Source organism: Zalophus californianus, chromosome 11 (assembly GCF_009762305.2).
Source record: "Zalophus californianus isolate mZalCal1 chromosome 11, mZalCal1.pri.v2, whole genome shotgun sequence".
In the NCBI taxonomy this organism is placed as follows: Eukaryota; Metazoa; Chordata; class Mammalia; order Carnivora; family Otariidae; genus Zalophus; species Zalophus californianus.
The window spans coordinates 106,888,584-107,396,378 of NC_045605.1; the positions used below are offsets into that span (position 1 = coordinate 106,888,584).

General features: G+C 49.9%; 31 protein-coding genes, 1 long non-coding RNA gene, 3 other non-coding genes and 1 pseudogene across 81 annotated transcripts; 22 read left to right on the top strand and 14 right to left on the bottom strand.

Annotated features, from left to right (window-relative positions):
- The first annotated feature begins 252 nt into the window (after window positions 1–252).
- On the top strand, window positions 253–4,440 carry SNX32 (sorting nexin 32). The gene is given in 13 exon segments (XM_027578015.1): window positions 253–300; window positions 302–457; window positions 840–950; window positions 1,096–1,217; window positions 1,400–1,523; window positions 1,685–1,789; window positions 1,983–2,088; window positions 2,275–2,350; window positions 2,620–2,659; window positions 3,434–3,520; window positions 3,640–3,799; window positions 3,880–3,965; window positions 4,301–4,440. Coding segments are annotated over 13 exon segments (1,275 nt in total). The 3' UTR covers window positions 4,355–4,440.
- Window positions 4,441–5,671: 1,231 nt separating this feature from the next.
- CFL1 (cofilin 1) lies at window positions 5,672–9,645 on the bottom strand. Of its 2 annotated transcripts, none has more exons than XM_027578043.2 (4): window positions 9,325–9,645; window positions 6,886–7,193; window positions 6,557–6,633; window positions 5,672–6,340 (listed from the first exon to the last, which is right to left on the bottom strand). In XM_027578043.2, exons 1-4 carry the CDS (start codon window positions 9,628–9,630, stop codon window positions 6,228–6,230), a joined length of 804 nt encoding a protein of 267 aa, XP_027433844.1. In that variant the 5' UTR covers window positions 9,631–9,645; the 3' UTR covers window positions 5,672–6,227. The 2 variants fall into 2 exon arrangements, with proteins under 2 accessions (XP_027433844.1, XP_027433845.1); XM_027578044.2 differs by lacking the exon at window positions 9,325–9,645 and adding an exon at window positions 8,362–8,444.
- Window positions 9,646–9,672: 27 nt separating this feature from the next.
- MUS81 (MUS81 structure-specific endonuclease subunit) lies at window positions 9,673–17,748 on the top strand. 8 transcript variants are annotated; one of them, XM_027578008.2, is made up of 16 exons: window positions 9,673–10,565; window positions 11,855–12,068; window positions 12,157–12,286; window positions 12,522–12,607; window positions 13,141–13,257; window positions 13,375–13,443; window positions 13,611–13,696; window positions 14,222–14,362; window positions 14,543–14,638; window positions 14,731–14,852; window positions 14,947–15,044; window positions 15,601–15,717; window positions 15,816–16,202; window positions 16,278–16,381; window positions 16,892–16,975; window positions 17,068–17,233. In XM_027578008.2, the coding sequence occupies exons 2-16, from the start codon at window positions 11,934–11,936 to the stop codon at window positions 17,132–17,134; spliced, it is 1,839 nt and encodes a 612-aa protein (XP_027433809.1). In that variant the 5' UTR covers window positions 9,673–10,565; window positions 11,855–11,933; the 3' UTR covers window positions 17,135–17,233. The 8 variants fall into 8 exon arrangements, 6 of the variants coding, with proteins under 6 accessions (XP_027433809.1, XP_027433810.1, XP_027433815.2 ...); XM_027578009.2 differs by lacking the exon at window positions 9,673–10,565 and adding an exon at window positions 10,901–11,002; XR_003517265.2 differs by lacking the exon at window positions 9,673–10,565 and having other exon boundaries at window positions 11,618–12,068; window positions 14,947–15,219; window positions 15,816–15,911; window positions 16,074–16,202; window positions 17,068–17,748.
- Window positions 17,749–17,902: 154 nt separating this feature from the next.
- On the bottom strand, window positions 17,903–25,164 carry EFEMP2 (EGF containing fibulin extracellular matrix protein 2). Of its 6 annotated transcripts, none has more exons than XM_035723095.1 (12): window positions 24,905–25,163; window positions 24,293–24,352; window positions 23,849–23,966; window positions 23,586–23,634; window positions 22,734–22,940; window positions 21,820–21,942; window positions 21,422–21,538; window positions 21,150–21,269; window positions 19,765–19,884; window positions 19,551–19,677; window positions 19,090–19,285; window positions 17,903–18,205 (listed from the first exon to the last, which is right to left on the bottom strand). In XM_035723095.1, the coding sequence occupies exons 1-12, from the start codon at window positions 24,913–24,915 to the stop codon at window positions 18,044–18,046; spliced, it is 1,410 nt and encodes a 469-aa protein (XP_035578988.1). In that variant the 5' UTR covers window positions 24,916–25,163; the 3' UTR covers window positions 17,903–18,043. The 6 variants fall into 6 exon arrangements, with proteins under 6 accessions (XP_035578988.1, XP_035578990.1, XP_035578989.1 ...); XM_035723097.1 differs by lacking the exon at window positions 24,905–25,163 and adding an exon at window positions 24,723–24,737; XM_035723096.1 differs by lacking the exon at window positions 23,849–23,966 and having other exon boundaries at window positions 24,905–25,164.
- Window positions 25,165–26,524: 1,360 nt separating this feature from the next.
- On the top strand, window positions 26,525–31,609 carry CTSW (cathepsin W). Of its 4 annotated transcripts, XM_027580621.2 has the most exons (10): window positions 26,525–28,302; window positions 28,602–28,686; window positions 29,531–29,644; window positions 30,037–30,191; window positions 30,291–30,387; window positions 30,466–30,546; window positions 30,649–30,774; window positions 30,975–31,039; window positions 31,115–31,318; window positions 31,400–31,609. In XM_027580621.2, exons 1-10 carry the CDS (start codon window positions 28,216–28,218, stop codon window positions 31,508–31,510), a joined length of 1,125 nt encoding a protein of 374 aa, XP_027436422.1. In that variant the 5' UTR covers window positions 26,525–28,215; the 3' UTR covers window positions 31,511–31,609. The 4 variants fall into 4 exon arrangements, with proteins under 4 accessions (XP_027436422.1, XP_027436419.1, XP_027436421.1 ...); XM_027580618.2 differs by having other exon boundaries at window positions 30,037–30,387; XM_027580620.2 differs by having other exon boundaries at window positions 30,037–30,387; window positions 31,166–31,318.
- A 134-nt stretch (window positions 31,610–31,743) lies between these two features.
- LOC113914980 (FGF1 intracellular binding protein) lies at window positions 31,744–35,857 on the bottom strand. Its single transcript, XM_027580623.1, has 10 exons — window positions 35,652–35,857; window positions 35,260–35,458; window positions 34,952–35,078; window positions 33,993–34,093; window positions 33,371–33,504; window positions 32,923–33,031; window positions 32,783–32,846; window positions 32,422–32,508; window positions 32,237–32,334; window positions 31,744–31,905 (listed from the first exon to the last, which is right to left on the bottom strand). The coding sequence occupies exons 1-10, from the start codon at window positions 35,734–35,736 to the stop codon at window positions 31,836–31,838; spliced, it is 1,074 nt and encodes a 357-aa protein (XP_027436424.1). The 5' UTR covers window positions 35,737–35,857; the 3' UTR covers window positions 31,744–31,835.
- Window positions 35,858–37,610: 1,753 nt separating this feature from the next.
- Window positions 37,611–39,118, top strand: CCDC85B (coiled-coil domain containing 85B). Its single transcript, XM_027580991.2, has one exon. The coding sequence runs from the start codon at window positions 38,261–38,263 to the stop codon at window positions 38,867–38,869; it is 609 nt and encodes a 202-aa protein (XP_027436792.1). The 5' UTR covers window positions 37,611–38,260; the 3' UTR covers window positions 38,870–39,118.
- A 197-nt stretch (window positions 39,119–39,315) lies between these two features.
- FOSL1 (FOS like 1, AP-1 transcription factor subunit) lies at window positions 39,316–46,291 on the bottom strand. Of its 2 annotated transcripts, XM_027580989.2 has the most exons (4): window positions 45,754–46,290; window positions 43,305–43,502; window positions 41,212–41,319; window positions 39,316–40,796 (listed from the first exon to the last, which is right to left on the bottom strand). In XM_027580989.2, the coding sequence occupies exons 1-4, from the start codon at window positions 45,841–45,843 to the stop codon at window positions 40,377–40,379; spliced, it is 816 nt and encodes a 271-aa protein (XP_027436790.1). In that variant the 5' UTR covers window positions 45,844–46,290; the 3' UTR covers window positions 39,316–40,376. The 2 variants fall into 2 exon arrangements, with proteins under 2 accessions (XP_027436790.1, XP_027436791.1); XM_027580990.2 differs by lacking the exon at window positions 43,305–43,502 and having other exon boundaries at window positions 45,754–46,291.
- An 11,917-nt stretch (window positions 46,292–58,208) lies between these two features.
- Window positions 58,209–60,456, bottom strand: C11H11orf68 (chromosome 11 C11orf68 homolog). Of its 4 annotated transcripts, none has more exons than XM_027580171.2 (2): window positions 60,330–60,456; window positions 58,209–59,623 (listed from the first exon to the last, which is right to left on the bottom strand). In XM_027580171.2, the coding sequence occupies exon 2, from the start codon at window positions 59,620–59,622 to the stop codon at window positions 58,867–58,869; it is 756 nt and encodes a 251-aa protein (XP_027435972.2). In that variant the 5' UTR covers window position 59,623; window positions 60,330–60,456; the 3' UTR covers window positions 58,209–58,866. The 4 variants fall into 4 exon arrangements, with proteins under 4 accessions (XP_027435972.2, XP_027435971.2, XP_027435974.1 ...); XM_027580170.2 differs by having other exon boundaries at window positions 58,209–59,626; XM_027580173.2 differs by lacking the exon at window positions 60,330–60,456 and adding an exon at window positions 59,909–60,280.
- Window positions 60,101–63,279, top strand: DRAP1 (DR1 associated protein 1). Its single transcript, XM_035723147.1, is given in 15 exon segments — window positions 60,101–60,108; window positions 60,318–60,535; window positions 60,768–60,949; window positions 61,203–61,275; window positions 61,390–61,445; window positions 61,448–61,485; window positions 61,780–61,807; window positions 61,809–61,841; window positions 61,843–61,881; window positions 61,883–61,902; window positions 62,003–62,024; window positions 62,026–62,118; window positions 62,357–62,384; window positions 62,387–62,450; window positions 62,800–63,279. Coding segments are annotated over 15 exon segments (1,008 nt in total). The 3' UTR covers window positions 62,906–63,279.
- Window positions 63,280–64,674: 1,395 nt separating this feature from the next.
- Window positions 64,675–69,990, top strand: LOC118356117 (annotated as a pseudogene).
- A 17,809-nt stretch (window positions 69,991–87,799) lies between these two features.
- Window positions 87,800–96,387, top strand: LOC113914768 (testis specific 10 interacting protein). The gene is made up of 8 exons (XM_027580281.1): window positions 87,800–87,969; window positions 88,751–88,884; window positions 88,988–89,709; window positions 89,870–90,017; window positions 92,034–92,204; window positions 94,780–94,879; window positions 95,090–95,214; window positions 95,924–96,387. The coding sequence occupies exons 1-8, from the start codon at window positions 87,841–87,843 to the stop codon at window positions 96,045–96,047; spliced, it is 1,653 nt and encodes a 550-aa protein (XP_027436082.1). The 5' UTR covers window positions 87,800–87,840; the 3' UTR covers window positions 96,048–96,387.
- An 871-nt stretch (window positions 96,388–97,258) lies between these two features.
- SART1 (spliceosome associated factor 1, recruiter of U4/U6.U5 tri-snRNP) lies at window positions 97,259–112,167 on the top strand. The gene is made up of 20 exons (XM_027580279.2): window positions 97,259–97,687; window positions 99,511–99,568; window positions 99,944–99,999; window positions 100,568–100,694; window positions 100,817–100,922; window positions 101,197–101,274; window positions 101,391–101,490; window positions 101,583–101,725; window positions 101,807–102,013; window positions 102,967–103,091; window positions 103,175–103,308; window positions 103,408–103,550; window positions 109,488–109,661; window positions 109,868–109,978; window positions 110,320–110,407; window positions 110,770–110,860; window positions 110,977–111,112; window positions 111,654–111,743; window positions 111,852–111,973; window positions 112,085–112,167. The coding sequence occupies exons 1-20, from the start codon at window positions 97,375–97,377 to the stop codon at window positions 112,101–112,103; spliced, it is 2,421 nt and encodes an 806-aa protein (XP_027436080.1). The 5' UTR covers window positions 97,259–97,374; the 3' UTR covers window positions 112,104–112,167.
- An 8,468-nt stretch (window positions 112,168–120,635) lies between these two features.
- LOC113915546 lies at window positions 120,636–120,743 on the top strand. The gene has a single exon (XR_003517700.1). It is a non-coding gene; the product is annotated as a U6 spliceosomal RNA (small nuclear RNA).
- A 15,345-nt stretch (window positions 120,744–136,088) lies between these two features.
- On the bottom strand, window positions 136,089–138,878 carry EIF1AD (eukaryotic translation initiation factor 1A domain containing). Of its 2 annotated transcripts, none has more exons than XM_027580104.2 (6): window positions 138,591–138,878; window positions 137,586–137,764; window positions 137,335–137,443; window positions 137,126–137,234; window positions 136,907–136,954; window positions 136,089–136,401 (listed from the first exon to the last, which is right to left on the bottom strand). In XM_027580104.2, the coding sequence occupies exons 2-6, from the start codon at window positions 137,670–137,672 to the stop codon at window positions 136,257–136,259; spliced, it is 498 nt and encodes a 165-aa protein (XP_027435905.1). In that variant the 5' UTR covers window positions 137,673–137,764; window positions 138,591–138,878; the 3' UTR covers window positions 136,089–136,256. The 2 variants fall into 2 exon arrangements, with proteins under 2 accessions (XP_027435905.1, XP_027435906.1); XM_027580105.1 differs by lacking the exon at window positions 138,591–138,878 and adding an exon at window positions 138,031–138,092.
- Window positions 138,879–139,131: 253 nt separating this feature from the next.
- Window positions 139,132–140,894, top strand: BANF1 (BAF nuclear assembly factor 1). Its single transcript, XM_027580107.1, has 3 exons — window positions 139,132–139,275; window positions 139,982–140,119; window positions 140,370–140,894. Exons 2-3 carry the CDS (start codon window positions 139,997–139,999, stop codon window positions 140,514–140,516), a joined length of 270 nt encoding a protein of 89 aa, XP_027435908.1. The 5' UTR covers window positions 139,132–139,275; window positions 139,982–139,996; the 3' UTR covers window positions 140,517–140,894.
- Window positions 140,895–146,933: 6,039 nt separating this feature from the next.
- Window positions 146,934–148,453, top strand: CST6 (cystatin E/M). The gene is made up of 3 exons (XM_027580379.2): window positions 146,934–147,274; window positions 147,789–147,914; window positions 148,263–148,453. The coding sequence occupies exons 1-3, from the start codon at window positions 147,035–147,037 to the stop codon at window positions 148,347–148,349; spliced, it is 453 nt and encodes a 150-aa protein (XP_027436180.1). The 5' UTR covers window positions 146,934–147,034; the 3' UTR covers window positions 148,350–148,453.
- A 2,433-nt stretch (window positions 148,454–150,886) lies between these two features.
- Window positions 150,887–159,679, bottom strand: CATSPER1 (cation channel sperm associated 1). Its single transcript, XM_035723148.1, has 13 exons — window positions 159,618–159,679; window positions 158,978–159,510; window positions 157,734–157,946; window positions 156,374–156,487; window positions 156,050–156,200; window positions 155,669–155,760; window positions 155,392–155,535; window positions 155,163–155,226; window positions 154,911–154,983; window positions 154,708–154,768; window positions 153,429–153,504; window positions 151,210–151,324; window positions 150,887–151,049 (listed from the first exon to the last, which is right to left on the bottom strand). Exons 1-13 carry the CDS (start codon window positions 159,677–159,679, stop codon window positions 151,023–151,025), a joined length of 1,725 nt encoding a protein of 574 aa, XP_035579041.1. The 3' UTR covers window positions 150,887–151,022.
- An 893-nt stretch (window positions 159,680–160,572) lies between these two features.
- On the top strand, window positions 160,573–180,923 carry LOC113915384. Of its 2 annotated transcripts, XR_003517639.1 has the most exons (4): window positions 160,573–160,828; window positions 170,753–170,870; window positions 175,769–175,836; window positions 180,788–180,923. It is a non-coding gene; the product is annotated as an uncharacterized LOC113915384 (long non-coding RNA). The 2 variants fall into 2 exon arrangements; XR_003517638.1 differs by lacking the exon at window positions 170,753–170,870.
- A 992-nt stretch (window positions 180,924–181,915) lies between these two features.
- GAL3ST3 (galactose-3-O-sulfotransferase 3) lies at window positions 181,916–189,500 on the bottom strand. The gene is made up of 3 exons (XM_027580166.2): window positions 189,348–189,500; window positions 185,528–185,764; window positions 181,916–183,647 (listed from the first exon to the last, which is right to left on the bottom strand). Exons 2-3 carry the CDS (start codon window positions 185,650–185,652, stop codon window positions 182,477–182,479), a joined length of 1,296 nt encoding a protein of 431 aa, XP_027435967.1. The 5' UTR covers window positions 185,653–185,764; window positions 189,348–189,500; the 3' UTR covers window positions 181,916–182,476.
- Window positions 189,501–192,384: 2,884 nt separating this feature from the next.
- On the top strand, window positions 192,385–206,351 carry SF3B2 (splicing factor 3b subunit 2). 4 transcript variants are annotated; one of them, XM_027580273.2, is made up of 22 exons: window positions 192,385–192,546; window positions 192,723–192,772; window positions 193,061–193,138; window positions 193,878–194,126; window positions 194,344–194,394; window positions 195,560–195,677; window positions 195,976–196,076; window positions 196,420–196,516; window positions 196,706–196,797; window positions 197,181–197,396; window positions 197,529–197,666; window positions 197,839–197,919; window positions 198,131–198,358; window positions 199,407–199,556; window positions 200,203–200,292; window positions 200,402–200,509; window positions 201,263–201,370; window positions 201,645–201,787; window positions 201,871–201,972; window positions 205,393–205,492; window positions 205,583–205,768; window positions 206,113–206,351. In XM_027580273.2, exons 1-22 carry the CDS (start codon window positions 192,414–192,416, stop codon window positions 206,182–206,184), a joined length of 2,691 nt encoding a protein of 896 aa, XP_027436074.1. In that variant the 5' UTR covers window positions 192,385–192,413; the 3' UTR covers window positions 206,185–206,351. The 4 variants fall into 4 exon arrangements, with proteins under 4 accessions (XP_027436074.1, XP_027436076.1, XP_027436075.1 ...); XM_027580275.2 differs by having other exon boundaries at window positions 194,347–194,394; XM_027580274.2 differs by having other exon boundaries at window positions 192,726–192,772.
- Window positions 206,352–207,863: 1,512 nt separating this feature from the next.
- Window positions 207,864–351,348, top strand: PACS1 (phosphofurin acidic cluster sorting protein 1). The gene is made up of 24 exons (XM_027579406.2): window positions 207,864–208,455; window positions 308,978–309,065; window positions 321,030–321,119; window positions 322,406–322,531; window positions 325,573–325,717; window positions 325,996–326,087; window positions 326,183–326,263; window positions 329,303–329,362; window positions 330,227–330,387; window positions 330,752–330,845; window positions 335,967–336,047; window positions 337,621–337,736; window positions 337,918–338,053; window positions 339,257–339,361; window positions 340,075–340,181; window positions 340,908–341,062; window positions 341,199–341,309; window positions 342,094–342,196; window positions 342,647–342,689; window positions 344,896–344,938; window positions 345,212–345,347; window positions 347,907–348,133; window positions 349,620–349,739; window positions 349,893–351,348. The coding sequence occupies exons 1-24, from the start codon at window positions 208,106–208,108 to the stop codon at window positions 350,006–350,008; spliced, it is 2,886 nt and encodes a 961-aa protein (XP_027435207.1). The 5' UTR covers window positions 207,864–208,105; the 3' UTR covers window positions 350,009–351,348.
- A 10,911-nt stretch (window positions 351,349–362,259) lies between these two features.
- KLC2 (kinesin light chain 2) lies at window positions 362,260–372,421 on the top strand. 9 transcript variants are annotated; one of them, XM_027580653.1, is made up of 17 exons: window positions 362,373–362,507; window positions 362,891–363,081; window positions 363,188–363,462; window positions 366,157–366,387; window positions 366,536–366,605; window positions 367,244–367,466; window positions 368,122–368,209; window positions 368,301–368,402; window positions 368,499–368,672; window positions 368,757–368,856; window positions 369,528–369,577; window positions 369,684–369,751; window positions 370,206–370,314; window positions 370,416–370,574; window positions 370,648–370,772; window positions 371,012–371,069; window positions 372,032–372,421. In XM_027580653.1, the coding sequence occupies exons 3-17, from the start codon at window positions 363,235–363,237 to the stop codon at window positions 372,242–372,244; spliced, it is 1,998 nt and encodes a 665-aa protein (XP_027436454.1). In that variant the 5' UTR covers window positions 362,373–362,507; window positions 362,891–363,081; window positions 363,188–363,234; the 3' UTR covers window positions 372,245–372,421. The 9 variants fall into 9 exon arrangements, with proteins under 9 accessions (XP_027436456.1, XP_027436454.1, XP_027436457.1 ...); XM_027580656.1 differs by having other exon boundaries at window positions 363,225–363,462; XM_027580654.1 differs by having other exon boundaries at window positions 362,393–362,511.
- A 693-nt stretch (window positions 372,422–373,114) lies between these two features.
- RAB1B (RAB1B, member RAS oncogene family) lies at window positions 373,115–380,745 on the top strand. The gene is made up of 6 exons (XM_027581008.2): window positions 373,115–373,303; window positions 374,973–375,045; window positions 375,329–375,424; window positions 375,537–375,632; window positions 379,066–379,197; window positions 379,293–380,745. The coding sequence occupies exons 1-6, from the start codon at window positions 373,290–373,292 to the stop codon at window positions 379,485–379,487; spliced, it is 606 nt and encodes a 201-aa protein (XP_027436809.1). The 5' UTR covers window positions 373,115–373,289; the 3' UTR covers window positions 379,488–380,745.
- Window positions 380,746–381,345: 600 nt separating this feature from the next.
- Window positions 381,346–393,771, top strand: CNIH2 (cornichon family AMPA receptor auxiliary protein 2). Of its 2 annotated transcripts, none has more exons than XM_027580929.1 (6): window positions 381,346–381,781; window positions 385,526–385,594; window positions 386,010–386,057; window positions 386,315–386,427; window positions 386,557–386,700; window positions 392,972–393,771. In XM_027580929.1, exons 1-6 carry the CDS (start codon window positions 381,701–381,703, stop codon window positions 393,192–393,194), a joined length of 678 nt encoding a protein of 225 aa, XP_027436730.1. In that variant the 5' UTR covers window positions 381,346–381,700; the 3' UTR covers window positions 393,195–393,771. The 2 variants fall into 2 exon arrangements, with proteins under 2 accessions (XP_027436730.1, XP_027436731.1); XM_027580930.2 differs by lacking the exon at window positions 392,972–393,771 and adding an exon at window positions 386,896–387,541 and having other exon boundaries at window positions 381,368–381,781.
- Window positions 387,914–392,305, bottom strand: YIF1A (Yip1 interacting factor homolog A, membrane trafficking protein). 2 transcript variants are annotated; one of them, XM_027580928.2, is made up of 8 exons: window positions 392,034–392,305; window positions 391,132–391,343; window positions 390,863–390,967; window positions 390,661–390,739; window positions 389,120–389,177; window positions 388,796–388,951; window positions 388,218–388,311; window positions 387,914–388,118 (listed from the first exon to the last, which is right to left on the bottom strand). In XM_027580928.2, exons 1-8 carry the CDS (start codon window positions 392,062–392,064, stop codon window positions 387,972–387,974), a joined length of 882 nt encoding a protein of 293 aa, XP_027436729.1. In that variant the 5' UTR covers window positions 392,065–392,305; the 3' UTR covers window positions 387,914–387,971. The 2 variants fall into 2 exon arrangements, with proteins under 2 accessions (XP_027436729.1, XP_027436728.1); XM_027580927.2 differs by lacking the exon at window positions 392,034–392,305 and having other exon boundaries at window positions 391,132–391,404.
- Window positions 393,772–394,638: 867 nt separating the features above from the next.
- On the top strand, window positions 394,639–399,567 carry TMEM151A (transmembrane protein 151A). Its single transcript, XM_027577729.2, has 2 exons — window positions 394,639–394,842; window positions 397,100–399,567. The coding sequence occupies exons 1-2, from the start codon at window positions 394,768–394,770 to the stop codon at window positions 398,429–398,431; spliced, it is 1,407 nt and encodes a 468-aa protein (XP_027433530.1). The 5' UTR covers window positions 394,639–394,767; the 3' UTR covers window positions 398,432–399,567.
- Window positions 399,568–409,093: 9,526 nt separating this feature from the next.
- LOC113915620 lies at window positions 409,094–409,223 on the top strand. Its single transcript, XR_003517765.1, has one exon. It is a non-coding gene; the product is annotated as a small nucleolar RNA SNORA18 (small nucleolar RNA).
- Window positions 409,224–414,252: 5,029 nt separating this feature from the next.
- Window positions 414,253–416,877, bottom strand: CD248 (CD248 molecule). Its single transcript, XM_027579747.2, has one exon. The coding sequence runs from the start codon at window positions 416,872–416,874 to the stop codon at window positions 414,547–414,549; it is 2,328 nt and encodes a 775-aa protein (XP_027435548.2). The 5' UTR covers window positions 416,875–416,877; the 3' UTR covers window positions 414,253–414,546.
- Window positions 416,878–426,025: 9,148 nt separating this feature from the next.
- On the bottom strand, window positions 426,026–432,319 carry RIN1 (Ras and Rab interactor 1). Of its 2 annotated transcripts, XM_027579519.1 has the most exons (10): window positions 431,895–432,319; window positions 431,575–431,755; window positions 431,352–431,466; window positions 431,180–431,252; window positions 430,942–431,033; window positions 430,082–430,819; window positions 429,560–429,865; window positions 429,142–429,273; window positions 428,846–428,997; window positions 426,026–427,916 (listed from the first exon to the last, which is right to left on the bottom strand). In XM_027579519.1, exons 1-10 carry the CDS (start codon window positions 431,978–431,980, stop codon window positions 427,443–427,445), a joined length of 2,349 nt encoding a protein of 782 aa, XP_027435320.1. In that variant the 5' UTR covers window positions 431,981–432,319; the 3' UTR covers window positions 426,026–427,442. The 2 variants fall into 2 exon arrangements, with proteins under 2 accessions (XP_027435320.1, XP_027435321.1); XM_027579520.2 differs by lacking the exon at window positions 429,142–429,273 and having other exon boundaries at window positions 426,029–427,916.
- A 695-nt stretch (window positions 432,320–433,014) lies between these two features.
- On the bottom strand, window positions 433,015–440,404 carry BRMS1 (BRMS1 transcriptional repressor and anoikis regulator). 5 transcript variants are annotated; one of them, XM_027580399.1, is made up of 9 exons: window positions 440,130–440,404; window positions 437,417–437,562; window positions 437,253–437,343; window positions 436,687–437,089; window positions 436,499–436,595; window positions 435,833–435,925; window positions 434,631–434,695; window positions 433,923–433,962; window positions 433,015–433,559 (listed from the first exon to the last, which is right to left on the bottom strand). In XM_027580399.1, exons 2-9 carry the CDS (start codon window positions 437,553–437,555, stop codon window positions 433,552–433,554), a joined length of 936 nt encoding a protein of 311 aa, XP_027436200.1. In that variant the 5' UTR covers window positions 437,556–437,562; window positions 440,130–440,404; the 3' UTR covers window positions 433,015–433,551. The 5 variants fall into 5 exon arrangements, with proteins under 5 accessions (XP_027436200.1, XP_027436201.1, XP_027436199.1 ...); XM_027580400.1 differs by having other exon boundaries at window positions 439,991–440,404; XM_027580398.1 differs by having other exon boundaries at window positions 439,864–440,404.
- Window positions 440,405–440,529: 125 nt separating this feature from the next.
- On the bottom strand, window positions 440,530–442,813 carry B4GAT1 (beta-1,4-glucuronyltransferase 1). Its single transcript, XM_027580397.2, has 2 exons — window positions 441,634–442,813; window positions 440,530–441,391 (listed from the first exon to the last, which is right to left on the bottom strand). The coding sequence occupies exons 1-2, from the start codon at window positions 442,687–442,689 to the stop codon at window positions 441,200–441,202; spliced, it is 1,248 nt and encodes a 415-aa protein (XP_027436198.1). The 5' UTR covers window positions 442,690–442,813; the 3' UTR covers window positions 440,530–441,199.
- A 445-nt stretch (window positions 442,814–443,258) lies between these two features.
- TRNAS-GCU lies at window positions 443,259–443,340 on the top strand. The gene has a single exon. It is a non-coding gene; the product is annotated as a tRNA-Ser (tRNA).
- Window positions 443,341–452,135: 8,795 nt separating this feature from the next.
- Window positions 452,136–460,673, bottom strand: SLC29A2 (solute carrier family 29 member 2). Of its 6 annotated transcripts, none has more exons than XM_027579707.1 (12): window positions 460,098–460,673; window positions 459,762–459,843; window positions 458,124–458,284; window positions 457,747–457,886; window positions 457,206–457,340; window positions 456,447–456,544; window positions 456,149–456,233; window positions 455,438–455,574; window positions 455,091–455,196; window positions 454,878–454,963; window positions 453,894–453,976; window positions 452,136–453,197 (listed from the first exon to the last, which is right to left on the bottom strand). In XM_027579707.1, the coding sequence occupies exons 1-12, from the start codon at window positions 460,124–460,126 to the stop codon at window positions 453,086–453,088; spliced, it is 1,254 nt and encodes a 417-aa protein (XP_027435508.1). In that variant the 5' UTR covers window positions 460,127–460,673; the 3' UTR covers window positions 452,136–453,085. The 6 variants fall into 6 exon arrangements, with proteins under 6 accessions (XP_027435508.1, XP_027435504.1, XP_027435510.1 ...); XM_027579703.1 differs by having other exon boundaries at window positions 453,894–454,093; XM_027579709.1 differs by having other exon boundaries at window positions 453,894–454,093; window positions 457,747–457,918.
- Window positions 460,674–472,040: 11,367 nt separating this feature from the next.
- On the top strand, window positions 472,041–472,550 carry LOC118356111 (developmental pluripotency-associated 5 protein-like). The gene has a single exon (XM_035723109.1). It carries the CDS (start codon window positions 472,041–472,043, stop codon window positions 472,389–472,391), a length of 351 nt encoding a protein of 116 aa, XP_035579002.1. The 3' UTR covers window positions 472,392–472,550.
- A 20,604-nt stretch (window positions 472,551–493,154) lies between these two features.
- Window positions 493,155–498,606, top strand: NPAS4 (neuronal PAS domain protein 4). 2 transcript variants are annotated; one of them, XM_027580847.2, is made up of 8 exons: window positions 493,155–493,446; window positions 494,162–494,313; window positions 494,498–494,600; window positions 494,719–494,980; window positions 495,162–495,271; window positions 495,619–495,754; window positions 495,876–497,311; window positions 498,010–498,606. In XM_027580847.2, the coding sequence occupies exons 1-8, from the start codon at window positions 493,272–493,274 to the stop codon at window positions 498,036–498,038; spliced, it is 2,403 nt and encodes an 800-aa protein (XP_027436648.1). In that variant the 5' UTR covers window positions 493,155–493,271; the 3' UTR covers window positions 498,039–498,606. The 2 variants fall into 2 exon arrangements, with proteins under 2 accessions (XP_027436648.1, XP_027436649.1); XM_027580848.1 differs by lacking the exons at window positions 493,155–493,446; window positions 494,162–494,313; window positions 494,498–494,600; window positions 495,162–495,271 and having other exon boundaries at window positions 494,809–494,980; window positions 498,010–498,038.
- Window positions 498,607–507,795: the final 9,189 nt, after the last annotated feature.

A 507,795-nucleotide genomic window follows, 5' to 3' on the forward strand; every position in this document is an offset into this window, starting at 1 on the left:
GAGAAAGTACTTGGGGTTTGGAATTTGAGAAACTGGGTTCAAATCTGGCCCCGCCACTTTGCAGCTGTGGGATTTTGGACAACTTATCTCACCTCTCTGGTGGTCTCAGTTTCCATATCTATAAAGCGGGAAGTCGGCCTGCTTCTGAGGATGGAAATGTGGGAAAGTGTTGTAGTAATTGTAAAGCCCTGAGCAGTGACTTATCAGGATCCCTCTAGGGGTAGCTGGTGACCCCAGGGCATTGAAGAAGCAATGCTGCTGAGGTGGGCTTTGCAGGAGGACCTGAAGTCTGCGGTGAGGATGCGGTCAGGGGCTGTGGTCAGTCATGTCAGAGACCTCCCCTCCTTGACAGCCCTCCTCCGTATCAGCGGACCTGCAGGGAGACAGCTCCTTACAGGTGGAGATCTCTGATGCAGTGAGCGAGCGGGACAAGGTGAAATTCACCGTTCAAACCAAGGTGAGGCTGCCAGGGGAACGAGAGGGCAGTTCAGGAGACTGCCTTGGGAGGCTTCAGGAGCTTGAGGAGCCTGCTTCCCCCAGCCTTGCTTGCCTGGGGGGTGGGGGGCAGAAGCCAACGTCAACTTTGAGCCCTGTTCCTCAACCTGACTCCTGCCCCCTGCCTCTCCGAGAAAGCAAGCATCGATTGTTTGCTGAGTCCTAGCCATGCCCTGTCCATCATCCTTACAGAAATCATGGACACCTGAGTCACCAAGGCCCACCTTGGGCCTCACCTGGGATGTGGGACTGGGGAAGCCCCAAAGTGGGTGCCCAGGATGCTTGGCGGGTGCAGGGTTTGGGAGGGGAGGAGAGATACCTCAGACAGGCTTCCCGGCTTCCAGAGCTGCCTCCCTCACTTCGCCCAGACGGAGTTCTCAGTCGTGCGACAGCATGAGGAGTTCATCTGGCTCCATGACGCCTACGTGGAAAATGAGGAGTACGCCGGCCTCATCGTGAGGAAGGGCTGGATGGGCTGGGGCTGTGAGGGGCAGGCCAGGGTGCTTGGGTGGGGATGGAAGGCTGGGCGACACTTCTGGGTGTGGGTGATGGCCTTCTCAGCAACAAGAGGCCTGCCAGCTCTGTCCCTCCTTTGAGCAGATCCCCCCAGCCCCTCCAAGGCCAGACTTTGAGGCTTCAAGGGAAAAGCTGCAGAAGTTGGGTGAGGGGGACAGCTCCATCACGCGGGAAGAGTTTGCCAAAATGAAGCAGGAGCTGGAAGCGTGAGTGCTACTTCCTTTCCTTGTCTATGATGAAGCTCCAAGCCCACCCCCCGCCTGCGAGTCCCAGGATTTCATCACCTATGGTTAGAGACCCTGACCTCTGACCTCAGGGCTTCTGAGGGGAAGGGGGCAGGATAATCAGAGCCAAGGAGGGCCCATGAGCTGCCTGCCATTTCCTGCAGGGAGTACCTGGCTATCTTTAAGAAGACAGTTGCAATGCATGAGGTCTTTCTGCAGCGCCTGGCAGCCCACCCTACCCTGCGTCGAGACCACAACTTCTTTGTCTTTTTGGAATATGGCCAGGATGTGAGCTGGGCCAGAGTACACCCTTGGGTCACCCTTGGGGGTAGGGGGCAGGGCACTAGGTGGGCTCAAGCCTCTGTCTCATCAGCTCCATGAGTGACATGAGCCTGGGGTGGGAGGTGCGAATGCCCACCCCAACACCATACTCTCTCCGTGTGCTTCAGCTGAGTGTCCGAGGAAAGAACAGGAAGGAGCTTCTTGGGGGTTTTCTGAGGAATATTGTGAAGTCTGCAGATGAAGCCCTTATCACCAGCATGTCAGGGCTAAAGGTGACCCTTGGGACCCCTCTGTGGATTCAACCCAGGGCCTCAAGTCCACAGCAAACATTGAGGCCCAGGGTGGCCGTGGGAGGGAAACCACTGGTGGGGCATGGCCTAGAGGGAAATTGTGCCATTCCTGCGTGTCCATGGCCACCATGTCCCTGCTGACTCAGTGTAAGTGGCTCCTGTCTGGCTCCCTTAGGAGGTGGATGACTTCTTTGAGCATGAGAGGACCTTCCTGCTGGAGTACCACACCCGCATCCGGGACGCCTGCCTGCGGGCAGACCGTGTCATGCACTCCCACAAGTGTACGCAGGGCCCAAGGGGCCCTGGGTTCCCTGCCCCTTCTCCCTGGCATTCCTACTCAGCATTCCTACTCCCTGTGGGGAGGGAAAAGAGCAAGAAATGCCCTGTGTCTCTCCATGACACAAACACCGGGGGTGGGGCTTGATGTGCAGACCAAGGGGTTCTGATGGAGGGCTGTTCCCCAGCAGGCCTGGCAGATGATTATATCCCTATCTCTGCTGCACTGAATAGTCTGGGAACACAAGAAGTCAACCAGCTAAAGATGTGAGGACTCCCTCTCACCCCTCCTGCCCTTCCGCCCCCCCCCCCCCGCCTCTCTCTATGCCTGTAATACTGTGTCTGCCCATGAGGAGTCACTATGGAAATGTACCATCAGCTGTAGGTGGGAGGTGAAGTTCCTGCTGGGATTTGGTAAAGAGCAGAGGGAGATTTCCCCACTACAGGGCATTAGGGACAGCAGCGCTAAGGGCAGGGAGGCTTTAAGCAACACCCTCTCAAGACCCCTGCCCTAACTCTCCCCCACTGCCTCCTAGGAGTTTCCTCAAATTGGCAGAACTCTTTGAACGACTAAGGGTGAGTCCTGCCTTCTGTACTGGAAGGGCACCCAATCAATGATCCTTTGCAGGGACGAAATATCTCCTCCTGAAAGAGGGGAAAGTTCCAGGATCATTTTGGAACGTTTGGTGATAACTTGGGCCCAGTTGATACCCTGGACTCACCTTCAGTTAAGCCGTAGTTAAATGAAATGGAGGGTGGACAGGGATCCAGCCTCAAGTGTGTGTGTGCAGTGATGGGGGCAGGGGTGGGAACCAGGCCTGGCAAGCCATTTACAAGGATGTGCCACGTGCCTCTGGCAGGCTGCACACACTGCCAACACCCTGCCCCAGACACATACTTCCTGAACTCTTCTCCGAGAGTCACTGCAGTGCCAATCTTTCTAAAATGTCTGCTGGACCACCTCTCTTCTCAAGGGCCTTCAGTGACCCTGCCCCTCCCAGAACTACCCAAAACACAAAGCCCGAAGTCCTTAGCTTACATTTTAGGTCTTTTGGAATCCAGCCACTGCCATCCAAACGCTCCCACTGACCTCACGGCTCCCTGAACACATACGAGGCTTGCACACCTGCAGAGCCTTTGGCTGTTGTCAGATTCCTAGTCAACCCCCAAGATCCAGGTCAGATGCCACTCTTCTGTCAAGTTTTCCTTGGCCTGCTCCCCTGAACATCAGGGTTTGACCTAGAGTGTTTATCAAGTGACTCTGTTGGATATTGAGATGAGCAGCAGCACACCAGCCCTTGGCAGCTCCTCTCCAAGTTCCCTCCCCAGCCTCCAAATTTCCTGATTCAGAAGCTGGAGGGCCGAGTGGCATCTGATGAGGACCTCAAGCTGTCAGACATGCTGAGATACTACATGCGAGACTCACAGGCAGCCAAGGTGAGCTATGGCCCCCAGAACAAACTTCAGGGCTGGAGGACAGCAGGACTGGAGCAACAGGGAAGGGCAGGCAGATGAGGCAATGGGCAACAGTGATCCCGTGCCCCTGCTGGCCCCAGGACCTGCTGTACCGGCGGCTTCGAGCACTGGCTGACTATGAGAACGCCAACAAAGCACTGGACAAGGCACGCACTAGGAACCGGGAGGTGCGGACTGCTGAGAGCCACCAACAACAGTGCTGCCAACGCTTTGAGCGCCTCTCGGACTCAGCCAAGCAGGGTAAGCCCCATGGCCCCAGAGCCCCTGCCGCTGGGCTGCCTACCCTGCCAGGGTCCCCATTTCTCCTCCCTCCCCACCAGAGCTCATGGATTTCAAGTCCCGCCGTGTCTCCTCCTTCCGCAAGAACCTCATAGAGTTGGCAGAGCTGGAGCTCAAACATGCCAAGGTGAGCCCTCCACCCTCACTGTGCACTCTTGCTGCCTCCCTGCCATCCACTCCCAGACCTCTAGGTTCTTACCAAGTACTGGCAAACGTGTGTTGGGGGAAGGTGGTCTGGCATCCCTGAGCAGTCCCCATTGACTTTCAGGGTCATGTCCAATCTTGGACCAGGACTCTTCCCTTCTCATCATTAAGCCCTCAATAAATGGCAGCTACTATTGCTAAGGACAGGGATGCAAGAGGGAGGAGGGCAGGAGTTAATAGGTGTGGAAAGAACAGCACATTTTATCAGGCAGCAGGCTGGCAGTGGGCCAGGGACATCAAGACCTCTCTCCTCTGCAGGCCAGCACCCTGCTTCTCCGGAACACCCTTGTCGCCCTCAAGGGGGAGCCTTAGTGCAGCCAGAGCCTACTTCAGAGCCTTTACTGGCAAAAGTCCCCCAGATTCCCTACCCCAAGATACCACCTCCCCAACCACAGCAGCTATTAGCCATGCCCCATGATCTCCCAGGGCAAGCCCAAGCCCCACTCCCACCCAAAAGTGCCAGGTCCTGCAAGAGGAAGCTAGGGCAACATGGGTACCATACTTGGGCCACAGGTAAGAACCCCAACCTAGGGGAGGCCAGGAGCCTGGACCTCCCACCTCTCCTGGAACCTGAGAGGCTGCCCCCAGCAACCCTCTGCGCCTCCCCACCCCCCCAAAGTTCGTTTGTCCCCAGCCTGTTCACAAATAAAAAGCCTGCGCAAGGAGGCCTGCTTGTCCTTACTTCCCACAGCTCCAGGACCCACCAGGTACACCTTTACCCAGGGCATTATGGACACCGGACCCTTGTGCACCACCCGCCGCAGTGTCAAAAATAACTACTCTTCCTGCTTTCCACTTAAGAGATACTGGCAAGCTCCAAAGAACTAAGGAACCAAGTTTAACAGGCTTCCCCCCCCCCCGCCAACAGTTCAGGTTGGGGTGTGTATGTGATAAACCCTGCATTCACACCCTTAGGGTGAGATTTCTAGGATACCTTTACCTCCCAGGCAGGCAAAAACCCAATGTAGATTGGAGAGAGCCTGCAGCAATACTGACAAAAGGCTTGGGGCTCTAGCCAACACCCTCTTGGTTAAACACAGGGAGGTGGGACCCAAGACACTCCGGTCTGAAGTCCTGGGCTCCAGCTGGCTTGGCCCCACCCTGGACTCCAGTCACATCTGCAGAAGGCCAAAGGCTCATTGGCTTCTGACTCACAGCAGCCACTGGACCCGGCCCTCATAGATGAGTCAGACATCCATGAAAGAAGGCAGAGAAAAACCAGAAAGAACCTTGAAGACAGAACAGCTCAAGAAGCGCTTTGTAACTTGCAATCTCACAGCCCACACTAGGCAGGTCTGAGCATAGGGTTGGAGAATAGGCCTCACTGCCCAGCTGCCCACCTGGGTAAGAGGCTACAGGAGAAAAGAGTTCAGGCACAAAGCCCCTTTTGCCCAAAGGGCTCTTGCAGCTGGCAGGACACACACCCCAGTTCACCTAACTCCCCAGCGGTCAGTTTGGGCCCAACTGTGGTACCACTTATGAGTGACAGCTGTCAGAAAGAGGCTCAGCCAGTCGCTAGGGCCAAATTAAGGGGGTGGATGGAAGCTGGGTATAGAGAAAAGATGCTGTTCATTATCTCAGCATACCTTCCCCTGCAAGGTCCCTTGGGCCCCAACCCTGAAACAAACATCCCATTAGTGAGCCTTTTTATTGTTGTGTGTGTGGTTTTTTTTCTTTTCTTTTTTAATTGAAGGTCCCTTATTGGTCCTGCTTCCATGGGTGGCCAAGACCAGGGGAAAAGGGGAGGGGAACCAGGCGGCGCAAGGAGGGATCATCTCCACAACATTCCATTTATACACAGAACTAAACAGACAAGCACAGAGTCACTATTGCGGTTAGAAGTTGGCAGCATGGGAAAAGGGAGGAACAGGTGGGGAATTGGGGTGTCGTTAAAAAAAATACAGGCCCCCCCAAACTGGGGTGCCTGGGGGGAACTTGGTCTGCTTCAACCCAAGAGAAATCAGAAGATCAAAAGCAGTTTGGGAAGGCCAGAACCGTCAGGGGTGGAGGGAGGAGGAAGGTCCAGGGGGTGAGGGGGGGCTGTTTGGCAACTGGGGTGAAGGGATTGCCCTCCCCCTGCTGGGATCCCCCCAGCCCCTCCGGTCTGGCAGGAAGGGGGCAGCCTGCAACCCCCATGGGCAGGTCTGGGGCTGCCAGATGCTCCAGGCAGGGGGCTGGAGGGGGCTCACAAAGGCTTGCCCTCCAGGGAGATGACAGCACTGCCCCCCAGTTTCTCTGCCAGGGTGCAGCGGTCCTTGACCTCCTCGTAGCAGTTTGCTTGTAATTCATGCTTGATCCCTGTGAGGAAGAAGGGGAGCATCTGTGAGCAGGATGCACTGGGGGAGGGGAAGTTGGGGCTGGGAAGGAGCCAATCAGAACAGATGGAAAGGACAAGGTTACCTTCCACCAGGCAGGGAAGAGGAGGGAGGAGGTATCTCATATACCAAGCCTTTCACCCCACCCTACAGCCAAAGCCTGAGCGAAGAAGTGCGTGGCACCAATGCTGGCCCTTACCCGTCAGCTTTTTCTTGATGGCATCCTTGGAGCTGGCATAAATCATTTTGCTCTTAAGAGGTGCAGACTCAGGTGCCCTGGAGGGAAGACAATCAGAGAATATGCAACAAAGTTCCCTCTCCGAGTCTGCAAGTGCCCTCAAGTGAGAGAACACTTCGAGAAATCCCTGAGCTGGTCCCCGCACTCAAGCTTTGACCAAGTTCCCCACTGACAAGTGTTTTGTTACAACACCCTCCCCCCCAAAACTCACAGAGGTTCCCATGCTGAGAAAGGAGGGAGAGGCAGAGCTAGGGCAAGTGGTAGGAAGAAGCGCCCGCGGGGGAGCTCACCAGAAGATAAACACCAGATCCTCCTTCTTGCTCTCCTTGGTCTCATAGGTTGCATCATAGAGGGCATAGCGGCAGTCCTTGTCTGGCAGCATCTTGACAAAGGTGGCGTAGGGGTCGTCTACAGTCTGGCCCACATCACCTACCAGGATCTCCTTGCCCTCCTCCAGGATGATGTTCTTCTTGTCCTCGCTCAGGCAGAAGAGTACCGCCTTCTTGCGCTTCTTCACCTCCTCTGGTGTCGAGGACTTGCGCACCTTCATGTCATTGAACACTTTGATGACACCGTCAGAGACCGCCACGCCGGAGGCCTAGGGACGAGCCACATATACTTCATAAAAGAAGACTTTGGGACTCCCCCTGAAGTCCCTCCTTTGTAATCTTAAGAGATCCATCTTGGATGCCAACAAGTCCTCAACCAAGAGATCATCACTTCCCCTTCCCAAGCCAAGTGTCACTATTTTCCCACCCAAGCCACTGTCCAAGGACCAAATGAGAAAACCCCAGAAGGGCAGCCTTAGAAGAACCTCTAATCATCTAATTCAACATCATTCTTCCTCACCCAACATCTTACAGCCTAGAAACTGAGGACCTGTAAGAAGCAGAACCTTGGCTTTGGTGTGAGCCCAGAATTAAAAGAATCCACAGGCTACTGACTCGTTTCTTTTCTTTTCTTTTTTTTAAGATTTTATTTATTGAGAGAGAGAGAAAATGAGAGAGAGCACATGACAAGGATTAGGGTCAGAGGGAGAAGCAGACTCCCTGCCGAGTAGGGAGCCCGATGCAGGATTCGATCCAGGGACTCCAGGATCACGACCTGAGCTGAAAGCAGTTGCTTAACCAACTGAGCCACCCAGGCACCCTACTGACTCGTTTCTTACTCACAGTACTGCATCTCAGCTTTTGGATAATAGTGCTGACTCAAAACTTCACAAGAAAGAGAGACTCAAAGCACCCAGGTTATAACCACCTCTTCTGGAAGGAGAACAGGACCCCACAATGGTAGACGAGACACCAACGAGTTTAACAGTTCTCGTTAAGTCCATCAGAACTACTCAGTGCAGTTGTTCACAAACCGCCCTCTTCTTTGCTGGGGTCTTCTTCAAGGCAAGAATCACGATCCCTAATTAAAGCCCTAACCCATTAACTCCCCGTCCTCCGCAGAAAATGTAGGACTCAAAGATCGCTGACATAAGTTAGCAGGTCAGAACCAAATACCCACGGTCCTCGAGAGCTCTTTAAACGTCTGTTTTGGGTCGAGTTGGGGGGACACCCTAGCCAGGAGGGGGGCTACAGACCACAGTGAAATCTGCCGCGCCCCCCGCTCCCGGAACTGCAGAGGAAGCCGGCCACGTGACTCAGCCGCTTCCGGAGTAGGCGGGGGGAAAAGCGCTCGCCCGGGCCCTGCCCCTGCCCGGTCCGGGAAAAAGCAGTACCCGGAGGCAGTAGCACCCCAGAGCCTCAACCCCGAGGAATCACCTTTACCGACAGGCGCATCAGCCCCCTCCGCTGCCGGCCGGAGCCTGGACGATTTACACAACCTTCAGTTCTCGTAGCCCTGGGGCCGAACACAGGGGGCGGGGTGGTTTCCGGGCGATGCCTGCCTGGGTCACTTCCCTAAACTCGGCTCCACCCTCAGGCCCCATCCGGGAAAGCCGAAGGCCCCGCTTGTCCAGGGCTTCGGCCCAGCGGCGGGGGCCTGAGCGTGTGCGCACGCGCCGGCCGACTGTGCCGTTCCAGCCTTTGCCGGATGCACACAGCAGAGAACCCAGATCGCTTTGTGGGTTCCCTCGCAGGGCCGTAACCTCCGCGGTGCAAACCCGCAGTTCCGGGTGGCGCGGTGCAAGCCCTTAATCCCCAGCGCTAGCACTCGGACCCCTCCGCCCCCGCATCTCCGTTGGCCCTCCGCCCCCGCCCCTCCTGGGCGCAGACATCCCTGCCACCTGCTCTCTACAGACCCGCCAGCCGAGGGAGGGTGACGCGGAGACAGGAACAGCCCTTGGGTGGGGCGCGCGCGCCGAGACCGCTCGCGCGCTTTTCCCTCGCCGCCCTCGGGCCGTGTTCGGATGCCGCGTGCTCCCGTAAAACGCGCGCCCCCGTGAACCGACTTGCCTCAGCGCGCGCCACCGGCTGCTCCGCGAGGGGCGGGCGCGCGCGCGCCAAGGACCCCTCCCCCATAGCCGGTGTCCGCGCGGGCGCAGCAGCGCAGTGGGGGAGGGGAAGGGAGCCCAGGGGGCGCGCGAGCTACGGCCGAGCCAGCCCTCTCCAGCGCCCGCGGGCGCGCACGCGCGTCCCAACGCCGCCCGCCCCTCAGCCCGAGACCCTCATCCCGCCCGGGGCGCTGGGGGAGGGGGTGCCGACGTCGCTCCACCGTTCCCTCCCCGGCGCTCAGACGACCGACTCGCAGCCCCCTCCCGTCAGTCGCCAAGGCCTGCTGCTCACCATGTTTCCGGAAGCGAAAGAGAGATAGCAAGGAGAGTCAGAAGAGATGAGAGCCGCTGCAGCTGCTGCCGGGATCCGACTGAACGCGGCCTCTCCCGGCCCCTTCCGTTTAGTATGAGCCGCACAATGAGGGGCGGGGCGGGCTTCCGGCGCTCCCCCCATGGGCCGACGGGAAATGAAGTCCAGGGGTCCTGCGCCGTCCTCGTGCTCACTGGGTAACGGAGTCTTTTTCGCCAGCCGGCCTCCCAGCGCCACGTTACATGCTGGGAAATGTAGTCCGAGACAGCCAAGAGGGACTAGGGCCATGGCACGGAGAGCGCGCCCATTGGTCGAATTTTCCAGGAAACGCTCAGCTGAGCAAAGGCCCCCCCCCCCCCCCGCGCTAGGTAATGTGACCCAAAAATGAGCCCTCGACCTCGCCGTTCTTCAGCCGCGGCGAAACTGTTTCCTAAGATCTATTTTGGCAGGTTCTGGTCTGAAAATTCCGAGTTTAGTGTTTTGCTTTTCTGAATTGAAGCAACTATTTATTGGCCTGGAATCTAGTCCTAGATAGAGCAAGGAGAATCACAAGTGTAAAGTGTCTTCAACCCGATAAACAATTCATTGAGTACCCTTCATGTGCAAAGCCACTCGTCTCCTGAGAAAAGGCCATATGCAACTTCAGTAAAATTAGAGTAAGAAGAAAAAACACAAGAGAAAGGCTACAAGGAAGTCTTTAAAAGACAGAGCTTTGTCCTTGTTTTAAAGATGTCTGGCAAATTCACGAAAAATGGAGAAGGGTAGGGGGTTGTGCGATCAATTCAAAGATTGTGTGCCTTTTACTAAACACACTGAAAAGAAGAAATAGATATTAAACCAGACTTGAATCATGTTCTCGAGTGGATAGCCAGGCATACAGTTAACTTAAAACACGGAAAAATTAAGACACAGCTCTGTGTTAGCCTAAGTTTCAAAAAAAGAAACGGGTGGGGACTACGAGAAGTTTTCGTTGGCCTCGCAGTACGACCAAGGCCTTCGGCTCTGCCGAAAGACACTACAGAATCGCCAACAAGGGAACTGGGAGTACTGGTCCCATCAGCTGAATAGCGTAAATGAAGAGCTGGAAGCCTGGTCTTCAAGACTGGTAGTGGGGCACATCGCAGGGCATGCCGGGGATTGTAGTCAGGGACATCCCGCTGCACCGCCCACCAACCGAGTTCCCGGGAGCCCCAGGTGGAGGCCGCCGCTCGACCCACAGCCGGGTAAGCGACCCTGCCAGAAAAGGAGACTGGCTCCCCTTTTTTCAAGCCTCGGAGTTTCCAAGAGTAACGAGGAGGGGGAGAGAGACTTCGAAGTTACCCTGGAGACACGCTCCCGCCCGCCCCTAGCCACGGGATGCCCTAGATGTCCTTATTAGGACAAGAGACTGGAGGGGGTGGGGCCAACCCGAACGCCCGCTCCAGGCTCCTTATAAGGCAGCCTCGGGAGGGAGGCGGGAGTTCGAAGCTGGCTCGGTGGGGGGTGGGGGTGGGGGGGCGGGGACGGGTTCGCTGTTGGGCGGAGTCTGGAGGGGCGGGCCTGGAGCTGCAGTTCCCGCCTCTCCGCTCCTCGAAGGCCCCAGACTAGCTCCTCGCGACTTCGGTAAAACAGCTGGGGGAGAATGTAACTCCCTGGCGAGATCCTGGAGCCGAACTCGGCTGTACGTGTCCCTCAACCTGGGACCCTTCTGCATAATCCTAAACCTAAACCTCCTTGAGGGTCTCCCACCTCCAAATGACTATGTGTTCTCCCTTTCCACCTTCGTCCGGGCTCTTAACGCCCCTGAATCTAACCAGGTGCCCATCTTAGACCCCCCCCTACCCGCCCTCTGGCCCAGCACCTCCCATTTGTCCCCCTTCTACTTGTCCTCTGTTCCCTCCGTCCTCTTAGCTTTGGCCTTCCCTGAATGTCCCCGACTTCGCGCCCCTCCTCCACTGCTGGATCTCCACGCCCCGCTCCCACCACCCCAGCTCGGGATCACCTTTTCTTCGGAGAGTCCTTTAGGTCCTCCTACATTACCTTTGTACCTTCATCCCCAGTACCCCTTTCTAGATGTCCCTCCTACAAATATACCTGCACTCATTCCCCCCCCCCCCCCCCCACCTCTTGGGCTTTTCAGAAGCCCAGTCGCTCTCCAGCATCCTCAGCAAAGGTGAGACTGAAACTGACAGCCTCCGGTTCCTGGATATTAAGCACCACCCCCAGCCAGCCCTCCCAGCCACACGGGGGCGCTGTCGGCTTTCTGTCCCGCACAAAGAGGACCCCGCACTCGAATCTGGGATGGGAGGAAGGGGCGGATCAAGGCTGGGGTGTGGGGGTGTGGGTGGGGCCAGTCCAAAAGACTGGTTTGGGCCGGGAGGGGCGAGAGGGTGAAGGCCGGAGAAAAAGTGCTCGGCACCGACCACTTAGAGTAGTGCAGGGGCGGGGAGGGCAGCAGGAGGCTGTTCTCTAGTTAGTCCCCCGCGTGGGGCCACGTGATTGGAGAGGTCCCGCCCTCACCCTCCCGAGCCAGGTGTTCGAATCCCGTCTCCAGAACTGGCGGCGTCCCAGTCGGGTCGGCGTGAGGCGCCAGAGGACCCGCCCTGAGGCTAATGGCAGCGCCGGTCCGCCTGGGCCGGAAACGCCCGCTGCCCGTTTGCCCCAACCCGCTCTTCGTACGCTGGCTAACCGAATGGCGGGACGAGGCAGCCAGTAGGGGGCGCCGCACGCAATTCGTGTTTCAGAAGGTGGGTCCCGGCTCGACGCGGACAGGTGCGGGCGGAGCCAGACAACCAGGCCCACCCTGACCCAGTACGGTACCCCTGCCCCCACCAGGCCCTGCGCTCCCTCCGGCGGTACCCACTGCCTCTGCGCAGCGGCAAGGAAGCTAAGATCCTACAGCACTTCGGAGACAGGCTCTGCCGTATGCTGGACCAGCGGCTGCAGCAGCACAAAGCATCAGGCGGTGAGCGCCAGAGTCAGGGTCGGTGGTCCCCTGAGCCTCCCCCAGGCGCAGCCTCCATAACCACCTGGGATACCTTAGCTTCAGGCTCCCCACTCACGTCCAAGTTGCTGTTTGACCTCAGGCTAGTGGCTGGCTTGCCGAATCTCACCCCTCTCACCTACCACGGGAGCTGGCAGCGTTCCAGACCTTCCCGCCTGCTGGATTCCGTGGCATTGACTCTCTTCTGCTCCCGCAGGTGACCATGCCCCGAGTTCACCATCTGGAGAGAAGAGTCCAGCCCGGGAAGGGCCCCTTGCCAGAGTCCAGGACTCTTCCAAGCCAGTGAGAAGTGGGCGAGGGCAGTGAAAAGGAAAGTGGGAGCACCGGGAGTAAGATTTTGTGGCTTGGGGGACTTGGCAGGCCTGCGTCCAGATCTGCCACCAGGAGGCCTGGCTTTGGGCAAATGACTTACTCTGGTACTCAGTTTTCTTCTCTGTAGATGGAGATCCTGAATGATAGTAGAGTCAGGTGAGAGTTCCATGACCAGGCTATTTAAGGGGCCAAGCCCAGTAAGTCGTGAGGTTTGCTATTATTGGCTTTTCTTGCCTTACCACCTCTGTTCTGCAGCCAATGGTAGAACTGAGGCTGGGTCAGGCAGACTACACCCCTCGCCCCACTCCCACCCCTGCAACCCTCTCGCCATCTCAGCCCAGGTTTACAGGTCATCTCATCATCTGACCCATTTTCCAGGTAGGGAAACCGAGAGGCGGCTGGGGGGACTTGTTCAGGGCCACGTAGCCTGCCGAGACAGAACCCGACCCTCAGCCCTGCCAGGGATTCAGTCCACGATAGCTGATTGGTTTCTGTGTCCAAAGCCTCGGTGTATCTTTCAGATTCCAGCCCAGCCCAAAGCAGGGGGCTCGGGCAGCTACTGGCCGGCTCGGCACTCGGGCGCACGCGGGGTACTGCTGCTGCTCTACAGGGAGCACCTGGTGAGCACGTGGCCAACCCAGGAGTCAGGAGCACCCAGGCAGTGGGGCCTGAGGCTCCTGGAAGAGGTCGGCCCCAGCACTGACACTCCCTTGGTTACATTTCTGCCTTGGTTACAGAATTCTAGTGGCCACGGCTTCCTAACCAAGGAAGAGCTGCTGCAGAGGTGTGCCCAGAAAGCTCCCACGGTGAGCCCTGAGGTGGGAGAGGATGGAGCCGAGTGAAAGAATGGAGCTGTGGATCAGACCCTAAGCCCACCAGACACTTCTTGGAAGCAAGCAGTGGTTTGGGGCCCAGGGAGTTGGACTTATGGTAGCACCAGGAGCTTTCTAAGGATCTCCTCCCCTATGGACAGGTGGCCCCTGGGAGTACTCGACCCTGGCCAGCCCTCCGCTCCCTCCTCCACAGGAACCTGGTTCTCAGGACACACCGGCCAGCCAGGTGGGGTCAACTACAGGGGCAGGCAGTGTGTGGGGGGGGGAGAGAACGTGCATGACGTTCTGAGTGGGGCCCTACAGTCACCCAGCAAATTGCAGGCCTCGTGCTGTTGAGATGGGTGTGGGAAGGGAGGCCTTACTCCCAGGAGCCCATACTGGGGGAGTACCAAGAGGATCTGAGAGACCAAGCAGTAGGTAGGGTGCAGGAGAGGGTGCCACAGGTTATTGGAAGAGTAGAACGGCTTTGCTGAGGACACGGCGTTTGGACACGTCTTAGAATTTAGGAGGGAGAGATGTAGGAGGAGCACTCCAGAGAGGAGGGAAAGATGATCTGAGATGTGCTTGTTGCAGACTGAGAAATGTCCCTGGGCAGGTCCAAAGGAGGCTGATCTGAGGAGCGAGAACACAGCCTGGGGGGTGACTTGTTTGTGCAAGGGTCGCCAAGGCTGGTGAGACCAGCCGAGCTGGGGGCAGGCAGGAGAGCCTGCCAGGTGCGAGTGAAAGAGGGAGATCTGTGTTCATCTACCAGGTACTCACTGACTCCGGAGGGTCTGGAGCTGGCCCAGAAGCTGGCTGAGTCAGAGGGCCTGAGCTCACTGAATGTGGACATCGGGCCAGAGCAGCCCCCTGGGGAGGAGCCAGAAGTGCCAGGAGCAGCCTCTGCTGAGCTGTGAGGAGGAGGGGGAGGGGCATGACGGGAGCAAAAGGGGTCCCAGAAATGAGGCCAGCCCTGTCTCCATCATCTACAGATGAGCTGCCCCACCCACTGTGGGTTGCGGGGGAGGGGGGGTAACTGCCTGACACTGATGTTCTGGCCTCAGACACACCAACACCCCTCTCCCCCTTGTAGTGGCGCCAGCGAAGGGAGTGTCCAGCAGCCGCCACTGGTGCTTGGGCCTGGAGAGTACAGGGTGCTCTTGTGTGTGGACGTTGGCGAAGCCAAGGGGTGAGTGGGGGTGAAGAGCAAAGGAGAGGATGCTGGGGTGGGGGGGTGACAGGGGCCTGCCCTGATCTGGGTCTCCTGTCTCACTACTGCAGGGCGGGGCACAGGCCAGAGCTGCTCCTTGAGCTACAGCGGCTGCGTGTGACCCACACAGTGCGCAGGCTACACGTCGGGGACTTTGTGTGGGTGGCTCAAGAGACCAGGCCCAGAGACCCAGGTAAGGGGTGTGGACAGAGGGCGGGTATCAGAGGCAGGGCCTGGTGGGTCGGGGAGGACTCGAGCCAGCAGAACCTTTCTTGGCCTCCCGGCAGCAAGACCTGGGGAGCTCGTCCTGGACCACATTGTGGAGCGCAAGCGGCTGGACGACCTGTGTAGCAGCATCATAGATGGCCGCTTCCACGAGCAGAAGGTTCCTAGACTGGCCTTGCCGTGCTCCCCGTTCCCTGTCTGCCCTAGGGCTCCTCCGCGGCCCAGAGGTGTCCACGGCACTTCGGGCTGGCCTCAAGGCAGAGCTCCCATGGCCACACCCCCGTCAGAGCTGCACCCAGGCAGCCCCAAGATCAGATCCCTCAGGGCCCCTGCAGGTGCGCAGTAGGTGCGCAGGGTGACGGGGCTGGACTGAGCAGCACAGTCGAGACCCCTTGGGTGGCCAGGCCCTCCAGTCTGGGATAAGCAAGACGCAGACCTCAGTGTAGGTACTGGGTGCTGGGCTGACCATAGAGTCATGCCATGTGTAGGCCGAGAGGTTTGGAGAACGGACATCATTCAGAGATGGTGTAAGGCTTTTCCGCGCAATGGTAATAACGGTGTGAGCAAGGGTGAAGGCCCTCTGAGACAGGCAGAGAAGCTAGGGAGGATGAGGAGGTGGCTTGGGAGGGCCAGGGTCCCGTGATGATTTTGAATGTGACATAATGGACCGCTGGCCCATGGGCCTCCAGGCCTGACCCCCCTGCCTGCCACCCCAGTTCCGGCTGAAGCGTTGCGGCCTGGGCCACCGCGTGTACCTGGTGGAGGAGCATGGCTCAGCGGACCACCTCAGCCTTCCTGAGAGCACGCTGCTGCAGGCTGTCACCAACACTCAGGTGAGGCAAGAGGGCCAGGCCAGGCTGATAGGGACCCCACGGTCCGTGGCTCCAGCCAGGAGTCCCCTTCCTCTCTTGGGTGGGTTCCTCTTCCCCAGGTCATCGATGGCTTCTTTGTGAAGCGCACGGCGGACATTAAGGAGTCAGCTGCTTATCTGGCCCTCTTGACTCGGGGCTTGCAGAGACTCTACCAGGTGAGCAGGCGCTCGTGTCCCTGGGCCCTATGCTCCCGAGGAAGTGAAGTGAGCAAGAGCCCTGTTTTTCAGGCTGGCCCACAGAGGCCTAGGATTGGGCAAGGACTTGCTGGGGCTGGTCCCCGAGAGCTCTGTCCTGGCCTCAGTTCCCTCTTCCCTCAGGGCCATACCCTCCGCAGTCGCCCCTGGGGACCCTCAGGGGACCCTGAATCAAGGCCTGGGTCCTCCCCAAATCCTCTCTGCTCACTCCTCACCTTCAGTGACTTCAACACAGGAGCCGTCAAGAACAAGGTACTGCCTCCACCCAGGGCCTCCTCATGCGGCCCCGCCCCGGCCCACTGCTGATACAGTCCTCCCCCATCCCAGGCCCAGTCTGTGCGGGAGGTGTTCGCCCGGCAGCTGATGCAGGTGCGCGGGGTGAGTGGGGAGAAGGCAGCAGCCATAGTGGACCAGTACGGCACCCCTGCCAGGTAGGCCCCCCCAGAGCTCCTCAGGGGCCCTCTGCCCTTGCCTTGCCTGCGTGGAATTCAGCTATACCTATGCTTTGTGGAGGGGTCTGGCCCTGCCAGGGCTGGACAGACCCGACTGAGGTCACAGAGGTCAGGTGGTAGGGCAGACAGAGCCAGCTCAGACCAGACGGACCAGACAGGATCTCAGCCACTAGGGGAGGCTACAGGAGGGAGGGGGACCTGCCGCCTGGTGCAGCAGAGAAGGCTTCTGGAGGAGGGGGTTGGGCCATGAAGATGGGGCCAAGAATAGCCATACCTGGAGAACACTTGCCGCTGCATGAAGGGATGGTGAGCTGGATGGAATAGGGCCTTGAATGCCAGGCTCAGGAAGTGCAGCAGCGGTCCCGACTCCCCTACCCCATGCTGACCCCTTCTGCCTGTCTCCCCTGATGGTGGCCCAGCCACCCAGAGTGGGCCAGCTGTGTGCTATTGTCAAGCTTTAGAAACTCAAACACCCCACCCCACCCCCAGCCTACTGGCCGCCTATGATGCCTGTGCCACCCCCAAGGAACAGGACATGCTGCTGAGCACCATCAAGTGTGGCCAACTGCAGAGGTGACGGCAAGGAAAAGAGCCCAGAGGGAGTGGCTGAGGCTGGGGTGCTCTGGCCCACGGCCTGGCCCTCACCTGCCTCTCTCTTTGTGCAGGAATCTGGGGCCCGCTCTGAGCAGGACCTTCTCCCAACTCTACTGCTGCTATGGCCCCCTGACCTGAGCTGTGCCACGAGGCTGACTCCACCTCCCCCCCCTTCACAGGCTAGCCAGCCTTTTAATCAGAATTTGTTGGGCTACAATAAAAATATAAGTATTTGCAGCTTTATGTATTATGGAGGTGATGCCACGCCCCAGCGGCCTAGTGAAGTATCCAGGCAGGAACTGGGGAGACCAGCAGGTCCAGTGGTTTTTAAACTGAGCTCCTCAGGACTCGGGTTCCCTGGGGGAGCATTGATACCATCCCGGGAGATGGGAGTCAGTGAGGCATTGCAACTTTGAATCTAGTTTATGTCATCAGAGTTCCTGATCAAATAACATTTCCTTTGATAACAGGTTCTGTATTTTGGAAAAGAAATGTTTGGAAAGCGCTCCTAGTCTAATTGCCTCGTTTTATGAATTAGAAAACTGAGGCCCAGGAAGCTACTAGGGTTTAGCCAAATTGAGGACAAGCTGGAATTGAAACCCAAGGCCTCCACTGTCTACCATGGGGTTTCCTAGGTCCCCCACAAACCAGTCAAACCCCAATTCCTGGGCTGGGTCCTGGAGTCTGCAGCCTTCTTACGTCCCTTCTCAAAGTGATTCCGACGTGCATGGTATGTGGATCAATCCCAGCCTTGGGGATGCAGTTCCCAGCTCCTACTATGGCGCCCCCTGAGCCTGGACAGAGACATCTCCGCCTTTAGGTGATTGGCCCGCCTCCCACAGCCTGGCCCCTTCCCCCCGTCCGGGGTTCACTACAGCGTTACCCACCCACCTCAGCCACCAGGACTCCTTCTTTCTCCCTTTATTGCCTTTCTCTTTCTACTCTTCACAACAGCATCTGCCCTTGCAGCGAGCACAGTCATCCCTGAGCCCCAAGCTCTTCGGCTGCAGGAAGCCTCTCCCTCCCTGAGGGCTCCCCACCCACTCCTCAGAAAGTGTAGGCCCCCACGAAGACGGTGAGTCTCAGTACAGAACTGGCCCGGTAGCTCATGAGGGAGTTCATGGTGACCATCTCGAGGTCCAGCACGTACTCCCGGGGGCCCGTCACAGGCCGGGCGAGGACCAGCATGGCGCTGACATTGTTGATTTGCTGCAGGGTACAGTGGGTGGGGGGACACGTAGATTGCATCAACCTACATGCCAAGACCCTGCCCCAGCATCACCTCCCTGTCCCGTATCTTGAACCCACAAGCAGTTGGCTGTGAAGTAGAGAGCCCAGCAGGCTGCGGCCTCAGGCTCTCATCGGCTCTGTGATACCCTTGACATGTCGGCTCTGGTGCACCCAGGCTCCCGCCCTCGGAAATGTCCCGCTGGTGCTCTTCCCACCCTTTCCACCTAGTTCTTTTGTCTAACCAGGGTCAACTGATGATTCAAGGCCAGGTGGGAGACTCTTGGGAGTGGTGGGGCCTTTGGTGACCTGGAGCAGGCAGACTTCCCTTCAGAGCATCCAATTTCAGAAAGAGAAAACAAGGACTGATATCAGATAAACCCCTTGGATCCCTCTCATTGTGAATCATGCCTGGATCCCTCCTTCCTAATAGCTCCACCAGCAGAGAGCTGGATTCTTGGACCCCGGGCCCCCCACACCAACCCCTGCTGCCTCTCTCTCCAAGGCCCAGCTCCATCTGCTTGCCTTCCCCAGATTCTGCTGTGTCTGTTACCTGGGCGGGCCTCTCATGCCAGTGCCTTGTTCTAAGGGTGAAGAAATTGAGGCCACATACGGAAACCAGTGCAGGGACTCAAACCCCAGTGTCCAAGTGCCTGGTTAGAATTGCATTTAACAACCTGTAGTTTGTACCGAGGGAATTTAGAATACCCCTACCTTTCTACAGAAATTCCACCTCCCGGGGGGCGGGGCTTTGAGAGAAGAGGCGGGACATGGTGGTAGAGCCGAGTCTCCCACTTAAGGTTTCCTGGAATTCAATTTTGGATTACGCATGTCAGTTGAGGGGTGCAGTTAGGGGAAAGCCTTACCCTAATGTAGAAGTCCCCCTGCGAGTTTCCCGCACGGATCTGAAAGGCATTGTAGGCGCCAGGGTAGACAGAGGTCGCTTGGATCTGGAACACATCCGCGGGCACACTCCTCTCCGAGGTGATGCTCATGTAGCGGTGCACGATGGACGAGGGCTGCTCCCGGCACAGGGGGTTGGAGGCCGGGCAGAGGCAGCGACTAGAGACCCCGAAATGGGGACATGAATGAGGTCCTGGCCCACACCCCAAATTTGGTCCCACCCCTAAAAATAGGGATCCCCCAAAGATCCTCCCACTCCTGCTAGAACAGTTCGCGTGGTTGTCATGAAGGACTACAATTCCCATAGGCCCTCGAGGCACTAGCCTGCCCGAATGGCAGCCCGTCAGCCGCGGAGCCCTCTGGGAGTCGCAGGTTCTGCTGGCGGGGGGGGGGGGGGGGGGGGTCTGGCGTCGCGACGACTCACTTGTCAGACACCTGGATGTAGGGCTCCACGCAGCGGTTGGTGTCCACGCAGCGGTAGCCCCCGTGGAAGTTGACACAGGTTTGGGCCTCAGAGCACTGGTGCGCGCCCGACTCACACTCATCAATGTCTGTGTCAGGGGAAAGGGGCTGGAACCCAGACATCAGGCCACCAGCCCCTGATACCACCCTACGCGCCCCACTGGGGCCCCCTGTACCTTGGCAGAGGCGCGTGGCCAGCAGCTGGTAGCCCTGCGGGCAGTGGCAGGAGAAGCGGCCAGGCTCGTTGACACAGCGGTACTGGCAGAGATAACTGGAGTAGCTGCACTCGTCGATATCTGAGGGAGAGTGTGGATGAGGGCTCTGGACCGAAGGCGATCCTCTCAATTCAGTCCCATAAAGGTTTACAGAGAGAGCCCGGCCCTATGTTAGGCTCAGTATGGAAAGACAGAGCAAGGTGAGACAAACCATGCAAAGCTCAGCGAGGGATCAGAGGACTCAAAGAAAGGTCTGCCCAGACCGCCCAGCTCCCAGATCTCTCTGCCCCAGCACAGCAAGACAATACTGAATGCAAGCACTATGAATCTAGAGGCTTGGCTTTAAGACCTGACTGAGTTTGGGGAACCTCAATGTCCCTGTCAATAAAATGAGTGGGTTAGACTAGATGAGCCTTGAGGACCCAGCCTGTTACGGTTTCCAGTAACTTGCCCAATTCCTGCAACCCACAACCAGCCTAAGCATACAGCCCCCTCCTGCCAACTGCGTGCTCACAGGCAGGAGCCACGGTTTCTGCTCTGGATCCCTTCATGCTGCCTAGCACCGAGCCGGGTACCAGTGGGGCTGTAGAGCAGCAAAGCCTAACATAGACAGGGTACCTGCCCAGCTGACAAGGAGTGAGAAGTGCAGAGTGGAACCCTGGTGCCACCTCACCCTAGCTGTATGACCTTGGGCAAGTCACTTAACCTCTCCTCGTTGAAGGACTTTATGCTTACTATTTCTTTTAACAATCCTCCCCCCAAAACCTCGAGGGAGACATTACCATCCTCATTTTGCAGAGGAAGGAAAAATTCATACTTTCATCATAGGATTGCTGGCAGGATTAAACGAGGCCAAGTATGTAAGGGAAATGTGCTGCACAGAGAAGGTTTTCAACAAATGGTAGTTCACTTTAAAACGTTGTGGCTTGGGACTTGATGAAGCTTGTCTTGTTCTGTCCCACTCCATCCTCAAGACAACCCATCTTACAGAAGTAGAAATGGGCTCAAAAGAGTGGCGGGCCCTAGTCTAGGATTTGAATGCAGGTCCACCTGACTCCCAAAGAGGGGAGCACCCACATCCTTTGCCAGTCTCCCCTCTGAGCTTCAGTGCTCCCTCCTGCTTCCCTCCGTGCCTTCCTCCCAACCCCACCCCAGGCTGGGAGTTCTGGTGGGCAGGTGTGCAGGTGCCCTGCAATCAGCCAGGGGTGGAACACAGAGGAGGTAGGTGGGTGCAGAATGGATGGGACACGGAGGCATCAAATGGAGGACTGTGTGGCAGGAAACACAGCATGACACAGGGCCTTGGAGGCCCGTGGAGGAGCCCAGGGGAGTGGGGGGGCTCTCACCATTGCAGGAGAAGCCATCTCGATGCAGCTCATAGCCCTGGTGGCAGCGACACAGGAAGGTCCCGTAGGAATTGAAGCAGCGCTGCTCACATGGAGCCCCCATGTCACATTCGTTCACATCTGGGGATTCAGGGAAGAAAAAAACCCAGACGGGGTGGAAAGCCAAGGAGCCGCCCAGAGGGCCCACTTTCCCTAGGCTGGTCAGAAAGCGAGCTCCGGCGCCCCGCCCCGCCCTGCCCGGGGCCCAGGAGCCTGGCCTGGCCCAGCCTCACCTACGCAGGAGCGGTTGTTGGGCCCCAGCTGGAAGCCTGGCTCGCACTGGCAGCGAAAGGAGCCGGGCAGGTTGACACAGCGGTGCTGGCAGTAACGGTAACGGCACTCATCTATATCTGGGAGGGAGGCCGGGGGAAGGGGGCAGAGCGCACAGGTCAGCAGGCACGCAAGGCCTCACCGCCCACAGTCTCGCCTGGGTCTGGAGGGCTGAGTTGGGCCAGGTCAGCTAGGACGCACACACAGACCCTCACAGTCCTGTGACCGGTGACAGGAAGGCAGAGGTGGCAGGGAACGAGGGTCGAGCCTGGCGGTGAGCTGGCATGGGGGGTCAGGTGCTAGGGTGAGAGCCAGGCCAAGGGCACGGAGCAGGGACAGAGAGGCTCTTCCCCAGACTCACCCACACATTCAGGCCCAATCTTGCGGTAGCCGTCGGGGCAGGTGCACTGGTAGGAGCCGGGCAGGTTATGACACTCCTGGCTGGGGCGGCAGTCGTGCAAGGCCTGGGCACACTCGTCCACGTCTGCAGGAGACACCACTGAGCCCCGGCCTGGGAGCCCATGCACCACCCAACGTGACAGACACCTCCACACGGAAGGACACAGGTCAGGTACCGCTCACGTGGGTGTGTGGATAATTGGCACCCCCGAGAAAGAAGCACATGAATTAGACCCTCCCGACAGCACAAATAACAGTCCATCAGCCAGGGAGCCAACAGGAGAGGCACCCCTAAGCGCACAGGAAATAAGGCCCTGCCCAGACTCCCAGGAATGCTGATTCCAGGGCCTTCCTCCTCCAAGGCCCATGGCAGCCAGGGGTGGGGTCCAGATCAGGAAGAGGGTAGGGAGCAGAGCTCTGGCAGTGGGTCTCCAGCAGTTGAGAAGGGGGTACCAGGTGCTGGCTGCAGCAGTAGGACAGGAGCTGGGACCAGCTGTGGCAGGCCCCGCACAAAGTGAGGATCTGGATGGCAATCCTAGTAACCCTTGCTTTTGAGCAAGGGAGCAACTGAGGTCTGATTTTGTTTTTTTTTTTTTTTTTTTAAGGATTTTATTTATTTATTCGACAGATAGATAAGAGAGAGAGCACAAGTAGGCAGACTGGCAGGCAGAAGGAGAGGGAGAAGCAGGCTTTCTGCCGAGCAGGGAGCCGGACGTGGGGCTCGATCCTAGGACCCCAGCATCATGACCTGAGCCGAAGGCAGCCGCTTAACAGACTGAGCCACCCAGGCACCCCGAGGTCTGAGTTTTTAAGATGCAGTGATAGATGCTTAGCAGGAGGACCGAAAGCCCTGGTGCCAAGGTGACCCTCACTCACCCACACAGCGCTCTTGCTCGTCAGGTTCGTAGCCTGGTAGGCAGGGGTTGGGGTGTTCAGCGGGGGGCACTGGTGGTGGCGGTCCCTCGCCATGCAGGTCATTTATGACGGCAGCTGAGCGGGGCAGGCACAGGTAGCCCCCATAGTGGTTGATGCATTTCATCTCCCCCTTGCAGGCCTCAGGGATGGTCAGGCACTCGTTGACATCTGCAGAGAGGGGCCTGCTGGGCACAGCCAGTCTCCTGGGCTGGCTGTGAAGTGGACGGCAGGCAGGAGCCCAGCTCGGCCTTCTATAAGCTGTGTGACCCAGGCAAGGCCTTCTCTTTCTACTCACCGAGCTAAGGTTGCTTGCCCAGGACCCCTCCCCAAGGCCTGCCAGGGCTGATGGTGGCGGTGGGGGTTGGTGACTGTTCCCAGAGTCACCCCCATACTCTTGTCCCCAAGAGGGTCTCTACCCCTCCCCAAAGCCCTGGCCCTGGCTCAGCCCAAGAGTGACATGCAGGCCTCCTTACCCCCACCCCATAGACACTGCCCTCCCAGGCCCTGATGGGACAGAGCTTGATAGAAGACTGGTTAGAGGTATCCAAGACCCAGCTCCTCTGGGCAGTGCCCTGTTGCTCTCCTGCCTACTGAGGGGTGGGGGCAGGGTGTCCTGGGTTTCTCTGAGAGGGAGGGGCCTGCATGGCTTCTCCACCCCTAGCTGAGCTGGCCCCTAGAGAATCAGAGCTGGCCTCTGCCAAGCCAGGCTGGGCAGACGACAGGTCATCGGGCTCCCCGATGCTGCTCTTGGAGCTAAGGTGCCAATCCGTTTCCCAGTTCCTGGGGGTGGCTCAGTCCCCCAGGCACACTCACCCCGGCAGTGCTGGCTGTCGGGGTCCCACTCATAGCCATCTGTGCATTCCTACAAAGGGACCAGAGATGACCAGTAGTCATCCCCAGTCCCCTTCAGATGACCAGGCCAAGATCAGGGCCTGAGCCTGGCCACCCTCCCAGCCTGCTCCAAACAATGGCCCCCCAGATGCTTCACCAACCAGGGGAGGGAGAATCTTCCCCCAGGATCCTGGTCTCTGCGCCCTACCCAGCCCATCCCAGGCCCGTGGCCCCGCTGTCCCCACCGTGTAGCTGTCGGGCTCCTCGGAATCCTGGGGAGACGCTGCCCCCAAAAGCAGCAGCAACAGCGCCCAGAGCAGTAGAGACCCGGGGAGGCAGGAGGCGAAGGGGAGCATCCTGGGGCTGGGAGGTGGTGGTGGTGCAGGGGTAGTGGGGGAAGGGGGGTCAGGACGCTTCTGCCACGCACCCCCCATGCCCCGTTCGAGGACTCAGACCCCTGGCCCCGGCCGCCTCCCGCTCGGGGCCGGGCTTGGGGCCCCGGAGCTTCCCAGGGCCGAGGGCCCACTCCTCCCGCGGCCGGGGTTCGGGGCCCACCCGTCCGCGGCCGCCCCGCCTCCGCCCGGTCCCCTAGTGGCGCGGGCTCAGGAGCGCGGGCCTCTCGGCTCTGCGCTGACGCCGACTCGGCCGAGACTCCGGCTCGCGCCCTCCCCCCACGGACCGCCACTCACTTGAGCCCGCGACGCCCCCGGGGCCCGCGTCTCCGGCCGCTCGGCTGGTTCGGGCAGTGCCTGCGGGCAGACGGACGGGTGGACGGCGCAGCTCCCTGGACGCGCGGCCCCAGGAAGCGCCCCCCGCCCGCCCGCCCGCCCGCCGCGGCGCGGCCCACCCCGGCGCCTCCGCCCGCCCCTCGGCGGATTCCTGAGCCCGCGCCAGGGGGAGGGACCCCGACCCCCCGCTTCTCCGCCCCCGGCCAGCCGCAGGCCCCCACCCGGTCCCCCGCGGCGCTGCGCGGAGCCGCCTCCCGGCGCAGGGCCAGGGTACCCCTAGATCCCCACCCTGGGGGCATGGCCTTGATGCCAGGCCCCCAGACTCACCCGGGAGCCCCTAAGCCCTCACTTTACGCAACCCAGAATGTCATCCTGCCCACCTGGACCCTACCTAATCCGGGCTCCTAGAATTCCACCCTGTGCACCCACCTAATGCCAGGGCCTCCACACTCTGCCCCTCCCAGAATGTCATCCCGGGCACCTGGACCCCACCCAATCCTGGAGCTTCCAGACCCTCGCTCTACCCCCTCCAGAATCTTATTCTGTGCACCCGGAGAGTCCCTCTGGGAATACCAAAATTTCATTCAGGGTCCCCAGACCCTCGCCCGAGGACAAGACGCTCCCAGGCCCAGAACTGTTCATCTCTGTCCCTTCTCTCCTCCATCCCTAGGTCTGTCAGCCAGGTGGTCCCTTCACTCGAGGACAGCCTCCTCCCAACAATCGGTCCGCGAAACTACAACAGTTTGGGAGCGGGGTCCGCAGTTGCCTTTTGGCCCAGAATGAATGGAAGCCCCTGAGAAGGCACGCAGGGCTGAACTTTCGCGTCCAGGACGCCCGAGTCCGGTGCCAGTGCCTTACCGGCCCTCCTCCCAAATGGGTCCCCACCCCCACCCCCAACCCCGGGATTTCTGCCTTCTCTTTCAAGCAGAGGGAGCGCCTTTTGGGGAGGAGTTTGGGCGGAGTTGGCTCCCAGGAAGGGGCGGAGCCTCCTCCTGCCCACGTCTCAGGGCGGGGCCGGACGGGAAAGGGACGCGTGTCCAGGGATCTCCGGCCGGGGGGCAGACGAAGTGCGGGAACTGCTGAGCCCAACCTTCCCTTTCCCACCCTTGTTTATCCTCACGATCGCCCCCAGTGCAGCCCTGCCCAGGAAGAGGGTGTGCTGATGGGGGCACGTGGATCCCGAGGTCAGCCCTGGGGTTCAAGGTGAATTGGAGAGTGCACCCCCCCACCCCCCAGATCCTTCCCAGCCACTGGGGCGAGGATGCTAAAAATAATAGCTCTTTAAAACCAAAAGATAGGCAATAACAAGTGTTGGCGAGGATATGGAGAAATTGGAACCCTCATACACTATGGGTGGGAATGTAGGATGGTCCTCTTTGGAAAACAGTTTGGCAGGACCTCAAAATGTTACCACATGACCCAGAAATTTCACTCCCCTGTATATACCCAAGGGAATTGAAAACATATGTCCACCCAGAAAGATCTATACACAACATTCATAGCAACACTATTCATAAGAACCAAAACGTAGAAACAATCTAACGTCCATTAATTGATGAATGGATAAACAAAATGTGGTAATATGCTGGAATGTTATTCAGTCATAAAAAGGAATGAAGTACTGATGTGTGCTAAAACAAGGATGAATCTTGAAAATATTTCCCTAGGTGGAAGAAGCCAGACACAAACATCCTCATATTCCACTTATAGGACACATCAGAATAGAGAAATCTAGGAGACAAATTAGTATTTGCCAGGGGAAGGGGGAACTAGGGGGTGACGGCTAATGGACATGGGGTTTCTTTTGGGGTGATGAAAATACTCTGAAATCAGATGGTGGTGATTGTCCAGTTATGCAAATACACTAAAACCACTGAATTGTGTAAAGTTTTTTTAAAAAATTTTTTATTTAAGTAATCTCTACACTCCACATGGGGCTCAAACTCACAACCTCGAGATCATGAGTCTTGTGCTCTTCTGACTGAGCCAGCCAGGTGCTCCAGTGAATTGTATACTTTAAAAAGGCTGAATCTTGGGATGCCTGGGTGGCTCAGTTGGTTAAGTGTCTGCCTTCAGCTCAGGTCATGATCCCAGGGTCCTGGGATCAAGTCCCGCATGGGGCTCCTTGCTCAGCAAGAAGCCTGCTTCTCCCCTGCCTGCTGTTCCCCCTGCTTGTGCGTGCTCTCTCTGTCAAATAAATAAATAAAATCTTTTTTTAAAAAAAAGGCTGAATTTTATGTCTTGTAAATTATGTCTCAATAAAGCTATTTAAAAAAATAATAAAAATAATAGCTCTCGATTATCAAGGCATAACCTTTCCAGGCACCTGCATGCACCTCATGCAATCCTGCCAAGCCAGGGAAGGGGCGCTGTTACCACCCTATTTCATAGATGAGAGAGGCTGAGATTTGTCCAGGAAAAGCTAGAGTGGTAAGGACAGGATTCGAACTCGAGTCACTCTGATTCCAAGACTCTGGGCTCCCTGCCTCTGAGTATTAAGGACCCACCATTTGAACACCAGGGTCATAGGTGCCCACAGTCATTCCACTCAAAGGCATTGTTGCCACTTAGAGATGAGGATCTGAGGCCCAGAGGGGAATGACTGGGTACACAGTTGTTGACTCAACTTTTGAGTCCTTGCAGTGTTAGGCGTTGAGTACGCCCGCCACTCAGGGTTGCCTCCTCGCAATGCTTCTCCTGACCTCCAGGACCCTGACTTTCCCTGCCTTCATCCCTTCTGCACTCAACGTGGCCCCTCATCCCCATCCCCAGACTGTGCTAAGAATCTGGGTGGCTCAGTCGTTAAGCATCTGCCTTCAGCTCGGGTCATGATCCCAGGCTCCTGGGATCGAGCCCCGCATCGGGCTCCCTGCTCTGCGGGAAGCCTGCTTCTCCCTCTCCCACTCCCCCTGCTTGTGTTCCCTCTCTCACTGTGTCTCTCTGTCAAATAAATAAAATCTTAAAAAAGAATGAGGAACAGAACAAGGCAGTAGCCGCCACTTACTGTACCCTAGACCCTGAACTTTCCTATTTAAAACCCATGACAGCCGGAGCGCCTGGGTGGCTCAGTCAGTTAAGTGCCCGCCTTCGGCTCAGGTCATGATCCCAGAATCGAGCCCCACGTCCAGCTCCCTGCTCAGTGGAGAGCCTGCTTCTCCCTCTCCCTCCTGCTCCCCCCGCCTTGTGCTGTCAAATAAATAAATAAATAAAATCTTTAAAAAAATTAAAAAAAAAAAACCCAAATGACAACCACTTGTTAGGTCTACAAACACCCAAGCCTGCTCAGGGCTGGACCCTGGCTTGGGTGCGGAGGACATAAGTGCATCAGATGCTTCTGGTGTGGCTGGGAGGCAGGCACAGCAGGGGCTCAAGGGGCTGCAGGTTACACCAGAGGATGGGGAGCAGCAAAGGCTTCTTGGAGGATGACCCTTGAGCTGACTCAGTTTCCCAGGATGAGCAAGAGTGCTCCCCAGGGGTCAATGACCACCCTCCATCCCCACCCAGGGCTTCAAAACCTGTGGCACCCATAGCCCCCTGGACTTCCCTGTCACAACACTGATGTCCATATATGGCAACTGCTCACTTGGGATCTGTCTATTCCTGTTTCCTTAAGGACAGATCCTTCTCTGTACCCCTAGAATTGCCCAGAACAGGGTGGGCAGCGGGTCTCTGCTGAATGAAGAAAAAGGGTGGAGTGGGAAACAGGCAGGCTGAGGGCTGTAGGGGACAAAGGCCTAAAGGCCGGAGGCAGCTCTTGTTATCAAGGGGTCCACCTCCCCCTCTCAAACTGGTTTCTCCTTTGCGGTTTCTCCAGCTCCGCCCTCTCAGCCCCTCCAGCTTGGTTTGCACAGCTTCCTGCTCCCAGCACTCTCGCCTGCAGCACCATGGCAGTAATTGTCTACCTTTCCTGCCTCCTGGCCCTGTTGGTGGCAGGCCTGCCCCAAGGCATCAAGGGCTCCCTCAGGAACAAGGTAAGTGCTCCCCCCGCCCCCCCCCCCCCCCCGCCGCTTCCCAACCTCTTCCCTCTGTGAGACTCCTGCCTAGGGCTCACCCTTTCAGAAACAACTGCCTTATTCCCATTTCTCAGAGAAAGCAACTGAGGCTGGAGAGGTGATTGACATGATGCCATGAGGCCCAAGCTAACGCAGGGAGACAGTGCAGGTTAAGCAGCTGATCCCCTAGCCCCATCCCTGCATGGCTAGAAGGCGAGGTGTGGTCCCAGCAATGACTCCTCACCTGCTCTCCCCCCACCCCCTTGGTTCCTTGCCAGGACCCAGGTCCCCAGCCACTGGAGCTGAAACAGGTCTTCATGTTGTTCCAGATCCAGTACAACCGGAGTTACTCAAACCCAGAAGGTATCATGGGGCATGTACATCTCCAGTCCCATCCCCGTCTCTCACTTTAATAGATAAGGAAATCAAGATTCCGGGTGGGGAATGGGCTGGGCCAAAGCCCCTCAGCAGGAAAGTTGGCAGGGCTGGGGGTGTACTCCCTGGTTTCCTAAATGCACAAGGGGCAACAGGATCACTCCTTGCTATGAATTTGGAGGGCAGGCAGCAGCTGTTGGGGGTCTACCCGTCCCAGAGGACCCCTTGCCTCCACAGCCACTTTCTTGTCACTCCGCGCAGCAGGCCGACTACCATCTAGTCATGAGTTCCTTCAGAAACACCAAGGATATTCATCTTGTCCTCAAGCTGGGGACTCACTCTCCACGCCCAGGTCCCAGCCCTGCTCCTGCTGTCTCTCTGGGTCTCGTCTTCCATAGGGGGATGGTCTGTGGGCATCTTTCAGCCCAGGCTGCCCATGCCATGGACCCATACCCCACCCCTTCCCCACCTTCACCACGTTCCAGCTCGGAACATGCAGTCAGAGGTGTGAAGGGAGAATATGACCTGGCAGGAAGCCAGTCTCTGACCACCCACCTTTAACTTCTGAGTCACTCTGCCTTCAGACCCTTTACGTGTCTTCCCTGTGGGTGGGCAGAGATGTCCCCCTTACTGCCTCTGAGGAAAATCCAACCCTAGAGGGGCTGGGGAGCCACTTCCTTGGCCCAGATGTCTGTGGTGGGGCCTGCAGTGGCCACAAGAAAGGAGCTGTGCTCACCTGGCTGGGTGTGAGTGGGAGGATGCCCAGCCAGCGGCCACTTCCTGCCTCTGGGGGCTTGGGAGGCCGCCTAGAACCACCCCCTATTTGTTCCAGAGTATGCTCGTCGCCTGGACATCTTTGCGCGCAACTTGGCCCACGCTCAGCAGCTGGAGGCGGAAGACTTGGGCACAGCCGAGTTTGGGGTGACTCCATTCAGTGACCTCACAGGTACTGGACGCTTCCTGGACCCTAGGTGATAGGTGGGGAGGCAGAGACTTCTGCAGGGATACTGGCGGATGGGCAGGGCAGACCTTCAGCTTTTATTTCCCAGAGAGAGGGAGCCCGAGGACCAGAGGCCTGTTTGCTTGCCCCAAATCACAAAAAACAGGGGCGGGTCCGGGTCCTAGTCCAGCTTAGGGGATGAGGCAGCAAGTGCAGGTGAATGCATCCCAGGAAGAAACCTGGCTTCTCTCTGGGCCTCCATACCCTTATGCTTATCTCCCAGGGTATCACGGGGACTCAGATAACCCAGTGTGTGGATGGCTCGAGTGGGAGAGGCAGAGTATGGGGGAGAAGGGGTCAAAGCTGTGACCCTGGCGGCCCTGTCCACCCACCCCCAGAGGAGGAGTTCGGCCAGCTCTATGGGCACCAGAGGATGGCTGGAGAGGCACCCAGCATGGGCAGAAAGGTGGGGTCTGAAGAGTCGGGGGAGTCACTGCCCTCCAGCTGTGACTGGCGGAGATTGAAGGGCATCATCTCACCCATCAGGCAGCAGGTACCTGCCCCCATCTGGCCCAGTCCAGCCTCGGTGGCATGGCGGGGGGCGGGGCGGGAGAGGCCCGGACACCTTCCCACCGCCCCCCTTCCCGGCCAGGAAAACTGCAACTGCTGCTGGGCCATGGCCACAGCGGGCAACATCGAGGCCCTGTGGGGCATCAAGTACAACCAGGTGGTGCAAGTCTCCGTGCAGGGTATGGCTGAAGGAGAGGGCATGTGAGGGGGGGCGGCACCAGGGCACGGTCAGCCCACACTGTCCCTTCTTGTGCCAGAGCTGCTTGACTGTGGCCGCTGTGGGGACGGCTGCAGGGGTGGCTTCGTCTGGGACGCCTTCATAACTGTCCTCAACAACAGTGAGTGCCCTGCCTCTCTGGGCAGCTTTTTGGGGGCAGGGGTGGGGGAGGGGGGGTGATGTTCGGGCGCTGAGCCTCAGCCCTGGCCTTGCTTATCTGCAGGTGGGTTGGCCAGTGAAAGGGACTACCCATTCCAGGGGGACGTCAAACCCCACAAGTGCCTGGCCAAGAAGTACAAGACGGTGGCCTGGATCCAGGACTTCATCATGCTGCAGGACAACGAGAAGAGTGCGGGCAGAGCGGGGATGCGGGCAGAGCGGGGCAGGAGCAGGCCTGGGGGCAGGATGACAGACCAGGACAGAGGCAAAAGACTGGGCTAGAGACAGAGACGTAGGCACAGAGAGGTGGGGGGTGGGGTGGGGGTAGAACTATGAGGCAAGAGCAGGCGCAGAGAGGAAGCAGGGCCTAATAGTACCTTCTACCCCCAGCAATTGCCCGGTACCTGGCCACCGAAGGCCCCATCACCGTTACCATCAACATGAAGCTACTGCAGGTGGGAAAGGGTTGGGAATGGGGGGAGGGACATCTAGGGTAGGTGGCCTCACACTCAGCCCCTCTGCCCTTGCAGCAATACCAGAAGGGTGTGATCAAGGCCACACCCGCCACCTGTGACCCCCAGGTTGTGGACCATTCTGTCCTGCTGGTGGGTTTTGGGAAGAGCAAGTCGGTGGCGGGGAGGCGGGCAGAGGGAGGTGCATCCCAGCCTCATCCCCGCCGCTCAATCCCGTACTGGATCCTGAAGAACTCCTGGGGTGCTGAATGGGGTGAGGAGGTGAGTGTGATCTACCCGAGGGGACAGGGCAGGGCAGGCCTTGCCCCACCTTCTGGCTCTGACGTCCCCTGGACTTCCTAGGGCTATTTCCGGCTGCACCGTGGGAGTAATGCATGCGGCATCACCAAGTACCCGCTCACGGCCCGCGTGGACCTACCGGTGAAGAAGCGCCCAGTGTCCTGCCCTCCCTGAGCCTGCGCCGCCAAGCCTCAGCCCTCTCCCGCTATGCCTGCTGTCTCCTCGCCCCCACCCAAGCCTTTTGCCTGTCCTCCTAATCCTGCTATGGCTTGAATAAACCAAGATGAGCTCCCTGTCTTGCACGTGAACTCAGCTGGGGCACCCCACGCTCTGACACATCCTAGGCTCTGTGGGGCCCCCATACACATACATCCCTATGCACGGTCACCGTGACACTCAGAGACAGATGTGTGCACGCCCGCGCACACTCCCGCGCACGGGCTCCTCCAAAGTCATGGCAGCTTTATTGTCCGTGTGGGCAGGGCGGTGGGAGGGGACCTCAGTCATGATAGAGGCGCAGGAGGCAGCCACGGAGGGTGCCCATGTAGCGGTCCCAGAGGGCCTGGTGCCTGCAATGGAAACAGTGACAGGGGCCATTGCCTGAATCCCCATCATGTGTGAGATGCTGCTCCAAGAGCTTCATACACCTAAGTGCTTCCTCACTTCTCACACCGCTCTTACAGTTATTATCATCATGATCCTCCCGTTCTACAGGGGAAACTGAGGCGTGGAGAGGTTCAGGAGCCTACCTAAGACCAGGTCACAGCCTCTAAGAGGGGGGCCCACAGACTTCCACCCCTAGGGCAGAAGAGAGAACCCCGCATCTGCAGGAGGGCTACGCCCTGGCAGGAGGCTGGCTACAGCAAGGCCAAGCTGGAAAGGAAGCCCGGGGTCTCTCACCGGAAGCCATCCAGGGAGTGGACGGATGCCGAATACTGATTCAAGAAGAGCCGCACATCACTCAGTGGCCAGTGGTCAGAACGGCAGGGTTCCACGAACTGTGGGTCCAAGGAAACATCTAGCGCCGGTACAGCCCAGGGATAGGCCAGGCAGGGGATCAGAGGGCAGCAGGCAGGACGGCTCACCTTCTCCACGAGGTCCACAAACAGGTCTCTGACATCCTTATTGTGGGTCAGCTTGGCAGCCACGTTCACCAGCCCCCGGGACAGGTTCTGTGGGGCAGAGAGCCTGGGAGTTCTGCCTTCTGTCCCTGAGGCTGGAGGCTGAGCCCAGCGGCTGGAGGAGGGGCATGTCCCTCCCTGAAATCTAGCCCCCTCCCTCAATCAAATAACTCCCCGATGTGCCCCCCCCGGCCCCGCCCACCTGACGTGGGTAGAAGGAGCAGCAGCAGGGCTACCCGCTCCAGCATGAGCAGAGTTGCCCCGTGGGGACAGTGCAGTGAGGCTGGAGATGCCCAAGGGACAGAGGCTGGATTAGGCCACAGACCTTGAAGTTGGCTTCCATCTCAGAGAAGACACCAAGCTTTCCCCGAAGGGCAGTACACACCAGGCTGCAGGGAGACAGGGTAAGCCCAAAGGTGCTGGGGCCCCTACTCATGCCCCGGCCCGAGGACTCCCCACGGTCACCTCTTGTGCAGGTCCAGAAGGTCCTTGTCAGCCACAAGCATTTTGAGCTCCTTCAAGTCCTGGAGAAACTCCTTGTCTAGATCCACATCCATGTCATCCACTTGGGAGTCTGGGGGAGGCCCAGCAAGGAATGGGGGTGGGGGGTAAAAACCCCTCTGGTGATATCCGGAGCCTTCCACACCCATCATCTCAGCGCACCCCGTGACACAGAGAAGGGAGTGGCGGAAAGGCGGAGTGATTTGTCCCGGGCCACAGACAAGTGGCGGGCCCTTTGTCTGCAGATGAGCTGTGCGTGGGGACACGGCTATGAGCAGTGGTGGCTGCTGCGGGGGGCACTGAAGAAGAAAGGATGCTGGAAACTGGGGCCTGCAGGAGAAACTGTTGGTGGGGAACCAGGTCCTGAGAGGGTGGGGAGGTATCTGGGCACCTGGGTGAGTAGGGGCCTCACCGACAGCTCCGAGGGTCCAGTTCTGGATCATCAGCTCAGCACAGTAGGCAAAGTCACCAAAGCTCAGATACTGCAGTTTTTTCTTCCCTGTCTCGAAGCGGTTGTTGGCAAAGAAGACGATGGCCGCATAGTCCCTGCAAGGAGAGGAGAGACTGTCAGGGTTTCAAATTCCTCTTTAGCGAGCAGCTCGAACCTGTGATGTTGGCAGGGCATCTGACTTCTGGCCTGTCTCTGCCCCAGCTCACTACGTGACGTGCTTCAAGCCACTTCTCTCTGGGCCTCCCCATCCACGTACAGAGGTTTCAGCCCAGGTCTCCGAAGGGGAACAGAGGGAGACCGGAGGATAACAGTTATCATTTACTGAGCACTTCCTAAGCCCCAGGGGCTGCAACACAGGCTTTACATGTGTGGTATCTCACAACAGCCCCACTGGTAAATGGCCAGGCTGGGATCTGAAGCCAGGCCAGTCTGATCCAAAGCGCAGACCAGGAGGAGGAGAGCCATCCCGCAATACAACCAGGAGGTCAATTGGGTTGGGGTGGAGAAGGTGGACCTGCCTTATGGCCCAAGGAAGAAGCGTGCAGGGAAAGGGAGATGGCTGGCTCTTTGCCCAGCCCCTCACCTGGCCAACCGGTCAGACAGGAGGAAGTGTTGCTGAATGTTATCCACCAGGGAGCCCCGCATTTCCTCCACCACCTTGAAGACTCGCTTAAAGTTGTCAAACTGTAGGGCAGTTAGGGGAGGAGGGAGGACTGGTCAGAGGCCGGTCATCCAATAAACTGATTACTGAACATCCTTCCCTCACCTATCGATCTATCCAGTCAACAGATGCTGACTTAGCATGTGGTATTCTTCAATAAACTATTAACTCTTAATACCTGTTATCAATTCAAGTATCTTGCCCTGTATAAACGTCTACTCACTCCTACCTCTGAATTCCCCCTACTTTAGCATCATGCTCTCCAGTTCTTCATGAGCTCGTGCTGGAACTGACTCTCCTGGCTAAGGTCCAGGAAGTAAAAAAAAACAAGCAAATGCTAAGCGGTTCAGAAGGAGTGCACAAAAGACAGAGAAAAAATACTAAAGGCCCAGAAGGGCTACTTCTCCTTTCTGGGCCACCAAAAAGCCTTGTGGAGAAGGTGGCATCTGACCCCCTGTATTTCAAGGAGTAGGTAAGGCCAAGAATAGTACCCTCCAGGGAGGAGTAGCAGGAGCAAAAAGAAAGCCAGGGGCTGGAGAAATATGAGCTGAGAAAGGCTGGCAGAGACCAGATCACAGAAGAGTATGACGGTCAAGGCCAAGGAGTGTGGCTACTATCCAGGATGGAGTGGGAGAGTCAATTCAAGTTTACCAGGAGGGTAAAGCTATGGTCAGATCTGAGCTTCTGAAAGAGTAGCTCCCGCAGGGGAGTAGGAGATGCTTTGGAAGAACAAAAAAAGGGGCAAGAGACTGGGTATGAAGCCCCTGCCACAATCAGAGGTGGGGGAGGAGAACGGAGCTGGGGCAGTGACCAAAGGGATGGAGTGAAGGGACAGACTGGACATGGGATGTTGTGTTGAGGAGCAGGGATGCAGTGCCCACTTGTCTCCGGCAGCTCTTGAGGGTGATGCCTGTTTTGGTGCTGATGTCATCCAGGTCTTTCTTGGTGCCCTTGGACAGCTTCTTGCCCAGGACCTCCCGCACAAAGGCCTCGTCAAAGGCATAGTACCTGCGTGGAGGCAGAGGACACCACTGACTTTCCACATAGGAGGGAAACGGGGGTCCGACAGGGCCTAGGTTTGGCCCCTCCTGCTCTCAACTTTCTCAGACCTTGTGTAAGTCCCACCCCAACCCAGGCCTCAGTTTCGCCCTGCAAAATGGGTATGTGGTCACACCGATTGGTGTCCCACCTCTCGATGAGCAGCGCCTGTCGGGAGGGCGGGATCTGGAAGATGAGCTGGTGCAACAGCTTGGGCGGTGCGTGCAGCAGGCGCTCGAGCATGTGGAAAGTACGGTAGTGGTCCATGGTGTCGCTCTGCAGCACCGCCGCCGTGGCGCCTGTCTGCTCCAGGATTCCCGAGCGCACCCTCAGGGCCACCGCGTCGCTCACTGGGGAGTGGGCGCTAGCATTAAGCCCCGCTCCGCGAACCCACAGGCCCTCGGGGGATCCCAAGTCCGACTTCTAAACACCCCTTCCACCCTCTGCCCACTTCCCCAAAGGACCGGAGTCCTGGCCCCGCCCCCTCTCCCATCCCAAACAACCGCCCTTCCTGACCCGCTCGGCAGACGGCCCCCCACACACCCGAGTAACCATCCAGCCAGAGGCGATACACGTCCTCGTCGATGAGGGTCGTGTTCCCCACGAAGATGTCCAGCTCGCTGGTCATGGCGACGCCCGGACCCGGGCGCAGCTGCAGAGCCCCGGTTGGAGCGAGCACTGCCCGGGCCGGGCGCGCCGCCTGAAGGCTACTTCCGGGAGCGCCGAGATTCGGCTCCCGGCACCCGGAGCCAGAGAAGGACCACTTCCGGGACAGAGAGGGTGGGGGCAGAAGCGGCGAAGGAAGAGGAGTAGCCCCTCCTCCCGGCGGGAGGGGCAATCCCAGGCTCCTCGTCCTCGCCCGCCGCCCCCTTCCTGGCCCTGTTTGCCGGAAGACTTCGGGAGTCGAGGCGAACAGCCAGTCTCCCCTGCGCTGGCAGCCTTCCCCCACTCTTCCTTCTGGCTTTTCTCCCACTTTCTCTGCCCTTTTCTGGGCCTCCCTACTTTGACGTGTATCTTAAATGTAGGGGTTTCACAGGTCTCTGTCCTAAATCTTTTCTCTGCAAAAAATATGTCTAACCTAACTTCCAAAGGCCCTTGTTGGGAGCGCCTCAGTCCATCCTGCAGCTGAGCAACACTTCTGGGCATGGGGCACCTGCTCCCATGGTTTTAACCCCCCACCTTACCACCGCCGTGCATTAATGACTTCTCTTACTCTAGCTCAGGGCTCTGGCTTGGAAGTCCACATCAGAGGGCTGCCTATCTGCCCGTCTTTCTACGCTGTCTACCCTACAGGTCCCTCAAAAGCTAGACAGGTCTCTTTCCGATCTGTTTCTTTCCTGCGCTCCTATCTCAGTGACAGTCCCAACGTTCACCCAGTTCTCATGCCAGAACCCTGTGCTTTCTCCCAGAGTCCTCACTCCTCACATTCAGTTCTGCTGATTTGCCTCCTGAATTTTTCTAGGATGTTTTGTCCTCTCCACCCCTACAGGCACTGTCCCAGCCCAGTCCTTCTGCATAGCTCTACCTTGCCCATAGACACAGTGTTCTTACTAATCTCCCTGCCTACATCTCTTCCCCATGGTTCATCCCACACAGAGCAGCCGGAATAATTTTTTTTTTAAGATTTTATTTATTTATTTGACAGAGAGAGAGACAGCGAGAGAGGGAACACAAGCAGGGGGAGAGGGAGAAGGAGAAGCAGGCCTCCCATCGAGCAGGGAGCTCGATGCGGGGCTCGATCCCAGGAATCTGGGATCATGACCTAAGCCAAAGGCAGACGCTTAAGGACTGAGCCATCCAGGCACACCCGGAATAATTTTTTTAATGCATATTTTAAAATGTTACTCCCCTGCTTAAAATCCTACTGGCTGGCCTGTGGCAATGCTCCAGCCAACTACATTTGTTGCTTCTCTCCCTCACTTTACCATTTTCTCCACACAACTACCCTTTGGAAACATTGAGCTACTCTCACGGTTCCTAAAGCAGCTAGGCCCCCAGCGTCTTTCACCATGCTATTCCCGCTCCCTGAAATAGCTTTCTCTTTACTTGGCAAACTGCTATACATCTTTCGGGGCCCCTCAGATTACCACCTCTTTGGGGAAACCTTTTTTTGGGGGGTGGAGATCCCTCAGACCATGCCCCTCCCCCGTTTACTTCTGATTTTACACAGCCTGTCTCCCCCACTAAATTACGACCCCTTTGGGCGCCTGAGTGGCTCAGTCGGTTAAGCCTTTGCCTTCGGCTCAGGTCATGATCCCAGGGTCCTGGGATTGAGTCCACGGTCAGGCTCCCTGCTCAGCGGGGAGTCGTCTTCTCCCTCTCCTTCTGCCCCTCCCCCCGCTCGTGCTCTCTTTCTCTCTCTCAAGTAAATAAATAAATAACATCTTTTAAAAAAATAAATTACCACCCCTTTGAGGACAGGATCAGAATCTTAGTCAAGTTTATTTCTGCCTGAGCTTTGCATACAATAAAAGTTTATTGAACAAATGAATCCCTGTATGCGCCTCCGCCCCCCCCCCCCGCCCCGGGCAGGAAAATTTCCATGAAAGGGCAGGCTGATGCTGAGTCACGCACGTCTGGACTCAGGGTTCCAAAGAGCTGGGAGCGATGTTCAGTGAGCCGAGACTCTCGAGTACGAACTAAGCTAGGAAAGTTGGTAACGAGATCCGTCTGGGTGCCGTCGAGGGGTGGGCAGGAGAGTCAGTGGCCGAGCCGGAGTCTTGGTCCTCAGAAGGAGTTGAGAGGCCTAGGCGAGAGCTTGAGGAAGTCTGGAACTGGGAAGAACGAAGCGCCTAGTTTGGGGTCACCTGTCGGAGGGTGGTGGCGCTGGGACACAGCGTCCGAGACAGTCCGTAACTCCGCGGTCCGGAGTGGGCGGGGAAGCGGCGCTCTCTTTCTCTGTAGTCTGCGCTCAAGTCCCGCCCCTTTCCGGGGAGCCTTCCCTGGATTGGCTGTCCTTCCTTAGCGTCATACGGCCCCGCCCCGGCGCGCGTCCCGCCGCGTGCCCACCCCCGGGCGGCTGCTGCAACCTACGCTCTACTGCCACAGCCTGCCGCCCGCGGAGCCGGAGCCCGACCCGGAGCGCGCAGAGCTCGACTTGGGCTCCTGGGCCGCGGCGGCGGGCAGGCGATGCTCCAGAGGCCTGAGCAGCCATGGAGGCCGAGGCGGGCGGCCTGGAGGAGCTGACGGACGAGGAGATGGCGGCACTGGGCAAGGAAGAGCTGGTGCGGCGCCTGCGGCGGGAGGAGGCGGCGCGCCTGGCGGCTCTGGTGCAGCGCGGCCGCCTCATGCAGGAGGTGAATCGGCAGCTGCAGGGTCACCTGGGCGAGATCCGCGAGCTCAAGCAGCTCAACCGGCGCTTACAGGCCGAGAACCGTGAGCTGCGCGACCTCTGCTGCTTCCTGGACTCGGAGCGCCAGCGCGGCCGGCGAGCCGCGCGCCAGTGGCAGCTCTTCGGGACCCAAGCATCCCGAGCTGTGCGTGAGGACTTGGGCGGTTGTTGGCAGAAGCTGGCCGAGCTGGAGGGCCGCCAGGAGGAGCTGCTGCGGGAGAACCTGGCGCTTAAGGAGCTCTGCCTGGCTCTGGGCGAGGAGTGGGGCCCCCGGGGCGGCCCTAGCGGCTCTGGGGGCTCAAGCGCCGGGCCGACACCCGAGCTCGCCTTGCCCCCCTGCGGGCCCCGCGACCTGGGCGATGGAAGCTCCAGCACCGGCAGCGTGGGCAGTCCCGATCAATTGCCCCTGGCCTGCTCCCCAGATGACTGAGAGCTCAGCTTCCTTCACGTCGACGCCCGACCAGACTGCTTCCCAAGCGCCGGGACTGCGGTGGACCTCGGGACCTGGACGCCGTCCCGCCTGCGCACGAGGGGCCACTGGCATGGATTTGGAAACTCTGGCACCAAGGAGGGCCCCTCTCTCTCGCTGGTGGGGCAGCAGGGGGACTGGAGGCTGGAAAGAAGGGACTTGCTGGGGGCGGGGTGGGGGCTAATAAACTGGAACGGAAGCAGAGCCCGTGGCCTGGGCAGCGTCTGTTTGGGACTCGCCGGGGTGGGGACGAGGGTGGGGACGTTGAGACAGGGTACCATTCCCATCCTGAGGGGCTGCAGACCTAAGGTGGCTGACTCCCCCACTACCTCAAGCCTGGGGCGGGATGTGCGACCGTGGTAAGCCCCTGGCTCCCCCCATTAGGCTCGGGACAGGCCGTGATCCGGCCCCTGAAGTGGCTCCAGCTCCCTTCCCGGCTCCTTCCTGTCCAAGACAATGGGGCAGGAAGCAGGTGTTGGGGGCCTAGAACCCACTCAGCGGCCTCCCCCGAGGCTGAACTGGGCATAACAGCGCCCTCCTGTGGCCCACGCAGGAGCGCTGTGGGCCCCCATCAGGAGGAAGATAATAATTCTTTTGGCTTGCACCCAACATCACTCTAGTCCTCCTCTCAGTCCTAGAGACGAGGCAGAGCAGATGTAACTTCATTCGTCAGATAAGACAACCGATGTCCAGAAATATCAAATAATTTGTCCAAACTCATGCAGTAAGTCCATAGAGCTGAGACCGGAGCCTCGGGCTTCTGGTTCCAAATGTTCTCCCTTTCGCCTCTGGGTTCAATGAGACCAGGCCAGAACTTCGAGCCTTTTATTCCATTTTGGCAGGTTTGTATAAAAATACTCTCTGTAGGAAAATAAATAGCAGCTGCCTTCGTTGTGGAGGCTTGGATTCCCTGGAGCTAAAGTCTTCTCAGAGCTGGGGGGGGTGCTGCAGGTCAGCTCATCACAGAAGCCTCTGGCACTCTCCTGCCATTCAGGAGGGGCCAGCAGAATGCCCTGGTTCAATCACTTGGTGCTGCTGGCAGTGTGGGGCTGGGTGAATTAGTGTTCTAGGCTGGTAGAGTATCATCTTCTGTCCGACTGGGTTGGGTGGATCACAGGAAGAGTGTGATGAAGACTAGGTGTGGTCTGGAGGGGCTTAGGGCTCTAGAGGACCTCTAGGGATCTACGAAGTCCTTTTTGGTTGCCAGGAGTTCCCTCGCACAAATGGGAAATATTTTGTCTCTGATTTAGTGCAAATTATGCTAGAGAAGCCAGCTCTGGAAAAACAGTGGGCAGTTTTGGTGGCCCCAAGCTGGCTCTACTGGGAAGCGAAATATGCTCTGTCTCATCTGGAGGGATGGAGAAGAGCCTGCTGAGGATGGGCATGGGATATGGTCCAGACCAGCTGGACCAATGGGTGGGGAGACATTGGCTAGAGTGGGACCCGCTGGTAGGGGGGCTGGGGTGCCTCATAAGGCAAGGAGGGTGGGGGAGCCGAGAGGGTCAGAGGATGGGTCCCCGCTGCTGCTGCTACTCCTGCGATGGGCTGAGGCGCAGGGCTCAGGGGTGCTGGGGTAGGTGAAGACTGGACTAGGGGTGAAAGGAGTCAGGGAGGGTGTGGTCATGAGTGTGGGGGTGTGCAATGCTTCGGGTTCAAGCACAGGCCCCGAGGAAAGAGAGATACAAGGTACAGGGCAGGAGGGGGCTGGTGGGCTGCTGGTGCCGCTGGTACCGCCCGGGCCGCCCGAGTCGCTCTCCGTGGCCCCTTCCGGGATTTTGCAGATGGGGCGGTGGGCTTCAAGCACCAGCTCCAGGCGCTCCTTCTGCTTCTGCAGCTCCTCAATCTCCCGCTGCAGACCGGATTTCTCGTCCTCCAGTTTGTCAGTCTCCTGTGGAGGGTTAGGAGAGGAGTTAGAAGATGAGGGCTGAATACCGCGTAGTCTCGGGAGGTGGTGGTAATTGGGTGGTGGGGGTGGGTCTCCAGCGAGTCTGGACTACAACTCCCATGAGCCCTTGGGAGATATGGGCTCGCCTCCCATCAAGCCCCGGAGCATCTTAGAAGGAGGTTGTCCGCCGAAGCTTCAACGCTCCTTCGCTTTGCTGGGAGTGAGACGCGCTATAACTAATTTTTCGTCGCTTTTTTCTCGTCGTTTTCTCCGAAGGAATGCTCCTCCGACGGGAGCCTGGGGGAAGGGGATTTAATATACGGGCGCCCCCTGGAGCCCCGCAGGCTCAGGGGAGTGACGGCCCTCTGAGGTTTGGTGGGCCGGGGCCTGGACACCCTCCGCACCGGCCGATGCTCACCGCCTGCAGGAAGTCGGTCAGTTCCTTCCTCCGGTTCCTGCACTTGGCCGCGGCCAGCTTATTCCTCTCACGCCTCACTCGACGGCGCTCCTCCTCCTCCGGGCTGATCTGGACGGGTGGAGGGAGTAGTGAGGTAGACCCAGGGCCACTGGTTGCCCGGCACTCGCCTTGTGCGGTGGCCCAGTGCTAGGATCCTGGCGGAGGACACGGCGGTGCAGCCCCTCCCCCCCCCCCCCCGCCCCGGCCCTGCGCTTCAGGGACCACACTGTACCGCGAGCAGTTCCCCTCATTCACGCTTTAGTAAGATGGAATTAATCAGATTCCCTCCTCGCACCCCGCTTTTGCCTCCTCTGCTTCCTCTCTCAGAATGCCCCCCCCCACACTCACACACACACTCCACAAACCTTTACACACACACACACACCCCTCTCTCAGGACTCAATTGAGATACCCCCACTCTTCCAGGAAGCTTTCTCATTGTCCAGCCAGAAGTGGCCTTTCTTATTCAGCCCCTGGGAACCAATCGCTCTTTCTCGAAGGACCCTCATTCTTTTCAATCTCTTGACAACCGAGTGTCCTTTCCCCCAGAGGTTGTGAGCACTAGGAGGGATTCATGAGTGTTGCGGCTGAGCAAGTTGTTTTTTTTATTAGGAACCTATTACATGCCCACGGAAGAGCTTTACACAGATTCTTAACCCAACTTTCCGTGTAAGGAACTGAAGCCTGAAGAATAACGCATTTATGGTCCCAGGGCAGAAATTAAAATCCACTCACTCTATTCAACACTAAGAGGCCTGCTAATGGAGACCACCTCCCGCAAAAGAACCCCACTTAGAGCTCACAGCCCCAGTCTAGGAGTCCCAGAAACAAAGAGCCCCCCTGAGGACAGGGCTGAAGAAGTCCTGAAGAAGGAGCCTGCTTCTGGGGCTCACAGCATGGTTTTCTTCTCCAGTTTGTCATAAAGTCTTGTTTAACTGCACATCTTTCCAAGATCCTAACCTCTCTTCTCTTCTATCCTGCTGTCAGGGTAAGCTCCCTAATGCACAAGCCTCACTCCACTACAGTCTCATATACCAAAATGAAGGAGGAGCCACTCCCTTAAAGACCCTCTATCTCTTAATTATTTTGGTAAAGACTTTTTTTTAGCACCGTGAAAGCTGGAGCCCTGGTTGGGGAACCAAGAGTTCCCAGCTCACTCTGCTTCGAGCCTCTGTTAGCTCTGGATGAGATAGTGTGGCTTGATGGTTAGGATCTCACTTTAGAATTAAAAAGACCTGGGGCGCCTGGGTGGCTCAGTCGTTAAGCGGCTGTCTTAGGCTCAGGTCATGATCCCAGCGTCCTGGGATCAAGCCTCACGTTGGGCTCCCTGCTCCGCGGGAAGCCTGCTTCTCCCACTCCCCCTGCTTGTGTTCCCTCTCTTGCTGTGTCTCTCTGTCAAATAAAAAAAAAAAAAATCTTAAAAAAAATAGAATTAAAAAGACCTGTCTCATTGCTCACTACTTGTGTGATCTGGGCAAGTGACTACCTCTCTGTGCCTTCACTTCCCAGCTGTAAAATGGAGAAAACCAGAGTGCCTTCCTCAGAAGTATTTTGTAAAGATTAAATGAGATAGGGAAACTTAGACCCAGAGAGTAGCTGCAGGGAACCCGCCCCTTTCTGTTCTCTCCCCAGCTCCATAGACAGCATATGTTCACCATCACCATACATGTCAGCAGGTGGAGACCTTCTACCATCCACCCACCTTTCCACATGTACACCTTACATGTTTTCACCTCCACCTCCATTCTTGCTCCTGCCATCCTCCCTACCTAGAATGTCTTTTCCTTCATCTCAACCTATGCAAATCCTACCCATCCTTCCAGGCGAATATACCTCCAGCTCCAGAAAGCTTTCCCTGATCTAGAAGTGACCTCTTTGCCCTCTGGATCACCCCAGGGGCTCCTATTACTTTCTCCCTTGGCCAGGAGTCACCAGTGGCCCCACCTCCCCATCTCCCCCCTTTCTAAGCCTGTGTTCTTTTGGCCAAGAACTTGTCCTCTGCACCTCAGCACCCTTGTGGCCATCAGAACCAGTACAATGCCTCTGCTCCTTACATGTTCACTGGGCCGTCGACGAACCCCTGGAGGTGGCCCAAGGGCCCGGATGACTCCTGGCCGGGGCTGCGGGGGACTGTACTGGGGGTAGGCCAGAGGCCTGGGGTAGCTGCCGGGTCCCAGGAAGTGAGGCTGCACCATCCACTGCAGCTCCTGGCTGCCACTCACAGCATTGATGTTTGGCACGAGGTGGAACTTCTGAGGGATGAGAAATGGAAAGCCAAGGATGAGATCTGTGTAGCCTGAGGGTTTTCACTGGACAGAAGCCACCCCACCATCCACCCTTAATGCAGCTGCTGCTTCCGAGAGACCTGAAAGAGCACAACTTGACAGAGAGACTGACTTGGTGACAAATCCCTGCTTAAGAGCTATGCAACTTTGGGCAACTCTCATAACCTTGCTGTGCCTTCATTTTCCTAGCGGAACATACTATAAAGTATGAATTCCAGGCACTGTCCCAACCACTTTACAAATACTGACTCATCTAATTTGCACAACAGTGTCTTCATTTTCAGTCGGGAAAACAGTTGTCCACAGACACATAGTCAGTAAGTGGGAAGTGGAGTTTGGGCCCAGGCATACTCCTGTACTCTGCCTGAGTCCCATCTGCACAAAGAGGAGAATTCCAGCTCCTGTCTCCAAGGCTGGCTGAGAGAACCTGGTGAGAGAATGTGTGTGACAGGGCCTGGTAAGTGGCAGGTGTCCAGTGCCCAGGGGCTGTGGTGGGCAAGAACCACTGCCTTGGGTTTAGGCTGTCCCAGTGAGCTCTCAGCTCAGCCACTTACTGGCTATGACTCTGGGCAAGTTATTTAATCTCAATGTGCCTCTGTTGCCTTGCTCTTAATATTGTCATAGGTGAGGATTATAGCATTTCATTGATGCTAAGAGATGCCCTTTAGTAGCTCTGAAATCACAGTTCACTTGGCAGCTTTAGAAAAATTTAGCAGCATTGGGGCGCCTGGGTGGCTCAGTCGTTAAGCATCTGCCTTCGGCTCAGGTCATGATCCCAGGGTCCTGAGATCAAGTCCTGCATCCGGCTCCCTGCTCGGCGGGAAGCCTGCTTCTCCCTCTCCCACTCCCCCCTGCTTGTGTTCCCTCTCTCGATATCTCTTTCTGTCAGATAAATACATAAAATCTTGAAAAGAAAAGAAAAATTTAGCGGCACAATATAATGGTGGGTTTTCAAATCAATGAATTCTTAGATTCTGTGAAATACGGTTAATGAGGTAGAAACCTCAGGGACCATGCAGGCGGCACTCTATGCGCTCTATGTATTACCTGCCAAGATTTTCTTTCAGCCAGAAATCTGAGGAAGGGATTGAGATGGGGATTCAGTATTGGGGAGGAGACCTGGGTTCAAGCCTTGGGGCTGGGCTCTGGCGCCCAGGCCTCCGGGAAGCGCGCCACAAGTCCAGGCAAGTCCAGACAGCGGTGTCCCCGGCCCAGCGCTGCGGGCCCAGTGGCCCAGTGACCCCAGTTCCGGGACCGAGGCACCGCCGGCGGCATCTCCCGCTCCCGAAGTAGTCCGGGCCGGGCCGCTCCGGGCCAGGAAGGGAGGGGCGCCCCGGGTGAGTCAGCCACCGTGACTCGGCCGCTGTGACTCGGCGGAACGGACGCCGCTCCTTCCCTCCCCTAGCGACACGTGCGCGCTGCCCCTCGACAGGAAATGGGCACCTGCAGCCACCCAAGTCCCCCCAGCCTGCAGCGGGGCGCCCTTCGGTGACGAGAGTCGGGGGCGCGGGAGCTGCCCGCTGCAAGACCCTGCGCATGTCCCGGCATCTCTCAGTCTCCACTGGCCCCAGCCTGTAAATTAGGGGTCGAGAACCAGTCTCCGGGATCCCACCAGGTTCCACTGCGCCAAGAAGGGGACAGGGACTTGGCGACAGGAGAGAGAGGGACAGACAAACGGACACACAGATGGTCACAGACTGTGCTGAGGATTCCCAGTCTGTCGGGGCTAGCCTGCCGCTGGATCCCGCCTCCCTCCTGTGTGGGGACTTCTCGGCCTCAGCCCAGACTCCGGATCCCGGTAATTTAGTCTGCGATGGATCAAACCCTCTGCTCCTGTCCGAGCTGGGACTAATCCCGGACTAAGGGGCGTCCTCCTGACGCAGACAGGACAAAAAAATTAGTTGTGGACGGGAAGAAAGAAAGAAGGTAACAGAGACGGTGGGACAGATGGACAGCAGACAGCGAAGGAAAAAGGGGCGAGCGAGAGGGGACGTTCGCAGATCCTTGCGGTGCCCGCCGCGCGCATTCCCCTGGGCTGCTGGCGAAATGTGCCTCTAGACGGTGGAGAACGGGCAAGCATCCGCGGCCACGGCCACGGCCACGGCCCCAGACCCAGTCCCTACTCCTGTTCCCGGCCCCGATCCCAAAGTGTGCGGAGCCGACCGCAGCGTCCCAGGCGCTGTCCACCCGGGAACCCCAGGCGTCGGGTCCCTCTCACCTGCTGGCCTGAAGAGGGGGGCTGCGCCGGGCCGCCGTACGCACCGCCGGCCCCGGAGCTCGGTCCGGGTTCCCCAAAGTCTCGGAACATGCCCTGGCTGGCTGCTCTGTGGGGTCCGCCTCGCCGGCTTCGGTTCTGACTCACTGGCTCCTCGCGGAGTCTTTTCTTTTAATGAATGAAAAGTTCTCGGGCTGAACCACTTCGATTGCGGGGCGGGGGGGGCGGAGCGGGCGGGTTTTCAACGGGCACTGGACACCTCAGGGCTCCACCTCCCCAGAAGCGCCGCCTTTTGCCAGTCCGCACGGAACTTGTCTACGCCTCCTACAGTCCGGTAGCCACCTTTTCGTGGGGGAAAGGGACGGACCTGGCGTCCCCCACGATAGCGGCGGTCTGCCTCCTCTGACGTAGTTGCCCATACATGGTGCAATTTCCTCGCCGCGGCCAGGTGGAACCGAGGATTCCCCCGAGGATTTACGCACCTGTAAACGGCTGGGCGCCGGGCCCCACCCCGTCGGCGAGCCCAGGCTTTGGGCCCGCCTTCCCAATTCGGGGCGCGTGGCCCACTCACCGCCTGTCTGGCCTTAGTTTTGACATCCGTCAGATGGGACGAGAGAATCACGCCTTGCAGCGCGTTGGGGGGGTTGAAATGAAGAATGAGAAAGGGGTCTGGAAACAGTAAAGTGGTTTATAAATGTGATTGTGGTGGTTATTATTTTATTTGCTGGGTGCTTACTTCATGCCAGGAACCGTGCTACTGCCATCCAAGGCATTGTTCTAAGGTTCAGGTATACTAAAAAGTGGGTAAGTGATAAACCAGGCTTACCGAAAGGGAAATGTTTACAGTGAACAAGTTAATGGTTTGAACTACCCACAAATACAAGGCAACATGATTGTGCTACTCATAGGATAATTTCAGAAGTTATAACAAGTTTTAATTCAGAGCCTCCATAAGCGGTTAAGAGCCTGCAGAGCCTGCAGCGAGACACAGTTGTCCTGTGGTCTGATAAAGGTCATCTTCTTTAAATATCGTCACCGTTCTCTGGGCGCTGTGTGGTCACCAGCCTTATTTGGAGATTATGTCAAAGGTCTGTATGAATGTGAGGCCGAGGCCAAATTTCAACAACCAAGGCCAACAACCCTGGGGAGTAGGTACCATCAATCATCCCCATTTTACAGATGGGGAAACTAAGGCTGAGGGATGTTGAAAGGAAGTGCCTAATGTCCCTAAGCAAGTGGCTGAAGCAGTTTGCCAAATCAGGGCTGTGGGAGCCCCAAGCCCACGCTCCGTCAAGATTTCTCAAAGCCCTCCCAGACACTTTTTCACCGGTGCAGAATGTCAGCGCTGAGAGGACCACCCCAAAGCTTCTCTGCTTCCTGCCGCGGCCAGGGTCACACAACTACAGAAAGAGACCTGGGCTCTCCTGCTTCCCACTGCTACCTCCATTTGATCAGCTCCAGTTTTGTCCTCAGGGAAGGAAGAGTTTTGGGGAAGCAGGGTCCTGGGCTGCCCTCCTTGGGACTGAGCCAGGGTCTGTGGGTGCACTCAGGACTCAGACACAGAAGGCCAGGTTGGCCTAGGGCTTCCAGTCTCTGAGCTACTATTTTCTGTCTCTATGACCCTGGTGGGTCACCTGCCCTTTGAGTCCCAGTCCCAATGGGAGTGATTGAGCCTCCTGCTGACCTCATGGGGTTGCTGTAGGATCAAATGAGATCATAAATGTGAAAGAGCTTTGTAAGCTCTAAAGTGCTGTTCGCTCAGAAGGTGGTTGCCAGCTTGGTGCCTCTCCTTGCCCTTATTCTACTCATGCTTGTCTTTCTCTAAAAAGAAACCAACAGCAGTTTACCAGAATGAGAAATAGAGAGGTGAGAGAGACAGAGGGAGAGAAAGAGAGTGATTTGAGGCAGTGTGATCTATGGAAAAGAACATGCATGCTGAAATCAGACAACTCTGGGTTCTGGAGTTTGAATTCTGGTTAGGCTGCTCACCAGCTATATGATCTAGATGAGACACACAATCTACATGTCAGGGTTGTTACGGAATAGAAATAAAATAATATCACATGTTTAGCCCGGCATATAGTAAGAACTTGACAAATAGCAAAAACAGGGACACCTGGGTGACTCAGTCATTGAGCATCTGCCTTTGGCTTGGGTCATGGTCCCGGGGTCCTGGGATCGAGTCCCACATCGGGCTCCCTGCTCGGCGGGAAGCCTGCTTCTCCCTCTCCGACTCTTCCTGCTTGTGTTCCTGCTCTCGCTATCTCTCTCTGTCAAATAAATATATAAAATCTTTTTTTAAAAATAGCAAAAACATCCCTCTCGTGCTCTCTATCTCTCATTCTCTCTCTCTCAAATAAATAAATAAAATCTTTAAAAAAAAAAAAAAAAAAAAAAAAAAGGGCGCCTGGGTGGCTCAGTTGGTTAAGCGACTGCCTTCGGCTCAGGTCATGATCCTGGAGTCCCGGGATCGAGTCCCGCATCGGGCTCCCTGCTCGGCAGGGAGTCTGCTTCTCCCTCTGATCCTCTTCCCTCTCGTGCTCTCTATCTCTCATTCTCTCTCTCTCAAATAAATAAATAAAATCTTTAAAAAAAAAATAGCAAAAACAAATACACATGTTAATAAAAAGCTCCAGAAGCGGGAGCCCTTGGGGTTCTAATCAAATACTAAGGCAATCATGCAGCACACACACTAACTGATGTTTGAACTCTTTGGCTGAGCCCAGGTTGGATGGGTCAAGGTGACAAAGGCGGCCAGGTGGTGGCACATGTGAGGACTGACACAGGTCAGCCTCGACTGCATACATCTGCCTGATCCAGAAACACGAACCTGTCCCACTCCCCCCAGCATCCTGGGGCAGTGACTGAGCTCAGGGGCTCAGGTCTCAAATCTGTGTGTGTGTGTGTGTGTGTGTGTGTGTGTGTGTGTATGTGATTGCGTGGTTCTGAAAGTCCCTTCCTGCCCTAACCGTTGGTGGAGCCACAAGGAGGACCTTTCAGAGGCAGCACATTCCAAGCTCCTCAGTCACTAACTTCTGCTTCGCGGCTGCAGAAACGTTCCGGGCCCCTGACCTCACCAGCTCCCACCCAGGGAGGCGAGGCGAGATTCCCAAGTGGCCACTGTGATTGCAGGAGTCCGGGGGCCCAGAGGTCTGAGAAACCAGGGCACTGTCCCTTGGCACCTTGTGTGAGCCTGGTTCAGTCACTTCCCTCCCTGAGCCCCAGAGAATGCCCACCTCTTGGGGCTGCAGTGAGGCAAATGGAGGCGATGGATGAGTGTGCTTGGCACACAGCAAGTTCTGTCAGTGCCCCTAGGATGTGAGGCGATGTTTATGTTTATGTGTTTCATTTTCCATTCACTTTTTATTTTTTTAAAGATGTATTTATTTATTTGAGAGAGAGAGATTGGGGGGATGGTGCAGAAGGAGAGGGAGAGAAATCCTCAAGCTGACTTCCCACTGAGCATGGAGCTCTACTCGGGCTCGATCCCAGGACCCTGTGATCATGACCTGAACTGAAATCAAGAGTCAGACACTTAACCCACTGAGCCACCCAGGCACCCCTCCATTCACTTTTTAAAAAAGATTTTATTTATTTATTTGAAAGAGAGAGGGAGAGAACAAGGGAGAGGGAGAAGCTGACTTCCCACTGAGCAGGGAGCCCGATGCAGGGCTCGATCCCAGGACCCTGGGACCATGACCGGAGCTGAAGGCAGCCGCTTAACCGACTGAGCCACCCAGCTGCCCCTCCATTCACCTTTTAAGTTGAAGTTTATTTATTTTATAAATGAGGTTGAAATTTACATAACATACAATCAACCATTTTAAAGCATAGACTTCAATAGAATTTTGTGCATTCACAATGTTGTGCAACCACCACTTCTCTCTCGTTTTCTAAACTTTTTTATTATACCAGAAAATCATCCCCTTCCCATGAAGAAATCACTCCCAATCGCATTTCCTGGGAACCACAAATCCTCTTTCTGTCTCTATGGATTTACCTATTTTGTACATTTCATATAAATGGAATCATACAATATGTGACCTTCTACATCTGGTTTCTTTCCCTTAGCATGTTTTCCAGGCTCATTTATGTTGTCTTATGTATAAATACTCTGTTCTTTTTTATTGCTGAATAATATTCTATTGTATGGATATACCACTATTTATTTATTCATAAGCTGATGGATATTTGAATGTTTCTCCTTTTGGGGTATTATGACTAATGCTGCTGTAGACATTTGTGTACAAGTTTTTGTGTGGACATATGTTTCATTTATTTTGGATATGTACCTAAGAGTAGAATTGCTGGCTCATATAGTTAATTCTCTGTTTCACCTTGTGAAAAACTGCCAGACTGTTTTACAAAGCGGTTGCACCATTTTACATTCCTACTGGCAGTGTTTGAGTGTTCTAATTTGCCCACATCCTTGCCAACATTTATTATTTCCGTTTTTGAAATGAAAGACATCCTCGAGGGTGTGATGTGGTATCTCATTGTGTTTTAATTTGCATTTCCTTAATAACAGATCATGGTCCTTAATGATGAATATATTTTCATGTGCTTTTTTGCTATTTATATATACTTTAGGGGCAAATGTTTATTCAAGTCCTCTGCCCATTTCTAATTTTTTTTAAGTTGGCTCCATGCCTAATGTGGGGCTTGGACTCACAACCTGAGATCAAGAGTCCCATGTTATACGAACTGAGCCAGCCAGGCACCCCTAATTGTTTGTTTTTTTGTGTGTGTGTGGTTGTTGAATTATAAGAGTTCTTCAGGGCACCTGGGTGGCTCAGTTGGTTGAGCGACTGCCTTCGGCTCAGGTCATGATCCTGGAGTCCCTGGATCGAGTCCCGCATCGGGCTCCCTGCTTGGTGGGGAGTCTGCTTCTCCCTCTGACCCTCTTCCCTCTCGTGCTCTCTCTCTCTCTTCTTTCCCTCAAATAAATAAATAAAATCTTTAAAAAAAAAAAAAAGAACAAACCATTTAAAAAAAAAAGAGTTCTTCATATATTCTGGCTAGCAAACCCTTATTTAAAATATGATCTGCAGATATTTTTGCCCATTCTGTAGGTTGTCTTTTCACATTTTTTTCAGAACACCCTTTGATGCACAAAAGTTTTTAAAATTTTTATGAAGTCTAATTTCTGTTTTTTCTTTTTTTGCTCATTCTTCCAGTGTCAGAGCTATGAATCTACTGCCAAATTTGAACATTTACCCCTATGTTTTCTTCTAATTGTTTTATAATTTTGGTTCTTATATTTAGGTTCCTGCCTAAATTGAAGTTTAATATACATCTAGTGAAGTGCGCTCATCCAACATGTTCAGCTCGATGACTTGTTACGTGTATGTAAACCCGTGTAGCTACTGCCCTCATCATGATAGAGGACATTTCTAGCAGCTCCCAAGCTCCTTGTGGCCCCCCTCAATCACCACTCCCCACCCATGGGTACCACTATTCTGACTTCTAGCATCATTGATGACTTTTGCCTGTTCTTGAACTTCGTATAAACGGATGCGTCCTTCGGTGGCTGATCGCACTCATTTCTCCAGGATAAGTACCCAGGGGTGGAATTATTAGGTCACAGGGTACATGGGCCTGAGCTGAAGGCAGAAGCTCAACCGACTAAGCCACCCAGGTGACCCTTAAGTCATTTTAAAACATGATCTTTTTTACTTTGCCTTCTATTTTTAAATTTTTCATTGCATTTCTCTTTTACTAGGTAATACTTTTACATGCTTCAAGATCCAGAAGCTACACCAGGGTACACGGTGGAAACTACACTTCTTGTGTATCTTTTTTACCCAGAAGGTCGCCTGCTCTGCATCCTGTTTTCTCCTTGCTTTTTTGTTTTCTTGTATCTTGGAAATCCTTCCACGAAGTATATGTAGATCTGCCCCATTAAAAAAAAGGTCTACTTCGTTGGACTATATTTTACATTCAGTACCATGTATTGGTCGGTTGTGTGATCATTTTAGACACCTGTGAGCATGTTCAAATCAAGATATAGAACATTTCCACCCTCCCCCACCCCCGAAAGTTCTCTCCTGCCTCTCTGTAGTCATTCTCTCCCCCATCCCCCAGGAAGTCACTTATCTCAGTTCTATTGCCACAGGTCAGTTCGGTCTCTTTGGACTTTCACATCAGTGGAAGCCCATAGTTCAAGCTCTTTTGTGTCTGCCTTCTGTCTCACACCATTAGGTCTGAGACTCACCTGGATGTGCGGAGCAACAGCTCGCTCCTTTTGATTGCTGAGTCCGACCCCATTGCATGATGGACCAGTTTCTATATCCATTGTCCTGAATGAACTGAATATAAAGTTGAATGGAGCCAGCTGTGGGGGAGGTAGGGATGATTAAAGACTTGGTCTTGGCCCCAGGACACTTACAGCGCCGAGAGGTGATCAGACACTGAGGAAAACAGCCCTGGCAGTAGGTTGGCAATGCTGGGGGCCAGAGCTGGAGAGCTGGAGAGCACCAGGGGGCACTACAGGAAGCCCCAGGAAGGAAGGATTCCTTCCCACCAGGGGGAGGGCAGGCTTCCTGGCAGGGGAGTAGTTGAGGTTGGGGGAGCTGTTCTTGGGGTTGAAGTGGTTGGGCACAAAGGCCCGGGGACGCTGAGGTCCAGAGCATGTGGTGGAATGTGTGTTGGGCTGTGAGCTGGAAGGGTGGGCAGAGTGAGGCCTAAGCCAGGGTCCTTGAATGCCCCGCCAAGGAACTTGACTTGGGCTGGGAGACAAGGGGACTCCTGAGTGGTGTTTGAACAGGGAAGTGACCTGTGCCCAGTTCGCTGAGGCTGGAATCTAGGGAAGAGGGGGCTGGAGTCCCTTGTGGGAAGGTCTCCTGGGCCTGGCCCTCCAGGCTCTCAAGGTCAGAGGGAGTCATGTGGTGGGGCCCGAGCAAGGAAGAGGTTGAGGTACAAGTGGGGAGTGGGCTGCTGTTTCCAGGGCCTACTGTTTGAGCATGCACAGGGACCTGTCCCTCTGCTGTCCTTTGAGGCTCATGCCACCCTGTTGCGATGGCAGGCCTGTCCCCATGAGGCAGATGAGGACCCTGAGGCTCCAGAGGAGAAAGGGGCTGGATTAAGCAGGAGTCAGGGACAGGGCTGCCGTGTCCCCACTCTTGTCCTGGGTTTCTCTCCCCGACCAGCCCCCTCTCCAGCCCAGGGCATCCTAGAGAGCATCAAAGACATGGTCCCAGCCACCTGCATCTCTGATCTGTTCTGCAGCCTCAGAACAGGCCAGCCCCTTTTCCTCTGGGAGCCTCAGTTTTCTCTTCTTGCAGGTGAGTAATTTACACACCGTAAGCCCTAAAACCAGAAGTTTCAGTGGAGATCCACCTGGGGGAGGGGCAGGGCAGAACCCAGGTCCCTCACCCCTGCTGCAACCAGCACAGCTTGGGGAAGCAGCAGAGGATAACCATAAGAGTTCTGGAGTCAGGTGGCCTGGGTTCGAGCCCCAGCTCAGCCGCTTTCTGGCTGTGTGACCTGGGCCATTCTCTTAACTTCTCTATGCCTCAGTCTCCTCATTGTGAAAATAATATAATGTCTGTACCTGCTTTTCAGGGTTGTTGGGGGAGTAAATGAGATTAGGTGGGGATAGCACAGGACTGGTTTCCTGTAGAAGGGCTCAGTAAGCATTAGCATTTTCGTGCCGTCGAGTTTTGTGCCTTGTGGACCGTTCCCTCTGCATGGAGGGCCTCGGGGTCCTGCTGTCAGTGCTCAGGACAGCTCTGCCCGCTCAGCCTCACCCCTTAGGTTTCTTGGAGCAGTTCCTGCTCCCTGCAGACCGAAGCCCAGGGCAGTTAGGGCCTGTCACCCAGTTCTTGGGCTCTCCTCATCGTCCTGGACCTGAGGCCTACCCCCACCCCTGGGCTCCAGGGTGCCAGATCCTCCTCCGGGCCAGGAGGGGGATGAAACGCTCATCCTGGGATAAAAGGCTGGCAGGCCGAGGCTGGGCCAGTAAACCACCCCACCCTTGCTGGGAGGACCTCTGGGCACCCATGTAAACTGAGTCATGGGGGGCGAGGGGGTGAGTCATGCGGCCTGTGAGTGGGAGCCAGATGGGGCAGAACTTGCCTGTGGAGGGCCTTTGGCCATGCCTCAAAAAGCCCCAATTCTCAGGGCCCCTCCAACACCCGGCAGGACCCCAGCCTGCCCGCCGAGGGGCAGGGATCTGGAGGCTGGACTCAGAGGGCACACCCGTGCCCGTGTGTTCCTGCATGAGTGTGTATGTGTGGCTCGGGGAGGGGAGCCGGGCTGGCAGACCGGAAAGGGAGGCTCTGGCTCTGGAGGAAAGGATGGGGGTTTGGAAAGGAGTCAAAGCCTTAAGAGAGGAGATTTTGGCGGGAATGCTTCTCTGCCCTCTCCTGGCCTCTGGGGGTTTGACTGATTTTTTCTCCCCCCTGCAGGACAAGCTTTCTCTTTCTAAGCCTGGGAGGAACCAGGGCCCAGTGGGTGACATGTCTGTCCTGTAGAGTTCCCAGGAGCCAGAGCTGCTCATTGACGGGGGACACAGCTCCCTGCCACAGGGGTGTGTACAAGCATTTTGGGGGAGTTGTGGGGGCTGCCAGAGTGTTTTTAGCCTTGACCATGGCCAAGTTACTTTACCTCTTCTGTCTGCAATTCCTTCCTCAGTAAAATGAGGGCTGTGAGGACCAAAATGCATTAATGCATGCAAACTGCTTGGAGGAGTGCCAGGTGCCGACTAGGTCATGCGCCCGTTCGCTCTTACTATCTGACCCCCAGCATCCACAACTAAACAAATGGGTGAGGGGAGGGGGCCAGGGCGCCCCTTGTGTGGCCATTGCTTTGGATCCAGTCTCTGAGGTCATTCCCTGGGAAGCTGCCCCATACCCTGCCCCACTGCCTGACTCTGTCCCTCCGTCCAGCCGGCGGGGTGCAGCCTGATGTGTCCATCAGGCACACCAAATGGAGGGGGGGGGCTTTCATGCCCTGGTGCGAAGCCAATAATCAAGGGAAAATGGGTTCAGTGGGTCTCTGGGCTGTGTGCCCTCAGGTTACCCCCTCAGTGTCTGCGGGATGCACGTCAGAGAAGTGGGGAGTTTCCCTCCCTGGATGAATCAGCTATGTGACCCAAGCCTCGTCCCTGCCAGGGCCCCTCCCAGTGGGCGGGAGTGGGGTGCAGTTGCCCTGCTGGGAAAATCCCCAGAACCTCACCAAAGCCCTGGCTAAAACTTTCTCCCAACTCAGCTGTTTCCTGTCTTCTCTGGCTCAGCCCCCTAGCCCCAGCTGAAATCAGGGGTCAGGTAGCTATTCTCCCCATTCCCCAGCCAGCCCCTCTAGAGCCTCCTCCCTGGGGTTTGGGGTACACAGGACATGTGAGTGGGAGGAGGTAGATTGTGTGTGGGGGGGGTCTCCTTTCCCTGGTCTCAGTCATCCTTTATGTGGTTTTATAAAAGAGGGCTGAGCATAGGGGCTTCTCCAAGTTTACTCAGCCTAGCCCACCCTGGGCCTGGGCTGTTTCCTTACTCCAAAACAGGGCAGAATCCCCTGCCAGCCTGAGGGGGTGGATCCTGGGGAGTTCCTGGCCTGGGAGGGAAGCAGTCTTTACCATAGGCCTGGGAGATCCTTCCTGCCCAGGCAGGTTCAGTCACTGTACTCTCTGGGTCTCAGTCTCTCCATCAGTAAAATGGAAATCTTGGTCTTGGCCCAGTCTGTTCTCTCCAGCGGTTCTGAGGACCTAACTTGTGTGGTTTACAAGTCAGGTCCTAAGTCCTTGCCGGGGCTTATTTATCGTTGCATCTCCTCACTCTAACAGCACTTTCCTATAGTGGGGGGCTCAACAATGCCGTCAGGCACTCTGGTGTTGGAGGACCTGGATTCAAATCTTGGCTCTGCTACTTATGGCTTTGTAACCTGGAACCAATTACTGAACCTCTTTGGGCCTCCGTTTCCTTTTCTGCAAAACAGCAATAATAAGAGCCAGGTGAGACTTCGATGAGATGATGGAGGGAAACACTCAGCACAGTGCCTCGCTCTTGTTATGAACGGAATGAGGAGACAGGCCCGGAGAGAGAGTGACTTTCATTCAATCACTCCTTTATTCAATAATGTTTATTTGGCACTTGTGCTAGGTCAGGTCCTATGCTGGACCCTGAAGACACCCTGCAGGATAAAGTGGAGCCACTGTCCTTGCGTCAGGGGGGGCCCCAGACACACAGATGAGAGCCACAGCGGGGTGGGTGTTATGGGAGCTTGGGGTGTGGGCGAATGGGAAAGGACAAATCTCTGGGAGGATGGGCTGGTAGGTGTGACTTGTGTTCAGCCAGGAAAGCACATGAGGGTCAGGCACACCAAATGGGAGGCGACAGCATGAGCAAGACACAAAAGTGAGAAAGGCCAGCATGCCTGCAAGAAAACAACAGGCAGCTCATGCTTCTGGAACAAGAAGGGTGAAGCAGAGAATGAAGGAGAGGAGTCCAGAGGAACAGGTAGGGACTGGATTCGGATTGAAATTTGGATTCGGATTTTGGTTAAATTTATGGAGAGGTTGCTCTGGCCAAGCACTGTGCGAGGCTCTGGGGACAGGGCTGAGATTTAGATGTTGTTCTTGCTTTCACTAAGCCCCACAGTCTGGGCATATGGCTTAGGAACCAGCGAGAGATAGGCATCAATCAAGTGATTACATAAGTAACCTCCCGATCCTTGCTGAATGACAGGTGTTCAAGCAGAAGGAACATCCTGAGGCCCAGGGCTGCATGCCAAGGGGTGAAGGAAGTGCCATTTGGTTCCAGTGGGGTGAGCACAGGCAGGAAGGGGCACCTGAGGGAAGCTGGGGCTTGGCAGGGGTCTAGGGTCATGGCTGCCTCAGGAGAGTGGACTCTATATTGCAGGCTACAGGGAACCACGGAAGGGTTTTTTTTTTTTTTTTTTTTTTTTTTTTAAGATTTATTTGACAGAGAGAGAAAGAGCACAAGCAGGGGAAGCAGCAGACAGAGGGAGAGGGAGAAGCAGGCTCCCCACTGAAGAGAGAGCCTGATGCAGGGCTCTATCCCAGGACCCTGGGATCATGACCTGAGCCAAAGGCAGCCGCTTCAACAACTGAGCCACCCAGGCGCCCCAACAGAAGGGTTTTGAGGAGGAGAGCTGGCTGTAGGGGGAGAGATGGGGTCGGTGGGAGGGAATGGGGCAGAGGAGGCAAGCTGCAGTGGTGTGAGAGAGTGAGGAGTGGGCTAAGGCAGGGCCATGAGGATGGAAGAGAGAGGAAAGTGTGTGAAATGCTTTGTTAGGAAAGGAGAATCAGGGTGCTGTTGATACCACCTGGGCTGCTTTGCGGGACCCATCGGGGCCTGGCAGGATCCCCCCAAGCCTTGACCCAATTTGGTCAAGTGCAAAGCATTGCTTGTCCGAGGGAGGCAGGGCAATGGGCTCCAAGTCCGAGACCACCTAGCTCTGGGACTTCCCAGGGCTGGGCTGAGGGAACTCAGCCCTGGGGAAACTTGGGGTGAGGAGGAAGCTGGGGAGGGGGCTGAGCCAGCATCTCATGACTCACCCACTTCCACCCAGTCAACCCAGTGGCATCTCCGCTCCCCTGCTCCAAATTCCAATTTGGTGAGGCTGCTGGAGGCTGAGTCAGCTCCGGCACGGCACGAGAGCAGCGTCCCAAGGGGCTCCTTGCCAGAAACCCTGGCCTCCAATCAAGGCCAGGGCCAGGCACAGGGTTGGGGGATGTCGGAGCCAGACTCCCAGATTACAGTAGCCTAGTTGAGTGGTGCTGCCCACGATCATGTGAGTGAATGTGCCTTGTGGGTTGTGAAGAACTCATGGTGGGTGAGGCCCTGGATAACAGTCTGAGGAGGAGGCAAGGGCCAGGGTGTTAAGTCCTACTCTGCCCAACTCACTGCATGACCCTGAGAGAACTTTTCCCTCTTGGCTTCTATTTCCTTGACCACACAATGGGACCAACATCTCCAAAGCAGGTTGTTGAGACTTATAAATGAGACGTATTGAAGTGCTATGCCAACTGTCCAGTGGCCCAGGACAGTCAGGGTGGGAGAAGCGAGTCCAAACGCGAGAGCTTCCAGAGCTCCTTATGGTTGTGCAGGTTGTTTACTGCGCAAGGATGTCCAACCCAGGCTGCCGAAGTCTAGCCCATCCTCTGCTCACCAGACCCTATTCCCTAACCTAGAAATGCCAGGACCAAGAGGGTACCTTTCTCTAACGGACACAGATACACCCTGTGCTCAGACTTTGCTGGGTCAAGCCCCTGGATTTACGGGAAACCGCTGAGAAACTGACTCTGAGTCTTGGGCTGGAGGAGAAGCAGGACTGGCTTTGCAGAGGCTCTCAGCGAGGTTCCCAGCCTTGGCAATGAGGTGAATCTTATTACTGGGGGCAGTTAGGGGTGCCCACTTAGGGCAGAGAAGCAATCTCTCCTGGTCCTGCCTCTCCCCAGCAACCAAAGCAGGTAACCAGTATTTTAAAAAACACTCAAGACACAGACCCAAACTGGGTTTTATTGAAATGCCAGGAGCAGGCACATGTCAAAATAGTAAAAGGAAGGAAGGAAGGTGGTGCAGGCAGTATGAGGTGGCAGGGAGGGGCAGGCCCCATGTCCATGGCCCTGGCATCCCTTCTCTCTGCCAAGGGCTGAGCGGGTACAATCACCCCCTCCCCCCCAACAAAACAGCATGCTTAGGCCTTGCAGGGCCTTTGCCCCTTGGACTGTGAAGGCTCCAAGAAGGACTGGAAGCACTAATTTTTCTCTCTTGTGAGGGAGGAGAAGGAAAAGATTCAGGAGGAGAGGGAGGTACAGCTGGGGGTGAGGGTGGCCAAGGAAGGCTCTCCTCCTGGGAATCTGTACCCAGCCTGTGGTCCTGGATGACAGAGGGGAGCAGCAGTGAAAAGAGAGGCTGAGGGTCCGGCCCTCAGGGAGCCAGAGCCTCCAGCTGGTGGGGACTCGAGAGTCAGCCCTGAACAGAGGGCAAGAGTTCAAAGGGATCGAAGATGCAGGCAGTTCCCAATTGGCGTAGTCCTCAGAGCTAGAGGGCTCAAACTCCTTGGGACAAAGAAGAGGAAGCTCGGAGGATCCATCCCTAGCAGGGAGCCGGGGGGGGGGGGGAAGGGGCAGAAGGTGGTGTCCCCCAGTTGGCCACACTAGGTTAGTTCCACATTGTTGGCGCGGTCCAGCACACGGGAGCCGCGGGTACTGCCCCCCAGCTGAAAGCGGCTCTCATAAAGCGTGGGGCAGAGGTGCCACCGGTTGGCCCGGTAGATGCCCAGGTAGGTGTAGACGTCAGGCTTGTAGGTGAGCAGGCACTTAATGCCTGCCGCACGGATGGCAGCATCTGCCTCCAGTACACCCAAGCGGTCCGTAAAGTCATCCGTGTAAACACAGATGACTTGGCGCCCACCCTCCCTGGCCCGTGGGCTCACCTTGGCCACCTGAAGCCGGCCCTCGACCACAGCCCGCGCAATGCCAGCCCAGGCATGGTCCAGCTTGAAGCCAGGTGCCAGGTGTATCAGCCACTTGCCAGAGAGCACATGATGGGTGATGGCCAGCTGGCGCAGGGTACTCGGTGTGATGGGCCGCCCGCTGGTCTGCAGAGCTTCCCAGGCTGCCTGCAGGCCCTGCACATCACCCGAGTTGGGGACATAGCCCTGCCCATATGCTGCAATCCAGCCCACAGGCTCAGAGTTGGGCGAGCCAGGGTCCCCATAGCGAGTAACCTGGGATGGTGGGTACTTGGCCAACCAGGCATCCAGCTCTGCAGCAGGTGTGGTTCGGGCATCAAACACCAGCCAGGGGTCCATGTCAGCTGCCATGGCCTCTGCGGCCAGGTGCTCAGCAGTGAAGCCATCCTCACGGCCGCCTGGAGAGTCCTCCTCCTCCATCTCTTCACCTGGCTCCATCCTGCTGTGAAGGAACGGAGTTAGGGCAGGCCCAGGACACATCTACAGTTTGCTGGGCCGTACCAGGTGCAGCCAATGGGCTAAACTCGGTGGCCTTGGGCAAGACTTAACGTCCCTGCCTCAGTTGCCTCACCTTTACAGCGGACAACTGTTCCTGTCCCCTAGAGCTGTTGAGCATTAAACGCCTAAGGTGGAATAAGCGCTGCATAAAGGTTGTTGCTGATCTTATTACCACTCTCCCCGATTTACAGACCAGAAAACTGAAGCTCGGAGAGAAGTGACTTACCCAAGGTCACACCTGCAACGAGTGACAAGGCCGAAATGTGAATTCAGGTGTGGGAGCAACCAGCCCCGCTACACCTCCTGGCCCTGCCAATAACTGGCAAGAACCCCGAGCGCTGGGATTTAACGGAGGGAGGCAAAGAAGCGCACGTTCGCGCAGCATCGAGGCAGGCCCAATAGGGCCAGACCTTCGAGGATGGCGCTGTCGGGCCCCACTTGAAGACGAGCACACTGATGCCCACAAAGGGCAGTGACCAGTCCAAGGCCAATGGGGCGGGTGGCCGGCCTGGAACCCAGGCTTGTTAGAGCCTACGAAAGCGCCAGCTTCGGGCCAGTCGCGCCCGCCGCCATTAGCGCCCACAGCCCGGGCCGCGCCCCCGCCCAGCCCTGCCCTGCCCTGCCCCCTCCCGCAGCCCCGCCGTCACCTCCGGCCTTCGCCGCGCTCGGCGCCGGCCCAGCCCCGCGCCCGGCTCCGCTCCTGCCGGGGCTCTGCGCCGCCTGCGCCCGCCGTCGCCTCCGCCGCGCCCCGCCCCCGCCACGGCTTGCCGCCGCCGCCATCTTAGCGCCCGCCGTCTCAACAACAACTTTATAGACAAGCGCCAGCACGGGGGCGGGGCCACCGGGCCGGGCGGCCCGCGCCGCGGGGCGGGACCTGCGAGGGGAGGGGCTGACCTCGGGGGGCGGGGCCGTCGGGGAACCCAGGGGCGGGGCGGGGCTTCGGGGGCGGGGCTAACGTTCGCTCTCCTAAGCTTGGGGGCCGGCGGGAGTGGCGGTCCGGTCCCGGAGCGACGCTCACACCGCAGGGAGGCTCCAAGGGGAGGGGACTCCGGCCCTGCGAGCGACGTCCTGACCGGCGGCGCTAGGACCCGTGGGGAGCGGCGGGGGCGGAGCAGGCGGCACCAGGACCCGGGGGAACCGCGGCAGGCGGGTGGCGAGCAGGCCCGGGGGCCGGGAAGCTGCGGGCGGCGGCGCTGGGCCCGGCGCGGCAAGAGAGGCCCTGAGATGCCGAGCAAGAAGAAAAAGTATAACGCGCGGTTTCCCGCCGGTGAGCACGTGGCGGGTCCGGGAGGAGCGGGCCGGGCTCTCGGGAGGCCCGGGCCCAAGCCGGGCTGGGGGGTGGGGGACGTTGGGCGCATCGCGGTGTTCGGGGGCAACGGGCGCCCCGCCCCCTTCCGTGCTCCCCGCGTCCGTGCCCCCCGCCCCCTTTCTCCCGGGATTACCCTCTCTCGGTCCGCCCTCCCCCAGCACCCCTTTCTGGACGGAGGTGACAGGGTCCGAGTTTTCTGCCCCCTCCCCAGGCGCGGATCAAGAAGATCATGCAAACTGACGAAGAAATTGGGAAGGTGGCGGCGGCAGTGCCTGTCATCATCTGTATCCTGTCGGGGCCTGGCCAGGTTGAGGGACGTGGGGTAGGGAGGGAGGCCCGGGGTCGCCCTTGTTTAGGGCTGGGGATCCCCCACCCGTGTTCTCCGTGACGCTCCTCAGCCCGGGCGCTTGAGCTGTTTCCTGGAGTCGCTGTTGAAGAGGCTTGGCAGGTGAACCCAGTCCCCGAAATGCCAAGACCATGACCACATCCCACCTGTGAGTGCCTGGAGCTGGTTGGGCCCAGTGGGACCCCTGCCCCAGGAGTTCACACACTTAGGGGAGGTGGGGAGGCTGCTGGGAGACCAGCATTGCCTCAAACTCTGGTTGGTTTGAAGTGGGGGAGGAGGGGTTGGGTGGTCTAGCCAGGCGGAAAGGTCCGGTAGTGGAGATGGGGTGGAGGTTTTCCAGCTCTATTCTGACATCCAGAGACCCTTGCTGTCCCTTGCTGAGGGCCCAGACATCTGGCCCCCGCCTGAATGCTGTCTTCTCCCCTCCCCGCCCCCCTTCCAGGAAGCAGTGCATTGAGCTGGAGCAGCAGTTTTGACTTCTTGAAGGACCTGGTGGCCTCTGTGGCCTGACATGCAGGGAGACGGGGAAGACAACCACATGGACGGGGGACAAGGGTACCCGCAGGTGTGGAGCCAGGGCCAGGTGTCCAGGCAAGGAAGGCCAAGGCCCACTGGGGCTGGGGGTGGTTGGGGGGTGGTCAGGGAGTGGTGAGATCTCTGGGCAGATGGACTGTACCTTCCCGAAGGGGGCCGGAAGCCAGGAAGCAGTGGACGGAAGAATGGTGGGATGGGAAGCAAAAGCAAGGACAAGAAGCTGTCAGGGACGGACTCGGAACAGGAGGTGAGTGAGGCCCCAGCCTGCTGCCCTACCCCATGGTGTGGAGCAGGCAGTCTTGCATCAGGCCTTGCTGGCTGGACACCTGGTCCCATCCTCACCTATGGTTTTTTTGTAAATTGGGGCTATAAAGATCAGGGCTATAGAGATCAGTCATCTTGTCCCTGCCACTCCCAGGGGTCTAGGTTCTATAGTCATGGGCTCATGCTTTTCTTGTACTCTCTGACCCCTGCCTTGCTCCCAGGATGAGTCTGACGACACAGACACTGATGGGAAGAGGAGACATCACAAGCCCCACCCCAGCCAGTCTTCCCCCCTGCCCCACTTTCAGCTGGTAAGTCATTCATTGGTACCAGAGGGGGCTAGCAGACTCCGAAAGGCTGACTTGTCTTTCTTGTCCTTCTGGCCGATTTGGGGGACGAGGGGGCGGGTGGGAACTGAGCATGGCCTGAATGGCTGGAGATTGTTCTCATAAGGTCTCCACCTCCACCTGCACACAGCCCCATTGGATGGGGGCCTGGGCAGGAGCTGTGTGACCTGCTCTGGGTCCTTCCCTTCTCTGAGCTTGGCTGCCCCTTGGTACAGAGGGCCATGGGCTCCATGCTCATGGGGGTGGGTAGGGCTCAGTGGGCACAAATGGGCACCGAGAGAGGGGCCTGATCTTTCTCTCCTGTTTCTGCCCTGCAGCCCCCCGACACCCTTCATGCCCTTCACCTCGACTCTGCCTCTGCCCCCAGCACCCCCGGGCCCCTCAGCTCCTGATGCAGAGGATGAAGAAGACTATGACTCCTAGCGCCCTCTGCCCCCCAGGCCACGCCCCCTTTTAGTTGGTTTTAGTTGCTCTGGGGGGAGGAGAGAAGATAGAGCTGTTCTTAAATTTATTAAAAAATTAATAATAAAAGGGAACACCAGTGTCTGTCCCAGCCTATGTCCAGGGCTCCGTGGCCACCTTCCCATCCGTCCACCTGCTTTCCCCATGCTGAGCTGAGGCCAGGAGCGGTGGCAGGCAGGGCAGCACCTGAGTGAAGGGAGGACCCAGAGGCCACGGTTCTGCCCGGGTAGGAGCAGGGGTGCTGACAGAATGAAGGTAGGCAGAGCGGTGGTGTAGGGCCGGAGCCAGGGGTGCTGGTTATGCTGGGGGACAACCTGTTCCGTTGTGCCGTGTGACCCCGGAGAGGTTCCTGTTTTTCTTCGAGTGGCCGCTTACCTCTCCGGTGGAGACTCTTCTGCCCACTCTGGCCTGCTGCAAAGGGACAGATGGGACAAATAATGGGAAGAGGCCTTGAAAACTGCAGAGCTCGGTGCCTGGTGCCATGAAGGGCATGCGGAAAGGGGCAGTGGGAGCAGAGGTAGGTGGGACTATCGAGGGCTTCAAAGATGGGTTTTCAAGTAGGATAGTGGCCCTGGTGATAGGTCCGCCCCCATTTCTAAGCAGACCCTCGAACCGTGGGGCCCACAAGGCAGATGTGTGCCTTCAGGGAGCCGGGGCTCGGTGAGGCTGGGCAGGAGACATGGCGGCTGTGGGCAGACTTGAGGTGCGAGTTACCAGTAGACTCAAGGGTGCCGTGAACTGATTGGCTGTGGGCTGAAAGGGAGGGAAGCCTTCGGCACTGCCAGCTTTTTTTTCTGCAGCGACTTGGGCAGGGGCCGTTTTCCAGCTGGAGGACACAGAGAAAGAGCAAGATTAGGTGTCAGGGTCGCAGCTTGGGCTGTGGCGAGTTTTGGGTGCCCGAGAAGCTGCCGAGGGGAGGCGTAGAACGGGCTTTGGAATATTAGGGGCCTGGAGACTTGTATGAGCCTTGAGAGTAGGTGACCTCGCCCCAGGGAGAGAGGGTAGGGCCTGGCAGGCCACCAAAGGAGACTGAAGAGCAGCCACACCCAGCCCCCCCCCCCCCCCCCCCCCCCCGGAGGGAGAGGTCAGCTGTCAGAACAGCTCGCAAGCTTTAGGGAAGGCTTGGCAGGTGTTGACAGCGGGGAGCTGGAGGTGAGAAACGGAGGGGAGTGGGAGGCAGCGCTCAGGGCTGAGAAGCAGAGACAAGAGCTGTGGCTCAGAGCGAGGACAGAGGGACAGTTTTGGGTTTTGATTTTGAAGATAGCAGAAAGGCGAAGGAGGAGACTGAAGGACGGGAGGGAGATGGATGCAGTGAGGTGAGCTTGCCTGAGGCTGACCCCAGCCGGACCAGGGCGAGGCGGGGACGATGAGAGGGTTTGGCAGGGGCACTGAGGTATTCAGTTTTGATGCCACAGTGTCTTTGGGGGCATAGGAGGCCAGGCGGCAGGTGTGGATGGGCCCGGGCATCTGGAGCCGAGGGGCACCTGAGTCCTGTCTGCCTCTGCCGTGGTTATAGAGCCCCTTGCTGTCTTTTGGGGACCATCTCTCTTCTACTCAACCTGTAGTATGTGCAGCTGAGCCACTCCCTGGGGTTTAGGGGTGGGGACATCGCACCACGTACTCTGGCCACAGTGAGCGATGGAGGCCCGGGTTATGACCCTAAGGGGCCAGCCAACACGCCTGAGCCCTTGGGACTTTAGGGGGGACCGTTGGGGACAGGTCTTGACAAGATGGCTAGCTTTGCCATGGCCCTGGAGGCAGCAGAGAGCCCTGGTGAGGGTGACGGTGGCCACCCTGGGGTAGCAAAGCTGACAGAGTGTAGGCTGGGTGCTGCTGGCAGCCGTTCCCACCCCGACGGGTGAGCCTGACTGAGAATGGAGTCGGTGCAGGATGAGCCAGGGGCCTCAGAGGTACCCGTTTCTGATGACCCCGGACCCAGGCTTTCCTGAACCCTGTATGCCTTGGACTTCTTAGTCACATGAGCCAATAAACATTTCTCCCCCCTCGAAGGCAGTTGGCCTTTTGGTCACCTCGTAACTGAGAGAGCGCTGGCTGACGGGGACCACGAGGCAGGAGGTGGTCCCAGCGGCCCAGGAGCAGGACGGGCAGTCTTCTCCGCCCAGTCTGGGGAAGGTGGGTGCCGGGCCCGCGAGCCGAGGGCCTGCCACGCAGGTGTGATGGGTGGGTGGGCGTGGGAGCGGAAGAGACCCTTGGAGCCGGGGGCTGGGCTGTGTCCAGAGGTGAGGTTCTGAACTGAGAAGGCGCAGAGTGACAAGGCTGGGATGACTGGGGAAGGCAAGGAGGCCGGGAGCAGGCCTCCAGGCAAAAGACTTGAGGAGGCACAGGTGAGGCGGGAGACCACCCAGGAGCCGCTGGCCTGCGTCTCTGTTTTCTAGGCCCGCTTCTTCGGCCTGGGCGGTGGGCTGATGAGCGTGACCTGGGTGCATGAACCAGGCCCTGGGTTTAAATCCTGACTTTTCCATTTGCTGGCCTGGAGCAAGTTCTATAGCTTCTCTGTGTCTCAGTTTTCTCATCTGTAAAATGGGGCTAGGGATTACCTGTGTTAGTCTTATATATGCTGTATGTACTAGTTATTAGTTAGGGCAAAGGGCTGACTTAAACTCAAAATACATAGGCTCAAATGCAGTGGATGTTTCTTGCTTGCTCATGTGAGACTCATAATGGGGTTCATCTGATCAGTGACAGTGCTTCTCCAAGAGGGACTTCAGGGCCCAGGCCCCTTCCATCTTGGGGCCCCATCGTTTTCAACCCATGACTTTCAAGGCCAGTGAGGAAGGGACAAGCTTGTAGCCCACAGAGGTGTTTTGGGGCCAGGGCTGGAAGTGGCCCCATCGCCTCTTCACTTCCTACTGGACCTGTCACAAGGTCCCACCTGAGGGAGGCTAGGAAAAGTGGTCTAGCCAACCGGTGTGACCGACTGGCTGGTTCTGCCGCAGGGACCTCACAGGCCTTTGGGAAGGGCCTGACCCAGCCTTCGCCAAGTGTTAGGAGTGCAGCCTCCCGAGTGAGGGCAGGGGCCCCGGGGAGACAGTACCCCTGACTGGGCCTCTAGGTGCATCCTGGGAAGGGGAAAGATGGCTGTGCCCGGCGGGCACCCCTGGGCACCAGGAGCCGGCGGCTTGTCAGCATTCCATCTGCGGAGCTCTGTCTGGGCCCGGATGATTTTCTCCCTTCTCTATTTCCATCAGGGGGCCTCGGAGCCTTGCGCCAAGTCCTATCTGAATGCCTCAGCCCAGCCTTGGCTCCACCCCGGGGTGTAAGTGCGACCAGCGTGTGAAATGGGCCGCGGCTTCTGAGGCAGCCTGGCCACCAGGCGCTGCCCCCCTCAGTGAAAGTTACAGACCCCACCCCTCCTTGCCAAGTGCAGAGGCCCCCTCCATAGCGCACCTGAGGATTCGTTCAGCAAACGTTCCTTGAGCACCCAACATCCTCACTCAGCAGGGAGAGGAGAGGCCACCATCACCCCCCGGGGAGCCGGAAACAGCGTGCAATCGTGGGGGGCTGGAGACGAGGCTAGTGGCACCAGAGCTCACACTGCTGGTGGGAATCTCAGATGCTGCGAGCACCTTAGAAAATGGTTTGGCAGCTTCTTGAGTCTGTTGACCTACGCTTCCCCTGTGCGCACGATTCCATTTCTAGGCACATGTCCCCCGACAGACGCATACAGGAATGTTCATAGCCCCCAGCCAGGGACACCCCAAGTGCCAGCAGCAAGGGCATGAATAAAGAAATGATAGAATATTGGGCAATAGCAGAGGCATAGAAAGCACTAACCACCGTTGCACACATCACGGGTGGATCTCGTAGACATTCTGTTGAGCAAAAGAAGCTGAACGCAGGACTACACGCTATGATCGAACTCATTCAAATGACGCGCAGGAGCGGGGCAGTGGAGGCAGTATGATGTTACCACAGGGGGTGGCGGGCTGGCTGGGAGGGGGGCGCAAAGGAGCCCTCTGGAAATGTTTCACCACTTGAACTGGGTGGTGATTGTATATAAAAATACATTAAGCCTCACGATTAAGATGTAACATTTTTAAGATAACCTCCTAAACAATTTTATCTATCTATTGGGAACCCAATGGCCTGCTAGGTAGTGACGATTATTGTGTGTTCTCGGAGTTTATTGCTGATGGGTGAAAGAGACAATTTAGAAGACAAATATATGTCAGATGGTGGTACATGCCCTGGGGAAATAAAGCATAATTAGGAGGAGTCGGGAGTCCTGGGGCAGGAAGGGTGCCCCAACCATCCCACACAGTGTTCAGGGGAGACTCTGCCAGGGTGAGATTGGAGGTAGAAAAGCCCATTAACTGAGGAGAGGGCTCCAGGCAGAGGGACAGCGGAGGGGCAAGTCCTGGAGGATGGCAATTTGATCCTGTCAGGTTTCCTATGGGCTCCCCTGGCTCCCATAACCTCAGCCACCACCCAGGAGCCTGATTTAGGAGCCACCAGCCCTGCACTTGGCCTGACATGGCTGGGGGGTGTTTTGTGGCAGCCCTCTCAGGGCCTCAGAAGCTTCCCGAAGGGGAAGAGGGTAGTGGTATGAGCACAGGAGGAGCTCGTATCCACACCTGCCCTGTGCGGGGAGGGGGGGGCCGGTAGGGGGGAAGGGGAAGGGAGTTAATGGTCTCCTCCTCTCACCCGAGGGGCATCCTTTCTCTCAGGTGCAAAAGTTTTGGCTCTAGGACATGGAGGGAACCACTTCCTGCTGTTCCAGGCCATGGGCACAATGCAGGGGATGACACCTGCAACCCAGATGCCCCTCTCCTTGGGCAGAGCCTTTGGGAGAGTAAAGGGGGGGGCAGTGAGTCCTTGTAGCGGAGTCCCTTGTAGCTGGGGAGTGGGCAGGAGTTGGGTGACCCTCACCTCCTTTCATCGAGTGAACTCTATTCTGAAATCATGTCCTTCCTATTTTCTGTGCATGTGTATGTTCAAATGTCATTAAAAAAAAAAAAAATGGAACGAGGACTAAGATCTCTGCACCACCCCAGTAATTGGAGAGCTGCAAAGGAAAACCCCAAGATCCCACATGGCACCTGCCAGACTGGCGAGAATAGGAAGCCACATAAACAAGGTAGCTGGTAGGGAGCTGGTAAATGGAAGTCTGATGCTTTTGGTGGGAGTCAGGAGGTTTGAAAGGCAGTTTGACACCTACGTGCCCCCCGGCAGGTCCACTCCTGGGTAAAAGCTCTCGCAAATAGATGTGTCCTTGGGATGGTTTGAGGTGCTGAAGAACCAGAGGCTAAGTGTCAGCAGTGTGGACAAGGCTTAAACACACAGTGTTGCATGAAAAACAGAAGAATACAGAACCAGATCCTCAGCAGAGCCATGTTTATGGAAACTAAAAACACAGAGGAGCAGGACAATCTTGTATATTTCTGCCAATTACTCTGTGACCTGCGGCAACTGATGGAAGGTCTCTCTGCTTCAGTTTTCTCATCTATAAAGTGGGGACAACAGTAGCAACTCCTTCAGGGACAGGTGATGACGAAGTGGGATTTGCTACATTAAGTGCTTAGCAAAGTGCCCAGCACAGAGTGTGAAGTAAATGGTGCCTCCCGTCACTGATGCATATGGGGCCTCAAAGCCTAGAAAGCAGATTGGAAGGGCATGCGTCAAACACAAGAGTGGGGAGGGGGGCTATGGGATGCTGGAAGAGGATTGGGGATGGGCCGAAGGGAAAGCTCATTTCAAAGGGAGGCTTTTTTGGGACGCGGTGATGCGCGGAGTGCCCCAAACCAAGGAGCATGGGCTGCTCCTGTCTATGCTCCCAAGTTTATTTTTTTAAAAGATTTTATTTATTATTTATTTAAGAGAGGGAGAATGAGAGAGAGAGCAGGAGAGGGGGGAAGGTCAGAGGGAGAAGCAGACTCCCCGCCGAGCAGGGAGCCCGATGCGGGACTCGATCCCGGGACCCTGGGATCATGACCCGAGCCGAAGGCAGTCGCTTAACCAACTGAGCCACCCAGGCGCCCCTGTGCTCCAAGTTTAAATAAAAACAGAAGATATTGCCAATTGTTATCTTCCCAAATGAGCTAAACCCACTTATCTTCCTAGACAGTGTCTCATAAGGACAGGAAAACGGTGGCCCTGCAGTGTTTATGGGATCATGTATGTTTCTATCATTCATTCACTCAACAAATATTTCTGAGCCCCTGTTCTGTGCCAAGCCCTGTTCTGGGCTCTGGGGAAGAACACACAAAAGATTTTTTTAAAACCATTTTATTATTTATTTATTTAGTTAGTTATTTTTAAGATTTTATTTATTTATTTGATAGAGAGAGACACAGCGAGAGAGGGAACACAAGCAGGGGGAGTGGGAGAGGGAGAAGCAGGCTTCCCGCCGAGCAGGGAGCCCGATGCGGGGCTCGATCCCAGGACCCTGGGATCATGACCTGAGCTGAAGGCAGATGATTAATGACTGAGCCACCCAGGCGCCCCTGATTTTATTTTATTTACTTCTTAGAGAGAGAGAGACAGAGCACCAGCAGGGGGGAGGGTGGAGGGAGAGGGAGAAGCAGGCTCCCCGCTGAGCAAGGAGTCAGGACCCCGGGATCAAACCTGAGCGGAAGGCAGATGCTCAACTGACTGAGCCACCAGGTGCCCCAAACACACAAAAACTTTGACAACCTGCGGCTTCTGGTCCGACTCTGGTGTCTTTGCTGAGGGTCACACTGAGCTGCGAGCTTCAGGGGTGTCTTTGGGACTCAGCATCAGAAGACATCAAGACCAAAGTCAAGAGCTACTCGTCCTCTCCCTTCGGACAGCTGCTTCCCCAACTAGGACCAGACCAGGAACTGCTGGTGGGACTGCCTGGATTTCCACTGCAGTGTAACTGTGAAAGGGGTGACGGCTCCTGGCGTGTATACAAGTCCCTCTGCCCCGAATCCTGGCTGTCAGCCTGGGACAACCGCCAGGCAGAAGACACGTGTCCTGGGAAAATCTCAAGTGGCTCCACCCACCCCTCCTCTGTCCTCCATCCTTCTCCCAGGGTGGTGATCGGGGACCTGGGTACACGGTGACCCCCACCCCAGGATCTTGAATCATGGCGTAACTAATAACACTCGTTGGAAAAGCATAAGACTGTGTCTGTGTAAAAGAGCCAGATGATGGGGCAAGAAGCTGGGGGTGGAATGAGTACCTTGACCAGTAAGTGGGGCTTCTGGGTGACTGTTTTTTTCTGTTTTGTTCTGTTTTATGTTATTAAACTGACCCCTTCTCTAGACCAAAAAAAAAAAAAAAAAAAGACAACCTGCTCTCAGGAGGGCTTCCATTCTGGTTAGGGATGGTGTAACTGGCAGACCAAAAACAAAATTGTGAGCACCTAAGGGCTCGGTGGTAGGTCCCAGGAAGGGGAAGAAAGCAGGGAGAGGGAAGGGAGACAGATAGGGCGTGTGTGGGCTCACTGTTCCAGGCGCTCAGAGGCATGGCCCTGGCCACTGAGGACCTCCCCCTTCCTTGTTCCTATGAGGGCATGCTGCGGTTTTCCAACCACAGAGTCTCTGCTGTGGGCCTATATGGCCTGGTATCTGGCAGGTTTCACTTTCCCCTTCCCCTAAGTGCTTCAAGTTCTGTTTCTGCCTCCTGGGTTCTCTGCGCCGCCTGCCCCCTCTGTCTGGAGCCACATATGACCTTGCAGGGAAGCCGGTTCAGTCTGGGGGAGAGGGGAAGCAGATGGTGGAGTTAGGGGCCTCCTCAGATGTTCTCTCGGGATCCAGGCCCCTAGGAAGTAGAGCACCTCATAAGAGTTTAGGCTCTGGGGTGATGCTGCCTGTATTTTATAGCACAAGGCTTATCAGCCTGTTAGGTCACATAACATTGTAGCCCATAACCTGACCTCTCTATGCCTCAGTTTCTTTCTTATGAAATGGGCATCATCATTTTCCCTACCTCATGGGGTTGTCGTAAGGATTAACTGACATATATAGAGGTCTGTTGACCGTTTGTTTTGTGCCAGGCTCAGTTCTAGGCACTGGCATTCGACTGTGAGCAAACCCAGTCCCTGGCCCCGTGCACTTGACCTTTGGCGAGGGTGGGGGTTTCACCCCTTATTGCACTTAGAATCACTGGGGAGCTCTGAAGGCGACTGATGACCTGGGCCCATCTATGGAGACTCTGATCTAACTGGCCGGGATGCCCCAGGCGTTGGTACATTTGATGTCTGGGTGGCTCAGTTGGTTAAGCGTCTGCCTTGGGCTCAGGTCATGATCCCAGGGTCCTGGAATCGAGTCCCATGTTGGGCTCCCTGCTCTGCGGGGAGCCTGCTTCTCCCTCTCCCTCTACCTGCTGCTCCCCCTGCTTGTGCTCTCTCTCGCTTTCTCTGACAAATAAATAAATACATAAAATCTTTCCAAAAAAAGACAAAACAAAGCTTCCCAGATGGTTCTAACGTGCAGCCAGGGTTGAGAACCACCAGTGCTGTGCCTTTCTCCATTGTGGGGCCAGATTCATCTTTGTTAGCTCAGTTTTAATCTCCCGGCTGCCCGTCTCCCTGGGTTTGAATCCTACTGCACTCATGACTGGAAAATTCTTCCTCTCCTCCCAAAGTAATTATCTAACCGCACCTAACCCAGCTCACCTCCCTCCACCAGTGTGGTAATTAACTCTTTGTATGCCACTCATCTCACACACACACATATGCACGCACTCATGCACACACACACAGGCACATATGCACATGCACACTCGTGCACACACTCATGCACACTCATGCGCACACACACGCACGTGCACACTCAATGCCTTCACCACGTGGGCTTTCTTAGCCTTCACAGTCCCTAATACTACAAAGCCTTTAAAGCTTAGCTCAAGTGTCACCTCCTCCGGGAGGCCTTCCTGGGGGCCTGGCTGAAAGTGGCCTCTCCTTCCTTTAGGTCTTGGCTTAGTGTTTGCATGATATACCTTTTCCATTTGAACTTATCTGTGTCTTTTCATTTAGAGTGGGTTTCTTGCAGGCAGAATACAGTTGAGTCTTGCAGGGACTCCTGGGTGGCTCAGTTGGTTAAACGACTGCCTTCGGCTCAGGTCGTGATCCCAGGGTCCTGGGATCAAGCCCCGCATCAGGCTCCCAACTCCGCGGGGAGCCTGCTTCTCCCTCTGACCCTCTCCCCTCTCATGCTGTTTCTCTCTCTCTCAAATAAATAAATAAAAATAAATAAATAAATTGAGTCTTGCATTTTTAATGCAATCTGACAACCTCTTCTTTTTAATTGGCATGTTTACACCATTTACATGCTTTCTTTTTTTATCGTACCAAAATACATGTACAATTTATCATTTTACCCACTTTTTTTTTAAAGATTTTACTTATTTATTTGACAGAGAGAGACACAGTGAGGGCAGGAACACAAGCAGGGGGAGTGGGAGAGGGAGAAGCAGGCCTTCCGCTGAGCAGGGAGCCCTATGCGGGGCTCGATCCCAGGACCTCGGGATCATGACCTGAGCCGAAGGCAGCTGCTTAACCGACTGAGCCACCCAGGCGCCCCTCATTTTAACGACTTTTAAGGGTACAGTTCAGTGGCATTAAGTACTTTCACGGTGTTGTGCAACCATCACCACCATCCATCTCCAGAATCACTTCTTTTTTCTTTCTTTCTCTTTCTTTCTTTCTTTCTTTCTTTCTTTCTTTCTTTCTTTCTTTCTTTCTTTCTTTCTTTCTTTCTTTCTTTCTTTCTTCTTTCTTTCTTTCTTTCTTTCTTTCTTTCTTTCTTTCTTTCTTTCTTTCTTTCTTTCTTCTTTCTTTCTTTTCTTTCTTTCTCTCTCTCTCACTCTCTCTCTTTCTTTCTTTCTTTTTTAAGATCGTATTTATTTATTTGACAGAGAGAGAGAGCACAAGCAGGGGGAGCAGCAAGCAGAGGGAGAGGGGGAGGGAGAAACAGGCTCCTTGCTGAGCAGGGAGCCTGACTCGGGACTTGATCCCAGGACCCTGGGATCATGACCTGAGCCGAAGGCAGATGCCCAACGACTGAGCCACCCAGGCGCCCCAGAATCGTTTCATATTTCCAAATTGAAACTCTGTCCCCATTAAACACCAGCTCCCCATTTCTCCCTCACCCCCAGGCCCTGGTAACCAGTGTTCTATTCGCTGTCTCTGACTTTGACTATTCTAGGTATCTTATGTAAGTGGGATCACACGATATTTATCCTTATATGTCTGGCTTCTTTCACTTAGCATAATATCTTTAAGGTTTACCCATACGGTGGCATGTGTCAGAATTTCTTTTTTTAAAGGATGAATAATATTCCATTAATGTATACACCACATTTTGTTTATCCATTCATGCATTGAGGGCCATTTGGGTTGTTTCCAGCTTGTGGTTACTGTGAACTGTGAATAATGCTGTCATGAACATGGGTGTACAAATATCTCTTCCAGTCCCTGCTTTCAATTCTTTTGGATATACGTGCAGACGGGGTATATCTGGGTCATATGGCAATTCTATGAGTTTCCGAGGAACCACCATACTGTCTCCCATGGCAGCTGCGTACTCAACCTTCCCACCAGCAAAGCACAAGATGCCAATTTCTCCAAATCCCCACTGACACCTGTTACTTTTTGCTTTTTGCTTTTGTCTTGTAGTGAATGATGCTGAGCATCTTTTCATGTGCTTATTGGCTATTTGGATATATTCTTGGAAAAATGTCAATTCAAATCCTTTTTTTTTTTTTTTACTTTTTATTGATAGAGAGACAGTGAGAGAAGGAACACAAGCAGGGGGAGTGGGAGAGGGAGAAGCAGGCTTCCCGCGGAGCAGGGAGCCCGATGTGGGGCTTGATCCCAGGACCCTGGGATCATGACCTGAGCTGAAGGCAGACGCCTAACGACTGAGCCACCCAGGCGCCCCAGTTCAAATCCTTTTTTAATGTGCTTTTTTTCTTGAAGTATAGTTGACGTACAATGTTATATTAGTTTCAGGTTTACATTAGTTTACACAGTGGTTTACACAGTGAATTGATGATTTTATATATTATGCAATGCTCACCATGATAAGTGTAGTTACCATCTGTTATCATACAACGTTATTACAGTATTATTGATGATATTCCCTGTGCTATACTTTTCATCCCTGTGACTTAATTATTTTATAACTGGAACTTTGTACCTCTTAATCCCCTTTGCCTATTTTGTTCATCCCTACCTCTCCTTCCCCTCTGGCAACCACCAGTTTGTTCTCTGTATTCATGAGTCTGTTTCTGTTTTTTCTTTCTTTGTGTGCTTGCTTTGCCCATTTTTATATTGGGTTCTTTGCCTTTTTTACTGTTGAATTTTAAGAGTTCTTTATATATTTTGGACACAGGTCCTCTATCAAATATATGATTTGCCAATATTGTCTCCCATCTTGTGGGTTGCCTTTTCACTTCCTTGATGGTGTCCTTTGAAGCACAGAAGTTTTTAATTTTGATGAAATCTATTTTTTTCTTTTCATTATTTGTGCTTTTAATTCTGTTAAGTTATAAACCTTTGCCTAATCCAAGGTCATTCCTGTGTTTTTTTTCCCCCAAGAGTTTTATAGTTTTAGCTCTTACGTTTAAGTCTATGATTAATTTTGAGTTAATTTCCATATACGGTGTAGGGTAGGGGCCCAACTTCACTCTTTCGCATGTGAAAACCTAGCAGTCCCAGTATCATCTCTTGAAAAGACTATTCTTTTCCCATTGAATGGCCCTGTCTAAAATCAACTGACCGTCAATGTAAGAGCTCTTATTTCTGAATTCTCAATTCTACTCCATTGATCTCTATGTCTGTCCTAATGCTAGTACCACGCTGTCTTGATTATAGTAGTTTTGAAATTGGAGAATGTGAGTCCTACAACTTTGTTGTTCTTTTTCAAGATTGTTTGGCTCTTCTGGGCCCCTTGACTTTCCACAAAAACTTTAGGGTCAGCTTGTCAATATCTGCAAAAGGCAGCTGAGATTTTTTTTTTTTTTAAGATTTTATTTATTTGACAGAGAGACACAGCGAGAGAGGGAACACAAGCAGGAGGAGTGAGAGAGGGAGAAGCAGGCTTCCTGCAGAGCGGGGAGCCCGATGTGGGGCTCCATCCCAGGACCCAGGGATCATGACCTGAGCCAAAGGCAGAGACCCTCAACGACTGAGCCACCCAGGCACCCGGCAGCTGAGATTTTGATAGGGACTAAGTTGAATCAATTTGGATAGTATTGCCATCTTCTGAGTTCGTTTTTGTGGGCAGATTTTCTCCTGGTTATTAATCACATTTCCCCCCTTCTTTGTATGTATATTAATTTTTTATTGGATGCCAAACATTGTGAACTTTACATTATTAATCTGGATTTTACTGAGTTATTTTAAAGAGTATTGGACTTTTCCTGGTAATTTAGTTACTTGCGGGTTAGATTTGATCATTTCAAGATTTATTTCAAGCTCTTTTATGGTGGGTCTTGAGTAGCTTTCTTTAAGGGTTGATTTAGGCCCACCTCTAAGGCGTGGCCCATCTGGTTCTCTACTGAATTTTCTGTGTATTCAGTGAGATTTCTCTACTCTGACTGGAGAGAATCTTCTTAGAAAGATTCTAGTTCTATGTGAGCTCTGGGAATTATTTGTCTTCAGCTCTGCAGTAATTGTTCTTCTCTTGAAATGTGTTCTTGTCCAGTTTTGTGGGGTTTCACCTTATGCCATGTGCAGATTAGTGTTCTTCCAAAAGCTTAAGGGGGCTCCTTCTACAGGGTTTAGGGCTCTTTTTCTACATAGGTTTTTCATCTTAAATGCTCTACCTCAGAAACCCTAGCTGCCTTTTGCCTGTCCAAACTCTGGTCTCTGACTCTTTAATCAGTGAGACTGATGGACCCTGTTTGGGTTCCTCTCCCTGCATGCAGCAGGGGATTTACCTCTCGGCAGATGGCAGATGTAGATGACCTGGGTGATGGTAGGGCTCACCTCATTTGCTTCCCTTGGCCCATGGATTACAGTCCTGTGCTACCAGTTTTCTAATATCTGAAAGTAGTTGTTTCTTATGTTTGTCCAGTTTCTTAGTTGTCTGTGGCAAAAGGATCATTTTGGTCCACAGAGGAAGTCCTCATGGCCAGAATCAGAAGTCCCTCACCCTCCTTGGAATACCCCAAGTCCTTTGCCTGTTGCTCTTCCAAGGTTCTTCCCATGTTCTGATTTTATTTTAATTGTCAGTGCGTGTTTTACCTCCCTCGTTGGACTGTGACCATCTCAAGGGCAGGGGGCTTGTTTTATTCACGTCTGCATCCCTCCTAGTTGCCTGGCACATGGTAGGCATGTGGTGGGTGTTTGGTCTGCCCTGCCCGTCTTCCTTCAGGCCACCTCAAATCACATCCCCACCTTTAGAGAACCGCTCCCCATACTCCAACCAGGTGGTAGTGCCAGAAATGCTGGTCAATGTCCCCTTCCCACTGGGTTCCTCTGATTGGTGCAAGGTTGGCCATGAGACTCAAGGCAGGACATATCAGAGCCCTTCCCTGGGATTTTTCTACCCAGGAAGAGACTTCTTTTCACACTGGTGGCAAAGGTCCAAAGATAGCAACCTGGAGCTCCCTGCAGCCTACATTCCCATCAGAGAGAATGAAGCTGACAGAGAGAGGGAAATGGAGATGAAATGAGGAGAGTAACACACACACACACACACACGGAGGCAAGGGGACCTGAGTCCTGCCACCCACACAAAATCGAGCAGCTCAGGTACACCCTTGCCCTTTTTATGAGTTAGTAAAATAAGCCAGTCATTTATTTTATCTTTCTTTGGCTTAATATAGTTCTGTCAATTGCAAATCAAAGGGACCTGACAAGTAAAAGGCATTTGCTGAATGAGCAGAATTAATTCGCATACCTGCCTCATGCTCAAGGCACATGGAGTAGTTTCCAACAAGAAGCAGGCAGATAGATAAAAGAAAAATAGAAGTGGAAAACCAAAAACGTGAAAAGAGAATTGAAAAGAGAACATGAAGATCAGGATCAAGAACATAAATAAATAAATACGAAGCCCCTATAGTGCTCTCGGCTCTATTAACTGAATATCCTGTCCATCTCTGAGCTTCCTGGCAGCCAAGTGGGAGACGTAGTAACTTAGCTCCCTCCCCAAGGAGAAGAGAGCTCCTGTAAGTTCTTCAGGGGAAAGAAACTTTGTCCTAGACTAAAGGAAAAGTTTCAGATGGGGCTCCGTGAGGAGGGACCAGGGGTACTGGGTGGTGTGGCAGAGGCCAACCCCAACCACATTCTAACAGCCAAAGTCTGCAACAAGCCTCCTGTGTCTGGTTCTTGGAGCAGGGGCCTGCGAGCAAGTAAGGTTGCCAAGTTTAGTCCTTAATTCTGTTAGCCTTGCCTTGAACTTCCAGTGGCTCTCTTCACACTTAGTCACTCCCTCTTCTTTGAAACACTTTTTTCACTTGGCTGGGAGCCCTCACTCTCTCCGCTTTCTTCCCCACTGGCTGCTCTCGTCTGAGCTCCATGGCCATGTCCTCCTGACCTCTCCTGACCTCTAAATGGCCGCAGGCCCAGGTCTCGTCTCCAGACCTCTCCTCTCCTCCCCCTGCCTCTCCCGGCCCCAGCCTTCCAGTGCCTTTCCTGGATGAGAGTCCCTCGTTCCCCCGACCCTTCTGTCTAATTTCTCCAGCAGTGAGAGGGACCTTTTAAAAACGTAAACCAGCTCACCTCACTCCCCTTCTCAAAATCCTCTACTTGATGGCTACTTTCACCAAACAAGGTTCATGGGATATCATTAAAGATTATTTTTGTCTCCCATTTTCCCTCTAAAGCTCATAAGGGAACTTCTCTCTCTGCCCACAAACTTCTCTCTCTGTCCTGACCTCCTGTACCATGTTTGCTTACAGTCCCATGATCATCTGAAGTCATTCAGTAAGTTCCGTTAGACTGCCCAGCTTTGTGGGATGGCCAAGTCTCAAACCTCGATGACATAGTTTCCTCCTCCCCAGCCATTGAGGGCCCCATCTCCCCCGCTGATGAGGATGGGGAGAAGTCAGGTTGGCTTCTCCCTTCCCTCCTGCTCCCCTGGCTTGAGAACCCTCTGCCGTTGGAGCGCGGGGAGGAAGAAGGAGGGACAAGGGTACAGAGAGTTCTTCCCTGGTTGGCTCTGGATAAGATGGCCGGTCGCTTGGGTGGCAGCTTTTGAACATGGGCTCTTACAGCTCCTCTCTGGGCCACCTCCTCGACTGTAACTCCTGGAAAGTGGGCAGGGACTCTCTTTTGGCTGGTTCCAGTTTTCTTTTGGCTGGCACACACCCACCTCCTTCGGGTGCCCCCTGCCAGATGACAGAAGTCCTCTGGACAGGACTCCTGTTACCTGGCTGCAAGCCAGTTCCCACTGTGGTTCCACAGCCTCTCCGGAAGTCTCATGTGTCCCTGACCCACTGGGCTGCCAGGCTTCAGGGAGCCCCTCCTGAGCTCTCCAGGCAGCTTCCTTAAAGCCCTTCTCCTCAGCCTCGGAGATCAGAAGGCAGTCCCTGGTCCCACTCCCTGAGGGCAGTCTTGGGGCTCCCTTTCCAAATCTATGTCCTTGCAAGGTTTCCCCTTCAGGATCCACTCCATCTCTTTATACTCTTGAGGTGGACCTGGGGTTTCAGGAGTGGCCAAATGAAGGGGTGCCTGGGTGGCTCGGTGAGTTAAATGCCCGACTCTCCATTTCGGCTCAGGTCGTGATCTCAGGATTATGAGACTGAGCCCTGTGCTGGGCTCTGTGCTGGGCGTAGAGCCTGCTTAAGATTCTTTCTCTCCTTCTCCCTCTGCCCAACCCCCCAAAAGTGGCAAAATGGGTTTTTCCAATATCCTGTCACTTTCCATCATGTTTAAGACAAATCTAGAGTCCTTACCATGGCCACCAGGCCCCATGTGATCTGACCCCTGAGCCCCACCAAAGTTTGAAATATCAAATATCAGGGGCACCTGGCTGGCTCATTTGGAAGAGCATGTGACTCTTGATCTCGGGGTTGTGGGTTTGAGCCCCACATCGGGTCTAGAGACTACTTAAATGACTAACTAAATAAAAACTTAAAAAAATCAAACAACGTTATAAATAATTGGATGTTAGTAAATATAAAGACTTAATCAAAGTGAATGCCTTTCCAGGGAAATATGAAATGTCAAAGTTGGCACCAAAATATCAAAAATTTCAATAGATCAGTAACCAGTAAAGAAAATTATCATCTAAGATGCCAACACAAAAGAGTCCTAAGATGCTTTTACAGGGACATTCTGCAAACTTTCAAGGAACAAATGGTCCTTATCAGGTATCAGTTGTTCCAAGACAAGGAATGAGAGAAGGCTGCCCAGTTCCTCATATGACTCTCAAACCAGCTAGGGACAGTATCAGAAAAGGAAAGTGTAGAGCATTTCGCTCTGAATGCAGATGTTAAACTATGATCTATGACTAAATATAGGAGAATACCCCACCGAGGGGTAGGGAAAGGACTTCTTAAGACATCCAAAACACAAGGGCGCCTGGGCGGCTCAGTTAGTTAAGCGACTGCCTTTGGCTCAGGTCGTGATCCCAGAGTCCTGGGATCGAGTCCCACGTTGGGCTCCCAGTTCAGCGGGGAGCCTGCTTCTCCCTCTGACCCTCTCCCCTCTCATGCTGTTTCTCTCTCAAATAAATAAATAAATAAATAAAATCTTTTAAAAAAAAAGACATCCAAAACACAAACCTCTATGCAGACATCTCTGGATCCAACTGCATCAGATTTAAGGATTTCTATTCCACAAAGACCCTCAGAGCTAATATTGACAGATAGATGGTTGCAATCTAGTGAATAAAGAACGCCTGCAAGCCAATAAGGAAAAGACAGGAAACACAGTAGAGAGATGGGCAATGAATATAAATAGGCAACTCACAGAAGGTTTGGCTCAATATGGCAAGAAATTGATGACGATGTGGTCAAAGAAGTAATCAGTGCGATTCGATTAAAATTACAATGAGATAGCATTTTAGAACCACCAGGTGAGTGAAAATTCATAAAACGAATCATACCAAATGTTTGGTGAGGGTATGGGGAGACAGAAATCTTTGGTCACATCTATAGGCCTATAAGCCAGTACAGGCTCTTGAGAGCAATCTGAAATGAGGTATACAGCTCTTCCAAGACTCCACACTTTCGATCCTTGTTAAATAAGCCACAGAAATTCGTGTGCAGGTGTTCAAAGAGAAATGTACAAGGGCAGTGTTCTTTGTGGAAGCAGGAGTCGGGGGCAACCTTGGCCACCATCCTCAGGAGAATGGATTAGTGATGTGGAATGGACGCAGACTATGGAACACTAGGCAATACTCAGAATCAACACACAGCTTTTAAAAACATAGTGTTCAAAGAATAAGGAACAAAAATGAGATTGATTGATAGCATAATAGCATTTATATACACTAAATCCACAAATGCATAAAAATGATATTAGATCGTTCCCAAGGATCCATTCATATTTAAGTGATATGTAAACCCTGGGGATTAAAGATAAAGGAGAACAAAAACAAAATCAAAACCATGAAGTGGCCTTGTATCCATCGATGATCCCTGGTCACTGTGAAATAAGAAAGGCCATAAACTCAGCTCCCTGCTCCCAAGGACTGGAAGAAGAGAAATGTGTGAAGGACACAAGCAGGTGGTTCACAGAGGAAGCACAAAAGTCTCATAAAGATATGAAAATGCACAAATCTCACAGACAATAAAGGGAAAGCAAGTTATAGCAACAATGAGATCACATTTTGTCATCTATCAAATTAACGATTTTTAAAAAATTATAATACACCTTTGCTGGGGGGAATGTAAACACGGCTGGTGGAAATCTACATTGATTGAACCTTTGCGGGGAGTGATTAGGCATTGTCAAAATGTAAATTGCTTAGAGCCAGCAAGTGTGCTTATAGGAACTTGTCTTGCAGAAATACCCAACGTGCAATGGTGCATTTACAAGGATGTCCCTGCTGCAATGTCTGTAGCAGGGAAGCTAGCGGGAGCCACGTGCATGTTTGACAGGAAGAGACAAGTTTAGTAAATTACGTTGGTCGTGCTGTGACCCCGCAGTGACGATGGCGAACACCAAGGTGGCTCTGCACTTACACAGAACGATGAGCATAACATACTATTAAGCAAAAAAAGTATGATCTTGGTTTTGTTGAAAAATTACACACACACACACTCAGAAGATATTAAAATGACCCACTGTCTCAGGTCTCAGTTTTTGCATTGAAAGCCAAGCATTCCTAAGCAGGCTCCAGACCCTCTTGCTGGCAGAACAGGAGGAGAACAGAGAGGGCACCACCAACCCCAGCACCCACCCCAGCCCTGTGGGTGTATAAGTGGACAGACGGGCAGGGAAGAGAAGCCCGTGGTGGTGGGCTGGGCTTCCTCCCTCCTCAGGCTTTGAGAGGGGCTCAGAAAGCTTCGTTCCCAGAAATTTGGAAAGATCCGAGGGTTGGAGTCTGACGGTGCCCAAGGAACTGGAAGTGGAAAGGTGACACACTGGGCAGCCGCTGCTGTCCTGGTGACAGAGCTGCACAGGGAGGGGGCTGCCTATGATCCAAGAGTGAAGCAAGCCCTCCAATCTCCAGGGGCAGAAGACGTGGGGGTAGGGAGCCAGGCCAGGGCCAGCTTGACAGGAGGGGGTGCCCGATGATGATGGGGTGATGGGGACTGTGCGGAGAAAGGCATCCTGGGTGCAGGGAAGCTCCCGGTGCCAGAGGTTGTGGCTGAAGTTGGCGGGGGGCAGCTCTGGTTGAAAGTTCCCAGAGGGGTCTCGGGAGCACCCATAAATTGCCCCAAAGAGAAAGCCTCAACATGGGTCCTGCCAGTCCACAGAGTGCTTTCCCCTCCTTCTGCTCTCCTTCCTTTCTGAGCTCCACCTCAGGGGAGATATATTTTATTCCCACGTATGTGTGTATATATTTAAAAAGGTGCTGGTAGGGGCGCGTGGGTGGCTCAGGCGTTAAGCATCTGCCTTCGGCTCGGGACATGATCCCAGGGTGCTGGGATCGAGCCCCGCAGCGGGGTCCCCACTCAGCAAGAAGCCTGCTTCTCCCTCTCCCGCTCCCCCTGCTTGTGTTCCCTCTCTCGCTGTGTCTCTCTCTGTCAAATAAATAAATAAAATCTTTAAAAAAAAAAAAGATGCTGGTTGTGGTGGGGGGAGGACTGTCTGGCTCAGTCAGTGGAGCATGTGACTCTTCACCTTGGGGTTGTGAGTTTGGGCTCCACCGTTGGGCATAGAGCCTACTTCAAAAAAATAAATAAATAAAATAAAATAAAGTTAAATGAAATTAAAATAAAATAAAATAAGGGAAATGTTTGGGGCTCCTGGATGGCTCAGTCACGAGTGCAGGCAACTCTTGATCTCAGGGTTGTGAGTTCGAGCCCCACACTGGGTGTAGTGATTACATAAAAATAAATACATGAGGGGGCGCCTGGGTGGCTCAGTCGGTTGGGCGTCTGCCTTTAGCTCAGGTCATGATCCCAGCGTCCTGGGATGGAGCCCCGCGTCGGGCTCTGTGCTCAGCAGGGGGCCTGCTTCTCCCTCTCCCTCTGCCTGCTTGTCTGCCTACTTGTGATCTCTCTCTCTCTCTCTGTCAAATAAATAAATAAAAAATCTTTTAAAAAATTAAAATAAATAAACGAAATTAAAACAATTTTTTAATTAAAAAAATGCTGGTGTACATGCGGTCAGTTATTGAAAGATTACGTTGCATTCACATCACCTTATTAAGCAGCTATTAGGTCCCAATCTGGAAGCCAAAGGGCGGTTCATGAGAGGCAACGACCTGAAAACATTTGTAAATTCTTCCATTGAGCTTTCTGTCTGAGATGCCAGCACACTGCAGTGTGTTTTTGTTCATCCATTCGCTCACAGACTAGTTATCAAGGGTCCCCGATGTGCAGGCTCTGTGCCAGGTGCTGAGGATACAGCTGTGAAAAAACACGAAGACCCTGCTCTTCGGGAGCCAAGAGCTGGACGATCCACGGAACAAGGAATCGGATTCAATCAAAGGTGTATTCGTTTGCTAGGCCGCCATGACAAAGCAGTACAGATGAAAGAACTTTAACCAGTAGAAATGTGTTTTCTCACTAATCTGGAGGCAAGAAGTCCAAGATCAAGATATTGGCAGGTTTGGTTTCTTCTAAGGCCTCTCTCCTTGGCTGGTAGGTGGCCACTGTCCTCTGGTGTCCTCACATGGGCTTCCCTCTGTGTGTGTCTGTGTCCTGATCTCCTCTTTTTTTTTTTTTTTAAGATTTTATTTATTTATTTGAGAGAGAGAGAGAGAGAGATTGAGAGAACGAGTAGGGGGAGGGGCAGAAGGAGAGCGGGCTCCCCACCGAGCAGGAAGCCTGATGCGGAACTCAATCCCAGGACCCTGGGTCATGACCTGAGCTGAAGGCAGTCATTTAACTGACTGAGCCACCGAGGCGCCCCTGATCGCCTCTTATAAAGACACCAGTCATGTTGATTAGGGCCACACAGATGACCTCATTTTACCTTAATCTCCTCTTTAAGAACCTTATTCCCAAACACAGTCAGATTCTGAGGTGCTGAGGGTTGGAATGTCAAGTCTGAATCTGGGGGTGGGGGATGCCAGCCCATAGCAGAAGGGAAGGTGAGAAAGTGACTAGTGCAATGGGAAAAAGCCGAGTGAGAGGGGTCGAGTGTGTATTTATGGGGCAGGTTGTGGTTCTAAGTAGGGTGGTCTGAGCGGGGTCTCTGAAAACTTGACATTTGAGCACTACCTTGGAAGAAGGTGAAGGACTGAGCCACACAGATATCTGCGGGCAGAGCATCCAGGGAGAGGGAAGGGCTGGGGCAGAGGTGAGATGTAGCTCATGTATCTGTATCCCGGAAAATAGCTAGAAACAAAGGGGGGTGGGTGGGGTGAGCAGCAGAGGATGAAGCAGGAGAAGCAGGGGAGTGGGGCCAGGCCGATAGCCCTCATAGGCCATTGCAGGACTTTGGGCTTGAGGTTTCAAGACCACCGCAGGTCATATCCACAAGGAGGCTGCTATCAACAAAAAATAAACGAACAACAAAATCTACCAAAAAAAGGAAAAAAAAAAACCACACAAAAAAACAGAACACAGCAAGTGTTGGCAAGGATACAGAAAAACTCGTACCCTTGGGCACTGCTGGTGGGAATGTGAGAAAGAGTGGGATGAACTATGGGAAAGAGTATGATGATCCTTCAAAAAAGTAAATGTAGAATTACCATTATAACCCAGCACTTGCACTTCAGAGTCCTCACCCAGGAGAACGGGAAGCCAGCACCCGGAAAGATGTCTGTACATTCACGTTCATGGCAGGACTGTTCACAGCAGCCGAAAGCTGGAAACAACCCAAATGCCCACCACCCAGATGAACGGATAAACCAAATATGGTAAATACATTCATGGAATATTATTTGGCTTCAAAAAGGGAGCTTTGACATATGCCGCAACATGGGTGAATCTTGAGGATTTTATACTAAGTGGAAGAAGACAGAAAAGGACAAATGTTATATGATTCCACTTATAGACAGAAAATAGGATGACGGCTGCCAGGGACTGGGGAGTTAGGGAGTCATTATTTAATGGGTATAGAGTGTCACTTTTTAAAAAGTGAATCTTTTTTAAAAAGATTTTATTTATTCATTTGAGAGAGAGAGAGAGAGCACAAGCAGAGGGAGAGGCAGAAAGAGAGGGAGAAGCAGACTCCCTGCTGAGCTGGGAGCCCGACTCGGGGCTTGATCCCAGGAGCTGAAGGCAGACACTTAACCATCTGAGCCACCCAGGCTTCCCCGAGTTTCATTTTTTTCATAAAAAAATGTTCCGGAGATCGATAGCGGTGAGGGTTGCACAACATTTTGTAAATATAATAATGCCACTGAATGGTACACTTAAAAATGGTTGAAATGGTAAATTTAGATAAGCGTTGAGAGTGGTGTGAGCTCAGGTGGGGGGGAAGTGTTCCGATTCTGAATACACTTTGACAGGAGGATTAACTGCCACGCAGGACAGAGAAGAGAAAGAGGAGTCCAGGGTTTGGATCGAGAAGCTGGGAGGATAGATAAGCACTTGGCTGAGATGGGGAGGGCCGTGGGAAAGACAGAGGGCTCAGTTTGGAACCTGGTACCCTTGAGATGCCTATTAGACATCCCGGCAGAGGAGTGGAGCAGAAATTTGACGTCTGGGAGAGAGGGATGGAGTTCCGAGTCTGGGAGAGAGAGACCAGGAGTACTGAGAACTTTGAGACTCATTCGCAGACAGACAGTATTTCAAAGATGAACCTGGATGAGACCTACCGGGACTGTGAATGTGGACACAGAGCCCGCAGGCTGAGCCTGCTCCTGGGAGGGGAGGGGGAGCGAGCAAAGGAGTGGGGAAGGAGCGGCCAGAACAGTAGGAGGATCCAGAGCACCGTGAGTTAGCAATGGGTGGCTGGGGAACATGCAGGAGCGGGTTCAGTGGGCAGAGGGGGTGGCAGCTTGATGGGAGCGGGTCCAAGAGAGAACAGGAAGGGGAGATTGATGTTGGCAAGTCGGGTCAACTCTGTCAGGAGGTTTTGCTGCAAAGGGCAACAAAGAAAGGGGGCAGTGCTGGGGAAGGAGAAGTGAGGTCAAGAGAGAAATGACAGCACATTTGCATTGATAGAAGTGATTCTGAAGAGAGTGGAAAGTGGCCGAGGAGAGGGCTGATTGCTGGAGCCACATCCTTGGGCGGGCAATAAGTGAATATATGTGAAGTATGGTAAGTGAAGTAGAGTAAGGGCACAGTGCCACTTAGTCCGTCTTTAGCAGGGGACATTTTAGCAGAAACCTGAAGGAAGTGGGGGAGTGAACCATAGCAATTCTGGAGAGAGAGCATTTCAGGAAGCAACAGCAGCAAGTGCAAAGGCCCTGAGGTGGGACTGACTGGTATGCTAAAGGAACAGTGTGGTTGGATCAGAGTGAGTGATGGGGGCAGGGATGGCACCTGCAGAGAGGTGGGGCAGACAGATCAAGCAGGACCTAGGAGGCCATGGGACTTTGGCTTTTACCCTATGAGAGATGGGATCCATTTGAGAGTTTTGAACAAAGGCGTGACAGACTCTGGTCTTAACCGGATCATTCCGGCTGCTGAGTACGGAATAGAATTGGGCAAGAGCAGAAGCCAAGTGAAGGGGCCATTGCAGTGACCCAGATGAGAGCCAGTGTGGGTCTGGGGGAGCACGCTCCTGGTGGAGGTGGGGAGAAGCGGCTGGATTCTGCATGAATTCTGAAGGTGGTACCAGCAGGGTTTGCTAGTGCACGGGATGTGGAGTGTGAGAGAGAGGAATCCACGATGCCGCTGGGGTTTTGGTCTGAGCGACAGGAAGGATGGATGTGACCTTGACTGAGATGGGGAGCGTCTTAATTTCCAACATGCCAGGTCAAGATGCTTACTCATCATCCAAGTGGCGTGTCGAACGTCTGGTGGATAGGAGTCTGGACTTTATGGGAGAAGTCAGGGCCGATATATATAAACTTGGGGGCGGGTGGAAGGCGAAGGACGGCTTGTGTCAGACCGTATGAGCTCCCTTGAGAAGTGAGAGTGGCTAGAGAAGAAAAGAGGCCTGCACGCACCTCATGAAAATATTAACGTGAGAGACCCAGACCTGCCCTCTGCCTAGGAAGGAAGTGGCCCAGAGTTTGTCCGGGAAACCAGCTGGGCTGGGGTCTGAGAGCAGGTGAGAGTCTACAGAAATAAAAGTCTGGGAAAAACACACCTGTAGGGCATCTGCTGGGATCTGCTTCCTCTACTGGTCTCACTGGGGCTGCACTGTTGGCTAAGGAGGAACAGCTCCTCCATAGCAGTTAGGATGAGCCGCTGGAATGTTCTATGTGGACCTGTACCTATGAACTGATTCGATCCTCACTGTGACCCCAGGAGGTAGATGCCGTTACAACCAGCCCAACGCTGCCCAAGAGGACACAGAGGAACAAGTGGAACTGGGATTTGAACCCCAGCGCCTCCTCCGTTCTCTTAACCATTACGGGTTGTGACCTCCCAGGAACAGTCCATTATGGTTATAGCAGTAATAATAACAAACATTCATCCAGTGCACTGCCTTTATGATTTCATTTAATCCTTGCAACAAACCTAGGGGATGGGCCCACGATTTCCAGTTTTGCAGAGGGGAGAGGTGACTTGCCCAAGGTCACAGAGCTGGTGAGGGGCCAAGCCAGGCCTCCAGCCCTGCCGCCCGGTCTCTAGGGCCTTGGCTTGCCCCACATCCCTATGCTGCTGGTTACACTGGTCTGCCCTGGGCGTCCCATGGGGATTTACCAAGTCAAGGCATTTTGGTGATGCTTAGAAGTTTGGGGTAAGATTCAAATGCTCTGACTCCCTCCAGAGCCTCCTCTGGGCCCTGGTTGCCTGCTGCCTCCCTCCTGGGCATGGTGGTCAACTTCCTGGCCTTTCTTCCCCTGTCAGGACCTGGGAGGCCACGAGAGAGTTCAGCTTGTCTTCTGTGAGGCCTCCACTGGGGCTGGGGGTGGGGCAGCCCAGGAGGCAGGTGGAGGGAGAGGGCCCACCTCAGGGACCACCCGGCCATCTTCCTAGGGTGTAAGGACCCTTCCAAATGGTCAAGTCTTGAGGTCCCTTGCACAGGTAGGTGGGGAAACACAGGCCAAGTGAGGACAGGGGACTTCCACCAGGTCAATGAAGAGTCCTGCAGAGGCAGGGCTTGGCCCTGGGCCTTGGGACTCCCAGCCCTGGACTATTCCTCAGCCTCCTGCTGAACTTCCCCCCCCCCCCCTCCCGGAAGGAAATAGGCCCCACATACCCTGGCTGACCCTCCCTGGCCTGCTTTTTGCCAGAGCCCTTGAGACTGGCTGAGAACTGGTTGCCATAGAGATGGCGGGGCGGGCAGTTCCAAGGCTGGCAGATGGGGGTGGGGGACGGGGCAGGACACCAATATGCGAAACACCCACCAACAGCTGAGCAGGACTACTTCGGGGAGACCAGGGCAGGACATGAGGCTCCAGGCTCCAGGGAGGACCATGGGGCTGCTCAAGTTTCTGTCAGACATCCCCCAGGCTGAGCAGGTGAGGGAGGCCCCATGGGGGCGGGGGGGGGGGTGGGTGGGGAACTTCCAACTGCCTGGAGGCAGGCAGGCTGCCTGGGGGCATGGAGGTCAGGGCTGAGGGAGGTGCTGGAGGAGCCATGAGACTGGACCTGAGGCCCAGGTGAGAGACAGGAAGGCCCAAGCCCGGCAGGGACCGACCATAGGGACGCCTCAAGGGTTCGGGGTGAAGACGAGGAATTCACCCAGGGATGGCTTCCAGGCTTCCAGTGGAGCGATGTGGGGAACACTGCAGAAGGATGAGGGTTTCGGGAAAGATAATGAGGTTCCTCCACCTTGACTTAGCAAGTCCAGGGCCCCATGGGGCATTCAGAAGAGCTGTCCGGGACTCAGAGGCAGCATTGTACAATGGTGACAAATCTAGGCTCTGGGGACAGACTCAACATGTTCAGATCCTGACTCCACTTACTGGCTGGGTGACCTTAGTCAAGTGATGTCACCTCTCTGAGCCTCATTGTTCTCCTCTGGGATGAGATGAGATCTCATAGGGATAACGGTGGAATATAGGGTCCTTGGGAAAGTTCAAATGAGTTGATGCGTGAAAATCCCAAGCACCCAGCAGGTACTCAGTAAGCAGTATCTTTGAATATTAAAAATTGAGGTAGTGATCAGTCAGTTTTAGTGGTAACAAGTTGGTTTTAGGGGGCCAGCCAGGGTGCACAGAAGAGGAGGGTCCCCTGGGGGAGGTGTGGGGTGGTCCAGGAGGCTGCTCAGAGCTGGGCCTCCTCCCTTTCTTCACCTAGGGGAGGACTGGGAGTGGCGATGGTGTGACTCCGGCCCAGCAGCCGAGGTCTCAGAGCGCAGGGCAGACGGCAAGGAAGGACCGGAGGCCCCAGGCCCGGAACAAGAAAGGGCATGGCTCTGCTGAAGCTGAAGAGTAAGCATCTGTGCGCCAGGCTGGGTGGGATGCTGGTTATCAGGCCCGACTGCGGGCCCGCACCCTGACCTTGACCCCTGCTCCCTGTCCTCTCCTTCCTCAGTCTCATCCCCTCTTCTTCTCGGAAACCCTCCTTCCCCTTCCAGTGGGCCTGGGAGAGCTTCACCACTGATGGCCGGGCTCTGCATCAGCCTAGCTCCTTCTCGGCCCCTGGCTACCAGGCCATGCCTTTGCCCCAAGCAGTCCTCAAGTACAAGGCCAGGTGCAAGTCCACAGCCACCCTCCCAGAGGCCCATGGCTTCTGCTGGAAGACAGAGGTGCCAAACCTGGAGAGGAGCCAACAACTCGGGGCCCGCGGCTTCATCCCCATCTCTCCTGGCAAAAGGGAGAGCCAAGAACCGGAGGCACTCAGTGAGTGTGACATCCAGCCACCTGGGAAGAGGTCAGGATCAGGATCCAAGTCCGAGGAAGGCACTGAGCTGGAAGCCCCGGGTGCTGAGGAGGCAGAGAGGGGTATGAGCCCTGGGGAACTGCCCCACCTCCTTGGGAGGGGGTCAATCTTAGAAGAGGAGCCATTTGCAGAGGTGACAGAGGAGCCCGAGGTGGGGGAGCACAGGGCCCCCCGTAGAAGGAGGGCTGGTTCTCAGAGAAAGGGGCAGAATTTTGGCGAAGAGGCTTCCAATGAGGGTGACCTGCAGTGCAAGGGGAACAGCTCCAGCTCCAACCTCAGAGGATCACAGAGGAGGAAGTCAAGGGCCAAGGAGCTGGAGGGGCCATGGGACCTGGAGAAGCTGCAGAGGCAGTTACAGCAAGACTTGGACTGTGGTGAGTGCGGGCTATCAATGCCTGGGTCCCCAGGAAACCACACAGTTGGGAAGAGAGGTTAAGTTGGGGAGACAGGGTTGTGCTGTGCTCCAGGTGCTGGGCAGGATTGCCCAGTGGGCTGGGAGGGAGGCTACTCTCTGACTTGTCCCACTGTGGATAGGCCCTGAAAAGCAGCCCTGGAAGGCTTTGCGGGCTGCTGTCCAGGCCTCCAATCGGAGTGGGAAGACCTGTGCCTTGCGAGATGAAGAGACTTGCCTGTTTGCCAACTTTCCTACCCGTACCTTCCACAAACGACGGGAGGCCACGAGGTAAGGTGGAAGGAGAAGGGTGGGACTAAAGGGCTGGGAGTAGAGAGGAGCCAGTTCTCCAGAGACACTGAGTCATTCAGCCTCTCACTCTTTCCTTCATTTACCCATTCTCTACTCTTCTGGGCATCCAATCTTCTGTGGATCCATCCACCCATCTACCCACTCATCCATCCACCCATCCCCACACCCTCCCACCCATTCACCCATCTATCCGCCCATTCACCCATCCATCCATCCACCTATCTGTCCATCAACCCATCTGTCCATCCACACACCCACTCATCCATCCACCCATCCATCCATCTCTGTCTGCTTGGCCAGGTGTCTATTGGCACAAGCCACTTTTCAATCATTTCCCATCTTCTGTTCATCCATTAATCTATTAACTAAATGATTAATGCAACGTATGTTGAATATCCACTCGTGGGTGCTTAGGATGTAAAGATAAAGAGACTTGAACCCAGCCCTAAGAAAGTCAAGGTCTGCTGGAAAGGGAGACAGATGGGCAAGACAGCAATTGCTATACCGCTATGTAGACAGCTGCTATACTTAGGGCTTGAACAAAAGACAATGAGAGCAGAGGGGGAAGCCTGGGAAGGGGCACTGTTGCATTGTCTAGATAAGGGCCTGAACCAGCTGGCCACGTGAATGGAGAGGGGAATCCACTTAAGAGATATTTGGGGGTTGGCTCAGCAGGTCTTGGTGACTAGTTAGGAGTGGCAGGTGAGAATCCATTTCAGCATTCTAATAGCACCCCTCAATTCTTACTCTGTCGTCCCCTGCTTGCTTCCCATGCTTCCCAGTGCACTTGGAACAAAGTCCAGATTTCTCAGTAAGGAGGTTCCTGTCTCCCACACCAGCCAGTCAGAAGGGCCAGATTGCCCCATGCTTTTCCTCTCCCAGGACTGCTCCTCTCCCTCATTCACTCAGCTAACTCAATGCATCTTCCAACTTCCAAGTCAGGCTCCCTCCAGGAAGCTCTCCCCTGGGCTTGCCTCTGCCACAGCTCTTGCCACACGGCCTTGCGTTGGGGTGCCAGGCTGCCTGTCTCTCCCTGTGTACAGGCTTAGAGCTCCCTGAGGACAGGTGCCAGATCTTATTGGACACGGCCTCCCCGGTGCCCTACAAGGGACGTGGCACCCAGCTGATGCTCAAGAAATATGTGCTGAGTGAACGAGTGCATCTACCCTTTCATTTGTCCAGCCATGATTGGATTATGCATGAATTCACCAACACTGAGTTTCTGTTTATGTGAAGCACTGTTCTAGGGGCTGGGGATACACTGGTGGTGAAGAGAGGGGTGAGGAACCCTGCTCTCATGAGGCTTACACTCTATATGGGATGAAGGATAATGAATAAAGAAATGAACAAAATGTATAGCTAGAAATGGAAAATACCTGGGAGGTAGAAAGGGGTGGTCAGGGAGTCTCTCTCTGACATCTGAGCAACGACCTCATGGACAAGGAACTGGCCATCAGAGCTAGGGGAAGAACATTCCAGGTGGAGCTAGGTGTTGTCTACTCAACCATCCACACCATTCATCCAACCATTGATTCCCTCACTATTTTGTTTCTGTTTCCCATCCATTCATCTATCTGTCCCTCAAACCAAAAGGCATGAACCTAGTTCCTACCAGAGATGGGAGGCAGAGAGAAGAACAAGATCTGGCCCTTGCCCTCAGGAGAGCTGCTTTGCCAGGGGAAGTTAGCCATACGGCTGAGGGCACAGGGGCACTATCCACAGGGCTGAGGAAGTTCAGAGTTGGGGCACACAGCTGGCTGCAGTGGGAGGACGCTTCCAGGAAGAGTAGGGAAAGGCCTTGAGGTGGGCCTGAGGGCAAGCCCCAGATGCAGCCCTCATCACCTTAGACTTCCATGCAAACCCCCTGCCCCAGGCCTGCGATCCCTCCCTCGGGCCCCCATCCTCCTCTCCCTGCTCCTGGCCTCCATGAGACTGCTGCCCCCCGCCGCAACCCTAGACTTCTCCCACCTTCTTCTTTCCCTCTCCCTACCCAAGAAGCCTATTGCAGGCCTGGGAGCGGCAGCAGCAGGAGGAGCAGCAGCAGGCTGAGCTGCGGAGGGCCCGGGAGCAGCGGGTCCAGCAGCAGGTGGCTCGCTGCCTGGCGGCCTATACACCCAGAGGGAGCCGGGGGCCGGGGGCCACCCAGCGCAAGCTGGAGGAGCTGAGGTAGGAAGCCTGGGCTGGGGAGGGCCCGGTGGGGAGAGGGCAGGGAAGGCTGTGCAAGATGTCAGATGTCAGAGGAAGGACAAAGGAGACCTGGCTCTCATCTTCCCTCAGGGCTGAGTCTCCACAGCCATCCTACAGCCGTGGCAGGTGGGCCGGGCCACTTGGCTGCACTTTACAGATGAAGACACTGAGGCACTCGAGGAGAGGGGGCTGAGCCAAGGTCACCCAGTTAAGGATAACAATCCTGCAGCTGTCAGAAGCTCACGGTTAAACTGGTCTACATGCGTTACCACACGCTCAAATCCCGTTTTTCTGATTTCAAAAGCCAGGCATGCTTATTATCAAAATGTAGATATTACTGAAATCATTCACAGAGCACAGAAACAGCACGTGTCATCTCATTCCTGGGCACAACCATTGTTTGCCATCAGGTGAAGAGTCATCTGCTTATTCTCCTCTTATATGCTGACCATTAAAAAGAAAGAGGCAAACGTGTATTTAAAAGCAAATCTTTTTTAGACTCATATAACAGGCCCACGAGGCGGGCATTATCATCAGTCCCATAATTCGACAGAGGAGGAAGCGGAGCTCAGAGAGCTCAAATAATTTGCCAAAGGTCACAAGTGAGTTACAAAACCAGGATTCCAATTTGGGCAGCCATTTAGCCACCCTGCTACCCCGTCTCCCAAGTGCTCGAATACCCAATCTGTAGATAAAGTGTGCCAGGGTCTTCCCCCAAAAGCCCCACCTAGTGAAACCGATAACACAAATAAATATGATCACCGGGGCCGTGGACATTGAGCACCTACTGGGTGCACTGGCAGCAGGGTTGCCCTTTCCACAGCTCATCTCCTTTCATCCTGGGAGAAGGGCTAGGTCAAGGTTGAGTGGAGGGCTGCGAAGAGACCAGAGACTCTGCCCCTGCAGCGGGGCCACCAAGGACTCAACAGAGTTCTGATCACCTACTCTTTGAAGTTCAGGCTTATCATCCCCAATTTTGAAGATGAGAAAACCAGGGCTCTTAAGAAGTCAAGGGTGTTTTAAAGGAATCCTTGGCCAGGGATTAGGGAGATGCCTTCTCCTTGCCAGACCTCTCAAGTTCATTGTTTGTGTGTTTATTTTTTCAATAAGGCAGGAAGCGTAAGGTTCAGGACTCCAAGTGACAGATGTCCATGAGAGGAGTCTTTCACACACACCTCTTTTATTTTCTACTTGAGAGCAGATGTTTTCCATGGGGGTCTCTCAGCCCGTACATCCTGTGACTTTTGCTCTCTCTGAGCTGCAAAGGCTCTGCCCTGCACAGGGGGGGCGGGTTCAAGAGAGGTCACCCTGTGGTAGCGAGGCTATGTGCCTTCCTTTTCCTCCCAGATGTTGGACAGGGCCGACATCCAGTCACAAGCTTCCTTTCTGCTTGGGGCTCCAAGACACGGACTTCCTCTCAATTCTAACAAACAGCATCAAGAATCAAGAAGGAAAAATATGCATGACATCATAGGCGCGACAGAGACTGAATGCCAGGCTCATTCCCCACCCCCGCCTTTTGTAACTGCTGAAATTACCTCATGAATGCTGAAGACTCCGTTTTGCAATAACTTCTGTTCCTGGCCACGGGTTTTCAAGTTCATCTCTCATTCGTGCATGGAGGAACGCTCCTTCCTGGCACATGGCCAGGAGTCCTGGCCCGACAAGGCGGTGTTTCTCTGAGGGGCCCCTGCATGTTTGCTAGAGGCCCCAACATGAGTCTTGGAGTCTTGTCTCCCCCCCCCCCCCGTTCTCTGTGTGGGTGCTGCCGACACACCCCGAGACCTCTCTTCCGTGCTTCACAGGATTCCTGGTCCCGTGTGGCCAGAGGGCCCCCCTTGCTGCCCGGATATTCGGCCTGATGAGCAGACACATTTCAGAAAAGCCCACAGACCAGGTTTTTGTAAACGGATGTGTGCTTCCCCCGTGGAACCCTGGTCTTTTCAGGAAGTGTTCTTTGATTTGCAACTTAATTCTTTTGTTCCTTCATCCCATTTTCTAAGTTGTGTGCTTATAAGAACCACAGAGAATGGTGACAAACTTGTCTAAACCCTGCCATAGTGCAGAGAAAACTGAACCCAGAGTGGGGCCTTGCCCAAAGCCATGGTCAACAGCCCCGGCTTCCCCCTCACAGGTGCAGTGTGAGAGGGCGCAGGGGTGTAAATGCAGGGAGGGGAGAGGCTGTGCAAGCAGAAACCCAGTTGCTCTGAATCCAGTGCTGGCCGCTCTCCCTTGGGGGTGGCTGGGAGGCTAGATGAGCCCTGGCTGCACGGCCTGCGGACCTGGACTCAGGGCTCAGTCTCTCACTTCCCAGCTGTGCGACCTTGGCCAAGTCCCTCAACCCTCCTGGGCCTCAGGCTCATCACGGGTAAAATGGAGCAAATAACTTCCACACCACTGACCTCAGGAGGAATACAGGGCGAGGATGGGAATGAAATGGCTTTGCAAGGTAAGGGTGGGGAGGATGTCGAGTCCTCAGTGAGGATGAGTGGACTCAAGACGTGGAGCTGGCTTGTGTTCATGGTTAGCTGCCCAGAGGCCCCTCTCCCTGCAGGCGCCAGGAGCGACAGCGCTTTGCTCAGTATCAGGCAGAGCTGCAGGGCATCCAGCTCAGGGTGCAGGCCCGGCCCTACCTGTTCCAGCAGGCCATGCAGGTGAGGGCTAGCACCTGGACAAGCATGCCCCTTCCCTGAGAACAGCACTTCTCACTGGAGGAGTGGGTAGGGATGTAAGGTGAGAGGGGCCCCTTTGGACGGGGCCCTGGGCCACTGCCCATCTGGAAGCCCTGGGACCCTCTCAGTAATCGCAGCACCATTTGTCTTCGGCAGCCTTGGTGCAGAGCAGGAACTCTTCTCTCTCCTCAGGTCAATGCCCGGCTCACGGTGACCCGGCGCTTCTCCCAGGTGCTGTCAGCACTGGGACTGGATGAGGAACAGCTACTGACTGAGGCAGGAAAGTGGGACACAAAGGGCACCTCCAGGAAACCCAGGTGAGGCCGTCTAGCCAAAGAGCTGGCTCTGCCCAGCTACAGGGAGAAGGGGTGCCATTGTCAGCACTCTGGGCCCTACCGGCTCTCCCCCAGCTGTCTCCCTGCCCACCTCCAGCCTGGACTGGACATCCAGGGAAAAGCTGAGAAAACTTGTGGGCAACCAGGCTGATCCACCCTGAATCTACGCTTCAGTCCTGGCCTGGTCCACTCCCTTGGCCTGAAGGGCTCTGCCTAGCTCTAGCGGTCAATAAGTCCTTCCCCAGGCCCTGTCCTCCATGTCACCCGAGGAAGGCAGGACCAGGGTTATGTTCTCCAGATCCCAATAAAGAAACTAAGGACCTGAGGGGCAGGCGCTTTTCCTGAAGATACACGAGCAATTAAGCCACAGAGGCAGTCTAGGAATCTGTGGCCAGCTGAATGGCCACACACCAAGCCCCTGTTATGGGGTGGTGTCACACGAATCACCCCCGGGATACTGTCCCTTATGCTTTAGAACAACCTGGCGCACAGCAGGGGTTGTGAGGCTCATTTATAAGGAAACTGAGGCTTGAGGAGGGGAAATCACTTGCTCAGAGTCCACACAGCATAGGAGCCAGATTTGAACCCACATTGTCAATCATGGCCTTTCCTCTCCTAAAGCCCAGGTCTCCTCAGGCATGGGGGTGGGGAGCTAGAGCCCATGGTCTCTATCTGTGTCTCCGTCTTTAAGGAGCCACAGGTCAATGGGGGTGAGAAAGGAGCACTCTTCTGAGAGCCCTGCAAAGACAGAATGCACTGGAAGCCAGCCTGACAGGCACTCCACTCCAAGCCCAAACCAAGAGTCCAGCCCCTAAGAAAATAATTAAACGCTTTATGGAAAATACAGTGTGTAATTTCTGGTGCTGCTAGGAAGAGGCTGCAGGCTGGGAGTAGGAGGTAAGCAGGTGGCAGCAGGCTTAGCTTGTCCCATCACCCAGGAGCGCTGGCTGTGGAGCTGCTCCTGAGTGGGTCACCTCACAGAGCAATAATGGCCTTTGAGAACTTGGTGGGCGTGGGGGGGGGAGATTTGGGTCTTTAAAGGGGTGCACACCTCACACTATAACAGGTGGGTTGCACAGGGACCACCAGACCGAGCAACTGCGGGGTAGGGGCCCGAGGAGGGATTATGTGAATTGGGATTTTAACTTTTTTTTTTTTTTAAGATTTTCTTCATTTATTTGACAGAGAGAGACACAGCGAGAGAGGGAACACAAGCAGGGGGAGTGGCAGAGAAAGAAGCAGGCCTCTGGCAGAGCAGGGAGCCCAATGCGGGGCTCGATCCTCACGACCTCAGCCCAAGGCACACGCTTAACGACTGAGCCACCCAGGAGCCGCGGGATTTTAACTTCTAAGTAACTTCAAATTGAAGCCCCTAAGGTGGGAGGGAGCTCACATACACAGATGTGCCAAATTCTGTACTGTTTCAGGAAGTTCAGAGTACAGATTAAAAAACGCAATGGGGGTGCCTGGGGGCTCAGTTAAGGCTCCCACTCCTGGTTTCCGCTCAGGTCGTAATCTCAGGGTCCAGTTCCGAGCTTCTCTCCCTCTCCCTGCGCCTCCCGCTTGTGCTCTCTCAAATAAATAGACCGTAAACAACAATCCAAGGAAAGTGGGAAGGCAGCATTTGCTGACAATACTGGTTGTAGGGGCTCGGAAGTATGGGCTGTAAAAGGGGGGGGGTCTCAGAACATAATGCGTCGTCCCACACCCGACAGAGCCACGTCCCGGGGGAGCCCACTAGGAGGAGAACGCCTACTGGAGCGGCAGGTGCCATCCACGGCAAGACCACGAGGCAGGGAGCGTCCCGTGGCCGGGGGGGTGCCTCCAGCTCCCAGGTTGCTGGCTTAAAGGGTTTATAGTTCAGGGACCTGCAACCGGGTCCACGCGCCCCCCGGAGCGCATGCGCAGTGATACCGCCAGCTTAAAAAGACCGCCACCCCACACCAAGACGGCCGCAACTGCGCAGTTGGGCTCCGATCCCGGCCTTCCCATGAACCTTTGGGGCGGGCTCTGAGGCGAACGACGGAAGCAGCCACTCTTGGTTTCCGGCAACACGACAGCTGCTGCCGGGCGACCCGGAAGTATTCCCATTTTGCGTCGTCGGGGCTCGGCGGCGGCCGGGCTCGGGGCGGACGTACCACCATGGGGTCGTCAAAGAAGCACCGCGGAGAGAAGGAGGCGGCCGGGACGACGGCGGCGGCCAGCACTGGAGGCGCCACCGAGCAGCCGCCGCGGCACCGGGAGCACAAAAAACACAAGCACCGGAGCGGCGGCGGCGGCAGCAGCGGCGGCGAACGTCGGAAGCGGAGCCGGGAGCGTGGGGGCGAACGCGGGGGCGGGCGGCGCGGGGCCGAAGCCGAGGCCCGCAGCGGCGCGCACGGGCGGGAGCGCAGCCAGGCAGAGCCCTCTGAGCGGCGCGTGAAGCGGGAGAAGCGCGATGACGGCTACGAGGCCGGTGAGGGGCGGGGCCTGTGGGGGGGCGGGGCGGGCCGGGCCGGGGGTCCGGGAGCGGGCGGGCTGGCTGGCCTGGGTGTGCAGCCCGAGCACACCGGGGCCCAGGCACCTCGAGGCTGTGTTATTAAAGAGTCTACCTACGGTCATTTAGGATTAAAGATTGCCTTCGTCTACTAAGCTCCGCGGGGGCAGAGATTTTCTGTTTTCTCAAAATTGGCACATCACAGGCCCTCAATAAATGTTGAGCGAATGAATGAAGTTGTGCTAGCGTGTGTAGAACCAAGAAGAAATCTGGTATTGGGCAAATCGTGTAGGGTTCGTAGCAGAGATATGAATCGGGTCCGAGCACAAAGGACCCTATAGAAACTTGAATTTTGTCTTGAGGGTTGTAGGGAGCCATGGATTTGAGCTGAGGAATGCATTGATTGTATTTTGCAAAAATCACTGTACTGAGAACTGGCCCAAGAGTAGTTAACACTGGAAGTCAGGTGAGGGCTGATAGGGGCCGCACTGAGGGAGTAGCAGTAGGATGGAGAGACCTGAACAAACTGAAGAACTGTTTTGAAGGAGGAATTAAGAGAGCTTAGCACTTGGATGAGGGTGGGAAGAAGGAATTGAGAATGACTCCCTGAATTGTGGTTTGAGCAACTGGATGGGTGGTTGTATTGTGTACTGAAATTGAGGACTTTGGGAGAGAAGCAGACTTTTGAGGGGAGAGAGTTCAGTTTTGGGGAGTGTTGCATTTGATGTGCAGGGTTTGGGCTGGGTAGAGCAGTTTGGAAGTCATGAGTATTTAGGTGGCAAATGAGGTCCACTGAGAGAGAGTGAGAGAGTGGACAGTAGAACCTAAGAAATGCCAACGTTTTAGTAATAGGTGGAGCAAGATGTTACAAAAATGCCTGGTGGTACAGTATCCAGAAAGGCAGGAAAACTGTCAAATCTTGTATCATGGGGTCTGTGGGAACAGAGATATAGAAGCAGTAATCAATAGTATCACACGCCATAGAAAGTGAAGGAAATTTGGGCTGAAAAGAATCCACTGGATTTAAAAATAAGGAGGCTGGTGACCTTGGAGAGAGCCTGGAGAGGTTGGGATCCAGAGTCCAGGTGAGATATAGGGGGAGGAGGTAGGTTGTGGGGTGGGGAGGCAGGAAGGATGAGCAGGGGGTGGCAGCTGGGTGGGGGGGCTCCATTTGATGGTGTCCAACTTTTGTCTGTGGGGTTCCATGAAATTATTTGCTGATTGTGAGGTGGGTAGAAGAGGTCTGAAATGCTTTATCTCAGTGTTCTTAACATCCATCACAAATCAGAGACCAATAAATACATTTCTTGACCGGATGAACTGCACAGAGGACATAATCATGCTGCTAACATGGTCCCTGACCTGTGGAGAGAAACAGACTCGGAAGTGAGTGATGGGGCTGTGGAGTTCAGGGGAGAGCAGTTCATTTGGATCAATCATTGAAAGGAGTTCAAGAAGGAGGTGGCATTTGGTCTCTGCATTTGGATAGGAGCTTGTCGATCAGAGTTAGGCCAAGGAGGGCAGTGCAGGCTGAAAACAGAGTATACAGAAGTGGAGCGGAGGCAAAGGTGAAGGATGCAGCAAGGTTGGACCTTTTGGGTCAGGAAAGGAAGGTTATATAGAGAGTCAGGGTGTCAAGAGATTAGGACTGAGGTAGAAGGAGCTACTGGGGTGAAGGAAGGCTGCTGGTTTCGGGTGTCTCAATAAGGCCCAGGTGCTGGTGAGGGGGTCCCTGCAGCTAGAGCCAGAGATGTGGCTTGTTGGCCCTTTGTTCAGCTCCTCAGCCATGCTTCTTGTTCCAGCGGCCAGCTCCAAGACTAGCTCAGGAGATGCCTCATCACTCAGCATCGAGGAGACCAAGTAAGTTCTGTCTCCCTTGTGTTTACTTTTATTTTCTGACGGGGCTTCTGGGACAGCTTCTTCGGGGGCCTTTCACCCACTAAACATTTTAACTGGAATTGGAGCATCACCATTTGAGTTATAGAAGAGGACACTAAAACCCAAGAGGAAAGATGGCCTTTTGCTGGTTAGGGGCAGGCCAGGCCTAGCGCCCACGTTCCCTGATTTGGAGGCTGGTGTCTGTCCCAGTGTCCTAGGCTGCCTGGGTCAGTCTCTGCTTTGGGAACCCTTAGGACCTCTCAGTTCCATCCTGTTTTCACCCCCTGTCTGTCCAGAAATGTTTTTGATGTTCTTATTTCGTTGACAGCTCCTAACACTTCTATTTCTTGTCCTCAGTAAACTCCGGGCAAAGTTGGGGTTGAAACCCTTGGAGGTCAATGCTGTCAAGAAGGGTGAGTGTGGGGCCGAGAATGGGGGTGAGGAACGGCATTTGGGTGGAGGCGAAAGACCATCTGAAGGGGTCTTTGAGGAGGGTTGGATTATGGCTCAGGTTCCACACCATTTAGTGGCCCTGTGTGTGTGTGTACGTACTTGTTGATAGGCACAAGGCCTTTCCTTACAGGCGTGATGGGGGGCTGGGAATAGGCTTATTCTTTAAGTTCAGATGGCTAGCAGCATGTGCTTGCTCTCGCTGTGAGGCCACAGTAGCCAGGCTGAGACACGTGCACAGGTGCCGCAGACTGATCTAGGCTATGCAGGTGTTGGATTTGTTGGTTTCTTAAAGCATGATTGGGGGCGGCGGGGGGTTGGGGGGGGTCCTTGTAAGGTGTGGAGGATCCCATCATGCTGTGGGGGGGGACGTGGAAGTGTGGGGCTGAAGTGGGAGGAGGGCAGTGAAGGATCAGCTCCCCCCCCGGCCCCTTCTGGCCCCCTGAGCTGGAAGGGGGCAGGGTGAGTGGCTCCCTCCTCTCCCCACCAGCCATGGGCAGGCATAGCCTCACGTCTGGGCCCCCCTTCCAGAGGCGGGCACCAAGGAGGAGCCCGTGGCAGCCGATGTCATCAACCCTATGGCCTTGAGACAGCGAGAGGAGCTACGGGAGAAGCTGGCAGCCGCCAAAGAAAAGCGCCTCCTGAACCAAAAGCTGGGGTGAGGGGGTCTCTGCCAGGGTGGGCAAGGGAAGGAGCTGAGGGGGCTGCCAAGGAGCTCTTGAGTCGGGTGCGGGGAGCAGGAGTGGGGCTCCCCAGAAGAGCACTTTCTTCTCTCTTCAGAAAGATAAAGACGCTGGGGGAGGATGACCCCTGGCTGGATGACACTGCAGCCTGGATTGAGAGGAGCCGGCAGCTTCAGAAGGAGAAGGACTTGGCAGAGAAGCGGGTGAGTGCCTGGGCAGCTGGGGGTGGTCGCTCAGTGCCTCTGGTAACGTGACTGGCTGGTGAGGCCAGAGACTTGTCCTTGGGAGGTCACTGGGCTCAGACAGGTCAGAGGTCCATGGTCAGTGGTGTCTGCTCTGGATCCTTAGCAGCTGCTCCATGAGGCCTGCTTTTTTTTTTTTTTTTTTTTTTTTTTGGCACTCCCACCTGGTCCCCGTGTGTCTTCCAGTGACGCTGAATGGCCTGAGGTCATAGGTCACCCCCCTCTCATCCCATAGGCCAAACTGCTGGAGGAGATGGACCAAGAGTTTGGGGTCAGCACTCTGGTGGAGGAGGAGTTTGGGCAGAGGCGGCAGGTGAGCAGCCGGGCTGGAGGCAGTGGGTGGGGAGCATTGCCGTCCTTGGTGCTGGGATCCCAGGTCTGGGTGGGTCAGGGCTCCTGACTTGGCTGGACGTTCCCCCTCCCCTCTAGGACCTGTACAGTGCCCGGGACCTACAGGGCCTCACTGTGGAACATGCTATTGATTCCTTCCGAGAAGGGGAGACCGTGATCCTCACCCTCAAGGACAAAGGTGGGTTAAGCTTCGGTGCTCGGGTAGGGGGGCAGAGGCACTGCTGTGCCGAGGTCAAGCATGATGGGCCGCCGCTCCTGCCCTATCCGCAGGTGTGCTGCAGGAGGAGGAGGATGTGCTGGTGAACGTGAACCTCGTAGATAAAGAGCGGGCAGAGAAGAACGTGGAGCTCCGGAAGAAGAAGCCTGACTACCTCCCCTACGCAGAGGATGAGAGCCTGGATGACTTGGCACAGGCAGGCTGGGCAGCGAGGATGGGGGCTCTGTGGCTTTTCAGGAGCCAGGCTGGGTCCCAACCAGTACCTCTTGTCTTGCAGCAAAAACCCCGCTCTATCCTGTCCAAGTACGATGAGGAACTCGAGGGCGAGCGGCCACACTCATTCCGCTTGGAGCAGGGTGGCACCGCTGATGGCCTGCGGGAGCGGGAGCTGGAGGAGATCCGGGCCAAGTTGCGGCTGCAGGCCCAGTCCCTGAGCACAGCAGGGCCCCGGCTTGCCTCCGAGTACCTCACGCCCGAGGAGATGGTGAGCTCCTCGCCTGCATCCGCACCTTGTAATTGGGGTGGGATTCCTCCCTCTCCTCTGGGGTCGTGTGCTGCCCGAGGCGGCTGGGGAGGAAGAGCGAGCGTGAGGGGCTTGGCCGTCGTGGTCAGCCGCGTACGGCAGCCCTGGGGCGGTGCCGCGGGAAGACGGTGAGCGTAGACCGAACAGGGACTGCCGGGACAGAAGGTTCTGAGCTCGTGTTCGAGCTCTGTGACGCAGCCGGCTTGTGCCTTGGGCGAGTCATTTAACTGTGAGCCTGAGGCACCCCGTTTGAAATGGGAATGGCAGGAGCCATCTCTTGAGGGGCGGTGCAAGGATTCTTAACAGTGTGCTTAAGTGGTAATTTAATCCACACTGTGTGTGGGTTTTGTATTTGGGATGATTGTGAACACAGAGGTAGACGTCTGGCTCAGTAGATTCTTGGCTGCGTGATTAAGAGCAGGACTCTGGAGCCTGAAGAATAAGGTTCACAATCCTGGCTCTCCCATTTAGGAGCTGGGTGACCTTAGGCAAGGAATTTAGCCTCTCTGTGCCTTGGTTTTTCTCATCTTAGAGGTGGGATGAGAGCGCACCTACCTCATACAGTGTGTGTGTGAGTGAGTGTGTAAAGTGCTTAGGCCAGTGACTGGCGTGGAGGAATGCTGAAGAAGTATTTGTTCTTGGGGCACCTGGGGCCTCAGTCAGTTAAGCGTCTGCCTCTTGATTCTGGCTCAGGTCTTGATCTCAGGGTTGTGGGATGGAGCCCTGCGTGGGGCTCCATGCTGGGTGTGGAGCCTGCTTAAGATTCTCTCTCCCTCTTCCTCTCCTCCACACCTCCGTCCCTCCCTCCTGCCCTCCCCCACCCCTAGTAAAAAAAATTTTTTTAAGTGTTCATTCTTGTGGGCTCGTGGCTGTCCACCTTCCCCATTTCATGTCTCCTCTCCTCCCTCCCTCAGGTGACCTTTAAAAAGACCAAACGGAGGGTGAAGAAGATCCGCAAGAAAGAGAAGGAGGTGGTAGTCCGGGCTGATGACTTGCTGCCTCTTGGAGACCAGACTCAAGACGGGGACTTCGGTTCCAGGTGGGCTTGGAAACAGGGTTGCGGTGTGGGGGCTGGACTGGTCTAGGGGGGCTCACGCTCACTGGAGAGGCCTCTTTCCACAGACTGCGGGGCCGGGGTCGGCGCCGAGTGCCTGAGGCAGACGAGGAGGCCCCAGAGGAGGAGGAGAAGGAGCAGGCACCTCGGCCCCCGCAGTCAGATGACACCCGCGTGGAGAACATGGACATCAGCGATGAGGGTGAGGGGCCCAGCCGGCCGAGGGTGGGCGGCAAGGGCAGGGCCAAGCGCCCTGGGGCAAGGAGATGATCCAAGCAGGGGTCTCCTGTGTTTCCTCCAGAGGAGGGTGGAGCACCACAGGCCGGGTCCCCAGAGGTGCTGGAGGAGGACGAGGCGGAGCTGGAGCTGCAGAAGCAGCTGGAAAAGGGGCGCCGCCTGCGGCAGCTCCAGCAGCTCCAGCAGCTGCGAGACAGCGGTGAGAAGGTGAGGGGGTCCCAGAGGCTGGGTGCGGGGCGGGCGCGTGCTGGCCTCCCCAGGGCCAGGGCCTTCGGGGGCAGGCGCGTCTGGGGTGACCTGTCCTCGTGACCATGGCATCTGCATTCCAGTTCGGGTCCTCTTTTTTGTTTAATGTGGTGTTGGTAGATTTCTTTAAGCTCGAGCAGTGCGTTTGCTCTAAGATATTTTAGGGTTGGAGCCTTCTCTGTCTTCTTCTCCTCTGTGGCTGGGTGTTGGGTGCCTGCTGCGAGTAAGGCGCTGTGTCACTGGGGAGCAGGACAGCAGGTGCCCCGTGCTCGCGGAGCGGGCCTCTACCGCGGCAGCCGGAGGGCGGGACGGCGGGAGGGCGGGACGGCGGGGAGCCGGCGCACATGCGCACACCGCACTTCCGGTAGCGCCCGGAGCTGGGCTACCGTCCGCTGGAGGGCAGAGCAGATGGCCGGAGGGCTGGCGTTCTGCGTCCGCTGTTCAGGGGACACCTTGCAGGGGGCGACATTTGACTGAGACTTAAATAACACCAAGGAGCCAATCTCGCCGAGATTCAGGGTGGGGTGGGCGGGCAGACCGGGCGCTGGGGCGGCGGAGACGGCAGGTGTCCTGTGTCCTGGGAGGAGTGGCCTAGAACACTTGAGGGCCTGGTGGTGTGAGCTGAGCAGAGGCCGGTGGGGCCTTGTGGCCGCGAGCATTGCTGAGTCTCAGTGGGCGCAGGCCTGGGCCGGGCCCTGCCTGCACGCTTTGTGTGTCAGCTCACTTCATGCCCGGGGCTACACCTTCTCTCCGTTTTGTAGATGAGGAAGCTGAGGCACAGAGGCCTTGGGCAAGTGGGGCCAGGGTAACGGGCTGGTAAGTGGCGGAACTGGGGTTTGAACAGCCCAACTCCGCCGTCCACACTTCTCCCCGCACCCCTGCCACCTCGGGAGACAGAGAGACAGAGGCGGGAGCAGGGAGCCCAGCGCCGCGGCCCAGTGGTTGGGGGTGCGGGGGCTCCCGCAGAGGGGCCCGAGAGGCAGCAGCCCCTGAGGCAGAGTGCGGCGGCCAGTGCGGCGTCGCAAGCCGAGAGGGGCTTTCAAGGAGCGGGGAGGGCGTCTTCGAGCTCCTGAGAGGCAGGTCAGATTTGGCACGGTGGAGTCCACGAGACTGAGGCGATGAGGAAGCCAGGGCAGCAACTTGGGACAGTCCCTGGGAGCGGGCGCCGGCCGACCGCTCGGCTGTCGGAGGCATCGGGGCCGCGGTCTCTCGGCTGCTCTGCCTTGGCAGCATCTGCGGCCTGGGATCACTGGGCGAGCGGGCGTGGTGGGGATCCAGTAAAGCTGGGCTCGCCAGAGCCGGTGCTGGGCCATCCGTGGGCCGCCGCTGCCGTAAAGAGGGTCAGAGACATGGGGCGGTAGCTGAGAGCACAGAAGTCTGGCCTCGTGGAACTTTAGTTCTACTGGGGGGATGTGAAAGACAAGCATCCTGCGGGAAAACCACTGGGAGCAGAACCAGGAAGAGGTGATGTCGTGGAGAGAGGAGGAGTGTAGGAGCCCTCCCCTTTTATGTTTGCTGGTCAGGGTGGGTCTCCCTGAGGAGGTGACATTCGAGATCCAGATGAAGAGCCTCAGCGACATCTAAGGGCACAGTTCCGAGATGAGGGTGCACCTGGCCGCCGAGGTCCTGAGGCAGGAGCCAGCTGGGCTTGTTCAGGAAGTTGGCTGAGGCCTGTGTGGCTGCAGTGGCAGGAGCGGCGGGGAGAGTGACGGGGAAGGAGATGGTCACAGGCCACGTCAGGCAGACGCTTGCTGTTGCGGTAGATTTAGCCGAGAGTTCTGTCTCTCTGAGGAAGACCAGTGGAAAGCTGTTGTAGTCGTCCAGTTGAAGTGATGCTCGACTGTGGTGAGAGCCACGGAGATGAGATGGCTATATCTGGAAGGCATTTTGAGGGTAGAATCAACAGTGTTTGTCAGTGGATTGTGTGCGAGGTTGCGAGTGGGTACGAAGAAGTTAAGGATGCGGGGCGTCTGGGTGGCTCAGTCATTAAGTGTCTGCCTTCGGCTCAGGTCATGATCCCAGGGTCCAGGGATCCAGCCCTGCTTCGGGCTCCCTGCTGCACAGGAGGTCTGTTTCTCCCTCTCCCACTGCTCTTGCTTGTGTTCCCTCTCTCTCTCTGTCCCTCTCTGTCAAATAAGTAAATAAAATCTTTTTTTTTTTTTTTAAAAAAAAGGAAGTTAAGGATGACTTCCGAGAATTCTGACTTGAACAGCTGCCCGTTTGCTGAGTTAAGGAACAGATAGGGCCATTCCTGGGATGGGAAGAGCCGGGGGAGGAACAGGTTGGGGGGAGATAACAAAGCATTCGGTTTTTGTTAAGTTTAAGGTACCCTTTTATTAGTGGTGATTCATACTGAACAGGCAGTTGGACACATGAATTTGAACTTTTCAGGGAGAGGCTGAGACTGCAGTTCTTTTTTTTAAAGATTTTATTTATTTGAGAGCACATGAGAGGGTGGAGGGTCAGAGGGCGAAGCAGACTCCCCACCGAGCAGGGAGCCTGATGCAGGACCCGATCCAGGGACTCCAGGATCATGACCTGAGCCAAAGGCAGTCGCTTAACCAACTGAGCCACCCAGGCGCCCAAGACTGCAGTTCTAAATGCGGAAGTCCGTGAGCGTGTAGACAGGAGTTAAAGCTATAGGATTGGCTGGAGTCACCAGGACAGTGAGTGTGGGTAAGAGAGAGGAGCCAGAGAAGGAGAGTGCGTGAGCATGGCAGAGAGGACAAGGTGTCGTCCTGGGAGTCCCGTGACAAGAGGCTCTTGTGAGGAAGGAAGGAAGCATCTGTGACACCGCCACAGAGAATTTGGGTCTCAGGGATGAGCATCGACCTTTGGATTGGGCAGCATGGCGGTCACTGATGCTCTGGTCTAAAGTGGCCTCTGTGGGGCGGTGGGGAATGAGGGCCAGACCACGCACGCTTTAGCAGCGTTGCCGGGTACAGGATTACCCGATGGGAGCCGGTTGTGTTTCCATACGCCAGCAAAAGATAGAAAGCATAATTTTAAAAAAATACAGTGTTTGTGAAAGCAGTATGGCTAGGGAAGTAACGTGGATAAGCGATAGAAAGCAGAGTGGACGAGAGGTAAGCTGGATTGCAACCAAATAAAAAGGAATACGTGACGTGCAAGATCGATATGGAGAAAATTGCGGTCCATCTTTGAAGACAGTAAGGAAGTCGTAGACAGACAGACACTCGTGTTAGGCGGCTCGGGCCTCCATGACAACGCCACAGCCTGGGTGGCTTAAGCAACAGAAATTTATTTCTCAATTTCTGGAGTCTGGAAGTTCAAGATCAAAGTGTTGGTAGGTTTGGTTTCTCCTGAGGCTTGTCGGTGGCCGACTTCTTGCTGTGTTCTCTCACGGCCTGGGTGCCTGCATCCTTCGAGTCCCTTTCTCGGATGAGAACACTGGATTAGGGCCCTGCCCTTATGACCTCCTTTGACCTTAATCATCTCCTTAAAGGCCCCGTCTCCAAATACAGTCACACTGGGGTCAGGGTTTCAACATACGAATTTTGGGAGGACACAGTTCAGGCCACAACAGCCGTGTTTGTGGATAGGACTCAGTAGCGTAAAGATGTTCATCTTCTCGAATTAATTTGTAGATTAAACGCAATTCCAGTAAAAATCCCAAAGGGATTTTTGTGGAACGTGGAAAGCCAATTCTTAAATTTACTTGGAAGATCAAGGGGCCAACAAAAGCCAAGATACTTTCAATAATAAAGTGGTGAGCTTTGCTCTGACAGATCTCACTTTATCCATTGTGGTAATTGAGGTGGTGAAGTAGTGGCATAAGGACGGACTGACAGGTCCGAGACCGAGTAGAAGTCCCAGGAACCAGACTCCTCAGGAGAGATGGCGGCTGTCCCAGTGGGAAAGGGTGCTCACTTCAGCAAGTGCTGTCTGGACAGTCATTTACCTATTTGGAAAAAAGTGAAATTGGGCTTGTACCTTACATAAGATTTACTTACAGATAAAGAACTTTAAAGTTAACATTCCAGAACAGGGTTAAGGAAATGATATTGTTGACTTTGTAGCAGAGAAAGATTTTTTTCCTTTCATAAGTTGCATTAAAACACACAGAACATAAAATTTACCATCTTCATCGTTTTCAAACAAATGTCCAGTTCTCCTGAACCATTAAATCCACTCAACGCTGTTGTTCAGCCTTCCCCACCAGCCACCCCCAGAGCTCTTCTCACCTCGAAAAGCTGAAACTCTGTTCCTGTTAAACACTGACTCCCCTCCCCCGGCCCCTGGCCGCCACTGTCGTACTTTCTGTCCCTATGATTTTGACTACTCTAGGGACCGTCTATAAGGGCAATCACTGAGGGGTTTTGTTTGTGACTGGATTATTTCAAGAGAAAGATTTTTTTAAGGTATAAATGTAAAGCATAAACCATGAGGAAAAAAACTAATAATTTACTTAAAAAGTAAGAACTTCGGTTTTCTTAAAAAGGCACCATAAGGAGAAGATGTTTGCCCACGTGTATATAACCATCAACGGGTTAGTGCCAAGAATATCCAAACGACAAAAATTGGCAAAACAGGAAAATAGGCAAAAGACCTCAGTGGGCAGTTCACAGAAGTGGAAGGGTAAATGGTCAATAAAATACCCGATGAGGGGGGCTCTTGGGTGGCTCAGTCGGTTGAGTGTCCGACTCTTGATTTCGGCTCAGGTCATGATTTCAGTGTCGTGAGATTGAGCCCCGTGGCAGGCTCCGAGCTGGGCGTGGAGTCGGCTTGAGATCTCTCTCCCTCTGCCCTACCTGCCCCCCCCCACCCTGTTCATGGGGCTCTCTCTCTTAAAACAAAACAAAACACCCAGGAGGCCCAACTTCATGAATGGTCAAGGAAAGACAAGCTGAAACAGTGACGGACCAGATCATACCCACATCATTTGGCAAAAATGTCAAAGCCTTAACAATATCAAGTGTCGGGATTTAGAGCAGCCAGAATTTTTACATACACTGTACAGGCACGTAGGGGACTCTGATGAGATTGGGAAGGCGTTGACTAATTCGTGTAAAGGCAAGTGTGTGTGCCCTTTGGCCCAGCATCCCCACTCCTGCATGTGTACCCCAGACACACACTTGTCCAGGTGCTCCGGGAGATGAGCGTCTCACTGCTTGTATTTGCATTATTTGTGATAACGGAGAAGGCCCATCCGTGCTGTGCAGGGGAACTAGATTAAGATACGTTCACGTGATGGTTCTGTAGTGAAAAACTAAGAAGTACAGCCACTCAGGTCAAAATGAATTTTAGTTATTTTTTATATATTTTTTAGAGATTTTACTTATTTGACGGAGGCACAGCAAGAGAGGGAACACAAGCAGGGGGAATGGGAGAGGGAGAAGCAGGCTTCCCACCGAGCAGGGAGCCCGATGCGGGGCTCGATCCCAGGACCCTGGGACCATGACCGAAGGGTGGGTGGGGGGTGAGTTCTGGAAGCATGTGGGAGTTGCACAGGGCATCTTTCTGCCCTGTGGCCTCAGGGAAGGGTTCTGGAAGAAGCGGTTTTTATGTTGAGTCTGAAACAGTTCGGGGGGTGAGGGGAGGGTGGCAGTGGAGCGGCAAGGGGCCCCAGTCGTGCCCCAGTCCCGGACGAAGACGTGAGGCGGCGGGGTGTCGGACAAGGGCCGTGTAGACTTTGGATATGAATGTAAAGGGCAGAAGGAAGCCGTTGAGGGCTTAGGAGCAGAGGAGCGCGGTGGGTGTAGGTGCGGAGTGGAGAGCGGCCTGGGAGGCAGGCAGGCGGCGGAGACCCGTCCGAGGCCTTCTGCGCACAGTCGCGGGGCTTGTCTTTCTGCCGCTGGGGAGGATTTGGGGTTTCTGGGTCTCGATGGCACCTCCCCAGAAACATCTGGGTTTGCCCACAGCTGCTCCCTCCCCCAGGTGGTGGAGATCGTGAAGAAGCTGGAGTCGCGCCCGCGCGGCTGGGAGGAGGACGAGGACCCGGAGCGGAAGGGGGCCATCGTGTTCAATGCCACGTCCGAGTTCTGCCGCACCTTGGGCGAGATCCCCACCTATGGGCTGGCCGGCAACCGGGAGGAGCAGGAGGAGCTCATGGTGGGTCCTCGGGCGGCCTACCTCCCCCTCCCCTCCCCTCCCTTCCTCTCTGCCGCTCCCCCCCCCCCCCCCCCCCCCCCCCCCCCCCCCCGCCAGTCAGGTCCTGGTCAGGTTCTTCGTAACTGGTAACAAGCCTTGGTGCTCCGGCGGGTTAGGCTGGCCGGGGGGCTGGGGCTCCCTGGGCTGATGCCAGTCTCTGACCCCAGGACTTTGAACGAGACGAGGAGCGCTCAGCCAACGGCGGCTCTGAGTCGGACGGGGAGGAGAACATCGGCTGGAGCACAGTCAACCTGGACGAGGAGAAGCAGCAGCAGGACGTGAGGGGCGCAGGAGCGAGGGGGGCGCCGGGAGGGGGGAAGAGCAGGAGAGCACGGCCGGGTCACGGCCGGGTCACGGCCGGGTCGGGGGAGGCTGCCCACCGGGCTCCCGCCCCGGCTCTGCCCCTTCCTTGCTAGGGGACCTTGAGCGAGGGGCCCGTGGTCTCAGAGCGCCCCCTGTCCCGCCGTGTGATGGGGTCGGCAGAGCTCAGTGTGGTGCGAGCAGTCTGGCCCAGCGCCCCCAGTCCTGGGAAGGACCCCAGTTGCGTGTGCTGGGGATGAGTCGGGGGGTGAGAAGTGTGGCCCACTGACCACCTTTCTCCCTGTGTGCTGCCCCCCAGTTCTCTGCCTCGTCTACCACCATCCTGGACGAGGAGCCCATCGTGAACAGAGGGCTAGCAGCCGCCCTGCTGCTGTGTCAGAACAAAGGTGAGGGGCCGTGAGCCTCGGCGGGGCGGGGAGCCGGCTCAGCTTCCTCTGCTCCCCCTGCGGCCTCCGCCGCTTGGTCCCGGGGCCGTGAGCTGCTCCCCCAGGGCCCAGGAGCTGCTCCTCTGCACCCGGTCCTGGGGCGGTCACAGCAGCCTCTGGCCTTTCTGCTCCGCGTCACCCCGTTTTTGAGGGCTTTGCCACTTCCCTCCCCAAAGCACCGCTCACCCTGCGAGTGTCGGTGTGGCTGGTGGGGGGAATCGGGCAGGTGAGGTGGTCAGGCCGTGGCGCGGAGAGAGCCTGGTGGGAGGCTCCCGCCCCGACTGAGGGCAGCCGCCCGGAGTCCGACCGCCGCCTGCCCCCAGGGCTGCTGGAGACCACCGTGCAGAAGGTGGCCCGGGTGAAGGCACCCAACAAATCCCTGCCGTCGGCCGTGTACTGCATCGAGGACAAGATGTGAGTGCCGGGGGGGGGGGGGGCAGAGGGCCTCGGGCTGGGGAGAGGGGCACTGTAGGGACCCCCAGGGGCAGCGCGGGCAGCTGCCAGCCCTGAGGGCCCCCCTTTCGGCCCAGGGCCATCGATGACAAGTACAGCCGGCGGGAGGAGTACCGCGGCTTCACCCAGGACTTCAAAGAGAAGGATGGCTACAAACCCGACGTGAAGATCGAGTACGTGGACGAGACGGGCCGGAAGCTCACACCCAAGGAGGTGAGTGGGGCTGGGGGTGCCTGAGTCACGGGCGGGGCCGCGCCGACCGCCGGCTCGGGTCGGTGAGCTGTCGGGACCTTGGGGCCCCAGTTTCCATCCCTGGTGGGCCCAGCGGGCCCCGTCACAGGCCTGGCTCCTTTGCCCGCCTGCTCCCTTGTGGCTTGGCCTCCCCCAGGGGCCACCTTTCTGTGGGTGGCATCCGGGCAGGGGGCTGACTCGCGCTCGCTGCCCGCAAGCACCAGCGTCCCCCTGGCACCATCCCCGCCTGGGTGTGCTGCCCCCGAGCCCCGGCCTTCTGGTTGCCTTAGCCTCCACGTGCCGGTGCCACTCAGGATCCCGAGTGCCCCCCACTGCAGCACGTCCAGCCCCGGAACCCGTCTCCCCAACTCTGGGGAGCCCCCAGGGGGGTGCCAGGGTTGCAGTCCTTCTCCCAGCCCCTTAGCCCAGCACAGGGTCGGGGCGGGGTGGGGGGGAGGCCTCACCCTTCCCTGCCCCCCTCCACGCGTGGGTGGCTCTAACACCGATCCCGCCCGTGCCCCAGGCTTTCCGGCAGCTGTCCCACCGCTTCCACGGGAAAGGCTCGGGCAAGATGAAGACGGAGCGGCGGATGAAGAAGCTGGATGAGGAGGCGGTGGGTGGCCCGTGGAGACGTGGGGCGGCTTCCGCACCTGCCGGTGCTGGGGTGGCTGGTGGCCTGGGGCCCGCTCCTGCCCTGTGCTGACTGGCCCTCCTCCTGCAGCTCCTGAAGAAGATGAGCTCCAGCGACACGCCCCTGGGCACGGTGGCTCTGCTCCAGGAGAAGCAGAAGGCCCAGAAGACGCCGTATATCGTGCTCAGTGGCAGCGGCAAGAGCATGAACGCGTGAGTGGGGAGGCACGGCGGGTGGGGGCAAGGGGTGAGGGCTGGCACGGTGCCCAACGGGGCGGGAAGGCCCCTGCCGGTTTCCAGCTCAGGCTCCCCTTCTCTCTGCAGGAACACCATCACCAAGTGAAGCCGATCTCCCTTCTGATCCCCTCTCCAACTTTAATATTCAATAAAATTCCCTCCTTATTTTTTCCTCCTTCGTCATGGTGCAGATTCCAGGGTTAGACCCGGGAGGAGGGGCAGGCGGTGCTGGGAGGAGCATCCACAGACTGCCCTCCGGCGGGCCCTGGTTGCTGTGTGACCTCAAGCAAGTCACTGAACCTCTCTGAGCCTTAATTCTGCCATTCGTACAGTCAAAACATGTCTGTTTCATAGAATGTCCCATGAAGATTAAATGAGTTCGTTCACTCATTCATCCACCTGGATTTTAGAGGCAAGCCACACTCCTCAGAGGTGGCTTCGAGTCTGACGTGTGCTCAGTATGACTCGGCCATCTGATGACACAGATAACTAAAAGAGATGAGGGAGAGAACCGTCCAGATCCTCTAGGACAGTCCTCCACCCCCGCCCTGGGCCCCGGGCCGGCCAAAGAAGCCAGTCGGTTTATTTTCTCAGCCCCCCACCACCACCACTCCTGGCTTCGTTGCTCGGGTCCTGGGCGGTTGTCAGAGGTCCCGCCTTGTGCTCTGCACGGCTGGCTTTCAGGTGAGAAGTGGAGGTGTTTTTAGCGCCTCGGTCACCCTGGTCTCTCCCAGCCTCCGTTGCTACACAAATCACTGCCCTGGGGCCCAGGACTACGTGGGGGTGCCACGCCACGCTCCTGTACCCTTGCTCTGCGTGGAGACTTGGCCTGCGTGCCGTTACCCAGGGAGGTGAGCTCCGGAGGACGCTGGGACGTGGCGAAGCCCCGAATCGAGGGCAGGGCGACCAGTGGCTCCCATGGGAGTCAGAGCCGATGTCCTGCCCCTGCCGAGGCCCAGGTTCATGCCAGGTTCGCAGTTTGTGTTTAACGCAAGCAAACACTAAGTAGAAGGATGGTTTAAGTCATCTTGGAAAAAACATGAGCAAGGACGACAGTTGCCTTAGCGGGTCGCTCTTCGTGATGGCTGCCTGACGAGCCAGCAAGCGGTCACATCGTGCTTGAGCTCGTCGTCTCCCTCACGTGAGGTCTCACTCCGATTTAATTTTCGCCTTGGCTGCTTCTCCGGCCCCTTGGAGGTGCCTGCAGCCTTGGAGCACCTGGGCTGGGGGCGCCATTCTCCTGGAAGCCGGCGAGGCCCATCCGGTGGGGTGCGCGGTCTGTGCCTGGTGCGGCTCCCGGCCTGGCCGGGCTGTGGCGGAGCTCTACCTCACCCTCTGCAGGCAGGCGTCCCTGGGGAGGTTGTCACCACCGTCAGAGCTGGAAACAAGGCGTCTGGAGCAGCAGTGGACCAGGGTCACACTGATTTGGTTTAGCCCAAGATGCCTCCTAACTCTGACCCCGGTAACTGAGTAGACAGTAGATGGTGAACCAGGGACTAGGAAAGGCTGCAGGTGGCACTCCGGGATGACCTCCAGGAAGCCCCCCGGTTGGTGCAGTCGGCCTGCCTTCTCTCCTCATACCGGCTGCAGGCCCCTTCCCTGCCCTGATGCTCGCTAGCCCCCTCTCAGGCTGTGTCCGCCCACCTGGCTGGGGCTGGGAGGCAGCAAGGAGTCCGATCGGCTCCCAGGAGGTAGGAGGGGCTGGGGACCACCAAATCCTTTGAGGCCTGAGCCCGGAGTGTGGGCAGAACCCGGGGAAAGGGTGCGTCCCAGCTCTGCGGCTCAGTGTGAGGCCCCACCAGCAACGCTTGCCCAGACCCTCGCCAGCTGGGGCGGCACTTCCGCTGTGGAGGCTGGGGCGAAGGTCAGTGAGCTCTTAGCTGGGGATGGTGGGGGGGCGGCAGCTGGGGCAGGAACCATCAGGGCTGCTTTTCCACTGACGAGCTGTCTGACCAGGGGCCGCCCAGGACCCCTTCTCCACTCCCTGCCCAGCTCAGCTCTTGGAGGCCCTTCTGGACATGGTGAGGAGATACCCAGCACAAAGTCCAGCTGGCTGACGCAGGCTTGAGCTGGGCACTGAGCAGGGGCGGGATGGTTCCCCTCCTTGCTCTAGCAGTCTTGCTTTGTCTGGGCTGCACCCACACCCTTCCCAGGTCCTCCTGACCCTGTCAAGTCCCAGTGGCCATAACCCAGCGTGTGCCTCCACCTGGCCGTTAATGGCCTGTTCTGTGTTTCCCCATCGTGGGGAAAGGGCTGCCAAGCCCACAGGACCAGAGCCTGCCCCCTTCCTGATCCAGTAGGATCCCTACTTTCTCTCGGCCCCCTTCTAAACGGGGCTGGCTGAACTTAGAAGCTTTCACCCCACTTTGTATCCTGGGGGCTCAGGCAGGGCCCTGCCACCCAGGTATCCCGGTGCAATGGGAGAAAGGTGCCCCTCTGGGCTGCCCTCAGAGTGCAGCCTGGCGATAGAATTCTTACCTGTCTGCCCCCGAGGTGCCATCCTTGGTGCCCCTCCGTGCCAAGCCCACGACTGCGCCCTGGAGCTAGGCTCCCTGCCCCACCTGTCCCAGCCAGCATCCTCGGGAAGGGCTCGGCTCAGGTGGCCAAAGGAGCCGGCAGCAGGGCGAGAGGCTGGTTCTTCGCTGTCCAGCCTCTGGGGTTTCAATGGCAAGGGCCCAGAAGGGACTGTTTCCCAGAAGAGGGGGGTGTGTGGCAGCAGGAGGAACATTCAAACTCCCTTTCCCTCCTGGGTCACTGGGCCAGGTCTCCCCCAGCTCATCGTCTACGCGCTCCTGGGTGTGTTCCCTAGCCCCGCCAAGCCCGCCTCCTTGGCTCCCAGATGGAGAGAAGAGCTCCCACCTCATATTTCCCAAGTTTTGCCAGCGGAAGCCCCCGGAACCTGGCCCTAGTGTCCTTTTGACGTGTCCATCCTTCCTTAAGCCTGTCCTTACTTTCGGGTAAAGCAAGTGCTCCAGGCCCCCTCCACTTGCTCTGCCCCGCTCCTGGGATCAGCCATTCCCCCAAAGCACCCGGTTCCTTTTGGCGAAGGCAGTATTGAAACCCAGGATCTGGGTGGTGGTGTGTGCTCACTGCTACGCCGGTGTCCCCGCTCTCGAGCCCCCTCAGTGACGGAGCTAGGCAACAAACAGATCACGTTTCCATCTGGATGCATTTCTCTATACCTGCGTGTTTTGAAAACGGTGACACTGGGAGCTCCAATTCCCGTCCAGCACCCCGGGGCTCGTTCTCCGTTTCTTCTTTTTCACATTTAACTCCCTTCTCTGATCGTGAGGAGCCTGCCTCCCTTTCTCCTCAAGATACTGACTTCTCGGATCAATTTCCAGGATGTATCTCGTCTCCTGTCGTTGCCGACATCCTCGTCTCTCCACTTCAAGCATTTTCCAGCGCTCCTGGCTGGGCTTGGTTGCCACCCCTGCCCCCAGCGCTGACCTCACTCCACCCCCACAATAACCCCTCGCTGTGCTCAGACTCCCCCTGCTCCCAACCGTCTACTCCCCCGCCCCGCCCCGCCCCAGCCCTCCCCGCCCCCATGATGCCGGTGCAGGCTGCTCAGGCCTCCCCGGTCCCCGACTCTGGGCGACAGGGACGCCTTCCTCGCCGACTGCAGCACCCACTGGGCCTCGGACATCCACTGCAGGCTGCCACCCCCACCGCTCCACCCAAGTGCAGACCCTGCTCTGGCTTGGCTCCACCTAAAGGCTTTCGGTCTCAGAAGACATCCTTTTAAAAGTTATTTCTAGGGGCACCTGGGTGGCTCAGTCTGTTAAGCGTCTGCCTTCGGCTCAGGTCATGATCCCAGCGTCCTGGCAGGGTCCTGAGATCCAGCCTCCAGTCGGGGCTTCCAGCCCAGCGGGGAGTCTGCTTCTCCCTTGCCCTCTGCCGCTCCGCCTCCTTGTGCTTGTGCTCGTGCAGTGTCAAAGAAAGAAAATTAAAAAAAAAAAAACTTCCTTAAAAAATAAAAAAGCTATTTTTAGAGTCCAGTTGCTTTCTGTACAAAGGAGTACATGTTCCTTGCAAAATTCTAACAGCAAAAGCTTGAAGAATCAAGATTACTAAAGCCAGACAGACCTCTGAACTTTTGAGTGAGCAAAGGGGGGGGGAGATTAAAATATACCGATAATCTTATCTCATCTAAAATAAACAATGGAAGAAGAAATTGAGTGGAGCCATGGAAGAAGTCTGGACTTCTCTGATGTGTCTTGTGTTCTAATGTTGACTTTGGAACCAGGTAAATATTTTACATTATTTTTAACATGTAAATTAATAGAAAATCCCTAAAAGTGTAAATAAACAAATGAACCCAATTTTATATCAAGGTGATCGCATAACAACACAGCATAACAAAGAATTCTTTTGAATTATTTTATTTATTTGTTTGTTTTTAAAGCAATGAGATTTTGACAGCAGCTCCTGGGGGTGAAGAAGTTTTTTTTTTAAGACTTTTTTTAAGATTTTATTTATTTATTTTTGAGAGAGTGTGTGCACACAGGAGCAGGGGGGAGGGGCAGAAGGAGAGGGAGAAGCAGGCTCCCCCCTGAGCATGGAGCCCAATGCGGGGCTCAATCCCAGGACCCCAGGATCATGACCTGAGCTGAAGGGAGACGCTTAACCAACTGAGCCACCCAGGCGCCCTTTTTTTAAAGATTTTATTCTTGGGGGGTGCCTGAGTGGCTCAGTCGGTTAAGTGGCTGGTTCTTGATTTTGGCTCAGGTCATGATCTCAGGGTCCTGGGATCGAGCCCTGAATGGGGCTCCACGTTCAGCAGGGAGTCTGTTTCAGGATTCTCTCTCTCCTTTGGCCCCTCCCCTCTCTGTCTCTCTGTCTTTCAAATAAATAAATCTAATGACCCCAAGATCAAGAGTCACATGCTCCGCAGACTGAGCCAGCCAGGCGCCCCTTGAATGATTTTCAAATACATCATTTTGACCTTGCACCCCTACTGGGGTATCTACTGAGGATAAAAAGAGCCATTAAGAAATTAATTAAATTTAAGGGGCGCCTGCGTGGCTCAGTCGTTGGGCGTCTGCCTTCGGCTCAGGTCATGATCCCAGGGTCCTGGGATCCAGCCCCGCATCGGGCTCCCTGCTCCGCGGGAAGCCTGCTTCTCCCTCTCCCACTCCCCCTGCTTGTGTTCCCTCTCTCGCTGTGTCTCTCTCTGTCAAACAAAATCTTTAAAAAAAAAAAAAAAAAGAAAATTAAATTTAAGAAAATTTAAGTGCATTCAATAGCTTTATTGTTAGTAGTGATAGCGGTGTAGCTATTTTAACATATATGTTTACGTAGCCAATATGTAATTATGTTAATGTTATTAGGAGCCAAAAATTCTTTTTTCATAACAGAGATACAGATTTTAAAATTATGTACAATCCTGTAATCTTACTTTCGAATTACAACTATCAGTATGAAATCATAATTTTTGTTGTTTGTTTAAGTAAGCTCTACGCCCAATGTGGGGCTTGAACTCATGACCCCGAGATCAAGAGTGGCACACTCTACAGGCTTGCCAGCCAGGCACCCCCGTAATTCATGTTTTATTTCAAAAGAAATACATTCTTCTTAGCTCTGTCCACCGCAAAGACTTTAAAGCAGAGACAACCCAACATTCAGATTACAGTCTTAAAATGACCCTCACCGCTACAAGGAAACAGGGCTCTTTGGAGAAAGGCTGACTCTGGGTCTGGAGCAGGAAATATGCAAAATAAGTCTGGACTGTCTTTTCATGCTAGATAGCAAGAAAGCTATGAAACACTGCTGAGGTCTTGTCAGATTGACAGCCACCTTTAAGGGACCGCCACCAGCCAGAGATAGGACAATTTAAGCATCAAAAATATCCGTGACTGTATGGGTTCAAACACACTCACATACATTAAAAGAAATCATGAGTTCATAATAATACTTTTAAAAATTGGTCACTTTTAGAGGTTGCTTGGGCACAATGCTGGTAATGAAGGTGTCAAGATCCCATCCCTCTAAGTCTCTGCTTTTAGAGGCTGCTGGTTTTCTGGCACTTGAGGCTCAGCTGAGCAGTGCTCAGTGGGGCCCCCCTACCCACTTCTGAAGTCGAATCATCCCAAATTCTTCCCTTTATTTCCTCAGGTCTAGGGTTGGTAGCCACTTCCCCCAGTTGCCCCGTGATATCTCAGTGTTCACTTTTTTGCCTTCTCAATTCTTTTTTTTTTTAATATTTTATTTATTTATTTGAGAGAGAGAATGAGAGAGAGCACATGAGAGGAGGGAGGGTCAGAGGGAGAAGCAGACTCCCTGCTGAGCAGGGAGCCCGATGTGGGACTCGATCCTGGGACTCCAGGGTCATGACCTGAGCCGAAGGCAGTCGCTTAACCAACTGAGCCACCCAGGCGCCCTTGTCTTCTCAATTCTTAAAGACCTTGTTTAACATTTCTTTAGATGATATTCTCACTGTTGAAGTAGCTGCTACGGTTTTTATCTCCTGATTGGGCTCTGGCTGGTACGGGTACCAAATATTTATGCTGAAATTGGTGTTAAAAAAAAAAAAGAAAAAGAAGAAAAGAAAATCCAGAATTTTCTTGCCTCTCCTGTACTTAATTATATTTTGGGGTAACCAAATAGCTGATAATGAAAAGCTTTTCCTTTTAGAAAACTTCCAGCTAAGAATACAGAATGAATGATCTAATTAGACAAATCACCATTCTGCAATGCCTCGTTAATGAAGGATGTAGGCGAACATGATCAACAACAGCTGCTAAAACCATCACGTGAAGGTTGGTAGGGGACCTTATCACTGATGCATCTTGCCAACAACCTCTGAACCCACGAGTCAATTTTCACATCACACCCGCCTCCTGATGTGACACAGAAGCATCACCTGTGAAGTGTTCTTTCCATAGTAATAGCTTCTAAACGTCCCTAGCGGTCTACATGAAAACTGGGCTGGAGCAGCACACATTAGACATCACTACTCGGCTGCAATCAGCCAAACCAGGCGTGGGCGGTCCGCAGGCAAGTGAACTCATTTTGCCAAAAGTAAAAGGCATGAGAAAACGTGAGAGGAGACTGTGGTGGATGAAAGAGACACAGAGACATCCACAGGAATGCACAATGTAGACCCTGCTTGGACCCTCATGCAAACAGAATTAAAGAAACATTTTTAAGATCATCAGAGCAATCTGAACACAGACTATTGGATGAGAAAATCAAAGTATGAATGTTGTTGAGTATGATACGGGCAGGATGGTTATGTTAAGAAAAAAAATTCTTATCTGCTAGAGAAACATGTAATAAACATGTACATATGTTATGCATATGATACGTGTATTACAATACGTACAACCAGGAGGATGGGATGAGATCTGGGATTTGCTTTAAGTTCCTCCGACATTGAAAAATGAAGAAAGAAAAGGGGGCTTGGGTGGTTCAGTCAGCTAAGTGCCTGCCTTCAGCTCAGGTCATGATCCCAGGGTCCTGGGATCGAGCCCCGCGTCGTGCTCCCTGCTCAGCGAGGGGTCTGCTTTTTCTTCTCCCTCTGCCTCTGCTCCCTCTCTCTCTGCGTCAAATAAATAAAATCTTAAAAAAGAAAAAGAAAAAGAAAGAAAAGAAAAAAAAATATGGGGAGTGGGTGTTTATGAGGCAGGGCTCCCAAGATGATGGTTATTGAAGCTGGGTGATGGGTTCTGGGGAGTTCCCTATTCCATTCCCTCTACTTTTGAGGATGTTTGAAAATTCCTATTATAAAACTTTGTTTAAAAAGAGAGAGCAAAAATACGTTGGCTTAGCAACAAAAAAATGTACGCATGTTCAGCCAAAACCATGAACAAGAATGTCCAGAACAGCACTATTTATAACCATCCCAAACTGGAAAAAACCAAAATGTTCATCAACAGTAGGATGGGTAAATAAATGGTGGATATTCATATAATGGAATAAAAACCATGGATGACTCTCATAGAACCAGTACAGAAGAAGCCAGATATAAAATGGTACGCATTGCTTCCATTACTACGAAAACAGGCAAAAGTAATTTATGCTATTAGAAGTCAGCATCTTGTGGGGCGCCTGGGTGGCTCAGTTGGTTGGGCGACTGCCTTCGGCTCAGGTCATGATCCTGGAGTCCCGGGATCGAGTCCCACATCGGGCTTCCTGCTCGGCGGGGAGTCTGCTTCTCCCTCTGACCCTCCCCCCTCTCATGTGCTCTCTCTCTCTCTCTCTCATTCTCGATCTCTCAAATGAATAAATAAATAAATAAAATCTTTAAAAAAAAAGAGTCAGCATATTGTGTCTGGGGGTAGAGACTGAAAAGGGGCACAGAGGGGCAACTAAGGGAGCTGGACTGGGCATGTTTTATTTCTTCATCTGGATGCTGGATACAGGAGTGTTTGCTCACTTTGTGAAAATATATTGAGCTGTATACTTATTAGTTGTGTACGTTATTGTATGAATATTCTTCAGTAAGAAACTTAAAAGTGCAGGGCCCCTGGCTGAGCGTCTGACTCTTGGTTTCAGCTCCGGCTGTGACCTCAGGGTCGTGAGATCAAACCCCACATTGCGCTCCGAGCGCCACACAGAATCTGCTTAAGATTCTCCTCCCTCTGCCCCTCCCCCCTCCAAAATAAACAAATCTATCTTAAAAAGAAAATGTAAAGTGTTCGCTTCAGTGGCACATATACTAAAACTGGAAGGATACAGAGAGGATAAGCATGGCTCCTGCGCAAGGATGACGCAGCAAATCGGTGAAGTGTTCCATATTTTTGTAAACAAAACTGATTAAAACATTCACAGTAAAAAAAAGAACCTTAAAGACACCCAGGCTTGAGAAAGAGGACGGGTATGGGTGCGTTATCACAGATCCGGAAGAAATCGAAGTACTCACTAGAGAATGTTTTGAGAAAAAGGACAACCAGCTGGAAAATTCAGGGGAAATTAATAACTTCCTAGAATAATGTAAAATACCAAGATCGACCTTGAAACAATTCGAGTTCATGAACTGATTAATTACCAAATAAGAGATTGGAAAGATGATTAAAGATGGTGAAGGCAAAAAAATTAAAGGCCCCTCACTATGAAGGAAAAACAAAAAAAAAAAAATCAAAGAAATTTTGGCTCCTTAATCTGCCTTCTGCTCTGGTCATGATCCCCAGGCTCCCTACTCAGTGGGGAATGTGCTTCTCCCTCGCTCTCTGCCCCTCCCCGCAAAACTTGTGCACGAGCTCTCTCTCTCTCACTCTCTCAAATAAGTAAATAAAATCTTTAAAAAAAAATAAACACAATGTAAATCTTTGTTGTGGTTATTCTTTATCAGAAAAAGGCACCAGACCCAGATGGTTCTATCTCACCTTTAAATAGCAGATCATTCAAACACTATTTACACTATTCCAGGTCCAAGGGAAAGATGGTAAGCACTCTAACATGTTTTATGATGTTAATAAAATGGTAATGGCCAAATCTGATAAAGATGCTGCAAAAATGAATCTTGCTTATAAATAATATAGATGCAAACCCTCTAAATAACCTACCAAATCCGGGTGCTTGGGTGGCTCAGTCAGTTAAGCGTCTGACTCTTGATCTCAGCTCAGGTCTTGATCTCATGGTTGTGAGTTCAAGCCCCACCTTGGGCTCCACGCTGGGTGTGGAGATGACTTAAAAAACAAACAAACAAATCAAATCAAATCCAGCAGCCTATCAAAAGAATACAGCATGGGGTTTATTCCAGAAGTGTAAGGGTCATGAGCCATGGAGAATCTATTGACATAATTCATCACACACACAATTAAATAAGAAAACCATGTAATGACCTCCGTTATATCTGATAAAAATACATCATCTATTTCAAATAAAAGGTCTAAGGAAACTAGAGGCGATGATGCTGAACGCAAGTGCTAACATTTACTGACCTCCCAGAGGAGAGTGAGGTGGGAGTATGGATGCTGAGGTCCTGGGCCAGCCCAGCGAGATACTCCCAGGAGCCTCGCTTCCCCAACTGAGGCCACTGGAAGCTTCAAGTTGGTGTTTCTCCTGGCTGTAGAACCTCGGAGACTGGTTCTCTGACCCTCCTGAGATTCCATGAGTGTATGAGTCAGGCTTCTTCAGAGACACAGAACCAACAGGGTATACACATAGGTATGAGGAGTTTTATTACAGGAATTGGCTCACATGATTATGGAGGCTGTAAAGTCCCCCAATCTGCCATTTGCAAGCTGGAGACCCAGGAGAGCCCGTGGTGTAATTCAGTCCAAGTCTGAAGCCCAAGAACCAGGGGAACCGACAGTGTAAGTCCCAGTCCAGGTCCGAAGGCCTGAGGAGAGCCGATGTGCAAGGCAGGAGAAGATGGATGTCCCAGCTCAGAGAACAAATTCACCCTTCCTCCACCTTCTTTTCTTTTTAGGCCCTCAAAAGATTCGATGATGCCCATCAGCACTGGGGAGGGGGACCTTCTTTTTTTTCTTTATTTAAAAAATTATTTATTTAATTATAAATTTAAAAATTTTTAAATTAATTTCTTAGGTAGAATTTAGTGATTCATCAATTGCATATAACACCCAGTTCTCATTACATCACGTGCCCTCCTTAATGCCCATCCCCCAGTTATGCCATCCCCCATCCACCTCTCCTCCCGCAACCCTCAGTTTGTTTCCTAGAGTTCAGCATCTCTTACAGTTTGCCTCCCTCTCAATTTTCATCTTAATTTTCCTTCCCTTCCCCTATGTTCATCTATTTTGTTTCTTAAATTCCACATATGAGTGAAATCATATGGTATTTGTCTTTCTCTGACTGAGTTATTTTGCTCAGCATAATATCCTCTAGTTCCATCCACGTCGTTGCAAATGGCAAGATTTCATTCTTTTTGATGGCTGCATAATATCCCATTATATCTGTATCTATATATACCATCTTTACCCATTCATCTGTTGATGGGTATCTTGGCTCTTTCCATAGTTTGGCTATTGTGGACATTGCTATTATAAACATTGGGGTGCAGGTGCCCCTTCGAACCACTATGTTTGTATCCTTTGGATAAATACCGAGTAGTACAATTGCTGGGTCGTAGGGTAGTCTGTTTTTTTTTAAAGATTTTATTTATTTATTTGAGAGAGAGAGAATGAGAGAGAGAGCACGAGAGGGAAGAGGGTCAGAGGGAGAAGCAGACTCCCTGCCGAGCAGGGAGCCCGATGTGGAACTCGATCCCGGGACTCCCGGATCATGACCTGAGCCGAAGGCAGTTGCTTAACCGACTGAGCCACCCAGGCGCCCCGGGTAGTCTATTTTTAACTTTTTTTTTTTTGAAGACTTTATTTAGTCATTTGAGACACACAGATACAGAGAGAGAGAGAGAGAGAGAGCATGAGCAGGGGGAGAGGGAGAAGCAGGCTCCCCGCCAAGCAGCAACCCTTGATGCGGGGCTCGATCCCAGGACCCTGGGATCATGACTTGAGCCGAAGGCAGACGCTCAACCATCTGAGCCACCCAGGTGACCCTATTTTTAACTTTTTGAGAAACCTCCGTACTGTTCTCCAGAGTGGCTGCACCAGTTTGCATTCCCACCAACAGTGTAAGAGGATTTCCCTTTCTCCGCATCCTCACCAACATCTGTTGTTTCCTGACTTGTTAATTTTAGCCATTCTGACTGGTGTGAGGTGGTAACTCATTGTGGTTCTGATTTGTATTTCCCTGATGCCCAGTGATGTTGAGCAGTTTTTCATGTGTCTGGTGGCTATTTGTATGTCTTCTTTGGAGAAATGTCTGTTCATGTCTTCTGCCCATTTCTTGACTGGATTTCATGTTTTTTGGATGTTGAGTTTGATAAGTTCTTTATAGATTTTGGATACTAGTCCTTTATCTGATAAGACAATTGCAAATTTCTTCAGGGAAGGGGACCTTCTTTACTCAGTCGGCTGATCTAAATGCTAATCTCTTCCAGAAACAGCCTCACAGACACTCCCAGAGATAAAACCTCTCTGCATGCCTTAGCCCAGTCAAGCTGACATGTACAATTAACATCAAAATGTGCCACCTAAAATGGTCTCCAAAACTCCTTTTCTGCTTAAAGAAAAGCAGAGCAGTTTCTATTCTCTACAACTAATACTTTCTATTTATCCTGCTTCCTTACTGTTTTTCTCCTTCCTGGCTTTCCTTTCTCATGATTGAGTTTTTAATGCCTTTTCTTTCTCCTGGCTTGGAAGTCATACACTCATTTTCTATTCTTTTGGAGATTACTCTAACACTTCAACAAGTGTATTAACAAAGTCGAAGCTTACTCGATGGATCTATCTCCCTTCAAACTATACGAAGCCTTTAGAACCTCCTATTTACTACCCCTCTCTGTTCCTAGGGGTTGTGTGCTCCAGTACCTTGACTTTTTAAGAGCCCCCTCCCTCCTCCCCACCAAATTCCACATCACCACCTTTCCTTCTTGCCCCGCAGGTCTCATCTCTGGAGTCACTTTCATTCTTTCTGAAGTTCATCTTCCGGAAATTCCTCTGTCTTTTGGTGATAAACTCCTGTATTCTTTTGGTCTGCATGTCCTCGCCTTGGCATTGGATAGGATAAGCCATCCTCGCTCACAGGGCTGGGGTGAGCCCAAGACGTTCCTCCGTGGCCATTTCTCTGAAGCCCCAACACCTTGGGAAGACAGAGTCGGCCTTGCTCAGGGCTGCACTCGGGCTAGCCTCGGTCCCAGCCCTTCCTGCAACACCCATCTCCCCTTCCCAGACCTGATGTACCACATCCTGCCATCTCAAGCGATTCCCGTCGGGGGAGCCTGGGTGGCTCTGTCAGTTAAGCGTCTGACTTTGGCTCAGCTCATGATCTCAGGGTCCTGGGATCGAGCCCTGCGTGGGGCTCCGGGTTCAGCCTGTAGTTTGTTTGAGATTCTCTCTCCCTCTCCCTCTGCCCCTCCCACTCATGCTTTCTCTCAAATAAATAAAATATATCTTAAAGAAAAAAGAGAAAGAGATTCTCATCAAAATCCCTTAGCCTGGCATTCCAAGCCCTGTACCTTCTAGACTCAACGTGCCCCTGCCCAGCATGGATGCACCACATTACCCGACCTTCCTCAGAAGGTCCTGGCCTTTCCCTCCTCTGTGCTTCTGCTCTGGGAGACACTGAGAAGAGTAAATTTGCTTCTGTGCCAATATGTGCTCTGCCTTGGGGACTGGGGGTAGGGTGGGGGGGTTCCCAAAAAGTGTCTGGTCAGAGAGAACCAAGAAAGCAGAGGACCTCCCTGCACAGGCGCCCTCTCACAAAGCTACATATGGCCACAGATGGTTTGATAAGGCAGACCTTGATCACCAAAATGCTTAATTATGGGAGAGGAAAGCACTTAGAGGCTTTGGAGACAAGCCAAGGGAGGGAAGGCAAGGGAGGTAAGAGTCTGAAAGCTCTAGCAATACCTAGAAGGGAAACACTTGAAAGAACAGGCTGAGGAGGCCTCTGGGGAGAATACCCCTTTAGAGTTCTGAGGTCTCCCCCAACTCCACCTGCTTCACAAGGTCCCATGGCCTCCTGAATCCCATGCCATTTTCTGAAACAGGGTTTCTGAGAAGGACAGATACTGCTCTAAGTCTCCCTGCACCCTGATTGGACACTTGAAAACTGAAAGATGAGGGCAGCTCCCCACCTCTCTCCAAAGCACATCCTGCATTTTGTATGTGCTGGAGGGGTGGGGACTGATAATGTGTTGGTAGGTGACTCCCCATGGGGTGTGGACTTGGACTGCTGTTGCTCTTGGCGGATCATACAGTTGGAATGAATGGTTTGGGTGCAGCCGGGTAGGTGCTGACTTGCCGGTTGGACGTGCTAATTGTGACCTCTGCTGGTAGCTTCTAGAAACGTTGATAGAATATGGAGCCAGCAACCTCCTGTGGGCCCTGGGCCCAGGTCACAGAATTGCAACCACAGCACATCCCCCCCAGGAGTTTTGAAAAGGGACTGCTGTGCTCATACAAGAATTAATGAGAACAGAGTGATGGCTGGGACTATCTCCATGTTGAACAGCCGGGACTGGTGAGGAACAAAGGCTTCTGGTACTTGGCCCCTCACTGTGAGCGAGCAAGGCATACATACCAGACACAAACTGGCAGCAGCAGACTCGATCACAGCAATAACTGAAAAAATTGCTGCCACTCCTGGCCCTCAGGGGACAGCCTGGGACATCGCTAGTGCTTTGCCCCTCTGCGGCACCTACGCCTTCCGGAGGCACGGTGGAGTCTCTTGTGGTATGTCCTCCACGCATCAAGCTGAAGCACCCTATAAGCTACGGCTGCTACCCTGACTTGCCATTATGTCGATGATATGGACCCTGGTTCCTACTGAGCAAATGTCCGCCTTGCTTTGCATGCTTCTCAGATATGGGGAAGGGGAGATGGTTGGGCTTTGAGTGAAGGCAAAATCCAGGGTCCTGCAAGCCAGGTCACTTACCTGGGGGACATCTGGGCAACTATTAAGGATAAATTGCTGGCCTGATACCTCCAACTACAAAGAAACCCTATACCAATTTAGCTACTTTGTATGTTGAAGGCAGCAGACTCGACATTTAAGAATTTTACTAAAACCTTTTAGTAAAGGGGCCGACAGACAAGAGACCACGCCTGAAGGGCCTGCGCAACAAGGAGCTTTGGAAGATCGGGAAGCTGGGAACCAAGCGCAGCCACTGAGCCCTGTCTCCTTCAGACCCCATGGAATTAGTCTCAGCTTTGGAAATTATATTCCACCAGTACTCAGGGCTTTGCATGCACAGTCTTCTTCCTGTTGCCGAGACATGTACTCTATAGAACCCCACACATATTCCCTTGGCTCATAACAGATCCGTGCATGCTGGCCAGATTTCAATGGCCACCGCCTGCAACTCTCTGCCTGAGGACTTTCCCTGGCACCGAAGCCTGGCCTACCCACACAAGGGCAGGCTGGAAGCTAACGCCCCCAGGAGCAGCTCCCTCCAGCAATGACAGGTGCGTATTGATGGGAAAATACCCTCGTTGCCTTGCCCCTCGGGGCTGTTGCTGAAGTTTTAGCCACTGGCTTCCCAGAGCCCTCTGTGAAGGAAATTTCTGGTATGATCAGCTGCACTTTCAGCCTGCTAGAGAAGTCAGCCTGAATTGAAGTAACGGACACCACAGATGGGATATCCAACAGAAGGGATATGTCTTAGGCATGAAACAGGGAAATCACTGGGTGACTGGGTGGCTCAGCCGGTTAAGCGCCTGTTTTCAGCTCAGGTTATGATCCCAGGGTCCTGGGATCGAGCCTCGCAGGAGAGTCTGCTTCTCCCTCTTCCTCACCCGGCTCATGCTCTCTCTTGCTTGCTCTCTCAAATAAATAAACAAATAAAATCTTAAAAAAAAAAAAGAAAGAAAGAAACAGGGAAATCAGAAGACTCGACTGAAAAAACCTTCTAAGAGGAAGGACTAAAGAAAACTGTACAAGAAAAGCAAAGAGATATGGAGGATAGAAGTAAAGGTGCTAAAGTCTGAATAACAGGGATTCTAGAGAGGAATATAAACATGGAGGGAGAAAATATTTGAAGAAATAATGGAGATAAATTTCCTGGAGTAATACAAAATAAAGCACCTTGGGTAAAAAAAATGCCCAAAGAATGCCAAAAGGAGAAAAAGAAGGATGTGAGGGTGATCTGGCTGCGACATCTGTCACCCCATTGATCGCCAGCGTTGAGTTGGCTGATCTGGATGGCTAGGCATGTGTCCCCTTCCTCCCTGACAGCTCCGTGTGTGTCCCTCCCGAAGCTACGTGCTTGATTGAAGAGGATGACCTTCCCTTTAGAGGAAGACCGTTCTTCAGTCAAGGTAGCTGTGCTTCCCTGCTAGAACCTCCAAACAAGCTCTCAAGGTCCGTTTGTAGAATGTAGGGTTGTCAAGCTTCTAAGACCCCAGATACATCCAAATGTATGAGGCACTGCATGTGGCAGTCTGCCTTTATTAAAAAAAAAAAAAAAGAAGAAGAAGAAAGAAGGAAAAGAAAAAGGAAAAACTCACATCTACATACACCATCTAGAACTTTAAAAATATCAGAGATAACAGAGAGAGGAAAGAGCATATGACATACAAAGCAATGAGAATCAGACCAACATCAGATTTTTCAACAGCAATATCGAAAGCAAGAAGACAATGAAATAATGTCTTCAAGGTACTGAAGGAAAAGAATTTAGAATCTAGAAATTTATATCCATCCAAACTGTCAAATATGACAGATGGGCCCCATATACCAATCATTATAATAAGTTAAATGAACTGAATATATCAATTAGAAGAAAAAGAGTGATTCAGTTTTTAAGGATCCAGATACATGTCCTAGAGACAGGTAAAGCCTGGGGCTGTGTACAGATTGAAAGTAAAAGGATAGAAGATAACTTCTCAGGCAAAAATAAAAATACTAAGCAGAAGAAATCCAGGTTTACCATCAGATAAACTAAGATAGAAAGCGTCTGTAGGGATGGAAAGTATCACTCCATAAGGAAGAGTTTGATTCACAAAAACAGCAATTTTAAACATGTTGTCCTTAATAACATAAACTCAAAATATATTAAGCAGAAACCGAGAGGCTACAAGAAGAAATCATTAAATACACCTCAGGTCCACTGCTGGTGAATGTCAACTGATGTAGCCACTTTGGAAAACATTTGGTGGCATCACCCAAAATTCTGAGAAATTCCATGCCTAAGAACTGTCCCAAGAGGAACTTTCACACCCAAACAGGCACATCCACAAGCATGTTTACAAGGGGGGGTGGGGTGGGGGAAGAACCCAAGGGCCATCAGCAGAAGAGCAAATGGATAAATTGTGATATAGTCCCCCAAGGAGATATTATTGACAGTCAAAACAAATGAACTACAGCAACGTACAGCAATTAGGAGAATCAAAGTAATGTAATATTAAATGAAATGTCAGCCCCCAAATAGGACATTCAGCATATTATCCTTTTCATGTGATTAAAAAAAAAAAACAACAACTTTTAAAAAACACATGTAGATACAAGAACACCTCATGGAAAGGAGACCAGGGCATCTGGAGTTCAAGTCGGTTGCCTTGGGTGGGTGAACGAAAGCGGGATGGGCAGCGTTTAGGATGGGAGGCTGGAGGCAAATGGTTGCTTGGGTTATTGTATAGTCCTAGCCTTTGTTTTGTAGTGGTAGGTTTGCAGGTGCTTACATTATTAAAAATAACCAACTAAATATTTAAATATAATAATTTATGGACCAAAAATGGAATCGTAATGGAAATTAGAAAACACTCAAAACTAAACTATAATTAAAACACTAGATACTTCATAACTATCAGGATAACTACTATTAAAAAAAAGAAACTAATGTGTTGGTGAAAATGTGGAGGAATTGGAACCCTTGTGTGCTGTTGGCGGGAATGTAAAATGGTGCCGACACTATAGAAAACAGTATGGCAGTGGTTCTTTAAAAAATTAAAAATAGACTTACCATACCATCCAGCAATTCTACTTTTGGATGTATCTCCAAAAGAATTGAAAGCAGGGTCTCAAAGAGATATTTATATATCCATGTTCATAGCAGCATTATTCGCAATAGCTAAAGAGTGGAAGGAATCCAACAGTCCAACGATGGATGAATGGATAAGCAACATGTTGTCTATACATAAAATGGGATATGGTTCAGCCTTAAAAAGGAAGGAAACTCTAGCGTGTGCTACAACATGGATGAACCTTAAAGACATTATGCTAAGTGAGATAAGCCAGTCACAAAAGGAGATTGTTTGCACAAAAATGTGAATGTATTCAACACTAAATATACTAAAAAATGGTTACGGTGGGAAATCTTGTTTGTTTGTTTCTTTAAAGCTTGTTTCTTTTTTTTTTTTTAAAGATTTTATTTATTTATTTGACAGAGAGAGGGAACACAAGCAGGGGGAGTGGGAGAAGGAGAAGCAGGCTTCCTGCTGAGCAGGGAGCCTGATGTGGGACTCAATAAAAAAAAAAACAAAAAAAAAAACCCCACAACTATATACAAATATATAGAGAGCTGCATCAAAGGACATTTGGCCTTAAAGGGTAAGACTGTCCCACAAAGGAAAAATAGTACCTTCATAGAAAAATGATCTAGGGGACACCTGAGTGGCTCAGTCGGTTAAGCGTCTGCCTTCAGCTCAGGTCATGATCCCAGGGTCCTGGGATTCAGTCCCGCATCGGGCTCCTTGCTCAGCAGGACGCTCCTTCTCCCTCTGCCTGCCCCTCCCCCTGCTTGTGCTTGCTCTGTCTCTCTCTCTGATTGATAAATAAATAAATAAATAAATAAATAAATAAAATCTTTAAAACAAAAGGAAAAAGAAAAGTGATCTAGAACTCTCTCTTTAACCAGGTGATCAAAATTAGCATCACCAATAACTGGACATTCTGCATCATGTGCTTTATGATATGCAAGTAAGTACACATCTGTTCTAGGGTATTTTTGCTAAAATTGTTTAACCCTAATACCCTAATCTAAGTATGCAAAAACAATCACACAACTCCAAATGGAGGACATTTTTATAAGATAACTGGCCTGAGCTTGTCAAAAAAGCCCATTTAATGGGGGGAAAAAAACACCCACAAAACCATTAAGGCTTCTGTTCTAAATTAAAAGAGATTAAAGAGACATAACTCCATGTACAAACCATGCGTGTTGTGTGTAGAGAGAAACAGAAGGTGGCAAATGTGACAAAGTGGTGGCTCCACCATAGGGCCCACACAATTCTTTCACCTTTTCTTCAGGTTGGGGTGGGCAGGAAGTAAAGCTGAAGCACCCAACCTCGAGGGTTAGAGTAAGAGCCACAGAATAAACCCAAGTGAGCGTGAGGAAAGGGGAAAGAACAGAAATCCATGACAGAGAAACAAGCTAACAGTGAGGAAGAATGACAACAAAGAGCTGGCGCTCTTAAGACTAATAAAGAAATATCTACCAAGACTAACAGGACTCAAAGAAGGAGAAAGTGTAATAATATTAGATATAAAAAGGGACATAATGGGGATAGTCAAGGTTACAAACAAGGCAATTCTGCAACTAACTCTGTGTGATAAACTTGAAACCACGGATAAAATGAGGAAATAGGAAAATACTTTTCCTTGGAAGTATCACTGACTCAAGAACAGAAACCTGAACAATCTATTATCAACAAAAATCTAGTTAAAAATCTTCCCACCTGGGATGCCTGGGTGGCTCAGTCAGTTGAGCGTCTGACTCTTGATTTCAGCTCAGGTCATGATCTCAGGGTCAGGAGATTGAGCCCCGAGTCAGCTCTGAGCTGAGTGCGGAGCCTGCTTAGGATTCTCTCTCTCCCTCTGTCCCTTCCCTGTACATGTTCTCTTGCTCTAAAAAAAGTATAAAAAATCTTCCCACCCACCCTAAAAATGCCAGGCAAGTTGGTTTTACAGCAAGTTTTACCGAAAACTTTAGAAATGCAAAATTCCAATCTGGTACAGACACTTGTAATGAAAATAGAGAACACTCTCTAACTCATTTTAAAAGGTTGGCATAACCTTGATATAAAAAGACAAGGGCAGCATGGGAAAGAAAAAACTTAAACCATCTCACTTATGAGCCTGAATGCCAAAATGCTCCCAAATATCAATCAGATCCAGCAATATGTTGAAAAATAGATCATGACTGTTTTATTCCAGGAATGTAAGGGTTTTACGGTGAGAAGCAGTCAAGGTCTCTTACCACGTTTACAGGTTCAAGGAGAAAAAACACGTGGCTAGCTCAGACTGTATGCTCCTTGGCACATGTATATGGGTGGCTGATGAGGGAGGAGGTGGGTGGGGAAGCTCGGGTGGAAACAACCTGCTGTAAGGTTGGTGCTACACATACAGAGGCCGAAGGGCCACAAGTCCAAAACCTAACTGCAGGAGGTGTCAGTACTCTTAGGTGACCAGTCATCCAGACTGGCCACGATATGGGGGAAAAGAGGCTCTGAGAACACTCAGCTCACTCAGGGAGATCTATTCACTCATGGTTGGAATCTGCCATTAAGTTGGGAGGAGAGAGGTGGAATTCAGCTTCAGAGAATGGCCAACGGGAGGACTCTGCAGAACACAAAGACTCTACTTCCACCAGGATTCTAAGCTACAACCCACAGGAGCTAAATGGCTGATAAGAGACGGAGAAGTGGAGATGAAAAGGTTTTAGGGGGGGAAATAGGGGCTATTAGGTAAATCACACACTCACTGAGGGCTAGAGAAAAAAACTAAGGCCAGGCTTACAGATATAATGCCCCCCTCCAAAAAAAAAACACACACAGATCTACATGACTAAGTGGGTAACAGTCAAAGGAGTACTTAGAGGAAAATTTGTAGCCATAAATACATTAGAAAACAAGACTGAAATGAAGCATGCAGCTCAATAAGGTAGATATGAGCAAATAAACCCAAAGAAACAGAAGGAAACGGCCAATAATGCAGGCAGACCTCTTGCAACGTTAGTCAAAGAAAATAAAATCCACAGAATACTGGACAACTGTTTTTTGGTTTTATCTGCTCGCACCCCTTGTCCACTTATTCTGGTAAAAGAACCGCTCTCTTCCCTGGGAAGCACAGGCCGTACGTACGGATCAGGCCTGGCTCATCTTGCCTCTTACCCCATCCTCCCTATTCAGCCCTGGCCAAAGCATTTGCTCAGGAGAGGGCCGGTGACCCAAGACGACCAAATGGTCTTCCGTGAAATACACAGATGCTTACGAAGGAACTCTTTGCCCACTAGGACTGAGTGTAAAGTGGAGCTTCCTGCAGAAAACGATGGTAGGGAGACAGAGATTGGTCCACCTAGCAAAGTGGAGATAATCCAAGAAACAAATGAGAGGGAGTCCTGACAAAATCATGCTGGCTCTGGATCAGCTCTGCCTAGAGGTGTTCGCTTAGATTTTGGTCAATGAGCCCTAGTTTGCTTCTGTTATTTGGGAGTTAAATTTTGACACTTACAGGTAAGAAAGTCCCAAGTAATACAAATACTATGCATTACCCTTTTGCCTGAAAAAGCTTAAACACACGTGAACTACGATTAAAAAAACATAAAGTGCCAAAATGGACTTAAGGATAGAGAACCTGAATAGACAAAAGGCCACAGAATTAAAAGGCAGGCAAATATCTACCCCTTAAAAAGGAACCAAACACAGATGTTTTTATAAATAAAGCCTACCAAACTTTGAAGCAACAAGTAACTCCTGTTCTACAAATTATTCAAGAACAAAGAAAAAGATTAAATGTCTCCAAGTCCATTCTACAAGGCTAGCATAAGGCTGTTACCAAATTGGGAAAGGGAGATCATTAAAATAAGAAGTGAAATTGTCCCAGAAGTAAATATAAAAATCCTAAAGAAATAAGCAAACTCTAAAACTAAGTGGGGCTTATATGATATTGCAAGGATGGCTCAATACAAGGAAGCCTGTCTGTGGAAAGCAGCACAATAATAAAAGGAAGTCTTTTGGTTATTTCAATAGGCAGCGAGATCCATCACTATAAATGAAGGGGAAAAGCCGTCAGTAAGCTAGGAACAGAAGGAAACATTTTTAGCCTAATGAAGGTTATCTACCAGACACCTAAAGCAAGAATTGTGTTACATGACTCATGAGAACAGTTCCCACAGGGAGAAAAATGAAGGTGCCACCCACTATACTGGAGGCCCTGGCCTCCATGACCCCTAAAAAGAAACAAGTATAAAGGACAAAGCTACCACCAGTAGGACATGATTGGACTGCCCAGAGAGCCAAGAGAATCAACTGAAAAACTACTGGCAGAAAAGAATTCCATTAGAGGGCGCCTGGGTGGCTCAGTCAGTTAAGTGTCTGCCTTTGGCTCAGATCATGATCCCAGGGTCCTGGGATGGAGCCCCACATCAGGCTCCCTGCTCAGCGGAGTCTGCTTCTCCCTTTCCCTCTGCCCCTCCTCCTGCTTGTGCTATCGAATAAATAAACAATCTTAAAAAAAATTTTGATTAGATCAACTAGGGGAACAAAGACAGCTTTCCTAAATGCCAGTTGATAGAGATGTAATTTCAAAATATCCCATTCATAACAAATAACTAAAATTCCTAGTACTAAATTGAACCAGAAATGTGAAAGACCCATATGAAGACAACCTTACAAAGGAACGTACACACTCCATTTCTGGATAGGAAAATTCAAAACTATTAAGATAGCATTTTTCTCCACATCAAGCTGAGATTGAAAACCCTGCCAATGAAAATCTCAACAAGATTTTTAAATGGAAATTGACAAGTTCCTTCTAGAGTTCTTAAGTAAGAAAAAATATGAAATTTTCAAGGAACAGTGGGGCAGGGTGAGAGAGCTATGAGATTACCAGTCATGCCATAAAATACGGTATGTGCACATACATCAACGCAACAGATGAGAAACTCCAAAAAGAGACCCATATGTATGCAGGAATTTAGTTTATTTTAAAGTTTATATCTGTAAAGAATGACCCATTCAATAGATATAGAGACAAATGACTACCCCTTTAGAAAAAAAGTTGCCTCCCATAAAAAATAAATTTCAGACAAGTTAGATATACACACACATACGTATCCTTAACTAATCTGAAGTTTATTTTTTGTATATATACACATACACACAAATATATAGACATGTATATATTTAAAGCTATACTAAGCTAATATAAAGGAAAGTGAACAACGAGGAGAAAAATGAAGTGGTAGCTGGAGAGGATGTGCGACTAACAACAGGTCTTTCAGACTGCGTTCTAGATGGGGGATTCTGATGCTAGCACCTCTGATGCTGACATACCCAGTACAGAGGACGGCAAAAAACAAAACTCGCATAAACTCCTTACGCAAGAGGACAGCCAAGCTCCAAAGCACAAGAGAAAAGGTTTAAGTCCCACTGGATTATGTGGGGAAGTTAAAGACAAGACGATCTATAAGCACATTTGTAGGGTTGGTAACGAGGAGGTGAGAATCCCCTCCAATGGCTATCATTTCTTAATGAAGTATGTGGTGAACACCTAACAGGGGAAGGGGGAAATTGGTAGACAACACACAAGTTTTTAAATACGACATCCCAGAGATCTGCTAGGCAGTGCTGAGTGTCCACCTGAGGTTTGTAAATATGAATTTACAGTGAGTTAGGCTGGCTGTTTTCTCTGGTAGTTACTTGACCACAGGCACAGAAGTGAATGGCTGCGTTGCCCAGGGTTGGGTCTTACTAGATAAATACAGGTGAGGGAAACAAGGCTGAGTGGAGGGTGTGGACGGAATCGATGTTGCACAAGGAGGGAAGTGAAGATAGGACAATAATGGGAAGAATGTGTGTGTGGGGGGGGGGACGTGGATGAAGATACAGAGGAGGTAGTTGAGCAAATAAGCAAGAAAGCCAGGAGGTGGTGACTGTACAGATATCTGAATTCAAGAGGGGCTGCAATTCCTATCCATGGCAGGCGTGCAGGGAGTGACCAACGAGGTAGGCAGCAGGCCTGGAATGGAAGACAAGGAACTAGGGGGTCACAGTGTTGAACAGAACCATCCATGGGATGGAGAAAATGGCAGCAGAAGCAGGGGTGGAAGACTCTAATCCAGGAGATAAGCTGTTCAATGTCTGAACAGTGGTTAGAAGATCAAGGCCGACAATGAAGGAGTATATAACCAGAAATAAAAGCTTCAAGGGATGACGTGGTTTGCAGGAGAGCTGAGCAGTAGCGGTCTGGTTAGCCACAAAGAGACCACCAAGCAGAGGATGTACACGGCAGTATGGAGGTGGGCGCTCCTGCAGTCACGGTGACTAGAAAGCCAGAAAAAGCAGCTTACGAGGCACGATGAAATTCATCCTGAGTGTCTCTTAGAGGCAGGGGGCACTAGGTCCTAGAGCTGTATTCCCGAATGCCCAAGTCAGTATTAACTGCAAGCTGGCAATACAGAGGGATTGCTCCCAGGTATTATTAAATACATGCAAGAAGGCACAGCACAGGGCCTGGGCTTACTGAGTGCCCAGTGAGAGAGAGAATCTAGGAAAGGTTCCAGGCATTCCCATCTCCTGCTCGTTTAGGACTTGCACCTGAGGGACCCACCAAGGAGCAGTTTTTAACTTCACCACAAGTCCCTCCTCCCTCCAGAGAGCCACTCAGACACCAGCACAAGTCATCACCCACCAGGGGTTTAATTCTCCTCGAGCAGAAGGTCAGTTCAGAGAGGGGCCCTGTCTTGTCCCCCATCCCAGGGGGGGAAGGTCTGCAGAACACCCTGAGAATGTCCAAGCTCAGAGGAGCCAAGAACTCGTCTCTGAGCAAGAGAAGTGGGTCCGGGGACTCAGGCCGCCTCCTCCTCTTCACTCTCCTCCTCGCTCTCGTGATACTGTCTGCGGTTGGTGTTAACAAAGAGGTCAGAATCGTCTTCAGAGCTGGACTCTTCTCCTGATGACTGCGGCTCCGCTGGGAGTTCTGGCTGAGTCTGTCTGCATGGGGGAAAAGGGACAGGGTTAATCCAATGCCCTCTGGGAAAACCAGATCTGCAATCAAGGAGCCCCACAAAAAGGAGGACCCCATGGCCAAGAAAAACTATCTAAAGACTACCTCACGCCCCACCTCAAAAGTGCGCTAAAACCACTGGTTTTAATAATAAGGATTCTACAACCACCAACTAACACTAAGTGGACTCACACCACATACGGAATATTGCACTAAGCAATTTCACAAGCACTAACTCCTTTAATCCTCACAAAGCTCCCACTTTATAGATGAGGAGATCCAGGCTTAAGAGATCAAGCAACCTGCTTAAAATCATTCATTTACAAGTGGTAATACCATGATCTTAACCCAGGACATCTGACCTTCAAGCCGTACTCATAGCCACATCTTTAGGAGCACCCACCAGGGACACTACATAGGAAGAACGTTTCTATTTCCCCCTTAAGGCACCAAGGCCTGAACCCGTATTTTTTTTGTCCTAAGGCTTCTCACCTATGCCTGTTGTTGTGTTTCTCGGCCACTTCTGAGAAGGCCTCAGGCCTGTGCCAAGAGAAGAGCCAGGGTCAGAAAGGACAGAAAACTCGATCAGCAAAAAAGCTCTTTTGAGCTATCCCTGCCTGGGATGCCATGATCTTCCCTCCTCCAATTTCACAGCTAGGAAGTCAGTCTCCCCAGAAATGAGGCAGCCAATGACCAAGGGGACTACCCTACCAGAGCCCTTCCTTCTGCAGAGAGCGCACATGGTCTTTGCACAGCACAAAGGAGATCTCGGCCTTCACTTTTTCTCCCTCTTCAATGGGGTCAACAATGAGAAAGTCCCCTGCAGGTAAGAGAGAACAAAAAACACAGTAGATCCTGCTTGTAACGGGGAAAGACAAGCTCACAGGAAATAGTTGTCTCCTAGAGGCTGCCTCTCTCACCTCTCTTGATCCAGATGTTCTTACGGTATTTGGAGGGCATGCTCACCAAGAAGCGCTGCCCTTGGGCTGTCTCCACTTCATGCAGATTGTTCCCTGGGGTCCTGAGTACCTGGTCCAAGAGAGACCAAGAACTAGTCAGCCTCATCAGTTAGCTCAAATATCCAGCTGTGCTGCACCCTACCCCCAACCTAGGAGCCCAAGGGGAGTAGAAGGATGGGGAGGCAGAGTAGCTTGTGCCCAATGCCACTCACCCTCACGATCTGCTGCTGGTCAGAGGGCACCATGTGCTCCCCCAGCACCTCCTTCACCACATGCTTCCTCTTGGTGGCCTGAGACATGCTGGGTCCTGTCCCAGGGGGGTGAGGGATGCAGAGACTGTCAGCTCCTCCTCCTGAGTTTCTTGGATGGCCAGTTCAGACCTGGGACTGTTCTGAAGACGGAGAGAGACCTTTTACTGAGGAGTGACTGTTTCCTGGTTAAGAATGTGAGCTCCAAAACCTAATTACTAGGATTCAAATCCTACCTTGGCTATTTCCTAGCTGTTCAACTTCCCTAGCTTCAGAGAAAAATAGTAGCTAACTCTGATCACTGTTAGTAGAATAAAATAATGCAAACTGAACATTTAGTACAGTGTATGGCACATAAAAACAACTCATGTTAGGGGCACCTGGGTGGCTCAGTCGGTTAAGCCTGTACCTTTGGCTCAGGTCATGATTCCAGGGTGCTCCCTGCTCAGTGGGGAGTCTGCTTCTCCTTCTCCCTCTGCCCCTCCACCTGCTTGTGCTCTCTCTCTAATAAATAAAATCTTAAAAAAAAAAAACCTCATGTTATATGCACTGGCATAATCACAGAAACTAAATACATGTTCTACAGAAGTCATGCTGGCAATGTCTGGGGAAGGAATGCGCGATAAACTGTATCTTCCTCAACACGTTTGTACATTCTACGTGTAGCACATTCACACTCCACAGATGCTCAGTTGTTGTTGTTGTTTAACACACTACAGTCAGAAGCCAATTAGGAGACTCAGAGCGATGGTCCAAGCCAGGAACGAGTTAATAAAACATCGGGTAGGCCGGCTTGGCCGGCTGCATCGGCTAGATTTCTGACGTGGGTACTGAGAAGACAAGGACTGGTACCATCGAGGCTGATGGTTTCCAAAAGCAAACTCCGAAGTGTCACCTCTAGCTGCCGTCCCCTGCCCTCCTACCTCCCTATGCTAGAGCAAAGAAAGACGCTCAGAGACCCACACTTACTCTCTGGCCCTCGTCTCCCACGGGCGCTGCCCGAACGACCTCGTTCTCCAGGTTGGACGCTGAGAGCGGCTCGCCCACGACTCACACCGCAACTGAGTCAACGAGGGCACAGAAAAGGGGCCTGCCGGCGGTCAGGACGCTGGCGTGACCATAAACTCAAGTCCCCTGCGCCTCCGACTCCTACCCGACTCCTCCAGGCCCGGTGACAACGAGGACGACGCGAGTCCTCCTAAGTCGGACCCTTCCGAGCACCGTACTTCCGGTGCTATCTCGGAAGCCTATCGGCCACCTTCCCCTGCCTTGTCCGTGCCTCGAACTCTTCCCCTCGCCGAGTCGGCCACGGCTAAGTTCTTGAGTTCCCGATGCCGCGTAGCGGGGAATGGAGTTTTCTCGAAGGCCTCAGCTCCCTGAGACCGGACATGCTGCCCGAGAAGCGAGACCATAGAAGGCAGCCGGGCTTCCCGCGAGGCAACCCGAAAGCGGTGCCTACTAAGGACTCTGTTGAGGTCGGGACAGCCTCATCTCTATGGCTCTATGCGGCTAGAAGTGCCCAATTCGGAATTTTTTTAAAGGCCGCTCTTGAGGCGACCCGGAAGCGGAAGTGGAAGAAAGTTCTAGTGGGTTGGCGGTATCGGTGGGAGCAGCCGGGTGGCGGGAGGAGCCGTTACAGGAGCCGGAGCTGCCGGTGAGCGCTCGCTGCGGAGCAGGGCCCGAGCTGGAGGCGGGAGGCGGTGCGGGGAGGAGGGGAGGAAAGGGGCCTTGGCGCCGTAGCGGGCCAGAGGATGCGCCCTCAGAGAGGGCCCGGGCCGCTCGCTGTGTGGGGGAGAGGGCGGAGCGCGGCGCGGCGGCGCGTGGAGGGGGCGGGGCGGTGGGCGGGGACTGTGGGCGGGGCGGGGCGGGACTCCAAGCGGGGACCCGGAGGGGCTGAGGGAGCCGGCGTGCGCGCTCCGGGCCCGCGCGCTCTCGCTCTGTGAGCGGTGCGTGCGGGCGAGCGGGGCCGAGAGACCTTTCATTTGATTTTCAGGCCGTGGAGCCGCTCCAGGCGGGTTCAGTGCCTTCTTAGTCCCCCAAGGTCACAGAGGGAGTGACAGCTTCAGGGAGGGCCCCGGCTATCGACTCTGGGAAATCTTCCCACTACCGCGCCTGCGCCACCTGTGAGGGCAGGCTGGTTTTTCCTCTGGGGCAGCACGAAAACCCAGTTCCCGCAGAGAACCATGGTTCTGCGTAGCCGGGGAAAGGCTCTTCTTGGACCTCAGTTCTCACATCCGTGAACTGAGGAGAGTTGAGTTAGCAGCCCTAATGGCTGGTTTCGCTTTCTCTTAACGACATTGCACTGGGCCCTTGGGAGTTCCCGGTTTTCAGCCCTAACTACCTTTTCTTGGGATTCCCAGATTAAACTGATCAAGATGACAACCTCCCAAAAGCACCGAGACTTCGTGGCAGAGCCCATGGGGGAAAAGCCAGTGGGGAGCCTGGCCGGGATTGGTGAAGTCTTGGGCAAGAAGCTGGAGGAAAGGGGCTTTGACAAGGTGTGGGGTGGCTGCATGCACCTGGGAAGGGCTGGGGGTGGCGGACTACCATATTGCCTGGCACTTTGGGGTTGAGGAAAGTGAGAGTAGCTCTTGGGGGTGGCCAGTGGTGTGTGATCTGAAGAGACAGCCACAGCCTGCCCTACTTCTTAGGCTCATGCGCTTTGAATGCCACAAAAGTGGCCTTCTTGTTCTTCCTTGGTCCCACAGAGCAGTTAGCAGCATGCCCTTTACTTTGCCTGTTTTGCAGGCCTATGTGGTCCTTGGCCAGTTTCTGGTGCTAAAGAAAGATGAAGATCTCTTCCGGGAATGGCTGAAGGACACATGTGGTGCCAATGCCAAGCAGTCCCGGGACTGCTTCGGGTGCCTTCGAGAGTGGTGCGACGCCTTCTTGTGAGGCTCTCTTGGGGAGCCCCCAGTCCCTAGCCCCAGCATTGAGTCTCCGGAGTTTGCAGCCGCATGGGGACTCCTCCCCTGTCCTCTACAAAGGAAGAGATTGCTGTTGTTGTACTCACTTTTGATGTACTTCAAGGTCTTCTGGGAGTTCTCTCCCCTCACCATTTCAACTTTTTTGAAATCCTCGCTCTTGCATGCATCTCCCTTGTTCCCCTGCCAGTTTCGTGTCAACAATTATCAGCTTTTCCGAGTGGATTCCTGCCCTTCTTTCACCCCCTACCCCCACTGGTCTGTTTTATGCTATTTGGCTCCTTTTTTTGGCGAATAGTCACTGTCCTTGTAAAGTTTTTTAAATCAATAAAGTCAGTGGCCTTCATGACTGGGCTTCATGTGTTGAAAAGCGGGTGGGCTGGGACTTCCCCAGGGACTGAGCAGGTCTGCCACACTCCTTATCGGTGCAGATCGAAACTGGCAGCTTCCTTTCCACTCTGGAGGGCAGCCACCCTAGCCACATGGGCCTCAGGCAGGTGCCTTGGAGTGTCCCTTAGTAATCTGGCAGAGAGTGTGGGTTGATCCCTTTCTGGGATCTGGGTGGGCTGTGATGTTCCAGATGTCAGCCGAGTCAACAGCTGGGCTAGGCAGCACCTGGTGGAAAAGTCAGTGGGAGTCGGATACCAGGAAGAGGGTGGGTCAAATGTGGGTTAGAGTTCACCTGCCAAATGTCATGTGCTCACCTGGCCTCTGGGAGGAGTGGGCAGGGCTCTGGTTGTCTGCCTGGCGCTCTCTTAGGGAGGCAGAAAGAACATGGACGTCACAGCTATGGGGGCTTGAGTGAGCTACACTTTCGTTGGGGACATTTTTGTCCTGGTACTTTGTTGAACACTCAGTATGAACCAGGCCCATGGCTAAGATCTTTGCAAACATTTTTTTTCTTCCACAGTAATGAGTAATTGTTTTCTCTTTTATAGGTGAGGAAACCAGAGGCTCAGAAAGACTGAGTAATTTGACTGGATTTACTGCTAGGAAGGAGCCAGGTTGGTTCTCAAAATGTAACTCAAAACCCATGTACCTGAGGGCCCTTTGTTCCCTGGTCATGTCACTTGGCCTCCCTGAGCCTCTGTTTCCCCACTTGGAAAATGAGGTGGTTAGACCAGAGGAAATGCTAGCTGTATGGCACCCAGTCCTGCTTGGACTTCATTCCTTCCACGGAGCATCGTTGAGGAACTACTTGCTTTCAGAATTTTCCTCAGAGGGTTTACAGTCCGGTGAGGAGAGAATGACAGATATTAAATGCAAAAATTGGGAAATCATGAGAAGTTTCTTGTGATCTCAGGGTAGGGAAAAGTTGATAAATTAAACTCCATTATAGAAATTTTGTTTGTCTAAAGAAATCACGAAACGGGTGGCAATGCTAACCCAGGGTGGGAAAGGGTATTTGCAGTACACGTAAGCAACACGGGACTGCATCCAGAGGAGGAAACTATGATGAAGACAAAGCCGACAACACAGTAGAGAAAGAGTAAAAGACCTGTAAGGCAGTCACGAGAGGAATACCCAGATGGTGAATAAGCTCTCGAAAAGGTGGTCGGTCACAGCAGTAATCAGAAACGCAAATGAGATGCCATTACACACTCCTTGGCAAAAACTCTAAAGTCAAACAATACGAAGTGCTGATAAAGGAATGGAGCAACAGTTTCTGACATCCAGCTGGTGGGAGTGTAAATTGGCCTGAACCCTTGGGAAAACAGTTGGGCGTTTTCTAGTAAAGCTGAAGATAAGACCCGTCCCATGACCCGGTGGTTCCACTCCCAGAGCTGTTTCTAAGGACACTGGTACACCTGCACCTGAATGTGTGTTCACCGCAGCTTTATTTATAACAACCCCCAAGGCTGTCCATACCAGTGAAAACGAACAAATGACAGGTGAATTTCAATGCTGAGCAAATGAAACAAAATGTCAAATAGTGTGATTCCATTCAGGTAAAGTTGACAAGTGGATTCTTGCTCAGTAATCTCTATTGGTGGTAAAACTAGAAAAAGCAAGGAAATGCTTATTGCAAAAATCAATAGTAGAAAGAAGTGTAATGACCTTTGTGGGAAGGAGGCAGGTGTGAGGAGTAGGGGGCTTGGGGGTGGGGGTGGCAGTTTCCACGTCTTGACCTGTGTGGTGGTAATACCTGTGTGGTGGTAATACGGGCATTGACTAAGTATCTGCTAACTAAACAGATAGGTTCTTTGTGCTTTTCTGAATATTAGCTACATCTCTGAACAGTAGAAGGATAAAAAGGAAACCGAAAGTAAAGCCCCAGGAATAGAGCAATTTTGTGATTAGTTGGAGATCATGACGGTTATAGTAGGAATGAGGGTTCAGTGCAGGGCTGGGTCTGGAAAGTGAGCAGCTGCCCTGGGACGGTACCAGGTGGCCAGAGCAGGGCCCAGCTTGTGTTACCACTTCCTGGGATGGCGCCCACTTCCTGGGAGGGCACCGGCCCAACTCCCAGATTGAGCTCGTAATTCAGACTGTCCCTAGAGTTTCAGTCTATGTTTCTGATGCTTTCCTGGATGGGTCCAGGGTCACCTCAGAGTCCCCTCAGCCTTGACCCTTTGTGTTGTGATGCTGTCACACGGGCCTGGGGTGCTTAGGCGGGAGCTTGGCAGGCCCTGGCCTTCCCCTACCTCAGTCCTGATACTGCCAGATTGTTGCTCATTCTCTTTAGGTAATGGAGACTCCCTCCTCCACAACACCCTTCCCGTGGCTCCTACCTGTGCTGGTTGTCAGGTTTTGCCTCTCGTGGTTCTGGCACTGGGATCCACCCAGCAGAAGGCTGTGGGATGCGCTGCCTGTTTCTTCCCCACTGTGGGCTCTTCTCTGCATCGCCCACAGGCTGAAGGGGCTGGAGTCTGCTTTCTCACCTCTTGCTTGGGGCTCAGGCAGTGTCTGTGACATGTTAGTAGGTTGAAACCCTTTATCGGGGTCCTAAATTGCATCCCACACAAGTTCCTGGTTCAGTCCTAGAGCAGCAGGAGACAAAGGGCATCTAGAATGTACCATATGACGGTGTGGCTTCAGAGATCCAGCCCCAACTTAGCCTGCAGGACAAAGGGACCAAGGCCCAGAATGTTGGAGAAAGCAGACCCAAGTGGGGATTCGTGGGAGGTTATTTAAATGTCAGCCCAGGGGGCGCCTGGGTGGCGCAGTGGGTTAAGCATCTGACTCTTGGTTTTAGCTCAGGTTGTGATCTCGGGGTCATGAGATCGAGCCCCACATCACTGCCCATGTCACACCCTGCGCTTCGTACAGAGTCTGCTTAAGTCTGTTTCTCCCTCTCTCTCTGCCTTTATCCCCCAAAATAAATAAATCTTAAAAAAAAAAAAAGTCAGCCTCCAAACTGCTCAACAGGCTGTGCCTGGCCAGGGGACATGGGAAGTCAGCAAATATTGACCAGTGTTCCTTTCCTGCTACACCCAGCCAGAACTTGACCCCCTCAGCCAGTCTAGTCATGAATGCTCAGATCTGGCCCAGAGCTTGGAGTGAACCCAACTCCCATGCTCTGGGGTCCTGAAAGGATCCCGCTGACCCTGGAAGAAAGTAAGGAGAAACTACAGGACGGACCCAAGGCCAAGACACACCTTCCCACTCTGCCTCAGTAGCAGACCAGATGGTGTGAAAGGCTGAGAGTCTGTGCTCATGACTATCAACCTCCTTCCCTGTTGCCCCCCTCCCTGCAGGAACCCAGGGCTCTTTCTGTTGTCACTTCTGGCCTTGACTGATAATAGCTTGAAGGAGCCAGCCAGACCTGGTTCTGATCTCAGTTCCTCCTTGACTTGCTGTGTGACCCGGAGCCACTTGCTCACTGTTCTGAGCCTCATCTCCTCTGCCACCTGGTGCAGGTTTGTAAAGATTCAAGCAGCTAATGAACTAAAGCCCCTGGCACTTAGGAGCGCTCCTCCACAGGTGGGATTTTTAATCACGGTTGGATCGTTGGATTGCAGCTTTCCTTGCCTTAACGTCTCCTTCCTGGGATGTGGTTAGGGAAAGGGGAGCAGAGCCCTGGGGGAGGGAATATCCGTGGCCCAGCTGAAAGTTTTGGAGAAGAGGGTTCTGTGGGCAGCACAAAAGCCCTGAGTAGCCTCATCCCAGGGTGAAGAGGATGTCGAGGGCCCACACTGGTCAGCAAGACTCTTTCGGCCAGGGGCAAGAGAGAGGTGCCACGGGCAATCTGGATTGGGATGTCCGGGCCACAGTAAAAATGGAGACTGCGCCCCATGGCCAGTAGGCGTGGCCAACCCTGAACACATACCTGGCCCAGGCCGCCTTCTGGAAGTCAGAGGGGTCCAAGCAGGATGGAGTCCCAGGCTGAGGGCTCTTCTTCAGATGAGACCCACAGCCCTGAGAACATCCTCTTGGAGCACCCCTGCCCCCAGGGAGCCTCCCCCTACACAGCCGACCTCATATCCCCATGGAGAGGTCCAGGACTCGCACAGTAGGATGCTCACACGTGGGTGCCACCAGACTCCACCACTGACACTTTTCCTTTGGCCCCCCAACCCCTTAGTAAAACAGCTTCTGCCGAGCGGTTATGAGGATGAGCAAGCGTGTGGAGGCCCGGTGCAAGGCCTGGCACGTAGAAGCCAGTAATTGTTGGTTTCCCTTCCCCATCCATCTTTGCCCACACTAGCTGTGTGACCTTAGACAAGTGACCTGACCTCTCTGATTAACTTCCTTCATCCAAAAAATGAGGTTGAGGCTTACTACCGAAGAGTGCTTATGATAGACCAGTGGGTGAAAGGTCTTTGGAGGTTGTTCATTAGGTTGTGGTACTCGTCTACACCGGTGCAAAGGAGTGATGGGTAGGGTAGGAGTGAGTGAGCTAGGGACCCATTGGCCCTTAGTAAATCAGAGACCAGGCCTTGGCTATTTTTCCAGGGAGCTATTGGCTGAGCTCCCAAGTAATGGCAAAGCAGGCCTGGGAGAGCCCCCAGGGGGGCTGCCTCTCCGTCCTCTGCCCTGCACAGCCGTCCTGAGTCTCTTTACGCCCTCCCGGGTTCCCTGAGGTTCTCTGAGGTTGGGTTTGTGCCTGGCCTTGGCCTCCTCATTAAGCCACACTTGAGCCAGCTCTCCCACAAACTGGGGTCTGTCCCTTTAAGGCAGACACCTGAGCCTGCAACTTGTGACTCTTCCTTGGAATCCCAGATTGGTTTTCACAGCTGGGCCCAGGGGGTGGGGAGCAGCTGGTCCGGGTCTCTCTGAGAGGAAATCACGGCGCTTCCTGGCCCTGGAGTTCCGAGGGGCCGGGAATTATGCCTGCTTAGAATATTCATCATCCATCATCGTAATAGCTACCAACGGTTTGTCAAGTGCTGTAAACCACTACCTCTTCCAAGCCCCAAGTGAGATCCTTGGAGGCCCTAAGCACTGACAAGACCTCAGCGTCCCAGGGCAAAAAGCCCCACCTCCCCTCTGCAATATGTGATTAAAAGTATAAGCTACACTGAACTCTAAAACATGAATAAGGAAGTCCACCAAGGTTCAGACTCTTCTTGTGGGAGCTACTTCAGTGCTGTTTATTAAACCAGATTTTTCTAAAAAAACTCAGCGAGCGCCCTATTTTGTTGCTGCCTCCAGCTTGCACTGAACACCTATGGGTGGCCCAGTCCCAGGCGTTAACGTCAGAATAACCTTAGCAGGTGAGGGTTGTCCCCTTTCCTCAGAGGATGACGGTGAGACCTTGGGAGGCCAAGGGACTTGTCCAAGTCACCAGTCAGTAAATGGCAGAGCCTCTACGACGCTCCACCCCACTTCCTGGCCATTCTTGTCCTGTGGGCTCAGTCTGGTTTGAGAGCACAGATTTGAGTCGTCTGCTTGGGCTCAAAAGCCAGTGTCATCATTTACTATGTACTACCTGGTGTCCTTGGGCAAATTCGTTCTCACCTCTGCTTTCGGTTTCTTCCTCTTCGGGAAGTGGAAGCATTACTAATTCCCATTTCTGGCTGTGAGGGTCAAACAGCGCCCCGCTCAGCGCACCAGGCTCCTTTCCTACTGTTTTCATAGGAGCAGGCCTTCTCCAAGCACTTGACCTGTTGAGTCCTCACAGCAACCCATTTTACAGAGAGGGAGACTGAGGCAGTGAGCCATAAGTCATTTCTCCCAGGTTACACAGCTAGTAAGTGGTGGCAGTAGTAACAGTTCGCTAGTAGTTGTTGGTCTTTCATACTGGTTGGGCCTTCCCTGAACTGTTTGAATGGTGGGCACTTGCTGGGGACGGTCACTGTCCTTTCCCTCACCGAACCGGGTGTGTCCCTGGGGGGCAGGGCAGCATCGCGGGACACAGGTGTGCTGGGGCTTTCCACCGCCCACTCGGGCAGAGGGGAGGCGGCCTCAGCCCTGCCAGGCTCCGCCAGCCCTCCCTGGCGACTGCCGGCCGTACCGCGGGGGCGCGGGACGGGCGGGGGCGCCGGGCGGGAGGGGCCTGGAGCCGGTAAAAGCGGAGCGCGCGCTGCGGGGCCCGGACTGACAGCCATGGCGCCTCCGAGCCTGTCGCGGGCGCTGGGCCTGGGCCTGCTCGCCCTCTGCCTCCTGGCCCTGCTCCGCGACGCCCGCGCCCGCCCCGGGGAGCGTTTAGTCGGAGGCCGCACGAACCTGTCGCCCAGTGACCCGCAGGTGCAGAAGGCCGCGCAGGCGGCCGTGGCCAGCTACAACATGGGCAGCAACAGCCTCTACTACTTCCGAGACACCAACATCCTCAAGGCGCAGAGCCAGGTGCGGCCAGGCGGGCGGGGACAGGGCCGAGGGGGCAGCTGCGGGCCAGGCTGGGGCAAGGCAGGGAGGTGTCCGGAGGGTGGCCAGGTTAAGGGGATGCCACAAGCGTGTTCAGGACATTTCGACACAATGTATTTTTTAAATTGAATTAATGCCAAAAAATGTATTAGGAACAACATATCTAGATTTCAATAGGATCTAGCCCTGACTTAACACAGGGACTCACTAGCCTCACACTAGCCCCTGCCCTGGGGGGTGGACTGGGGAGAGGGGAGGGAGGGAGATAGGGCAGTGGGCTTCAGGGCTTGTGCACACCTGGGTCTCAGCTCCCTGTGTGGCCCAGTCCTCTGCCCCACTCCCCAGGGATCCCCACCAGAACTTCCCCATCCAGGGTCTGAATCCTGAGGCGAGGCCCAGGCCCCGTGCTGAATGTCTGAATGTCGAGAGAGGTGAGAGGTCTGGGTCAAGGGTGGTCTTCCAACACTCCTGACCCGCTCCTGCCCTCCATCCCCAGCTGGTGGCCGGCATCAAGTACTACCTGACCGTTGAGATGGGGAGCACAGCCTGTCGCAAGAACGTGGCCACTGGAGACCGTGTAGATATCACTACCTGCCCCCTTGCCACAGGAGTGCAGGAGGAGGTAATGGCCTTGCACCCCACTTCCCAGCACCCAAGGCTAGGTTGTCCAGCCTGAACCAGTCTGGCTGGCCAGGCCGATGTCTGGCTGAACCTGCCCCTGTCTTCTGGATGACTCAGCCCCCAGGCCAGGGTGGGGTGCGGGGAGGAGCAGACTGGGGCTTCTCCCTCACTGGACCGGGCTAGAAAGATCTGGGATCTAGTCCTGCCCATTTGACTCATTGACCCTTTGGCCCAGCGACAGTTCCTCTCGCACCCCAGAGTGGAGTGTCGCAGGCTTAGGGTGGCAGTTGTGAGGAGTCAGGCCTGGGACCCAGCCTCACCCCCCCTTCTGCCCGCGCTCTCCCTGCAGAAGCTGCGCTGTGACTTCGAGATCCTAGTGGTTCCCTGGGAGAATTCCTCCCAGCTTCTGAAGCATGACTGCGTGACCATACCGTAGACCCCTTTGGGCATGGGAGCTGGAGGGAGCAGGTGCTTCGTGGGACGGCCCTTCAGGCCCATGGGCCTATCTGTCACAATAAATTGCTGGCACTGCTTCTCGCATTGGACTCTCCTGAGGGCTTCCCTCCTCCCCCCCCACCCCCTCCTCCATCTCCTCCCCCTCCTCCATCTCCCATGCCCAGTTGTGGCAGCACCCCTTCCCCAGGCCAAAGAGAGCCCATACCACCCCCAGTTGAGCTTCTGTTGTCTCAGCCCATACAGTGCTGAGGGTGCAAGTTTCAGTCCCCAAATGTGGAGTTCTCCAAACCCCCCAGCCTCACAGACACAGTCGATCAAACCTCCAAGGACTCTCAATATCCTCAGAGTTAAGGGGTGGGAGACAAACTCACAGGAGAGGGATGATGCCTCAAGACTGAGCAGGGGCAGGAGTCAGTGAATACTCTGAGGAGTGCCTGAGCCCTGCTCCCTCTCAGCTCCCGGGATGACCCAGGGTGGCACAGGCTGGGTCCAGCTGGCTGGGCCCCCGGATGCTGAGCTCCCAACCTGTGAGGTTCTTATACCCGCCCGCGGGCCAGCGATGGCACAGCCCCCATAGGCCATAGGGCTGGGACAGTGGCTTTCGAGTACAGGCTGTGGGCCGTAGGCCAGAGGGGGTCCCCAGTGCTTTGCCCCAGGCAAGACAGGAAGCCAAAAGGAGACCAAGGTCAAATCTGCCCACAGGAGAGATGGGAGGACAGATGTGATGTGATGTCATTTAAAGAAAACAGAACTGCAACATTTTTTGCACAACATTTTGCAAATCATACTCACTATACACATACACACACACACACACACACAGAACTCTCAACACACCACACACATACACTGAAACCACAGCACACACTTGGATGCTCCCAGACACCATATACATATCCAGAAAAATCACAGACACACACAGCCTAGCCACCCAGAAACACACACACTGAAGCAACACCCTCCACCCCAAACAACCTGGAGATGTATACAGACCTCCACACACACAACCCCAGAGACCCACATGCCGCACCCAGAGCTGGGCCTCAGATGCACCAACACACACCGACACGTGCAAGCTGGGGCCTACTGAGGAACGGCCCCCGGTCCCAGGCCCTGCCCTCTGCTCTCAGAGGCCGTACTGGGGTAGGGATGGGGGCGGGGGGGGGGACTAGAGAGGGGACTGGCGTGGGGAGGTCTGCGGAGCCAAGGGGCTGAGCTGGACAGGAGCGAGGGATGCGGGGGAAAGTTCAGCCCTGCTTCTGTCCCCGCCTGTTAGATGCGGCAGCTCAGGCAGCCCAGGGCCGCGCGGTGTGGCCCTGGCTTGGAAGGGCCCCCGCGGGCCACCCCACCCAAGCCTCCAGCCTAGAGCTGGCACAGGGAAGTGGCAGGAAATGCTTGTTGAATGAACATGGGAGGTAGTGGGTGAGGCGAGGCCCGCAGATATCTGCCAGGTGGCCTCTCCACCCCCGGAATCTGTGCCCCGATCCCAGAAGCCATTTCCTCGGCACAGTCTCTCCCCAGGTCCTGGGCCAGCCTGGAGGTAGGGGGAAGACTGGCACGGCTGTCGCCCCTCTGTCCCCACTCCGGAGTCCTGCTCCTGACCCCTCCAGCCTCTCCTGTGCCCTGGCTTCACTCGACCAGCGATGAGGTGGCTGCTGGGGACAGCACCCGACTCCGGTCCGGAAGCCCCCAGGTCTCCAGCACCCTGCCTGGGCCCAGGCACTTGGGGACCTGGGGCGGAGCCTCACCTCCACCCCCCCAGCCGTGGGCACGGGGGCTCTGGGCATTTTGCCCAGGTTCAGGCTGGAAAGTAGAGGAACTCACCTAAGCCTTAGGCCAGGTAGGATGGGGAGTGCCCACTGGGCTCCTTCCCTGCTTTCCTCTAACAGGGGCTCATCCATTTCCCCCCCAGCACACCCTCACTCCCACGCCCCCACTTATGTTCCCTGCACCCTCACCAACAGCCTGAGCCCAGGAGGACTTGAGCCGCCTCCATCCTCCTTCCCCTCACTGAGCTTCTTTAGCCTGACCCCAAGCAGGGCAGGGTAGGGCAATGACCTCTGACCTCTGGGGGCATGCTGTCCCCATCGAGTTGGCACTCTTGTGCTGGATTCCGAGGGTCTTGGTAGGCCCAAGTTCCTGGCCTGTGAGCCCCTATTTCTGGAGCCTACTGGCCCTCTAGGCCCCGACAACCAGGGGGTTCTAGTTCTAGTCAGGTCTTTTTCTCCCAACTCCTGGGCCAGATGGACCTTCCTCCTGAAAGCAAGGTGACTGTCCACTCACCCCTCCAGCACTGAGCCTGGCCCCCATTCTGAGTCACCTCTCTGGCCACTGCTAATGCACTGCTGGCCCGAGCTAGACTGCGGGCCCTGGAGAGGACCAGGAAGAGCGCCGTTCACACACAACACTCCCTCTCTCTCTCACACACACACAGCACCATTGCACACACGTGTACGTGCACAGTTCCCCTGCCCTGTGCCTTGGCTTAGCCAGGGAGGACACAGAGCCATTTGGGGTTTTAAAACTCTGTTAGGGCCCAGCCCTGCAGGCCCGATGATCATTCCAGCAGATCGGGGGACTTGTCTTGACCCACGGCAGTGGGCAGCTTGCCAGAGGCTGCAATCCGCATCCCGTGTCTCTCTGCATCCAGGGGTCACTTCCTGAAGTCCTCTTCTCCAGCCTGTGGGGGTGGGATGGGCGGGTGACCGAGCCAGTGCCGGCCTCTGCCTTCGCCCACACCCATGTGACTGTTCAGGGCCCTCTGGGCACGAGCCTCCCATGCCCGGCCCTCTGGGGTCTTCCCACGTGGCCCCTCTCTCCTCTGGTCCTGCCTGGCGCACCTCAAACGCAGTGTCCACAATCTCATCAAGAACAGACGCCTGGGAGCGGAATTTCTGTTGATGATGCTCCACACTGGCCACCAGCTGCAGGAAGTGGAAAAGGAGCTCCTGCTGTCTTGGGGGGGGGAGGGGGGAAGGGGCGAGCTTGAGGTGACCTGCCCGGCAGGGTCATCCGGGCTGCCAGAGCCCCCCCCCCACAGCTCTTCTCACCGGCCTTCCGCCAGCCCCCCATTACAGTTTTTCTGAGTGGGGCCTTTCATGACAGACATATCTCCTTTTCCACAAATAAAAAGCCCCCATTTGTGCCGGTGCCAGAGAAGTTTCTAACTGCCGTTTACCCTCCCGGTTATCCATCCCTCCCCCCTCCTGTCCACCCCTCTGGTGGCCCCTCCAACTATCCCATACCTCTCTGTGCACCCACTCACCCACTTACCCATTCATCCGCCCACCCACCTAGCCATTCACTCACTCATCTGACCACCCTTATCCCTCCATCTACCTGCTCTTCCCTGGACACCCCCCACCCACCCCTTCACCATGTTGTGCAGTCAGCCATCCACCTAACCGCCGCCCCCAACCATTCACCCAGCCCACTACCCATCTGTTAACTCCCTCATCACCTGCCCGTTTTATAAATCCATTAAGTGACACTAAAATCAATGAACACTGCCAGGCGCTCCGAGGACGCAGACGTTAACCAGAAACAGTCCTTGCCCTTAGGAAGCTCCGTCTGTGGCAGAGCCAAGAAGGCAAACCAAGAGTGTTTACGCTTGTGAGAAGAGTAAACCAGAGTGCTGAGGGTCCAGTCCTGGGGATCAGAAAAGGCTACCAGAGCAAGTGTCATTGAGCCGAGTTGGAAAGACACGAGAAGCTTTGCCAGGCCTGGGCAAGGTTCCTGGTCCGTTACTCCAGAAGAGCTGCAGTGTCCTGGGGGCCAGGGCAGGCCTCAGGGAAGGAGGCCACAGAGAGTGGGTGAATTGGAGATGTAAAGTCTGATGAGGAAGGAAAAGCCTAAGCTGCTTCTAACAAAGACCACTCTCTAAATAAATAAAAAGAATAAAAGAAAGGAAAGATTAAAATAAACAACAACAAAAACAACAACAAACAAAAACAAAGGGCACTCATAGTGGAGGTAGACCAATGGGGAAGAGTCTGGAGGCCCAGAAACCCCCGTAGAAAGTGTTACCGAGGTGCCAAGGGCCCATTAGGCCAGTGGCCGAGTTGCTGGGATTGGGGGAGGGGGGCGAGGAGGGCCAGGATGTGAAGCGAGCAGGATTGGAACTCAGCTCGCCCAAATCTTGGACACTTGAGTCTGGCATTGGCAGCCAGAGAACGTTCCAGGCAGAGAAAACAGTGTGGACAAAGGCCCAGAGGTGGAGAAGTATGTGCTATGCTTGGGAAACAGTGCGGGGACAGCAAGGAAGTAGCCAAGGAAACGAGGGAGGTTGGCAAAGGCTGGGTCACAGAGGGCCTTTGGGGCTTGAACTTGGACGGCGGGTGAGGAGGGGCTGGAGGCTGCCAGTAGTCAGACTGCCCTAGGGGTCTGCTGGTTTGGAGCCAGTCTGGATGAGGTGCAGCGGGGCCCAGCTTTCAGAGGGAAGGCTCTCTGAGGAGCCAGGCCTGAGAGCCAGGAAGCAGGAAGTCTGTGCCAAGGTCCCCCAGCCATGAGCACAGCCATAAGTCCCCAGCTGTCCTGGCCCAGCTGGCCAATCTCTTCGACGGGAATGGAATGTTGACCATCTGCCTCCCAGGCCTTTACCCAAGCTGTTCCTTGACCCTCCCTCTTCACCCCTCCACCTAGCCGAAGGCCAGCACCCTCATGGCCCAGCACAGGTCATTGGCAATAGGGCTTTCATGGGCACAGGCTAGTCTGTGTCCTGAAGAACTTGCAGGGCCTGACCCAGAGCAAGGGTCAGGGATGCTTCCTAAGGAAACAGATGAGCAGACTCCCTGCTGCCCTGCCTTGGCCCTCAGCCTCAGAGGGGCTCTCATGGCCCAGTAAGCACTGCTGGTGGGACTCTCTTGGTGGCACAAGCTAGCTCAGGGTGAGCAGAAGCCACTCATGGTCTCCACGTCCCACCCGTAGGCTCTACATGGGCCTTGGCGCCCCACCCCCTTCCAGAGAGGTGGGCAATGTCCTTTGCTCTGCCAGCCCACGGGCCAGACCCCAGATCTCTCTCCGTAGACTCGGGGCCTCCCCTCCCTTTGCATCTCCTTACTTCTCAGTCATGGTCCCAAATTTTTTCTCGATGAGCTGCTTCTGTTTGGTGTGTTCACTCACCACCTCTTCAGGGTCTGGATGTAAAAAAGGGGACAGTCAAAAAGATGCCCAGATTCAGAGGATGTAGAAGACACCCCATGTGTCATGGAGGTATGCAGATGGGGCTAAAAGAGTTTTTGCCCACAATGCCCCCAAAGAGATGGCTTCTCCGGGTGTGGTGTGTGTATCAGATTTGTTTGTTTGTCTTTCCCTCCAGTAAACCCCCCCCAGTTTTCCCAAGGAACCACTCCTAGCCCCTTTTGGGTCCACCTTGTCTACCAGGGGGCTGACCCCACCGCCCACCTCCAAAGACATGTGACTCAGGCCTGGCTAATCAGAACAGCCTATTCTTTTGGCTATTGTGATTGGTTCCAAAATAGTCAGGTGATCAAAGCAAAGCAGACACATACCCGGGACTTTGCTATAACTACAGGAAGAAGAGAAAGTCTCTGCTTGGCATGAGAGGAATGGCTAACCTGTGAGGATTTCCCACCGCAAGGGAAGAGCCACCCTAAGCACAAAACCATGCGGAGGACACAGAGCAGAGGGATGGAGAGAGACCAAATCCTGACCAGTATTCAAGTCCTGGATCTAGCCATTCCTGAAAACCCCACGCCCTCAATTTGCTAAGTAATTTCTGCCAATTGATTCCTCTTTTTGCTTCAGCTTTTTTGCACTGAGTGTCTTTCCCTGATCGAAGGGGCAGGTGAGGGACCTGGTGACCCTTTGGGACCCTTAGTCCTCTAGTGTTGAGGAGCCTAAGAGTGGGATCCTTAGAGCTCAGATTATCTAAAGTTCTGAAGATCTTTAAGCAGGAAGCAAACCAACTGCCTCAAAATCAACTCATTCAGAAAGTCAAGTTTATAAAAATGAACGTGTCCAGGAAACTTGATTTTTAATGACTCTCAATCCACTTTGAGTGACTCTGGACAAGTGTGTGCAACACCTTAATGAAACCCTCCAAGGCAGTCGAAACCATCCCATGTAAAACCAAGTGCTATAACCTTTATAAGTTATTAGAAGAAATGAGCATTTGGTGAATCATAATTTGGCTAATTAGTCATTTCACAAACGGGGCTTTCAGGAATTGATGAGCAGTTTAATTGCTTTTCAGAAGATTATCTTAGAGTTCTTTGGACCAAAGTTCTAAGCTCTGAAAGTCCTCCTGAGTCTCAGATCCTCAAACTCTGCCACTGAACCTGGAATTGTGTGTCTGACTGCGGAAGGAGGGCCAGTACCTGATTTGCTGAGTTCCGTCAGTGAGTCATCCAGTAGCTTCTCATGGATCCGGGCGGCCCTCTGGGAAGAAGCGGCTTTTGTCCTGCCCGAGCCCCCTCCCTGTCTGCCCTTTCCAGGAGCACCCTCCTCCCTTCCCCCCAGCCTCTGTGCCCACCCCTTTGTGGTTCCCTCCCAGGTCCACCTGCCCCACCCCACTCAGTACCTCCTGCTTTACTTTCTCCAGGCCCTTGAGCAGAGCCATCTGGAAGTTATCCACCAGGACGGCAATCACCAGGCTGGGGATGGTGGGGGAGGATAGTGGGGTGCCCTCCAGGAGGAGGCTGTAGGAGAGGCCCTGCACCCTCCTCTGGGTTCGTTGTGGCATGACCAAGGGGAGAGGGCTGGGGAGGGGTGCCCCAAGATTAGGTGGGGGTGGCGGTGAAGCTGGGGAGCCGAGTAGGGATGGGGTCCTCACTTGAGGAAGATGAAGTATTGGATGATGATGTAAATCATGAGAATGGGGATGATGTACCAGGCACCTAGGAGAGAGGGTGTTGTTTGAGCTGCGAGTTCCTTGCCCACCCTCACCACACCCCTGCCAGCAAGGATCAGATGCCCCACTTTGCAGATGGGGTAACTGAGCCCTCGGGGTCTGCCCACCCAGCCAAGCCCCTGCCTTCCACCCCGCCCGGGTCCTGTCCCACCCTGGGCCCGGCTGTCCAGGTAGATGAGGGACCAGTCATCCAGGGTGAGCATGGTGAAGAGGGTGAAAATGGTGGAGGGGATGCTCTGGAAGCGCTTGGGGTCAGAATGACGGAACAGAGCCCGGAGCACCACAGAGAAGAGGACTGGCTGTTCAGGGCCAAGCCAGGCTCGCAGAGTCCCATTCCCCAGCCCCGCTCCGGCCACTACAAACCCGCCCATCACAGCACCTCAGGCTCCCCCCACCCCTCCCACCCCCGCCCCCAGAGCACAGGATACAGAGGCAGGTAAACATGAGGATGAGAATGGCGGTGATGGATGGCAAGGACCGCGCCAGAGTCCCGGTCACTTCCTGGAGGCTGGTCAAGAAGCTGTGGGCAGAAGTTGAGAGGCTGAGTCAGCAGGGGTGGGGATCTGTGCCCAGCAGGCGGAACTGACACCACCGACGGGGGCACCGCTTTGCTAGAGGTCTGGGAGAGTTCAGCCCTCTCTGGAAAATGACTGATCCTAGCGGATGGCAGGGGGCTAATCAGAAGTGGGCTGGAGCCCACAGCCTCTTCGTCCCCCATCCCTTGAACAGGTCACAGCAGATGCCCTGGGAGCCCAGGCCCGTGTACCCCCTTCCCGCAGGGTGGCGTGGGCAGCCGCGGCGCCGCTGACCTGAGCCTCCGGAGGACCCGGACGGCCCTCAGGGCCCGCAAGCTCTTGAAGACCTTGAAGATCCGGAAGACGCTTTGGTGGTAGACGAAGGAGAAGGAGTTGTACTGTAAGAGCATGAAGTCCAGCATAGCCATGATCATGATAAAGAAGTCTGAGGGCACAGGGGGGCGCTGGGAGTCACAGGCTCCTGCCCAGGCGCCTCCTCGCCCAGACCTGCAGTCCCCCCAACACCAGCACTCCCTGCCAGTGCCCCTTTTTGTCCCCAGCCTCCGTTAGCAGTCCGGTGGCTCCCCCCACCACACACACACCCCCATCCCCACCCACCCAGATTGTTCCATGGGTCAGAAAAATACTCGAAGCCCAGAGCAGTGATCTTGAGCGCAGCTTCCACCACGTAGATGCAGAGGAAAATGGAGTCCAAGGCCATGAAGTACCACTCTGCAGGGACACCAGGGGCTCACTCACGGCCCTCCCCAGCAGCCCTGGCCCATCTCTCCTCCTTCCCTCTGGATCTCACGCACAGTCCCTGTTAGGGAGGACCTGGCTCTGCCCTAAGGGCTGTGTGTCTTAACTGCTCTGTGCCTCAGTTTTCTTGTCCGTAAAACAGTGATAATACTGTCACTTGGCCTGACCTCCTGACCTCAGGGAGCTCCTAGCAGCTTCTGCCTAACTGTCAATCTTACCGTTTAGAAGCTAGGGAAGGAACAGCTGGAACAGAAAAACATTTAAGGAAGACAGCCGGCACGGAATCAGACAGTGCCTCAGCCTCATTGCCATGCTAAAAACCCTCTCTGAATATTCATCCCAAGCCCTACTAGAAGGAGCCTGCTTTCCCTAGTGAGGAGGTCACAGCTTTAGAAATGGTTCCCCTGGATCTCCTTATTTCTACAAATAAAGATGACCTTGTGAGACAGCTCCGCCGGGGGTAGTCTGTATAGAACTCACCAAGCAGCAGACCCACTTTGGTCTGGGAACAGTACCAGTCGGCCTGAGAGCGTTTTCATGAACATTAGCTTCACTTAATACAGAATAAGAATGCAGCCAATCTTATTCTCTGCTTCGTTTATTTACGCGGTGGCAGGCCTTTCTCTCACTCTGCCGCCAAGGGTCTCAGGGGCCGCCTTCCGCGGCTTTCCACTCTCACCCCTCCACAGTCTCCTGGCCCTTTCTAGGCGACCAGGGTTCCCTCCCGCTGCCCCACAGAGCGGCGTGTTTAGGGTCGATGCGCCACCTGGTGGCTATATTACAAACAGCACATTCTCCAGTTTAGCAGGCTCTTGTGTCTCTGGCTGGCTCGTTGACCTCAGCAAGGTCTCTGAGCCTCATCTTAAATACTGGTCAATGTTGTCTACCTCCCAGGGGTAAGGATGAAATGAACTAAGTCACATAAGCCACCCGGCACTGGACCAGGCCCACAAGAGGCCTAGAACAAGATCTATGGCTTTCTCCATGTGAAAGTGGCTCCTCAGGGGCGCCTGGGTGGCTCAGTCAGCTTAGCGGCTGCCTTTGGCTCATGTTGTGATCCTAGGGTCTTGGGATTAAGTCCCACATCGAGGTGCCCGCTCCGCGGGGCGCCTGCTTCTCCTTCTCTCTCTGCCTCTGCCTCTCTCTCTGTTTCTCATGAATAAATAAAGAACATTTTTTTTTTTTTGAAAAGAAAAGAAAGGGCCTCCCCAGCTCTTACCACCCCGGATCTCAACTTCAGCGAAGGTCTGTGCCACAAGCATGATAGTGTTGAGGCAGACAACGAGGAAGATGAAGGCTTCAAAGGGCAGGGACTGAGTCAGGTTCCTAAGCATTCTCCGGAGGCCCTTAATGAGGTAGCTTAATTTTTCCCACAATCTATAGAAGAGGTCCACAGTGTGCAGCCTCTTGTGGGCTCGCTGAGCTCTGGCGGCTGTAAGGGGAACGGAGAATCAAGTCTGTGTGGAAGGCAGCATGGGGATCCCAGGCGTCCCTCCCAGACTAAGTTGGGGTTCATCTTCATGCCTCCTGCTTGCCTACCATCCACTCACTGAAGTGCCTCCATGCTATCTTGTGCTGATCCTGGGGCTACTCCGGATCCTGGGGCTACTGGACTCCTGCTGCCCCTTCCATGGAAGATGCCAACTTGTTTGGGATTTGTGGTCTGCTCAAGTGCCTCTTGCAGGCTCATGATTCTATACCTCCAGGCCTTTCTTTACCCACGTGGCGACTTATGCATGGAAAACCCCATTTTCCACACTACCCCATCCTCTTGGTGAACTCTCCCTCTCCCTCTGAGATTCTGCTGAAACATCACCTCCTTTTGGCTGCCTTCCCTACTCCCCTCCAGTTAGGTACCTATCCCTCTCTGCTTGTTTGTGAGACTGTTACTCTGTTTACTGAACCACTTGGGGCCAACCTTGGGGGATTGTGCTTTATAATAGCCAAGGTCCCTCCCTGCCCTTAAACAAGGCCCTCTTTCAGACACTGGATGTCTGTCAAGATGCTCACAGTTTAGTGGGGGGAAATGTGGACAAATACAATCTACAGGGGTAACTGTCCTGATATGGAGGATAGGCCACCATCACTGGGTGGTCTAGGATTGGTTGTTTAAGTGACCACCCCCCAGTCTTGGAGCCCCTCAAGGGCAGGATTTGTTTTCTCTGTGCTTCCAGGGTCCAGGCGGGCCAGGGACCCATATGAGACAAGAAGAAATGTTTGAGAAGTGAATGCATATAGGCACAGAAGTGACTAGATAAACGAACTACCAATGGACTGAAGAGGTGCATCATTTAAGGAATAGAAGATTGGATGGTGAGCAGTCAGGTGAGTGAATAGCCAATGGAATATGCATGCAGCTGAGAGTCATGCCTCATGATCTGTGGAAGGTCAGTGCAGGGCCCAAGTCAGGCCTGGAATCTGGGCCAGGCTGTGTGAGTTGGGGGTGGGGGAAGAGAGACTCACTTTTGCGCTTCTGAAATTGCTCATCTTCTTCTGCCCAGCTTTCCGAGGAAGTTTTAGAGGAGGAATCCTGAGGATGGACTTTGTTGGACCTCAGGGACACATGTGAGCGCACTGCGCTGTGGGAACGAGTCAAGCTAAAGGCTGAGTGCTGTACCCGTGCCATGCTAGGTTGGAGGGCTACTGAATGAGAAAGGGAAGAGCCAAAGGAGGCTTTGGCCACTCTGTGGGACTTGCGTGGGCCAAAGACTCGGGAGCTACCATGATGGTACTCCCTGTAGCCGTGATCACCATGGAGATAATCATAACGATGCACACTATGGTGGTGCTTGCCGTGGCGGTGCTCCCTGTGATGGCCATGGTGGTGCTCGCCGTGGTGACCATGGTGGCCATGGTGGTGTTCACTGTGGTGGCTGTAGTCATCATAGAAGTGAGGTATCGAGCGATCGTGGTAGGAGTCCACATAGGAATGGTGGGAAAAGGTCTCTCCATGATGAAGAGGCCCTCTGTGGTGGTGGGCTTCATGATGATGGTGCCTACCATGGTGATGGGTCTCACTGTGATGGTGAGGGCCACCATACGTGTAGGAATCTTTATGGTAGTAAGGCTTACCTTGGTGATGGAGCCCACTATGGTGGGAAACCTCACCATGGTGGTGAGACCCACCGTGGTGATGGGGTTCCCTATGGTGGGGAGACCCACCATGGTGGTAGGTCTCACCGTGGTGATGGGACCCCCCATGGTGGTAGGGCTTACCATGGTGATGGGACCCCCTATGGTGGTAGGGCTCACCATGGTGGTGGGACCCCTCATGGTGGTAGGGCTCACTGTGATGGTGGGACCCCTCATGGTGGTAGGGCTCACTGTGATGGTCGGGCTCACCGTGGTGGTGGGAACCCCCTTGGTGGTAGGGCTCACCGTGGTGGTGGGGCCTACCATGGTGGTACTCACCATCAAAGGGGCCCTCACCAAGGGAATGTTGGGAGAAGAGAGTGCCATGAGAAGGGGCCACGGCAAGGGATGTGAGATGGTGAGCTCTACCTTGATGGTGGGCCTCACCGTGGTGGTGGGAGTGGTGGGAGTGATGGGAGTGGGGGGAATGGTGGGAGGGGGCATTGTCATGAAAGGCTTGGAATTCATCAAGGTGGTGAGATCCACCGTGATGGTGGGATGTGCCATGATGGTGGGACCTGCCATGATGGTGGGACTCACTGTGATGGTGGGATATGTCGTGATGGTGGGACTCACCATGGTGCTGGGACTCACCGTGGTGATGGTACCCCTGATGGCGGTGGACTCTGCTATGGCCTGGCCTGTGATGTGTGGTTGGTGAGCCAAGGTGAGATAACACATCCAAATCACTGGTGTCTGCCTCATTTTGAGCTGTTTCAGCCAACGAGGGTTGATCCATGACTATGCTGGTAACACTGGAATGAGGAGATCTCAAGATGTGGGCCCAACAGTCTCCTCCCTGAATTGTCCTTCCAACCGGTGGCACTGGCGCTTCTAGGAAAGCCTGAGTCTTCTCATGGAATTCTCCCTTTATGATGTCACCAGCAGACCCCTTCTCGGGTCTAATTCCCAAATGCCTCCTTCTGGGGTGTAGTTCAGAATCAAGGATCATTGTGTCTAACCTCTTCCTTGTAAAAGGAGGAAACTGAAGTCAAGAAAAGGGAAGGGATTATTTCCCAAGGGTCAGCTGGGAAGATGGCAGAGTAGGAGGACCCTAAGCTCACTTCATCCCATGGATACAACTAGTTATTTACACATCAGTGTAAATAACCCAGAAAACCATATGAAGACTGGTAGAACAAACTCATAACTAAAGGTAGAGAAGACGCCACATCAAAGAAGGTAGGGAAGATGAAGACATGGTTTGGGAGCGGAACAGACCATAACTGTCCACAGTGGGAAGGGAGCCAGTGGTGTAGAGAAGGGTGAAAAAGAGACTCTCACATTAGGGAGCCCATGAATGGTGAGGATGAATCCCCAAGCATTTGCCTATGAAAGCAAGAGAGGCCAAATTTCCTGAGTTCTTACAACCAGCCAGACTTAGAGCCTGGAATTTTAAAAATCGGCAGTCTCTGCTCTGGGAGAGCCTGGATGGCATTAGGAAGTGGAGTCCCTGTACTTAAAGAGACAGCACAGCTCCGCAGATATAGAAGTTTGAAAAATGCCGGGGGCAGATGGGAGGAAGAGTGGTTTGCTAATCTCAGAGCATGAGCAGGAGAGACAGGAATCATGGGGAGACCCCTCCAGGAACAAAGAAACTAGCAGGTGTCATTTCCCTCTCCCCCTCCTCAGCATGAAAAACAAACCTGCAGGAACCAGTGCGGCCAACACTCACTACTTACTACTTAACTTGCTTACACCAAGCCCCACCCTTTCATGCTTTGGAAGATCTGCCCTTCCCAGCCACACTGGTCTCAATCCCACTTCTGCATGCCCCCTCCTCCAGGAGACCAGTGCAAACCCTACCAACACCTCATCTCCCTACCTGCGCATTTTGTGGGACCTCAGGTCTGGTGGCAGCAGGGACAGGTCTCATTTTGCAAGCAGACCAGGGTACACCTTGCTAAAATGTGCCCCACCCCTGCTGGGGACTAAACACTGCCCACAATAGGCAAAGAGAGCCTCTGCAGACAATGAGACTGAAGGAAAAAAGAGGCCAGGACTCAACGGCAGAGCACACACAACACACACAGGAGATACTCCCTGAATTTCCAAGCCCTGGGGACCAGGGGACACTGCACTGCAGGGCACTACAGGATGTGTTCTTCATAAGGCTCTTACTGTTAAGAGTAAGAGTAAGAGAAGTGGCTGACTTTCCTAACATACAGAAACAGACACAGAGAGCTAGACAAAATGAGGAGAGATATGTACCGAATGAAAAAGCAGGACCAAACCACAGCAAGAGACCTAAGCGAAATGGATATAAATAATATGCCTGATAGAGAATTTAAAGTAATGATCATAGGGGTGCCTGTGTGGCTCAGTCAGTTAGGTATCTGACTCTTGATCTCGGCTCAGGTTTCAATCTCAGGGTTGTGAGTTTGAGCCCCACGCTGGGCTCCACACAAAAATAAAACACACACAAAATAAGGTAATGATCATAAAGACACTGGATTTGAGAAAAGAGTGGAAAGCATCAGTGAGACCCTTAACACAAAGATTAAAAAAAAAAAAAGAACCAATAAGAGATCAAGAACATAATAAATGAAATTAAAAATACACTTGATGGAATAAATGCAGGCTAGATGAAGCAGAGGAATGAACTGATGACCTAGAAGACAGCGTAAAGGAAAGTTACCAAGCTTAGCAAAGGCAAGGAAAGAAAATTATGCAAATTGAGAATAGCCTTAGAGAATTCAGTGACTCCAGAATTTCCTTTATAGGGATCTCATAAGAAGAAGAGAGAAAAAAGGGGGTAGAAAGTTTATTTGAAGGAATAATAGCTGTCAATTTCCCTAATCTGGGGAAGGAAACAGCTATCCAGATCCAGGAGGCATCATAGAGATCCACCCCCCTCCCCGCCCAATTCAACCAAGGAGGTCCATCCCAAGGCACAAAGTAATGAAAATGGTAAAAGTAGTGATAAAGAAAAAAAATGGAAAAGACTCAAGAGAATAAGACAGTTCGTACGAGGGAAACCTCATCAGGCTATTTGGATGTTTCAACAGAAACTTTTCAGGACAGAAGAAAGTGGCATGATATCTTTAAAGTGCTGAAAGGGAAAAATCTGCAGCCAAGAATATCCAGCAAGGCTATCAATCATAATAGAAGGAGAGATAAAGAGTTTCTCAGACAAACAAAAACTAAAGGAATTCATGATCGCTAAACCAGCCCTACAAGAAATATTAAAGAGGACTTTTTGAGTGGAAAGGAAAGACCGTAAGTGAGCAAGAAAAGTAAAAACACAAACAGCAAAAATAAGTATTTCTAAAAAATTAGTCAAAGGATTCAGTAAATAAAAAGGGGGAAGGTGTAAAATATGACACCATATACCTAAAATGTGGTGGGTAGAAGAGCAAAGGATGGGTTCAAACTTAAGTGACCATCAACTTAATATGGACTGCTATATACAGAAGATGTTATATGTTGAATGATAACCACAAATCAAAACCCAGTAATAGATATGCAAAGAATACAGAGAAAGGAATCCAAGGATATCATTAAAGAAAGCCAACAAACCATGAAAGAGAGCAAGAGAAGAAAGGATCAGAGAAAATCTATAGAAACAACCATAAAACAAGTAACAAAATAGCAATAAATATGGGTCTATCAATAATTACTTTGAATATAAGTGGATTAAACACTCCAATCAAAAGACATAGGGTGACAGAGTGGATAAAAAACAAGACCCATCTATGTGCTGCCTACGAGAGACTCATTTCAGAACGAAAGACACTTGCAGATTGAAAGCAAGGGGATGGAGGAGTGCCTGGCTGGCTCAGTCAGAAGAGCATGAGACCCTTGATCTTGGAGTTGTGAGTTTGAGCCTCACTTAAAAATAAAATCTTTAGGGGTGCCTGGGTGGCTCAGTTGGTTAAACATCTGACTCTTGATCTCAGCTCAGGTCTTGAGTTCAAGCCCTGCACTGGGCCCCATGTTGGCCCTGGAACCTACTTAAAAAAAAAAAAATTAAAAAAGGCACTTGCAGGGTGCCTGGGTGGCTCAGTTGGTTAAGCGACTGCCTTCGGCTCAGGTCATGATCCTGGAGTCCCGGGATCGAGTCCTGCATCGGGCTCTCTGCTCAGCGGGGAGTCTGCTTCTCCTTCTGACCCTCCCCCCTCTGATGTGCTCTCTCTCTCTCTCAAATAAATAAATAAAATCTTTAAAAAAAAAAAAGGCACTTGCGTGGCGCAGTCAGTTAAGCATCTGACTCTTGGTTTCAGATTAGGTCCTGGTCTCCGGGTCGTGGAATCAAGCCCTGCGTCAGGCTCCATGCTCAGCCTGGTGTCTGCTTGGGATTCTCTTACTCCTCTCCTTCTGCCCCTCCACCCCTCATGTGAGCTTGCACGCGCACTCTCTCTCTCTCCAAAATAAATGAATCTTTTTTTTTTTTTAAAGAATGATGTTGGCTGTAGGACTTTTTTTTTTTAATTAAAATAAAAGAAAATCTTTAAAAAATAAAAGAACGAAAGTGAGGGGGTGGAGAAACATTTATCATGTAAATGGATATCAACAGAAAACTGGGGTAGCAATACTTATATTGGACAAAATGACTTTAAAATAAAGACTGACAAGAGACAAAGAAGGACATTATATTAAAAGGGACAATCCATGGGGCGCCTGGGTGGCTCAGTTGGTTAAGCAACTACCTTCAGCTCGGGTCATGATCCCAGGGTCCTGGGATCGAGCCCCATGTTGGGCTCCCTGCTCAGTGGAGAGCCTGCTTCTCCCTCTCCCTCTGCCTGCCTCTCTGCCTACTTGTGCTCTCTCTCTCTCTCTGTCAAATAAATAAATAAAATCTTTTGGGCGGCTGGGTGGCTCAGTGGGTTAGGTGACTGCCTTCCGCTCAGGTCATGATCCTGGAGTCCCAGGATCGAGTCCCACATGGGGCTCCCTGCTCAGCAGGGAGTCTGCTTCTCCCTCTGACCCTCTTCCCTCTCGTGCTCTCTATCTCTCATTCTCTCTCTCTCAAATAAATAAATAAATAAATCTTTAAAAAAATAAATAAATAAAATCTTTAAAAAAAAGGGACAATCCAACAAGAGGATATAACAATTGCAAATGTTTGTGCGCCCAACATGGGAGCACCTAAATACATAAAACAGTTAATAACAAACATAAAGGAAATAATAGATAGTAATACAATAATGGTAGGGGACCATAACACCACACTTATGTCGATGGGCAGATCATTCAAACAGAAAATCAACAAGGAAAGAGTGGCTTTGAATGACATGCTGGACCAGATGGACTTAATAGCCACATTCAGAACATTTCTTCCTAAAACAGCAGAATACACATTCTTTTCAAGTGCACATGGAATATTTTCCAGAATAGATCACATATTAGGCCACAAGACAAGTCTCAACAAATCCAAAAAGTTGAAGTCATATCATGCATCTTTGCTGACCACAACACTGTGAAACTAGAAATCAATGATAAGAAAAAAATCTGGAAAGATTACAAATACATGGAGGTAAAATAACATGCTACTAAACAATGAGTGTATCAACCAAGAAATCAAAAAGGAAATAAAAAATTACATGGAAGCGTGCCTGATTGGTTCAGTTGGAAGAGTATGGGACTCTTGATCTTGGAGTCATGAGTTTCAAGCCACACTTTGGGTGTAGAGATTACTAAAAAAATGAAAAAATAAAAATAAATAAATAAATAAATAAAAGAAAGAAAAAAGAAAAAAAAAGAAACTTAATAACATTACATGGAAACAAATGAAAATGAAAACACAATGGTCCAAATCTTTAGGATGTGGCAAAAGTGGCTGTAAGAGGGAAGTTTATAGCACCACAGGCCTACTTCAAGAAGCAAGAAAAATCTCAAATAAACAACCCAACCTTGTATCTAAAGGAGCTAGAAAAAGAAGAACAGACAAAACCCAAACCCAGCAAAAGGAAGGAAATAATAAATGATATTGAAACTAAGAAAACCAAAAACAATAGAACAGATCAATGAAACCAGAAACTGGTTTTTTGAAAAGATCAACAAAATTGATAAACCTCTAGCCAGACTCATCAAAGAGAGAGAGAGGACCCAAATAAACAAAATCACTAATGGAAGAGGAGAAATAGCAACCAACACTACAGAAATACAATTATAACTGAGTATTATGAAAACCTATATGCCAACAAATGGGACAACTGAGAAGAAATGGATAAACTCCTAGAAACACACAACCTCCCAAAACTGAATCAGGAAGAAATAGAAAATTGGAACAGAGCGATTACCAGCAATGAAATTGAATCAGTAATCAAATAACTCCTACCAAACAAAAGTCCAAGACCAGATGGCTTCATAGCGAATTCTACCAAACATTTAAAGAAGAGTTAATACCTATTCTTCTGAACTTATTCCAAAAAGTAAAAAAGGAAGGAAATTTTCCAAATTCACTCTATCAGGTATCACTCTGATACCAAAAGCAGATAAAGACATCACCAAAAAAAAAAAAAAAAAAAAAAACACAGGCCAATATCTCTGATGAGTACAGATGCAAATATCCTCAACACAATATTAGTGAACCAAATCCAACAATATATTTAAAAAACTATACACAACAATCAAGTGGGATTTATTCCCAGGATGCAAGGGTGATTCAATTCAATATTTGCAAAACAATCAATGTGACATGTCACATCAATAAGAGAAAGGATTAAAAACCATATGATCATTTCAGTAGATGCAGAAAAAGCATTTGACAAGCACAACGTCCACTTATGATAAGAACTTTCTGCAAAGTAGGTCTAGAGGGAACATACTTCAACATAATAAAGGCCTTATATGAAAAACCCACAGCCAACATCATACTCAATGGTGAAAAACTGAGAACTTTTCCTCTAAGGTCTGGAACAAGACAAGGATGCCCATTCTCACCATTTTTATTCAAGATAGTACTACAAGTCCTAGCCACAGCAATCAGACAACAAAAAGAAATAAAAGGTATCCAAGTTGGTAAAGGAAGAAGTAATACTCTCACTATTTGCAGATGACATGATACTACATATAGAAAACCCTAAAGACTCCACCAAAAAATTACTAGAATGGATAAATGAGTTCAGTAAAGTCACAGGTTACAAAATTAATGTACAGAAATCTGTTGCATTCCTATACACTGATAATGAAGCAGCAGAAAGTGAAATCAAGAAAACAATCCCGGGCGCCTGGGTGGCTCAGATGGTTAAGCGTCTGCCTTCGGCTCAGGTCATGATCCCAGGGTCCTGGGATCGAGTCCTGCATCGGGCTCCCTGCTCCTTGGGAGACTGCTTCTCCCTCTGCCTCTCTCTCTCTCTCTCTCTGTCTCTCATGAATAAATAAACAAAATCTTTTTTAAAAAAAGAAAACAATCCCATTTACAATTGCACTGAAAACAATAAAATATCTAGACATAAGCTTAACCAAAGAGGTGAAAGACCTGTACTCTGAAAACTATAAAATGCTGATGAAAGAAATTCAAGATGATTCAAAGAAATGGAAAGACATTCCATGCTCATGGGTTAGAAGAATACATATTGTTAAAATGTCTATACTACCCACAGCAATCTACAGATTTAATGCAATCCCTATCAAAATGTCAACAGTATTTTTCACAGAACTAGAACAAATAATCCTAAAATTTGTGTGGAACCACAAAAGACCCCAAATAGCCAAAGGAGTCTTGAGAAAGAAAAACAAAACTGAAGGTATCACACTCCACATTTCAAGTTATATTACAAAGCAGTAGTAATTAAAACTATTAAAAATATGGTACTGGCATAAAAATGGATATAGATAAATAGAATAGAATAGAAAACCCAGAAATAAACTCACAATTATATGGTCAATTAATCCTTGACCAAGGAGGAATGAGTATACAATGGGAAAAAGCCAGTCTTTTCAATGAATGGTGTTGGGAAAAGTGGACGACAACATGCAAAAGAATGAGACTGGACCACTTTCTTTCACCATACACAAAAACTAACTCAAAATGAATTAAAGATCTAAATGTGAGACCTGAAACCATAAAATCCTTGAAGAGAGCACAGTCAGTAATTTCTCTGACATCGGCCATAGCAATATTTTTCTTGATATGTCTCCTGAGGCAAGGAAAATAAATAAAAGTAAAAATAAACTATTGGGACTACATCAGAATGAAAATTTCTGCGTAGCAAAGGAAACAAACAACAAAACTAAAAAGCAACCCACTGAAGAGGAGAAGATGTTTGCAAATTACATCTGATAAAGGGTTAGTATCCATAATATATAAAGAACTGTTAAAACTCAACACCCGAAAAACAAATAATCCAATTAAAAAATGGGCAGAAGACACAAACAGACATTTCTCCAAAGAAGACATACAGATGGCCAAACAGACAGATGAAATGATGCTCAACATCACTCATCATCAGGGAAATGCAAATCAAAACCTTACACCTGTCAGAATGGCTAAAATAAAAAACATAAAAAATAACCGGTGTTGGTAAGGATGTGAAGAAAACAGAACCCTCTTGCACTGTTGGTGGGAATGCAAACTGGTGCAGCCACTGTGGAAAACAGTATGGAGGTTCCTCAAGAAATTAAAAATAGAACTAGCCTAAGACCCAGTAACCGCATGACTGGATATTTACTCACAAAATACAAAAACACTAATTCAAAGGGATATATGTCACATTGTTTATTGCACCATTATTTACAATATTTACAATAGCCAAACTGTGGAAGCAGCCCAAGTGTCCACTCATAGACGAATGGATAAAGAATATGTGGTATATATAAAATGGAATATTATATGGTATATATATATATATAATGGAATATTATATGGTATATATAATAGAATATTATTCATTCATAAAAAAGAATGAAATCTTGCCATTTGCAACAACATGGATAGAGCTAGAAAGTACAATGCCAAGTGAAATAAGTCCATCAGAGAAAGACAAATACCATACGATCTCACTCATATGTGGAATTTAAGAAAGAAAACAAAAGAGCAAAGGAAAAAAAAGAGAGAGAGAGAGAGACAAACCAAGAAACAGACTCTTTTTTTTTAAGATTTTATTTATTTATTGGAGAGAGAGAAAGCACATGAGGGGGGGAGGGTCAGAGGGAGAAGCAGACTCCCTGCTGAGCAGGGCCCCCCCCCCCAAGATGCGGGACTCAGTCCCAGGACTCCAGGATCATGACCCGCTTAACTGACTGAGCCACCCAGGCGCCCAAGAAACAGACTCTTAACTATAGAGAACAAACTGATGGTTACCGAAGGGGAGGTGGGTGGGGGATGGGTGAAATAGGTGATGGGGATTAAAGAGTACACTTAGCATGATGAAAAAAATTAAATTAAAAAAAAGTGTTGGGGGGATATGGGTTGGCCTAAGGTGACCCCGATTGGCAAAGCTGGACAAAGAAGTCCAGGGTGACATCATATGCCCCAGCAGTTGCTTTAGCCTTTTGGTGGAAAGAACTTTAAAGGGCACGTGGTCCAGTTGGAAATCCTTCCTAGATACCAGTTAGCTCTGGGTTCAAACTGCCTAGCTCAGCGTAAGTAGGTATGTGACCTTGGGCTAGTTGCTTAATATTCCTATGCCTCAGCTTCTTCTGTAAAATAGAGATAGTAACACCTATCTCATAGGATCGAAAAAGTGCAGTTACATAAGCACAGTAAGTGTTGTTATTATTACTCTCTCCATCATTAACAATGGTGGAAACCTCCCTCTTGGATTATTGTTGCAGGATTTCTCTGCCTTTGGTGCCCCGTGGTTCTTGGTCACACCGCTTTGAAGAGTGAAGAGGTAGACCAGACGAAGAGTGGTGGGCAGCAAAGCAAAGTTTATTGAGCGATAGTATAAAGCTCCTGGAGAGGGAGGGCCTGAGAAGGTTGCCCCCAGAGTTCCTAAGTTTAGGGGTTTTTATGAGCTCTTTTGCGGAACTATCTTAAGCAATCGGGGTGTGCTGAGTCGTACCAAATCAGGGCTTTGGTCATGTATCTGACTACCTATTAGGTTAATGTCTCTGTGCTGATGGTCCTTTTTTTGCTGACTCCTGGGGGCTTATGTCTTAACTGCCCCTTGCCCATGATATTGACAAATGCTTTGTGGTCAATTGTCTTATTTTAGGATATTTTGCAGAAGTCATTTCTGTAAAGGCTGCAAAGCAGAATGTTAGTGAGGTCCTGTCTAAGCTATAAATCAGGATGATAGTGCTATTTTTATTTTAGCTGACCTGACTCCATATTTTCTTGTTGGAGACCCTGGCCCTGACTACTTAACTGTCTAACTAACTCCAAACATTATTACTAGCATAAAACTAGCAGACATTATTTATTGAGGACCTACTTCATGTACTTTAAATTTAATCTTCACAATAATCCCACATGATGGATATTATTACATTTTACAGAGGAAGGTGCTATGGCTCAGAGAGTATAAGTGAGTTCCCAATGAGTAAGAACTTAAAGTCAGTACTAACTCCAAAGTCTTTCCCCTTAACCACCATGCTATCCTGTCTTTCTGCTGAAATTCACTGCAAAACTGTTCCCATGCCCCGAATTCATTCTGCCCAGTGCAGCTCTTCTGGAAGCTCAAGGTCACTCCCTTGACTACAGCTGCTTGCTGAGTGCTTGGACACAGCCAAGTGCATAGTGGCACTGGGTGCTGGGTTCCCAGTAATAAGAGACATGCCGCTGCCCTCCAGGAGCTCAGTGTCTGTTGCCAACAGCAGACAAGGAAAGAGTTTGTGGAAGGACTGCTAGTTGTACCCCAACTCCATTCTCCTCGTCTTCCTAGGTACATGGCCTCCCAATTAGATATCACATTTCCCAGTAAACTTTGCATTTAGGTGTGGCTAAAGAGGACAGAGACAATGTGAGAACCTTCCAGTCTTGGATTTAAAGTGTTGGGCATGCGAACCTCCATTTTCCCCCTTCTTATGGGCCAGAGTGTGGATATGAGAAGCAAATAGGATCAATATTCTAGGGCAGAGTTTTCAACCAGCGTTCTGCAGAACCACAGAATTGGCCTCGAGATGCTTCCAGGCCAGGGGTTCTGTATTGTGATAAAAAAGAAAAGAAAAGAAAAAGGCAGCATTATTTTTTAACTTCATGTGCCCTGTGATGCCCAGGCTTTCAGCGATGGTCAGTAACCAAGCAGCCTCAGAAACCACTAGAGGTCGTTCAGCCCCATCTGGCACTGCACAGTGGAACTGTGTTCATCCATGAGTCCTTTCCTCAGTTTTCAAGGTGAGCTCAGGAAGTCGGGTGATCATTTGTGAATACGTGTTGCCGGGACAGGAGGAGGTGAAGACTGATGACATCAGCCTGGCCCCTCTGAATGACCTTCCCCAAACTCCCCTTATGCACTGATGACTGTCTGATGGGAGCAGACAAACTTCCTGGTATGATGGAAAATCAGAGGAAATTTTCCTTCCAAGTAAATAATTTTTACATGTTGTGACTCAGCTGCTTCCCTGCTGTTTTGCTGTTGATGTAAACACTATAAAACATGAATTATGCCAGTTAGAAGTGAATGTCAGCTTGCTGTCATATTTTTGCAAGTTTCTTGTTTAGTTATTTATTATGCCCTTCTATTGTATGTCTTATTCGCATTTGTGTTTTACAAGTGTGTCTAATGGTCCAATGTGGTGATTTTTTCATTATGAGGTATGAAATGAAAGTGGGGGGGCTCAGGACCAAGGACAAATCTGGTAGGGTTAGTAGTAAAGAATTACAATTTACAAAGGCAACAATGGCTTCAGCAATATTGAAAAGAACTTAACTACAAATTACAGCCATTTGACAAGTAGATGAGCTGATTGTTATCAATTGGTATCTCAAAGCAAACCGATTAAGGCTTTTATTCTAAAGATCACATTCGGTAAAAAGGTTCAAAGAGCAAGTTATTTGGTGGCAGAACTCGCCGTCTAGACGAGAAAACCCAATAATGCTGGCAGGTGAAATTAGAGTGAGTGAAAAGGTAGCGCGTGATACCAAATGAAGAAGTAAAGAGGTTCTACTCTCAGAGCAATAAGTTGATGTATTGGTGATGTCACATGATGCTGAAAAGCTGTTTGTTTGTTAATAAACTAAAAAACAACAGATTCTTGGGGCTCCTGGGTGGCTCAGTCAGTTGAGCATCTGCCTTCGGCTCAGGTCATGATCCCAGGGTCCTGGTATGGAGCCCCAGTCAGGCTCTCTGCTCAGCAGGGAGCCTGCTTCTCCCTCTCCCTCTGCTGCTCTCCCTGCTTGCGCTCTCTCTCTGACAAATAAATAAATAAAATCTTAAAAAAAAAATAAACCAAACAGAAAACAACCAAAACCCAACAAGCAAAAACTTGATATTGTCACACACATAATACTTTCTTCACAGAGAGGTGCTAGTATCAAAAATTCTTGAAGATGAAGAAACCATGATGGGGTAAAATGGTTCACTTTATTAAACCAAGACTGGTTTACTTGAGAATGTTTTATTTTTTTTAAAGATTTTATTTATTTGAGAGAGAGAGAGACAGCGAGAGAGGGAACACAAGCAGGGGGAGTGGGAGAGGGAGAAGCAGGCTTCCCGTGGAGCAGGGAGCCCCACGCGGGGCTCGATCCCAAAACCCTGGGATCATGACCTGAGCCGAACGCAGACGCTTAACGACTGAGCCACCCAGGCGCCCCTACTTGAGAATGTTTTAAAAAACTGTGTGATAGGGCGCCTGGGTGGCTCAGTTGGTTAAGCCACCGCCTTTGGCTCAGGTCATGATCCTGGAGTCCCTGGATCGAGTCCCACGTCGGGCTCCTTGCTCAGCGGGGGGTCTTTTTCTCCCTCTGACCCTCTTCCCTCTCGTGCTCTCTCTCTCTCAAATAAATAAAATCTTTAAAAAAAAAAAAACTGTGTGATAAAATCCAGAATTCTACTTCTGTGTACGTACCAAAAGAATTGAGAGCAGGGACTTGAGCAGATACCTGTACACCCATGTCCACAGCAGCATTATTCACAACAGCCAAAGGTGGAAACAACACAAACGTGCACGGACAGCTGGGGGGATGAACAAAATGTGACATGTACATATGATGGAATGGTACTCAGCCTTAAAGAGGAAGGAACTGTGGACACCTGCTACAACGTGGATGAACCCAGGAGACGTTGAGCTAAATGAAACAAGCCAGACACAAAAGAACAGATACTGTACACTTCCACTTAAATGAGTTACCCAGAATAGGCAAATTCAGAGACAGAAGTTTGAATAGTGGTTATCAGGGGCTGTGGGGAGGGGATAATGAGGAGTTGTTGTTAAATGGGGAGAGTTTCAGTTTAGGAAGATGAAAAAGTTCCGCAGGTGAATAGTGGTGATAGTTACACAACATTGTGAGTGCGCTTGATGCCTCTAAATCATGCACTTAAAAATGGTTTAAATGGTAAATTTTGTTACGTATATTTTACCACAGTAAATTAAAAAAAAAAACCTGCAAAAACTGGGACAAAGAGCACAGAAATCTCCTGTCAAGTATAGAAATCTGGCGGCTTCACACTCTGTACAGGGTCCTTTGGGAAAGCAAGTTGGTTGGGGAAAGAGGCTGACTGAATCTACAGGACGGGTCATCTTATCTAATTTGTGAGGACTCCCCCACTGATTGCCTTCTAATAGGAATTGACATGGGACACAAATATCTTCCCATTCTGTGAGCATTTTAAGAAGCCATCCATAGACCTGTCTCTTAGACCCATCATGTGATCAAGTTCTGTGTTCTTTCTAAGTCTCTGCAAGTGGCCAGCCCATCAAATATTGCTCATGAGTTCATATACATCTGCACCTTAGTTTCTTTTTCCTTTCACGCAAAGTGGATAACATCTGCATTGCCCAACGTTCTGCCCATTGGGAGGATTTTCCTTCACCACTGCCTTTCAGGGCTACCTGTGAATGGTGGTGTCGTGCAGCAGCTGTCCACTTCTGGCTGTGGCTGGCCTACTGTGCGGAGCCTCCCGTAAAGCCGGTTTGTACTTTCTCCTCAATCTCCTTGAAGCCTTTGAGTGTAAACTGAGGGAAAGGAAGTGAAGCAGTAAGAGCAGATGGGAGTCTGAACCACTGCTCATGCGGTTTATTTGTGCCTTCTGGATCTGCCTGGGCCCAGTATCATATATACCACTTCAATTTCTTTTTTCTTTTTTAAGATTTTAAAATTATTTATTTATTTGAGAGAGAGAGAGAGAGAACACAAGCAGAGGGAGTGGCAGGCAGGAGAAGCAGACTCACTGCTGAGCCGGGAGTCCGATGCAGGGCTCGATCCCAGGATCTGGAGATCACTACCTGAGCCGAAGGTGGATGCTTAACCGACTGAGCAGACGCTTCACTGACTGAGCCACCCGGACACCTCATATACCACTTCAATTTCCAATGGGATGCAACTGTGAAGATCCAGTTTTGTGATTCTTCGGGTCAGATAACACCTGCGGAACATTTGGGTTCAATAATCACTTGGTGTTCCATAAATCAGGCATTCAATCTTTACTAAGTCCCAGTAGCAAGCCTGAGGCTGCTTTTTAGAATGTAGAATAGTCATTAGCAGAGGATAGCATGGCCCAAATTCCAAGGGTCTTAGCTGTGATGCTCCTATTGGGGCTTGCCAGAGGCTCTGCCTGGCATCTTTGGCTGACACCTAACTTGGGCACCTGGACCTACTAGGTATAATGCCCATAAAGGTAGGGTAGTTTGCCTTACAGCCTGGGCTTTTGAAGAGCCTTTTTTAGATCCAAACATAACATTGTGAGATGTACAGGTTACCTGGTAAATGAGTCAAAGCAGCTTCCCCAGATAAGATATATGTGGGCTCCAAAATCCAAAAGGCATATCAGACATTGCTCCTCTTTCTTCGTGATATATGGTGTGAGGGTCAGCAACTTGTCTCTCACTTTAGAAGAGATATCCAACATTCCCCAGATCTCTGTACCCTTACACGTTCTCCTGATGTGTCAGGTCCCTGAACTTCCACAGGGATCATCTCTGGCACACATATGTCTAAGGCACCAAGGTGTTGGCTCTTTCCTACTCACAGCACCTAGTTAGCATAATGGCATCGGTTGAGTATATCAGCATGGTGGTTCTCTGTGTTTTCAAGACTGTTAAAGTCCTTTTGGACCTCGCAGTTTGCGGGAGAATGGCATCAGCCAGGGTCAAGACAGTAAGACGCTGTTGCAACAGATACTGATACAACAAGATACTGTTATCCCTGCTATGTAAATTGAAACAGTGTAATTTCCCATACTCCTGGGAATGTAGGAAAGCATTTACTAATTCAACAGCCATAGGCCAGTTGCTGGCATTTATATTGATTTTCTGCAATCAGAATATCAAATCTAGAATTGTAGCTGTGATTGGCATTGCCACATCATTAAGTTTGCTTTTCCACTGTCAAACAGGTAAGTTGTAAGAGGATATGCCTCTCTCAAATCCCTAATGGTGGCATTAACCTCTGCACTTTCTCCAGAGTTTTGGTATTGTTTTTGGTTTATAAATTATAACTGGGAAGACAATTCCAGGGGTTTCTACTTGCTCCCCCATCTTTTTTTTTACCATAATAGCCCACAGTAGAGCAGCGGGAAACCAACGGGAGATTCTGCCAGCTACTGAGCATTAATATCACAAAAAATTCTGGAATGGGAGAAAGGACTACAGCACAAATCTGAGGGCCTTAGGAATGTGGCCTTTGATCCCTAAAGGCCTCAAGTGCTAATTGGTCTCCATGGGTAATAATCAAATTAACATCTGAAACTACAGTGAATTTTTACAGTGTCATTTTAGTGAAGCTGGAACTGTGTTTCTCAGACTTCTCTTCCCTGCATAGTCCTGACTTAGTGTGGGCCACAAGTGACATTTTGTGCAAGATTTGGAAAGTATAGAAGTGAAACAGGAGTTGTATGGAAAACATACAATCTGAGTGGAAAACCTTCCTTTTTCCACTAGGAAGGTTGGTCTGGGGGTACCAGACATAATTGTAACTCATTCACAACGACGCTTATTTGGGGACTCGCCTTGTTGGCATGGGGCAGCAGGTGGGTCTACAGCACCTCCAGCTCATGCTAGATCTTTCTTCAACTTCTGTCACTTCTGTTCTGGTGCATGTTTGGCTTCCTGACAGAGTTCCTGTTTCTCCTGTAGGTCACCTGCATCATCAAAGTTGGAGGCTTACGTGCAGAGAAGGACTGATGTGGGTTCTGGTTCATCTTGTAAGGTCTAGCTCACCCTCATAAGTGCCAGTTGGTTCTTACTTCCCCCACCTTGCAGTCATCTCAACTGCCTGCCTGCTGTCCAGCTAGGCTCCAGCACCAGATAAAAAGACAACAGTCTTCCATAATCAGCTCTTACAATTGTGTAGAGTCTTATGCCTACAACACATCTTTAGCACATATAACCACTCCTGGTAATTTTGTTTCTCTGATCAAATCCTGGCTGATACTTTAAAAGTATCACTTTTAAAAGTAACTTTTAAAGAGTAACTTCAAAAGATACACAAACTGCCATTTACTTTGTTAGAAGAAACTTAGAGTTCAGTCCATGTCTCTTGTCCCTTTGTAACCAAAGGTAAATAAATCAATGTCTCTGTAGATTCCTTATCTTCACAAAGTGCTTATGACAGGTTTTGTTTTGTTTTGCTTCTTAGCAGTACTGTGTGAACATAGAATCAAGAGCAGCTCCTCTGCTTGAGGAAAAAGGAGAAGGTAGTGTGATAGATTGAATGTAAAAATAGCCCCCTCTTATCCATAATGCCCCTTGATATTGGAACTCTGCAGCATGTATTTCCCTGCCCCTTGACTCTGGACTGGTCTTGTGACTTACTTTGGCCAATAAAACGTGGCAGAAGTGATGGAGCGTCTCTTGAAAGCCTCAAGAGAGTTTGCCTGTTTCCCCTTGCACTCCTGAACCCACACTTGGGCAATGAGAACAAGCCCAGGCTCATCTGCTAAAGATAGGAGACACCATATAGAACCCAGCTGAGTCATCTTGGGTGAGGCCATCCTGGACTAGCCGGATCCCAGCCACCATGCCAGCTGACCATGGACTGTGAGTGAACACAGTTGAGATCAAGCAAGCCCAGCCCAGATCAGCGGAACCACCCAGATGACCAATAACCTGATGAGAATAAGTCTTTTAAAGCCTTTATGTTTTGGGGTGGTTTGTTACACAGCACATTGCTAACCGATACAGGAGCATGGAAAAGGGACACATTAAAGAATGGGTAGGAACTCTCCAGGTGGATCAAAAGAGAAAAGGCGTTGTGGGTAAAGGGAAGATCATGTGCAAAGAATGGAGGTATGAATGTGCCCAGCTTTTAGGCAGCGGTGTGCTGGTAAATGTTTAATGCTATCTCTTCGTGTATCGTTCTGATGTGAATATTGTCTGTATATTTTTGTTTTTGTTAACGAGTAACAAACTGTTTCCATGAAGGACAGAGGAGTAGACATCTTAGACTTTGGGGGCCATATAGGCCGATAGGCACCACACAACTCTGCTCTTGTGCAAAAACAGCCACAGAATAATAAGTGAATGAAGGAATGTAGCTGTGTTCAATAAAACTTTGTTTACAAAATCAGGTGGTGGGCCAGATGTGGCTGGTAGTTTGTTGAATCCTGATCTAGATAATCAACAAAACAATAAATCAATTTGATTTATAGTGTTTGTTGATTTGTGGTGTAATTATTCCCACCCTGGCTGATTTCATGCTACTAATGTACCATTTGGAAAAAATGTGCAGGAAGTAGCACATCATTCTACAGGCTTTCCACCAGGCAGATAGAATAGACATAAATAACCTTAAGAGCACAGACAATAGTAAAATCTAGTAAACTAGTTGGAAAGTAACGAGTTGTCGGTATTTATTAACTTTGCTCGTAATATACGTTATTTGATGAGTCTATAGAATTTAATAATTCAATATTAATTTTTAATATAACTGTACTGTGCTCAACAACTGGCTGGCAAAATTCAGCTTTCAAGAGCCAGTAAGAGCCAGACTTGGCATACCATTGCATTCAGGGAATGGTGTGTAAAATCCAGTGTGGCTGGAACATGATGGGGGTAGAGAAGCAATGGGAGATGTAGCTGAAAAGTTGTTTTGGAGGGCGGGGATCAGACTAGGCCAGGTCTTGTGGGCTGGCAAGCGGGGGACAGTATTTCAAACAAGGGAATGATAAGATCAGGCTGCTTTAAGAAGGATCACTCTGGATACAGAGAGGAGACTGTGTTTGCCATGGGGAGTCCGAGATAAGTAGGTAAGTGAAGTATGGTCGTTGAAGTAACCATAGAGAAATTGATGGCTTGGACCAACACAGGTGTTGTAGGGAAGGAGATGTGGGTAGATGCCATCTATTCAGGAGTCAGAATCTATAGGATATGGTGACAGGTGTTGCTGGGAAAAGGGTGAGGGAGGCGTTAAGGAGACAGCAATGTTGGGCTTGAGCATCTGCTTGAATCGGTTGCCAGTCCCTGCGACTGAGTGTACTGAAGAAGCTGGTTTGAGCAAAAGGTGAGATGTCTGGTTTTGAACATAATGGGTTTGATGAGTCTGGGGATCACCCAGGAGGGGGGCTCTAGGCTGGAAACAAACTTGGGATAGAGGACCCAGGATCCTGCCTCATGTGGTTCCAGCCCATGGGAGGGCCCCCACTCCTGTCTCTGCCCTGGCTCTTGGCCACGCTGGAAGCCACATTCCCTCTGTGGGACTCAGCCTTCCCATCTGTAAGGGCGTATTAGGCTGAGTCCTGCTTCCCTGTTGCCTGAGTGTTGTGAAAATCCTATGAGATGTGCACGGGAGTGGAGAGCGGGGATGAGGAGCTGGTCCTGTTCTGTCCTCTGCCCACCAGAGGGTGCAGGGGGATCTTTTGGAGAGGAAAGGGCATGGTTAGCCGAGGCCCTCAGATTCCTGCAGCCCTTCTGGGTCAGAGGAGCTAATCTCAGGTCTCTGAGATCGAGAAAGGGGCTTCCACTCTCATCTCCCCTCATTGCCTCCCCTTCTCCCTTACTGTCCCTCAGCTGGATGCCCCCAGGGGCTGCCCCACTCCCCAGGGGCTCCTACCCTGCAGTCCCTCTTCGCTCCTCTGGCACAGCCTGAGAAGCTGCCCAATCATGTTGGCGGATCGCCAGCTTCACCTCAGGCACCCAGAGTGCGTGGGCTCCCTGCTCCTCTCTCCCACTCAAGCCTACTCTCTGGAGGCTTCCGTAAGGAGGCTCTTTAACAGAGCCTATTTGGACTCCTGAGTTTGACGGGGTGGGGCCATAGATTCCAATGACAGGGACTAGGGCTTGGGAGTCTGAGCACTCTGGGTTCTGTCCTGGCTCAGTCTCTCCCAGCCCAGTGAGCCTGGGCACCACACCTTTTTGTGCCTCAGTTTCCTCTTCTGTGAAAGGGGGATAAAGAGGAATACCTCCTTCACAGGGGTGGTGGAAGAATCAAATGAGTGAAAATACACAGGCACAGAGAAAGGCCCCCAGCCCATCATTAGTGCTCAGGAGACATCAGCTGGTGTCACTGTTCTTATCCTTGTGCCTTCACCCAGTAGCGTTTGCAACTGGAGACCCTTCCCCTGCCTGCTTCAGTGATTCCTCTTCATCTACAACAGAGGTCCCCACCTGGTGTGCTGCTGTGCCAGCCAGAAAGGGGCTGCAGATGGTGAGAGATCATGACCCCTCTGCTGTGGGGACAGCCTGGCCTCCCCTGACGGTCATCATAGCCATCCGTTCACCCCAGCGTCCCACACAGGATGATCCGAACTTCCAAGCGGGACATTCAAGGCCTTTCTTAGCTGGTGCTGATGTTTTCCCCATCTGGGTAGCCCAGCACTCCCTGGCTCCCAGAGGTCCCAGCTTTCTCACCCGCGGCGCATGCGTGGGTCTCTCTGTCTGGAGCACTCTCCTCTGTCCCAGTTCTCATCTGGGACACCCCTTCCCCAGGGAGCTTCTCCAGATGGCCCAGGAGCCACTTTGCCCATCTTTCTACAATCATAACCATCAAGGCTGCTGCTTGCCCATACAGTGCCTTTGAGCAAGGTAGAAAAAAGCACCCTTACCTCAAAATGCTTTCTTCTATCTGCTGGTAAATCCACGGAATAGATGTGCCAACCTGTAACGCCTACAACACGAAGGGTGTCTGTCCTGGAGGAGCCCTGATGAAACCACACCTGCTACTTTAGGGAACATTTCCGTGTGCCGGGCACTATGCCAAGTGCCTTATCTCAAATACTGTTCACAAAGCTCAGGACAGAAATGGTTAACTTCTGTTGTTGTTGTTGTTTTGTTTGTTTGTTTGTTTGTTTTAGGAATGGTTCATTTTCATAGGTGAGGAAAGTGAGCCTCAAAGGCTAAGACCAGGGTCATGTAACCGGTAGGTGGCAGACTCATGGTTTGAACTCCAAAGCATGGGGAGGCCAAGTAATTGCTTCCAGTAAGTCATTGTCACCCAGGTAACTGCTTCCACATCTGTCCCAGACTTTATTGTGAGCTCCTTGATGGAGCGACCGCATTCCACCCACTGCCCAGCTCTGGAAAGGAGTAGAGTGGGCACAGAGTGGACAGCACCACATGGGTGTTGGAAGAAGCCTCTTTGCAAGGCACTGGGGACCCAGAAGCTGGAACCTGTTTTCCTGTAGCTGAAGCTGCAGGTGTTTGGACCAAGGAGTCCCGGAGCCCCCCTCCCCTCCTTGCTTAGTCACTGAAGGCTAATATTTGATTTGGTGCCTACTTAGGGTCTGCCTTTGCTTCTGAAGAGAAATCCTCTCCCAGGGCCTGATGATTCCCGATGATTCCAGTTAATTCTTGAATCCAGGTTTTTCTGAGTCCAAAATTGTGCTCTCTGCTGAAGTGGGGCAAAGTTTATAAAAGAAAGCCCACCAGCTTTAGGGGCTGGGAAGGCAGGAGAGGTCTATCAAGGCAGATCTTAAAGGCAAGTCTGAGTTTTCCAGGAGAACCCAGGACAAGGCGAAGGATATTCTTGGCAAAGGTATGGGCAGAGGCTAGGGCCAGAGGAGGGCAGTGGCAGACAGACACCTGTTGGCCAGGGGGCCAGAGCATGCTTTTCTTTGGATAGATGACTTTGAGTCTAGTACAGTTCTTTACTGTGGCTTAACACCAGAAACCTAATTATGACTTTGCGCGTCTCTAATTATTGCCTTTTGCCTTTTCCAGAGCTCTACTGGTACAAAGTGGGGTGCTATAAAAATAGCCTCTTTTCAAGCCCAGAGACTGTCATCCAAACTGTCGACTAACCATTGAAATCTCAATCATCCAAACAGGTGAAGGATTGTCTCTGTGAAAAATAAAAGAGCTGATAGCAATGTCTTGGTTTCTTCACTTTACATTCTTTTGGGGGAAAGTCCCGGGAGTCTGCCTAGCCTAGGGCACGGGACCGTCTTTATTCAAATGGCAGTGGGTTGGCACTTACGGAGCACAGACTCTGAAGCTACACAGTCTGGATTCAAGTCTTAGCTGTGGGACTCCTAGTGTCACTTAATCTCTCCAAGTTTCAATTCCATCACCCCTAGATGGTGCCCATCTCGTAAAAGTGAATGTGTGTAAAGCCCTTAAACAGTGGCTGGCACACAGCAGACCATGTTAGCTATTATTTTTATTACTTGTCCAGATATGTCAACATAGCTCTGAAGAAAGTAACAGAAACAGTCCTGATTCTCTGCTGGTCTTAAGGGAGTTTCATTTGTAACTGTTGGGATGTCCTGCTGTGCTCAGGAACGCTGGGGTCAGGGAATGGTCCTCATCTGAGTCAGGATGTCTTCTCCTTGTGGGGAGGGCCGGTGGTGAAGTTGGTGACTCAGAAGGGGGAAGGGGATTTGAACACCTCCTTACCGGGTATGATCCTCCATCCAACCTCTGCTCAGCCTGAGTGGTTGTTTTCCCTCTACTCAGCTCTGGCCCTTCCTTCAATTTGTAGGTCCTGCTCCAGTTCCAATGTCTCCCCATGCTCCCGACGAGCCCCATGAGCCTTATCTGCCTTGCTCACCTATGTCCCCAAGTTAGAGATGATGCTAAGTGGGGCTGAACTGAATAAAAAGGCATGATTTAGATTTTCTCAAAGGACAATAGTGGAGCTGAGGTGGCCAGTCTGCGTCGGTGAGCCCAGTCAGTCAAGAGGGTGTTGGTGACGGTTGCAAGCCTCTGGGAAGGGTGGTGGAGGAGCTTGATCGAGCCTGGGCCCTCTTCCTCACGGTGCCAGTCACAGCTGCTATTCTTGGGCGTCCGCCTCATCCTCAAACATGGGAAATCTGGCTTTCAATGACTGAACATACAACCTGTGCCTTTTAAAGATATTTTATTAAAAAAAAAAAAAAGAAAGAAAGAAAGAAAAACCAAACAAACAAAAAGCCCAACCCAAGAACTCTCGGTTCTGGGAGTCTGGGAGCAGCTTAGGTCTGTGGGGAGGGTGGAACCTGGAAGACAGACAGTGTGGGGGTCTCTGACCCCTGGGAGGAAGAGCAAGAGCCCCGGGGAAGCTGACAGGCAAAGCAGCCTTTCCCAGGGCTCACCCCCGCTTCTGCGTGAGGCCTGGGCTCACCCACTTGGAAAAGACAGGTGAGTGGCTCAACCCACAGAAAAAGGCAGGGTGGGCAGTTCCGGACAGGCCTCAGACCTCTTGTTAAGGTCACCAACCAGTCAGGAAGGGGAAAAGGGTGGCCCAGGGCTTGATCGGGCCTACCAGCACCCTCCACGAAGGCGGGGTTCAACTCACCCTAGGGAAGCAGGCTCAGACTGGGAGATGCGGTCCCAAGTAGTGAGTAGAAGGGGCCCTGACGAGGTGGGAGCTGGGGGCAGTTCCCAGGCAGGACTCCCGGTGGGCAGGGTAGGACCCGGACACTTCAGAGCTCAGTGGCCCTGGAGTCCGCGGGGCAGCGCCCGGATGGGCCGGGGCGGAGGATTGTCCAGGACCGGTTCAGGCCGGGCCCGCACGCCGCCCCGGCGCTTTTGCTTGCGCAGCAGGTAGCTCGAGTACTGCACCTCGGGCATGGCCAGCTTGAGGCAGGCCTCGGTGGCTGGCCCGGCGCCGCCGCTGGGCAGGTCGTAGCCCATGATGTCCACCTTGCGGCTGGGCTGCCACGGCTGCAGCTGCTTGGTGCGGATCTGCGCGGCGGGCCGCAGCACGGGCTCCTCGCCGAAGCAGCGCCGCAGCAAGCGCTCCCGGGCCTCGCGCAGCTCGCGCGCCTCGCGCTCCACGCAGGCACGGCCGGCGCTCGCCACGCGGCGCCAGAACGTGGCGTTGAAGTGGTCGTAGAGGCCGGCGTCGAGCGCGTTCCAGGCGCGCGCGGCCCGCGCCAGCGCCGCGGGGATGGCGGCGAGGCGCGAGCTGGCGGCGCGCGCGTTGAGCTTGGCGTAGAGCACGTCGTCCAGGTCCCAGGCCAGCAGGCGCCGCAGCAGCACCAGCGACTCGTCGAAGTATTCGGCGATCATGACGAGCGAGAAGACCTCCTCCACCTGGCGGATGAGGCCCGCCAGGTAGGCGGCGTCGTCGCGCGGGCTGCGCTCGTTGTCGCCGCCCAGGTCGTAGGCCAGCGTGTTGTGAGCGAACATGGCGAAGTGCTCCCCAGCGCGGTAGTAGGCCTCGGGCGCGCGCAGGAAGGCCTCGAGCGACGCGTTGGGCACGCGCCGAAAGGCCGGGCAGTACTGGTTGTAGTAGCTGAAGAGCGACTCGAACATGGCGGCCGGCTCGCGCAGGATGGTGACATAGACGGTGCCGGGCGGCATGAGGCGCTCGAGCTCCGCGCGGTCGAAGCGCAGGTGGCTGGCTAGCATGTGTGGTGGCCGCGTGGCTGGGTGCACGAAGTGTGCCGAGAAGTTGCGTGGGTAGCAGAACTGGTGCTCGCAGCTCGGGTGCGGCAGGGCCACCGTCAGGTTGTGGCGCTCGGCGAAGCGGAACAGGATGTTCTGGACGGTGGTGCCTGCGGTCTTGTGCGTCTTCAGGAAGGCCACAGTCATGTGCTTGGGGCGGGGCGGTGAGTCCCGCAGAGGCGGGCAGCTCAGAGGAAACAGCTTGGGGTACCTGCCAAGTCCGGGGTGGGGGGAGTTTGCAGGGGGGAGGAAGTGTGAGAGGGGTGCGTCTCGACCCCTACCCCTCCCCAAGGACGGTGAGACGGGCACAGAACGGCCCATCCTGGGCTATATACGCATGGACCCCTAGAGGGGTATGGCAGGCAGCCTCTAAGATGACCCCCAGTGAGCCCTGCTGGCCTCTGGGGATTCACTCTCTTGTGTATTTCCCTCCCCATGAATATCAGCAGGACTTATTGATGCCGTTAGGGAATAGAATAGGGAGAAACGGGGGGATGTCACTCTTGAGATTACATTATTAAAAGACTATGGCTTCTATCTTGGTGTCTCTCTCTCTCTCTAGGATAACTCAGGCAGGGAGAAGCAAGCTGCCATACTGTGAGCAGCCCTTATGGGGAAGCACCAGGTGGCAATAGTCCACGAGGTACTGGGCCCTCAGTCTGTCAGCCCGCTTGAAGAACTGAATGCGGCCAGCAACCACATGAGAGAGCTTGGAAGGCGAGCACTTCCAGTCAGACCTTCAGATGAGACTGCATCTTCAGCAGCCAGCTTGATTGCAACTCCATGTGACCTTGAGCCAGAGGTACCCAGCTAAGCCACACATGGATGCCTGACCCACAGAAGCAAGATAATAAATGTTTGATGTGTTCAGGTGCTAAGTTTTGAGGTAATTTGGCCACACAGAAATAGATAACTATTATAAGGACAGAGGCCCTTGGAGATCCTTGAGAAAGTCTACTCTACACCTATAGAAACTGAGGACCAGAAAAAGAATCATTTACGTTTTCTGGCAACTCAGATAAAGTCACCATATTCTCTTGTTCTCTGTCTTCTTTCTCATTTTTCTCTTTCTCTGGCTCCTCATCTTGTTGATGAGTGGCATGGGCTTTGAGGCAATCTATTTGTTAACACGATTCTGTTTAGTTCCCTGGAGCTTCGTTCATTCAGTCAACAAATTTTTTTTGAGCATCTATTATGTGCCAGGCACTGTTCTAGGCTCAAGACTTTTGCTAGTATAAAAAGCAGAGAATACTCTCCTAGCTTTCATGAAGCTTTCATTTCTGTTTCCGTGTTCCTGAAACAAAGGTGCTCGCATCATTACAGATGACCTGTAAATTCCCTTCAGACTTTGAGTTACTCTCATTTCTTTTCTATCCTAAGCATCATGTAATGAGGACTATTCTAAGCACCTTTGAGAACACCACTGAGATTTCCTGCCTGTGGCTGGTTTGGGCTCAGGGTTATATCTACCCAGATGCCCCTCCTAAAGACCAGCAAATCCTCCGACAAGGAGAACTGAGCCCATTCACACCATTCTCATGGGCAGATAATGTAGGAAATGGGAAGCTGAGGTCCTGAAGGGTGCAGGGATTTGTTGGGTTCACATAGCCAGGAGTAGGGCAAGGGCTCCTATTAGTTGTCACATGGTATCCTGTATCAGGATGGCTGACTGGGTCACACATACCATCATTCCCATTCTATAGATGAGGAAACAGGCTCAGAGAAGTGAGGGCATTTGCCCAGCACAGCAGAAGCAATGAGAAGTTGTTTGCAGTCCTTTGGGGAAGGCACTCAGAATGCCGTGAGAAGGACTTGGACTGGATTAGAATCCCAGTTTAGCCACTGACTAACTCTGTGCCTTCAAGCAACCTTTCAATGAAGACCAGTCCCTGCCCAGGGAGGTTGTGTGGATCTAAAGAGAATGTATAAAAAGCACTTTTAAGAATAGGGGGAAGGAGCAAAACCCAGCAGAAGACAGACTCTCCTGGCAGATAGAAGGAATGGGAAGGAGAGCTCCCAGTTCTGTTGCCAACCCGGCAAGAATGCAACTGGCCTGGGTCCCACCCCCACACCAAGGCCCTGCCCCCTTACCAGCTGAGCTGTGCCCCCTGGTGGATGAGGAGGCTTACGGTGCTGCACCCGAGCACCAGCAGCAGGATTTTCCTTCGGCTCATCATCTTGGTGGCCTGCTGCACGTGCTGGAGGATGGGTGGCATGATGGGGTACCCACCCCTGGACCAGCTGGGGCCTCGCTATCCAGGACTCCCTTCACCGGCACTCATGGGGGCTCCTGGGGCTCTGGTAGCAGGGCCAGTATTCCTGAGAGGCCTGGCAGAAGAAGGAGGCAAACAGGTTTGCAGCAGGCAGAGGAGATGGGCTGTGGGCCCCAGCAGGACTGCTGCAAAGGAGAGCTCCAAAGGGTGGGGTGAGCAGAGAAGCCAGAGAAGATCGGATTCCTACCTCCCATTACCAAGACCCTATCTCCACACTGCTCCAGATAACTTAGTCTTGGGTGGAATTACAGGCTCTGGGGTGTGGCCAGCCCTTCAAGCTGTAGCCACTCCTCCCTTGAGCCCTGTCTTGCCTTCTCTGCCTGGCCCTAATTCGTCTTTGTGTTGTGGTCATTTGTATCTGTCTCCCCAGTAGACTTAGCTTAGCACCAGGGCTTGGCTTAAAGCACAGAAGTCTCAATTCAAGGTTTCCCTCCTCCAGGACTCCTTGCCTGACTGCTTCAGCCAAGAGTTGGTCTTGACTCCCCAGAGACTGAGCTCCTCAGAAACCACTAACCAGACCTATGGCTTTCTCGAGTCTCTTGACTTGGACAAGGGATCAGTACTGTAGGCTTACAACATGTACTATACTGTTACATACTTAATTTCATTTAATGCCCACCACACCCTAACATAGGTATTATTCCCCATTTTGCAGACAAGGAAACTGAGTAAGTGATGGTGCTACTTGTCCTGCGGTCACACGGCTGTTGGCAGAATCAGGATTCAGACCTGCTCTTTCTGGTTTCAAAGCCCATCCCCCTAAATGTTATGTGTGCTGCTTCCACAGAGAACTGATTTCCCCATCCCTGCTCTAGACTCTGGCAGTTCTGCATGCTTCTGAGCCCTGAGTCTTCCTAGCTGGGGTCCTGCCCTGAGGCCCAAGACCAATAAATCCATGAGGGAAAGAAAGGAAGGACTTGAAATCCCAGAACCCTATCTGGATTTCATCCCCAGACACCTGAAACCCTGGCCGCCCCATCAGCTGACTGTGCAGTGAGAGGTGCCTCGCCAAGGCCGTGACATGGCAGCCTGGGAGAGGGGGTGTGTGTGTGGTGAATACAGAGGTGCTTCTGCTTGTTGTCCTGCGGAGATTCTCCAGGAGAAGACCCAGGATGACCCCCACGTCATCCCTGTCTCTGAATTGCCTTCATCCTCCTCTCTCCATCACTACCGCCTCCATCCCAGGTGAGTGGCAGGAGTGAGAGGCGGAAGGGCCTGCTTTCCGGCCAGTCACCTGTCCCCATGTGAATGCCTTGGCTCAAGGGCAGCCTGGCCTTTGGCAGTGCTAGTGGAAAGTCAGTTACAGCAGCAATGCCTGTCTCCCCACTGTTGTAGGGTCTCTGTCTCAGGGGCCTCGGTCTCCAGGTCTGGGTTCAGCTTCAGCCTCACATACACATGTCTGGAAAGGGGAGAGGGAGCCTGGAACCCTGTGGGCATCTGCACATATATGTATGGAACTAGGACACCTGGGTCCCAGGAGGGATGAGGTAATGTAAAAACCTTTGACCATCATGTTCTCCTGGGGCTTGGAGCTTGGTTTCCAGTCCCTCTTCTTTACCATTACCTCCCCCGGCCCCTCATTAATCCTGGATTACATTTAAACCTGTTTGGGTAGAAAGATGTCCTGGTTATGCCTTGCCTTTCTCTCCAGGCCCCATCACCTGGTTTCCTCCACCAGCCTACAGACAGACTTAATCTGCCTGGAGCCGAGGGAGGTGAAGGGTACAGCCACAGAGGGTCAACCAAGGGCATAGCGGAGAAAGCCTAAGGCCCTGCTGTGTTTTCAAGAATTGATAGGGGCAGAGAAGGGCTGGCTTTGTCTGAGCAAGGAAGCCTACAAGAGGAAGTCAGAGCCTGTGGCCTCTGCCACTCATCCTGCCCTGAGGATTTGGTGACAAGATGGGAGTTTTCAAGGGGGCAGAGTGGAGGGGGGCAACCTATTCTCATCTGTGCTAAACTCACTAAAACTACCCTATTTTCAGTGGACTCTGGGTCACCCAAGGAGGTCAAGCCTGGAGGGAGCTACATTGGGACTTTGCTTGGGGAATGCTTCAACCAGGCCACACAGAGAAGGACGACAGAGTGCTTGGTGGTCCTTTCCATCCCACTCCCCTCCATGTCTTAGCCCTGGGGACCCAGCCAGCCAGATTCCAGTCTGAGGCCCCCCTTGGAATAGGGAATCATCAGCACAAGAACTCCCTGGACACCAGCCCTCCAAGGTGGCACCAGTTTCTGCTTGGCCACCATCAGTGATGGGATGCTCACCACCTTCAGATACAGCCTGGTCCATTTTTCTGAGCAGCATCAAGCTGTTCAAAAGTTGTGTCTGGCACAGCTGGGATCAGCCTGCCACCATTAGTGCCCTCCTCAGCTTGTCCCCTTGCACCTTCCACTCCACATGATTCCTAGTGCTGCACTCCTAGACCACACGGGTCATTTTTCTCCATGACAGACCTTCAGGTATTTGAAAACAGTAACCTTGTCTCCTCTTGGTGGGCATTCAGCCAGGCTAAACATTCCAGGTCTTGAGAGAGGGTGCTGCTTGGACACTGGAGGAGGCCTCCCTTCCCTTGGCAAGTTCTCTCCATGATGGCTCCTCTGGAGCTGGAGTCTGAGCACTGGCATCTGGGGAAAGGGGCTGGCTGGGGCTGGATTTAATCTCTGTCATCTCCAGGATGCCGTGGGGTGGGTGGTGGTCTCCTGGCCCCCCCCCCCCCCGGCTCCGGCCGATCACATGCTTCAAACTACTCCCCTGCTTCCCATGTCTCTTCTCCATGGAGAGAGTTTTCCTCAGCTGTCCCAGACAGGTCAGGATGCCCAGCCTCATCAGAATATCAGTGCTAATTTTAGTCAGAACAATTTACCTCAGGCTGCTGCCTGGTTTTGCAAATTGCTTTCCTTTCTCCAGGGAACCAAAGGAAAAAAATGGTCTAGCTAGCCAGAGCTTTGAAAACTGGCCTGGACACCCACCCACTCCCAAATGAGCCCTTTTCTCTCTCCATCACAGCCCTAGGGCCAATATAGGTGCTTTTAGAGGAGGAGAGTGTCCTGGCCTGGACCACCGGACCTGACCGTTGGATGACCTGGAGACTCCATCCTTACTTGAGGATGGCACAGCCCAATGAGTAGGGAGGGAAACTGCCCAGGGCACTAGAAAGGAAGGGGCCAAGGGCTCAGGGGTTTGCAAGTAAGTGGCCCAGGAGATCATGTATCTTTCCACCTCTCTCTTTTTCTTCCTTTTTCCTCCCAGCCTGCTGCCAGGTCCCCCCAGCCCCCTCTCCCTGCCATCCACCCCCACGTCATCCCTGTCTCTGAATTGCCTTCATCCTCCTCTCTCCATCACTACCGCCCCTCCAGCCCCCATTCTTTCAATTTCATCCCCACCTACCCTAGAGATCCCGTCACCAAGATCTGCTCACCATAGGGGATAAGCCAGATTCCCCCTCTCACCCCGGGCCTCCCTCGCTCTCCAGGGGGTAGAACGCCCCCCCCCCCCCCCCCCCCGCCCCATGCTCTTCGGGCACTAGGCCCCCACGACACTCTCTCGCCCACCCTCGATCTCCGATCTCCGATCTCAGTCCCGGTCCGGTCCACCTCCGTCCCCCAGCCCCAGGCCGGCCACTGCAGTCAGTACTCACGCCGCGGGCTCTGCCTCCGACCCGGGTGGGGGGTGGTCGCCGCTATCTCCCAACCCTTGTCCCGAAATCCAGTGCGGATCGGAGGGCGCCGGGGGCCCTGAGCGCCGAGTGCCGGTTCGCTCGCCTCTCCGCGCCTGGATGGGATCAGGTGGCGGCTCTGATCCTCTCGGCTCTGCCGGCCGCCCGCCCCCCATCGCACACCGGAGGCGGGGCGGGGGCGGGGGCCCGGCAGCCGTGCCGGGGAGGGGGAGGGGAAGGGGAGGGGGCAGCTCTGACTCTCGTGCTGCCCAGGAACAATCTCCGGGTGGCGTCTTCGGATGCGGGCATCGTCTGGCAACCTTGCAGAGACTGGACACCAATGTGGTCAGCTCCTTGCTCTCCACAGAAGGGGAAACTGAGGCCCAGAAGGTATCTGGATACTCTGGCGTTGCTGGGCATTCCGGGTTCCACAGGCCAACCTTGGGCTGGTGGGTCCTGGGGGAGTTAGAGACACAAGTACCTCTACAAGCACCCACATGCTTCCTCCCTCCTCTCCTTCTCCTCTGTCCACCTCCAGTAGAGAAGCTCCAGCCTGAAGTCTGGTCCCATCTGCCCTTGCACTCCTGGGGACCCTTTCCTTCCAGCCCTTGCTGCTGACCCACTCCTACTCTCCAGCTGGACTCCAGACCCACTCACTCCTGACCAGAGCTAAATTTAGCACTTTGTATTGGGAATCAGAGAACCCAAGTTCAACCCTTGTTGAACTTAAGACCCAGCGTCAAGAACCAAGTCCCTGGGCCTGGATACTTTCAGCTCTCCAATAGAGAGCTGTTCTTGGAGCTGCCCGAGACTGCAGAGATGATACATGTGAAGGCTCTGTGTAAACTCCCATGGAGTTGTGTGTGTGTGTGTGTGGGGGGGGGGGTGGTCCTGAATTTTCTGCCTTCTTAGGCCTTAGCTCCTACCCCCTGGGAGCTGGGTAGCAGTACCTCCCAAAATAATGCCAGACACCAACAGCCCCACATGTAGTTCATTGGTTCTCACGGACCCCTGCTTTCTCCTCCCCTTTTGGCCTAGTATGGCAAGGATCCTGGAGCTGGGACAGCTGCCCAAACCAGGACTGGAAGGGATTGGATTCCATTCTAGCCCCACACAGGTAGCTATTGTGTGAGGATCCTTGTTAAGAGGTAGAGTGGAATGGGGACTTGGAGTCAGGAGAACTGCTTGTGGTCCCAGTTTGGCCTCTTGGGAATGTCAACTTCTCTCTGCCCCTGGTTCCCCTCTGCACAATGGGAGGTCCTGCCCTGCCTGGGTCCCAGGGCTCTTATGATGAGGCCGCACTTGTCCCTTTCTGGCCCTAGCTACATTACCTCCTCACCCATCAGACTTTAGTTTATCTTGCCTCAGCGACCCCTATCACCTTCCCCAGCACATACACATGTCTAGGGCCCTGCAGCCTCAGATGCCCTGCCAGCAACTCTCCAGTTACAGGGAGCAGAAAGGTGCTTCCTTTGGGTCAGGAGTGGTTCTTCCTGTGTGTGCTGACAAGCTGGAGGGGAGAGCACCACTGTTTTTTCTTCTGTCCCTTCTGGGTTTGGCTTCTCCTTTGGGAGTATCTGGAGCCTGGGATGGTGGTGGTGATGGAAGGAGGCAGGATCCAGTCTTGGGCAGGAGGAAAGAGAATTTCCTAGCTAGGGCTACAATGTGAGCAACCTTCCTGGCGCAGTCCTTTTCTGGTTCTCCTAAACCTGGCACCCCATTGTTTTTCCCCCTGCTCTCACCTACTTCTCTTTGGGAGGCAGTCAGTGAAATGGAGCATGCTGGAAAGAAGATAGGAAGGGTGTGGGTGTGTGGGGAAAATGAGACTTTACCAGCTCTCTCACCACACACACACACACACACACACAGACACACACACACAGACACACCCGCAGTGAACCTTTCGGTGAGAGGGCAGGGCTGGAATGGGAAGGGGATCTCAGAGCTAGTGGCGGAGGTGGGGAGAGACACGGAATTGACGGGTCAGGCTAGGGAGAGGTGGAAGCTGGACAGGCAGGGGGCATCTGCTCATCCCTCCCTCAGGCGCACAGGCGGCTGCTGCTGGTGGTGGTGGGGCAAGGGAGGCAGCGTCGACTCCGCCAGTGGGCTGGTGGGAACGAGGGGAGAAAAAGCCCTGAGCTCATTTTCGGGACTAAAAAATTTGCAAATCCTGTCGCCCGCAAGACCGTTTCGTTTGTTTGTGTGTTTTTTCCCCATTAATCATTACTGAGCGCCACTTGAACACCAGGTGCTGCCAGACAAGTAAAAAGGCTCACGTTCTTGGGGAGGAGGTGAGGCAAAGGAGCAAGAAAGACTTTAAACAAATGGTAGATGTTTGTACGTGTTATGGGAGCTCCACGGAAGGAAAGGAAAGCGGGAGAAAGCCTAGTGGAGACATTTTAGCCGGCCTGATAGGTGGAAAAGGGAGCTTAAGTGTGGCCCTTCCCCCAGGTCGGCAGCTGGAGCTCAGCCCGCTCCTCTCCGGCTCCGATCCTCTTTCAGCCCATTCATCCATTCGTGGGCCGGGGGTGGGCGGGCAGACAATCAGATACTGTTTTATCACAGGCATCGGCTGCAACCTCCCGCTTGGCGCCCGCAATGCGCGGCCGCCGGCGGAATCAGTCCTTCAGGACTCCCTGAGGAACGTAAGCGCTCCGGCCTCTAAACGCCTGAGCTGGAAGTCGGGTCGGAAGGCTGGAGATCCGCGCTCCGGCAGGTCAGACGCGGAAAGCACGCCTTTCGGGCGGGACCATCTGTCCCCGCAGCCCCGCCCCCGCCTCGGCTCCCAGCGTTCCCGGTGCTTCAGCCTGGCACAGTTCTCACGGAGTCGAACCCGCTGAGAACGGGACCTGCGTACTACAACTCCCAGAAGGCCTCGCGGCCAGGCCGCTGGGGAACCCTTGGAGATCCGCAGGGGCTGGGCCTCAACGCGAACGGCCTGTCAATCGTCCCGCGGACGTGGCGTACGGCGCTGCCGGAAGTTCCGGGAAGCGGGCCCCAGATCTGGCTCGAACTTCCGGGTTGGTCGCGCGCCTTCTTGCGGCTAAAATGGCGGCCGAGCATCCCGAGCCTCCCAAAGGAGAGTTACAGCTGCCGCCGCCGCCACCTCCTGGGCACTATGGCGCTTGGGCTGCCCAGGAGCTTCAGGCCAAATTGGCAGAGATCGGAGCTCCGATCCAGGGTGAGGAACTCGGGAGGTCAAGAGATGGGGCAGCGTAGGCCTAAGGGAGAAGCGGAGCCTGGTTACCCCGGAGACCCGGGGGCGGGGGGAGGGGCGGAGGCGGACCGCTGGGGCCTGACTTGGTCCCTCTGGCCTGCTCGCCCTGACCTACCCCATTGATCCTGTGCTTTGCCCAGCAGGGAGTCGCGAGGAGCTAGTGGAGCGGCTGCAGACCTACACCCGCCAGGTGAGTGTTGGCGGGACATCAGGGGAGGCCGAGTGTCTGGAGAAGGCCTTCGTGACCCCTCACCACTCGGTCTTAGTTCTACACAGCAAGCAGGGGTTTGCTGTTTCTGCTGGTTTTTGCCATTACCTGACCAGTGGTAATCGTTTCTAAATATGTTGGTTCTCTCCAGTGCCTAGCTCAAGCTCCGGCAGACAGGCACTGGGTACATTTTGTTGAATGAATGGGAGTGAATGTCGTTTTGTGGAACAGCTCTTCTTGGACTGACCTGGAGTCCTTTCTGTTTTCCAGACGGGCATCGTGCTGAATCGGCCAGTTCTGAGAGGTGAAGATGGGGACAAAGCTGCTCCCCCTCCCATGTCGGCACAGGTAAGGGGGTTGTTCCACTTTATAAGATGACTTCTGTTCAGGGTAGCCTCTCTCAGTGTATTGGGGATGCAACTAACAGGTTGGACAGGGAGTAATGGCAGCTGTTCAGATCTCCCTTGGTCCTGATCCTTATCACCTTACCCAATGTCTGCTTCTCCAAATTCTACCTGTTGTTCAAGGTTCGGCTTAAGTGAGCTGGAAGCCTGACTTGATTCTCTTTCAGCTGGAAAGAACTCTTTTTGCCTTCCCAGGGCACAGTTTCCATTTTGTTCAGTAAGACATAAAGGCTCATTCTTTGACTTGATTTCGTAGCCTTTACATTTAGTGAGTCATTGGGACACACTAGCTCCAGTTTATTTAAGCCTTCTCAACTTTCATGTCCTTTCTGAGCCAGGATTTGAATTTTTCTCTAGAACAGTGGCTCTGACCTGGGAACTGTTGGCTTCTGTGTGTGGGATGAGGAGTTCCCAGGCGGCCTTTAGAGGTGTCCTCGAATTTCCTGAAATTGTATGCAAAACCTGCGTTCATGGTTTTCCGGGGAGAGAGTCAATAGCTTTCCTTGGTTGGTGCCCCAAAGTTAGCATCTTCTGTCAGTATTGCTACAGAGTATTCTTTTCTTGCATTCGGGAATTATTTGTCATTTGACTTTTAATTCTAGCACCTGGCTCATAGTAGATCCCCAGCAAATGTCTGCAGGAGGTAAACGTTTCCTAGTTTATGTTCACATTTTTTTCCACAGCTTTCTGGGATTCCCATGCCACCACCACCCATGGGACTCCCCCCTCTGCAGCCTCCTCCACCACCCCCACCACCTCCACCAGGCCTTGGCCTTGGCTTTCCTATGGCAGTTGGGCCCCGCCCACCAAACTTGGGGCCGCCACCTCCCCTCCGGGTGGGTGAACCTGTGGCTCTGTCAGAGGAGGAGCGGCTGAAGCTGGCGCAGCAACAGGCAGCATTGCTGATGCAGCAAGAGGAGCGTGCCAAGCAGGTAGGGCAGATGGCAGCTTCGGTGTGGGTCTCATCAGGGTCCTAAAGGGGAAGTGGAGCCTCAGAGAGAGCTAGATCCTGGGGCTGAGCCTTCTGGGAGGGTCTGAACCAAAGACTAGAACATAGGCCCTCAGCTGGAAGAGGACCCCAGGAAGCAGAGTTGTGACAGCCTGGCCGGGGGCTGGTGGTGCTGATGTGAGCTTGTTTTCTTTTTTAAGCAGGGAGATCATTCACTGAAGGAACATGAGCTCTTGGAGCAGCAGAAGCGGGTAATGTCCCCCAACCTTTGGCCTGATGGTCCAGTCCCTTGGCTGTCACGTCTAGTGCTTAGTGTCCAAAACAAGATGCACCATGCAAATTTTCTGTGGAGGTCACCTCATCCTTAAGTTCCAGTATCTTCCAAATAATCCCATCTTTTCTGGAGCCCAGGGATTGGTAAACTGCAGACTGTGACCTGATTTTGTATGGCCTGCGAGTTAAGAATGGTTTTTCTATCTTTAGAGGATTGTTAAGAAAATTAGCAAACCAAGAACATATTACAGTCCTTGCAACGGCCCATAAAGTTTAAGATACTTATTGTTTAGCCTATTACAGAAGAAGTTTGGTGATTCCTGTTAATCTCTTGTGACGTTGTTTTAGGTACCTACAAGAGTAGGTACTGGATTCATTTAGTCAATTGTGTTATATTTAGACTGAACATGGTAGATGTAGTTAGAGAATGATACAGAAGACATTCAGTCCCAGAGGGGTGTTCTATCAGTTGTTCCCTAGTGCATTACCGGGAGTATTAGAAAGTAGGCATTAACAGGAATAGATACGAAGTTATTTATGAAGTGCTATTTTTGCTTAAATTGTGCTAGATCTTTTTTTTTTTTAAAGGTTTTATTTATTTATTTGATAGAGACATAGCGAGAGAAGGAACACAAGCAGGGGGAGTGGGGGAGGGAGAAGCAGGCTTCCTGCTAAGCAGGGAGCCCAATGCAGGGCTCCATCCCAGGACGCTGGGATCATGACCTGAGCCGAAGGCAGACGCTTAACGACTGAGCCACCCAGGCGTCCCTAGATTGTGCTAGATCTTGAGGAGCAGGTGTAAGAAAAGAATTCATTGTTCCTTAGAAATAACTTAATCTCTTGGGGAAGAGAACTCTTGTTAAAAAATAGAAGGCTGTGTGTAGCTAAATGTTAAATTCTCTGGTAGAAACCAGGAGTTTCCCGGGGTTTTTTTGGTGTTATTTCCAGGGATTTTCTTTTGTGATGAGAGGCTTCCTCCATTTGGATCAGTAGCCTGGAAGGGTGGGGGTGGTGAGGATGTGTGAACTCGAGTGATACCTGATTGTTCTCTTTGGGCCTGTTGGCTAAAAGCCTGCATTTGCTAGAGGCTGCCTGCCCAATGGATTTCCAAGCTGTGTCTTCACTCTCACATCTCTCTTGTAGGCAGCTGTGCTTCTGGAGCAGGAACGGCAGCAGGAGATTGCCAAGATGGGCACCCCAGTGCCTCGGCCCCCACAAGACATGGGCCAGATTGGTGTTCGTACTCCTCTGGGTCCTCGAGGTAAGACCCTGGAAATGGAAGGGAAGGGAAGGGAAAAGAATGTGTTTGAAAAATCCTAAACGTCAGTACGTATTCTATGAAGGGCCTATAGTTCAATGAATTGTCGTAACCTGAACAACTCATAAAACCAGCACCAGGACCAAAAACCAAAATGATACTAATACCTCAAAAGCTCTCTCAGACTTCCTTCTAGCCACCCTCCTCTCCCTAAGGCCATCACACTGACCTTTAGCAAGGAAGGTAATTTTTAAAATGCCTGTTTTGTGTCTTCTGACATTGGAGTTCTTTCTTCTCACAGTTGCTGCTCCAGTGGGCCCCACTCCCACTGTTTTGCCCATGGGAGCCCCAGTTCCCCGGCCTCGTGGTCCCCCACCACCCCCTGGAGATGAGAATAGAGAGGTGAGATCGGTGATTTCTTTCTAGGCACAGGAGAATGTGGTTTAGGAGGGGACTGTTTCTGGATTTTTAGGGAAGGATTCTGAGAGGAGATAAGAGGACTTCCAGAGGTGGGGGGTGGGGGAGAGCCATATTTAGTTAAGCATATTTGGGTAGGGCAGGAAGTAGGGTTTGGGAGACATTTCTGGGGCAGTGTTCTGAGGTTTACTCTGAGGGGTACTGAGGGATGATTGGGTCCAGTTAGTACTGTTGTTAGCTGCTATTTACATCACCTGGCTGGCAGTCTTTTTAGTTTAAGAGGTAGAAACCCTGAGATCATTTCCTGTGTCTGGGTTGTTTCTGGCAGATGGATGATCCCTCTGTGGGACCCAAGATCCCCCAGGCTTTGGAAAAGATCCTGCAGCTGAAGGAGAGCCGCCAGGAAGAGATGAACTCTCAACAGGGTGAGTGTGTTGTGTCCCGAGGGCTGCAGGGCAGAATCTGGAGAGGCCAAGGCTGAGTCTGCATTCCTCCATCCTTTCCCCCTGAGGAGGCTTTGAGAGAGAAACTGGCCCTTGGTAAAGAGGAGTTACTGTGGGCGAGTGTCAGGGTACTAGGGTGAGGGGACTCATGGCCGCCTTTCTTCTTTGCAGAGGAAGAGGAAATGGAAACAGACACTCGCTCGTCCCTGGGCCAGTCAGCTTCAGAGACTGAGGAGGACACCGTGTCTGTATCCAAGAAAGAGGTATGGGATGGAGCCGAATCTGGAAGGAATGTTTGGAGATGGTATTTGGGCACTAAAGTGACACCATTTCAGGGTGTTCAATAAATAATAGCTGCTATTTCATGTCAGTTCCCGTCCTAAGCATCTTGCAAATATCTTGTGTTTAATACTCATAAATTCTTGGAGTTCAGAGTACTGTGTGTGCCTACGTTTTATAGCTGCAAACAGGTTCTAAGAGGTGCAGGAATTTACCGAGAGGCATACAGCTTGAGAGGAGCAGAACGTTAGAGTCTGACTTCAAGGTCTCTTTCCTCCGTCACTTGGGGAAATTGGATGAGGAGATTGGGGGGGGCAGGCTTGGTGCTTGGGTTCTCTGACCCGGTTGGTTTTCCTTCTTTTGCAAGAAAAACCGGAAGCGTCGGAACCGAAAGAAGAAGAAAAAGCCCCAGCGGGTTCGGGGGGCGTCATCTGAGAGTTCTGGGGACCGAGAGAAAGAGTCAACCCGGTCCCGTGGCTCTGACTCCCCAGCAGCTGACGTTGAAATTGAGTATGTGACTGAAGAACCTGAAATTTATGAACCCAACTTCATCTTCTTCAAGAGGATTTTTGAGGCTTTCAAGGTACAAGGAGCCCCGCATTGGGAAGGGGCAGGGATGAGGAAAGACAGGGTAAGGAGGGCATCTTTTCAGGGCTGGGTTCAGGAACTAAGGAGGGACACAGGGCTTGGGTTTCCACATTGTCTGCCTCCTCAGCTCACTGATGATGTGAAGAAGGAGAAGGAGAAGGAGCCAGAGAAACTTGACAAACTGGAGAACTCTGCGGCCCCCAAGAAGAAGGGCTTTGAGGAGGAGCACAAGGACAGTGATGACGATAGCAGTGATGACGAACAGGTGGGGCCCCCGTGCTGCTGGTGGGGAGGTAGGGCCTCGGGACAGATGGCTGAGATGCATCCAGTGAGGGACCATGGTGAACTCCTGCAAAGGAGAATCCCTTTGAGGTGAGCCGGGCAGTAGGATTCACACCTGATAGTCCTGCTCAAAAGAAATGATGGTTTTGCTGTAGGAAAAGAAGCCAGAAGCCCCCAAGTTGTCCAAGAAAAAGTTGCGCCGAATGAATCGCTTCACCGTGGCTGAGCTCAAGCAGGTGAGACTCCAGCTGATCTAGCAGATCTAGAGCGTGGCTGGGAGACCGCATGAGGAGCTCATAAAAATGCATAGGGGTTTTGTTTTGGGGTGGGGAGGAGGGCTTTGAAGGAGGCCTGGGTGACTTAGGCATGTGTCCTGAGGAAGAGAAAGAGAGGGTCTTAGAGCTGAGAGGTTAGGGCTTTCTAGTGGCACGTTGCTGTGTTTTCCAGCTTGTGGCTCGGCCTGACGTTGTGGAGATGCATGATGTCACCGCACAGGACCCCAAGCTCTTGGTTCACCTCAAGGCCACGCGGAATTCTGTGCCTGTACCACGCCACTGGTGTTTTAAGCGCAAGTACCTCCAGGGCAAACGAGGCATTGAGAAGCCCCCCTTTGAGCTGCCAGACTTCATCAAACGCACAGGCATCCAGGAGATGCGGGAGGCCCTGCAGGAGAAGGTAAGGGACTGGCCAGGGCTCAGATCTGCCCCGCACATCCACATCTTTAATAGCAGCCTATTTCAAAATCGTGAATGTGGTTCCCAAAGCCTACGTACTTGTTAACTGTCTAATTATCCGTTCTCCAGAAATCAGCACTGCATATGACAGAGGGCGGGAAGGGTGGGAGGAGAAGACATCAGCTTGTGAAAGGCAGACCTGGCCTCGATGTTCAGAGCTAGCTCTCCTGCCCCATGCTGAGACTTCTGATTCCACGTGGCTCCGTTTCCCCCCTTGTCTCCTCATTCCTCCTCTGCCTGCACTTAGCCAGCTCTTGGATCTGCGCATGGTGACTCCTTTTCCTGCAGGTGGCTTTTGGCTGTGTCTGCAGTTCCCTGTTCCCAATGTGAGCCTGATGCACTTTGTGGCTAGAGGTTCATGGTGGTTGTGTAACTTCTTAGATTTAAATTTTTGAGTTAAATACTTTGAATAGATAATATTTGTGTGTACTGCAAAAAATTTGGGAGGTCCAAAAGTACATGATGAAAACTGTCTTCCAGTTAGACTCCAGTCACCTAGTTCTGTCCAGAGGCAGCTAATGAGGTCAGTCTGTTGATCAGATGGCTTGAAAAAATATTTATCAATGTATATAGCTGAAGATGATTTTACATGACACATCTATTTTGTTCAACATGGATTGTGTAATTTTGAGGGGTTTGAGCAGGAATGATTTGGGTAGCTTCTGGAATGAGATACATGAGGTTTTCCTCCCCTTCCTTCCTTCCTTCCTTCCTTCTTCCTTCCGAGAAAGCAAGACACAGAGCACGGGTGGAGGGGGACGGGCAGAGGGAGAGGGAGAAGCAGACTCCCTGCTGAGCAGGGAGCCCGATGCGGGCCTCCATCCCAGGACCCGGGGATCATGACCTGAGCCGAAGGCAGGTGCTTAACTGAGTCACCTAGGCGCCTAGGCGCCTTTCCCTTTATTTCGTTTGGGAGCGGGGAGCCAGATCTATGAAGGGTCAAACTTGGTGAATACCTTTTATGACCTGTCTTCTGGAATTCCCCACAGGAAGAACAGAAGACCATGAAGTCCAAAATGCGAGAGAAGGTTCGGCCCAAGATGGGGAAGATTGACATTGACTACCAGAAACTGCACGATGCTTTCTTCAAGTGGCAGACCAAGCCAAAGCTGACCATCCACGGGGACCTGTACTATGAGGTTCGGGTGTGGGGGCTTGGGAGAGAAGACTGGGCCTTTGGTCATGGCTGTGTAACTCTTGGTTGGAAAGGCTTTCCCAGCTGGTACAGTGGCTCCTTTCCTCAGCCTTAGGATTGTTCCTTAACTCCCCTGGATGGAGTGGAATTTGAAATCTTAAAATGAGGTAGTTTTTTCTGGAGGAGAGGTTTAGTCCATGTTTTTAAAGTGACGACTGGGTAAGGGGCAGAGTCACCAAGTGGTAGATGCTTTTAGGAAAATAGTATTGTTTTTTTTTTCCTGATCCTTGAAATAGCAGTCACCACGATATTAGGGAATTTTTGAGATGGAAGGATCTTGGCGATCATCCTGTCAAGTGCCCTCATTTTACAGATGAGAAGGCACGTCCTAAATCAGGCCGTGTTCTTCTAGTGGGTTAATGTTAGCACTGTGAGTCTTGCTTTTCCCCTCCTTCCTGGCCTTTATTCCTTTTCCTACTCTAGCCAGGGAAAGGAGTGATGAGAATCAACAGGCACTAGGGCAGCTCTCAGTGGGATTTTGTATGGGGTGTGGATTGGGACTTCTCATCTTTGCTCCCCTAGTCTCTTGCCATTGAATTCCCAGTGTGTGTCTGGCATTCATAAGGCGGTGTGCTCTGCTTTTTTCTCAGGGGAAAGAGTTTGAGACACGACTGAAGGAGAAGAAGCCAGGAGATCTGTCTGATGAGCTAAGGATTTCCCTTGGGATGCCAGTAGGACCAGTGAGTGCCAGTTACCTGACTGGGGAAGCCAAGAAGAGAGTGGGAATTGGGGCAGAAGGAGACAAGGACAGGGTTGGGCAGATGGTATCTTGTTCTCTTTTTCCTGCAGAATGCTCACAAGGTCCCTCCCCCGTGGCTGATTGCCATGCAGCGATATGGACCACCCCCGTCGTACCCCAACCTGAAAATTCCGGGGCTGAACTCGCCCATCCCCGAGGTGAGCACTGGCCTTTCATTCTTAGCTGCCTCTGCTTTTTTAACTAGAGGATGGGTTTTTTTTTTTGGTTTTGTATTTTTGTTGTTGTTCTTCTCTCATCCCACCCCATGTCTTTTTTTTTTTTTAATAGTAGTATTTGTTTGCTAAAAAACCTGACATGCTCACCATAAAACAGTCAGTGAGAATTGACAGTTTCCAAAGGTGAAAAAAATCACCTATAATTTCACCACTCAGAAATAAGCAGATTTAAATTTGGTGAATGTGTTTCCAGATATCTCTCTGATACATACATGGCTGGACAGATAGAAATAATTTTATCTCAAGAATGGCCTTATGCTTTTATTTTTAAATATGGAGCATTGATTTAAAAAATTTTTAATAGCAAAGTCATTAAAGTGAAAAAGAAGTAATTGTTAAACTTCAGGTAAAAATTTTTGGCCCTTTAAAGAAATAGATCTTAAAAGCTTCCCAAAGTTAGGAAAAATCAGTAAGAAGTTAAGCATCCTGTTTTTAAAAGTGCCTGATTTATTTTCAGACATAACGGACCCTACCAAGAAGCCTGAGGTTTATTAGTCGACTCTGTGCCTCCCATCTCCCCATCCTATTGTCTCTGGATTTCTGTTGCTACCACTTTTGCCTTGTAATACATTTAATTCTTCTCTGAAATCATAATTTCCAGAGTTACCAAGCATTAATTCTGTACTTTGTAGTGTGTCTGGACCAAAAAGCTGACTTGCATTTGGTCTCTTGCAGAGCTGTTCCTTCGGGTACCATGCTGGTGGCTGGGGCAAACCCCCAGTAGATGAGACTGGGAAACCACTCTATGGGGACGTGTTTGGAACCAATGCTGCTGAATTTCAGGTATAGGGCATGGCTGTCTTACTTCAGGTCATGAAGTGTAGAGGTTGGTTTGTAGATTCATTATCAGGGAGCTGGGTGTTCGGAAGTTTCAAAGTCTGAAAAAGGGCATGCGTTTTCCTGAGATGTGACTGACGCAAGTTCCCCCCTAGAATATGAGCTCTCTGTAGGCAGAGATTATTGTCTGTTTACTTTTATATCTCTTCAGTTTGCAACAACGTGACGCGTTATAGGTATATAGTAAATGTTTGCCGAATGAATGAATGATCTCTTTCAGACCAAGACTGAGGAAGAAGAGATTGATAGGACCCCTTGGGGGGAGCTGGAGCCATCTGATGAAGAGTCTTCAGAAGAAGAGGAAGAGGAGGAAAGTGATGAGGACAAACCGGATGAGACAGGCTTTATTACCCCTGCAGACAGGTGGGGAGAGCGGAGTCTGCCTCTGAAGTGGTCTGTCACTGGGGGCCTTCTCTTTACTCCAGAGGTTGTTTCTCTCTTTGAAGTGGCCTCATCACTCCTGGAGGGTTCTCGTCAGTGCCGGCTGGAATGGAGACCCCTGAACTCATTGAGCTGAGGAAGAAGAAGATTGAGGAAGCAATGGACGGGTGAGAGAACGAGGCAGGGCTGAGAGAGAAGGTCTTGCTCTTCCCTTTGGCCTCTGGGTTGGCCAACTGACTCATTACCCCCTTCCCCCACCTTGTGAACCAGTTATGGAACACCAGCTCTGTGCCAGGCACTGCTCTAGGCAGTGAAAAACACAAGGTAAGCAGTTCATCAGAGAACAAGCTGATTTCGGATGGGGGTAGGATGGTGAAGCAGAGTCAACTAGGTAATGGGATGTGGAGGGATTTGAGTGGTGGGGAGGTCTTTGGGAAGGTCTCACTGAGGTATCTGAGCCGAGAGCTGAATGTTAGGAAAGATCTAACCATGGGGTGATCCGGGGCAGAAGGAGCTGTAAGTGCCTAAGACAGGCAGGGGTTTCTCATAGTCTTGCAATGGAAACTGTCTTATTAGGTATATAAATGTATAGTATCATTAAGTCTTCTTGATGAATTGACCCCTTTTTCCTGAGATGATCTTCTCTTTGCCCATTCTGTTCTTTGTTCCATTTTGCCATTTGCCCTCATTTTAGATTAATTGAGCATTTTTTTTATGACTCCATTTTATCTCCTTTGTTGACTTATTAACTGTAAAGCTCTGTTTTGTTATTTTTAGTGGTTGCTGTAGGGTTTATAGTATCCATCTTTATCACAATGTACCTTCAAGTGATAATGCCACTTCTGGGGAGTAGTGAGCACCTAACAGCAGTATACTTCCATTTCTCTCTTCCCAATCTTTGTACTGTTGTCATGCTTTTTACTTTGACATGTTGTAAATCCTACACTATGTGGTTATTTTTGTTTAAATGGTCAGTTGTCCTTTTTTTTTTTATCTTTTAGAGAGATTTGAATAATTAGTCCTATTTTAACTCATCTAATTACCATTCTCAGTGTTCTTTCATTTCTTTGTGTACATCCAGGTTTCCATCTGGTAGCATTTTCCTTCCACCGGAAAGACATCCTTCAGCATTTCTTGTTGTGGGTCTGGTGGTCATGAATTCTTTCAGTGTTGGCAGTCTAAAAACTACTTCATTTGTCCTTTTGAAAGATTTATTTTATTTTAATTTTTTTTGTTTTATTTAAATGTCCTTTTGAAAGATTTTTGATTTTGGTCAGGAACAGGATCCTAGGTTGACAGTAGTTTTTTACTTTTAGTACTTTATTTTGGGGTGGGGGGGTGCAGAGGAAGAGGGAGAGAGAGAGAATCCCAAGCAGGCTCCATGCCCAGCATGGAGCCCAACATGAGGCTTGATCTCACAACCCTGAGATCATGATCTGAGCCGAAATCAAGAGACAGACACTTAACCGACTGAGCCACCCAGGTGCCCCTCTCCAAATACATTTCTGTTCCCTTTGCTTTCTCTTCTCCTTTGGCAACTCCAATTATATATGTATTAGATCTCTTGAAGCTGCCCTCCTGCTCACTGATGCTCTGTTCATTTTGAAAATATCTTTTTTCTTTGTATTTCCTTTTTTTTTTTTTCCCTTTAAAGATTCATTTATTTGAGAGAGAGAGCATGAGTGGGAGGGGCAGAGGGACAGAGAGAGAGAATCCCAAGCAGACTCCATGCTGAGCACAGATCTTAATTCGGGGCTTGATCTTATAACCCTGAGGTCACGACCTGAGCCAAAACCAAGAGTTGGACACTTAACCGATGGTGCCACCCAAGCACCCCACATGCTTGTTAATTTTTGATTGAAAGCCAGACTTTGTAAAATTCACCTTGTTGGGTGCAGGGTTCTTTTGTACTTCTATAAATCTTATTCGGGTTTGTTTAGGCACACAGTGAAGGTACTTGGAAACAGTTTGATTCAGGTCTTGCTTTTCAGGTTCCTGAGGCAGGACTGAAGCGGTGTGCAGTCCTCTCTACTACTAGGCCCAGGACGTTCTGTATACTCTACCCAGTGCCCTGTTAATCAGGAGGATTTTTTTTTTTTTAAAGATTTATTTATTTTTTTGAGAGAGCGAGAAAGAGAGAGAGTACATGAGAGGGGGGCAGGTTCAGAGGGAGAAGCAGGCTCCTCGCTGAGCAGGGAGCCTGATGCGGGACTTGATCCCGGGACTCCGGGATCATGACCTGAGCCGAAGGCAGTCGCCCAACCAACTGAGCCACCCAGGTGCCCAGGAGGATTTTTTAATAAGGCTAGTGAGTTAGGCACTATTCCCAGGCCCATGTGGGCAGCAGGCATTGTTACCACTAGTCCTTTTGGGTGCTTCTTTCCCCGGCTCTGGTACTTTACTCACCTAAGTCCTGAGGAGGACCCTCTGTAGGTCTCCTGAGTTCTCAAGTCTCTGTGCTGCTGTCTCTTCTCTAGGACTCTGCCCTGTGATCTCTAGCTGCCTTGGTCTCTCTGGTCTCTCGTCTTCATCCCTTCAGCTCCGTCGACTAGAGTCCTCTGGGCTCTACGTGGGTTCCCTCTCCTTGTTCTGTGGCCTGCAGACTCTCTCAATGCAGGAGGCAGGGTAACTGAAGGACACGCCTCGTTTCCTGTCTCATGAGTTACTCTCCTTTGTTACCCCCTGTCCAGTGACTGGAAGCTCTTTGTTTCATGTGTTTTGCCCATTTTATTTTTTGGTTGTTTCAGGTAGGAGGGTAATTCTGGTCCCCGTTACTCCTTCTGCAGAAGTCTCAAGCTTTGCACGTTCAAGGAAGAAAAGGAGGAAGGGTCATATGGTTGGAGTATAGTGAACAGGGATTAAGTAAGGGACCAGATTATGAACCCTTTAGATCACGTAGGGAGGTTGGGTTTATTCAGATAATCAGAAGCCTCAGAGGATTTTGAGCAAAGGAATGACAGGATCTCAACTGTTTTAAGGTATTAACTCTGGCTGCTGTGTGAGAATAGATTGTTAACCTCTTCCAGCGGGAGAGGTGGGGAGAGGTCTGGATTGATATTGGTAGATTTGCTCTTGTGTTTTGAGTGGAATCATTGAAATTCATGGCGAGACTGGCTCAGATGGTTCTTGCACCATAGGAGGTACTGGAAGTTTGAGTTCTCTATGTTAGGACTCCAGGTACAACTTTGGGCAGGAGCTGTTGTCATCTCTTTTCTCCTGCCATCTTCTTTGTACCAGAGTTGTTTTGGAAACTTTCAGCCTGACCCTTAGACCCTCTTCACACGTGGGAATCTTAGTTTCTGATCTCCTAAACTTGGTTCAGGGGATCCTTTAACTCAGTCCCTGTATTCCTTCCAGGCTGTATTTCCTGGAGTCAGCACAGCCCCATCCCCCTCCCCAGCGACCCAGTCCTTTCCTCTCATGGGTCTCTATGACCTGCAGAGGCAGCCTAGGCATCATTTTTCCTTTGGGTGTCTTGGAATTCCTCTGGGAGCTGGGCGGAGGTGCTGCTTGTGTTCTCTTTGCTTCCCGTTCCGGAGACCCTTATGTCCCTCCCTTTTTGGGCCTGACCGCATTGTCCTTTGCAGAAGTGAGACACCTCAGCTGTTCACTGTGTTACCAGAGAAGAGAACGGCCACTGTTGGGGGAGCCATGATGGGATCAACCCACATCTATGACATGTCCACAGTGAGCACTCTTTTGGGGGCTGGGAAAGGGGGCAGAAACGAAGTCTTCTAAGCCTCTCTGTAGATGACAAGACTCTGATCCCTTTTCCAGGTGATGAGCCGGAAGGGCCCGGCTCCCGAGCTACAAGGTGTGGAAGTGGCCCTGGCACCTGAAGAGTTGGAGCTGGATCCCATGGCCATGACCCAAAAGTATGAGGAGCATGTGCGGGAGCAGCAGGCACAGGTGGAGAAGGAAGACTTTAGTGACATGGTGGCCGAGCATGCTGCCAAACAAAAGGTAGGAGGTCACAGGGGAACCCAGCTGGGTGTGAGCCAGGGACTAGGTACCAGGGACTCTGTTTTCAGTGGCGTGGTGTCCTCTGATACGAGAATGAGGGTGTACTCAGTGTCTGCTGCCCTGAGTTTCCCCGGTGCTGGAAACCTTAGAAATCCTCTGGTGGGCTGCCCTCTTTAAGGATGATGAAAACTAAGGCACAGGGAGGGGAACTGATCCAAGTCTGAGAATCCAGTTTTAGCGCTTTTTCCACAGACCCACATGGCTGAGTCGGGCTGCCCACCCTTGTCTTGGGGATCAGTGGGTTGTTTCACCTGTTGTAACCTGTTTCTCTTTCTCTCCTCTAGCAAAAGAAACGGAAAGCTCAGCCCCAGGACAGCCGTGGGGGCAGCAAGAAATACAAGGAGTTCAAATTTTAGGTCCCCCTCACACATCTGGCCCTCCTTTAGGCCCTTTGTCTGGATGCTTGGGCTTCACACATGGCCCCAAGAGCCAGCTCTCCCACAATTCCCAAGGGCTTGTCATTTCATGTTCTTATTTTAGACCTGTTTTGTAAATAAAGCTGTTTCCCAGGGAAAGAGATGCATATGTAACACTTCTGATCTTCCTTCATCTTTTAATCCCCTCGTGCAAAAAGACTAAAACAGGCTTTTTCTGCAACTTCAGGGCTCCCTCAGTGACCAGGGGCATGCGCCTGGATCAGATGTTGCAGTTGAGACTCACCAGTCCTCAAAGCCAGGCTGAAATTGTGTCTTACTACTGCCTGCTTTTGTAAGAGGGCTCTCCGGGAAGTACCTCTAGGTCTGGTTTGACCTTACTACTTTGTCCTTGGGGACTAAAAATAGCCAGCTTAGCACCCTGGCTGGGCTGAGGAAGTGCAGTGGGCTTGGGAAGTAGGCCAGGTGAGGCCTTCCTAATAGACCTGTGGCCAAAAGAGTCCCAAGTCCATACCTGGGAGAGAACACAACTCAAAATCTTGATTGTCCTGAGTCCATGTGAACTCCTGAGGGGTTTCAGTCACCCAGTCTCTAGGTGTGGGTGGGGGGCTTGCTTTCTCCAGGTTCTAGTCCTCTGGTCCCAAGAAGTCTTCCCAACAGGCTAGACAAGGTTGGACTTCAGGGGCCCAACAGGCATTTGCTGGGTGCTAAGAAATTCTGCTCTTGTACTAGTGGTATTGCTCTGCCCAAAGTGCACCAACCAAGGTGCCGGTGTCAGGAGACTTCAAGATGGTTTTTGGAGATGATGGATGACTGGGGGTGGGTGGGGGGTGGAGGGTGGGGGTGTGTGTGGTGTGGGAGATCCCATGTTGGACGTGGCAGTTGATTGAGCGAAGTCTTGGGAGGAGTAGGATGGTAGAGAGACTAAAGGGTGAAAGCAGAGAAAGACATTACAGGTGGAAGAAATTGAGGGTAGGGATGGAGGGGCTTGGAACTCTAGACTCCTTTGAGGGAGGGGAGCAGTAAGACAGAAAAGGAGGAAGGGTGGCTCCTGACGGGCCAGGGCTTAGCTTTATATTTCTTTCACCCTTGCCAGGCAGGGCCTTTTGGACTCTAGGTCTCTGAGCCCACGCGCCTATGGTGGAGAGAAGCAGGGACGGAAACTTCACGGCCCACAGGCGCGCGGGCCGACCACTGGGTCGCCACGGCTCCCTTTGTAGGTCGTGAAGAAACCCCGGGGCGCAGAGCGGGGGTGGGTGGGGGGGGCGGCTAGGTAGGCTGGCGCGACGCGGGCTCTGGGGACCCGAGGGGCCCGAAGCGCGCTCCCGCGGCAGCCTCCTCCTGGCCGGGGCCGCGCCCCGGAAAAGCGGAGTTTCCGCTGGCCTAGCTGTTGCTGCCGAGAGGACGGCGGGGGAGGGGAGGAGCGGGCCGGCTAGCTGCCGCCCGCGCCGCGGATTTAAGGGCAGTGTCCGGCCGGGTGCGGGAGCGAGGGAAGCGCGGGGAGCTGGGGAGCTGGGGAGCTGGGGAGCTGGGGAGCGAGGGGAGCGAGGGGAGCGAGGGGAGCGCGCCCACAGGCTCGCCAGGGACGCGAGCGCGAGCCCGGGCCCCGCCCCTCGGTGCTGGGTGGGGCCGGCGCCAGCCAGAGCTCCCCGCCCCCCACGGACACGCCCACCCAGTGTCTCGGCGGCGCGAGCCGCAACAGGCAGCGGCGGGCGAGCGCGAGGACCGCGCGCCGGGAGGCCCCGCGCGTGCGTGCAGCCTCTCGCTCGCTCGCTCGCGCGCTCGGGCGGGCGGGCTGAGGAGACGAGTCGATCCCTCGCCGCCGCCGTGGAAGAAGCCTGGGCGTCCTCTCGGCGTCGTCCGGATCCCCGTAACCCCCGCGCCCCCCACCCCCGGCCGGGCCATGGCTGAACGCGGAGGGGCGGGTGGTGGTCCTGGAGGCGCCGGGGGCGGCAGCGGCCAGCGGGGTTCTGGGGTCGCCCAGTCCCCGCAACAGCAGCAGCCGCCGCAGCAGCCGCCGCCTCAGCAGCCGACGCCCCCCAAGCTGGCCCAGGCCACCTCGTCGTCCTCGTCCACCTCGGCGGCGGCCGCCTCCTCTTCGTCCTCGTCCACCTCCACCTCCATGGCCGTCGCGGTGGCCTCCGGCTCCGCGCCTCCCGCCGGCCCGGGGCCAGGCCGCACCCCCGCCCCGGTGCAGATGAACCTGTACGCCACCTGGGAGGTGGACCGGAGCTCGTCCAGCTGCGTGCCCAGGTGAGCGGCGGGCGGGGGGGACCGGGCCCTCGGGGCCGCAGGGCCGGGTCTGTGACAGGCCCCCCCGCCTTCTCATTCTTCCCCGTCCCAGCGCCCAAGGGAGCGCCCCCTCCCTGGATTCCCCCTCGCTGCCCCGCCTGGCTCCTGCCGGGCTGCTGCCAGGCCTCCCAGGGCTCCTCCTGCGGGGACCCCGCCCTCTCCTGGCAGCCCCACCTTCTGCCTCGGCCCGGGACCACCCTTTTCCCCTCCCCGATTGGGGCCTTCTGGACTCTCAGCCCGGGGCCTTCTCTCGTCGATCTGACCGAGTCCGGCCTCCCTGGCGGTCAGTTTCCCTGCGAATGTCACAGACTCTTTTCCTTGCCTCGTTGGCGCCCGTGGGCTGTACATATGTTACAGAGATGTGGTATAGATGTCATTTGATAGTATTATTTCCCAATATACTCAGCGGGTGCCAAACTCCGTTGTCACCTTCTGCCAGGTAAAGCCCAGAGAGTAACCCTTGAGGCTTCCAGTCTTCAGTACGCGCACGTTCGTTTGGGCTTCAGAATACACACATTCTCTCCTGGCCTCTGTGCTCTTGTAAAAGTCCTAGTTAATGTGTCTTTAAGTGTTTTTTTCATTCCCTCCTCCCTCCCCAGTAGCTAGTCACAAATTCTCCCAGCCCTGGAGGGCTACATAAAATTACTGCCTTGTTCCTTAAATTCAGTCCATTCCTCTGTTGGAACCATCTGGGGACTTTCCTTTCATTGATTAAAATATGCCTGAGTTTGTGATGTTTTCTCTTTCTGTATCGGCAAAGCAGTGTTTCTCCAACTCTTTGGGGACAGTGTGCAGTGTCTTACAGTTTACCCGGTGAACAGACACTGGAGCTGGTTTCACCTAGTAAGCCCAGAAAAGTGCCTGGAGGTGATCTTTTTGTCACCTCTAAACTGAGCCGATTCTGTTGCCTTGGAGTTTTGGACTGGTTCCTTATTCTGTTAGCCTAGCCTGGGTAGATGGATGTGTAAGTTGGGGTTAGGAAGTATTGTCTGGTACCAGCCTCAACTCTATTTATCTCCCCCTCCCTTTATTTTGAGTCGTTCCTTGCATACAAAATTATACACATACACACACAGAGATATCTCCTAGATAGGGTATTTTACAAACTGATGAAAAGTACATTTCTATACATGACTCAGCTTAAGAAATAGAGCATTATAAATTATGTTGAAGCCCTCAGGATGCCCTTCCTGACCATATCCCCTACTTCCCCCCACAAAGGTAAACACTATCCTGAATTGTGTATTTATTATTTCCCTTGTCTTTTAAAAGTAGTTTTATTGCATGCATGCATCGCTAAACAGTATTTTTTAGTTTTGAGTGTTTTTGAAGTTTATGTAAGTGCCGTCACACTGTATGTGTTCTGTAAATTAAGTCAGTCGTTATTGTGTTTTAACTGAGCATTAAGCTTGTGAGACTCGTCAGTGGGGTACAGTGGCTCTAGTTTAAATATTTTCACTAACGGATAGAATTTCATTGTATGAATATATCATAATTCTCCTTTTGGTGAACATTTGGGTTGTTTCTTGTTTGTTAACGGGAACAGTAATGCTTTAAATATTTTTGTCCAGGACTCCTGGTGTTCCTTGCAAAAATTTCTTTTCGTTGGCTTTATATATAGGGGTGGAATTGCTGTTTGCAGAGTATACGTCTGAAACTTTTTTTAGATAATGCTAAATTGTCTTCCATTCATGCCCCCGCCCCCCCCGCCCCCCTTACTCTTCATGTCCTTTGTGTTTCAGCGTTCACTTCACTGACTTACACTTTCTTTTTTCTTTGTCTTTCCTTCAGGGTAATCAGAAGCCACATTAGTTTAGTTTGCTTTGGCCAGTGCCCTAGCACAACACCAAACTCAAGTGGGAGTTTAGTGTGTAATGGTCCTTAGCAGGCTTCTCTCTTTCTAGGTGGGTCCATCTATAGTTGAAGTATTTTAATCTACCTCTTTCAAACATAAAAGCCCTGTACCCCTTCCTACCTTGGTCCAGTGTTAGTAATACATGCTTGCCCATTCTTCCTTCACTTCTATCGCTATGTTTGTTTGACTGGTGACATTTGGACAACTGCCTTTTCTAGCTTGTTAAATCGAAAAGGCATTGAGCCAACTGTTAAGAAGCTGCTGTGCAACAGAGGGAGATAAATAAAATCACTGATTGCTGTTGATTCTTTTTTTATTTTTTTGCCTGCGCCTGTTGGTCACTGAAAAGTCCCTGTAATAAATTATTAGCCCAAGAAACAGCCTACCATCCTGAGTAAATGGGTAATTATTATGCTAACTTGGTGTGACAGACTTAGGTTGGCTTGTTGTTTTCACCTGCTGGGAGCATGCAGTTATGTCATGTCTACTAACCAGCCCTTGAGATTGTCAGCTGTCCTGCTCTGACTTTGTTTTTCAGCTATCACCCTTGTGCCTCCCAGCTCCTTGTGGAACACTTGTGCTCTTTGGAGCATGTTGTTTTATCTGCAGGATGGAAAATAACACCCTGTGGGGAGAAAATGCCCTGCTATTGGCCCTTCCAATTACTAGAGTCATCTGGTTAATTTGAGGTCTCCTTGTTTACTTGTTCATGTTGTTTAGAATGTATTGGCAATGTGCACCCTGTATGCAGCACTCTGTATATAGCCTAGGATTAACATTCTTGTCTCATGTAACTTAAATGAGACACAAGCATGTAACATATGTACACTTAAAAATGTATACATGATAGTGGATTTAAGGCTCTCTCTCTCTCTCTCTCTCTGTATATATATATATACGTAAGCTTTTTATGGTTGAAGAGAATACCTATAGTTGGCTTTAAAATAACTAAATTGTTTTATTCATTGACATTTTTACCAGCATTTTTTTTTTAAGATTTCATTTATTTATTTGACAGAGAGACACAGCGAGAGAGGGAGTATGAGCAGGGGGAGTGGGAGAGGGAGAAGCAGGCTCTCCACCAAGCAGGGAGCCCAATGTGGGGCTCTATCCCAGGACCCTGGCATCATGACCTGAGCTGAAGGCAGATGCTTAACGACTGAGCCACCCAGACGCCCGTTTAACAGCATTTTTTTAAGTTAAAAGATTAATACATGTCCATGATTAGAAATTCAAACAGTACAGAAAGATGGAAATTTAAAACGAAAAAGCCTCCAGTCTTGCCTCTGTTTTCACTCTCCCGAGGTAATCACTGGGAAATACAGTTAGCTTTTAAGATTCTGTTACAAGCAGGTAGGTCTGTTATAGTTCATGAAATTCACAGCTTTAGAAGTTGACATTGTTTTCTCTCCTTACCAAGTAGTGCTTCCTCTACTATGGCCCATGTATTGGCTAGTGGTGTGGTGATATTATAGGCAGGTGGCATGTTGCTTGATGTTAAGGGAAGAGTTTTAGAGTTTCATTGTTGATCCCTTCTCTTTGGTCCTTGTATGGTGAAGTTTTTTTCCCTGATGTTCTTTTCTCTTTTTGAGTTTCTTCAGTAGTGGAGGCAGAAAAATTATTAAATTTCACAGGTGTAGGGGCGCCTCGGTGGCTCAGTCGTTAAGCGTCTGCCATTGGCTCAGGTTGCGATCCCAGGGTCCTAGGATTGAGCCCTGCATCGGGCTCTCTGCTCAGCAGGAAGCCTGCTTCTCCCTCTCCCTCTCCCCTCCCCCTGCTTGTGTTCCCTCTCTCGCTGTCTCTCTGTCAAACAAATAAATAAAATCTTTTAAAAAAATAAATAAGGGACGCCTGCGTGGCTCAGTCGTTAAGCATCTGCCTTCGGCTCAGGTCATGATCCCAGGGTCCTGGGATCGAGTCCCACATCGGGCTCCTTCCTCAGTGAGGAGCCTGCTTCTCCCTCTCCCTCTACTTCTCCCCCTGTTTGTGCGCTCTCTCTCTCTCTCTCTCTCTGACAAATAAATAAATAAAAATCTTTAAAAAATAAAAAAATGAATTTCACGGGTGTACAAAATTTCCTCAGTGGCATAAAACCAATTATTTGGAGATAAAATGTGCTCTGTTATATCACTTACAAACTGTATCACCTTCGTCTTTTGAGTACAAACCACATTTGCATATCCTTATCTGTATGTGTACTTAGGGAAGGAGTTCAGGAGTTACCAATTGCATTTCTCCTTAGACCACATTTTTTTTTTTTTTAATTGGATACCAAAGTTAAGCCTTATTGGATAAAACTGTTAGAACCAAAGGAGATGGCCATGGCTAAGTTGACATGACTAGTCTGCAGTAGAAGTGTTACTTTCATCAAGACACTTAGGAACAGTTGCCCCTCTAACCACAAAAGCACTAGGCAAGCCAGGCTATATTATTCTTATATTCTTACTGTATGCCAAGGCAAACTCTTCCACACCTTAATTTTTTTATCCGTTCATTGGGAATACTTTTACTTGCCATTCATTCTAAAATGTGGGTGAAATAAATACAAAATAGGACCTATAGGTCTGTAAGAGAAAGTACTTCTTAAATGATAGATATGAAGTAAATGAAATTGATCAAGTAAGAGAGACACCTGGTGAAATTTTTATTATTTCCCTAGCATTAAAAGTCTTAAAAGCATATTCGTATCTTAGAAGATTTGAGTTTCACATTGTGAGTGTTGTAATAGAATATCCTCTCTATCAGGGTAATATTATCCATTGTCCCTGTGGAAGCTCAGATTCCTTAAGTCAGAAAGAGAATGACTTTCACAGAGTCCGTTTTACATGTATTGATTTACAGATCTTTTGGGCACATTAGTGGTTATGTGATTTCTTTTTAAACTAGTTTTCCAATTTCTTAGCTGAGCCAGTAAGCTGCTACTGTTACTGTGCATGTTTGCCTCAGTGTGCATGAGGGAGGTACAAGTAAGAATATGGGCTGTGTCTTTTCACTGCTTCAAGCCAGGAAGCTTGTCCTGTTTTGGCCTGGACTTGAAGGTTTAGTGCATCCTCCAAAATTTGGAGTTGGCTTGGCTTGCATCTGTGGCATCACATTCTGGGAGTACTTTAGGCATCCAAGGTAGCTGTAGGAATGCTCATAAGAGTTGGTCTTTTTCCAGTGTGGGTTCAGAGTGGTATTAGAGCTCTTGAGAAAAGAGATTTTGAAGTTGGTCTTACAATGTCTTTCAGAGGCCCCTTGGGCTGGATTGAGTGAGGTGGTTTGGTTTTAGTTTGGCAAGCATGGACAGAATCTTCCCTTCTCTAGGCCTAGTTGGAAGAATAACCAGCATAGCTTCTGATGGTTTTAGAGAATCAGGATGTTTATGCCTAGACACCAACTCTAGAGTATTTTCCTCTTCCTGCCATTCACAGGGCAGTTGTGTGGTTCGAAAGCCTGCTGGGCCTGCATTCCCTTTTACCTTATTACAGACCAGAGAAGAGCTGCAGTCACAGCTCAGGGAGCCGCTTAGGTAGACCTATATCTGGCCTCTGTGTTGGATAGAGAAGTAGAGTAGAAGAGCAGTAGAGAAGGCCAGTAAGTGATCATAAATTGTTGCTTAGCTTATATATCTTCCAGAAAACAGTTTGTGAAAGCATTCCATTTGATATCCACTTAAGTCTTAACATCATAAGCTGTCTTATCTTTAAAGCTGTGCCGTCCAATACAGTAACCACTAGTTGCACATGCTATTTAAGATTAATTAAAACTGAATAAAATTTAAAATTCTCTTTCTTAGTTGTATTAGACACATTTCGTGTCACACTAGTCTCATGTGGTTAGTGGCTTCCGTATTAGACAAGGCAGATCTAGAACATTTTCAGGACCACAGAAAGTTCTATTAGATAACACTATTTTTTTTTTTAAAGATTTTATTTATTTATTTGTCGGAGAGAGAGCACAAGCAGGGAGAGCGGCAGGCGGAGTGGCAGGCAGAGAGAGAAGCAGGCTCCCTGCTGATCAGGGAGCCCGATGCTGGACTGGGATCATGACCTGAGCCGAAGGCAGATGCTTAACCGACTGAGCCACCCAGGCATCCCTAGATAACACTATTTTAAAGAGAAAATTGCCTAACCATGGTATTTCTAGTATTAATATCTGCGGTTTCTCCTTATTTATTTAATTAAGCTGAATACTTTTGTCCTCTTCCATATTATTTTAAAATGTCCCCTTTTTTCACTATTTCAAGGACCTGTTAGTTTTCTTCTATTAGTTGTTCCCCTATAAATGTTTTTACATTTTAATATGCTCACTTCTTTTAGGGAATTTGCTCCCTGGTGCCTGCCTGCCGTTTGTTTCCCACAGTTTTAGGTCTTAGTCAATACCTATTAAGAAAACTGTCTAGAAACATTAATTCTAAAATGGCTTTTAGTGGCACCTGGGTGGCTCAGTTGGGTAAGTGTCTGCCTTCGGCTTAGGTCATGATCCTGGGGTCCTGGGACTGAGCCCCACATCGGGCTTCCTGCTCAGTGGTGAGTCTGCTTCTCCCTCTGCCTTTACCCCTCCCCCTGACTTTTTCTCACTCTCTCTCTCTCTTGCTCTCGCTTTCACTCTCAAATAAATAAATAAAAATCTTTAAAAAAAAATAAAGTGGCTTTTAGATGACTAGATTATATGTGATATTAATTTTTGTCCTTATTTTTTTGTGATGATTTCTAAACTTTATATAATAAACATGTCTTACAGAACAGACCAGTGAATGTTGTTTTAAAAATATATATTTAAAAATACATATCAACTCTACTTGATTATATACCTTAAAGGAGTGAACTTTGCAAATTCTATATTGCAGTAAGACTGTGAAAAAAAAGTACATATTGAATGGATAAAGACATGGGGTACTAAAGTTTTATTCCACTCATTACTTTCCTTTCTTGGTTCTAGAATTGCTTGTTCCTTTTTATTGATAGCAAATGTGGTGAATGGGGAATGTTCTAGATGCTGTTTCCCTTGTGGTGGGTGGTTGACAAAGTAGTACTGAAAATGGTACATTTATTTATTTAATATTTACATAGATTCTTTTAGACCGTAAAGTGTTTTAAGATACACTCAGGGTTGGGCGCCTGGGTGACTCAGTTGGTTAAGCATCTGCCTTCTGCTCAAGTCATTATCCTGGGGTCCTGGGATCGAGCCCTGCGTCGGGCTCCCTGCTTGGTGGGGAGTCTGCTTCTCCTTCTCCCTCTGCCTGCTGCTCCCCCTGTTTGTTCCCCCTCTCTCTGTCAAATAAATAAATAAAATCTTAAAAAAAAAAAAAAAAGATACACTCAAGGTGAGAATCTCTGAGTTTAGTTGTAGCCTCACACATTTTTCTGACCCTGAATACTGTCCTTTCTTTTTTCTCTTTGGGAACAGTGGTCCTTGCCAACTCCCAGATAAACCCTTTCAGCATTTACAGTACTTCTAGTTCTGTGAACGTGACACTAGGTAATATCCATAGAGTATTTTGGCAAAAAAATTTTTAGAACTGTGATGTGTATCTTAGAAATTACACTGTAATTTATGTGTGTTTTAGTGATTCAATACAGATAAAGGTAGATATGAAGGGAATGATGTTTTAAAACTTGATTCCTACTAGAGGAATACCTGTTCCTCTCTTTGTGGACTGTGAACTCTTCCAGATGACAACTTGCCTCTCAAAACCTTACTGTGAGCAGGATTTCCACCAGGTCACATTGTGGATGTAATTGGCTTATGAATTGTCCCTGAGGAAATTTAGACTGAGTATTGTGCTTAGACATAAAAAGGTGTTGTTGTTTTTTTTACAGTTGTTCTCCAAAACATCTTGTGTGTGTATGTGTGTGTCTGTCTGTATGTCTATCTTGAATTTCCTTTTGTTCCTCTTTTCATAGGTGAGATAGAGATTCTTTGTAGCAGTTTTTTTTTTTTAATAGTATAGAAAACACAAAAGGCTTAGGATATCAGTTGTCATTTATTTGTTCCCTCCTCACTGACCTTTCCCTGTCTCCTGTTTAAAAACACCAAACGGGGGCGCCTGGGTGGCTCATTTGGTTGAGCAACTGCCTTCTGCTCAGGTCATGATCCTGGAGTCCCGGGATCGAGTCCCACATCGAGTCCCGCATCGTGCTCCCTGCTTGGCGGGGAGTCTGCTTCTCCCTCTGACCCTCTTCCCTCTCGTGCTCTCTATCTCTCATTCTCTCTCTCTCAAATAAATAAATAAAATCTTTAAAAAAAAAAAAAAACACCAAACGGCTTCAGAGTTTACAGAGCAGCTTTATCCTTCCGTTTCTCTGTATTACAGTACTTCTCAAACCACATTGCATTCTACTGTTTGTAATTCTACCCATCTTTTGCCACCCTAGTTTCCTCCTGGAGTGTAACCACTAGTAGCAGTTCAGGGTGATGTTTCAAAAGAAAATCAGATTATGTCACTCCCTTCTTCATAATCTTCCCAATTCATTCATTTAACAAATGTTTATAGACCAGCTGGTCTCCTTGATCTCCTAAGTATACAGGCTAGTGGGTGAAGATAAGTGACACTATCAAATAACTTTTCATCATACTTAGAATAAAACCCCCTTTCATGCCTTAGGAAAGACCTCAAGATGTGGCCCCTTCTGTGTCTTTGACCTTATCTTCTGTCATTCTCCACCGTGCTCACTTGGCTCTGGGCAAGCTGGGCCTAGACGTGGTCACCTCTGCCTTTGGGCTTTTGCACTTGCACCTGGGATGCTTTGTCCCCACATCATCATGTGGCTGGCTTGTGAGTATCATTTAGGTCTCAGTTAATCTACCACCTTGGAAAGCTACCCTTCCCTGCCTATTCTGGGAATTTATAAATCTTCACATTTAGGTGCTATCATCTGAAATAATCTGGTTCATTTATTAGTTACCTTATAGGTGCTCAATGAATACATTTATCAGATGAAGAGTGCCTTTTTATTTATAATGTTTATTGAATGGATATTTGTTATACACAGTGCTTTATTCAGCAATTATTGAATATTTCTGTGTGCCAAGCACTGCTGTAAGTGAGTAGAGAAATTCATTCTCTCCTAGAGTATACATTCGGGTGGAGGGACAGATAATAAATAGTTATGTTTAGGTAATATAAATATAAATAAATAGGTATTTATTTTATATATTTCTAATATAAATAAATAGGTAATGAGTGAATGCCATGATGAAAAATAAAGTGCAGTGAGGGAATTGACAATGTTGGTGGAAGGGCTCTTTTGGATAGGGTGGTCAGAGAAGGTCTCTGGTGAAGTTTGAGTTGATACCCAAAAGAAGTAAACTAGACTAATGGAGCATTTACTGTGTGTCATAATAACCTTCAGAGGCAAGTACTGAGATCCTTTCCCAGAAAGGGAAATCAGGGCCCAGTGAGCTGAAGGCATTTTATAAGGCTACACAGTCTAGAGGGAGGTGGCGTTGGGATTTGTCTCATGATTCATGATTATCTGACACCAGAACGATTTCTCTCTTTAAACTTGGTGTTCCTCAAGCCCTGGCTCGTTCTCATAGTTGACAAATAATATCTAATGTTTACACTTTGTCATGTTGGAATTACAAAATGCTGCTCTATTACCAGATTATAGATAGCAAGAAACTTAACAGCAGAATGGCTATAACTGCCAGTTCTGGAGCCAGTTAGCCAGAATTTTAATCCCGATTCTTTCATTTACCATTTAGTGATTTGGGTAAATTATTTAACTTCTCTAATGCTTTAATTTTCTCATCCGCAAAATGGACCTAATAATTGTCCCTGCGCCTCATTAATTATGAGGATTAGATGAGATTAATACAAGTAAATGCTTATGTGGCACATAGAAAACACTTAAAAATAATAGCTGTTACTACTATTACTATTGCTATCTTTATTGCCAGTCCAACTTCTCTGTCTCTCCCTGATACCCGTCTAAAAACTGCTTTCTTTCTGGAGTCAGGGTTGATATTCTGATGTCCGCAGTGGGACCATCATAAGGTCTTGGGTTCACTTTAGACACAGATCCTGCCAAACCCCAAGCTTAAAGTCAAAATAAAATATTTTGGTTTTCTGAAGCAGTGGCTGGATCAGGATCCTGTTTCTACATCCTGCCAGCTTATATGAACGGAAGAGATGGTTCAGGCCCCGCCTGCAAACCACAACTTTGTTTTGAGCCAATTTGACCTGACAGCTTCCCTATTCTACCTGCTGACTTCTTTAGCTCTGGTTTGGCAGCCAGAAGAGCAACTAAACCGGTTTACAGCTAGCCATTTATTACTAATAAAAGCCAAGTGACTCCTAAGAAAACGAGGGTTTAAATGGAATTGGTATTTTTCTCTTATCTCCTTAAGCTTTACTTTTTATGTCTCAAACTATAGAAAAATTCTATTTTATTTTTATAGGAGAAACCTGATAATACATTTAAGGTTTATCATGAAACATTTGGATTTTTGTATGTATATGTTAATTTTCTCCTTTAATAAACACCAAGACTTCACTATCCCATTTTATTTTATTACTGTTATTTTTAGAGAGGGAGAGAAAGGGGGACTAGGGGCAGAGTGAGAGGAGAGAGAGAATCCTCAGCAGACTCTCAGCTGAGCACGGAGCCTGAGGTTGGGCTCAATCTCACAACCCTGAGATCATGACCTGAGCCAAAATCAAGAGTTGGACGCTTAACTGACTGAGCCACCCAGGCGCCCCTGCCCCATTTTAGTTGGAAATCTACAAATATATTTACATGTTTCTGGTTCTTCCTTAAGAATATGTAAACCACAGATTAACTTCTTCTCAAGTGTGGATTAATTATCATGATGAATGGTATCTTCATGGTGAACATCAGGGCTTGAAATGGAGTGTAGACCGGTATGTGTTACATATTTTTAAACTCATACGTTTGCTTTTTTTGTCTTCATTTTTCCTTACTGCTATCAATATGCCTTATTTCTGCTTTATTGCTTTAAATAGACCATGGGCTAAAAAAACTGGGTAATCAAATATATTAAGAATGAATGGGCTCTGGAAATGAAGGCTAAGAGTAATGGACAGTATCATCTGAATACATGAGATTCACAGCTGCGGTGTTCTGGGACAAGGAAGAAACATTTTATGTACTTCTTGGTCTGGGTTGTACTCCAAGGATGGGATTGCTGGTGAGTTTGGGTAGGGGTTTAATCTTCTAAAGTCTTAGGGAGTCAAAAACCCTATTGAAGGGCGCCTGGGTGGCTCAGTTGGTTAAGCGACTGCCTTCGGCTCAGGTCATGATCCTGGAGTCCCGGGATCGAGTACCACATCAGGCTTCCTGCTCAGCAGGGAATCTGCTTCTCCCTCTGACCCTCTTCCCTCTCGTGTTTTCTATCTCTCATTCTCTCTCTCTCTCAAATAAATAAATAAAATCTTTAAAAAAAAAAACCCTATTGAAGATGCAGTTAGAGATACAAGTCAAGTTTTGCATTTGGTTTGGAGAATTATGGGTTAGTAAATAAAGCCCTATATTTATTGTTTGGTGAAATTTGTTTGATTACCTCTAGGCAAGTCACTATTTTCCCTCTTTTTAAAAAGTGAGTACACCCTTTTTTGCCTTGCTGATTTGTTATGAAGAGAAACAAAATGTAAAATGTTTGAGCATCTGTATTCATAGAAATCATTACCATAACATTTTTGGGTAATGTCAGTGAAGCTGGAATTTGATGGTATAATATTTGTTGACCTGTGAAAGACTTGATTTACATTAGTCATCATTTACATTGTCTTCACAAGTAGGCTTTTGTTTGGCACTTTTAGCTCATATCCAATGGAATGTGGCAGTATAATCTATCTTAGTCTATTGTTTAATAAAATTGTCTCCTCAAAACTAAAATACATGGAAAGTAGTCTACAACATTTGTCATATCTGCCATGCACCATTTTTGCTGTGGATGAAAATGAATAAGCGACTCTGGAAACCAAGGTCCTCTGGGAACATAAAAACTCTTGTAGCTATTAATGGATTTAATTGTATTTCCTCTCTGCCACCAAAATGTGCAATAAATTGTTTATGCCCTTGCCTTTAATGGGGAGAATTGTTCATTAACTGTATGCAATATCATTATCGCTTTGTTTTTATTACTTGTTGATAATCCCCTCTATCCTTCCTTTAAAGAAAACATAAAAAAGGATGGCTGTAATATTATTAAATATTACTCCTTAATCTTTTCAGTCAGCTTTTCTCTCCATGGAGAAAAAGGAAAGTATCCTTTTATTGGGGAAATGAATTTGGGCTAGAAATGGGATATGGTTTCTTAAACTAAGATTTGGCATAAAATTAGTTTGGCATGCTTTGGACTTAGGCCAAGCAATAAGTTTACTTATGTTCTGGAAGGGCCTGGTTCTCAGGCAGCCTTACTGATGAATGAATGCCATGTCTCAGTTGTTGAAGCTTCATCTTGAGTCCACTTAAGAGAACATTTTTAGAAAAATGACTGTTCGGAATGATGGCTCTATTTGGGTTTTGTTTTGTTTTGCTTTGTTTTGTTTGATGCTCATTCAGGTATTTCCTCCTATTCTTATAAATATCTGCAGGAAAAAAGTCAGCAAATTGCTATAATCTCTTCAAAACCATATGCCAGAAATGTTTTGACTTTAGAATTTGGTTTCTTATTTGGCTTTACTTCATCATGTGGATTTGGATAAGTCTCTTTAACTTTTCCTCTACCTAGTAGTCATTTAGTCAGCAAGTAACTGTTGAGTATACATCATAAGCTGGTCACCACTTTAGACACCGAGGAGAGAACAGTCAGTAAAAGAGACAAAATCCCAGCTCTTGTGGAGGCTACCTTCTAAGGGCAGGTGGGCAGCAGACCATAAGCAAATGAATGAGCAAATGATAGAGTATGTCGGATGGGGAAAAAGAAAGTAGGAAGGGGGAATAAGTGGAGCCGAGAAGAATTACAGTTTTAAATAAGGTGGTCGACAAGACCTCAGAGAAGGGGGCAATCTTTGCGGAGCATACATTTAGCTAAGCCAGCAGAGGGAACAGCAAGTACTGGTAGGTTCCAGGAACATCCAGGAGGCCAGTAGGCTGGAGCCAAATGAAGGAGGAGTGAGTAATGGGAGAGAAAGTCAGAGAAGCAAAGGGGACCCAGATCTCGTACAGTGGCCTCATTGTAAGACTTAGCTTTGACATTGAGTGAGACGGGAAGCCATTGGGGGTTTTGAGCCAGAGAAGAGGCATAATAATGACTTTCATATTAAAATACCCACTGACCACTGTGTATAGAATAGCCTATAAAGAAGGGTAGGATGGAAGGAAAGAGTCCAGGTAGTGTTGTGATGATGTCATGGGAGCTAATATTGGCTTGGAACAGGGTGGTAGAGGTGGAAGAGAAGAAAATTCATCAGATTCTAGCTATATTTTCAAGCCTAAAGGATTTGCTTATGGGTTGGATTTGGGGTATGACAGAGCAAAAGAATTCAAAGAGGACTTGAAAATTTAATTTAACTTCCTTGTGTCTGTTTTCTGGTTTTTACAAAAGAATTTATTGTTATTGTTATTAAACTTTATCTTAAGTGACATTATGTAAGAATGAGATCTGTATAACAGAACTTGTCAAGGTTCTTGAGGGAGTTTGTTTCCACTTTTGCCATTTGTAATTAACTGGGAATAAATTTCCTTGGGAATTTACTGGGTGATGGAATGAATAATCTATAGGTTGGCACTGACTGTGTTAATCTAGATTAATTTCTTTTTTTGCTGTAGGCCATGATGAAGCTATTGGAGCAGCTGAGTCTCAACATCCCTGATTATTCTGCTCTTACATTTCCTTGGTCTCGTATATCCTCAGTGATCCCTATTTATTTGATGTGTTTTAATAAGGGAAATCTGTTGCAGAAGCCACTAATACCTATAGCACATATTCTTTGCCACCCAGTAAAACTGAAAAGTCAAAAACATGGTTTTTTTAAATGAATAGTTTGCTACAGCAGACAGCCTGCTTGTGCTTCCTAGGAGCTGCTCTGTAAGGAGGAATCCTGCTGCAGAATGATCTAATTTGTATAATCTTGAAGGTGGAGCTATTTTTGAAAGGGAGCAGGAAAATAATGGAGCCCTTTGCTTGTGAATGCTGAACTGGATCTTACTGATTTAAAAGGAAAAGGGCTTAGTTGGATCTTGTAGTTTGGACTCTTATTTCCCTCTTCTGTTCACCATGTCTAGATCAAGTTTATGATATATTTAGGTAATTGCTCTTGGAATGGTACCTGCGTTTTCCTTTTTCTTTTTCATTATCCTTTTACATTTTAAGTAAGTATATTACTTAACTTGTGATTTGGATAACATGAGAACAGGTATTAAATTCAGGAATTAGAATTTATGGCCCTTTTTCTATCCTGAAATGAAATTCCCAGATAATAAAACCTTACCAACATGTCTACAATATCTTAATTGCAATATGAAGGAAAAACAAAAGGAAGGCTATTTGTAATACAATATGTATTTCTTTTTTTTTTTAAGATTTTATTTATTTATTTGAGAGAGAGAGAGAACGAGAGATAGAAAGCACGAGAGGGAAGAGGGTCAGAGGGAGAAGCAGACTCCCTGCTGAGCAGGAAGCCCGATGTGGGACTCGATCCCAGGACTCCAGGATCATGACCTGAGCCGAAGGCAGTCGCCTAACCAACTGAGCCACCCAGGCGCCCTACAGTATGTATTTCTATATGTGAATTCTCAGAAGACATTTGTAAATGGCGGGGCACATCAGAAAGTATAGCTATCAGGTACTTGCAGGTAGTTTTTCCTGTGTGAATATGACAGTTATAAATAGAGACTGATACAGGTGTATTGTGTGGATAAGTCAGATTATCTGTGGCAATGCTATTGGTGATAATGATTTTCCAGAATTCTGAATAAATCTTCACGAAGTTCTGTACAAAACAAAGTACAGTCCTTCCTCTATTTACATAGTAGTTACATTCCTGGAAAATTCCATATATATTAAATGATGAAGAAAGTACTTAAATTTCTGTGTAAAATCTATTTAGGTGTAGGCTTAGATAATTATAAACTGCTTTTTATTTACTTACATGTATGTCTGGTGAGACCAAAGGCAAATTAATTATGAAGCTAATGAAACTTAAGCTTAAGGCCCTTCATGTACAGAGGTTCCCTCATGGCCCTATACCTAATTTAAAAAAACAAACAACTTTGTGTTGGAGTATAATATATACTTAGAAAAGTACACATAATAAGTACAGTTGATGAATTTTTACAAGCTGGACATACCCACATAACTAGCACAGACATCAGGATACAGAACATTACCAACAACCCAAAACATTGCCTTGCCCCTTCTAATCACTACCTCTCCCCCCACACACCAAAAATGAACATATCCTAACTTAATAGCAGTGTAAGTCAAGTTTTGCCTGCCTTTGGACTTCATATGTGCACACTCTTGTATCTGACTTTGCTCAACAGGATGTTTGTGTGATTCATCCACATTGTTACATGTAGTTGCAGTTCATATATTCTTGTTGTGTAGTGTTCCATGGGTGAATACATCACAGTTTATTTAACTATTCTGTGGTGATAGTCATGGGAGATTGCCAGTTTGGGGTGATTATGGATAGTGCTGCTATGAACATGCTTGTCCATGTCTGTTGGTGAATATAAGCACTCTGATATATTTCATTTCCTTTCTTTTGAGTATATAAGCAGGAATGGAATTGACAGATTATGGGGTATGTATATGCTCAGTTTAGCAAATATGAAGGTTCCAGTTGTACCACATCTCCACCAACAGGTGGTATTCTTTGCCTTTTTTGTTTTAGCCCTTCTGGTTGGAGGTAAGATGGTTTCTCCGTTGATTTTAATTTGCATTTCCCTCATGATGTTGAGTACCTTTTCATAAGCTTATTAGTATTGTATATTTTCTTTTATGAATTGTCTGTTCAGGTTGTTTGCCCATTTTTCTGTTGGGTTGTCTCTGTTTCTTATTGGCTTGTAGGAGTTCTTTTTCTTACAAACATATTCTTATACACCATTGGATTGCCTTTTTACTTATTTATTTATTTTACCTTTTTACTCTTTTAATGGTGTCTTTTGATGAACAGAAATTCTTTTTTAAGATTCCATTTATTTATTTGTCAGAGAGAGAGAGAGTGAGAGAGCACAAGCAGAGGGAGCAGCAGAGGGAGAGGGAGAAGCAGGCTCCTCACTGATCAGGGAGCCCAATGTGGGGCTTGATCCCAGGACCCTGGGATCGTGGCCTGAGACGAAGGCGGACGCTTAACCGACTGAGCCACCCAGGCGCCCCTAATGAACAGAAATTCTTAATCTTTTTTTTTTTTTTTAAGATTTTATTTATTTATTTGACAGAGACACACAGCGAGAGAAGGAACACAAGCAGGGGGGAGTGGGAGAGGGAGAAGCACGCTCCCCGCGGAGCAGGAAGCCCAATGCGGGGCTGGATCCCAGGACCCTGGGATCATGACCTGAGCCGAAGGCAGACGCTTAACGACGGAGCCACCCAGGCGCCCAGAAATTCTTAATCTTAATTTAGTCCAGTTTCTCAATTTTCCCCTTTATGTTTAGTGCCTTTTATGTCCTCTAAGAAATCTTAGCCTACTTCAATATCATAAAGGTGTTCACTAATATTTTCTTTTAAAATGTATTGCTTTACTTTTCACATTTAGATCTACAGTTCATCTGAAATTGATATTTGTGTGTGGTATGAGGGGTTAAGATATATTTCCCTCCATATGGATATTCAATTAACCCTGCACCATTTATTTAAAAAGATCATCTTTTTTCCATTGTTTTGCATTGTGACCTCGATCATAAATCACATGACATTTTACATGTGGGTCTGTTTTAGACTTTCTGTTTTGTACATTGGTGAATTTGTCCATGCTTGCACAAATGTCCCGTCTGTATTACTATATCTTTATTTTTTTTTAAGATTTTTTGTGTATTCATTAGAGAGAGAGTGTTCGCAATAGCAAGAGCACAAGTTGGGGGTGGGTCAGAAGGGAGAGGGAGAAGTAGACTCCCTGCTGAGCAGGGAGCCCAATCCCAGGACCCTGGGATCATGACCTGAGCTGAAGGCAGATGCTTAACTGACTGAGCCATCCAGGCGCCCCTATTATTATATCTTTATAATAGGCCTATTACCTGGTGGTATTAAGTCTTCCAGCTGTGTGTTTGTTCTTGGTCGCCTTTACTAGCCTTTGTTCTTTGCATTTCCTTAGAAATTTTAGAACCAGCTTTTCAATTTAAGTTTTTTTGAGAATTGTATTAGGATTGTATTGAATCTGTAGATTACTTTGGAGAGAATTTAAATCCTTAAAATATTGAATCTTTCTTTTTTTAAAAATATTTTATTTATTTATTTATTTGAGAGAATGAGATAGAGCATGAGGGGGGGAGGGTCAGAGGGAGAAGCAGACTCCCTGCTCAGCAGGGAGTCCGATGCGGGACTGGATCCTGGGACTCTAGGATCATGACCTGAGCTGAAGGCAGTCGCTCAACCAACTGAGCCACTCAGGCACCCAAAATATTGACTCTTTCAATTAATGAATGTGGTATGTCCCTCCATTTACTTAGATCTTCCTTTGTTGATTTTGCACTTAATAGTATAGAAATGTTGTACATCCTTCTTTAGATGTATTCCTACGTATTTGATATTTTAGGATACTAGAGCTAATTTTGTAATTGTGAATTTGTATGCTTTTTATTATACAGGACTGTCCAACTAGAATAAGCTTTAGACCCTACAAAACCTGGTTCTGCCCTTGGGTGGAATGTTTTCATTTACATGAATGTTGGAAACATGTAGGAAGCTAGTCATTTCTTAATTGTGCAGGACTCAGAGGAATTGTGGGTGGTAGGATGTCTCGAATTCTTGGTTTATCCACCACTGAATGTCAATAAAGTCCCCAATCATTGTGACAATCCAGAAAGCACCTTAGAGGCATTAGTACCATCATTACCACATTAAGACTCACTTATTAAAGACATTTTGCCTTTATTACAGTTATCATTGTCCATAAATGTAAGTGTGCTTGAATGGCCTCAAGTGTGTTTGGATTTTTGTTTGCTTTAGGAAGAAACCTAAGGTAAGCCAACAGTTTCAAATGTTGCCGTTTGTAATCTAGACTTTAAAAATTAACAAATGATTCATTTTCACAAACTTCTGTTGGCACAAATATACTGGCAGGGTGGATTGAACACTGGATTTGGAGCCAGAAGAATTAAATCTTCCTTTAATAAAAACTCTGTAATTTGGGATTAATTACCTTTTGACCTTCAGTCTTTTCATCAGAATGGAAAGAAATAAAAATAAACCTGGCTGACTCATCAAGATTGTTGGGAAGAACAGATGAAACAGTTTATAGATTCTTTATCTTAAAGTACTAACAAAATGCTGTTGATGTCAGTTTGCAAGTTTGCAGGGACAATAAGCATAGTCACAAAGATGAAGCCTCCTAAATAGTCTGGATGTGCCCCATTGGGGTTCTTCTACCACAGCCACTATAGCAATAACTTGTTGATAGAAAGTTTTTTCTAAAATAGAAAAGCTATTTTCTAAAAGCTTGTGTGTTTATAGGAAGGTAATAAGAGCACTACTCTGTAGGGATTTCTATATCTTAATTCTGGTTTTCAAAATGAAAGGCAAACCACTCACTTTCCATTTCCTTCCTTGTCTTACTGCTTGGAAATGCTTTGAAGATTATGGTAAAATCTAAGCAAGTTTTATGTTCCTCAGTGAAAGTGTCCATGTGAATATAAGTGATACATTATTATAATTAAATTCTCATTCATATTAATTCACTGTATGGCCTTTTGGCCAATGGATTAAGAAATGCCTGGCCTCCTACTGAATAAAAGGGTGACAAGACCTTGGAATGTAGTTGTGAGAGAGGAAGGATACTATCTCTCCAATTTTAATATGAAATATACTTAATAGTCAAATGATCCTGAATTTCAGTGTGATTCCCCTCTGGTTAGTATTCTGTCTAGACTGCAGCTTCTTATACAGACTGATGCTCCTTTTAGCTGCATTTTGGTTTCATTTGAGTTTGAGCACTTGATTATTTTCCTCCCCATGGTTTTATTTTTTAATAGTCCACTTCCCCCAATAGTTTTTTTCCTGTTGTTGTATTTATTTTTAATCAGTATTATGCATATATTTTGAAGAGTCAAGTAGTTCTACAAGGCTTGTTTCTGAAACAATCTTTGGACGTTATCTGGTGAATTCCATATGTGGAAGATTGGCTACCATCACCACATTCTCCCAATAAAATTGAATTTCGGTTTTTATTATTATGACCATAGAAAGGCAAGTCACTGTTCAGTCATGTAGTAAACTGTGATTTTCCTTTCCTGGCCAACTTTTAATTTTTCCTAACATTAATAATTGTCTTTTTAGTTTTGTTTAATAATAGCTAACATTAATTGAGTGCCTGATATATATTAGGTGCTGTTCTAATTGCTGTCCATGTGTTAACTCATTTAATTATCAGATAGGTAGAGAGGCTAGGTAACTTGCCCAAAAAAGTAGCATAGCCAAAGTCCAAACCCTGGCAGTGGGGCCTCAGAATCTATTCTTTTAACTACCATGCTAAACTCTCTTCGTTTTCTATTAATGTGTACTTAAATGTTTCTTTTATTGAAGTAAAATTTAAAATGCAGTGAAATGCACAGATCTTGGGTTTATAGTTTGGTGAGTTTTGATAAATATATACATTCATCTAACCAACACCTGAATTAAGATATAGAACATATTGATCACTTCCAATCAGTCCCCACCTCTCATAGGCAGTAACTGTTCTGGTTTATATCACCAGGATTAGTTTGTCTGTTCTTGAACCTCATATACATGGAATCATATACAGTAGTATGTATTCTTACGTTGGCCTTCTTTTGTAAGATTCATCCATGTTGTGTATGTTAGTAGTTCATTAGTTTTTGTTTTTAAATAGTATTTCATTGAAAAAGAGACTACAGGGGCACCTAGCTGTCTCAGTCAGTGGTCATGTGACTCTTGATTTTGGGGTTGTGAGTTTTAGCCCCATGTTGAGCATGTAGTCTACTTAAAAAAAAGAGACTACAATTTATCTGTTCTGTTGATGGACGTACAGGTTGTTTACAGTTTTTGGCTTTTATGAATAAAGCTGCTATGAACTTTCTTCTACAGGTTTTTATATGGACATTTTCATTTCTTTGGAGGTAAATATATAGAAGTAGAATGGTAGGTCTTAGAGTAGCTATATGTTTAATTTTATAAGAAACTGCCATTTGGGCGTGCCTGGTGGCTCAGTTGGTTAAGCGTCTGCCTTCAGATCAGGTCATGATCTCAGGGTCCTTGGATCAAGCCCTGCATCGGGCTCCCTGCTCAGCAGAGAGCCTGCTTCTCCCCCTTCCTCTGCCTCTCTCCCCTTACTCATGGTCTTGCTTGCTCTGCTCTCTCTCTCTCAAATAAATAATCTTAAAAAAAAAAAGAACTACTATAGTGTTAAAAAAAAAAAAGGAACTGCCATTTTACCAAAAGTGGTTGTATTGGTTTACATTCCCACTTACTATGGCAGACAGATTCTACGGTGGCCCCCATGCCCCTGTTTTCTGGTATTTATGCCCAGTGTAATTCCCTCCCCTTGAGTATGGGTGGGACTTGCTCCTTCCTAATAGACTGTGAAAACAGTGGGAGGATATACATGATTATGTGTATGTGATTATGTTACATCAGATTGTAATGCCCATCTTGTGAGGATACTCTCTCCTTGCTGGCTTTGGAGAAGCAAATTGCCATGTTGTAAGCTGCCTATGGAGAGGGCTGTGTGGCAGGGAGCTGAGGGCAGTTTCAAGTTCACAGCCAGTAAGAAACATTATCCTCAGTCCAGTAGCCTGGGAAGAACTGAATGCTGCCAATAATGATGTGAGCTTGGAAACTCAAGCCTGTCATGAGACCACAGCCCTAGCTGACACCTTGATTGAAGTCTTGTTGAGGACCCAGTTAAGCTGTGCCTAGGCTTGTAACCCACTGAAACTGTGAGATAATAAACATCTGTTGTTTTAAGCTGCTAAGTTTGTGACACTATTATTACAAAGCAGTAGATAACTAAGACTAGCAATGTCCAAGGGTTCCCATTGCTCCATCTCCACCAGCATTTAGTTTTGTTAGGTTTTTAAAAAATTTAACCCAGGTTCATGAGTGTGAAATTGTAACTTCCTCTCGTTTAATTTTGCATTTCTTTAATGACTAATGACATTGAATATCTGCTTACTGGCCATTTGGATATCTTCTTTTGTGAAGAATCTGTTTAAATCTTGCCTATTTTATGAATTGGTATGTTTGTCTTTTAATTTATTTATAGCAGTTATTTATATATTACAGATCAGGTCCTCTCAGGTACATATGTGTATGTGTGTGTGTGCATGTGTGTGTATCTGGTACATATAGGCATATCTCAGAGATAATGCGGATTTAGTTCCAGACCACCCTACTAAAACAAATACTGCAATAAAGTGAGTCAAATGAATTTTTCGGTTTCTCAGTGCATGTAAAAGTTGTGTTTATAGGCTATTAAGAGTGCAATAGCATTATGTCTAAAAAAACAACATACATACCTTAATTTAAAAATACTTTATTGCTAAAAAAAATGCTAATCATCATCTGAGCTTTTCTTTTTAAATTTTATTTATTTATTTTTGCCTGTGTGTGCACGCACACACACGAAGGGGAGAGAGAGAGAGCGTGCATGTGAGAGCGCACGAGTGTGTGAGCACAAGGTGGGGGGGGCAGAGGGAAAAGCAGACTCCCCCTGGAGCAGGGAGCCTGATGCGGGACTGAAGGCAGATGCTTAACCCACTATGCTCCATCATCTGAGCTTTTAACAAAGTCATAATCACTGATTGCAGATCACCATAACAAATATAATAATGATGAAAGAGTTTGAAACATTAAGAGAATTACCAAAATATGACACAGAGACACAGAGTGAGCAAATGCTTTTGGAAAATGGCACCAACAGACTTGTTTGATGCAGGGTTGCCACAAACCTTACATTTGTAAAAAATGTTTTATCTGTGAAGCACAGTAAAATGAGGTATACTTGTACTGTTTTCTTCCAGTCTGTGATCGGGAGGAGCTTCCACATTCCTCTCATCTCAGCCAGATTCCCAAACTGTTATCATTTTACCACATCTACTCAATTAGACTATCTTTCTCTAAACTAATTTTTCTGAGTCATTTGAGAACGAGTTTCATATGTGTTGCCCTATGACCCCATACTATTTCTGTGTGTATTTCCCCCAGTCAGGTGCACTCCTAAGTAACTACTACATGTCTTTCTAATAATTAGCACTGATGAAACCCTGCTCCCCAATCCATAGGCCCTGTTCACATTTTGCCGGCTGCCCCAACAATGTTTCCTTTTCCATTCTGGTCCAGCATCCTGGTGTGGAGCATGCAGTGGACTTCATTGTTGTGTCTTTCCATGTCCTCCAGTCTGTAGTAACCCCTTAGTCTTCTACTGTCCTTTATGTCAACAGCCCTATGTTCAGGAGGATGATCTGCAAGCTGAATCCATTATTTCCTCATGACCAGAGTGAGGTCATGATTTCTTGGCAAAAATATCACAGAAATGATGCTGTAATATTCTCAGTACTTCACATCAAGACCACATGATATTAAGCAATCCCATTAACTGTGATGTTAACCTTGATGATCCAGTCATGATGGTGGCTGCCAGGTATCTCTACTTTTCTTCACTGTAAAGTCGTTGCTTTTCGTAACTGACAAGTATTTTGTGTGGAGACAATGTGAGGTTATGCCTGTATCTCATTCCTCATCAAACTTTAAGCTACTATCATTAGTGTCCTGCCTAAATCAGTAACCACACTATGTTTGCCAAATGATGATTTTTGTTTGTTTCCATTATTCCTTCTGCATTTGTAAGTTGGCCTTCTACTGTAAGGATGAACTTTCTCATTCCCTCCCTCCCTCCCTTTTTTTCAGTATGGACTCATAGATTTGTGATTTACTCATTGGGTTGTAATTTGTTAATATTATTATTTATTTTGATGCTCAGATTACTCCAGTTGTGGTCAGTGGGAGCCCTTTCAAGCTATTTCCCTTTTATATGTCCTTATCATTCTTTGAACACTTCCCAATTTTCTAGAACAAGATGTTCCAGGATCATCTTGTATTTTCCCTGCCCTAGCCCTAGAATCAGCCATTTCTCTAAAGAGTCCTCGTTCTTTTCATGGAGGATGGTATTTAGAAATCAAGATTCGGGAATTTGTTATGCTCACTGCCTTAGGATATCATTGCTTCTAGGTGCTCTTAACAGACAGAGCCAGGAAGTATAAGTATGCATATACAGCATTCTTTTTCTCTCTCTTATTTCTTTCTATATCTGTTTCTGTGTATATCTTTAAAAAGCATGAGTTCAAACTAATATCTTTTATTCTAGTATAATACCTCGGGTTTCTCTCCAGCCTTTTTATGTTTCTAAGTACCTTTTTCAAGAATGAGAAAGCTTGCTTTCATTATTCTCAGAATACTTACTTATTTGTTTAATTAATTAAACGTATTTGCTCATTGTAACTGACTTCCCAACTGTCCAGCCTTCTCCATTTGCCGCTTGAGCACCTTGTGTCCTTGAGCACTAGCAGGTAGAAGCAGGAAAGCAGGTAGACAAGTCGTAAACTTCTCTTCACATGACTCCTAAGACAAAGAGGTGGAAAGTGAGAAGCGGCCCAGTTTACTCTGTAAAATCTTAAACAGTATTTGTTCCAGTTATCTACTGTTGTGTAAAAAAGCCACTCCAAAACTTAGTCACTTTAAATATGAACAATATTATTTTGTGCACAAATCTGCAATTTAGGCAGAGCGTGGCAAGACTTCTCGCTCCACTCAAGGAGCGGAATGGCTCAAAGTGGGGTGGCTGTAATCATATGTAGGCCCTTTCACTGCCATGTCTGGTGGCTGATGCTAGCTTGTTGGCTAGGACCTCAGCCAGGGCTGTGGCTAGAACACCTCTAGGCGGCCTTTCACGTAGCTCTTGTCTTCACATCATAGTGGCTGGGGTCCAAGGGCAAGCACCACAAGAGAGAAAGCCAAGTGGAAGCCATGTTGCCTTTTCTTACTTAGCCTATGAAGGCACATGGTATCGTTTCCAGTGCATTCTGTTCATTAGAAGTGAGTCCCTAAGCCTATCCCATATTTAAGGGGAGGGGAATTTGTTTCTACCTTTTCATGAGGGGACTGTCAAAAGAATTTGTAGACATTTTTTTAAAGAAGTTTTTTCATTTTTTTAAAAGATTTTATTTATTTACTTGATAGAGAGAAACACAGCGAGAGAGGGAACACAAGCAGGGGGAGTGGGAGAGGGAGAAGCAGGCTTCCTGCCGAGCAGGGAGCCTGATGCGGGGCTCGATCCCAGGACCCTGGGATCATGACCTGAGCCGAAGGCAGACACTTAATGACTGAGCCACCCAGGTGCCCCGAATTTTTTTTCATTTTTAAGTAATCTTTACACCTAACATAGGGCTCGAGCTCAAAACCCCAAGATCAAGAGTTACATGCTCCACTGACTGAGCCAGCCAGGTGCCCTGTAGACATGTTTTAAAACCAGCATGGTATTTAAAAATATTTTTCTGACTGAATAGGAAGTCCTTTCATGGGGGCGCCTGGGTGGCTCAGTCGTTGGGTGTCTGCCTTCGGCTCGGGTCGTGGTCCCGGGGTCCTGGGATTGAGCCCTGCGTTGGGCTCCCTGCTCGGCGGGAAGCCTGCTTCTCCCTCTCCCACTCCCCCTGCTTGTGTTCCCTCTCTCACTGTCTCTCTCTCTCTGCCAAATAAATAAATAGTAATAAAAAAAAAAGTCCTTTCATGTGTACAGTTGAATTTGTTTAGTATTTTTCATTCATTTTTTTAAAACTTGTTTTAAAAGATTTTATTTATTTATTTATTAGAGAGCGTGAGCGAGCAAGAGAGAGCAGGAGCAGGGGGTGGGGTGTTGGGGAGAGGGAGAAGCGGGCTCCCAACTGAGCAGGGAGCCTGATGCGGGGCTCGATCTCAGGACCTCTGGATCATGACCTGAGCCAAAGGCAGACACTTAACTGACTGAGCCACCCAGGCGCCCCCATTTTGTGTAAAACTTTGAAAAATATATATACTTTTGCACAGGTACATAAAAGGGATCGTATCATATATATGTATTGTTTACTGAAGTCTGTTGTTTTCTCTTTTGCTTGCCTCATTTCCCTCTTCTCTTTATTTTCTCATTTTGAATCATTCCCTGCCACGTAACATATCTTTATCCTTCTATATTTTTTCTATTCTTGTATAATTTAAAAATGTATATACACATACATATCATGGATTGGGGATATTGTTTTAAAAATAGAATCATATTAAAATTGATTTTTGCATCTTGCTTTTCTTACTAAGCACCTTGTATAAGTGCCTATAAGCCAGGAGGTTTTGTTTACTCTGTCCTTTTTAATGGCTGCACATATTCTATTTTCTGATTTGGTTATTTAATTATGAAGAGATAGAAGCCTAGACTTAGGGAATAGGAATAGAGAGGGACAAGAAAAAGTGGTCCCTGGGGCAACTGGGTGGCTCAGTCACTTGAGTGTCTGACTCCTGATTTCAGTTGGGGTCATGATCTCACGATTGTGAGATTGAGCCCTGCCTTGGGCTCTGCGCTGGGTGTGGAGCCTGCTTAAGATACTATCTCTGGGTAGCAAACTGAGGGTTACAGAAGTGGGGGGAGGGGGTAACCAGGTGATGGGCATTAGGAGGGCATGTGTTGTGATGAGCGCTGGGTGTTATACACGACTAATAAATCATTGAACACTACATCAAAAACTAATGATGTACTATATGTTGGCTAACTGAACATAATAAGAAAACTTGGAAAATAAAGAAAATAATGTAGGAAGAAGAGTAAATAAATAGATTCTCTCTCTCCCTCTGCCCCTCCCCACCCTCGCGGGCACACTCTCACTCTCTTTCTCTCTCTCAAAAAAAAAGAGGGGCGCCTGCGTGGCTCAGTCGGTTAAGCGGCTGCCTTCGGCTCAGGTCATGATCCCAGGGTCCTGGGATCCGGTCCCCCATCGGGCTCCCTGCTCATCGGGAGTCTGCTTCTCCCTCTTCCTCTACCCCTCCCCCCTGCTCAAGCGTGCTCTCTCTCTCAAATAAATAAATAAAATCTTTAAAAAGAAAAAGTGGTCAGGAATGAGGAAGAGAGAGTAGTGTTCAATATTCCTAGAGTCTTAGATCAGATGTGCCTTCAGAGGAGATAAGGAAGTTGGAAAAATGGTAATGGGGACATGCGTTGGTAGCTTTTTTCATGGAAATGAGTGTTTTTGCATTCAGTAAAATTACCTAACAGGAAATTGGAGACGCTTAGAGACACGGCAAGTGCGTGAGTCTACGGATAGGACTGGAGCTGATAGGCAGAGCTCTGAGATAAATGATTATTTGAGAGAGTGCTGGGTCTTGCTCAGTGTTTGCTGTGTGTGGTAGACCCAGAAAATGAGATTTCCTCATTCCAGGATCCTGGGTATTCTTACTTGATGCATTAAATTTAAAAGCTGGCCATTTTTCAGAAGCAGAGTTTTTATTTTCATTTTATGGAACGTGGGTTGAGAGAACCTTTATATAGGAGTGTGACTTTGCTAGTCTTTTGGAGGCACTTAAGACATTTAAAATCTGAAGCCAGAGCTACCGGATTGGAACTTCCTTAATCTCTTTCAAATCAAATCAACCTAGGTTATATGTGATAATTAGTATCATTGAATGGCTGAAGGAAGATTTTTTTTCTCTTTTATGTTAGAGAGAGGATTTGTAGCATAGCTAAGTAATGGATGCATAATGATTAGGACAGACACATGATTCTACTGAAACTCTTGAGCTGATAACCACTCTGATTCTGTTGGGACCACGATGATGATGATGATGATGATGATGAAGATTGAGAATACTGGTGGCCTTGAAGTCAGTAGTGGAGAATAATAATGCCACCTCCTTTTTTTTTTTAAGATTTTATTTATTTGACAGAGAGAGACACAGCGAGAGGGAACACAAGCAGGGGGAGTGGGAGAGGGAGAAGCAGGCTTCCCGCTGAGCAGGGAGCCCAATGTGGGCTCGATCGATCCCAAGATCCTGGGATCATGACCTGAGCCGAAGGCAGACGCTTAACGACTGAGCCACCCAGGCGCCCCAGCCATCTCCTTTTTAAGAACAAACACCTTGTCCTCCCATCCTCTCCACTGGCTCCCGGAATGTAGAAGGGAATGGTTTCTATTTTCTACTTTTAGTTTGGATTACTGAAGTTCAAAGCTAGAGCTAGCCCAAGAGCTCTATGTAAATGGTGCAGTTGATATGATAAAAGTCTTTCAGATTTAATTTTGATCAGGAGTGAAAGGTGCTCCTGTTACTGTTTTTCTTTCTAGTCTCTTTGGTTTTGGCCTTTTTTTCAGATAACTTCAGCAGACAATATCAGATGTCAATTATATGTAAAGCATGCTGGGAAAGCTACAAAGATAAATATGATATGAGCCTGTCCTCAAAGAGCTCACTCCTCACTTTCTTGGTGTAAACAGCCAATACCAGTATGTAGCAGATTGAAATAAGTAATAAATAGAGGTACATGCTGACGTAGTACGGGAGAAAAAGACATTAATTCCTCTGTAGAATCAGGCATTTGAACTGGAATTTTTTCAACTTTTTGTCATGGAAAATTTCAGAAATATATAAAAATAGAGAAAATGTATAATGAATCCCTGTGAATTCATCATTCAGCTTCATTATCAGCTCAAGGTTGTTTCACCTGTATCCCTACCCCCTTCCCCCACTTTTACTCCCAGATTATTTTGAAGCAAATCCCAGACACCACAGCATCTCTTCTACAACAATTTCAATATGTCTCTCTAAAAGATAGGAACACTTTTTAAAAATACACAGCCTCGGCGCCTGGATGGTTCAGTCGTTAAGCGTCTGCCTTCGGCTCAGGTCATGATCTCAGGGTCCTGGGATTGAGCCCCGTATCAGGCTCCCTGCTCCACAGAAAGCCTGCTTCTCCCTCTCCCACTCCCCCTGCTTATGTTTCCTCTCTTGCTGTGTCTCTCTCTGTCAAATAAATAAATAAAATCTTAAAAAAAAAAGATCTTTAGAAAAAAATACACAGCCTCAATGCTGTTACCCTTCCTAAAATAATTAAGAGTAAGTCCTTAATATTATCTAATTTACAGTCAGTTGAGCTGGACTTTACAGAGAGAAGATTATTTTTTTTTTTAAAGATTTTTGATTTATTCATTCGAGACACAGAGATAGAGAGAACCTGAGCCAGGGGGAGAAGCAGAGGGAGGGGGAGAAGCAGGCTCCCCGCTGAGCAGGGAACCCGATGCGGGGCTCGATCCCAGGACCCTGGGATCATGACCTGAGCCGAAGGCAGACACTTAACCATCTGAGCCACCCAGGCGCCCCAGAGAGAAGATTTTAATAGGTGGTGAATGGGAGGAAGGGAATGCCCATTAAAGGAACAGCATATGGAAAAGCAGGGGAATGTGAGTTAAGTGAAAGGTAATAAAAATCTGATTTGGGGATGTGGCAATGGAAGTGGAAAGGAAATGACAAAATGAGTCACTGCAGAGGAAAACTCAGTGGAATTTTCCAGCTGAGGATTGCATGTGTATCTTCCCTCTATTTCTCGTTAACAGTGTTTGAGTGGTCTTTTGAGCCAGATAGGACTTGCAGGCTAAGTCTTACTCTCAGCTAGTGTTTGTAAGTAAGTTTTATTGGCAAACAGCTACATCCGTTCGTTTCCACATTGTCTGTGGCTGCTTTCACCCTATAATGACACAATTGGGTAGTTGCAACAGAGATCCTATGGCCTTCAAAGCCCAAAAATATTTGCTGTCGGGCTTTTATAGGAAAAATTTGCTCACCCCTGATCTAGAAAAATCTGGTTTCTGGGTTTAGTACTGTCAGAAAACTGTGTTCAGTGTATTGATGAAGAACAGCCTGTGAATCACAAGCTTTGGAATTTGTTTTGCTCTGTCTTTATCATTTACTCTATAGCTTGAAAAAGTAAGTTTCTCTGAGAATTTTCTCAGAGAAAGTAAGTTTCTCTGAGAACAAAAAAATTTGATTGCTAACTTATTTATTGTCTTTCTTCCCCCAACTAGAACTTAAACTCTGTGAAGTCAGAGATATCGTATCTGTTGCTCACTACTCTATTCCCAGGGCCTGGATCAATTCTCGACACTTAGTAGATGCTCAGTAAATAATTGTTGGATAAATAATTATTGCCTTAGTCTCTTTGCTTCTCTTCTACATTCGACACATTTGGAGCCTCTTGGAATAAGAATGATTAATTGTAGATAGCAACAGCCCTCTTATGTAAATGTGTTATAATTTTTCCCCAGCAAAGTTTAGAAAATTGCTTCATTGGTGCAATGGACACTGCCTCTCTAAAATATATGTGAATATAGGAAAAGACTACAAGGTAGTGCAAACATGAAATCATTGTTTTAAGATACTGCATTTGGGGGTGTTTTTTCTCTAAAATTTTCTTTAATACTATTGTTACCTCATATTTTCAATAATGATTTTAAAATAAATAATTTTTCCATGTTTCTCTGCCTGGCCCAACCTCTGTGCCATGTCCAGATATGTAACCATTAGTGTGGATCACAAATAATGCAGTAATCAGAAATGGGAGTTTATATTGAATCTCAGCACTGGAAAGATTGATGGGCATTATGGAATTATGGATAGTGTTTCGTTTTATCCCATCATAAACTGCTACACTATTCTTCCCAGCAGGAAGTGTACCTGTAAACATCCTTAGTAAGAGCCTGATTTGGGTTGTAAGCTTACATTTAGACAAAAGCCTTTTTATTTAAAATGGTATAAGAACAGGCATGGTGGAAAGGAGTAGTCTAGGTGAGAATATCTTATATGTGTGTTTCTGAGAGCATGTCCCTTTTTTCCTTGGTCTGAGATGCATATTCTGGCTAACTTTTCCTCAGTGCCATAGAAAGGCAGTATTTTCTTGTGGCTGCAGTCATTTGGAGTTCATTTGGTTTTCTTCCCATTTCATTTTCAGGCTGCCTTTGAAAACATGGGTAAGTCTTTTCTTTGTGTATCAGTTTTTCTATGTGCAAAATTGTTGTTCTCTCTGCATTTCCCAAGAATGTGGTGCATTTGCAGTCTTTTTATTTAAATAGGTGTTTGGGTTTGTCCTACCAAACTACATTTCTTTTTTTTTTTTTTTAAGATTTTATTTATTTATTTGACAGAGAGTGAGAGCAGGAACACAAGCAGAGGGAGCGGGAGAGGGAGAAGCAGGCTTCCTGCTGAGCAGGGAGCCCGATGCCGGGCTCGATCCCAGGACCCTGGGATCATGATCTGAGCCAAAGGCAGACGCTTAACAACTGAGCCACCCAGGCGCCCCCCAAAGTACATTTCCAGGTTGTATATCACTACTGAGAATTTAGTGTTCTAGCCATTGCCTCAAGTCTTCATCTGAGTATCTTGTCAGGGGCTGGAATTCTGCAGTACAAAACAAAATGCATAAAGATTCCACAATCTTATCTCCCAAATTTCACTGATGGGAAGATGTTGAAGTACCTTTTCTCTTTTAATTCAAAGTAAAACTCAAGAGTCTTTCTAAGTGGTGTATAAGAGCCTATGTGGTAGGACTCCCTGCCCCTCTTATTAATTTGACCACCTACTGTTTCCTTGTAGGTCACTCCATTCTGTCATACAGAAATCTTGCCCTTCCTGGAGAAAGTCAGACATGACCTGCTTCTTTGTCCTGCCTCTATGGGTAGACACACAGTTCATTCTTGCTCTTCCTTTAAATATTTGCCTAAGGGTCACTTTCGCAGTGACATCTGCCCTGAGCCCCCTCCCCCCATATCATTCCTTCCTCTTATTGTCCATAACACTTGTCAACTTCTTTTTTTTTTTTAAGATTTTCTTTGTTTATTTATTTGAGAGAGAGTGAGAGTGAGAACACAGGCAGGGAGCTAGGAGCAGAGGCAGAGGGAGGAGCAGACTCCCCTCTGAGCAGGGAGCCTGATGCAGGACTTGATCCCAGGACCCTGGGATCATGACCTGAACCAAAGGCAGATGCTTAACTGACTGAGCCACCCAGACACCCCAGCACTTGTCAACTTCTAACACACTATATCATTTCCTTATATATTATGCTTATCGTTTACTATCTCCTTGCCTCCCCCAACTAGAATGGAAGCTCTTCTGTGAGGGCAAGGAGTTTTGCTGTTGCATCCCCTTGTGGTTAGACATGGGTCAGCTGTATAGTAAGTGTTTGGTAAATATTTGTTGAAAGAATGAAGTGGCTAGGACACTGCGTTTTACCTTCAACTTGGAATCTTCTTACTTACATGACTGTTACCACCATACCACCCTGACTGCAAGGATACTGTTTAATAAGCCAAAAGGAAAACATCTTCTCTTGTTTGTGCTTTGGCATAACTGAGGTCGGCTAGAGAGCTCCAGGAAATGTTTTAGTACCAAAACCAATAGGAAAATCAGTACAGAAAATGTCAGAACTACAACAATCTACCTTAGGGTGTATGGCTCTTGAATTTGCGTAACTAGCTTGCTCTTTATCTTGTGGGACCTAGCCTAGTCTACCCACTTATAAGGAATCTGATTCTGGCTTTGAAGGACAAGTATTGACCTTGCCTTAATGTCCTACATGTGACACCATCTCATAGTCTCCTCCTAAGAGATGCCTCTGTACATCTTGACAGCTGTCAGTGAGACCAAGAGAACACCCATATTCTAGTTTGAGTGTTGTATTACTCAGCCTGCGCTGCCATAACAAAACAACAGACATTTATTTTTTCATCGTTCTGGACACTGGAAGTTTAAGGTCAAGGTGCTGTCAAGGTCGGTTTCTGGTAAGACCTTTCTTCCTGACTTGCAGACAGCCACCTTCTCACTGTGTCCTCACTTGGCCTTTCCTCTGTGCACGCTCAGAGAGAAGGAGAAATGTTGATCTTATAAGGGAAATGTCTCTTCTTATAAGGACACCAATCCTTTTGGATTAGGGTCCCATTTTTATGACTTCATTTAACTTTATCTCCCTAAAGGTCCTGTCTCCAAATATAGTCACATTGGAGTTAAGACTTCAATAAATGAATTTGAGGAGGGGGATACACAACTCAGTCCATAACAAGTGTCATTTCTTTTACTAGAACAAATAACATTGTTTCAGGTGAGATACCAAGCTTCATGCTAGATTCAGGGGGTACAAGCCTGTACCTTGACCTCATGAAGCTCAGTTCAGTACAGGAGACAGTGAAGCATGATGAGTACTATAGGGGTATATATATGTATCTAGGAAAGCTTCTTTGGGATGGTCGTGTGTATTCTTGCACATCTCTCAATAAATATATCCATAGTTTATAGCACAATAACATATATATAGTAGTATGATAATCACACATATGGTAGCAAGAAGGCAGTTCTTTCAAACTCTAGGGTAAACCTGCTTTGTCCTCACTTGGCTTTAGTCCCTCAGTTGTGGTTACTCCAGCCCCTCTCCTCAACCTTTACCTTTCAAACATTCAACTGTGTTGTTTTAACAACCAATGATTTTTCTCTTCATACTCTATTGAAAGTTACTTTTTTTTTTTCCTTATTTCTTTTCTTCAAGTTGAGTTGAACCTTTGGTTCTCTCTTCTTATCTTCTGGCTTTCTCCAAAGGCAATTCCTGGTGTTAAGTGAAAACTATTCCTGTCAGAGCCTACCATTTGCCATTAATAAATGATAAAGGAGGTTGTTAGCCAGCAGTAATACTCTGTTTATGAAATTGCAATTACTGGTGCAGCATTTTGTGAAGTTCTTACTATATAAATGTCACAAGTGGTTTGATAAGTTATGACTCCAGAGAATTCCTTACATAGTCAGCCAACATTCATTTTTCCCCTCTCAGGAGGATACCTATAACATTAAATTAAGTTTGTCTTGGTTGCCATACACTTTAAACTGAACTGGTTTTCCTGTCGGTGTTCAGACACATTTATGAGAGTGTAATTGATTTCTCTAACAGCATGGAGATAGAGGGAGTAGGCTTTTCCTGTCCTGGTCTCATTGATGATTCATGGTCTTGAAATAATCAAAAAGCACTTATTGCATGCCTTATTGCTTTATGATCCTTTGATAAGCTACCAGAGCTCTTTATAAATGCCTGCTGATTTTAATGGCATGTCTTTACTTCTTAGCATACTCTACAAAATACTCAAAATCTGGTGGATACTCTCTGTGATTCTTCTGTTTTTGGTTGATTCTGTGTCCAGCTCTTTGTCTCTGATGTTTCTGGTCCGTGGATTGTAAACTTCCCCAGACAGGTGACCTGCTGACATGTAAGTTGACATGTAAGTTGAACTGATTTTCAATAGCTTCTATAATTGTGTAGTAGAGGCTTTTAAAAAATTATTAAATATCTTTTTTCTTTCCTATTATCCTTCCTTTTATCTTTCTATTCAAATTTGCTTGCTCATTCACCCATCTATTCTTTTCTGTCCTTCCATCTAATATCTATTGAACATTTACTAGGTGCTAGTTGTTGTGGAACTTTCTTGGTCTTCCTGAATGTAGTCCTGGCCTTCACATTATATTTTTTTGTTTTTTTATCCCATTTTCCTTTTCCATCCTCACATGGGATATTTTCTGATACTCTGATAACTGTCCATTATAATTATTGAAGTTAATTTCTTCAGTAGATGGTTCTCTTTTTTAGTAGCTTTGTAATTTTACCTTGTTTTGTAAATACGTCCATCACAAAGGTTATTATATAAACCAGAAATAATGTGATTTTCTCTTTTTTCTTCCTTTTTCATTATTACTGTAACTGACTCATGGTAACTTCAGAAATGGAGAAACTGTCCCTGTCAAATAGAAATACAACGCCAGCCACACATGTATTTATTTATTTTTAATCAGTTGCATATAACACCTAGTGCTCATTATATCTCGTGCCCTTCTTAATGCCTGTCACCCAGTTACCCCATCTCCCCACCCACCTCTCCTCCAGCAATCCTCAGTTTGTTTCCTAGAGTTAAGAGTCTCACACATGTACTTTTATAAAAAAAAGTTTACTGAGGTCTGATTCATATACCATGCAGTTCGCTCATTTAAAGTATACAATTCATTGGTTTTTAGTATATTCACAGATACATGTACTTTAGAATATTCTAATAGCTACACTACAAAGGGAAAAATAAATTGATGACAATGAGAGAGGACATAAAATGCAGAAGAAAGTCTTTTCCAAAATTACTCTGAGAGGATAGAAGAGTTGGCAAAACATTTCACTTGGTTGTACAGCTTTCCCACTCATACACACTCATCCTAAATACATGGGTGCACTTAATTGATATTAAGCACCTCTTTTTCTCATTTCTCATAAGTGTCCGTAATGTTGGCTTTTGTATCCAGTTTGTCCCATGAAGCTCTTTGGTTTTTTCAAGGAGCATTCTCTTTTACTGGCCTATTGATCTTCTATTTTCTGCATGCTTACCTTTTCCTACAGACTTGTTTTTTAATTTAAAATCAATTAATTAATATATGGTATATTATTAGTTTCAGAGGTAGAGTTTAGTGTTCCTACAGACTTTTTGTACAAATTTAAAAATCATATAAACAATTTGAAAGTATGGGCACTTTAGATGCCCAAAGGTGTTAGGTAGTTAGTTACTGTCATTTGAAAATTTGGAGCTGACTGTATTGCCTCTAAGAGTTTGGGCTGTTCCTCAAAAGATAGAACAAAATTTAACTGTAAGACCCAGCAGTTGTTGCACTCCTAGGTACAGCAGTGTCCCCTTATCCGTGGGGGTATTCCAGGACCCCCAGTGGATTCCTGAAACCATGGAGTGTACTGAACCTTATATACGCTGTTTTTTCCTATATATACATACCTATGATAAACTTTAATTTATAAATTAGGCACAGTAACAACCATAATAATAAGAGAACACTTATAACAATGTCCTGTAATAAAAGTTATGTGAATGTGGTTTCTCACTCCTAAAATCTTATTGTACCATACTCACCTTTCTTCTTATGATGATGTGATGATAAAATGCCTACATGATGAAATGAAGGGAGGTGAGTGACATAGTTATAGTGATGTAGTGCCAACACTTTGCTTTTGACCTTCTGACAATACACCCGAAGGAGAATCATCCACTTTTTGGACCGTGGTTGACTGCAGTTAACTGAAATCACAGAAAGCAAAACCACATGTAAGGGAGGGGACTACTTGTGTACCTAAGAGAAATGAAAACACATGTCCACACAAAACTAGTATATGAGTGTTCATCGTACCATTACTCATAATAGCTAAAAAGTAGAAGTCACGCACGTGTCCATCAACTGATGGATAGATAAACAAAATGTGGTCTATCTATACAGTAGAATTTATTTGGCAACAAAAATGAGGTAATAATTAATGTACAACATAGATGAGCTCTGGAAACATTATGCCAAGTGAAAGAAGCCAGTCACATATTATGATTCCATTTACATGAAACATCTAGAATAGGATAATCCATTGAGACAGAAAACAGATTAGTGGTTGCCAAGGACGTATGGGGTAAGAGGGGATATGGGGAGTGACTGCTGAAGGGTATAGGGTTTCTTTCTGGGATGATGAAAATGTTCTAAAACAGATTGTGGTGATGGTTCCACAACTCTGTGAATACACTAACAATTGAATTAATACACTTTAAGTGAATGAATTGTATAGCATGTGAATTATAGCTTAAGGAAGTTGTTTTAAAGAAAGGACTGATGGACACCTGGGTGGCTTGGGTCATGATCCCAGGGTCCTGGGGTTGGCCCCCGCCCTGTATGGGGCTCCTTGCTCAGCGAGGAGCCTGCTTCTCCCTCTGCCTGCTGCTCCCCCTGCTTGTGCTCGCTTGCTCTCTCTCTCTTTCTCTGACAAATAAATGAAATAAAATCTTAAAAAAAAGAAAGGACTGATGAGCAGGAATTCTCAGGAAATGGTAGTTCTCATCTTCTCGACATTGGTTTCACTCTTTCTTTTCTTTAATTATTCCCCCTCAAATAAAAATAAAAGTAAATAAAAGCTAAAAGCTTTCCTGTTTCTCTGTATTAATCTTCTTCAGCCCAAATCTCAATGCTTCCTGACCAATCCTACCAACCATATTTAGCATTTTTCATACATAGTTTATATTATTGTTATACATATTTTATATATATATATAGTTATAGAGATTTATGCTTTGTAGATTTCATTAGCCAGTGAGACCCTGGAGAGAGACAATATTGGGAGTTAATGTTTAATCAGAGGCTGTGACTAAGTGCACTGCAAGTATTCAGTCTTATCATTTAACCCTATGGTAACCCTATGAGGGTTATTGTCTCCATGGCTAATAGATAGCAGGGGTAGGTATCGAACCTAGATCTGTTTGACTCTAAAGACTGTATGCAAAGTCCATGCCCTTAACAATGGTACTACTCCGTCTTTGTAATCTCCACAGCTTTAGACACAGTGATCCAGTCTGTATGTTAAATATTTACTGACTAATTGTGTATTCTGATGCTTCTCCAACTTTTTTCCTGAAATACTCCAAGCAAAAGATGGAAATGTATCTCTAGGGGCTCCTGTAGTTCAAAGACTGTCCACTACAACTACAATTTCTTTGAAATCTTATGTCTGACCTTGAAAATTTGTGTAAATTCAGCATTTTACTATTTATGCATGTGTGTGTTCAGATATAAAATTTATCCCTCCCTACCCACCCTCACTTCTGATTCCAACTGAAATTGTACTTGGGGTCCTATTTATCTGGTGTGATCCTGGTGCACAGAGGTATATGTATACTACTTTCAGAAGCAAAATTGTATAATATAGTTCTTAGTTTCAGAGATTATTCCATATTACTCTATATCCAGCACTGACTTTTCCTCTTAACCACAAACTCACATATCCAAGTGCCTATTTGACATCTGCATTTGGATGGTCAATTGGCATCACAAATTTAGTATAACTAGCAAAGAACTCTCGATTCTCCCCACAACTCCAAACCTATTTTTCCTCCAGTTCCCCCCATTTATTTATTTATTTATTTCTCTCTCTCTCTTTCTCTCTCTCTCTCTCTCTTTCTTTTCTTTTTTTTTAAGTAGGTTGCACACCCAGCATGGAGCCCAACGTGGGGCTTGAACTCATGTGCAACCTACAACAACAGCTGCTTAACCCACTGCCCCTCCAGTTTTCCGCATTTCAGTAAATGGCACTATCATTCACCTGGCTGCCCAAACCTAACCCATAGGAATTATCCTAGATTCTTCTTTTTTATACCTACCGCATCTAATACTTTAACAAGAGCCATTGATTCTGCTTCAAGGATGTGTTGAAACCATCCCCGTCTCTCGTGTTTCTTTTGCTTTCCCTGTAGTTCAAGCCATCACCACCTGCATCGTAGCCGCCTACTTGATCTACTTCCACTCTTTCCCTTTACAATTCTCTACACAGCCAGTGTGATCTTTTTGAAATGCATATCTGATTATTTTATGCTCCTGCTTAATACCCTCCAATAAAACCCAAACTTAGTATTATGGCCTATAGGATTCTATTTGACTTGGCCTCTGCCTGCCTCTCCAGCCTCATCTCTTACCCCTTCACCTAACCTAGTTCACTGCATTTCTATCACACTGGCCTTTTCTCTGCTTTTTGAAAAGAAGTTCATTCTCTCCTTAGGGCTTTGCACTTGCAGTTCTCTTTGCCTGGAGTGCTTTGATCTCAGATAGTTACATGGCTGTCTCCTTTGTGTCATTCAGATCTCTGCTCAGATCTGCCTTCTCTGGTTGCCAAATTTGAATTAGACACACTGTTAATGTATTATTTTAACTTTTGTGTTACATTTCCTGTCCGAAATTATCTTTATTTTTGTCTCTTCTTTCCCACTCTTCCCTCCTCCCCCCCAAAAAGATTGTAAATTGTACTGAAGAGGGATTATACTGTCTTGTTTATTGCTGCAACTGTAGTGCCTGAACAGTTCCTGGCATACAGCAGGTCCTTAATATGTATTTGTTGAATGATTGATTGCTTTTTTCATGGTTATAAGGCCAGTGTGAGGGTAGGAGCTGTGATGAACTGAGAGTGTATGGACAGTGCCGAATTAGAAAATGAAAGCAATCAGAGCTGCTGGTGCCTTGCATATTCATAGCAGATTTAGTCATTATAATCCCAAACTGGAAACAACCCAAATGTCCATGAATAGATGAACAGATAAACCAAATGTGGTCCATACAATAGAATATTATTTGGCCATAAAAAGGAATGAAGTAGTGATACATGGTGTAACATGAATGAACCTTGGAAACATGCTGAGTGAAAGGAAGCCTTGCACAGAAGAGCCATTTATGTGAAATTCTAAAAAAGACAAATCTACAGTGGCAAAAATGTTTAACTGGGGCCAGGGATGGCAGTTTGATTAGGATGAGACACACAAGGAAACTTTTGGGGTTTGGGAAATGTTCTATATCTTGAATATGGTGGTGATTATACAGGTGTACAAATTTGTCAAAACTTACCAAAATATATAGTTAAAATGGGTCCACTTGATTGCATATAAACTATATCTCAGTAAAGTTAAAAAACTTCTGGTCTCTGCATTTCAGTGCATTTTGGATTTCTTTTGTCTTACTTACCTCCCTACTTTTTGGGCAGATGACTTTAAGTTTCAGGATGATCTAGTCATCTGCTGACTCATCCTAGACATGCTGGCTTTCCTGTTTCTGAATCTGTCCCAACATTCTTTGGGTCTCTTGTCCTCTTATCTCTAGTTGGTAAAGCATCTTTTTATTTTTTTTTCCAGAAATGTTCTATTTATTCACTAAAAAGGAGGGAGATTGGGTCTTCTTGATCAATTTCCTCCAATCTCCCAAAATTCCCTCCCTTCATTTTTCCACAATAACAACACACTGAGAAACACATTTGTACAAAAACCACATATTATCTTTTTAATTGCAGTGCTATTGGTTATTTTCAGATATGCTATTGGAACTTGCCTTTAAGGCTAGTTGGATTTCAGTACCAAAGGATAAGTACTTTCAGTTGAAGCATGGCTGTTTTATAATAAAACAAGAAAAGAAAATGCACTTCATTTAGCTTGATAGGAAGACATAAGCGTACATTTTTAACTCTCGGTTCTTTTATTTTTTTTTTAAGATTTTATTTATTTATTCAACAGAGAGAGAGACAGCAAGAGCAGGAACACAAGCAGGGGGAGTGGGAGAGGGAGAAGCAGGCTTCCTGCCAAGCAGGGAGCCAAATGCAGGGCTCTATCCCAGGACTCTGGGATCGTGACCTGAGCTGAAGGCAGTCGCTTAACGACTGAGCCACCCAGGCGCCCCAACTCTCAGTTCTTTTAGATCGGACTTGTATATTTTTTTAGTGAGGCGTAACTGACATACTAGTTTCACGTATACAACATAACGGTTTGATATTTGTGTATGTTGCAAAAATGGTCACCACAGTAAATCTAGTTAACATCTATCATCATGACTTGTGTATTTTGATCACTTCAGAAATCTTATTCTTTATGATTTATCTTGTTACTGTCAATATAACAGCTGAACTAACGGCTATCTACATTGAGATGTAGTGAATAGAAGACCGTCTAATCAAACTCTTGCTCTGTCATTAACATACTTTAATATCAAGCAAGTTTTCATCTTTTGTTTTAATTTTCTTTAGTTCATAGAATCATCTAGTCCTTTCTTTCTTTATTAAGACTTCTTAATACACAAGTGAGATATGAATACAGCCTTATGAAGTATTTAAGCCATACACAGAGCATAATGTGAAAATCTTGGCAAAGCTTGCTCACTTCTCCCCGCTCCCCAGACAAAATCACTATTAAGAATTTGGTGTGGGGGCACCTGGGTGGCTTAGTCATTTAAGTGTCTGACTCTTGATTTCGGCTCAGATCGTGATCTCAGTGTCCTGGGATTGGGCCCTGTGTCAGGCTCCACACTCAGCTGGGAGTCTCCTTGAGGATTCTTTCTCTCCCTCTCCCTCTGCCCTTCCCTCTGCTCTCTCTCTCAAATAAATAAATAAATCTTTTAAAAAGAAAAAAGAATTTGGCATGTGTTCTTCCAGATCTTTTCCTAAGCATTTACATACAATATATATACAGATTCACATAAGTACATAAGATGAATCAGTGTGAGTTGATCAGCTTACTCTTTTTCTGAACAGGGTATCTTGGAGATTTTTCCATTTCTGTACTTAGAAGCCTCTCTCATTCTTTTTAATGGCTGTGTAGTTTTCCATAGAATGGACCAAACACAGTTTAATTAACTAATCCCACTAAATAGGTACTTAGTTTATTTCTAATTTTCACTCTGTCAAAAAGTGGATTTAGATTAATGTAAGTAATTTGTGATTTTAGGTTTTTTTTCAATTATATAGCTGTTTAAACTATTTTTAAAATTTACTGGGGTATGGAGTACTTCAAGGATGTTTTAATATTGGAACAACACTATTTGAAACCTTTGCTTTAGAAGAAAAGGTTGGATGTAAGTTCTCTGTGAGTGTGGGTATTATTTAGTCTTATGTCTTCAGGGCTTTCTTTTTAGGTGTGATTATAAAGCAACAGCACTATAAGTAGTCACAAAATTATCTTACAGTTTTTAATTACCTAGTTAGTTTAAAAGAAGCATACATCGCTAAGGATTAGAACTAGATCACTATAAAAAATCAGCTGTTGGTTATAATGGTTGCTCTAGATTAATATTTTCCCATTGAACTGGAGTTAAGCATATGTGAGAAATGTTTTCCCTCTTCATTTATTAAAAAGATTTTATTTATTTATTTGCCAGAGAGAGAGAACAGCAGAGGGAAAGGGAGAAGCAGATTCTCCCCTAAGCAGGGAGCCCAATGTAGGACTCGATCCCAGGACCCCAGGATCATGACCTGAACCTAAGGCAGATGCTTAACTGACTGAGCCACCCAGGCACCCCATTCTCTTCATTTTTTTAAAATTTGATATCCTGTTAATGCACATCATTGCTATGGAACATTCAGTCATCCTCTGTTGATGACCAGCTGTTGCTAGTTTATTAGCAAACACACAAAAAAGCTGCTTCTTCACATTTTTCCCCTGTATCTAGGCAGATGCACAAATATGAAAAATTTTGATGTTTAAGTGGAATTAGAAAGTTACATTTTAAGCAGATGGGATTGAGTATCTCAAAATCCCTCATGATAAAAGCACGTTTTCTCAGCTCTGCTTTTGGGCAAATAGTGGGGGTGGAGAGCAGGCTGACATTTGTTTTAACTACCCAAGGAAGGCCAAAACTGCCTTCCTGTTAGGTTTTGACTGCTTTCTTAGTTATGAAACAGTCAGAGGACACTGTTTTCTTTCATATTAACTGACCTCATTGTTAACCTCATCTTCCCTCCCTCCCCCCTTTTATTTGGTTTTTGGTTTGCCTTTCCAATGTGTTATCACACTACGGAGTGAAGGCCCTGCAGTTGGTAGAAATTATTATGTTTCTCTGGTGGATTTAGTTGTCTTGGCTTTAAACTTCCTTCCTCTTAGGATTATCTGAGAAAACAGTATAGGTAGCCTATCACGTCTGAGGGTTTACATTCTTGTTAACCTTTTAATTTATTGTGATTAAGGTGAATTTTATTGATTGATTGGTTGATTATGATGAATTTTAAAGGAAAACCATTTCCTCTATTTAAGAATTGCCTTGGCAAGGGCGCCTGGGTGGCTCAGTTGGTTAAGCGACTGCCTTCGGCTCAGGTCATGATCCTGGAGTCCTGGGATTGAGTCCTGCATCGGGCTCCCTGCTCAGCAGGGAGTCTGCTTCTCCCTCTGACCCTCTTCCCTATCGTGCTCTCTCTCTATCTCATTCTCTCTCTCAAATAAATAAATAAAATCTTTAAAAAAAAAAAAAAAAGAATTGCCTTGGCAAGAAGTTGGAAATTCCAGAACTTGGTTGCACAGGAGTGTGTTGCTATTTGTTATGAATGAGTCTGCTTGGGTCCCATGGAAGTTCAGATCCCATGAAAGTGTCTCTCATTGTTAGTGTATAAGTAGATTACCTTCAGTGAGAATGATTCTGTGCTTTAAGCAGTGCAGCAAATAGCTTCAAAAGGCAATGGGTAAAGTGAAGGGGCAGAGTTAATAAGCAGACGTAGCCCATGGATTTTGTTCACTGACTAAGCTTGAGACATTTGCCTTCTCTACCTTAACGTCCTTTCTTTGCCTTTGGTCATTAGATATTAAGTTTATTGTGGATGAATGAGATTGTGCTTGTAAGAGGGTTCCAGTGTCTACCAAGAAGGCATTTGTAAATACTAAGTATTGTATATTATCTTTCTTAAGGATGATAGATTCTAGTAGAACTAGCTTTGATTTGTCTTAAGAGTATAGCTCTTAGGAGACAGGTATTTTAATAATTCAACAAATATACATTAGGTATTGCTATATGCCGGACGTTTTGTGAGTTTTGGGAATAGTGGGGTGAACAAAATAGATAAACTTCCCTGCCCTCATAAAAATTAGGTTCTATTTGTGGAGACAGCTACAAAATAAGGAAACACAAGTAAAATAGTGTATAGCGTTGTTAGTGACAAATGCTAAGCAGAAAAAATAAAGCAGGGAAAGAAGTCAGGATGTGACAGGGGAGGTAGTGTGGGTAAATTATTTTGTAACTGGTTTCTTTTTAAAAACTATGCATATTATTTTATGCATTCACAAGCATTGTTCTGAGAAGGGGTTTACTGGCTTCTCCATTCTACCAAGGGGACTCATGGCATGGAAAAGGTTAAGGACCCTGCAGTAGAGGGTCAGCCATCCAACTTTGCATGACTGAAAGATGTTTATTCCTGTGATAATGATGAGGTAGACTTTTCCGTATTTTATCTATTATATATGGTAATGTGGCTTTTCATATTTTCTTTAAATGATTTGAAACCATCATTCATTTTTGAGGCTAGTTTGTAGGACAGTAGTTTTTCTATTTGTGCTCTGCAGAACCCCATGGTACCATGAAGCCTTTCTGGAGACCCTGGGGTCATTTTATTTTTTATTTATATATATTTTTTATTTTTTTAAAAGATTTTATTTATTTGACAGAGAGAGACAGCGAGAGAGGGAACGCAAGCAGGGGGAGTGGGAGAGGGAGAGGCAGTCTTCCCCCTGAGCAGGGAGCCTGATGTGGGTCTCAATTCCAGGACCTTGGGATCGTGACCTGAGCCGAAGGCAGGCGCTTAACCGACAGAGCCACCCAGGCGCCCCTTATTTATATATTTTAAAGGTTTTATTTATTTACTTGACAGAGAGAGCACAAGCAGGGGGAATGGCAGGCAGAGGGAGAAGCAGGGTCCCCGCTGAGCAAGGATCCCCACTGGGATCATGACCTGAGCCAAAGGCAGACGCTTAACCGACTAAGCCACCCAGGCACCCCGACCCTGGGGTCATTTTAAATTTATGCCTAGATCTTTCTCATCTAGATTGGTCTAAACAAGTTAATCAGATGTCTGACGTTGAGCAGGTATAAATAAAGAGAATAGATTGAGGGGTTGGTGCATATTTATGAGACATAAACAACATATGCAAAAAGTGGGTAAACCACTGGTTTAAGTCTTAAGGTATGTGCCATTGAACCACTCTCAAGACCTTGCACTGATATCTGTTGTCTATATAAAGATATGAATTTCTGAGCTTGTTCCTCTTTTATCCCCCCCCCACTTTTTTGTGAGCCTCTATGTCAAGAATACAAATTAAGAAACAAATAAAAACATTGCTTGCCCTCATGCTTGGGGGGAAACAGATGATTGAATAATCAATCACAGTATGTTATGGTAAGTGCTAGAATAGATATAGACCCAAGTTTCAGTGAGAACACAAAAGTGGAACACCTGTCCAAGTGAGAATGGGAGATGATCCAGAAGGCCTCCAGTATCAGTGGCAAGGGTACTGAGTCAAGAAAAAGGCCATAGTCTTTCTGTGTTGCTGGCTGCTTTTCCTTTGATCTCTTCCGAGTGAAAGTGCTTTTTAGTTTAATGCAGGGTGGGGAGAGATTGCCCTCCACCCCACTACCTTTTTCTATAGCCTGCAAATCATACCTTTTTAAGTAGTTAAAAAAAAAAAAATCAAAAGAATGATAATATTTTGTGATGTGAAAATTATAGGAAATTCAAATTTATATATCCATAAATTAAACTTCATTGGAACATGACCATGCTCATCTGTGTATTATCTGTGGCTACTTTTTTTCTCCTTAAAAGTATAGAGTATTTACAACAGAGACCACATGGCCACAAGGCCTCAACTATGAAGGCCCTTTATAGAATAAGTTTTGCCAATTCCTGTTTTAATGCTTTCAATGCCCTACTTCAGCAGGAGGCTGAAAACATGATGGTAGTTTCAAGTAATGTACAGGAAATGTGTGAGACTTTTCTTTTCCTATCCCCCACTAAAACATAATGCATACACACCTCAGTGCACAGTAACAGGCATTTATATCATTCTTGTTTTGTCTATTTTGAATGTAGCTATGGGGAAATTTTTAATATTTTTTAAAAAGATTTGGTATGAGTCAAAATACAGAATGTGCTTGCCTGAAGAGTAGGAAACATGGGGTTCACTTTCACTTGTAAACTAGCCAAGGGACAAGAGGAAGGTCCTTTCACCTGCCCACAAGTCTCTAAATGATAGGGTTGACTGGTGAGTAAATTAGGCAACTGTCAGCTCATTAAAGACATTGCTGCATTGTGGAAGAAGTGTGCACTGTGGTGTCAGACAAACCTGTGTGAGTCCTGGCTCTCCCACTTCTGGCTGACATGCCCTTGAGTGCCTTCTCTAAACTCTGTGTGCCTTAGTTTGCTCATCTGAAAATGTGGTTGAGAATGACCTTGTAAGAATGAAATGAGATTGTGTTCTTAAAACTCCTGGCACTAGTAAGTGTTTAATGATTATTATCAGTCTGTGGACTCCTATTACATATTATGAAACATTTTAAAAAGCAAAGAAGATTCCCCCAGTAGTGTGTTTTAATTATTTATTAAAAGCCCATCAACTGTGGGGCGCCTGGGTGGCTCAGTTGGTTAAGCGACTGCCTTCAGCTCAGGTCATGATCCTGGAGTCTTGGGATCGAGTCCCACATCGGGCTTCCTGCTCAGCGGGGAGTCTGCTTCTCCCTCTGACCCTCTTCCCTCTCGTGCTTTCTATCTCTCATTCTCTCTCTCTCTCAAATAAATAAATAAAATCTTTAAAAAAAAATAAAAGCCCATCAACTGTGACCTAGTACATTTGCATTTTTGCTGGTAACTGGTTTCCTAAAACACTGAGTTCTTTGAACCAAGACTTTCCCTAAGTGGTACATTTTCTAGCTCTGTTTTAACTTGAATTGGCACAGAGAGTGTATATCTTGTCTTGTAAACACATCCAATCATACTGTCCTTTTACCATGCTTAAAGCACTTGCTGGTAGGGAAAAGAGATTTTGTGTGTCATACCATCTTTCCTCTGTATTAACTACATTTTCCCTTTCCACCTATTCTGAATAATTGATTGAGTTGTTTAATAAATAATTTTAATCCCCCTTAGGAAGGTTAGTTTTGATGAGGTGAGAGGAGACTTAGACTGAGAAGTTCTAATGTTTGCTTAGCATAATTTTTGATGGTGTAGAGGTATCATAGTTCTAGAGACTGTATTGGATTATCAATCAAGGGGTACCTGGCTGGCTCAGTTGGGAGAACATGTGACTCTTAATCTTGGGGTCATGAATTTGAGCCCCACATTGGGCATAGGGATTACTTAAAAACAAAAAACAAACTATATCCCTGGATTATCAATCAGGTCGCTGCATTTTGTATCTTTGAATAACTTTCTTTTGATTTTCATCTGTGGAAGTCTGTTGAATACTAATTATATACTTTAAGTAAAACCAATATGTGAAATATTTATGTTTATGATTTGTATGTGCTTAATGAAAAAGGTATGGGATTCCACTAAATAGCCAACTTTCCTAGTAGAATCAAGATAATTATTTGAACTACGTGTGATTTTGTAAGATCATATCAATATATAGTAAGCTAGACAAGTATTAGACTGTAGTTAAGAACACGGGCTTTGGAGTCCTATATTATGGCTGTGGTTCAAGGCCTATCTTTCCATTTACTTACTAGCTATGTGTGGTCTTACTTCCTCATGGGGATACTAATACTCAGGGTGGCTATGAAGATGAAATAAAATTATACATGTGACGTGCTTAGCATGGTGCCTGGCGTACAATGCGCCTCCATCACATCCATTGTTTTAGATTATCTTAGAGGTCTGTACAACATTTTGCTATCTTTAAATGTAGAACTGAATCTTCCTATCTCTCAAGTTTCATTTTTTGCTACCTGGTATAAACTGCAGCCATAGTGAGCTAGTGGTAGTTTCCCTAAAGTTTCATGGCCTCTTTCATCTCTCTACATATACTTAAACTCTGTATGCTTAGAACACCTTCCTCCTTACTGCTTTTTCTCCTTTTACTACCCTTCAGAGCTCAGTTCAAGGGACATCTTCTCCAGGAAGCCTTCCTCACCCCCAGTCTTGTGTTTCCATGGAGTCTTATGCGCGCCTTTCTGCCACCCACATTACGTCATAAGGAACTATTTACTTATCTCTCTATCAGACTGTGAGCCCCTTAAGGGCAAGGCATTCTACACAGCTTTGGAAATACCCTGTGGTGGTGGACAAGACAGAACTGTTCTCAAGGCATGTGCATCCTGGTGGGGAAGACAAATAGTTAAATGACCATGAGTGGACACAGTGCTGCAGTAGAGCACAGAATGCAGTGGAGTGTTTAACAGGGGCTTTGGACCTTGTCTGGACACATTAAAGAAGCCTTTTTCTAAGGAAGTGATGTTTATTTAAATGGAAACCTAAAAGATGACATTGTAGGAGTTAGCTAAGTGAAAAGAGGGAAGAATTCCAGGAGGACAAACTGCACAGATGAGGTGATTTTGGGCAAGTTACTTAGCTTCTCTGTGCTTCAGTTTCCTCATTTGTAAAATGAGAATAATATCTCTACCTCATAAGCTTGTTGTGAACATAAAGACTATATTTTCAGTCATTGTCTTCCAATTTGTATTCCTGAAATGAAGCACAGTCATTCATTCAGGCTCACTCCTGGGTCCAAGTTTACTTACTGAATTGCTAAATGTGTGCATCCACTTCACTGTACTTTTCCTTATAATCTGTTGTTTACCTGTTCTAAAGCCTTTCTCATGTTTTAATGACAAGAACAGGGTAATTTGTTTTGGTTTTTTGTTTGTTTTCATTTTAGAGATCAAACTGGCATTCACTGTTGTGTAAGTGTTGCGGAGTGTAAAACTTTTTTAAGTTAAATGCTATCAGTTAGAATGTTTTCACTTTCAAGAAACAGAAACACTAACTCTATGACTTGAACACACAGATGGTATTTCAGATGACAAGGAGTCTGGAGATAGGGTGACTCTAGTGCAGGTTAACTTGGCAGCTCTGCAAAGACATTGAGGACCCCAGTTCATTCCATCTTCCTGCCCTGCCATCCTCAGTGCATTCACTTGTCGTGGATGGCTCCCCATGGTCTCAGGTAGTCTGTTGTGATCTCAGGTGACTGTCACCAGAATATCCAGCTGAGAAAGAGGGACTGTTTCTTTCCATATCTCTCTCTTTCTTGATGGACATTTAGGTTGTTTCCACCTTCGGGCTATTGTGAGTACTGCTGCTATGAACTTTGGTGTATGATAAATTCTTTTTAAAATGCAGCATCATGGGGCGCCTGGGTGGCTCAGTTGGTTAAGCGACTGCCTTTGGCTCAGGTCATGATCCTGGAGTCCCGGGATCGAGTCCCACATCGGGCTCCCTGCTCAGCAGGGAGGCTGCTTCTCCCTCTGACCCTCTTCCCTCTCGTGCTCTCTATCTCTCATTCTCTCTCTCTCAAATAAATAAATAAAATCTTTAAAAAATAAAAATAAAATGCAGCATCATTTCATTAGTACACAGACCCAAATCTTGTTGCAATTAAATTTCTATTTTTGGCATCATTTGATATAATGAAATTCCAGTATTTGAAATATTTTGAGACACTAACTTGCTGTTTAATGGGATTTGATCCCATATTCAAGAAAATATGAACCAAATAACTGAAAGGGATCTTAAAAATAATTTTATTCCATCATCTATTTTGAAGGTGTTTTAGATTCAGAGTGATTTTCAGGGTCAAAGAGCTAAGTCACATTAAGTAATTCAAAGTGAATGAGAGTGTGCATTAGTCACTCATTTGAGTAGAGTTACCAGTGTATCTTTTGTCTCTGGTCTTATTCTAACTAAAATCTAAGTATGCCTATGTAAGTAAAACAAAATGGAAAACTGGGATAGTTTAGGTATCCAAGTAATTTAAGAAGAAAATGATTCACTTTTGCTTGAAATATCTTGTCAACTTTAGTACTTATTTTTCAGATATTTGCCACTCTATGTGTTAGTGTTCATACTTACCAGTGGGGTTCTGTTTTTCATGCTCTATTTTCTGATTTCTATCAATAGTGGTTTCATAGTTCGATACAGTAATCTCTGCCATAGATAATAAAGGAGAATTAATTTTCCATCTAAATAGAAGAGAGAGATGATGATATAGGATTGTTGATGTTATTGCCCTATAAATTGCCAGCTTTGAATTTCTTCTTTTGTTTTCTTTTAAATTTTTCATTTTTTTTTCTGATTGCAAAAGGAAAACAGTAGGAGAAAAGGTTAAATAAGTAGTAATTTTTAAAATAAAAATTGGAGATTTCTTGGGAGTCCTCCCCTGGGATAATGGTTGTTGATAGTTAGCTACACTAATTCCCTTCCATAGTTTATAAAGGGTACATATATACATACACATACAGAAATAATTTTGTATTGTACATTCTCTTCTGTGACTTGCTTTGTTCACTGAACTCTGTATCTTGTGTTATTTTAAACCCTTGCTATATACAACCATTCTGTCATGGACTTCCTCTTCTTTGCATGATCTTTTTTGTACATGTCTTCTGCTAGCAGCTCCTCCAAGTCTACTTCTGATTCTTTATGTGCACTACTGTGCTTAGCATGCAATTTGCACATAATATTTGTCAAAAGAATCGTGGAATCTTAGGGATAGAGATATTTCTTAAAGATCAACTGGTCTTACCTTTTGATTTTGTGGAAGAGGAAATCAGAACCTAGGTAGGTTGATTTGCAGACTTCACACAGTTGTTTTGAAACAGGGGCAGTGGCCTGCTAGGAAAAGCTCCAGACCAGGAGTGAGAGTTCCTTTTTTTGGGCTTTACTTTGCCCTTGACTCCTAGTAATCTGGGTGTTTCCTTGTTCTGAAACACATTAGTCACGACAGTTTCCAGCACAGTATTGACTGGAAACAGATTCATAACTGGCAGACAGGTAATCCCTGCATGAGTAAATCCCAGTAGAACCAGAAAACTGGGTCTTACTTTCCTTAATTAGAGCCTGACTTAGAATCAGATATTGAACTGACAAGAAAGTATTAGCCATTAGAAAAAGACTTTAAATTACTGATCTGTCCATATTTAGAATTTCTTAAAATCATTTCTACTGTATGTAACACTGAAATCCTTTGTGGTTGTCTGCTACAAAAATGAATCTTTGACCTGGCAACTTTAAATGCTTTTGACACCATTGGGAATTTTGAGAATTCTTAATTTAATCTGTGCTTGTCCAGGGGTGGGGGCAGGAATGAGGGAGAGCTCTATTCTTTTGCTGAAGGTTATGCTGTTTGTGAGCATAGGCCTGTGCCTCTGGACTTTATGTTACCAGGTAGTGGTTACTGGCATAGCAAGCAAGTATCCTGTTCTAACTTTTATTTCTGGAGGCAGTAAAGAACCAGCCAAGCACAGAGATGAGTGGGAGGTGACTGGCAAGGGAGGGCCCTGTAGCTATTAATGCAACACTTTGCTGCAGGTGGGAGAGGGTTTTATCAAAGTGGGAAGGAGAGGCCTCAGTAGTTCTGCTAATGACTCTAACTTCCTCTGCATAACTAGTAATAACATGCTTCTCCACTGGACTTTGGTGAGGTTAAAATGTAAAGTTCTCTTCTTCCCCATCCCAAATCTCATGGCTTCTCTCTCTCTCTCCCTCTTTCCCTCTCTCTGTTTTTTGTTTTTTTTTTTAAGATTTCATTTTTAAGTATTCTCTACACCCAACGTGGGGCTTGAACTCACAACTCCTGAGATCAAGTGTCTCATGCTCCATCTACTGAGCCAGCCAGGCGCCCCTCGTGGCTCATCTCTTTAATTAAGCTGATTCTTACTCTCTTTTGTGATAACCTAGTTTTTGTCAAGCAGGGACTTGTTCTGCCAAAGAGCAGGAAGGTCACATTACAGGGCCCTCTGGTTCCTTGTCTACATAATGTCCATAGCCCTTTCTCTCAAAGACTCATGTTGTTTAGACTCACATATTTCCCCAAAGGAAAGGAAGAGGCATTAAAGTGGAAACACTACTTAACTCCGCAGGTTTTTCTAAATGACCAATGATTTTTGAGTTATTGTAACCTTCCACTGATTCACTGTTCATATTTCTATGTGCCTGTTTTCTGGTTGGTAAAATGTGGAAGTTTTGGACTCTGGAGGAGAGCTGTAAAGGACTAATAAAAGAAGCTGGACTGCGTCAAGGATAGAGAAGGGCCTTTCCTCAGCAGAGAATTGCATGGTCATCATCATTCACTGAGTGCTGTCTGTGTGCAGAGCTGTCTGTGTTAGGGACTGAGTAGAGGTGTAAGACTGTATTTCTTCTCTCAGGAGCTAAAAATATAATCAAGGAGCTATGACATGCACAAAAGATGAACATGGCAGTTTATGTACACTGTGTAACTTCAAGTAAGTGATATGTGGATATAGCAGTTAGAACCATCTAAAATTTCAGACAGTGACTCAAGAAGTACTCTTCCTTTATAGCAACAACTCTAGTCCAGAAACAGTCTGTTTAATGGGGATTGATGTCCTATACTTCTCTTGATTAAATGAGTCTTATACACTATAATAATTGCTTTTATTTTCAATTAGTTGAGGAAAAGACTATGTTTTCCCAAAAGTGAGACAAAAAGAGAATATGAGACATTATATATAACTCCTGATAGTAAAGTGGCCTTGCCAACTAAAATAGGACCTGAATTTTTTAAAACCTCTAGATCTTACTACAAGGTTGTAGGGAATGCAAGGAACAGAGAAACATGGTAAATGTTTTTTAGGGATGGAGTCAGCATAGTCCAAACTGTAGGTGTTTTATAGGACAAACAAACCAGTTTCTTCAACAAATAAATTATAAGGGAGGGGAAAAAGGATGAAAGGGGTATGTATGGATAAAAAGAGATTTAAGAGATGAATGAGCCAAACACAATATATAGATCTGATTCAGACAAACAAAATGAGGGGAAAAATGTGAGGCAGTCTGGGAATTGTGAATACTGACTGGTTATTTGGTGATATTGAGAAACTGTCAGTTATTTTAAATGTGAAAATTGTATTATGGATATGTTTTAAAAGAATATCCTTTGGATATTCAGTTAAGCATCTGCCTTTGGCTGAGGTCATGGTCTTGGGGTCCTGGGATGCAGCCCCGTGTCAGACTCCCTGCTAAGCAGCTTCTCCCTCTCCCTTCTGACCCCCCTCAGGTGTGTGCATGATCTATTTTTCTCTCTCACTTTCTCAAATAAATAAATAAAATCTTTTTTTTTTTTTTAAAAAGAATATCCTTGGGCGCCTGGGTGGCTCAGATGGTTAAGCATCTGCCTTAGGCTCAGGTCATGATCCTCGGGGTCCTGGGATCGAGTCCCGCATCGGGCTCCCTGCTCCTTGGGAGCCTGCTTCTCTCTCTCTCTCTCTCTCTCCCTCTGTCTCTCATGAATAAATAAATAAAATCTTAAAAAAATGTTTTAAAAAATAAAAAAAAAGAATATCCTTTAGAGATATATATTAAAATATTTACATATGAAGAGAAGTGTTGTATAGGATTTGCTTTAAACCAATGCAGGCAGGGGTATGAGCTGGGATATGGATGAGACAGGATTGGTAATGCTTTAAAAATTGTTGAAGCTGACTGTTGGATACATAAGGTTCATTATATTGTTCTATTGTTATGTTTGAAATTTTCCAAATATAAAATTAAACCTCCTTAGGGGCGCCTGGGTGGCTCAGATGGTTAAGCGACTGCCTTCGGCTCGGGTCATGATCCCGAGTCCCACATCGGGCTCCCTGCTTAGCAGGGAGTCTGCTTCTCCCTCTAACCCTACCCCCTCTTGGGCTCTCTCTCTCACTCTTTCTCTCTGTCAAATAAATAAATAAAATCTTTAAAAATAAATAAATTAAATTAAATTAAACCTGCTTAAAAAAACACAAAGATGGGTATCTTGACAGAAGGCAGTCAATGTTTGCCTGCAACCAGGGTAGAGGAGTGGACTAACTACATGAGGGTACTTTTGGGGTGACAGAAATAGTCTGTATTTTGACCATGGTGGTGGTTACAAAGGTGCATTCATTTAAACTTGTCAAACTGTTCATTTAAAATGGGTGCATTTCATTGAATGTGAGTTATACTGTAATCAAGTTGATTTAAAAACTGATTAAAAGTTAGTAAGGAGGGTTTTCACATGTTGTACAGTGTCAAATAGTAATTTCAGAGGTTTGTTGCTACCTAGCCACTGCCAGGCAGTGGGAATTACCTGACTCATGTTACATTTCTATTTTTTTTTCCTCACTTAAAATTAGCTTTTATCACTCACACTTCTGATTTTGCTGTTGCATCTCTGATGTTCCCTTGCAGCCATAGAGTTGACTTGAATTTTGTGGTATGTTTGTTCGTGTGTCTGTCATCCAAATGGACATGCATTTTAATGCTAGAAGAAATAATGCTAGGAGGGACATCTAGCCATCTCCAGTGATAATTTATTGATCATTCATTTGGCTACCTAATAGTCAAGAATTATAATAGGTGTACTAAGTGTACACCTGAGTTGAAAATGGTTCAGTTGGGTTCTAATTTTGATTTTTCATCCATTCTACCAAGCAACAAAACCACTCCCACGGTCAGCATTTATTGAATATATTCTTTGTACCAACCACTGTGCTGAGTTCTGGGTTTATGAGGATGAAAATGATACAGTTCTACCCATGAGATCTAATTCTCAGGGTAGGAAGATAGTTGTGTAAACATATAATCTCAGCAGTCTGATAAATGCCACCGTAAAGGTGGGTACAAGTTACAGTGTGGCTACATTTACACTCTGACATGGTACCCTCCTGGCTCCCTTCCTTGCCTGATGCGTCAACTGACAGAATGACAGGCAGTCTGGGAAGGGCATTTGAAAGAGAAAGAACATTCCTTTGCCCTGTAAGTTTGTTACTTTTTCTTTTAGTTCTCAAGTGCAGAGTTTAATTTATCATATGACTCAGTTCATAGAACATTATATTGATATTATAAGACTGTTCTCGTTTTATTGTTTCTCATTAATTATTCTCATTTTCTGTCTCTACCATTCCCATCCCCATTCCCATTAGCATCTTTTCTCATGTGTTTAATATTTTTCTTTGGATACGTTTGTATCCCTGTATGGTATTTTTTATAAATTTATATAAATAGTATTATGTTGTAATTCTCATTCGGATCCTTTTTATTTGTTTAAAGATTTTATTTATTTATTTGACAGAGAGAGCACACAAGCAGGGGGAGCGGCAGGCAGAGGGAGAAGCAGGCTCCCCGCTGAACAAGGAGCCCAATGCGGGACTCAATCCCAGGACTCTGGGATCATGACCTGAGCCAAAAGCAGATACTTAACTGACTGAGCCACCCAGGCATCCCTTGATATCTTATTTAAAAGATCTTTCCCCATCTTCAGGTCACTAAGAAATTACCCTAAAGTTTCTTCTAATTAGAGAAACACATTAAGGGGCTCGTGGATGGCTTAGTCTGTTAAGCATCTGACTATTGATTTCGGCTCAGTTCATGATCTCAGGGTTGTGAGAGCAAACCCTGCATTGGGCTCCGCACTCAGCAGGGAGTCTGCTTGAGATTCTCTCTCTCCCTCTGCCCCTCCCCCTAAAATAAATAAATAAATCTTTTTTTAAAAAGAAGAAACACATTAGGTTTTTATGTGTCTCTTAAATTTATATCTCCAGTTTGATTTTTCATTGATCTCTGAATTTCTATACTCACTGACTGTCTGATAGCTCCATCTGAGTCTCTGATATCTCAAACTTAGCATTGCTAAAACAGATCTCTTTATTTTATCCTTTCCCTATTAAAAAAAAATCTCTTCCAGTCTTTATTGACCAGAGTAAAGGGGCACCACCACCCATCCTGTTGCTTAAGCCAGAACCTAAGTCATTGCTTCTTTCCTTTGCATCGTCTTCCACATCTAATCATCAGCAAGTGCTAGCCATTCTAACTCCAGAATATATATTACATCTGTCCCTGTCTGTTCAATGCCACCTGCTACTACTATAAACCAAGTCACCATCATTGGTCCAGCAATGGCCTTCCCACTGGCCTCCCTCCAATTCATTAGCAGCCAGAGTAACCTTTGACAAACACTAGTCAGAGCATGGCACCTGCTTTAAAAAAACTCTGATCATTTCCAATCACAGAATAAAATACTAACTCTTTACCTTTATTTCAAGACCAGTATGATCTGTCTCTGTGTATTTGTCTAACCTCACCTCTTGCTCTCTCCCTTATTCTACTCCAGCCAAATAGGTCTATTTTTTAAAAGATTTATTTATTTATTTATTTATTTATTTATTTATTTATTGGGGGGTGGGGCAGAGGGAGATAAAGAGGTTTTTTTTTAAGATTTTATTTATTTATTTGACAGAGAGAGACACAGCGAGAAAGGGAACATGAGCAGGGGGAGTAAGAGAGGGAGAAGCAGGCCTTGTCCGATGCGGGGCTCGATCCTCATGACTTGAGCTGAAGGCAGACGCTTAATGACTGAGCCACCCAGGTGCCCCTAAAGAGAGTCTTAAGCAGACTCCCCACTGAGCACAGAGCCCTTGAACCCAACACAGGGCTCGATCCCGCAACCCTGAGATCATGACCTGAACCAAAACCAAGTCAGACTCTTAACCAACTGTATCACCCAGGTGCTTCAGGTCGATTTTTGGTTTCACCCAAGCCTCTTTCTTCCTCAGGGCATTTGCTTGCAGTTCCCTTACCCCTAATGTTCTGCCCCTAGCTATTTGCATGGCTGGTTCTTGCCTTCCCATTCAGTTTTATGTTCCTCCCTAAGCACTCTGTCTGAATTAGGTCTCTTTCCCCTCTCTCCTGTCTATGTCTCACTCTTTGATAGTCATTATTACTCTCTGATGTTTTGCTGCTTGTTTATTACATTTATTCACTGCGTCACTCCCTCACCCCAGCTTCACAGCTAGCTTTTGAGAGTAGGGCACCAGACTCTTGTTCATTCACGGTTGTATCTGTGTTTTCAGCAGTGCTCCAGCACATGGTGGCAGTTAGTAAATATATTTTGTTTTTTTAAAGATTTTAATTATTTATGAGAGAGAGAGAACAAGCAGGGGGAGTGGCAGAAAGAGGGGGAAGGAGAAGCAGGCTCCCCACTAAGCAGAGAGCCAGATGTGGGGTCAATCCCAGGACCCCGGGATCATAACCTGAGCCGAAGACAGTCACTTAACCAACTGAGCCACCCAGGTGCCCCAGTAAATATATTTTCAATGAATGAATGAAGGCGATATCTCTCGTAGTACAGAGTGGCCCATATACTCCTGGGTAGAGGAATTGCTTTTTGTTTTTCAGTGAGAGGAAAGCAGCTGTCATTTCAGACAGGCTTCAGTTTTAATCTGGCTCTGCCACTCACTGGTTTTGAGATCTTAGGTGAGTCATTTATCTTTTCTATGTGTGTTTTGTCGTTTATAGAGTGGAGATAATGAGACATACCTTATTGATGTTTCGTGAGGAATAAATGAAATAACTTATGAAAATATCTGGCAGACACCTGGCAGTGTGTACCCCACCGTGTCTCAGAGAAAAGCTGCCCCCCACAATTCTGAAAGCTCATTACCTCCTCATCAACTGCTGTCTACCAAATGTGAACGTAAAAACCACATTTCTAACATTTTTGGTTATGTTACAGAAATTTTAAGCCAGTATTATTAAAATTGCACAGATGAATAACCATTCTTATTCCACTGCAGGGACAGATGAAAGCAGCTATGACCAGGGATCTCATTGAATGACAGTTTGAGTGGCACTCTGTGTAGAGTGAACTACTACGACACCAGTTTGTTCTCCGTTTTTGTACTTATGCTTTTCCCCTTTCTGTGCTTCCCTCAGCCATCTCTCCTCTGTTTCCTCTTTGGCTTCTCTAGTTGCTACTGGAGGCCTCACTGGAGGTCATCAGAACAGCTAGTAAGGCTCATGGTTCATAATATAGGTCAAGGGATGTCTGAAATACTGCCTGCCAGCAGGTCTGAGGTATAAGGGCTACACAAAGTAGTTTCTAAAGAAACAAATTTGCTTGTATGTATCATCCAGGCTAAGATATTTAGCAGACTTTTTTGTTAGATGTACCTTAAAACAGTGCTTTCTGCTTTTTGAAAAAATCATGAATCTATGTCTGACGGACAAAGACTAGACCAGTGAAACAGTTACACCAGTTATACTTTTCCTGGTTAAGTGTGATACTGAGCAAGACATTTGACTTCCTTCTTTTCCAGATGCCTATGACATATAATATATACCCGACATTTATTCTCACTTCTCAGAGATATGAAAAGCTAGATTTAACATATCCATAAAATATATTTATTCCTAAGGTGTATATAAATTGTCATTGCTTCAGGTCTCTTATCTCTGCCCTAGCCTGAAATCCCTATTGGCTTAATTCCCCTACACCATAGCCTGGGTCTGAGGGGTCTCAACCATACTGTGTGCTTCCTTGACCATCCTGACTCCCTGCTGAGTTCAGAGTAGTGGGAACTCCATGAAGAAATTTCTTTTTTTTTTTTTTTTAAAGATTTTGTTTATTTATTCATGAGAGACAGAGAGAGAGAGAGAGAGGCAGAGGGAGAAGCAGGCTCCCAAGGAGCAGGGAACCCGATGCGGGACTCGATCCCAGGACCCTGGGATCATGACCTGAGCCGAAGGCAGACGCTTAACCATCTGAGCCACCCAGGCGCCCCATGAAGAAATTTCTTCAGCTTTCCCTGCCCTTCCTTACTTCTGGATGCCAAATGACACTAATCATTGTCCTTTCTGATTTGGATAAGCAAATATGGGAACAAGTGGAAGATAACTAATTTTGTTTGTTTTTAATGTTTTTCCCCCCTCTGTTAACCTGTGAAAACATTTCTAATGGTTTACAGTTTAGTATAATATTCCCAATTTGGGAATAGCCTATAAATATGAAAGTCCAGTTAGATGCTCCTGCCTATACATACCTGGCAATAGCAGAGTTGTCCTGGACTCATGGTGCCCCCTGATGGCCTGTACAGAAATTCAGTCACAGTGCCATCTTCCCCTTTCCGTTTCCTGGAGAATTCCCTCCCTACCCCAGCCTTTATGTACATTTATTCTGTCATGCATTTTGGGTAATTTTACTTAAGATAATCCTTCTTATCTTCTCTTTGGGCTCTTATTTCTTATCTTCTTTGTTCTCTTACCTCAAAAGTATCTTATTTCTTCTCCCCACTCATTTTTTTCATTATACTTTTGAACTAAAAACCTTCCACAATCATGGCTAAAAAGTATTTAGCAATATGTCCTTATTAAGGCAAAAGGAAGTACTAAATTTTGAAGTGAAATTAGATACCTCAAAAAAGACTCACTGTTGCCAACTTCTAGAGCTTTGAGATACATTAAGAAGTTCTTTGCAGAATCTTTACAAATTTTTGTTAACCTTCTCAGCCTTTGTCTTAAAGATTAAAATTCCAGGTAAATAAAACAGTTCTTCAATTTTATTTCACTTTATAAACTACTAATATTCCATTGGTATTATCTACTTGGAAAAAGTGCTGAAGCTCAGTATCAGATACATTGTGGGTTGAGTGTGCACTGCTGGGCTGACTGAAGGACCCACCCTTACCTTGGCTTTCCTTCTCTCCTGCTCTCCACATTCTCTTTTTTTTTTAAAGATTTTATTTATTTATTTATTTGAGAGAGAGAGAGAGAGAGCATGAGAGGGGGGAGGGTCAGAGGGAGAAGCAGACTCCCCGCTGAGCAGGGAGCCTGATGTGGGACTCGATCCCGGGACTCCAGGATCATGACCTGAGCCGAAGGCAGTCGCTTAACCAACTGAGCCACCCAGGCGCCCCTGCTCTCCACATTCTTAGTGCTGTTTCAAATTCAATCCAACTGACTTGCGAACTAGCTTCTGGAATATAGCCCATTTGTAAGTTGAATTCTTTGTGTCATTTATTTGTGCTCTTTAGCTCATAGGACTATAGTGAAAGTGACATTGATACCTAGGTAGCTCCCATGGGTTATGGGTTATGGGTTATGGGTTTTATACAACAAAAAGCCTTACTACTGAGACTTAATACTTAACCCTTCAACACTAATTCACTCTCTTTCAAAACTCTGCTGTTTTCAATAATGGAGGAACCTAACGGAGAACAGTGAGTGCAACAGTATTGTCCAACCCCACTACCACGAAAAAACTCATAATACTCCTGAGTACAGGAATCATGATTCAACAAATCATTCATATCCTCTCACCTTCCCCCAAGAACACTGCACTTATAATAAAAAGTTATGAGTGATGAGTATCCTGGTTTCCAGTCTTTTTGGAGTTGTGAGAGCCTGTCATTATTTGATTTCATGCTCTTAACTTTTCCAGAGCCAATGTAATCTTTGGGATAGAATTGCATAATTTTAGAGTTTGACAGAACCTTAGTGATCACGTAGTTTAATTTCCCATCTAACATGGTCCCTCCTTCCAAAAACTTCCTTGAAGTTGGCTGTTTAAACCTTGGCCTGAATCCATTTATGGACTTTCTAATTCTTAGAAAGTTCTTTTGTATGTTTAGCTGACATTTAACTCCTGGGAATTTCCACCCCTGATCCTGATTCAACCATTTATGGCAACAAATGACTCAATTTTTTCACTTACAAGAATGCCCTTCAGCTATTGCAGGGTATCTCTCAGCCTCGGTCTCTCCCAGCTAAGCTTTCTCTTGACTTGTTGGTCTTTTTTCGTAATGATTTTGGGAGTTTTTTCACATTAAAATAGCTGAATGTCTTTGATATGAGTTGTCATTTTTTTCAGGCTCTGTTTACTGTGGTGTTTACCATGCAGATTTTTCTTAATGTAGTAAAATCTATCAAAAAATTTTAATGGCCTCTGGATTTTATATGCTTTTGGATTTTGTTCATGCTTAGGAAAGCTTCACTCCACTCTGAGGCTATTTCATAAATATTTTCTTCTAATATTTTAATGAATTTGTTTTTATGTTTAAATCTTTGATCCTTTCAGAATTAATTTTGATATAGGATGTAAGGTACGGGTCCAGATTTCTTTTTTTTTCCCCAGTTAGCTACCCAGTTATTCCAGTGCTATTTATTAAATTAATCATTTTCTCCTGCTGATTTGAAATCCCATTATATTAAATTCATGAAATACTTATGGGTATATTCCCAGGATTTTTCATATGTTTTGCCACCAAGCAAACCATCACACATCTTATTCATTCATTATTGAATTTTTTAGTTTAAATGTAAAACTTTTTATATACTTGTCATAATTAAATGTTCAGCCTGTCAAGATGGTTTGACTCTGTTAGTTCTTGCACTAGCAGCCTCTTGCCTTGTGCTACCTCCAAGTCAATAAGCATCTCTGTCATTTCCTTATCCAGGCCATTGATTAAAAGGGTGACAAAAATGTGGGCCAGTATCAGGCTGTCCTTTGGACGTTAGTAGAGGGCGACTACTCACTCTTTCTTATATTAGAGATGTAACATGTGTTAGAAAGAGAATAGAATTTTAGTATCAGTTGCAAGATTTATTTGGCCATCCCTTCTATTCATTGTTTCTCAAGATTTAATGTGCATAGGAGTAACCTGAGGATCTGTAAACATGCAGATTCTGATTCAGTAGGTCTGGGATTCTGCATTTTTTAACAAGTTCCTGAAGTGATACTGAAGCTTCTGATCTAGAACACAAAACAAGATTTTTTTTTTTAAAGATTTTATTTATTTATTTGAGAGAGAGAGAGAATGAGAGATAGAGAGCACGAGAGGGAAGAGGGTCAGAGGGAGAAGCAGACTCCCTGCCGAGCAGGGAGCCGGACGTGGGACTCGATCCCAGGACTCCAGGATCACGACCTGAGCCGAAGGCAGTCGCTTAACCGACTGAGCCACCCAGGCGCCCCAAAACAAGATTTTTGACTGACCTCTAGTTAAGAACTTTTTCCTCAAGTATGAGAGGAATGTTTGGAGAAGTACTTCATGGATTTTATTTAGGAAAGAAGTTTAAGTTGTTTTGACTTTCTTACTATTATAAACAATGCTGCAAAGAATAAATTCATCACGTTCATATATTTTGTGTACATTATATACTTTTTGTCTGTTATGCAGCAATATTCCATTTTATAAAGCCTTGAAATTTATTTATCTTCAACTTTTAATATATATAATGCAATATTATTTTTTTTATATCTAAGTTCTCTCTTGGTGGATTTGGAAAGTGTTTCCTCATCTCTAATATAATTAACATTGAAAAGATTTTTAAAATGCTATATATATATATATATAGAGAGAGAGACAGACAGATTCTTTTTCTTTTTTAAAAAGATTTATTTATTTATTTTTAGTGAGAGAAAGCGCCCACGGGGGTGCACAAGCAGGGGGAGGGGCAGAGGGAAAGAGAGAGACAGAATCTCAAGCAGACTCCCTGCTGAGCACAAAGCCCAGTGCTGGACTCAAGTCTCAGGACCCCGAGATCATGACCTGAGCCTAAACCAAGAGTGGGACGCTCACCCGACTGAGCCACCCAGGCACCCCAGATAGATTCTTTTTCTGTAATCCAGGTGGAATGTATTTATCTGTTATGAATCAGCATCTTATTAAAAAAAGAGGAAGCAAATAATTTCTATCAGATATAAACCCGGTGCCTTTTTTAAAAAGATATTTATTTATTTATTTATTTATTTATTTATCAGAGAGAGAGAGAGTGAGCACAAGCAGGGGAAGCGGCAGGCAGAGGGAGAAGCAGGCTCCCCTCTGAGCAGGGAGCCCGATGCAGGACTCAATTCCAGGACCCTGGATCATGACCTGAGTGGAAAGTAGACACTTAACAAACTGAGCCACCCAAGCGTCCCAACCTGATGCTTTCTATAATTCAGAGCTATTAGTTAAAGCCAAATGAAGATGGAACTCCCGAAAAGAGTGGAGGAGGGTTCGAGCAAGCTGCCATCTAAGCCCTGGACATTGCATTGTTCTGATTAATGTCCAGGGTTTTTACATAGTGTTCACTTCATGTTAGCCACCTTCACTGGAAAAACTCCAAATCCATGAATGGTATTTGTATCAGTCATGCCATCACTGAGAAAATAAAATGACTCACAAACCAAAGTTTAAGCCTACTTTGACTCCAACTGTATGGTTTGACTAGAATTGTTCTATTTATAGATAGGTTGGGTCAGTATATGGAGTAAAGACAATAAGAGGCTTTCTTTTTCCTGATGGAGTTTTTTAAAACTGCAGCCAGGTGGTTCTGTTAATGAAAATGCCAAACAAAAAGAGTGATTTCCCTCCCAAGCAGTATTAGATTATGGTGTTGTCAGGAGTCTTGCAATTGAATTACCTTCTTGTAATCAATCCTGCCTTATCAGTTAACTCTGCTTGTAATGGACTACTGGCCTCAAGAGTCTTTGTGTGGATTATTTAAAACATCTTGCTGTCTGGAAGAGACATTATCTGAGGCATTTCCACCTTCCTCATTCCTCAGGTGGCTTATTCCTTACTCCAACACATGCGAGACTAACTTGCTGGGAAAGCCTTCTGGAGCAGCCGCTGAGCATAAAGAGCAGTGGATATTTGGTCCTTGGATGTTTTACAGCTGATGCCTTCACTGTGTGTACTCAGTTACACTGGATGTGAGAGTCCTTTTTAGTAGTTACTGCTCTTTTGTGTAGGCCTATTATCTTGTACCACCAACCTAAGAGAAGAAATGAATGAGAAATTAGTTGCCATAATGTTTGCCCTGATTTAATGTGTAATACTCAGTTTGGGAAGCCATTTACTGTTGAAGATTTTTGTGAGGAAAAAGCATTTTAAGAGGTTCCAAAGCGATTTGCAATTAATTTAGGATGGGTTGTATGGAATAATTTTTTTTTCACAAACTCAGCAGTATCAACATAGCAACAATATTGAAAAATGCTTTTAATTTGGGGAGTTGCATAATCATAGAAGTGAGTTGGAAAGTCTTGAACTTTGATTCCAATTTGCCTCTTACTGATAATTGGTTATATTTAGCTCTCTCTTGAGTTGGGTTCTTATCAAAGAATGGGAAGACTAACAAAAGTAATAATAATACCTGTTTGCTAAATGACCAGAGCAAACCATGTGATATTTTACAGTTTAGTAGGGTAAGGTACAGCAATATGAGTCATTTCTATTATAAAAAGAATCCGTATCATGTTGAGGAAGAAAACAAGATTTATTAAACGAGGAAAAATAAATCCTGGGTTTGTTATTTATACAGATAAACATAGGAGGCTATCAGGGCAGTCTATCTTCACTATAGATTGGGTAACCTGCTTTCAGTAGCTTTTGGGTGACTTCAGATGCCAGCCAATAGAGAGAACACATAGCTTATAGGAAAACAAAAAATAGCCAAGCAGCTTTCTTTTGTAAAAGAGTCAAGTTGAAACCTGCTCACGATACCAAGATAGGCCTTGAAACACAGAGAGTTGGTTTACTTTTAGACCAGGTAGAGTTGTATAGCCATCTTTTAAAAAGTTGTATTTCGCTATTTCAGGACCTAGAAATACATGGTATAATAATGTAGGAAGACAACAGGACATGAAGAATGTTAGTTTTTCTTTATGATCTCATATTTGACTTATAATGTAGTTTATGTCATGAGACTGAGTGGTACACTTGAAGGTGAAAGAAGATTCAAAAGTAGCTGAGGACAGAGGCAGGACTTTGATAGAATGAGGAAGTTGGCAAATCTCTCCCCCAAAACAACAATAAACTGGACAAAGTCAAAAAACCCACTTCGGGACTCTGGAAATAGAACAAATGCAAACAACAAATTGATAATCATTCATCCATAAGAAACTGGTAAACTTTGGGTAATAACAGAGGGAGTTTTTGATGTTCTTGCCTGGGACTACCCTTCCCCCGGTGTAGTAGTTCTCTCGGGGTGGAGCAGACTGTGAAAACTAGCAACTTGGATGCCAGAGGAGGCTGACTGGGTTTGGAGCAGAAAGTGAAAAGCCCATGCCCATTGGTATTGTCAGTAAAAGTTGTGATCTCAGTGGCAAGTGAACAAGGCAGTACTGGTAGCCTAAATAGCTGTCCCAGTTGGGTCAAGCAATAGACTGGTAGACTAGCCAAAAACTTAACAGAGATTGTGGAAGTGACACAGCTACAGAAATGCTCAAAAAGCTCTCTGTGCAGTCCTGACTGACTGGAAACCTACGCACACATGTAGGTAAGACTAAAGAGGTCCCAAGCTATCTATATGTCCCTCCTTGGCTGGGAAGCTGAATGAATATACAGAGGAGATGCAAGAAGAAGTAAAAGTTGGGGTACACCTGCACTTTGTGTTCTATAATCCCTACATAGATCCTTGGATAGAGGTTGGAAGCCTGGATGGCTTAAGATGTGAGAGCACAACCTTTAGCCAATCGTTGACTGATCATTAAACTTGTGGACACAGCAGCAACCCTATAAAAACAAGTGGGGCGCCTGGGTGGCTCAGTCGGTTAAGCGCCTGCCTTCGGCTCAGGTCATGATCCCAGGGTCCTGGGATCGAGCCCTGCATCTGGCTCTCTGCTCAGCAGAGAGTCTGCTTCTCCCTCTGCCCCTCCCCTGCTCGTGCTCTCTCTGTCTCTCTCTCTCAGATAAATAAATAAAATCTTTAAAAACAATAAAATAAAAACAAGAATTAAAAAAAAAAATGGTGACTGAGTAGAGACATCCTGGATGCACACCATGGGAGAGACAGATTTTTCAGCTTTAGTCCAGGAAGATAACTAACATGGAAAGACACCCACTTAATTAATATAAGTTGGGAGATATGCATAATATCCATTTGGTTAAAAAGAGGGCGATTGAAGCACAAAAGTACATGCTGAAAGGTTAGTAGACACATTTCACATAATTTTTTCCCCTAGACTTTTAACCGTGATCCTCTTTAGGGGTTTATGGGGATGTTTCTTTCACTCTCTTATATATTTCCAAAATAAATGAGATATTTTTTTCCACAGTATACCAGGAATACTTTATAAACACACACACACAGAGACACTTTTTTATAAAAGCAGCTCACACCATAATACTAACTGTGATTTGGAATTTTGGGGGGTTCACTAAATCACGTACTCAAGTCTTATAAGCAACACTTAACTTTACCTCCATTCCACCTCTTGTCTTACTTCTCTTGTTTTCCTTTTTTAAACATGCCTATTGAATCCATTATAAAAATCTTTGCGGGGCAAACTGATTTTATTCATATTTGCTTTTCCCTCATCCCATTTTTCTGTTCCTATTATATAAAGTGCATTGCACATAGCAGATCATCTACAAGTATTTTACTTTATTAGAGATATATAGTAATTCTTCCATACAACAGTTGGAATCCAATACTGTAATCTATAGTGTAGCTATTCAGTCTATGTTCTTTCTTTATTCTCCCTGCAAAAATATCCACTGAGACTATCAGAACAAAGTAAGACAAAACTAAAACAAAGAAGATCTCTGTTTTCCCCATGTCCTCCAATTTCTAAATGTAGAACAGACTGAGTTGTCCTAGGGAGGAAGAAGACTCATTTTCTAGGTTCAGAATTCAATTTCTAGCTTCTTTAATTTGGGACCTGGCCTATTTTTCTTTCATTTTATGTTGTTTCCTTTCATTAAAATAGAAAAAACAGTCCCATGCCCTTTCTACCTTTGCCTTTATTACATGTGGCACATGAATTGTTTGACTTAATAAATTTCTAAAGACAGTCAGGACTTTACCATTGGAATGTTATTGTTCATTGTTTTAAAACTTTTATACTTATAAATCTTTTGTATATAGCACTATGCTTTTAAAGGTAGGGTGTTATGAAAAAAATATAAAAAGTATATTTAATTGTAAATTATTCTCAGTTGGATTAGGGGAAATTTCCAGTAAAGGAGGTAGAATGAAGTGGTTACTCAAACCCTCCCACAGATAACAATTAGAAAATCTGAACAAAATATAAGAAAAGTACTAAAAGAGGGGCGCCTGGGTGGCTCAGTCGTTAGGCCTCTGCCTTCCGCTCAGGTCATGATCCCAGGCTCCGCATCCGGCTCCCTGCTTAGCGGGAAGCCTGCTTCTCCCTCTCCCACTCCCCCGCTTATGTTCCCTCTCTCGCTGTCTCTCTCTTTCAAATAAATAAATAAAATCTTAAAGAAAGAAGGAAAGAAAGAAAGGCACTAAAAACATCAAAAAGTAGATGGAAACTGGAGGAGTGTTGACTCCTAAAAAATTGTAATTGCAAGGAGCAAGACTTGCAAGTTGGTGGCTTTTTTTTTTTTTTTTTTTTTTTTGCCACAAGGCATGTTCCAGTCCCCCTGGTGGCTATGGCAGAATGCAAGGACAGTGGAAAACTGCAGCCTGCAGGTGAGAGGTGACCGAGAAGAGAGGTCAGGAATGGAAGAACAGCTGGAAATTCAATGGGAAATCCTGGAAGAAAAAGAAAATTGCAGAAAGGGTGAGGTCCAACATCTGAGTAAAAATTCTGCCAAATTCCTGGTTGACTGTTGTATTAGGGTTCTCCAGAGAGACAGAATCAATAGGATATGTATGAGGAGATTTACTATAGGAATTGGCTCACATAATTATGGAGGCCAAGAAGTCACATTGTCTGCAGTCTGGAAGTTGGAGAACGAGGAAAGCTGGTGGTGTAATTCAGTTCGGGTCCAAAGGTCTGAGAATTAGAGGGCTGATGGTGTAAGTCCCCATCCAAGCTCAAGACCCCAAGAACCAGCAGTGCTGATAGCCAAGGGCAGAAGAAGATGGATGCTTCAGCTCAAGCAGAGAGGGAGCAAATTTGCCTTTCCTCCACCTTTTTTGTTCTATTTAGGCCCTCAATGGAACGGATGATACCCACCCTCACTGAGGAGGGCCATCTGCCTTACTCAGTCACCAATTTAAATGCTAGTGTCTTTTGGAAACACCCTCACAGACACACTCAGAAATAATGTTTTACCAGCTATGTGGGCATCCCCTAGCCCAGTCAGGTTGACATGTAAAATTAACCATCACAATTGTTGAACTCCAGATGTGCAGGGGAGACCCCAAGGGACCCAGCAAAACAAAACAAAAATAAAACCCAACCAAACAGGGTGCCTCGGTGGCTCAGTCAGTTAAGCATCTGCCTTCGGTTCAGGTCATGATCCCAGGGTCCTGGGATTGAGTCCTGAGGCAGGCTCCCTGCTCAGCGGGGAGTCTGCTTCTCCCTCTGCCTGCCACTGCCCCTGCTTGTGCTCTCTCTCTGACAAATAAACAAATACATTCTTTAAAAACAACAACGACCAAACCAAACAAGCAGGCAGAGGCAAGAGAGGAATAAGTCCTTGAAAGGCAGACTTATACTAGCTGAAATCTCTAAGTTTAATTTTTTTTTCTTTAAATACGTTCCTAAACTGTGCATAACTCAGGCAGTAGAAAACTGAAACCTTACTAGCTTGGGGTGTCAGAAAACAGACCCTGAGACTGGAAGAGCATTTGAAAAATTAGGGGGAAATCACAAAATCACAGGGAGCATAAGCCCTCAAATCTGCATATAAATGGCCCAAATCTTTGGCTATTTGCCAAATTACACAGATGCAGAGGAGACCCTGGGGAGCCAGGCTAAAAACACAGTAGTTTGAAGCTATAAGAACTGAGCAGATTTATCAGTTGTATACCACTGGAGAGACAAATTTGTAGTTTGAAGCTAGGCAAGTTAACTGCCTACTAGAATTAAAAAGCAACAGTCCTCAAAAGGATACAGCTGAAGCTAGAATTGCTGCAACATCTTATCTAGTTTTCAACCTACAATTACTGGACATATAAAGAAACAAGAAAGTGTAACTCCTACTCAGGAGGAAAGGCATTCAGTAGAAACTGACTCAGTATCTAAGTGGGTACAGATGTTGGATTTTGCAGGCAAAGACTTCAACTATTATAGATACAATCAAAGAAGTATAGGAGAATATGATCAGAGAATTAAAGGAAAAATAATCGAATAAAGAAATGGGAACAGAAAAAATGGAAGTTTTAGGGCTCAAATAAAACAGTAACTGAAATAAGAACTCATTAGATGTGCTCAACAGCAGTTTTGAAATAATAGACAAAGGGTGTCTGGCTGGCTCAGTCAGTAGAGCATGCAACCCTTGGTCTCAGGGTTGTGAGTTCAATCCCCATGTTGGGCATAGAGATTACATAAAAAGAAAATTAATTAACTAATTAAAAATAATAGACAAACGAATCTGCCTTTGAAAATAGAACAATAGAAATTACCCAGTTCAAAGGGCACCTGGGTGGCTCAGTCATTAAGCATCTGCTTTTGGCTCAGGTCATGATCCTGGGGTCCTGGGATCAAGACCCACATCAGGCTCTCTGCTCAGCGGGGAGTCTGCTTCTCCCTCTCTGCTCTCCCTCTCTCTCAAATAAATAAATAAAATGTAAAAGAAAAGAAAAGAAAGAAGAAAAGAAATTACCCAGTTCAAAGAAGAGAGAAAAGAAAAGATTGAAGAAAAGTGAACAGAACCTCAGAGACTTACAGGACAATATGAAGCAGTCTGATATAGCTGTAATTGAAATTCTAGAAGGAGGTGCACCTGGGTGGCTCAGTCAGTTAAGCCTCTGCCTTTGGCTCAGGTCATGATCCCAGGGTCCTGGGATCAAACCCTGCATCAGGCTCCCTGGTCAGCGGGGAGCCTGCTTCTCCCTCTCCCCCTGCCCCTCCCCCTGCTCATGCTCTCTCTCTCTCTCTTGCTCTCTCAAATAAAGAAAATCTTAAAAAAGGAAAAAAAAAAAACTCTAGAAGGAGAGGGGAAAAAATGGGCCAAAACCAATATTTAAAGAAATCAATAACCCCAAACTCCCCAAATTTGGTAGAAAATATTAATTACAGATCCAAGAAGTTCAGTGTACCCTGAGCAGAATAAACACAAAGAAAGGAGTTATAAGCACATCATAGTCCAACTGCTAAAACCAAAGGTTAAAAAAAAATCTTGAAAGCAGATAGAGAAAAATGACACATATATACAGAGCATCAGTGTTACAAATATGGCTAACTTATCAGAAATAATGGAGGCTAGATATTCAGATACTAAAAGAAAAAACCTACTAATGAGGAATTCAATATACAGAGAAACTGTCTTTCAGAAATTAAGAATAAAGACATTTCCAGATAAATAAAAACAGAAAATTTGTCACCAGCAGACTTACACTTAAGGAAGTTTTTGAAATGAAGGGAAATGACACTACATGGTAGCTCAGATCTGTGGGAAGAGATGAAGAGCACTAGAAATGGTAAATATGTGAAATGGGAAAAGTATTTTTTTCTTCTCTAATGTCTCTAAAAGATATATGACACTAAAGTAAACATAACACTGTGTTGCTGGGTTTATAATGTGTATAGAGTTATAGTACAACAACAGTAGCACTAAGATGGTTTGGGGTAAATGCAAATTTACTGTAGTAAGGTTCTTGTATTTTATCTCTTTATGGCAAGATGAATTTTAAATACAAAGACACAGGTTGAAAGTAAAAGGATGAAAAAAGATATACTATGTAAACAGTAAGCATAAGAAAGTTGAAGTGGCTATATTAACATCAAACAAAATAGACTTCAAGACAAGGAATATTACTAGAGAGAAAGAAGGACCCTGTATGATAAAAGAGTCAGTACATTAAGGAGATATAAAAAACTTTAATGTGTATGTCCATAATAGAGCTTCAAAATACTGAAGCAAAAACTGATATAATTAAAGGGAAATATAGAAATATATATTTCTATATAAAATATAGAAATCTGTAATCATTACTGGAGATTTTAACATTCTTTTCTCAGTAACTGATTAGAAAATGAAATAAAAAACAGTGGAAACATAAAAGATCTGAATGACACTATAACCAGCTTAATGTAATTGTTACTGAGCATTATACAGAGCACATTCCATTTTTACATGCATATGAAACATTAACCAAGGTTTAACCATGTGCTGGGCCATAAAACAAATCTCAGTAGAATTAAAAAGAGTGATATCTTATAGAGATATTCTCTGACTCCAAAAGAATGAAGTTAGAAATCATGAATTATAAAGACATCTAGAAAAGCTCCAAATATATGGAAATTGATTTTTTATTATGTTAATCACCATACATTACATCATTAGTTTTTGATGTTCCGTGATTCATTGTTTGCATATAACACCCAGTACTCCATGCAGAACGTGCCCTCTTTAATACCCATCACCAGGCTAACCCATCCCCCCACCCCCCTCCCCTCTAGAACCCTCAGTTTGTTTTTCAGAGTCCATAGTCTCTCATGGTTCGTCTCCCCCTCCGATTTCCCCCCCTTCATTCTTCCCCTCCTGCTATCTTCTTCTTCTTCTTCTTCTTCTTCTTCTTTTTTTAACATATAATGTATTATTTGTTTCAGAGGTACAGATCTGTGATTCAACAGTCTTGCACACTTCACATTTTAAACAACCTAGGGATCAAAGAAGAAATCACAAGGGAAGTTAGAAAATACTTAGAATTGAATAATAATGAAAATATATCAAAAGTTGTGGGATGCAGGTAAAGCACTGCTTAGGGAAATTTACAGGATTAAATACTTATATTAGAAAAGAAGAAAGATCTGGGGTGCCTGGGTGACTTAGTCGTTAAACATCTGCCTTCAGCTCAGGTCATGATCTCAGGGTCCTGGGATCAAGCCCCACATCGGGCTCCCTGCTCCGCGGGAAGCCTGCTTCTCCCTCTCCCACTCCCCCTGCTTGTGTTCCCTCTCTCGCTGTGTCTCTCTCTGTCAAATAAATAAAATCTTTAAAAAAAAAAAAGAAGAAAGATCTGAAGTTAATTATATAAGCTTTAACTTGGAAATTCTTGAAAAAGAAAATTAAACCTTAAATAAGTAGAAAAGGATTAAAAGAATCAAACAGAAATCATTGAGAGAGAGAATATAAATATAGAAGAACAATCAGTTGAACCAAAAGTTGATTATTAGAAAAGATAAATCAAAAAATCTCTATGGTGATCAAGTAAAAGGGAAGACACAGATTATAAGTATTAGGAATGAAAGCGGGGGCACCACTACAGATCTGCTAGACATTAGAAGGATAATAAGGGACTATTATGAACAATTTTATGTCAGTAAATTATCAAATAAAATGAAAGGAACAAACTTAAAAAAAAATTTTTTTAAGTAATTTCTATACCCAACATTGGGCTTGAATTTGTAACCCCAAGATCAAGAGTAGGTGCTTCACTGACTGAGCCAGCCAAGTACCCTGGAACAAATTTCTTAAAGGTCACAAATGACCAAAGCTGACACAAGAATAAATGGAAATTTGAATAGTGAATAGCCCTATATCTACCAAATAAATTGAATTTGTAATTAAAAACCATTTCATAAAGCAAACTCCAGGTCCAGATGAATTCACTGTTTTATTCTGTTGAACATAATACCAGTTGCACATACTTCACAACTAATTTTGTGAGGCTGGTGTTAACTTTGATACCAAAACAAAGCAAAGACAGTACAAAAAAAAAACAAAAAACAAAAGCCACAGACCAATATCTTTCATGAACATAGTTGCAAAATACATAACAAAATATTAGCAAATAAAATCTAAAAACATATACAGGAGTATAATACATGTGACCAAATGGGTTGATTTCATTAATGTAAGGTTGATTAACATGCAAAAATCAATCAATGTAATTTACCATATTAACAGTTAATAAAGAGAAAAAAGCCATATGATAACTTAATACTTTATTCATAGAATTGCTATCAAAGCACAAATGTCTACTTTAACTGCATCTATTCAACATTGTACTGGAAGTTGTAGTCAGTGCAATAAGGCAAGAAAAAGATGAAAAAAGCTAAGATTTGAGTTTTTACATTTATTTTTTTTAAAGATTTTATTTCTTTGAGAAAGAGAGTGAGCAAGAGAGAGAAGAAGCAGGGGGAGGGGCGGGAGCAGACTCCATGCTGAGCAGGGAGCCCAACAGGGGGCTCGATCCCAGGACTCCAGGATCATGACCTGAGCCAAAGGCAGTCGCTCAACCAACAGCCACCCAGGTGCCCCAAAAGCCAAGATTTGTAAAAAATAAATAAAATGATTGCCATTTGCAGATGAAATGATCATGTATATAGAAATTCATAAAAGAAATTACAAAAAAAGCTTCTAACTAATAAGTGAGTTTAGCAAAGTTGTAGGATACAAGGTCGGTTTACCCAAAACCAAATCATTGCTTATATACTAGCAACAAATAATTGGGGGGGGAAAGTGTAGTTCCATTTACCTTATCATCCAGATACATGAAATACTTAGGGATAAATTTAACAAATGTGTGCAGAGCTTGTATACTGAAAACTACAAAACATTTCTGAGAGAAATGAAAAAAGACTGCAGTGGGCTCATGGATTGAAAATCTCAATATCATAAAGATACTAATTTTCTATAAATTAATCTATAGGTTTCATATAATCTCAAAAAATTTTTCTTAAGATTTATTTAGTTATTTGAGAGCAAGAGAGAGGGAGAGAGAGAGCAAGAGAGAGCACGAGCAGAGGGAGGGGCAGAGGCAGAGGCAGAGGGAGAAGCAGACTCCCCACTGAGCTGGGAGCCTGACATGGGACTCAATCCCAGGACCCTGAGGTCATGACCTGAGCCAAAGGCAGACACTTAACCGACTGAGCCACCCAGGTGCCCCTCAAAATTTTGCTTTTTGTTGGAGAAACTGATACACCAACTCTAAAATGTATATAGAAATGTAAAAGACCTAGAATGGTCAAATCCAGTTTTTTTTAAAGAGCAAGGTGGGAGTGCTTACTTGTAGTACCATAAAATTATAGTTTAGCAAAAGAACAGACATGTAGATAAAATGAGACCAAATAGAGTTCAGAAACAGACATGCATACAGACAGACCTACACATATATAGACAGGCAGTTTGCCCCATCAGTGTCAAGGCAATTCAATGGGGAAAGGAAAGTCTTTTCCACAAATGGTGCAGGACCAACTGAGTTTTTATATGAAAGAAAATCAACATTAGCCCTTTATATCCCATGCAAAAAAATAACTAAAAATGGATCAGAGACCTAAAAGTAAGAGTTAAAACCATAAACCTTCTGAAAGAAAAAATAGAAAATATTTGTGACTTTTGGGTGTGAAAAAATTTCCTAAATAGGGCACAAAAAGTATAAACCATAAAATAAATGAATGCTAAATCAGACTTTATAAAAATTTAAAATGTTCTTTGAAAACACTATTAAGAAAAGGAAAAGGCACGCCACAGTGTGGGATAAAATATAGGCAATATATGTGTCTGACAAGGACTGTGAAGAAGTTGTAATCCAACAATAAGATGGTAAGCCCATTTTTCAAAATGGGCAAAAAGATGTGAATGGATACTTCACAAGATAAGCTATACTAATGGCCAAAAGTTACATGAAAAGATACTTTGATTATTAGTCATTAGGGAAAAACAGTTTAAAACCATAATAACTACCAGTGTGCATCCACTAGCATAGCTAAAATTGACAAATATGGAACAAGTTGAACTTTCTTTCATACTCTTCAATTGAGAGTGTAAAGTGGTGTGGCTACTTTGGAAACAGTTGGTAGTTTCTTTTAGTATTAAACATGTACTTACCATGGGACCTAGTAATTCCTTCTTAGATATTTACCTGAGAGGGTGCCTGGGTGGCTCATTCGGTTGAGTGTCTGCCTTAGGCTCAGGTCATGATCCCAGGGTTCTGGGATTGAGTCCCGCATTGGGCTCCCTACTCTGTGGGGAGCCTGCTTCTCCCTCTGCCTTGTCACTCCCCCCTGCTTTCTCTCTCTCTCTCTCTCTGTCAAATAAATAAAATCTTTAAAAAATAATAATAAATAAAAAGATATTTACTTGAGAGAAAGGAAAACAAAAGTCTGCACAAAGATTTCTCTATGAAAGATGGTCCCTGACTTAGAATGGTTTGACTTAGGATTTTTTTTGACCTTACAATGACTTGAAAGTGATGTGCATTCAGTATAAACCATTCTTCAAATTTTAAAGTTTGATCTTCTGGGCTAGCAGTATGCAGTATAATACTCTCTCATGATGCTGGGCACTGGCAGCAAGCAGCAGCTCCCAGTCAGCTACACAATCACAAGGATAAACAGGGATAAACAACAAATATACGTACAGTCATTCTGTACCCATACAACCATTCTGTTTCACTCTTAGTAAAGCATTTGATAAATTACATGAAATAGTCAACACTTTATTATAAAATAGGCTTTATATTAGATGATTTTGCCGAACTGTAAGCTGATGTAAGTGTTCTTTTTTTTTTTAAGATTTTACTTATTCATTTTAGAGAGAAGGCATGAACGGTGGGGGAGAGGCAGAGGGAGAGGGAAAAACAGAGTCCCTGCTGAGCAGGGAGCCCAACGCGGGGCTTGATCCCAGGATCCCGGGATCATGACCTGAGCTGAAGGCAGACGCTTAACCATCTGAGCCACCCCAGCGCCCCATAAGTGTTCTAAGGTAAGAGCACCTTAAAGGAAGGCTAGGCTAAACTATGACATTTGGTAAGTTAGGTATATTAAATACATTTTTGACTTATGGTATTTTTAACTTACAATTGAATTCAACCTATAGTGGGGCCTTATCTAGATATAACTGCATCATAAGTTGAGGAAGATCTGTATTCATATCAGCTTTATTCATCATAGCCAAAGACTGGAAACAATCCGAGTGTCCATCAGCAGGTGAATGGATAAGCAAATTGTGGGATACCAATACAATGAAATATTACTCAACAATAAAAAGGAACTGTTGATACATACCACAACATGTATCAATCTTAGAAACATTATGCTATATGAAAGAAACCAGAAACAAAGGTGTACATATTGTATGATTCTATTTATATAAAAATCTAGAAGATGCAAACCAATGTATAGTGACAAGAAGGCAGATTGTTGGTTGCCTGGTGCATGAAGTACAAAGGAAATTGATTGCAAAGAGGAACAAAGGAACTTTTAGGAGTGATGGAAATGTTCTTTATAATGGTGATGGTTACACTGGTACAATGTTTGTAAATTTTATGTTTATTATGCATAAATTACATCACCCAATAGGTTGGTAGTTTACACTGTTTAAAGAAGACTATTCCATATCCATTCACTAGATGTTTATACTTTAGATTACTTGTTCTTTTTCAGAACTTCTATTTTGTTCAGACATCAGGTTTCTCTTTGTGGTCATGTTCTTCTAAGAAGACTGGCCCTATCCCACATTCTGATGATTTTGCTTCATCTTGATAATTTTGCTTACTCCTCAACTATGTAGGATGGTACATGTTACCAGTTTTGGCCAATGACAGATGAGCATAAGTCTGCTGGGAGGGACTTTTAGAAAAGATGAAGAGATGTGATAGATAGTATTTGCTCTTTCCCTAACCCCATTAAAATTATAGTCAAGGAATTTTCTCAAAAATGAAAGGTGTAAGGGTGCCTGAGTGGCTCAGCCGGTTAAGTGTCTGCCTTCGGCTCAGGTCATGATCCTGGGGTCCTGGGATCAAGTCCCATGTCAGGCTCCCTGCACAGTGGGGAGTCTACTTCTCCCTCTCCCTCTGCCTCTCCCCTCCCGCTCATACTTGCGCGCGCGCTCTCTCTCTCTCTCAAATAAATAAATAAAATCTTAAAAAATAAAAGGCATAAACCTATGAGGATGAAGAGAAAGGGAGAAGAGATAGCAGTGGGGCCAGAATCTTACTTAAAAAATTTTGAAAGCTGAAAAGCAGGTGCATATATGATAAGTAACTTAGGTTTCAACTTTCCTTGCTCTACTAAGTATTTGCAGTGGAGGAAGTCAATGAGAAGCAAACCCATTTTCAGCCATAAGTAGGCAATGTTCTAGGAAAAGTTTTAGGTACCTCTGAATGTGGAATATACATTGGGCCTGATAATAGGAATATTAGTTGAAAGTCTGAAATGTGAAGGGGTGCCTGGGTGGCTCAGTCGGTTGGGCATCTGCCTTCAGCTCAGGTCATGATCCCGAGGTCCTGGGATTGAGCCCCACATCGGGTTCTCTGCTCGGCAGGGAACATGCTTCTCTCTCTGCCCCTCTCCTTGCTTGTGTGCTCTCTCACTGTCTCTCTCAAATAAATAGATAAAATCTTTAAAAAAAAAAAGTCAGAAATGTGGAAGAGTTAGTACCCAGTGAGCATCCCAGTCTTTCAGGTTACTACTTCTCTTCTATTCCTGACAACTGGGAAGTAAGAAGGGATAAAGAAGGAAACTGTTTTGTTGATTAAGCCTTACAGTATTTAAAATAATGTATATTATTATTTTGATACAAATAAAAATTAAATTTAAAAAACTGAGACCTGGGGCACCTGGCTGGCTCAGTTGGTAGAGCATGTGACTCTTGATCTCAGGGTTGTGAGTTTTCAAGCCCCACATTGGGTGTGGAGACTACTTTAAAAAAAGAAATTGTGATAAAATTGAGACCTAAGAAAGCAAGTCTTATTTTCTGCCTCTTGTTGGTGTGTGACAGATGTTGAGGGTATAGTGATAGGAGTTGCAGCAGTCATTGTCTAACCATGAGTAGAGTTAGCTAACATGCTATAAATGAGGGTTTGACTCTTTCTCTTTATTTCCCTGTTCTCAGAATGATGAGTTTGTTCCCTGGCTACCTTCAAAGATGATGTATTATTATGTGTGTTATAAACTCAAGGATTTTTATATATTCAGTGATTTTCAATCTGTTGCCATCATTATTTTGGATGTTCAAATAGTCTCATCTTTAGCCACTGAGATTTCTTTCAAGGTGGCTTCCATGGCATTTTGATACAATCCTAGTAGTCTTTGATACCTTCCTTGCTTTCTGGTATGAGATTTTCTAGGCTTATCTTGTACATTCCCTGCCCCAAGTTTACAATCCCTTACTTTCCTTTTAATGGGAAGTGGTATTTAGAGACCACATTTGGGGTAATAGGGATGCTTATTGCTTCTAGGCCTTTTCAGTGGTCAGTACTTAGGAATACTCTTTTTCTTTTAAAAAAGAATCTCAAGGGGCACCTGGGTGGCTCAGTCAGTTAAGGCCACACAGTGGGCTCCCTGCTCAGTGGGGAGTCTGCTTCTCCCTCTCCCTCTCCCCACCCCCTGTTTGTGCTCTATCTCACTCTCTCTCTCTCAAATAAATAAATAAAATCTTAAAAAGAAATCTTGGATTTCAGGGTTTTTAACTTCCTTGTTTTTTTATTTGCATTTCTTTATGCTAAAGACCTTAACATTAACATAATTATTTATGTCTTTTATCTGACACTATATAATAAGGTTTTTTTAAGATTTTATTTGTTTATTTATTTATTTATTTATTTAAGAGAGAGAAATAGCATGAGAGGGGAGAGAGTCAGAGGGAGAAGCAGGCTACCCGCTGAGCCGGGAGCCCAATGTGGGACTCGATCCCAGGACTCTGGGATCATGACCTGAGCCGAAGGCAGTCACTTAACCAACTGAGCCACCCAGGCGCCCTATATAATAGTCTTTACATAATACCATGTTGTTACTAGTATGATTACTTGATACAGGTTCAGATGTCTTTGTAGTTCTTTTTGTTCTTAAAGTAAGACTGGCATCTTTGGCTTAGACCAACCAAGAATCACCCCTTGAACTAGGGAGAGCCCCTCCCATGGGACATGACTACACATTTATTTTTACCTCTTTCTGTTGAATTACAAAAGATCTATTGACTTTCTAATGTGAAAGATGAGAATTTAATGTGCAGCCCTTTATTTTCTTCCTTCCTCCTCCTGCCTGTGTTTGGAAACCATTCTCAAATTTGTTGTTCTTATTAACTTTTGTGACTTAAATGTTTTAGTTATACCGCTATTTCTGGCTCCATTAATGCCATTACCTTAATTAGATTTTCTCCTCCCACCTATAAACTGAAAGACAATAAATAACATTTATTTATCACTCTATAATTATTATGACTGTAGTCCTACAAATCTAAGTATTTGTAGTACTAAGATTACATTTTCTATATTCAAAGGAGAGTCCCTGGGATAAAGATCACATGGCTTCTTTTTTCATAGATTTTACTTGAAATCATATCATGTTTTACTTTGCCTCATGTTTGGACTGTTTCTTTTATGACTTTTTGGTTTTCATCCCTAGGATTTATTATTGCTTTTCTTTTTTTCTTGTTGGCAGAATAATATGCCTTTTTGATATCCTCAAGTTTTTCTGATATCTCACTTATACTACTTATTGCCTGGAGTAGCCCTTTTTATCCAAAAATTTCTTTCTTAGAGGCCTCTTTCTCCTAATCTGGACTATTAGTGTATGAGCCTGCTAATATAGCTATCATCATGAGGTTTCTAAAATTACCACCTCAGTACATTCCCCAGTTTTCATCCTTACCCTATTCTGGTAAGCACTGTTAGTGTGTTAATTCTTCCAGAGTTACTTTATGCATATACTAGCAAACATTAAATGTATATTTTCATTTTCTTCCTGCTTTACATAAATGCCAACATGCTGTGTACTGTTCTCTACTCTTTCTCACTTAACAATTTATCTTGGAGATTTTTTCATATCAGTATCAGGAGAGCTTCTTCATTTGTTTCTATAGCTGCATAGTTGTCATCCTATGAATAAATCATAATTTGTTTAATACTCCCCTGTTGGTGGATATTTTAGGTTTTCCAATCTACTGCTATTAGAAATGATGTGTGTCTGTACAATCAATTCCTAGAGTAGAAACCCAGAGTCAAAGATTATATGCATTTGCAAGTTGGGTAGAAATTGCCTTCTGTGGAGGTATGCCAAATTAGGTTCCTACAGCAATGTATGAATGCCCATTTTCCCATAGCCTTGCACACAGTGCTACAGGGTTTTTGTTTGTCTGTTTGTTTGTTTTTAGGTGGTGTTGGTGGTATTTGCTCATCTGATAGGTAAATGATAGCAGCTATTTAATGATGAGTCTATTCCTGTAAGGCTGCCATAGAAAGATTACCTCAGTTTCACAGAAGCAATGGAAAAAGTCCAACTCTATTTACTTTTAATAAGATGGAAGGAAATGCTGACAGATTACGAAATTAACCACAGGACCTAATTAGAAAAAGATTTGGCAACATGCCCTGCTTATCCAGTAACAAAGGGGGAAAAATATTCTGCATTTGTGACGCTGTTTTTAGAAAGGGATAATTTAAATGCCCTCTAATCTGGGCTAGTATTGTCCAATTAAGGAGTCTATTAGAATGAAAACACTTGGGTTTTTTATACTTAGTGTGGTGAAGCAGAATTTGTTTTCCCTTAAAAAATCTTCCCTTTAAATGTCTTTACATTGAATGGTAAAGATTACAGTTTAACTAAACAAACTAAACATTTCCTGTTTTCTTTCAAACCACTGTGCTAGAAGTTAGGGTTCAAGTAAGAGTAAGACAGAGTCCCCGTCCTTCAGACACATTTAGTATGGGATGACTGTGATTCAAGGAAGCACAGCATGAGTACTCTTAAGAGGTGGAAGCAGTGTGGCCTCAGGGAAAGGCAGCAGTTCACTCAGTGGTGGGAAATCAGGAGAGGAGGTGGTTATTTGGGATGACCTAAACTAATGGGTAGCAATAGATACAGCAATTTAGTGGCAAAGGAGAGTTTTTAATTGTCTTTTTATCTGGTTTGAGTGACAGGATGTGCAACACCTCTTTTCTTGGCATTAGTGCACTCCAGCAGAGAGTCAGCCTGGAGCTTAGCACCACAGTTTTATACCTAATTTAGGCAGCATAACCTAGTTAAGATCACAGACTCAAGCTAGACAATCCTGGCTGCCACATGCTAGCAGTATGACCTTGGGCAGGCAGTTTAACTTCTCTGTGCCTCTATTTTCTCATCTATAAATGAAGATCATAATTGTTTTGAGGATTAAACTAATATATGTAAATCACATATTACAAGCCATGCCTGGCTCATAGTGTTCTATGCTTGCTATTATTATGTTATACCCTCACAAATTGATACTTTTTTTCTTACTACTTAAAAGAACATTTTGAGGGCGCCTGGGTGGCTCAGTCGTTAAGCGTCTGCCTTCGGCTCAGGTCATGATCCCAGGGTCCTGGGATCGAGTCCCACATCGGGCTCTCTGCTCAGTGGGAAGCCTGCTTCTCCCTCTCCCACTCCCCCTGCTTGTGTTCCTGCTCTCGCTGTGTCTCTCTGTCAAATAAATAAATACAATCTTTAAAAAAAAAAAAAAGATTTTGAGGTGACAAAATTAATCTGTGATCATTATAGCAAATGTGGGGTATATAGAAAAACAGTTTTAAAAATTGACCTGTAGGGGCGCCTGGGTGGCTCAGTCGTTAAGCGTCTGCCTTCGGCTCAGGTCATGATCCCAGGGTCCTGGGATCGAGCCCCGCCTCAGGCTCTCTACTTGGTGGGAAGCCTGCTTCTCCCTCTCCCACTCCCCCTGCTCGTGTTCCCTCTCTCGCTGCCTCTCTCTCTGTCAAATAAATAAATAAAATCTTCAAAAAAAATAAATAAAAATTCACCTGTAACCTCACCACTATAGAACATTTTGGCACATTACCTCAGAGGCAGTCTTACATAGTGGAAGAACATGGACTCTGGAGCCCACCTGCTTGGGTTCATATTCTGGTCTACCCATTTACTAATCTCTCTTAATCTCTCTCAGTTTGTTCATCTGTATAATGTAGATGATAATACTGTTCATAGAATGAGGATTAAATAAGTTAATGTACATAAAACATTTAGAATAGTGTAAGGCAGAGTAAGTGCTGCTCCTGTTACTCTTCTTTCTGTGTGTGTATGGCCAAGACTTAAAGAAATCCCGTTAGCCTCTGAAATAGAAAAAATACATAGGTATACATATATTCCACTAATGAGTGGAAAGGCACTCAAGGAGTGCTACAGAGAATGAATATGTGCATGTACACACACAAACATACACATGATTTACATGACCTAGGGTAAAGGATGGCACTGTAGGGGAGAAAGGAAAAGTAGTTACAGATTATCAAGAGGGAGGGGTGCCTGGGTGGCTCAGTCAGTTAAGCGTCTACCTTCGGCTCAGGTCATGATCCCAGGGTCCTGGGATCAAGCCCTACTTTGGGCTCCCTGCTCAGCGGGAAGCCTGCTTCTCCCTCTCCCACTCCCCCTGCTTGTGCTCTCTCTCTCACTGTGTCTCTGTCAAATAAATAAATAAAATCTTAAAAAAAAATTTTTTTTAAAAGATTATCAAGAGGGGGTTATAATTCAGTTAGATGGAATCTTAGTTCTCCCTATTAGAAAGTAATTTCTTCCTGGGCCATTGGGGAAAAAAGTGAATAAATCCATGGTTTTAAACTCAAGTAGAAAATCAGAATGTGTATATTGTGGACAATAGTAATAATAAAATTATACTATTAATCTATGACAATGACTAAATTCCCACTTGAAATCTCAGCCAGATAAGAAAATAGAGATTCAACTGGCTATGATTTCTTCCTATAGAAAAAAAATCCTTATTTGAATTTAAAATTAGCTAAATTAAGAAGTGAGCATTCCTAAGGGATTCACTTGACCTTTTTTTTAAGATTTTGTTTATTTTATTATTTGATAAAGAGACACGCGAGAGAGGGACACAAGCAGGGGGAGTGGGAGAGGGAGAAGCAGGCTCCCCGCTGAGCAGGGAGCCCTATGTGGGGCTCGATCCCAGGACCCCGGGATCATGACCTGAGCCGAAGGCAGACGCTTAACGACTGAGCCACCCAGGTGCCCCGACTTCTTCTTTTTTTTTTTTTTTAGATTTTATTTATTTATTTGAGAGAGAGGGAGGGAGAACGAGTGGGGGGAGGGAGAGAGGGAGAAGTAGGCTTCCCGCTGAGCAGGGAGCCTGACATGGGCTCAATCCCAGGACCCTGGGATCATGACCTGAGCTGAAGGCTGACGCTTAACCGACTGAGCCACCCAGGCGCCCCCACTATTGACTTCTTACAAATAATAGCTTTTCCCAAGTCAAGTTGGATTCTAGCAGCTGTTTGTTTCTGGAGCAAAATGTGGGTACTGCCTTCAGGTGGGATGGATAGGGAGATAAGAAAAAGATGGAATTATCTCTGGAAAAAAAGAAGCCAGCTGGTTATACAGTACTTAAAAATGTATCATTTAAAGGTAAAATGGCAAGCTGTTTCAGTCCCAAACATGACCTACTTTTGAAAATGTTCATTGTCTTTGTAAGAGAAAGACATCTTGGATCTGACTTACACAGTTTTCTTGTTTTGTTCATTTAAACATTGTAAGAATCTGCCAGAGGCTACATGTTGGGAGAGAGGAATAAAGGAAAGAGAAGGCAAATAAAAAAGGGAAACGAATGGAAGTAACAGTTTGGGTTCCCTTTCTGGCTCTTCAGTTTGTGTGGAGCGGTAGGGTCTGGATGGCTGAATTACTGTCATGGTTGGGAATAGAGCAGAGATCTTCATTTATAGCCTCTTGCTGTTGCTGGGCTTCTTTTGAACTTCACAGAGTTAAAAATTTCTTCCTCATGTGCTGTTCAGTTTGTCAGTCAAGTCTCATTACAGAGGAAAGAAGGATCAACTCCTCACCTTTGTGATTTTAAAAATAGTACAATGGTCCTGAGATAATGATATGGTAGCATATAATTGAAACTTTCTGGGTACTTTTATGCTATATCATTTTTCTTGTATATAATTCTAGAGTCATACCAGAGCTACTTTTTTTTTTTTTTTTAAGTAGGCTCCACACCCAGAGGGGAGCCCAACACGGGGCTTGAACTCAGGACCCTGAGATCAAGACCTGAGCTGAGATTAAGAGTCAGACGCTTAACCAGTTGAGCCACCCAGGCACCGTATAGAGCTACTTTTATTTTATTTCTTTTTAAAGATTTTTTATTTATTCATTTGAGACACAGAGATATATATAGAGAGAGAGCATGAGCAGAGGGAGAGGCAGAGAGAGGAAGAAGCAGGCTCCCTGCTGAGCCAGGAGCCCAATGTGGGGCTTGATCACAGGACCCCGGGATCATGACCTGAGCCGAAGGCAGACACTTAACCATCTGAGCCACCCAGGCGCCCCATATTTTTTTATTTTTTAAAAGATTTTATTTAGGGCGCCTGGGTGGCTCAGTTGGTTGAGCGACTGCCTTCGGCTCAGGTCATGATCCTGGAGTCCCGGGATCGAGTCCCGCATCGGGCTCCCCGCTCAGCGGGGAGTCTGCTTCTCCCTCTGACCCTCCCCCCTCTCATGTGCGCTCTCTCTCTCTCATTCTCTCTCTCAAATAAATAAAATCTTTAAAAAAAATAAAAGATTTTATTTGAGAGCGAGAGAGAGAGAGCAAGAGAGCATGCAAATATGAGCAGGGGGGAGGGGGAGAGGGAGAGGGAGAAGCAGACTCCTCCCTGATCAGGGAGCCCATTACAGGACTCAATTCCAGGAGCCTGCGATCATGACCTGAACTGAAGGCAGACGCTTAACAGACTGAGCCACGAGGTGCCCCTAGAGCTACTTTTAAAAAATCTTATATTTTGTTGACTTACTCCATTCAATTCCCCAATCTCCTCTTTTCCTTGTATTCTCAGATAAACATCTCTTTTTCCAAGGGAATACTGAGAACCACAAGGACCTTAGACAAGACCATTTGGTCCCAACATCTTAAGAAGCAGCTAAATGTTAGAAAATGAGAATTGTTAGATTCACATGCTAGTCACTATGGAGACCAAGTTCCTTCTGTACCACTTTGCTTTTTTCCAGCTTGAAATCTTGTCCCCTGTCCTCCTTTTCATCTGCAACTGCTTATATTTCTATGGAGAAAAGTCCCTCAATCAAGCTTTTGTTTTTATTACTTCTTTGAAATGCCTAATATTGTGGTCACCAGTATCCATTTTCTGTCTTCTGTTTATTCTACTTCCCAGCAGTGTTTGTTTGACACATCATCTTAAGCACTTTCTTCTCTAGGTTTCTAGGTTTGTGAGGGCACAGCCTCTTCCTACCTCACTGGAAGCTTTCTCTCTGACAGACTTGTATGCATGCGTTGGCATGCCTAGGGTTCTATCCTTGGCCTTGTCTCTCTCTTTTTTTTTTTAAGATTTTATTTATTTATTTGAGAGAGCGAGAATGAGAGAGAGAGAGAGCACATGAGAGGAGGGAGGGCCAGAGGGAGAAGCAGACTCCCCGCTGAGCAGGGAGCCCGATGCAGGACTCGATCCCGGGACTCCAGGATCATGACCTGAGCCGAAGGCAGTCACTTAACCAACTGAGCCACCCAGGCGCCCGGCCTTGTCTCTTTTATTTGAACTTTGCTCTGGAAGATCTCAACCATTCCCATTCCTCTAAATACCATCTTTATGCCATGACTCCTGAATCTCTATCTCTAGCCTCATCTTTCTCTTGAGCTCAAGACTCATATAGCTAGTTGCCTACTTTAATTTTTCCACTTGGATATTAATGAACTTAATAATCTCCTGACTTTTCTGCCTTATTCACCCCTAAACTTCCTCCTGTGTCCCTCAACTCAGTAAATAGTAATGCCATCCATACCCTCAGTTACTCAAGCCAAAAACCTATAAACATCTTTGAGCTTCCTTTGCCTCTGTAGCTTACATTCAGTCCATCAGCAAGATTTATCAGTTCTACCAGAATGTTCCTGAACTCCACCCTTCTACCCATCCCTACCACTACTACTACAGATCAAACCTTACTGTCTTACCTGGACCACTGCAACAGCCTCCTAACTGGTCTTCCTGTTTCCACCCTCCCTTTTCTCTAGGCCATTATTCACATAACAGTAGGATGATCTTGCACAAATCATTTTATATCATCCACTGGTTTATAATTCTTCATTCGCTTCCCACCATCAAATAAAGGTCTCTACCTCATAGCCCAGCCTCCATTTCTAACCTCACATCTTACCACTCCCCTCACTCATGTGGTCCAGACATACTTGCCTTCGTTTCCTTCATATATCTCAACTTCATCTTATTTTCAGCCACATGCTCTTTATAGCTTTACCTAAATGTTATGTCCCTAAATAATTAGTAGTTTATTTTTGCTTGGTTTTGGATTTGATATAGTATCATACTATATGTAGCCTTCTGCAACTTCTCACTCAGTGTTATGTTTTGAGATTAATGCATGTTGAAGTGTAAGCTCAGTTCATTCATTTTCACTGCTGGATAGCACTTGATTGTTTAAGTACACCCCAGTTTATCTACCTACTCTTTGACACAGTGTACATTTGGGTTCTGAGTAAGCATAATACAAATACTACCTAATTTATAGAGAACTTACCATGGCCAGGCACTGTTCTCAGTGCTTTTGTATATGTGAGTCTTCACAACAGTGAGGTTGGTATTACAGTCCTTGTTTTGCTGATGACAAAACAGAGGTATAGGAAGATGAAGTAGTTTACCCAAGGTTGTATAGGCCCGTGAGTGCTGTGAATGCTTTTGTATGTATCTTCTGGTACACAAGGGTAAGAGTTTCTATAGGAGTGAACGTGCTCGACCACAGATTTTACACATGTTCAACTTCATGGGACGATGCATAATAGTTTTCAAAGTGATTGTAACAGTCATACTCCCCCCAGTAGCATATGAGTTCCCAATGCACCATGTCTTCACCCACATTTAGTTTTGCCAATTTTGTGAGTGTAAATGATATTTTGATTTCAGTTTGCATTTCTCTGATTCATAATGAAGTTGAGCATATTTTTGTGTATTTATTAGCTATTAGTGTTTCCTCTTTGGAAATATAAAACATCTGTTCGTGTTTTTTGCCCACATTTCTATTTGTGAGTCTTTTTCTTATTGAATTATAATTCTTTATATTCTAGACCCTTTGTCAGTATTATGAGTTTTAAATGTCTCCTCCAAGTTCATGACTGGTGTTTTAACTCTTTATGATATCTCCTGATGAATAAGAATTCCTAATCTTAATATGGGGTTGAATTTCTCAATGTATTTGGTGTCTTGTTTAAGAAATGCATCATCGCCTCAGAGTATGAAAGATAATATCCCATATTTCTCCTATAATTTTGTGTTTCACATTTAATCCACCTAGAGATTATTTCTTAGGTATAGTGTGAAGTGTGGATTCAATTTTCCCCCATTCCATAGTTATTCTTTTCCCAATTGTTGAAATACTGCTTTTTTCTTCTTTAATACTGCTTTTTTCTTATTATAAAGTTTCTGTATAATTATAGGATTGTTTCTAGGCACTCTGGTCTGCTCCATTGATCTTTCTATTATTTCACTAATGCTTCCTCAACTAATATTGCTTAATAATAAATCTGGATATCTGATTGGCTAATTTACCCACCTGTTTTTCTTCTTCAAGAATGTCTTGGTTTGGGACACCTGGGTGGCTCAGTTGGTTAAGCGTCTGCCTTTGGCTTAGGTCAGGATCCCAGGGTCCTGGGATCGAGTTCCTCATTGAATCCTTGGGGAGCCTCCTTCTCCCTCGCTCTCTGCCACTCACCCTGCTTGTGCCCTCCCCCTCTCTCTGTGTCAAACAAATAAATAAAATCTTAAAAAAAAAAAAGAATGTCTTGGTTATTCTTGGCCTTCTTCCTTATAAATGTTAGAATTAACATCTATGGAAAATCCTGTTGGAATTTTGATCAGTCTTGTATTTTGTGTATCAGTTTGGAAGAGAATTAAGATCTTGCTAGAATTTCCCTTATGCATGAGCATGGCATTTCTTTTGTTTAATGTCTCAAAACATTTATACATGTACAGTATATCCTACAACTCCATGGAGGCCTTGCACATCTTGCAAAGGAAGGCAGTTTAGAGTAGTGGTTAAGAGCAAAGGCACTGGAACCAGACTGCTTGAGTTTAAATCCTCACTTAGCTGCTTACTAACTGTGTGGTCTTAGGTAAATCATCCTCTCTGTGGCTTCATTTCCTCGTCTGCAAAACAGAGCTAACAAGAGTTTCTGTTTCATAGAGATATGTAGTAAATGCTCAATAGTTGTTACCTCTTACTATTACTGTTTTATCCCAGGTGTTTTATTTTTTGTTACTTTGTGTATAGTATCTTTTTCAAAAAATGTTTTATTTCTTTGTTACTGGTGTTTAGAAATGCAGTTGAGCGAGAGAGGGAACACAAGCAGGAGGAGTGGGAGAGGGAGAAGCAGGCTTCCCGCCAAGCAAGGAGCCCGATGAACCCAGGTGCCCCATGGTCTATTTTTTAGAATACATTACTAGGTTTAATTTGCTAATATTTTGTTTTGAAATTTTGCATTTATGATTGTAAATTAGGTTGGCCTTTAATTTTTCTTTCTTGGGTAATAAGGATCTATGTTATTTTATGAAATGAACTGTAAAGTGTTAGCTTTTTTTGATCCTCTGGAAAATGTATATAAGGTTAAAATTATCTCTTCCTTGAACATTTGATAGAATTTGCCTCTAAAAATCATCCAGACCTGGTGTTTTCTTTCATAGAAGAGTTAAAAATTACTGTTCAGTGTCTTCAGTGGTTATAGGACCTTTCAGGTGTTGTCCAGCTTCCCTAGTCATGAATGTTATATTGTGTTTTTTTAGGAATCTGCCTTTTTCATCTAAGTTTCCAACTTTATTTGCATAAGTGGTTTGTGGAATGCTCTTGTGAATCTCTGCTTTATTTGGAGTATGTCCTTTTAAAAACAATTCCAGGTTTCTAAATTTTATTACTAAGACATATATATTTTATTTTCTTTTATAAAATGTGTTTTATCCTTACCATTTTCTTTTAGGTGTTTGGGTTTTTTTTCTTAAGATTTTATTTATTTATTTTAGAGAGAGAGCACAAGCAGGGGGAGGGGCACAGGGAGAGAGAGAGAGAGAATCTCAAGCAGACTCCCCATAGAGCAAAGACCCCCCACACAGGGCTCAACATGAGGCTTGATCTCACAGCCCTGAGATCATGACCTGAGCCGAAATCAAGTGTCCAACCCTCAACCAACTAAGCCACCCAGGTGCCCCCAGATGTTTGGGTTTATTTAACTGTTCTTTTTCTTTAAATGTCCTAATGGCTGCTTAGTTCATTAATTTCAGCACTTCTTCTTATCTAATATAACCACGTAAGACTATTGTTTCCTCCAAAAAATAATAATAAAATAAAATTCCCTCTAAGAACCTCTTTAGTTTGGATATATAATGTTTCATTAATGTTGGGTTCTGAGTATTTTCTCATTTCTTTTTCCTGTGTTTCTGGGATATTTCTAACCCTTTTTCTTTGTTTCCTTTTGAATTGGTGGAGGGTTTTTCTCACATTCCATTTAAACTACCAGTTTGAAAGGTAGGTATTCGGTTTTTACTTTCTTGGTGATTACTCTCAAACTTTGAGTGTGAAAACTTAAGAGTTTAATGTTAGGGAATGCCTGGATGGCTCAGTGGGTTAAGCATCTGCCTTCGGCTCAGGTCATAATCCCAGGGTCCTGGGATAGAGTCCCACATTGGGCTTCTTGCTCAGCAGGGAGTCTGCTTCTCCCTCTGCCTGCCACTCCCCCTGCTTGTGCTCACTCTCTGACAAATAAACAAACTCTTTTTTTAAAAAAGAGTTTGTTTTCCATTTTTTCCCTCTGAAACAATTCAGGAAGCTTTAAAAAATTCTGACTTGAGTCAGTCAGTTCCTGTCACGTGCATGCTGTAATATTTACAGTGTGTAAATCAAACATAGGCATTCTTGTTTCATATTAGCCATGTTTGTTTAAATTTACCTAAATTTTATAATTTTATTTGTCTACCATTTCTTTTCCTATCCTTAATCTTTTAGGACCATTTTCTTGTTTTTACAGTTATCCTTAAGAAGTAGCATTAATGTTCAAGCCACCTTCCAAGGCACCCACAGTGACTCCCCCTCCTGGGATTCACACTCTTAAGTGATTCCCTCCTACACTGAATAGGGCTGACCTGTGTAACCAGGAGGACATTCAGGAAATGACGGAGTGTGACTTATGAGGCTGGGTCATAAAATGCATTGCTACTTTTGCCTTGCTCTGTCTTGGAACATTCCCTCTGTGGGGCAGCCAGCTGCTATGTCATGAGATTGTGAATCAGCCCTGGGAGAGGAACTGTGGCCACCTGTCAACTGCCAATACTTGTAAGTGAGCCACCTGGGAGGAGGATGCTACAGCTGTGAGCAAGATGACTGCAGCCCTGGCCAAATCTTGCCTGCAACCTCATGAGAAACTCTGAGCCAGGACCATCCAACTCAGATGCTTCTGAATTTCTGACACACAGATTCTGTGAGATAATAAATGAATACTATTTTAAGCCATTTGTTTTGTTACATAGCAGTAGATAAATAATACACATTAATGAGAGTCTTTTGGTAGTAAACTGTCAGTTTTTGTTTTCCTGAAAATGTTTTAATTAACCCTCATTTCTAAATTATATTTTATCTGTGCATACAATTCTGTAAGGGATGAGATAGAGAGCCATCGTTGTTTTTATTCAAATAGCCAATTTTCCAGTACTATGTATTAATTGAGTAACTCATCTACTTCTTGCGTACAGTAAATTTTTTGTTTATATGTGGGTCTAATTTTGGACTCTGTTCCTTCTATTAATCTCTTTGTTTATTCTTTTCCCAATACCACGATGTTTTCATTACTTGGGCTTTAGAATACATGTTAATATCCTACTTTATCCAGTGGGATGAAGCCCTCTTCGTTTAGTCTTTTTTTTTGCCCCAGAAGTTTCTTGGTATCTGTCTTCCCTTTCTTCCCCCTTCCTTCCTCCTTCCCTTCCATCTATCCTCCCTCCCTTCCTCTCTCTTTTTCTTTTTCTTCCTTTCTTCCTTCCTTCCTTTTTCCTATGAAATTTTTTAAACCTACAGAAAAGTGGAGAGAAGGGTTTAATGAACCCCCATGTATATTCATCTCCTAGATTGAACAATCATTAAAATTCTTTCTGAAGTATTTTAAGTTAATTACAAAATCATTTCCCCCTTGAATACTGCAGTGTTCATCTCTACTTACTTTCGAATTATATTTAATTAGTATTATTATTTTTTAAAGATTTTATTTATTTGACAGAGAGAGAGACAGCAAGAGAGGGAACCAAGTAGGGGGAGTGGGAGAGGGAGAAGCAGGCTCCCTGCTGAGCAGGGAGCCCAATGCGGGGCTCGATCCCAGGACCCTGGGATCATGACCTGAGCCGAAGGCAGCTGCTTAACCGACTGAGCCACCCAGGCGCCCCTAATTATATTTAATTAGGACACTTTTTATTTTTATATATTTATTTTGATATTTTCATAATGATTCTACTAGTTTTTTGGTTGATTCTCTTGAGTTCCAGTACGCAGGCATATATCTGCAAATGGGGATTGTTTTTTGTCCTCCTTTCAGCATTGATATAATTTCTTTCTTTCTTTTTTTAAAAAAAAGATTTTATTTTATTTATTTATTTTAGATAGAGAGTGAGCACGGGGGGAAGGGCAGAGGGAGAGGATCTCAAGCACACTTTGCGTGGAACTCAGAGTCCAATGTGGGGCTCAGTCTCACGACCCGAGATCATGAACTGAGTTGAAACCAAGAGTCAGATGCTTAACTGACTAAGCCACCCAGGTGCCCCAATATCATTTATTTCTAATTACTTCAGCCAGCTTTTAAGAATAGCAGAGATAGGCCCTTATATTGCTCCTGTCTTCAGAAGTAATGCTGTGGTCTCTCATCTTTAATCCTGATGCTGACTATTTATGGAAAGTATATGTTTTTTAAGTTTATGTTAAGGAAGTATTTTTCTTTTGATGTCTAAAATTAATTTTCAATTGATGTTAAAAACTAACAAAATAAAATTTAAAAAGTAATTTTTAAATTAAAAAAATTTTTACATAATCTCTACACCCAACATGGGGCTCAAACTCACAACCCTGAGATCAAGAGTCCCATGATCTAAAGACTGAGTCAGCCAGGCCCTCCCTAAGGGTCTTTTTTAAAATTAGGAATGTAGGGGCACCCGGGTGGCTCAGTTGGTTAAAAGTACGACTCGGTTTCAGCTCAGGTCATGATCCCATGGGTTGTGAAATCAAGCCCTGCATCAGCTCCATGCTCAGTGGGGAATCTGCTTGAAGATTCTCTCCCTCTATCCCTCCCCCTGACACATGCTCTCTCACTCACACTTTCTCTAAAATAAATAAATCTTTTAAAAAAACAAATAAAATTAAGAATGTATGTTGAATTCATCAAATGCCTTTTTAGCATCTAATAAGGTAATTGCATTTTTTCTTTCAAACTTATTAATGTGGTAAGATGTATTAATAATTCCCTGTTATTCAACCGTGCTTGCCTTGGGAGTCTCCCTCAGATATACTTTTGTTTTAATGTACTTTATTGGTTCTTGCCCCTGACTCAGATCACTTATTTTTGGCTGGACCAAAATTTGGAGGGTTTTTGTTTTGTTTTTCCCGCACACCTCTTCTGCCTCTATCACTGAAACACGTGGATTAAGGGGCTGTCATATTGAAGGACTATAATTTAAGTGACTAGTACATGTCAGATGCTGATGGTATGTAGGCTTCCTTTGAGCAAAGGTTAAGGAAGGCACTTAACCTTTTTCAACACTTCTGATATGCTAGGCTTTATGCTTAGGTACTTTTCACACTTGCTAGTTCACATAGCAATTGTTTTATAGATAATAGACTTACATTTAAGTCTGTTCTAAATTACTGAAGGAGCTGCAGACATTAGAATTTTTATGTGTAGTTTTAATAGCAAGACCCCTTCCCACCTCCCCTGATATTTAAGGTCCTTTCCCCTCCAGAAGATTATCATCAAGGAGATCGTAGAAAGGGAGGAAAATGTTACAATCTCATTGATATGTGCAAGTAATTGGCATTTTTATCCCCCAAATAAACATATGCTAAGTAACTGAAAGTTAGGGGTTTACTTATAAACTTATGTACCTCTGCTTCACAGAAAGTCACATCCTATGGTTAGGGAATAAAACATGCCAAAGCCTATTCCTGGGTTATGTTTTTTGTTTGGGTCTGAATTTTTTCTCATTCTCTGGTGTTTCCCCATCTGAACAATGCCTAGTTCCATCTGATTTTTTTGTGAGACAGTTAGAGATAGGAAATCTTTTTTCCTTTTACCCAGTCATTGTAAAATCCATTCCTCTCTGCATCTCATTCAAGCCATCTCTCCCAAGTTGTGCCTTTCGAGATGATAATTGAGTTACTTTGCTTTTTAAAAATCTGCTTTAAAGTTACTAATTTTGTTTGTTTATTTGTTGTGAGAAAGGGATTTCATGCCCATGAGCAGGGGAAGGGGCAGAGGGAAAGGGAGAGAGAGAATCCCAAGCAGAATCCCAGGGCTCAATCTTACAACCCTGAGATCATGACCTAAGCCAAAATCAAGAGTCCGACAAGTCAACTGACTGAGCCACCCTGATGCCCTGAATTACTAATTTTAAAATAATATTGCCTTAGTTCATTGTTTCACAGTCTGTGCTATTTTATGTAAAACTATAACTTCAATGTCTACATATTCAGGTAACTTCTTAAGCAGTAAAATTACACTGCTCAGAAATTTACCTTTTGTGTTATTGTTATTGAAGTTCATCCAGGTATCTACAAGTGCCCTGTTAAAATTGAAGCAATTGTAAAAATGAAGATCACCCTCACAAAGGAAAAACTTTTCCATAATTTTTTTCTGTTGATTTGCTCTTTGTCCTGATACATGCTGTTGCAGAGGGAAGGTAGAGCTTCTTCCTATTTTGTGATTAAAGAAATAAAAGGGAGAAAAAATTGATTTGCTCATATAACATAGTCATGTCTTGGTAGGAGCAAAAAAAACATTCAGGTCACTTGTCTTCTGGTCCCAAAAGGACCATCAGTGTGATTCAGAGACTGACTATGCGGTGTTTTATTCCATCCAGATCTTTGTTTCTCCATTCTTCCATCTTTCCTATCCAAAATATGGCCACTTCACTCTTCACTGATACCCTAGTAGAAAGGAGATTTGGGGAGTGGGAGTGGAATATGACTATTTCTCTTTTGGTGAGTCTCTCTAATTCTGATTTGCATGGAGTAAGTTTGAAGCAGCTGTGAAATACAGGTGGGGACCGTTTGTAGATGACATTTGAGGCTGTTTCTCCTTCATCTTATGGTGAAGCACAAAATAGAATAATTTAGAAGGCTTCAAAAGATTCTTGTTATTATATTTTTATATCATTCTCTATCGACTTACCAAGTAGACAGCCTTATTCTTTCAGATTCAGTCAAGTGGGATCTAAAGAAAATTCTTGAGAGAATTTACTTGGGCTCAAATAATATGTCCTCACTGAAGCTGTGAGCTAAAGAAGAAACTCTCTTCTTTTATGTAATTTGGTATTTAATTTTGTATGCACCATTACATTTGTTAGATAATTGTTTGATACACTTAAATCCTGTCCTCTCAACTAGATTATAAACTGCTCAAAAGCAGAGATCATGCCTCATTTTTCTATGTACCTTATAGCTTCTGGCATAAAGCTAAGTACAGTGAAGATAAACACAGTAAAAGGTTGATGAAAATCTTGCTGTGCAAAAAGAAAGTCTTTAAGCCCGTTATAGACTCCATCAGTGTTACTCTGATTGTCCTTCCTGTTGATGATGGCGGTGAGGGTATTCTCCTCAAGGGCTCAAGGGCCTGCCAAGTGGAAAGGAAATGACTGGGATGCAGGGAGTGAGAGTAGAAGCCAAGAGGAGCTCCCTCCCTGTTTAGAATGGCGGTTGCATCACTACCCTTATTGGAAGGAAGTCGGTCCCCCAAAGAAGCAGGCTTAAACAGTGAACAAATAAGAATGATCACGATGGTGATGACAGTTCCAAGTGTAGCAGTTACAGCATCTTACCATATGCCAGGCCCTGTTTTGCCTTCCATTCTCTCAGTTAAACCATATCACAGTGTTATTAAGTAGGCACTGTTGTTATTTTCCTTTTATGTGAGAAAATCGAGACACAGAGGTCACCAAAGTTTACCCAACAAGGAAAGAAAAGGGTGGGATCAGGAGAAGACCAAGATGCAGAAGGAAGAAGCACTTTGATCAGGGGACCTTGATTTGATGTTTCGTTGTTTTATTAATGCTGGACTTCACTAGCATTTCCAAATGGAGTCTTTTTTTTATTATTATTATTTATTTATTTATTTGACAGAGACAGAGAGAGAGGGAACACAAGCAGGGGGAGTGGAAGAGGGAGAAGCAGGCTTCCCACCAAGTGGTGAGCCCAATGTGCGACTCCATCCCAGGACCCTGGTATCATGACCTGAGCCGAAGGCAGCCACCCAGGTGCCCCTCCAAATGCAGTCTTAAAAAATGACAATAAATGAGTCCTATTATCAGTATATTTTCAAAATGCCTTTGCAGAAGGGAAGATTATTTTTGGGCTGAATAACCTGGGATCATCCTTTATAAGTCCTTTGGATTCTAGCCATCTTTGTGATACTCTGTTTTACTTGAAAGGCAGATCATTGACTTCTTTGAGTTCTAGCACATAGAGGAGCACCTTTTCTGTCTGGCCTTTCACTGACATACCAGAGGTGGATTAGCTGGGGAACCCCAGCCATACGTTCCATTTGAAACCTCCTTTGGTTAAAGACTTTTACCTAGAACTGCCCTGTTGTCTCATCCCTAGATGAGGAGACAAGTAGGAAGGGAGATACAGAGGAGTCTTCAGCGAGCTCCCATGTTCCCAAGGTGTACCATGAAACTGCTTCCAACCCAGTGTACCACAGAGATTCCTAGTGAGCTCTCTGAAATGCAGAAGTCTAGGAATTTGGTTCTTCTAAGGATCGTGAAAAGAACCTTTTTTTCTTTCAACTTTTGAGGTATCTTCCCTTCCTTCTATAAGGATAAAAGCCAGGATTTCTTTTTTTTTAATTATTATGTTATGTTAATCACCATACGTTACATCATTAGTTTTTGATGTAGTGTTCCATGATTCATTGTTTGCGTATAACACCCAGTGCTCCATGCAGAACGTGCCCTCCTTAATACCCATCACCAGGCTAACCCATCCCCCCACCCCCCTCCCCTCTAGAGCCCTCAGTTTGTTTTTCAGAGTCCATAGTCTCTCCTGGTTTGTCTCCCCCTCCGATTTCCCCCCCTTCATTCTTCCCTTCCTGCTATCTTCTTCTTTTTTTTTTCTTAACATATAATGTATTTTGTTTCAGAGGGACAGATCTGTGATTCAACAGTCTTACACAATTCACAACACTCACCATAGCACATACCCTCCCCAGTGTCTATCTGGAAAGAGCCAAGATGTCCATCAACAGATGAATGGATAAAGAAGATGTGGTATATACATACAATGGAATATTATGCAGCCATCAAAAAGAATGAAATCTTGCCATTTGCAATGACGTGGATGGAACTGGAGGGTATTATGCTGAGCGAAATAAGTCAATCAGAGAAAGACATGTATCATATGACCTCACTGATATGAGGAATTCTTAATCTCAGGAAACAAACTGAGGGTTGCTAAAGCCAAGATTTCTTGATAGGGCCATCACCCTTTAAAATGGACTTTGTGAGGGGCACCTGGCTGACTCAGTCTGAAGAGCATGCGACTCTTTTTTTTTTTTAAGATTTTATTTGTTTGTCAGACAGAGAGAGGGAGAGCACAAGCAGGGAGAGCGGCAGGCAGAGGGAAAAGCAGGCTCCCCACTGAGCAAGGAGACCAATGCAGGACTCTGTCCCAGGACCCTGGGATCAGGACCTGAGCTGAAGGCAGACACTTAATGACTGAGCCACCCAGGTGCCCTGAGCATGTGACTCTTGATCTCTGGGTCATGAGTTCTGGACCTACGTTGGATGTAAAGATAGCTAAAAATAAATAATAAACTTAAATAAATAAAATTGGGAATAATTCAGCTGATTCTCTCAAAAGTATTTGAGAGCTGGTGACTGAACCCTACACCTTGGGAATCTGTTCCTAGTATATCACTTAAAAATAAGTTTACCTGCATATAACAACAACAACAACAAATTCAAAATAAGATATTTATGTAAGATAGCAGTTTATTTCTTTCTCACTTAAAAAAATAAAAAATCCAGAGCTAAACAGTCCACGGTTGATACAGTAGCTCCTATGGTGTCGTCAAGGATCCTGACTCCTCTCTTTCTAATTTACATTCCTGACACATGACTTGAATTATCAAGGTTTCCTCATGGTCCAAGTTAGTTGTAGAAGCTAAAGCCATCAGCCTGCATTGCAGACCAGGAGAAGGTAAAAGAATCTGTCAGGTGAGTGGACTCCCTTTAAAAAATCTTCCCACAAGTGGTACCTAGTATGTCCACTTACACATTGGCCAAATTTTAGCCATGTGTTCTCACCTAGCTACAAAAGAAGCTGGAAAGCATGGTCTTTTATTTTAAGAAGCAACATGCTCAGCTAAAAATTGGTGCTCTGTTACTAAGTAGGAAGGGGAAAATAGATGTTGGATAGGCAATTCGCAGACTCTAGGACACTGGGTAGAACCTTACTTTAAAAAGAAGAAACAGTTTAGGGGCATCTGGGTGGCTCAGTTGGTTAAATGTCTGCCTTCAGCTCAGGTCATGATCCCAAGGTCCTGGGATCAAGCCCTGTGTTAGGCTTCCTGCTCAGCAGGGAGTTTGCTTCTCCCTCTCCCTCTGCCCCTCTCCCCTGCCCGTAATGTCTCGTGCCTGTGTGCGTTCTCTCTCTCTCTCAAATAAATAAAATATTTTTGAAAACAGTTTTATTGAAGTATTGACATACAATAAGCTGCACATATTTAAAGTGTACAATTTGACAAGTTTTGACATAAATACATACTTGTGAAACCATCACCACAATTAAGATAATGAACATATCCATCACCCCAATAGTACCCTTTTGTAATTATCCCTTCCCGCCCACTCTGTGTTGGGGTTCTACAAGACCACCACTGGGTTCGATGATTCCTAAGAGGACTCACAGGATTCAGAATACACAGTCATAGTCACAGCTATGATTTATTTCAGCCAAAGGGTACAAAAGCAAAGTCAGTGAAGAGAAAAGGTACATGGGCAAAACCTGGAGGAAACCAGGTGCAAACTTTCAAGAGTCTTCTCTCTTCTCCCAGGGGAGTCACACAATATACACTGAATTGTGACAACTAGGAAATGGTTGTTACCAGGGAAGCTCATTAGAGACCTAGTGCCCAGGTTTTTACTGGGGGCTGTTGATTTGGGTACCCTCTTCCTAGCACATAGCGAAATTACAGACTACCAGATAGGAAAGTTACACCTGTGGCTTGCACTGTATTTTCTGTTGGACAAGAATTTTACTACTCAGGATATTGGGGTGGAGCTAGGACTGAAACAGATTTGTGTCTTTATATTTGCTATCTCCAGTGCCTTTCCTCCCATCCTCTCTCAAATTCATTCCAGTTAGGCCTTCATTTTCACTAGTCTGTGAAACTGCTCTTGTTAAGGTCCATGTGACTAAATTCAGTCATCTCTTTTCAGTCTTTGTCATGACCCATCAGCAGCATTTGATACAGCCAACCATTCTGTCTTGGCTTTAGAATATCACATTTATTGGGCGCCTGGGTGGCTCAGTTGGTTAAGCGACTGCCTTCGGCTCAGGTCATGATCCTGGAGTCCTGGGATCGAGTCCCATATCGGGCTCCCTGCTCAGCAGGGAGTCTGCTTCTCCCTCTGACCCTCTTCCCTCTTGTGCTCTCTGTCTCTCATTCTCTCTCTCTCAAATAAATAAAATCTCTAAAAAAAAAAAAAGAATATCACATTTATTTGGTGTTCCCCCTGCCTCCCTGGTTGATCGTTTTTGATCACCTTTGCTAGTTCATCGTCTTCACCTCTGTCTGTCTTTAATGGTGAAGTGTTCTTGGGCTTAACCCTGGTGCTCTTCTCTTTGTATGTGCCCTCATTCTATGGATCATCTCATCCAGCTTTGTGACTTTAAATTCCATTTGTATGCCACACTTGCATATTGATGTTTCCAGTCTGGAGACAAACTTATATATCTAACTCTCTACTCAACATGTCTACTTTGAAGTCAAGACATCTCAAACTTAAAGTGTCCAAAATTGAAGTCTTGACCTTAAGCTCCTCATACCTGCTTTACCCAGAGTTTTTCCCATCTCAGTTAACGACAACCCCACCTTTCCAGATGTTCAGGCCAAAAACCCAGGAGCTGACCTACATCTTCAGTAGTATATCCAGAAGTCAAACCATTTTTTACCACCTCCCCTGCTGCCGTGCTGTTACCACCCTATAAGCCATTAGTCGTCTCTTGCTTGCACTATGATAGTTGCCTTCTAACTCAACTTTTCCCTTCTCCCCTTTGCTTTCCTTCATTCTGTCCTAATAGAACAGCTAGAAGAATCCTATTAAAATGTAAAACATGCCTGGGGCGCCTGGGTGGCTCAGTCGGTTAGGCAGCTACCTTCAGCTCAGGTCATGATCTCAGACTCATTGTTCTTGGATTCTCTTGAGAGCTAGGCATAGGAATAGGAATATAATTAATGTGTACTAATAAACTACCAAACGGTTTTCTTGAATGATTGTATGACTTTGCACTCTTACCAGCCACACAGGGGACTTCTGGTTATACCACATCTTCACCAGCACTTAGAATTATTAAAACAGGAGTGATCAGGGAAGGACCCTTCTGTTTAGGCCTTGGATTCTGTATTTTAACTGCATAAGAAGTACCCAACCAATAAAACATAGGGTAACAAGAAGACCTAAGATTACAATCTACCTCAGCCTTTTATGCATTGCAACACCTCCAGTCAGAACATTTGCCAGGCTCAGTCAGGCTTAGTCATCCTTGGAACTGTCTGGGACTGTCAACTGTGTGTGAGTGTGGGTTTAAGGAGAAATGTATCTTATTTCCTTGGAGTTTTTCTGTTATTAAAATATATGTTGAAAATATTTACTTGTAATTAAAATAATTTCTTCTAACTTTCTAATAAAGTGCCTTGTAGTAACTTAAATAGGGTTCTGGGCTAAGATAGGCCTAAATTTGCATCTTGGCTCAACCACTTTTTGTGTGATCTTGGTCAAGTCTCTCAATCCTTCTGGTATCCTCATCTGTAAAATGGACATATTACTCACCTCTTAGAATTATTGTGAGACTTACATGAAATAATGCAATATATATCAAGCAACTGCTACATGGTAGATGCTTAATGAGTCATAGACATTTTTCTTATACTTTGAAGAACTAGAATGCATTTAAGTCCCCACATCCTTTGCGTCATACCATTAAAAACAAATAAAAAGATCTATTGAACTGATTGCCAATGGAATGGAAATCAGTTTGGCGTGTCTAGTTTCTAAGCAAACACTAAGCATATCCAGTCTTGCTGTTGCTTTGTTACCTAAGGTATTAAATCATTCTTGGCTTTCTTGTTTACATAAGGTGTTGTGGCATAAAGGTTTATTTATTTGTTCAATAAACATTTATTGGTCTGTGATGTGTTATTCCTTCCTGACAAAATTCTGCCATGTTATCCTACAGTTTTTACATATTATATAAGAGGAAAGATGGTCCAGAGCGTTATGGGACATAAAAGAGCTTAGGACAAGGAGTTTACGTTATAGAAGTCATTACTTTTCTTCCCCTCTGGATTGTGTCATCTCCATGAGGCTAAGGACCACATCCTCTGTGATTCTAACAACTAATCCAGTGCCCAGCACACAGGAGATGCTCACTAAATGTGTGGAATGTATAAAACAGTGAAAAAGGATCACAAGCAAAGGGGAAGAAACACATGTCCCAGATTTATTCCTGTGACTCTTTATATCTTGCAGTGGGTTTATTCAGCCCAGCAGATTAGACTGAAGGTAGAAAATGTTTGCTTTGGAAAGAAACAAAAACCTAACCCATCAAAAGCATCCATAATTAGCTGCCTTTAGTGAGGAACAAAATGTGGCATATCCAGTCTCTTCCATTTGTCTATCCAGTCATGTTCCCTTTCCTTTCCGACAAGGCTTGAAAGTCATTTGAACAATGTAGTTACATTTCTTAATAGTCAACTATGTGGAATATAATAACTCCTTTGGTGTTGGCAGAACCAGAGTTCCTTTTGGGTCAGCACATCTCTACCCTGAAGGGAAAAGAGAAACATAATGCTGAGGGTAGGCATTGAGGGAGAGATTTTGGAAGAGCATGAACCCAGGTGATTCCAGTTTAACAAATCTGAGTGTGTTTTAGGAGCACAGATGAGGGAGTCAATGGCTGAGGAGGCATTAGGGAATTATAAAATTTTATTTAACAGATATTTGCTGAGCAACTATACTGTTGTGCTCAGCCCTTTGGTAGAAGGCCCAGAGGGGTGGCACCCAAGGACCTAAAAGAAATTCAGTATGCCTGGAGCTTAGAGCATGAGGAAGGAGTGGAGAGAAGCAAGACAGGCAGAAAGCAGGGGCCAGAGAGCTACAGCACTGGAGAGACGGGATGCATAAAATGGAGTCTAATTCTGAGGACGTGTTATGACTCTGGTGAGCGGCATCCTTTGTGTGACTCCCATTCACCAGAGCCTCTCCAAGGAAGAGAATATTCTGGACTTGAACCACTCAAACCAGAAGCAGAAACGCAGTATCCAAAGTTTCCCTCCCAACTCCTACTAGAAGACCAGAGTAGCCCTGTTGTGGTAAGGCAAGGTCAGAGTACAGTTGCTGACTCCAGAGCAAGGGACAGTCCTACCTCTTTGAGGTAAGGGAACTTCCTCATTGTGGCACTGCAGATTTTCTGCATACCTGAAGCACAGTTCAGCTGAAATCCAAATTGTGGCCATTTCAGTCATTTTCTGCAAATGGTATCTATTTTGTTTGTGTGGATTATCTCCTGGTTGCTACAGATTTGCATCTGTAAATGTTTCAGGTATGATTAGACGTAAAGTGGAAGAGGGACTGGAGAAGCAAAATAAACATCTATACCTGCCCTTGGTATACTTACCCCTCTCCCTCAGAAATTGCTCCCACATATTGGAAGTAGAAAAGTGTGTCAGTTTTAGCTTGAGATCATTGGATCCACAGAGGTTCGTGGAATAATGTACCTTTTGACAATTCTCGAGTATCAGAATTAAACAGGAGGGTGCTCTTTTACTAAAGGGGGACACATTTTGGCATTCTAATGTTCTTTCTTTAGGTAAAGCAGTGTTTCCCCAACATCATCTATCACTTTTCTCATAAGTTCCTTATGTTTGACTGGTTTGTCTTTCTCAAAATTTTTCTAGGCTGTTCAGCTTGACCCTGAAGAAACTCGTCATGCTAAAAGAAATGGACAAAGATCTTAACTCAGTGGTCATTGCTGTGAAGCTACAGGTGAGTTGAGCAAGATTGTTTATTCAGGGTCCAAGGAAGCTGGATAACTTTTTGCCTGTGGTTGGGGCTCTGGAAATACTGATGGGGGCCTAACTCTTCCCTCCTTCCCTTCCTCCTCAGGCAAGCAAGAAACAATAGTGTAAGATGACTGAGTTCATGAGAACTAATGAGTCCCAGTTCTGTCTCTTAGTTAAACCACTCAGTTTCTTTAAACCTTAGTTTCTTTGTCTGAAGATTTAAAACTTGGTCCTTCCTGCCCTGCATATCTAATAGGATTAGTCTGAAGATCAGGTGATACAGATGATGCTAAAATGTTTGATAAATGATTCAGAAATTGCTGTGGTGGCCACTGCCTGTTTCAGTCTTATTCCCAGGATTTCTGGGTCCAAGCTCCAATGGGTTGGAGAAGCACTTTGGAGGTTTTCTATAAGATAGAAGAAATTTATAGATTATTGTTTCAGACTTGGCAATTAAAAATTTACTGGAATATTTTAACTTCTGGGTAATCCACACCCATTAAACTCCCTATACTTACTCAGTATCTTCAAGGGACCCAAAATATTTCACAAACATTCGTACTCTAAGCATTCCCGAAGTTTAGGAAAGAAGGGAAAACTGAACTACAGGAAGGTTAAGGAATTTACCTGTTGCCAGCTAATTACCAGGTGGCAGAAGTGGTACTAGAAACTAAAAAGGAGGTGATTTATATATATAGTCATTAAACTCCACTACTAGGCCTTCCTTCACTGTTAAGTCCTTCCTAATGATGACTCCCTAGAGCTTACTGAGATTCTGGAGTCATTAAATAATGATTGGATTCTTCAGCTTAAGAGTGGTGTATTTAGTTAGTTCTTACTCGTTGAAAAGTAGTGAACTATATGGTAACTCCCTACTAACCAGCATATTTTATTAGCTAGATCAGTTATGATGCAGCAGTTTATTGTTCTAATATTGGCTTCATTAAAATCCATGTGTGTAGGGGCGCCTGGGTGGCTCAGTCAGTTAAGTGTCTGCCTTCGGCTCAGGTCATGATCCTGGGATAGAGTCCCGCATCAGGCTCCCTGCTCAGCAAGGAGTCTGCTTGTCCCTCTCTCTCTCTGCCCCTTCCCACCTGCTTGTGTGCACTCTCCCTCTCTCTCAAATAAATAAATAAAAATAAAATAAAATCCCTGTCTGTACCTCTCACAGTATGTGTACCATACACTGAGGTCCTCAGCTTTCTTTCTGAGATAAATACATTATCTTAATTTAGTCCTCAAAACTTAAAGCTTTTGATTACTCCTTATGAATTCCTACATGTCTCACTTTATATTCTGATTCCCTGTTCATCTTTGTACATAATTCCTCCCAGTTCTGTGAAACACTCCCAGGCACCCTGATTTGAAAATGCAGGTATGGGGCAACGATGTGCAAGTGGAGACTTTCAGTGTCTTTGCTTCCTGTCCTGATTTTGCACCCATTTCTAGGTCATGGGCAGGGTTCCGGTTTTCAGGAATTGTTGCCTTTGCTAAGAGCTGTTGTTTTCCAGTGCAAACACTGTTGGTATGGTTTCAAAAGTTCCCCACTGCTTTTGCCATCCCTGCAGTCAAATGCCTTTGCCAAAAGAAATAATTTCCTTTATTTCCTGATTAAATATTTAACATTCTGTAAAATTTAAAATTATATCAAAAAACTTATAAATATCCTGAATTTTTTATTGCTTTACTTCTAAGCAGCTGGAAGTAATTACAGATGTTATCACATTCTTTTATCCATTGACTTGTCTATTCATTTATTCATTTCATAAATTTTTATTGAGCATCTATTATATGTAAAGCATTGCTCTAGGCACAGGGGATACAGCAGTGAGCAGATAAAACAGAAATGGGAAACATGCATAAAGCACTCTTTTTTTAAGATTTATTTATTTGAGAGAGTTTGTGGGGACAAGGTTGGGGGGGCAAAGGGGGAGGGAGAGAGAGAATCTTAAGCAGACTCCCCACTGAGTGTGGAGCCTGATGCAGGGCTCGATCTCATCACCCTGAGATCATGACCCAAGCTGAAATCAAGAGTTGGACACTTAACCAACGGAGCCTCCCAGGTGTCCCAAACATGCTTTAAGCACTTCTGCTTCATAGTGAAGTATGGCTATTGTCTTAAACAAATAGTTGTGCAATTCAGTTGTGAATTAAAATAGCTGCTTTTGGGGGGCACCTGGGTGGCTCAGTCATTTAATCGTCTGGCTCTTGATTTCAGCTCAGGTCATGATCTTGGGTCGTGAGATGGAACCCCATGCCAAGGTTCTGCACTGGACATGGAGCCAGCTTAAGATTCTCTCTCCCTCTCCCTCTGCCCCTCCCCCTGCTCATGTTCACATGCTCTCTCTCTCAAATAAATAAATAAATAAATAATAACTGCTTTTGTTATGGAACACCATTTTTATGTGAAAGAAGGCCTTATAGACAAACTGGTTATTCAAACGCAGCTACTTGGAAGATATTTTCTTGAAAATGAGCAAAGTGAACCTATCACTTCTAGGGAAACAACTGAGAATATTTTTGGCCAATGAAAAATAAAATTTGATCTTTCAAGTGAAAATTAGAATTTTGGAAAATGTGTCTGTCACTATAAGCTTCACAGCTTCCCAATTCTTAAGGACTTTTCTGAAAAGATCAGTGGTGATAGTAATGATAATTTTTTTTAAGATTTTATTTATTTATTCATGAGAGACAGACAGAGAGAGAGGCAGAGAGAGAGAAAGGCAGAGGGAGAAGCAGGCTCCCAAGGAGCAGGGAGCCTGATGTGGGACTCGATCCCAGCACTCCAGGATCATGACCTGAGCCGAAGGCAGACACTTAACCATCTGAGCCACCCAGGCGCCCCGATAATAATTTTTTAAATTGTATAATAAAAAATGTGTCCACCTCACACTAGTCAGAATGGCTAAAATTAACAAGTCAGGAAATGACAGATGTTGGCAAGGATGCGGAAAAAGGGGAACCCTCCTACACTGTTGGTGGGAATGCAAGCTGGTGCAGCCATTCTGGAAAACAGTATGGAGGTTCCTCAGAAAGTTGAAAATAGAGCTACCCTACGACCCAGCAATTGCACTACTGGGTATTTACCCCAAAGATACAAATGTAGTGATCCGAAGGGGCACCTGCACCCCAGTGTTTATAGCAGCAATGTCCACAATCACCAAACTATGGAAAGAGCCTAGATGTCCATCAACAGATGAATGGATAAAGAAGATGTGGTATATATAAATATATATATATACATACATACATATATATATACACATATATATATATGTAATTACACACACACACACACACACACACAATGGAATATTATGCAGCCATCAAAAAAATGAAATCTTGCCATTTGCAATGACGTGGATGCTAAGCGAAATACAGGTAGCATGTGGTCTCACTGATATGAGGATTTTGAGAAACAAGACAGAGGATCATAGGGGAAGGGAGGAAAAAATGAAACAAGATGAAACCAGAGAGGGAGACAAACCATAAGAGACTCTTAATCCCAGGAAACAAACTGAGGGTTGCTGGAGTGGTGGGGGGTAGGAGGGATGGGGTGGCTGGGTGATGGACATTGGGGAGGGTATGTGCTATGGTGAGCACTGTGAATTATGAAGAATGAATCACAGACCTGTACCCCTGAAACAAATAATATATGTTAATAAAAGAAGTTTTTTTTAAATGTGTAACATTTGAAAGGTTTGCCTAACTCATGAACCAGTGTTTTCCAAATGACCAATGTATGATGTTACAAAATCATGCTGGGTAAAAGATCCGTTCAAAGAACAAAATAGACCAATGGATAAAATTTTTGTTTTTAACATCTTATTTTGAAATAATTTTAAATTTGCAGAAGAGATGCAGGGATAGTACATAGAGTTCCTGTATTCCCTTTGCCCAGCTTTTCCCAATGTTAACATCTTTCTTAGCCATGGTACATTTATCAAAACTAAGAAATTATCATTGGTACAATACTATTAACTAAATTAAAGACTTTATTCAGATTTCCCAGTTTTTCCACTGTTGTCCTTTTTCTGTTAATTTTAATATATAACAGTGCTACAAAAGCCTCCTCCTTTTTTTTTAACTCTGTATCTTCTTGAGTCTGGATTTTTTTCATATACTCAATCAAAACAATATTTTGCAACAAATTGAATACAGAAGCAGGTAGAGGAATCCAGTTGTCTTCTATTAGCCAGACAGTAAAGAGATTTGCAGAAATGTAAAAGTATACCCTCCCCTTCATACTGCTGTTGAGAATGTAAAATGATGCAGCCATCTTGGAAACAGATTGGCAGTTCCTGAAAAGGTGTGACGTAGAGGTACCAGATGACCCAGCAATTCCACTCCTAGATGGTACCCAAGAGAAATGAAAACATCCATATAAAACTTTGCACATAAATGCTCATTGCAGCATCTATTCATAATACCCAAAAATTGGAAACAAACCAAGTCCATTAACTGAGGAATGGATATGAAAAAGGTGGTATATCAATGCAATGGGATATTTTTTGTCAATAAAAAAAATAATAAAGTATATCCATGCCACAACATGGATGAACCTTGAAAACATTGTGCTAAATGAAAGACAGGCACAAAAGACCATGTATTGTATGATTCCATTTATATGAAATATCCACAATAGGTAAATTGATAGAGTCAGAAATTAAATTAGTGGTTGCCTAGGGCTGGGGGGTGGAGGATGAGATGGTTAGTAGGGTGACAGCTAAAGAGTATGGGGCTTCTTTTTGGGATGATGAAAATGCTCTGGAATTGATTGTGGTAATGTTTGCACAACTCTGAATATCCTAAAAGCCATTGAATTGTACACTTTAAATGGGTGAATTGTACAGTATTTGAATTATATCCCAATAAAATTGTTATTAAAAAAACCATGGCATCTTCTTACTAAATTGTTTTTGTTTTGGAAAAGATATTTTCATAAAAAATGTTTTTATGTAAACACATGAAAGGTTTATTATTTTTAAGTGAATTAATACATATTTTTAAATATCTCAGTTATAATTCCCAATATGGTAAATATTGATAGATGTACCTACATAAACAAAAGCTATTTGGGTATATAATTTTTGAGTGTAGAAAGATTCTGTGACTGAAAAGTTTAAGAATCATTGTAGTAGAAGGAAAGAGACAACAAACATAATAAATAAGAACATTATCTACAGACTTCCCTTGAAATCTAATCCATTCTGGGAAACATGTTGGATGGCAGCAGCCTATCTTCCATTATTTAAATGGGAAAAATAACAGTGAATTCTCAGACATCCAAGAAATCTCCACCTATTTCCTCAGATATTACTATAACGCTCTTAAATATCTGTGTGACCATTCACCAATAATCTTATATTTTAAAACGAGGCATTTAAAACACTAGGAACCGGAGCGCCTGATTAACTCAGTTGGTTAAGCATCTGCCTTCGGTTCAGGTCATGATCTCGGGGCCCTGGGATCCAGCCCCGCATCAGACTCCTCACTCAACAGGGAATCTGCTTCTCCCTCTCCCTCTGCCTTCCGCCTCCCCCCTCAGCTCATGCTGTCTCTCGAGCGGGTGCTTTCTATCTCTCTCTCAAATAAATAAAATCTTTAAATAAATAGAACACCAGGAACCTAATTTTTAATGCGTTAATACTCCTTAATGTGTATTTTTATGTGTTGTACATAATGATATTGTATCAGATATAAATTATTTTGCTTCTATACTGCAAATGAAGATATACTGTTACATAGCTTAAAGATGATATGTAAAGATACTAAAGATAATTTTGAAGTTGGATTCAAGTTGGTAGTGCCCCAGGCACCTGGAAGAAGCAAATACTGGGACCCATGAAGAGCAAATCTTTGGAGAAGGGTGGGAAAGGTGAGAACAGTAGTGCACCATGCTTTAAAAGTGCCAGTGCTCACTGTGACCCTGTGACTGCCCTGCACTCTGTCCTGTTACCTGCACATGCAGATTGGGTGTAACAGGTATGCAGTTCAGATAATGCAGTTGGGATAGAAATTTTTACAAGTATTTACAGCACATATTTGGATATCGAGCATTCACATAGTGAGGGCCACTGCTATTGGAAGGAGATATGTCCTGTGGGGAAATAAATAAAAGAAGATAAAGGGATGGAGTATGCCAGAGATGAGGAAAGTTACAAATTCTGTGTGGTGGTCAGGGTAGGCCTCATTGAGAAGATGACATTTATGCAAAGACTTTGAAGGAGGTGAGGGAGGGAGCTATGCAATATCTGGAGAAAGAGCAGTCTAGTTAGAGGGGCAAAGGCAAAGAAAGGCCCTAAGGCAGGCATGTGTCTGACAGGATCAAGAGGAAGGAGGAGGTGGTCAGTGAGGCTGGAGAGGAATGAGAACAGTAGGAGATGAAGTCAAAGAAGTAGGGGGGACAGGATGTGCGCAGATAATTGCAAGGTCTGTGGTTTTCAATCTGTGTGAATTGGAGGGTTTCGAGCAAAGGACTGATGGTATCACTCTGGCTGTTGTGTGGTGAAGAGACTTATAGGTGGGAAAGAGGAATCAGGAAGACCAGTTAACAGGCCATAGCAGTAATTCAGGCAAGAGATGAGGGTGGCACCAGAGTTTTTTCTTTTCTTTTCTTTTTAAAGCTTATTTAAACAATCTCTCTACACCTGACATGGGGCTTGAACTCACGACCCTGAGATCAAGAGGCACATGTTGTATCAACCAAGCCAGCCAGGTGCCCCACCAGAGTTTTTTCTTGAGCAGTTGGTGGGTGGAAATGCCATTAAGCAAGATGGAGAAGACTGTGGGTGAAGCAGATTTGGAGGGAAAGATCCAAAACTCGGCTTATCGTATTATGTTGGAGATGCCTATTAAATGCCCAGGAGGAGATGTTGAATAGGCAATTGAATATATAGGTTTAGAGTCCAGGAGGGAGGTCTGGGATAGAGATATAATTTGAAGAGTATATTTAATTAAAACCCTAAGATTGGATGAGAGAATTAGAAGTAGAGTGAATGTAGAGAAGAGAACAGGTCTAAGGATTGAGGCCCCAGGCACTCCAACAATAGGAAGTCAGCGAGGAGAGGAAGGACCTGAAATGGAGACCAAGAAAGAGTAGCCAGAGGATGAGAGGAAATCCAAGAGTAGAGGTTCTAGAAGTCAGGTGAAGGAAGTGTTGCTGGAAGTCAAGGGCGATGGGCTCTATCAAAAGCTGCAGATAGGGGCGCCTGGGTGACTCAGTTGTTGAGCCTCTGCCTTCAGCTCAGGTCATGATCCCAGGGGTCCTGGGATCGAGCCCCGCATCGGGCTCCCTGCTCCGCGGGAAGCATGCTTCTCTCTCTCCCACTCGCCCTGCTTGTGTTCCCTCTCTGGCTGAGTCTCTCTGTCAAATAAATAAATAAAATCTTAAAAAAAAAAAAAAAGGCTGCAGTTAAGTCAAAGGAGATGAGAACAGATCATCAGATTCTTTAAAGTGAAGATTATTTGAGACCTTGTCGATAGCATTTTTGGTGGACTGGTGGAGATAGGAAGATTGACTGGAATGCATTTAAGAGAAAATGAAAGAAGAGGACTTCAGGAGAGTAAAAATAGACCTCTTGGGGAGTTCACTATAAAGTGAAGGCAAGATATAGGTTGGTATCGAGCAGGGGACATGGGGATGAGAGAGTTATTTTTTGTTTTGATTTGGTTTGGTTTTTGGTTTTTTAAGATGAGAGAAATAACAGCGTGTTTGTTAGTGGAAATGATCCAGAGAAAGAGGAAAGTTGATTATGCAGGAGAGGAAAGACTGGGTAGGAGAGCATTTGAGCAGGTGAGAAGGAATGAGCTCTGATGCCCGAGTGGAGCAGTTGACTTCAGATGGGAGAGGAGCCTTCATCTGTATAACGGGAGGGATGAAGGAGACATGAGCACAGATGCGCTAAGTAGGTAGGTGTGCTGGGAGTTGTGGGAGCCCTTTTCCCATTGCTTGCATTTTGTCAGCAAAGTAGGAATCAAGGTTATCAGCTTAGAGTGAGGAGAGGTGAGGGGATGTTAGAGGTTTGAGGAAAAATGAGAAGGTATAAAACCATCATCAAGTACAGCAGAAAAGTGGAAAGACTTGAGACAATACAGAGTAAATTGTCAGGTTGCCTTGTCGGCTCATTACTGTTTTGGGGTCATATATTAAAAGACAGACCAGTTCGCCTGATTATATGATTCTCTCTGGGCATGTTCAGCTGGTGCAGTTAGATTTTTTTTTTTAAGTGTTCCATGATTCACTGTTTGCGTGAATCAGTGCATCCAGTGCTCCATGCAATACGTGCCCTCCTTAATACCCATCACCATGCTCACCCATTCCCCGTCCCCCCAAAACCCTCAGTTTGATTCCTAGAGTCCATAGTCTCTCATGGTTCATCTCCCCCTCTGATTCCCCCCCCCCCTTAAGATTTTATTTATTTGAGAGAAAGAGAGCAGGAGCAGGGGAAGGGGCAGAGGGAGAGGGAGAAGCAGACTCCCCGCTGAGCAGAGAGCCCAATGCGGGGCTCGATCCTAGGACTCTGGGATCATGACTTGAGCCGAAGGCAGATGCTTAACCAACTGAGCTACCCAGGTGCCCTGAAGTTGAATTTAAATAGGGTTGTAATTTTTACCAAATGAGTATGGCAAACTAGCAGCAGAGCACAGGAGTTAAGGTTGTGTGCAAGAACATATTTATAAAGATTGACTGTGGCATTTAAGCTGGGTAAGGAGGAGAGACAGACAACAGGGGCCTGAGGAAAATTGAAACAATGGAAGGATCCTTGGATTGTAGGCCCTGGTGGGTCTGAAGGATTATTGTTGTTGACAAACCAGAGAGAATGAGCTGAAAAGATAGGTGGTAATCAGAGTGGGGAGCATGAAACTGAGATTAGGTATTGGTTGTAATTATTGGTAATGATAAGATCCAGAGTATGATCGTTTGGGTGAGTAGCTAAGACAAGTGTGAGGACAAGATCATCGGAAGAGAGGGATTAGGGGATTGAGACAACCATGATGTAGGAAAGAGCATATATTGAAACCACAGAGAGTTATGGCTGGTGTACTACTGGGGAGAACAGTGAGTGAGGAGCTAAAATCAAGAAATGAGCAGGAATGACTACAGTTAAAGATCCCAGCAACAACAGGGAATAGAGGGTAATATGAACTGAGGGCATCAATTTAGAATAGGGTTTTTAGAGAGGTGGAGGGGAGAATGTTCTAGAGCTGGTGATGAAAACAAGGACACCTTCCCCATCTCTAATCCAGTGGTGTGTGGGTTATGGGAGAAAAATGGCCACCATTTGAGAGAGTTACCCAAGAAGCCATGTATTCAGTGGAGATGAGGTTTCAGCTAGAGCAGGGTTTCTCAGCAGTGGCACTAGACACGTGGGGTCTGTTGGTGCATCACAGGATGGTCAGCAACAACCCTGGCCTCTACCCTCTAGAAATACTTCACACACGCGCACGCGCACACACACACACACACACACACACACCAGTTATAATAACCAAAACTGGGGCGCCTGGGTGGCTCAGTCGGTTAAGCGGCTGCCTTCAGCTCAGGTCACGATCCCAGGGTCCTGGGATTGAGCCCCGTATCGGGCTCCTTGCTCGGCAGAGAGCCTGCTTCTCCTTCTCGCTCTGCCTGCCGCTCCCCCTGCTTGTGCTCTCTCTCTCTCTATCTGTGTCAAATAAATAAAATCTTAAAAAATATATATATAATAACCAAAATTATGTCTGAATATTGCCAAATGTCTCCTACCTCTGGTTGGAACCACTGCTATATATAAACCACATTTTGAATTCTTTCAGCATTTCTGAGATTCATTTTACAGAGATTTTTTAAAATCAAATCAATAAAGTCAGGTAAAAATTTTGTCAAGATTCTTGTTCGTAATAGTGGTTATTATGAAAAGTGTTATCTAACAGATGAGGCAGAATTTCCTTTATTATTTTTCATTGGTATGATTTAATACTATTCTCATTACAAAAACATTGTGAAATATTGTATTTAGATTTTCCTTCCTGCAATAAACAAAATTTGCATTTTGTAAAAACAAAAATTAGAAATGGATATAAAACCTAAATATAAAAACTAAAATTATTAAACAAAATTTTTTAAGATTTTATTTATTTGACAGAGAGAGAGACAGTAAGAGAAGGAACAGAAGCAGGGAGAGTGGGAGAGGGAGAAGCAAGCTTCCCGCTGAGCAGGGAGCCTAATGTGGGGCTCGATCCCAGGACTCTGGGATCGTGACCTGAGCCAAAGGCAGACGCTTAACGACTGAGCCACCCAGGCGCCCAAATTATAAAATTGTTAAAGGGAAACAGCAGAATACCTGCTCCAACACAGCAGAGTAACTGCACAATCTTAGAGTAGGCAGAGATTTCTTAGGACCCAGAATGCATTAACCATAAAAAAATAATAAATACTTCATCAAAAGATACCATTAAGAAAATAAGTAGGCAAGGAAATATTTACAATACATATATCTGACAAGTGACTTGTATACATAAAAAAAACTCTTACAATTCAAAAGCAAGTTAAACAAACCTGGATGAAAATGTTTGACCAGGCACCTCATAAATGGCAGTTTACAAATGATCAATAAACTAATGGAAAGGTGCTTAATAGTAATAGTCATCAGAGAAATGCAAATTGCACCCACAGCGATATTCCACTGTATGTACCCATTAGAATCCATGAATCAAAGCCTCATCACACCAAGTGCTGGTGAAGATATGGAGTAACTGGAGCTCTCATACACTGCTGCTGGGGGTGGGAATGGTATCAACACTTTGGTCTGGCAGTTTCTCATAAAGTTAAACATACATCTACCCTAAGACCCAGCAATTCCTCTCCTAGGTGTTTGCCTAAGAAAAAGTAACAACATATAGGTCTACACAGACTTGTAACAAAATGGCAACATGAGCCATAATAGCCAAAAACTAGAAATGACCCAAATGTGAATGTTCAGCAACAGTAGAATGGACAAAGTGTGGTATATTCATAGAATGGAATTCCACTCGGCAATAAAAAGGAATGAACTACTAATACATGCAATACCCTGTATGAACCTCAAAAGATGTTTGAAGAAGCCCAACCAGAATAGTGCATACCATATGACTCCATTTATATGGAATTTTAGAATTCGCAAAACTAACCTATGGTGAAAGAAATCAGAACAAGTGCTTACCTCTGAAAGAGCAGTGTAGAATTGTTTGGGAAGGATCACAGAGTTTTTCTGGAGCAATAGAAATGATGTACGTCCTGAGGCAGATGTGGGTTACACAGGTATATGCATTTATCAACTCATTGATCTGTGTACTGGAGATCTGGGCATTTCACCGTGTTTAAATTAAATCTCAATTAAAAAATAATTTATACAAATTTACTGACATTCCTTAGGCCCTCCTGCTGATCTCTTTTTACACCTTAGGAATAGTTTGGCCCAACTTTATTTTTAGAGCTAAAAATGCTGGGGTATCTAGCCCGTTGTTAGGTTGGAAGAGGTAGGGCTGAAAGGAAAGGTTCCTGGAAAAACATTAAACTGAGACCTGAAAGATGAGTGCCTTAGGTATATGTAGAAGCACGAGTGAGCATCCAAGAAGAAAAAAAAGCACGTGAAAAGAAAGGCCCAAAGACAAGACAGTGCAGGTGAAGTGTCAATTTGAGAGGAAGAAGGGAGGCAGAGGTGAGCATGGGGAAAGCTCTTCTTTGGGAGTGTTAGGAGAACTCACGTGCAAAAATAAATCACTTTTGTGTGAAAACCTTTTATGAACACACAACATAATACATGTAAAATCATACCTATGATGTGGCTTGATTTTAATGAGCCTAACAAAGACCATTGAAATATTTGGTAAGAATATTTGTAGAGTTTAAAAGTTGTTTGCAAACTTAGTATTTCTTTTGGTCTGATTTTTGATGATACATATTTGACCTATTTTTTCTTGGTTTCAGGGTTCAAAAAGGATTCTTCGCTCCAATGAGATCGTCCTTCCAGCTAGTGGACTGGTGGAAACAGAACTCCAATTAACCTTCTCCCTTCAGGTAAGAGTCTACTCAATCTTAGGTCGCTAATGTCCAGTCTAGTCTCTAAATAGTCCTTTAATCTGGAGACTGTTTTATCCAAGAGCAGCCATAGCCCAATGAATTGATCCTCTATCACTAGCCTGAAGGGCCAGAGCAGTCACTTAGCCAGTCACAGTGAGGATGCTGAGACCCAAGTTCTTTTCCTTTTCCTTGGATAAGGCTGTTAGCCTGCCCTCAGCCCCATTACCTCTCCTTGGTAATCTGCAGCCCACACTCCAGCTGAATGTGTCCCCTTCAGTCTCGTTCTGCCCCCAGGTTGTAATCTCAATTCCTTCCCTTCTCCTCCTTATCCTCTTTAGTATGTCCCTCTCTCATCATAATCCCAGGAGCCCAAATTGAAGCACATGGAGAAAACACTTGGTCACATGGCAAGGAAAGAGGCAGTTTTCTTTTCTTTCTTTCTTTTTTTTTTTTAAGATTTTATTTATTTATTTGACAGAGACGCAGCGAGAGAGGGAACACAAGCAGGGAGAGTGGGAGAGGGAGAAGCAGGCTTCCCGCTGAGCCAGGAGCCTGATGCGGGGCTCGATCCCAGGACCCTGGGACCATGACCTGAGCCGAAGGCAGACGCTTAACAGACTGAGCCACCCAGGCACCCCTCTTTTCTTTTTTAAAAAGATTTTATTTATTGGAGAGAGAGTGAGAAAGAAAGCACGAGCCGGCGGGGTGGTGGCGGGGGGAGTTGAGTGGATGGGCAGGGAGAGGGACAAGCCGACTCCCCCCTGAGCAGGGAGCTGACAAGGGGCTTAATCCCAGGGCCCCAGGATCATGACCTGAGCCAAAGGCAGACTCTTAACCAACTGAGCCACCAAGAGGCAGTTTTCTGAACATGTGTTTACCACAGAGCTGCAGAATGGAAGTCAGGCACCAAGCAGAATCAGACCCTCAGCAGCGACTTAAGGGTGGCTCCTTCACCCCTGATTCCCAGCCTTGTAAAGACAGAAGACAGTGAGGCACAGAAAATTTGCACTGTATCCTCCAGCAGGACCAGAACCCACCAAGGACCCATTTGCTTTTTTTTTTTTAAGATTTTATTTATTTGAGAAAGAGCACAAGCAGGGGGAGGGGCAGAGGAAGAGGGAGAAGCAGGCTGCCCGCTGAGCAGGGAGCCAGATACAGGGCTCGATCCCAGGACCTTGGGATCATGACCTGAGCCAAAGGCAGACACTCAACCTACTGAGCCACACAAGTGCCCCAAGACTCAGTTGCTTATTAACCGTGCTTGACTCTTTTATATTTGGCAGTATCCTCATTTCCTGAAGCGAGATGCCAACAAGCTACAGATCATGTTGCAAAGGAGAAAGCGCTACAAGAACCGGACCATCTTGGGCTATAAAACCCTAGCTGTGGGACTCATCAACATGGCAGAGGTAAGAGGAACTGTCTCCAGCCTTTAGGTCAGAGAGCCCAAGAGAGACACCAGGCCCAGCCAGCTGAGCCCAGCAAATGATTTTCCCAGCCCATTGGCCGGGTGTTTTAGTTTATTTTACAAGTCAGTTCTTTTATTGGAAATTCAGGATATACCTCTTCTTATCCAGGTACTTTCTCCCTCACAAAATGTTTTTCTTTAAGTTTAAAAGAAAATTCAAACTGGGCGCCTGGGTGGCTCAGATAGTTAAGCATCTGCCTTCGGCTCAGGTAATGATCCCAGAGTTCTGGGATCGAGTCCCTCATCGGGCTCTCTGATCCTTGGGAGCCTGCTTCTCCCTCTGCCTCTCTCTCTCTCTCTCTGTCTTTCATGAATGAATGAATGAATAAATAAATAAATAAATAAATAAATAAATAAATAAAACCATGCATGGGAGTGTATTTAAAAAAAAAAAGAAAATTCAAACTTATAGAAAAGTTGTAAGAGTAGTATAAAGAATTCCCATATACCTTCCTTTAGATTCTTCAGTGCTAACTTATTACCACATTCACTTTATTTTCCATGAATATAAGCATTCATGCATATTATTTTCTTTGAACCACTGAGAGTAAGTTGCAGACACGATGCCCTATTACACGTTAATACCGCACTATGTTAATTTCCTAAAAATAAGAATACTCTCCTGTGTGGTCAGCACCATGCCTGCCATAAAGATCAAGATCACCATCCAACGCACAGTCCCTATTCACATCGCACCAGGTGTCTCAGTAATGTCCTTTACAGGCCCAGGATTTAATCTAGGATTATGTGTTCATTTAATTTTCATGCCTTTTTAGTCTCCTTCAATTTTCAACAGTCCCTCAGATTTGCCTTGTCTTTCATTCCCTTGACTTTTTTTAAGAGTATCGGTTAAAAAAAAAGAATGAAAAATAGTGTACAGGGTGGTTACCTTATAGAATGTTCCTCAGTTTGGGTTTGTCTGATGTTTTTTGAAGATTAGATTCAACTTACACATTTTTGACAGAATTACCACAGAAGTAATGCTGTGTTCCTCCCAGTGCAACACAGGCAGTGCTCCACGTCGATTTGTTCCATTTCTGGTGAGGTTAGCTTTTATTGCTTGATTAAGATGATGTCTGCCAGGATTTCCAACCTAAATTAATACATTTTTTTGTATTTACCAATGAAAAAATATTTTATAGGGAGATGTTTTGAGACTTTGTAGCAACATTTTCTCTCCTCATGACTTCACCAACTAGTTTTAGCATCTATTAATGATTCTTGCCTGAATCTATTATTTTGATGCTTGCCAGACAGTGACTTTCTAATCCTATCATTCCTGCTATATATATGAGTTCGCTTTCTCTTGAAAGAGAGAGCTTTCTCTTCTTTCCCATTTATTGATTGGTTCATTTTTTTGTATTAGTTATGGACGTATGGATTCCTGTTTAATTCAGTGGGGTTTAATCTGTAACTGTCATTTTTATTTTGATGCTCAAATTATCTCAGATTTGGATATCCCCAAGACACAGCAGAGTTTCTGTTTTCAGAGGTTCTGCTCCTGTAGGGGCCATGACGCCTCAAACATCATCTCAACATCATCATCTCAAACATCCCCCCACAGTGGATCCCAGCGAAGCCTTAGTAAGGTCAAGTGAAGGAGCCTCTGTGAAAAGGGGTGTTGTCAATTCCATCCAAATAACACAAGCTCTCAGGAGCAGAGGAATTCAAGGAAGACCGCCATCTCTCTCTCTTTTCTCCCCTTCCCCAAGTTTTCTTGTTTGTAATCTCCCTACATTGGTAACCAAAAAATCATTCAATTTGGTCCTTTTTCAAGGATTTTGGGAAAGCAGTCTGTGAAGAAAATCCCTTTAGTGGGGAGGGCTGTTCAGTCATGTCAAAGACTGAAGATCCCTCTGTTTGACAAGCTCCATCCTGTCCACAAGGTATCCGTGCTCCTCCTGGCTGAGTTCAGTCAGCCAATGAATTGCCTCATCTGTTCGATAGGATGACGTTTCTTTGACTGAAATTCTTTACATATACACGTGTGTATTATGTTTACAGAATTTCATCACATGAAACAAAATTATGTCATTATGTATTTTTTGACGTCTAAGACCCTAGTTTGGCTGTACTATGAAGCGTTGTTCTTTAAATGCTTTGTCTGCAGAGGTTTTACATGATACTTGTAGATTTTCAGGGCAGGCCCCCATTTAACTCAAGTCCTGTCAACGTGTCATTTCTTGTCATCAATAGCAGGGATTTTCCATCCATCGATTTCCTGTTCCTGAGAAGCACTAGCTTGCTCCTCAAATCCTGCCGCTCGGAAATAGTTGACATCCATCACAGTCCTGTCTGCAGGATCTGGTGGCCTCCCATTCTGCATGGAATTCCCCATGTGGCTGGCACCAGGAGGCTTCCCCCTCTTGCAGAACTCTGCCGCTGCCACATGCCCAGCCCCCATGCAGCCAGCCCACAGATCCGTTTTAACTTATGTCTACTTTAGTACATTAAATAGGAAAATTTTTGTGACCTTAATAAATAGAATATGTGAAATAGTCCCAGCCTTTCGGTCTTTCTTCTTTGGGTTTTGAATCAGTATGAGGGACTGTAGGGAGTGAAGTATTATGGACACCACATTTCCCCACCTGTGTCAAGCCCTTCCGTTTTCTCACATCCTGTAGGTCCTTTTCCCCATTGCCAGACACAGGTGACCACCATCTGCAGGGTGGCTCCACCCAGCTAGGAGAACTAGTTCTCTGTCAAAGACTAAAACTAAAATGTAGTCCTAGAGATTAACCATCATTTTCAGTCTTGAGGCTTGATTTTTGTTTTTAAGCACGGGGCCTGACCAGTGGCTGGCATTTCAAGTAAGACCTTGAAGGTAATAGGAGAACAGTAACCTTGGATTTGAAAAATAGTGAGAAAGAAAATGTATTCGCACAATGCCATTCCCATTGGCTTGCACAACCATTTGGATTTATGAAAATGGTAACTCACCTCCTCTAGTAAGGCATTTGCATTGCTACCCTGTGGTCTCAGGTGATGCAGCACCCTAATGAAGGCGCCTTGGTGCTTGGCCTGCACAGCAATGTGAAGGATGTCTCTGTGCCTGTGGCAGAAATAAAGATCTACTCTCTGTCCAGCCAGCCCATTGACCATGAAGGAATCAAATCCAAGCTCTCTGGTAAGATGTATACAGTATCTGGAGGCCCTCTGGGTCAAGAACAAGCCCATCACCTGCTCCCCATCCTGGAAAAGCTGAACAAGCCAGGGCCTAAAATGTTCCTATGAAAGAAGTTTATAGAGATCCCTGAGAATAAAATGTGGCCTACAATGGCTGTGGCCCTCTCCTCTACCCCAGCCATATTTCCACCTGATGGGAGCCATGATTCCAGCCAACCAGACTCTCTTAGGCCAGATCTTTGCATTGCAAGGTTGTCTTACTAAGGTGTCTCTTTCCAGATCGTTCTCCTGATATTGACAATTATTCTGAGGAAGAGGAGGAAAGTTTTTCATCAGAACAGGAAGGCAGTGATGATCCATTGCATGGGCAGGTAACTCTCCACAACCCCTCACATGTAGTATCTGAGAAATGATTCCAGACCCTCCTGGGATTTCCCAACTTCATTCCATCCACCTACCCCCTTAGGACCTGTTCTATGAGGATGAAGATCTACGGAAAGTAAAGAAGACCCGGAGGAAACTAACCTCAACCTCTGCCATCACAAGGGTGAGCCTCAAAGGTCTGGGGAATGTTTTAGCTGAGATTTTCAATTTGGAGGTAGGATGGGAGTGGTGTATTGAAACTTCCTGGGGTCTTTTTAAAAATCTGCACATGGAGGTTCTGGAGGTTCTGATACACCCTTTTATCTCCTCCTCCTCCACCACCACCACCTAATTAAGAGTCACTGTTGTAGAGAAGCAGTGTTACTTACAGGAGCGTATTATATTTTTCAGGTTATCTCAGGGTAGAAAATAGGTTGAGAAACCTTGTTTTAGACTTTGGAACAGGTAATGCTTCCTTAAGAAGCAGAATGCCTCAGACACCCCTTGTCCCCTCTCCAGGTGACTACTTCAAATTACGTCCTGCCTACCACATGGACAGACCCAGTCTTCTCTAGGGCTATCACGATTTTTAATCGTTTAACCCAGAAATAATAGGCTAGTGCTTAGAACTGTGGGTTTGGTAAGGTCTAATTACAGTGCGTGTAGTTCCTGCCTTAATGGATCCATAACCTTTGAAGCCAAATGCCTTTGAATTGTGTCTCCTATATAAGATTTCCTCAAGAGTCACTATTTTTGGTGAAATTAGAATCCTGAACTGAGACACTTAATACCTGGATTTCTAGGTTAACTTTGAGAGTTTTTTTGTTTTTAAATTTATTTTAATTTAATTTTAATTGCAGTATAGTTAACCTACAGTGTTATATTAGTTTCAGATGTATAATACAGTGATTCAGCAATTCTGTACATTACTCAGTGCTCATTGTGATAAGCGTACTCTTAATTCTCTTCACCTATTTCACTCATCCCCCCCACCCACCTCCCTCCGGTAACCATCAGTTTGTTCTCTGTAGTTCAGAGTCTGTTTCTCGGTCTAGGTTAACTTGGATTGACTCTGGAGTTCCTGTGCTAAAATGTGGGAGAGTCAAAAGTGCTAGAAACTCAGTTTCATTTTTCCCCAGACATATCCCGATTCTAGTGCAGAACTAGCCTAGGGACCCCAAGAGCAGAGATTCCCATCACCTACAGGAGTGAAATAAATGCAGGCCAGACCTTCCAAATGTGTGGCATCTGAGCCTGGCATTCATCACGAAACCACACTGTCATCTCTCCATGCATCCTTAGGTATCACTGGGCTTAAATGTAAATCCTCAAGACTGCGGCCTTGATTTCCCCCATTGAATAATGAATGACTAGAGAGCGTGAGAACTGTTTTGTTGTCCTCAGGTATGGCCTGGGTAAGGCACGTCCCCAGGGCTTCAGACATCTTATGCTGTTGTACTCAGGATGGGAAGAGGCTGCAGGATCACTCTGTGTTGTAGCTCCTTCTGTTAAGTTCTTCTTTCTCTTGTTCCATAACCACAGAGAGGCCCTGTTTTTTTCCCATAGGGTGCCTCCTGGAGCTTTATAAATCACCTTTCCCTGTGGTCTCCTATGAACCATAGCTTACCCTATTATATGACCAGAATTCAGTGCTCCTATTAATATCCTCTCCCTCAAAGGTTGTTCTTTGGTTTGTTTGTTTTTTTGTTTTTTTTTTAGCTCCAGGCACTTTCCAGTCAGATTACCAGAGACTTAGTAATGGTTCTTTAGTTTCTGTCTCCTTTTGTACACATGCATTCTTCTCTCCCTACCAAGAATACTTTGTTCTAGATACACTAATTGATTTGTGTTTTTTGTTCTTCTTTTTCTCTGCTCTGGATGCCCTTTCCACCTTCGGAAGCCCTGCTTTTTCTTGAAGGCCTGGCTCAGTCTTACTTGCAAGTTAGTCTCTTCCATCCCCAGATGTCAAATCTATCATTCAGTCAGGAAGTACTTAGGAACCGTCATTGTGCCTGGAGTTAGAGACATAGCGATAAGAAAAGCTTAGTCCCTGCCATCAAGGAGATCACAGTGTCTGGACACAGACAGCCTCTAAACCAGCTGCTACAACATAGTAGAGTAGGTGCTAGAAGATAGAGCTTGGTGTAAGGGACAGCAATGGTGCTCAGGGCAAAGTGACCAACTCTGGGCAGGAATGCCAAGAGGGCTTCACAGACCAGATGCCGAGAGATGAGTTTCTAAGGATAAATAGAACTTCACCAAGTGTAGTCAGGGCAGAAGATACCATATATAAAGACCCAGAGGGGTACAGCAGCATGCCATTCTTTACAGAACTATCAGCAGTTTCCACTTGAATGGGGGGTGTGAGGTGTTCAATGGTGAGGTGAGGCTAGGGACAGGCAGGGCAGCCCTCAAGACAGACACAGGCTTGATGCTGCAGCTTTCTTCTCTGGGCACTGGGGGCCAATGAAGACCTCTAATTTGGGGAGTAACATGATGAGATTTGCATTTGTAATGATCACTGTGGACTCTGGAGAGAACAAGACTGGAAACTGGCTGGGAGTGTGAGGGTGGAGGAGTGATGGTTGAAGGCCATTGCAGTGACCCACAGAGATGTGGGGAGAAAGGCCTGAAGGAAAGCAGTGGTATTACAGATGAAAAAGAGGATAGGAGTTAGTGAACACTGGGCTGTGAGGGAAAAGGGGAGGGGAGACACTCTAGGTTCAGACGCCCATGATCAGGGTGTTGGTGATAATGGTACCCAGGATGGAAACACAGGCAGAAGGTGATACATTCTTGAAAATGCTTGAGGTAAAAAAAAAAAAAAGAAAGAAAATGCTTGAGGTGCCTGTGTATATGCAGGTGGAAATCATCAAGCAGCACCGTGGATCTGAAGGGCTTGAGAAAGGGATGAGCTGAGATGTGTGGGTGGTGGAGGGTCCCAGGGAGGGGTGAGACCTCCTCCTTCCATCTATGCCCACAGCCCTGGGAATCATTCCAGCATTAACCATGCACGTGCCTGCTTCCCTGGTGGGTTTTACATGCCAGAGTGTAGAAGCTGTTTTCCCATCTTCATGTCTTCTCACAGTTCTCTACAAAAGTGGGCTCTAGATCACTCAGTTGACTTAAATTGGCTGGGTTGATGCTGTATCTACATCAGGCCCTGGGAAGCCATCCACAGGTGGGTATTGTTTGAGAACTTTTGTGCAATTTGTTCCTACAGCAACCTAACATCAAACAGAAGTTTGTGGCCCTCCTGAAGCGGTTTAAAGTTTCAGATGAGGTACGACCCCTTACTCCCAAGTTTGATGGTGAGTAGAATTCCCTGAGTTTCACCCTCGTTCCTGGGGTGCATTCTTTCCTGCCACTGGGAGTCAGGACTGCAGGACCCCCAAATGAGAGAATAGCTAAAGAAGGGCTTTAAGCTACTTGAAAAGAGAAAGAAAGGCTTTCCATGTAGCACCCAAGGATTCACGGTACCTGGAGGCAGGGGTAACCTGGTTATACTCAACTATTGGTTAATACCACCCTTCTGGCATGGGACATTAGTAACACATCCAGTTGTTGTTGTTTAATTTTCCCTCCTATCAGAATGGGAACATTGTGCACAACAGCCTGTGAGGTAGACTGACCTCAGTGGTCAGCCCTAAAGTAACCAAGAATTGGCCATCAATAGAGAAGCAGTGTCCTCCCTGGGCTCTGACCGGCCTGGTGCCAGTTCACAGGCTTCTCTTCTCAGTGCACTGGAAAAGAGATGGAGAGGAAAATTGTTCAGAGGTTTCTTTGTCCTTCTGTGGGCTCCTCAGAAAAATAGAACCAGCCTGTACAGGGTCACGGTCTTCTGGGTTTTCTTGCACCTGTTCTTTGGCAGAGGTACATTAGCACTTCTGCTTTTCTCCCTCATGCCAGGCCCGTAGTATGGAGTGGTAGGGGGGCACTGAAAAGGAAAGGTGGTCTCACCACATCCTTGCTCTCAGGACTCGGTCACAAAAAGGACACCAAGGTTATGCCGATGAATGTGAAGCTGTGGCCCTTAAGGAGGACTAGTTAAGGAGGCCAGCTGGTACCTGTTCAGGAGGAAAGAGTTGCACATCTACCATAGTTGTTAATAGAGGTAACCCCAAACTCAAAGATTTTCCCCCCACAGGTGGGCTTTGGGCTGGAACATGTATCCCGAGAGCAGATTCGAGAAGTGGAAGAGGACTTGGATGAACTGTACGACAGTCTGGAGATGTACAATCCCAGCGACAGCGGCCCTGAGATGGAGGAGACCGAGAGCATCCTCAGTACTCCAAAGCCCAAGCTCAAGTGAGGCCCAAATCTCCTCAACCAATTGTCTCCCTGCATCTCTCCTTTCTAAGCCAAAGCAATCTCCTAGACCCCCTCCCTCACTTACCCTCCATTATCAGGGTATCTTGGCTCCTCACCCTTGTTGAATCTCCAGCTGTCTGGATAAAGATCACTGTTTTTGCCTCTAGCTGACAAAAGTCCTGATAGTCGGGAGCCCTTTGGTCCAGTCCTGCTTGTCCACCGCTGCCACGTCCTTCCTCAGCGGGCATCCTTCAAGCCCGGGTTGTCCATCTTTCTTGAACTCCATCACTACCCGGCTCTCCATGAGCTGCTGCTTTGGGCCCTGGTGGCCACTGACCCTGGCTGTGCTTCTTCACCGCAGGCCCTTCTTTGAGGGGATGTCGCAGTCCAGCTCACAGACGGAGATTGGCAGCCTCAACAGCAAGGGCAGCCTCGGCAAAGACACCACCAGCCCTGTGAGCAAGACCAGTGGCTATGGGGGTTGGGGAGAGGGGCCAGGGGAGTGTTGGGGCTTAATACTCTGGGCACTCTGCTCTTGGCTCATCTTGTGACCTCAGAAGAGCACTCTCATTTTGCTTCAACCTTGGGTATCCTAATCAGAGTCCTGGCTGGGAGCTTAGTTCTCTTATGGGCATTGCTGTGGCTATTTGGGTGTCCTATTTTGGTCAGTTCCTGCCACAACGTGGAGCCTTCCCTCCCAGAACACACAGTACCTTAAATTTGTCCCTCAACATCTGTCATGTGGTAGCTGGGAGTATGGCATCTTGCTAGTGGTAAGTAATTCTTCTTTCCAGATAGAGAAAGAATGTAAGGGGGCAGGAAGCCCACAGGGTCTATTCAGAGACACCACATAGGCTTTATTCATAGAAGGGGGTAGTACTTTCAGAGAATTAGGAATTTAGTGGGCAGGTTTCCATTTTGCCTGTTGACCAAGAGGAAGGAGTTGCTGTCTCCTATAGCACCACCAGAGCCCAGCATCATCCTGGACCATGCTCTGTCCCTGCTTGGGAAGGCTCTCCCTAGCAGTGGATCAGAGGTTGGAGCCTGGGTTGATGCTGTATCTACATCAGGCCCTGGGAAGCCATTCTTCCCCTCATTTACAACTAAAGGGAAGGAGATGCCGGGCATGATTTTAGTGTAGTTTATGTTTTGCTCTTGCAAGCCCAGTGTCTTTTCTGTAGATCAAAGAGACTAAATCCTTTAAGTCCTGCTGTTCTTTCCACTCTAAGAGAGGGCGTACAAAACTCACCTTGCAGATAGGTATTAATTGTGAGGAAAGGATATGTGAAGCAAGTGAGGCCCTCTATCCCCTGAAAAGCACTGTATCTACGGAAGGGCTGCTGCCTGTCCCAGGTGTCTGCAGACCCGGTGGCAGCTCGAGTCCGCGCATGGGCTGCTTTACTGCTTGCTGCCACCAGGTGGGGCTGCCTCCCACCTTATCCCTTTTCCTGGTTAAGGCACAGTGGCCACTGTCTGGCCCTAGGACAGTGGCAGCAGGTGGCATCAGTGGGGAAATGTGGGATGGAAAACTGCGGTCCACAAGCAGAATCCTTCCAACAGAGAAGCCTCTGGCAGGCCGCTTACAGAGCCTGCACTCTGATCCGGGACTGAGGCCTCATCTTACTGTTTATGTGGCTTGTAGCTGCTCTTTCTCAGGGGCTGCTGAATCGTCAGTGTCCACATGGACGGGTCGTTGGCCCCTACAACCAGATTCCATCTTAAAAATAAATATAAGGAATGACTCTTCTAGAAAGAAACCTGGGACCTGGCCGAAGGAGAACTGTTTCATAGTGTACTAGGAATGTGGAATGAGGATACTGTAACAAAATGCAGTTAAATTTTTAACTGACATAGTGCCCCAAAACATTAAGCATAACACTAACATGTAAGCATAACACTAACATAACATAACACTAACATTAAGCATAACACTAACATGTAATAATGATACCCAGTAAACACTAGGGATCGTTGTTATTAAATCGATACATTATTCTATACTAATGAAGGCATTTCTGGGTTGATAGAACGTGTCTGCAAGTTCAACTTTAGTCTCAGTTACATGACTAACATGATTTATAGGGGAAAACCACTGATGTTCTGAGCCTCAGGTGTCTTAGAGTTGGCATGGCAGCCCAGTTAGCTCAAAAGTCAATTGAGTATCAGTCTTTACAATATGATGGCCTAAGGGTCCCGTCTACACAGAACATTCAACTGGGGCAAGGTGGGACTGGGTTGAGAGCACGTGCTCTGTAGGCAGACTTCGGAGTTTGAATCTTGACTCCATCATTCCACTGACTGTGTGATCTGGGGCAGTTGCCAGACCTTCGTTTCCTCATCTACAAAGTACATGTAAAAAAAAAAAAAAAAAAAGCACATGCCTTGTAAGGCAGTTGTAGATACGATGAGAATGCAGGCCAGTCCTCTAGTGTGGCACTTGATTGATGGGCGGATGGATTTACCACTTGGGAAGCATGCGGTAGCAGAAGCCGCTGTGGCTCTTCTCATTATCGTCTGTTAGAACCGTTTTAGTCCTGCTGTCCTGAAACTGTTAGGATCTAGATGTCTGTTTAGTGAGTCCTTCAAATCCTTGTTCAGTTGGCCAGATTTCAAACTCGCTTTGCTGGTTCTCTGTGATATTTCTATTTTGAAGAGCCCCATATGTCTCGATGTGGACGTGGAAGTTTGGAATCCTTTAGTATGAAAGGCCCTTCGGGAACGACAAAGTGAGCTGTGCTTTTACACAGAGAACTTCCAAATGTATTAGGGTAAAAACACTGAGATTGTACATATGTGAGATGTGTACGTGCTACCCAACTTTTATCCTCTCTCTCTGTGATTTCCTAGTGTTGTTATTTAGTTCTTTGTTTTTCTTAATCTTTTTTGTTCCCCAAATTTCAGAGGATTCAGTTTATCACTAGAACCAGAAGGAATTTCTGCTGATACAAATTATTTTTTACAGTTGTTGGGGCATCTGGGTGGCTCAGTTAAGCTTTCGACTCAGGTCGTGATCTCAAGGTCATAAGATCGAGCCCCGCATGGGGCTCTGCACTCAGTGTGGAGTCTGCTTGGGATTCTCTCCCTCCCCCTCTGCCCCTGCCCACGCTCACTCGAGCATGCTCCTTCTCTCTCTCTCGCTCTCTCTCTCAAATAATTTTATTTTAAAAAATTAGTACAGTTGTTAAATATTCCCAAGACTATGAGCACACAGTAGCAACATAATTTGGTTTTGCAAGCTGATAACAATAGGCTCTGACAGTGCTTCAGTTAGGTCAAGAGATATAGCCTTTCAGCCAAGACTACCTGCTGCTAAAAGTTATTTCCACTGCGCTATAAATAATGGTGTCAGAGACTAGTACTTCATAAAAATGATAGCCTCAAATACTACCGCACTCTGCCCCGCCCCCCACAGGAGCATGTCCCCCTCCCGCAGCAGCCAGCACCACCCGACAGGCACAGTGCGTTGGACTGCTAGCATCCGCCTCCGGTACTGCACAATTAGACACAGCTGCCGCACAGCTGGTGCCCCAGGGTTCCGGGGTGAGAAAGGGTGAGAAAAGCCCTTTGTATTTATGGAAGCAGAAATTTGGAGAATTGGCAGTTTACTTCTAATGGGATTGTTTGGAACATCTAGAAGAGTCAGTAAATACTCAGCAGGTTCCAACACCAACCCAAGGGAAAGTTGTTGCAACTTTACCATGGAAACAATTCTGCACCTATCAAAGGGCTTGACAATAGGACATGCTACTTAAAACCCTCCAGCAAAATGGTGTCATTGTCCCCAGTTCATTCTCTTTAAATGTGTTTAATTCATTTGTCATACTGAGATTCAAAATTGAGTGAAACCATCTTCAGTCTTTTTTTTTTTTAAGATTTATTTATTTATTTATTTGAGGGAGAGAGAAAGAGCGCATCTGCGAGGGGGTGGGTGGCGTGGAGGAAGGGAGAGAATCTCTAGCAGACTCCCCACTGAGTACAGAGCTCCACTCAGGGCTTTGTCTCACGACAAGATCTGACCTGAGCCGAGATCAGGAGTCGGACGCTTAACTGACTGAGCCACCCAGGCGCCCCGTCCTCCATCTTAAATCTGACCAGGACTTTTCCATGATTCTGGACTCCATTAACATTGATTATTCGTATAGATAATGTGTAATGAACTAGCTGTGTAATCTGAGGCAAACCATCTCAAGATCTGGGGTCACAAGGTCTGGTTAAAGTACGTTGGGTTGATCCTACAGATGGTTTAGGGCAGTGGTTCTCTACCAGGGGTGATTTTTGCCTCCTTCCCAAGGAACATTTGGCACTGGCAGTGACTAGAGACATTTTGATTGTCACACCTGGCAGGGACAATGCTGCTGCTGGCATCTGGTGCGTAGAGGCCAGTGACGCTGTTTAACATCTTGCTGCACACAGGACACATCCCCCACACAAAGAAGGATCTGGCCCAAAGTGTCAACAGGGCTGAGGTGGAGAAACCATGGTGTAGAATATGACAAAGGACCTACTTTTGTTTTGCTTGTTCATTAGTTTGCCAAGTGACCCCTTGAACTTATAAGCCCAATATTTCTCAGTACTATTTAATTTACTCAGAGGAAGGACTTTGAGTAATTGGGATGAAGTAGGATATCTTTGATCTTTCCCGACTCCCTGGTTTCCAAAAAGATTCACTAAGGCCAGTACCTTCCCTACATCTAAGACCCACAACCCTCAAATTCTCACGACTTTGACACTGATGTCTGCACATATTTACAAATATGAAAAATTTAGTTTTAGAGGTGCCTGGGTGGCTCAGTTGGTTAAGCGACTGCCTTCGGCTCAGGTCATGATCCCGGGGTCCTGGGATCGAGTCCCACATCGGGCTTCCCTTGCTCTGCGGGGAGCCTGCTTCTCCCTCTCCCTGCCACTTTCCCTGCTTGTGCTCTCTCTGTCAAATAAATAAAATCTTTAAAAAAAATTTTAGTTTTATGTATCAGTATTTACAAAGTAAATTTGTAATGTTTATGAGAAATGCTAGTAAGAGTTGGAGACAAGGGAGAATTCACACCTAAATGGCTTAGCATTGGGTGTCTTTTTGCTTAGTATATTCATTTGTTTTGAGGATTTTCTAGATGTTTCTACCAAGCAAAATAAATTTGGCTACCATGGATGTCTTTAGTCTCAAAGTCAAAGACCTGAACTATAAGATTCTCCTTTCTTCTCAGCAACTTCTGACAAGCAGAAGAAGCCTCATATGTCCCTCCTGGGCAAGGTATTTACTGCATCCAGAGTCAGAGACCTTGTGGATCCCATACAAAGCCATCTAAACTTTGACCTTCTCTTTCCTGTGACATCTTGTGAGAGTCAGAACTGCTGGGTTCTGCATCTCACTGTGTTATTGATTTAATGAGTACAAAAATAAGTGACCCTTCTGGTACTTAGTTTTCACAAAAACATACTCCTTAAAAGATGAAAATTTCAAAGATTTTATGAGGTCTTCCAATTAAATGGAAGTATTTTAAGCTTCTCAGGGACCCAGTAAACCCGTTAGAGTGGTAGTTACTTGGATTGGTGATGACTAATTGTTATAATTTTTGCAGATGGAATTGGCTGCTCTAGAAAAAGTTAAATCTGCTTGGATTAAAAATCAAGATGACAGCTTGACTGAAACAGACACTCTGGTATGTGTGGCTCAGTCCCCTGTTTAACATAGTTATTGTACCTTTAGAAATAAAGCCAAAAGATCTTCAGGACCACCCTGGGAATTTTGCCTCTGTCTGTGGACTTGTGAATGTCTCGTGTTCTCTTTTCTCCTGGAATCCTTACCCATGGAATGTAACCTTCCCTGGAGACCAGGTCATTCCCCAAATTAGCAAACCAGAAATGTCCACATTTTGTTCTTTAATTAGATCTGATTAAATGCTAATTTAGATAACTTCTCACTATCTGTCACCCTTATTTACTTCTGAGAGATGACAAACCAGTATCTTCCCCGCAAAAACCATCCTTTCCTCCAGTGTTGTTCTTAGAGTGAGCAGGCAGCCTACATGTTAAATTTCCACGTGATTATTGGTCAAGTCCTTCCCCTAAGAGATGGGAGCTGCCCAGGAGGGCAGGCCAAGCCCTAGAGAAATGGAATGAATTGCCTGGGGTGCCCAGTTTAGACACTGACTCACACACATTTACTGGGCAGCTACATGTGCTGAGCAATGAAGATGCAAAGGTGAGAACATCATGGTCTCTGCCATCAAGATGCCACCCTCCTGGAGGAAAGCCAAGCTGTGCACACCTGTGCAGAGGGTCTGTGGAGGCTGAGGGAAGGACAGAGTGATTCTTACTGGAGGGGGACATCTGAACTGGGCCTCTCAGAATATGCAGAAGTTCATCCAATGGGACTGGACACTAGACACGGGGTGGGAGGGAGCAGAGAACCTTACCAAATACCCTCTGGGGGTGTACTATGCATTAGCCTTACAGTGAGACCTGGTAGTTGAATGGAGTCTAAGGAAGAATTATTTCAGATTTATGTTTCCTGTTTAAATAATGATGCATTGAAGATCTGGTGTATAACCCAACGTTAGGTTTGATGCAGGGTAACTTAAAACTCTCCACTTCTGGGCACCTGGGTGGCTCAGTTGGTTAAGCGACTGCCTTCAGCTCAGGTCATGATCCTGGAGTCCCGGGATCGAGTCCCACATCGGGCTCCCTGCTCAGCGGGGAGTCTGCTTCTCCCTCTGACCTTTCTCTCTCTCTCTCATTCTCTCTCTCAAATAAATAAATAAAATCTTTAAAAAAAAAACCAAAAAATACAAAAAAAACTCTCCACTTCTGCTTTATAGTTCACCAGTAATCCAAAAACCCAGCTTCCACTCTTTCCCGACTTTGGTTCTTACTGCACAGTGGTCATTTCAAAATGAAATTCCAATCACGTCACTTTCTGATTAAAATTCTCCTTCCTATCTAAAGAAGCTGGATCATTGGTCAGGTTTGTGCGTTGACACATAGTTTATAAATGCAAAGGACAGATTGAATAGCAAGAGACAGTACCCAGCACAGTGGGTATACTCAGTTAAATTAAACAGACATCTTCCTCGTCGGGTGAGATAGGAGCTGTAGAACCATGTGCTTCCAAGGAAAAAAGAGCGAGTGATTGACTCTCCCTGTAATGGTGATGGGCCCTGGCAGGACCCATGAGGCTCCTGGGTGCTCACTGACAGGGAAGTGACCCTTGCTGTTTCCTTTCCTCCATGGCAGGAAATCACTGACCAGGACATGTTTGGAGATGTGAGCACGGGTCTGGTTGTGCCAGAGAAGGTCAAAACCCCCATGAAGTCCAGCAAAACAGATCTCCAAGGTTCTGCTTCCCCCAGGTACTCAATATTGGAAGAAAATCCTAAAACATGGGGTAGAATTAAAAAAAAAAAAAAAAGCAGATAGTACAAGGCTGTGACCATACTTAGCAGAGGCTCATGACCTAGGGGAGAGTGGAACTGGCCATGGCCTTGGGATCACAGGGGCTACTTAACTACCTCCTTTCCACATCTCTGGCAGCAAAATGGATGGGGTGCACACACCCCGGCAGAAGAGGAGCACGCCCCTGAAGGAGCGGCAGCTCTCCAAGCCCCTGAGTGAGAGAACCAACAGCTCTGACAGTGAGCGGTCCCCCGACTTGGGCCACAGCACACAGGTACCCCATGGTCTCTCAAGGCTGGGACCCTCTGAGCATCCTTAGACCGTGATTTCTGTTTTGTCATCTTCCTTGGGTGGTTAGGTAGAGAGAAAAGGAGGGATATTTTGAAATGCCATGAATAAAAGTCTTGAAGACAGATCTAAATCAGAGAAGTCCACCATGTGTTACTTACTACTAGCGTGGGGTTGGCTTTGGTGCTGATCTTCAGGGAGCAGGAAACACCAGCATCGCTGCAGCCCTCATCAGCCCCAAGTGGCATTTCCACACCTTGTTTGTTCTGCCTCCTCTGCCCCCGTCAGACATCAGTCTGGAGATTGTGTGGTGAATCAGTTGTTCTAGAGGACAGCAACCATCAAAATCTCACTGGACATCTCCCACCTGGGCTCATACCTTCAGTACTACTATGGGCCAGTGATAGTGATTTCAAGCTGGCAAGTCAACAATGTTAAAATATTTTGATTGAAAGACCTAAGAGCAGGATGGAATAGAAGCAGAAGAAATTGGACCTCAGGAATTATGTCCTTTTTCTGAGGGCCAGTGGTATCGGGGGCTTGGGGAAGGAACCTTTCTAAACTGACATAGCTCACACAACTACTCTTCCTCTAGAGAACAGCAAGCCTGTTCATTTACCTAATAAATATCATCAAGAGGAAAGTTTGTGCCAATGTGGCTTCCTGAGTTTGATGCTATTATGGAGCTGAAAATGAGGTAGAGACCAGAATAGCCTGTGCCTGGGGCGAGGTGTCGTCCTTCTTGCTAATCACTGTTCCTGAAGTACCTTTTGTTCCCTGTGACAGTGGGGCTCCCCACATAGCACTCACTGCTGCTCTCCTTGCTTCTCTCCCCACTGCCCTCATTTTCATTTCTGTGAGCACCTGCTAACTGTTACCTCCCTCCTCCTCTCCTGGTACTTCCTGCTGTATCATTACCCTTCAGGGATGCTGACTGCGTTTCTAGCTTCATCTACCCTCCCTCTGTCAGGGTTCCTGGTGTCTGAGTGTGTGTTCTTCAAGGACCCTGCTTACTCTTTATCCTCCCCCTTTCCATCTTGCTCTAGCAGTGGGTACTGGGTCTCCTCCAGAAATTCCTGGTACCTGTTTTCTCTGAATACCCCTGCTCCAGAGATTCTCTACCCTAGTGCACCCTGCCCTACCCTCAAGCTCCCTGAGGACTGCCTGACAGGCCCTTCTGTCCCTGCAGATTCCAAGAAAGGTGGTATATGACCAACTGAATCAGATCCTGGTATCAGATGCCGCCCTCCCAGAAAATGTCATCCTTGTCAACACTGCTGACTGGCAGGGCCAGGTAAAGCATTAAAGATGTCAGGGCTGGGGAGGAGAGGTTCTGGGGAGCAAGAGTCAGGACATGGAGAAATAGGAAAATGATCCCCATGTATCAGGCCCCTCTTCCCTGAACTCAGCCTATAGCTCTGGGCTCCTGTCCCACTTCTGTCACTTTCTGGCCTGTGGGACCTCACATCACTAACTCTCTGTACCTGTTTCCTCATCTCTAGAAAAGCAACTGAACCTACCTTCCTTCCAGGGTGGTTATGTGTGGTTTTTCTGTCAGCATAACAGAGTAAAGGTATCTTGAGAGGTATGGAGTGCTATAAAATGCCAGAGGTGTCCCCTGGTTCCCGTGAAGGCAATTAGAAGAGGCAGAGCCAATCCCCTCTGGCTCCCAGTCATTGCTGTCCACCAGTTAGATCCTGGTGCCAGAATCCCTCTTTCCTAGCAGCCCTGCCACCTGGAACATATCCTACAGAGACAGCATCAGAATCTAAAGATTCCTTAGCCTTCCCACGTTTCCTGGTTAGCATGTCTGCATGGGGTCTAGCCCCACCTTCTCTTCACTGGCAGCCAGAACCCTGACCTTCTTTGCCCAACTTCGGTCTCAAGGACAGAGGACGGGGCCCTGCAACTCTATCCGGGCCTTGCTCTCTTGGTGCCTATGGGGGAGTTGTGTTGCTGCTGCGTGGCCTCACCTGTGTCCCTGCCCTTTCCATCCCTGTCCCCCAGTATGTGGCAGAGCTGCTCCAGGACCAGCGGAAGCCTGTCGTGTGTACCTGCTCCACCGTAGAGGTCCAGGCCGTGCTGTCCGCCCTGCTCACCCGTATCCAGCGCTAGTAAGGGCTCTACTTATCTCCTGCCCTTTAGGGTTCCCTCTGACCTCATCCTCCCACCCTGACTTCTAAGCAGTGACAGGACTGTCTGGCTTCATCAGACCAAAAATCCTCGGTCGCTGTGTGGTTGGGCCATGGCAGGCCATGGTGCTCTGATGTCCCTGCTGGCCCCTGAGGTCAGGGCGTGAAAATGTCATTTTCCTGCTCTCCCTGCCTCCCCCCACCTGGACTCTCCTTGACCTGCCACATCTTCTTAACCCCATGATGAAGAAGACCAGGGAGAGAGAACCAGGGTTTTACAAAGGCCTTTTACTCTCACCCCTCTAACTGCCATGCCGCATGGCATCCAGAGTCAGGGCTTGCCCTCCTCATGACCTCCCTAGAGGGGCCGGGCATCCCTGGCAATGGGAACGAGGACTTCGGGCCTTCTGGGCATCTGGGCTCATGCCCACTGCTGACCCCTGGCAGTACTGCCATATTGCCTCCCATTAGCCTAAGCTCATTCTTTTCTTCCTTCTAGACAATTACCTGCCCTCTTTGATCCTGGATTTCTCTCCTAGTTGTAAAAGCACTGTAGTTTATTGCCTCTCTCTGTATTATTTTGTTTATTGGCTTGTTTTTCCCCTGTGGGTTGTTGAGATCAAGTAAAGTCAGAGCTTGGGGCCTTCCTCTGAGCAGGATGCTGGAGAACCTCCCAGATGTGGTTGTGACTCTTCCCTTGCTCCCCAGCTGCAACTGCAACTCCTCCATGCCAAGGCCGGTGAAGGTGGCAGCAGTGGGAGGCCAGAGTTACCTGAGCTCCATCCTCCGGTTTTTTGTCAAGTCTCTGGCCAGCAAGACCTCGGACTGGCTTGGCTACATGCGCTTTCTCATCATTCCCCTCGGTAAAGATGGGGCAAATTTCATTCCTGGAGCAGCATGTTGGGGCTGGGCCCTAGGAAGGGACAGTTAGGGAGACCAAAGGCCAGGCCATTATTCTGTCCCTTAACCAGTTCACCTTCTGTGGTTTCCATCCACCAGGTTCTCACCCTGTGGCCAAATACTTGGGCTCAGTCGACAGTAGATACAGCAGTACCTTCCTTGATTCTGGCTGGAGAGATCTCTTCAGTCGCTCGGAGCCCCCCATGTCAGGTAATGGCCCTTTGCAAGGGATTGAGGCAAGATGCCACCTGGTTCATGGAGAGCCAGTCTTGGCCAGAGGAGAAGGCCAGAAGAGCATAGTTCTTTTCTTCCCTATGGCTCTACCACTCCCAATCCCTTTGCATATTTAGTTTTTCAGTAAGTATTTATTAGGAGGAGGCCCATTATGTACAGTCCTTCTTCACTCTGGATATTTTTAGTCTGTGCTGTTTGTTCTGCTCCTATACATCTAGAAATGAGGAGGGTCATGAGGAGGTGGGAAGGAGGACATTTCTAGTTGTAGAACTCAAATATAAGAAACTGAGAATAGTTACTAAGCAATCTGTTGATGAGGGAATAACACTGTGCCGACCATGTCTTTTCTCTGAAATACAGAGTAAAAGTGGCAGGGCTTAGAGTGAACTTGAGCTCTGCAATGCTGAGGAGTAGTAAATGCATCATCAGACCTTGAAGGAAGTGATGGGCAGAGATTGGTGGAGTAGAGGGGTTCCTCTACATTACGAGATTGGTTTGAGCAAAACAGATGTGATGTGGGAGCATGATCAGCCTAGGAAAGAGCAGAACTCTGAGGAACTGCAGAGATTGGAAGGGAGAGAATAGCTCTTTGGTTCATCATTTCTTATATTCAAAACCAAAGAATCTTTAGAACCCTTTCTCTACTGCAACTCCTAGGGTCTTCTGATCAGTCTCAAGAAAGGTGGTCTCTTTAAGAGGGTTCTCAGGTTTACCTGCTGAAATAAGTTGGTAGTTTTTTTGTCTTTTGTCTTTTCTGCAGAGCAACTGGACGTGGTAGGGCGAGTCATGCAGTATGTCAATGGGGCAGGTGTGACACACCAGCTCCCTGTGGCTGAAGCCATGCTGACCTGCAGACATAAGTTGTAAGTTTGACTTCAAGGGATTTCTTGGAAATAGGTTGAGTGGGCTAAATAAATCTTGAGTTTCCTTTGCTTTTCCATATTTTCCCTCTCCCTCACCCCTTTCCCTTTGTAGGCACCCAAGAGAATATGAGGAACAGAAAGAGACAAGAGTTTTTACTGCCTCCCATCCAGGCATTCTCTTCCTTGTCCTGGGCCTCCCCACCCAAATGGATTCCCCCGTAGTATGAGAGAAGTCCATCCTAGGGGCTGACATTCATGCGTGGTGTAGCATGCAGAATCGGGTCTTTTGCCTCCATCTGTGGCTCCTTGTGCCATCCTGAGACGTGATGGAAAGTATCATGTAGTGTCTGGACCCCCTTGACACCACAGTAAAATATGAAAAGCTTGTATCCACAGCTCTCCATGCGGTATCACCCACTAATTGTAAGGCTTTCCTTTCTCTCCCAACAGCCCTGATGAAGACTCCTACCAGAAGTTTATCCCCTTCATTGGTGTGAGTACTGACTCCCCACTCCTCTGTACCCGACCCATTCTGGCCTTCCTGTCCCTCCCCACCCTCATGCGTGCGTGCGCGTGCACACGCACGCACACGCACACACACACACACAAAAGATTCATCTAGACAGTGGTTCTCATCCAGAAGCGGTTTTGCCCACCAGGGGACATCTGGCAATATCTGCAGACATTTTTGGTTGTCACAGCTGAAGTTGGGGTTCTACTGGCATCTAGTGGTTAGAGACCAGGGATGCTGCTAAACTTCCTACAGTGCACAGGACAGCCCCTACAACAGATTAATCTGGCCCCAATGTCAGTAGTGCTCAGGTCAAGAAACCCTGGGCTGGGATATGCACTGAGCTGTTCCTTTCAGTGTCCTCCTTTCCTGAATCATGGGCTATCCCCAGATCATCACTGGTATCTCGTATTTATTACACCAAGCCCTGAACCTAGTGCCTCAGCCTAGGGAGTGATGTGCAGAGCATAGCTTCTACGGGCTCCAGGGAAAAGAAAGCCGCCTCAGAAATGAAATAATGATAGATGATACTCCGAAGAGAAGTCCAAGAAGTAGGTATTTCCGTCTTCAGGGTCAGATGTACCATTGAAACGAAGGTCCCTTCTTTCCCCTCCTATTTAGTCAAAGGAGAATCTCTAGATGAGTTGATTTTGGAAATAAAAGGGAAACCTCTTGGATAGCTCTGATGTCAGGTGGTACTGGCTTTTCATTTGGCAGTAGCTGAGCCATAAGGCAGAGGCCAACCAAGAGAGGGACCCCAGAGGTGACAGAGCTGATATCCTGTGGGGCCAAAGCACACCACAAAAGCATGGCTGAAGTTTCAGATTTCCATGTATGAGACAATCGAATTTCCCTTCCAAATCAGCTTGTATTTTTTCCTGTAATCTCCTAGCTGTGGGTAGGAGGCATATGCAGACGAAGGGCCTATTCTATGCCTAACCCAGGTTCTGGATGGTCTTGAGTGATCGTGGGAGATCCCTGAGCCTGGAGAAATTCGGTTGCCCCTTCTTGTGCCTTGCTAAAGCCTCCTGTCTGAACGGTCCACTCAGTCCCTGTTAGCCACTGGGGCTACTCCAGTAAGCCATGTTGGAGGCTGTAGACCATGGCCTATAGCCCAGGCTGATGACTTGATTTGCATCTTCATGGAGCTGTAGGTTGCTGCCCACTCTAGCCTCACAGACGACAGAGAAATATAAAAAAAATTTTAAATTGAAACAAACAAAGGAACTGGCAGCCTCATATAATGCCAGGGGAGCAAGGGGAATTGTATCCAGGAAGTTGAGAGTGTCAGTGTGTTACTTTCTGGGAACTAAAATAAGGATGCATAGAGAATTTGGGACAAACCTCAGTGAATAGCAGCACTGTGTTCTGAGCAGCCCTTGAGGGGACCATCTGCACGTGATCTCTACTCCCCGTCAGTCCCTGGGGTCCAGTTTCCATGACCTCACAGCACCCCCTAGCACTTCTGCCAGGTGCCAGGCTGTGGGCCTGCTACTTCACCAGGATTTACCTGTCACTTCAAGCCACAGCTGTGACATTCAAATAGTCTGTTTCTAGCTATGCCTTTGCTGGCTACTGGACGGCCCCCTCTCTCCTTCCCAGAATTCTCTATGAGAAATCTAAAATTCTTTGGGAAGCTGAAATCAGTACACTGCGTTGAGGTAGGGAAGGGGCAGGGGTGCCCGGGATCACCGTCTTATCCATATTCTCCCAGATTCCAGCAAGTCTGGAAAAGAGGAAGCTGGTATCAGCACATCAGCACGTTCCCTTGCTTGGTTTCACACAGTCAGACATTCAGAGAGCTCCCGCCTGCAACATGCTGCCTTACCAAGCTTTCTCACAGTGTCTCGTCACTTCTCTGACGTGGGAAGATGGTCTCCTACCCATGTGGTCTTAGAAGAAATGCAATCAGAATACTGAAATGGGTCCTGCCTTCAAGGTGGCTTTGCCCTCCCCAGAGATGAGCCATGAGGTCTCATGTGCCCCCACCTCATTGTTTGGAACTGGGCTTTTTTACATATTTTAAAGATCAGATCTGGGCTGCTCTGGATTTGCAAAGATTTTTTAAAGCTTCTGATCAAATAATATATAGTAATGGCTGTTGTGTCTAATCACCTGCTTCCAACTGGATCAAAATGTGTCCAGCTTTAGTGAGAGGACCTAATGCAACATCTCTTCTTTCTCCCAGGTGGTGAAGGTGGGTCTGGTTGAAGACTCTCCTTCCACTGCAGGTGAGCCTGGGGCCCTTGTGCTCCTGGGAAGTGAGGTGATTGATGCCTTCTCGGCCTCCTCTCTAGTCCATCAGGTCAGAAGGTGAAGACTTTGGGTGTCCTAAGGTTAAGTCAGAGTTTGGGCACCCTCACTTCCCAGGTGAAGCGGTGGCAGGGGGCAGTGGGGAGGTGTCTAAGGCTTAGCAGCAGCTGAGACAGAAGAGCCCTCGACCCCTTGTCACCAACTGTTCAGGGGTGGCTTCCTCTGGCCAACTGTGTTTGTCCCCCTGACAGGCGATGGGGATGACTCACCGGTGGTCAGCCTTACAGTGCCCTCCACATCACCGCCTTCCAGCTCAGGCCTGAGCCGAGATACCACAGCCACCCCTCCTTCGTCCCCATCCATGAGCAGTGCCCTCGCCGTTGTGGGGTAAGGGGCTCTTGCCCATTCCTCTCCTGCCAAACCCCTCCATCAGGGCCCAGGAACCTGACTGACTTCCCCACCCCCCACCTGCCTGCAGCACTGCATAACAGTGATGGCATACTGAGTGTAGAAGGCAGGATAGTGGCAAGAACTTTGGAGTTCGAATTCAGAGACTTCGGTCACTAGCCAGGCAAGTGGAACCACTCTGTACAATGCAGGATACTTTCTTCCCCATCTGTCTCCTGGGGTAAAAGGGTTGAATGAGACAAAGGGCAGAGAGGCCCTTTGCAGCCTGTAAAGGGCTGTGCAGGGGTTTTGCTGGGGGACTGCCCAGCTTGGTGGACTGTGGCCATGGGAGTCCCACACACCTGGGTTTGAATCATGGTTTTGTGTTAGGTCCACTATATTAGCTTGTGTTCAAGAATTAATTACTCAGTGACACTTGTTAAAGCACAGTGAGGGAGGGGCGGCTGGGTGACTCATTTGGTTAAGCATTTGACTCTTGATTTCAGCTCAGGTCATGATCTCAGGGTCGTGGGATCGAGCCCCATGTCAGGATCCACACTCAGCACAGAATCAGCTTGGGATTATCTCTCTTCCTCTCTTAATGCCCCTCCTCCCTCTTGCACATCCCCCCCCCCCCCGAATAAATAAATAAAATCTTAAAAAAAAAAAAAAAGGCACAGTAAGGGAGACCACATCAGGGCGTGACCATCAAGACAGGTGTAGGGAGCCCTGCCATGTATTTTGCAGGTTGGGTGGCTCAATTCCAAACACAGCCTGAACAAGTGGGGATTTCTACCCTGGGAGCGGGTATGGATGGAAAATTCCTAAGAGGAAACGTCAGGGGTAAGGGGGGTTCTAAGCAGTCCTAACAGGATTCTTGCTGAGACAAGTCAGGGTGTCAGACATCTCCTGGGGGGTGGCGGGGGATGAGGAGCCTGACCAGGTGATCAGATAGGGAGGGTGGGGATTCTTGCTGTCTGAGCAAGATTCTTGCTAAAAATGGCTTTTACAAGGAAGTACAGAAATGGGCCTATGTAAAGGTTTAGGAGCCAAACTAAAGTTTCTAAAGTTTAGTCCAGCAAAGAACCTTTGTCACTTGGACAGGTTACTAAGCTTCATTTCCGACTCCGGGAGTAGAGTGAAATAGCCATGTCAGAGTTTTGTGAGGCTTCAGTAAGAGTGTGTGTTGTTGGTCCCTGGCACAAGGGAGCTGCTGCCGCCTTTCATGCACGCAGTCTGTCTGTCAGCACCGTGGCCATTTGAGGCACTGCAGCTGTAGCAGCAAATAAGAAAGGCTCGTCCTGGTCCCGGAGCTCAGGCTCCTGGGCCCTGGCAACGCCAGAGCAGCAAAAAATTCAAACTGTGTAAGTTGCAGCAAGCACTATGAAAAATTAACAGAGGGATGGTTCTGAAAGGGGAAAGAATTTCTTTAGGGTCTCAAGTATCCAGAGTTTAGACCAGGTGGTCACGGTGGCCTCTCAGGAGGCAGCTCTCATGCCAGGCCTGAGCAGGAGCTGCTGACAGGGAGGGTGGAGCAGAGTGCTCCCAGAGGGGGCCCGAGGGAGCCAGCCATGAGGTGAGGAAAGTGCCGGCAGGGGATTGAGGGGAAGGTCCTCAGCAGCAGAGAAGGTAGGCACTGGCCGGTGGTTTTTAAAGAAACACCAATGACAGGGTCACATGGTCCCTGAAGAACATGAATGTTCTTAGATGGCAAGAAGCCTCCGCTGCACCTCGGATCCCTCCCTCACCCTGTCCTCCCCTCCTCCGCTTTTCATTTCCCTTCATAGTCTCTACTGATTTACGGAAGGGACGGTTCAGGAAAGGAGGAAAGCCCATACGGCCGGTAATGCTTCATGGTTCCAGACTTCCCAGAGGGCTTGGGGACCAGCCCTTACCTTGACCTCCTTTCCCATCCCATTTAAGCTGTTTTTTAATGGAACCACTGGAACCAGGCAGAAAGAGAAATGTCAGATGACTTTTGTAGTCTGTGTACCTATTGTGTCTGACACCTCCTTTCAAGAAAACATCAGCCCTTTTTCCCCTCGGAGCTAAAATTATCCCTGAGCTAGAAGTGCCATAAATAAGAGAAAGCCGCAGGTCAGCAGCCATCAGCTCTCCCTCCTGGGGCTGCTGTGGAGCCGTCCGAGGTGCTTGCGCCTCTGCCCTACTTAATCTCTCCAGCCCTTGGCTGGGTTTTGCCTGGGCTCTGCTTGCTGGGTGTGTGCATGCGCATGTGTGCATGAGTGTGTATATGCGTGCACACTTTCTTCATAAAGCCTCCTTCCTCTCTGCTTCCCTCATCCCCCTGTGACTTTGTATTCGGTTCCCTCACAGTGCCTCAGGTCTTTACCCTCTCTTGGCTTTGTCTTCCGATCAGCCTGTCTCTCCCTTCCCACACAAACCAATTCTGTGAGCCTGGAGGGAACTCAAAACCACTTAGCCTGCCACCTCCCCTCACCCGTCCCAGAGCCTGGCGGTCCCTTCCAGGCCCCCCAGTCTGGCCATGTATTTGGGAACTGAGGGCAGAGCCTACTCTCCATTACTGTTCCCCTTCCTCAGGAGCCCCAACAGCCCATATGGGGACGTGATTGGCCTCCAGGTGGACTACTGGCTGGGCCACCCTGGTGAGCGGAGGAGGGAAGGTGACAAGAGGGATGCCAGCTCCAAGAACACCCTCAAGAGCGTCTTCCGCTCAGTGCAGGTTTCCCGCCTTCCCCATGGTGGGGAGGCCCAGCTCTCCGGCACCATGGCAATGACTGTGGTCACCAAAGAGAAGAACAAGAAAGGTAGGTGACATCTGAGGCCAGGGACGATCGGGGCCACTAGGGTTCACCGTCTCCTCTCAGGGTCTGGGACAGAATCTGCTCTGGGAGACCTTTGTATGAGAGCAAAGCAGCACATATATCATGTGGTCCAGCCCAGGGTTCTGCAAGGGTCCTAGCTCACCTTGTGAGATGAGGCCAGTCCTTCTGTAACCAAGGAAACAGATGTCCCCAGTGAGTAATCAGTCCCTGCCTGCTGAACATCAGCACCTTAGGGGCTGGGGCTGTTAGCGCTGCCATAATGAAGCCACTGCACTCTGGGGTAGACCATGTGACAGAGGAGGACATCACTGTGTCCCCATGAAGCAGAGCATTTGCACCCAATCCTGGAAGTCACTCAAGCCCACATGAGCAAAAGGGCATAGCTGTTTAAGAATTAAGAGGAGTAGGGGCGCCTGGGTGGTTCAGTGGGTTAAGTGTCTGCCTTCAGCTCAGGTCATGATCTCGGGTCTTGGGATCGAGCCCCACATAGGGCTCCCTGCTCAGCAGGGAGTCTGCTGCTCCCTCTCTCCGCTCATGCTCTCTCTATCACAAATAAATAAATAAAATCTTTAAAAAAAAAAAAAGAATTAAGAGGAGTACAGCCCATTTTGGATAAGAGAGGTGGCTTAAGGCCCTAGAGGTAGAGTTGGGGTGGCCCCGGGTCTTGTGCTCCAAGAGAGTAAGGCAGGAATCCCCACCAGCCAGGCCAGCCCCAGGGCAGAGCTTGCTGCTGTCTGTTCTGCTGATCTGGCTGTGCACCTGCCATCGCGGGCAAGCCTGCCAGGTGACTCAAGGGCCCTCACAGCCCCACCCATCAACCAACTGTCAGGTAGGGGCTTTCTTTACCTGCTGGACCCTCCCCCCTCAGAGCACTCCCAGAGCAGCTGGGCCTCTTTCTGTTCATGCCTCTGCTTCATAGAGTTCCCCTTGGGAGCAAGCAAGGGGCTGTGGCAGGCCTAAAGCCAAAACAACAGGCGCACCTCAGAGACCTACCCGGGGCCGGCCTGCCAGCTCCGCAGTGTTCTCCTTGCTGCCCCAATATCCCTGGGCCAGAGACGTTGCAAACACTCCTGTGAGTGAAGCCCTCCTGGCCCACAGGCCAACTCGGCCCTATGTGGGTGCGAGTGTGCAGGAAAGAGAGACCAAGGGCACAGGCACCTTGCCCCACAGGCTACCTAGAATGTTCAAGCTGGAAGGGACCTCAGAGACTAACCAGCCGGCTCCAGGTGCTCGTTACACAGTTAAAGATACCGAGGTTCAGGGAAAGGCCTGTGAGGGGAAGGGGCAGAAGGAAGATCCTGGTATGCGCTTCCTGCATCCCCAGAGCTAGGGAGCAGGGGAGAAAGGATGGTTGTCTGCAAATCACCTCCCCTTCCCACAGGAAGAGGGGCCAGTGGGGATGAGAGAGAGGAGAGGGGTAGCTGCTTTTCCCAGGGTTGTGACGGAGGTGGTTCTCCTTGCTTTCCAGTTCCCACCATCTTCCTGAGCAAGAAACCTCGAGAAAAGGAGGTTGATTCCAAGAGCCAGGTCATCGAGGGTATCAGCCGCCTCATTTGCTCTGCCAAGCAGCAGCAGACCATGCTGAGAGGTACGGGGAGACACGGGAGGAGGGGTGCCGGGCAGGGCGGGAAGAAAAGGGGCAGGGGACTCTGGGGGGAGGGAGGCGATGGTCCTCCCCAAGGGACCCTGGGGAGGTGGCCTTAGCAGCCCTGGTCAACCCCTCCTTCCCCTGTCACCCCAGTGTCCATCGACGGAGTCGAGTGGAGTGACATCAAGTTCTTCCAGCTGGCGGCCCAGTGGCCCACCCATGTCAAGCACTTTCCAGTGGGACTATTCAGTGGCAGCAAGGCCACCTGAGGGCACTATCTCCTGGCCACTCTCCCTCCTGGCACTGCCACCAGCCTCACCGCCTGCGGGCAGGGGGAGGCCAGCAGGCCTGGGCCCAGCATCCCCTTTCCTTGCCTGGGGGCCTGCATCTCTCTTGCCCAGTCCTGAAGGACACTGCCAGTGGGGACACTGCTCCCCTCCCTCCTGCTCAGTCCTCTCCCTCCTGCTCCAGGCCCAAGGCATGTCGATTTTGCCTTCTGGTGCCCATCCCTGGAATTGAGTCCTCTGGGCCTTCCTTCACCGACTTCCAGTCTCCCCACGAGGCACCAGTTCCTTCCTGGAAATAGGAAACCTGGAATCCTGGCCCACAGCAGGGAGTCCAGCCCTCCCCACCTCTGCCAGCTGCCCAACCTGCCCCCCTCAGGTGGGGCCCAGGGCCACTTCTCATGCTGTGGGTTCTCCCAGCAGGGGGTAGGAGGGGTACCCTGAACCCAAGGGCCCCCCTCTTCCCTCCACAGTCACAGGGGCAGCCCCACCCCTCCCTCACCGCCAGGACAGCATTTCTTTGGTAATGCCATGTCTTTCTGGGGTGGAGGGGCCTTCCCGGTCTCCCCCATGCACGACCTCCTCCCTTACCCCCAGGTTCCCCCCAGATGTCGTGAGCACCCTTGGGTGTTTCTTTGGTTCTCTGCACAGCCAGTCTCTTGGTGGTTCCATGTGACTTGCTTGGGCACCAGCCCGTGTCCTGTGGCTTCCCCCTTGTTGATGACTCTCCCCCCTCCGCCTCCCACCCCTTCCACCCCAGCGCTGCCTCTTCCTGAACTCCGGACTGGGACAGATGGGAGGCAGACCCCACCGGCATATTGTCTGTGACCCTACATCTCCCTGTGCCTCCCGTGTCAATGTGTGTCCCACTCCCTAGTATGTGCTTCCCCTCCTTACGCCTAGGCAGAGAGCCCACCTTCCCAGCCGGGTGTTTGTCCAGCAGGCTCCAGTCCCTCCCTCTCGTCCTGGGGGTCTGAGCCAACTCCTCAGCCTCGACCGTCAGCCTTCTCAGGAGAAGCTGAGCACGCAGGGCCACCATCCCAGCCGCAGCACTCCAACCCCCTCCCCAGCACCTTCAGAGCTTTACCGTTGCCCCCTCACCCCTTCTAGAAGTTTTTGCACAGAACTTCATTTTGAAAAGTGTTTTTCTCATTCTCCATACCTCCCCAAACTCCTCCAGCCCTTACCCCCTGCTCAGCCCTGCTGTCCAGAGCATCTTCTGGGCTGAGCTGCTCTGTTGGGACCGGAGAGGGGTGGGGCTTGAGGGACTGAGTGGATGTTGGGTTTTTCATTCAATAAACTGGTGATTTCTTACCAACTAGCAAGGCTTGGGCTTCTATGCCTCTCACTGTGACACAGGATCTGTACAACCCTCTCCCCTCCACACCACAGCCGACTCCTCTCAAAATCAACTCCTCTCAAATGGCTGGAAAGAAGCACGTTCTCATTTCCTTAATTAGAGAAATAGGCATGAATGTGTCTTTCCCAGTATGAGGCAAGCAGAGGCCAGAAACAGAAGTAACACTCTTCTCACACCAAAGTCCCTTTTTTCTCTAGGACTCACCATCCCCAAATCCCACCTCTCAAGACAGTGACATATCGAGGGCATTTCTGCTCTTCTGATTAAAGATTAGAACTTTGCTTCTTTCCTCCTACTAGGCTGATGTCCTGCCATAGTTTCTGGAAGCTGGTGGAGTCTAAGGCCCAGGTGGAGGGGGTGGAGCTGGGGTCCATCACTGAGTTGGCTTTCTTGCCTGCCCTTAACTTAGATGGAAAACAGTCATTGCTCCTACTCCCTGGATGCCTGGTTCTTCACACGCTCCCGGGATAGAGGCCTGCACACCAGCCTTCCTCCGGTGAAGAAGTGCCCAGTGGTTGGGGCTTGCATAGGGGAAGGGACCGAGGGGCTTGGCACCCTTGCCCTGCAGGACACAGCCACAGAGGAGTGGATGACCAAGCAGGGCAGGCTGTTACTGCCTCCCCAAGCCCTGTGGCCCAGTGACCTAAGGGAGGGAGGCTCTGGGACCCAGCAGTGTGGCCCTACACCAAACTCTCTGAGCCTGGAACATGGAAATAATGCCTGTTTCCCAAGGGGAAAAGTCCAGTGAGGTCGGTGAGAGTGTCCCAGAAACGCAATCTGCACGTTACTTACCGAACAAGGTGTACAGTCTGGTTGGGGAGAGGGAAATGCCAGAAGTCAAACTGTGTTTAAGATGAGCTAGAGAGGATGTGAGTGTTACCTCGGGACAGAGTGGAAGCTCCATGAGAGGCCTGGTGGCAGGAGGCAGTGGGAGAGGGCTCAGGCAGTGCAGGGGCTGGGGGGACCCGGGAGTGGTAGAAGTCCCCAGCTGGGGGGGTGTGGGGGACAAATAGACTCGGGCCCAGCTCAGAAATGAGAGGACGGAGCAGATGAGGGAAGGTGAGGGGCAGGAAGAGGCACAAGCTCCCAGCCTGCTGTGTCTGCCTCCACATCCGGGGCCTCCCCTCTTCCCAGCTCTGGGGCTTCGCTCTTGCAGTTGCCCCCTCTCTCCTGCCGTCATCTCTACCAGGTCTTTCCCGTCTGCATGCCAACAGGCAGTAATAGCTCTCATGTCAAAAACAAATCCCCTGCTTCTGGATCCCCTCTGACTGCCACGTCTCTGCTCCCTGGAAAGTGAAATGCTTCTACAGTTGTTCATGTTTCCTGCCTCCACTTCCGCTCCTTCAGGCTTTTTCCTCAACAGCCCCATCAGAAGTTGCCTTACCAAGGTCACCAGTGACCTGAGGTGCCACATCCAAGGGTCAGTTTTCTTGCTTGACCTCCACTTGACCTGTGGACAGCTCTCTGCTCTCCTTCCACTCCTCTGACTGCCCTTTCTTGGCCTCCCTTACTGTACCTTCAGCCTACCAGCCTTGGAACACTGGAAAACACAGGGCTCCAGCCTCTGGCCTTCTCCCTCCCCACACTCAGCCCTGTAGTATGAAATGCTCCCCTGCGCACAGACTTCTCGCTCCATTCTTCAGGTGCTGAGGCCAAAACCTTTGGCACCACCGACTCCTCTGTCCCTCATACCCACCATCCGGTCGGCCGCTTTCCCAAGACAGATGGAGAACCCAGCAGCGCCCCACCCCTTTCACTGCTGCTGTTATCTGGTGTCTGGTTGTTCTAATAGCCTCTTAATTATGCTTCCACCTCTCTGCCTGGAGTCTGTTCTCCACACAATAGCCAGAGAGAGCTTTTTAAAATGTTAATCAGATAGTGGTAAATTAGCCATTTAAACTGTCCGATGGCTTCCCATCCCCCCAGGAATATAATCCAAAACCCTCATCAAAACTCACAAGGCCTCGGGGATCTGACGTCCTGAGGGCAGTTTGATCTGTCCTCTCACTCTGCCCCTCGCCCACTGGCCTCTGCATTCCTCAGACACACCAGGCACGCTCTGCCTCAGGGTCTTTGCACAAGCTGTCCCCCTGCCCATCCTGCCCCTGCCTCGAGGTCCGTGTGGCTTTGCTCTCCCATTGAAGTCTTGGCTTAAAGGTCACCTAAGAGAAGCCTTCCCTGTTCTACCTGTCTCAAATAGCACTTCCCTTTTCTCTCCCCCTTCTTTAGATTTCCTTATTAGCACTTCTCACTCCTTGGCATTTAATTATCCATTTGTTTCTCTCTCCCCGCTGGCATGTAAGCTCCAAGAAAATGGGAATTTTTTTTATCTTCTCTGTTCTTGGTACCCAGGATCCTTCTTGGCTTGTCCTAGGTACACAATGAGTATCTGTCGACAGAATGAATGAAGAGGCCTTGTGCTGCTGCAATGGAGTCCCCAGTCCAGATGCACTACTCAGGCACTTTAATGCCTCAGCCCAAAAACCTGAGTTTTCCCATAGGCCCTAGAGTAAGAAGATAGACTCCAAAGAAGAGGGAAAGGGTTTGATAGGAATGGTTTCCAGAATTCCAAACACAAAGCAACTCAGATTTACACGTTGAGACAGCTTTCCCAGTCACTGAGGGTCAAGGCTGCACCAGAGCAGAACTGCCCATGGGGCTGCCTTAAACATTCTCTAAAGGCCAAGAGGAGCATTTTGGTGCAGAAGGTGGAAGAACTTCTGTCTAACTTGTATACCAACTCCAGATTGTTTTATTGCTAATTTAAACAAACATGTATTTTAGAATAGTTTTAGATTTACAGAAAAGTTGCAAAGATGGGGGCGCCTGGGTGGCTCAGTCGTTAGGCATCTATCTGCCTTCGGCTCAGGTCATGATCCCAGGGTCCTGGGATCGAGCCCCGCATCGGGCTCCCTGCTCTGCGGGAAGCCTGCTTCTCCCTCTCCCACTCCCCCTGCTGTGTTCCCTCTCTAGCTGTGTCTCTCTCTGTCAAATAAATAAATAAAATCTTTAAAAAAAAAAAAAGTTGCAAAGATGGAACAAAGAGTTGCTGTATACCACCCCCCCATATTCTCCTATTGTTAACATGTTACATTAGTATGGCACATTTATTATAACTAATGAACAACATTGATACATGATTATCAACTAACGTCCATATTTAACTCCGATTCCTTAGTTTTTCCCTGAAGTCTTTTTTTGTTGTTGTTTAGGATTTTTATTTATTTATTTATTTGAGAGAGAAAGTGAGAGAAGAGAGCACAAGCAGTGGAAGTTGCAGAGGAAGAGGGAGAAGCAGGCTCCCCGCTGAGCAGGGAGCCCGATATGGGACTCGATCCCAGGACCCCGGGATCATGACCTGAGCTGAAGGCAGATGCTTAACCGACTGAGCCATCCAGGTGCCCCTCCCTAAAGTCTTTTATGCATTCCAGAATCCCATCCAGGATACCACACTACATTTAATACTTTGGGCTATGACATTTTCTCAGACTTAACCCTATTTTTGATAACCTTGACAGTTTTGAGGTGTACTGGTCAGGTATTTTATAGACTGCCCCTTGGCTGGAATTTGCCAGCACATCCTTAGCAAGGGTACCTGCCTTCAACATGACTTGTCAACCTTGATCACCTGGCTGAGGTAGTGTTGACTAATAAATTCACACCCCCTTCCCTACTGTGCTCTTAGGAAGCCACTAAGCACAGACTAGATAAAATAAAGATTTTCCTCTATATCCATTATTTAGATTCTAGACAGCAGACTTCAGATCCATGTTTTAAACTCCTCCCCTCATCACCCACTGCTGTGTCCAGGGACTATGGCACGGAAGACTCTCTCAACACCATCTACGAGCATTTTCTTTTATCCAGTCTGCTGCTATAGCTTCATGTGGTTTGTACCACAGACTCCTTCAAGCAGCCCCAGGAAATCAATTCAGCTGATACTTCCTTTTTACCAAGGAGGAAGCCCACGGTCAGAGAGCTCCCAACCCCACCCCTGTCCTCAATCTAAACTCTCATTTTTTAAAAATATTTTATTTATTATTTGTCAGAGAGCACAAGCAGGGGGAGCAGCAGGCAGAGGGAGAAGCAGGCTCCCCGCTGAGCAAGGAGCCCGATGTAGGGCTCCATCCCAGAACCCCAGGATCATGACCTGAGCTGAAGGCAGACGCTTAACTGATTGAGCCACCCAGGTGCCTGTAAACTCTCATTTCTAAATATTTACATGACTTGAATACTCACAGACCTCTCAAACCCAGTATGGCTCAAACAGAACTCTTGATTTCCCTCGATCCTCCCCAGTTTTGATAATGGCACAGCGTCCATCCTATTACTCAAGGCAGAAGCCACCGAGTTGTACTGTGTCACAACAGTGACTCCTGTCCATTCCACTCCTCAGACACTGTTCCCAAACATAAGCCAGAGTGCCTCACTCCCTTGCTAGAGCCCTTCAGTGGCTACCTCCAGCCGCCCACCCCATGACCCATCAGGCCTGCACGTCTGGCCCCACTACCCCTCACTTCACTTCTAGCTGCTTTCTCCCCCACCCCCCGCTTGCTTCACCTTGAGCCACAACTGATCCTGCAGTAATCACACTCTTCTTCCCTAATACCAGACTCAGACTTGTGGTTTCTTCCCAACTTAAATGCTCTCCCCGCCCCCACAGAGCTACTTCCTTTGCCTTTAGGATGCAGCCTACACCTCACCTCCTCAGGGAGGCTTTCCCAACAGCCCTGCCCCAAAGCGCAGTTGTTAGCCTCTAGCTGAGCCCTTTCTGTAGTCATGGCATTCAATGTCACCTGCAATAAATGTCTTTGTACCACATTAGAATGAGAGCTCCAGGTGGGCAGGGACTCAGGCTGCATCTCCAGCACCCATCACTCTGGCTCATGGCAAATACTAAAAGGCCAGCTAAAAGGATGAGTGAGGGGTTAAGTCACTTGTCCAAGGCACACAGATTGGTTGAGAGGGAACCACACAGATTGGTTGAGAGGGAACCAGATTTCTAACCGAGGTCATCTGACTCCAGACCATCTCTCAAGGCCCCACTCAGATCCCAAATTCCCAATTATCCATACATCCTACATGTATTAAGGTCCTAATATGGTACATGATGAAAACAGGGTTGGCTTCTTACCGATATGGGAACTCTTGAGGCGAGTGGGGGAGGTGGACAAAGAGACGGTTGCCACAGAGCATGACACGTTGCACAGGAGCATGCCAGAGGGACATCTAGTTCAGCCTGGGGAAGGGCTGTCCAAGAAGATGTCACAAAGGAGACGACACCTGAGCAGCATCTTAAAGATGCCTGACGTGATGGATGTTCTGGACACAGGAAATAGCAAAAATGGGAGATAAGAGAGAGTTTGGCTTGTTTTGAAACGCTCGGGTGGTTTAACGTGACTACAAAGCAATGGGCATGGTGAGTGTAGGGCAGAAGAGAAGGAGGTAGCCAGGGCACTGAGGAGCCCTCTAGCCATGGTTATCCTCACTTTGTGCCTGGGTGAGGGCTGAGCACTTTATCCTGAGATCAGTGGAGACCCGGGATAGGGTTTTAGACAGAAAAGTGAGATGAGGGAATTCATCAAGATCACTTTGTGACAACAGATTGGAGGAAACAAGACTGAAGACCAGACGAGCTTGAAGCATGTTGCGGCAATTTAGAAAAGATGTGACAGAGACATAGACCATGGTAAAGAGAGGAGAGGTGCCAGAAAATGGAAACTTTAGTTCAATTTAAGAGGTAAGCAATAGGTTTAGGTGGATGGTGAGGAAACAGGGTCAAAAGAGAAAGAGCCAAAGATAGGGACAGGCTGTCTGCTCTAGGTGAATGGGCAGGTGGTGGAACATCCCTGGAGGAGATTTGGGCAGGAGATGGTGAGTTTAGGGCAATAGTGGTGTGTGCTGCTCAGAGGTTAGTGTCCAATTGGAGTTGAAAAATAGGTCTGGATGGAGCTCAGGGAAGTGATCTGGGTTGGATGGAGATTGGGGTTTCCTTAACACGCAGGAGAACTGATGGGAGGGAGAAGGTGAGAACAGCCCTGGCTGGGCTGAGCTCTCTTCATCCTGACCATATAGAGCATCTGTTGCCAGCATGAAACAGCTTAGCACTTGTATTCAGACACGCCTTTTCCATTTGCAGCCTCTTTTATTGCTCGCTTTCATCCTGAATGTGTTTTCCTTCCAACAACACCTTAAGAAACTGCCCAATATTTCACATACTTTCTCCCCACTCTCCATTCACTAGCACAGGGTCGATCAAACAGTTAAGCTTGGTGGTGATAATAATCCTAAGTAACTACTAGTAACAGTTACTGTTAGGTACAAGGCCTAATGTTAAGATCTTAACTCTGCGGTTTTATTCTGTTTTCTCAAGGACCCAAAGAGGTAAGTATTAGGAACTTTATTTTACAGATGAGGAAACAAATGAAGTTACAGAGCATGCCTAAAGCCCCACAACTGGCAGAGGGAGAAATACGGCATTGAACCTAGCTGAGTATGACCCCAAAGTCTGTGTGCCCTCTCACTGAGCAGGGTGAGGACACTTCTAGTCTGGCTGGGAGGTCACAAGGAAGAGAGGGTACAGATTTGCCAAGTGGCTACCAGGATAGGAACCAGGAACCTCTCAGGCGAGCTCTAAGCAGCCTTGATTCTTGACTCAGTGGCAGAAAGAACTGACAACCAGGGGTGTTCACAGTGGAACAGGTCCCTCAGGAAGCAATGAGCTGCTGGTCACATGGAGGAGACATGATCTTTAAGGAGCCTCCAGTCTTGAGCACTTAAGGGTGAACCTGCTGACATTTCAAGGTGGATGATATGCTTGGCAAAAGTGCCCCCCAAACAATTTGAAGAAAAGTAGTGATGCAGCCAAAGGATAAAGAATAATTTAAGAAAGCAGATTTCAGGGGCGCCTGGGTGGCTCAGTTGGTTAAGCGTCTGCCTTCGGCTCAGGTCATGATCTCAGGGTCGAGGAGCCTGCTTCTCCCTCTGCCTTCTGCTCTCCCTGCTTGTACTCTCTCTCTGACAAATAAATAAAATCTTGAAAGAAAGAAAGAAAGAAAGAAAGAAAAAGAAAGAAAGAAAAAGAAAGAAAGAAAGAAAGGAAAGAAAGAAAGAAAGAAAGAAAGAAAAAGAAAGAAAGAAAGAAAGAAAGAAAGAAAGAAAAAGAAAGAAAAAAAGAAAGAATGAAAGAAAGAAAGAAAGAAAAGAAAGAAAGAGAAAGAAAGAAAAAGAAAGAAAGCAAGCAAGCAGATTTCAATGTGATGGGTGCTTCTGAGGCTCCAAGGGGAAGGGGTGGGAGCAGTGGGAGTGATTTTCAGGGAGAAAACATTAAAAGTAGTAAGAACAACTTCCCCAGGCATGGGACAGGCGGGGGCAAGCTGATAAGCTCTGTGGAAAATGGCATAAGGAGCTGAATCACCACTGGGCATAGACTCCTCCCTTTTTTCTCCATTAACAGAGCACCCATCAGCAGCCTGGCATGAGACCAGCAGCTGCGGGGAAAATGCAGAACAGAGCGGGATGAAGTAACAGTCTCTTCCCCTGGGAGATGCACAGTAGAATCCTCAGGGACAAGATAAAAAGCCAAGTGGCTGAAAAGGTTGGACACATGCAAGATTAAACACTGAAAGCAAGATAAGAGCCTGAGAACCCGGCAGGGCAGACCCCGCCTCCCCCCGCACCCCACCCCCTCAGCACGCAGGGAGGAGCAGGGCCAGATGCCTAAAGAGAATCACAAAGCACGGAATCCTGCAGAGAGCAGAAGAGCCAGAGCAAGAATCCAGCAGAAGTCATAAAGGGAGACTGAAAAATGTTCTTTCCATTTACCTGGAAAAAGATGATAAAAGGAATGTGCTCCTTTATTAGACGGAGAGAAAGCACAAGGGAAAAAAGCAGGGGTTGTGGATGTGTGTTTGTGCTTGGGTATGTGTGGTATGCTCCTACATGGGCCTATAAACACATGCACACTCCATGTGCGTGTGGCAGACGTGTCCATTCAGTGCCTCCGGGTGGACCTGCGTGAGGCTGTGTTGAGGGTGTGTACAACTGTGCTTCCGTGTGGGTGTGAACAAGGCAATCTGACCTCAGTTCTCTTGACCTCTACTCTACGTGGTCAGTCTCCCTTACACACCTGGACTGTAGATTAGAGAAGGACATGGTGGTCACTGGGAGCCTGAGCTCCCCCACAACAGCAGGCTCTCTCTGCACGTGCAGCTGCCTTCCCCTCTCTGGGCTTCAGTTTCCTTACCTGTTGAACAAAAACATTTAAGCAGTGGCTTTCAACCCAGGATGCAAAGCAGGGGGCACCACTGAAGTTTTAAAATAATAAGAGATACCCATGACCCACCCTTGCACCACTGAGAATCCCAATCTCTAGAAGAGCCTTCTGATGAAGTCCTTTTCACAAGAGATTCCAAAACTGAGCCTCAATAAGAATGACAAAGGGGCCCTGAGCTCCAGATTCCATTTCCTCTCCAGGAACTTGCTGTCGAGTTGGGAATGCTGTCATGATCTGATGGAGTGTCCCTGCATAGAAGGTTGGATTATCACACCACAGCCAGCACTCCTCTGGGAGAAAAGGCCAATGTGAGGGCTAAAGAAGACAGACCCCAAACACAAAAGACTCTAACCTGCAGGGCCCTGGAGGAAGACTGACAAGGACAAATCCAAGTTCTGCACTAAGGGACACAACCTAATGGATGAACACAGGAAACTGGTAACAGTAGGAGATCTGGGGGAGAAGAGCTGAAGGGCTGAGGACAACCGACAGAGAGAAAGAAGTATAGGTCATTGTGACTTGTGGGTGCCTTTTGAATTTTGCATTGTAGAACTATATTAGCTACCTTTAAAAATCACTGGGGAAAATATAATCGGCAGAGGCACAGGATCTGGAAGAACCTGGCTGGATATAACTGAGATGCACACAATCTAGGGTTTTAGCTGACAAGCTTACCCTGAGCAGACACAGTGTGGTGGCTGTCAGAATTAGCCTGACCTGCAACTTCATGGTGGACAGGTGGCACTCTCATTAAGTGGGGACTATCCCTCTGTGATCTCTGAAGTTGACTCCCTGTCTGGATTTCTGAGCCCTGGACTGAGCACCACATTCTGAGCAGTATTTGGATTGAACCTAAAATACACCCCAAAAACAGAAATTGGAGTGGAGAAGGGTCAGGAAACTGGAGCAGGGCAAAGGGATAGGGTTTGCCAGTCCAGGCAAGGAGAAGACTGGGTGGAGAACCACGGAGGTCTTCATATATCTCCATTGGCAAAAGAGAAGAGACTGTTCTTCCTGAAGACAGAACTTCAATTTGGTGTCCGTGAGCACCTGCAGAAAGGTACTTTCTGAGCTAGGGAAAAACTTCCTAAACTTTAGATCAGTCTCACAGCAGAATGTAGTGAGCTCCTGGTCATAGGACATACTTGACCTAGGGATGTAGGACCTCCCTCCGTCAGAGATGATACCAGGGAGATTCTTGCATCCACCAGGACACTGAACCTGGTGGACTCTGGGTCTGAGCCCACCCTGACTCATGAGGAACACCCCAGATCCTCGAGGACCAGTGCCAGGCTTCGTTATGCAAGTTTTTTTTTTTTTAAGATTTTATTTATTTGAGAGAGAGAGAATGAGAGAGAGTGAGCACATGAGAGGGGGGAGGGTCAGAGGGAGAAGCGGACTCCCCGCTGAGCAGGGAGCCCGATGCGGGACTCGATCCAGGGACTCCAGGATCATGACCTGAGCCGAAGGCAGTCGCTTAACCAACTGAGCCACCCAGGCGCCCTGTTACGCAGGTTTTGTACCTCGGGGTTATCCTGCTGTCACCCACTAGTGACATCAACCTAGGGGCAGTGGGGGCAGTGCCAGAGGAGCCACCAATCCAGAGCTGCAGAGCATCAGACCAAAACCTGGGCCTGGAAGGGATTTGGCAAGGCCAACAGGTGTACCCTTCCACACTTAAAAAACAAAACAAAACAAAACATTTACTAAGTTCTTCTGTGTGGCTGGCCAGGGGCCACTGTGGGAGTGAACATGACAGGCAGGTCTTGGCCTGCATTCTAGGGAGAAAACAGAAAACCAACTTAAATCATTCGTAGTTTCCACCAACAAGAAAACTATTAGAAGGCATGAGTGCTACAGAGAGAAATAGGTGTAGGAGCGGGCTCTATGGGAAGTCAGGGATCAAAGAAGGCTCTCTGAGGAGGTGACATTTATTCTGAGCCCTGAATCACTTTGCCTTGGGCAACTGGTCAACAGCACTTGTGGTGTTCACCCACAGGGGCACGAGTCTGTTTCAGCAGATGCCCAGCTGCCCTTAGTCAACTTTTTCTCCCTTAGGGCCAAGAAGCCCTTCCCCCAGGAAGCAGCCCTAAGATACTGCGAATCCCACAGGAACACAAACAGTTCTGATTTGGGTGAGGGGCATAACTAGTCTCTAGAGACAAATGAGCCTGGGATCAGGTCTGGGAGACGCGAATAGCAGTGCTCGCTTCACTGGGTCTTTGTGGGCATTAAATGAGTACATGCACTTAAAGCATCAAAGCGCCCAAAACAGTAAACGCTCAGGAAGGGGCAACTACCTCGATAAACGTCAATAAATGTCAAAAGTCTCGCTCCGAACTCAGAGGAGGCCAGGCCTTCTTCCTGCGCTTCGGTTTCTCCCGCTGTCCTCTCTGGCCGTGGCACTGGGTGCATTCAGGGTTAGGATCTCCCGAGTCTCTGCACACCCCTGCGGCCTCGGGGCGGTGTACAGTCGAGGAATCCGAGGCCTCAGGGGCATGGGTGGTGGCCTTTGGGAACCGGTGCCTCGGGGGAGCCCATGCCCCGCCCCTCGGTGCCCGCCCCCCTAAATGACCCCGCCCTCCACATTGGATGGCCCCGCCCCAGTCCCCCCTTCCCAGCCTTGAGCGGGCCCTGCCTGCGCGCTCCTTTAAGGCAGCCTGCGGAAAGAGAAGAGCGTATTTCGCCCCCTCCGACGCCGCCGAGGTAGAGGCTTCACCTTTAAGGCGGCGCAGGGACTGCTGGGAAGGCCGGCGGGATGGAGGCGGTGGGACCCGCTCACGGCTGCGGGTCCGGGTGAAGCGGGGCGGGAGCCGGAACCTGAGCAGGAGCGGGTCCGAGCGGAAGGCGTAGGTCCGCGCGAGCCGATCCGGCCGGGAGAGGGGCCTCTGGGTTGGCCTACGGGAGGGGTCGTCGTGGGCGCAGGCTGTGGGAGAACAAGGCCGGCCTGCTGGGAGGGGGCGCGGTCCTGGGTAGCCGGGGGCGGGAGCGAGGCCTTTTCAGGGGAGGGGTCCCCGGGGCGTCGCGCCGGCCTATGGGGAGGGGTCATTGTGGGCGCGGCCTAGTGGGGGGACGAAGAAGCCGAGATCTCAAGCTCCTGTAGGGGAAGGGCCTCCCGAGGGGCTCTGTGACTCGGCCTGCCTGTTGGGGAAGGGGCTGCCCAAGGGGTTGGGGCTGGATCTAGAGGGGCCGGGGTCTCCCGCACGCGAGTGAGCCTCCACGATCCCTGTAGGACAGCTCCCCCACCTCCAGCGCTCCCTGTCCTGGCTAGGGGAGTACCCGGGGAAGTCCTGAGACTGAGCCGCCTCAGCTGGCCTGAGCCGGTGGTCTGGGCCGAATCCGGATCCAACCTCACCGGCCTCACCGCATTGCGTCTCCCGGGCCGAGACGAGCTTGGGCGCGCCCCCTGTAGGCCGAGCGCGGGTACGGTACGGGTTGCTGGCTGGGGGACCCGGGCACCCTGGGGACCCAGGCGTACGGGGACCCGAGGTGTTTACCTAACCCGGGGCGGACGGCGGTGTGGCCCCAGGCCCGGCACGCGCCTGCCCGCCCCCTCGCCTCCACAGGCGGCACGCCATGGCTACGATGGTGCTTCCGCGGGAGGAGAAGCTGAGCCAGGATGAGATAGTGCTGGGCACTAAGGCCGTCATCCAAGGCCTGGAGACCCTGCGCGGGGAGCATCGTGCCCTTCTCGCTCCCTTGGTAGCTCATGAAGCTGGCGAGGCGGAGCCCGGCTCACAGGAGCGATGTGTCCTCCTGCGTCGCTCCCTGGAAGCCATCGAGCTGGGTCTGGGGGAGGCCCAGGTAGGCTGGTCTGGGATGCTGAGGTGGGAGGTCACGGGAGGGATGGAGCCTTCCAGAGGAATCCTGGCAATGTAGGAGCAGAATCTGGGCAGGGAACCATGTGGCCTCTGGAGCCCATGGTAAGACCTTAGTAAATATCTGTTGAAAAATGAATGGGCTTTGGAAACCCCAGCTGTGCCTTGCCTCAAGAGAGCCTGATCATCCTTTAGCCCCCACACAGAACCCTGTTCGTGGCTTCTCTGATGGGTAGCAGAGACTGAATGGCATAGGAGATCAAAAAGAAATCCTTAAGAACCGCCCCCCCTTCATTCTCTTATTCATTCCTTCACAGGTAAGTTATCAAGTGCCTACTATGTGCCAGGCAATCTGTTATGTGCCAGAGATACAGGTCCAACAAGAGAGACAAGATCTCTGCCCTAGTCCACTGGGGAGAGAGTCAGAAACACACATACATTTGTTACATATCCTGATAAGTTCTACAAAGAGAAGAACAAGATCTTGTGATAGCTTATAGCAGGAGGTCTTATTTATTGGTCAGGCAAGACTTCTGAGGAAGTGACATTTAAACCAAGACCTGAAGGAAGGAACAAACCGGCCTCCAGAAAAGGGAGGGAGGCGAGAGGTTACATGTGCAAAGGTCCTGAGATAGCAAAGATCTTGTTACGGGAGAAATGAGAGAAGACCTGTCTAACCAGAGCTTCCTGGGGAAGGAGCGGGACAGAAGAGGCCTGTGGAGAAGGTGGGGGCCAGATCATGCTGCACCTTATTAGTTTGGGTTGTATTCTCAGAAAAGCAGGAAGCCTTTGGAGGGCTTCAGTAGTCAAAAGGTAGTCTGCCTTAGATTTTAAAAGCTCCCTTTGGGGGGGCACCTAGCTGACTCAGTAGAACATGGGACTCTTGATCTCGGGGTTGTGAGTTTGAGACCCATGTTGGGTGTAGAGATTACTTTAAAAAAAGAATCTTTTTTTTTTTTAAAGATTTTATTTATTTATTCATGAGAGACAGAGAGAGAGAGGCAGAGGGAGAATCAGGCTCCCCGCTGACCAGGGAGCCCGATGTGGGACTCGATCCCAGGACCCTGGGATCATGACCTGAGCCAAAGGCAGACGCTTAACCATCTGAGCCACCCAGGCGCCCTAAAAAAAGAATCTTAAAAAAAATAAAAACTCCCTTTGGCTGAGGTGTAGAGAATGAACCATACATAGCGAGTCAAGGGTGGAAGCAGGTAGCAGGTAGTTAGCAAGCCACTGCTGGAATTCAAGTGATAAATGGTAGCTTGGACTACAGAGGTGGCCAGGAGGGAGGAGAGAAGGGGCCCAGTTCTAATGTTCTGGAGGTGGGTCCAGCAGGACCTGGAGGCAGAGTAAGGGAGAGAGAGGAGGGCAGAGTAACTCCCAGATTGTGGCCAGAGCAAGTGAAGGAGACAAGAGAAATTGGATGATCAGGGGTTGTGTTTTGGTCCTCTTTTACGTTGGGGCCGCCAGGACGATATGCAGATGGAGATATTGAGGAAGCACTGGGGTGTACAAGGAGTACACACTCTCCAGGGTAGAGTCTTGGCCCCTTCGAATCTTGGCTGAGATGCCGTCTGGCTCCATAAATCTTGGGCAGGTGGCATCATCTTGGTTTCCTTGTCTTTAAAATAGGGCTCACGCCATCTGCTGTATATACTTCCAGGCTGTTTAGGGAATTTTTTTAAAAAGCTGGTGGTTGTGGAAACACCTGTCACTTACGCATTTGCTAGTCAACTAGAAAGTGCAGGGTCGCAGACTGCTTGGCCCTCTGGCAGTGCAGTGTGCTGGTCATTCCCTCCTTGGCCACTTGGCTGCCAGGTACAGAGATAAACACACAGGGGGCCCCCTCCTAGTGTGTGCAGACACCAACACAGATGGGCAAGAAGATGGCGTGGAGGGAACGTGCCCTCTCCTTCGGCTGCAGGAATGACCCTGGCTGTGAAGGGTGGAGAAAGAGTAGAGCCTATGCGAGGCTCCAAGGCAGGAAGAGCCTAATGGCTCAGGAAGAGTCCTAGAGGTTGGAGAGAGGGGGAGGGGCTGAAGCTGAGGCCTTTGGGTCCCCTTCCCTTGTGGTTCCCAGACCATCTGGGGGCTTGGGACACATACACCTCTCCTCTCTAGGAGCTGCATAAGGCCAAGGGCTCACCTTGGCAGAAATCAGGTCTTTCGTGGCTCTTCAGCCATTTGTCAGGATTCTTAGGAAATTGCTAGCCCTGGGGCAGGGAGCAATGGGATAGTGGCTGTGGCAGCAGGGCTTAGGTACAACCCCCAGGAGAGACAAAGGGGGAGAATGGCTAGCTCAGGGAAAGCGTAGGATCCCACCTAGCCCTCTCCGTGGTAACTCAGTGAGGTGGGAATTGGGGTTTTTAATGCAGAGGACTAGCTAGAGGCCCAGGAGAGGGGATGGACTTTCTCAGAGTCCAGTAGAGTCAGCCTAGGAACCCAGGGCTCCTGACCCTGGAAGGAAGGAGCTGGGGTTCCCAAACCTCCTAGGTTCAGGTCTTGGACTAGGGTCTGTTTGGGGCCTTGGGGGGGGGGGAACTTCCTTGATGAGAGGAGAACTTGGTGGCCCTCAGTCCTGTAGCTCCTCATAGGCAGGGCCAGGTCCTAACACCCCAGGAGACCCAGGCTGGGGGGTGGACAAGACTCTAACCCTCATCCCGGCTGGCTGGCACCACAGGTGATCCTGGCGCTGTCGAGCCACCTGGGGGCTGTGGAGTCAGAAAAGCAGAAGCTGCGGGCTCAGGTGCGGCGCCTGGTGCAGGAGAACCAGTGGCTGCGAGAGGAGCTGGCTGGGACACAGCAGAAGCTGCAGCGCAGTGAGCAGGCTGTGGCCCAGCTCGAGGAGGAGAAGCAGCACTTGCTGTTCATGAGCCAGATCCGCAAGCTGGATGAGGACACATCCCCCAGTGTGAGCCCCTACCACAGCCACTGTGAGGCCATTGGGCAGGGGGGCCTGGGAGCAGGGAGGGACGTGGAGCCGACTCGGCTCTAACCCAGCCACGGACACGTGGGCTGCCATGCCCCTCCTTCCCTGACACTCTTTCTGTCCTCCCCAGGAGGAGAAGGGGGACGTTCCCAAAGACTCTCTGGATGACCTGTTCCCCAACGAGGAGGAGCAGAGCCCAGGTGCAGAGGGGCAGCTGGTTCTGGGGGTGGGGGGGGGTGGGGGAGGGGACTCCTTGTCCTTGGGACCCAGAGGTCACCAGAAACGGTGACCAGAAGGCCACCATGTTCTTTCCTGCCTCATTTCTGATCATCGCATCCCAGCATGTTGGAGTTTAAAAGGCAGGTTTCACATGTTGCTTCTCTCCCACTAACTTTTTTTTTTTTTTTTCTTTTTCTCCCACTAACTTCTGAGAAACAGGTATCATAGTTCAGAGCTTTGGAGCAGCCTGACCTGGGTTCAAGTCCTGCGCTGCCACTAGTCATTCTGGGACCACTGGTTTCTTTCCCTCTCTGAGCCTCCTCTGAAGGTTATGGAGGATGCACGCACAGGACTGAGCCCCAGGCCAGTGCTTGCCTTGCTAATAGCATTGAGCACACATATCAGAGTCTCCTTTCTGCAGATGGGAAACTGGCTCGGGAGGTTAGGTGGCTTGCTCTACAACACACAGCTTGAGGTATTGGGGCTGGGATTCTACCCACTACAGATGGGGAAACAGGCGGAATAGCTAGTGACTTGCCCAGGGCCACATGTCAGGTAGGTCAAAGGCATCGCTATGGTATGGGCAGTTGGTACATCTGATCTGCCCTTGGCCTTGCAGCCCCCAGCCCTGGAGGAGGAGATGTGGCTGCCCAGCACGGGGGCTATGAAATCCCAGCACGGCTCCGCACCCTGCACAACCTAGTGATTCAGTACGCCTCCCAGGGCCGCTACGAGGTGGCCGTGCCACTCTGCAAGCAGGCACTTGAGGACCTGGAAAAGACCTCAGGCCACGACCACCCTGATGTCGCCACCATGCTGAACATCCTGGCTTTGGTCTATCGGTGAGGGTGCCTCTGGCCACAGTCATCCATGGGAGTCTGCACACTTCCTGAAGGCTCCAGCCCTGGGTCACAAACCCTCAGTCCCTGCTGTGGGCCAGGACTGGGCAGTTGGGCAGGAGAGAGAAGGAGATTATGCCCAGAGAGGGCTGAACCCACAGAGTACCTGGATCTCCCCCCAGGCTTAGCCTGTTGGAGGAGAAAGGCTTGGGCATAACTATGGATGGGGACAGCACAGCTTCTCTGATCATTAAGGCTTAAGAAGAGGGGACGTCGGGTGGCTCAGTCGTTAAGGCTTAAGATGAGTTGCCCAGAACATGAGAGGCTTGCAAAAGTTTTCCTTGGCAGAAAGAACAGTATGAGCAAAGGCCCTGGGGAATAGGCAACAGGGTACACTGAGCATGAGGAAGTGGGGGTAGAATCCTGGGGAGTCTGGCTCATCCCCCAGCACTCAATGCCCTGGTGAGTTGTAAGTGAATGTTCGAAGTCACCCCAAGCTCCTGGAGGGCAGGGGCTGACCAGGTCTTCCCAAGCTCTGGGTAATAATCATGTCCACTCATCAGTAAATCCCAGAGGAGTGACCACAGGGATCTGGGACCAGTAGGGGGAGGGCCTTGGGCTAGAGGATACCCCTCACCATGCTTCTGCCTGCACCCAGGGACCAGAACAAGTACAAAGAGGCTGCTCACCTGCTCAACGATGCCCTGGCCATCCGTGAAAAGACACTGGGCAAAGACCACCCGGCTGTGAGTGAGAGTGGGTGGGAGGTGGGATCTGCCCCTGCCCTGTGTTGGGCAGGGCCCCAGGTCATTGAGCCTCCATTCTCCTACCCCCCAGGTGGCTGCAACACTAAACAACTTGGCAGTTCTGTATGGCAAGCGGGGCAAGTACAAAGAGGCCGAGCCACTGTGCAAGCGGGCACTGGAAATCCGGGAGAAGGTGGGAGCAGGCAGGGCTGGGCAGGCCGGCTGGGCCTGGCAGGCAGGGGCCTAGGGCAGCCCTGAGCCCAGCCGCTGGCTCCCACTCCTATCCCAGGTCCTGGGCAAGTTTCATCCGGATGTGGCCAAGCAGCTGAGCAATCTGGCCCTGCTGTGCCAGAACCAGGGCAAAGCTGAGGAGGTAGAATACTACTACCGGAGGGCCCTGGAGATCTATGCCACACGCCTTGGGCCTGATGACCCCAACGTGGCCAAGACCAAGAACAACCTGGTACCCTGGGCCAGGAGTGGGGAGGGAGGAAGGAAAAGGCTCAGCTCCCTTCATCCTGCTCACTCTGTGGCCCCTTTCCTCTAGGCCTCCTGCTACCTAAAGCAGGGCAAGTACCAGGATGCAGAGACCCTGTACAAGGAGATCCTCACCCGCGCTCATGAGAAGGAGTTTGGCTCTGTCAATGGTGAGTCTCTGACCACCATGTGCCCCCAGCTCACACAGCGCAGGCCCGCCTAGCCATCAGCATCCAGGGCAAATACTTCAGCTGGGTGGGCCCTTGTGGGGTCTGGCTGGTTGCCAGCCACTTGTGTGCATGTGTGAAAACACATACACGACACACAGCTTCCTGGGTCCTGCTGGTGCTGTTATACACCCTTTGCATAGCCCATGCCCTGAGCCCAGAGTCTTTTCCCCTTCCTCTGCTGGGCAATTCCTGTTCACCATGAGGGCCCACCCCAAATGTCTCCCCCGCTAGGAAGCCACCTTCCGGCCCCCAGTGGTCAGTCATTTCCTGCTCTGGGATCACACGGCCTGGCCTATCATTCAGGCCTAGGATGTGTCTCAGGCTGTGGGCTTGAGGCGTTTAAAGATGTGCTCCCCCCAGCCCTCAATCGCAAGCCCCTCAAGCACAGGCTTGTGCCATGTCATCTCCTTGTTCCAGAAGAGGGTCAGAATTGTTTCGAGTCTGTTTTTTGTTCACTGTTTCATTCATTCATTCATTCATTCGTTCATTCAACAAAGCCCAACCCTGATCCCTCCTGGGTACCCCTAACCGCCTCCCCAGACCCCAGTCCTATGTTTCAACCAGGAGAAGCCTATATGGGAGGCTGGTGACAGCCCCCTTTCTCCCCCCAGGGGACAACAAGCCCATCTGGATGCATGCAGAAGAACGAGAGGAGAGCAAGGTAGCTCTATGGGCAGGGCTGGGGTGGTCTGGGTAGGGAGGGTGAGGCTAGGGATGTGTAGAGGGGAGGGACTTGTGCCACCTCCCCTGACCATTCCTTCCCCCAGGACAAGCGCCGGGACAGCACCCCCTATGGAGAATATGGCAGCTGGTATAAGGCCTGTAAAGTAGACAGGTGAGGACAACGGGGCAGGGCTGGAAATAGAGCAGGTAGCAGGGAAACAGCATCCTGGGTGGGGGCCAAGTCCAGGCTCTACACTCCATAATGCTCACCCCCAGAACACACACCTCTTTGTCAACTTGTCTTTCAAGACCTGGGTCACAGGCCCCCTGTCCCAAAAAGGCTCTCTGCCCTGGGACAGCCCAATTTTCTTGCCTTTGGGTCTCCTAGCTTTTAGTCCTGGGGGCAACATCCCACGTAGGGCTCTGGGCCCGGGTCCCCAACCCTAGGAACCTGGGGTGATTCCAAGACAGGAGAGTCTAAGTAGGCCGAGCACAAGGCTGGACACGAGGGGAGAGATTCTGGTTGGCTGGATGGTTCCTTGGGGCCCAAAGTGGGCCGGATGCTAGGATGGGCCTGGTTCCTGGGGAACACGGAGTTTGAGACTGCCCTGCTGTCCTGTCCACAGCCCCACAGTCAACACTACCCTGCGCAGCTTGGGGGCCCTGTACCGGCGCCAGGGCAAGCTAGAAGCTGCACATACACTGGAGGACTGTGCCAGCCGCAGCCGCAAGCAGGTGGGGCAACAGGCATGAGGGGTGTGGGCAGGGACCTGGGTGGCCCTTGTGTTCCCATCAGGATTCAGGGCTCCACCTGATGTGCCCTGCCACTCCCTCAGGGCCTGGACCCCGCAAGCCAGACCAAGGTGGTGGAACTGCTGAAAGATGGCAGCGGTGGGCGGGGAGACCGCCGGGGCAGCCGAGACGTGGCGGGGGTTGCTGGGGCACGGCCTGAGTCTGACCTCGAGGAGGCAGGGCCTGCAGCTGAGTGGAGTGGGGTGAGTCTAGGGGCTGGGGTGGGCCAGGAGGCTGGGTAGTCAGTGTGGCAGAGACAGACTTATCCCCCCACAGGACGGCAGTGGCTCCTTGCGGCGTAGCGGCTCCTTTGGGAAGCTCCGAGATGCCCTGAGGCGTAGCAGTGAGATGCTGGTGAAGAAGTTGCAGGGTGGTAGCCCCCAGGAGCCTCCTAACCCCAGGTGAGCCTCTGCCTTGGATGGGCCCTCCACCCAGGGTGAGCCTCTCAAGAACCCACCCCATGGCCCACCAACCCCAGATGAGTTCCTGATCTAGGTGAACTCCCTCATCTCCCTCAAGCTCCACCACCCACCGAATCAGCTCCCCTCCCATCAGCCTCCATCTCCAGCCCCATCCTGACCCTTTCCCACATCCTCCCCACTTCCACCCTTGGCAAATCCAGGCATTCCTTTCTCCTCAGGATGAAGCGGGCCAGTTCCCTCAACTTCCTCAACAAGAGTGTGGAAGAGCCAGTCCAGGTATGGCCGGGTGGGTGTTGGGGCACTGGGCAGTGAGGCCCAGGCCCCAGAGCCCAAAGACTGCATGTCCTCTGTAATTGCCAAGCTTGTCAATCATATCTGTTTATCTAGAAACCTTTCCAGCTCTGTGCCAGGCCTGGCTTTGGGCTGGACACTGGGAAGACAAATGAGGGAAACCAAGCTCCTGCATGGGGTGGACATGCAAGTGGCCAGTGCCAACACAGTGATGCGTGGAGGTGGGCGGGAGTGCCAGAGCATCAGGACGTGGTCAGGGGCCCAGCTCAGGGACTCTGGCTGCTGGGGCCCCTTCTGGCCAGGGAAGTACAGCCTGGCAGCAGCGCGAAGCTGAGCCACCTGGCCCCTCTGCCCACAGCCTGGAGGCACAGGCTTCTCTGACAGCCGCACCCTCAGCTCCAGCTCCATGGACCTCTCCCGACGAAGCTCCCTCGTGGGCTAATCCTGAAGGGGCAGCGCCAGAGCCTCCACCCAGCACTGCCCCCATCCCCAGCCCTTCGCATGGGCCTGCTGCTTGCCCCACCTGTCTCTCCCAAGGACCCCCGTCTTTTCTGTTCAATCTCAGGGTAACCTCCTCCCTTGTCATCTCAGCCTAAGCTCTGGAGGCTGGGCCTGCCCGCTCCAGCTCTACCCCTTATTTATTCCATCCAGCAGGGCCCCCTCTTTAGGTTCAGGGCCAGGTGAGGGACTGGCCAGGGTCTCCAAGGTAGAGACTCAGTGGCCCGCCCTCCCCAGGCCTCCGAGCCAACACTAAGCACCTGCCGTCCCTTCAGCACTCCTGCCCTCCTGCCCCCCGGCCGTTGCTTCTGTATATAGAGAAATAAGTTATTGGCCGCGCCCCTCCCCTCAGTCCACGGTACTGCCCTGCTCTCCCCTCACCCTGCCCTTCTCTAGTGGTACCGCCCAGGCCTTAATCACCCCCCATTCCGCGCGGTGGTATCTTCCAGGCTCTACATCTCGGGGGCGGCGCCTCCCCAAAGGGTTCCCTGGGCCTTCTCGCGCTCCTCCTGGCCTCTGAGGGACGAGTTGAGCCCCACCATCGCCCTGTGCCCCAGGACGGAGAGCCCTCCCCTTGCCGGTCCTCTCACCGCCGGGCCCTGCCCAGCATCCCGGCCTTATGCACTGCCCCTCCCGCCCGGCCCCGCCCAGGCACGGCCTGACTCCGCCCCGGGCACCGCCCGTCGAGCCATCCTGCCACGCCTCTTCCCACGCCTGCCGCTTCTCGCTAGGGGCAGTGATGGCCCCTGTGGCAGGAGGGGCTGCCCCAGTTGGGGGGGTGAGGCGGTCGCTCTCTATTTTCAAATGTTGCTGTAGAAATAAAGACCGTTTGAATCTGAGCCGGGCTTGTTTTGGGGCGGAGGCCAAGGGCCCCCAGCGTCTCTAGGTTGGGGGTGAGGTCGGGAGAGGTTGCGAGCGAGCGAGCATGTGTGTCGCTCACGTACGGTCCCGCGCTGATGGAGCCCAGATATTTTGCTCCTATCCCGGGTTGGTTTGAGGGCCTCACAGATTGAGTTTTTTCTAACAACCTTCATCTCTGAGGCTCTGGAGACCGCGGGCTTTGAACTCTGCCCCTTCCTAAGCTGTTTGATCTTGAGCGAGTTACCGAGACTAGACCTTTTCCATCTATAAATGTGGGTGACGACACCCTCCGGGGGCTGCGTCTGAGTTAGGAGTGCCAGCACACCAAGAACCCCAAATAAATGAACTAATGCTAACAACTACGGGAACTGCGAGGGTAGGGATGACTACCTCTGCCAGACAGACGTGAAATGTGTCAACCCCAGCCCAAAATTGACCGCTCATCGTCGGAACGCGTCGGGTCCCCGAGAGCTGTCTCAAGCCCAGGTACAGCTATAGGGAGCGAACTACAAGCCCCAGAAGGCAATGCGCGGCGACGATGGGGCGTGGGCTAGGAGCTGCTGTCTCGGGTTTGCGCCTGCGCAACGGGTGTGTGTGGGGGGGTGGTGTGTGTGTGTGTCTGTGTGTGTGTGTCTGCGTCTGTGAGAGAGAGAGAGAGAGAGAGAGAGAGAGCTGGGCAAAGTAAGGAGACTACAAGTTCCGAGAAGCAACGCGGTAAGGCCCAAGTCGGGAGTATTTGCGCCTGCGCGTCGCGGGCGGGGCCTCTGGGGCGGAGCGGCCACCATCTTGGAACGGGAGGCGGAGCAGAGCTGACTGGGAGCGACCGAGCGGGCCACCGCAGCCGCCATGAACCCCGAATAGTGAGTGAGCCCCGCCCGCGCCGTCCGGCGCAGCCTCGATCCCGAGTACGGGGCTGTACGCTTACCGGGGTTGTCTGGCCTGGGTCAGGACTGAGCGGCGCCCCCACATCCGGGTCCCTCTTCCGCTGACCCCCCTCCCTCACATCCGGGTCCTGCCCCTCCCCCCGGGGGCCCCAGGACCCCAGCTCGGCACCCCGAGTTCTTGCACCCGGGACCCAGACACTGCGACCCCAAGGGGTACTACTTGGAGCCCGAAGCACCGGCCCCTTACAGGCCTTATTGGTCAGGTGACCCCGCAGCCTCGGTCTCTCCAGGCCTCAGTTTCCCCACCTGCTGCTTGCAGTGGCCGTCTGGGTGCTGACGACGGTCCCGGCGTTTTGGAGCCGGTCCAGATTCGGGCCCTTTAGGTCTGACAGTAAATCTTTTCTGTTTTTCCCTTTCTCCCGGAATCCGGTTCCTGGGGCTGGCTGGTCAGACGCGGGAGGCCCCGAGGTGCCGCTTCTGGGTTGCTCTCCCGGAGGTCCTCCCCTCCCGGGCTGCCGCCTCGCCCCTTGCGGGGTCTAGCTGTCCTGCCGCTCCTGGAGGCCAGTCCCTTCCCGCCCCCTCCTCACCTTTGCGCAGGCCCCCTGCGCCACCGTCACACCCCTTCCCTTCGCCGTCACGCTGCCGATGAAGTTTAGATGAATGTGGCATTTGTTTCTCCCCTTCCAGTGGGATTCTCTGTACCTCAGACTCTCCTCACTTCTTGGTCACTCCCCCTGCGGGTAGGTGGCCCACATCTCTGCCCCGGACTTCTCATTGACAGTTTTCCCCAAGTGTCCGTTGTCTTCTTCCTCTTCTGCCACTTCCTTTTTCTCCTCCAGATCCAAGCCTCAGATTTCCTTGGGGAAGGGTGAAGCGCATGAGCTGGATTATAAGGGACACAGAAGGGAACCAACAGGCTCTCACAGAGACTTTGGAGTCTGAACCTGGTTTCCAGTCTTAAAGTTAACAGCTGTGTAACTTAGGGCAAGTCACTTCCCTCTTCTGACCTCTGGTTTCCTCATTAGTTGGGAATAACACCATCCACTTCATAGAGCTGATGTGAGGCTTAAATGAGATGATGCATTTGCAGTATTTAGCACAGGGCCAGGTACAAAGTAGGAACCCAGTACATTTTAACTGCCATCATTGGTACTCGTTGACCACCTTTTAGAGGCTTCATACCAGGCTCTTACTCTTTACTCACTTAACAGGCTCTAGGCTGGGCCCTAGCTTCCATTTCTGGGGCCTCCCCTGCCAAGCCAGGTAGGCCCCAGGGCAGTGGAGGGGGTTCCCCAACTAGCCCCTACTGGCCCAGAGACCATGGAGTCTGTTAGGTCTCAGGGTAGGATACCCAGCTTTTTCTCCTAAGGATTGTGATCCTTGATGGCAGGTCATGTCCCTCTCTGTGCCTCAGCTTCCTTCTTTGTAAAGTGGAAATTCAGACTCAGTCCTTTGGGCCAGCTATAATATGGGGGGTGGTCAGCCCTCCTCTTCCCAGGACTTGTGAGAGGGTACTGTGAACACCTTAATATTCTAAACCAAGGCAAGTCTCACATCATGGGAGAAGGCCATAGTTGTGATTGCAGGATGGCATGGCCGGTGGGCTTCCTGCCTTCCTTCATGCCTTCCCATCCTTTCTTTCTAGTGACTACCTGTTTAAGCTGCTTTTGATTGGTGATTCGGGCGTGGGCAAGTCATGCCTGCTTCTGCGGTTTGCTGTGAGTAAGAAGCCTCCCATACCATCCACCTGGGGTCCTGGCTGGTGGCAGGAGGGAGGGGGACAACCTAGAGCACAGCAGTTGCAAGACCTTGGAACCAAGGATGAAGTCGCAGGACCTCCTAGTAGCATCTCTGACTGAACAGAGACACAGGGCTGCAGGTTGGGGTGCTGAGAATGGGGGCTTAGCAGTTACAAGCTTGGCCAGGGCAGGAACCTGGAGGTAGATTTTCCAAATGGACTTTGGGCCTGTTCACCTAGGTCATTGGTCCCTACTTTTCCAGGATGACACATACACAGAGAGCTACATCAGCACCATTGGGGTGGACTTCAAGATCCGAACCATTGAGCTGGATGGCAAAACCATCAAACTTCAGATCGTGAGTGTTGCTCTTCCCAGTCCCTGGTACAGAAGCAGCCATCTTGGGAGTGGTGGAGGCTCTGGGCAAGTAGCCCAGGGCTGACCTGCCCTTCTCTCCTACTGTCTTGTAGTGGGACACAGCTGGTCAGGAGCGGTTCCGGACCATCACTTCCAGCTACTACCGGGGGGCTCATGGCATCATTGTGGTGTACGATGTCACCGACCAGGTACTCCTGGGGTCACATCTCCAGTTTTGTCTCCTCATCTTCAGGTCTTTGGTTTTTGTTTTTTTGTCTTGTTCTGTTTTTTTAGAATTTTATTTTTTTAAGTAATCTGCACACCCAGCATTGGGGTTGAACTCACAACCTCGAGATCAGGGATCACATGCTCTGCTGACCGAGCCAGCCAGGCACTCCAGGTCTTTGGTTCTTGTTTCTTTTTACTCTTCCCATGCTCTCTTCTGGGTGATGCCTGGAAGGGAAGACTGTACTTGGACTCATTTCATTAGGAGGGAAACAGCTGCAGAAATGCATCCTCCTGAGGCCCCACTGCAGGGCGTTGGCAGAAACAGGCCTCACACCTCCTGGCTAAACTTGCCACCTTATTCTAGACTTTCTAGGCACCTATGTTTCGTAGGGGTTTAGTCAGCTGATCGGTTGCTGTGCTGGGCCCGTGGCTTCCTGTGTGAAGACACTGTGGAGAAGCGATTGGAGGGCTTTAGACAAGGAGGTGAGGGAGCCCTGCGTTCTGAGCGCATTGTGAGCAGAGGTAGGAGCCCTGTGTCTGCTGTGGCAGCATTAGTTGTGTGTCACTAGCAGTGGTGGTACTATTAACAGGCTAAAGCAGTCCCAGCGTATCTTACGGTTTATAGAACTTGTCACGGCCTCTTAACACTCTAAAGAAGTCTGTATTAGGTTCCCATTTTACAGATGAGGAAATGGGTCAGAGTGGTGAGGAGACTTGCCTTGGGGCCGTGCAGTTAAGTGGCAGCAACAGAAAACCTGGGTCTACTGATTCTACTTGCTTTATTCTTTCTACTAAACCTTGTTGCTTAGTGGGGACCAGGCCCTGGGGCCATGGAAATGCTTACATCAGCCCTGGGCCTGGAGGAGCTCCTGCTCGGAGGGGCAGCTGGGCCCTTGGGCTCACCAGGAACTCATGATGTCTTCTGGACAACAAGCTGTGGGTGGACTCTGCTCTACTCAGAGGTCATCAGGGACCTCTAGCTGCCAAGTTCCATGACCTCATTTCAGTTCTTGCTCTGATTGACCTCTCATGGCTTTTACCTTCATTCTTCTCCCTCTCCTTGGAAGGTTCACTATCTCCAGCTCTCCTACCTCTTGCTGCATTAGGTTCTCTTTTCAGCGACTTTTTACTGGTTTGCCCTGTACCACCACCACCACACTCCCTGCCTCCCCCCACCCCCACCCCCCCCCGCCCCCAATCTTGTGCTTCCTACTGTCCGTGCATGGGTCTGGTCACTTTGTAGTTTGGCTTCTGTCTTATGTTCTATGATTCCTGTGTACACAGTTATCACTCTGGATATTCTCTGTGTTCTACTTTGCTGGCACTTTTTTTTTAAGGTTTTATTTATTTATTTGACAGAGAGAGACACAGCGAGAGAGGGAACACAAGCAGGGGGAGTGGGAGAGGGAGAAGCAGGCTTCCCGCGGAACAGGGAGCCCGATGTGGGATCCCAGGACCCTGGGATCATGACCTGAGCTGAAGGCAGACGCTTAATGACTGAGGCACCCAGGCGCCCCTACTCTGCTGGCACTTTGTGTAGTAATTCTAATCTTCATGGTATCACCCAGTGAAGTAAGTGTGGGGTCCCTGTTTTCCAGATGAAATATGCTTGGGGAGGTGTTAGGTAACTTGCCCATGCTGTCATAGCTAAGAGGGGCAAGGCTAGTGTTGGCTTCTGAACTTACCCTTCCCTGCCCCTAGCCAACCTCTGCTGAGCTCCAGATCATCTTCAGAACTCAGCATGTCCAGCACTGGCCTCACTCTCTCTCCCTAAACTGGCTCCTGCATCCCCATCTTTGTTACAGAGTTCCTGTTGGCCTGTCCAGAAAACTCTTCCCTCCCCCCTTTCTCCCCTCTGTTCCCCCCACACACACTTCTCTTTCAAGTCCGTTCCCTTGTAACAATAGCAGTGATGAGGATGACAGCAGCTCCTGCTAATTAAGCGCTTGTTATAAGACAGGCCTGCGTTCCATTATCTCTTGCGTACAACAGCCCGACGGGGAGCTGCTGTTTTATCAAAATGAGGAAGCTGAAGCTCAGAGAGGTCATGTGACAAATCTAGGGTCACACAGTAAATGGCAGAGCTGGAGCTCACCCAAAATGGTTTGACTCTAAATCCTGTGCTCTTCCTTGCCTCACTCCCTGACTCAGGGCACATCTTCCCTGGATTATTTCAGCCACCTCCCAGTTGGTCACCATCTTCTTGCCAGTCTGATCTGGCCTCTACACTCCTGTCCGGACTGTCTTCCCAGAACACAGGTGTGCTTCTGCTGCTCCCTTCCTAAGAAAACCTTTCCTGGGCTCCTGGTTGTCCAGTTTAGCCAGGCTAAGACCTTCCATCCTCTGGCCTGCCTCCTTTCCCCTTCCTTCTGTGCTCAGGGCCTGGGTCGCAGCAGCCTTCCACTTCTCCCTGCTCCCATCCCGAAGCTTGACCTGGTGTAGGTCATCTCCTCGCCTTGCACCTTTCCCATCCTTCCACTTGCTTCCACACAAGGCCAGTTCGTCCCCTCAGACATAGGTCAGCCGTAGTCTCTCTGGGCAGAGGCGGTCCTGGAGCTCCGGCAGCACTCATCACCCTGTTTTGCCATTGTGTGTGTGTCCTGGTTTAGTCCTCCACTGTCCCGAGTGCCTTAGGGCAGGACCCAGGTATTTGTCCCTTTTTTGTCCACAGGGTCCAGCCTGGGACATGGCAGCAGGTGTACGTTTGAACCCAGTGGGATATCACCACACACCTCTGATTCCTCAGAAGGGAAAACGTGCCTTTAGCCCAGCCATGTTCCTAAAAGTTCTGTCTTTGTTTACGAGCCAGGGGTAGGGGGTAGGGAGTGACCAGCTGTTGGGAGAGCCAGTCTGAGCAAGGAGGCTGATAGTGCCAGAAGCAGGACGAATGTCTGGCTCTGTTCCCAGGATACATGTCTCCCTCATAGGCCAGAATCTCCTCTGTGAGGACCCTCCACCTACCATTGGGCTAAAAGACTTCATACCTTTCAGGGATCTTAAGGCCACTGTAGGAACTTTGTGATTCTTGCTAACTTATTCCCCTCCATTTCTGTCTCCTCTCTGGTCTCTCTCCTGTTGTCATTTGCTCCCCACATGTTTTTGGCCTTTTCTGTGTCTTGGGGAAACTAGCTGCAGGAGGCAGAGCTGGCTGGCCCTTAGGCCTAGGCTGTTTAGGTATTGGAGCTGTTGGCAGACAGCTGGTGCTGTGCCAGGTTTGGCCTTAAGGGTGTCAGATGGAGTGGGTCAGGGAGGAGATCTAAGCCTGGAGGAGAGAGAGCTTCCTCTGAGTTCCTGAGCTCAGGGCTCCTGTCTCTCTCGGGAGCCCAGGGAAATCCCCTTCAAAAGCCCCTGTTCTGGCCTTGAGTAGGGGTGGGCATTTGGGAGCAAAATAACATTTGATTCTGGCTCCTCTAGGAATCCTATGCCAACGTGAAGCAGTGGCTACAGGAGATCGACCGCTATGCCAGTGAGAATGTCAATAAGCTCCTGGTGGGCAACAAGAGCGACCTCACCACCAAGAAAGTGGTGGATAACACCACAGCCAAGGTGGGTGGGGCCTGGGTCAGGTCACCCAGGGTGGGTTGGCCTCTGCTGCCCCTCACCCCTCCTTCCCCTCCTCTTCTTTCTTCTCTCCTTGTCAGGAGTTTGCAGATTCTCTGGGCATCCCCTTCCTGGAGACGAGTGCCAAGAACGCTACCAATGTTGAGCAGGCATTCATGACCATGGCTGCTGAGATCAAAAAGCGGATGGGGCCTGGGGCAGCCTCAGGGGGTGAGCGGCCCAACCTCAAGATCGACAGCACCCCTGTGAAGCCAGCTGGTGGCGGCTGTTGCTAGAAGGGGCACGTGGGGTGGGACGGGAGGGGGCACCTTCTCCAGATGATGCCCCTGGAGGGGATAGGAGGTGCCTCCCTCTCCTGGGGCATTTGAGTCTGTGGCTTTGGGGTGTCCTGGGCTCCCCATTTCCCTCTGGCCCATCTGCCTGCTGCCCTGAGCCCTGGTTTTGTCACGGCCCCCAAGGGAGGACACCCAGGACCTTTGGCTGGGGTGGGGATGTGGGCTTGCTCTGCTGCTGCCTCTAGGTAACTTTAAAAGCTACCCTCCCACACACCTTTCCTTGGGATGAGGGCTCCTCTGTTTCCCTTCCTTGCCCCCCATGTATGCTGCAGTGGGTTTCTTTCCTTACCCCTTTACCTTCTCCCCCCACTCCCCTTCCCCAAGAGCTGGGAGCCTCCCTGGCCTCTACAGTCCCTGGCTGCAGTCAGCACCGGGGGCCAGGAATGGGACCAGGGGATCCAGGACCCAGGATCCAGGGCCCTGGGCTGGACCTCAGGAAGGGCATGGGGGCCACAGGGGCCCAGCAGCCCACCCTTGCCTCTCCCTGCCTCTCCTTCCCACCCCTTCCATACTCACAGCTCCAGCCGTCCAGCTGCGGTGGGGTCTGAGCACATCTAGAGCAGGTGGGCAGGCAGCCATGCTGGGCCTGTGTCTTGAGCCCAGAGGGAGCCTGCTCTTGCCACCCCCTGCCCTGCCAGAGCCAGGCCCATGTGCTGCCTGCCCACCGTGCCCCTTTGTCCCCATGGCAGGCAGAGGTGGAAGGCCCACTGTGCCGGAGGCCAGGCACCAGCCTTAACCCTCACTCTGCCAGCACCTCTTCCCTTTCCCTGAGGCAGCACATCTGGCTTATTCTCCCCCTTCTGTTCTTTGGAGCCTACGAGGGCAGGTCCTCATACCCTGTCACCACTACTCCTCTGGGGAATGTGGGTGCAAACCCAGGGTCCAGGGCCTCTCCCCTCACCCCCTCCCACCCAGGATCCTAGCCCCCTGCCCTCTGGCACAGCTTCTTCCTGCAGAAAAAACAAACCTTTGGTCTCTACCTGAAAAGCCATGTACCTTGTGCTGTCTCTCGCCTGTCCCACCTGTGCCCTGCCCTCCAGCTTGTATTTAAGTCTCTGGGGTGCCCCCACTCCCAGGTTCCCCTCTGGTGTCATGTCAGGCATTTTGCAAGGAAAAGCCACTTGGGGAAAGACAGAAAGGACAAAAAATAAATAAATTTCCACTGGCCCTCGGGTGAGCCGAGGGTTTTTGCAAGGAAGCTGTGGTGGTTGAGTGTGGTCTGTGGTGGGAGCTGTCTTGGGGTGGGGAAATGGAACTGGGGCCCTGGGCTTAGCTGGCTGTACAGGGGTCCTGGCTTGGGCTGTGTGTCCTAGGGTTGCTGTTGAAAGTCCTTGACCCACTTCCTCAAGCCAGGAGTGCTGCCTGCTTTTGCTTCTGTGGGATGTCCCCATGGGCCCAGCACGGTTCCAGCAGGCGGGGAGCAGGCGGCCATCAGCGAGTACCTGGTGAGCCGCCGCCAACACCCACACAGGCGCACAGCCATTCGGCCTGTGAGGTTGGGCTGCAGACGTGCCACATCATGCCTGGCCCGCATCCCCTTCTGCCCCCTCTCCCACCTATGCTCTGGGTTCAAGCCAGGTGTCCCTGCCCCCCTTGGACAGTGCCAAGTTCCTCCCACTTAGGACCTCAGCCTGGCCTCCCAGGCCAGTGTGCAAAATACAGTATGTGAGGGTAGGGGTGTGTGTGTGCTCCTCCAAGTGGACCGAACTCGTGTGACGCGGGGGGTGGAGGCGGGCGCATGCCAGGGATGTGCGTCCATGCCTACGTGTCCCTGAGGTTGGGGCGGGGGTGGCGCCCGGGCCGGGCGGTGGATGCGGAGGGGCGCACAGAGACCCGGCCCCGCCCGAGGCCGTTCGCACCGCGGCCCCGCCCCCGGCTCCGCCCCGCCGGCTTCGCGGGCTGGAGAGCGAGGGAGCCGCGGGCGAGGGATCGCAGGATGAGCGATCGCGGCCCGGGCAGCCGGCAGCGGACGCGCCCCCCGAGCCCACCGGCCCGCGCCCCACGGCCCCGCGGCCCCGGTCCCGGCCGCGCAGCCCGCGTCCCCGGAGGCCTGCGGGCCATGCCCGGCCGGCCCTAAACGCGGACCGGGGGGCGTCCCCTTGCGCCCGGGCCCCGCGCTGGCGCCCCCCGGGCCGCCGCCCGGCGCGGGGGCCATGGCGTTCACCTTCGCCGCGTTCTGCTACATGCTCACCCTGGTGCTGTGCGCCTCCCTCATCTTCTTTGTCATCTGGCACGTAAGGCCGGGCTGGGGCTGGGGGCGGGGTGGGGGGTGCGGGGCCGGGGGCACACAGCGGGAGGGGGCCGAGCAGATGGGCTCGGGGTCCGAGGAAACTTGGAGCCTCCTCTCCGCTATCCCCCTTCGGTCAGCTTCTGTTCGCCCCCATGAACACCCCCTCCCGTCGTCGGCTTCCTTCCTGGGGCCCCCTTCCTCCGCCGCCCCCGCCTGTCTGTGGGTATGTCAGTTGGTCTCTGACCCCCTGCCCCTGCCCCATGCTGCCTTGGGGTGTGGGGCAGAATTCTGGGATTCTTGCTCCTTTTTCTTCTCCTACCACCCCCCCAAGCCAGTCGCCCCCGTTTGTCTGTCGGGCAGTTTGTCTGTCTGCTTGCCCCCCCTTTGTGGGTTTTTCCAGCCGGAGTGATGGAGCCGGTTGCCATGGCAACTGCATCTGTTTACAGGACCCACGGATCGCAGAACCCATTAACCCTTTCCCTCTCACTCACCTCCCTGACCCAGCAGTGATTGGCTCTAAGCAGACCAGAGACCTAGTCCCCACCACCAGCTCACCTTGGGCTTCCCTGCCCCCTCCTTTCTGGGCTTCCCCTCATCAGGTTTCCTTCCCACTTCCCATTTTCCCTCCTCTTCCTTCCCACTTTCCCCTTTGTCTTGTGTCCCCTTTGGTCTGTTTCTCAGTCTGGCCTGGCTTCACACCTGCTCTTTCAGAGTATCCATTTCTCATCCTTTATCCCAATCGCCTCCCCTTAGAGTCCCTCTCCCTCATTCTCTCTGGGGTCCTCTCCTCAGTGCCCCCCTCTGCCTGGCTCCCTTCCTTTCACCAAGAATTATTATCACTCAGCCTCCAGCTCATTGTTTGGGGCCCTTGCCCCCGCCTTGACTGCCCTCCCTCCACCTCTGTCCCCTGAGGTTTTGGGCCCCATCCTGATCCCCTCAATGAAGGCTGCCCATCTTGGTCGGCCCTGGTCTGTCCATTTCGGCATCCTCTGCACCAGGACACACCTTCCTGATCTTCATCCCCTCTAGGGGGGTTCCCGTACCTCTCTCCAGTCTCTCCCCCTGTAACCCGTTCTTTCCTTCCTCTCGCTTCCTCATTATCTCACCTGCTTATTTCCTGGTCTCCCCACTTGCTCTCTTTTCCTGGGACCTGCTGCCTGCCCCATGATCCTCCCTGGCTCTTGACCAATCTCTCCCTTCACCATCCCCCTGGCCCCACTGCTGCCTGTCTCCTCGACATCAGGGTTCCATGGACTCTGACTGCGCCCCTCCTGTGTAAGGAATGAGCCCCTACAGGCACCTTCCAACACATTCCCCCCCTCCGATCTCCAGTGCTCTCCCTGGTTTTGCCTCTCCCTCTCTCTCTGTGGGTCTCTTAATTGCTTTTTCTTTTCTCACCCTTGGTCTTTTTCTCTTTCTTTGCCTCCATAACCCGCCCCCCCAATCTGTCTTGATCTCTCTGAGCCTCCTATCTCATCCTAGGGTAGTGGACAATCCTGTGGGCTGGGGGCAAGAGAGCTGGGGTCCTAAAGATCAGAAGAAATTGAGGGTCACAGGCTGGGAACACAGACCTAACCAGTTCCTGGGAGAAAGTTTCCTGGAAATCAAGAAGCCCCTTTCCAGGCCTCTCCCCACCCAGAGACCTCCCACAGCCCCTCTGGGGGTCCCCTGTCCTTAGGGGCTACTCAGAGCAGTCCTCAATCCAACATACCAATGCCGATGCTTCCTGAGAACCAGGCTCTGGGCAGCTGTGGGAGAGTCAAGGATGAACAAGACTCAGGCTTTGCCCTTGTGAGGCTCCTAGGTTGGGGGCAAGGGCCCAACAAAATATTTATTGAGCACCTATTATGTGTCAAGCATGGTGTTCACTCAGCTCTTTAGTTTGGTGATCTTAGCAAGTCACTCTTGCTGAGTCTGTTTCCTTGTGGATAAAGTGGGTTTGTTGTATATCCATCAGAGTGCCCAGAGCACCGCCTACTAAGGGGGGTGGGATGGGCATAGGAGGAGTGGCCCTCAATCCAAATTGGTAAGAACCAGAATCTTCCAGGGCAGGACCCCAGATCCCACCCTAGACCCTGAGCCCAGTCCCTACTGGTCGCCAGGCAACCCTTGTGGTGAGTGACGCGTGTCAGCTGTCATCATGGGGGATTGTTTGTTCCAGGGGGCTGAGTCAGCGCCAGGCAGCCTGGGGGGTGGGAGGCACCACACCCGCTGCCTGCTGGTGGTGCCAGCTCTGGGGCAGACAGACGACACCCTTCCGCTCCCTGCTGGACCCTGTTGCTGTGCCTGGCAGGCAGGTGGCTGCCCAGAGTCCATGGGGGTGGGGGGTGCTGCTCCAGATGGCCCCGGCTCCCTCCAGGAAGCCCATGTTCTCTCCCTCCAAGCCGTCTGGGGTCCGGGATGCTTGGGGGTGGTGGGCCCTGTGCCTTGTCCTCCAGCTGGTGCTGAGGGGAGGGGACCTCAGAAGGCTTTTCTTCCAGACCTCCTATCATGCCAGCTCCCATTGCCCCCCACCCAGGTCTGTCTTATCATCCCTTCAAACACCTGTACCTCCCAAGAATTCCCCATCCCAATGAGGACGCTGCCATCTACCAGATGCCCCAACACCCAAAGGCAGCTTGGGCCCCTGTGCCTCCACTCTTCTTCAAGCCCACTGGAGTCTGGCTTCTAAATAGCTCTGGAATCCCTCCACACCTCTCCATTCTCACTGCTGCTGTCCTCACGCTGATCACGCCGATCGACAAGCACCCCCCTCCCCCATTTCTCCACGGGTCTGTCCTGCCTATGATAAAGCGGTTAAGAATTTTAACACTGCAGTCTAACTGGGTTAGAATCCTGGCTTACCACTGACTAGCTGTGTGGCCTTGGACAAGTGACTTAGACTGTCCATCTCAGTTTCCTTATCTGCAAGACGGATATGATAATACCAGTCCCTACGTCATCAGGTTGTTGCAAGCATTAAATGATTCAGTAAACATAAAGCCTGCTGGCATAGAGTAAACATCATACATGTCTTGGCTGGGACTGTTAGCCAATGTGTACTTTCTTCTCCATCCATCCTAAAGCATTATCCTGACTGTCCCACTCTGCTGCTTTATACCCCTCAGTGGCTCCCCATTACTTTTGGGTTAAAGTCCAAACTTCTGGTCCGGGTTCACAGCATCTCCAGTCCATCTTTCACATTCCCTTCTTCCTTCCCACTCATCTTACACTTTCACTGTGACCCCATGGAACCCTCAGCTTCCTGAATGTTCCTGTTCTTTCAACCTTCTGCCTTTGTGCCTGCTGTTCCTGCTGCTTGGACTGTCCTTCTCCCATTTGTTCACCGAACACCCACTCAGAGTCCAGCCTGAACTCTGCCCCCCCACACCTCCAAAGCTGGACCAGGCACCCCAATAGCCCTGATCACCCTGGAATATACTTCACAGCTCTCCCACGCAAGGGAGCCCACCCAGGCAAGACCCCAGTGGTCAGCAAAGGGCAGAAAAAAGACACCATCTCTTGGGATGTTTTGGATGGAAGCGTCGTGAACATGGCTTGACTTGGGCATTAGCACACTAGGATTCCATTCCACACTATTGTGTGACCTTGGGCCAGGCCCCGCCCCTCCCTCAACCTCAGTTTCTCCACCGTTGCAGCAAGCTCCATCTGGCCCAGTACCCATGTATGAATTCCTATCCCACAGAAGGATGGGTGGGGGGCCATTAGCTGCTGCCCCAACCCTGACGGGCACACGCCCCTCCCCCAGATCATAGCCTTTGACGAGCTGCGGACCGACTTCAAGAACCCCATCGATCAGGGGAACCCAGCGCGGGCAGTAAGTGATACATGTGCTGTGCCGAGGTGTGTCAGTCCGCCTGTCTTTCCGTCTGTCGCAGGCGAAGGGGGGTGGGGGACGGGAAGGAGGGGGGTATGTGGTGGGACTGGCGACGGTGCCCCTTCCTGTCTGTCCCCACCCCAGGAAACACCTGGCGCGGGCTCAGGGCTCGGGTTTCTCCTGGCGGGGCGGCCGTTGCCAGGCTCTGGGCCGTTGCCGTGGAGACGCGGGTGAAGGTCCTTCCATGGTGACGGTTGCCATGGGGACGGCGCGGCTGCTCCCCTGCCGCAGAGTCTGCTCTGGCGCCCCCTGGCGGCCACGTGCAGGTTGACAGGGGACGTAGGGAGGGCGGCGGGGGCGCCCCCAATGCCCGCTCCTCCGCCTCCCCCATGGTGACCTTTTCCTCCCCCTACAGCGCGAGCGTTTAAAAAACATCGAACGCATCTGCTGCCTCCTGAGGAAGGTCAGTGTCAGGGCTAGTAGCAGGAGGCTCCTAGCCCAGCTCAGCTCTACTCTGTGTGACCCGGAGCGGGGCCTTACCCCTCTGGGACCTGCTTCATCTGGTCTGCCACCGGGGGAGGGCGTGGGAGGCTAGAGGCCCCTTTAGTCCTCAGAGGTCACGGTGGGGGGCACCTCCCAAATCCCAGCTCCCCTCTGTGCCCTTGAAGCTGGGGTCTGTCCTGGCACCAGGCAGCTGACCTCTCACCCTCCCTTCCCCAGCTGGTGGTCCCAGAATACTCCATCCACGGCCTCTTCTGTCTGATGTTTCTGTGTGCAGCAGAGTGGGTGACCCTGGGCCTCAACATCCCCCTCCTCTTCTACCACCTCTGGAGGTGAGGGCCTCAGCATCCCCCTCCTCCACCACCTCTGGAAGCTGCCTTGGGGGGAGTGAGACGGAAGAGCAGGGGCGAGATGGGGGTGGGAGCTTTGACGTGGGCACTCAGGCCCCTCCCTCACCCCAGGTACTTCCATCGCCCGGCGGATGGCTCTGAGGTCATGTATGATGCGGTCTCCATCATGAATGCTGACATCCTCAACTACTGCCAGAAGGAGTCCTGGTGCAAACTCGCCTTCTACCTGCTCTCCTTCTTCTATTACCTGTACAGGTGAGGCCCTACCCATGGCAGTCAGAAGTCAGGGAAGGGATGTTCCAGGTACCATGCCTCCAACTCCAGGAATGGTTGGGCCCCAAGTTCCTGCCTTTCCCCCCTAAGGACTGAGGGCAACCCAGGCTATGACAGGGGGGGTGACCAGTAGCTGGGCCTACTCCGGACTCGGCTCACTGCCTCATCCTCCCACAGTATGGTTTATACGTTGGTGAGTTTCTAAGGGGGAAGCCGGCCAGGGAGCAAGCCCAGAATGGACCGGACGCCTGTGCACCCCCAGCCCTGCCCCTCGGCCGCAGAGGCCTCAGCCCCGGGGAGGGAGGGGGCACTGGTGCCCCCAGCCTCCTCTCCACCCCTCCACACTGCTGCTGCGGGGACCTCCCGCCTTCAGAGCCCCCTCCCCTTGGACCAGGGCTGGGCAGAGCTCTAAATAGGGGCAGGGGCTCCTCGGCCAGCCTGTAGGCATGGCAGTCAGTCTTGGAAGGGGCGGAACCTCCGGCCTTGTCCACTTGGAGGGGAGGACCATGGACCCTGCCAAGGGGCAGGGCGTGACCCTGGAAGTTCTGGGCCGCCCCCCCCACCCCCACCCCGAGGCTCCCCCTGCAGGTGGGGGGGTACCCGCACCGGGAATGAGCAGGCTCAGCAGGGGGGCAGCCCCACCCCTAGTCTGCCCTCTCCCCTCCCCCAGGCTCTCTCTCTAGACCTCCCCCTCTCCCCCATCCCCCCTTGCCCCAATCCCAGACTGTCCTGTCTCTTGGACCTATTTTCTATGTTGCCTGGAGGAGTCCGGCACCCCCTCCCCGGCCATTTGTGACAAAATATGAATAAACTACTGCAAATACGTGGGCCCCAGTTCTGCTCCTGAAAGGCTTGAAGAGGACATGGGGGCAAAGAGACTGTACAGGGGGCAGCCCTCAGCTAAATCCCCAGTACAGCTAGGCTCAAACCACTGGCCCACGGAACCCTCTAGGGAAACCCCTCAGAGGGATCAGAGGCCTCTGAGGTCTCCTCGACAGCTGCTGCCCTCTATCCTTGCTTTCCTGGCCACAACGAAACAGCTGTTTATTCCTGCTGAAACCCCTCCATCTGCCTTTCAAAGCAGTATCAAGGCCACCAACTCCAGGAAGCCCTCCCCTGGGTCCCCTGAGCCTGGTACACCCTGGGCAATGGAGAGACCCCCACCCCAGGCCCCAGGAACAAGGGTCAAATACAATCAAGGAAATCCCAAATCTTCAATGTATGGCAAAATCAGTGCCAGTGGGGGTCAGGGGTCACCGGACCAGGTGGAAGGTCAGCCAATATATGATGAGGGGCTGGAAGGCTGCAGCTCCCAGGGTCAGGTAGAGCTGGAGACGCTGCCGGGGAGCTGGGCCCCCCACGTTGTCAGGAGCCAGGGCTGCTGTTCGCAAAGAGCGCACCTGGAAGAAAGGACAGAGCTGACGCTGGGCCGGGAGGGAGAGGCTCGTCCCCAGCTCCAACCCCAGGGGGAAAGGCGTGAGGGGCAGCCCCAGACTCACAATGAAGTACATGAGCGAAGATGAAGTCCAGGCCAGTGCCACATAGTAGCCATCACTGCCAAAGAGCAGCCCTGTGAGCACGCTGAGGATCATCCTGCAGGGGGTGTGGTGCGGGTAGGGGTGAGGGGGAGAGCAGAAAGAGAAGGCTGGCGATCTCCCAAGGGTCCGGGCCTCAAACTGGCCCCACCACCCAGCCTAGGCCCCACCCACCACCACTGGGGCCCTTTACGTCCAGTCTGTCTCCACAGGGTCCTAGACTCAAAATCAATCTGTAAGACCTAGGACTCAGTCCTAGGACGCCGATCGGAGACCCCCCTTTACTAACTCAGCACAAAAGCCCTTCTCCCCTGCGTTCCCAGGATGACTCTCCACACACTCCTGACCTGAACGATAATACACGGTTCCTGAGGAGAATGCTAAGAACAGCTGGTTCCTCTAACAGAGACGAGCTAGGGCCCTGAGAGGGGCAGAGGGGTGCCCAGGGTCATAATTCAAGACTACAGCTAACACGGGCTAGGAACCCAGGGCGGCAGGCCCCTCTCCCAGGCCTGCCTCTGGCCTGGCCCATAGGTACTCACCCCACGTATTTGTAGCCGCTGTAGGCTAGCAGGTGGAAGGTGCTCAGGTCACTGTGCACGGTGGCCAGATAGACGCCCAGGAGCAGGGCTAGCACTTCCATCACGACCCACGCCAGCGCCGTGCTTGCACACAGGCCCAGCACCTCTGGGGAGAACCTATGGCCGTGGGGGGGAGGGGGCGCATTCAGAAACCAGCCGTCCTGTGGCAGGTGTGACACTGAGGGCACGGCCCGGGCTTGGGACGTGCCACAGGTCCCCTAGGGAGGTGAGGAGAGCAGTCAGGAGGGGGGGCTGGTGGGAATGGGGGAGAGCGTTGATGCTAACCTTTTCTGAATGCCCAGTGCCGTCCCAGCCAACAGCACGTAGGTAATGAAGGCCATTGCTGCCAAGAACCAGAAAGATGCCATCAGCCTGGTTTCCTCAATCAGAGCCCCCTGGCTAGGTATTTGAGGCCATTTACACTCCCTACCTTCTCCCCATACTTCCTTCCCTGCATATCCCCACATGCCAACCTCCATAGTCAGCTCCTAATACCCTGCTTGGGATGCCTGTCCCTGCTCAGCCCTCTCTCCCCATGAAATGCTACCTGACCCCCAGGACCACCAAGCCACCTCCTTCCCTGTCCCTGTGCTAGGACACTCACCAAAGTTTCCTGCTGTGGCTCACACCATATCAGGGGCCAAGGCCATTGCTAATCCTAGACCAACAGGCAGGGGCCAGACTGATCTCCCACAACACTACAGGACTAAAAGACAGGCTTGAAGACAACCCAGGCTCCCCCCAGAGTCCGGCCCATGGGGATAACGTCACCTCAGCCAGTAATTTTCAGTCTGGCCACAGGCGCTGGCTTTGGCGCTGGCCATCCCACCAACGGAGAGGGCTCCTGGTTTGCCTCTGCTGTTTACACAAAAGCTCAGAGCCAGGGGGAACTGGGCTTTCACACCAACTGTAACTTCTTGGCCCTGTTCTCTGCCCTCCTTGAAGCACCGGAATTAATGTTCCCACCAGAGAGCACAGGGTCTGGTCAGGAAACCAGCTCTACCACCTACACATAAGCTATGTGGCTTCAGAGACAGTCATCTCTCTTGAGCCTTGGCTTCGACACGTAAAATGGGGATGGCAGTTCCTGCTTTACAAGGTGGCTCTGAGAGAAAATGGAATGAAGGATAAGAACCGGTGGCCCTCCCGGAGCAACTGGCCTGACTGGCTGCCCTGGCAACCCGTCTGAGGGCTGCCTGGGCACACTCACCCCTCCTCCAGGGTGTCCACCGCGGGCTTCGCCTTGTGCAGGCCCCAAGACAGAGAGGAGTGAGGTGCACTCCAAGGTGGGCAGCCTGACCCCATGCCATGTGGATGGGCAGCTACGGGAACCCAGAGGGGAGCGACCGCTTCCTCGGAGGAGGGATGTTGGTGCAGGACTTGGGGGACAAGTAATGGCTCTGGCAGTAACTATTATTTACAGCGTGCTTCCTGCTGAGCGCACATCACCTCACTGAATCTCCACAGCGATCCCTTATGGTAGAGACTGTTGTCATTCCTGGTTTACACAAGAGTGAAAGTAGCCAGCCTGAGGTCCCGTGACCGGAAGTTGCAGGACCAGGTCTAAACCCTGGGCTCCAGGGGAGGGACATGGGCCCAATTAAGAGGCAAGAAGGTCTCAAAAAGGAGTTCCCTGAGGGTACACCCAGGAAGCCCCTTAGCGGTCCCCCTGCTCCGCCTCCTGGGTGTCTAGCAACCACCACACACAAGAGCACCGAGAGCAGATGCTGAATCAATGCGCGAGCCTCTCCCTCCTCGTTGGTGCCTCCAGGCACAACCCCCCCCCCCCCCCCCCCGCCCCCAGCCCCGGTCAAAGAAAGACTCACTGGGGATGTAGAGGTCAGGGGCGTTGAGATCCTGCCGCGGCGGCAGAGGCACGTCGCGGCTGGACTGCACCTCCCAGTTCTGGCGGTAGTAGCAGCAGCCAGGCCAGGAGAAAAAGATACAAAGAAAAGAAAGAAGGCGGTTGAGATCCGGGGGCCAAACTCTGGGACAGGCCGAGGGAGGCACAGGGCCCCGCCAGCTCACCTGGTGCGTGTAGGGGAAGACCAGTAGCCCCAGCTTCTTGGCCACATAGGCTGTGTCCACAGCAAAAAAATACTTGAGTTTGTTCACAGACACAAAACGGTGCAGCTGGGAGAGGAGAGAGGAGGCTGTGGACAAGCTGCACACCAAACCTCAGGGTGCTCCTCTGTGTGCTCCTTCCCTGAGGGCTGCTGTGAGAATTAGGCGGGATCCCGTGATGCCCCATCCCTGGCCAGAAATCTTGCCACCCTTGCCCTGGGGGTGGGCCACACCTCCTTGTGCACCATGTCCTTCCCGTGGGATGCGATGGAGCTGCCATAGGCCATAGCCACGTTGGCCACTGGGTCCCCAAGCAAGTGGTTGACACTGAAGGCCACATCGGCTCCTGGGGCTGGGTATGCCCCTGGCTGGCTGGAGTAAGCACCGCTTGTGTCATCGAAGAGGGGAGGGGGATCTGGAGCTGCCCGGGCCCTGTGCTTGGAGCCTGTGGGTTTGTAGGTACTAGAGTAGGTGACAGGAATATCAAACATGAGCCCAAACCACCACCCCTTTCCCCAGGTTGGACAGCCCTGTATGGGTGCTGGGGCCACCAATCAGTGAAACCCGGGCTGGATAAGGGTAGGCAACCCAGAAAGAACTTTGAGGAGGGATCCTTTTCCAGACGAGCTAAATGTGGGCAAAGAAACAGCTGAGGCAGCGCCTGGAAGTGGTTGCCCACCTGGGGGTTTCTGGGGGCCCTGTCGAGGGAAGTGATCTCTGAACTGAGCCTTGGAAGAGTGAAAAGTTTCCTAGGTGAAGATAACTAACTGGGAGGGCATCCCGCATGAGCAAGGATGGGAAAGGCGACAGCTGGGTACCCAAAGGCCCTGGTCTGTGGTGAGGGCCCCTACCAGGGTTATGACAGGTAAAGGAAGTTCTGAAGGCAGACCCCGTTCGTGCCCGGGTCTGACATGGGAATCCCAGCTATGCTGTCACCGCCCGATCTCAGGGTTGGGCCGAGAGGACGAAGTCCGGGACCTGTTGTGGAGTCACGCAGGGCGGAAACCCGAAAGACACCCGGCGCCCTGGGGAGCGGTCACGGCTGCCCCTCTCCCTCAGGGTGAGCGGGCAGCGCCGCCGACCCTCAATCCGGCCGGTCGGGCCGCGCGTCCCGCCCGCCCCTCGCCCCACGCACCGTGGGCTCCGTAGCCTGAGTGATAAGCCATGGCCGCGATGCTGGCGCTCCCCAAGGGCCCGCTGCGCCGCCTCGTGGGTACGAATACTAATAAGGCAGCTGCTCCGCTTCTTGGGCACCGACCCGGGTTATGGAGCGGCCCGACACGTCCGCGAGCTCTTCGACCACGGCCGCCATGTCCTCAGCGTTATCCTCCGTCGCCTGCCATTGGCTCGTCGGCGGCGCTAGCTCACCCCTCCTCTCTCCCAATTGGTTGCTGGCGCGGCCTCGCCGAATTGGATTCGGCAGTAGTCAACTTCCGGGAGGGGGGATAGGCGGAGCAATCCGAGGCGCTCTCGGATTGGATGCTGGGTTTGTTAGTTCGGGGCCAGAACAGCCAATAGACGGGTTAAGGTAGGAGGAGGTGGAGAATTATTTCCGCGCCTGCGCAGTGGAGCACTTGCCGCTTGTCCTGCCACGACTACACCAGGTGAAGACCTGGTGGAGGCGGGAGTACGGGAACGGAGTTTCATCGGGGGACGTATCCCAGGAGGGAATGGGTCCGTGGGGCTCTACCAAGTCCCGCCCCTTGGGTCTCCTGCTCCTCCCTCTCAATGCTAGCTTTCCTTTCCCGTCCTCCATACTACCCACTCCGCCAGTTCTGGCACGGAGCCCAGGTAGCCGCCGAGGTGTTAGAGGAGGCCGGGCGGGGCAGTGACAGCGCGGCCCGGCGAGCCCCGGAAGCTGACTCCTCCTCCCGCTTCCCACCCTTCCTTCCGGCGAGGGTGCTGTCCGTTGTGCGGTGCTGAAATGCCCTACAGCCACTGCCGCTGTCCTGCAGAACCTGGGGGCCTGCTGCTGGGAGGAGGGTTTGGCCTCTTGAGACAGACAGAAAGACACACACTCTCTCTCTCTCTCTCTCTTTCTCTCTCTCTCTCTCTCTCTCTCTCTCTCGACAGACCGAAAGACACACACACACACATACCCATTACACATATTGAAAACTCCAGAAGATGTGAAGTCCCAGAGAGTGGGTGGTATAGTCGGGACAGGATCCTGCACCAGGCCTGGCCCGTCAGCTCTCCCGTGGTCCAACCGATTTGGGGGTGGAGGTGTGCTGATCCACCTCCTGAAGTTGCATTTGAAACTCCTGAGTCATTGCTGGCCCTGCAATCCATCTGAAAGTGAGACATGCTCCCCCCACCCCCGCAAGCCTCACTCCTGAGGCCCGGTGTGTTCCTTTCTCTCTGCCCAGTTTGTGACCACTCTCACCCTCTTCAGAGGTAGAAGGGGCCTCCTCTCTGACACCTTTAGTCACCACGTTCTAGAGAGCAAAATCAGGTCCTCTGCAACCTGCTTCTAGCTACCCAGTGTCCAGTTACACCAGGTGACTTTCCTACTTTCTAAACACAGCGCACGTGATCTAATCGTGCCTTTGCTCAGAAGTCCCCTCCACCTGGGATGCCCTTCCCCCTCATATCCATTTGTCCAAAGCCTAGTTATTCTTTAAGAATCAGTTTAACTTGTGCCTCTCAGACAAAGGGAACAGAGGACTGACCTGGCTGGGGATTGAGGCCAGAAGCTGGGTTCCAGGCTCCTTCTGGGTACACCAGTTTGCCCTGGTTATGAATTCTATTAGGACCGGGCCAGTGTCATTCTCCACTCCTACCCTTGTCTTCACAGTGCCAAACACAATACTTGGATGTAGAAGATACCCAATAAACATCTGTGTCCAATAAATAAATAATAAACGGATGAAACCCTGGGTCACTCCTTTACTCTATCACTTCAATCACCTCATCTTTAAATGGGTAGGGATATTGAACTGAATGGTTTTTGAGTTTCTCTTGGGGGGAAAAAAAAGCGGCAAAGCAACCCCAAACTCACCTAGCATTGCAGCTCCCTATGTCCCACCAACTTATTGTCTACTTTGAGGGCTAGCCCAGACCCAGGGGCAGGTGTGAAGGTCTGAGGCCCCCTGAGGGCCAGGGAGCAGCAGTGCGGCCACCAGTCCTTGGGAGGACATCCTCCCATGAAGGACAGATCCCATTCCCCTGTACCTCATGATGAATGCTTGTGCACCTTTCTATTCCCATTTCTCAGGTGGGAAAACTGAGGTTGGGGTGGAGAGTGCAGGCCCAAGGTCACGAAGCCTAGGACCCTGGGTGTTCTGGCCCCCAACCTGCCTGGGCTCTTAAGTGAAGCCCAACTCCTCTGTCCAGCGAATGAGGCATATCACACCTTTCTGGGTTGTAACTGCTCTTCTCCCTACAAGCAAGGCTTCCAGGGTGGGGTCTGGGTGGGCTTAGGCCTGAGCCTACTCCTCAGAGACAGGACGCGGGGGGCATTACCCACCGTTGAGATCCATCCCCCCTCGTTTTACAGCAGGAGAAACAGGCCCCAAGAGCAAGGACTCCGCCAAGGTCGCAAGCGCAAGCGCGGCGGGAGGGGAACCCAAGCTTAGGTCGGCCAGCCTGGGGTTCTCGGGGGCGGGGGCAGCGCCCGCGGTACCAGGCGCTGCCGGCGGCGCCGCGGGTGCCGCGGGGGCGGGGTCAGCGGAGGGCGGGGCGCCGGGCACCGTGGCCGCCAACGCCGCCGCCGCCGCCGCCTCCGCCGCGCTCGGCCTCGAGCTCGGCGCACTCCCTGCGCGGCCGCCGAGCCGAGCGGACGCCCTCGGGGCCGCGCCGCAGCCCTCTGCGCTCCCCCCTATCATGCCCCGGGCCCGGGCTCGGGCCGCCCCAGCAGCCAGGACACCATGCCCGAGGGCGGCGGAGGCGACAGCGGGGAGGTGCCCGCGTTCATCCCGGACGGCGAGCCGCTGCGGGAGGAGGTACCGGCGCTGTGTGTCGGGGGGCCGGAGCCAGGGATGGAGCGGGGATGCGGGGGACGACGGAAGGGGCAAAGCCCGGGACAGGGGCTGAGGGGGGAAGTCTCAAAACCCCAGTTGCCAATGACGTCATTTGGGTAGCCGGCGTCTGGCGAGCCGAGGGGCTCGCGTGGGGGTCGAGGTGGGGAGGCTGGGAAGGGAGGAGGGGGCGACTCCCGCCGCGGGAGCCCCTTCATCCCTCCTCGCCCTCCTGTGACGTCAGCGCCTGGCCCCTGCGCGCCCTCATTCTGCAGAGCTGCCCGTCACCCCCGAGGCCCCGGGGGTCAGGCCCCCCGCCCAGCCCAGCCCAGCCCAGCCCAGCGGCTCACGAGGTGCCCGGGCGGCGCCTGCAATGCAGCAGCAGTAGTGGGGACTTGGGGGAGGGAGCGCAGGGAGGAGGGGAAAGAGGAAAGGAGGCGGCATCTGGTACCCCTTCTCCCTCTCCCGGCGGTGGGCCCGAGGGCCCACCCTGCTGCCTGGGACCCCCAGACTGGCCTCTCCTCAACCCTAGCCAAGAAAAGGATCTGCAGAGGTGTGGGGCCCTGTGTGGGGTGTTGGGGTGATAGGTGGTGAGTGGGTCTGTGTATGTGTTTGGATGGATGTAGTGTGCTTGTGGGTGTGTGAATGCTAGTGCGTGCTCCCCACATCTCGGGTGAGCTAGAGTCAGGTGATGGTCTGGTGGGTGCTTGGCTTGGCTGATGTGGCGATGTGTGAACGTGTTCTGTCGTGGGTGGGTCTCTCCTGTAGAGTCTAGGGTGTGATTTCAGGTTGCAGTAGGGGTGGGGTTGGGGGATGTGCACTGTGGTCAGGTGAGGGTCTGGTGTGGACCTGGGCTTCAGTGAATGTGTAACCGGTATATGCATGTGTGTGTCCTGTGCTGGGTGGGTCTGTGTGAGGTGTGTGCGTGTGGGTGTGTGCGTGCACCTGTGCACCCTGTGACGGTTGGGAGCGGTTGTGCCTTGGGCACTGGTGAGGGTCCGGGGTCTGGGATGAGCAGGCCGTGTGCACATCTGTGGTTGGTGGGTCTGTGATAAACATGGGGTGTGGGGTGGATGTGTGGGTGTGTGCATCTGACTGGCCCTGCAGGTCCTGGTGATGATGTGTATGTGTGGCGGGTGACTACAGGGGAGGGCAGGCTGTCCTGGGCTGGGCTGGGGGCATTTCCTCCCCTCTTGGGTCTCTCAAGACCCAATGTTGCCAGGGTTGGAGAGGTGGCCCCTTACTTCCACCTCTGCTGTTTCACCAGGCCACCTCTTTCTTCCTTCTCCTTCTTTTCCCCACTCCCTCCCCCATCCCCCACTTCTCTCTCCATAGGCACCTTAGAGGTGAGGTGGGCACCAGGCTGGGAGCCCTGCCCGGGAGGATAGGCCAAACCCTCCAGGGCCAAGGAGTGGCCCTCCTGCCGAGCAGCTGTGTCCCACCCCCTCCCTCGCAGCACAGATGGGGAGTGGAGGACAACGCTCCATCTGCCCCCCCCCAGACTCACACCTCCTCCGTTCCCAGCTCTTCCTCCTCTCTTACTTAAAAGCTTCTCCCAAGTCTCTAAGTGGAACCAAGGGACCCGACGGAGTCTCAGAGTAACAGTAATACTTATTGCCATGGCCAGACCCCAGGCTGAGAAGGCGACACATAAGATCTTGTTGAAACCTCACAAAAGCCCCAGTTTACAGATGAGGAGACTGAGGTCCAGAGAGCTTGAGGGACCTGTCCAAGTCAACCAGTAAGTCATGGAGCCAACACTGAATCCTGGGCCATGGAGCCCATGCTCTTCACCCTTAGGACCCCATGCCAAAAGGCCCAGCAGGTCCAGGAAGCAAGGCCCAGGGAGGGCAGGAATACGGCCAAGACCACACAGCAAATTAGCGGCAGAGCTGGGACCAGAGATCAGTCTTCTAAACGGCCAGTCAGGGGGCCCTTCCCTCTCTTGGCAGAGATGGGTCTGTTTTGTCCTAGGTGCCCTCGACTGAGAGATGATGGGGCACCTCTACTAAGACAGGCTGGGGGGCTCAGAGAGGCCCCAGTTTGAATCCCTGCTGCTCTACTGTGAGAGCCAGAAGGGTGAGGTCTGGAGCAAGGTGCTCAATCCCTCAGAGCCTCAGTTTCTTCCTCTGTGGAGTGGGGGGCAGAGCCCCAGCTCCTCCCAAGGGCTTAGGCAGAGGGGCAGGTCCAACCGGTGGCCTATCCTGACCCCTGCCTCTCCCCCTCTCTGCCCACCCTGCAGCAGCGGCCCTTGAAACAATCCCTGGGAAGCTCCCTGTGCCGAGAGTCGCACTGGAAGTGCCTGCTCCTCACGCTGCTCATCCATGCCTGTGGCGCCGTGGTGGCCTGGTGTCGCCTGGCCACAGTGCCACGGCTGGTCCTGGGGCCTGAGGCAGCCCTGGCCCGTGGGGCCGGGGGCCCACCACCCACCTACCCAGCCAGCCCCTGCTCTGATGGCTACCTATACATCCCGCTGGCCTTTGTCTCCCTCCTCTACCTCCTCTACCTGGCCGAGTGCTGGCACTGCCACGTGCGGTCGTGCCAGGCGCCGCGCACAGACGCCAACACCGTGCTTGCGCTGATCCACCGGCTGCAGCAGGCGCCGCCCTGTGTCTGGTGGAAGGCCACCAGCTACCACTACGTGCGCCGCACCCGCCAGATCACCCGCTACCGGAACGGCGACGCCTACACCACCACGCAGGTCTACCACGAGAGGGCTGACAGCCGCACGGCTCGCGGCGAGTTTGACTACTCCGCCCACGGCGTCCGCGATGTCTCCAAGGAGCTCGTGGGCCTGGCTGACCACGCGGCCACGCGGCTGCGCTTCACCAAGTGCTTCAGCTTCGGCAGCGCCGAGGCCGAGGCCTCGTACCTCACCCAGAGGGCCCGCTTCTTCAGTGCCAACGAGGGCCTGGACGACTACCTGGAGGCCCGCGAGGGCATGCACCTGAAGGACGTGGACTTCCGCGAGTCCCTCATGGTCTTCGCGGACCCCCGCAGCCCGCCCTGGTACGCGCGCGCCTGGGTCTTCTGGCTGGTGTCGGCGGCCACGCTGTCCTGGCCACTGCGCGTCGTGGCGGCCTACGGCACGGCCCACGTGCACTACCAGGTGGAGAAGCTCTTCGGCGCCAGCTCGCCGCCCCCCGGGGCGGTGCCCAGCGGGCCCCCGCTCTCCCGCGTGGCCACGGTGGACTTCACCGAGCTGGAGTGGCACATCTGCTCCAACCGGCAGCTGGTGCCCAGCTACTCGGAGGCTGTGGTCATGGGCGCCAGCTCCGGCGCCTTCCTCCGGGGCTGCCCGCGCTGCCGTCGCTCCCTCAGCAGCAGCTCGCTGCCCCCCGCCCGGCCCAGCGGGCCCCGCCTGCCTTTCAGCCGCAGCCGCCTCTCCCTGGGAGCTGGGGGCCGGGCCACGCCGGGGGTCTTCCGGAGCCTGAGCGGGGGGCCGCTGGGGCGCCGTGGGGAGGACACAGAGCCCCTGGAAAGCCCACCATGCTACGAGGACGCCCTTTACTTCCCGGTGCTCATTGTCCATGGTGACAGCGGTTGCCAGGGGGACGGGCAGGGTGCACTCTGAGACCCCCGTGGTCCCCGGAGTGGCCTCCTCCCCACCAACCCGCCGTGGGCTTCGATGCCTGAGTAGTTGTCCCAGACAGGAAGGGGAAAACGGACCAGCACACGAGGGGTGGGGGTGGGGTAGAGTCCTTAGACTGTAGCGCAGCGACCCAGGGTCATTTTGGGGGTGAATGAACACCACTGAAGTGGAGTCTGTGAACTGTCCCAGCATGACCCCACCACCACCACCACCACCACGTTCCACCCTGTGCAGCGGCTGGTGATCCAGCTTAGGGCCCTCTCCGGTTGGGCGGGGTCGGGGGAGGGATGTTTTCAGAAAGCCTGGGATGGGGGAGGAGTCCTGCGGACAGCTGTTGCGTGCAGCTGAGGGCTGCCTCTGGGCTCTTCCCTGCACGGCCGAGGCCACATTGGGAGCCCTCGAGCAACCCAGAAGCACAAATTGGTGGTTTGGGGCCATGCCTGGTCGGTCGGGCTGGCCTCCGCGAAGCTGAGGAGCTGGATGTGGCAGCTCCACAGCCTTGGCCCCGCTACCAGCCCCAAGTCCCACCCTCCTCCCCTGACCTGCCGCTCCCTGCCTGCCCTCTGGTCTCTGCTCAGGGTCGTCCCCGATCAGACTCTGTGGCACAGCCCCTGTACTGGGAGCCCGGTTCTTGAGCACAGCCTTGTCCCCCGTGGCCCCCTGATTTTCCCTGGTGTACCCTCCCCCGCATCCAGCTCCCCTATGACCTGGGATTCCTTTTCAGGGCCCCGCCTGGATCCTGCATCTCCTGGTCTCTGCTCCTGTCCCCCCAAAGCCCACCTCTGCCTCTGTCAGCCACGCACACACACCCAGGCTTTGCCCTCTCATTGCTCCCCCAGACTTCTCTGCTCTTCACCTTCCTGATGACCCACGGGGCCCAGGGCCGCAGGGCATCCGAGGGACCTCGGCCTTGGCCACAGCCTCTTGGACGATGCACCCACTCCGCCATGGAGGCCCCTGCTTCTCCCATTGGTGGGGCCTGGCCTGGGGACACCATCCCTCCTCCAGGGAGGAGAGAGTGGTCCCTTTCCAACTGGGGTTTCCACCACCTCTCAGGGGCCAGTGGGGGAGGGAGGAAGCAGAGAAGATGCGGATAAAATAAACGGTATGAAATGGAAGGTCTTCTCACGTGGATTCCTAAGTGGTGGGTCCAAGGCCACTACAAGAACAATGGGTCACCTGGGGTCAGCGATTCAATGCTCCGTTCTGGAAGGGGATGCCAGGTTGGGCTCCAGTGTTCCCAGGAACAGGGTAAGCTGAAAGGGAGCCCGCCTGTCCAGCTGAGGGCCCGAGACTCAGGTTTGAATTGCTCTGAGCAGCTGATTCCAACCAACTGGTATTTGGGTCGCTTCTAACGCATTGTCCAAGTGGTCCGTCTTCCAGCCCAGTGGGGGTTTTAATTCCACAGCTGGGCAGGCTGAGGACTAAGAGACCAAAGTGGAAGGAAAGAGCTATGGTCTGTGGTGCAAGTTCAGTGCGCCTGTTGGCTACTGGTGTTTGGGGGAGTGGACGTTGAGCATGTCAGAGGATACAGGGTGGGAAACAGCCAGCCCCACATCAGCCCATGAGATCTGAAGACCGAGAACAAGGGCAAAGGAAGGGCCTCACTCACTCCTGGCAGTGGCATCTTCCCATGTACGGCCGTGCAGGGTGTTCACTGTGCCAGGGCACTGGGCTGAAGGACAAGTGTGGGTGGAGGCCAGCCTGTGGGCTACCCCTCAAGCCCCTGCATGGAGCTGCACCCACCTGCACAAAGGCCCCAGAAGGACTAGTGGTGGCTCTAGAAGGTGCTGGGAACAGATGGGATTCCCCCCAGGGAAGAGACAGGGCAGAGGGTGTTCTGGGCCATGGGAGCTGCCCGCACAAAGGCCTGGATGCAGGGCATGAAGCAAGGCATGAGGAGGAGGGAGAAGCAAAGAGCTGTGAAACAGTTTGCTGAGGCCTTCGATAGCAAACCCAGAATTTGTCCGTAAGCCCGGGCAAACCAGAACCATGAACGTGGCTGAGCAGGTAAGTGACACGGTCAGGGCCACATGCTAGAATTTTAAGTGAAGTCCAACTGTCTGCTGGCCATGGGGGAAGGTGCTGTTAGACCAAAGCTTTCCCTGGGCATCACTGCCTCGCTTCTTTGGGAGTGAAGTCAGTTCTTTGTTCAGAAGCAACTTGAAAAAACTATGGTATCCAAGCATTTAAGGAAACTGCATGGACATTGTGTGGGGGGAGTGGGGGGGGGGGAGGTTTCCTGGTTCCAGCTCCTGCCCATGAAGAAGATTTCCTTCTTCCATTTTCCTGCTCTAACACCACAGTCACGAACTACCTGCTAGCTATGATCCACTATCCCCTCCTTCTCAACAACAGAACCCCAGTTTTACTTCAGATGGCAATGAGCCCAGCTAAAAGGCAACATTTCTAGCCTCCCTTGCACATATAGTGTGATGCTGTGACTTAATTTTAGGATATGAGATATAAGCAGAAGGTGTTGGAAAGGATTTTTAAGAATGCCCCTCGAGATAGAAATAGTATCTGTGAAGGCTAGTTCTGTTCTCTTGTTTCATCCTGCATTCAGCCTGGAATGCAGATGTGATGGTTGGAACTCCAGCAGCAATGTTGGATCAGGATGTGACCTTGAGAATTGTGCTCATGTGCTGAGGCTAGCAGAACAACAAGATAAAAGGCCCTGGGCTTCTGATGACACCATAGGAGCTTCCATATTATCCTTGGGTTGCCTACTTCCAGATTCTCAATAAGAAGGAGAAATAAACTTCTAGTTTGTTTTAAGCTACTGTTTTTTTTTTTTTCCTTGTTTCTATTACTGGCATCCTATGTTAATTATCTACTGCTACATAACAAATTACCCCAAAACTTAGTGGCTTAAAACATCAATAATCATTATTATCTCTCCTGGTTTCTGTGGGTCAAGAATTCAGACAGAGCAAACAGGGATGGTTTATCTCTGCTCTGGGACATCTGGAACCTCTGCTGGAAGATTCTAAAGCCAGGGGCGGAATCATCAGAAGGCTCATTAATTCATACGTTGAGCAGTTGGCGCTGGCTGATGGCTGAGGGCCTAACTAGGTCTATTGACTGGGACACCCAAAGAAGTCCTCTCCATGCAGCTCGGGCTCCCTCGTAACATGGTGGCTGCTTCCAAGGACAAGTGTATCAAGAGAGTAAAAGCTGTTATTGCCCTTTATGATCTAGCCTCAGAAGTCACACATGCCACTTCTACCCCTTCTATTGGTAAAGGTTATTAAGAAGATCCACCCAGTTTCTAGGGGAGGAAATATAAGACCCCACCTCTCAATGGAAGCTTGTCAACATCATATTGTAAGATTGGCATGTGGGAAAGGAGATATCCTAGCGACTATCTTCAAAAATGCAATCAGCCACTGAGCCAAATGCCATACTTAACTGATAGACATCTACAGAGTGGTCTGCAAAATGAACACCAACCTTTTTATGGTGCTGGTTTGAGGGAAGAAGGTGGTGACGTGACAGATGTGGGCCAATTGGGGGCAGAACAATCTGCTCAGGTCATTTATTGGGGCCCTCTGACCCACGATAGCTTAAATATGGCCACAAATTCTTCACAGCTTCCCCCTCAAGAGGTGGAATCTATTTCCCTGCTCTTTAAATCTGGGCCAGCCTTGTGACTTGCTTTGACCAATAGAATGTGGTGGATGTGATGTTTGCACCTGGAGAGGTTGGGTCTTGAGAGGCCTTGCAACTTCTACCTGTGGTGTCTTGGAGCCCCGAGACCACCATGCTGTGAAGACACTCAGCCTCGCCTCCTGACAGATGACAGGTTGTGTGCAGGAAGACTAAGGTCCCTAGTCAAGAGCTAGCTAGCATCAGCTTCCAGATATGGGAATGAGGCCATCTTGGGTATGCGAGACCCAATCAAATCACTGATGACCATAGATAGCCACAGGAATGACCCTGGGTGTAACTAGCAGAAGAATCCCCAGGCTGCTCCCAGCCCAAATTGCTGACCTACAGGTTGGTGAGAAATAAGAAATCCTTGTTGTTTCATGACACTAAGTTTTGAGGTGGTTTTTTGCGTGTGATGGATAGTTGATAGGCCCTGGACCCACTTCTACTTCAACGATAGGGGATCCCTGGGCCTGCACAACCAGGTAGAGAAGAGGCTCACGAACCCCAGTGTCTTCTGGACAGCTCCCATCTCCTGGTCTCCTACTGTCTCATGTTCACGTGTTCAGTCTCTGTTACAGCCAACATCAAGTCAGGAGAATTCTTAAAAGGAGAATGATGTCTGAGGAAGGGGACAGAGCCTTGTTCCAAAATCCCAGAGGCCTCTGCCTTTACTCTCTAACTGCAGCCTGGCACAGCATGGCCAAAACAGAGCATTCGACTTCCAACCTGCACCCAATTCTGCCGCTCTGTGTCTTTTCCATCTCAGGAAACAGTGCCACCATTCACCCCGTTGCTTAAGCCAGACATTTGTGTAGCAGCCCTCTCCTTCTCCTTCTTAACTTTCTGTTACGTAACATTTCAGGCATCACAAAAATGGAGAGACGGGTGCAGTGAGGCCCAGCTCTACAGCCATCACCCATCACGACCACTCTCACATCACCCCCCCACACACACCCCTCTCCTCCCCGCTCCACCTGGGACATTTTGAAGAAGACCCACAAGCTGTAGCATTTCATCCGTGAACACCTCCTTCCCCCCACCCACGTGAGATCTACCACCTGGATTCCTACCTACAGCAGCTCCCTGAGCAGTCCCCAGATCCTCTCCATCCCAAGCCACCACCTGGCTTCAGGTGCCCAGGGGCCCTCCTCCAAGGACTACACAGACTCCACGAGCCTCCCTTTCACTCATCCCCTTCAGCCCATGGAGCATCATCTTCACATGTGAATCAGATCGCACCTCCACCTGATTCAACATACACTGGTGGGGCGCCTGGGTGGCTCAGATGGTTAAGCGTCTGCCTTCGGCTCAGGTCGTGATCCCAGGGTCCTGGGATCGAGTCCCGCATCAGGCTCCCTGCTCCTTGGGAGCCTGCTTCTCCCTCTGCCTCTCTCTCTCTCTCTCTTTCATGAATAAATAAATAAAATCTTAAAAAAAAAAAAAAACATACACTGGTGCCTCCTACCAAACATCAAATATAGTCCAGGCTCCTGCCCCGGCCCTCAGATCCCTGTGGACTCTGGCAGATGTCCATAGGCTTACCTGGAGCCTGCCCCCCTTTCCTTACAAAACACCAGCCACAGGGGCCTGCTGCTTGATCCTAGAACAAGCCAAGCTCCTTGCGGCCTCGGGGTCTTGGCACACACTGTCCCACCTCCTGGAGCTCTCTTCCTTCCCCTAGCTCTTCCCTTGCTCCCTTCACCACTCAGGGCTCAGCTTGTGTGCGAGTCCTGATGGTCTAAATCCATCCCCTACCAGCCCCACTGCTATCCTTGCAATAATTTCTATGTAAGTGTGTACAAGTTTATTGTTTGTTCTTCTGTTAGAACTAAAGCTATGGGAGGCAGATGGTCGCAGATATAGATCTTGGAGTTGGACAAAGTCTGCCACTATGGCATGGGCAAGTCACTTACCCTCTCTCTCAGTCTTCTCAGACCAAATGGGGGATAATAATAGAAACTACTGACTTCAGAGGGTTGTCATAAGGATTGAATAAAATCATATGGTACCATGCTTAAAACAGGGCCCCAATATCGTAAATGCTCACTACATTCAGCTATAATCATCATTAGTACTATTATGATTATTAATTATGAACAGACACTCCATATGACACAGACACATGCTTCACCAGCAGCTAGCACAGAATTAAGGCACAGTGCCTGCCTCACCATAAATGTCCAGTCAGTATGTGCTAAGTGAATGATTCCTGAGCCCCTACGGACACCTCCCACATCCGGGGTTACTGTGCCCTGAGGATGGAGTCTTGCAGCCACTTAGCCCAGGGCTCAGACCAGCCACAGGAGCTCTGCCTCACTTGGCCTCACTTGAGGTGGAGCTTTATGATCCCCAGAAAGTGAATGGGCCCAAGAAGGGCACCCAGGGAAATGTAAGCTGCCTCCCCAGCCAGGGCAAACCACGCAGTCTTCTGTCTCCTCCATAGATCTAGGCCCAGGACCCAAGGCCCCTTCGAGAGCGTCCCCCAGGTGGCTGGCCCCTGCCTTTTCCACGAGTTTCATCTTCTCTCTTATGTCACCCACGCTGCCATCTATTCTCCGGAGCTCCCGAGGAAAGTCATCGCTGAGGTGGCCAGGGTGTATCTGGAAAGGGTAAGGAGGATCAGGCGTCCAGTCAAAAATTGGACGTATCCCTGAGTCAGCGTGGGCAAGGAGTGCTGTGGCCCTGCTACGTGAAGGCAAACAGATCCTAGAAGTCAGATTCCACAGAAGGAAAGAAAAACAGACTGGCCAAATTGATAAATGCACATCACGGGCCTGAGGCTCTATGTACTACGTCTGCTCCGAAGAGGAGTTTCTGTCCAGAATGTCAGCTCAGACCCAAATCAACTGGTTTTCAGTAACCTGGGGTCCTACTCCAAAAGACAGGCGTATTTTTCTTCTCTTTGACTGCTATTTTTGAAACTTGTAAAATGAAAGAGACCAAAATAAAAATACTGAATTCTTTCAGTAGAAGAATTTCAAAGATTTTTTTTTTTTAATTTGACAGAGAAAGAGAGAGAGAGAGAGCACAAGCCGGCGGAGCAGCAGGCACAGGGAGAGGGAGAAGCAGGCTCCCCACTGAGCAGGGAGCCCGACTGGGGCTCGATCCCAGGACCCTGGGATCATGACTTCAGCTGGAGGCAGACAGATGCTCAACCGACTGAGCCAGCCAGGCGCCCCTCAGTAAAAGAATTTCAATGTATGTGTTATAAAAGCACAACATGTCAGGGCGCCTGGGTGGCTCAGTTGGTCCAAAGCCGGAAATGTCTCCTGATGCAGCTATGGTAGCACACTGTCCCCCTCTGGCCACACAGCCACATGGCCAGGAATGACTGTTAGGGGGTCACAGGCAGCAAGGGCCCCTCCCAGCTGTCTGGACTGCAGCATAAAGTGGCTGGAAGCTCTCAGGTGGCAGTTTCTCTCTCTCATAAACAAGCCAACAACAAAAAGTGGGCTTTCTCTTCTGTCGGACTTACTGGATGCTCCACTGCAGGACCTGTTCCCTGTGGCCAGTGGGATCTCACACCAACCTAGAACGATCTTCCTGGTCTCCAAGTGTGGTAAGCAGAACGGTGGCCCCAAATGTGTCCACTCTCTAGTCTCCGGCACCTGTGAACATGTTACCCTGCATGGAAAAAGGGACTTGCAGCTGTGATTAAAGTTAAGAACCTTAGGGCCGCCTGGGTGGCTCAGTTGGTTGGGCATCTGCCTTCGGCTCAGGCCATGATCCCGGGAGTCCCAAGATGGAGCCCCACGTCCATCCAGCTCCCCGCTCAGCCGGGAGTCTGCTTCTCCCTCTGCCCTTCCCCCTGCTCATGCTCACTCTCTCTCTCACTCTCAAATAAATAAAATCCTTAAAAAAATAAAGTTGGGCACCCAGGTGGCTCAGTCGGTTGGGCATCTGCCTTCAGCTCAGGTGGTGATCCCAGGGTCCTGGGATCGAGCCCTGTGTTGGGCTCCCTGCTTGGCAGAGAGCCTGTTTCTCCCTCTCCCTCTGCAGCTCCCCCTGCTTGTGCTCTCTCTCTCTGTCAAATAAATACATAAAATCTTTTTTTAAAAAAATAATAAATAATAAAGTTAAGAACCTTGAAGTGGGGAAATTATTGTGAAATATCCAGGTGCAGCATCCATTTCACCCAGCCCTTTGGGGGCTTCTTTGACCGGCCTATTTTCAGTGGCCACAGAGAATGGAGAATCACTGGGGCCTGGTGAAGCATCAGTCTGTGGACTGGGCAGCTAATGGTTGGGATAGACTGACTCTACCATTCCTTTCTCCCCAAGTCTTGCAATTCTTCTCTCCGTAAGTATTCCAAAGGAAGTCTGACTCTTCGTGGTGTGGGCCAATGCTAGGTCCAGGCTGGAGCGAACCCTCTGGAAAAAGCTGCCACCAGATGTCTGTGTTAGAGCAAGAAAATCAACCTTTCCCTGAGCACCCCCCAAGACAATCCATGTGTCAAGACCCAAAGAGTTCCTTTCTCCTGCCTGGTAGCACACCCCCAAATTCCAGGTTTGCATGCTCTTCGCTGACTTCCATCATTCATCCTGGATGTGACATTGTCTTCCCAACCTGACTTTTGCACGGCACCCACAGGCCCTTTTGGTTTCCGTTTCCACCCTATCACCAGCCACCATGGGGCCAACCTGGCAGTAGAGTAGAGAAAGGGGGGAAGGGGTGTAGGCATCCCCAATCCTGAACCTCCCTCCCAGCTCTCCAAGTGTCCTCCATGAGGATACAGCTGTCAACAAGACCTTTCCTTTGATGTAGGGCCTGCCACACTGCAGCAAACTCACAGGAAGTCATAAAATATTATAAAACTTTGAGAGAAACACAGAAATACCCGACATCTGTCAGACAACTGGCAGACTGCTAGCTTGAGGCAGTTCACAGTTTCAACACTGGATTGCACTACGTGCCTTTTGATGACATAATATCTCTGTGAATCTGGGTTTTTGGCAGCTGCCGCGATCAAAAGCAAGTACTATTGGGAAAGTCAGTGTGTAACAGGAAATGAAAGTGGCGACGTCCAGGGGCGCCTGGGTGGCTCAGTTGGTTAAGCGACTGCCTTCGGCTCAGGTCATGATCCTGGAGTCCCGGGATCGAGTCCCGCTTCGGGCTCCCTGCTCAGCGGGGAGTCTGCTTCTCCCTCTGACCCTCTTCCCTCTCGTGCTCTCTATCTCTCATTCTCTCTCTCTCAAATAAATAAATAAAATCTTTAAAAAAAAAAAAAGAAAGTGGCGACGTCCAATCTGATTCCAAGTTTTGAAAAGTTGTGCAGTGCCTAACAGGCACACATATCCTCCTAGCAAGTGATTGTGATTACTGAAGAATAAACATATGCTTCCATCTTTCAATGTATGTGTATTATTCTTTCAAATGACTACTGAGGTATTAAAATACAAATACCTCTTGGGGGTGCCTGGGTGGCTCAGTCTGTTAAGCATTGGACTCTTGACTTTGGCTCAGGTCCTGATCTCAGGGTTGTGAGATCGAGCCCCACGTCAGGCTCCACACTCAGCATGGAGTCTGTTTGTCCCTCTCCCTATGCTCTTCCTTCCAATCCCTCCCTCTTTCTCTCTCTCTCAAATAAATAAAAAAAATCTTTTTTTTAAAGTCAGAATTTTCCTTTTTTTAAAGATTTTATTTATTCATTTGAGACACAGAGATACAGAGAGAGAGCACGAGCAGGGAGAGAGGCAGAGGCAGAAGGAGAAGCAGGCTCCCCGCTGAGCCAGGAGCCCGATGTGGGGCTCGATCCCAGGACACTGGGATCATGACCTGAGCCGAAGGCAGACGCTTAACCATCTGAGCCACCCAGGTGCCCCAATAAATAAAATCTTTTTAAAAAATACAAGTACTGGGCGCCTGGGTGGCTCAGATGGTTAAGTGTCTGCCTTTGGCTCAGGTCATGATCCCAGGGTCCTGGGATCGAGTCCCGCATCGGCCTCCCTGCTCCTTGGGAGCCTGCTTCTCCCTCTGCTTCTCTCTCTCACTCTCTCTCCCTCCCTCTCTCTCTCCGTCTCTCATGAATAAATAAATAAAATCTTTAAAAAAAAATACAAGTACTTCTCATATTTATTAAATGGAACTGTGAGGCATGTTTTTGGCCCAGGAGCGCCATGAAAAACCCACTGAGGTACTCAGGATATGGAGGATACCACGAACCAAGGGAGACTGAGAACCTCTGCTATAGGGATTTGGTGGGTTTGGGACTTCATCTTGTGCTGATTCAGCTCTCCCATGATCAGGTGTTTTGTTTTGTTTTGTTTTGTTCTTTTTTTAAAGATTTTATTTATTTACTTGAACGAGAGAGCACAAGCAGGGGAAGCAGCAGAGGGAGAGGGAGAACCAGCCTCCCCGCTGAGCGGGGAACCCAACGGAGGGATTGATCCCAGGCCCCTGGGGTCCTGACTTGAGCTGAAGGCAGACACTTAACCGACTGAGCCACCCAGGCGCCCCCGCCCACGATCAGTTTCTGGACTCTGTCTTCAGGGCTCTCCCGAGCCAGCTAAAGCAGACAGCACTTCTTGTAGAAGTCTGGGCAGTCACCCTGAAGTTTTTTACTGGCCTCCAGCAGCAAACCTTGACTCTCCTCCTAATGAGTCCTTTCTTCTCTCAGACAGATTATTGTGGCTAGAGTGGCTACTCTAGTATGCCCATTTTCGTAGGAGGAGACAAACAGAGAGCAATTAGAGGACCTGCTTAAGGCTCCCCAGCCCTCGAGATGTGGAGCTGGAATCAAAGCAAGGCTGTCTGGTGCAGAATGCCTGCTCTCAGCCACGACTAGTTGCCTCCCAGAGAGAAATCCCTTAACTCACCAAAACCATGCTAAAGCCTGGCCACTGCCAGATGCCCTAAAACTGCGCCTGGACTGGACCCCTCGTCTGGATTCCACATGGTCACAGGTAATGCCTTGTCTGCCAGTATCATCAAAGCCTGATCAGCCCGGGAGTGTACACCTTGCAGTCTCCTTGGTAAAAGCAAGCTCCCCCTGTTGAGTTCGTCCCAGTGGGGCTTTCTCTGTAGACCTACATCACTGGAAATGCCTCATAGAGTAGATGTGTGGTTTCCTTAATTCACAGAACTACATGTTAAATCTGTGGGAAAGAACTACAAGACATCTATCTGCTAAAGCTGTGCGAAAGGCCTAACAGTCAAGCATTTTATTTTATTTTTAAAATTTTTATTTATTTAAGAGAGAGCATGCACGCACGAGTAGGGGGAGGGGCAGAGGGAGAGAATCTTCCAGCAGACTCCCAGAGGAGCCCAGAGCTGGCACAGGCGGGGCGGGGGGGCAGGGGGGCTCCTGTCATGATCCCACGACTCATGAGACTCTGACTCTGAGCCGGAACCAAGAGCCCGATACTTAACTGACTGAGCCACCCAGGTGCCCTGCAGTGAAATATTTTTTTTTTAAAGATTTTATCCATTTATTCATGAGAAACAGAGGGAGAGAGAGAGAGAGAGAAGCAGAGGGAGAAGCAGGCTCCCAAGGAGCAGGGAGCCCGATGCGGGACTCGATCCCAGGACCCCGGGATCATGACCTGAGCCGAAGGCAGACGCTTAACCATCTGAGCCACCCAGGCGCCCCTGCAGTGAAATATTTTAAGTTTTAGGTATTGACGTATCCCAGCAATCTGTACAATTCTAGGGTGTGATCGTTCAGGGGTGAATATGATTTAAACTTATTCATGTTTAGAGAGTGCCTGAAATTGAGAACCAGAAAGATCCATCTACTCTTCCCCTAAATGTGGCCCTAAAGTAAAGAAATTGGATTCCAAAGATTATAGGTGGGGAATTTCTGAAGTATGTCCATATCCAAGTGGAGATCAAAGAAGCCGATCGTGGAGAATTGTGAACTGACAGTGACAACTGTGGATTGAACAAAAGTTCTTTTTAAAAGGGCTATTTTGAAGATTATGACTCTGACTTGGGAGGAACTACGGTGATTGGCAGTGGAAGGAATCACGTAAAATTCCTTAAATAAAAATGTATTGACTTAAAAAAGAAGGCAAGTTTCCTGGGAGGTGGGCATTTTCTAATCAGAGACATGGCTATCATAATGGACTGGCTCCTCTAGGATTGAGGATCACAGAATCTATCTGGGTTCAAACCTCCACTTACTAACTTGGTCAAATAGAGTGAATGGCCTGACGCAAGGCACTCGGGCAAGTGGCCTCAGCTTCCTCATCTGCAAATCATGGTGAGAGTGGCACTCACTGCATGAGGGTTCTGGTCCTCAAGTGGGTAAAGACATGTAAAGCCCGTAGAATAGGATGAGGCAGACAATCGCTGCTGCCAGCATTCTAAGTATTATTTTCATTATTATTTGGCACCAAACCCTACTCCCATTCATAGTGGCCAGGGCGCCAGAACTGGGATCCCATCTGGAAAGCATCTTATTCCCCAGACTTTGAGTTGCTTGGGAACAATGCCTGATGCAGGAAGTGAAGGGTGTCCAGCTGGGTGCTGGTACCTACTGGAACTCAGTAGATGTTAGTGCTGCCCCCTTCACCAAAGCCACAAGCCTTGTCTGTCCCAGTAATGTTTGAAAAACATTACATTGAGCCCCTGGTACGGAACTGCAGAGTGTCCTGGACTCCTGGAGCCCCAGTCTAGTGTGGGAGTGAGCAGGCGAATATTGGCAAATGTAGTGATGAGCGCTGATAAAGAGGTCTGCCCTGAGATCAATCCTGCTCCCAAACCTGTGACTCTCAGCTTCTACATGAGGGTCTGTGAGCCCAAACTCACTCCCTCCTGCCGAAGGCACACCTCTAAGGAAGGTGTCCACACTTTGGAGCACTAGTTGGGGACGGGGAGGACCCAGCCCTAAGGATTCAGGTGAGAGCCCGTGCTTTCGCCCCTGGGAAACGGGGTTCGTGGGCAAGGTACAGCAAAAGTCCCAGCAGGCGCTGTAAAGACTGGCGGGGGCCTCTTCAGCTAACAAAGACCCCCTTGGGGTCTTCCAAATACGACAGAGGACCCATGCGAGTGGATCTGCTGTTTTGCTGGGGGGCAAATATTTGCCGAAGCGGCCAATATCTGAATAACACGAACATTTAATAAATTAAGCAAGTATTTATTGGGCCTTAAGGTGCTTTGGGAGAGGGGCAGGTTCACGGTGCCTGCAAGCCCAGGCGCCGAAGGCAGGTGGCGCCAAAGGCCCATTCATCCACGCCTCCCGTCGGGCTCTCGAACTCATCTCAGAGCTCCCTCCAGAGAACCTGCAATCTAGGCGACCAGAAACCGTGAGTAGGGAAGGAGACGGGGTGCCAGGGCCGGGTTCGGGGCATCCTGGTCAGGGACACGGAGTTCAGATCCACACTAGTCTGAGCATATTCAGAAGGCGGTGAGCGACTTTGGGAGTCCCGGGCCCCAGATTCCCGCGAAAGTGGAACCTATAGATGGGCGTGGCTATGCATTCACAGTAGGTGGAGCCTGAGAGAAGAGATTGGGTTACGCTCTCTGCGTGGGCAGATTCTTTTGCAAGATGCCGCCGGCAAGAGGAGCTCTGGGTGGGCGGGACTTAAGGGATCGTCAGGGTGGAGTTTGTGAGTATCCTTAGTGGGCGGACCCGAGGACTCTGTAGGTGGGCCATTTACCTCAGTGTGCAGGGAAAGTGTTAGCCAGACGTGGGCGGAGCTCTTTTCCCAGCAAGGGGCCCCGCCCCTGCGATTTGAACCGCTGTGAATGGGCGGGACTTGTAACTGGGGGCGGAGCCTGAAGAGGAGCTTAAGGGGAACCCGTAACCTCCTGGAAGGCGGGATTTGCAGCTGTTCCGGACCGAGAAAGGGTCTCTGCGGGATTCCCTGCACTCGTGAACCGGGTCTCCGGCTCCGAGGAGGGGTGGAGCTTGTGGTTCTGTTATGCGGGGCACGCAACGCGGCGTGAGGAGAAAGTGTAAACTCTGGGCGGAGTTTATACTTCCGGGAAGCGGGATCTAATAACTGCCAGTTTGCGCGAGCCGCCCTGAGGAGGCGGGGCTTATAGCCTTGGTGGGCGGAGCTGATAGAGCAGAGGGGCAGGGCAATGGTTCTGCGAGAATCTCTGAGCTGGCAGGGGGCGAGGCTTGTGGCTTTGGTGGGCGGGGCTTCTGCAGAGCTCCCGAGGGGCACTTTGACAGTAGTGGGTGGGCGTGGCTCGTAGCTAGGCGGGATCTGTCTGATAGTGAGGGCATCCGCCTGCTGGCGAGGTTCGCGCTTGGAAGAGAAGGGGTCGGAGAGTCGATGGGCGGAGCCTAAGACACAGCTCCGGGTCTGGGCGGAGCCCAGGCTGGGCGCAGGCGGGGGTTCTGGCCTGGGAAGCAGTCTGTTTAGGCCCGCACGCAGCTCCGCATCTGTTGCTCATTACGGGATGACAAAGAGCCGGCTCTGGGCCCCCTTCCCCACTCCCATCCCCTCCCTCCGACAGCAGTGCATTTAACTCCTTCCTGCCCTGAGGGTGCTCTGGATCCCCTGCCCAGGGTCTCAGGAGGGAGCTCCAGTCTGTCTCATCCTGGCAGGCTTTGTCACCCCCCAGGCTGCGCCCAGACCTCCTTCTCAGACCCAGGCCTCCAGGCTACCCCGCGACTCCACTCTCATGCATTGAATCTCTCCAGCGGCGTCTCCGAGGTTAAACACTTGGGCAGGATCTGGCGGGGGCGTCTGGTTTGAGTTAGGGGAACATGAGAGCGGGGACCGGGGGCGGTGCATAGCGTTCCCTCCACCGCCTCCACGGCCCCCGGTTCGTCCCCAGTTCTGGCCCCTCCTCTACCGGTCCCCTGGGGCCCGGCTCAGGCCCAGGCCCTGGGGCCAGAGGGTGGTATAGGGCACCCCTCCTCTCCTGTCTGGGTGGTCATGGTGGTTCTGCTCCGTCCTAATTAGAGGCTCCTTAGAGACTGCAACTGAAAAATTACAGAGGCAGTGGGAACCGGAGCCTCCCCAGCCCAGGTCCCGCCTTTCCTGGTCCCCAAGGCAGTGAGCCCAGGATGAAGGAGTTTGCCAGGTTCCTGCAGACTGTGATATTTGACCATCCCCTCTGGATTCATGGGACACCTCAGCACTGAGCAACTTGCTCAAGCTCTGATCTCCTGGGTTTTCTCTGACCCAGCACCACCCACATGGAGAAGGGCAAAATGTGGCCCAGGCCTTGCTCAGAAGCTGGCCAAGGGAGCTGGAGATGGGATAGCTCTCCCAGGTTCTGTGCTCTCCCCATCCCAGCCTGCTAGGCAGTGATTCCCACCTCCTCCCCAGAGCAGGGAGGAGGGGCACCTTCAGAGCACCTATAACCCAGAGGAGTGGCAGCAACCTTGAGTGACCCTGGGCCCCAGCTGCCAACTTCTGGGCAGCCTGTGGGGATGGGATGGCAAGTACCAGAAGACAGAAGCTCACCCACTAGATACCCTTCACTCCCCAAAATCACCAGACCCAGAGCTTAACTTTGACTCCTAAATCCCAATTTGGCTCCTGTTGAGCAGAAGCCCTCATTCTAGAACACTCCCCCATTTTCAGCCCCACTTTCTTGGAGTTTTGGTAAAAAGAGGAACAAATATTGGGGCGCCTGGGTGGCTCAGTCAGTTGAGCGGCTGCCTTCAGCTCAGATCATGATCCCAGGGTCCTGGGATCGAGCCCCGCATCAGGCTCCCTGCTCCGCGGGGAGCCTGCTTCTCTGCCTGCCACTCTGCCTGCTTATGCTCTCTCTCTCTGTCAAATAAATAAAAATAAAATCTTAAAAAAAAGATTTTATTTATTTATTTGACAGAGACACAGCGAGAGAGGGAACACAAGCAGAGGGGGTGGGAGAGGAAGAAGCAAGCCTCCCGCCGAGCAAGGAGCCCGATGTGGGGCTCGATCCCAGGACCCTGGGATCATGACCTGAGCCGAAGGCAGACGCTTAACGACTGGGCCACCCAGGAGCCCCAATAAATAAAATCTTAGAAAAAAAAAAAAGAGGAACAAATATGAAACTCCATGCCAAACCTCCCACTCCTGGGCTCGCTGTGTGACCTTGGGCAAGGCTCTGCCCTCTCTGGGCTCCTGTTTACCCAAGAATCTCTGAAGCATACCCTCCCTTAAAGGGTCTTACCTTATTTCCTTGGGGCCCAGACAAGCTGAAGGAAGTTCCCCTCTTTTTTGCTGAGTCCTCCCAGACCCTCCCCTCAGACATCAATGGGGGTCAGGAACTTTGGGTGAGGTTGGCACCCCGTTTATTGGAGAAGACCCCAGCACCCACCCCCTGAGGTCCTGGGGGCCTCGGTGTCTCCTCTGTCGTGAGTGCTGGGCCGGGGAGCAGAGTTCCCAAGAGTCAAGTCTGGTAGTTGACTGAGAAAGGAGCCTGGCTGGGCCCGGGGGGGGAGCAGGAAGCCCTCTGTCCAGCTGGGCAGCCCCCATGGGTCCCTGGTGCAGCCTGAGCCATGTGTCCAACGCACGCCCCTTCCCCCCACCCTGCAGAGGGGGGGCTGCGCCCCATCACACGCTGGTTCTGCAGGTCTGCACCCCTGTGAGGCTGCCCCGGTGGGGCATCGGTTCTGTTGGGCCCTTGCTCCCAGCATGGGTGACCCAGCGATAGCAGTCGGTAACTCGCTTGTTGGGTGCGTGGGGGCCACAGCGGGTGCAGTACACAATGCCCAGTGCAAGTAGGACCACCAAGAAAACACATGTGGGCACTAGGAGTGCCACCAGCAGCCACCGGTCATCCCTCCGGCTGTGGCCTGCTGGACTGGCCTCCCCCCCCAGGGCTGTTGGGCCTGCTGTGGGCGCTGCTGAGGGCATCCAGGGAGCCACCTTGGCGTCACGGGCACCTTCCCTTGGGACTTGTGGGGGTTTGGAATGGGGGTGTGTAGGGCTGGTGAATGAGGTCTGGTTAGTGGGGCTCTGAGGGGGCTCTGAGGTGAGGGTAGTGTCGGGGGCTGGGGGCTGGGTGGCAGAAGACCCAGGAGCTTGATGGGCAGGGAGCACAGGGGATCTGGAGGTAGCGGTCAGGGGAGGCTGGACAGTCGAGGTAATGGGAAGGTGGGTGGCCTGGGCTTGGTGGGCTGGGACATCTGGGGTGACGAGGGGTTGATGGGCACTGAAAGTGTTACCCAGAGGAGTATGGTTAGCAGGGATTTGGGGCACATGAGCGGTGGTCTGGGTATCAGTGACCTGGGTGTCTGGAAACACACGGGACAGTTCAGGATATTTGGCTGAGATAATCGGGGGCTGGTGAGCAGGGGGCCGTGCTGGGCGGGTGGCAGAGATAATCGGGGGCTGGTAGGCAGAGGGCAGATCTGGATGGTTGGCTGAGATCATGGGGAACTGGTGGTCAGGAGGCAAAGCTGGGTGCCTGGCAGGGACCATGGGGGGCTCGGGGGCAGGGGCCCGGGGTGGGCGTGTGGCAGAGATGATAGGGGGTCGGTGGGCAGAAGGCAGCGTGGGGCGTGTGGCAGAGACCACCACGGGTCGGGTGACAGAAACCACTGAGGAGTGGTAGGGGACCCTGGGGGCACTAAGTGGGGGTGGCCAGGTGGGGTCCAGGTAGGGCATCCGATGCTCTCCCTCCTCTGGGAAACTAGGTCTATAGGCCAGGCCAAAGTCAGGCGGCTGCGTGGCCTCCATCCATGGGATCCCAGGCACCTCCGTCCAGCTACCATCAAAGGTCTCCCAGGCCTCATGTTCAGCTTCTTCATCCCCTTCATCTTCCCCGTCATCCAGCAACTCGTCCCCTAGGTCCTGGGAAGCCCGGGAACCCATGGCCCCAGCGGGGCTGCAGCTGATGCCATCAGCCTCAAGCTCATGGCCCTCCCTGCAGTAGCACTCGAAGCCGCCGACGTAGTTGACACACATCTGCTGGCACACGCCGGCGATCTGGCACTCATCCGTGTCCACGCAGCGGTGCGGCTCATCCTCGGCCGGCCAGAAACCCAGGCGACAATGGCAGCTGTAGCCCTGTGGCCCGCCAGGCTCACACTGTTGCTCACACGGGGCATGGGCACATGGGTCCTCGCAGCTTTGCCCGTCCGCCGCCAGCCGGAAGCCTTCAGTGCAGCGACAGGACACGCGACCGTCCACCTCCTCCACGCACTCGTGGTCGCAGCCCCCGTTGTCCGGGCCGCAGCCGGCAGCCGGGCACAAGGGCCCGGCCCGAGACCAGCCCACGCCACCCTCAGGCTGCTTCACGCAGAGCAGGGAGGCTTCTCTGCCAGCCTGGCACGGCACGGCAGCCACGGAGCCGAAGGGCAGCCACTCAAACTCGGTGGAGACCAGGTGGAAGGGTGTGGTGTAGACCGCCGGGCCTGCCTGGCCCGCCTCGTCCAGCAGCGCCGGGCAGGAGCCCTCGAAGCCGAACTGGCACAGGTAGCCATCGACGGCCAGCGTGCACGAGCCCTCGAGCCAGCGATGCTCGCCGCTCGCCTCAAGGGCGGCGCAGCGCTGGGCCGGGCAGGGGCCCCCTGTGGCCGGCTGGGCCCAGTTGGTGAAGGCCGTGTCCTGGTCTCCTGTGGTCCATGTGAAGCCGCGCAGCGGGCGCTGGGGTTGGCATTGCCGGGCCTGCCGCTGCAGGCCGATCCACAGCAGCCGGCTGGCCGGGCCGGAGCCCACCAGGCTGTCCACACGCTGGGCCTCCTCGGGGGTCCGCGGCGTGGCCAGGTCGCCCCCCAACTCGCGGCAGGCCCGCCAGGCCTCCAAGAAGGTGCGGCGCCGAGGGAAGAGCGCGTAGCAGCTGCCGGGGCCGCAGATGGCCCGGGGCTCGGCTGCCCAGGGGGCCTGGCCCAGCGTGGGCACCGCGGCCGCCCAGGCCAGCAGCAGGCGCAGCAGCATCGCGATGCCCCCCGACTGGCCCAGGGCCGGCTCGCGGCCGCTCTTGACAGGGGGAGGGACCGGGGCCTCTGGCAGGCGGGCCGGGGGGCGGGCCTGGGCCGGGCTCAGGCCTTGTAAGGAGTGGGCCGGGGCCGCTGCCAGCTCGCGGCTCCTGCTCCCCCGGGGCCGCTGGAGCAGGAAGCGGTGGGGCGGGGGGCAGAGGTGGGGGGGTTGCTGGAGGGTGGGGGTGGGGGGGCGTGGGGGGGTGGGGAGGGTGGGGAGGCGCAGCTAGCTGACTGGGAGTCGAGAAGAGGGGGGACACGCCTGCCCAGGAGGCTGGAAGACCCTCAGAAAAATTCCGGCAGTCTGGGGCTCTTGGCGGTGGGGTGAGGTCCCTTCCCACAGACTCGCCCGAGATCCAGTCTGGACACAGCGATTTCATCGCACTTGTGAACTGTCTCAGGGCCCACCTGCTCGTCATACATGTGGAAACATGCTCTGACTCATGCCCTTCACATGACACATGTGTGTGTGTGTGCTCCTCTCCCCACACAGGAGCGCTCTCCTGACACACTGTCCCATCATCCCAGACTGGTACATGCTCTGACGCGCTAACCCCCTCGGACGCACATACGTGAGTGGTGCGGCACTCTACCTGCCCTTACACAAGGCACCCCTCACGTTCGCGTGCAGCCCCTGAATGGAATCCACCTTGAGCACGCAGGCATCAGGCATGGGTATCATCAAACCCTCATTTATGAACTAAACTCCTGCCTCAACCTCCCCCCACCCCCAAGCTTCCTGGCTCCAGCTGGACCGGGTGTGTGGGGGGAAGGAGGAGGGGCAGGGGGCTGCCCTCCCTTCACCTCTGCTCAGCCTGGGGCCCTGGGAACCTGGGCTTAGAGGGGGAGGAGGCAGCCCCCAAACAGGAAATGCTTCTCTGGGCTCCTGCTGCAAAAGGGCAGGGTGCATGAGGGCGGGGGTGGGGGTGGGGGTGGGGGTGGGAGGGTGGGGGCAGGCAGGGGCTAGGCTGCAGGCAGGGTGAGCAGGGCTGGCTGGGAGGGGACAGGCTGGGGAGAGGCCATGTATGGGCATGAAGCTCACAATGACACATACATGTGTATGTGACACAGGCGTCACATGTGTGGAGCCTCCCCTGCCCCCAGAGGCTGCTGTGTGGGCCTGGCCAGGGTCCTCTGCCCGCCCCTCTTGGAGGCCTCTGGAGGCATGTGCACTGAGCCCATCATCCAGGATGGTCCCTGGGGAGCTGGCTGTCAGATTAACCCATGAACACCCACTGCACTCTTAGCAGAAGTTTGAGCCGGGGGGTGGGGACGTGGAGGAGAGGCTCTGTCCCTCAGTGCTCTGCCATTGATGTGCTGTGTGACCGCCGGGAAGTCACTAACCTTCTCTGGGTCTCCGTTTTTCTTATCTACAAAATGGGGTTATGTGTCAGGGCCTTTCAGCTCAGCAGGGCTATTGTGTCACAGCTCTCCGCGTTGGTAAATACACTTTGTCAGCTGCAAAGTATGAGGCAAATGTTCCTTAGTCTTCTGAGCAAATCTTCTGGGTCGGGGGTGGAGACCAGAGCAGCTTTGCTAATCACCTTACCGTACCAGGGCTGGCCCAGCCCACCCGGACAGTCCGCCTGAGAACGAGGGCTTTTGAAGCGCTTGCTATATGCCTGGAAGGTCGTTCTTTTAAGGTCTACATCTGTGAAATGTATAGAATGATCCCCCTTCTCATGAGAGGAAAGTCAGTATGGGGCAGTGCATCCTTCCCTTGGCTCAAGCCCAAAGCCTTGAGATCATCCTTGACCCCTCTTCTCCCACACCCCACTTCCAATCTCTCAGCAAATCCTGTTGACTTCACCTTCAGGATAGATCCACAATCTGACTGCTTCTCGCCACCTTCTTTGTCACCCACCTCTGGCCCTTGCCACTGTCCCCTTCCATCCAGATTCTTGCAACGGCCTCTCCTCTGGTCTCTGTCTTGCCTTCTCCATCCTGCCAGAGGGATCCCTTTAAAACCCAAGACAGATCTGGTCACTCCCCTGCTCAGAACCCTCTGGGCCCCCATCTCACTCAGAAGATGGGCCAACATCTTGGCCATGGCCTCCAGGCTGATGTGGTCTGCCCCCAAACTTCTTACCCCACTCCCACTCACTCCTCTGCTCCAAGTACTCTGGCTTCAGCTGTATGTGAAACTTACCAGGTCCGCATCTACCTCTTGTACAGACTGCATTGTGCATTGTAAGATGTTTACAAGTATGCCTGGCTTCTACCTAGAGGCCAGTAGCATCCCTCCAGTTGGGACAATCAAAAACGTCTCCAGACACTGCTGAATGTTATGCCCCCCCCGCTGAAGAACTCTTGCCCTAGGAGACTATGGCCTCCATGAGGGCAGCATCATTGTCTTGTTCCCTACTGTATCTCCAGACCCTTGAAAGTTCCTGGCCCATCGATGTTGCTCAGTAGGGTCTGTCAAATGAATGAATGAATAAGACTCAGATAAATGAAGAACCTGGCCCAGGGCCATGCTGGGGGAATCCAGGATGCTATCTGGAGCCAAAGCCCACCTGCTCCTCACACCTGCCCAGCCTTCCCCAGAAGTCAGACCATTTCAGAACTGGGAGATCCCTGGAAATCAGCAAACCTTTTTGCAGGTAGGGACGCTGAGGCCCAGGGAGTCTCCGAGCTAGTCTGTGGCAGGGCTGGATCTAGAATCAAGGCTGCCTGACTTCCGTTCCAATTCTCTTTTTGCTGCGGTGCCCTGAGGAGCCGTCAAGCCCTGTCTGAGACCTGGGCATGGCCTCAGGAAGTGAGGATGGGGGAAGGCGTGGCAGCAAGAAGGCACAGCCTGGACAGAGCCCTGAGGTGGGGGAGCTCAAGATGCCTTTGGAGAATACAGAGGACTCCCCTGGAGTGAGGGACGTCTGGAGAGACCGTAAATAGTGAAGAGGGAATGTCAGAAAGGGCGTAGGGGCCTGGCTTGGAAGGTAAACTACCCCTAAAAGACTGGCCTCCATCGCGGGGGCCCTGGAGAAGAGGTATGATGGGAGTTCCCTGTGGCTGGTGTGTGGTGGGTGGAGGGGGGACTGGAGGTTGTTGCAATAGTCTGGGAGAGGGGAGGGAGCTGGCTGGAGAGCCGGGCAGCAGGGCGGGCCGGGCTGGGGGAGGCAGCCTCTGGAGGCTCCTTAGGGGCTGGCCAGAGCCTGATCCAAGGGTGTGGCGGGCCCAGTCATGATTCGGGCAATGGCCCGTGCTGGGGCGTCTGAGGGGAGGCTGCAAGCCGTCTGGCGAGTAGGCAGGTCAGATCAGAGGTCAGGACTCCAGCCTCAGTTGGAGTGAGGGGTTGGGGGGCAGGCAAGAGAAGCAGGAGGAAGAGGGTCAAAGGCCAAATTCCAGATGGTCTGGCTGGGCTGACTTGCAAGTAGAGGGACTGCTGAGCCAGGAGGGGGTGGGGGTAGAGATGAGCGGGGGCACCTCTGACCCCAACAAAACTAAGGATTTTGTGGGTGGAGAATGCGGCTTGGAGCTGCACCTGGGTGCCTAGCATTCCCCTGCTTCCATCCAGGTTGGGAGAGATGGAGTCGAGGTAGCCTAGGAACTTCCTACCCTAGTCAGGATGGGGAAGCAGTGGCACAGCATCAGGGATCTGGGGGTGAGGGGACAGAGAGGGGCTGGTTGCGGTCTTACTCTTTCTGCCAGTCCCATTCAGCCTGACTCATCTTGCTTCCCCCTTAGCGCAGAGAAGATGCTAAAGAATGCAGTAAATGCTTGGATGATGGGTGGGTGGATGGATAGATGGGTGAACGCAGGAATGTGCACGTGGGCGGAAGGGCGGTGAGGTAGGAGAATGGGTGGATGCCGGGGATAATGGATGGATGGAGGAAGGAGTAAGTAGATGGATGGATAGATGGCTAAGTGTACGGTGTGCGGACGAGAGAAGATGTTGAGAGGCATGGCTGGTCACAGGGATTCAGGCAGAAGTGCTAATTCATAATGCGCCACACCACGATGGATGGTGGGCTCAGGATGCGACTCGGGATCGGTAGGAGTGTGGTCCAGGAGGGCAGGACCGCTCGGACTACCACTGGCAGGGATCATGTGTGATGCTTCCTTGGTACCCCAATCTGTCTTCTTGGTTGGGACCCGAGGCCATGGTGTCTTCCTAGCAGGGCTGGAGACAGCTTGGGACACCAAGCTCTGCTCCCAGTGTGGGTTAGGAGGCTGGAGTTCTCTGCTCTGACCGTGGCCCTTATGGCGAGAGCTCACCTCAAGACGGCCTTGAGAACGGAAGCCCACTTTCCCAGAAGGAGCCTTGTCTTCCAGCTACTGGGACAGGCCAGACAGTGGTTTTGGATGCAATGTGTGGGCCCGTGGGGGTGGGGGTGAATGCGGCCTGCAGAGGGGTTGGCCTGAAGAGAGCCCAGTGTAACAGCCAGGATGGGGGGGTTGAGTATGATTGGGGGGCGCCCCCTGGGCAGGCGTCCTAGAGCCTTGCCACAGCCTCCTGCTGAGCCAGCACATTGCTTTGTGTACAAATCACCTCCTTCCCTCCTTTGTCTTTTGTCCCCATCCCCCCACCTCCCTCCATTTCTAAATCCTTCCCAAACCACCCCAGCCTTCAGGCTGTTCAGGAGGAAGGGCCAACTGGTGGGCAGGAGGCGCCTGGTCTTGGGTGGGAGCTGCAGGAGGGGACGTGGGAGAGGTCCCAGGGCAGAAGTGGGGAGGGCAGCCATTTTGGCCTCCTTCCCCTCCCCACGTGCTGGTGCCGCACCCTGTGTGCTTCTGGATGGGAGAGACCGCAGGAAGGGGGGGTGCTGGGGACTGGACAGGGTGGGAGGAGGAGAGGCTTGGGGGGAGGTGGGGCCCGGGAAGGAGGGGTATGTCCAGGCCTGGTCCCTGGGGGTAAGGGATTCTGACAGCTGGAGGGGGCTGGGGGGTGGCGTCCATGCGGAGAGAGACGGGGTGTGCTGGTGGGTGTACCTGGGTGTCTGTACACGCCCGTGTGCATGTGAGTGTGTGTGCTTGCCCGGGGCTGGCATTGCTGAGGGTCCACGCAGCTGGGTGATGCGTGTGTGTCCCCACAGGCCCACACCTGCGCCCACAGCTGTGAGGGGAGAAACACAGGGCTCCCCTGGATCGCCCAGCCTGGGCACAGCTGGGGGCCCAGTCCCTCTCCTGGCAGATGCCTGGCCTGAACATCTGGCCACATCTGCCCACAAGGATGGCCGTCCTGGAGCCCACCGCAGACCTAGAAGGGCCCAGCCCTGCCGCTCTGCTCAGTGTCCTCTCAGCTCAGAGAGGGACAAGGCTTTGCCCCGGGTCACAGAGTGGAGGCAGAGCAGGGACTACCTGAGTCTGGGGATCCCAGGAGGGGACAGCTGGGACCTTTGCTGTTCCTGTCCTTCCTCTGCTGCTCTTTGGCTGTGAGGGTGGGGACTCTGTGGTCCCTGAGGCATCTGCCAGAAGCCTGCCAGCGAGGGTGACCAACTTGTCCCAGTTTGCTGGGGACTCTCCTGGTCTCGGCACTGCAAATCCTGTTATGCTGGGAACCCCGTTAGCCCCTGTGTCCTTCCCTCTGCTCCCCCAGTGTCACCCCCGTCTCCACCTGCACCCTGGAACTTTCCCTTCTTTTCCTGCCCCCTCGCTGCCCCAGGGATCTCTGGGGTCTCACTGTCCCTCGCACTGTTTCTCGGCCTCTCTCTTCCCTCTCTGCTGTCAGGCGTCTCCAGCGCTCCTGTCACTCTCTGGGGTCTCTCTGTCTCCTCTCCTGTCCCCAGGATTGTCACCTTGTTGGTTTTTCAGGTCTGTCTCTCTGTTCTCTGCCCACTTCCATATCTTCCCTGTCCGCCTCTGGTGTCTGCCCCTGTCTCCCCATTCCTGTTCCAGCATCTCTGGCTCACCCCCTTCCCTGGGTGGTCCAGGTCTCCCTCCTCTCCCCCGGCACACACCCCCAGGGCTGGCTGGGGTGGGAGCCAGGTCTGGGGGCTGTGACCAGGCCAGGAAGGGGAACCCAAGCAGACATATTTATGTTAGGACTTCAAAGTGGAGCAGAGCCTGAGGCAGGCTTGGTGGGGGCCAGTGGGGGTAGGAGAGGGGAGGGGGGTGGTGAGCCAAAGCCTGACTAAGGTTAGCTCAGGCCCCTCCCTGGTGAGGGTCTCCTTGGTGACACTTATCGCCCCCATGGGACACTGAGACCTAGAGTTGGGACAGAACAGGCTATTTTGGTGCAGAGTTCCAAGAAAGGCACTTCCTGCAACCCCCGTCCTGCCTCCAGCCCCATCCTTTCTTCCTGTCACCCTGCAGGAGCAGCCGGGTCCTCTGAGCATCAGCCCAAGCCAGGGAGGCAGGGGGCTCAGGAGGTGGCAGGAGCAGAGGGCTCCATCTCAGCAGGAAAACATCCCTGGCGCTGGGACAGCCGTGTGTTCTTGGCTCTCTGGAAGAGGCCTCGCCTGGCAGGGCAGCCAGGGTCTGTAACCCTGTCAGCCCTGACTGGGCCAGCCGGGTCCAGTCCTTCAGGGCCTCTGGGGTCCACTCCGGCTGCCGGCCTGAGGGCCCAAGGGGCCAAGATGGCCGTGAAGGTCACCCCACCCCTGCCCCCCACCCTTGGCCTAACCCCTGCTAAAGACACCCAGCTGTTGGGGCTGGGAAGGCGTGGGGTCAGGGGCCCAGGCCCCGGGTGGGGAGGGCGGGAGGGGCCGATTGTCTCATCCTGTGGGCTCAGCTCCTGTCCTAAGGCCCTCCCAGGGGCCAGACCCAGCAGACACCCCTCAGGCTGGGCCACCCTTCAGGAAGCCCCCTCCCAGACTAGAGGCTTGCTCCGGACCCAAGATCCTTTCTAGTGGGAAGCCCACCCAGGCCCCCAAAGCCCCAGCCCCTGGGTCATTACCCCCACCCTCCCAGATCCTCCCCAGGCTCTTCCCGTGAATCACTCAGGCTGGAATCTGATGAGCTCAGGCCTCCCCGCCCAGTACTGCCGGACTCTGCCTCCTTCCTGGCCACTGGGGTTACCACACCCCCCACGGGGGTCTTCTCAGCAACTTCCAGCCCCCACCAGGGTCCACCATGGCCTGGAATGGCTGAGTGTGGCTGGGATGGGCTGGGGCTGGAGTGAGATTAGTCGGGATCAGGGCTTGGACCTCTTCTACATGATCAGAAGTATGAAAGTATGTGCGTGTATGCGCACGTGTGCGTGTGCGCCTGTGTGCGTGTGCGCATGTGCCTGTGTGTGCACCTGTGTGTGCGTGTGCGCGTGTGTATACTTCCTATGCCTGTGCAGCGTGAGAAGAAAGCCCACATACCGTGTCTGAGGGGGGGACTTGGCGGTGCTACCCGGGTAGGTGTATGTCGCCGAATCCCTGTGTAGCACTCACCACGTCTCTGTGTCAGCCTGTCCCCATGGATGTGTGTCACCGAGTCACACTCTGAACCCGAGAGGCAGGGAGGGTGTTGAGGGAACGTCTGTGAGCTTGCAGATCTGGGGATGTCTGTCAGAGTGTGGCTCAGAGGAGGGGCCCGTGTGTGTGTCACCGTGTCCCATCCCGCAGGGCATGAGGGACTAACAGTCTCCAGGTGTTCCCAACACTCTGAGTGTTCCTGTTAATGCTGGGGGTGCCCAGGTGTTCCACACATGACCGGAGCCTACCGGATGTCACAAATTCTGTGTGCAAACAGGAGTCCAGATGTTTCTGTGTGTTAAACTGGAGGGGGGCGAACATGGGTCACAAGACCATGGCAGAGTGTTAAATGCTCTGTGTTGACGGTGAGTGAAGGTGGTGGTGTGGGTCTCAACGACTGCTTTTCTCCCCACCCCTCCCAGGGCCCCTCTCGGGCCACTCCACAGGCCCTGGCTCCCGGCTCTCCTTCCCAACCTCTGTTGGCAGGACTCCTGTTCGCAGGACGAGCCCAGGGCCCCACTGCGGGGATGCTTCCGCACCCTGGCACCTGGCCGGGTGTAGGAGCTCCGAGTGCCCGGGGTTCCTGGGTGGCCTCCTGCAAGAAGGGGGCCGGGCATGTGCCTGGGAACGGGCATGCTCGCCCCCTGGCGGCAGCGATGGAGAATGCGCCGCCCCAGCCCCAGGAACTCGGAGGAACTGTTTAGGCTGCGTCTTCCCGAATCAGTCATTCCACATCCATCTACTAAGTGCCAGTTCCGGGCCACGTATTGTTCTAGGCCCCCGAGATTTACAGGCGAACAAGGCAGACTTGGCTCTGGCCCAGTGGGGAAGACAGACCATAAACTCACACAGGGAGCTGTGGCGCCTCTAGGGGTGAGGGGCAACAGGGAGCAACATTTCCAAGCGAGGAAGGGACCTCGCTGCTGCTTGCGAGCCAAACGCCGGCCTTCCAGCCCTGCTCGTCAGCCCTGCGCGCTGGGCAAGGTGCGGCACCTCTCGCGTGACTTCCTCTTCCAGAAGGCCAAAGGTGGGAGGCAGCGTGAGGGAGGGGCAGCGCCGAATCCCGACGCATGCACAGGGCGCGCTGTTCTTGCCAGATTACGCCTGTTTCCCTCTGGCTGGGGCTGGGGCTGCTTGGTCCTTGGTCCGTTCGGACACAGTCGATAATTCCTGAGAGGATGAGTAAATGAGCGCTTCTGTTTTGGAGGATGGCAGAATCCCGAAGCTCCACAGAACCCGGTGTCCCAGCTCCTTGCCCTGTACTAAGCCACTTTCCCTGGGCAAGCCTGTTTGTTCATCTGTAAAATGGGGATGAGATCAGACTTAGATGGGCCTATCATTGCCTGCCCTGCTCGGAGTCCCCACCCCCGGATGGTGACCCTCAATCCTGCTGAGTTACCTGGCCTTGGCCCCTGACCAAGCACAATGTCTTGAGAAGGAAAACCAAAAGGCTCAGTAGCAGGCAGGGCCCAGCAGTGCTCTGAGAAGCCACTGCTGGGGGGGGGGGGGTGCTAAATTCCCAGAGCCTGGAACTGGGACTGAGCACAGCAAGGGGTTAGGAGAGGCTTGCAGAGGCCCCCAGGAAGGGGCTCAAAAGCCTCTGCCTGTCCCGGTTCCCGTGAGACCAGCTCCACATCCGGGGTTCTCTGAGCACCCCTGGCAACCGTTCTAGGTTTTCCTCTGGAACTGAACTGGAGACATCCTGTGTTTGGTTCCCAGAACCCAGGCCCCCACTTAACCTCCCAGCTCCCCACCTCACTGCCCTTCACTCTTATTTATCAAACTCCAATCAGGGGACAGCATTTATTGAGTGCCTATGCAGTGCCCAGTGCTGGGCAAGGCCCTGGGGGGTGGGGGTGGGATAGGGAGGAAAGACATACAGAAGGGGAGACTGCCTACCAGCAAGAAGCGTGGAGCTGGGGGTGGAAGTGGGGAGGTCAGAGCTGCTGGTGGTCCTAGAGAAACATTTGGGAGCCCTGCCCCCAAATTTGGTGGTATCTGTCTCTGGACTGTCAGAAATCCCAATGTCCAGGATTTCTACCTTCCAGTTGTCATGTCTGTCTCACATGTGGGCTGATGTCCCTTTGTGCTCAGCACCTGAGGGAGTGCCCCAGAGACTGGCTGGGGTCCTCCTTCCATCAGGGAACAGTTCCTTCCCAGGGAGTGATACCCCCGGAGTTTGCTTCACCCAGGTCCCCGACTCCAAGGGAGCTGAGGGCCAGGGCCGGCGGTGCTGGCCCCTGCACTGACCCCAGGTTGCCCGGCGGCTGCAAGAGCACGGGGCCTCTGACCATCTGCCTCACGGCCGACCTGCAGACGCCCACGCCCCTCGGAATTACCCACTGGCCACTTCCTGGGCCACGCGCACCCCCTTGTGGTCATTATTGGCATTTTCTTCGCTCCATTGGATCCCCGCTCTAGGCCCTGCCTTGGGGCTGAAGGGCCCTTAGGGTTAATCTATCGGTGGTTTAGAATAAAGGGCGCTTAGTTGGAGCCTGACACCTGGTTTGGGCGGGGAACCTGTAATGGCCGGCTGTGCGATTGATATCTTAGGAGTCACTTTCCCAAACCTCGGTGTGTAATAAGCCATGCCCAGCCTGCCGAGAAGCTCTTGTGAGGTCCAGAAGACTTCAGTGCAGAGAAACCGGGGGACTTGTGGGAGAAGGCAGGGCAGAACTGCACCCTCTCTTTCCAGAACACTGAAGTCTGGAGCTGCCAGTCCTCCAGCTGGGCTACGGCTGGCCTGGGCTCTGAGTCGTTGTTGGCTCCCTGAATCCTCCCGACACCCAGGAGCAGGTGAAGCCTTTCAGAGCCTTGAAGACCCCAGCCGGGAGGGGCTGCCAGAGGCTGGGCTCCTGTTGGGGTTGTCCCCTGCTGGGCACACTCAGCACTGAAGGCTGGCTGGCCTCTAGCAGGGAGGGAAGGGAGAGAGGCAAAGGGCCTGAGCCCATGGTTGGGGTCCCTCAAACACCCTCAACTTGATTCCAGTGTTCCAGATGCAGCCAGGCCAGGCACCACCCCAGCAGGTGTGATCACAAGAGCTAAGTGTCAGACGGAGGTGATGGCAGACGCAGGAGTGGCCTGGGGTGGGGAAGCCTGCGAGGGGTGGGGCTGACAGCTCTGAAAGGCCTTCCCAGCAGGCTCAGAGTTTTCTGTCCCAAATGACCCTTCTGACCACTTCCTGCTACTCCTCTGCTGCCCGGCTTCCCTCAGCCTCTGGCCCCCCTGGCTGAGCGGGGGCCCCCCTGGCCCTCTCCGCAATGGTCTCAGACTCTCCCCTGCTGTCCCCAGGACCAGCTTTGACCTCGATGTCCCCATCTCCCCCGCGCCCCTTCTCCTCCTCCCTGCCCCCTGCCTCTAGCTCCCCGCTGCTGTCCTCTGGTGAGCCCACAGGTGAGGCCCCCTGGGTCTCAGGCCGCTCCGCCCTGCGATAGACAAGGTAGCCAGTTGCAGGGAGCCTGTGGACCAGGGCTCCAAGGGGCAGGCGGTGGTAGCCCTGCTCCTTGTACAGGAAGAGGCCAAATGTGTCAGGCTGAGTCACTCGGAATTTGGTGGCACAGAGCTGGTTCAGGGTGGCAATCGAGGCCCCTGGGGGCACAGCCAGGGTCTTGGAGGTGCAGCCACTGCTGGGGTCCTGGTAGGCTACTCGGAGGAGGTGCTGTGTAGGAGGAGAAGCAAAGCAAGAGCTCAATCCTGCCTGGTCTGTATCTGGCTGCAAAGCTTGAAGTCCCAGGGTAGGCTTTGCAGGGACAGGGTGCAGTGGTATAAATCCAGGGGTACAGCCAAGAGACGAAAGCTTTTTGGACAAGTGGAGCTGCAAGTGGGGCTCTGAGGAAAGGAGAGATCTGCCTTGGCTAGTGAGTCAGAGCTGCAGGCTGGCAGGAAGGGTGGCCCCAGCAGCTCTCTGGAGCCTGACAACCCTCCTCGGAACCTTCCCCCGTGCCCTAAGCACTTGTCCTGCATTCACTCATTTCATCCACACATTGACCCCAGGAGATAAGTCCTGTTGCCTCATTTTATAGATGAGGACATCGAGGCACAAAGAGGTTACGTGACTTGCCCAAGCTCCTGGAAATAGAAAGTAGCAGAGCCAGCATTTAAAGCCAGCATCTGGCTACAGGGTCTAAACTCTTAACCAAGGCTAGGAAGGGTCCCCTGACTGGAATGGAGAGGAGGGTGAGGGGAGCACAGGCTGGGAGCCTCACTCCAGGGGAGGGCAGAGCCCCAGTTGGGGGCCAGAAGCCAGGATTTGGGGCTGGAGCTTGCCACCCATGTCCCTTTCCCCCTCCATGTCATGTCTCCGTTTCCTCATCTGTAAAATGGGATAATAATGGTCCTAATTCCGAGTTTCTATCAAGCTGCAGGGCTGAGCCCCTAGAGCACATGGATCCCTCTCGAGAAAAGCTAGACTTGGACGTCCACACAGGGTGCTGCTTCTGTGACAGGGTGATGTAGGACTAGCCTCTCCCCTGCCAGGTCTCACTAGGAAAAGGAGGGGACTATGCAGGATGGTGCCAGAACCCCACCACCCCCACCGCGCCCCAGGGGTTGGGCGGTTCAGGGTGGCTGGCGTGGAGGCCCTGTTACCTGGGAGCTGTGGGTGGCAGGCAGGCGGCGCTGCTCCCAGAGGCTGAGGGAGCGCTGTAGTTCCTGTGAGGGGCTCAGGGGGAGGGCGTGGGCCTGGTCTAGGCCACTCAGCAGGGCCAGACTGGCCGAGAGGCTGGTCAGGTAGTAACCGCCTGGGACACAAGGGGAAGAATGCAGCTCAGGCTGGGGGTAGGGGACACTTGGCCACCCTCCCACCACTTCCTGGGGGCCATGCAGCCCCTAAGCACCCCAGTCCCACACAGACAGGGAGGTGGCACGTGGAGGAGCTCCCTCACCCTCTCCCGTGAGCAGGCTGGGCTCCAGCAGCTCCGACATGTACTCAGCCTCCAGCAGCAGCTCGGGAAGGTCGCACTGGGCCAGGACAAGGCTTAGCAGTGGGAGGAACTCATCTGCCCCTGCGCCCTCCCCTGGGGGGTGGTAGAGGAGGAAACTTCAGACTCCTCTGGGGCTCTAGGGTCGGGTGTCCACTCCGTGTCTCAGACAGTGACCCTCCCTTCCACCTGCTGGGCCTGGAGTGATGTGGTCTCTATGGCAACCACAGACAGGGGCTGGGGAGAGGATGCTCTAGTCTCTGGGCCTCGGTTGCACCATCTCTGAGATGGGAGTGTTGGACCCATCCCCCTCCTGCTGTGCCATTCTGGAATCTCTGGGGGGCCTGCCTCTGACTGGGCAGGGGGGCAGGAGGGGGCGTACCTGCGTGGGTCCTCAGGGCTGTGTAGAGCAGCTTGCAAGCCTGCAGGAGCCGCTTGACCTGGGCGCTGGGAGAGTAGGCCCGGAGCAGCTGCAGCAGCTTCTGGCGCACCTGCTCCATCTCCACCGGGGAGGGCAGGCTCACGTGGGACCCGAAGGCTCCAGGGCCCTGGGCCCGGGCCAGGCGGAGGCCTTCGGCCAGGCGGCCCAGGGAGCCATTGGTGGAAAGCCGGCGCCGCAGGCGGGCCGCCAGGATGGGCCGGAGAGGCTTGAGCACGGAGCGATGCAGCGACTTCTCCAAGATGTGTTCTGCAGAGGAGAGGTGGGCAGGGTCAGGGGAACCTGGGGCGCGAATAGGGGCCCCCGGGACGGGGGTGTAGTCAGGGAGAGAGAGGGACGAAGAGGAGGAGGAATCTCGGTGAGGCGGGAGAAGAGGGGGAGAGAGGCGGGGAACGGGAAGAGCTGGAGTTAACAGGGGAGGGGAGAGGCGAGCTGAGCCTGTGGAGCCCAGGCCTGGGGTCTCACCCAGTCTCTCGGGCGGCAGCAGCTTCTCAGGGCCCAGCTCTGCACTCAGCATGGCCCGGGCCCGGCTCAGCGCCTCTCGGACCCCCTGCAGCTCCCGGGGCTCAGGGCCAGCCCGCACCTGGGTCAGTAGGTCCTGCACCAGCTGGCCCACGGCTGTGTGTCGGTCCTGTGTCAGCGCCGCGGCTGCCCGGCCCACCTTCCGCTCGGGCGCCAGCAGGGAGCAGAAGGCAGCGCTCATGGACCGAAGCAGGGGCCGCCGGCGGCCCAGGCAGGGGGAGGTCGCTGGGCTTCCCCGGGACCCCGGCACCCCCTCCTCTTCCGAGCTGCTGGGGGAGCCGCAGTCTACCTCCTGGAGGGAGGGCAGCGGGGGGAGGCTGGGCCTGGCGCCCCCTGGCACACGGTACCCCACTGAGCTCTCCCTTCGCAGAAGCTGGCGAGGGGGCAAGCTTTCTGTCTGGTTGGGGGCTGCAGCTGGCAGCACGGGGACTGGGGGAGGTGGCACGGCAGGTGGTGACAGAGGACTGGAGGTCTCCGTGGACACACGCACTTTGAAGCTCCTCTTGAATTTCTCCCGCTTGGTGGGGCCCAGGTCCCCGGGGAAGAGGGGATTGAAGAAGCACAGGGCGGCTCCTGTGCCCTGGTCCAGCTCTTGCGGGGACCGGGGCTTCAGCCGGGGCAGCAGTTGGCCTTCAGACGGGCCCAGCTGAGCCTTGGTGTTGAGGGAGGAGCTCCAGAACTCTAGGGAAACCAATTGGGGCCTCAGGGAGGTTTGGGGAGGGTGCCATGTGCCCGCGTGCCTTCCCTTTCCTTCTTGGCCTCAGCTTGTCCATCTGTGCAATGGGTAGCAGAAGAGCCCTTACCAATGCCCAGATGGGAGATGGCTTCGAGTTCCTTGTGGGTGGCTGCCTGGCAGATGGCTCTGGGGAGCTGGAGTGGGAGGAGAAGGATGTCCCTGAGGCCAGAGAGGGAAACAGAAAGCCAGGGGTGTGAGGGATGCTCAGGGCTCTGGGGGCTGACAGGACCTGCAGGGGTTGGGAGGACACACTGTCCCAGGGAGCTGGGACCAACGGACACCAGCCACCCTGTGGCCAGGCTCACCGGGTATGGCAGTAGGCGCAGATGAGCTGGATCAGGTCTGGGAACATGAGCTCTGAGCCCTCCAAGGAGACACCTGAGGGATGAGAAGTGCGGTCGTTCTCTGGGAAACACCCCTGCGCCTGGCCCTGACGGCTTCCAGCCCCTCCCCCCCAACCAGGCCAGTCCCGCTCACCCCCAGGGCTCTCCTGGATGTAGTGGCTGGAGACAAAGGAGGGGCCGCTGGCCTCGGGCAGCCGCACGCACAGGGCTTGGCACCGGCGAGTGTTAGATTTCCGCACCAGGAACGTCTGCAAAGGACAGGGGTCGGAGGCTCGGCACCTCCGTGTCCGGCCTCTCTCCCTCTCTACCCCCACCGCCCCCCGCCGGCCAGTGCCGGGGTCAGGGGCACGACTCACCCCCGGGGGCTCAGTCCTCAGCACGTGCAGTGCGGCCGCGGCGTTGGCCCGCAGCTGCAGCCACACGGGCCGCGTGAGCAGCAAGCGCTCCCGCAGGCTCACGGTGCGCCCAGGCCGCTGGGGCCCGCCCGCCTGCCGCCCACTGGCCCCGGGCACGTCGTACGGCGGGTCCTCGGCTGGCCTGCGGGCGGGCGGCCGACTTGAGCAAGGGATCAGGGGGTGGGACCCTTCCTTCACCCTCTCCCCCTCCTCTGCCCTGGGACGGACCCTGCTCTGCCACCTCTCCCGCCCCACCAGGCTGCCCTTCCAACTTCACTAACTTTCCTCTCTCCGGGCGCCCAGGTGCGGAGTTGGACAGGCTGGGGGCTCCGAGAGGTCCAGCTCCCGGCTCCCCAGGGGTTTCCATGGCTGGGAGCTCCTTTGGTTTCTCCCGGTTTCTCCCAGGACTCAGGAAGGGAATCCAGCCCCCGAGGCAAGAGCGCTCACATTCCCGGCGGTGAGTAACACTTCCTGAGGGCGGTTCGCCCTGTCACGCCCCACCAGTTAACTCTTGTGTGTCCACTCAGCCCGGGCCGAGCCCGCTTCCTCTCTGTCCTGGGCCCAGCGTCAGGGGGCAGGGGTTCTGTCCGTGCAAGCGCCCCTCCGAGAGCCCCAGCTGTGGGGCCGCCACCTCCACACGGTGCATCCCGGAGCCTTACCGGCCTCCTCAAACCACACAAGCAGGCGGGAAGGGGTTAAGCAGGGCCCATCTGGGTCCCCCAGGCCCCAGTTTGGCCCTCGGGGTACCTTTAAGTCTGCGGTCAATGGCTCATCTGTGCGTGGCCCTGGGGTCAGCCCGGTGGGAGAGCACCCCCTACTGGTCACAGATGACTCAGTCCTGAGCCTAACTTGGGTTTTGGGATTTCAGGTTGCCATGGAGAAAGGATGCTGTTGTCTCCATGGAAACTAACCCCTTTGCTTAACTGAGGTTCTGGGGGTGGTTCCAACACGCGGCGCTAAACGGGGCGGGGGGGGGGGTTGGTTGTGAGGTCGTCAGCACACGGGGTGCTGCCAGCTGCCTCCTACGCATGCAGGCCCTGCCAGCCTGCCTTACCAATCCGCCAAGGGACTGGGGCAGGTGCAGACGTGACCCAGTCTCCCAGCCTGGAGCACACAGCTGCCTTCCCCACCCCAGGACACATGGTCTGCCTGTGCCACGTGTTGCTTCAGACTTGGCTCAGGAGCGCTTGGTCAGCCAGGGCTCACTCCCCCACCTCTGGGAGGTGTGGTGGGCGAGTCCCCCCTGCCCCTCCCGATACCCCAACTCAGAGTAGGTTGGCTCCTGCCGGGTAGTGAGGGGAGGTACCAGGGACTCCAGGAGAGCCTGCCTGACTCAGGCACTCCCCGTGGGAGCCCTGATTCTCTTGCAAGGTAAATCAGACACACACAGGTCACACCGGAGTCCCAGGAGAGATTTTAATTCCAGTCCCTGCAATCTGGGAGACACCAAGAACCTCCTTGAGAAGACCCGGGGAGCCTGCCTTCTCACCTCCAACAACAGCCAGGAGAGACAGGCCCCCAAAATATAATGTCTGGCTCAGAGTTCCCACAGAGTGGGGCCCAGCTCACTGGCTCAGCAACTGGTACACGGTCAGCAGGAAGGATGTTGCTTTGGCTTAAGACGAGCCACATCTTCTTTGTCTAGGAGGGCACCAAGGAGGCTGCCCTTTGGGAGGGGGAGGTGGTGCGCTCACTGGGGACGGAGGAGACAGTCTTGCCTGGCTAGGGCAGCTCTGGGCCACAGCTGTGCAGGCCCCCGAGGAGGGCAGAGGGGTCCGGACCAGCAATGGCTGGAGGGGAAGGTCCAGCAGCAGCACCGGGGAGCTGGCTGGACAGACCCCGAGGGGCTTGTCAGTCTGCCTTCCCACAGCAGGAAAATGCGAATCCTGGCTTTGCTGACAGCTGCCCCGAGGGGCCCCTTGGCTCTGAACAGCGCGGTCATGGTCCTAAGGAAGAAGCACTGCAGGTGAAAAGCTGAACCCGGAGGGGAACACCACTGCCTATGGGGGGCTGAGAGGAACAGCCTGAGGCTGGCCCAGGGCAGCTCTACGGCCTGCACCCATGGGCCCGGCATTCCAGCCCTCCCTGACCAGTCCCAGGTGCGGGGAGCTTCATCCCCCAGCCCCATCGACCTAGAGCTTCCCTATCCCACCCCGGCGGATCCCGCTCCCCAAACCGATCTGCTCCCCAAACCGTTCTAACTGGGGCCACTGATCTGACATAACCACTGCCTCTTTCTGGGCTCTTTTCCAGGACTCTGGACTGGGGGAGGGGGTGGCAGGAGGCAGAAAAACTCCTGTGGTTCTTACCATCTGCTTTTCTCTTCTGAGGGGACACAGCTGCCCTGGCCTGGGTGGGTAAGAAGAAAAGCCCCCCTTGAGAGCCTGCCTCCAGCTTGGCAAGTACCCTCCTCCACATCAGTTTCTCTGGGGTGGGGGCGCTGCTGGGTCAGTGCAGCATGGAGACGCGGCGGGGGGGGGGGGGGGGCATAAGACCCTTTCTAAGCAAAGCTCTGATGTGGTCCCCTGACAGACACCAGGCCAGTCCAGCCCAGAACAGCTGCCTTCCCTCCCTCCCATCCTATCAAAACCTGCCCTGGAAGGAGGAAGGGGCTGACACAGATTAAAAGGACCCTCCTGCAGGGAAGCCTCAGGCCAGCGCCTAGGTGGCTCAGTAGGTTAAGCATCTGACTCTTGATTTCTGCTCAGGTCAAGATCTCAGGGTCATGAGATCGAGCCCCACATCAGGCTCTGTGCTAGGAGTGACCCCTACTTGGGATTCTCTCTCTCCCTCTGCACCCGCCCCCCCCTGCACCACTTGCACATGCAAACACATTCTCCTCCTCTCTCTCTAAAAAAAGGGCAATGCCAGGGAACCCTGGGCTAAAGGCAGAAGGTGCTGAGGGCTTAGCAGAGCTCCCAGGCCCTCAGGAAGCCCAGGCGTGGTGAGCCCACAGAGACCAAAGCTGGGGTCAGGGATGGGGACCTGCATGAGGGAAACAGGGGCCCTGGCCCCACCTTTTTGATAGCCGTCCAGTCCTCCAGGATGTCGATCTCCTGCAGCATGTACACGATGTAAGGACCTGCAATGGGGGTCAAGGAAACAGGAAGCCCAGTGGAGGGGACAGGTGTCACAGTGGGGAGGGGGCTGAGGACCCAGGTTAGAGCTCAGGTTCTGTCTCCTCCCTCTTGGCTCCCAGGTTCTCGGGGCAGGGCCTGTGGCCTCTTCACGAGTCTGGGGGGGGGGGGGTACTGAGCCTCACCCCTACCTCCCCTCGGCTCCCCCTCCCCCCCCTCTCCAGTGTAAAGGTCAGGAGTTGAAAACCCAGCCCACCCACTCAGGGACCTTGCTCCCTCTACTCCCTGTCCCCTTCCTGTCCCTTCATCTGGCCCCTTCTACACACAGATTTCAGTCTCTTCCATTCTGGAGACAACCCTCCTTTGGTCTCCCACTCCCCTCCGGGGACCATCTGCTCTGTCCTCCTGGGCTCTGTACCTGATGTCTCCATGCCCTTGCCTCCCATTCACCCCTCAAGTCCTCGCTGCCCAGACATCTCCCTCCCTTCCTGACCCGACTGCCATCACTAGGTGGCCCGTGTCCTGAGAGTCTGATGGCCGCAGAGTACCCGGGGGGTGGAGGGCGTGCGGATTCCATTCCAGTCTGTGCTGGGCGCTGCCAGGAGGGATGAGGGCTCAGAAGGCCCTGAGCTGAAGGGGCTCACGCCTAAGGTGGGGCAGGGGGCAACTACAGTATGGGATGTGGGTGCCCCAGTTTAGGCCACAGGGGTGCAGAGTAGAGAGAAGGCATTGCCACTGGGGAGAAACCAGGAGAGGCTTCACAGAGGACATAACATGTGAGACAAGCCCTGACCAGGCAGAGATAGGCAGCAAAGCTTTCCAAGAAGAGGGTGGAAAGTGAGAGCAGGCGGAGGAGGGGGTGGTGGTGGGAAAGTCTGGGACCTGTCGGGGATGTTGTGGGAAAACCAGAAGAGCCTCGAAGAAGACTTCACTCAGCAAGTTAGGGGGAGTCACTGAGTGGACACTTCTATTTCTCTATGGTCCACACGGCCCAGCAGAGACCCAGGGCCTCACAGAAAATTCCCGACAGTTGGATTTGCCTATGTGTCTAGCGTGACTCCGCCTTCCAAGTCCCTCTCCACCCCCGCCTCCCTTAACCCTGACATCCTGCCCGGTTCGGGCTGCCCTGGGTGGAAGGATACCAGAAACGAGAGGGGCCTTCTTCCTCTTGCTGGCTGGCAGGGAGTCCCAGGTCTTTGCGCTGCTTCTGGCGTGCAGTTTGTCATCCCACCACTCTGTGTCCCCAGAGCCAGAGTCAGGATCAAGGTGCTGGCCCTCCCAGGACAGCCCGCCCTTGCAGCTGTGTCCCTCACAGGAGCCAGGCCAGCCCTTCCCCCTCCTCTCCCTCCCAGGGCAGTGGAGAGCACCCGGGGGCCGGGGGCGTGGAAGCTGAGGTCAGGGCCGGATGGCATGGTTGTGCGAGCCTGCGGGAGGGGTCCTTGTACTTTTGTCAGCCCGGTTTCTTCATCTGTTTAGTGACCAGTGGGCCAATGACCATTCCGGCCTCCCTAGGACCCCTTATGAACACAGGCGCTGCGGACATGGAGGGGACTGTGGCTGTTGTAGGTGTGGGGGTGTGAGAATAGCACCTCCTGTTCTGGAAAGAGAGCAGGGGCCGAGGAGGGCAGGGGGACCCATTCTTGCTGAGCCTCCACTCTGCACCAGGCCCTGGGCTGGGTCCTTTCTGTGCCTGGTTCTGTTTGGGCCCCACAGTGACCCCATGAAGCAGGCTCCCCGACATGCTCCCAGGGCAGGCAGAGCAGCAGACGGGATGCACAAGGACAGAGCAGCACCTAGGGCAGCCTCACCAGAGCTGATGTCCAGGCTCTGGCGGTCCTCCTCCAGCCTCTGGATCCGCTCCTGCAGCTCCCCCTGCAGGGTGTCGTAGAGCAGCAGCTTCTCACTCTGGAAGGGGCGGAGCCACTCAGCGGGGCGGCGGGGACAAGCCACTTCCGCGGACCGCGCCCCTCCCGCCCCAGCACCCAGTCACATTCACCTCCAGGTGCTGTTTGGCTCCCTGCAGCTCACACTCGTACTTGTTCCGGATCACGTCCAGACAGAAGCCCTTGTAGATTCCTACAGTGACGGGGAGGAGGAGGGGAGATGGGAAGCCCTGCTTGGCTAGGGACCCGGGTGTCCCAAAGGGGGAGCCAGGAGCAGGGCCGGTCAGGGGAGGGATGAGAAAAGCAGGGAGCAGAGAGCCAGGGGCTCTGGCAGACGAAGAGGTAGGTGGCCTGGGGGCTGCCCCAGAGCACAGGACAGCCCACAGACCTGCCACCTGAATGCGGATCTTGAGGCTCCGCTGCAGCCCCCCCAGAGGCTCTGTGTACTCAGGTGCTCTCTCGGCCCCCACTTCCTCCAGCCGCACCCTCAGCTGACTCAGCCGTTCCCTGAACAACCTGGGAGGGAAAAGGCGTGTGTCTGTCAAACACGTGGCCGAGCGCCCGGCGCTCCCCAGCCAGGCCCGCGCAGCAGGCCCTTGGCCACCCCTGCCCCGCGCCAGGCCGGCCGCCTCCTCACCCCGGGTGCCGGGAGACCCAGCCCTGGACGCCCCACGCTCACTTCTCCTTTAGCTCCGAGAACTGCTTCTCCAGGTCCAGCATCTCGTTGACGCACTCGCTGCGACGCCGCTCGTAGTCCTCCTCATCCATCTCTGGGACAAGATGCCAGTCAGCGCTGGCTGCGGAGGAGCGGCCGGGCACCGCGTGCGCGCGTCGGGGGCTCACCTGAGCTCTCCTCCTCTGACTCAGTCTGGCTGCCGCTCCGCTCCTCCTCACTCTCTTCCTCCTCCCCATTCATCTCGGCAGCCGAATCGCCCTCTGCTTCCATCTCTTCTGTGTCTTTGCTCGGAGGCTGGACGGGCATCTGGGCTCTGGGAGAAGGAGGGGAACCATCACTTATCATTGTCCTCAGTTCCGAGCAGGAAAGTGGCCATGCGGGGAGTCAAACCAGGCCCTGTCTGCGCATCTCCCAGAGGCCGGAAGTGCTCCCGTCCTGGGACATTGCTGGTGATCCCCATCTGGGGAATGCTGGCCAAGGTGATGGTCGGTAAGATGGGAAACAGCAAGGATGGGCTCCCCCACTGCCTCTGGGACTGCGCCCACACTTGTGAATGGGGCATTTAAGGCCCTGCGCGGACTGAAGTACTGGGCCAGTGGCTTCACCCCACCATCTAACAGTCAGTCCTTAAGTACTGTTCTCTCCATTCCTTCCTTCTCTCCACCCCTCCTGTTGATCCTTCCACCTGGAAGGCCCTCCACTTCTCTTCCTGAGAACACTTGGCAATCCTCCCGTTGCCTCGCTGTGCTCCAGGTCAACGCCCGTGTCCTTCTGCTTTCTCTGGAGCCTCATGCTACCAGTACCCCCTTCTCCACTGTTTCTCCAACCCTCCCTCTTGACAGCTCCTGCCCGGGAAACTTCAAATGTGTTCAGGTACTGTCCCCCATTTAGAAACAGCAGAAACACAAAACCTCACCCTATTCCACTTAAGCACTCCCCATTTCCCACCTCACAGCGACACTTTTCAAAGCTCTGGCTGTTCCTATTCTTTCACCTCCCAGGTGTTCCATTCCATTTCTGATTGCCCTTGGCTGACATGAATCATGTGGCGTTAGACGACCTCCTGGTGCCCAATGCCAGTATTCTTTAGTACTTCTCTTAGTTGACTTCTCAGCAACAATAAACACTATTAGTCATTCCTTCTTTTATTTACTCAACTAAGATTTATTGAAGACCTAATAGATGCCAGGTACCATCAGACACTACTGTAGATCCTGGGCACGATGGGGCAGACAGTCTCTGACCTCAAGGAATTTACAGCTTCCTGGGAGAGAGAGGCAGAGAAGCAGACTGTGGTGTGAGAAGGGTTAAGAAGGGTCGGGGCGGGGGCATATGGGAGAGGCATCTGACTGGAAACCGGAGCTTGCTCCAACAGTGAGGGCTTACAGAAAAAGATCCTTGCTACAGCAGCAGCATGGAGGGCTCAGACAGATGAGCTGAGGTGGCCAGGGAAGGAACATTCCAAGCAGAGTGAATCGCATGGGCACACACTCCAAAATGAGAGGAGCAGGGGTGGGGGCACATGAGTCTAAGCCTCAGAGAGAAATCTGGGCTGCAGAGATCTGGCCATCGTCATACAGAGTTCTTCAAACCTTAGGAGAGGGCGCAATGAGCAAGGCAGTATGTGTGGAGTGACAAGAGGTCCATGATGGAACTCCCAGGGCCACCAAAGGGGCAGGTGATGAAAGCCCTGAAAAGGAGAAGGAAATTAGCAAGAGGCAGAGGAAAAGGAACTCAGTCATGGGGAGAAAAAATTTCAGAAGGAAAGATGGTGACAGTGCCAAATGCTGCCAAGAGATCAATTAAGAGGAAGACTAAACGGTCCTCCCAACAGTTAATCTTTCCGCCTCCCGGAGGCTTCGATTTCACTGTGATGTTCTTCCAACTTCTCTGGGCACGGTTCTGCAGTCCTTTAGATCAGTGTAGACACCACTCTCTCCAAGAAGCCCTATTGTTTACATCTCCTATTTGCCCATCTTCACATCTGTCTGTCCAACCAGGCTGTAAGCCTCCCCAGGGCAGGGATGCACTTGTACCTCATTCACCCAGCACAGTACTTAACTTCACGACTGCTGGATGTGCAAATACAAACTAAACAAAGAACACTTTTTCAGGCAGGCTTTTACTTCTTGGTACCTTCCAGGGTACCCCAGGACCCTGTAGTGGTTGCAAATCCAAAGTATTCTGTTAACTTTCCTTGACACAATTCGAGTTGTGTAAAATAACTGGCTCACGGCACAGCTTAGTCGCATTCCTCAAGGATTTCATAAATGATCTGAATCTGACCTGAAAACCTCAGTTCTCCAAACCAACTTCATCTTTCCCATTCTCAAGCCCGAGTTCCTGCAGTTCCCAAAATTTGCAATTCCTCTTCATTGTTAAATATATATATATATATTTTTTTTTACTTTTGTCTCCAGCTGTCTCTGATTCTACTGAGTGAGCAAAATTAAATCACAACCTCCCCTCCTTACCCCGGGCGCAAAATGAGGATAACCACCGCTACTCTGAGTGTTGTAAAGATCGCAAGGCGTAAAGGATGGAAAAGGATATTGTTAAGGCGCTGTACACAAGTAATTTATATTTTTAGAAAGTCAGCATTTCGAGGGCAGACCTCTACGGAAGACCGATTCTTCTCCCTCGAGAAAGCCAATCCAGACCCCTGCGCAGCGCGACGCGCCAGGACCCTCCCGCCCCGTTCCATTCGCGTCTGCGCCGGCGCCGCGGGCGGGGGGAGTCACCGGCTCTTCGGCGGCCAACAGGGGCCCCGCGGCGCCGCACGCGTCCGGCCGGTTAAGTCTCCGCTTCGGCCCTCACTGGACCAGCTCCGACCGACTGGCCAGAGACGCCGAACCAGGTGCCCTGAGGAGCGTTACGCACCGCGGGGAAGGGGGCCTCCGAGTTGACGTCTGAAACTCCCTGAGAGGTGCCCGCGTCTGCCGGACTCCCGGAAACGTCGCGCCAGTGCCTCTACTCCGGGAGGCGGGGCCCGCCGCACTTCCGCACACGTTATCACGAGGCGCCCGTGGTGGAGAGCACAATTGGACAGTTGGGGCGAGGCATGCTGGGATACCGCGGGGTCGGTCTCCATAGCAACCGGCCGAAATTCACGCAGGCCTTCAGCTGGCGGAAAAGACCCTCGTGGTTTCCTTGCTTTGCGGTCGTCTCCCTTTGGGCCGCAGCTACCTCCTTCCCTCCGTCCCCCCGTCCCTCATGTTCAAGGGAAGAAGCCACGACCCCACCCCCTGCCCGCCAGGTTCAGGAGAGTCATGGAGCCAGCTGTAGGTGTGAACACTCATTTATTTACACATGGTCGTTGGTAGGCAAATAACCCAGCCCAACCTATTTGAGGACACAGATCTGGCAGAGAATCTGCAGACCCTTCCTTTCTCCAAAGCTCCCGAGGGCGGAGGCCTGGAAGAACCAGGAAGTTTAGGCTTCTGCCCAAAAGCTAAGGACTAAATTCAACGCCTTCACCCGATTTCTTTCCAAAAAGTCCCATTATGTTAAGTACTCCGACTTCTCAGTTCTGCCCCATTCATACTTGTCGCTCTCCTACTGCCCACCCACCCCAGACTGTTAATAATAATAACAACAATAATACTGTAATAATATTAATAATACTTCACATTTGTACGAAGCTTACAGAATGTTTTCACATATAGCATCTCATCTGAGCCTCCCAACAGTTCTGTGAGGTAGGTTTTTTTCACCTCCCTTTTACAGACGGGATAACTGAGGCTCAGAGAGGAAATGGGATTTGCTCAAGGCCACACAGCTAGTTAGTGGTAAAGCTAGGACTTGATCCCAGCACCCCATATTCAAGTCCAGTGTTCCAACACCACAGCTACCACTGTAAAGTGGAGTGACATTTCTTACCCCTGTCAGGCCTGAGGGATGGCCTAAGGAGGGAAGAGGCTGAGACTTCTCTGACTAGGAGAGGGAAGGGCTCAGCAGTGACGAGGGGAGTCGGGGTACTTGGCCTTCAACTCCTGTTTGAACTGGCGGTAAAGGATCTTATTGTGCTGATTTTCGGCCTCCTTTTGGGGATGGAACTTCAAAGCTTCCTTGAAGCCCTTATGAACGAGGAAACCTTCGTTCAGCACCTCGAAATCAAATCCTGCCACGTGCAGCTCACAGGCCTGTTGGAGGAGAGACAGGTCAGTGAAGTTGGATGAGGCTGCTAGGGCCGAGACTGACATCCCTAAAGCCTCTCTCCAGCATCCCCACTCCTCTGGAAGCACCCTGGATCTTCCACACCATCCAACCACTTCGTGAACTATGACTGTCCTGCCTCATTGCCTCCTTTCCATCCAGGACCACTCATAGCTCCCAGAGCCCACCACTCCTCCTGCCCCATTTCCCATGCCCTCTCCCTGGGCACCTGGCTGATGCGATTGAAGCCGTACTGGCGAAAGCGCTCGTCGAAAGTGGGCACCTTGCCTCCGGCCACGTAGAATGGTTCCCAGGGGTCCTGCCAGGGCACCACATAGGCAGGCCTCAGCAAGCTCTCTTCTGGCAGGTTGACCCAGCGGGAGTAGTTGGTGGGCGCCTGGCAGGGCGTGCACAGCCCATAATAGAAGGGCCGCACCTCGCCCACTTGGTAGAGCTGCAACAGCTCGTTCTTGTTCGTGGGCATACGGCGGGCTCGGCGGATCTCAAAGGCAGGCACCACCAGTGCTGTGCCTGCCCACTGCTTGCTCTGATCCAGCATTTCCCGCAGGCCCCTCCACAGCCCCTCGCTGGGCACCATGTCCACGTCGATTACCAGGGCATAGTTGGCCCCCTCACGAGCTAGATTCCTCAGCAGATTATTGGGATAGGAGACGTTGGTGCCCAGAGCATAATTGATCCCGGGCTGGGCCACCCTGGCTAGCTTGTCAAAGACCTCCTGGCAGGACCGCAGCAGGGCAAACTCCCCCGGCTCCCGGGGATCGGGCACAGCGGCCTCATAGCGCGAGGGGCACACAAGGTGCATGGCGACCCTGGCGCGCATATCGGGGCAGTGGCTGCTCAGCGCGTAGGTCAGCACCGTGGCTAGCTGCGCCTCCTCCTTGGTGGCCGCGAATACCGACACGGATAGCGGGCCCTCCCAGCGCTCCAACAGGCCCGACAGGTGCAGCAGGTTGTCCACGCTGGCGTGCGTGGCCAGGATCACGTCATTGGGGTCCATGGTGGTCTTCAGTAGGCCCCTGTAGACGCGGTAGTCGCCACTGGCGTCCAGGACGCCTCCAGAGGCCAGAGCGGTGCGGAGCTGCGCCTTGACCTGGTCCACGGACCGCGGGGACGGGGGAAAGAACTCGAAATACTGGTCTTGCTCCTCCTGCCCGTGTAGCCCGGACAGCAGCGACAGGTAGAGCAGCTGCAGCATAGCCACCAGCATTAGCGCGGCCAGAAGCAGCTGGTAGAAGGCGCACCGGATGGCGTAGGACATCTGCATGGCTCTCGGGGCTCCGAGCGCGCAGCAGGGACCACCGGGCCGCAGCCTTTGCCAGCCGCCGCAAGCCCGGATTTACCGCAGCCTACCGAGCGCAGCCGAAGCGAGCCGAGGCGAGCCGAGCCCCTCGCAGCTTCCCCGCCCGAGCTGGCCCTGGGGCGCGCCAGCTCGCCCCCTGCGCGCGAGGAGGAGCTACTGCATGCGCCGCCGTCCCGCGCTGTGCAAACCCTGAAAGTGCCCGCGGCCGCGCCTGCCGTGTTCCCAGGGATACACGCGCCCCTCCCTCCCGATCGGTGTGCGACCCCCTGGACCAGGCGCGTTCTGAAACACCCGCCCGCTCGCCCCCGTCTTAGGGAGGGGAAACCGTGGCGGAACTCTGGTTGCAGCTTGGTGAAGGATGGCGCGGGTTCGCGGCTGCGGCGGGCGGGAAGGAACACAAAAAGTCCCTTTCTTTCCGCTGTCTCTCCCTCCGTCAGGTCCTGTGAAAGCCACACTGAAGAATGGATGGGGGGGGGGAGCAGAAGGTGCGGAGATGAGAGATAAGGGCCTATGGAAAAGAGCGCTTTACGTGGGACGAGGTGGCCGAGTGGTTAAGGCGATGGACTGCTAATCCATTGTGCTTTGCACGCGTGGGTTCGAATCCCATCCTCGTCGGTCGTGTTTTACACGAGGTGACGGGGGTGTACTTTTCTGACTCCCTAGGAAGAGAGCCCAGGGTTCAGTGGCACGTAGAAGACCCGAATTGGAATTCTGGCTGATGCCAAATGGGGAGCCAATATATTACCTGCGGTAATTAGAGAAGCCCGCTCAGGAAGTGGTGGAATTTGGTAGTGCTGTGGTGTTTGATCACTGAAATCATCACCCTGTTCAGCCCACTGATTCCCCTCCCCCTAGCAGTTCTCCCAGGGGGAGATCTTCTGTCCACCCCCCCACCCCCTACCCCCCAACATACACACATACACGTTTAAGCAGGAGGTCTAGAATATACTAACACCAGCCAACGTATACAGAAAGCGCTTAATAAGTGCTTGTGGCATAACTGATCCATGGGCACTTTAGAAGAAGAGAGGCTGTGGGGGAAGGGCAGCTACTTCGACAGCTAAATCAGTTATATGTGATAACTATTTGAGCTCTGTGAATCTTGGGAAGGTGGTTTGGGGCAGACTGGGAAGAGCTTCCAATTGCCAGGACAAGTTTTGCCCTCATCTTCATAGGCTGTAGGAAGCCAAGGTTGTTCTGCTTGTTTGTTTGTTTTAAAGCAGTTTTTTGTTTTGTTTTGTTTTTTAAGAGAGAGAGAGAGCACAAGGAGGGGGGAGGGACAGAGGGAGAAGCAGACTCCCCACTGAGCAGGGAGCCCAAGGAGGGGCTCAGTCCCAGGTCACTGGGATCATGACCTGAACCAAAGGCAGATGCTTAAGCGACTGAGCCACCTAGGTGCCCCAGAAAGTCAAGGTTGTTGAATTGAAGAGAAACCAGGGGACCTATATTCTGCAGCCCCAGCAATACCACATACTGAGCACTGCTCTGCGCTAGGGGCTGTGTTAGGCACCGGGGATGAAGCCTTGCAGGAGACTTGACAGGTACTATCCTTGAAGGTTTTCACTGGTGACCTGTGCTGGGTGAGAGGAGAAAAGTATGTGAAAACCCTTTTAGCACAGTCCTGGCAAACTGGAGGTGCAGACGTCAGATTTGGTGCTATTAGGGTCATCTTTGACTTGCTCAGTGTTGAAAATAACAATTTTTTTAAAGATTTTATTTCTTTGACAGAAAGAGACACAGCGAGAGAGGGAACACAAGCAGGGGGAGTGGGAGAGGGAGAAGCAGACTTCCTGCTGAGCAGAGGGCCCGATGCGGGGCTCGATCCCAGGACCCTGAGATCGTGACCTGAGCTGAAGGCAGACGCTTAACGACTGAGCCACCCAGGTGCCCGAAAATAACAATTTTGAATCACGTTAGTTGTTGGCTTTGGTGAATCAGAAGATTTCACATAAAATCCACATTTCCAACTTTTAAATTCTGAGAGATCTGGCAATGCCAGGCCTGCGTTTCCACAGGGTGACAATTGGCCGGAACATAAAGAGTAGTTCACCCTTTGCAAATAGTTATCTCTTGGCCAAGGTTTCAACACTACCCCTTCCCTGTTCCGCCTGGCCCCTGGGCATCTGAGTCTCATCTGCAGCACTCACACGATACCTCCCTTGGTCTGCCCAGGCACCTGCTCGCAGTGTCTTCTGCCTCCCACACACTACAGTGCTAGCCACATAGCCAGCATCAGTGTGTGTTTGTTGATGAGTGAATAAGAAGCTTCCGAAGTGTCCCCAGTGGTCGTAGCTTGAGGGGAGACTGGAAAGTAGTGATGGCCTCACTGAGGTGTCAAGATCAAGGAAAGCTACATGGAAGGTCCTGCCTGCTATTTGTGCAGAAGGGCCTGGCTGGGGAGCGACACTGGCTGGAATGGAGTGGAGCATAAGAGATTCAAAGACCAGAGTTGTGGGCACTTGGGTGGCTCATTTAGTTAAGCATCTGCCTTTGGGTCATGATCCCGGGGTCCTGGGATCAAGCACCACATCAGGCTCCCTGCTCGGCAGAGAGCCTTCTTCTCCCTCTCCCTCTGCCTGCCGTTCCCCCTGGTTGTGCCCACTCTCTCTCTCTCTCTCTCTCTCTGTCAAAAAAAAAAAAAAAAAAAAAAGACCAGAGTTGAGGGCGCCTGGGTGGCTCAGATGGTTAAGCCTCTGCCTTCGGCTCAGGTCATGATCCCAGAGTCCTGGGATTGAGTCCCGCATCGGACTCCCTGCTCTTTGGGAGCCTATTCTCCCTCTGCTTCTCTCTCTCTCTCTCCTCTCTGTCTCTCATGAATAAATAAATAAAATCTTAAAAAAAAAGACCAGAGTTGAAAACCATTAGCAAGGGGTCTGCTTTCCACATACCTTACCCTCTGCATCTCTTCCATCTGGCCTTTCCTGATTTATATCTTTTTGTACTAAATCTGTAAGCCAGCAAGTAAAATCATTCCCTGAGTGCTGTGATTTGCTATCGCAAATTAATCAAATCCAGTGAGGGGGCTGCTGAACCTCTGATGTATAGCCAGTCAGTCAGGAGCACAGATGTCTGAAGCGGGGGCCATCTTGTGGGACTGAGCCAGGAAGATGTGGGACCTGATGCTGTCTCCAGGTAGATGGTGTCGGAATTGTGTCACGTTGGAGGACACTCCGGTGGTGTCAGAGGGTTGCTTGGTGTGGGGGAAAAACCCACACATCAGAATTGGTGTCAGAATTTTGTGTATAGAAATACAACTGAATTTTGTATGTTGATCTTGAATCCTCCAATTTTGCTGAATTTGCTTATTAGCTCTAAGTGTGTGTGTGTGTGTGTGTGTTCTTTAGGATTTGTTTTTCTGTATGTGTATGTATTATATCATCTGTGAATATGGATGGTTTTGCTTCTTCCTTTCCAATTTGGATGCCTTTTATTTCTTTCTTGCCAAATTGCTATAGTTAGGACTTGCAGTGCAAAGTTAAGCAGATGAAATGGTAAAAGCGGGCCTTTTCCTGATCTCAGGGAGAGGCTGTCAGTCTTTCATCATCCAATATGACATTAGTCGTGGATTTTTCATAAATGTACGTCATCAGGTTGAGGAAGTTCCCATCGATTCCTTGCTTGTTGGGTGTTTTTATCTTGAAATGGTGCTGGGTTTTGTCAGATGTTTTTTCTGCATCAGTGAGGATGACCATGTGGCTTTTCCCTTTCATTCTATTAATGTGGTGTATTACATTAATTGTTTTCTGTATGTTGAACCACTGCATTCTGGAGTAGATCCCGCTTGGTCATGGTATATAATCCCTTTAATGAGCTGCTGGGTTCCGTTTGCTAGCATTTTGTTGAGATTTTTACATCTATATTCATAAGAGATATTGACTATTAAGTTTTCTTGTGATCTCTTTGTCTGGCTTTGGCATTAGGATAGTGTTGGTGTCATAGAATGAGTTAGGAAATGTTCCCCCTCTTGTATTTTTTGGAAGAGTTTGAAAGGACTGGTGTTCATTCTTCATTTTTTTTGAAGATTTTATTTATTTTTTGACAGAGAGAGACAGCGAGAGAGGGAACACAAGCAGGGGGAGTGGGAGAGGGAGAAGCAGGCTTCCCGCTGAGCAGGGAGCCTGATGTGGGGCTCGATCCCAGGACCCCGGGATCATGACCTGAGCCAAAGGCAGATGCTTGATGACTGAGCCACCCAGGCGCCCCTGTTCTTTATTATTATTTATTTTTTTAAAGATTTTATTTACTCATTTTACTCATTTGACAGAGAGAGACACAGCGAGAGAGGGAACACAAGCAGGGCGAGTGGGAGAGGGAGAAGCAGGCTTCCTGCGCAGCAGGGAGCCTAATGCAGGGCTCCATCCCAGAGATCATGACCTGAAGCCGCAGGCAGACGCTTAACGACTGAGCCACCCAGGCGCCCCTATTATTATTTTTTAAAAGACTTTATTTGAGAGAGAGAGAGAACAAACAGGTGGAGGGAGAAGTAGACTCCCCACAGAGCAGGGAAACCTGACAGGAGACTCGATCCCAGGTCCTTGGGATCATAACTTAAGCCAAAGGCAGGTGCTTAACCAGCTGAGCCATCTAGGCACTCTGGTGTTCATTCTTTAAATGATTGGTAGAATTAGCCTGTGAAGTCACCTGGTCCTGGAATTTTCTCTGTTGGGACATTTCTGATTATTGATTCAATCTTGTTATTTGTTCTAAGTATGTTCATACTTCCTATTTCTTCTTGAATCAGTTTTGGTAGTTTGTGTGTTTCTAGGATTTGTTAATTTCATCTAGGTTTCTCATTTGTTGGTGTACAACTGTTCATAGTATTCTCTTATAATCCTTTTTATTTCTGTATAATCAACAGTAATGGGCCCACCTTCGTTTTTGATTTTAATAATTTTAAGGTCCTCTCTCTCTTTTTCTTAGCCTAGTCAAAAATTTGTTAATTTTGTTGATTGTTTCAAATAACCAGCTTTTAGTTTCATTGATTTTCTGTTTTCTGTTCTGCAGTGTTTCCCTCCACCCTAATATTTATTTTATATTTCCTTCTGCTAGCTTTGGGCTTAATTTGCTCTTCTTTTTCTAATTGCTTGAGGTGTAAAGTTAGATTAGTTTGAGACCCTTCTTCCTTTTTTCTTTTCTTTTTTTTTAAGTAATCTCTACCCAGTGGGGTTTGAACTCAAGACCCTGAGTTCAAGAGCTTCAGGCTCCATGGACTGAGCCAGCCAGGTGTCCCCTTTCTTCTTCTTTAATGTAGGCATTTACACCTACAGATTTCCTCTCAGCACTGCTCCAGCTGCATCCCATACATTTCAGTGTGTTGTGTTTTCATTTTCTTTTGTAACTCAGAGATTTTCTAATTTCTCTTTTGATTGATTGATTTCTTTCTTTTGAGGGGGGATTTTAAAGGTAGTTCTTTTATTTTTTTATAGCAAAATAACTGCAAATTAGTCATAGAACATAGTATACGTTGTGTAGATTCTCTTGTTTTCCGTATTGAAGTATTGTACATTATATACTGACATACAGTATATTAGTTTCAGGTGAACAACATAGTGATTCCACAGTAATCCAGTCACCACCTGTCACCACACAATGTTATCACAATATTCTTTTTTTAAATTTTAAATATATTTTTAAAAGATTTTATTTATTCATTTGAGAGGAGAGAAAGAGACAAAGAGAGCACAAGCGGCGGGGGGCGGGGAGAGGCGGAGGGAGAAGGAGAAACAGACTCCCTGCTGAGCAGGGAACCCCATGCAGGGCTCAATCCCAAGACCCTGAGATCATGACCTGAGCCAAAGGCAGATGCTTAATTGACTGAGCCACCCAGGTGCCCCAATGCTATAACATATTCTCGACTGTATTCCCTATGCCATACTTTTCATCTCCATGATTTATTTGTTTTACAGGTGAACTTCATTCATCCCTCCATCCCCTCCTCTTGCAGCCACCACTTTCTTCTCAGTATTAATGGATCTGTTTCTGCTTTTTGTTTCTTTGTTTTGTTTTGTTTTTCAGATTCCACATAGGAGTGAAATCGCACGGTATTTGTCTTTCTCTGTCTGACTTATTTCACTCAGCACAATACACTCTAGTTTCTTTCATGTTGTTGCAAATGACAAGATCTCATTCTTTTTCATGGCTCATATTTCAGTGTGTGTGTGTGTGCGTGTGTGCGTGTGTGCGTGTGTGTGTGCACGTGCGCGCGCTTTCTCCATTCATCCATCAATGGACACTTGGGCTGCTTCCATATCTTTTGACTTCTTTTTTAACCCATTAATTCAGAATGTGTTAATTGGTATATATTTGGGAAGTGTCCACTTTTTGTTATTGATTTCTAGTTTCATTCCATTGTGATTGGAAAAGATAGCTTGTAAGATTTTAATCTTTTAAAATGTAGTGCAGTTTTTTTTTAAAGATTTTATTTATTTATTCATGAAAGACAGAGAGAGAGAGAGAGAGAGAGAGGCAGAGGGAGAAGCAGGCTCCCAAGGAGCAGGGAGCCCGACACGGGACTCGATCCCAGGACCCTGGGATCACGACCTGAGCCGAAAGCAGACGCTTAACCATCTGAGCCACCCAGGCGCCCTGTAGTGCAGTTTTGTTTGGTGTCCTAATTGATGATCTATCTTGGGAGATGTTCCTTGGGCACTTGAGAAGGAGGTACATACCTTCCGCTGTTTGTAAGTGAGTGTTCTGTGTGTGTCTGCTTGGCCTCATTGGTTTATGGTGTGCTCAGGTCCTCTGTGTCCTTGCTGATCTTCTGTCTGGTTGTTCTCTCCTTCATTGAAAGTGGGGTATGGGGCGCCTGGGTGGCTTAGTTGTTAAGCGTCTACCTTTGGCTCAGGTCATGATCCCGGGGTCCTGGGATCGAGCCCCGCATTGGGTTCCCTGCTCGCCGGGAGGCCTGCTTCTCCCTCTCCCACTCCCCCTGCTTGTGTTCCCTCTCTAGCTGTGTCTCTGTCAAATAAATAAAATCTTTAAAAAAAAGTGGGGTATTGACGTGTCTAACTATTCTTGTAGAAATGTGTATTTCTCCTTCAAATTTGTCCATTTTTGCTTCGTATTCTTTTTAGGATTGTGTTGTTAGGTATGCATATGTTTATAATTATTATATCCTTTTATGAATATATAACATCCTCCTTTGTCTCTTAAATAATTCTTTTTTTTATTAAAGATTTTATTTATTTATTTGAGAGAGCGAGAATGAGAGAGAGAGAGAGACAGAGAGAGAGCACATGAGAGAGGGTCAGAGGGAGAAGCAGACTCCCCGCTGAGCAGGGAGCCCGATGCGGGACTCGATCCCGGGACTCCAGGATCATGACCTGAGCCGAAGGCAGTTGCCCAACCAACTGAGCCACCCAGGCGCCCTGTCTCTTAAATAATTCTTGACGTGAAGTCTATTTTCTCTGATATTAGTATATTTACCCTGGCTATTTTTGGTTACTACTGGCATGGAATACCTTTTCCCATTCTTTCATTTTCAGTTTGTTTGTGTTTTTTGCCCTAAAGTGAGTTTCTGGTAGACAGCATACAGTTGCATCACTTTTAGTCCACCTGACAACCTCTGCCTTTTAACTGGAAAGTTGAATCAATTCACAAACCAGGGGGCGTCCTCCTCATAAAAGGGTGAGAAATTCGAGGGCAAGGATTGGCCTTCAAATGTTTGTGTCTCTCTTCCAGCTCTGTCTCAGCACTTGCCACATAGAGCCCTCTACAGGTGTTTGCTGATGGCAGCTGGCTGCTTCTGAGAGAAGCTGGGCCTGCTGGCAGAGCTGTGTCAAGCTGGGGAGGTGGCAGGGGCTGGGGGACTGGGCATCAGGAGAGGAACGGACAGGTGCAGCCCATCAGCCACAGTATTTGTTTCTGGCATCGAAAGCCGGCTACATAGTGATCTAATGGGCGGGTTGGGGCTGGGCCTACCAGGAAAGAGGATGGGAAGAAGGAACTGCAGGTTGTGGCATCGTAAGGACATCTGAAGGGTGAGTGTCCTCTTTCTGGGCCCATCGTCCACCGCTCAGCCCAGTGCGGGCTTGCTCCAGATGACTGTAGACCAGCACAGTGGGTTCCCTGGGACTGTTGCTTGGCCTGTGAGGGTGGGTCTGGCAGGTCTAGGGAGCTTTGGGTTCAACAGACAAGAGTCTGTGAACGTGGAGAAGGAGAAGGGGGCCCAGGAAGTGTGTGGTCCTGTCCTCACCAGTTCCAATCAAAAGGTCTGGCAAGGCCTCGTGGCCGGCACAAGATACCTCTAGGACTACAACCCCTGTTTAGTAGATGTCCCTCTGTACTCCAGCCCCCACCTCTCCCTAGGGCTCCACACATGGGCACGTCCCGATTCCCAGTGCTTATAAATGAAAGGACCTGGCTTTGAACCCAGAACGCTGGATCGGCTCACCTGCACTTAACCACTAAGTTAAAGGGCCTCTGAAGAGGCAACCACGCTCTCCTCTCCCAGATCTCTCCTCCTCTGTCTAACCCCCTATTTACACCTCATCACTAAGGCCCTTCATCCTTTGTCCCCAACCCACTGCTCCAGCCTCATCCCCTCCCCTCTGCCTCTCTCACATCCTAGGGGCTCCCCAACCTCCCCCCCACCAGAAGTCCCCACTCTTCCCTGAATGTTCTGTGTCCACACCTTCCACCAGCCCTGCTTTCTCTGCCTGGGATACCCCTCCCCCACCTCAGTGGGGGAAGGGACGGAGACTCGTTTTTTCCGTCCTTTGAGGCCCAGCTGGGGGGACGCTTCCTCAGAGGGGCCACCCTGACTTCCCACAGGGATCCACAGCATCCTTTTTTGGAATCTTACATTCCATACTTCTGCAGGTCCCTCACAGACCCCATCCCGTGTTACATTCTACTCCCTTGGCCTTGGGGCCTGCCCTGTGGCTTTATTTCAGCTCCCAAGGTCATATCTCACCTCTGAGCAGGGACCCTGTGCTGACTCAGGGTATATAATAGCTGTTCAGTGAATGTTCTGGAAGGCAGGGGGTGGGGCATGTGGGCCCAAAGGCCGGTGCCTCTGATGACTTTGCTTTTCTGTGGGCTGGGCAGGGTAGTACAGGTGTGTGGTGAAGCAGGCCTTTTCTCCATCCCTCCAGAAAATTCACTGACTGCCTCCCTGAGGCTCCATTTTTGGAGAAGGGGTGGGGCTGGGGAGGCAGAGGTGGACGGGGAGAGCAATAGTTGTTCATGCAGCCAGGTGCTCTGCCCAGGAGCACAGACCACTGTGTGGTCAAGAGGGCCCAGCATAGGGATGCCCACGAATCCCTGCCCCTCTCAGGGCCTCAGTCATCCCATCTGTCAAATGGGTACAATCATCCCTACCCCACCCAGCTCATCAAAGCTGATAGAGCTGAAAGCACTTTGGAAATAAAGACTCAGTGAATTGATTATACAAACGAAGAAGGTTGTTATTAGACCCAGGAGCAAGGTTGGAGGGAGAAACAGCCAAAATGTGGAGTAAGTGCTTAGGACTCCGGCCTTGAGCCTCTTGAGGGAAAGAGAAGCAGGTAGTGGGCAGGAAGAACAGCACCTACAGGGAGGTGGGGGCTGGGTCGCGGCTCTGCCACGGACCGACCAGTCATTTCCCCCTGAGACTTGGTTTCCTCACCTGCACAAAGGGAGAGCATAATCCCTGCCTGGCTCCCCGCAAGGGTCTCAGTGTGACTTGGGGATGGAAGAGCTTTGCACATTGTAAAGTGCAGCGCACCCATGGAGGCTCTGGGGAGTGGAGACAGTTAAGTCTTCGCAATGAAAACACTGTTTGGGCCCACAGGGTCCGTGAGTACCCTCAGATCCCTAATGTCTGTTCCTTTTCCCTGCTGCCCTCAGCTTCCCTGGCATCCTCTGCCCTGGGGTCTGAGAGATTTGATCCTGGGGTTACTGAGGCCTGGGGAGAAGAGGAGCCCCCCACTCCCACTCTCAACCTGAGGCTGGGCCACACCAGCCACACCATTGGCAAGACCCCACTGGTGGCCTCTGATCCCCACAGATTAGCAAGTGCATTTCTTGAGATTAACAAGTATACTCATGATGGGGGGAAGGGTCATGGCCCTTGGCCCCCTTTTCCCTGATTGGCGCCCTTGGAATGAGGTCTTGTGTGCCTCTAAATAGTCTGTCTCTGTGCGTCAGCTCCATTCCTGGGTGAGGGTTAGAATGACTGCTGGTGAATTCTTCCTTGCAGCCCCCAAGCGGACACCAGCCGGGGAAGGAGAGCAGCACCCACTTCCTCCTGGCACCCCCAGACCAAGGGGCCCCCACCCGGCAGAGGCTTGAACCCAGCTCGCCATTCCCCCTGCGTTGGGGTCTCAGCTCCAAAGGGACAGCAAAAAGAGAGTTGTGGGCGAACTCTGGATGGAGCTCTTCAGAGCAGAGCCTTAAAGAGGAAGGAGAAGGCGGCTCCACAGGAGAGCCCCAGGGCCAGGAAGAAGGTCATGAGGGTGCCGGCCACCTCCCTCTCATGTGGCAGCACCTGCCTAAAACACATAGGAGTAGGAGCTCTTAGGAAACATGGGGCCAAACCTGGACCCAGCCCCAGTGCCCTCTGCCCCCCATACAACAGGACACCTGAATTCTAGTCTGGGCTGACCCCACCTCTGGGTCACCATAATTAGGCCCTTCTCTCTGGACTTCAGTTTCCTGACCTATAAAGGGAGGCCACTGCCAAGGACATCTCTCGGGCCCTGCAGGCCCAGTATTAATAGGATTCTAGATTCCACTGCCTTCATGCTCCACAAAACATCCCAGCCTGGTCCTCCCTGTCACCTTTACTCTCTCTGGATTCTCAACTCCATTGTCCCTAGAGTAAATAGCCCATGAACCCCCACTTTGGATCAAGACTTTAGCTCCACCTTCAACTGAGAATTTTGGGAGGATCTGGGGCCTAAAGGAATGGTAGTCCGACCCATTTATTTCACAGATGGGGAAACAGGCCCAGAGGAGAGGCTCTAGAAGGAGTCCCTGGGCTACTTCGCTGGCAGGAATGCTCCCAGCTGAGGCTCCCTCTCCCAGGCTCCCGCACTTGGACCGGCTCAGCAGGTAAGGCCTGACCTGACAGGGGAGCACCAGCGGGGCCTCGAGACAGCTAGCGCCGGGCTGGGCAGAAGCCGAATGGGCCCACTCTCGGCAGGCCCACCTCCCCGCCCTCAGGCCCTCCCTCCTGACCTCCAGACCTGGGCGCCAGGCACATGGTGAGGGACATCAGGTAACCGTTGGAAACAGCGAAGAGCAGCATGAAAGTGATGAAGTAGGCATCCTGTGGGAAGAGAATGGGCAGCCGGGACCTCTCGGGCACGTGGCACAGCATGAAGAGCGGCACGAAGAGGATGCGCAGGCAGACAAGCAGGGGCAGCAGCCGGCTGTCCTCATCTGGCTGTGGCAGAGGCTGGGCTGAGGGCCGTCCCTGGGAGCCCACCCCGCCTGGACTCTGTCTCTTCCCCTGGCCTCCTACTCCGTGTGAGCCAGTGAGGGCCCAGCACTGAGGCCTCTGGAGAGTGAGGGGTTGGGCCAAGACCACTCAGCAACCAAGGACTGGCCTGGGGCTAGCCTCCCCCACCCCTCCTGATCTCCAGCTTGCGCTCTCTGCATGGCGGAACTGGAGACCTTACACAGCCATCTTTGGCTTTCTAGCTGGGTTCCTCCAAGTACCCCATGGGGGTTCCACAGACCCCTTTGGGGCAGGCAGTGCTGCTGAATGGGATTGGAGGCTGGGGATCCAGGCCCCAGCCCAGCTGGGATCAGAGCAGGTCCTCTTTGGCCTGCTTCATTTGTTGCCTCTCCTTGGAAGATTTCATTTAGAGAAGCCGCACCTTGGCTAAAAGCAACCCAAACACTAGGAACCTTGTCCAGCCTCTCACATGGGACAGGAACCTCCATGTAAGGGTCTCTGGGCTGGGCACCGAGGGCCAGGTCCTGGGCTGGATGCTGGAGACCCAGGTCAATTGAACATGACTTCTGCTTTCAAAGAGTTCACAGTCCAAGCCCTGGCTTGCATACCTCCAGGGGTCAGGTGCTCACTACCACTTGGCCAGCTATTCTGTTGCCCGAACTAGAATGGTCCGACTTTGGGGAGATCACCTTTCTGAGCTCTTTCACACCCTCTGATCCCCAACTGCTTCCTGAAACCATCAGAGACCCCCCAGCCCAGGTGTGCTCACCCACAGGAAGTAGGAGGTCAGGCTCCGTCCCACCCAGTCCATGATGTTGAAGAGAAGGAAGCAGCAGATGGGGTTGAAGAACTGACCTGGGAGAGAAAAAGGGCTCGTCCTGGCCCCTCCCCTCTCCTCCCTCCTCCCTCCCCTTCCCCATCATTCCTCTTCCCTCCCTCTCCTCCTCCCCTGCCCTGCTCTCTTCTGCTTCCCAGCACTCACTCCACTTCCCAGGACTGGTGGAGCTGGTCACCATGGCCGTGATCGCAGGGAACACGGACAGAGTGACGGTGAAGACCAGCACAAGGCACAGCGCCGTCAGCCAGATCTGAGAGCCAGAGGCAGGGGTGTAAGCAGGCAGGGCCGACTAGGACCCAACACCCAGCCCCAACCTCCAAGCCCTGGCCCGGGGGCAGGACACCCGGGGCCTGGCCTCACTGTGTTCCTGACCCACTATGACCCTGGCACCTTGAAGTGGACAAGGGGAGCACTAGGGCCCCACTCTATTCTAAGGGTCTTTAGAGAGGGCTGGAGAGAGCAGGTGGTTGGGGGCCATATCCAAGCCAAACCTTTTGGAAGACAATGAAAACTGAAGGTTTTCCTGGCTTCTGGGGCTCCTCTGGCTCCAGCTCTGGCTCCTTCTCAGCGTCCAGATCCAGAGTCAGGGCTACCTTCTGGGGGCTATTTGGAATACTGTTCTTCTCATCTGGGGCAAGAGGAGAGGGCAGCATCATGTCTGTGACAGCCAGGCTCGATGGACGGCGATTCCCGGCAGTTAAAAACAAGTGACTCTCCTCCAGCCCGGGATGTAGGCAAAGAGAATTAACCATGGAAATATGCTAAGCTACTACCTATGAAGCACATAGTGTGTCGGGCAGAGTTAAGCACCTTAGATGGATTATCTCACTGCTACTGGTTTCCACATAAAGAAACTGAGGCTCAGACAGTGGGAGCTGGGTTAAGGCTCAGAGGGGTTAAGGCACTTGCCTGAGGTTACCCAGCTTGGACGTCGTGAGACCAGGATTCAAACAAATGCATTTGGACCCAGAACTAGTATGTTGGAGCTCTACTGTCCCCTCATTTTACACAGGAGAAAACTGAAGCTCTAAGCCAACAGGGACGACTTTCCTCCCACTGAATTTCTCCTGTGTCTGCTCACACAAGGCTACTAGGGGTGAGGACTCTAGATGGGGAGGCATCACAGACGGGAAATGCTTCCCTGCGGAGGTAGTTTTAGCCTCCCCTGGGTCTTCCCTTCCCCAGCAGGGTCCTGAGCTCACCAGACTGGAGGAGCTCGGCTTTGGTCTCCAGCTCCTGACCTGGCGCCTGCGATGGTTTCTTGGCTAGGTAGTAGCGGGCAAACTCCTGCAGAAGGAAAGTGTTGGCCCTGCCTGGCCTGGCGAAGGTGTCTGGATCCCTCGCCACCCTGTCGACTGAGAGGCTGGAGGCCCCCAGTGGCTGACTCCTCTTGGGATCAGGTCCCTTCCTCCTCCTCCCCTGGCTGCTCTCAGGGCCTCAGACCCAGAGCTGTATCTGAGATGCTCTGAAGTGAGGCCTCGAGCCCAATACCAGGCTCACCAGGTGGGGCAGGCTCAGGTAGCACAGGATGGCCATGAAGGTGCCCACGCAGGGTGTGATGAAGTACCCCAGGGCGGAGGTCTGGGCATCCACGCCACCTGTGCAGAAACTTCAGCTGCAGAGTGGAGGCGGCTGGTTCCACTGGCTCCCACGGGGGCGGGGGGGCGGTGGTGGTAACTCTTGTCCCACTTCCCATCATGTACTTCTCAGATTCACCTCCTGGCCTCTTCCGATCTGCTCACTGACAAACTCAGGAACCTGTGCAGGGCCCCAGCCCAGCCCTTTGCTTCTCTCATTCCTCCCTCCTTGTCATTTTTGTTGAGCACCTATTATGTGCTCATGTTTCTTGCAGACTCCTTGCAGTCTGAGGACGGAGCTCTAAGAAGCATTTCAGTGGGGAAACTGACACAGGTGAAGTGACCTGTCCAGTGCCCCTGGCTGGGGAGGGGTGGAACCAGGATTCCAACCAAGTTTACCCGAATCCTGAACCTGTCCCTCCTTCCCTGCACCCCAGGCTGCTGCCACTCCCCAGCATCATCCTCAGGAATCCTGCCCCTGGCCCCAAGTTAACCCAGTCCTCACCTGATTACTCTCTCACTGGGCCTAAGAGCACCACTCCCTACCCCCAAACCCAACACCCTGCTTCCCATCACCTCCATCTCTACCCAGAACCCAAGGCATCTCCCTCCTAGCACCCTCAGTCTGCTCCCCAGAATCTCAGAGGCCACCCCTGCCCTCCAGCCACCCAAGTCCACTCACTGGCCATGGACATGAGCATGGCCAGGGCAGCGAAGATCCCAGCCAGGCCCTGGCCGCTGAGGAAGAGGGTGCTGTAGGTGGAAGGCATGGTGCCCAGCTGCCCGAAGAGACTGCCCTGCAGAACTGCACAGAAGGCTGTGGAGGGAGAAGAGTGGGGGCTGCCACTCAACGAGGCAGGCCTTAGAGGCTCCCTGGAGGAGGCGGTGGCAGGGTGCACAGGAGACTCTGGACGAGGCTGGGCAGGCATGAGACTCTGGGCACCCCGGTGTAATAAGCCCCCTCCCCTTCTTCCTTCTTCTCAGGTGCAGCCATAGGTCTGAGGGGCTGGGGGCCAGGAGGCCTGATCTTAGGTCACGGTGGGTTTGGGACAAGTGATTTTTCTTCTCCCTCTGGGCCTTAATTTCTCATCAGGGATAAGAGTGTTGCTGCTGCCACTGTCTTTCCTTCTTGGATACGTTGGGCCCTTTCAGCTACAAGAGGAGGCTGGGCTGAAGCTCTGGGTGCGCAGGGTGGGGAGGTGGGGGAGGGCAGCAGTACTTACAGTTGATGAACCAAACAGAGGCCATGGTGATGGAGAAGAAGGGCCCAGGGCTCATGTCCACCTTGACCAACGCCGCCGTCAGGGCGAAGAGCAGCAGGATGACAAGCAGGCTGCCCAGAATCCGCACCATCTCAGGGATGCTGCTCATAAGTAGGGGCAGAGTGGGCAGCAGCTGGACTCCGGCCCGGCAGGGGGAGGTAGGCAAGAGATTGAGCCCAGGGGTGGACAGTGGGAGCTGGCGGGGTGGGGGGCATGCAGGGGGAGTGGAGGAAGGATGGGAGGTCTTCCCTGGGCCCAGATGGAGCTTCCTTAGCAGGGGTGGTGGAGGTACCACAGAGGGATGGCCCGCGGAGAGCCCGAGGGGCGGGGCCTCTCACCACTGGTACAAGAAGGAGTTGAGGAGTGTGAAGAGCAGCAGGGGCAGCTGGGACAGCAGCGTCACCCAGTTGTTGAAGTTGAAGGTGTCTGCAGGGCCTGTGTGGTTGGTGTCCAGAGTCCCGGTGGTGGTGTTGGCCCCTGCCAGCCGCCCCTGGAAGTACTGTCAGGATGCCGGGGGTGGGTGCACAGGGGGGGGTAGAGGGTCACCCTCCAACCTACCCGGAGGAGCCTCCCAGCCTTTCCACTCTGTCTCCTGCCATGTTTGGGATTGCTCAGTTAAAGTCTGCAGGAGCTGTCTGTCCTTGCACTGATCCTAGCACCTGGCACACAGTCGGAGCTCGATGAATGTTCCCTGAATTGAGCAGCTGATGTCTGGGACAGAGCCCAAGCCCTAAGAACCCCCAACTTGGGCCTTGCTCTGTCTTTGAATCACCCTTCCTCTGCAGTGCCCTGGTTCAAGCCTCTACCCCCACTCCTGCAGCAGCTGAAGATTTATTGCGTGTCTACTGTAAGCCAGGCCCTGGCCTAGGTCCTGACCAACTGCTTTCTCTCTGGAACACACATTCGTTAAGCCTCTGCTTAACTTCTTCCTCCCCACTGCCCACAATTCCCTGTTGCCTACAGGGCAAAGCCCCAAGATTTTGGAACATTGGGAGCCCTTCAGAACCAGATCCTGGCCTCCCTTTTGTGTTGCATCTCCTGCTCCGTCCCGCTAAGCTCTCGGTACCCCACGCCCTGGCTCCTTCTCTGAACAGTCTGGCATTCCCCTGCCTTGGTGCCTTTGCAAGGCTGTCATCTCCACCTGGAATGCCTTCCCGCATTCCTCCCACTCCCCCCCAACCCCCACACACCAATGCTTTACCTACCCTTCTTCCAAGTTACAAATCACCTCTTCTATGGAGCAGAAGGAATGATTCCCTCCTCTGGGGACCCAAAGGACTTTGCTCCGAGCTTGGGGTGGCAGGTGCCATATTAAATTATTAATAGCTCTTTGGCACCCAGCTCCCTCTCAAGACCAGGGGTTGACTCATCTTTGGGTCTCCAGGGCCCAGCAGAGAGCCAGACACTGAAGAGACATCTGGAAAGTTGTTGCATTGAATATATATGAATAACCCAGTCCCAAAGAGAACACAAACCCCAGATTGCTGCCTTCCCTTGAGAGAATGTAAGCTCCGTGAGGGTGGAGGCTTCCTCTGTTGTGTTTCCTCCCATAGCCCCAGTGCCAAGAACAGGGCCTGGTTCACAGTAGATGCACATTATTGACTGTTTGTTGGATGAATTAATGTAATTTGTGCTATTTCAAGGAAAACCAAAGTCTTGGATAACCCACTTTGGGATTGGATTAGCCCAGGAATGACTAGCCGGGGAATAATGACAAACAGGGGTGGGGGGTGAATAGTTCTTCGCTAGTTTCAACCCCATCCCCCATCCCCCTGCTGGTGGCCTTCCCCCTGTAGGATCTGGGCATCCCTGAAAGCGTGACCTTTCCTATCTGTGAGAGGGGCGCCTCCCCTCTCTGAGGCTCGGTGCTTCAGCGGACAAACGCACAAACTGGCATAATGAGGAGTCAAAGGCTGCACGTCCAAGGCTGATGGTGGTTGTGGCCATGAGGCGGGCACTCTAGCCGCGAGTCTCACCGGGATGGCCGTAATGAAGAAGTTCCAGGGAAGAAGCGTGCCCAGGCCCAGGATAAAGAAGCTGATCCCAACCAGGTGGTAGCTGTGGGGATCAGTCAGAAGGTCACCCTGAGGACGCAACGCCTCAGCCGCGCCCCCCCCGCCTCCCAGGCCACCCCCTCCGCAGAGCGGACTACAACCCCCATCACTCCCGCTCAGGCATCCGAGGGATGCGGCTTATGGGAACTGTAGTTCCATCCAGTCTGCTTTGAGCCTTGGAGCGCCCGAAGGCAGCGGGGCTGCGTTGCCCACGGCCAGCCGGATCCCCGTCTGCACCCCACCGGGTCCCCAACTCGCCTGTCCTGTGGGGCGTCTCCTCGCGCCATGGCCGCCCAGCGGGATGCGCGGGGGTGGGAGGGAGGTGGCGTGCTGCACCTGCACCTACGCGGGGGCCCGAGGGCCGGAGGATCGCCGAGACTGGGTCTTGCGGGCAGTGGACAGAGGGAGGGGGGTCGGGTCTCCCCCGAAAGGGACGGGGGCGGGGGCGAGGCGGGAGGTGGGAAGGAAGGCCGGGACTGATTTCCAAGGGTGTCAGGCTCCACAGGCTCGGACCTCGCTCCGCCTCCGGGGCGGGGACAGAGGGTCGCACCACCCCTCCCCACCTCCTCCTGGCCCCGACTCTAGACTCTCGCGTTGGACCCTGCTCGACCTCGCGGTCCTCGGACCCACGACTACCCCTCGCGGTCCCGTGCGGCTTCGAGGCGGCTGACCCGAGAAGGTCCCCTGGGGCCTCCCGGCTCCGTGGGGCTCGGCGGGCGGGGTGGGGGAGGCAGTAGGTACCGCGCCCCTCCCCCGCCCGGAGCTGGCCAGCGGACCTGGTGCGGCTTCTTCCCCCCAAGCCAATTCGGAGGTGGTGTCAGAGCCGCGCAGCGCGGGGTAAAGCGGGAGCCCTCTGAGGAGCCCGTTCGCCCAGGGGTAACCCGAGCGTCTGTCGCCAGCGGTCCTGGCTGGCTGGGCGCTTCGGGAGGCCAAGGAGAGGGCCAGGTGCCGGTGCTGTCGGAGCTCCCAGGCTGGTCTGGAGGACAGACGGACAGACGGGTCCTCCTCCTCCAAGCCGGTGCCTGGGGAAGCGCCGGGCCTTTGGGGCGCACTGCGGCGGCGTGGGCCCAGCTGGGGAGCCCAGGCGGGCTTCCTGGCGACAGTGTGGCTGAGCTGCATTCGGGGCAGCAAGGGGTTAAGCAAAGGCTCTGGAGGAAAGGGTGACCCGGAGATGCTCTTCCCAACCCTGCCGCTAAACAAACAACTTTCGGGCGGCCCCAGGTCACAGCACACCAAACCTATTAAGAGGCACCCACCTCCCACTTTTTTTTTTCTGTGAAAAACGTCGAAAAGACTATAGACCATTGCAATTTTGGAATTAATTTGCTCTAATTCATGCAATTTACAAGTGGGTCTGTTTGCTCTGCACTTACCGTGCATATGGGGGATGCTGGAGAAGTGAGAGGCTCTAAATCACAAATTATTTTCATAAGCAATGAAATTTTATGACCACACACCAGATTACCTGTGTGTTTCTCCAGTCGACTGTGAGTCTATGGGGCAAAGACTGTGCTTGTCTGGCTCAGTGTTTTATTATTGCAAACTTCTAGCGCTCCTGCCTGGTTGGTAGCAGGTGCTTGATAAATGCTTAGTAAATAAATGGATTGTAATAACATACAGCGATTTGAGGGAGAAAAGAGACAGCATTAAATTACACTGAAAGAGAAAGTTATTCTCTTTTCAATTTGCTTTCGAGCCTTTGGAATATGTGAAGAGGAAAGTCAACTTGGTGCTAACATGTTTCTAACACCTGTTGGTCTCTTTCCCTCTTTAACAGAGAGATGGCTTCAGGGCTTCTGCTGACAACTTTATCTAAACAGAGGTTATTAATGTTTATGTTCCTTCTCTATTTTTTAAAAAGATTTTATTTATTTGACAGAGAGAGAGAGAGAGAGCGAGAGAGAGCGAGCGCGCATGCGCAGGAGTACAAGCCGGGAGAGGGGCAGAGAGGGAGAAGCAGGCTCCCCACTGAGTGGGAAGCCCTATAAGGGACTGGATCCCAAGACCCTGAGATCTTGACCTGAGTTGAAGGCAGATGCTTAACCGATTGAGCCACCCAGGCTCCCCTCATTCTCTATTTTTATTGTTGCTTTATTTTTAGGGCTATTGACGCTAGCTTCGTATTTATGATAATGACATGCACTTTTCTTTGAAAAATAATATTATGTATACTATAATAAACGTTTATAAATTTATTAGAATTAAATAAAAATTAAATAATAAATTAAAACAAGTTTGTTAAAATAGTGAAAGATTAAATTTTTATAATTTTTTATTTTTTATAATTTATTTAATTTAGAAAGAAATGTGTTTATTTTACACCTGAAACTAATGTAACATTGTGTGTCAACTATACTTTAAGAAAAAGTATAAAAGATAAAAGATAAATTTGTTTATAATTTAATATAAATTCAAAATTAACTTCTGAAAAATGAGTCATTTAAAGACAATTAATTAGGGGTGCCCGGCTGGCTCAGTTGGGGCAGTGTGTGACCCTTGATCTCAGGCTTGTGAGTTTGAGCCCCACGTTGTGTGTAGAGATTACTTAAAAATAAAATCTTAAAAAAGCAATAAGGAAAATTAAGTAAAAGGGACTGCAGGTAGGGCACAGCTATGGCTCAGCTTTCAAAGGAAGGTCATGAGGAACTGAGCCTGGGGGACACTGCATTTGTTGAGAAGGTGGGTGAAGAAAATGAAGGCATTTCAGGGAGAGAACATCCTGTACCAAGACCAGGGACCTGGGAATGCTGGTACATTCTGAGACACACAAACAGATCCCTTTGGCAGGCCTGGGGCTGGGCGGGAGGGGGCGGGGGTGATCAGAGGGCTGAGTCTGCCGGTTAGGACAGGAGGAAAGAGTTTGGATATCAATTTAAAGGAGAGGTTCTCAACTCTCAGACTTAGTCAATCACAAATATAACAAATGTTTTGTTGCTATCCTGCAGTGAATTAATATGTAATAAAAGCTATCTCTACACCAAAAAAATGTCAATGTAATGTCCTAATTGTACTACACAGGATAAGTAGAAGTATTTAATAATAAAATAGTGTGTGTTTGAATATGCAAATGCTCAGGCACAGTGGAGCAGTTGGGTGGGGCCCCTCTTTATAAAACCACGTGAATATTTTTATTTTTATTTTTTTAATTTTTTAACCACAGTGAATCTAACGGCTGCCAGTGTGCGCACCATGCGGGCAAGTGGTGGGCCGGCCACTCAAGGACCCTCTAGTTTGCTATTGGTGATGTGACTTTCTGAAGTGGTGACCGAGTCTTGGCAAGGCTCCAAACAAAACCAAGTGCAGCTGTCTCTCCACCTAGACAGTGGCTGTGTTACTGAAAGATGCTGTGTATTTTCAAACCTTACAAATAATACAGTGTGTCCATGCAGAAAATGGGCTTTGGGGCCAGGCTCGGAAAATCATTAGCTTAGTTTTCAAAATAAAGAAGAGATTTTATTTTTAGTGCCATTTTAGGTTTATAGAACAGTTGTAAATAGTACATAGAGTTCCATATACTCACCCTCCCATCCCGTTCCCCAGTTGCCCTAATTATTAACATCTTGCTTTATTGTGGTACATTTGTTACAATTGATGAACCCGTGTCAATACATCATTATTAAGTATAGCCCATAGTTTACACTAAGATTCACTCTGTGTTTATATGGATTTTGACAGATGCATCATGTCATGTATCCTCTATTATGGTGTTATACAGAATAATTTCACTGCCCTAAAAGTCCCTCATACGTCACCTATGCAACCCTTCCCTCAATCCCCTGAATCCCCAGAAAGTACTGATCTTTTTACTGTCAGAATAGTTTTGCCTTTTCTGAAACATCATGTAGTAGGAATCAGACAGACTGTAGCCTTTTCAGGCTGGATTCTTTCTTTCTTTCTTTGTTTTTTTTTAAGATTTTATTTATTCATCTGAGAGAGAGAGACAGAGAGAACACAAGCAGGGGGAGAGGGAGAGGGAGAAGCAGACTCCCCACTGAGCAGGGAGACCCACGTGGGGTTCAATCCCAGGACCCCGGGATCATGACCTGAGCCAAAGGCAGGCGCTTAACCATCAGAGCCACCCAGGCGCCCGAGAATGGATTCTTTCACTCAGCAATATGCCTTTAAGTTTTCTCCATGTCTTTTTGTGGCTCAATAGCTCACTTTTTTTCTAATACTGAACAGTATTCCATTATACGGATTATTACAGTTTGTTAATCCACTTACCTAATGCAGGACATCTTGGCTGCTTCCAGTTTTGGGTGATCATGAATAAAGCTGCTGTAAACATTCATGTGCATGTGTTTGTGTGGACATACGTTTCCAACTCAATTGGGTAAATACCCAGGAGTATGACCGGTGGATCATGTGGTCAAACTATATTTAGTTTTCTAAGTAACTCTCAAACTTTCGAGTGCCTATACCATTTTGCGTTCTTACCAGCAATGAACGAGCATTCTGGTTGCTCCACATCGTCATCAGCATTTGGTATTGTCAGTGTTTTAGATTTTGTTCATTCCAATAGGTAGGTAATGGTATCCTCTTGTTTTCATTTGCAATTCCCTAATGACGTATTATGATGAGCATCTTTTCACACACTTATTTGCCATCTGTGGATCTTCTTTAGCAAAGTGTCTATTCAGATCTTTTGCCCACTTTTGAATTGTTTTGTTTTCTTATTGCTGAGTTTTAAGAATTCTTTGTGTATTTTGGATAGAAGTCCTTGATCAGATCTGTGTTTTGCAGGGCACCTGGGTGGCTCAGTCCATCAAGAATCGGACTCTTGATTTTGGCTCAGATCATGATCTCGGGGCTGTGAGATCGAGCCCTGCCTGGGAGTTTGCTTGTCCCTCTCCCTTTGCTTACGCCCCACCTCCTCTCATGCAAGCTCTCTTGTTCTCTCTCTCTCTCAAATAAATAAAATCTCTTTTAAAAAAGTTTCTAAGGTGTTTTTTTTTAAATACAGATATGATTTTTTGCAAATATTTCCCGCCAGTCTGTGGCTTATCTCTTCATTCACTCAACAAATCCTTTCACAGAGCAGAAGGTTTTAATTTTAATGAGGTCCATCTTACCACTTTTTTCTCTTAAAAATATTTTATTTATTTATTTGACAGAGAGAGAAAGACATCGAGAGAGGGAACACAAGCAGGGGCAGAGAGAGAGGGAGAAGCAGGCTTCCTGCCGAGCAGGGAGCCCGATGCGGGGCTCGATCCCAGGACCCTGGGATCATGACCTGAGCCGAAGGCAGACGCTTAACGACTGAGCCACCCAGGCGCCCCACCACTTTTTTCTCTTTCATGGATCATTCTTTTGGTGTTGTATCTAAATGCTTATCACCTGGGGCGCCTGGGTGGCTCAGTGCTCAATAACATGTTGAAAGGTCACTGCACTTGCTGTGAGTTTTACCACAGCCTTCTGGATGCATCCATCCAAAACTGATTTTTGTTTAGCTCACTTGGTTTTGAACTTCATACAAATGCAACTTACTTCTTAAAAATTCAACACATTTTTGAGATTCATTCATGATGTATATGGTTATTTTTCATTCACTATTCATGGCATTATTCACTGCCACACGGTGTTTATCTTGTTGGATAAATGTTGCAGGCCTCTTTGGCTTGTTTCCACTTGTGTTCTAGTCTAAGAAATGCTGCTCTGAGTGGTACTGTACCCACTGCATATATCCTGTGGACATCTGTGCAGGAGTTTCTATGGATCAGGGTTTCTCAACCTCAGCCCTATAGACATTTTGCATTCGACTGTTTTTTTTTTTAAGATTTTATTTATTTGAGAGAGAGAGAGAGAGAGAGCATGAGTGAGCAGGGGGAGGAGAAGAGGGAAAGGGAGAGGGAGAGAATCCCAAGCAGACTCTGCACTGAGCGTGGAGCCTGACGCAGGACTTGATCCCAGTAACCTAAGATCACAACCTCAGCTGAAACTAAGAGTTGGACGCTTGGGGCGCCTGGGTGCCTCAGTTGGTTAAGCAACTGCCTTCGGCTCAGGTCATGATCCCAGGGTCCTGGGATCGAGCCCCATGTCAGGCTCTCTGCTCAGCGGGGAGCCTGCTTCCCCCTCTCCCTCTGCCTGCTGCTCTGCCTACTCGTGCTCTCTCTCTATCTCTCTGTCAAATAAATAAATAAAATCTTAAAAAAAAAAAGAAAGAGTTGGATGTTTAACTGACTTTACCACCCAGGCGCCCCTAACATGCATTATTACTAACTAAAGTCCTCAGGTTCCTCTAGCCTGCACCTTTTTCTCAGCCTTTCCTTGTTCTTCGCGACTTTGACACTTTTGAGAAGTACTGGTAAGGAATTCTATAGAATATTTCCCAACTTGGGTTTTTCTGTTTTTACTATGTCTAGACTTGTATTGGGTGGGCTGCGGGGGTGGAGGAAATACCCAAACAGTGACATGCCCTTCTACCAAGAGTATCTGATATCAACATGACATCACTGGCGATGTTAACTTCGATATCTTGCCACATTGCCAAGTTTATCCACTGTGAAACTACTATTTTTCTCTTTCCATACTGAGTGTATCCTTTGGGAAGCCCGTTGCCACATGTGCCCATAGTCAAAGGAGCTACATACACTATCTGGAATTCTTTGTAAGGAAGATTTGTCTCTTCTTTCCCATTTATTTATGTCACTGTGGACTCATGCATATATGTTTTACACTTTGAGTTATAATCTAGTACTGCATTATTTACCTTGCTGCTCAGATTTTTCCAGCCCTGGCCACTGGGAGTTCTTTCAAGTTGGTTGCTCTGTCCCTTTGACATGCCCCCATCCTTTTGTTGTTTTAAGTACTGCCTTGTTTTCTGCTACTACAAAACATTCCAGGTTCATCTTGACTTTTCCCTGCCCTAGCCCTGAATCAGCCTTTCTGCCAAGGAGCCCTGCTGCTTTTGTTGGAGAATGGTATTTAGAAACCAAAATCTGGGCACTGGGAGTCAAAGTGACCTTTTAAAAAATGTGAAATGAAGGGGGGATGGGGGTGCCTGGGTGGCTCAGTTGGTTAAGCGGCTGACTCTTGGTTACGGCTCAGGTCACGATTTCAGGGTCCTGGGATCCAGCCCTGCGTAGGGCTCCACACTCAGTGGGGAGTCTGCTTGAGATTCTCTGTCCCTCACCCTCTGCCCCTGCCCCCACTCACGCACACTGTCTTTTCTCTCTCTCTCTCTCAAATAAATAAATCTTTAGGACACCTGGGAGGCTCAGTTGGTTAAGCGTCTGCCTTCAGCTCAGGTCATGATCCCAGGGTCCTGGGATAGAGCCCCACATCGGGCTCCCTGCTCAACGGGAAGCCTGCTTCTCCCTCTGCCTCTCTCTCTGTCTCCCATGAATAAATAAATAAAATCTTTAAAAATAAATAAATCGGGCGCCTGGGTGGCTCAGTTGGTTAAGCGACTGCCTTTGGCTCAGGTCATGATCCTGGAGTCCCGGGATTGAGTCCCACATCGGGCTTCCTGCTCAGCAGGGAGTCTGCTTCTCCCTCTGACCCTCTTCCCTCTCGTGCTATCTCTCATTCTCTCTCTCTCTCTCAAATAAATAAATAAAATCTTTAAAAAGTAAAAATAAATAAATCTTTTTAAAAATTTAAAAAATAAAAATGAAAATTGGGAGCCCCAGGTGGCTAAGTCAGGCAGCCAACTCTTGGTTTCAGCTCATGTCATGATCTCAGGATCCTGAGATTGAGCCCTGATGGGGCTCACTGCTCAGCGTGGAGTCTGTTTGTCCCTTTCCCTCCCCATTTGCCCTCCCCCTGCTCTCATGCTCTCTCTTCCCTCTCTCTCAAATAAATAAATAAATAAATAAATCTTTTTTTAAAAATGAAAATTGCATCATATCAGCTCCCCGCATACACTTTTGGATAGATTCCCACTGTTCTCAGAGTTAGAGCTGAGTCTGTGCAAGGCCTGTAAGATTGAGCCGGGGTGGGCTCCTGACACTCCCTAGTCCCAGCTGGCTCTGCTCGCCTCAGCCCACCAGCCATGCCACCCTTTTCCTTCCCAGGATACTCCAAATTTTCTATTCTTGAGGACAATGTGAGCGTTTCATCCTCCAAGTAACTCTGACCCCTCCTGAAATGTCCCTTCCTGAGAGAGGTCCTGGCCGCTGACCTCCTCCTGCCCAGTCTCCAAATCCAATTAGGCTTTCCGTTGCAGGACCCAGTGCTTTCTCTTCTGTGGCAGAGACCACTTGCTATCCACAAAAATCCTTTCTCTTCTTTGGTAGTAAGAGACTTTTCATGGGGCACGTGACACCATCTACACTTCATTTCGCAGGCTCCTTTGGAGTTGGGTTTGGCCATGTGCTCAATTTCTCTCATAGAATTTGACTGAAGTGACACGTGCCACTTTCTGGACTGGCCTGTAGAAACTTCCATGTGTGCCTCCATGCCTTTTCCCCATCCTGAGGGCTGGATTGGCCACCACCAGAGGTTCATGAGAGCTTTATGCAGAAGATGGCAGCTCCCATGTCAACCCAGTGCTTGAATCATGATGTCATGCCCACTGCTTGGGCAGTGCTTCCCACCAACCTGGACCTGCCACCTTAAACTGTTACGTGAGGGAGAATCAAACACTTCTGGGGCCTGTTTCAGCAGCTTAGCCTGCCCCCTTGCAAACGCTTTCTAATTCAGTTCAGATGCTTTCAGTGACAGACAGCAGACAGGCTGGAGAAATGAAGGCAGAGCTTCTGGTCTGAATGGAAGATCAGGCCAGTGCTGAATGTTTTCAACTACAATCCTTAAAGATGTGGAATGAAATATCTGATTCCACAAATGTGGTGCAAGGCCGAGCTTGTAAGAAGGAAAGGGAAATCGGGAATCCTCGAGTACTAGAAGCACAGAGGAACCTGAGTACCAGAGAAGCAGCCTGTGAGCTGAGAGGTTGGCAGTTGCAGGGGCTGGGAAGGGTTAGAAGCTTGGCATGGTCTTTGTTGTTTGTTTGCTTTTCTTGTATAGACTTAAAATTAGTGTATGTTGAGGACTTAGTACATGCCAGCCACTATTCTAAGCTCTTCACATGGGTCCACTCATTCATTCATCACAACCTTAGGGGGAGGTGTTGTTAATGCCCCCATTTTACCGATGAGGAAGCACAGAGACATTAAGTCACTTATCTGGTCTCACAAGTATAAAGGGGCAGAGTCAGGACTTGAAACCAGGCTGTGTTGCTTCTGCGTCTGCACTCTCAAGAAGGACATGCACTACAATATGCCACTGCAATAGGAGAAAGATTAATAAACACTCAGTTTAGGATTCAGTTTTACTTTGGGAGTGATAGTCCTGGCATGGCATCCATCAGAGCCCATGCATCATGCGGCCCCCAGAATCTAGGGAGGATGCATTGAGCCAGGAAACAGACCTCTGTTCCCGCAGTTTTCCAGGCTGTCTGCAGCCCTCCCAGACAAGTCTCTTTAAGGGTTGGGGCAAGGAGTCAAATTCTCTTTTATTCTCTATGCTCTTTCCTTCTGAAGAACCAGGTGCCATGAGATTGACCAACACGAGGCTCTGCCTAAGGAGACAGCGCCACAGTCTTCTGGGTCCCGCAGATCACAGGAAGCCCTTCCGTTAACCAGCAGGGTGGTAGCTGTCAGTGGGGAGCAGCTACCTGGGCTGCTGTTGGCAATATGTCCAGGTCTCCCCTTCTTGTAGCTGTAGTTATGACCTAAGCAGAGAGGGATAGGAACGAGGAACATTACATTTTTCGCATCCTAGGGGTCCTCCCGACCCGAGTCACTCTCGTGTCATTGAGTATAAACGTATTCTCTCTTAAGCATAGGAAGGAGCTCTTTCAGATAATTATAGATAGCTCAGTGGTGGGGAGGAGGTGTTAACCATTCTAATGGGTCCTATCTGCTGGGACCTAAAAGCCCATCTCAACCTTGTCTGGGGTTTCCACAAGGGGGCAACCTAACACTTGCTTACAGGCTCTCCAAGGGAGAAAGCTTGGTTTTTAAACTCGCTTAAGAACAAAAAATGAACCCTCAGGCTTTGAGATGTGATGAGTTTGAAATGGGACCTTTGCACAAAGCTAGGACCCTTAAAGGCTGCAATCACTTTATTAGGAAGACCAGCAAGCTTCCCACTGGGCCAGGGAGACAACTAGAAAGCTTGTCTCAGCTGTGGACCCAGCTAGGGAAAAAAAAATGTTTTTTTCATCTTCAGGCAGGCGTGGAGCTTGAATTAGCCTATTGGGTGTTAAACTCAAGCTGAGAAATTATCAAAAAAATAATCCCAAGCTGTTTCTGTATCTTGGATGCCCAGCAGTAGCAACCAGGGGACCACTTTGGTGGCATACAAGACCTTCTTAAGGAAATCACAGCCAAACGAAGAAACAATTTTCCACGAGCAAGGATAAAGAGATGCAACAATGGAGAGCATTACCTGTCTCAGGATCTGCCTCATGTTTCTGGATAGGAAGACTTATTCTTATCACAAAGATGCCCATTCTCAACAATTTAACATGTTATTTCAATGTTATCCTAATTAAAATCTTAAGGATTGTTTCATAGCATTTGAAAACTGATTTAAAAAAATACCCTGATTTTTGAAATTCATCGTAAAGAAAAAATGAGGGAGAATAAATAACGACAGTTTGAAAAAGAACCAGGAAGTCAGACTTGCCCGAAAGACTACCAAAGGATATTATGACATTATTGTATGAGTTGGAGTCCAGCCAAGAGACATGATCCACATAGTAATTTGAATAGGGGAAATTTAATATAAAGAATTATTTCCAGGGGATTGGGATAATGGGAGATTTACTAGTAGGAGTTACAGAGAATTCTGAAGAACAAAGGGATAGTGGATCTAGGGAGTAGTCCCCACCTGTAGGGCTGAGATAGAGTGCCCGCGGAAGAGCACTCCCACACCTAGACTGGGGGCCAGACCTCGCTGGAGAGGACAATGAGGAGTCACTGAAGTGCCTTGCTGGCAACACTGCAGAGCCGTCCGGAGGATGTGCCAGGAGCAGATGCTGGCTGCTGTGTGCTGCTGGCCACCACCTGCTCAGGAACTGGGAGCTGGGAAAGCTGACCTCAGCAGGAGCTGGTCACTGGAAAAACTGGTCTGCATGACGCAGATGCTCAAGGAAGCTGTGCCCATGAGGAACCTATTGTGAGAAAACTGCCTGCCCGAGAGCTGAGCATTAGATGGGCAGAAGACCCAAACAGACATTTCTCCAAAGAAGACATCCAGATGGCCAACAGACACATGAAAAGATGCTCAACATCATTCATCAGCAAGGAAATGCAAATCAAAACCACAATGAGTATCACCTCACATCTGTCAGAATGGCTAAAATCAAAACCCCAAGAAACAACAAGTGTGGGCGCCTTGGTGACTCAGTCCGTTAAGTGTCTGTCTTCAGCTCAGGTCATGATCCCGAGGTCCTGGGATCGAGTCCCACATCAGGCTCCCTACTCAGTGGGGAGTCTGCTTCTCCCTCTACCCTTCCCCCCTGATCGTGATCTCTCTCTCTCTCTCTCACTCTCTCTCTCCCAAATAAATAAATAAAATCTTAATAAAAAGAGGAAATAAGTGTTGGTGAGGATGTGGAATAAAAGGAACCCTTGTGCACTGCTGGCAAGAATGCAAGCTGGTGCAGCCACTGTGGAAGACAGTATGGAGGTTCCTCAAAAAATTAAAAATAGAACTAGCCTAAGACCCAGGAATGGCACTACTGGGTATTTACTCAAAGAATATAAAAACAGTAATTTGAAGGGAAATATGCACCCCTATGTTTACTGTGGCATTATTTACAATAACCAAACTATGGAAGCAGCCCATGTCTGTCGATAGATGAATGGATAAAAAAGATGTGGTCTATATACACAATGGAATGTTCACAATGGAATATTTTATATTTATAATATAAAAAAGAATGAAATCTTGCCATTTGCAACAACATGGGTGGATCTAGAGAGTGTTATGCTAAGTGAAATAAGCCAGTCAGAGAAAGAAAAATACCGTATGATTTCACTCATATGTGGAATTTAAGAAACAAAACAAATGGACAAAGGAAAAAAAGAGTCAAACCAAAAAAACAGTTTGTTATCTACAGAGATAGATACCTCCAGAGGGGAGGTAGATGGGGGGATGGGTGAAATAGGTGATGGGGATTAAGAGTACATTTATCGGGGGCGACTCAGGCCTAGCCTAGGTTGGAGTGTGGTTAGTTTTGAGGCAGTCCAGATGGGGACGCTACCAGAACGAAAAGATATTCCACCGTGTGTGAAAGCTCCCAAAGACTTGAAGGATCCCGAGGTGTTGCAGGTCCAGACGCAGCTCTTGGAAGCTATGTTTGGCCCAGCTGGATCTCGAATCCCGTACATCGAGCAAGTGAGCAAAGTCATGCTCGAGCTAAAGGTTCTGGAATCCTCGGACCTCACTGAGATCGTGGTTTATGGCTCTTACTTGGATAAGCTCAGGGCCAGGTGGATGCTCCAGTCCATGGCCGAATGGCACCGCCAGCGACCGGAACGAGGGATGCTCAAACTTGAGGATGCCATGAAAGCCCTAGAGCTAGGTCCTTGGATGAAGTGAAGCCAGTTTGCAACCAACGTACCTGGAATCAGGATTTAAAGAGTAAACTGTCTCCAGAGCTGGAATGGATGTGGTCTGGTTGAAATTCTCCTCCAGCCTGACAAGGAAAAACCAGCTGATTTTTGGGTCTCCACCTTTGTCTCTGAGTTCTAATGTGGCTCCCCCTCCCAGGTTTGCTAATTAAAATAAATTTTTAAATAAATAGCAAAAAAAAAAGAGTACATTTATCACGATGAGCACTGAGTAATATAAGGAGCTGTTGAATCACTATATTGTACACTTGAAACTAATATAATGCTGTATGCTAACTACACTGGAATTTATTTAATTTATTATTTTTTTATTTTTAAGTAAGGCTCTATGCCCAGCATGGAGCCCAACACAGGGCTTAAACTCATGACCCTGAGATCAAGACCTGAGCTGAGATCAAGAGTTGGATGCTTAACTGACTGAACCACCCAGGCGCCCTCCCACTGGAATTGAGAGAAAGAGAGAGAGAGAGAGAGAGAGAAATGAGCACTAGAGAAAGGGGTTCTGCAAGAGACTGGCAGGGGAGACACATCAGAACCAGGAAAACCCTTTCTTCCTTCAGTGGCTCTTCAGCGCCCTCTATTGATAAGGACAGGATTTCTAGCGACACGGGCTAATAAAACCATGGAGATCGTAGTTTTAGGACTGTGTGTAGTTACCAGTCAGATCCTGCAGCCAAAGAAGGAAGACCCACTCAGTGGACCGGAATCCTCAAGTAAGCTTCTGCTTAGTTTTACAACTCTAGGTTCTGAAGATGGTAGAAGAAATAAAGTTACATTGTTTTAAGCACAGCTCTTTCAATGCAGAATGATTTGGTATTTGATGACTTAAAATCTATTGAAATGACACTGATCTATTTTGCCTTTGGAGATAAAACTGCAGGAATTTGTGAAGTACACCAGAGACACAGTAAGAAAATAATGGGTGAGGGCGACTGGGTGGCTCAGTTGGTTAAGCGACTGCTTTCGGCTCAGGTCATGATCCTGGAGTCCCGGATTCGAGTCCCACATCGGGCTCCCTGCTCAGCGGGGCGTCTGCTTCTCCCTCTGACCCTCTTCCCTCTCATGCTCTCTGTCTCTCATTCTCTCTCTCAAAAAAAAAAAAGATGATTTTTCAGCTGAAGCAGATGAGAAATACCCCATTGCCCTTCAGATGAAATCAAGATTGGTGATTCACTGGGAGCTGTTAGCATCTCCGTTCTGGATTTTATGTCAAAAACATATGTGTCTTTCTCGTTATTTCCATGTTCAGTTAATTGGGGAGAGTGAAAAAGAAGCTGGCCCATGATGATGATAATTTGAAATTAGATTTAAAAACACACAACTAAACTCTTACTACATACATCTTTAGGAAGCAGTCATAACAAGAAAGCCCCTGAGTTGTCTTGCAACTTCAGTTTTCTTTTTAACACATCTGAAAGACATCAGCACCACTGGAAAGCCTTCTCATTTTAGTCTTGGGGAACAACAAGATACGGTTCTTTTGTCTCCAGAACCTGCATCTTCTGAGTTACCCTCTGCATGTACAAAGTCTGTCGTGATACAAAGATTTCCATTTTACTGTCTTTGGAATAAGAGAATGTAGCTATGGGAAAATGGTAAAGTTATTGCCATAATATGTCAACAGCATACTGTATACAACATTTTTGTATGTAGACTAATGAATCTTGGATTGTGGAAGTAATGTGTGAATGGGCAACTAACCCAGATTTCTTGAATGAATGAATAACAATGTATGCAAGAGTGACTTTCACTTTCTACTCTATGTACTTTTGCTCTTTGGGTACAGTTTATTCTCCTGTGTCATTTGTGTAATTAAAAATAAATAAAACTTGGGGCGCCTGGGTGGCTTAGTCAGTTAAGCATCAGACTCTTTATTTCAGCTCAGGTCATGATATCAGGATTGTGAGATCAAGCATTGAATTCTGCCCTGAACGTGGAGCTTGTTTGAGATTCTCTCTCTGCTCCTCACGCTTGCATGTGTGCTCTCTCTCTCTCTCTCTCTCTCTCTTAAATAAATAAATAAATAAATAAATAAATAAATAAATAAATAAATATCAGGGTGCCTGGCTGGCTCAGTCGGAAGAGCATGTGACTCTTCATCTCAGGGTCCTGAGTTTGAGCTGCATGTTGGGTGTAGAGATTACTAAAAAGACAAATAAATGAACTTTAAAAACTAAATAAAAATCAAAGCAAGAATATTTTCCTTTTTAAAATCATAAAAATAACATTTTTCCATTTCTAATTAAAACTCTGTGCATGTTTCTCTTAACAAAACCTAATCTAGACTGCACACACCTGTGGTCAAAATCATGGAGTATGGAACAGCTAGCTTAAGTGTAAGGGCTTTAAACTATGAAAATTATAAAATGAAAACAAAATAATTTTGATCTTAAGTTAGGGACGATTTTCTTTTTGTAAATTAGTATTGAGGTGTAATTGACATATTATGTGGCGTTAGTTTCAGGTTGGGACAGTTTTCTTAGATAGGACACAAAAGCATGATCTATAAAAGAAGAAAAATGATAAATTGGATTTCATAAAAATTTAAATGTAAAAGGTGCATAATCTTTGATCCAGAAATACCGGGAGCCTGGAATATCTTGTCACACCAGATAGTAAAAAGCTACCAAAGGCTGCTAAGGTCACACTCAAAAGATCTCTGATGCCTTTGTGAAGAGGCCAAAGATGGGGCAATTGAGTTTTTTTTTAAGATATTATTTATTTATTTGAGAGAGAGAATGAGATGGAGAGAGCATGAGAGGGGGGAGGGTCAGAGGGAGAAGCAGACTCCCTGCCGAGCAGGGAGCCTGATGCGGGCCTCAATCCCGGGGCTCCAGGATCATGACCTGAGCCGAAGGCAGTCGCTTAACCAACTGAGCCACCCAGGCACCCAAGGCCAATTGAGTTTTAATATGAATAACAATTGCATGGGGCACCTGGGTGGCTCAGTCTGTTAAGTGTCTGCCTTCAGCTCAGGTGATGATCCCAGGGTCCTGGGATGGAGCTCCAACGTCTGGCTCCCTGCTTAGCAGGGAGTCTGCTTCTCCCTCTGCCCCTCTCCCCATTCATGCTTGAGCTCTCTCGCTCTCAAATAAAAAAAAAATCTTAAAAAAAAAGGAATAACAATTGTGGGGGCAGGTACTTGGGTGGCTTAGTTGGTTAAGCTCTGATCCTTGGTTTTCCCTCAGGTCAAGATTTCAGGGTCATGTGATCCAGCCCCAAGGCGGGCTCTGCACTCATCAGGGAGTCTGTTTTTGTCCCTTGCCCTCTGCCCCTTCCCCTACTTGCACTTCTCTATCTCACTCTCTCTCTCCCTCTCTATCAAATAAATACATACATCTAAAAAAAAAATAACAATTGCAGGCATCTGGCTGGCTCAGTTGGTAGAGCATGCACCTTTGGATCTTGGGGTTGGGTTGTGAGTTCAAGCCCCACGTTAGGGATAGAGTTTACTTAAAAAACAAAACAAAACAGGGACGCCTGGGTGGCTCAGTCGTTAAGCGTCTGCCTTCGGCTCAGGTCATGATCCCAGGGTCCTGGAATCGAGTCCCACATCAGGCTCCCTGCTCGGCAGGAAGCCTGCTTCTCCCTCTCCCACTCCCCCTGCTTGTGTTCCTGCTCTCGCTGTCTCTCTCTCTGTCAAATAAAAAAAAAAAAATAACTGGCCACATTGCATTATGATAAGATGCCAATTCTTTATCTTGAAAACTGGTAAATAAATGATTTAAGCACTTATTTTGCCTTGCTTATATAATATGTACCACTGGGTAACCAAAACCTTGGTATTTTCTTCTGCATCAGACTTTGTACTTGTTCCTCTGAGGCATCCTGGAACAGGGTTTTAGTTTAAGTCTGAAGTCAGTGAGGAAAGGTAGGGATCAGACACGAAGAGAATGGGCATTCCCTTGGAAGGGCAGCACATGCTTCAGTTGGCATGGGATTTGGGGGCTCAGGATACTTGGCATTCTCTGATTTCTTCTAAATATTATCATTTGAAATCTTGAGGTTCCCAAACTTTCCCAATCAATGCCCTAAATTCCACAGAAAAGATCTGGAAATAGTAGAATTCAATTTATTTTTTTTACTCTGATGGCACCATATGCAATATGAATGTGATGCTCTGAGTTATTTACCAAGTGCGATAGGCGAAACCCAAGTTATCTACATCTTAATCCCCAGAGCCTTACAGGGCGAAAGGGATTTTGCAGCTGTGATTAAATTAAATCGGGGGAGACCAAGGAGACAGTAGTGTGGGTCAGAGAGAGATTTGGAGATGTTACCCTGCTAGCTTTGAAGATGGGGAAGAGGCCACAAGCTGTCACCTCTTCCCTCATTCTCATTCTCAGCTAATGACTCTGTTTCCTACTTCCTTGACAAAATAGAAGCAATCAGAATTTCCACCCACTTGATTACAACATACACCCCTCCTACACCTGCTCTTCTTGCTCTCTGAAGCACCCAAGCTCCTGTCCAAAGCCAGTTCCCCCCTTGTCCTCCACATTCAATCTGCTCTCACCTTCTCAAGGACTCTGCTCTAGCAAGTCTGCACTCTCTCCCCTCTAGCAATATTTGCTCTTGACTGGATCCTTTCTATCAGTATATAGACATATTGTCATTCCTCCCATCTTAAAAACATATAAACACTCTCTTGATCTCACTTCCCTTGCCAACTACCACCCCTACTTTTGCTCCTTTTTGCAGAAAAAAAAAAAACCCTGCTGATATTCCTTATCTCCAATTTCTCCTCAGTTTCCTCCTAAACCCATCCCAACCTGGCTTTCAGCTTGGCCATCCATGGAAAGAGTCATCCATGACATCCAAGTCCTAAATTCTCAGTTCTCATCTACTGACTTCAGCTATTCTCACTTCAGAATTGACCTGACAGACCGCTCTCTCCTTGTGGAAATCCTTTCTACACTTGCCTTCTAGGACACATTCCTTGCTCTTCCTCCTGCCTCAGTGGTCTCTCTTTCTCAGTCTCCCTCTCTTCCCTGATCTCTTCAGGTTTCTGGCTTTGGACCCCTCTCTTTTCTGTCATGCTCACTCCAGATTCATGACTCTAAATACCACTTATATACCATCTCCCTGAAAATTTATATCCAATTCAGACCTCCCTCTTGAACTCAATATCTAGTTCCCAACTTGCCCCTCAACATCTCCCTTTGTTGCTGTAAGCAGTGAAGAATTGAGCATATCTGTTGCCACAGTATAACACGGCCTACCGTTAGAGCTCCTAACTTGTCAACAAGTCCTCCCTACTACTCTATTTAAAATTCCAACCCCCAGATTTCCCAATCCCACAACTTTGTTCTACATTTTCTTTTTCCATAAACATAACATCTTTGAATTTTCTTATTCATTATGTCTGTTGTTTGGTCTCTGTCCCCACTAGATTGTAAACTCCACAAAGGGAGAGACTATTAATTTGTACATTACTGTATCCCAAATGTCTCCAGCAGGATCTAGCATAAATATTTGTTGAATGAATGAATGATGTTTTCCTACTTGCTTATATGACAAGTTTCCCCCGCCCCCCGCCATGAATGCCAATGGGAATCTGACTGTATCCATGAAATCTAGTACCTTCAGATTTCATGAATCTAGTACCTGAGGCTTTGTTCTATCCTTTCATGCCATTCCCCCCTCCTCCAGGATATGCATGCTTTTTCAACCTATGAGTTTTTATCTATAAATAAAGGCTAATTCTTAGATCAGAAAGTGTGATACTGTGTCTTTTAATATTTTTCCTATTGCATTTTTTTTTCTAATCTCATCATTGGGAATTCCAGTTATGTTAGATTTCATTTATGAATCTTCTATTACCTTCTTATAATCATTTTACATTGTTGTTCCTTCCTATTATGTTTTGGTTCCGAAATAGGCAATTTAATTCAAGGCAATGAGTCACTGGGAAAGATGTGTAGGGGAGGCTATCTGTCAGGCTCCTGAGATAGAAGCAGATGGCACATGCAACCTGGGGAAACAAAGATGTAGCTGTAGAGAAACAAGGGTCAGACTACTGGTAGCAGAGGGCCACATGTCAGTCTGAACCTAGAGAGGGAGGCTGCAGGGAGAGAAGTGCCTGACTGGGGCTTCAGTTTTTTTTTTTTTTTTTTTTTTTGAGAGAGAGCGTGGGAGAGCACGCACAAGCACAAGGGATGGGTAGGAGGAAGGGGCAGAGGGAGAGGGAGAAGCAGGCTCCCTGCTCCCCAACTCAAGGCTTGATCCCAGGACCCAGAGATCGTGGCCCAAGCCAAAGGCAGATGTTTAACCCACTGAGCCACCCAGGTGCCCCAGGACTTCAGTCTTTGATGAAGAAATGCCACCAGTCTGTGGTCACCCGGCAGAGATGGAGCTAGGAAGTTCAGATACCTCTGCCTCACTCTCCTCCAACCTTCTATTTTCTTGCCAATGATTCCTGTTGGCCACATCACCTGGCAACCAATGGGCAAAGGAACTCCCTGATGCCATCATAGAGAATACCCATAGAGGAGGGGCGGGATGCCATCATAGAGAAGCACTCGAAGCAAGCTTGAGAAGGTGGCAACTGGGTCTGGAGGTGCAAATGGAAAGTATCCAATACCAGAGATTTTATTTGTGAAAAAGTTCCCAAGTATGCTTGGTTTATGAGAATTTACTAGATACGGCTCCAATTGAAAATGCTCATGAGATGGTTCTTGGCTCTGCATGGTAGAAGTCAGAACTGAACAGTTGTGGAAAACCAACTGAGAGGACACATCCCTGAGCCTATCCCCACCCCCACTGCTATGACACTAAAACCCTGGGCTTGGAGCACATCCCTGGGAGCCACTTGGGGGCAGATATGGGATGGCTAAGAAATTACACATGGATGGTTATAATCCAATGGTGGAATGGTGAGTGCATAGGGAATTTGCCAACTGGTCCCAAATTGTCCCAATCCTGTAGACTTCCTTGAGTTACTGGCTGTTCCAGAGGACATTCGTGTCAGGAGAGGCAGAGTGGGTCTATGTAGGGAACTGTAAATGCACCTTGGGAGAAAAAGTTTGGGGTCAAAAACAGGGAACACCCCAATACCCTCCAGCATTTCCTACTGGAGGAAACAGTAGGAAAGCATTTAGGAGAAGCTATTTGCAGACGCATCTGGGTAAATCTAAGTAAAGGTCACTTCTGGATGGATTTCTCCAGCCCTTTCTAGATTGCCATAAAGACAGCAAATCCTGTCAAGAAGCTCATGGGGAAACAACAGAACCATCCAGGATGAAGGAAAGATGTTGACTGAGTTGGTTCCCCTTGAATGGGAACAGGAAAGCCATTAATTAAAGCCTTGGAAATCCAGGGTCTGGTAAGTGGCGTTACTGTCACCCATATGCGGACAACATGCTCTTTGCTGACTGGTTCACTGTAAATTCCTGAAAGATCTAAGCCACACTGGCATCAGTGCCTTTAAACTGGAGCTTTAGAAAGTGTGACTACCAGCCCCTTGGATTCCCTTTAATGGTTTACACTCAAACCCTTGGCATCCCCAAGTGGGCTAGCTAAGAATAACGGGGAAGGCAGCAGCAGTGGAGGCACAGATTTGAATCTCCATTTAAAACAGAGTAACTATATAATAAAATCAAATCACATGGTCAAAGTTTTGCAACAAAACTAGATAACAAGGTACACCCCTGAGTTCCAAAATACAAACCAGTAAGAAAAAACTAACAACAGCCACCAGAGCCTGGCATGGAGTCAGCATCTCTGCAGGAAAAACAAGAAGACAATAGGCCTGAGAACAGTTAGGCACTGGAAAATAGGGCAGGTGAATTTAAGAGCAGCAAGCTAAAACCAGGAAGCATTTTCTCAGCCCAATACTGGATAAGTGCAAATGGTCCTGCATAAGTGGGAAGACTATCTTAGAAGACGACACTAAAATTTGATGCACAGAATACATTTTTATGTATGTGGAAATAAACAAGCATCTAGCTCCTATGAACTCTCAAAATTCTAGGAGGTGGGGGAGGGTCCCTGCTCTTCTCCTGTCCTTGGGCATCTGCTAATGGAGGAGTAACCCTGGATGAGCTATCTCCTCAGTCTCTCTTACTAAGGGGTAAGGTCTCACAAGGGTGTGCTGGATTCCCCATTATCCAACTGCCTAAAAATCCCTAAATCATGGGTCTACAGTCCTGGACTCTATCCATAGTTGCTGAAACTTGGGGCAGAACATTTCACTTCTCTGAGTCTCAGTCTCCTTACCTGTAAAATGGGAATAATTTTAAAAAGTGTTGTCTTGTTTATCTCAAGAGACTATGGGGTGGATCGACAAAGACAATGCATTTGGAAGTGTGAGTGTCACAATTACTTTTCAGTCATGAGTTCAGGTGACAGTTCTGCCCCTTAACAGTTGTGGGATCTTAGGCAAGTCTCGACTTCTCTCATCAGCCTGTTATTCTCACCTGTAAAATCGTAATAGTAACCTCATCATCATCATCATCATCTGAATTGCAGAGTTGCTGTGGGAATGAAATGAAGCACTTAGCAACTTAGACACATCAAGAGCACTGGCCAAACGTTATCAACGGTCTCAATGATGCCTCGTTAATTAGAGGTCCTTGTGTGAAGACTGTTGAAATAGTTTATGATCTTCCCACTATCAAACGCCAGAGGGCGACATAGACGGCGGGACCCCAGCCACAGGCACACCTGACGCAGCGCCACCAGTGGCCACGCGGTGGCGCTAAGCCACATGATGTCTGATTTTTCCGCAGAGTTTGAGACGCAGAGAGAGCTGACGGAATGAGAGGGGAGATGGGGGTAAAGGGGAACCCTGAGACTTGAGAAGCCCTAAACCAAAGGATCAGGGGTCCCTGGACCATGTAGCTTCCGGATTTTAGGGACACAAAGGATCATTTGGGAATGAATGGGTTTTGGAGTCTTTTTGATTATGAGGGCGCCCCCTTCCTCCTAGCGCCAGATCTGCATCCCCTTCTCTGGGGCAGCCTAGGAGCTGAAAGGGGGAGCGTTTGTCTCTGCGTGCTCCTCCTCTCCTAGCTCTAGCTCATTCATCTGCGGCCGCGGTACGCCGTTGCCATGGAGACGTGATGCAGGCAGGGGTGGTGGGGGGGGGAGGGAGGCCCCGGGTGACGTCTGCGCTGCTAGCAACTTGTCTCCCGCGGCCTCCCAATTCTTGCCTATTTTGGAAGAGAGCCGCAGCCCTTCTGCTGATGCGCGCGCGCTGGCGCCTTTTAAAGGCAACCGGCGGAGTGGCGGCTCGGCTAGAGCCCGGGAGCTGCCCCCGCCCCTGAGCCGCGAGCCCCGCGCGGAGTCTGGGCCCAGGAAGCCCCCCGCGCCATATACCCCACCCCCATTCTAGCGCCCTCCACTCACTTTAGGGAAATTTCAACCATGGAGAAAGGAGGTCCTGCCCTTGCCCCTCGCCCCCCTCTTCCTCCCTCCAACAGGGGAGACTCTTCTTCCTTAGGAGCCTTGGAAGGAAACAAGATGCCAGGCCTAGCGCGTTTGGGGATCCTCTCTGGACAAGGCCACAGAGTGAAAACACCAGGTGAGAACGTCACTGCCCGCGGGGCTACCCCGGGTCTCTGGAGATCCACGCCCCCTCCAGCTTCCTGCCTTAGCCTTTTTCTCCTCGGGCTCAGCCTGGGGTCGGATTAGGATCTTACTGAAAGGTCCCTACCAGTTTCTCCAGCCCACTCATTAAACTGAAAGGGAAACTGAGGCCCAGAGAAGAGTAGTGACTTGACCAGGGCCACCTGGCGTGTTCCTGGAGAGCTGTGAGCCAGAGCCAGTGATGCAGACTTCCTAGCCAGAGGTCAGTCCTGTGTTCCTTAACCTTGAGAATAGCTGGCATAGTGTGCCAGCCTCTGGCCCTTGCCCTGTACCCAGCAGCAGAGCTAGAAAGCTCCTCTTCCAGCACGGCATCAGCTGCTTCTTCTTCCCCAGGACAGTCCAGACCTAGGTGGGCTTTCTGGATCGTTGATCACTCTAGACAAGCTTCGGGATCCCTATGGACTCTATGGCCAACCAACCATGTTGCTACTTGCAAATGTCTGCTTCCATTGAAGGCTTCCTACAGCTCACCAGCTCTCTGGACATTTCTGGGGCCAAACCTTTTCCAGATCGCTTAAAAGCACCTGTTAGTTTCTGGATGGATGCACGGCCTGCAGGCTAATGGCCAGGCTACCCAGAGCCATGTGGACCCAGCTCTCTGGACTCCCGTGCCCAATCCTGATGATGCCTGCACTCTCCCTGTAGCACCCACAAGGGTGTTTGACCAGAACTCACTGAAGACAGCTGTGAAGTACTACTCTACATACCCAAGGTGCTGTATACATTCCAGACATCTCTGGGCCCTGACTCTGGACCAGGGCTGGGGACCCAGAGCTGGATCTGACCCAGCCTGGCTGTGAGCACCAAGTCTGGCAAAGGAGAGAGGTTCCTGCTCTGGAGCAGTTAGCTCTGGAATCCTGAATAGCTCTTCCAAGGGGTATCCATTGCCAGAGCCAAGCTTTTAATGCACAGAAGGGGAAACTGAGTCATCCCTCCGAGAGACACTATATATGCCAAGGTCACACAGCAAGTCAGTGCGTTGTTGAGACTAGTTCCCAGAACGCTGCCTCCTGGCCTGGGCTCTTTCTCTGCATCTTGATCCCACGGCCAGCCTCTGAGAGGCACACAGAGCCAGGCACCTGGTTCAGGGTCTGCCTTTACTAATGATGGCTGTGTCACTTGGACCACTCCATTCTCTGTACTGGGGCCTCAGTCACCCAAGGTGGATGACTAAGGGGCTCCCAGTCCAACTGGGAGTCTGGGATTCTATGAAATGTGGTATTTTTCCAGGCTGTGGCATCCCTCTATGGCAGTCTGTGGGACACTGCTGGGGTGTTTTCCTTCCATCAGCCTGAAGCTAAGGATTACTGTAAGGAGACAGTAGTTGCTTCAGCCACGGGCTCTGCAGACCACTCTGAGGATGACCTGGGGGTCTGTTTTACACACCTTGGAGCCCATTGGATCCCTCCAACGGTAAGTTCCCTGTTGCACTTGGCACAGACCTGTAAGAATAGCCTCTGATGGGTTGGATTTGAAGGAGGAAAACCACAGGGTCGGTGCCAGTACTTGCTTCCATCCATGTCCACAGAGGCCAGGCCTCCAAGGCCCAAGGTGGCCCTACTTGTCCAGGGCTGAGGACTTAGTCCTCCAGGAGACTTCAGGTCCACCCAGACCCTAGCATTAGGCACATGGGCTCTTCCCACCTGAAACTGGGTCTCAGGGGAGCAGCATCCAACCTCCAAAGCCTGAGAGGCACTGGTCAGCGGGGCCCTGGGCCCAGAGATGCTCAAAATGCCAGCGATCAGATGTCCCTTCCAGGCCAAGTGGTCCAATCCACTGCCACTGCCAGTTTGCAAACAGGGAAACTGAGCCCAGAGAGGGGAAGGAGCTTGCATAACACCCAAGTAGGCTGGTGGCAGAGCTACAACCAGAATCTGTCTCCTCTCCAGGACTCTCCCCGGCATCAAACACAATCCACTGAGATCTAGGCTGAGCCCACCTCCAATTCTCCAGGACCTTAACAATCCTGACAATCCTTGACAGAAGACTCTTCCAACTCATCCCCTGTCTATGCTAGGTGATTTGAGAGCTTTCCCTTCAGCCGGATGGTCCTTTCTCCTAAAGCTTCCTGGTGTTTCCTCCCCATCTGCCCAGGGTTCTTTTCCTGCTTCCTGAATCTGCTCCATCAACAAGCCATAACTGCCGCTACTCCCTTCCTGCCGTGGTTCCTGCAGCTCCAGCATTTCCAGGAATGGGGACCATCATTCCCCCTGCTCTTGGAAGTCTCTTCTTGGTTGCTCCTCAGGCTTTTCTTCTGTCATTGGCCAGTCCCAGGCCTACTGCTTTCCCATGATCACCCCAGCCTTGAGCCCCATCCATCTCTCCTGGGCTCCTGTGTCCATTCCTTGGAGACTTCCTCTCTGCTGGGCCTAGGGCCAGAGGGAATAATAAGAGCCCACATGTGGCAGGTTGCCCTGAGGTTTGAGTGAGGTAATGCACGCATTAGGTATGTAAGGTGCAGATAAGTGCTGCATCTGTGAACTCTCATGTTGCAAGGTGTGTTCAGGTGATAACAAGGAGATCCTTGAAGGTGGTGCCTATGGTGGCCTAGGCACCTTGGGGCAGAAGAGGAAGGGGGCCAGGAGGAATTTGGGGTAATTGGGAGTGATAGAAACCAGAAGTGTTTTAAGTTGGGGAAGAACTTGGTTAGGTTGGCTTCTAGAAAAATCCAGTCTCTGAGCACTGAATGGGCTTATTGGGCCTCCATCCTGGACTTGCTGAGGACTGTGGGAGCCAGTGGTACCCGGGGAAGGATCGTGCTGGGACCCAGGCCAGAGCCCTTGGGATGATTTTGTGTGCATCCCTCAACCTTCCCAGGCCCTCAGCTGTCATCTTTGTCTTTTTCTTTGGAATTGCTGCAGCCTCTAGCTTGGCCCAGCCCATCTGCTGCTCTCAGACCATGCTGGGCCAAGGCTACAAAAAGCCAGTGGGTGCCCAGGCTCTGTTTCTACATTTACAGCGACAGAGCCTGTGCTATCTCCCCAAGCAGCACATGCCATGTCTTCAGAGCCTTGCTCAAAATTCTATTTTTCATAAAGGTGAAATAATGATGACTGACATTCCTTCATTCAATGTTTATTGTGTTCTTTTTATGTGGCAGGCATTGTTCCAAGTGCTTTAATGATTTAATTCATTAAAATTTTGCATCAATCCTTTGATATGGGAGATATTCTTCTCCTCACATACCTATTTAACAGATGGGTAAACTGAGTCATGAGACATTAAGTCACTTGCCCAATGTGAAGGAGCCAGGACTCCACATGGGCATCTCACCCCAGAGCCTCTCGCTGGACCCCCACCCTCTCCTGCCTCTCTGAGCCTCAGGAACCCTCCCACTCACCTTGCTTTCCACAAAGGACTTACTGGCTCTTTCCTCGCAGTCCTGCCCATAGAACAGGTGCCAAGCCTCCTGGTCAAGGTGGGGGTTCAGCTGTCCTTAGCAGAGGCTGCCCCCTTTTCACCTTCACTCCCCACACCTGTTAACACAGACCCCAGCTGTGATGGCTTCTTCTGTGGTTACCTGTCCCCGTCTCGGATCTCATTTATGATTGCATTCCTCTGTCTACCCCACCCCGCACAGCTCGACCAGACATTCAGCAACTCAGCTCAATCACACCTCCTCAGGAAGGCCACCCAGAACTCCCCAGGCTCAGTCAGTCCTCATTTGACTTCTCCCCACACACTCTGCCTGTCTTCACAGCAACCATTTCACGGCTGTGGCTTCACTGACTTCATGGAGTTCCCACTTTCCCACCAGCCTGGAGGCTCCATGAAGTTAAAACCAGGCCTGTGTTTCCACACATTGTATCACCAGTGCCTAGCACAGAGCCTGGCACAAACCCAGCACTCAGATGTGTGTGCATGAATGAAATACATACGTGGGGCCTTGCTCTGGGCCAGGTCCTATGCTAGATGCTGAGAATATGGAGAGCAGACAGAGATGCTGGTGGGTAGATAGACAAATAAACAAGCAATGACAAGACAGGATGAGAAATGCACTGATGAGGAAATGGGGGGGCAGTAGGGGCACTGGGGAAGGGCCCCAGACCCAACCAGAGGACGAGCAGAGCAAGGAGGAATTCACCAGTGTGTGTGTGTGTGTGTGGGGGGTGATGATGGTGGAGAAGACTCTGAAACTGGGCTGAACTAATAAATGAACAGTGGAGGGTCTGTCTCCTCCTACAGACCTCCAGCTCCTCAAGGGCAAGGCCAGTGTCCTGAACTCCTGTCTACCCCTTGGAGCTTACAGGAGTGTTGGGTCCCTGCTCTGCATTCAAAAAACATTTTAGGTGATTGATTTTCCTCCCCCCACCCCCTTGGAACATGGCTGGTCTGACATGCTCTTCATTGTATTACTTGTGGCCCCTTTTCTCAGCCCTGCCTCCAGGTCCTTGCCCAGAGCAGTTTTGTCTTTTCCCACCTGGCTACACTCTCCTCTTCCCACCCACTGCATGGTTCCATGTCCCTCACCTTCTCGGCTCAGCCCACTCACCCAGCTCTGACCGTCTCAGTGTGTGGGTGTCAGCATGTACCCTCTTCACATGAGATTTGTTGATTTCATAACCATAAATAGATAAAATGTTCTGAATATCTCCCTGTGCAAGTAGATTGGGGGAGTGATCACATAATGAAAAGGCCTTGGGAGAAAGAAAACAGGCTGCTAAGATGCAGATGAAGACAAGACAGCCATTGCTCAGACCAGCTCTACATAAGGGTTATGCTTTCACTCGACAGACTGGCGAACCCTAGACCTGGGCCTGGGGAGGTACTTGGGAATCTGTTAGAAAACTTTGGTGTGGTTTTAAACCCAAGAACAGCCTGGTAAAAATGGGAAGAAGTAGGGATGTTGGGTGGCTCAGTTGGTTAAGCATCTGTCTTTGGCTTGGGTCATGATCCCAGAGTCCTGGGATTGAGTCCTACATTGAGCAAGGAGTCTTCTTCTCCGCCCCCCACCCCCGACTTGTGCCCTCTCTCAGATAAATAAATAAAATATTTTTAAAAAGTAGAAAGAAGTAGAAATCAAGAAACCTGATTTCTAATTTTAGAATCTTCTCATTCTAGCTGTGTGACCCTGGGCAATTTACCAAACCTCTCTGAGAAGTTGCATAAAGATTCTTCCCCTTGGCTAGACTGAAGGTTCTGAGAGGCCTAAGACCCCATAATACCATGATTTTCTTCCCACCAGGACTTTCTGTCCTGCTGAATGCCTTAATCACCAACTATCAGACACCCCCCCTTCCCAAAATGTAGTCCTGAGACTGGGGTTGGGGTAAGGATGGAATGGAGTATCCTGACTCTTCATTGCCAACTCTAACTCTTGTTGCCATGGCAACAGGAAGTGGACGATCACTCCTGCATGGAGATGCTCCATGGGGGCTAGAAGCCAGTAAGGAGCCTAGCCCCTTGGGCTTCCCGATCTCTCCTCCCTTGAGGGGTGTAGGGACATTACTGCTTTCTGGGTTTTAGAAGAGTAAAGGGAGGTAACATGACAGCTTACTATGCCCTGGGCCCAGAGAGCTTCTGGCTGAGAAAGAGAGACAGGTGAAGATATTCCTAGTGTGAACTCATCCTACCCTAAAAGATGGAAAACTTTCTCTGCAAAGGGTCAGTTTGTAAATATTTTAGGCTTTCCAAGCCATATTGTCTCTGTTGTGACTGCTCAACCCTGCCCTTGTAGGGTGAAAACAGCCATAAACAATATATAAACAAATGGATGTAGCTGTGAGCCAGGAAAGCTTTATTTACACAAACACTCAGTGGGCCAGATTTGGCATGCTGACCAGAGTCTGCAGACCCTTGCCGTACCCCATGGTGCAAGAGAAAGAGCTGGGAGCAGGAACTAGGCTTAAGGCCCAGAATCACCAATGACTTGCTGTGTGACTTTAGGTAAGTCATTGTCTGTCTCTGATCCTCAGTTTCACCATCTATCAAATGACTATAACTATATCTGACTGATATAGTCAGATTTGCCATGAGAATTGGTGTAACAGGTCAGAGCAAATCTCAATCCTTTCCATCTTTCTGTTCCGTCACTTCAAGTAGAGCTAACTCCCCTCCCAAGGCCGTGCCCTTGCCTGCTAAGGGTGGCAGCAGTCCACTGGAAGGAAGAGGTGTTTCTCTCTAGAGTCGGATTCTTAGTCTGGCTTTCCAACTTCCAGCCTCAAGTGACCCCATTTCTGTAGCAAGCCAAGCACAGGAGGAAACAAGGAATCCCTTCTTTTCCACCATCCAGTCATTTGGCAGGAGGCTACAGTTCACTTGAGAAAGTGATGTGGCTGCAGTGGCTGGTGGCCAGGCTTTAGAGGAGGCCTTTGAGACTCAAAGTTAGGAAAGGTGAGTTTCAGTGCTCCCTAGATCATTTACCTATGGCCCAGCTTCCCTGAGGTGCATGTCAAGTAGCCACAGCTATAATCTGGTGGTGACTTTTAGCACCATCAGTTGCATTAATGGATCTTTCTTGAGCCATCTTGTCCACCTGTCTGGTCTGACTACCACTGAGATCTTGCATCCTTAGACATCTCTCTTGTCATCTGCTCTGAAGACCCATAAAGTGATTCTCTACCTCCCACTCCCTCCTCTCCCTCCCTCCTTCACTTCCTCTCTCTTTCTCCTTCTCATCATAAACACATTTGTCCAGGGTAAGACAAGATACATTTCAACAACCCTCTGTCAAGAAAGATCCTTGCCCAAATATCCAGAAAAGTAGCCCTAACCAGGAGTCTCCATGCTGTTCTAAAGAAGCAGACCCCCCATCCCCAGTCACCCTCCATCTCCCTCTCAGGAGGCCATCATCCCCAAAATCTCTGGAAAAGATACACTTCTCTTTTAGAATGGTTGAGGGGTGATGTCTCTCTAGGTCCCCAATAAAGCTATGCAAGACAGGGGCAGGGGATCTCACGGCCTGTTCTTGCTATAAAAAGACATTTTTTTTCAGAAAAAAAATAATAAAGAAAGAAATCAGCCAATCCGTCCTCAATGCCATCACCTCTTCTTGGTGATTTTTCGGGGAAGGAGTGGGCGGGTTGCCATGGTAACAGATGCAAAGAGCTTGTCTCAGTAAAGAAGGGACCTTGATATTTTTTTCTCTCTCTCATTCTCTCTCTCAGTTGTGTGTGTATGTGTGTGTGTGCGCTGCGCATGCCTGTGCCCACACCAGGAATTTTTTTTTAGAACTAAAGAAAGCCCTTCTCTTCCCTCAGCTCCCCAAATATGGAGCGATGGAAAACCACTTACTCCTGCAGGCCAGGGAGGATTCGGGATAATTCAAGAGAAAAGGGAGAGGTCATATGGGGCTCCCTTCCTCCATCTTTTTACTAGAGATTGCATGTAATACAGACTTTCACAAATGGTTGGGGGTCAATGGTTGGATAGAAAAGAAGATGCTGGGTGGAGAGAAGTAAGGGATAGTTTGTGCAAGAGGGCAACAAGTGACATCAGAGAGGGCAAAGGAAGGTGCATTGAGGTTGGGGATGCATACATTCTCCATTGGAGGCTGAGAAAGAAAGGCAGAGAGCAGACTCACATACAGACACAAACACACACATGGACAGGGAGGCACACAGAAAACTGCAAACATGAACACATACACAAACATAGAACTACAAACAACACAGGAAGTGGTAGACATTTTTTACAAAGACAGACATAGATGCAGGCATAGGCAAATGCATAGATATACAGGGATACAGACACACAGCTACAAAGACACATGCACACAGACACAGACATACAAATACAGTCACAGTCAAATGGACAGACACACGCACACCTTCAGTCTGGCTCCCTCCCTTCAATTGCCCAAGCATCCCTAAACAGCAGTGCATAGCTGAGAATACTGCAGGCTCACACCGTGGGTTTAACTGGGTGGCCCCTCTTCCCCCCATTCCTCCTAGACATTCACCCCTAAGCCCCTATTTTTTTAAATAGGCTCCACACACCCAGTGTGGAGCACAATGCAGGCCTCAAACTCACGACCCTGAGATCAAGACCTGAGCTGAGATCAAGAGTTAGATGCTCAACCGACTGAGCCACCCAGGCACCACAATCAAAGCCCCTCTTTCAATTCACTTCTTGCCCATTTTCCCATAGCCAATGGGCTCTGATACCTCCCCCATCTCAAGCTTCCAATTCTTATCCTGTTCTGTTCTGCTGCTGCTGCTTGCCGATTCAAGGAGGGGGAGAGTGGGGTGACTCAGCCAGGCCAGGATGACTCACACTGCCAGTATTTTTAGCAGCGGCCAGGAGCTCTCTAGCTTGCCAGCCGCCCCCCTCCTCCTGCTTGCTATTTTGGAACCGTCACTGGTGATATAAATAGCTCCTCTCCCACGGCCTGAAGCTGCTGCCAAGCTATTTTTGGTTCTGCACAGTTAAAAATAGCTTCACGGAGGTGGGAGGCAAGGGGAGTGGGAGCTGGCCTAGGGAGAGGAGACATTGGGGCATACAGAGCTTCTCAACTTGAATTAGAGTGGGCGAAATAGGATGAGCCCTTCTCTTCCCCCTCCCTTGTCCCTTTCTAGACCCTTCTTTCCTTCCAGAGGGCCTTCCCTCCAGCCCATTCTGGAAAAATGCAGGGGTTCCCTTGAGCTCATTCTTCTCTCATGCTTATTTTACTCCTCCAGCTCAGAAACCTTGGGCCCCTAAAACCCCCTCCCATATTCGTCCTTGGAGGAGAAGTGGACTGCTAACTGGGGCCTCACTCTGAGGCCTGTGTGAACTCAAGCTCTATTTTGATGTCCAGGCAGACCATGGCCAAATTACTTCCCGGGTTTTTTTGTTTTGTTTTCTTTTGTTTTTTTTTCAGAACCATGGACAGTGGTCAGTGCCCCATTCTTTCACTGCCTCTCTATTCAGCTCTCTGGAGACTGGCTGGGCCCCACCAACAGATAGTACTTATCATGGAAAGGGGTACTAAGATTATCTCCCAGCCAGGGCTAAAGCATCGGTGGGTGAAGAAATCAGGAACGCTGCCCTGGATTTTCGTACAAGAACGGGGTCCAAAGATCAAGGGCTTGTCCAAACAGAAGTTTGAGGGAGGGGTGGGTGGGTACATCAGGGGTCAGATAGAGATGGGAGTGGAACAGAGATGTACTTCCTGAAGGAAGGATTTCTCTGTAATCCAGATAAATAGGGTTAGAGACAGTGGCAGACGGACAGACACAAACACCTCTTCCCTTCATCTCAGCCGTGCCATTGAACACAGGATGGATGATGGAGATGGCCCCAACCTTTGCCAAAATGGTACAAAAGGTCACGACTGGATGCCCAGTCACCCTCTTCTGAGGGTGCCTTAACCCTTCTCCTCAGCTGTCTTCTGCTCCCACTCTGCCTCTCTTGCCACCACCATTTCCCATGGGGACAAGGAGGTCCTTGAACCCAAATTTTGCTTCTTGGTGTCAAAGTTTATCCCCACCCTTCCTATGTGACTTTCTACAATCAGGCCAATCCCTCTCCCTCCAATTTTTAGGTGGTCTTATTTTCAGCCTCTTAGTGATTTCACACAGATCCTTATTCTACCATAAGATTTCACATAAAATGTCCCGTAGACCACTTCTTCTTCTTTTATGGGATTCTAGGGGAAAGAAAGGCGCCCCTCAGCCCCTGTAGAGATCAATCATCTGTGCTGGAAAGAAAAAAAAAGAAAGAAGGAGATAGAGGGCAAAGGTGACATGATGTGGAGACAAAACTGATGAAGAGAGGAAGGGAGTCTCGAGAGAGCAGAAGGGGGAACGTTTTGGGGGAGGTACAAAGCTGAGAAAGACCACCAAGCAGGCAATGGGGTTCAGAAACTAGTCGGGGCCGAAGGAGGAGGATGTGGAGGGTTGAAGGTTAAGAGACAGAACAAGGAGTCCTAGCGCCGAAGATGGGGAGGGGGTTGGAGAGGGGTATGGCGGACAGCCCGACGGAGTTACGGGGTTCCTGGCAGGTGCGGGGATCTCGGAGGGTGCAGCACAGCCCCCTCGTTTCTTTGCTGCTTCCTTATTTTCCCCGCCAGAGACGGGGGGAGCCCTCCGGAGCGGTGCGGAGGCAGCCAGGCCCCGCCCGCCGCCGCCGCCGCCGCGGCAGCCGCCGGAGGATTCCTGTCCTAATATGGAGCTGGGATTCCCCCGGCCCCGCCCCCGCCCCCGGCCCGCCGGGAGACCGAGGCTTGCAGTCGGGCGGGGGGAACCGCTCGCTTTGGGGGCTGGCAACGGGGTGGGGGAAGGGATACCTAGGTGCAGACCCAGATCCTCACGGTGCCTTGGGCCCCTGCCTCAGTTTCCCCTGTTAGTGGCTGCAGTTAATTAGTTGACAGGGAAACCGAGAATGACTGCAGACTACAGCGTTGGTGTTGGTATTCCTATTCTTGGCTGTGGGAAAATAGAACCAAGGCCAAATTCAGGGGGTCCCTCTCCCTCAGGACCCCCTTTTCACCCCACCCTAGAGACTTAGACTTCCATGTAATGCCCCCTGCTAAATGCCAAGGCCTGGGTTTTGAAAGGGTGGGGGGAGGAGATTTGTTCTTTGAAAGTGACTAAGGGAATCCCAGATTGAGTAATCCCTAGAGAGAAACCCCAGCTGCGACCTATCCCGCAGAGGCCGAGGAGGGTACTTCTCCCACATGTGAACGTGACCTTTGTCTGGCAAATAGCAAGGAGGAATTTGTAGACTACCTGCTCCTCCCCCATTTCCTTATCTTCTGAGAAAAATCGATGTTGGAAACAGCCCCTCCCTCCTCTCTACAGACTCTCCTGCCCGGGGCTTCAGACTGCCTTAACCCTTGCCCTGTCCCTTCCCTCAGCTGAACACATTTGGACCCCTGGGTCCCTGCACCCCCTTTCAGGCTTTCCTAATGCAGCGCCTGCTTCTCGGCTCAGCTGCCGCCAGCCGCGGCCCCCTCCGCAGCCTCCGTTCTCCCCCTCCTCCTGTCCCCCCTCCCGCTCTCATTCTACGTCATGGGATGACGTCGGGAGCCAGGGAGGGAGGAGGAGCTCTCCCCCCTCCCCAGCCAGCGGCTCCCGCTGCAGCTTGCTTAGCCCAGCCTCCTGCTTTCCCGCCCCCCCTTTCTCCAAAGCGAGCCCCCCACGCCTAGCAGGAGCTATATAAGGCGGAACGAAGCAGGCGACGGGGGCAGCGCAGCCGAGCGGAGCCCAGGAGAGGAGAGAGAAGGAGAGAGAGAGCCTGAGCGAGAGACGGGGAAGCAAGAAGCAAGAAGCCACCGGTGCGTCGAGTCGGGAACGCAGGTGTTCGGAGCACCGGAGCTGGAGCTCTGCAGCCGCTAGTCATGTACCGCTCCACCAAGGGCGCCTCCAAGGCGCGCCGCGACCAGATCAACGCTGAGATCCGGAACCTCAAGGAGCTGCTGCCTCTGGCCGAAGCGGACAAGGTCCGGCTGTCCTACCTGCACATTATGAGTCTTGCTTGCATCTACACCCGCAAGGGCGTCTTCTTCGCTGGAGGTGAGCAAACTGGGGCTGCTGGAGACCAGGGTCAATGGAGCTAAGGGAACCCACGGAGACTGCTGCATGTCTAGGGCAGTGTGGCGGAGAGCTGGGGAGAGAAGGGAGACTTAAGGAACTCAGGACTTCCTACTTTTCCTCACGAGCTCTGTTCAGACCTCACCTTAGTTCTGGATGAGGGTAGGAGCCTGGATAGGGTCCTCGGTGCCAGAATCATGGGAGGAGGAGAGCCAGGACAGAATGGCCCTAGTTCCCACAAGCGCAGAGGCTTTCCAGGAGCCCGGGGAGGGAAGCCTGGGAAGTTGCGGGGATGGAGTCACCAAAACCCGGGCAAGTGCATCCATGGATCTCTGCGCTGAAATTGGGCGCTTCTTCAGCCTTTGAAGCGCTGTCCGCGGTGCTGACAGCACCACCGGGTTGCAAGGCGCTGCTCGCGGTGCTGAACGCCCAGTCGGCTTTTGAGCGCTGTCCGTGGGTCTGAAATTCGGGGCCAAGAAAGACCTAGCCCCGACTTAGAAGTCAAAGGGCTCTCGGGCTAGGGAGATCCAGCAACAGGTTCCCTGGGCAAGAGCTGCAGGCAACGGGTCAACAGGTGTGTGTAAAGGCAGGTTCATGAAAAATTCCTCTGAATTTTCTGAAACGCAGTCCATGCTTCCTCACTCATGCTTTGCCTCCCAGTTTTACTCCTGACCCACCATATCTTCTTACCCTGCAGGCACTCCTCTGGCAGGCCCCACAGGACTTCTCTCATCTCAAGAGCTTGAAGACATAGTGGCGGCACTACCTGGATTTCTACTTGTGTTCACAGCTGAGGGGAAGCTGCTATATCTGTCTGAGAGTGTGAGCGAACATCTGGGCCACTCCATGGTGAGTGGTGAGGGTCCTCTCAGTTTGGGCTGGGGCACATATGGGACACAATGAGCTTTCCACTTTTGAGAATCTGAGAATTACTGAGGAGGGGAGGTTAGACCCTGACAGATGCTGTGTGCCAAGGATTGGTTCTTGCTGCCTTCACTAAATGTCATCTCATCTCTTCTTCACCTTTCTCCAGGTGGACCTGGTTGCCCAGGGTGACAGTATCTACGACATCATTGACCCAGCTGACCACCTAACTGTGCGCCAGCAGCTCACCCTGCCCTCTGCCCTGGACACTGGTAAGAACTCCCTTCTCCCTCCCTCAGTCAAACCTCCTTCCTGCTTCCCTGATCCTCCCTATGTGCTATGTCTTTCAACCATCCACTCTCTTATCAGTTTTTCTCTCCATTTACCTAGATCGCCTCTTCCGCTGTCGCTTCAACACCTCCAAGTCTCTCAGGCGCCAGAGTGCAGGCAACAAATTAGTGCTTATTCGAGGCCGATTCCATGCTCATCCACCTGGAGCCTACTGGGCAGGAAACCCTGTTTTCACAGCTTTCTGTGCCCCACTGGAACCAAGACCTCGCCCTGGTCCTGGCCCTGGCCCTGCCTCACTCTTCTTGGCCATGTTCCAGAGCCGTCATGCTAAGGACCTGGCCCTACTGGACATATCCGAGAGGTAAGCCCAGAATGTTCAGACTCCAGGAAGAAGGCAAGCCAGAGATGAGGGGACCCTAGATTCTGGAGTCAGGGGCAGGGAGGATGGGGTGTAAGGGGACAGAGGACCTGGGAGGGAGTGAGATGCCTGGGTATAAAGCAGGGAAAACAGAAAGCTGACCTCACCCTTTCCACCTTCCCAGTGTCCTAATCTACCTGGGCTTTGAGCGCAGTGAACTGCTCTGTAAATCATGGTATGGACTTCTGCACCCCGAGGACCTGGCCCACGCTTCTGCTCAACACTACCGTCTGTGTGAGTGTCCAGAGAGGCTGGGGGACAAGACAGGGAGCTGGGAAAGGTGATGGGAGGCCCAACCAAGAAGGGCTGTGGTCAAGACTTAAGCTGGGGAGATACCAGAGGCCAATAATTTTGGATACTACAGGGTGAACATTAGGGTGAGGAGTCAAAGTGAGAATAGAATCAGAACTGGGGGACTCCAAGTGGTGAGGTCAAGGTGGGGAGCTGAGAGGTGCAGGTCAGGGTAGTCAGAAATAGAGATGTCATCGATATCCCAGTTCAGTGGAGAGGTCAGCAAGGGGGGAGTTTAAGTGGTGTTGCCTGAAGGACATCCTAACTCTGCATCTCTTCTTTCCCTTCAGTGGCTGAGAGTGGAGATATTCAGGCAGAGATGGTCGTGAGACTGCAGGCCAAGCCTGGAGGCTGGGCATGGATTTATTGCCTGTTATACTCAGAAGGTCCAGAGGGCCCTATTACTGCTAATAACTACCCAATCAGGTGAGCTGCAAGGCAGGGGCTTGGAGGACAGCTGAGGTGGACATAGAGGAGATACAAATCAGGAAACTTCTCTGGGAAAGACCACCAGACCCTTACCATCTGCCTCTTCTCTCCTTTCCAGTGACACGGAAGCCTGGAGCCTCCGCCAGCAGCTGAACTCTGAAAACACCCAAGCAGCCTATGTCCTGGGCACCCCAAACATGCTGCCCTCATTCCCTGAGAACATCCTCTCCCAAGGGCAGTGCTCCAGCCCCAACCCACTCTTCACCCCAGCCCTGGGGGCTCCCAGAAGCACCAGTTTCCCTAGCGCTGCAGAGCTGGGTGCTGCCTCAACATCAGAAGAGCTTCCCCAATCCCAAAAAGAGCTGGGCTTTAGTTACCTGGCATTCCCGTCTGGCTCTGAGCCTTCTCTTCAAGCAGATCTGAGCAAGGATCTTGTGTGCACCCCACCCTACACACCTCACCAGCCAGGAGGTTGTGCCTTCCTCTTCAGCCTCCACGAGCCCTTCCAGACTCACTTGTCCACTCCGTCCAGCTCTCTCCAAGAACAGCTGACTCCAAGCACTGCAACCTTTTCTGATCAACTGACGCCCAGCAGTGCAACCTTCCCAGATCCACTGACTAGCCCACTTCAAGGCCAGCTGACCGAAACCTCAGCCAGAAGCTATGAAGATCAATTGACTCCCTGCACCTCTGCCTTCCCAGACCAGCTGCTTCCCAGCACCGCCACCTTCCCAGAGTCTCTGGGCAGCCCTGCCCATGAGCAGCTGACTCCTCCCAGCACAGCATTCCAAGCACACCTCAACAGCCCCAGCCAAACTTTCCCAGAGCAACTGAGTCCCAATCCCACCAAGACTTACTTCACCCAGGAGGGATGCAGTTTTCTCTATGAGAAGTTGCCCCCAAGTCCTAGCAGCCCTGGTAATGGGGACTGCACGCTCCTGGCCCTAGCCCAGCTGCGGGGCCCCCTCTCTGTGGACGTCCCTCTGGTGCCCGAAGGCCTGCTTACACCTGAGGCCTCTCCAGTCAAGCAGAGTTTCTTCCACTACTCTGAGAAGGAGCAGAATGAGATAGACCGCCTCATCCAGCAGATCAGCCAGTTGGCTCAGGGCATGGACAGGCCCTTCTCAGCTGAGGCTGGCACGGGTGGGCTGGAGCCACTTGGAGGTCTGGAGCCCCTGGACTCCAACCTGTCCCTGCCGGGGGCTGGTCCCCCTGTGCTCAGCTTGGACCTGAAACCCTGGAAATGCCAGGAGCTGGATTTCCTGGCTGACCCTGATAACATATTCCTGGAAGAGACGCCCGTGGAAGACATCTTCATGGATCTCTCTACCCCAGACCCCAATGGGGAATGGAGTTCAGGAGATCCTGAGGCAGCGGTCCCAGGAGGGGCCTCAACGCCTTGCAACAACCTGTCCCCAGAAGACCACAGCTTCCTGGAGGACCTGGCCACATACGAAACCGCCTTTGAGACAGGTGTCTCAGCATTCCCCTACGATGGGTTTACTGATGAGTTGCATCAACTCCAGAGCCAAGTTCAAGACAGCTTCCATGAAGGTGAGTCCAGCCAAAATGTTCAGGAACTCAAGTCCCTGTCTTGCCAATGAGATGCTTGTATAATTAGATGAGTAAAAATTCCCCTTTCCGTGCCTTAATTTTATTAATGGGATAACAACACCTGCTGCCCAGGATAGCAGTGAAGATAAGAACTAGTAAAAAAAACTTAGCATAGACATTCTGAACAAGTAGGCCTAGAGGGCAGGGGTCAAGGATGCAGCATAAAGTGCAAGAGAATCCTTGGTTAGTGGCTTGTGCTTCTTAACTCTGTGAGGAACCTAGATCAGCCATCACCACCCATTTCACAGATAAAGAAAATCAAAGTCCCAGAGTTAAAGAAACTTGCTTAAGGTCATACAACAAGTTGATGGAAGAGGGATTAGAGTTCTATCTCAGTATTCTTATCTCCTAAAGAGAATACAGAGCAAGAGTTTGTAAGAGTTTGGGAAAGAAAGAAAGTGAAACTCAGGCCCTGGCCCATCAGAGGCTCCTTGCCCATGGCTCCCTCCTTTCCAGAACTAGAGTCATAGTTTCATTCCATCCACCCAGATGGCTCCCTTATCTTGCTGAGCCTCTGGTGACCACTCAGTCATTGGACCAACATATTTGAAGCCGTGCTATGTGCCAACAGCATGCCACATCCTCAACCTATCTTTCCTAATGAACTTACTGACTGTACCCTCTCTCTCTCTCTGCAGATGGAAGTGGAGGGGAACCAAGGTTTTGAATAAGTCTGTGACTTAACGTCGTCAAGTATGGCATATTGTCATCAAGACGTGGAGCCGCTCTCCACCCCCCCGGGACTGTTGGGGGGATTCTGGGGGCTGGAGGGGGATATATCTGATTCCCCAGGCCCTGCAGGATTTTGGGGGGGGGAGGTGGGAGGGCAAGGGAGGGGAGCTTCTTTTTAAAATTTAGAGACTTCAAGCAATCCCAGTTTCCATTTCAATCTGTATTCACTCGTAGTGAGTTTCCTTGAATGGGATTTCAAGCGGAGAATGGGGGAGTCTCACTTCCCCACCCCCCGCACTACCCCATGGGCCTGGGCCAGTTCTCCACTCCTGGGGGCCAAGCCACCCCTGGGCCTTGGTGGGGGAAAGGCAGCGCCCACCTGGGCCAGCCAGTGCCCTCAGGGGCTCTTGACACCCACGTAGAATTCTCTACACACCAGTAACGGGATTTCAATTCCGATGGACTCTGCCGCCCTGGCGGCCCTTCTTGTGACTTTTGCGCCCCGCGCCTGGGGTGGGGGGCGCGAAGAGACGCTACGTTCCTTTCCGATGGAGGAAGGCAGACCTGCCACTGTCACACGTGTGCTTGCACGAGTGCGTGTACCTGGTGCGGGACTCACCCGGCTGCCAGACTGCCTGGGCCTGCCCAGGTGGCCACTGCGTGGTGCTGCGGTGACTTTGTAGCCAACTTTATAATAAAGTCCAGTTCGCCTTTTTGGTACCACTGGTGTCGTGCACCGCTGTGAAAAGGGAAGAGTGGGCATCTGAGAAGGTTGGGAGGCCCCGAGAGGAGCCTGCGGGTCAGGAGGCAAAGTCTGGACCAACTGACAGCCCTGGGGTTTCTTCCTTCACCCATGCACTCATTCATTCCTTCACTCAACACGAGCGTGCAGGGTGTGGCCTACTCTGTGCTGGAAGCTAGAGAGTTTGGAGCCAAAGCAGAATGCTGCCTCTTGCCTTCAAGGTGCTCTGGCATAAAATATTAGAGGGTATCGGAGTCTCCTGCCTGCTCCAGGCTGGCAGTGCTCACAGTGTGGGAGGGAGCAGAAGGGCCTGGGGATGGGCAGGGGATTCAACCTGATATTTTCGGGGACATGGGCTTGAAGTTTCAGAACATGAGTCTGTCTTCAGCCTGGTCCTGCAGGGAAGCCACTTCCCTTTGGGACCCTGCATCTTCTCATTGGAAATGATAACCCCCTGCGTTATGTCTGCATGGGGCTTTCAGCGGACAAACAGTTTTACATCCCTTGTTCACTACCATAAAGCCTCTAGACAGGCATATGAGCACCATTTCAGGGATGAAGAAACTGAGGATCTCAGGTAACAAGTGATTTGCCCCACGCAGGTGGGCAACGTACCTATATCATCTGCATCCGAGTTCTGGGCTGTCCCCGCTGTTCCCAAAGCTGGTGAATCACCATCTCGAATTGTCCCATTCCAGATTACATGAGAAGGTCAGGCTTGGGCTGGGGCAGGGGCCCCTTCTCTTCCAGGTCCACAAGCTAGAGCAAACCCCCAACTTCTGAATGGAATATAACTAATTGGGTCAAGAGAAAAAGCTTTCAAAAATGCTGTTTTCCTCCAAACTTGAGGGCCCAATGGCCACAGGGTATGGTGGGGGGGGGGTGGGAGAATGAAAACTAGGAGACAGAAAGACCTGGGTTCAAATCCCACCACCAACAATTATTTGCTGAGTGAGACCTGAGCCTCAGTTTCTTCACGGGTAAAACGGGACTGAAGAAAAAGGCGCTAACCTCTCAAAGCTGCTGCTAGAACTCAATTGGGTCTTTATAAGCTGAGGAGAACAGAACAGACTTAACTTATTAAAGTGAGTTAGAAGGCACTGGTGACCACCAAGTCTCAGAGAAGTTTCTTTCTCAAGGAGAGGAAGGACACTCCAATCTTCCTCCAGTGAAATATGGGGCGGGACTCCAGGAGCTGAGGTCATGACACGGAGAATCCCCTAAACTTCCTCTCATTCAAAATCCCCCAGCTCCAGGGCCATCCCCTTGAGAGGGTCCCACGGGAAGGAAGACATTCCAGGGACTTGTCACCTCTTTTCCACCTTGGATCAATCCTTGGGAGAAACAGGAAAGTGAAGTCTTGCCCTTTGCCTTCCTGTGCTCTGTCCTCCAACTTGGACAGAAGAACTGAACTGTAAGCCCCAGGACCCTGTCTTAGCTCCACTCCCCTGCTGACACCATGCACAGGGCTGAGCAGGCACACCAGAAATATTTGATGGAGAGGACAATTTCTGAAGAGCAGCCCGAGGGTTTGAGTGGAAAGTCATCAATTTCTACCCCCAGCAACTTGTTCCTAAGTTCCCCAGGAGGCAAAGGGTTTTAACTCCCAGTTTCGCATCTTAAGCAAACATAAGCTCAAGACACCCACTGGAGTCCCATCTAAAAACCTCTCTGGTGGTCATCAAAAAGGAAAGAAAAATCTGAGAAGCTGTAAACAGGCAAGAGGAGCCTAAGAAAAATGGCAACAAAATACACAGTGTTATTCTGGATGGGATCCTGGAACAGAAATAGGACAGATGTTAAAAAAAAGAGAGAGGGGATCCTAATAAATTATGGGCTTTAGTTAATAATAATGTATCAGTATTGGCTCATTAATTGTGACAAGTGTACCAATAAGTGTAAGATGTCAATAACGGGGGGCATAATAGGCATGGAATATATTTAACATTCCTAGAAATCTAAATCTATTCTGAAATTAAAAGTTTTTAAAAAAGTAAAACCAAATAAATGAAAATTTTAAAAGTGAAAACATATTAGAAAAAAAGAAGCACCTCACTGGTGGTTTTTTGTGGTAGCGGGTGATAGTAGACTGTGCGTTTTTATGAGGAGGCACCAGGGATCATTGAGAACCCGAGATCCCCAGGAGGCACAACCACGGTCCAGCACAGAGGAAAATAATACGAAAGCAAACTGCTCCCCCTGCTGGAAAGAGAGGGATCTGTTTCTGTTCCTCTCACCAGCAAGGTCCCTGTGGCTCAGAGCAGCACAGCTAAGAACAAATGGATAAACTGAGGCTGGGAGAGAGGAAAGGACTTGCCCGATGGCACTCCCAGAGTCACTGTAGAAGCCAACTCTACTCTCAGCCAGGTCCCTTTCCGCCAATACCAACTCTGCCCTGGGAGCAGAATGTAGGAGAAAGGGCTCAAGTTTTGGGATCAAAGACTGAGTTCAAGTGCTGACTCCGCAGCTTCATTTTTCCATGTTTAGAGTTTTCTAACTCAGAGTGGGTGTCAGAAAAACCTTTATAAGGAGATAACATTGGGGCTTGCATCGAGCCCCGCATTGGGCTCCCTGCTCCGCGGGGAGCCTGCTTCTCTCACTCCCGCTCCCCCTGCTTGTGTCCCCCCTCTCTCTCTGTCAAATAAATAAATAAAATCTTTAAAAAAAAAAAAAAGGAAAACCTTTATAAGGAAGTAACATTGGGGTGCCCGGCTGGCTCAGTCAGTAAAGCATGCAACTCTTGATCTCAGGGTTGTGAGTTCGAACGTCCCGTTAGGTGTAGAGATTACTTTAAAATTTTTTTTAAATCTCAGGGCGCCTGGGTGGCTCAGTTGGTTAAGCGACTGCCTTCGGCTCAGGTCATGATCCTGGAGTCCAGGGATCGGGTCCCGCATCGGGCTCCCTGCTCAGCAGGGAGTCTGCTTCTCCCTCTGACCCTCCCCCCTCTCATGCTCTATCTCATTCTCTCTCTCAAACAAATAAATAAAATTTTAAATACAATAAAATTTTTTTAAATCTTAAAAAAAAAATAAGGAGGTAACACTGAGCTATGTCCTAAAACGTGAGAAATAGAATAAGAATGTTCCAGGCCAAAGGAAAGCAAGAGTAGAGGTGTTTAAAAGAAAGGATATGACCTGTTTAAGGAATAGCAAGGAAATCAGTGTGGCTGAACCAAAGTCAGCAAAAGGAGGGAAAAAATTACCGAGGGCCTTCGACCATGGTAAGAAACTCAGATTTGATTTCACGTGCAATAGGAATCCATTGAGTACTCTTGAGCAGAAGAATGACATGATTACATGTTTAAGTCATCCCTCTGGCCATTGTGTGGAGAATGTAGAAACAAGTAGATGAACTAAAATTCCAGAGAGGAAAGAGCCTTTTCATGTGTGAGCTGATGATCCCATCATCTTCTTCCTTGGAGAAATTTTCCTATTCTGGGTGCAGGTGGATTGGTTTAGTCCAGGCAGAGGGAATCCATTGGTAGTGAGTTTTGGGGTGGCCATCAGGGGCTGCTGTAGTGGATTGGAAATTGGATGAGCCCCCAAAGCATGGTCTGTTTTGTTAAAATTTTTGTTAAATTTTGTTGCTAAATTCTGGACTAGGGCGTGGGAAGACTGGGAGACTGAGATGAAAGATAAAAGACAAAGAGGATCCCCCCTGGTCCCATGGTGCTAAAGAAGAAAGACCCTTAAGAGGCATAGAGCCTGCCCAAACTCGTGATCAGTCTCCCCATCAAGACATTTGCCAGATTTCAAACTTGCATGGGGAAGAATGTTAGGCTCAAACCCTCGGAGGGGCAGAATGGAATTCCCCTAGTCTTTCAGAGCCAAAGAAAAATAGGCCTTTCAAACCACAAAAGCACTTCAATGGAGGGAGAATAGTTTTTTCAACAAATGGTACAAATAAGGTATCGTTAGAGCTGGGGCGGGTGAGGGAAGGAAGAACCTTAAGCTAAGCCTCACATCTTTTACAAAAATTAGAGGAACGAAATTTATGTCTTTCAGGAATAATCATAACAGCTTTAAATGTAAAACATAATTATACTCTGGATATGGTTTAAGAGGACACGGCCATAGTAAATTAAGTTTTTATGGTGTGGACAGAGAGCTAAACAAAACAAAACAAAACAACAACATATAAAATATAAAACTTGTAGAAGAAAACACAAAAGAAAATCTTAGATACCAGGGGCTGGATGAAGAGTTCTTAGTTGTGACACCAAAAGCATAATCCATAAAAAGAAAAAAAAATTTGATAAACTGACTTCTTTGAAATTCAAAACGTTTGGTCTGTGAAATATCTTGTTCAGAGGATAAAACGACAAGCTACCCAGTGGGAGAGAATATTTGTGAATCACATATCTGACAAAAGGCTCCTATCCAAAACTCTTGAGACACACAGTAAAAAAAAAAAAAGATCCATTAGAAAACGGACAAAAGACATGAAGACACATCTCACCAAAGAACATATATGTATAGGAAGCCCATGAAAAGATACTCAACAATACTAACCATTAGGAAAACATAAATTAAGACCACAGTGAGATATCACTAACCACCTATTGGAACAACTAAATAATAACAATAATGATGGCAACATCAGGTGCTGGTAAGAATGTGTGGAAACTAGATCACTCACATATTGCTGCTTGGAATGTAAAATGATACAGTTACTCTGGAAAGACATCTTGCAGTTTCTTAAAAAACTAAACATACACTTACTATACAACTCAGCAATTGTACTCTTGGGCACTTATCCAGAGGAATGAAATTTATGTCTTTCAGGAATAATCATAATGGCTTTATTTGTGATAGTGGAAACAACAAAACACCTTTCATCAGATGGATGATTAACAGACTGTGGTACATCCACACCTTGGGATACTACTCAGTAATAAAAAGGAATGAACTACTGATACACACAACAACATGGGTGGATCTTAAAAGCATTATACTGAGGGGTGCCTCGCTAGCTCAGTTGGTGGAGCGTGTGACTCTTGATCTTGGGGTTGTGAGTTCAAACCCCACATTGGGTGTAGAGATAACTTAAAAATAAAATCTTTTTTTTTAAAAAAAGGCCTTATGCTGAGTGAGAAAAAAGATAATCTCAAAAGAACACATACTGTATGAATCCACTTGCATAACATTCTAGAAATGAGAACAAAGACCTCCCTCTTACGGAGGTGGAGAACAGATCAGTAGTGGCAAGGACCAGGGATAGCAGGGGAGGGGGGTGAGGATGTGACTACAAAGGAGAGAAAGCAACCAAGATGAGAGTTGTGGGGTCTTTTATAACCAAATCTTGGAAGTGACATAACATCACTTCTGCCATAGTCTATCGGTGACATAGGCCAACCCTGTAACAATGTGGGTGGGTGTTAATGACTAAGAGGTGGGAATCTTTGGGGACAGTTTTGGAGGGTGGCTAACCACACCAACAAAGGTGTTACAAGAACATCTAAAGTATAGAAAAAGGTTGAGATGATGGAAAAAAGAGTAGTCATATTAATGCTAACCAAAAGAGAGATTAGTGTTGATAAATTTAATAACAGACACAAGAGGCTTTAAGACAGAAAGCATTACGAGACTTTTTTTTTAAAGATTTATTTATTTATTTGAGAGAGAGAGAGGGAGAGAGCATGCACAAGCAGGGGGAGGGGCAGAGGGAGAGAGAGAATCCTGAAGCAGACTCCCCACTGAGCGTAGGACTCGATGCAGAGATTATGACCTGAGTCAAAATCAAGAGTCTGTCCTTAACCGATTGAGCCACCCGGGTACCCTGCGTTACAAAACTTAAGAAGTAAATGGAAGACGAAGTACTGACAGCACATTTAGACAATTCTTTTAGGTTTTACAGTGAAAGAAAACAGAGAAATGGGCCAGTAGCTAAAGGGAGATGTAAAACCAGAGAAATCGCTTGTTTCTTTAAATAATACTGGAGTCTGGGGGCGCCTGGGTGGCTCGGTCGTTAAGCTTCTGCCTTCTCCTCAGGTCATGATCCCAGCATCCTGGGATCGAGCCCCACATCGGGCTCCCTGCTCAGCAGGAAGCCTGCTTCTCCCTCTCCCACCCCACTGCTTGTGTTCCCTCTCTTGCTATGTCTCTCTCTGTCAAATAAATAAATAAAGTCTTTAAAAAAATAAAAAACAATACTGGAATATGCATGTTTGCTCAAGAAAATAATCCAGGAATAATAACAGCTACTATTTATTGAGGACTTACAATATGCTAGTCATTGTTCTGAATACTATATGTGCATTAATTCATTTAATGTTTACAACAACCTTTTCGTTGTGCTTACCAGCACAATGTTCCCTGTGCTTACAGATGAGTTTAAGGTACAGAGTAGTTAAGTAACTTGCCCAAGACCACACAGCTAAGGAGCACGAGCTCCTGTGCAGCCTGAACCATCACACCTTGCTGCATCTGGGAGAAACTGGTGACAGAGGGTGGTGGGGTAAGATGTGAAAGAGAGGGCCCTTAGCAGAGGTGAAGGGACTTGTCTCTGATGGAGCAAAAAAAAAAGTCCGTTCTCACAGGCAGGAAGAAGAGAAGGATGGTAGGTTTGTAGATTTGGTCAAAGCTCTGGGAGTTTTCCATCTGATGGTTTCTATTTCCTCAAGTGAAGCAAGGGGCCAGCTGTGATCCCGGGCAGCACTTGGCACCACTGTTTCATTTTCTTCATCTACAAAATGGAGATAAGAGTATTCCTGAGGAAATTAAAAACGAAGAGCAACTCAGCCATTCCACTTCTAAAAATTTACCCAAAAAAAGGAAGAAAGAGAGAGAGAGAGAAAGAGAGAGAGAAAGAAAGAAAGAAAGAAAGAAAGAAAGAAAGAAAGAAAGAAAGAAAGAAAGAAAGAAAGAAAGAAAGAAAGAAAGAAAGAAAAAGAAAGAAAGAAAGAAGAAAGAAGAAAGAAGAAAGAAAGAAAGAAAAAGAAAGAAAGAAAGAAAGAAAGAAAAGAAAAGAAAAGAAAAGAAAAGAAAAGAAGGAAAGAAAGATGAATTTACCCTAAAGGAAATAACCAGAGATGTACTGCACTGGGTTTCATCATTCCATTTTTTTTTCAACTTAACAAGCTTGTCTCCAATCAGGATGGGCTAAATTTTGCTGCTGTAATAAGCCCCAAAATATCAGACTTAAACTAACACGGTCCATTTCTCCCTCACACAAAAACAGCTAGAGGTACAGGCAAACCTCCAGTGCAGCTGCCCCCCACCCCATCGCCACATCAACATGGGCTTTTGCTTCCTGCAGCAGGGGGGAAATGCACTGCAGTCTCATGCTGTCTAGTAAATAATTCTGCACACATCACTTCTGCTCACATTTCACTGGCCAAAGCAAGCCAAATAGCCTCACTGAATTTCAGACAGCTTAGTGCAATGCCCAAGGGGAGAGGAAGAGCAGAAACATCGAGAGCATCACTCAGCAACCATGGTCCCCACTATGCACAAGCTGTTGGCTCTTGTGGCAGACCCTAAGGTGGCCCAGGGTCCCCACTTCCTGGTATTCACATTTTTGTATAGTTCCTTCTCCTTGAGTGTAGGTGGGACTTGTGACTTGCATCTAACCAACAGAATGACAAAGGTGACAGGATATACATGATGATATGGCCGTGATCATGTTACATAAGACTAATGCTCCTCTTGGGAGGAGACACTCTCTTTCCTTTGCTTTTAGAAAGCAAGTGGCCGTGGTGGGAAGGCCCACATAGCAAGGAACTCGGAATGCCCTCTGGCTGACAACTAAGGCCCTCACTCCTATTGCCCAGAAAAAAAAAATAATGCTGTCAACAACCACATGAGTTTGGAGGTGGATCCTTCTCCAGTTGAGCCTCCGATGAGACCACAGCCCCAGCCAGCGCTTCAGTTGCAGCTTTGTGAGACGGTGAAGCAGAGAACCCAGCTAAACTATGCCCAGACTCCTGACCTACAATGTTTTAAGCCACTAGATGTGTGTTAATATTGTTCTACACAGCTCTACCTGAGATCCCATGCTACGCTCATTCCCAGCTGCCCCAGTCATCCTTCAGGTCTTGTCTTCAATCCCTCAGTTTCAAATCACTTCCCCTGGGAGCTCCTCACTGAATCCCCAGACTTGGCTATTCCCCTTGGACACTCTCCCAGCCTGTCATACTTCTCTTTTGTCACAGTGGTGACCATAACTAATTTTTTGAGTGTAATTATTATTAAGTGGCCATCTCTGAAGGGAGGAACTGTCTGTCACATTTATTCTTGTGTCCTCAGTCCTAAGAGCACCAAAAAACCAGTGCCTGATACATAAGCCCCTCAAAACTGTTTCCCAAATGATGTTCACCACAGGCTGGGTGTATACATATTTTTGACATAAATGATAAAATACCCAACAGTTAAGGACTTGGTTAAATAAATTATGGTCCTCTTAGGACAGAATACTAGGAAGTCATTAAAAGTCATTAGAGGGGACACCTGGGTGGCTCAGTCAGTTAAGCAGCTGCCTTCGGCTCAGGTCATGATCCCAGGGTCCTGGAATCGAGCCCCGCATCAGGCTCCCTGCTCAGTGGGGAGCCTGCTTCTCCCTCTCCCTCTGCTTGTGCTCTTGCTCTCTTTCTGGAATAAATAAAATCTTTAAAAAAGTCATTTGAGGGGCACCTGGGTGGTTCAGTTGTTAAGTGTCTGCCTTTGGCAGGTCATGATCCCAGGGTCCTGGGATCCAGCCCCACATCGGGCTCCCTGCTCAGCAGGAAGCCTGCTTCTCCCCCTCCCTCTGCAGCTCCCCCTGCTTGTGCTCGCTCTGTCAAATAAATAAATAAAATTTAAATAAATAAATAAATAAATAAATAAGTCATTTGAGGAAGATAATAACAGAAAATGTTCTAAATAATTGCCAAGTTAAAAACAAAAATAGAATAAGGGTACCTAGCTGGCTCACCCAGTAGAGCAACTATTGATCTTAGGGTTGAGTTTGAGTCACATGTTGGGTAGAGCTTACTTAATAAAAATAAATAAATATTTTTAAAAAGTAAAAGTAG

Coding starts and splice junctions, on each gene's coding strand:
- KLC2 (XM_027580655.1), top strand. CDS start 363,235: ATGGCTACGATGGTGCTTCCGCGGGAGGAGAAGCTGAGCCAGGATGAG. Junction 363,463..366,156: donor TGGGTCTGGGGGAGGCCCAG/GTAGGCTGGTCT, acceptor CTGGCACCACAG/GTGATCCTGGCGCTGTCGAG. Junction 368,857..369,527: donor GGAGTTTGGCTCTGTCAATG/GTGAGTCTCTGA, acceptor TTCTCCCCCCAG/GGGACAACAAGCCCATCTGG.
- NPAS4 (XM_027580847.2), top strand. CDS start 493,272: ATGTACCGCTCCACCAAGGGCGCCTCCAAGGCGCGCCGCGACCAGATC. Junction 493,447..494,161: donor GGGCGTCTTCTTCGCTGGAG/GTGAGCAAACTG, acceptor CTTACCCTGCAG/GCACTCCTCTGGCAGGCCCC. Junction 494,601..494,718: donor GCCCTCTGCCCTGGACACTG/GTAAGAACTCCC, acceptor CCATTTACCTAG/ATCGCCTCTTCCGCTGTCGC.
- YIF1A (XM_027580927.2), bottom strand. CDS start 391,389: ATGTTTGATATTCCTGTCACCTACTCTAGTACCTACAAACCCACAGGC. Junction 389,178..390,660: donor CCCTGACCTCTACATCCCCA/GTGAGTCTTTCT, acceptor GGTTCTTGGCAG/CAATGGCCTTCATTACCTAC. Junction 388,312..388,795: donor AGCGGCTACAAATACGTGGG/GTGAGTACCTAT, acceptor CACCCCCTGCAG/GATGATCCTCAGCGTGCTCA.
- SLC29A2 (XM_027579703.1), bottom strand. CDS start 460,126: ATGGCGCGAGGAGACGCCCCACAGGACAG. Junction 454,964..455,090: donor CACCAGTCCTGGGAAGTGGA/GTGAGTGCTGGG, acceptor TTTCTCTCCCAG/GTCAGTTCTTCAACCCCATC. Junction 453,198..453,893: donor ACCATGTGCCTGGCGCCCAG/GTCTGGAGGTCA, acceptor TATGTGTTTTAG/GCAGGTGCTGCCACATGAGA.
- TMEM151A (XM_027577729.2), top strand. CDS start 394,768: ATGCCCGAGGGCGGCGGAGGCGACAGCGGGGAGGTGCCCGCGTTCATC. Junction 394,843..397,099: donor GCGAGCCGCTGCGGGAGGAG/GTACCGGCGCTG, acceptor CCCACCCTGCAG/CAGCGGCCCTTGAAACAATC.
- BANF1 (XM_027580107.1), top strand. CDS start 139,997: ATGACAACCTCCCAAAAGCACCGAGACTTCGTGGCAGAGCCCATGGGG. Junction 140,120..140,369: donor AGGAAAGGGGCTTTGACAAG/GTGTGGGGTGGC, acceptor CCTGTTTTGCAG/GCCTATGTGGTCCTTGGCCA.
- CATSPER1 (XM_035723148.1), bottom strand. CDS start 159,679: ATGGTGGGTCTCCCCACCATAGGGAACCCCATCACCACGGTGGGTCTC. Junction 159,511..159,617: donor GGTCTCACCACCATGGTGAG/GTTTCCCACCAT, acceptor TCACCATGGTAG/GCACCATCATCATGAAGCCC. Junction 151,325..153,428: donor TTTGGGACCATGACTGAGAA/GTAAGGAGATGC, acceptor CCCCCCCCCAAG/ACAGCAGGAGCTCCTTTTCC.
- CTSW (XM_027580618.2), top strand. CDS start 28,216: ATGGCAGTAATTGTCTACCTTTCCTGCCTCCTGGCCCTGTTGGTGGCA. Junction 30,775..30,974: donor GCTGCAGGACAACGAGAAGA/GTGCGGGCAGAG, acceptor TTCTACCCCCAG/CAATTGCCCGGTACCTGGCC. Junction 31,040..31,114: donor TCAACATGAAGCTACTGCAG/GTGGGAAAGGGT, acceptor CTGCCCTTGCAG/CAATACCAGAAGGGTGTGAT.
- BRMS1 (XM_027580399.1), bottom strand. CDS start 437,555: ATGCCCGTCCAGCCTCCGAGCAAAGACACAGAAGAGATGGAAGCAGAG. Junction 434,696..435,832: donor GAAGGCCCCTCTCGTTTCTG/GTATCCTTCCAC, acceptor CCCCCATTGCAG/GTCCTTACATCGTGTACATG. Junction 433,963..434,630: donor ACTGGACGGCTATCAAAAAG/GTGGGGCCAGGG, acceptor TTACCCACCCAG/GCCAGGGCAGCTGTGTCCCC.
- LOC113914768 (XM_027580281.1), top strand. CDS start 87,841: ATGCGAAACACCCACCAACAGCTGAGCAGGACTACTTCGGGGAGACCA. Junction 87,970..88,750: donor ACATCCCCCAGGCTGAGCAG/GTGAGGGAGGCC, acceptor TTCTTCACCTAG/GGGAGGACTGGGAGTGGCGA. Junction 94,880..95,089: donor TGTTCCAGCAGGCCATGCAG/GTGAGGGCTAGC, acceptor CTCTCTCCTCAG/GTCAATGCCCGGCTCACGGT.
- CFL1 (XM_027578043.2), bottom strand. CDS start 9,630: ATGGCCCTAGTCCCTCTTGGCTGTCTCGGACTACATTTCCCAGCATGT. Junction 7,194..9,324: donor CTTTCGCTTCCGGAAACATG/GTGAGCAGCAGG, acceptor GCTCGTCCCTAG/GCCTCCGGCGTGGCGGTCTC. Junction 6,341..6,556: donor CATCAAGAAAAAGCTGACGG/GTAAGGGCCAGC, acceptor TCTTCCTCACAG/GGATCAAGCATGAATTACAA.
- CD248 (XM_027579747.2), bottom strand. CDS start 416,874: ATGCTGCTGCGCCTGCTGCTGGCCTGGGCGGCCGCGGTGCCCACGCTG.
- EFEMP2 (XM_035723095.1), bottom strand. Junction 23,967..24,292: donor CGGGGGCGTCGCGGGCTCAA/GTGAGTGGCGGT, acceptor ACCACCTCCCAG/CCCCAGGATGCTCCCCTTCG. Junction 21,270..21,421: donor CAACAACCGCTCCTGCGTAG/GTGAGGCTGGGC, acceptor CTGAATCCCCAG/ATGTGAACGAATGTGACATG.
- LOC113914980 (XM_027580623.1), bottom strand. CDS start 35,736: ATGACCAGCGAGCTGGACATCTTCGTGGGGAACACGACCCTCATCGAC. Junction 33,505..33,992: donor CTGTCTGACCGGTTGGCCAG/GTGAGGGGCTGG, acceptor CTCTCCTTGCAG/GGACTATGCGGCCATCGTCT. Junction 31,906..32,236: donor CACTCCCTGGATGGCTTCCG/GTGAGAGACCCC, acceptor TTTCCATTGCAG/GCACCAGGCCCTCTGGGACC.
- SART1 (XM_027580279.2), top strand. CDS start 97,375: ATGGGGTCGTCAAAGAAGCACCGCGGAGAGAAGGAGGCGGCCGGGACG. Junction 100,923..101,196: donor AGGACTTGGCAGAGAAGCGG/GTGAGTGCCTGG, acceptor CTCATCCCATAG/GCCAAACTGCTGGAGGAGAT. Junction 110,408..110,769: donor GCTGCTGTGTCAGAACAAAG/GTGAGGGGCCGT, acceptor GCCTGCCCCCAG/GGCTGCTGGAGACCACCGTG.
- LOC118356111 (XM_035723109.1), top strand. CDS start 472,041: ATGGGGACGCTACCAGAACGAAAAGATATTCCACCGTGTGTGAAAGCT.
- RAB1B (XM_027581008.2), top strand. Junction 375,046..375,328: donor GCCTGCTTCTGCGGTTTGCT/GTGAGTAAGAAG, acceptor CTACTTTTCCAG/GATGACACATACACAGAGAG. Junction 375,425..375,536: donor AAACCATCAAACTTCAGATC/GTGAGTGTTGCT, acceptor ACTGTCTTGTAG/TGGGACACAGCTGGTCAGGA.
- GAL3ST3 (XM_027580166.2), bottom strand. CDS start 185,652: ATGCCACCCATCCTCCAGCACGTGCAGCAGGCCACCAAGATGATGAGC. Junction 183,648..185,527: donor CAGGGGGCACAGCTCAGCTG/GTAAGGGGGCAG, acceptor CGGACTTGGCAG/GTACCCCAAGCTGTTTCCTC.
- CST6 (XM_027580379.2), top strand. CDS start 147,035: ATGGCGCCTCCGAGCCTGTCGCGGGCGCTGGGCCTGGGCCTGCTCGCC. Junction 147,275..147,788: donor TCCTCAAGGCGCAGAGCCAG/GTGCGGCCAGGC, acceptor CTCCATCCCCAG/CTGGTGGCCGGCATCAAGTA. Junction 147,915..148,262: donor CCACAGGAGTGCAGGAGGAG/GTAATGGCCTTG, acceptor CTCTCCCTGCAG/AAGCTGCGCTGTGACTTCGA.
- B4GAT1 (XM_027580397.2), bottom strand. CDS start 442,689: ATGCAGATGTCCTACGCCATCCGGTGCGCCTTCTACCAGCTGCTTCTG. Junction 441,392..441,633: donor GCTTCAATCGCATCAGCCAG/GTGCCCAGGGAG, acceptor CTCCTCCAACAG/GCCTGTGAGCTGCACGTGGC.
- C11H11orf68 (XM_027580171.2), bottom strand. CDS start 59,622: ATGGAGCCAGGTGAAGAGATGGAGGAGGAGGACTCTCCAGGCGGCCGT.
- EIF1AD (XM_027580104.2), bottom strand. CDS start 137,672: ATGTCTCAGGCCACCAAGAGGAAGCATGTGGTGAAGGAGGTGCTGGGG. Junction 137,235..137,334: donor GAACATCTGGATCAAGAGAG/GTGAGAGAGGCA, acceptor TCTTACCTGCAG/GGGACTTTCTCATTGTTGAC. Junction 136,402..136,906: donor AAACACAACAACAGGCATAG/GTGAGAAGCCTT, acceptor TCCCCCATGCAG/ACAGACTCAGCCAGAACTCC.
- RIN1 (XM_027579519.1), bottom strand. CDS start 431,980: ATGGAAACCCCTGGGGAGCCGGGAGCTGGACCTCTCGGAGCCCCCAGC. Junction 431,034..431,179: donor TGCGCCTACTGCCATACCCG/GTGAGCCTGGCC, acceptor CTCTGGCCTCAG/GGACATCCTTCTCCTCCCAC. Junction 427,917..428,845: donor CTGCCACCCACAGCTCCCAG/GTAACAGGGCCT, acceptor CCTCCTACACAG/CACCTCCTCCGAGTAGCCTA.
- CNIH2 (XM_027580929.1), top strand. CDS start 381,701: ATGGCGTTCACCTTCGCCGCGTTCTGCTACATGCTCACCCTGGTGCTG. Junction 381,782..385,525: donor TCTTCTTTGTCATCTGGCAC/GTAAGGCCGGGC, acceptor CCCCTCCCCCAG/ATCATAGCCTTTGACGAGCT. Junction 385,595..386,009: donor AGGGGAACCCAGCGCGGGCA/GTAAGTGATACA, acceptor CTCCCCCTACAG/CGCGAGCGTTTAAAAAACAT.
- FOSL1 (XM_027580989.2), bottom strand. CDS start 45,843: ATGTTCCGAGACTTTGGGGAACCCGGACCGAGCTCCGGGGCCGGCGGT. Junction 43,503..45,753: donor CCCCCTCTTCAGGCCAGCAG/GTGAGAGGGACC, acceptor CTCATCCCTCAG/AAGTTCCACCTCGTGCCAAA. Junction 40,797..41,211: donor TGACCGACTTCCTGCAGGCG/GTGAGCATCGGC, acceptor AACCCTCCACAG/GAGACTGACAAACTGGAGGA.
- MUS81 (XM_027578008.2), top strand. CDS start 11,934: ATGGCAGCGCCGGTCCGCCTGGGCCGGAAACGCCCGCTGCCCGTTTGC. Junction 13,444..13,610: donor GTGCCCAGAAAGCTCCCACG/GTGAGCCCTGAG, acceptor CCCTATGGACAG/GTGGCCCCTGGGAGTACTCG. Junction 14,853..14,946: donor GACCAGGCCCAGAGACCCAG/GTAAGGGGTGTG, acceptor GCCTCCCGGCAG/CAAGACCTGGGGAGCTCGTC.
- PACS1 (XM_027579406.2), top strand. CDS start 208,106: ATGGCTGAACGCGGAGGGGCGGGTGGTGGTCCTGGAGGCGCCGGGGGC. Junction 341,063..341,198: donor CTTTCTCATCATTCCCCTCG/GTAAAGATGGGG, acceptor TCCATCCACCAG/GTTCTCACCCTGTGGCCAAA. Junction 341,310..342,093: donor CTCGGAGCCCCCCATGTCAG/GTAATGGCCCTT, acceptor TCTTTTCTGCAG/AGCAACTGGACGTGGTAGGG.
- SF3B2 (XM_027580273.2), top strand. CDS start 192,414: ATGGCGGCCGAGCATCCCGAGCCTCCCAAAGGAGAGTTACAGCTGCCG. Junction 197,667..197,838: donor ATAGCAGTGATGACGAACAG/GTGGGGCCCCCG, acceptor GTTTTGCTGTAG/GAAAAGAAGCCAGAAGCCCC. Junction 205,493..205,582: donor ACATCTATGACATGTCCACA/GTGAGCACTCTT, acceptor TCCCTTTTCCAG/GTGATGAGCCGGAAGGGCCC.
- CCDC85B (XM_027580991.2), top strand. CDS start 38,261: ATGGAGGCCGAGGCGGGCGGCCTGGAGGAGCTGACGGACGAGGAGATG.